At 42.6% G+C, this 504,011-nt stretch overlaps 3 protein-coding genes, 4 long non-coding RNA genes and 1 pseudogene across 11 annotated transcripts; 1 reads left to right on the top strand and 7 right to left on the bottom strand.

The window, feature by feature from the left end:
• Positions 1-53,243: 53,243 nt before the first annotated feature.
• Positions 53,244-342,528, bottom strand: TMCC3 (transmembrane and coiled-coil domain family 3). 2 transcript variants are annotated; one of them, XM_055585323.1, is made up of 4 exons: positions 342,365-342,528; positions 62,762-63,678; positions 59,901-60,036; positions 53,244-54,495 (listed from the first exon to the last, which is right to left on the bottom strand). In XM_055585323.1, the coding sequence occupies exons 1-4, from the start codon at positions 342,371-342,373 to the stop codon at positions 54,193-54,195; spliced, it is 1,365 nt and encodes a 454-aa protein (XP_055441298.1). In that variant the 5' UTR covers positions 342,374-342,528; the 3' UTR covers positions 53,244-54,192. The 2 variants fall into 2 exon arrangements, with proteins under 2 accessions (XP_055441298.1, XP_055441290.1); XM_055585315.1 differs by lacking the exon at positions 342,365-342,528 and adding an exon at positions 123,733-123,972.
• On the bottom strand, positions 177,179-181,768 carry LOC129655214 (uncharacterized). The gene is made up of 2 exons (XR_008715832.1): positions 181,197-181,768; positions 177,179-178,603 (listed from the first exon to the last, which is right to left on the bottom strand). It is a non-coding gene; the product is annotated as an uncharacterized LOC129655214 (long non-coding RNA).
• Positions 183,867-341,389, bottom strand: LOC129655211 (uncharacterized). The gene is made up of 6 exons (XR_008715828.1): positions 341,220-341,389; positions 338,724-338,887; positions 336,757-336,926; positions 316,576-316,696; positions 201,935-202,069; positions 183,867-184,302 (listed from the first exon to the last, which is right to left on the bottom strand). It is a non-coding gene; the product is annotated as an uncharacterized LOC129655211 (long non-coding RNA).
• Positions 342,529-359,290: 16,762 nt separating the features above from the next.
• On the bottom strand, positions 359,291-369,227 carry LOC129655219 (uncharacterized). Of its 2 annotated transcripts, none has more exons than XR_008715834.1 (3): positions 368,840-369,227; positions 364,111-364,443; positions 359,291-359,517 (listed from the first exon to the last, which is right to left on the bottom strand). It is a non-coding gene; the product is annotated as an uncharacterized LOC129655219 (long non-coding RNA). The 2 variants fall into 2 exon arrangements; XR_008715835.1 differs by having other exon boundaries at positions 359,291-359,503.
• A 16,325-nt stretch (positions 369,228-385,552) lies between these two features.
• LOC129655197 (uncharacterized) lies at positions 385,553-393,952 on the bottom strand. The gene is made up of 2 exons (XR_008715825.1): positions 393,854-393,952; positions 385,553-385,981 (listed from the first exon to the last, which is right to left on the bottom strand). It is a non-coding gene; the product is annotated as an uncharacterized LOC129655197 (long non-coding RNA).
• Positions 393,953-426,266: 32,314 nt separating this feature from the next.
• NDUFA12 (NADH:ubiquinone oxidoreductase subunit A12) lies at positions 426,267-453,133 on the bottom strand. Its single transcript, XM_055585304.1, has 4 exons — positions 452,976-453,133; positions 452,087-452,169; positions 448,006-448,093; positions 426,267-426,540 (listed from the first exon to the last, which is right to left on the bottom strand). The coding sequence occupies exons 1-4, from the start codon at positions 453,059-453,061 to the stop codon at positions 426,360-426,362; spliced, it is 438 nt and encodes a 145-aa protein (XP_055441279.1). The 5' UTR covers positions 453,062-453,133; the 3' UTR covers positions 426,267-426,359.
• Positions 453,134-462,052: 8,919 nt separating this feature from the next.
• On the bottom strand, positions 462,053-501,579 carry NR2C1 (nuclear receptor subfamily 2 group C member 1). 3 transcript variants are annotated; one of them, XM_055585231.1, is made up of 14 exons: positions 501,332-501,579; positions 493,407-493,478; positions 488,348-488,575; positions 485,208-485,289; positions 483,587-483,766; positions 482,104-482,251; positions 481,911-482,001; positions 477,872-478,065; positions 476,525-476,690; positions 472,270-472,391; positions 469,893-470,032; positions 468,361-468,498; positions 466,237-466,342; positions 462,053-463,920 (listed from the first exon to the last, which is right to left on the bottom strand). In XM_055585231.1, the coding sequence occupies exons 2-14, from the start codon at positions 493,458-493,460 to the stop codon at positions 463,746-463,748; spliced, it is 1,824 nt and encodes a 607-aa protein (XP_055441206.1). In that variant the 5' UTR covers positions 493,461-493,478; positions 501,332-501,579; the 3' UTR covers positions 462,053-463,745. The 3 variants fall into 3 exon arrangements, with proteins under 3 accessions (XP_055441206.1, XP_055441215.1, XP_055441223.1); XM_055585240.1 differs by having other exon boundaries at positions 476,537-476,690; XM_055585248.1 differs by lacking the exon at positions 468,361-468,498.
• Positions 489,946-490,699, top strand: LOC129655179 (40S ribosomal protein S3a-like; annotated as a pseudogene).
• Positions 501,580-504,011: the final 2,432 nt, after the last annotated feature.

Genomic DNA, 504,011 nt, shown 5'->3' with positions numbered 1-504,011 from the left:
GGCACTGGCTTCTTACCTGCCCTTCCACAGTCCTAAGTGAAGAAGGCAAAGCAGCCATGAGATCCTCCAGCCTCTGCAGAAATTCAGCTGCCCCGAGTGACCAGAGCTGTCTCTGCCAAGTGATAAGAAGACTGAATCACCAGCTGGAAGTGATTTAGCAGAGAGCTGCCTAGTGCTAACTGGAGTCAGACAGCCTTTTCCCTTACACCCTGGCTGCCCGCTTCAGTCACTCGGGGACCTGGAGCAAGTGACTTCTTTTTTTTTAATTTGTTAATTGGAGTATAATTGCTTTACAGTGTTGTGTTGGCTTCCCAAGTGGCTCAGTGCTAAAGAATCTGCCTGCCAATGACAGAGACTGGAGTTTGATCCCTGGGTCAGGCAGAGCCCCTGGAGGAGGAAATGGCAACCCACTCTAGTATTCTTGCCTGGAAAATCCCACGGACAGAGGGGCCTGGCGGGCTACAGTCCACAAATAGTCATTGTGTTCATTTCGGCTGTAATACCAAGTAAATCAGGTGTATGCACACATATATCCCCTCCCTCTTGGACCTCCTTCCCAGCCCACCCCCCCCCCCCCCACCCATCTAGGTCATCCCAGAGCACTGAGCTGAGACCCTGAGTCACTTCTGAACCTCCCTGTGCTTTAGCTTCTTTATCGGTCACGAAAGAAAAGCAAGACCAAGTGAGATCACACTAGTAGAAACTTAGATCAGCTCCTGGCACATCCAGTGCTATCGTAAGAAGTCTGCCGCTTGTGGCAAACGTGTCCCCGGTGGTTCTGACGTTGAGAAAGCCGCCCTCCTCCACCCCCAGCTTTATTGCAAAACACTTGACATACAACATTGTGTATGTGTAGCGTGTATAGTGTTGCTCTGCCACGCTTACATGTCGCAAAACGATACCTCCACAGCCTTCGCAGACACCTCCATCCCATCACATAATTACCATTTCCTTTTTGTGGTGAGAGCACTTAAGATCTACTCTCTCCGCAACTTCCAAGTTCATAATAGAGTATCAGTAGCTATAATCACCATGCTGCACATTATATCCCAGAATATGCTCATCTTCTAACTGGAAGTCTGTACCCTTTCCCCAGTATCGCCCCATTTCCCCCAGCACCTGGTAACCAGCACTCTACTCTCTGCTGCTCTGAGATATTTTTGGATTCCACACATAAGGGCGTGAAGGCCTCCCTTGACCTGCTGGTTGCTGGCTCCCTGCCTCTGACCAAGATCTTCTCCTGTCCTGTTGTCAGTATAGGGCAGCTTCTCCACCGCCTCAGCCTGGCCAGTGTGTTTCCCAGTCAATTCCTGCCACCGACACTTTGTCCTTTTTCCAGCGATCATCACGTTCTTCACCACTTCAAAAATCCAGCATTAAAAACTCATTGGCTCCTCTCTTTTTCCCATCTCACAAACACAGCCCGGCCATGCCCCTCAGGAGCAGGAGTCAAGGCCCGACTGCAGGCCAGGATAAGGATCAAGAACGTGAATTCATTTGTGGTTAATGTTTTCTTTGACGCTGTTTGCAGGAGGGGAAGCCTGCACTTTCTGCTCCCTGCAGCTTCATGTCAGGGCTGTGATTTCAGGCCTTTTTGAGACTGCAAATAGGCCTGACCCATTTGGTCAATCTCAAAGTCCACGTTTCCAGAGTACACCACTGCTCCAAACGGGAGTCACTGAACTTCAACTCCCCCAAGACCTGGAGGGGAACAAACACCCCAGTGTTGCTTTAAGTGTTCAAACCAAGACTCTGGTGCCACTGATGAGAAGGAGGTAAGCAGGAGCGATGGGGGAAGAGATGCAGTTTCCCTGGGTCTTTGCACATCGTGTAATGTGCTAGAAGAATTAACTTGCAAGAACCCTTTGAACCTGGAAGAATGTCCCCAAAGTAAGTCTGGATTTTTAAAAATCTGTACTTCCTCCTCCTTCTCATTTAAAATTTCGCTTCTCCCTGTGAGCCCGTCCTATACCTTCTCTTTCCTTCCAAGTCATCGCAATCAATTTATAGAGTCTTAACAGCCATATATTTGCTTCCTCGGTCTCTTGAGCAGCCCAGCATGGGCATGAGACCTAACTCAGGCAATGAAACATGGGGAAATTGAATAAAAGCGTTCTAAAAAAGATTTCTAATAAAAATGGGCACAGGGAGAGAAGGTCCTCCCTCCTTGTTTGTTGGCACATCTCTGCCCACATGTGATGTCTGGGTTTCATCCTTTCTCTTAAATGTAGAACCCTTCTTCCCCTGGGGTCAGGCCTGGCTCTGTGTCCATCCTTAGAAATCTCAATCACACATGATTCCACCCGTTTCTTCTCTGCACTTATTTCAGTAATTCAACAAATATTTATTAGGCACCTACCTTGCACCATATTCTAGAAGCTAGAACAAGACCGGCCAGGTCTCTACTCTTGGGAAACTTCATCTAGTGGGCTCCTTCTGGTACAATCTCATCAACTGTCTCTGCTGCCCGTTTCTGTTTGGGGACCCCACCATCCCTGACACGGCACATCGAAAGTCAAAGTCACTTTTATTTTTTTCCCCAAACTGATTTCTCCAGCACCCTCCATTTTTTAGAGTCATTAAGTCTACTCTTATTGAGTGCCAAAGGCTGGAGCTACAAAGATAGGTAACAGTCTCTGATACACAGAAATAATCACAATAGAGTGTAAGATGTGCCACAAGAGAGGTGTGCCCAAGATAAGTGGGAAGAGGGAGTGTCTGAACTCCTCTGAAGGAGTCAAAGAAAGAGAAAATGGGGAGAGGAAGAAGAGACTGAGCCAAAAACTGAACCTTGGAAAATGCTAATAGAGGGCAGAACAGTGTCAAATGTAGCAGATGATGATAAGGCCCCAAAAGATCTTTGATGTATTAAATCTTGATGAGAACAGTTCCGTGGAGAGGTGGGGTTAGTCTGTGGTAGGTGGAAGAATAAGAAAGTGGTGAGGAAGACTACTTGTACATTCTCAGCCTCTAGCCTCCCTTCTGGTAACAAGGTCTTGATTTTCCTTTGGGATCACTCCTCTCCCTCTGTCATTGGTTGGGTAGAATTGGTCCCACCCTCAGGTCCAGAATCCAGCCAATCAGAGCACACTATTCGTTGCCATGGAGATTTGCTTAGGGGTGTGCTCCTGATTAAACTTGAACCAAGAGAAATCAGCTGGTGAAAGTCGTAGGAAAAAACTCCCCTACGCCAGTTGGTAGCCTGGGCTCTTACTGTTTCAGAGTCGGTCTACTGCACCAATCTTTTCACTAGTCCCCCTGACTCCTAATTCTTTATGCTAACCAGAGCTTCCACACCGTTTTTCTCAGCTCTGCTTTCACATTATTCAAACACTCCTGAGCAGCCACCATTAAATTCATTGCACCTAATGCTTCATATTCATACTCCACAGCCTGTATCCAATTTACCTTTCCTTGCGCCTTCCTGTCATCAAGGCTTTAATTATCTTCCTCCTCCTGGACTGCCCACCGCTTTTCTTTTCTATTATTCAAACCTTCCTCATCTCTCAATGTCCCAGCTCAAATGCCATCTTCCCTGACTACCATTTGGTATCAATATGAATTGATGGCAATTTTTGGAAAACATGATTTATTGTCTAGTTATCTCATTTTACATATTGTTCTTTTTTTTCTTCCGCATTACCCTGGAGGGAAGTTAAAGACAAAGACTGAGTCAAGTTATTGGTATACTGTGTGGCATTTATGACAGAGCTCTGCACATTCAACACTCAAAAATATTCTTAGAATGATTAATAGACATTTCCCAGTTTGGCAGTGGAAATGGAGCTGAATGTAGAGCTGCAATTTAAATGATGAGAAGACGGACTTCTTGTGGACCAGCAGCTAAAACTCTGAGCTCCCAAAGCAGGGGATCCTGGTTCGATCCCTGGTCAGGGAACCAGATCCCTCATGCTGCAACTAATAGTTCTCATGCCACAGAGAAGTCCCTGCATGCCACAACTAAGACGTGGCACAGTCAAGTAAATAAATAAATATCAAAATAAAGGTTGAGAAGAGACATGCTCAGACAGGGAAAAAGCTTAATGGATATGAATAGTCTGGTCAAGAAAACAAAGCTGGGAGTGTGATCAATGGAAAGTTCTTATACAAACTCAAACTTGCCAAGGCAAGAAGACAAATGTCAAACGCAGGATGGGGCCCATGGAGAAATGTTCTGAAAACCCTGGACAATCTGTGATCAAAAGGGTGATGAGGGATGGGAAAGCCAAGGAAAAACTAAGTGACCTAGTTGAAGGAGTCAGTGCTGGGACTTCAGCAGCAAGGTCTCAGATAACCTAGGGAGTAAAGGATAAAGTGTCCTTAGAAGTAGCACTCATTGGACTTAGGACACATTCTCATTCTTTTCAACTCCCTCTCTTTGAGAGAATGAAGGAAAGTTCCCAGAATTGGCTTCCCAGTTTATGTGGAATAGTGATGAGGAACCGCTCTTAATAAGGTCCCAGAAGACCTCCCCATTGTCATTCTCATGGTGATTTCCCATCGTGCTTACTTGATGATTCCCTCATCTTGAAATATTCTCTTCATTAACCCTCTCTTGCTGGGTTACGCTCCTAAAGGACTGACCCTTCCCTCTCAATCTCATTTACAGTGCCATCTTCATCTTCTTGGCCTCTAAGCATTAGCGTGCCCCCAGCCTTCCTCCACTGACCTCTTCTTGTCTAGATTTGTGCTTAGGTCATGGGGGATTTCATTCAGATCTGGGCTTTAAATCTAGGGCTTTTATGAGCTGATGACCTAATTTTGCATCTCAAGCCCTAACTTCTCTTCCTTCCCTTGAACTCTAGATTTGTATATTCACAGTCTAGCCTAAATCTCCACTTGGAGGTCTAATAATCATTTCAAACTTAATATGTTCAGAACTAAACACTAACACACACACAGTGCCAAATCTTACTTCACCTGCATTCCTGACCATTTCTGTAAATTACTGCTTCACTCTAACAAGTCATCAGACACAACTCCTTCGCTCATCCTTACCTGTACTCTTTCTCACACCTGACATCCAATCCATCAGCGGATCTGGTCAGCTCAGCCTTTGGAATCCATCTTGATTCTGAAACATCTCATCATTTCCACTACTGCCATCCTAGTCCAGTCCACCATCATTTCTCATCTGGATCTAAAATGGCCTTGTGATTGGTCTTTGCATTTCTGCCTGTGTTGCCTACCATCTCTTTCCCCAAAGCCTCCAGAGTTACCATTCTGCAGTGTAAGTAAAGTCTTATTAGCTTGAAGCCCTCCAGTGAAATTCTGACCCATGCTACTACACAGATGAACCTGAAGGAATTATGTGTTGAAATAAGATAGACATGAAAGGATAAGTATTATCCAATTTCACTCATATAAGGTAACTAAAATAGTCAGACTCACAGAGATAGAAAGTAGAACTGTGTTCACCAGGGGCTGCAAGGAGAGGGGAATGGGAAGTCATTATTCAATGGGTACAAAGTTTTAGTTTGGGATGATGAAAATTTTCTGGAGATGAACAATGATAATGATTGCACAATGATGTTAATGTACTTAATGCCACTGAACTGTACACTTAAAACAATAAATAATGTCCCTTCCAAAGTTTTTAACCCTCTAAAACCTTCCCGTCTCACTCAAGGTCAAATCCAATGCCTTTACCAAGGGTATAAAGTCCTACAGCCTTGGGCCCCTGCCCCCTCTCTAACCTCCTCTGCTACTGCTGTCTATGCCATCACTCTGCTCCAGTCACACCCACCTCCTTGTTCTTCTTGAAATAAGCTGTAGACACTCCCACTCTGCAGTCCATGGAGTCGCAAAGAGTTGGACACAACTGAGCAACTGAAAAACAACACTTCCACTCAAACATGCCAAGCCCTGTTCTGCCTCAGGACCTTTGCATATGCTGTTCTTTCTCTCTGGAATACCTCCCCCCTGAAGTCCATGTGGTTATCCCTTTTATCTCATCTAGTTCTCTACTCAAATGTCTCCTTTGGAGCAGCAGTCTCTTCACTGTCACACGTATCACTTCCACTCTTTACAATCTCTCTCACCAGCTCTATTCTCTAGAGCACTTATCAAGACTAATATCTGGCTTTTTCTTTTTCATTTGTTCAGTTATTGTCTGACTCTCCCCATTGGAATATAACCTGAGAACAAGGATGTTGTCTGGTTCACTGACAGATCCCAGTTCCCTACCACAGTGTCTAAAATATAGTAGACACTCTAAAAATGTTTGTTGAATAAGTGAACTTTACCTATTCTCAGCAAGTGCCAAAAGATACTAAACCAAGAGGCTTTTTAGATGAGTGACTAATATCTGGATAAGTAAAACAGATTTTCTTAGAGGAGGTATGCAATCCAAATTGCTTTGTGTTTTTTTTTTTAAGTGTGAAAAACATGTTCATTATAAAAATTTGGATAACACCAAAAAGTAAAGAAGAAGCTAAAAGCTACATGCTTCCACAGTTACCTATAAGGGTATTAGGAAGTTTCATCCAAATTTTTAAATGTATATGCGTATTTCTTAGCCTGGGTGCTCTAAAAAGCAGAAACAAGGGTTGAAGTGCTGAAGAGTGAAGAGGAGAGAGACCATGAGGCAAGGGAAGATGCAGAGCAAGGCAGCGACAAACACAATGAAACAGAGCAAGTCGGGCTGCCGATGCGCTCACTCAGCAGGAGGGACTGTGGGAGGCTTGCACAGACAAAGCACAGAGAAAGAATCCAAGGAATGGAGACATACGGGGAAAGTATCACCTAATTCCTTCTGATTCCATCCCTTCTCCTGATTTCTATCAAAGTTCACCCACATGGAACTAACTTTCCTCAGCTTCCAAGTTACACCACCCAGCCCCTTGGTGGCTTCATATGAAACCAGATCCAACGTGTCATGGTGACATTTCAACGGAGTCTGGAGGTGAAGAGGTGACCTGGTGTGGTACACCAATCGACAAAGAGAAAGAAGAAGGCAGGCAGGAGCTTTTGAGAAGTTGCCTGAGACTTGTATCAAATGTAACATTTTAAACAAAACTGGAACCATACTCTTCACAGTTTGTTTCCATTGAGTTATAATTCATATACCATAAAATCCACGCTTTAAAGAATACAGTCATTGGTTTTTAGTACAGTCACAACATTTTGCAACCACTGCCACCCCTATCTAATTCCAGAACATTTTCAACAATCTAAAGAAATCTCACACCTATTAGCAATCACTTTCTAAACCCACTCCTCTCAAATCCCCAGAAACCACTAATCTACATTCTGTCTGTAAGTCTAGCCCCCTCTGCACATCTTTATCAATGGAACAATACACCATGTGACCTTCTGTGTCTGGCTTCTTCCACTCAGCACGTTTCGGGTGCATCTGTTTTGGAGCGTGCATCAGTACTGCATTCCTCTTTACGTCTAGATAGTATTCCATTGTAAGGACAGACTACATTTCATTTATCCATTTATCAGTTGGTGGAAATTTGAGGTGTTTCCACTTTTCTGGCTAATATGAATACTACTACTATGAACATTCATGTACAAGGGTTTATATGAACATATATTTTCATTTCTTTTGCACATATACCTAAGAGTTTCATATTTTCTTGGGGTTTTTTTTCACATCTTTTTTTAATTGAAAGCTGAATATTTTAAATAATATAATGTAATAACTCTGGGCTGGAAGAAGCACAAGCGGGAATCAAGATTGCCAGGAGAAATATCAATAACCTCAGATATGCAGATGACACCAGCCTTATGGCAGAAAGTGAAGAGGAACTAAAGAGCCTCTTGATGAAAGTGAAAGTGGAGAGTGAAAAAGTTGGCTTAAAGCTCAACATTCAGAAGATGAAGATCATGGCATCCAGTCCCATCACTTCATGGGAAATAGATGGGGAAACACCGGAAACAGTGTCAGACTTTATTTTTTTGGGCTCCAAAATCACTGCAGATGGTGACTGCAGCCATGAAATTAAAAGACACTTACTCCTTGGAAGGAAAGTTATGATCAACCTAGATAGCATATTGAAAAGCAGAGACATTACTTTGCCAACAAAGGTCCATCTAGTCAAGGCTATGGTTTTTCCTGTGATCATGTATGGATGTGAGAATTGGACTGTGAAGAAAGCTGAGTGCCGAAGAATTGATGCTTTTGAAGTGTGGTGTTGGAGAAGACTCTTGAGAGTCCCTTGGACTGCAAGGAGATCCAACCAGTCCATTCTGAAGGAGATCAGCCCTGGGATTTCTTTGGAAGGAATGATGCTAAAGCTGAAACTCCAGTACTTTGGCCACCTCATGTGAAGAGTTGACTCATTGGAAAAGACTCTGATGCTGGGAGGGATTGAGGGCAGGAGGAGAAGAGGACGACAGAGGATGAGATGGCTGGATGGCATCACTGACTCGATGGACGTGAGTCTGAGTGAACTCCGGGAGTTGGTGATGGACAGGGAGCCTGGCGTGCTGTGATTCATGGGGTCACAAAGAGTTGGACACGAGTGAGTAACTGAACTGAACTGAACTGAACTGAATAACTCTGGAAACCCCAGGCTTTGTTGAGGTTCTTGCTCCTGACAGTTGCTGTTTGTCTAGCATCTCTCTGAACTAATCTGTAAAGTCTATTCTTTCTTGAATGAGGCCACTAAAGTATCTGCTTAGCATAGTGGCCAATTTCTTTAAATACCTAAAGCCAAGAAGTTCACCAGTCTTTGTTGAAGGGCTCTGTGTACATACTGGGAGCACGCTTTCAGCATTCAGACAGTGGAAAGGCAGTTCAAAACTCCCCTTGGCCTTCCCTCGCTGCTGGCATGGAGCCTCAAGCTAAGCCACAGCAGACAGCACAGGCCCGACTCTGACCTCCCTGGTCAGAGGCACAACCATATGTGTGCACGCTGCCTTCTAGATGCCCAGCAATATCTTGGAACTTTTCAAAGCACCCTGTAGGCTTTTCATTCCCTAGACTTTCCTTTCAGCCTACTGTTCACCCAGTCATCCACCACCTAAGGCAGCCAGTGATTTTTGCCTCTGACTATTCTTAACAAATACCCCTGGGGAAAGGTCTTCACAATGGTCAACCTCTGGATGAAGTCAAAGAAAGCCAGCCCTGTAAGAGGGGTCTTCCAGGGAACCAAGTACTCAGTTCAGTTCAGTTCAGTCGCTCAGTCGTGTCCGACTCTCTGCGACCCCATGAATCACAGCACGCCAGGCCTCCCTGTCCATCACCAACTCCCGGAGTTCACTCAGACTCACGTCCATCAGGTCGGTGATGCCATCCAGCCATCTCATCCTCTGTCGTCCCCTTCTCCTCCTGCCCTCAATCCCTCCTAGCATCAGAGTCTTTTCCAATGAGTCAACTCTTCACATGAGGTGGCCAAAGTACTGGAGTTTCAGCTTTAGCATCATTCCTTCCAAAGAAATCCCAGGGCTAGATAGGTCAAATAATGACATGGGCTTTGAGGAGCTCCAGCCCTGTTCTGTGCCCTCTGGTGGCTACCAGGTTTTCAACATGATCGTGTGAAGAGGGCATGGCAACCCACTCCAGTATTCTTGCCCAGAGAATCCCCATGAACAGAGGAGCCTGGCGGGCAACAGTTGTAAAGAATCAGACACGACTGAGCGACTAAGCAAAGCACAGCAGAACTGGGAAGAGGTGGGTGGGATGTAGCTAATTAAAATGCCATGACGCTCACTGCTTTTACCGAAATCCAGTCACTTTTTTTGAATCAACATTCTCTGGTTGATTCTGACAACTTTGCCAGTTTTCTCATTGCTTAAATGGGACTGAGGATTTTTAGAAGTCTATTTTCTCTGACATCACTCAGTTCTTTAATATTTGTTTTTAGATGTTACATAATTATTGATTATCTTCCCAACACTGTACATTTCATACCCTTGAATTATTTATTTTGCAACTGGAAGCTTGTACCTCTTAATCTCCCTCACCTCCCCTCTCCCCAACTCTCAACTCCCAGGAGGAGTAAGCCAGTGAGAAAATTCTCAGTACTGTGTCACATGGCCATCATTAAATATTAGGGGGGATTAGGAAAACAATATCTTTCCCTTTACAAATCAATAATGAAATATGAGGTTTGATAGAGCTTTTGCATAGTCAACTGTGTTAAGACAGCAGAAGTTACAATAGCTCTGTGTAACAAATCACCACGGAATTTAGAGGTAAAAAACAACAAACATCTTTTTTTCTTGATCACACCTTGGATCAACTGAATGGCTGAGCTAGACTGGATTTGGCTAGACTTACCTATGGTTGGGGAGAAGGCAATGGCACCCCACTCCAGTACTCTTGCTTGGCAAATCCCATGGACGGAGGAGCCTGATGGGCTGCAGTCCATGGGGTCGCTAGGAGTCGGACACGACTGAGCGACTTCACTTTCACTTTTCACTTTCATGCATTGGAGAAGGAAATGGAAACTCACTTCAGTGTTCTTGCCTGGAGAATCCCAGGGACGGGGGAGCCTGGTGGGCTGCCGTCTATGGGGTCGCACAGAGTCGGACACGACTGAAGCGACTTAGCAGCAGCAGCCTGTGGCTGGGCTCAGGTTTGCTCTGTGTGTGGCCATTTTTGTTCATTTATTTTTGTTTTTACTTTTTCTTATAAAAACATATAAAGAAAAGAATGAAAAACAAATATATGTGTGTGTATATATATATATATATATCTCTTAATGAATTATTATAAAACAAACACTTTTGTAACCACCACCCAGGTTAAGAAATAGAACCTTGCCAGAAATAGAATCTCCCTATATGCCCCATCCCAAATATAGCCCTCCCCTTCCCCACAAATAACCACCATTCTGACTCTTAAAATAATTATTTCCTTGTACTGATTTATAGCTTAATCATTTATGATCACATCCATAGACCCTGTGGTTTTAAGAACCATATGCTTAAGAACTTGGGCCTGGACTTTCCTCACCAGTGATTAAGTCCAGTGGTTAAGAATCTGCCTGCCACTGCAGGGTACATGGGTTTGATCCCCAGTCCAGAAGATTCCACATGCCATGGGGCAACTAGGCTCATGTGTCACAGCTAATGAGCACATGTGGCCTAGAGCCCACGCTCCACAGCACGAGAAGCCACCTCAGTGAGAAGCCTGTGAGCAACAACTAGCAAGAAGCCCCCTCACTACAACAAGAGAAAGCCCACGCAGCAATGAAGACCCAGTGCAGTGAAAAACAAATTTAAAAATTAAATTAAATTACAAAAATAAAAGAACCTGGGCCTGCTGATCTATAGAATGTCCCATGGCCTGGATTTTACTGATCCTATATTCATGGTACAATGTAACATATTCCTTTGTCCTTTCGTATTTTCTGAAAATAGGCAGCTGGACCTAGAGGCTGAATAAAATCAGGTTTAACCTGTTTTTACTTTCTGGCAAGGCTATAGGTGATATCTGGTTTTCACTGCTTTTTTTTTTTTTATGTTACCAGACTTTAATGCTCAATGCTGAGATCCATTCACTCTTTTGAGTTGTAAAAAGATAACAATATGTCTATCATTTCACCATACTTATTAAATAGATTAATTTTTAAGAGAGAACACATCCTCTCATGTATTAATTGTTACCCAGTGGTACAGCTTATATGGGAAAGGCAGAATAATGCTTGTTTATTTTCCCTTATTTATCTAGTTTTCAAAAGAATGAATTAATTTCCTATTATCCTCCAAAGGAGACCAATTTGTTTTTTATTTTTACAAATTCATGAATTTAAATATATTCAATGTGTTCTGATGCATGACAATTCTTATCCTTATTGCAGCTTAAATTGTCTTATCTTTGAACACTGGGAACCTCTTCAAGTTGACTTCTGTGTCATTTTGACATAACTCTAATTGTCTTGATCGATTCCTTGCTATCTGGTATGACAAAATGTTCCAGGATAATTTTTGCCACAGATTTGGAATCTGTCATTTCTTCAAGGAGTCCTGGTTTTCTTTTAGTGGAAAATGGCATTTCATAATCACAATCTCTTATGCTATTGAATGAGTTGGTCAATATTTCTGGTCTTTGATAGTGGTCAGAACTAGGAAATATATTTTTTTAAGATAAAACATTTCATGAGTTCACAGTGATATTTCCAATCCAAATTCAGGATTATGAGGGCCATTCTTTAATCTCTTTTATATTACTCCTGAATCTCCTCTGTCCATATCAAGAATTCTTGTATGGTTCTCAAAGACATAATTAATGACAGAATATCCCATGATTGCTCATTTACTTTACCCTACATTCTATACAGGAGAGATTCAAAATAGTAATACTTAAGTCATGCCTCATTCTTTTGTAACTCCATGGACTGCAGCCCACCAGGCTCCTCTGTCTATGGGATTTTCTAGGCAAGAATACTGGAGTGGAAACTTAAAAGCTTTTGCACAGCAAAGGAAACTATAAGCAAGGTGAAAACACAACCCTCAGAATGGAAGATAATAATAGCAAATGAAACAACTGACAAAGGATTAATTTCCAAAATATACAAGCAGCTCATACAACTCAATACCATAAAAACAAACAACCCAATCAAAAAGTGGGGAAAAGACCTAAACAGACATTTTTCCAAAGAAGACATACAGATGGCTAACAAACACATGAAAAGATGCTCAACATCACTCATTATTAGAGAAATGCAAATCAAAACCACAATATCACCTCACACCAGTCAGAATGGCCATCACCAAAAGTCTACAAATCATAAATGCTGGAGAGGGTGTGGAGAAAAGGGAACACTCTTGCAGTGTTGGTGGGAATGTAAATTGATACAGCCACTTTGGAAGACAGTATGGAGGGATATTCCTTAAAAAAACTAGGAATAAAAGTACCATATGACCCAGCAATCCCACCCCTAGGCATATACCCTGAGGAAACCAAAACTGAAAGAGACACATGTATCCCATTGTTCATTGCTGCACTATTTGCAACAGCTAGAACATGGAAGCAACCTAGATGTCCATCGACATGGACATCTAGGACAAATCATCTAGGATAAAGATGAATGGATAAAGAAGTTGTGGTACAAATACACAATGGAATATTACTCAGCATAAAAAGGAACACATTTGAGTCAGTTCTGATGAGGTGGATGAGCTTAGAACCCATTACACAGAGTGAAGTGAGTCAGAAAGACAAAGATATATACTGTATTCTAAGGCATATATACAGAATCTAGAAAAATAGTATTGAAGAATTTATTTACAGGGCAACAATGGAGAAAGAGACATAGAAAATGGACTTATGGACATGGGGAGAGGGGAGGAGAGGGTGAGATGTATGGAAAGAGTAACATGGAAATTTACATTACCATATGTAAAATAGATAGCCAATGGGAATTTGCTGTATGGCTCAGGAAACTCAAACAGGCTCTGTATCAACCTAGACAGATGGGATGCGGAGGGAGATGGGAGTGAGGTTCTAAAGGGAGAGGATATATGTATACCTATGGCTGATTTATGTTCAGGTTTGACAGAAAACAACAAAATTCTGTAAAGCAATTATCCTTCAATTAAAAAATTTTAAAAAAAAAATACTGAAGTGGGTTGCCATTTCCTTCTCCATGGGATCTTCCTGACCCAAGGACTGAACCCGTATCTCCTGCATTGGCAGGTGGCGCTTTACCACTGAGCCACCAGGGAAACCCCAATATTCAGAATAACCACCACCATTTATATTACTAAAAACAATTTTTAAAAACTTTGCATACCCTACCTCCATTCTCATTTCATTTTTCTTTTAACTGTACAACATCCATATTGTCAAAACATATAGTCATCACATACTAAATTCTCTCTTTTACTCTTAGTTGGTCTTCAACTGTAAGTAACTATACATGTAATGCTCAGCATAATTCCTTATAAAGTCTCTCTAGTGTCTGAGGAAATCTTACAAATAGCTGTGAAAAGAAGAGAGGTGAAAGGCAAAGGAGAAAAGGAAAGATATACCCATTTGAATGCAGAGTTCTAAAGAATAGCAAGGAGAGATAAGAACGCCTTCCTCAGTGATCTGTGCAAAGAAATAGAGGAAAATAGAATGGGAAAGACTAGAGATCTCTTCAAGAAAATTAGAGATACCAAGGGAACATTTCATGCAAAGATGGGCTCAATAAAGGACAGTAATGGTATGGACCTAACAGAAGCAGAAGATATTAAGAAGAGGTGGAAAGAATACACAGAAGAACTGTACAAAAAAGATCTTCACGACCCAGATAATCACAACGGTATGATCACTCACACTCACCTAGAGCCGGACATCCTGGAATGTGAAGTCAGGTGGGCCTTAGAAAGCACCACAACAAACAAAGCTAGTAGAGGTGATGGAATTCCAGTTGAGCTATTTCAAATCCTAAAAGATGACGCTGTGAAAGTGATGCACTCAATATGTCAGCAAATTTGGAAAACTCAGCAGTGGCCACAGGACTGGAAAAGGTCAGTTTTCATTCCAATCCCAAAGAAAGGCAATGCCAAAGAATGCTCAAACTACTGCACAATTGCACTCATCTCAGTTCAGTTCAGTTCAGTTCAGTCACTCAGTCGTGTCCGACTCTTTGCGACCCCATGAATCGCAGCACACCAGGCCTCCCCGTCCATCACCATCTCCCAGAGTTCACTCAGACTCACGTCCATCAAGTCAGTGATGCCATCCAGCCATCTCATCCTCTGTCGTCCCCTTCTCCTCTTGCCCCCAATCCCTCCCAGCATCAGAGTCTGTTTCAAAGAGTCAACTCTTTGCATGAGGTGGCCAAAGTGCTGGAGTTTCAGCTTTAGCATCATTCCTTCCAAAGAAATCCCAGGGCTGATCTCCTTCAGAATGGACTGGTTGGATCTCCTTGCACTCCTTGGATCTCTCAGGAGTCTTCTCCAACACCACAGTTCAAAAGCATCAACCCTACAGGTTATCCTTCATTTATTTTATTTCTATGTTTTCCCTAATTTTTATCACTTCACTTCTAAAGTTTTGTATTTCTTATTAATTTAGTCTTTCATGTCGTGTATGTCTTTAAGCTTAATGTCTTAATGTCTTTCAGCTCATTGTGAAATAGTACATTATATTTTGCTTCTTCTTTCTTATTTTTAAGCAAATATTTCTGGCCTACTTTCATTAACTGTAGGGATATTATTCTGTTCATTATTCTAATTTTTCTTAGAATAACTTTGTATAAGATTTGACTTTAATACTTTTCTTGTTGATCATTTTTGTATGAATTTAGTTTATTGAGCTTTTATAAGATTTTTTACCAAGGATAATGTTAATTTCACAAAGATACCCATTCTGTTGTTTCATAGAGTGCAAAAAATATAACAGCTTGCTTTGTAAGACTTCCTAGATATTTTCCACTTTTATCTGGACTTCCTTTCCTTCATCTCTATAGGGTCTCTTCTGCTCAGATTTAATTCCACTCCCAGCAGCATCCTCAGGGAAGCTCCCTGTCCTAAAGGAAGCCCTTGCTGATGAGGTTTGAGAGTTCACAGGAGAGAGCTGCTCCACACCACTCAGGCCTTACTGCAGGCCTGTGCACTCACCTGCTAATTGGAGTGGGCACAACCATTTCAGCTGTTGTTCTAAAATTAGCTTGCTAAGCTTTCCAGTGAATACCTGTTGGGTATTTCAGGGGTTTCTTGTTCTCAGGCTTGTTAGCTGCCCCACTGCTTTTTCCTGCACAGAAGCTGATACCATACAGGTCTTGTGACTATCAATGATTTCTCCTCATCTGCTTGTATTTCAGAGGCCAGAGGGATACTTTCTCACCTGGTTTTGTTGGAAAATTCGTGGTTTTCCGCTTTGTTACTCAATTGCTCTCTGGTTGTCTTTTTTTTGTTGTTGTTGGTAGAGATTAGATGAGTTCTAAACACTATTCTGCCACTATCATTTCCACCTTCCTACATCCATGTGTTCACTCTGGGTCTCAGACTGAAGGGGCAGGAGCACACTGGGGAAGCTCTTCTTACGGTGAAAGGAGAAAAGCAAGAGAGCAAATCTGAAACCACAGTATGCTTAGATCTCTGCTTGCAGGACACATTTGTTAATACTCCATTGGCCCAAAATAGCCACAAAGCCAAGCACAATATTGATATGCAAGAAAGTACACTTTGCTTCTAGGAGAAGGAACTACAAAACACGCAAAGAGCAAGATGAGAAATTGGGAACAATAATGCAATGTTCCACAACAACCACCTGCATTCACTCCAAAGGCTTTTTCTCTTTTTAAAGATTTTAATTTATTTTTTGCAGGTTTAGATTCACAGAAAAATTGAAAGAAGGGAACAAAGATTTCCTATATCCCCCTTACACTCACACATGCAAAGCCTCCCCATTGTCAACAACTTCCACTAGAGGGATGCATTTCTTACAACTGATGAACCTACACTGATACATCTTAATGGCCCAAAGTTCACATTAGTTTACATTAGGGTTCACTCTAGATGTTGGATCTTCTTTGGGTTTGGTCAAGTGCATAATGACATGTATCCACCATTAATAGCATCACATCCCTAAAAATCCTCTGCGCTCCACTTACTCATCCTTCATTTCCTCTTTGCCCCACTGATTGTTTTTTTCTGTATACATCCTTTTGCCTTTTTCAGAATGGCATATTGTTGGAACCATACAGTATATGGTTCCAGATTGACTCAGACTGACTCTTTTCACTTATCAATATGCATTTAAATTTCTTCCATGTCTTTTCATGGCAAGATGACTCATTTCTGGTTCATGCTGAATAATATTTCCTTGTCTGGATATACCATGATTTATTCATTCACTCACCTACTAAAGAGCATTCAGATTGCATCTAAATTTGGGCAATTATGAATAAAGCTGCTATAAACATCCATGTGTAGGTTTTTCTGTGGACATAAGTTTTAACTCTTTGGGTACACAACAAGGAACACAATTGCTGGATCACATGGTAAGAGTATTAATTTTGTTAGAAATTGCCAAAGGCTTTTTCTAAATCTTGCTAGTTGTTATTGTTTAGTTGCTAAGTCATGTCCAACTCTTTGCGACCCCATGGACTGCAGCATGCCAGGCTCCTCTGTCCAAGTGTGATTGCCATTTCCTTCTCCAGTGGACCACATTTTGTCAGAACTCTTCACTACAACCTGTTCTTCTTGGGTGGCCCTGCACAGCATGGCTCGTAGCTTCATTGAATTATTCAAGCCCCTTCATCACAACAAGGCTATGATCCATGAAGGGGAAATCTTGCTAATTTACCTTCAAAAAAATGGTTTGTTATAATACTTATACTTTTATCCATAGATATGAGAGTGCCCATCACACTGCACTCATCATTATCTAACATTTTATATTGTTGTTAATTTAATAAGTAAAAATATGTACATGGTTTAATATTCAGACTGCACCTCTTTTATTTTGGGGAAGTTTAATCTTTTTTCATTAGTTTATTAAGCCATTTCTTTATCTCCTTAAGAATTTATCTCCTCATGTCCTATATCCATTTCTCTACAGCAGATGTTGCTTTTCTTGTTGATTTATAAGACCTCATTTCATAGTAAAGATTTTAATCTTTATCTTTCATATTTCTTGCACAGATTTGTTCCAATTTGTCATTTTCATTTTGCATCATTTATCTAACTCTGCATAACAAGTTGCCTTAAAACCTAGTGTTCTAAACCAAGTAACATTTACTATTGCTTATGAATCTACCAGTCAGCAGGATGTATCTGATGACCTGGACCAGGCGTGGCTGATCTCGGCTGGGCTCACTCATGCATCTGCTGTCAGCTGGTGGCATGGCTATGGAGCAGATGGTCTAGGATGGTCTCACTCACACACTGGCTGTTGGCTTAGTGTCAGTTGATGCAATAGGGATTAATGGGCCATGTTACCACCATACTTTTTTTTTTTTTTACTGTGTTTACATTAGCTAAATATAAAAGTGTAGACACTTTTAATTTTATATATTCAAAGCTATCATTTTAAAATCTGATTTATTTATTGCTGTTGTGCTTGTAAAGTTCTTCCCCAGTTTCAAGGTCTGGTAAATATTCACTTAAATTTTCTTCTACATTTTTATTCTTTTAATTACTACTTCTATTAAATCTATTGGAAATTGTTGGGTATGAAGTGAGAATTTAAATGGTTGTTTTTGAAGGTGCAGTTAACCAATTACCCAAGCACTATTTACAGAAGATTCATTTCCTCTTCTCATGAATTAATGGCATCATTTTTCAATCACAGAGTAGATTTGGAGAGAGTCCTTGAGTCCGTTTTTTCGGCTTTTGCTCTCTGCCACTCACACGTATGTCTATGGGTTCTCGTACTGCTCAAATCTATACGGTCAAGAGGTGGAAGGAACTCAGAGTTGGGGTAAGATTATCATCAGTATCTCGGCACATTAAGTTCATACTGTCTCAGCCCTTTTGAAGGCCAGGGTTCAAGAAGAGCTCTGAATGTTCAGGAGGGAAATGCGGGATCAATCCAGACCTCTCAGAGGGCAGAAGTCTTGGAGCAGAGGAAGGGCACTCATGAAGACGAATGTCCTAAGCTAGCATATGTTGTAAAAGCAGAAGAAAGACATATAAATACAGTCTTGATAAGAAGAGAAATCCTTGGCTTTTCCCCCCTATCTAAAGTACCCAAGATGCTCCTGCAAGACCAGAGTCCGGCAGAGCCGTGTGACCAACGCATGCGCAGGAAGTAACTGTGCAGTTTGGAACGTTGGGCTCCAGCCTTTCACCCGCAACAGAATCTGTGATATTTACCGATTTTCCTCTGAATAACAGGTTTAGTGTAGATTGTTAAGTTTCTGGGGGGATCAACACAAAATGATCCCCCCCTCAAGTCTATCAGTTATGTTTTGTGGAACTTCCTTTTCCCACTGGGTAGCTGGCTCCATTAGCTATGTGTATTATCAGATTGATTCTAAAACATTTCATCATTTGAGTTATCAAAACAGATTCTCTTCAGTTATTAAGATTAAGCTCTGCTCAATTTAAAATTTCAATCTTATATTTGATCTGAAGCTTTCCTCATTGCCTCTAATGCAAACAAGGCCCTAAGCTTTAGACGATCTGGGGGTGCGGGAGGGGAGGGTAGACTTGGTCTTCTTTCTCTCTCCTCTCCCTCCCTGTGCTTACGCTTTTGGCTGTGAAGGAAGAAGAAGAAAGCCAAAGGTGAATATGCCCCTTTGTGATTGCTGGTGGCAGGATTGTTGGTCCCTGTGGCTGACCAAGTGGTCCTGAGTCTGCCCTGGGACAGTGCCAGGCAGCTTCTGGTAGTCCAAGAAGGACCGTGTGGCTTCCTTTTCCAGTCAAGCCCCATGTGACTCTTTGTGCAGCATTTCTCCAATGCACAGGTCTCTCTGCCCAACACGTGGCCATCTTCCTGCAAGTCTACACTCCCAAACTCCAGGGCCAGTGTTCAGGAGAGGGACCCATCCGCATTCTTAAACCAAGAGCTTCACAGGACAATCCTCTCAGGTCACACCAGCCTGTGACCGACCAGCATATGTGCTCCGTCACTTCAGTAGTGTCCAACTCTTTGCAACCCCGTGAACTGTAGCCCACCAGATCCCTCTGCCCATGGGATGCTCCAGGCAAGAAGTTGCCATGCCATCCTCCAGGGATCTTCCCAACCCAGGGATCGAACCCACATCTCTTGTATCTCCTGCATTGGCAGATGGATTATTTACCACTAGTACCACCTGGGAAGCCCAAGCTGTTACATTTCCATCCTATAAAAACTTTCTTCTGACCTCAGCAGCAGGTTCTTGCAGATCTCAAGGCTGACCACAGCCCTGGACTCTACATTAAGCTGGGCTCTTGGTGCCCCAAATCTCTACCATAAAGGTTATATTATTTTTATTTTGATGACTCGAGTTATTAAGTATTTTCTCATTATAAGATCTTAGTCTTCAACCAAGGCATAGTCACTTTCCTAAGACTACGGACCAAATCAGCACCATGCTCAGATTAGAACATAAAGTGTCAGAACATATGACCCAGGTTTTTTCCATCAGGAGAGAATTTCCTGGACTTCCAAAATGACAGGAACTAAGAACCTGGCTTTGGTGTTAGTTTTCAGCCTAGGAAGAAACACTTCCTAGTTGGGTAATCTTGGACAACTTACTTAACCTTTCTTACTTTCAGTTTCCCCACCTGAAAAATAAAGGTAATAATAATAGTGTCTATCTTATAGGGTTATATTGCTTAAATGAGATCATGCAAGAAAATCCCAGTGCCTGGTACCTAATGAGTTCTGATTTATGGTAGTTATTGTTTTGTTTTGGATTTAAACTGAAGTATAATTGATACACACTAATATGTTAGTTTCGGGTACATTACACAATGATTGGATATTTGTACATATTGCAGAATGGTCACCACGATAAGTCTAGTTAATATCCATCACCACACACAGGTGCAAAAGTTGTTTTCCCTTGTGATGAGGACTTTGAAGATTTTCTCTCTTAGCAATTTACAAATATGCAACAGTGTTATTAACTATAGTCGTATGGTAGTGAGTGGTGTTCTAACCAAGTGAATCTCCTCAGGCCACTGTAAATTGAAATATGTCCAAATGTCACTGCCTTGATGATGGCTGAGTCCTGTTACTAGGGTTAACTCCCAAGCAAGAAAGCAGCATGTAGCTGTGCTCCTTCCATCTCTGCAGTGCGTGCTCCATTCCAGTGGTGAGACAGAGTGGAAGTGAGTGTGAGGAGGAGCATCTCTGGGTCAGTATATGTGTACCATCACATTAATTTGCATATATATTTCTTTAATGTTTTCCAGATGCAGATACAACCACACAATGTATAGAAAACTCTTAAAATATTATTTGGTGTTTCTCAATACTGAGACCTACTCCCTTATGACAAATTGCCCAGTAGTGGTCAGAAGTCAATTCACATTAAAGAAGCACAAAGATTATGAGACAACTGATGCTTTAAAAAAGTCATTCAGTGGTATGTTCATTATTCACATTGCATTCACTCTCAACCTACCCTCTGGGTTTCTTATTTTATACTTATTTCCAGATTAATAGCCCAATTAGAAACATATTGACTAAGGCCCTACTAAAGGCAATGACCCTCCTTCCTGCTACCAGCTCGCCCTTTTAAAAATCATCCTTAAACGCAGAGGAAAATGGCACAGGTGCTTCCATTCCTGGACAGACTCTGCCCCCTAGTGTTCATTCGCACACATGCACACCAGCAACCTAGCATCTCCTTTGTTAGTTTTTTCCTCCAGGAGACTTGAACAGAAGAGGCTTGTCACCCCCACACCCCTGCCTCCCATTAACCCACTCTGTGTAGATAACCCACCAGAAGGCTCAGATGTTATTTCTGTCTCATGTATTTGAAATTAACTTAGCCCACCAATCTCATTCTCTGGCAGAAAGTGGACCTCCACGGAACACTAAGGATCACTCTGCGGGAGGGCAGAGGGGGTGTCTGAGGTCTCCTGGAAGCCCTCCCCCCAGAGGAGTAGGGTTAACTCAGGCCCAGGAAGTGAGGCCTTGGCCAGCTCATGTGACGCATCTGGGAGCTCAGTTTCCTCGCATGTAAGAGGAGTAGAGCAGGCTCCACACCCGCGCATCTGTTGCATAGGAGGAGAACTAGGCACGCCTGTGCTGTCATGAACAGGGTACTGGGTGTGGGGACAGGGCACGTGCCTCAAGCTGTGGGACCTTGGACTTTCAGAAATTCACATTTTCAACACTGAGCTTTGCATTTTATTAAATGGAAACAAGGACTTTGTCCTGCCAATGGCATCATTCTCCTGTGAAGAGCAAGCGAGAGAGGGGCAGAAGGGGCTCCCCTAAATGTGCTCTAGGAGTCCTTGCTGCATAGTCACCAGGGGTTGTTCACGGTGCAGATTCCCAGACTCCATCGGAGAAGATGGAATCAGAAGTTTGGGTGCAGAATCAGAACCCCCAAAGATGCCCATGTTCCAATACCCTGTGATGATGTGACCTTACATGGCAAAAGGGACTTTCCAGGTGGGAATAGATAGGATCTTGAGATGGGAGATTATCCTGTCCTGTCAGAGGGGTCCAGGTAATCACAGGAGTCCTTGGAGGGAAGCGGGAGGCAGAGAGGCAGAGAAGGTGTGATGACAGAAGTAGGGATCCACAGCCATGAACTAAGGGAAGCTGGCAGCCTTGAGAAGCCAGAAGAGACAAGAAACACATTCTCTCCGAGAGCCTCAGAAAGAACCAAGCTCTGCTAACACCCTGCCCTTGGGCCTGTAAGACCCTCTTCAGGACTGCTGACCTCCAGCACTGTAGACAGTAAACTTATGTTGTCCTAAGCCACTAAGTTTGTAGTTATTAGTTACATCAGATGGGGGGGACGGTGGTCAGTATCATAAATCTGCATTTTTCACAGATTCCTTGGTGAGATCTTTGTGCAACACTAAATTTAGAAACTGGAAGTGTGGTGAGAAGAGGCTGGGCACCAGGAGGTCTGGATTCAGTCTGCCTCTGGCGTCATTAGCTGTGTGACTTTGGCAAGGTCATTTCACTTTGCTGAGCCTCGGTTTCCGCATCTGTAAAAGGGGGCAGTTTGCAGCGGGGGGTGGGGGTTGCTAAGGATTCTTTTGCCAGGAGCATTCTGAGAGTCTGAAAGAAAATAGAGAAGCTCTTTGAAGAGAGTCAAGTCTGCTCAGTATGGGTCTTAGTCCTCAAATCTCCTAGAAGATATAATTCTTTGAAGTAATAATTCTTTTTATACAGCACTTCCTGTGCATCAGGTCTTGGTCTAAGCCCTTCACTTACAGGATCAGCTATCTGTGGGGTTATCTCGGCACAGCAATTATTAATGTGCAATTAATAATTAAATGCTATGGGGGGAATGATTTCTAATCAGGAGTCTGATCAATAAGCCAGGAAGCAGGGGAGCCGTAGGCACCATCTTCAGCTAATTAAGGGGGCAACTCTGTGTCTCTGCTATGAAAAATGTCACCAAATATTACAAGCAGCCTGAGGGGTCTGGATAGAAGGGGGGAAGGGGCTGCTGTTGCCAGGCAACGGGCTCCTCATCACTAATCATGTGCATAAAGCCGTGGGTCCTGTTCTCAGCACAGCCAGTGGGCCTCCCTCCTTCTCCCCCGCTTCCCCCGCTTCAGACAGCTGGCCTTTGGGCTCTGGTTCCAGACACCTGGATCCTGAATCAGGCCCAGGACCCCCTCAGTATTCCAGGGTTAGTGCTACTGCTAAAAAAAGCAAAATGACACAGAAAACACTCTATGACCATCTCAGATGAGCTGAGCCCTGGCACTGATATTCCAGAATAGCCTTTCCTCCACAGCCCTTTGAATGAGCCATCACCCCAGAAGCTGGCTTAGATTTGAGAAAATCCCTTTCTGACCCCCTCATTCAAGGGAGGCTCTTGGTGTTTGCCATGTAGATGCTGAGCAAACACGTGGGTCCCTGGGCTGGCTTTCGATGTGCTCTGCAAACACTTCTCTCTGGATACAGCCAACTGTCCAATTATACAAGATGCAACCCTCTTCCCCTGGGGATTTGTTGTCTTAACGAGTGAGGACCCAGTGTGATCAAAGAGTTTACCTAGCACATGTTGTACAGAGAAGATGCACCCACTGGGGATGATGCGGTCCCATGGGGGCCCAGCCATCTTTTAGAAGAGAAGCGCAGAAGGCTGTTTCATCTGTGACTCCTTCTGGAATGCAGCAGCTCAGGAATAGCCAAAAATGGAAGAAGTGTTTGCATCTGCTTGCTTCCAGGACACACAGGCTCTCTAGGAGAATGGAGGGCTATTTTTGCGCTGCAGGGGCAAAGGCCACATTTGGGATGTGGTGCTGGAATTATCAAACGGAATTATCCTGGAAGGTTATTTCAGAGAAAACGCATCATCACAGGCATCATCAGCTAAAAGGACATCACTCCACAGTGTATAATGTACCAACCCAATGACCTTCCACAGTTATAAAGCTGGAGCTGCAGTCCTGTGCTGCAGTCAGAAAAGGGGGCTGGCCTTTCCGAGGAACCCCTGAGGGGTTGGTGTCACCCCCAGTGCCCAGGCAGGCTGCACAGCACCTGGAGAAGGGCTGGGAAATGCAGGGACACAGCTTGGTGCCCTGTCACTCCCCTCCCTTTCTCTGCTTGAGCCAACTGGCCTCCGTGCTTCAGGCCTTTGCATGTGACCCCTGGATTCTCCATCTGAATTCCAGGTGACCGGACACCTTCTCTGACCATCACCCTGTCTAAGATAATAGATCTCCCACCTGTATGTACTCTCTACTGCCATGTTTAATTTTCTACAAAGTACCTGACTTTCTCTCCCTCTCCCTTTCTCTCTTTCCATCTGTCTGTCCATCCATGCATTTTATTTGATCATTGCCTGTTTCCTTTACTAGGTTCATGAGGGCGGGACATGTGTCTGTTTTATTAATACTAACTGCCGGGTCCCTGGCACCTGCCACGTGCTGCCATAAGACCAGCCCTCAATTAATATTTGCTGAGTCAAACCCAATGACTGTGATTCCACTCTTTTCAGGAAGGCACAAGGCTCTTTACTCCTATCCTCCTCCCCCAGGCACCCACAGCCTTTCTCTGGAAGCAATTAATGTATGAGTTTCTGGTGTGTCTTTACTGCTGCTGCTGCTGCTAGGTCGCTTCAGTCGTGTCCCACTCTGTGCGACCCCATAGATGGCAGCCCACCAGGCTCCTCTGTCCATGGGATTCTCCAGGCAAGAACACTGGAGTGGGTTGCCATTTCCTCCTCCAATGCATGAAAGTGAAAAGTCAAAGTGAAGTTGCTCAGTCATGTCCGACTCTTAGCGACCCCATGGACTACAGCCTACCAGGCTCCCCCGTCCATGGGATTTTCTAGGCAAGAGTACTGGAGTGGGGTGCCATTGCCTTCTCCAGTGTCTTTACTAAGAGGTAACATTTATTCCAACCACACACACATAGTTACCTTTCTCCCACCCATCCTTTTTAAAACACTAACAATAGAGTACTTTATGTTTCTTCTACACCTTGCTTTTTTCACTGTATATATCTTGAAGATCATTTCATGTCAGTTCATGAAATAAACTTTATTTTTTTCTACAATTCAGTAATATTCCAAGGTATGGATATACAGTAATTTACTTCTTTGGTCCTTTATAGATAGATATGATGGTTGTTTCTCATCTTTTGTTATTGTAAAGAGTGCTGCAAATAATCTGGTCTTTATGTTATATCATGCATACATAACCATATCTACTGACAAATTGTTAGAAGTCAGATTCCTGGTCCAAGGAAGATATATGAGCTTGTAATTTGGGGAGATATTGCCAAAGTGCTCCCCACAGAAACCATATCTACATTCCTACCAAAAAGTTATGAGAAAGGTTGTTTCCCCACATAAGTACAGACTTTCTTTTCCCTCTACCAATCTGATGATTGGAACGTGATATACAATGCTATCTTACTTTGCATTTCCTTATTGCAAATAAGATTTAATATCTCTCCACCTCTCCATATGTCTAAGAGGGCATCCCAGGTGGCGCTAGTGGTAAAGAACCTGACTACCAATGCAGGAAACATAAGAGCCGTGGGTTTGATCCCTGGGTCAGGAAGATCCCCTGGAGGAGAGCATGGCAACCCACTCCAGTTATCTTGTCTGGAGAATCCCATGGACAGAGGAGCCTGGCGGGCTACAGACCATAGGGTCGCAAAGAGTCGGACACAACTGAAGTGACTTAGCACCCATGCACCCATATGTCTAAGAGGTACTTGTATTTCGTTCATGAACTGCCTCCTTTTCTATTAGATTGTTGGTCTTTTTTTTTTTTTTTTTTTTTTTTTTAGTTCATGTATAGAAACTCTGATATATTAGGAAAATTAATCTGGCTGTGATATGAGTTACAAATATTTCCCCTGTATGTCATTTGTCTTTGGATACAAACCATTTTGTATGTTTCCTGCCTTTCAGATTTTTAGTCTAACTTCTGCATCTGTGTACACATGTGTGTGACTGCCACCTTTTAATTTGCATTTTATCTTGTGCCACTGTATGTTTAACAGTATTCTTGGAAACTGTAACTTTTTCAAGTTCGTTTGAAATAGTGCTTCCCTGATGAGGCTTTTAGGATCCACCTTGATGAACTGGGAGGTGAGCCTATTTCTTGGAATCCAAAGACACTTGGAAAGCACTCAAACTGGAGAACCCTCATCTGTCTGATGTCAGCTCTTATAAGTCTGTTTCAGAGAGTGATAATTCTTGACTCTTTTTCAGGATTCCAAAACCTACCACTGTCTAAGTCTTTAATCATCTCTCCACTCTTTACAGGTACAGGAGGTGGAAGCACCTGGAAAGCATTTGCTTCCAGAGAAGAGGAGCCCCTCTCTCATGTCACTCTGCTTGGCGGGAACCCACTGTCACTGTCAAACTCCATGGACCTGTCCTCCCCTGACCCATCTTCCCATCTTCCATTATCAGCATCCCCACCTCCCTCCCACTCCACTTCCAGCCCTGGGGCCCCAGTTCTCAGCCTTGGCTCCAGGCAGGTGGCCCCTTCCGACTTCTTCACTGCAGCCCAAGCATGGGGGCTGATCCAGGTTTACTGGGGCCTGAATCATGTTCACTCTTTTAAAGAACATGAATGCAGGGACTCCCCTGGTGGTCCAGTGGTTAAGAATCTGCCTTGCAATGCAAGTGATGTGGGTTCAATCCCCAGGCAAGGAACTAGGATTCCACATGCCGTGGGGCAAGTAAGCCCTTGCAATGCAGCTACTGAGCCTGCATGCTGCAACTGAGATGCAACACTGCCAAATAAATAAATATTTAAAGAAGGTGAATGCAAAATGACAAGTACAAAATTAAATATGAAAATGAACAGAAGGAGTAAATAAATCATAACAAGTTACAAACTTTGAAAAGTGGGAAAATACCACAAAACACAAAATACAGACAAATAACCTATTTGCTAGTGTTAATTAGTTGTCTGGCACACTTTAAAATACTATTTTTCTTCCTGTTTGACTGCATACTGTTTGTCTCTTAATATGACAGTAAGCTAGAAATGCCATTGTCTGTCAAGGGAACAGAAAGAGACTTCAGGTTTTTGTCTAGCATGGTTGATCATTTAGAAAAGCTGATTTTAGCTTCACAACCTATAATTGGGAATGTCATGGTAAGACATAGTTCAATATGTTAGGAGGCATGTACACAGACATACCCACTGTTACATAAATCCTGCAGGATTAAATCCACAGGAATTCTAATAAATTCCATTTTTGCACAGTTTGCTTCAAAAAAAAAAAAGAAAAAACTGTAGTATGTTTACTTTATAACAGCTTTACCTGGTATATTCCTACAGGGAGAGTTTTAATTTTGACTAGAAGTCAAGAATTCTGTCCTCTGTTTTATAACTTTACACATCTGATGACTGGAAGGATTTTTCAACAGACCATCTTTGGCTCAGTACATTTCCAACTTGTTCTACACTCCCCACACACTTCTGGAGGTGGGCACTGCAGGGCACAGTCTTACCACCTCATGACCACTAGCCCTGAACCTTCTTGACACCAGGCAGAGCGAGTCAGGCACTTGGAGTATTCCTAAAACTCATTCCCACACCCAGCCAATGAGTAAACTTAACAAAACAACTGGAGGCCACATAAAAATATCCCATTTGACACACAGTAAGTATATACTCAGCTCAATTTCCCCCTAGTTGGTTTTCAAAAACGTCCACAGTCATGCCAGAACTGGGGGGAGGGAGGATTTGATCGAGGGGACGTTGAAATGGGAAGAGACTGAAGTGGTTCAGTAATTGTAGCTACTGCATTGCCTAAAACTTCTGCAAAAGTATGAAAATGACTCCCAACTACGTGGTGGAGGGACTCATGAGTGAGTGGCCTTGAAGTCTAAGCTTCATTAGCCTCAAGAGAGATTCACCCTTCTGTGTCCCCACCCCTCGTCCACTGCCTAGCCTTCATTCAAAGTAGCCTCTATATATGTCAACATGATTTGGATTTCCAGGGACAGAAACCCCACCTGAAACAAACTGAATGGAGGATACATCAATTTCCCAGCTGCTGGTCTCAAGAACAACTGGGACCAGTGATGGAAACCTCGACAGGACTCTCCAGCTGTCCTTCTGTCTACACCTCTGTTTCCAGCTCTACAAGGGCAGACTGAATCTTTGACCTCACAGGAGGTGTGCTCTCCACCAACCACACATTCACATCACTTTGCTTTGCCACTTAAGTGAAAGTGAAAGTCATTCAGTTGTGTCCGACTCTGCGACCCCACGGACTATACAGTCCATGGAATTCCCCAGGTCAGAATACTGGAGTGGGTAGCGGTTCCCTTCTCCAACTGATCTTCCTGACCCAGGAACTGAACCAGGGTCTCCTGCATTGCAGGTAGATTCTTTACCAGCTGAACTACCAGGGATGCCCTTAAGGGAAACCCTGAGAAAACTCAGGTTGGGCGAGCTGGGGTCATGTGACCACTCTAGGGGAGCACCATGATGGACAGCTCCCCACTCGATCATCAAGGCTAGAGTACGCAAGAAGAGAGAGCTGCTGTGTAGACAGAACAGTGCTGCTCCCTCTCCCAAAGTCATCCATGTCCTCGTCCTTGGAACTGTAACTGTGTTATCTTATGTGGCAAATAGACTTTGAAACTGTGATTACATTAAGGATCTTGAAATGGGGAGATTATCCTGGATTATCTGGGTGGGCCCAGTGTAAACACAAGGCCCCTCTAAAGAAGGAGGCAGGAAACTCAAAAGACAGAGAAAAAGATGTGGTGATGGAAGCAGAGAAATAGCGGCCATGAGCCATGGCATGCTGGCAACCTCCATAAACTGGAAACGCCAGTGAACAGGTTCTCCCATGTTGCCTGTGGAAAGATGGGAGCTTTGCCAAGGCTTGGTGTTAGGACTTCCAGAACTGCAAGAAGATGAATGTGTGTTGTTTAAGCTAATTTGTGGCAATTTATTACAGCAGCAACAGGAAACGAATATGGGGGCGGTGTATTGGACTTCCCTGGTGGCTCAGATAGTAAAGAATCTGCCTGCAATACAGGAGACCTGGGTTCCTGACAGAGGAACCTCACAGGCTTACAGTCCATGGGGTCGCAAAGAGTCAGACAAGACTGAGCAACTAACAGGTGTTGAGAGGATAACAAAACACAAGCCCACTGTACCTTTCCTCTCTTCCTTCCTGGACCTACGCATCTGTTGTAGACCCAACTGTGTTCTCCCCATATTCCTATGTTGAACTCCTAACCCACCATGCCTCAGAATATGTGGAGATAGGGTCTTGAAGAGGTAATTAAGGTAAGAGGAGGTGCTATGAGTGGGCCCTAGTCCAATGTGACTTATGAGAAAAGGAGATGAGGGGCACACACAAAGGGAAGATGATGTAGAGACACAGGGAGCAGAACACTGTCTACAAGCCAAGGAGAGAGGCTTCAGAAGAAACAAATCTCGCGGACACCTTGACCTCTGACTTCCAGCCTCCAGAAGTGGGAGAAATCGAATTTCTACTGTTTAAGTCACCCAGTCTGTGCTATTTTGTTACGGCAGCTCTAGCAAATGAATATCCCATCCTTCGAGGCAGAGTGAAATCTACCTCCTTTCTCAAACTGTCTTTGATTAGCCTGGCATCAGTGAAGTCGTGGTCTCAGAAAACCTAGTGGCTGAGAAAGAAGGACATCCCGCAATCTGCGACCATGTGGATGGACCTCAGGTACATTATGCTAAGTGAGATAAGTCAGACAGAGAAAGACAAGTACTGCGTAAGTTCACTCACATGTAGATTCTAAAAAAGCCCAACTCATAAAAGCAGTAAAATGGTGGTTACCAAGTGATGGGGAGTTGGGGAAAGGACAGATGATGTTTAAGGGTACAAACTTATGATCAATACTAAATAAGCCATACAAATCTCATGTTCAGTGTGGTGAAAATGACAACAAAATTGTATTATGATCATCAAACTTCCTAAGACTTAATGATTCCAGCCACTAAAAAGAAAGGAAAATTAGGTAATGTGATAGAAGTGCTAATTATTGCTATACTGGCTAATATATTACAGTATATTAATATATAAACTTTAAAAAAAGAACAACCAAGTGTCTAAGAGTCACTTCAATTAATGCAAGGGTCCGAAATCCAAATGCCTACAGGGCCAGGAAGAGAACCGACAGGAGGGAGCTGGCTAAGGACACAGTGCCTACAAATCTGTCAGTGAAATAGACCATCAGAAAAACAGGTCCCCTCTCAGTCACCCCATCTGCTTCCCCTTTCCGCACCTTTATGGAGGATGGGAAACATTCTCTTCTCTTCCTGGCAGTGCCAGGGGTTGAGGCAGCCGTACAAGAGCAGAGAGGCACAAGGTTGGCCCTCGTTCTGCATGGGGTCCAGGAGCCCATGAGGAAAGGGGCTGCGGAGAGCCGGGTGCAACCCTGCCCTGTGCAAAGGGCAGCGCAGCTCCAGCCAGCTGTCACCAGGGCCAAGTTGAGGCCCCAGGGCTGCTAGTTTTCCAAACTGTCAAAAGAAACTGGAAATCTAGATTTAAAACAAAACAATAAAGCTGATTTTTAAGCATTGGCAACTAATTTGAAAATTCGGGGGAGACTTCCCTGGTGGCACAGTAGCTAAGACTCAGAGCTCCCAATGCAGAGGGCCCAGGTTCGATCCCTGGCCAGGAAACTAGATCCCTCACGCCGCAACTAAGAGTTCACATGCCACAACTAAAGATCCTGCATGCCGCAGTGAAAACTGAAGATCCCACGTGCCGCAGCTAAGACCTGGCGCAGCCAAATGAGTAAATAAGATGTTACAAAAATTTAAATTCTGCTAGCCACTTGACACCCTTTAGGATGACTATTATAAAAAAAAAAATCAGAAAGTAAGTGTTGATAAGGATGTGGAAAAATTGGAACCCTGTGCAGTGTTGGTGGGACAAAAGACAAATACTGCATGATTTAATTTCTATGAGGTGTGCAGAGTAATTAAACCAGACACACAGAACAGAGGATGGTGGTTGCCAGGAGCTGAAGATAGGAAGTGGGGATGGGGAGCTACTGTTTAATGGTGGAGTGTGTGTGTGTGTGTGTGCGCGCGTGCGTGTGCACACTCAGTTGTGGACTGAGTCAATCCCATAGACTGCAGCCTGCCAGGCTCCTCTGTCCATGGGATTCTCCAGACTAGAAGGCTGGAGTGGGTTGCCATTTCCTTCTCCAGGGGATCTTCCCAACGCAGGGATCAAACCTGCATCGGCAGGTGGAATCTTCAGCACCGCGCCACCTGGGAAGCCTGTTTAATGGGCACAAGGTCTCCGTTTTGCACGAGGAAACCTGTTCTGGAAATGGATGGTGGCGGCAGTGGGAAGCAACACGAATGTGCTTAATGGCACCGAGCTGCACACCACAAATGATGGAGACCGGAAATTCTACGCTGGGCACATTTTGCCACACTAAAAAAATTGGGGAAAAAAACCAACCACAAAACCTGTGCTGGCTAAAATTGTAATTGCCAAACAAGATCCACATAAGGGCTCCATTCAGGCCACAGGCTACCAGTGTGCAAGCTCTTGTTTAATACTTAATTTTTTCTAGTTATTTCACGTATGCATGTATTATTCACTCAACTAGAAAGTAGAAAAAGCTATAAAAGTAGGAGCTGTGTCTTAATGTCCTTCAATGTCCTGCAGGTCATCTGCAGTGGACAGCTCACAGGTGCCCTGCGAAGTATCTGATGATACACACACATACTCACACACCACTCACACACACAAACTCACCCCCTCACACACACACACACTCACACAAACTCACACATTCACACATCACTCACACACACAGACCCACACACACTCACTCACATACACACTCACACAAACATTCACACACACACTCACCCCATACACACACTCACACACTCTCTCACACAAACTCACACATTCACACACACAAACCATTTACACACACACATTCACATAATCACTCACACTAGCAACTAATTATTACAAAGTGTGGTATGTGGAGCTGTGAGCAGAGGCACTGCCTCCCAACTGCCCAAGAGTGAGGGAGCACCGAATTGGGAGCACTAAAGGACATCATCTGACGAGAAGGTGGAGATGCTCTGTCGGGAGGGACAGGCTGAGGGGGGGTAGATGAGGAAATTTTCTCATCCCCATCGCAGCGGAGATGAGAAAGTGCTGCAGGCTCTTAAGCAGATGGTGACAAGACCAGAGCGGATTTTGAGATAAATCCTAAAAACTAGAGCCTGGAATGCCCTGGCTGACACCTCAGGACAAAGCTCAGCCTCCCAGAGACAGCTCTGCCGGGCCTCGCATATGTGTGGAAAGAATGGGAAGACTGGGACCTGGGGAAGCACTGGGGGAGCTCGGGGGCTTCGGCGAGAGGGGTGATGAGTTGGTGGTGTGCCCCATTCAGAGAAAATTGCTGTGTGTGTGTGTGTGTGTACACATGTGTGCACACCAGTAGGCACAGTAATTCTCAGCTGGATCCAGGCAAGCTGACCGCCCACAGGTTCAGCACATTCCCCTCTGTGGGAAGAAGACATTTCCCTCTGCTCTTCCAGCTTTGTCTCTAAGAATTAAATTGACATGAGACAGATGAACAGGAGAAAGTCAAACAGAGCTTAATAACATATACATGGGAGAGACTCAGGAAAACTGCATAACCCACCAAAATGGGTTCATAACTAAAACTCTCACCTTAATTATCATCTTCAGGTAAAGCTATAAGAGGATGTTAGGGGTAATGGTATGGGACCTCAAAGGGGAGTCAGGCAACTGACATGGAGACGGAAAAGCAAATATTTGATAGACAAATGTTTGCTGGGTGGGCAGAGATGGTGGGCCATTGAGAGGGATTTTAACAGACTTTGCTAGGTCCCTCCCTCTCCACCACTGGTTCACCCTGCAGTTGTCTATGGTGACGGCTCCCTTCCTGGGACAGGCCCTCTGTCTACATTCTTTGGGCGGTCAGGGGGACGGTCAAAGTTTCTTCCTGAGTCTTTTGGGTCATGATTGTTTCCAGCTCAAAATAACCCATGTGTGAAAGAGACACTTTGTGGGGGGTACATTTTGCTCCCCTCCACTTCCCCTACATGTGTATGCCAACCAGCTCCAGACCCTGGTCAGCGAAGGGAGGTGGTCTTGAGATCCAGCCATCAGATCATCTTTGGCCCCCGGGGACATCTGGAGGAAATACTGAGCACTCTCACTTTAAACGGCCCACGCACTCAGTAACCCATGGCAACCCCTAGAGGCTGCTACAACCTCAGCAATGAGGAGGACTGTACCCAGGGAACTTGGTTCCCCAGATGAGAAATGGCTGAGCCTTGATGATCACAGGACGTGACCACCAACAGTCTGCACGTGCCTGCAGCTCTCATGTTGATGAGGTCTGAAGGGGGAGATGCCCACTCCCCTAACACCCTTCTCTGAGAGAAAGAAGAATCTCAGAAGAAATGATGTGAACAGCAGAGGACACTTCTCTGGTGGTTCTCTGATGGCCAACAGTGACTGGATGTTTCTTAAGTCTATTTCTCTACATTTGCTCAGGGGCAGATCTTCAATCCTGAGACTTGAAACAATTTCTTCAGAAATAAGTGGGCTTTCCTGGTGGCTCAGATGGTAAAGGATCTGCCTGCAATGCAGGAGACACGGGCTTGATTCCTGGGTGGGGAAGATCCCCTGGAGAAGGGATAATTAACCAGCTGCAATTAGTGGTACCTCATAAAGCCCAGAAAATACTGTGGTCAGAAGAGTCCCACTGAAGAGGCAGTCGGGGAGGCTTGGGGCATGTGGATGGGACAGCTGTTGTCAGCAGTCTATGTTAAGATGGGTGACATCTGGGCCGCTGGCCCCAGGGATTTTGTACTTAGCAATGGAGGGGTAACTCTTCATTCCCAATCTTGACTAGTGGTAAAGATGTCAGATGCCCACAACTGATCAGGTGATCGTGATCGATACATAACTCATATCACCATGCATTTCTGTATACAAATGGGGATGCTTCCAAAGAGTCCAGGGTACTGCATAGCCCCATTAGCCTCTGGGTCCCCCCTCTCTCCCTGCTCTGGATAGCATCTATTTTTATTGTATGCCTAAAAAAATACTGCAGTCCTAAGTGAATGGAAGGGCTTCCCAGCAGGCGCAGTGATAAAGAATCAGTCTGCCAATGCAGGAGATGCAAGAGAGGTGCTTGATCCCTGGATCAGGATGATCCCCTAGAGGAGGGAGTGGCAACCCACTCCAGTATTCTCGCCTGGAGAATTATATGCACAGAGGAGCCTGGGGGCCATCGTCCCAGGGGTTGCAAAGAATCGGACATGACTGAGCAAGTGCATGCACACAGGCAAGCAAGAGGAAAGCAACAAAGGGGAGGATGTGGGTTCACACAGAGAGAGGCGCATGGCATCTGTTAAGCACGTCACTCGGTGACAACAATATAAAATAAAACTAAATAGTTAATAATTTTTGTTCCAGTTACCTAAAGACACACTTCACACTAAAACAGCTGCTTTAAGATTGCTGTGTCAACACGGCACAAGTTTTCTCATGCTGCTTCCCCCATTTGCCCACTGTCAGCGTCAGTTAGGAATGTCTTATGATGTGACTGAGGTCGCACAGAGTCGGACACGCCTAAAGCGACTTAGCAGCAGCAGCAGCAGCAACTAACAGAGCTTAAGCAGGAGAGACATTTATGACCTCACATCACAAGAAGTCTGCAAGTAGATGATTTATGGTATTGACTGAGGTGCTCAGCCAAGCTGACAAGGATCCAGCCTCTTTCCGTGTTTCTTCTGCCATCCTTAGCATGCTGGCTGTCAATCTTCATGCTTATCACCTCATGGTCACAAGACAGCTGCCAAAGTTCCACACATCATATCCTCATCCAAGGTGAGAATAAAGTGAAAAGGGCAGTAGTTAAGAGGTTGTTACAACTGAATTAAGAACTGAACCATAACCAACCTAGTGGTAGCTGAGATGAAAGGCAACAAATTTGAGACATGTTTAGAAGGTAACATTGACATGACCATGGTGGCAATGATGAGGAAGATGGACGGAGGTTTCTAGTTTGGGTGACCAGGTAGGTGATGGTGGTGGTGACTTCAATGGAAGCAAAGGGTACAGAAAAAACAGATGTGGTATAAGAGAAAAATAATGACCTTGGTTTTTTTTTTAGTTTGAGGTACTCTAGGGCCATCGAGGTTATGTAGATATTTTATAGGAAACTTAAAACTGCATCCATGGCTCAGAAAAGATGTAACATTAACTATGTCATTAAGGTAGTACTCATCACACAGGTGATGCTGAAACCATGGAGAGTGTGTAGAAAGGAGGTGGAGGGGAGATGATGGAGCCACGAAAGTCTGAAGAGTGGTGGAGAAGTAAAGGACACCCAAAAGGAAAACCCCTGAGGGAGGAGAGAGCATCAAAAAGCAGGGAGAGATCTGCACTGTCCAATGATCTAGAGATCAAGTAAGACCAGGGATATGAAATATATCCACTGTTTCTGGCAATGAGGTAATTGATGACCTCACTGAAAGCAGTTTATGGGAGGGAGGCACTGACTGGTTTGAAGAGCCTTAGGAAATTAGGAAGTGGAGAAAATTCCCTCAGGAAACATGTTTCGAGGTGTGGCCACATGACTCATTCTGGCCCAGGACTGATAAGATTGGTCTTATTGGGGGCCTGGAGATGAGATTTTCCTCTCTGTAAAAGGCAAGAATGAGGACAGCCTGCAATTCCTGTTGTGTTTTCCTGTGTGAATATGTGATGGCTGGATCTGGAGCAGCGATCTTGTGGCCAGGAGGGGAGACATCATTAATACACTGAGGCTTAGCAGAGCAGTAGGATGGGATGAGCTTGGCCCATGGCCTTCACTGAGCTGATAAACTATCCCTGCAGCCACCTACCTCTCAACTTCTTTTTAGATAAGAAAAATAAATCCTTGTTGCTTAAGCTACTTTTATTCTGCTTATAACTGGCATGTTGAACATACTGTTCATGAGATATAATAAAAAATGAACTCTATTATTGCTTCCCACCATCCCTGGCAACTATGGAGACTCGGGTTTGACCCTTGGGTCAGGAAAATACCCTGGAGGAGGAAATGGCAATTCACTCCAGTATTCTTGCTTGGAGAATCCCTGGTAGGCTGCTGCTGCTGCTGCTGCTGCTGCTAAGTCGCTTCAGTCGTGTCCAACTCTGTGCGACCCCATAGATGGCAGCCCACTAGGCTCCCCTGTCCCTGGGATTCTCCAGGCAAGAACACCCTGGTAGGCTACAGTCCATCAAAACTGAGCGGCTAACACACACACACACACACACACACACACACTGGAAACTATGCACTGGGGATAATATCTCCCTACTCCTAGATAAAAGCTCTGGCAGACACATTACTTTTGTCCTCACACTTAGGTAGAAGTATAAATTCTCCTCCAACAGCGAACATGGTTGCAATTTTGTAATTAAAATGGTCCAAGACCAATAAACACACTGAACCTAATTTTGGATCAAATTTCACTTCATCAGGCCTGGGTTAGGCTCAAAGCCCAAGATGAAAAGAGCCACAAGGCTGGATTCTTTCTGTCCACCTCATGCTCCTCCTCCTTCCCCTGGAGCTTACCTCTCACCTGCCTGCTAGGGTACATTTGACCCTTTAGGTCAGGGTCAGGGTACAGGGTCATGAATACTCAAGCCATGGGGTGGATCTTCCTTGAACAAGTGCTGCTAGAAGCTGACTGTGGCTCTACAGTCTCAGCAGAGGTGAAGCTGACTTTCTCATGGGTGCTGCTGTGGGCTCTTAGAAGCTTCTCATCCTTGGGGATCATCATTCCCTGCAGTTCCCTTGACTTCAGGGGATGCAAAAGGCGACGCCAAAGAATGTGCATACTGCAGAATTGAACTCATCTCACACGCTAGCAAAGTAATGCTCAAAATTCTCCAAGCCAGGCTTCAACAGTACGTGAACCATGAACTTCCAGATGTTCAAGCTGGAGTTAGAAAAGGCAGAGGAACCAGAGATCAAATTGCCAACATTCGTTGGATCACAGAAAAAGCAAGAGAATTCCAGAAAAACATCTACTTCTGTTTCACTGACTACGCGAAAGCCTTTGACTGTGTGGCTCACAACAAACTGTGGAAAATTCTTCAAGAGATGAGAATACCAGACCACCTTACCTGTCTTCTGAGAAATCTGTATGCAGGTCAGGAAGCAACAGTTAGAACCAGACATGGAACAACGGACTGGTTCCAAATTGGGAAAAGAGTAAGTCAAGGTTGTATACTGTCGCCCTGCTTATTTAACTTATATGCAGAGTGTATCATGTGAAATGCTGGGCTAGATGAAGCACAAGCTGGAATCAAGATTGCTGGGAGAAATATCAATAATCTCAGATATGCAGATACCACCTTTATGGCAGAAAGCAAAGAGGAACTAAAGAGCCTTTTGATGAAAGTGAAAGAGGAGAGTGAAAAGCTGGCTTAAAACTCAACCTTCAAAAAACTAAGATCATGACATCCAGTCCCATACTTCATAGCAAATAGATGGGGAAACAATGGAAATAATTTTCTTGGGCTCCAAAATCACTGCAGATGGTAACTTCAGCCATGAAATTAAAAGAGCTTGCTTCCTGAAAGAAAAGCTATGACCAACCTAGATGGCATATTAAAAAGCAGAGACATTATGGCTCAGCTGGTAAATAATCCGCCTGAAATGTGAGAGACCTGGGTTTGATCCCTGGGTTGGGAAGATCCCCTGGAGAAGGGAAGGGCTACCCACTCCAGTATTCTAGCCTGGAGAATTTCATGGACTATACAGTCCATGGGGTCGCAAAGAGTCGGACACAACTGAGTGACTTTCACTTCGCTCCACATTATTTTGCAGACAAAGGTTTGTATAGTCAAAGCTATCGTTTTTCCAGTAGTCATGTATGGATGGAGAATTGGACCATAAAGAAGGCTGAGTGTCAAAGAACTGATGCTTTTGAATTGTGGTGTTGGAGAAGACTCTTGAGAGTCCCTTGGACTACAAGGAGATCCAACCAGTCATTCCTAAAGGAAATCAATCCTAAATATTCATTGGAAGGACTGATGCTGAAGCTCCAATATTTTGGCCACCTGATGCAAAGAACTGACTCATTGGAAAAGACCCTGATACTAGGAAAGATTGAAGGCAGGAGGAGAAGGGGACGACTGAGGATGAGGTGGTTGGATGGCATCACCGACTTGATGGACATGAGTTTGAGCAAGCTCTGGGAGTTGGTGATGGACAGGGAAGCCTGGCATGCTGCAGTCCATGGGGTTGCAAAGAGTGACTGGACTGAACCTGTCCTGGGGGCTCCTTCCTCAGCCAGAGGAAGGCTGTGCCCACCTCCAGCTTCCTTCTGCTATGTTGCCCCCTGGCCCCACCCACTGGCTCAACCAAACTTATACCATGCAGATGTCTCTCCTGAGTGGCCCATGGGAAACTGGGCATCCCTGTGGCTGAAACCAACACAGCCCGTGTCTCCTGGGCAGCCACAGGCCACTTCACTGTCTCACCTGTCAATCAAAGCTCTCTTGGGGACCTGCTCTTAGGTGAGGGCAGTAGAACCCTTGCCCCAGGCCATCTGAGTGCCTGAAATCTGAAGAAAGAAATAATTTATAAATATTCTCCTTCTTGGACTTCCCTGGTGGCTCAGACAGTAAAGAATCTGCCTGCAATGAGGGAGACCCAGGTTCGATCCCTGGGTCAGGAAGGTCCCCTGGAGAAGGGAATGGCAACCCACTCCAGTATTCTTGCCTGGGAAATCCCATGGACAGAAGAGCCTGGCGGGCTACAGTCCATAAGTAGTCCATAAGCAAAAGAGTCAGATACAGCTGAGCGACTAACACACTTCTCTTTCTTGCCCCTGTCTCAATCCTTTTCTGTTCTCGAATCAGTGAGAGGCTCCTGATCACCTCCTTTGGAAGTTCTACATGAACGACTTGGCTTTAGAATTCCATCTTTTATATTCTGGTGGTTTCCTCAAAACTTTGGTTTAGCCATCCACCCCTGAAATGCTTTTGCTGAGAAAAATAAACCTCTATTGTTTCAGTTCAGTAGTCTCTCACCAGGCACACAAAGTAGCTCAGCCACTTCAGCTGGCTTCATGGCTCTCCTGGCACGATAAAGTTCAAGTCGGTGATTTATAATAGTGAAAAATCAGAAATGTCCAGCCACAGGAGACTCAACAAATGAAACACGCATTTGATGGAAAATTATACAGCCTTTTCAAATGACACTTGGAAAGAATCGAAATATAGGAACATAGAAAAATGTTTATAGTTTGTTAAATTATAGAAGAAAATTGACTTCCCTGGTAGCTCAGATGGTAAAGCGTCTGCCTACAATGCAGGAGACCCGGGTTCAATCCACATTCAATGGGTTGGGAAGATCTCCTAGAGAAGGAAATGGCAACCCATTCCAGCACTCTTGCCTGGAAAATCCCATGGATGGAGGAGCCTAGTAGGCTACAGTCCATGGGGTCGCAAAGAGTTGGATACAACTGAGCAGCTTCACTTCACTTCATAGAGGAAAAAGACTAACAGGAAATATGTCAGAAAGATCAAAATCCACTTTGGTTGAAAAACCATCACATGTACATTATATATGCATAGAAAACAGCTGGGTGAACACACAAGACACACAGGCATCAGCATCTGCCTCTGGGGAGGGTCCTGGGGATGAAGGAGGAGGGGGGTGTGACTTCGGAAGGTATCAGTCAGATGCATATATTGCATTTTCAACTAAAGAAACTGATAGTGTTGTTTTTCTTTTTTTAAGTTTGATATTTTAGAGTGAAAAGGATAAAAATAATTTTCTCTGAATGGAAGATTTAATAGAGATTAAAAAAAATCTTTTTCTTTGTTTCTCCTGTATTGCCAAATCATCATGTGTTACTAAAATAAACAGGAAAGGGGACTTTCCTGGCCATCCAGTGGCTAAGACTCCATGCTCTCCATGCTCCCAATGCAAGGGGCCTGGGATCGATCCCTGGTATAGGAACAAGATTCCATATGCCGCGACTAAGATCTAGTGGACACAAATAAATAAATATTCAAAACAGAAAGAAAATAATCAGGAAAAAAAAGCCACACACCCACAGAAAAATGCCCTCCTTCTCTGTTGCCTGCCTTTCCCTCCCTGAGCAGTTTTAAAGCCACAAGTATTAAGTGGGCGCAGACGGCTGGGCTCCATGGGGGGAGTGGATGATCTCGAGCAGGGTGGCGGAGCTCAAGCACAGGGACAGGACTTGGTGGGGGGAGCCTGGGGGAGGCACTCAGAGCCCGGGATGGGTGAGGAGGGTTTCCTGGCGTGTTGAAGTTGGAGCAGTTGGGGAGGGTGTCCACGCACTGAGACGACCTGGCCAGGGTGACCGAGATTGCAGTAGGGTGAGAAGGGCCGCTCAGCAGATAGGCAGCCTGGCGCTGAGTGTCGACACCCAAAACCCACCCACGCCAGGGAGAGGCAGGCAGCAGAGAGAGGGAGCTGGCTACACATGGAAGTTGGGCAAATGAGGAATATTAGAGACAATGGAAGGCAGTGTTTCACTGTTGGAGAGGAGGGGCAGATACTGAAAGGAAGACAATTTGAATGAATCCATGGGGTTGGACTGGGGTCAGATGTATTGGTGTGCACTCATGGTTTTCAACATATAGCATCCATGTGTGTGTGTGTGTGTGTGTGTGTGATCAGTCGCTTCTACCTCTTTGCGACCCCATGGACTGTAGTAGCCCACCAGGCTCCTCTATCCATGGAATTTCCAGGCAAGAATACTGGAGTGGGTTGCCATTTCCTACTCCAGGGAATCTTCCCATCTCAGGGATCAAACGCACATCCCTGTGTCTCCTGCACTGGCAGGCAGATTCTTTACCACTGAGCCACCTGGGAAGCCTTTTCAGCATACAGAGAGATACAGAAATAAGCAAAGATCTAAATGTATATTTATGTGAATATATGTATAAGCAAATATATATGCTGTCTAAGCTCAGTCTGCTATAATAAAATATCATAAATGGACTGGCTTAAACAAAAGCTTTTTTTTCCTCCCATAGTTCCGGAAACTAGGAAGTCCAAGATCAAGGGTGCAGATCTGACTCCTGGTGAGGGCCCTCTTCCTGGCTTGTGCTGGGTTGGCCACCTCCTCACTGTGTGCTCACCTGGCCCTTCCTCAGTGCACATGCTCCTCTAATCCCATGGTGAGGAAACCACCCTGATGACCTCATCTAACCCTAATCACCTCCCAAAGGCTCCATCTCCAAATACCATCACATCGGGTTATGGCTTCAACATATGAATTAGGGGGACACACACATTCGGTCCATGGCAGGTATATACACAGGTGTATATGTCTCATTCCATGTTACGTGCACACACCCATACATGAACACTGCATCTATTCCCTACCTCTGTCCACTCAGAGGGCCAGGGAGTGATAACACCCCAATATCAGAGAGCAAAGCTAGCACCCTGATCTTGGCTTTAAATACTGTTTTCCACTGAAAGGGACCTGGATTCCTTGCCAAAACTGCCAGTTCCAGGTCTAGGATGAGGAAAGCACAAGATGAACCTGAAACATCTTATGCCCAAACGCAAAGGGTGCTCAAAGAATTGTGAGGACACGTCAGAGGGACACAAAAGACAGCTCGAATGAGTTCCCAGTGGTCAAGCAGGGGACAACACGTCCTTAAGATGAACAATTGTCATCATGAATTGGAACCTTTGAATAAAAGAAAAAGCCATTAACCCCTACTGATAGAAGTAAATCAAAGAATAAATTGAAAGTTTTCAGAGAAAACAGGAGGCGCAAAGTAACTTCCCCTAAAATACTTGTTAATTACCAAGAGGAAAAAATATTTTTATAGTGGTGGAGCCTGGCAGACACCACCTTAATCGAGTGTTCAAAGCAAAAGCATCCATAACGAGACACAACAAAACTGCAGCCCATCTGATAGGACGCAGTGAGAACACAGTGTCACTTCTGCGATATTCCTGCCAAAGATGGATACGCCAAATCTAATCACGAGGAAACACCAGCTTGGGGGACTTAATACAAACAACTGTAATCTTCAAATGCGCCAAGATCAGGAAAGTCAGGGAAAGATTAAGGAACTGTTTCAGACAGGAGACAAAAAAAGAGAACTAAATGCAGCTCATGCTTCTGAACTGGATCCTCCGGCTGCAAAGGACAATACCAGGACAACTGGCGAAATGTGAATGGGGCCTGAGGAGTGGACGCCAGTAACATCTCCATTTAATTTTCAGATTTTGATGGTTGTATGGTGGTGGCAGAGGAGAATGTCCTTATTTTCAGGAATCACACAGTAAAGTCTGAGCAGGTGACTGGATTTCACTCCCAAATGGTTCAGGAAAAATAAAATTCTTTCTACTAAACCTCCAACTTTTCTCCAAGTTAGTGATCATTTCAAATCTTTTTTTTTTTAACCAATAAATTCAATTTACATATATGAGTTGCTGCTGCTGCTGCTGCTAAGTCGCTTCAGTCGTGTCCGACTCTGTGCGACCCCATAGACAGCAGCCCACCAGGCTTCCCCGTCCCTGGGATTCTCCAGGCAAGAACACTGGAGTGGGTTGCCATTTCCCTCTCCAATGCATGAAAGTGAAAAGTGAAAGTGAAGTCGCTCAGTCGTGTCCGACTCCAGTGACCCCATGGACTGCAGCCCATCAGGCTCCTCCGTCCATGGGATTTTCCAGGCAAAAGTACTGGAGTGGGGTGCCATTGCCTTCTCCATATATGAGTTAAATATCCCTAAATACAAAATAGGGCTTCCCTGGTGGCTCAGCGGTAAAGAATCTGCCTACAATGCAGGAGACATGGGTTTGATCCTTGGATCGGGATGATCCCCTGGAGAAGGAAATGGCAACCCACTCCAGTTTCTTGCCTGGAGGATCCTACAGACAAAGGAGCCTGGTGGGCTACAGTCGACAGGGTCACCAAAGAATCAGACATGACTTAGTGACTGAACAACAATGATGACAAAGACAGAATAGGTATGTTATGTACTGCATGTTTACTTTATTTGTGCACGAACAGGGCATAAGCAGACCATCTGTATACACAGCACAGGGGCCTAGAAGCAGACATAGACCACCCTGTGCTGAGTCGGGGGTTGCAGTCCCTGGAGACCCGAAGAGGCTCTGGAGAGATGGGCCAGCCTCTGACAGCTTCCTGACTGCAGCTGGAGGCTGGGCCCCTCCCTAGAATATCTAGCTCTACCCTCCACCCTCCCACCCTCTGTCCGTTCTGAGAGAACAGCTTCCAAACATCCTAGAAGATTCAGAAATCAGAAATTCACAATTGCTGACCTCAGAAATCATTGAAATCCCAAACATTCTTCTATTTGAGGATCCCCGGGGCATGTCCCAGACAGCCTCATACCCCTGATGGTGGCACCCATTGTGACCTGAGGGTTCAGAGTCAGACAGAGGAGGTTCTATGCTCAAGCTTCTCTGAGTCTGTGCCTCAATCACTCCACGCATAAGATAAGAAGTGGGGGGGACTTCCCTGGCGGCCCAGTGTTTGGGACTTTGCAGGGAGGGATGGGTATAAGTTCAATCCCCGGATGGGTAGCTAGGATCTCACATCTTGCAGCCAAGAGGCCAAAATGTAAAATAGAAGCAATGTTATAACAAATTCAATAGAAGACTTTCAAGATGGTCCACATCAAAAAATTCTTAAAAAGACAAGAAGAGGGCTGTGGTGGGGATGAGATAACATAATCCATAGGCCCCACAGAGAAGAGGGCTGTGGTGGGGATGAGGTAACATAATCCATAGGCCCCACGCCCTGTACCGGGTACATGACAAGCTCAGTGAACAGGAACTGTTTCCCTTTATCAGTTAAACATTCATGTTTCCTTTCCTGGACTCCAGAAATGTGGTCACCACTTCAATAAAAGCTAGAAGTACCAAAAGCCAGTTGGGCTGGGCTCAGATGTGTGCTCTATTTTTAGCCACATGAACTTGGGACCCCAGTGAGGTTTTATGAGACCTGCTTTATGGCTCCAGGCTTCCTTCTGGCACAGGGTGAGAGTGAGGTTACTGGGTGAGGTGACAGATCAGGGAAAGTCAAAGTGAAGGGAAGCTCTTCAGAAGCCACACTGGCCCAGTTAGAGACCCTCATCCCTTGGCAAAGTGAGGGGTTTCTGGGAGGAAGTTTATGCAGACCCTATTTTCCATACTCAGTAATATGTTGTTGTTGTTTAGTCGCTAAGATGTGTCTGACTCTTTGTAACCCCATGGACTACAGCCCACCAGGTTCCTCTGTCCATGGGATTTCCCAAGTAAGAATACTGGAGTGGGTTGCCATTCCCTTCTCCAAGGGACCTTCCTAACCCAGGGGTCAAACCCACATCTCCTGCATTGGCAGGCAGACTCTTTATAACTGAGCCACCTGGGAAGCCCCAGCAATATGTTTTGAACACCGATTGTCTAAGAACAGCAGATAAAGAAGAAAGGAAACACTCAATGAGGGCAAGATGCTTCAGTCAAGGGGGAGCATCATAGTGGCAAATGATGTACAAATTAAATAAAGACACAAGCTGCAAAGTAGGCACCAGATAAGCAAAGGGGTCACTGGTGACCCCACTGAGAGAAGTTGTCCATCAGTTTGGGGGCTGACACTAGTTTTTGGTGGATTAAGAAGCCTGGGGAGAGCAGAGTAGAGATTATTCCTTTAAGACACATGGTGAAGGGCGAGAAGGAGTAGTGAGTGGAGCAAGAGCAGGATGCAAAAAAGTGGGTTCAGGATATTGGCGGTGTGGACAGTGGTGTAGGCTGAAGTGAGTGCATGGAAAAGCAGGCACAGATGGCACCGGACTTGATGATAGAGGAGCAAAGTCTCAGGAGAGGCGGGACGGGGAGAAGTGGGCACAGGTGGGTGGGTCATTGTGGCTGAGTAGAGCAAAGAAGGGAAGAGGGGAGAACCACCAAGCAAGCCTAGGCCTGATGAGTAGGGGTCCGGGGCTCTGGGGAGGGAGACCTACCGGGGAAGGGAGTGTCTTCCTCTGTACCGGCTGCAGTCGGGCACACCATGGCCCAGATGGTGAGGAAGCTCCTGGCATCCCTGCCCCAGGATTGCAGGGAAGCGGTTTCATCAGCTACACCCCTGGCTGCAGGTGCAGGGAGCAGCTGGCCTGACCCGGGGTTGTGCCCAAGCAGGGTGACATGGGCAAGAGCCCAGGGTGAGGGCACAGAGGCTGCCAGTGAGAAGCCCCTCAGGGATGTGAAGGAGCCAGTGGGGAGCTCTGTGTACGCTCTGAGCCCAGCATCCCGCAGAGGGGTTACTCACTGCTGACTCAGACCCAGGTGCTCATTTGCATGTTATTCATTTCAAGCCAAAAAAAAAAAAAAAAAAGAGCAGGAATACTAAGAGCATCTCATTCCCCCTTCCAAAAGAGCCACCCCAGATCTTCGAGTGCTCCTGCGGCTGTGCTCAGTCTCTCTGACCTAGAAATCTTTCCACCTTGGAGGGCTCCCCTCAATCATGCCCACACAGCTGTCTGTGAAATTTGGAAAGTTCATTTCCTCTCCAAGAACACCAAGGTAAGTTTTCATTTTAAGTTAAATGCTCAGAGCATGGCCCTTACTGCTGCCAAATATTCTGGTTGTATCATTGTCTCCTTCCACTACAATGCAACCTCCACGAGGAGAGGGGCGTCGTTTTGTATCCCTGTGCCTAGAACGGTGCCTGATACACAGTAGGTGCTCAATAAACACATTCAATGACTGAAGGCCCTGTTCCAAGCACTTTAACTACACCTTTCCACCCTGGGCCTGTTCCAGTAGAGGACACGGAGATTCAGAGAGGCTAAACGTTTTCCGCAGGTCATTCAGATTGCAGGTACAAAGAAAGCCCCGAGTTTCAGGCTGGCCTGCCCACATGTCATGCAATCATTCAGAAGTTGCTTGATGAGTTTATTGGGCAACCACTCCTATGAAGCTGATTCATGCTAACCCAACTCTGACAAGAACATCCCTGACAAGAAAAAGCAAACGTGCTAATTTACATTCAAACAAAAATAAACTACCAAGGAGCTGAAATGCTCTGAGCAGCTGGATGGCTCAGTCCAGCCCCAGTAGAACACGTGTTGTGACTAAGGAAGGCAGAGGAATGTCTCCAGCTTGGCCAGGAGCCAGCTCTGGGAACTGGACACCAGGAGCCCTACTGGGCTGACTAGTCAGGATCCTGCCTCCAGGAGGACCAGCGTACACTTGGCTGCCTGTGCTCTCCACTTGCCAGGAGAGCCAGCCGCCAGCCTCCAGTGTCCTTGGGTCCTCCCAGGTTCTTATTTGGGGAGAAATGCTTGTTGAATAATGAGTGGACCTTCCCCCTTCCAACTCCATATATGGTTTTCATCGACTCTTCAGTGACTGCTTCTCGTTCATAAGGGGAAACCCTACATGTACCAGGAAGTCATACTGTTTAACAACTCTGACCCCAGTGTCTAGGGAAGCCCATCTCTGTGAATCCAGGCCTCCATTTGGGTTCCTGCCAGTTTGAGCCACTGAGGGTGTTTATGTCCTGCCTATGGTTTGAATTTTGGGGATCTCTTTTATAATTATCTGTCCCTGCAGCTAAAAGGGCACGGGCTTCAAACTACAGGGGAGTATGAGATGGAAGAGCAACCAAAACTACTTCAGAGGGACTTCCCTGGTGGTCCAGTGGCTGAGACTCCACACCCCCAATGCAGGGGGTCCGGGTTCGATCCCTGGTTGGGGAACGAGATCCCACATGCCCCAAGGAAAGATCCCACAGACTGCAGCGAAGATCGAAGAGCCTGTGTGCCACAACTAAGACCCAGCCCAGCTAAATAAATAAATAGATAAATAAATAAAGTAGTTATGTACTAATAGGAAATGATCTTTAAAATATTATATTTTTAAAAAATCACTTTGGGGAGTGACCAGTGGAAGTTTGGAAAGCAAACTTATAATGTGGATGGTTGAGAATCAGAGAAGAATCTAGGCCTTTCCAGAAAGAGATTCTTTGGCAAATGGAGTCCCTTAACTGTTAGTGGAAACCAAGGCATGACTTTGCTTCTTTTCTACTACTTAGTAGTTATTTTCAAGAAGAACATTAAAAAAAACACCAACCCAATTCCCAGTACCTGGGCCAGAGCAATGTAACCAGCAGCAACACAGCTGTTACACGGCTGACGCTCGTTGCTGTCAGCTGCTTTAGTCCAGTTAAAGGCCTGGCAGGGGAGAAGTTCTGGCTGGCTTAGCAAGGAGAGGAATCTGAGAACAGCCATCACAGATGGTGGGTAGCAGATGCTAACAGAGCACAGGGCAGAAGCCAAAAGGGACCTCACTGTCTCAAAGTTGAGCAAAAAAGCTGATAAATACTTGGCCCAGCCAACTGCCAATTATACAGCCCATGAAGCTCAGGAAGCCAGGGAGGGTGTAGAAGTTTCTTTAGTTGATAGCTTTCCATTCTTTTCAACCACAGATTTGTCAGCCTATGTCTTTTCAAGGAGCAAGTATATCAGCTTCAGGTAACCATCCTCACCATAGTATGGCCAAAGAGCAAAGGTGAAAACACACAATTTGCAACTGGGCTCCAGGAGAGTCATTTGCCTCGCAGAAGCTGGGAGTTTCCAAGTAACTGGATGCCAATCATTCAGTCCTTCTATTACAGCGCACGGGGTGGTTAGCAGTGTAGGCTCAGAGTCACACACGAATGCGGCTGACTAAGAGACCCACCGTACCCATGATAAACTTCAGCCACTTGGAACCTGTTTCCTCAGCTGTTAAGCAAGGATAGAAGTGCCCATGTTCTCGGGCGTTGGTATGATCATGTTTGATAGCGAATACAAACCATCTGGCTCATAGAATGTGGTAGTGATGGTTTAGTTACTAAGTCCTATCTGACTCTTGCGACCCCACGGACTGAGGCCCACCAAGCTCCTCTGCCCGTAAAATTCTCCAGGCAAGAATACCGCAGTGGGTAGCCACTCCCTTCTCTAAGGGATCTTCCCGATCCAGGGGTCGAACCTGGGTCTCCTGCATCTCCGGTACTGCAGGAGGATTCTTAACTGCTGAGCCCCACCAGGGAAGCCCCAGCGCATAGCATGGTACACAGCAAATGCTCAAGGAACCTTAGCTGTCACTTCACAGCTATGAAAGTCCAGACGGTGCTGTTCCATATCGTCACAGACCTGCTGTGTCCCATAAATTCCTCCAGCTCATGGTCATACATATCAGAAAGTAACTCTGTATGTACGGCAGCAGAGGCAATCTTATGGTTGAAATTAACAAAAGCTATTATTACCAATTGCTATTATGGTCTTAAGCTACTTGGTCAGTTGTGACTATAGATATTCTCAAGTGTCCATGATAATTTCTTCTATTAGGAGTCCAGGTATGATTCAAAATCAGAAAGCACTGCTTTCCTAGGTAGCAATAGCTTGGGGGCTCAGAGGTTAAAGCATCTGCCTGCAATGCAGGAGACCTGGGTTCGCTCCCTGGGTCAGGAAGATCCCCTGGAGAAGGAAATGGCAACCCACTCCAGTATTCTTGCCTGGAGAATCCCATGGACGGAGGAGCCTGGTGGGCTACAGGCCACAGGGTCACAAAGAGTTGGACACAACTGAGCGACTTCACTTTTACTTTCATTATTAGCTATAATCCAACTAAACAAATTTTTTTACCATCTCTCGTTTTAAGGAAATATAGACTTAGTGTTTTCCCTAAAGCAACACTTGGGAATATGCCAGATCAGTCCCACACTTAATGTAATCATTTTAATTTTCTGTATATACATCTTCAGACATCAAATAGGTGTGCAAAATAACAGTGGGGTGCCCTAAGATTTCCAAGGATTCAGATATGCAAATAAACCAGGGCAGGGGAGGAGCTGATGCATTTACCAAGTCTCCATCCTCTAAATGTTCTAGTTACCATGTTAGTGCACGGTGGGTGCTGGAATGACCAGAAGTTGCTCATCACATGGAGCTGAGTGGAAGTAGGTAAAAAGGCAGGAGAAGGCAAAGGCAAAGAGAGTCCCAGCTCCCTCCTTCACTCGCTGTGACCTTGGGAAACTTGCATGTATCTGAGCTTCAGTTCCACCCATGTACCGGGGATAACAATGCCCTCGGCATAGGACTGGCTCGGCTGAGTTACAGCACTAGGAAAACAAAGTGCTTCGTCAGCACCGAAGCACCACACAAAAGAGAGACGCCACTAAATGCACGTCTTCTAGCAGAGGGTCCGCTCACTCCTGTGCCCACGCCCGCCCCGGCGATGCCCTCCTTGTCTTGCTCACTCCAGCCCGGGATGGCTCTGCCCTGTCCTCAGCATCCCACCACACCTCCGCCCACAACGCCGCCGGGGACAGCCCCTAGATTTCCACCCTTCTCCCTCCCCCCAAGCTCAAGGAATGGGCACACAGACAACTTTCCCCAGAGTTGAAAGTAGTTGAAAGATTGATGGTCGGGGTGGGGAGGTAGAGGAGACAGGGAGGGATGAGAGAGGATTTTTAGGGCAGTGAAACTATTCTGTATGGTACTATTAATGCAATTAGCGGTGGGTACATGTCATTACACACCTGTCCAAAGCCATAGTATATACAAGACTGAACCTTAATGTAAACTAGGGACTTTGGGTGATAATGATACATCAATGTAGGTTTTTCAAGTGTCACAAATGTACCCCCCAGTGGGGAATGTTGACAGGGGGGGAGAGTGTGCATGTGTGGGAACAGAGGGGTGTGTGGAAATTGTTATACCTTCCAATCAAGCTTTTTGTGAACCTAAAACTGCTTTAAAATAGCCTATTTTAAAAAATGATTCTATACACACAAAGAGATCTGCTATTGAGATGGGCTCTGACAAATGTGGATATTTAAGAAATCCAGCTCTTTATTTAACATCAAAGCCAACATCAAGTGTTTATTTAAGAAAAATAACGGCCCCTGCTTTGAATGGGGTGGCGATCTACATAGAATTTACAACTCTAGGCTAACAAGAAACTATATGATGTCCCATAAAACAGAAATTCTGCAGCAGGCCTCACAATAAGCATTTCCAGTTTCTGTGCTCAGAGCCACTAACTACTGCCTAAACACACTAACAGAGAGCTTTGCTGAAACAAACGCAGCAGACATGCTTTAAATAAACCAAAGTTGCAACACATAAATCATTCCTAAAACAATCAAGATATGTTGCTTTCAGCTTCTTATAAACAGAGAATTGCATTGACTTTAGAAAATTATAGATCTGCTTTATACCTTCTGGGTTACCACAATGATTAAATGTACCTTTCTTTTCAGCAAAGTTTTTAAACTACTTTTAATATAAATAGGCCAATTTCATTCTTTTTAGTGATCTACCTTTTTGGATCAACCCTTTCCTTAGCATATGTGCTAAACTTCTTATAACACCTCTCTCCAGATAAAGTCCTGAATTTTAAATGCCATTTCATCCTACCCCCCAGTTCCTCAAAATTATGAAAAAAATATGCAAAATCAACCGTTTAACCATACATGTTCATATTATTAGCAAGTATATTTAAGTGTTTTCCCGAACCAACACAACTGTATTTGGATTCAATGCAAAAATGTTCCATCTGACGCAAAATAACTTGGTATTTAAAAAACAAAGGAAAAGGACCTAAGAGAAGTAGTTCCTCTATTACTGAACCCACAATTAAACCTGATACACTAGAAGAATGACAAGGCGAGAAACATACATAGCGGGGAAATACATAAATGAAAACCAGAGTGACAGAGCAGGAGACAGGCTAACATCACACAGATGCCCACTGATAGACAGGGAGGGATAACAGCATTATGGGCTGTGGTGGAGAGGGGAGGAATTCAGAAGATTATCAATAGATCACAGCAACCATATACGCTAAACAACTAACCGCACATGCTAGAAACTTGGGACTCTACTTTCACTGCCCCAGATCAGCAATGGGATCTTTTTATTTCCTGTTTCATTGTTGGTTTCATCTTGGTGGGGAGGGGGGAACTGAATGGGAGGATGTTTTGCTTTGACTCAACCATACTCAAAATATAAGCTGCAATAACCAACTCAAAACCTACAAGAAGTATTCTTAGGTTTTTCTTTTGTCCTCAGCAGACTATCATCCCGGTGATCATGAAAATAATATGTCACCAAAAAATCCAGCGCTAGAACCCAATGCCCAGTATCTTCAATCACTTAAGTTCATGGAGGGAAAAGGCACTTACCCATCCCACAGATGGCTTTCATCTCTAGGTATGCACATGATGCTGCCTGCCAGGGAAAGGTGGGGAAAAGGATTCATTAACTTAAATGTAAATTGAATACCCAATTCCAGAATGTCATAGCAAGATCACTATTTTTATTGTATATTTATAACATTTTATTTAATCTCCTTAGGCAGTGAAAAGCAGCAGCAGCAGGAGAGTTTATTCTTTGAGAAGAGAATAATAAACTGCAGAGAGTAAAAGTCTCCTTGGAGGATACTATCTTATTAAAAAGCTTCATGAACTTTCGGCGAGACTTGAAAATAAATACACTGTGTAGGTTGAGCACATCCAAGTGAAAATAAGGTTTTTGAAATCTAATGAGAATCACTGGAAATAAGAATTCTTAAAAATAAAAATTCACCGTCAGGTGGAGTGACTTAGACCCTACAATATTTCAGAAGAGTCAGTTTTGAGCAGTTTCTGTTAACAGCTCCAGGTTGCAGGGGGGCGAATCGTGTTGCTTTCTGTTTATTTCTCCATCTCTCTCACTGGGGAGGAGAGACACTGATCACAGGTCCGGGAAGCATCAAAGCAAAGGCGCCAGGCTGAGCAACGGAGCGGAGTATGGGGGCGTGAGGAGCAGGCTCGAGCCTTCTTGGGTCCTCCCAGAGCTCTTATCTCAAGGGCCAGGGATCGATCTCCTCTCTAAACTACCAGTAGCATCCACACCCACCCCACCCCCTGGATTGTCCAAAGTGGCCTCAGAAAGGTTCACAGAAATCAAGAGGACCCATCCAGGAGGCAGCTTGATTCAAGGGCGTAAGTTACATCCAGCCCTTACCCACATGGAGACTGAGGCCAGAGGACAACAGGGAATGCTGGCCATGAAAACAGAACCAGATTCCTTCTCTGGATCCAGAAGCTGTCTCCATCTCCTAGACTAGATGGATAGAGACCAGGGGAGAGTCTTGCAGTGAAAGGGGACAGAGCCATGAGAGGAGATAGGACTGTAACTCCCTCTTCCCTGAATGCAAGATACTTGAAGCCAAAGATTTCATGAAACAATGTTTATTGTTGTAAATAACTCAAGTCTGGAATTAGATGGTAGCCACAGTTGCTTACATGTGAATGGACTAAAACCACTGAATTGTAAACTTAAAAAAAATAAAAGCAAGCAAATTTGAGTTGTGTAAGTCTCACCCACACTGGACTTGTACCAGATGTTCGACAGTTCCGTTCTCTCAAACCATGGCGTTTGTCACATTTTTAAAGATTTTCCTAAGAGCGTGTGTGCATGCACAGTCGCTTCAGTTGTGTCCGATACTTTGCAACCCTATGGACTATAGTCCGCCAGTCTTCTCTGTCCATGGGATTCTCCAGGAAAGAATACTGGGGTGGGTTGCCATGCCCTCCTTCCAGGGGTTCTTCCCGACTCAGGGATCACACCTGCATCTCCTGCAACTCCTGTACTGCAGGCAGATTCTTTTCTGCTGAGCCACCAGAGAAGCCCTATTTGCAAAAATATTGCACTTAAAATTTAAATCCGGGTCATCTGATGTTTTCTGGAAGATAACATACACTAACACTCTTCCTTTTGTCTTCAGATAACAAAACAGCTGGTGGGAGGAGGGGATGAACCAGTTTCCATTAACATCTTCTAGAGCTTCTTTTTTTGTGACAGAGAAACAGACTTAAAAGACAGTATTATCTGGGCTCAAGAGAGTAAATGACATCCCCCAGATTGGCCAAAGATGTTGATTTCTGCATGCTCTCACCTCAGCAGAAGTGTGACCGCTCCTTCTACTCCCTTAGAACTTATCCTAAGAGACAGAGGGCAACCTTGGCTCAGACACCGAATCTAATTTATTCTTACAGGTCTTTCAGGGTCTGCCAAGGACCCTCTCAATATTCACCCAGGCCACCTGCACCCACTTAGATGTCACCCCCTTAAACCACATATCCTATTTTCTTCCCTTTTTCCAGTGTTCCCACTTCAGGGCACTTTAGCTTTAGAAACTATGATCCTGCTGTCCTTTCTTGAAGAGAGAAAAAAAAAAAAAACAAAAAACTCCAAACGTGAGCAGCCTTTTTTATTTACTGAGTACACTTTGCTAGCCCTCACAGACTGAATAAAATGAATCACAGAAAACGAAACACATCCTGAGAGGGGCTGATCACAGTGAAAATTTGCTGGAACACAAATACAGTGCTTTTCGGACCTCAACTAAAGACACAGTTTGAAGAGGGACTGGGGAGCATCTCTATATGCCTGGAAGGTGGTGCGTTCGACAGTCAGTGAAGGTGGAATCAGGACTGTGGCTCCCTGGGTGTAAGAAGGCAAGACCTGTTCATAAATCCTCACGTCTCACCATTTAAAGAGCAATGGAACAGCTAGGTTGACTTTTGATGGATTAACAGGTGAACCGTAAGATTCCCATGTGACAGTCACACACAGTTGGCCACGGTGGACACTGGGCACACGGGGGACCGATGGCCAGCAGCAGACAGTGGGACAGATTACATGGGATCTACTGTGCTTTCCCAGGCCCCACAGGCTCACAAGGTCGCCGTCTGAGCGTCTTCCCCTCCCCAAGTCCTGCCACGTCTTCACTGCTTACAGGACTCGAGGGGAAGTGTAACCCTAGCAACGGTGAAGCTCAGTATCGACAGAGACTTGAGAGAGACTGAAAACCTCTCTCCTTCTGGGTCACTGATTACACCGCGTGCTTGACAACCAGAGGCTGACCATGCTGAGCTGGGCAGGTGGGCAGGAAACCAGGACTGATTAAGGCAGTGAGCAAGGTGGGGAGAGCCTGGAAACAGATTCACGGTAACCACACACAGGGACCCAGCTGGCGAGTGCCACCGAGAGACGAGAACTGTAGTTATTTACAACGCACAGCCCCGGTCCTTGTATTCGTCCGTCGGCACAGATGTTCATTTTAAAGTTTGGTAGTATGCACAGAGTTTTCTTTAAAATAAAAACTTGAAAGGATGTGAGGACAGGAACTGGAGACTTCATCTTGGTATTATTATCCTTTCTATGGCACACAGAATGTGGTCCCAGTTTTTACAAAATATCGCAAAGAGAGTCACAGCGAAGAAGGTGCCGAGGATGTGGAAGCGGCTCTTCATCATGGGCGAGATGAACTTGGCGATGGTGGACACGCACACCAAGATGACGGTCATGAAGGCGAGGATGACGTTGATGCACTTGCCCAGCAGGACTTTGGCGTTCACCGTGTCCGTCTGCAGGGCTTGCTGCTCCTGCTGGTGAAGCTCCAGCTTAGAGATGCGAGTCTGGCAGGACTCCAGGGCTTCCTGTGGGCGAGAGGGAGAGGGAGGATCAAACGCTGTTGGGGCAACACGGGAGCGGGAGCCAGGACGTGCACAGGGCCGCCCCGCTCAGGACGCTGCTGCTGGGGCAGCTTCACGCCGACGCTGATGATGATAATGGTGGTGATGACAGACAGAGGGGTCAGACCAGAATCCCAGGGCTCGCCTTATCCTGCTGTTCATGGATAGAACGAGCATGTATCGACAACCGTGAAATGCCGTGAATAAGGAATTTACGGGCAGGTATTTTGGGTTTTGGCTGCACTGCACAGTATGTGGGATCTTAGTTCCCCGACCAGGGATCGAACCCATGCCCCCTGCACTGGAGGCACAGGGTCTTAACCACTGGATCACCAGGGAAGTCCCACGGTTAGGTATTTTGGCTCTGCCTCTATTTAGAATAAAGTGCATAAAATACTGGCATCTGGTAGAACCCTCAGGGACAAACCAGTGGAGGGGGTGGGGTCCCATTTGGCAACAGGGGACTACCTCCAGCAATGGAGGAAGTGGCATCTCCAACTGCTGGCCCTCACGCCACTGCTCAGAGTCTGCGCATCTGCTGCAGAGCAGTAGAGGACAGTGGGAGAGACAGGGCCGTGGACCGCGGGGCTCCCGTGGTTGCTCTTTGAGCACCGCGTCCCCAGGGCCCTACCCGAGGCCACGCCTTCTCCCTAGGTCTCGGCCCCGCCAAGCTTTCATTACTTGTACTCCAAGTACATCTCCAGCCCAGTTGTCTCTTCTGAGACGGAGCTGTGTGTCTACATGAGTCCCTGACATTTCCATCATTGCTGCTGTTTGGTCACTAAGTCGTGTCTGACTCTTTTGTGATCCCATAGGCTGTAGCCCACCAGGCTCCTCTGTCCCTGGGATTTCCTAGGCAAGAATACTGGAGTGGGGTGCAATTTCCTTCTCCGGGGATCTTCCCGACCCAGGGATTGAACCCACGTCTCTTGCATCTCCTGCACTGGCAGGCAGGTTCCTCACCACTGAGCCACCAGGGAGGCCCTGACATCTCCGTCAGAGCTTCTCAGAAGCACCTCAGATGCAATATGGCCCATTTTGTATACACGTCCTCACCATCCTCACTCCTGCCATCAACCCCGTTTCCCTTCCAGTTCCTTTTCTCAGAAAACAGCTCTTGGTGAGCCAAATTCTCATATGAGAAGCATGAGGGGCATTCCCTGACGCCCTTCTCATGATCCAGCCCCACCCACACAACGTCTGGTATTTATCTTAACTGGTCCATTCGTCTCCCCTCCCACAGTAACCCCCCACCTAAACCACCAGGGTCTCTGCCTGTAATAACTTTACACTCGTTTCTCTGCACATCCTCTCCATCCTCAACCTCATGAATCCACTTCCCACACAGCAGCCCAGGTGACCTCTGAAAGATGTGTATCTGGTATGGCTCTTTATCGTAGAACCTTTTAAATCTTTAATGTGGCCCAGGCCCAGCCACTCTCTCCTGCCAAGCTTACCAGATAAGCCCGCTTCCTCCCCACCTACACTGTGTTCTGGCCATCCTGGCTTTATAAAGTGCTAAAAAGGACCATGTTCAGGGCCTCTGCACATGCTGTACCTAAAAGGTCTGCCTCCCCACACACCACCCCGCTCCATCTTTCAGGTCCCATGTCGATGGTCACATCCTGAGGGAAGCATTCCTGGACCCACCAGACTGTCAAGCCCTTCTACGGGCCTCGTGCATCACCAGGGGACCATGCCTGCACTGTGTCCTGCATACCTCCAGCAGGAGGTGCAGGCTGGCTGCACGCTCCGGAGACTGAATGCCAGTAAGGGGACCCGAGGCTTGAAAAAGGGAAGAAACATACACCTCCCAGGAGAAAAAGACCTAAGAGGCAGTGCAGTGACCTAGTTTGGTTCAGCAGCCTATTTTCTAACTCATTTCCCAATATATGTTTGCTCAATTAAAATCCAGTCATGTTTTCAGATTTTAAACAAGCATAATGGTGCCAACATTGATTTACTTTCCTTTTTGTGAACATACTTTATGGGCCAAGGGTTCCCTGTTACTATAGTAACTCTCATTATACAGGCTACCGACAAAGCAGGTAAAACTTCTTCAGATCCTCACAATCTAAACAATGCTGACTTTCCATAGCAACAGGCAAAGGGCCCCCCAGATCATGTATTCTTTTAAAATGCTTAGGTCCACAGATAGCATCCTCTGTTTTAGGCACGGCATGGAACTAGTGATGGAATGGGACAAAAGATCACCATTTTAGGGAAATGCATTCACCTGTGACTGGGGAGATGATTTACATATACAGAATAGATTGATTCTAGACACTGCCTTAGAACTTCAGTCAAATTTTTAGCCAAAAGAGAAAGTCAAGAAAATTAAGCAGTCAACTGTAAGGAATTTTGGTCACAGCACCCACTAAGAAATTAAATAGTGGGCCAAAGTAAGAACTACATTTATTGGGGATAAGGACAAAGGACAGGATTATCTTTAAACTTTTCATTTCGAATTCAGGGTTAAAAAAAACTCATTTGCTCTTTAAAAAACAACAAAAGCTTTGTATCCTAACAGGCAACAGTTACCCTCATCTATGCTACTCCATCACCTTGTATAACCCTGCCTATAAGCACAAAAGAAACAAGAAAGAGGAAGCTGAGCAGGCCCAGTCACCAAAGCCCCAAGAAATAGAGCTACTCATACATACTACATATGAAACTGACCAGCATCTGTTTTTTGTCTGCTAATGTGTCAGGTAAAGGTTTCAGTATTTTATCTATCTTATCCCATTTAATCCTTCTGACAGACTTTCGAGGTAGAGCTCGTTAACATTTCCATTTTACAGATGAGGAAGCTGAGGCATAGCACTGACGGGGTCACACAGTAAGAGACAGGGGCAAGATTCTAACAGGAAAGGCCCTCCAGTCACTCACACGGACATCCCCTTTGCACTTCTGAGCTACAGGTAAAACTAGAAAACGGTAAAATGATATCCGAATTTTTAGGCTCTCTCTGAAGTTCACCTCCCCCCTTATCTTACCCCTTTCATCTCTAAAGTATATTTCTTTAAAAAAAGAGTAACAATATAAACCCAAACAATCCCCTAAATAAGCAAACCGTATATAATATTTAGATATAAGCCAGTGGAATCCCAGATGTATGCTGAACAGCATGCTCTAATAAAACAGACTGTGCTGTTTGCCTGGCAACACGTCACATTTAAACGGGTTCACGTCTTTTACACCAGTCAGCAGTCAAGTTCAGTCTCCTAGCCCAGAGCAGAAATCCGCTTGGTGTCTTCTGCACCAAGGTCCTCAGAGGCAAACAAGTCTGATGCTTTCTGTGGCTCCCAGCGTCCTCCAAGCGGACAACTGGCATCAGCACAGGCTCAGCCCTTGACAGGAAGGAACAAAACATGCACAGCTGAGACTGGCTCACACACTGTGGGAGAAATCTGTGTTTCAGCCCCTTGTAAAGTGGGGTTGGAGAAAATAACCACGCCTACAAAGAACATTTGTAAAACTGAAGCTGTACGTGACCTGGACAGTACTCTTTGTTTTCTTTTCTTAAAGAAGGGAATCTATGGGAATGTAAATCACTGCCGCCGCCACGGAAAACAGTACAGAGGTTCCTCAAAAAATTACAGATAGAACTACCATATGATCCACAAGTCCCACTCCTGTGTACATACCGGAAGGACATGACATTACGATCTAGAAGAAAAATTCACACCCTCACATTTATGATAGCGTTACTGACAACAGCCAATCCGTGGAAACAACTCAAGTGTCCACTGATGGATCACTAAAGAAAACGTGGGACACGTACACACACAGGCATACTATGCAGCCATGAGAAGGAAGAGAGCAATGCCCTTTGCAACATGGATGGACCTAAAGGGTATTAACGCTAAGTGAAATGAGTCAGACAGACAACCAACACTGTAGAATCTAACAGGGGAAGGGAGGCGAAATGGGTGAAGAGGGTCAAAAGCAGAAACTTTCACTTATAAGATGAATAAACCCTGGGGACTGTAATGTACAGCTTGGTCACTATAGTTGACAACGTTGTATTGTATATTTGAAAGTTGCTCAGAGTAGACCTTACAAGTTCTCATCATAAGAGAACAAATTTGTAACTATGTGAGGTGATGAATGTTAATTTACTGTAGCGATATTTTTGCATTATGTACACATATGAAATCATTATATTGTATACTTTCATACAGTTGTATGAAAATTATATCTGAATAAAAACTGGGGGGAAAGAGACCTTCTGGAACCCCAAAAAGGAGCTCAAGAAGCCTAGGGCTGCTTCAATACAGCATTATTGTTGTTCACTTGCTCAGCTGTGTCAGACTCTTTTGCGATCCTATGGACTGTAGCCCATCAGGCTCCTCTGTCCATGGGATTTCCCAGGCAAGAATACTGGAGTGGGTTGCCATTTCTTCCTCTAGGGCATCTTCCTGAGCCAGGGATCGAACCCAGGTCTCCTGCGTTGCAGGTGGATTCTGTACCATCTGAGCCACCAGGGAAGCACCATGACAGCATCAGTACCACATTATCACTAGAACACGCCTTTGTTTATACTGGTCCATTTTCCTCCATCCACTGGGATCCCATCCACCCCTTCGAAACCCACCATCTCCAGGACTTTGATTCAGATTCATTACTCAAGGACTATTTGTAAGACCTTGAACAAGGTCTCTGTACCTTGGTCTCTACATCTGAGAAATGGGGAGAGTAATAGGAGCTATCACAAACAGAAACAAATGGGCGTACAGACATCTCACAAGTGCTTTGACAGTGCCTGGCACAGAGTATGTGCTCAAGTGCTTGAAATTCCCACAAATATGAAAGCTATCATTTTACAGATAGGCAAAGAAACTTAAAGCTTGCTCAGGACCAGGTAGCTGGTAAACAGCTGGGACTGAAATCCAGGGTCGGATCACTTTGTGGCCCCCTGCCCCACAAGTCCATAGCTTGCTGGGCACTGCACGCCTGAATTTCTGAGGCTTTCAGAGCCTACAATCATGTAACTTGGCCCTCATTCATGTTGTCTTGAGCCCCCTGGCAGCTGTGTTCCTCTTGATTTCTCACCTAAGCAAGCATGTTGAAGGCAAGGTTCGTCTCATGTTTTAAAATTTGTAAAAATGTGGTGATGGTGGGGAGAGCAGAGTATAGGTGATAGGCTTGGGGTAGGTAAAAAATAATTGTTAACTAATTTAGGCAGAAAGCAAACAGACTATAGCTTAAAGTCTGTAACAGGAGCTACTGGGGTCAACAGGTTCAAGATTAAATGTCTCCTCCTGATGCCAGAAATTCTTCCAGGCTTAAGTGTAATGTATCGGTTTGTTAAATGAATGAATGGCGGGGAAGAGCTTGCGTGAGCTCTGGTGGGAGGGGGGAGGCACCTGGATGTCCCGTGAGCGCTCGTAGGCCTGGTAGGCCACCTTCTCCTCGATGCTGGCTAGCTCCTGCTTCAGGTTGGCTGTCTCGTGCTGATGCAGGTCCGTGAGGTCGTGGAGCTGGTCCTCCAGTCGCTCGTACCTTTGTAAAGAGATGAATCGATTCTGAGCGCGACGTTTCAAAAGCGTACGGACAGCACTTAAAAAAGACATCCTTTGTGCCTGCCGTCGCCACTGCCCTGTGGCTTGTGCTCATCCAGGCAGACTGAGCTTCCAAGAGTACGTCTAGCTGTAGGGGACATGCTTTTGGATAACGCTGAACTCTAGCTCCAGAAAGGACTGGTCTCTGCAGTCTTAACTCTGTCCTCACTACCGAGGGTTCATGCAAACCAAAGTGGGCTATTCTGCCCACGCCACACCAGCACCTTGCTGGCTGTGGAGACAACAGGGCAGACCCCATCGGCTCCTCATTTGGGCTGGTCAGGAGGCGGGGCTGGCAAGAAGCCTGCTCAAGGTGAGGACCCACTGGCATGCTGGTGCTTCTCCCTCTTCTGACCCCTCAGTGCCCAGTGGCTCACCGCCATAGCTCTCATGCACCAGAGAGGCTATAAAGAAAGGACTGGTTTCTATGCGGAGCCAATTCCACTGATTTCCCAGTGTACACAGTGATGGTGAATACAGGTCTCAGTTCTTAAGTGCCAATAAAAAAAAAAATTCAGCTTGTTACAAATTCAAGATGGCTTAACAGGTGGCAGTTCGAAAAGTTCAAATATAAAGAAGCACAAAGATTCTTATTCCCAATGCCCAGTCCCCTCAGAGAAGGGGAATTTTGTCTTATATCTGAAAACTTATATAATGTTTATTTTGAAACAGGAAGCACTGTTTGGGGAAGATGCATTAGCCTGGATGACTTTTGAGTAATGCCAGTTTTAGACACTCCATATAGGTCACTTGAAAAAATCATTTAAAAAAACACTTTGACACAGATTTAATGATCATTCTCAGGTAGGACCTTGTAGCTGCTCAATGTTGGGTGTTTGTAAGCAAGCCTTTTAAAGATCTCTTAACAGATGAATGAATAAAGAAGGCGTGGCACACACGGACAATGGGATACTACTCAGCCATGAAAAAAAGAATGAAATGCTGCCATTCGCAGCAACATGGATGGACCTAGAGGTTATCATACTCAGAGAGATAAGTCAGAGACAAACAGCGTGTGATATCACTTATCTGTGGAATCTTTAAAAAAAAAAAAGATACAAATGAACTTACTTAAAAAACAGAAGCAGACTCACAGACTTAGAAAACTGATGATTGTCAAAAGGAAAGGGTAGGGGAGGGATAAATTAGAAGTTTGATACTAACATGGACACACTGCTGCTGCTAAGTCGCTTCAGTCGTGCCCGACTCTGTGTGACCCCATAGACGGCAGCCCACCAGGCTCCCCTGTCCCTGGGATTCTCCAGGCAAGAACACTGGAGTGGGTTGCCATTTCCTTCTCCAATGCATGAAAGTGAAAAGGGAAAGTGAAGTCGCTCAGTCGTGTCCGACCCTCAGTGACCCCATGGACTGCAGTCTTCTAGGCTCCTCCGTCCATGGACACACTACTATATATAAAATAGGTAATAAGGACCTACTGTACGGCACAGGGAACTCTACCTAATATTCTGTAAAAGCCTAAATGGGGAAAGAAGCTGAAGAAGAACAGATATATATGTATGTATAACAATCACTTTGCTGTACACCTGAAACTAACACATCATAAATCAGCTACACTCCAATATAAAGTAAAGATTAAAAACAAAGATCTCCTAAGGTAAGCCATATAGTGAGAGACTAACTCAGGAGGATCACAAACATAACCATATAACAAAATGAGAACCAAAACTGTTTGAACGGATATTTGTGACTTGAAATAATATTTGGACCCAAACGGAGCTGTATCCCAAACTACCTGAATGGAATTAAAGTCAATATTATTTAGAAAAACTGTGACTAAAAAAGTGTTCTTATGTGACAAAGAATCCAGAGTCAAAGATGCACATAGAAAGTTTTAAAAAAATTGTTTCATAAAATATAAGAGCTGAAAAAGCCACATCTCTAAACTAACACTCACGTAAAATCATGTATCAGATATAAAACAACATGTAAACTAAATTTAAATCTTATAATATGTAACAGGCATTCACTGTTTCATCTATATTCTTAGAAGTTAACATTCACTTGACAAAAAAACCTGATGCGGGGATATTTTTACTGGGAAAATGGTGGAAAATCACCTCATATTTGGGCATGTACATTTTTTAAGCTAGAGACACCAAAAAGCCAGCATATATAACACTTGAATTTAAATATTAGCTAATACACAAGATTTGAATTTTTAAGATTCCTTTTAAGAGGTTTTCATTTAGGGTGAAAGGTTTATTAATAAGCAAAATGTAATCTCACAAAAAAATACATTATATAAAGACTTTGAGATTTAGGTACCAAATAAAAGTTACTTTGCTGGACTGTGAATTTGTTTTTTTACTTGACAGTTATTATGGGGGGAAACCCAAATACAGATCTTGAAATTAGTATACCAAGATCTCGTGACAACTGTCTACTGAATCAGGAGCTCAATATGCATGTGAGTCATTGACTATATGGTGATATTTTAACCCACATGCATGATGTCTTTCTCTAAGCTGTCGGGCTTCAAGTCGCAAATTACAAGATTTATAATTGCAAAGTACGTAAGGGACTCTCGGTTGCTAAATGCCTTTTGACCAACATTCACATTAAAAAAAAAAAAAATTAGCATATCACTTTCAAACAATCTCTCCAATCTTAGAAACTCAAGCTCCTAAGAGCAGAGCCTGAAATACCTGTATCTCTCCTCTTGCAGTGTCTGAGAGATGAAGCCATACTCCCTCTTGAACTGCACCTTGAGGGCCTCGATGTCCTCAGCCAGCTGTGCCTGGGTGTCCTTGATCTCCCGGAGCTCCTCCAGGATGGCCGTGAGTTTGCCCTGGCTGTCCAGTGCGCCTGAGCCCCCAGCAGCAAACGACTGGTTCCCATTGCTGTCGGCGGAGCCGGACGTGCCGCTCGAGCACTCGTCGTCGCTGCCGTATTTGGGCTTGTTCACGATGGTGGCGCTGCCCCCGTAGACCCTGGCGCTGGTCTCGGGCCGGAACTCCTCCAAGGAGTTCTTCAGGTGGGCAATGTTGTCAGCGCTGCCGAACTTATTCCGGATCAAGTTGGCGAACTCTCTGGACTTGTTGAAGACAAACACGGGTGGGGTGAGGGACACCCCCGGCATGCCCGACTTGCTGCTCTCCAGGCTGTGGGGGGCAGTGCGGGACTTGGCCTGGGCATCCTTCAGAGAGGGCGGGATGTCCTTCAGCTGGTCCTTGGCAGTGTCCTTGGCGCTCCGGAGGGCCCCGTTCTGCTCGAGCTCCCGGAGCTTCCGGTGGTACTGATCTAACTTCTTCTGCAGCTGGGCGATGGAGTGAGCCGACTTCTGGTTCTTCTTCTCGAACACCTGCTTGATGCGGCCAGCCTGCTGCTTGTCCGCGCTGTTGACCAGCTTCAGATACTCTGCCACGTTTCCATCACGGGACGTTTGCTCAATTTTTATCTGCTCTGTGACCTTGAGGATTTTCTGTCTCAGGCTGTCCGCATTGAGTTTGACCTTGTGGAAGTCCAGGATGCCATCCGGTACATCAAAGTTGAGGTTGGTGTCCGACCCGCCTCTGCGGATGTTCAGGGGCAGGCTTAGGGTATTCATGTCATGGTGTTCTACCTGGAGGAGACAGCGGGTAGGGGGACGGGAAGCACTATTAGACTGGAAGTCCAAGAGAGGGTCACTGTGACCAACCCTGTACGCACACAACAGACATATTTTATGCCCCAGATTTTCAAACTGCAAGTATTTGCCGGATAAAAACTCCCTGCTATCCTCTCAAGTTGAATGAAGGACAACCCAACTCCTTCCTGCACTCATGTACAGGAATGATGAGACTCCGCTCTACCAGGATATCCAATGTTCTGTCTGATTAGATGGTAAGCATTTGTTGCCAGGGTAGAAAATCCATCACACGATGATGTTATCAGTCCTCATGGTTTTCCAAAGTGCCCAGGTAAGTGGAATGCCTGCCATGCCCCATTCACAAAGAACTTCACCATTGTGGGAAATGCGCTCAATTCAGAACTCAATCATTTAACAGAAGGACAGAAAAATAAAAATAAAAAAGAAAGCAAAGTTCCAGTAGGTACATTCGTCAACACAAGAATCATGTTCTTAATGGAACCGTTAACAGATGTGATAGAATAATATGGTACAGGATTAATTGAGTAATACAACAGCAATATTGGATGTGGAAACAAATAACCCAAACAACAACCAAAGTGATTATAAACAACAAAAGTGACAATACTAAGACCATGTGAAACAGCTTTCTCACTCCAGGGCCACCAGGAGAAAAGAACTGCATCATTGAGCACCCTGGTCAGGGGAGGTGACTAGATTCTGCTCTAAAAGGGACAGGCAAATGGGATCCGCATGGCAGGCACTGATGATCACAGGGTTGGTCTTGTCTGGGCCTCACCATCACACTAGGCAAAGAACATGTTATATCCATATAACACGTAGAAACAGAGACTTAAAGAGCCAGGATTTGAATCCAACACATCCTACCTCTGGTCCTCTTTACACGTCAGGACACTCTTGTCCCCAGAGGACTAAACACAGGTCTTTATAGCATCTGAACACAACCTCTGAACAAAAATTCTTAGGCTCTAAACTGAAGTATTGGAGAAGGCAATGGCACCCCACTCCAGTACTCTTGCCTGGAAAATCCCATGGACGGAGGAGCCTGGTAGGCTGCAGTCCATGGGGTCACTAGGAGTCGGACACTTAGTGAGAGACTTCACTTTCACTTTTCACTTTCATGCATTGGAGAAGAAACTGGCAACCCACTCCAGTGTTCTTGCCTGGAGAATCCCAGGGACGGCGGAGCCTGGTGGGCTGCCGTCTATGGGGTCACACAGAGTCGGACACGACTGAAGCGACTTAGCAGCAGCAGCAAACTGAAGTATCTTATTTGTAAAGCTGACAATCTTTTGATAGAAGAATGACTTGGGAGTCTTGGGAGATGGAATGGGAGACAAGACAATGCTCACCTCAAGTTAGCTTTTTTTAACGGGCGAAGAAGCTGATACAGCCAAAAACTGCTATGACAATAACAGACCTCATACTGACAAGTGGCCCAGGCTCAAATGTGGACCATTTCCAACACTTAGCATCAACACTTTGCCATATGCAAAGCCCTACCAGTGCTTTTTCCATGGAGGGAGTCCAGTAGCCCAGGGGGACACAATCCCAGGTCAGTGGGTCAGTGGGCCTCCTTCACAGCTTAAAAAAAGTTTCTTAACTTACTTCTTGGCCCCCTCTCTCCACACACGACTTGGCTGTAAGAGATCCTGGTTGCTTTTTTTGGCAGATGAGCATCACATAGGAAAGGCTGGAAGGAATTAAATGCCAGATCACTATAAGACTGTGAAAAAGGATAAAGGAATTGTGGCTTCACCTGGTCAAGGGGGAAGGATGGGTGTAGGAACTAAAGACGGTACCTAATGATCACCTTCAAGTCCTGAAGAGATGACCACAGGAAGTTCAAGGAAGCCAAGCACCTATGGCTCACCCCATGGATCCAAACAGGAACAGGCTCAAAATACAGAAACAAAGGAGGCACTAAGCTGAGGAAATGTTTACTTTGGGCCGACAGAGTTAATAACAGTATAACTGTGAGGTTAGGAATTCAGTTTCACTTAAGATAGCCCATCTGATCATGCTGCTCTACTTCAGAGAAAATCTCTTTGGCTCTCTCATGCCTCTCAACTTATTTAATACAACCTGGCCCCTGTTAAGGGCCCAGCTTAGCTGTCAGGCCTCCAACATGCACCTGATGAATGCCAGTCATCTTACGTGAACCATGTAAGTTCCTAGAATGTGTATGCATTTTCTATGGACTTCCTCATATGCACGGTATTTTCAATGGCAGCTACATACCCACTTTTGTTTATCAGAATTCAGTATATTCTTTATAATCCATTTCAAATGCCACTTTTTTCCTCTGAAGCTCTTCCCAGTCCTGTCAGAAAGCTGCCTGTCCTTCCTGCGATCCTCCATAGCGCTCTTGCTTCACTTTACTCCGCCTCTGAGCACTCACCCACTCCTCCGGGGGAAAGGTGGTGTCGCAACTGCCCCCAGCTCTAGAGCGAGCTCTGGCCCTACTTCACAAGAGGCTGTCAGTTACATATTTGCTGAACTAAAGTGACCTCATTCTTTATTCCCGAAGAATCTGCACTGAAGTCATTTAAGACCGGGGTCCCCAACCTCCAGGATCTAATGCCTGATGATTTGAGGTAGAGCTGATATAATAATAATAATAATACAATTCAAGTGCACAATACATGTAATAAATGTAGTGGGTCTGAATCATCCTGAAACCATCCCCCCCGCCCGACCCCAGGCCTGGAAATGTCCTCCTCCACAAGACCGGTCCCTGGTGCCAAAAAGGATGGGGTCCCCTGATTTAAGATATATTTGAAGGGACTTCCCTGGTGGTCCAGTGGCTAAGAACCCACTTTGCAATGCAAGGGACTGACCAGGTTCAATCCCTGGTCAGGGAACTAAGAGCCCACATACCATGGGGTAACTAAGCCCCTGTGCCACGACCACTGAGCTTGTGACCCCAACAGACACCCAGTGCAGCCAATAAATAAGTAAACAAAACTATAAGATACATTTGAAGAGAATTTAAAAAATGGCCTTAGAAGTTCTGTCCAAACAGACCGACAATTTCAGGTAAAGACGTTTTCTTAATACCTAGGTAGTAATTTCTACATCATTTCAACCTGATTTTCAGCTGATCAGATTTTTCTAAGTATCAACGTGCAACATGAAGCACAAATAAAAACAAGGACTTCTAAACTTTAAGCTTAATTTACACACAGAAAACAGCGTATTTGAAAAGAATAAAACTCGAATTCTCACAAACTCTAAACCTAATGTAACCAGGACTCAGTTAAAAAAAAAAAAACAACACACAAGCTCCCCTGCGCCCCTGTCAGTCACAACATCATCCCCTCCTCCAGAGGTAACCACGGGCCTCGCTTCTAACAGCACACATTCGTTCTGGCTAATATATCATGTAGCCGCTTGTCTTTTTTGCTCCACATCGTGCGAGTCATAAGGAGGAAGGCTCCTGTCACTCAGATAAAAGCAGATTACGTTTTTTTAAAGAAAAAAAAACCCTGCTTACAGTCCCTGTTAAGAAGTCCACCACACCTTGGAGGGTACAGGGGCTCTTAATCCTTACCTTACCAAACAAGCAAGAAGTCATCACCTGTTCCTCTTCCTTTAATTCTCAGCCCCACAGCAGCTGCCTATCCCGCGCTGGTGTCTCAGGGCACCGGCCCGGCTCCCTCACAAACGCTGGCCCCGGCCGGCCGCGTACACAGGAATGTCTGCGCTCAGACGGCTGGCTGACTTCTCGCTCACTTTAGATACAACAACGCCTGGCGCGTCCTCGAGAGTCCAGGTGGAGGACAGCAACCGTGTCTAAAGTGCAATCAATGACTCTTTCTGCTGGCTCACAAATCTTAGAAACTTCCGATGAGGGTGGAGAGCTGAAACTTGTGCTGGGCTGCAGGCCTCAGCCTTTTATAGCCCAGGCTCTGCGAGATAATTAAGAGTCAGCAAACCCATACAATCCCTGACCTCAAGCTGGGGCTGCAGGTACCGGCTGGAAGAAAGCTGAGTGAGTCCTCCAGCCACCGTATCAGACTTGGCACTGAGGTCATGGTACAAACGCAGCTGTTTCGGGGCTGGGGCCCAGGGAGGAGGATTAAGGTCCACAGCTCGCCCAGAGCCAATGAGCTTGGGGACCAGGTGGGTCAGGGCACACGCACTCCAACGCTGGCACTGGCATTCACTAGCTGTGTGTTCTCGGCTATACCTAATTACCTGTGTGGTCTTTGATTTCCTAATCTATAGAATGAGGAGACAGAACCAGACAACTCAGAGATAACACTGCAAAACTCCCTGACGTTATTCCAAGCTATCTTGACTGTGAGAGGGCAACACGGGACCCTGGACTTGAAAGATAGACTGCTTTGGTTTCCATCTTGGCACCGTTCTTGCGAGCTGTGTGGCCCTGGAAAAATGACTTCGCCTCTCTGTGCTTCAGCTTCCTCTTCTGTAAAATGGAGATAGTGATTCTTTGAAGAGTTGTGAGGAATAAATGAGCTAATTCGTATGAAGCACTTAAAAGACTTCCCGGCACAGAAATTAACCATTTTGGTTTCAATAAGATATTCTATTGTTTATCATCCCTATGTTATTTACAAACGTACCTATGTAAAAACTAAAAGAAAAACAAGCTGCAAAGTGCTAACAGTGGTTATCTTTGTCCTGTGGGGTTATGAGGAGTCATTCTTTTTATGATGCTTTTGTATTTTCCAATCTTTAAAAAATAAGGAACCCGAATTACCATTTTGGTAGAAAAGACGCTGGTTTTAAAAATGACTGCTAAGCTTCAGTTCTCTTGGAATGATTTGTCTATTATTACCTTACATGAAAGCAGACCGCCAGCATTCTAGTGAAAAGCCATTCCTCATAATGTTTTCCTTCCGGCAGCAGTAACATTTCCACTGTCTTCTCAGTGTTCTGGAACAAAGGCTAACGAAAAGCCTTAAGCCCTGGACACACGTCAAAACCTGACACTGAATCATCTCTGCTCCAACCCAAGCCTCCAGCACAATTACCCCTGGGAGCTCACCTTCCTCACTGGGATGCCAGGCACATCTCAGTCATTACCAGTGTTGCTCAAACACATTGTTCAGGCTTCAAAAGAGGGCTGTGCCCCAGGACATCTCATGTGTACCCCCTAAAGCTCAGAGAGACGTGAACAAAAAGAGCGGCATAGCCAAGCAGAGGCACATGATCCAAACCAAGAGGACTGGAAGGCAGAGTGTAGGCTCCTGTGGACGCAGACCGGCATGGACTTGAGGCAAGAGGGCCCGAGGCTCTGGGGTCACAGAGGGGCCACAAGCTGCAGGGGCAGAGAGATCAGAGCCAGGGCAACAGATAACAACCAGCACCTTAGTCCTGAGGCCAAATACAACGAACCTCTGCTCACAGAAAAGCTGCCTGAGCTCGGCCACATAAGGAAAGGCCAGGTCCTGCAAACTGGCGGCCACTGCCCGGGCCTGGCATATTTCAGAGCACACACAAGGGTGGTTTTACAGACACACCCACAAGGGAGCTGCAGGTTCAGGATCCAAAGGTTTTCAGGGTTTCCGTGGCCCAGGTGTCCAAGCCAACACAGCTGAAATTTTGTACTATTACTCATTTTAGCCAAAATCTAACTTTCGGTGTAGCATCAGGGCTGTTCCTCTGGTGTGCTGGTCAGAATGTGCTAGGCTTTGCTGGCGTAACAACCAACATCAAAATTCTAGGGGCTTAAGAAAAAAGGAAAGGTTTATCTCTCATTCATGCTAACAAGCCTGCTGTGAGTCGGCTGAGGGACGCAGGCTGTGGTGGAGCCCCTGCATCAGGAATGCTGCTGGTGGCCATGGCAGGGCAGGGTACTCGGTGATTGTCCACTGGCTCCTAAAGCCTTCCCCAGAAGTCTCCTGGACTTCCTGAATTCGATGCACTGGCCCTACCTAACTTCACTCCTGCCACATGCCCAGAAGGAAAAATACCATGTTAGTGACACATGCCATATCTTATTGGCTAAAAACTCTGAGACCGGTTCTGCTGTTATTACCATTTTACAAATGAGAAACCTGGATGCTGAGAAGTAAATTGCCTAGTAAACAGCAGAACTAGGACTGAAATCCAGGCCGTCTGTCTCCAGAGCCTGTTTCCCTGACAATCATGATTGAGCGCTCTTATTACAAGTCAGGCATTATGCTAAATTTGTTTATATATTCTTCACAAATATATGAATAGAATAATATACAAACACATAAATTGTGGTGCTGGAGAAGACTCTTGAGAGTCCCGTGGATTGCAAGGAGATCAAACCAGTCAATTCTAAAGGAAATCAACCCTGAATATTCATTGAAAGGACTGATGCTGAAGCTGAAGCCCCAGTACTTTGGTCACCTGATGTGAAGAGCAGACTCACTGGAAAAGACCCTGATGCTGGGAGAGATTGAGGACAGGAGAAGGTGGCAACAGAGGATGAGATGGTTGGATGGCATCACTGACTCAGTGGACATGAGTTTGAGCAAACTCCAGGGGCTAGCAAAGGACCGGGAAGCCTGGTGTGCTGCAGTCCATGGGCTCGCAAAGAATTGGACACAACTGAGCAACTGAACAACGAACCAACCCAATCGCTGGACCCTGGACTCAAACACTTGGTTTTCTCGCCAAGCCAATCTGTACTGGAAAAATAATTTTGAAGGTCAATAAGCATTCTTATCAAGATGTAATTACTACATCCATGGGGACACCTAGACAGAACATTTAAGACCTCTATTCGAGAAGGAGGCCACTTCCCCTCCCATAACTATATGCTAGAAATGAAAAATCTGAAAGATGCTCACGTGGTATCCCAAAGGATATGTTATTAGTAAACTGTCTTAGTACACTGTTTGTTCTAATTTGTTCAGACAAAGAACACTTCCTTTCGCAGTTCAGATCTAACAATGGCACATTCTGTTCACGGTGTACAGAACGGGAATTGAGTCACTAGTTTTATCATAAAAGTTTTAATTTCTCCCCACCTCTTCCTCTCAGTATCACTGACAAAAGAAGACCTGTAGTGTCAAAAGTTCTATTTCTTGATTGGCAGGTAAAGTAAATCTGGAATCAAGGATCATTTGGAACTGGGGCTGAAATACATGTCCTTTTGAGAGCTCAATCTTTTATTCATAGAGTCTGCTAATTAACAGTGTATGGGAGATTAGGCAAAGTGTTCAGAGATCTCAAAAATGAATTCTTCAAATATCTTCAAGCGCTTAAAAACACTTAATACTGTAATTAGAAATAATTATCTTCTTGATAAGCCTCTACCAGGCAACAGTGGTAGGTAACCTACTCTGAGTTACATATACTAGAAAAATACTTATTTCTTCAAAAGAGCTTTCAATTAATGCAAACTAATCCCTTACCAAATTAGTCTGATCTGGTAAAGATTTACCGTATATTCTATAATTTATCTAAGAATTAAATTAAAGAGGGGGAGGACAGATTTAAAAAGACTGTGCCTTGAAGAGCAGAAGGGGAAGGCTATGGTGATGAAAACCAATCTACCCAGAGAACCACCTGCGGTTCAAGAACGGTCCCCGAGGGAGCGTAGGCGAGTGTGAGGCCACATGAGACAAGGGTGCTGCTGACAAGAGGAGGGAGTCTTTGGGGACCCAGCGTACCTCGAAAACAGGCAAGCTCAGGAAAGGGAAGTGAGCCCCTCACCTCCACCAAGAACTCAGCTTTCTCTTAGGAAGAATTCGCAGTTCCTTCTTTTTTTTTAGAGGATTTTTAAACTTTATTTCACTGAGGTTCAGACTCCTCCTAATGAGGTTTCTTTTGTTTTAAAGTATCTTTATTTTTTCAGAGTAGCACTGACATATATACATGCTGCTGCTGCTGCTAAGTCGCTTCAGTCGTGTCCGACTCTGTGCGACCCCATAGATGGCAGCCCACCAGGCTCCCCCGTCCCTGGGATTCTCCAGGCAAGAACGCTGGAGTGGGTTGCCATTTCCTTCTCCAATTCATGAAAGTGAAAAGAGCAAGTGAAGTCGCTCAGTCCTGTCTGACTCTTAGCGACCCCATGGACTGCAGCCTACCAGGCTCCCCTGTCCATGGGCTTTTCCAGGCAAGAGTACTGGAGTGGGGTGCCATTGCCTTCTCCAACATACATGCTACCACCATGTGCTAAACGGACAGCTGGCGGGAAGCTGCTGTGCAGCACAGGGCGCTCAGCTCGGCGCTCTGCGCAGACCTAGAAGGTGAGACTGGGGGGCGGGGACGGACACATACATATGGCTGATCACCACGTTGTGCAGCAGAAACCACCACAGTTCCTTCTTGTGGGGAGACGTGGGATGGGGAGCTTTGAAGACGGGGAAACAGGAAGCCCCAGTTTTAATACTAAACAGAATAAGCGTCACTGAGGCTTTTAGTTCCTATACTCAGAACAAACGGAGGGAAGGGGTGAGTGGGAAGCCCCGGGCGCAACCTAACAGTTTCGGAGGGATTCAGGGATCTGTCCCCAGCATGGTTATTCCCAGTCTGTTCCCGGCAGCATCTGTCAGTAAAACAGATCCAGGAAAGGGACCTGAGCACTTACCTTTTGAGGGAGAGGGGGAGGACCACGTTCTGCTGCAGGAGAACCGCCCACCCCCAGGAACTGAGGGAGCAGAGGCAGCTCAGAAGAAGGCAGGTGCCGAGGTCCTGAGCTAGCGGGCAGAGCAGGGCAGTGGCCAGAGTGGCAGCCTGGGGCAGACAGCCTGCCTCCCGCTAGGCCGGGGCCCAGCCTTCTCCTTTTCCTGGAGCATTTATTCACTGCCTCCCCTCCTCAAAACACAGAGGGTGGGTGTTCTCGGGAGGGCCACATACTTGAGCAAAGCTTCTGAACGCTAACTACAAAGCCAGCCGTGTCCTGGTGTCTTTCAGCACCTCCAATCTGAACAAGGAGAGAGAGGGAAACGCATCTCCCTCTCAGACACACAATGATGGATAACTTCGTACCAGGGGCAGCGACCTGCAGCAGAAGCTACTCTCAAGAGGGAAGAATCCTTGAAATCTCATCTGGCCTAATGCCTGTTTTTAAAAGCAGCAGCCTGAGTATGTACCCAACTTACTTTTCATTGCAATCTACGCTCTCTTCATTCTAGGGGGCCTACACACAAGGGAAAGTAATCTGACTTGGATTGACATGTATCACTGCTATACTTAACACAGATAACCACTTGACTGGGGATCAGAAGGCTGTGTGGCAGTAACAGCTCTGCTCTTCAGTTGCTGTGTGACCCCTGTGGAAGCTTCAACTCAGGTACTTTAGTTGTGTATCGATATCCGGACCACACGTTCAGTGGACCCATCTTACTCTATAATCTTATGAACTCAATGTTAAAAACTTTCAAATAAAGTACTTAAAAAAATAAAATAGATAGCCAACAAGGACTTACTGTATACCACAGGGAACTTGCTCAATACTCTGGAATAACCTAAATGGGAAAAGAATCCGAAGAAGAACAGATACATGTATGTGTATAACTGAGTCACTCTGCTGTACACCTGAAACTAACACAGTATTGTTAATCAACTACATTCCAATATAAAATATATTTTTTAAAAGTACAGCTTCTTGGATCAATACATAAGGTGGATATAATAGTGAAACAGATAGGGATGTCTATCAGACACCAACCATCACGTTTCCCTTTTTGCTACTAGGATACTAGGCAGTTTAGAATCAAATTCAGAGTAACTGTTAGACTTGTCAATGAGTCTATTTGCTTTTCCTTTCTTTTTTTTTTTTTTTTGAACTTTTGGATATTATTGCTACTCTACCTATCATATTCTGACTCTTAGTGGAAATAGGCAGGTGAACTTGAAAGATGCTGGGTATGTCATCGTGCCAAGAGATGAACACTAGACTCTCACTCCCATATGTGACTGGGGGAATGTGGTTGAACACACTGAGCTCACACGCTGGCACAGTCACCTCTCTCCCCCTTCCCTAGGCACCCAGAGAAAGCCACAGGAGCGTCACAACCTGGCCCAAGTCCTTTGAAAAGACGCTATATTAAGACTGAGCCAGAAAACACACTCAGGCCCTAAAGCACCTTCCCCAAGGAAACCTAAGCCTTATAACTGAATTATTCCCTGCAGGCCAGGGGTTTAATTTGGTTTTGGTCCTATAACAAATACTGGAGGAGGGGCACAGGTCCTGGATGATCTGTGTAGTATATAATTCTGTTTTAAATGAATCAGAACATTACTAGATATCAGACATGGCTTAGAAATAACATATTTAAGTTTTGAGAAAGCAAAGGAAAACTGATCTGTATTCATTTCTTTCCCTTTGGCAATACGGAAATTACTTCCTTTGAGCAATTTTATTTTTTCTAACGTAAGCCAGCAGTATTATCACCAAATAGCAACTGGAAATAAAAAGCTGCTTTTAGTTTCACAAAAATTATAAATAACATTACTTTAAAAAAAAAAAAAACTTTAATGTCCATGAAAAGTGTACTCAATCAACATTTTGCTATTTATGTAGTATGGAAAAACCATCTGACTTTGAAGTCACGTTGGACCTTCAAATGAGACAATCAAAATAAAAACTCTGACCTCCTTGGGCAGAATAAAATTTCCTTTTTAAAAGATAAAGCAGATCATGTCCTTTTCAAAAACCCTTTCGAGATCCCTAAAGTGTGAAATCCTTAGTGAAGACTTTAAAATTCTTGATCAGAGTCCTCTCAGCCTATACTGCTAGTAGACTCCTCCATAACGCGCCTGTGAGCGCACCACGCCAGCACCACAGTTAGGATGCAGCTTGATACACACTCGCATTTGAGTCCCCGCAGCTCCATGACGTAGGAGCCATTACTTATGCTTTATAGATTTAGAAGTGAGGAGCCACCACATAATTTGTGATTACAGCTAATAAGACACAGAACCAACATGTGTACCAAGGTCTAAAGCCTTTAATGTTCACTGCACTCGGCCAATAAGCTCCTGAATGCTTCACACACGTGCCGTGTTAAATACCTGCTGTTTCCTCGCCCTAGCACGACCTCTCATACTTCCATCCCAAGGTGTCTTCTGAGGTCTAATCCAAATACTGTCTCTTTCACACAGCCTCCCCCATGCCAAAGCCCAGGCTCCTTTACAGTCTCCCCGCAAGGACACCCTTCAGGTGCATACTCTCCAGGTCTGGCAAGCGCGTGTGTAACATCTGTTCTGCTGTCTTAAAGCCTGGAGGAGGAGGGAATGTCTCCTAAGCCACCTGTGTCCTGGCCCACATTCCTTCTTCAGCAGGACCTTGTTATCTTCTGGGTGAATCAATGGTTGACAAACAGCCAACTGGGGCAGCCAGTCATCCCGTGTGCTCACATCCTCTCAGCTGCTTGCGTCCGAGATCAAGAAGAACCTGCAGCTGAAGTGGTGCTGGACTGTCTTCAAGACAGACTGGACCGTGGACTGTTAATGGCTTTTGATTCATGCAAGAGGTCAAATATTCAAGAGACTAATGTGTCTCATGGCTCTTTGACGCTCCAAGTGGAATACAGGCGACCGATTATCAATTGATAGATACTAAGACCCTGTGGTGTTGGAGAAGACTCTTGAGAGTCCCTTGGACTGCAAGGAGATCCAACCAGTCCATTCTGAAGGAGATCATTCCTGGGTGTTCATTGGAAGGACTGATGCTAAAGCTGAAACTCCAGTACTTTGGCCACCTCATGAGAAGAGTTGACTTACTGGAAAAGACTCTGATGCTGGGAGGAATTGAGGGCAGGAGGAGAAGGGGACGACAGAGGATGAGATGGCTGGATGGCATCACTGACTCGATGGACGTGAGTTTGAGTAAACTCTGGGAGTTGGTGATGGACAGGGAGGCCTGGGGTCGCAAAGAGTCGAACACAACTGAGCAACTGAACTGACTGACTGAAGACCCACAATGTGCAAGAGGTGTACTCTCTTCCTAAGTGACATTTCCCCTGAGATTACCATCCTAACTGTCACAGAGAACTAGGTATCTGCTCCTAACACATCCATGTCTCAACTCAATCCATCCTTTGTGGTGGCATGTAAGGAAACAGTCTTGTACTGCATTAAATGAAAATCTTCAAAAAAATAATTTATTCAATGTGCCAGCAAGATTATCAAGAGTACAGCTGATTCCTGAACAATGTGGATTTGAACTGGGCAGGTCCACTTGCACACAGATTTTTTTCAATCGATAGTATAGTACCACACAATCTGTGGCTGATTGAATCTGCAGATGCAGGGCAAAGAGGGGCAAAAATGAGAGGGAAGTACGGGGCGTGAGCACCCAAAGGTTTCAGTATCCAAGGTGGGGGGGTGGTCCTGGAACCAATGTCCCAGGGACACCAATGCCGACTGTAGTTCCTTGTCCCTTAGGAAATCACAATTCAATAGAACTGGAACAAAAAATAAAACAGCCCTTCTTTCCTCCAAAGCCTAAGAAGGAAATGACTTGTTTAAAGGCCAAAAGCAGGGTCCAAGAAAGAACAGAACCTTGGCAAAATCGTTCAAATTTATTTTTAAAACGGAAGCTACTAGATATTAAGAACTTATGAAGCATCATATAATTTTCTAAATGCCTCACATAGATTATTGTATTTCTCCTTTCAAGAATCTGAGATTAGAACAACTATTTTCCATTTTACAGATGGGAAAAGGAACTGACTTTTCTGAAGTCATAAAGCTAGCATGTAGATGAGCTATCATTCCAGTTGGCTTCAAGGGCTGGGCTCTAATAATATTCCCACCTGCTACTGAGACCTGCTGCATATACCAGACTCTTTCCTAGACATCAATGTGTTTCCCATAATCCCTACAACCCCTAAGATTTTGTTTACTTAAATCACTATGTTACTGTTAAATGGTACAAAGTAAAAAGTATGTATGGTAGAGAAACCAGAAGGGTGAATACTAATGGACGGATTTAGACAGTTCTTGGTGCCACAAGGCAATTTACTGGAGATGTTCTGAATCCGACATTTAATAAGTAAGACAAAACACTATGCTTAAATCCCAAGATACCATGGGTAATAAAAAATGTAGGTTGCTCCTGTTTCAACCATTAAAAATGATTCTCAATGCCAGGGAAACCTGCCAGCTTGTGCATCAACTCCCTCTCCTGGCTAGCGCTCCAGTGGCTACTGGAGTCATTAAAGGCTGAGCTACCGAGATGCAGTTAAGAGGGGCTTCCTTCTCCCACAGACACAGCAGTTCACAAGCACTCGAGTCACGTTTCATAGACAACTGTCCTCTAGGAACTTATTGTTTTGTAATCTCAGAGGAAGGAAACTGCAAAGAAATGAATTGTAGACTGTGATTTTTTGAGATAAACACTATACCATGACCCTTCTTAGAATCCAAGTCTATATTTGGTTTGTATTTCCAAACAGAGGCAACAGCCTTTCAGGGCCACTTATAACACTTGCAGCAACTAGCCAACTCAGATTCAGGGGAAAGCCCTGATTCCAAAGCTGTGTGTCCTATAACTGTGTCACAGTGGTGGCATAAATGAGTGGTTTAGAAGCAGAGATTCAGAGCAGGACTGTGTATGTTCATACCCCAGCTCTGCCATATTAATTGTATCACCTTGGGCAAGTAGTTACTTACTCTCTCTCTGCCTCAGTTTCCTCATCTGTAAAGTGGGAACAGGTATTGACTTCACAGGCTCACTGTGAGGATTAAATGAATTAATGTTTTATGAATAAACTGCAGTTAAATGAATAAACTGCTTGGAACAGGGCCTCGTACAGAGTAACTGCTGTCTAAGTGTAAGCTATCATTTATTAAACACAACGTACCCCCAACGGGTACTCCCCTAGGTCAGGAAGATCCCTTGGAGGAGGAAATGGCAACCCATTCCACAATACCTGCTAGGAAATCCCAAGCACAGAGGAGCCTGGCGGGCTACAGTCTGTGGGGTTGCAAAGAGCTGGACACAACGGAGCACACACGCACACCCAACAAGTGGGAACTTCAGAAAAGTCCAGAACCAAGAACAAAGGTGCTGCTGCTGCCATGACTAAGCTCTTCCAGCAGAAGCGGATCCCTGCCCCCACCCCATGGAATCTGCCTGTGTCTGCATCTAGCTACACACAGAGAAGAGAAACGACAAGCAGGGTATCACACTCGCACCAGGAGGTGCCTTAAGGATCAAGTGTTAATGAACCTGAATAGCAACGCTGACTTCTTTAAAAATGCCACCATCGCTCATTATTAGAGAAATATAAATCAAAACTACAATGAGGTATCACCTTACACCAGTCAGAATGGCCATCATTAAAAAAAAATCTACAAACAATAAATGCTGGAGAGGCTGTGGAGAAAAGGGACCCCTCGTGCACTATTGGTGGGAATATAAACTGATACAGCCACTATGGAGAACAGTTTGAAGATTCCTTTAAAAACTAGGAATAAAATTACCATATGACCCAACAATCCCACTATTGGACATATACCCTGGGGAAACCATAACGGAAAAAGACACATGTGCCCCAAAGCTCATTGCAGCACTATTTACAATAATTGGGTCACGGAAGCAACCTAGATGTCCATCAACAAATGAATGGATAAAGAAGTTGTGCTGCCTATACACAACAGAATATTACTCAGCCATAAAAAGGAAAGCATTTGACTCAGTTCTAATAAGAGGGATGAACCTAGAGCCTATTATACAGTGAAGTCAGTCAGAAAGAGAAAGACAAAAATCATGTATTAACGTATATATAGAAATCTAGGAAGATGGTACTGATGAACCTATGTGCAGGGCCGCAGTGGAGACACAGACATACTGAACAGACTTGTGGGCAGAGTGGGAGAAGTGGGACACGAGAGAGGAGACTGAAACACACACACTGCCATATGCAAAATCAGACAGGCAGTGGAAGTTTAATCACGCAGGGAGCTCAAATCTGCTGCTCTATGATAACCCAGAGGGGCGGGATGGGGTGGGAGGTGACAGGGAGGTTCAAGAGGGAGGGGAATATGTATACCTATGGGATGGGAATACCAGACCACCTGACCTGCCTCTTGAGAAATTTGTATGCAGGTCGGGAAGCAACAGTTAGAACTGGACATGGACAATAGACTGGTTCCAAATAGGAAAAGGAGTACGTCAAGGCTGTATATTGTCACCCTGCTTATTTAACTTATATGCAGAGTACATCATGAGAAACGCTGGGCTGGAAGAAGCACAAGCTGGAATCAAGATTGCTGGGAGAAATATCAAGAACCTCAGATATGCAGATGACACCACCCTTATGGCAGAAAGTGAAGAGGAACTAAAAAGCCTCTTGATGAAAGTGAAAGTGGAGAGTGAAAAAGTTGGCTTAAAGCTCAACATTCAGAAAACGAAGATCATGGCATCTGGTCCCATCACTTTATGGGAAACAGATGGGGAAACAGTGTGAGACTTTATTTTTTGGGGCCCCAAAATCACTGCAGATGGTGACTGCAGCCATGAAATTAAAAGACGCTTACTCCTTGGAAGAAAAGTCATGACCAACCTAGATAGCATATTGAAAAGCAGAGACATTACTTTGCCAATTAAGGTCCGTCTAGTCAAGGCTATGGTTTTTCCAGTGGTCATGTATGGATGTGAGAGTTGGACTGTGAAGAAGGCTGAGCGCTGAAGAATTGATGCTTTTGAACTGTGGTGTTGGAGAAGACTCTTGAGAGTCCCTTGGACTGCAAGGAGACCCAACCAGTCCATTCTGAAGGAGATCAGCCCTGGGATTTCTTTGGAAGGAATGATGCTGAAGCTGAAACTCCAGTCCTTTGGCCACCTCATGCGAAGAGTTGACTCATTGGAAAAGACTCTGATGCTGGGAGGGATTGGGGGCAGGAGGAGAAGGGGATGACAGAGGATGAGATGGCTGGATGGCATCACCGACCTGATAGATGTGAGTCTGAGTGAACTCCAGGAGTTGGTGATGGACAGGGAGGCCTGGCATGCTGCGATTCATGGGGTCGCAAAGAGTCAGACACGACTGAGCGACTGAACTGAACTGAACTGACTGATGGCTAATCCATGTTGCTATATGGCAGAAGCCAATACAATATGTAAAGCAATTATCCTTCAATTAAAAATAAATAAAATTTTTAAAAATGCCCATCAAAAGCAGATGACCTAGTATATGAGTGATTTAATCTAACTTTTAAAAAGTTACGGTATCTTAAATGATTAAAATTTTAAAGCTCAATATCTGGTCCTTAATTTTTAAATAAATTCATTACTTTTCTATGTTGCTATTTTCGGTAAAACCAGAACTCTAAATTAAGACCTAAAGACAGACATCTAACATTACCCATCTCTAAGTCTTTAAGCCAAACAAGAGGAAATTGTATTAGATGAGCTTATCTAATGATGATAATTTGCTACTTTTTCTAAAGAGCCTCCCAAATTACTTCTTGAGAGTATTATGTCATGGAAGCCTGTCTTTATAGATGAAGTGTGGAATTTTTTTTTCAGCCAGGTTACAGTTAATTCTATGACCTTATCTATCAATGACAACATTCTCTAATTTTGTGTAGGTTCTCTCTCCTTCAACCCTTATTCAAATTGCCACCAAATTGTTATTTCTTTGTGCAGCAATTTCTCTCTAGATTGACACTTTCTTGCTATTTCTGGGTCTGTCTTCCTGAATCCAATTGCATTCCCTACATTACCCTACACAAAGGGCAATGGTCTAATCGGTTTTACTGCTTTCAAAATTTTACTTTTTCTATCCAGTCCATAGAGAGTCATCACGCTAATTTTCTAAGCTTCCACTTTCATCACGTTATAACAAGATACCCAAGATGTACAGTGGTTCTTCCTTTAATAAAGAACTTAGGTTCTTCCTCCTCTTGGTACTTAATCTGAGTGTTTTTTTCCCATTTGAACTCTTCAATGTCTTCCTCCTTTCTACCAACCACCCACCAGACAGATCCTGATGCCATAGTACACTGAACACATTTTTGTACTTTTTTTTTTTTTAACCTTAATACTTATTCCCAGTGGATACACCATTTCGAAAGTCTCTGTCTTACCCCAATTCTACCAGTCTTTCAAGATCTCTTCCGTGAGGTCCATGTCCCATCCTTCCCGATTCATTTTGGCTCTTATTTATACGGTCCAGTTGGTTCCTACTTGTTTTATCTTTCTTGATGGACTTTTAGATTACTAGGAGTATTCACTTTTTAGACGCCACACAATACTCAGCACAGAACTGGCAATATCACTGGGTAGCAAATACTTATTATAACCAACTTCCCTATGCTATAAAGCAGTATATTCCCAATTCTGAATGAGACCAAAGTAAGAAATACACATGTACCATGACATACATGCATATGTGTTCATGTACACATACATACATAACCGAAACATAAATTTTATAAAATAAGTACTTATCTTTATACATGCAATGCAACTATATTTTTAAAAATCATGGCTAACACTTTTTAAAAAACATTTAACATGACAACTGAATATTAGTAAATTATAGTTAATTCTGTTAGGTAAGTTAATTTTATTATGTAGAAAAAGTCCTTGTTTTTAAATACATATCAGAAACAGTATAACTTACTTTGAAAAAGATTACATACAGACACAAAGGAAATGTGAACATTTTTAATTGCTGAATCTGATAACATGGATGGGTGTTTGCTATACTCTTCCTTCTAGTTTTCCATCTAAAAATATAAAATGATAGTTGCTAGCCATTAAATCTATTTCATAACCAACTAATGGGTTTCTATCTTGTTTGAAAAAATGTGCTTTATAATTAAGAAAAAGACATAAACCACATGTTTCTATGTTTACTAATTATATTTAAGGAGACTCTAACATACTGAAGAGGGCTTCCCCTGGTGGCTGGCTCAGTGGCAAACAATCCACCTGCCAGTTGATGGGGTCTCAAGTCAGACATGACTTAGTGATTAAACAACAACATACTGAAGAATGTTCTGTAGTTACTTCCTGGCCAGTAGGTCAATAAGGGATTTAATCTTCCACTGCTATGAGCCACTAATCTCTCCTTTAAAATCCTTTCTATGGAACTTTCTGTGAAACACGACTATCTTAGCAGGAAGGTATAAGATTAAGGACTGATTTTTTACTTGCAGAGATCACAGAATCAGAATTTACCTTAAGACTTCTTATCCTAAGAATAATCTTTGTGGTTTTCATCAAGGCTTTAAAAGAGTAACATCTGGGAATGTTCAAAATGATGCACTGAAACTGAAACATCCTAATAAACACACACATTGGTTAAGACAGTCCTCTTCCTTTTCCTTTAAGCACTGGGTCTAGTAAAAGAGTAAGTTTCACAGTCAGTCAGTAACACCTCAATTTAACTGACGGGAAGAGGGAAGTAGTATAGATGAGTGAAAGAAATTTCCAGGTAACTAGAATTCTTACCGTTTATAGGCCAATATATTAAGTCGGGCTTCCCTGGTGGCTCAGAGGTTAAAGCATCTGCCTGCAATGTGGGAGACCTGGGTTTGATCCCTGGGTCGGGAAGACCCCCTGGAGAAGGAAATGGCAACCCACTCCAGGATTCTTGCCTGGAGAATCCCATGGGCGGAGGAGCCTGGTGGGCTACAGTCCATGGGGTCGCAAAGAGTTGGCCACGACTGAGTGACTTCACTTCACTTCATATTAAGTCTTGCTGATTGCGGATTTCTAAATTACTAACTTCCCATGACTGCTTTCCTGTTGACTGAGATCATCTATATGACCAAGTCTGAACTGTGACATAGCATCTTGACCTCAGGAAGAAACCTGGTCTAGATCCATGTGGGACCTGGGGTCTAGTTAACCCTCCAGTCTTAGGTCCCTCACTTGAGAAAATGAAGTGGCTGAACTCTGCAACCTCTATGCCTTTGCAGCTCTTCTCCTCCACAATTCTATTACTACTAGGTCTATAAAGCTGGCTGCTCTCAGCACATAACAATTAACACACGTTGAATATTTATACTTCTGCATAATGAATTTTACTCACCAAAATGAAAATCAAGCAAAAAGCAGTTAAAAATAATATGCAGCAAGTTAAAAAGAAAGAAAGAAAAAGAACAGTTGTTAACATATCACATAAGTGGATCTCAATAACATCATTCTTAATGAAAGAAACCACAAACCGAGAAGGACATGCTCTGTGATTCCAGTGACTGGGATGCCAAACTGGTTATGCGTGTGGGGAAGCAGAGAGGACCTGCCAGAAGATGGCACAGTGGAGTGCTGGATGCTGACCAGGCCAATGCAAGGGACAGTTACATGGTGCAACACAGGCAGAAACCCTTCAACTGTACATTCAGACGTAAGCACATGACCACAAGTTATTCTTCAAAAGAGTAAAAAAAATAAATACAAAAAAATCATAGGAAATGAAGATCACTGTCAAAATTACCATTTTATCTTTACAGGACCTAAAACATGGCAGGTATTTATTAAATGCATATTGATTAACATATGAAATTGTTCGATTCTAGCAGGAAAGGAATTTTGAACGGTGTGTCCATTCACACTTTTGGTCAGCCCTTTCACATTTTTAATGTTTCTGAAATTTTCATGATACTCTCTTACAAGTATTTGTTTTTAATACAAGGATACAGAAGAGCAAATGTAAAATACAGAAAAAGAGTAGAAATCCTCATGATACACTAGCAAGGCACTAATACCTATGATGTAACTAAATACATCAGATTTAAATGCAAAAATATTTTATCTTACATTCTGCAAAACGCAGTAAAATCCTAAATACCATGCTGACGCAGATTGAAAATGACCTGGTTCATTACATGATAGTTATTTAGAAAGCCAGTTTTTCTCAAAGAGGCTGAGAAACCTCTTTGTACACCATATATAAGACCAAATTATTTTTATGACAGTTAACAGAATTGATTAAATTAGGTTCCAAGCCAGGCCCCCTAAGATATAGAACTCACACTCAAAAAATGTTTTCCTGGGCATTTTGTGAGCCACGCAGTACGCTAAAAGCACTGGCATCAGAAAGATGAAATGATGAACTCTACGCTAGGAGTTCACTGTTTGGGCTGGAGACATACAGAGCTACACAACTGTAGAAAAATATAGTAGGTACTCTAGGAAACGAAGAAGTAGAAATACTGGGTACAGAAGGCTTCAGTGAGACATCTTCCAAGATGCTATCTGACCTGGGCTTGGAAGGGGAGGCTCAAAAATCAGCCAAGAGAGACCACAATGGGTCCACAGAGGCAGACTGCAGAATATTTAGGAAACAAAGTTTCTTCAGATGTCTAGAATTTATAACAAGTAATGGGTCATTCTAAGTCAGGCTGGGGCCAAAAAAAAAGTGCAAGGCAAGAATTTCTAAAGGAAGGAGACATGAAATGCTAAAGAATACAGACAGTCTGTGCCAGGCTCTATGTAAACCATGATAGACTTGATACTTCATCATGCAGGCAAGGTGAAGCTGGGATTTTTTAAGTGATTGGGAAATTTTTTTAACCATAAAAATAAGATACTGAGAAATACAGAAGCTGAAATGTCAAAAAGAGTAGGGGAAAAAAATCATCCGTAGCCCCACCCTAAAAACAGACACTGCTTAGACTCGCAGTAATTTTTCTGAAACACAGAACTATGACTCTACTTACTGTACATAAGGATTTCAGACTTGGTTCATGTACTGTTCAGAGTCACATAAGATTTATTCATGAATTTGTAAGACTCCATCAATACTGTGCCTGTATACTCACACTGCACTGCATAGGAACAGTACTGGGATGCAGGGATCAGGCAACCAGATCTATTAAAAACAAAATCATTTGAAGTTAAGGACAGCTGAATTCTCCCCTAAAATAATAGTGCCCATCACATGACGGGAAATCAGGCATTCTGCCTCAGAAACATGATTGGTGATTTATTCCATCTTTACTCATTTCTTTGCAAGGGATCTGAAATGCTAAACTAATTATCACAGCGGCTGGTGCTTTTTTATCAGAGGGTTTTTTGACAAATTGCAAAGGACAAAATTTTACCTAGGATGAAAGAAAAGGCCAGAATTAAAAATGACTTCCCTGAAGGGTACAATTCCTTTTGTCTTTTATTTACAGATTGAAAAAAGAAATCCTTCAATGTATGCGCGTTACAAATTATATTCTCTTCACTGTAAGCCATGGTTACAGAAACATCTCAGATTCTTCTGCCTGCAGGAAGGCACCCCAGTAACCCTGCTCTACACTATATGTCTACTATGACTCAAATTCTGTAAGAAAAAAACATAAAAAATCCAAATTAGATTAGTAAAAGAGGGGAAAAAGGCTGTGAAGGATAGAGGGTAGTTTGGGAAAATTTCGATGACAGATGCTTTCATTTCTCTTTACTGGGAACTGAAACCAAATCATAGGCCAGTACCTGGCTCAGAGCCCTAACTTTCCAACAAGACTGTAAAAACTCTGAGACAGGACACCTGCTCTGAGCTCACCACAGAACTGCTTTGTGCAGAATTACCATTGGAAAACACATTAACTTTATGCCCCAATGGAAGAATGCCTTTCTTAAAAGGCTTTGTTCAAGCCTACTTCCCTAAGATATATGAATGGTGGGGTATTCTTTTGCCTAATACTGGGAAAGCCCATGAACTTATTAAGACTCTAAGGGCTGCTAACTACACACGAATATTCCAAAGTAGTACACTTTATTAATTAGACTCAGTCCATCTACCTTATTCAACATTCCAAAATGTTAGAGGACCATCTGTTCAAGAGTTCACCAACTGAGAAAATTATGAAAACTCATTCAGCCCAAGATGTGATCCTGAATTTGATGAACTTAAACTTCTTTGATTTGTATACTTGATGATGCCTGTGATGTCATTCATTACTTCAGATGTTCCTTTGACTCATGTTTTGTTACTGAGGCCACTGTAAATATATCCATAAGGACCACAATCCCTGTGTCAGAGAAAATTTTGCTCAACCACTTTTTGTCCTAGATTAACATAGAGTCAACAATTACTGAACATATTCTTCATACTACAGGATCGACTCAAAGTGCTCCTACATAATAGAGGGAAGGGTGTATTTATTTTATTAAGGGGCATATCCTTCAAAGAAGCTGCACTTTATATATAAATAGGGGGAAAGTGACAAACATACCTGGGCAAGGATGAAATGACAGACTTGGGCATCATCATTTATTTACCACTAATATAGCATCTGTCATCAAAAGTTTCAATAAATCTTGCCAAATGTTCTCGACCCAACCTAGGATATAATTATCTGAAAGTGTTCCAAATCACTTCTGAATTTCACACTGAACAAACAATAGCCATTCAGGTTTGGGGGCTCATTGCTAAGTCTTTTCTTTCCCTTGCCTCACACATCACTAAGTTTCTTTTTTTATCTTCTAACACCCAACCCTTCCTTTCTCTCCGACATCTGATACTTGCTTGTCCAGGTCTTCTATGCTGCACCTACAACCATTGCTTCACTCATCTCACTGTCTCTAGGCTGCACAGCAGGGGTCTCCAACTTCCAGAATCTAATGCCTGATGATCTGAGGTGGAGCTGATGTAATAATAACAAAAACAAAGGGCACAATAAATGGCATGGGCTTAAATGATCCCCAAACCATCCCCTACAACCAGTCCATGGAAAAACTGTCTCCCGTGAAACGGGTTCCTGGGGACTGTTTCTAAATTCTGTTAGTTAGAAAAGTCAAGGTCCTCCATGTCTTGACCCAAATCTGTCTCTCTCTAGACTTTATACACACACCCCCTTACCTAGACCAAATGACTTGATCCAGTGATCTCTGACTAGATCAGCATGCCCAGATCACTTCTATTAACTCACCTCACCTTGGCTCAAGAGCACCCCCCAACATGCAGTCCAACTGCCCCTTCCACCCCCACCATCTCCCTGGTGCCTGCCACATGCCCAGCAGCACAACAGATGTTTGACATGTTTCTAATCCTCACCTCAGTCCTACAAGTTATGGTTCATCTATCATGATGAGTATCAAAGAAATCAAAGACTTTGACAAATTCACAAACTGGTGACAGATGAGCTCAAGCTTGGGTCTTAGTCCATAGCCTGTGTTCTTTCTAAAACCTCAGGCTTCCTGGAATACCATCCCCAACTCTCTCCTTACCAAAACCTTGGGGTTCCTTCAGAGTCTGATTCAATTTAACCTCTTCTACCCAAAGGTGTTTCTCATCACCTCCAGTCTAGTAAACAGTGCTTACTCAGAACCTCTGCTGCTCTTACTGTCTGAGTCTCTCTAGTTGCAGTAAATTCTTTACTGTCTCTTATTATTAATTGCCTTATTTTCCCCCTTTTTCACAGTCCCACAGCCTCATGTTGCCTCTTGAACACAGAAGGCACTCAACTGTCCTATAACTGAGTGGTTCTCTACTTTGACAGCATGTCCTATGGATAAAATTCCATACCAGCAGTTAATTTCAGTAACCGAATAAAAGATTCAATATGATGTCACAAACTAAGATCAGCAGACAGGGCTAATCTGATGGCTTAAAAATGTTATCAAAGATCCAAGCTCTTTCCAGTTTTTCATTATACTATCTTCAGAGCATCTGCAAGTTCTCTCAGGGAGGCAAATGAGCTACTGTGGTTTTAAGAACCACATATAGATAATTTCCAGCTAAAGACAAGTACACTGCTCTTCTTTCATATTTTGTTAGGAAGGAAACTATTTTCTAGAAACTCCTCAGCAGATTTCCCTTAGGACAGGACTTTGGATAGGACTGAGTCCTATGTCCCTGAGCTAGCTGCAAGGGAGTCTGTGGAAGCAGTACCTAACATTTTTAGCCTCTACTGTGCTGGCCCCACCAGCCAGGGAGAAAGGAAAGAAGAGGAGTATTTGGATAGACAACCAACACTGTTAGAGAAATATCAATACAATGATAAGCTCTGTATAATGAAACCCCTTCACAGTTCAAATAGATGAATTATCTTAAGAAAGTTCTGCTAATAAGGTTATAACAAGCAATCCTGTTACAACAGGGTGTTGTTTGTACACTAGGAGAGATAAGAACTGGAATCTTCCAGTTCTTTAGCCAATAGGTTGTAAATACACTCCTTTTCCTCAGATCCTTAAATATCACAATCTCTTTCACCATCATGACCATCACAAGGAAGGAAAGACCAGCGGGGGGGGGGGGGGGGGGGGAATCAGTCCTTTTGAGCTTCCATACATTTCTCTAAACACACTAAAACATTAAAAAACACTTTTGAGAGATTTAAAGAACAGAAATGGAAATGAAAGTATTTCCAAGTCTCTGCCTCCTTGTCTTATTCTTTGCTTCTCCTAACAGGACAGTCTGCCTTGTATCACCACCGTTACCACTGCCCCCACCATTATCTGTTTCTAATTCTGGAATCAGCTTAGACATCCACTAATGGAGAACCACTTAAAAACCAGTACAATGAAGAACAATGCAGTCGCCAAAATAGAGGTGGATCTGAATGGGCTGCTATGGGAAGCTGTCCAAGCTAAAGTGTTAAGGGAGAAAGATACAGAGCTACATCTATAGTACATCTATAGTACACACTCAAGCTCTATACACTTGAGCTTTAAAAGACGGGCGGTGGTGGGATTCATATAAATGTGATACAAGTGTACTTTATTGGTAGAGAAATTTCTAGAAGGATATCTTTGGAATTGTGGATGGTAATTACTTCTGGGGAAATGGCAGAGAAAAAGCAAGGGAGTAGTTAACACAAACCTTGGGATAGCATCACCTCCTAGGTGAGGAGATTTGTGATACAGCGATATGAAATCAGGGAGAAGGTCAGAGGGTTAAGTCTGAATTTTTGCCCTGGGTTTTAGGTACAGGGGTGTCTCATGTTACTTTTTAAAATGGCATATCTCTGTGTGCAATATTTTACAATTTACAAATATTTAAAAATAAGAACTATAGAACAAGTAGTGTTAGTCACTCAGTCGTGTCCAACTCTTTGTGACCCCATGGACTGTAGCCCACCAGACTCCTCTGTCATGGGATTCTCCAGACAAGAATACTGGAGTGGGTTGCCATTTCCTTCTCCATAGAACAAATTACACAGTTAAAAAAAAAAAAGAAAGAAAAAAAACCCAGGAGTGTATGTTTAAGGCTTCCCAGGTGAGGCTAGTGGTAAAGAATCCGCCTGCCAATGCAGGAGACATAAGACACAGGTTCCATCCCTGGGTCAGAAAGACCCCCCTGGAGGAGGGCATGGCCATTCACTCTAGTATTCTTGCCTGGAGAATCCCATGGACAGAGGAGCCTGGTGAGCTACAGTCCATGGGGTCACACAGAGTCAGACACGATTGAAGTGACTTAGCACGCACTCACCCTTGAATAGGTACCTTGAATATGTTTATGCTATGTGATAAATAACAACCTCTTTTAATCCTATCATTTTACCTCTGAATCTACACTTAACTATTTGGGTATTATCTTAAAATCTAAATTTGAGGCCCTACTTAAATTGTCACCTGGATTTAAAGGCCCTCAGGAGACCCCCTTCAACAGGGCCTGAGTTAATCTCCCTGGGGCATTATCCTCGGTGGCTCACATCCAGGAATTTGAAGGATAAAGCCCCATATGTCCCCCAGGCTACAGGTGGCTGCAAACAACTCAACCGTGTACTTTGGGCAATCCAACTGGACTCCTCAGTGGCTGGAGGAGGGGAACAGAGAGGAGGAAGAGCCTGGGGCAGAGTGGGCCAGCCAGGCTTGCAAGGGCTTCTCCTGAAGAGCCCATCCACCAGCAGCGGCAGGCAAGAAGAGACCCACTGCTACACCCCTTTTGAACAGCCTCGCACAGACAGCAGCTACAGCTGTTTCACAAGCTGTGCTCTAGCAGTTCGGGGGGCCATTTCCCCCTTTCATTCCAATGGAAACCCTGTGTGTCAATCTCCGTCAACCACTGCGCTCACAATGCTATGAGACTATTAAGATGCTCTGTTGTTAGAATAGTAGCCCCCCAGTTTTGTTTTTTAGTAACAGAAATTTAATTTTCAAGATTTAAAGGATCAAACAATGACCGCAAACTTCTCCAACTCTCCATACCCCTCACCCCTCAACCAAAGCCGTTTTAGCTTCTAAAGATTGGGGGTCATTACCAACAATAAGACCACAGTTGGGAACTTCCCTGTGTCTAAGACTCTGCGCTCCCAATGCAGAGGGCCCAGGTTCAATCTCTGTTCACGGAACTAGATTCCACGGGCTGAGACTCAAGAGTTTACAAATCACAACTAAAAGATCCTGCATGCTGCAACCAAGACCCGGCACAGCCAAGTAAATAAAAGACGACTTTTGTGACATTCCAGGCAAATGCCTGATTCAGAGCTAACTGGGGGAAAATGACTGAATTAATAAATGCGTTCAACATGTCAATGTCCAAGAAATGAAAGAAAGTTTGTATTTATTTGCAGCAATACCCCCCCAGTCTTCTAGGACATAGATGCAAGAGCACAGCCACAAACTGAACACAGATTTGCCATGAGATTCAGCAGCTCTCAGAAGCAGAGCTCAGGTGAAATGGAACCGTCCCTGCTCCCCACCCACCGCCGTGGGGTGGCCGAGGACGGACAGAACAGCCCTGGTGCTTCAGGCCACAGCGCTTCCCCTCCGCTGCTTCCTCCCCCAACCAGAAGCCACACCACACACCCTCAGCAGTCACTTTCCCGCGGTCTCAAGTTTCAAGGGGCGATGTCCACTTGTCAACAGACCGAATGTTAAAAGACAAAGTCAGATGCCAACTCAGTAAGCTCAGACCCAGGATCACTTTCAAAATGACAGGGAAGGAGCAGGACTGGCTCTTTTCCAGCCAGTACCCGGCACACTCATGCCTAAATGTTTGTTCACCTCCTAAATCACACACACACACTGGGTTTACATTTTTAAAGGACCAAGCGGTAAAGAGTTCGGTGGTTCATTAGGAGTTGCGGCAGTTTAAGGATGTAGAAGTCCACTGAGAAATTACAAAAGGTACAGGGCAAGCAAAACAAAACAAAACAAAACAACTATTAAAAGCCCCCAAACAACCTATCTCTCTTTCAAGCACCTCACAGGATACAAATCACCACACTGCTCTACCATCCATACTGACACAGCCTGGCTGAAACAGGAGCACAGGGAAGAGACTTACCAAACACCACACCACACATCAGGGAGCAGAGACCTGGCTCGGCGACCAGCTCACCCTCCTGCTCGAGAGGCATCTGAGCCCGGAAGGCAGGCAGGCTGGATACTGCAACAGCTCCTACTGTATGACTCACCCTGGACTTTGGAGATACTGCTCGCGTATCTCTGGGTATTCCCATGTTTGCCTCAGAGAAACTCCACGCCCTGCGCCGTAACCACTGCTGCTGCCAGCCGTAATACACTGTATTCAGCCCACTGCTGACAAATGGGCTCTTTGTGCTGCCAGGAGAAAAGATACAATTCTGTATTTTCAGAGAGAGGCAGACTAGAACAGAGTCCTGTTATCACACCACTCTGGGGGTGCGAGAGGAATTTAGGGGGACGTTCGGACTGGCACTCCCGGCTTACAGACTAGGAAACGGGCTCAATTCAACCAACTTCAGTTGGGCAGAGCCAACACACACCAGCGATCTGAACACAGGAAACCCCGACAAGAACAGAGGCAGGGTGAGCAGCAAGTGGTCAGAGCGCGGAGGGAAGGGCAGTGAGTGGAGTCGGGAGAGCCTTCCTTCTGTTGCTTCATTCATGAGACAGATGCTCGCCGGTGCCTTCGCGTGTCAGGCGCAGCGAGGCGTGCTGGAGTTGCAGAGGGGGCACCCCCACTCCTGGGCTAGAGGCAAGGCAAACAATGACAGTTGCTGATGAGCCATGGGAGGTTGTACATGGTGCTATAAGGTAGCATACGGGAGGGGCAGCCAAGGGGGAGACAGGCGGAGCAGGGCAGGAGAGGCGACAAGGCTGGTATAAGGCAGGAAGAAAGAGATTTGTCAGTCAAAAGGTGCTTCAGGTGGTGCGTTCTGAATCAGCCAGCCAGACAGCCCGTGAGGATGTGCAGGGCACCATGCGCAACAAAGGTGGCAGGAGAAGAACTGGGTCAGCAGACAGGGATCAGACGTTGAGGATTCCAGTTAAATCATGCTAAGGTGTTTGGATTTCATCTGAGGACAGGTGGCCGCAGTTAAAGGGATGAGGGTAATCAGCTCCCTGTTTCAGACAAGTCATTCTGAAAAAGATGAGAAAATGCATCCCAGTGGTAGGGACTGGAGCCCGCAGTAGTGACCCAAGGCAAGAGCTGGTAGCGGCGGGATGAAGGGGTGGTGCTGGGGAGAGCAGAACAGTGTCTGGGGAATACACAGGAGGCAGCATCAAAAGGACATGATACCCATTGGATGTGGGGGTGAACAGGGGAGTCAGGGAAAACCCCACTTGTTTCTTTCTGGTGGGTGACACATCATTCATGAGATAAGCAACTGAGGACAGGCAGGAGGAAGAAGAGATCTGCAGGGAATTCAGCATCAGACAAAATGAACTCGAGGTGCCTGCGAACATTTCAGCACAGGCACACAGAGGGATGCCTCAAAGAGACAGGGGTTGAAGACAGAGAACTGGAGCCTGTGGGTGACACTGCCTTGGGGCAGCTCACTCACTCAGAGGATGTGCCTGGATTTAGGGTCAGGTAGACCTGGTCAAAACCCCACTCTGCCACTTAGTAGCTGACCCCCAGCAAGTAAATCAATTCTTCTGAGGCTGTAGTCTCATCTGAGGAAACTCCTCCTAGAATGTAATGAGAGCAGCAAAGAATCTGATGTCAGGTCAGACACAAACATTAAATATTTCTCTCTTGCCCTTCTTTAATCATGAATGGCTTTTTGTAATAATAAGTTGAGTACTAACCTCTGCCACAGATTACAAGTTGCCCCGTTGTCAGTCACTTGTCTTCGAATCCTTTTGACCTTCCTTGTATGAAGAGATTCTCAAATGTCTGAACTGCTAGCTCAGGCCAGAATCAGTCTAAGAGACCAAGGGTTTCCTGCCCTTGACATTAAATAACTAATGCAAAGATCTCAAAATGGTTATGTGGTTTAGGTGGTACTGATTTAAGTCTGTCTTGGGGGCGTGATGGGGCGGGGGGAGAAAAGGGCACTGGCTGTTTGCAAAAGACAGAAAACTGTGTGGGTCTAATAAAGCCTTGTGAAAATAACAAGGACTTGTATTTTTTTTCGGAAAACTATACTGTAATATTTAAGAGGAAGAGTGTCTCCTGAAGTGAGTATTCACATAGCTTCTATCCTCTGGATCAGTTCAAATAAATGTCTTAAATGTTAAATAATGAACTCTAGCAAATGGGTCTTGTCTTAAACCTAACGTTAAGTCAATAGTATACTCTGTATGTAAGAAATACATAGTTTCTTTGTAAGGTTCATTTTGCTTTTTCTATTTATAACTCTCAAAATGGACATTTAAAAACTACAGTAAAATTGAAAACTCACATTTGAGTGCTAAGGCATACAGAATTCAATTTTACATAGCCAAGCCTGTTCATTTTTCTCCTGGTTTTGCCTTCAAATCTGGGTGCTAATTTGTTTTACCCATTTTTTATTGACTGTCTTCCTAGCCTGAAAACCTAGCCTTGGTCCCTGGATATTTTATTTGTATTTCCAACTTACTTGCTACAGTCTTACTTGACCCTGTTTCCTGATCCCTCCCTAGCTTCATATATTCCCATTCTTTCATCCACAGCCTAGCTTAACATACCTATTTCATGTTCTCTGTCTCAAAATATTGCCAAAAAATTCACAAAAGTTTCTAATATAAATTTGTTTTACAACTGCCTCAAAGCTCTCTTGTTGTTTGGCTTATTTAGTTAGTCTGATTAAAGACAGCTGCTGCTACTGCTAAGTCACTTCAGTCGTGTCCGACTCTGTGCGACCCCATAGACAGCAGCCCACCAGGCTCCACCATCCCTGGGACTCCCCAGGCAAGAACACTGGAGTGGGTTGCCACTTCCTTCTCCAACGCATGAAAGTGAAAAGTGAAAGGGAAGTTGCTCAGTCGTGTCCGACTCTTAGCGACCCAATGGACTGCAGCCTACGAGGCTCCTCCGTCCATGGGACTTTCCAGGCAAGAGTACTGGAGTGGGGTGCCATTGCCTTCTCCAGATTAAAGACAGAGAACGATCTAATTCAGAGCTATGGTCTTTGGGACTTGATTCATTCCCAGCTGCCTTCAACTTGGCCACAGGTGGTCCAGCTCAAGCATGACCAGTTTCAGAGAGCACTTTGGTCCCTCTGTGCTGAGGGAGAACACGCATCCTCTCCCCAGTGTGCCTAACCCTAACCCAAGGTTCTCAGAGACTGTATGGATGGCTCCCTTTAAGCTCACACAACACAGCTGGCCAACCCATGTTAGCCAATATCTAAGATTCTGACTCCTCAGTGACTTACAGATCCCCTCAAAGACACCCCCTAGTTCTTCCCTGCCTTGAATGGACTTGAATTTCCCACACTTGAATAAACTCAACTAATTTTCTATGTGTAAGATACTGTCCTATCTTGCTGCCACCAGGAGACACAATGAAGGCAGAGAGACAAAGGCAGATAGCGTCAGCCGGGATGGGATCTGCCACTAATCCAGCACACCCCCATGCCGCCCAGCTCCAGATCTGTGTTAAGGAGATGCACACACATCTGACTGAGAGACTGTGTGCTCAGTCGTGTTTGACTTGTTATGATCCCATGGACTGTAGCCCGTTAGGCTCCTCTCTCCATGGGATTCTCCAGGCAAGAATACTGGAATGGGCTGCCATTTCCTTCTCCAGGGGAAAAGCCTATGGGATGTAATTCTTTCCATTTAAACATTACTTTGGGGCTTCCCTGGTGGCTCAGTGGTAAAGAATCTGCTTGCCAATGGAAGAGACACAGGTTTGATCCCTCATCTGGGAGGAGCCCACATGCTGCAGAGCAACTAAGCCCATGTGCCCCAACTGTTGAGCTCTACAGCCCGGGAGCCACACTGCTGAGCCCAAAGGCAGAAGCTCGTGGGCCCTAAACTCTGTGCTCCACAAGAGAGGTCACCGCAATGAAAAGCCTATGCACCGAAACTAGAGTAGCCCCTGCTCACCTCAGCTAAAGAAAAGCTCGCACAGCAATGAAGACCTAGTACAGCCAAAACAAATACATAAATAAAATAAATAATTTTCAAAATACTTTGAAACACACACACATCTAACTACTACACGGTGATTCACATTAGAGGTGTTTGAAGAGCATCCCATCCCCACCACACTTCACCCAAACTTCCCTGTGGCATCCACTAACGGAGCACGTCAGATCCAAGAAACACTTTACCATAATCTGGAGCATGATTTTTCTCATCACCACATTCTGCTCCAGGGCTGCCTGACTTGCTTCTGAACCCTGACTTTCACCCAGTTCTGGGACCTTGTGTGACCCAAAGCTTTCTCCTTGCAAGTTCAGGATTAGCTACTTGCTTTGCTAAGCCATTCTATATACTTCGTCTCCCTCTAAAAACCTAAGATATCTTTTTAATTCTTCTCTTTCTCATGAAAGATCGCATTTAATTCCTTCAAGCAGAGACTCGGGAGACTCAGGGTTTGAGTAAACAAGGAGAGTTAGCTGCTTACTTGCTGCATCAGAACCAACTGGGGCAGGAAAGCCTTTTGAAAAGAAAAGATTTTCCTGGTAAACAGGCACAACCCTCTAGAAGGACATTTTGTTCCCATTGATCCTTATTTAAAAGACATATGTCCTTTGACCCAACAATTTTGCTTTTAAAAATTTATCCATATATGGTTAGAGAAAAAAAGATGTACAAAAATACTCAGTACGGTATTAACAAGTCAAAAGAAACATGGAAAAAAGCACTCTAGAAGGAACTTAAATTGTATTATCAATAGGAGACTAGTTAATTAAATGACAGATATGGAGGTTGTGAGCAGAGAACTTTTCTGTAAAGATACACAGGAGACGTAATAGCACATATCTCTGGGGATAAAAATGAGACATTGGAAAGAGACTCCATTTTCTAGCACCTGCCCTTTAGTGCTATGGATTTTTTTTCCTATGAACTTGCATTTTTTTAAGTGTGGACTGTAAACAGGAAAGCAAAGTGTACCTTCATAATTTTCACTTACGTGGATGATCTACAAGACACTTCATTTAACAATGTTATTCAATCTTTGTAAACAGGAAATAGAACGAGGAACAAATAGAAACTCTACGTATTAAAATGTGTTTGCTCCAGCAGGTAGTGATCTCATCATTACACATTAGAAACCCTTGTCTCAGAGTCTGAGAAGATCAGGCTTCTTTTCTCTAAAGTACCTGTTGAATGTGCTATAGACGTGTCTACAATCTAGGTGGCTCAATTTAACCACCTCCCTTGTGCTAATAAATGTGTTCTGACACTTAAACTTAGTTTTATTTTAGAAATTGAGGGAAGATTGGGAGGAGCCCACAACTTTTGTCAAAACCTCGAAAAAGGAAAAAACCCTTCAACTTAAAAAAAAAAAAAAGACTGATGCTCAAGCTCCATATAAGACTTACTGAATCTTTGGGTCTGGTAGTCCAATTCCTGTATCTTTTAACCAGCTCTCCAGGTAATTTCTATATGGCTGGTCCTACCTCATGCACAGCAGAAATAACTGTGGTTAGCAAACTCTAAGTCTTATCTGAACAAAAGCACACACCATAGAGTAGAAAATTCTACAAACAAAGGTGTTCACTACTTCCCCACTCCGAGATTTTAAAATTATTATTTTTTTGAAACACTGATACAGAGTTTGGCGCTGATGCTGGCTGCAAGCAGAACCACTGGGCACTGCCATCCAAGCTTCTGGCTCATTTACTTTCTCAGATTGTGGCTGCAATCACCTGACCGCACAGCCTCCTTTCTCCTACCCACTCCCACCCTAGTCTTATGTTCGAATATAGTCTGACAACTACTGAGCTCATCTGGTATTTCCTGAACATCTGACTATAAGGTCACCTGTGTGTGCTGTGCTTAGTCACTCAGTCGTGTCTGACTCTTTGTGAACTTATGGACTATATCCCACCAGGCTCCTCTGTCCATGGGACCTGGGGCCCCTACTATCCTTGTCCCACGCCAGACCTAGTGAGTCAGAATCTCTAATAGTTTCTGGGTGTTAAACCAGTGACCCAGGTTACTCTAGTAAATAGGGAAGTCTGGAAAACACCAATTCAGGTCACACTCGTTTTAAGATAAGGAAGTCAATATCTAAGTTGTTAAATAGGTTTTCCAAGGACTTACCAGCTGATCACTGACAGCTGGGATACCCGAAACCAGGTGAGCTAATTCTCGCCTCTTACACCTTTATTACTTATTATTCTGTTTACCATGAGTATCTGTGAAGTTTCTGATTCACCATGATGAGGCCCCAAGTAAGTGACTAATGAAGTCTGAAGGCAGAGGGCATGTCATGACATGCCACTCATTTAAAGAATAACATTGCTGTAAGGCTGTCCAACATCTATCTACCTGCACCTAAAGTTCTTTCACTTTCAGTCTCAGGATGAGTGTGTGCGTGCGTGCGTGCATGTGCATACGCTCAGTCATGTCCAACTCTGCGACCTCGTGGACTGTAGCCCACCAGGCTCCTCTGTCCATGGGATTTTCCAGGCAAGAATACTGGAGTGGGTTGCCATTTCCTCCTCCAAGGGATCTTCCTGACCCAGGGATCGGACCTACGTTTCTTGCATCTCCTGCATTGGCAGGCAGGTTCTTTACCACTAGCGCCACCTGGGAATTCCATCAGGATGAGGAGGCACATAAAATGGAACATGTGATGGAAAAAGACATACAGTTCCTCACATTTATAACTAGGTGGGGAAGATTCGAAGTCCTCCGATCTCACTATCTCTTGCTCAGATGTTAGAACCTTTACCCAAAGAAGTCTAATACCCACACACTTTCATTATAGCAACAGCCCGCACCTTGCTGTTGGGAGGCAAAAGAGGACAGCTCCCACCGAGATTCCACAACCTTGCCCTGAAACCAGTATCTCTTAACCCATCGACGAGAAAAACCGATGGGAGACAAAACCCTCAGCTTGGAAAGCACACAGCAAGCTTTAATTCGGGGAGGGTTCCGTGGAGTTATAATTGCCTCTAATTGGCCCTCCCACAGGGTCTCACAATTTACAGCTGTAATCAGTTCCACAAAGAATGTGTTAAATTTATTTTCTACCTTTGAAATCAGAATCATTTCCGGTTAGGTTCTTACAACATTATAGTTTTCTTTTCTTTTACAGAAAAGGATGAATGAGTGAATAAAAAGCAAAGATGCAGACAGACCTTTCGGAAATGAGCACTGAACCCTCCGACTTAATGATAACCCAAAGGGATTCAAATTTGTAACAGAGACTGATGCCAATTCGGGAAACCTTTCCGTTCCAGAGCACACGATCCAAAAAAACACATTCATCTGGTCAGACATTTTCCATACTCTGATTTTTATCTTTCTTGGCATGCTCCACTCTCCTTTAATAAAGTCACAACCCGTTGTTGCCATGGAACCCAATCAGACTTGGAGCCTGTTACTATGACTTCCCTGCAGGTCTAAAAAAAGACCGAGTGACCAAAAAGAACAGCCCTTTCTTTAAAAAAATAATAATAATAATTTATATGGCAAAAAGACTCCAAAAAGGACCCAACCCTTTTATATCCACTGAAGTTTAAGCTCTCGTGCTGGCTAATTTAAACGCTGGAGCCAAAGCTAGCCAATGTTTTATAAAAATTTGTCAGCTGAGACATTCCCAAAAGATGGTTTTATAAATAAGTACCTGGCAAAGAGGATAAAAATGTGCTTAGGATTCTTCCTTTTTTTTTTCCCCTTCCAGGCAGGCTTTCTGAAATCTGAGTAGCTGTTTAGCAAACATGTGTCAATCAGCAGCTACCAAATTGCAATATTCATTTCCACCAATACTTAATTTTTGCCAAGAGCTCAAGATCTCTCTGTAAAGAAAAGATAAGCTAAACAGTACAATCCACCCTGTGTTCTCTCATATCTGGAGCTGGACCAAAGCTGTAGAAAAAAATACCTGAGACAGACAGCAGAGCTACTTACAGAGCTACTGAAGGAAAGAGAATGAACACGTGTTGAGTGCCTACCATGAGCTGTGCACTTTGAGGTCATCGAGAGAACCCAGCAACAGATGCACTTCCCTATCTCTGTTTTGCAGCTAAGAGACCAAGACTCAGAGATCTTAAAACAGCTTGCTCCAAGCTGCCATGCTACAATGGTGTCTGGCGCCCAAAGCCAAAGCTATTCATTTGTTCAGCCAACATGTATTTCTGGCCTCACAGGTGATTTTGCCTTTTGTTATGTTTCTTTTTCCTTACAATAGAGGACAATAGAGTCTGAAGCTTCTAAAGCCTGTCTGTAAAGAGGGCATGGCATCTATCTTTACTGGCACAAGGGGCCAGTTCTGGCTGTCCCTGCTTATCACAACCACCACATCTGAACAGCAGCAGCTTACTCTTGGGAGAATCATGAGTAGATGCCCTGGCCTCTTACCTGAGTTGACAGGGGGCCAGCACCCACTACATCCCTCAAAAGGCTGCGCTGACAAGGCCTTCCAACCCTGAACCCTGCAGAATAGAGAGGACCAGGAAGCTCTTGGTACCTGTTTTTTGTGCAATTTCAGTGGCGAAGTAAAAGCCAAGTCAGGAAAACTCAACGACAATTATTCTATTCAACCCTGGTTGTGGATATCTAGCTTCAAGAAATGACTAGTAAGGAGGAATGTGGTAAAGCATAGAAGTTAATTTCAAAGTTATACTATTGCTCATACCAGCCTTTCGGCTAAAGACACTTTGTTTCCCTGTATAATGAAATACAACTGCTTTTATTAAAAGAAATTTCAAAAACCCAAACAAAACCACAGTGAGATAGCACTTCACACCTATTAGGACGATCACAATCAAAAGGCATAAAATGACAAGTGTTAGCAGAGACGGGGAGAATCAGAGCCTTCGTAACCTGCTGGTGGGAGCAAAAAAATGGTGCAACTGCTGAAGAAAACACTCTAGCAGTTCCTCAAAAGGTTAAATATAGAATTACCAGGGGCTTCTCCAGTGGTCCAGTGACTAGGACTTCAAAGCAAAGAGCTGAGTTTCGATCCCTGATCAGGAAATTAGATCCCACATGCCACAACTAAGCCCTGGCGCAGCCAAATAAATAAATATTTTTAAAGAGAATTAGCATATAACCCAGCAATTCTACTCTTAGGTATATATCCAAGAGGAACAAAAACTTACGTCTACACAAAAACTCATACACAAATGTGTATAGCAGTTTTAATTATAACAGCCCCCAAATGGAAAGTCCCAAATGTCCATCAACTGATGAATGGATGATAAAGTGTTGTACATCCATGCAATGAACCACTATTTGGCAAAAGAAATTAGGTACTGACATGTTACACCATGGAAGAACCCTGACAACATTATGCTGCTTGAAAGAAATCAGAGATAAAGACCGCATGACAGAAACTCCACCCATTTACAGAAAATGTCCAAAGCAGGGCAAATCCAGAGACAGAAAAGTAAACTAGTGGTTGTCTTGGCCTCGAGTTTGGGAAGGGGGAATGGAGAATGACTGCTAATGACACGGAGCTCCCTTTCCTTCTGGAATTGATTGTGGTGTGTCACAACTCGGTGCGCACACAAAAATCATTAAACTGTACACTTACAGACGGGTGAAGAGTACGTGAATTATATCTCAATAAAGCTGTTTGTTTTTTAAGGAAAAACCAACACAACTCTTTTTCGGTTTTTTGTTGTCCTATTAAATGAAAATAACCCAACTGACAAGACCACCTGACCTGGGACATGTGACTTTGTCTCTGGGGTCTCTGTGTTTTTAAGGAAACAAGACTCAAGCCTAAACCTGACATTCTCTTCTGCTGCCCTGTGTACAAAAGAATCTCGTGACTTTTTATTTGAGGGGAAAAACCATGTGGATGAACCTCTCAGCTAGTGTTCAAACAGGGGAGTCAGACCCCATCTGCCAGCCAGGCCAGGATCTATCCCATTCTCGTTGACTCTCTAAGTTCCCTCCTTCGGTTCTTCCCCTCACCCCAGCCGTGAGCCTTAACTGGTTCCTGAACACCTGCCATGCACAAGGTTTGATGCCAGGCAGTTTTCATCACCGCTAGTTCTCAATCCACAGTCTAGAGGTATGCTCCACTCTACAGGTGCGTAACAGGCTCAGGAAGATTATGCAAGGTGATGAGGGGTGCATGGCCGCACGCTGGCAGAGATGAGACTGGAACTTGAAACCAAACTCATTTCTACACCTGAGTTTTTCAAACTCGGTCCACAGGCATATTCTGCGGTTCCCTGATTTTGCTACAATTTAAAAGAATGTGTTTATTCAGACAGTGAAAAATATTAAAATTTGGAGGAGCATACAGACAACCATCTGCTAAACAAGTTAACTGGAAACTCTGGGGTTTCAAGGCTTTTTCCACTTCTGCTCATGTGAGGCCAGGTATCTGTACTTCTTTAGTTGTCACGGTGAACAGGAAATGTGTCAGCTAACTGTCTTGGGGTGCTGGGGCTGCCATAACAAGGGACCACAAAATGAGTGGCTTAAAACAACAGAAATGTATCATCTCGCAGCACTGGAGGCCTGAAATCTGAGTGCTGGCAAGGCCATGTTCCTTCTGAAGGTGTTGGGGAAGGGCCTCTCTAGGCCTCTCTCCCAGCTTCTGGCTGCCTCAGACATTTCTTGAGTTGTAATTTCATCCAGTAATCCTGTCTTCACATCATCCTTCCTCTGTGCGTGTCTGTCTCCCAATCCCCCATTTTATAAGAACACCAGTCACAGTGGATTAAGGCCCACCCTGATGACTTCCCTTCAACATGTGTGGACGAAGAGTGTCACCTGCCATATTGGTGAACAAAGGATGTAGTGGTCATCGAACCATCAGTCACTGCAGCCACCTTCAACTGTGCACCCTGGATACTGGCCCCAGATGATTAAGGTGCTTATCAAGGGAATGATTTCAGTGAACCCAGACTCCCGAAGCTTCCCGAAAGCCTGGCACGCAGCAGGTGCTCAATACACATGTGATGAATTAGGCTGAAAGAAGAATCATTACAAGCGTGACTCTTAACCTGTGCCGCTTCTGCAAGAAAGTTGGCCTGACATCTCTCATATAAGATGCTGCTGAGCTGGTGAAAAGGGACAGGGAGGAGACACTGGGTGGGAGGGGGTTGGAAGAAGCCCCTCAGGGGCTACAGGGAGCTCATTCTTCAATCAGTGCTATGCCAAGATGCCTGAGTGACTCCTCTTCCCCAGCATGTGTTGAGATGTAGGTACCACTCAGCTGGATGCACTGCATATCAGGGCTGCTGTCCATCAAAGCTCTCAATCTCAAGGTGTGGTCCTGGGGGAAGGGAACACCTCAGACCACGAAGATTGGAAAGTAAAGGGTAGCCTACTTTTCTGCCTTCTCCCAAAGTGCTAATCAATGGAAAACTCTGCCTGGCCACTCAAGGAGGCCCTTATTCTCCCAAGTTAACCCCCATCTTTTCTCCCAAGGACTCTGGAACCCCAGGTTCAGGAAACTCACCAGAGCTCCTAAAAGAAAGCCACAAGGGTTCAATCCTCCAGGAATGCTCACAGCAAAGGTGGACTCTGAACTTGCCTACAGAGTGACCAGCAGGAGTGAGATATTCTAAGCATCTCCGAGTCTGCTGAATCTAGACAGCGATGGATGGTGAGGACCCAAGCACAAAAAGACCGCTCAAGGTCAGACAGCAAATGCATTCAAGAGAAGGGAGAGGGAATACTCTTCACCAGGGAGGAGCCTGTGAAGGAATGCATAACGTCTCCCAAACTCCAAATTCAACCTCAGCTAATCCTTTGTGTAAGTCCTGGCCATGTGGATTAGACTGGGTGGGAGTAGGGTTGGAAATGGGGGTGACACATTATAATAATGGGAAAATCGTTAAGTACTGACTTCATAAAATTCCAAGGCACTTAAAGGGTGCCTTTCATCTCGGAAATTCTACAAAGGAACCAAAATCATTGCAAGACTATTTCCAAAAAGCAAACAAAACCTCACTTAGAGATGGTACTATAATTTCTTGAGTTTGCGTCAGTCTGTTTTCTGTAGTTAGAAAAAAGGTGCCGGGTTTGGGTTACGAAGGCAGTGTTCCACTATAAAAACCTGCTGGTTGCTATGACAATGAACATCTCTGTTCCTCCCTTTTCTGTAGCAGCCTTCTTACATCTGAATCAAATCAAAGGACCTATCTGTGATGGCCAGGGTTTAGTATTTCCTTTGCAGGAGAATATAAAAATGCATATACACACATATACTCATACACAAAATACATCATCAAAGGGCTAACCAGGGCCTTCCCTCGGGGCTCAGTGGGAAAGAATCCTCCTGCCAGTGCAGGGGACACAGGTTTGATCCCTGGTCCGGGAATATCCCACAGGATGGGGGATATTACCACAATTACCGAGCCTGTGTTCTAGAGCCCACGAGCCTTAACTACGGAGCCCAAGAGCCACAACTAGGGAAGCCCGCATGCCTGTGCTCTGCAACAAGAGAAACTACTGCACTGAGGAACTTGAGCACAGCTACAGAGCAGCCCCTGCTCACCGCGAAGAGAAAGCCTGTGTGCAGCAACGAAGGGCTGGCACAGCCATACATATATAAATAAATCTTAAAAAGGGGGGGGGGGCGCTAATCAGAGGTGAACCAAAAGCTCAAAAATGGGTACCGCTTGTCCTCTCCCTACAAACATCTATCAGGAAATACCTGGGCAGGAGAGTATGAATATGAAGGAAGGCGAGCTAGAAAGCCTTAGCAGTGGACACTTCTTCCCGCCTAGAGCATCTCAGGGTAGACTCTCGGTCAATTCTTCTCAGAAAGGCCCACATGAGGCCAGGGCCCCCTGGAGCACTGCCATTTTCTATCTGCAAAACTGTTGACCTGAGCTCCTCCAAGGCAGTGCCCACGTCTGACTGGCCATAGGGGCCAGCACAGCGCCAGGCAGGTACACAAAGCAGCACTCAGGACGATGAGGGGGCCTCTGGAATAACGCAGCCACTCCTTACATTTTCTACCAAGATCTCAAGTTAGAACCCATCCTGCTTCAACTTGTGCCTGCCTGAGAAGCAAGCCAGGGAATTCTAGATCCATGCTCTCGGGTGTACAGCTTGGGACCTGCAGTGTAGCGCGGCTACTGGTTTCCATCACTGTGGTCCTGAGTCTTGACCACTGACGTGTCCCCAGACCTGGGGCAAAACAAAGAGTAAATGAGAAAGTTACAGCACTAATGTGGTTTATCGTCTCCTTTCCAGGACTAAGGCTGCTCGTCACTTAGCTAGATTTAATTGCAAAACATGTTTGTTTTAGAAAAGCTATGAAAATACCAAAAAGCCAGTGGAAGAGAAATAGAGCTCCCACTGTTCTACTTGTCCAGAGGTTGTGTGTGTGCATGCTTAGTTGTTCAGTCTTGTCCAACTCAGGTTCCTCTGTGCACGGGGATTCTCCAGGCAAGAATACTGCTATGGGTTGCCATGCCCTCCTCCAGGGGATCTTCCCAACCTAGGGATCGAACCCAGGTCTCCCGCACTGTGGGGGATTCTTCACTGTCTGAGCCACCAAGGTAGCCCAAGAATACTAGAGTGAGTAGCCATTCCCTTCTCCGGGGGATCTTCTGACTCAGGGACAGAACCGGGGTCTCCTGCATTGCAGGCAGATTCTTTACCATCTGAGCCACCAGGCTGCCAGGGCCTGTATTTGAATTTCTGTGTCACTACTCTTCCAGGGATTGTCGCCGTTCTGCCCAACGGTTAGAGGCAAAGGCTCGGGAAAGCCGACCAATACGGATTCAAGTTCGAGCCTTTCCACTTTTTACTGGTATAATCATGCTAGAGTCATTTTTCCCTGTTTGAGCCTCAGTTCTTCATGCATAAAATGAGGATAACTGCACTTATTTACTTTCAGGCAAAATTAAAATGCATACAAACTCTAAACAAATACTATTCAACATACACATGGAATCTAACATCACTATGAACATTTTCTATGACAAATATTAAAATACGGCTTTAAAAAATCACTCCCATAAGTACAATTATTTGACAAAGTTACTTAAAAATAGATGGTAAACTTAAAGATACTCTTTTTCCTCTGCCCCAGGACTGTCACTTCAAAGTATCTTTCCTAGAGAAACCCTCCCATGAGTATTCAGACCTTCTCAGAATCAGCCTGCCTGCCCAACATTAGCAGAGTGGCTACACACACACTCTGGTTTATTTATATACTGAAATAATGTACATCAGTATAAATGGGAATGAAGCTGGATACATTTATAAACATCATGTTGGGAAAAAATCGCCAGTTACAAAAGAGGTGCCATTTATATAAATATTTAATACAACAAACAGTACTATAAATTGCTGACGGATTCTTTTTTTGTTTGGTTGGTTGGTTTTTATTTTCCAGAAGGAGAACTGGGCCTCTGACAGTCCTTGTGGATTCTTCCCATGTGTAAAACCATTAAAAGAATGAAAGACAACAAATTCAGGTTACGGAGACCTCTGAGAAGGTAGAAAGGGAGAAGATGTCAAGGTACTGTGTCTGGAACCACTTATTTCTTAAAAAAAAAAAAAAAAAAAAAATCTGGTACAAGCATGGCAAAATATTAACATCTGTTAAATCTACGTGGTAGGTCTATGAGTGCCACACTTAAAAAAAACGTCTTTTCCATATCTGAAGTATTTAGTAACCAAAAATAAATTTACTATTTATCCAAAACTATTTGGTTAATGATTTGATATGAGTTTTCCTCATGTGCAGAACATTCTCCCCTCCGTGAATTTGGTTTAATTTTAAAAAATGGTGTAAGTTGCTGTTTCTGATGGGCCATTTCATTACCTTATCATTTTGGAATCTGATGTCACTGCATTTACTTCCATAGGACATTAACTGCAACCTTAAATTAAAATCAACAACCACAGTAGGCTTAAGAAAATTAAAATCCACTGAGGGTTTAATAAGCTAGCTGCCCTAGAAAAACATCCAGCCTCATTTTAACTTATTGTTTAAATAAACTAAGGAACAATTATCCAATGGTAAAGAACCCACTTGCCAACGCTGGAGACATAAGAGATGTGGGTTCAATCCCTGGGTCAGGAAGATCCCCTGGAGGAGGGCGCAGCAACCCACTCTGGTATTCTTGCCTGGAGAATCCCATGGACAGAGGAGCCTGGAGGGCTACATACAGTCCATAGGATCACAAAGAGTGGGACACGACTGAAACAACTTAGCACAGACCAGCACAGGGAACTAGATCCCACACACTGCCACTAAGAGTTTGCATGTCACAACTAAAGACCCTGCATGCTGCAACTGAGACACAGGGCAGCCAAAGAGGGGGGGAAATCATTTACCAACTAAGCAACTGTGATTTCTGAAATGTCCAAAGTATCAGAAAACATAAAGTAATCTTTGTGTACAGATTTAATATCTCTCTCAATTGTATACGTATTATTCTTGGTAAACAAATCAGCTCTCATTAACATCACCCCAAATGTGCAACAAATAATTTTTAAAAATGAAGGCTGAGAAGGCATCAACATTAATTTAAAGGAAACCACATAAATATATGACTATTTCATTCTTCTCTTATTTGCCCAAAGAAGTTTCAAAAAATGTCTGTTGAAATGGTAGGCTCAGCAAAACCAGAGATGAGGGACACCATAATTCTCATCTTGGCCAACAAGCAGGACCTCCCCGATGCCATGAAACCCCACGAGATCCAGGAGAAACTGGGCCTGACCCGGATTCGTGACAGGAACTGGTATGTGCAGCCCTCCTGTGCCACCTCGGGGGAGGGACTCTATGAGGGGCTCACATGGTCAACCTCTAACTACAAATCCTAATGAGCATTCTCCACCCATCCCCCGGAAAGGAGAGAAATCAAAAACCCATTCATAGGATTATCATCACCATCACCTCTTTCAATTGCCACTTTCTCTTCTTTTGAATTCGAACTCTGGAGTTACAGTTCTGCGGTTTGGGGGAGGGAGTTAGGGATTTTCTTTCTTTTCTTTTTTTGCTTTGCGTTAGGATGCTCTGATCTGACTTTGTGACATGAACACAAAGTGCTAGATGCTCTTGTTGACTTTCAGCAAATGGGATGGGGGAAATATAGCAGTTCTTGGTAAATTCCTTTATAATAATGGTTTGATTTTTTTATCTCGAGAGAATCTTCTTTTCCAATGTATGCTTTTTTCCTTTTTGCCCAGTTTCCTTATCACTTGCTGTAGATGGCTTATTTTGCATTCATGCAGACTATGTTGCAAGTCTGTTTCATCTAGTAAACTGAAAATTACTGCTTAATCAAACTGCCGTTTGTCTTTTATATTTAAGGCCTTCCCCCCCCCACCCCACCCCGCTTATGAGTTCTGACTTTAACTTAGTAAATTCAAATGTGACCTTTTATATCTAAGACCAGTATAGTAAACTTAGCCCACAGTGGCAAATAATGAGTAATATCCTTGTAATATGTTCCAGTTCCACATCAGTATGTTAAACAGGTAATGTAAGAAGTTCTTTGAAATTTCATCTATTAAGTTCTGAAACATACATCAGGCATGCTGCTGCTGCTGCTGCTAAGTCGCTTCAGTCGTGTCCGACTCTGTGCGACCCCATAGACGGCAGCCCACCAGGCTCCGCTGTCCCCGGGATTCTCCAGGCAAGAACACTGGAGTGGGTTGCCATTTCCTTCTCCAATGCATGAAAGTGAAAAGTGAAAGTGAAGTCGCTCAGTCTTGTCTGACCCTCAGCGACCCCATGGACTGTAGCCTACCAGGCTCCTCCGTGCATGGGATTTTCCAGTCAAGAGTACTGGAGTGGGGTGCCATTGCCTTATAAAACTCAAGTTCCCCATTGCAAAGTTAACTTACACTGCATAAAACTATGAAAATATAACCTGTTAAGGACACAGATTTTTTTTCACTGCAAAGTTAGCAACTTTGCTGTGTTTTCCCTCTTTGTTAACTTTTAAAACATACTCTTCCAGAAAATGGAGCAATAATGGTGTATAACATACACAGATGAAATATTTGTAGATATTTTAAGTGACTTTTGGGCAAAACTGGAATATATCCTTTTACCATGTTTCAAATATCTAAGACCAGTAGATTTTAAATTACTGGAATGGTTATTTTGTTCATTAATAAATCATTTAACAATTCAAATTATATGCACCTTTTACCCAGTTGAAAAAAAAAATCTGTTTCCACATTATAGCAACCTGAAGATGTCTTTTTTTTTTTTTTTTTTTTTAGTAAATGAGTGATCCATATCTCCATTAATTAGAACACTGGAAAAGTTTTATAAAAAGTATTCTGTTGGATTAACTCATGCAAATAGATATCCTGTTGGTTCAAAAATACACTATCTCCTTTAAGGAAGGAAATGTGATGAATGAATGATGTGTAGACTTGAGGAATGACAAAGGGGAAGTAGGATGTAGAAGAAGAACCTACAGATGACCATGAATGTAAACTTATTTTTCTTCAAGTGTAAGCAATGTGCTTGCTGGTGATACCCAGATCTTAACAAGATTACTTGCTTAGCTGGTTAGGACCAGTAACTAGATTATTGAGACCACTATGATAATACTTTGAACCAAATGTTAATGCTTGATACAGAATAGTGTAGCAGCATCTGGTTCTTATATAGCCTTAAGGATTAACTGTAGAGATCCTCAAGGAATTAAAACTTAGGGAATTTCAGAAATGTATACTGCAAATGCAGTTTACAGGAAAAGGTGAAGTGGGTTTTGTTTATGAGGGTGTCTGAAAACAAAAATTGAACGGGATATCATGGTATATGATTGGACAGTATTGGTCCTTCATGCTTTGGCCATATTGTATAATGGAGCTTTTACCAAAGATGTATGAGAAATACAAGGCTATAGAAAATTAACTCTTCAAAGTAAAGCTCTTGACAAACGTTTTACTTAAAGCAGATGAGAAAAGGTGCTATGTTGTAGGCTCCTAATGGTGCAGAGGGATTTTTGAATTCAAAATGCAACTAAAGTATCAAGTTCTCAGTTTCACTTTAGTAGAAGTATCTCTGGAAATGAAGCTGACACACATCTAAGAACATTTTCGTTGCTTTTAAAATTCCCAAAGCTCCATCATACATTTAATTGCTAGTGTGTTAAATGATAGCATATAAGGTACATAAACATGGGTTATACAAATATCAATGTTACAGTAACATCCTGAAGCCACAAGCACAAAGGTATAAATGCCTAAACTGGAGGAAACTTGAAACCCTCATGTTAATTCTTAAATGTAGTATTTCTAACTTGTGACAAGACAGATTGGTAGGCAGCCATTTTTGTGTCTTATAATAACTGGGGGCATAGTTGAAATTTTATACATCAAGTGATTGCTAAGGAATGTTGCAGGTGAGATGTGGTTATTTTTAGTTTATTTGAAATGTCTTAAGGTGGGGGGAGGAGGGAAAGCAAATATCTGAAATTTGGAAAACCCTAAATCTTTTGATAAGAAATTGTAATTTTCACTTACGTTATCTTTAAGGATATAAAAGGTTGATAAATTGGTGTAAATTGAGCCATAACCATTGGTGATCATGGGGACCGGTAATTAAGCCTGCAGAAAAAAATTACAATCTAAGAATTTAAGAAATAAGATCCCGAAGATTTTGTTTAATTGCATCAATTTCTGTATTTTATGTGCATTTAAAAACTGCAGTAAGTTGAATGGGTTAATCCTGTCTAATGTAAGTAAATGAGTCTGTAGACTGTGATCTCCCCAAACTAAAAAGTACAGTACTTGGAATTGTGTTCTTTATGGTTGTAGTGTTGGTAAAGCACTAATATGCAGAAAATAAAGGAATTACACAGTGAAAAATAAATAAATAAATAAACAGCATAAAGCTGAAGAGCTCTCCTTTTAATTCTTTCTTTATAAATAGAGCCTAATTTGAGCCCTGAGTACTTAAAATCATTTTAAATTGCCAAAGTGCTAGTTAAGTTTCTCAACAGAATTTAATGCACTCCCACCTACCCAAACAGTAGGAGCATGTCTGGGTACTAAAACAGACAAAGATTTGGTATAAATAAGAGCCCTCACGGCTCCCATGGTGGTAACAGTACGTGAATGAGCCGCTTGAATGAAAGGAGACTATCACTGTAATTTTGGTGCCCACATATCCAACAGATGATGCCAAATCAGTGAGTACCTCTAAATTGCTCAGCACATGAGGTAAACTTTGGCTGGCTCTAGAAAAGAAATATCACTGGATAATTTGCTTAAGTCAGGAGGTTTCAACAAGCACAGTGGCCTTTCCCAAATGAAAACACATGTAAGAAAAGCATGCTCGTTTCACTATTATAATACACTCATGGATCAGCTTATGAAATGTTAAGTGTTAATTTCTGGGTACAAGAAACAGTTTCAACTTCCCTCTGTGTCAGACACACGCTCTGTAACCCATGTGAACCTCTCAGTAATTAACTTCGGTGCATATAACAACCACTAAATATCTAGTGATATTTAGCAAGCCACAGGAGTAACTTACAAATATGGGGAATTAAGCCAAATACAGCAACACCATATTACCTACAAACACGAAATCTTGTTTTATTATGTTAACATGAGTCATAAACCAACTTAAATTCCTAGTACTGAGGGTAGCACAAAGGAGCTACAGACGTTTCCTAAGGAGAGGACCAAGCTTTTCCTAAGCTTTAAAGTAGTCTGCTGAGAGTTATTCCTGTCCTTTCATCTCTGGAGCTCAGATGGTGGACCACAATGATTAAGGCAGCAAGAACACATATTCTTTATACTGTAACAGCTCTTGCAAACATACGGAAGGACAAACGAAAGTGAAAGTGTTAGTTGATCAGGCGTGTCTGACTCTTTGTGACCCCATGAACCGTAGCCCACCAGGCTCCTCTGTCCATGGAATTCTCCAGGCAAGAATATTTGGAGTGGGTTGCCATTTCCTTCTCCAAGATTTTACATTAAATAGAACTTGTTGAGAGGTAACATCTAGTTCAAAAGGGTTGAAAGCAAATTTTTATTTTTAAATGACAAACTTTACCATCTCTTCTGTTTTACCTTTTGGTCTTTCCTTACCATAAGTGATACTGGACATATGCCTGTTGAAAGTTTCAAAATACATGAGCTAGAGTTCTCAAAATGCTCGTTTTGCGGGGAGGAGGAGGAGAAGGGGAGGAAGGATATCATTCCAGAAAAAATGAACCAAAAGCATAACCTTTGATTCAATACATTTACAACCAGAGAAAGAAATTCATGAAAATGAAACTATACATATGGACAGCAGTGTATTTTTAAAGAGAAGTAACTGCAAAAAATGGTGCAGGAATAACTACGGCATTTATGTGCAGACATCTTAAAGAGGATCAAATTCTAACTGGATCAAAGATTAAAATATATAAAAAGAAAAATCATAAAATGTATTGTAAAACACCATGGTGTTTATGGTTTTTTAAAGAGTCATTGAAAAGGCCATTCTAAGAATGACACAAACCTTTAATAAGTGCTAAAATTTTTAAATTTCTCCATGGCAAAGTCTGGCTAGTATATATTCCATGTTTGCTACATGCTACATCTATATATATGCAAGGTATTATTAAGTCAGTGTGGAAGGCAGAATTCTAAGAGAGACCTCAAGGCTCCTACGCAGTGGTGTATATACCTCATATGATAAGCCCTCCTTGTGTGAAAACAAGACTTGTGAGTAAGATGGGGTTTTACCTCCATGATTCAGTTCAGTTCAGTTCAGTCTCTCAGTCGTGTCCAACTCTTTGCCACCCCATGAATCGCAGCACGCCAGGCCTCCCTGTCTATCACCAACTCCCGGAGTTCACTCAGACTCATGCCCATCAAGTCAGTGATGCCATCCAGCCATCTCATCCTCTGTCGTCCCCTTCTCCTCCTGCCCCCAATCCCTCCCAGCATCAGAGTCTTTTCCAATGAGTCAGCTCTTCGCACGAGGTGGCCAAAGTACTGGAGTTTCAGCTTCAACATCATTCCCTCCAAAGAAATCCCAGGGCTGATGTCCTTCAGAATGGACTGGTTGGATCTCCTTGCAGTCCAAGGGACTCTCAAGAGTCTTCTCCAACACCACAGTTCAAAAGCATCAATTCTTCGGTGCTCAGCCTTCTTCACAGTCCAACTCTCACATCCATACATGACCACTGGAAAAACCATAGCCTTGACTAGATGGACCTTAATTGGCAAAGTAATGTCTCTGCTTTTGAATATGCTATCTAGGTTGGTCATAATTTTCCTTCCAAGGAGTAAGCGTCTTTTAATTTCATGGCTGCAGTCACCATCTGTAGTGATTTTGCAGCCCAGATAAATAAAGTCTGACACTGTTTCCACTGTTTCCCCATCTACTTCCCATGAAGTGATGGGACCAGATGCCATGATCTTCGTTTTCTGAATGTTGAGCTTTAAGCCAACTTTTTCACTCTCCACTTTCACTTTCATCAAGAGGCTTTTTAGTTCCTCTTCACTTTCTGCCATAAGGGTGGTGACTTGTGAGTAAGATGGGGTTTTACCTCCATGATTAGGTTACATTATTTGTCAAGGGTAAAAGAATGTTGCAGATGTAATTAAGGTCTCTAATCAGCTGACTTTAGTTCATCAAAAGGTGGAATCACTGAGTGGGCCTGGCCTATCAGGTTTCTAGAGGTGATGTGACAGAGATACTCGTCTGCTGGCCTTGAAGAAATAAACTACTGTGTTGTAGAGAGGGCCACGTGGCAGAGAACAGCAGGCAGCTAGGCAGCCTGTGAGGGCTGAGGGCCTCAGTCCTACAACTGCAAAGAACTTAACTCGGGAAACAACAAATGAGCTTAGAAAAGGATTCCAAGCCTCAGACAAGACTGTAATCCTGGCTGACACCTTGATTTTAGGCTGATGAAACTTAAAACGAGAAGAGACGCAGGTAAGCTGGGCCTGAACTCCTGGCTCATGGAAACTGTGTGATGATAAATGAGTGTCGCTTTAAGTTGCTAGATTTGCAGTAATTTGTTACATGACAGTGGAAAATTAACAGACAAAAATGACAAACAGAAAAAAAAAATGTGCAAAACAGCATATTTAATAAGTAAAAACTCCTACCAATTTGAGATTAATAACCCAATAAATGAGCAGAACATATAAACAGGTAATTCACAATAAAGAGAAATGTTTTTAAGTGTATAAAAATATGATTAACACACTGTACTATAATTACATAAGATGTAACCATTGGGAAAATCTAGGTGGCGGGAGAGGGTAAATGGACACCTCTGTACTACTTTCTGCAGCTTCCTCTGCATCTAAAATTATTTCAAAATAGTAAAAAATATGGGTAATCTCATTCATATCAGGAAAAATATAAATTAAAATGAGGTACCAGTTTTCACCTACCAGATTAGCAAGCATCAAAAAACCTTGCAATACACTATGTGTCAGAAAGATGTGAGCTGAGGCATGTTCATACACTGATGGTTACATAAACTGTAACAGTTTCACTCTCTACTGCACCTTCAGCTCCTACTGTCTGCACAGATACAGTGTTCAATTTCACAATACCATAACTTAAAAGGCACATACACTTTGATGAGCAAACCCACGTTTAAGAATTTAGCTTTCAAATGGAAGAGCCACTGGAGAAGGCATAGGCTACCCGCTCCAGTATTCTTGGGCTTCCCCTGTGGCTCAGCTGGTAAAGAATCCGCCTGCAATGCAGGAGACCTGGGTTTGATCCCTGGGTTGGGAAGATCCCCTGGAGAAGGGAAAGGCTACTCACTCCAGTATTCTGGCCTAGAGAATTCCATGGACTATACAGTCCATGGGGCTGCAAAGAGTCGGTCACGACTGAGTGACTTTCATATATTCTTCACATGTGCAAAAAGAAGCATGCCCCAGTGTGGTGAGTGAGGCGCCTATAGTAATTAAAGACTGAAAGCAATACATGTTTCCTGTAATAAGGAAATGGTTAAATAAATAATGGAATACCCACAGACTGGAATCCTGTATAGCAATTATAACAAGATTGATTAATCTGCATTGATAAAGATCAAGAGTAGAATATGTTTTCCAGCTTCTCAAGTCCCGCAGAGCAATTTCACAGCATACCCACATTCACTTATTTGGTCAGTATTTACATGTCCCAAGTATGTACCACGCCCCATGTCTGGATAACAAGGACGTAACTATCCCCATGTAAGAAGATGGAGCAAGTGCCCACAGGCAGAGAGGGGAGGCAGGGGGGCCCACAAAGAACGGAGACCGGGCCTCAAGGGCCAAGACGGCATAAAAGACAAAGGTCAGATGAAGAGGCTCGGGTGACAGGCTGGGCTTCTGTCCTGCTGAAGGATTTAAAGCAAAATCTTGACAAGACCCTAAGTGAAGCACACATTTACTGTAAAAACCAAGCAGGGGTCCAGCTGGAGAAGTTCAGGATCTGGAGACCATGTGTGATTTCATAAGAGATGTCTTAGGGCATCTCAACTTGAGCACTTCCAGTAAGCTGCGTCACCCAGGCACACCCCCTCACCGCATACCTGCTAAGACCTCCAGAACCATGAGGACAGCATGAAGTCCTCTTGAAACATGCTATCTTGCATACTGGAGTCAGAGGATATACTCGACACATTGTCCTCGCTTGGAGAAACATTTACAAGCAGATGTCTCAAGCACCTGGACATGCTTCCCTTAACCGTGTTCCTTTACTGGTTCTTCATCCAACATTTAAGGATGGAGTCAAAGCAGGAAACTATTCCGCTACATTTCTACAACCTTCCTGTGTTCTGAGCTCTTAATGGCTGAAGCTTTCAAGCACCATCCCTGATGCCAACACACAGCCTGAACAGCTCTTACTGAATGGACCTTATATTTTCAGATAAATTAAAATCTATGCCAACTAGTGTTCAGTCTCAAATAGAGGCCACCTGTTCCAATTAGTGAGATTAAAATAGTATACTACTGACTATCTGAAGTCGAGTCCCATGTCTTCTGGATTATCACAAAATCTTTACAAAAGACAGAAAAATAAAAGGAGAGAATTTTGGTCCTAACACACAGTTGCACACACAGGAGTAAATATATCCAGGTGACGAAGTATAGCTTTCACTAAGGACAGACTTTATTTCTGGACAAGTGCTTACATCAAAATTTCTGAGAAAGGCTGCTCAAGGCATCATTTAATTTAATTAAGAAAAGCTCAAGGCATCATTTAATTTCCTTACAACAAGCTTACAGATACAGCTTAATTAGATTCAACTTTACTTCAGAAAAACACAGAGCTTAAATATCTTCTCCACCCATCTTTCTGTCCCTGCCTGAAATTCCCAAAGAATCTGCATCTTCTGGATGTTCCACTCTTTAGCCCCACGCCCTCCATTGTCTCAGTTTTTCTCAGGTCATCAGAAGACTAGAAAGACAGCCTGGAACACAACTCTCAATTTCCCAACCTCTCCCAAGCATTCCTATCCCAACAAGGCTGCCCTCAACTCACCAGAGTGTGCTTTTGTTCATCCCAAACATTTAATTATTTAAATTTTTGCAATCCATGAGAAGAAGAAAAATCTCTTAGCATTTTCAAGACCAAAGGTCTTAACTGTTTCATAAAGGAAGAGAGATAACACATCAAGACTGGTGTTTTCCTAAATGATTCTGAATCATTTTAGGTGGGCAAAACTGAAAGCATTAAATACACAAAGAATCAGAGAGAGTGAGTTAGTCCTTTGAAAACAATCCTCAACCCAACGAAGCTGCTTGAGGCTGGGAGAGCGTATGGGTTCTGCGCTAACAGCCCTCTACCAAGCTCCCGCGCTTGCTCATCCCCTTTTTCGTCTGGTGCAGAGGCCTCAGAGGCCCAGACGATATTCTCCTAGAGCAGTTAACACCGCTGTTGTTTTTTTAGTTGCTCAGTTGCGTCTGACTCTTTGCGACCCCATGGACTGTAGATCCCCAGGCTCCTCTGTCCTTGGGATTCTCCAGGCAAGAATATTGGAGTGAGCTGCCACTTCCTTCTCCAGGGGATCTTTCAGACTCAGGGATCAAACCTGCATCTCCAGCACTGGCAGGTGGATTCTTTACCACTGAGGTACCAGGGAAGCCCAAACTGATTTAGAAATCAAAATAAATAAAGGTGCTGGTGGTCGGCGTAGGAGGTGTGGGAATGAGTGAGGTTTGGGGAACTCTGCAGTAGACAGAGGATGACTCAGTGTCAGAACAACCCACACTGTGCTGGGTCTGCCAACCCCACTTCTCACGGTCACTCACACAAGCAGGAGGGGGAGGAGCGACATCCCAGGGTGACTCCAGACTCTGAACCCTTCACTCCAACCCTCAAATCTGGAAGCAAACTGAGGGAGTGGTGTTGGGGATGAAGAGGAAAAGGTGGTTGAGAAAATTTAGGAAGCAAACCATTGGATGTGGTGGGTAAGGGGGCTGACTGAGTGGGCTTCCCCGGCATCCAGTTTGGGGATTGGCTGTATGGGAAAAGTATTCATCAAGAATTGGGGGGGGGCTGTGAGAAAACAAATTAAGTTTGACACACAGACTTTGAGGTGCCTGTGGAACATGTGCACAGAAACATGAGAGCACAGATATGAAAGTGAAAGCTGCTCGGGCGTGCCCGACTCTGTGACCCCATGAACTGTAGCCCACTGGGCTCCTCTGTCCATGGGGTTTTCCAGGCAAGAGTACTGGCGTGGGTTGCCATTTTCTTTTCCAAAGGATCTTCCCAACCAGGGACTGAAACTGGGTCTCCTGCATTGCAGGCAGACTCTTTACCATCTGAGCCACCAGGGAAAGGGCAGAAACATACTATACAATAAAGCCACACCTAGGTTGAGCTCTCAGGTCAGCACATGAGGCAGGAAGCACACACACTTTCACACAGGGAGACGTGCCCCTCAGGATGGACCTGCCAGCTCCCAGAAGGTGACAGACCCCACCCCTGCCTTCCCCCAGGGTGCCAGCGCATGACTGTTTCTTAGGCTAAGAAGCTGATGATGTTGCTGGTTTGTGTTTAGGGGCTGTGTTGTATGGAAATTATATATGCCAAAGACAAAGGGTGCTGGAAGATGCTCTCCAAAGAGACTCACGGGAATGGAGAGCTTCAGAGGTGACAAAAGACTGAGGCTGAAATTCTAAGTTAAATCCGTACATGATATATTCCATGACTTTTGCATCTGGTACATGCTTTTTCCCCAATACCCTTTCCCAACAGGTAGGAGGTCAAGACAAAGATGAACTCACATCACAAAACTTGATTTTGGAGAAAAAAAAAAAAAAAAAAAGACCATAAAAGGGACCTCAGAAAAGATTTTTTTTTAAATCTTAGTCACACCCCACAGCATGTGGGGTTAGTTTCCTGACCAGAGATTGAACCTGTGCCCCTGCAATGGAAGGCAGAGTCTTAACCACTGAACCACATGGGAAGCCCCAGAAAAGATAATTTTGAAACAGTCGCAGCAGATCCAATACAGCTAAGTAGTTTAATATATGAATTGTTACCCCTCCTATTCACTCCAACCCCACCAGAAATCTGGAAATAAATTCAGAAGCATAGTGGCCTAACACTAAATTATTCAAATTCACTTTTTTCACCCCAAAATCACAAAATTTTAAATCTGTTCATCAATTAATTCTCTACTGAAAATAATTAAAACTTTCATCAAGTTCAATTTTGAGATGTTTATCACATAATTTAGCAATTAGTATGGTATTAAAAGTGTTTTAAGGACTTCCCTGGTGGCTCAGACAGTAAAAGCGTCTGCCTACAATGTGGGAGTCCTAGGTTCGATCCCTGGGTCAGGAAGATACCCCTGGAGAAGGAAATGGCAACCTACTCCAGTACTTTTGCCTGGAAAATCCCATGGATGGACGGAGGAGCCTGGTAGGCTACAGTCCATGGGGTCGCAAAGAGTCGGACACAACTGAGTGACTTCACTTTACTTTGAAAAGTGTTTTAAGTAGCTTTCTTTTAAGAAACTCTCTTCTAAGACAGGAGCTGGTATAATGCTTAGTCCTTAATCAGTTTGTATTCATTCTATCTGGTTACAGTCTATTTGGATTTATTTTTGCAAAGTATAAATAGAATGATGCGGAGTTAATGTGTGAATTCTCTTCCAGTTCTAACACGGTGAAATCTTTAAGTCTAACTTTCCAACCTCTGCCTTAAGGGTTAGAAGGATATGCCCGCCCAGTGACGCTTGAGTCCTACAGAGAGATCCTATGAGGCCAGAAGGTGACTCAACTATCACAAGAAGAAACCACCCTTGTTTTGCCTTTCCACTGCTCATCCTCCAGAGAAAACACACCAGGGAGAATATGATTCTTTAACAATGTCTTTAAGTTGTAAGCTTATTCAACAGCCTTGAAGATGTCCCCAACTACTGTCAAAATTCTTACACCCTAGGCATTATAAGAAGTTTGTAAATGATCACTCTAAATTGTTCACCCACCGAATGCTTACTGGGAACCACCATCTGCAGAGCACCAGCAATGTGCAGTTTCCTAACAATCCCGAGTGTGCAGTTTGGCGGGCCCCCAGCAGAGCACATTTATCCCCAAGCACTGAGCAGGTTTCTTAAGACAGAACTTTCTTCTGCACTCAGCGCAGAGGCAGAAGACTGGAAAGTGGCTAAAATGCAAGCTTTGGAATTAGATCTGGATTCGTCAAACCCTAGTGCCACTATTTCCCAACAGCCATAGGCCCTGGACAAATCACTTAACCCACCTGGGCCTTAACTCCCCCAACTGTAAAACATAAGTATAAATAGGATATTGTGAGGATTAAGGAGTGCATTTGAATTGTTTAATATTGGCGCCTGGTATATAGTGAGGAACTGGTACCTATTGGCTATTATCACTGTTGCTGCATTCTCCTCTTTATTCACATTCTTTTTGCCTTCTTATAGAGGAATAATCGACACAGACACTACATTCTCCTTCAAGCAGCATCGCCCTCTGCCAAGTCAGTGGAAGCAGCTGGATTATGCATAGATCATATATCCCCATGTCCTTTTCTGAGGATCGTGAAGTCCTCACTCTGATTCACAGTACAGTGATTCACCGTTCTCTTCTCTCTCACCACTCCCCCCTCACCGCGCTCCACTGAAAACACAATTAAACAAAGAAACAGCAGGGCTGAAACAAAGTCAAGCTGGGCTTGACTTAGCAGCCTCTCCTAAGTCAAGACCTGGGCAATTTCCACCCAGAAGCATGAGGCTCACTTCTGACCTTAACGGCAGACCTGGAAATTTAGGCAGTGGGTCTGAAGCAAACACATCCTGTGATCCAACTGGGTAGCAGCTGTCTTGGTGTTCCACATCGGATGTGACAAGCGGGCGTGTTGTTGGAGGCTGGCAATTCATTTTCCTCTAAAGGGAGAACCAGTGAGCCCACAGCAAAGCATCGCTCAAAAAAACACACATCAATCCATTCATGCTATACTGAAGACAGTTCCAACTCACACATTCATCTACTGATCGTCCGTTTAATTAACTCTTTAGAAGAAAACAAATCACTGATTAAAAATTGTACTCACAGACCACTCACTCAAGTTACCCCTTCACCAGGTCAGCGTCTCACCTACAGAAGAAGTCTGTTTCCACTCACTCTGGTTCCTGTTCAGGAAGTAAGCATGCAATCATCAACTTACTACATCACTGCCCAACCATTTCCATAGTGAGAAGGGCTCTGACATCTTCCTCTCCCTGACTGCCTCTGGCCATTACTCATCATGCCGTTCTGGATCTATTTCCAAACCTCAGAAGGTTTAAAGATGTACTACAGGTGGCAACCATACCCGACACAGGTTTTACTTCAGACACTAGAGACTTGTACTTACTATCATCACTTCCTCCTATAAAAGAGAAGGGTATTTCCTGGGGCTACAAGGATAAAAAAGAGACATTCACTAGATACTAAATTTCCAGAGAGGCCAGACTGTTTCATCACCCATACCTTGCTGATGCCTGGAACAGCAGCGAGCACAGAGAAGGTGCTCCGAAATATTTGCTGAATGAAGCCTCTTGCTCTCCCAGCGCCAGCGTCTATAGTTCATAAACATGTAAGCAATCAATTGATGAGGAATGTGCAATGGAGGAAGGTACCACATGCTAAAAATCCAAGAAAGGTCTCCATATTATTCACAAAATCAGCAGTCTTTCCATTCTCAAGCTTATGAATACGTGTTTCAGTTCAGTCGCTCAGTCATGTCCGACTCTTTGCAACCCCGTGGACTGCAGCACGCCAGGCTTCCCTGCCCATCACCAACTCCTGGAGCTTGCTCAAACTCACGTCTTACATAGTAATAACAAAAACTGGCCACCATCTATTGAGTCTTACTGTGTAGCTGACATTTTATAGACATGACTCATTTATTACTCACAACACCTCAACGGTGTGGAAGAGGAAGCTAAGGCCTAGGATAACTATAAGGTCCAAGGTCGAGTGCTTAGTAAGCAGCCCTAACTAGCCCAGGATCTGTCCTCTGCGGGCTAGCCGCATGAAAGCGGTTCTGTAGATGGAACAGTCTGGTCTGTGCAGGCAGGATGGAATAGAAGTTGATGACGTCCGAGAGTAATGAGGAAGCTAAGGCACCAGCTATCTCCTCCTGAGGTCGTACGTGGCTAAACTAAGGTGGGATGTCTGGGGAACACGGGAAGAAGGAAAGGAATCCAGAGAAATGTCAGAGCTCCAGGGGCATGGCTGACAGGCTAGAGATGGGGGGAAGGCAGGCACTCCAGACAACTAGCAGCTCTGATCAACAGCATAAGGAAAAAAAATTATTTACCTCACACATGGAGAAAAACAGCCACTACTGAGTATATACAACCACTCTTTTTTACAAATTCTCTTACTGAAGACTCACAATCACTCCCCAAAGTGGGGATTATTATCACCTTTTATACATGGGCAACTGGAGGCTTGGAAAGGTTAGAGCCTGCCCAGCAGTCACCCCATTGGGAAGTGTGAAGAGCCAGCTATGATCCAAGTCTTCTGCTTCCAGAGCCACAGCTGTTTGGCACTAAGACCCTAGTGGCTGAAGATGGCATTTTAGGACGCTTAAAATTAGAACTGACAAAAATTTAATTCAGACATAATTAATAAAAACCAGTTACTGTATAGAAAGCGGACTCCCTATATTCTTAAATAGATAATAGGCTTTAACTATCTAGGGCATGAAAAAAAAAAGTAAGATTCTAATTATGTATGCTCTTTCTTTTAAAATAAGGGGATATAATGTGCAGTGAGTTTTAACATGTACCATTTCTGAGTTTTACCCAGATGAAATTTAAAAATGTGAATGACCCTGACTTGTCAGCTTAGAAGCAATCACAGAATTCATCAGTTACATTACATTTTCACCAAGGGGGGTGGGGAGGAGGAATTTAGGTTAATCCACCTGGCTGTAAAAATAGACTTGTGCACTGTTAAAATAGTACACTGCCTCATTATTATTCTAGTCTCAAAGGCTTAAACAAGCTCAGCAAGCAGGATGTCTATTTTCCCTGCTCTCTCAACAGGGTATCAATTTTGAACACAGAAAGTGACCATTCGGTAAACAAGAACTTGATCTCACTGAGTCTTAACCCCCCAGGGGGAAACTTCTTATCTCTGAAAGGTTAATCAACTCCTCACACACACCTCCATTTCTCATTATAATGTTTTTAGGGGAGCTAATTTACCAAATAAGTCCACAAAAAGGTTCTTTTTAAATCCTATGTTAGAACCTTACTGTATGGCACAGGGAACTCTACTCAATGCTCTCTGGTGACCTAAATGGGAAGGAAATCCAAAAGAATACAGTCAATTCACTTTGCTGTACAGCAGAAACTAACACAACACTGTAAAGCAACTACACTCCCATCGAAAAATAAATAAACGAATCCTATACTAGATGATTTATTGTCAAGGCAAAGGTGACATAAAGAAATTGAGTATCAGTGTTCCTTGAGGTTACCCTCAGCATCACATACGTTCTGAGTGTAAAGAAAATAAGTTTTTATAGCTACATTCACATGAATACCATGAAACAGTAGTTAAAATCATCTAATGGGATGCTTTCTGCACGGGAAAATTGCTTCCGCCTGGCCTTCATTATAGCAGCCTTATGGCAGCCTTCAGGACAGATCAAAATTATATCAGCCCCATCTGAGTAAAGGTCTTTGCTGTAGAACTTGTGATCACTGTCCACTGAAGTTCTAGCCTTCCTCAATTTGATTTTGTCCAGTTCTTACCAGATTTCATTTGCCCTATATAAGCTAATTTAGAATAATCAGTATATATACGTCTAACACAGTTTTAATATACGGTCTATATAAAAACCAGGTGTCTCCATGTAGTACTTTAACACAGTCAACAGAATTGTAAACAAAATAAGAAACCCCCTTCACAAACGGTTCCCCTACTTTAACAGGAAAGATGGGTGTGGAAATGGAACAGCAGCAGATACAGCAGAGATAAAGTTGTCGCTGACTTACACATCTGCTTTGCCACTTTCCATCTCAGTAGTTAAGCTAAAAAGAGCTGAGTTTTGGAAAGTTCCATGTGCTTTTGCCAAATTGCTTAAATGGGTTCACAATGAGCCATCTCTCCTTAAAAGATTACTAATCCTGCTGTTTACACGAAGATTATCACAGTTGTGACAAGAGAAACCCAGCTTCCACACTTTTTTCAAACCTGAAATGTCTTCCGTCAACTACAACACGATGGACCACACATCCCCCTGATTACAAAGTCATCAGAAAAAGATCTTTATCTTCCTTTGCAGTTATATTAGTCGGCAGCCATCCCTCAACAAACGTCTAACTTTAGGTAACCAAAGATTTTTTACTATCAATATTTTCTTCCAAATGCAGTTTCTAGTTATTTTCATTACAAACTGTTATGGAACTTTTAAGAAAGTGCAGAAAAAGAGAGGGAGAGTTCTTTTGTGGGGAGGGGAGAGCGGGCTGGATGCTGGATACAAGTATTACTCCACTAAATGTACTTAATCCGAAAACAATTAAATCATTTTGTTAAACTGATTAACAGATGCGAGCACGATCCTACCTCCTGAACTTTAAGCAGAGAGGCTGGCACTCAACGACTAAGATCGTGCAAGAGAGCAGTTAGCCCAAAGAACACAACACCTTCAGGCAATCCTCGCCCGAACAAACACCAGGAGGAGGAGGTGCAGTTCTAAATGGCAGTTCAATCAGTCAACGGGAGAGCCAAGTGTTCAACCCGGACGATCAAACATTCCTGAGAGCAAAGCGATCCCCGAGGCAGGTGAGGCTTCCTCTCTCCTGAGGGACCGGCGCGCAGGCTGAGGCCTCCCTCCACGTTCGAGCACTACATGGTTCGTCTCCGCTGCTCACTCTGAAAAGCTATTTTCGCCCACAGCCAAAATCAGCAACAGCAAATTACACAGCAAACAATGGAGAGGGCGCCTGCTCGACTAGAAACTGTACAGGCAGCGCGCAAGACTGACTTTTCACTGGGGCAGAGCCCGGAGGAGCTGCCGCGGGAAACCGGGAGACGGAGTCTGCCGCCTGTCTACGCTCCGGCCGCGCACAGCCCCGAACCCGAAAGCCCCGACGGCTCGGGAGGCGCGGCGGCTGCTCTTGAGTTTAGGAAGCTGGAGGCCGAACTCGGGGGACACGACGACGCGGGCGGCGGGATCCCCTCGCGTCTGGCCCCGAGCGGCGAGCGCTCCCTGGCGGAGAGGGCGGCGGAGCGCCGGTCGTCGAGGAGACCCAGGCGCGCCGGGACCGACGAGCGGCGGTGGGCCTGGGCTTGGCGTTGCTCCCACCCCGGAGGGGAACTTGAGGTCTCGGAACCGCGCGGGCCGAGCTCCTACGCCCCCCCTCCCATCCCCGTCAGCCCGAAAGGTGCAGGGAAGTCCGGGCTCCGAGCCGCAGGGAAGGGAGGGAGGGAGCCGGCGAAACGCGCAGGGCGAGGTCGTTCCCGCGGGAGCCCACGCCCACCCAACCTCGCCCCTGGGAGGGCGCCCCCACCGCCACAACGACCGCGACCCTCACCCTTCTCTTGCAGTGGTGGTGCCGGCCCGGGTCGGAATAGGTCCGGTCCACGGTCAGCGCCGTGTCGCTGCCCGGCATCTCGGCGCTGGCGCCGGGAACTTTCCCGGGGTCCAGTGCCGCCGCGCCGCGAGCTGCCGGCGTGCTCCGGCTCGGGCTCGGGCTCGCCCGGGGGAGCCTCGGCCAGGGGGCGGTGCGGGCTCCCGCAGCTGCTGCCAACACCCGCGCGGCCGCCCTGCGCCGCCGCCGCCGCGGAGTGGAGAGGGCGGGAGAGGCGGGGCAGGGACGCGAGAGTCTCCGCCCAACTCCCGTCTCTGCCGCGCCCCCTGCGCGCCCCGCCCTCCCGAGACCCTCTCCAGGTGCCTCGGCTCTGCCTCCCTCGCTTGCTTAAACTTGATTCCACCTCCTTCCACACTGCCCTCTTTTCACTCACGAGATGAGTGGCATCTCCACTATTTGCTGACTTACCTGATGAAAGATGGATTTTGGTCAAGATGTTGAGGCATGCCTTTAATGCTTCCTTTCACGTTACTCTTATTCAACATGCACTTATGGGACACCGTGCTAGGCCCTGGGGTAGGGATCAGAATTCTTTTTTTGTGTCTGAGGTGTTTTTTGTTTTTTGTTTTTAAGTGCTCATGTTTTTCTTCTTCTGATTCCACTGAGCAAAGACTACACTTCCTCTTAAACAACCATCTATAGTGTTGTGTATTTTTGCAAGTCTGGCTCACCTTTATGTTGGAAACTACTTAAAAATCAAGATACATCTTTTCATTTTAGTATTCCCTATTTCGAGTGAAGAGTTCCTCCCCACAAGAAATATGGAGTCTAGAGGAGACAGTGAAAACACCTCGTCTTGAGACAGTGTACCAGTGGGAGAATGAGTTGAAATACTGAAAGTGCAGCTGCTCCAGAGAAGAATTAGAGTTAGACCTTACCAGCCCAGAAGGAGGAGGATTGGGATCCTCTCCTTCAAAGGGCTGAGGGGAAGGGAAGTGCAGGCAGAAGAAAAATCCTGAGCATAAAAATAAAGGTGCATGCTAAGTCACGTGCAACTCTGGGCAACCGCTATGGACTGTAGACCGCCAGGCTCCTCTGTCCATGGGATTCTCCAGGCAAGAACACTGGAGTGGGTTGCCATGCCCTCCTCCAGGGGATTTCCCACCCATAGATGGAACTCGAATCTCTTCCCTCCACCTACATTGGCAGATGAGTTCTTTACCACTAGCGCCACCCGGGAAGCCCCAAAACAAAGGTAGGTTTGGAAAACCTCAAGCCATCAATTTAGGGAGTCTCTTCAGGAACAGAAAAACAATGGAAAAAGTAGGCGGCGACCATGTGGTGCAGGGCTCTACTTCAAGGCTAATTAATTAGTTCAGCCCTAATGTTGGATACTGGGAGAGCTGCTGGAGGGTTCTGAAAGGGGACAAGACAGTATCAGGATGGAAAGTAAAGAAGAAATATCTAATAGCTGTGAGATGCACTGATTAAAGATGGGTAAGGGACACTGGCTAGAAGGCTACTGCAAAAATTGAAAACAACTTCAATGTCCTTCAGAAGGAGATTGAGTAAATTACAATATAGACATCCAGTTACGTGCTGCTGCTGCTGCTAAGTCACATCAGTCGTGTCCAACTCTTCTCGACCCCACAGACGGCAGCCCAACAGGCTCCTGTCCCTGGGATTCTCCAGGCAAGAACACTGGAGTGGGTTGCCATTTCCTTCTCCAGTGCATGAAAGTGAAATGTGAAAGTGCAGTCGCTCAGTTGTGTCCAACTCTTCTCAACCCCACAGACGGCAGCCCACGAGGCTCCCGTCCCTGGGATTTCCCAGGCAAGAGTACTGGAGTGGTGTGCCATTGCCTTCTCCAGTGTTAGGTACCTGTAATAGAATGGCAGCTCTCAATGTATGGCTACAGAAATAGCTCTAACATATCTGGTTAGTAAAAAAGCAATGTGCAGAGTAATATATATATAGTATTCCACCATTTATATAAAAACTATATATATATATATGGTTAAATATGCATAACATATTTTGGGGAGAATTAACATGAAACTAGAGAAATCGACATGAAACTGACGGCAGGAGACAGGAACTAGGTAGCTAGAAGGAACGGATGAAGGTTTATTTCTCACCGTATATGCTTTTTGAACTTGAATGCTTGAACTGTGTGCATATATTGACTATTTAAAAAGTGAAATAAAACATATCTTTTATTGAAGGGGGGTTTGGGGGAGAATGGATACATACACATGTATGGCTGAGTCCCTTACTGTTTACCTGAAACCATCATAACATTGTTAATTGGCCTTACCCCAATATAAAATAAAAAGTTCTAAAAAAGGCAAGGATTTCTAAATATATATATGTATTTTTTTAATGAAGAGGACAAATTTATCAAAACTAACTTAAGAAACGGAAAACCCCATAGAGTCCTAAAATCATTCAAAAATTAAATCAACATTTTAAAATACTCCCCATATATGAAACAACTCCACCAGTCCCAGAGAGTTTTTCAGGTGAGTTATTCCAAAGCAGAGAAGAGACATTTCAAATGTGAATGTGTATGATGTTAGCTAGGGTGGCCACAGAAGGCCTCCACGATAAGGTAACATTTGAGAAGAGATCTAGGAAGAATGGGAGCTAGCCACGTAGATGTCTGAAGACTGTTGATGAAAGGAACAGCAAGTATTAATATAAAGTCCCCAAAGCAGGAACATTTGGGAGTGTTCAGGAAGAGCAAGGAGGCCAGTGTTGCCTGGGACAACAGTAGATGAAATCAGAAACATTTCAAAGGACCAGGTCGTATAGGGTAATTTAGACTATTTTAAGAACCTTGAGTTTAATTCTGAGAAAGATGGGACTATCTGAAATTTTCTAAGCAAATGCTCTGTCTTTTCACTTGGGAGAAAAAAAAAAAAAAATGATCCCTACCTCAAGGCATACAAAAAATCAATATCAGATAGATTAAAGATCTAAAGAGAAAATACAATGATTAAAACTGCCAAAAGAAAGTGGAAGAATATCATTCTGATCTCGTCATAAAAAGTAGTTCACAAAAAATATAAACCACAAAGATTCGACTACACTGTTTTAAATTTTCTGCTCATGAAAAAAATAATAAAGTGAAAAGATAAGCCACAAACAAAATGAGCTAAAAATAATCAATATAGATGAATTTCATCAACAATACTGAGAAACAAAAAAAAAAAAGCAAACCACATAAAACTGCCTGTTGTGAGATTCTATTCAAGTAAAGTTGAAACAGGAAGAATAAATGGCATTTTTAGGAGAACAAAGATATATAGCTAAGCTATTAAGAAAAGTTAAGAGCATGATATACGCAAATTTCAGGAGAGTATTTACCTCTAGTGTGGAGATAAGGATTCAAGAGGAAAGGGAAACAAGATTATAAACAATGCCATATTTACTGAATGGCTATTGTTATACTAGATCTGTTTTCATGCCTACACATATACACAATATTTCATAATAAAGACTCAAAAGACAGATGTGATGATGGCATCCTTAATCCTGGATTTAAGTCACCAGTGGAGTATCTACTTATATACACAAATGTAATGAGCGCCGAAGAATTGATGCTTTTGAACTGTGGTGTTGGAGAAAACTCTTGAGAGTCCCTTGGACTGCAAGGAGATCCAACCAGTCCATCCTAAAGGAGAGCAGTCCTGGGTGTTCATTGGAAGGACTCATGTTGAAGCTGAAACTCCAATACTTTGGCCACCTGATGCGAAGAGCTGACTCATTTGAAAAGACCCTGATGCTGGGAAAGATTGAGGGCAGGAGGAGAAGGGGATGACAGAGGATGAGATGGTTGGATGGCATCACTGACTCAATGCACATGGGTTTGGGCGGACTCTGGGAGTTGGTGATGGACAGGGAGGCCTGGCGTGCTGCAGTTCATGGGGTCGCAAAGAGTTGGACACGACTGAGCAACTGAACTGAACTAAATAACACTTTACAAGTATAAATCTTGATATAAAGGCAAGACAGTCTGTTGTTATTGTCTTTATGCCAATGTAATCTTATAAAGATCCATTCTGAAATCTATAAGAGTCTGTCTCTGGGTTTTCCCCCCTCATTTGCCTGATGCCTCATTTTTTCAGGTACCTAGGACTGTGGAAATTATATTGATCAGGTGTATGCATGTACATGTGTGTGTAACTGTATCTGTGTGTAACTTTGGAGAGGCCAGACCTAAGTAAGGTCTCTCACAAGCCAAGATTGGGCTTTGGTTAGTGTGACAGCAGGCAGCTATTTTCCATTTCTATTACTGTCTTGGTGTTGCTTAGAAGAACTCCATTCTGGAAAGAAACGCTGATCCTCCACAAAATGAATGAATTAAAACTATATTAGGCTCACTTCAATTTCAATTAACAGAGGATGTTCTTTTTTAGATCATTTTGATTTTTTTCATAAGCCAGTTGCCCAAAAGCTGCTCTACTGGGCACTCATACAAAATAATGTTTTTAAAAGCCCAAATTAAATAGCACAAGAGCAAGCTCCCTAGAAAAGAAAGAAAACAAGCCATGTGGATCACCATTGGCTCTCTTATTTGGAATTAGGACCCATGGGGAAAACAGATCATGTGCCTTCTTTTGCAGGCAATGCCTAAGGTTTTGTCAGACTCAGGGAGAGAGAGAGAGGGAGAGAGAGAGAGAGAAAACACACATTTTTTCTTCAACATAAGAATTATCTGTGCCTCTGATAACAGCCTCCAAAAGCCTCTCTCTGCAAAAGGTAATTAAAATTTTTTTAAAAACTGCACCTTTAAAGTAGCAAATGCAATCAGAACAATACGGAAGATAAAGGTACAAAATCTAGGGTGTAAACCAAGAATTTACTTCCAAAGTGTAAGGCACAATAACCCAGCATGTTCTCAGCAGGAGAGAAGCGAACTGGGTCATTAAAGCCATAATAGTGTAAAATAGTGAGAAAAGGCTTCATAAAAGAGATAAGGTTATACTTGATTCTCATAGTACATATTTGTTGTTTCTGCCTGCCCCAGCATCCAGCCTCTTATTTTCAAAATATTAACAGTACCTGGATTTTTCTTTTGGGATCCATCCCATCCCCATCCTCAATGCAAGTAATTTAGGTGAGACTGACCACGCTGGACCTCTGGCTCCAGGAAGAGGCACATGATCCAGACTTAGCCAATCAGAGTTGGTTCATCGTGCGCAGAAAGAGGCTCATGACCCAGTCAGAGCCAATCAGAGTCTCCCCTGAGACTTGTGCTGTAACTGCTGGGAAAGAACTGAGCCCATCAAGTTGGCACCAGGTTCAGCCGGTAGAATATAAGCCTGCTGCCGTGGTGGGCATTCCTGCTATATGTGGTAGACACACAAACACAACTTCCTCCCTGAGGGAAACAGCCATGAAAGGGGAAAGACTCATCACTGAATTGTTGGAGCACTGAATCCAGCTTTTTCTACTATCTACTGCCACACGACAGCTCACCCTAAGATATACTGGCTTACAACAACTACCATTCATTTGCTTATGAGTCTGCATTTTGAGCAAGTCTGCAGAGTTTGGCTTTTCTCTGCTCCTTGTGATACTGGCTGGAGCTGGAGTATCCAAGCTGGCTTCACTCACCTGTCAGCACCAAGAGGAATGGGGGTGGCTGGAATACCTGGGGTTGGCCAGGCCTCTATCTCAATTTGTTTATGTTTATATATTTAAACAAAATGTTTTTATATTTCATAGTCTCCCTTCTTCCAGGGCTCCCCACTCTCTATTGGAATAGCTAGACTTATTTACATGGTGAGTGGTTTTCAAGAGATCAAAAACAAATGATGCCAAACCTCTTAAGGGCTAGCCTGGAGTTGGCAGAGCAGCACTTCTGTCACATTCGATTGGTTAGAATGAGTCAAAAGCCCAGACCAGGCTCAAGGGGAGAAGTAGCATCCACTCTTGACTGGAGTAGTAGACACATACAGGGATGGGAGAATTGGTGGATGCCATCACGGCAGATGATCCACCACATCAGATGTGGCTAGATCCTCCCCTCCTTTCTGGTTATATGAAGCAAGGCATTTCTCATTTTACTTAAACCAGTTTTTAAAAACCTAATACATTTAATGCTGGGTCTGGGTAGACAGAAGACAGTGAGAAGGGCAGCATTTCAAGAGAAAGCAGGACCTAAGGACAACACAAACAGAGGAAGAGTGAGCAGAGAATTCCAGTGAGGACAGTTTTTATCAGGCCACTAATTGAGCCTTCCTTGGTCAGTCCATGCCAGATGACCTCCTAGACTCTTGAACTAATTATAGTCTATACCTCTTGTTTGAACACAAAAGTTATCTTATCACGTTATTTAAATATTTAGTGTGGTGTTTTGTATGTGCCCTCCCCCAACTAGATTATAGGTTACCTGAAGGAAAAAATGATGCCTTCTAGGTAAGTGTGTGCAGTCCTGGTTCCTAACATAGTATCACATAGTCAGTGCATACTTGCTGAGTGAATGCATAGAGTCAACATTTATCAAACGCCTAGTTATTTTCCCAGCACTAGGGTTTTAAAAATGAGTAAGAGGTAAGCAAAAGGTAGCTTTTGCCCTCCAAGGGTTGGAATGAACAGTATTATAAGGATGAAAATGTGCTGAACAATGAGTGTTACTAATTTTCATATACTAAATAGTTACTGAAATTTGTGAACTCTGCAATTGCTTATTGAGCATCTTTGATGTGATGGGCTCTGTTCCTGGTGCTGAGGATATAAAAATGAATAAGAGGGACGTCCCTGGTGGTCCACTGGTTATTAAGTATCTGCCTGTCAATGCAGGGGACACAAGTTCGATCCTTGGTCCAGGAACTAAGAACACATATGCCGGGTGGCAACTAAGGTCATGCACCACAACTATTGAGCCCATGCACCTCGAACCTATGCTCCACGATAAGAGAAGCCTCTGCAATGAGAAGCCTGCATACCATAACTCGAGAGTAGCCCACACTTGCTGCAACTAGAGAAAGCTTGTGTGCAGCAAGAAAGACCCAGCGTAGCCAAAAATAAATAAATAATTTTTTTTTTTAATTTAAAAAAAAAGAGGACAACATGGTCCAATCCTGAAAGGCTATCCCATTTAGACAGGGAGACAGGCTGCCAAAAAAAAAAAAAAAAAAAAGGTTACTATGAATGCAAAGATAGTTATATCCTTGGTACAGTGGTGGGGCAAAGGGAAAAAGTCGTCTCCTGGTGAAACTCAGTTCCGTACGTTAGGCTTCCTGTCACTATAGCAGGGAGAAGGAAATAAACATAAAGGAAAGTGTGACTTTAAAGATGAAAATGTAAGCCTCTTATAAAGTAAAGGAAAATGTATTCCTTTCACATAATATTTTTATTTAATAGTAGAGGGAAGTTTCCTTCTCCAGGGAAAATATGTAAGACAAAAAGTACAGCAAGCTTTTCTCCTAAGGATTTAAGGACAGAGAGTGGAAAGAGAAGAATAAATCAGATGTTTAAAATTTGTTCAAATAGCTTAAGGTAAATACATGCTGATATATATAAAAAATATATACATATAACTTGTTTATACCCCAGACCAGAAGCTTCCAGGGCTGATACAAATATAAATATCTAATTTTAACCACCTGATGTACAGCCAACTGGAAATGACCACTCTTAATGTTTATACTTAATTTTCAAGATAGCATGTTCTATATAACTGTAAGAAAACAATTGCTGCTATTTATTTAGCATTAGCAATCATCTGGCACAGAAACCCATAACTTCCACTTGGCAAGATTTTGATAAAAACAGGAAGGTAAAAAGATTCAAACTTTGCAGGCTTGTGAACTTGCCTTCTAAGTTTCTATTTTTCTTTTTTAATTTAACAATTTCATGCTACTGATTTCTCAAGAGTAATGAAATCTTTTTTCAATTTTTTAATTGACTGATGATTGCTTTACAATGTTAGATTTCTGTCATACATCAACATGAATTAGCCATAGATGTACATATGTCCTCTCCCTCTTGACTCTCCCTCCCACCTCCTGCCCATTCTCACCTCTCTATGGTGTTACAGAGCCCCAGTTTGAGTTCCCTGAGTCATACAGCAAATTCCCATTGGCTATCTATTTACATATGCTAATGTATATGTATGCACGCTACTCTTTCCATTCATCTTGCCCTCTCCCTCTTCTCCCTCACCCTTGTCCATAAGTCTGGTTTCTATGTCCGTGTCTTCATTGCTAAGAGCGATGAATCTTAAAGAGGATTCTACATGGAGATTTCAAGTGTTCAAGAAACTGATCCCTAACATTTGTCTTCCCTGAAGACATGAAGCTACATTAAGAAGTACAACAATGTACTTTATCTCATCAAAATGAAAAACTTTTGCTTTGTAAAAACCTTGTTAAGAGGATGAAAGGACAGAATACAGATGGGGAGAAACATTTGCAAAACCACAAATGCAACAAATTAGCTGGGTTAGAATCCAGAATATATAAAGAACTCTCAAAACTCAGCAGTAAGAAAAATAAACAATCCAGCTGGATTTAAAAAAGGCAGAGGAACCAGAAGTCAAATTGCCAACATGCGTTGGATCATAGAAAAAGCAAGAGAATTCCAGGAAAGCACCTATTTCTGCTTCATTGACTACTACTAAAGCCTTTGATTCTGTGGATCACAACAAACTGGAAAATTCTTCGAGAAGGGAATACCAGACCACCTTACCTGCCTCCTGAGAAATCTGTATGTGGGCCAAGAAGCAACAGTGAGAACCGGACATGGAACAACAGACTGGTTCTAAATTGGGACAGGAGTACATCAAGGCTGTGTATTGTCTCCCGGCTTATTTAACTTACATGCAGAGTACATCATGCAAAATGCTGGGCTGGATGAAACACAGCTGGAACTAAGATTGCCAGGAGAAATATCAGTAACCTCAGATATGCAGATGACACCACCCTTATGGCAGAAAGTGAAGAGAAACTATAAAGAGCCTCTTGATGAAAGTGAAAGAGGAGTGAAAACTCTGGTTTAAAACTCAACATTCAAAAAACTAAGACCATGGCATCTAGTCCCATCAGTTCATGGGAAATAGATAGGGAAACAATGGAAACAGTGAGTAACTTTATTTTCTTGGGCTCCAAAATCACTGCAGATGGTAACTGCAGCCATGAAATTAAAAGACGCTTGCTCCTTGGAAGAAAAGCTATGACCAACCTACACAGAATATTAAAAAGCAGAGACATTGCTTTGCCAGCAAAGGTCCGTCTAGTCAAAGCTATGGTTTTTTCCAGTAGTCATGTATGGATGTGAGAGTTGGACCATAAAGAAAGATGAGCACCAAAGAATTGATGCTTGTGAACTGTGGCATTGGAGAAGACTCTTGAGAGTTACTTAGACTGCAAGGAGGTCAAACCAGTCATTCCTAAAAGGAAATCAGTCCTGAATATTCATTGGAAGGACTGATGCTGAAGCTGAGGCTCCAATACTTTGGCCACCTGATGTGAAGAACTGACTCATTGAAAAGACCCTGATGCTGGGAAAGATTGAGGGCAGGAGGAGAAGGGGACAACAGAGAATGAGATAGTTGGATGACATCACCGACTCGATGAACATGAGTTTGGGCAAGCTCTGGGAGTTGGTGATGGACAGAGAAGCCTGGCGTGCTGCAGTTCATAGGGTCACAAAGAGTCAGACATGACTGAGTGACTAAACTGAACTCAAATGAACTGAACTGAAAAATGGGCAAAAGACATAAATAGATATTTCATCAAGGAAGATATACAGATAGCAGGTCACATATGAAGAGATGTTCAGTGTTATTAGCCATTTAGTTCAGTTCAGTCGCTCAGTCGTGTCCGGCTCTTTGCGACCCCATGAATCGCAGCACACCAGGCCTCCCTGTCTATCGCCAATTCCCAGAGTTCACTCAAACTCATGTCCATCGAGTCGGTGATGCCATCCAGCCATCTCATCCTCTGTTGTCCCCTTCTCGTCCTGCCCCCAATCCCTCCCAGCATCAGAGTCTTTTCCAATGAGTCAACTCTTTGCATGAGGTGGCCAAAGTACCGGAGTTTCAGCTTTAGCATCATTCCTTCCAAAGAACACCCAGGACTGATCTCCTTCAGAATGGACTGGTTGGATCTCCTTGCAGTCCAAGGGACTCTCAAGAGTCTTCTCCAACACCACGGTTCAAAAGCATCAATTCTTCAGCGCTCAGCTTTCTTTAGAGTCCAACTCTCACATCCATACATGACCACTGGGAAAACCATAGCCTTGACTAGATGGACATTTGTTGGCAAAGTAATGTCTCTGCTTTTTAATATGCTATCTAGCTTGGTCATAACTTTCCTTCCAAGGAGTAAGTGTCTTTTAATTTTATGGCTGCAATCACCATCTACAGTGATTTTGCAGCCCCCCCAAATTAAGTCTGACACTGTTTCCACTCTTTCCCCATCTATTTCCCAGGAAGTGATGGGACCAGATGCCATGATCTTCGTTTTCTGAATGTTAAGCTTTAAGCCAACTTTTTCACTCTCTTCTTTCACTTTCCTCAAGAGGCTTTTTAGTTCCTCTTCACTTTCTGCCATAAGGGTGGTATCATCTGCATATCTGAGGTTATTGATATTTCTCCCGGCAATCTTGATTCCAGCTTGTGCTTCTTCCAGCCCAGCGTTTCTGCATATAAGTTAAATAAGCAGGGTGACAATATACAGCCTTGACGTACTGCTTTTCCTATTTGGAACCAGTCCGTTGTTCCATGTCCAGGGAAATGCAAATTAAAACCTCATTTGAGACATCACGACATACCTATGAGAACCTATCAGATTGGTAATAATAAAAAATAGTGATAGCACTAAATTCTGGCAAGGATATGGAGACACTTAATAACTCATACATTTCTGGCAGGAATGTAAAATGGTACAATCTCTCTGGAAAATAATTTGGCATTTTTCTATAAAACTAAATATGCAAATACCATATGAGTCAGCAATTACACTCTTAAGTCATTTATTCCAAGGAGAAGAAAACATATGTTCACATTAAAACCTACACAAAAATGTTCATAGTAGCTTTATTCATAAAAGCCCCAAACTAGAAATGGCCCGGGATGGCCTTCAGCAGATAAATGGTTCAACACACTTTGGGACATCCATACTATGAAATACTACTTAGCAAGAAAATGGTACACACAAATGATATACAACAAGTTGGGTGAGTGCTGAGGGAATTATGCTGAATGAGAAAAGCTAATCTTCCAAAGGTTATATACCACACGATAATTTCATTCATGTAGCCTTCTTGAAATGACAAAATCATAGAAATGGAATCACGACTGGTGATTGTCAAGGATTAGGAACTGGGTGGGGAGGAAGGGGGATACAGGAGGAGGTGAATAGAGTGATAAAAGGGCAACGCCAGGGATCCTGTGATGATGGAAGTGTTCTGTACCTTGACTGTAGTGGCATAGTACTCATTCATGTGAAAAAACTGCAGAGAACTAAACACACACACACACACACACACACACAGAATTGTCCCTCAGTGTCCACGGGGCATTGGTTCCAGAACCCACTGCAGATACCAAAACCCACAGATGCTCCCAGAGTCAAGGCTCAATATCCATAGTTCCACATTCTCAGATTTAACCAGCTGCAGGTATAGTATGGAATGTGTTCACTGAAAAATTATCTGTGTATTAGTCGACCCACGCAGCTCAAATCTGTGTTGTTCAACAATCAATTACACAAGCAAAACTGAGAAAAATCTGATTAAGGTTGTGAATTGTTTCAATGCTACCGTGTTACTTGTAGTACTACTTCTACAAAAGATGTTACTTTTGAGGAAACTAGGTAAAAGGTACCCGGGATCTCTCTGTATTATTCCTATAACTACATGTGACTGTATAATGATCTCAAAATGAAAATGTTAATGTAAAATGTATTTTAGGACTTCCCTAGTGGTACAGTGGGTAAGAATCTGCCTGCCAGTGCAGGGTTCGATTCCTGGTCCAGGAAGTTTCCACATGCCCCAGAGCAACTAAGCCCATGTGCCACAACTGCTAAGCCTGTGCGCCTAGCACCCGTGCCCACGCAACACGAGAAGCCACCACAATGCACTGCAGCGAAGGGTGGCCTCCGCTCACCACAACTGGGGAAAGTCCGTGAGCGGCAGCAAGGACCCAGCACAACCAAAAACACGTAATTTTAAAAATAAATAAAATAAAATGTATTTTAAATGTAGGTGCAATTGGGATGGTTTTCACAGGAAAATCTTTGGGTTTGGGGAAAGGGGAACAACACAGCAAGTGGGAGTGGGTGGTTCAGTTCAGTTCGGTTCAGTCGCTCAGTCGTGTCCGACTCTTTGCGACCCCATGAATCGCAGCACGCCAGGCCTCCCTGTCCATCACCAACTCCCGGAGTTCACTCAAACTCATGTCCATCGAGTCAGTGATGCCATTCAGCCATCTCATCCTCTGTTGTCCCCTTCTCCTCCTGCCCCCAATCCCTCCCAGCATCAGGGTCTTTTCCAATGAGTCAGTTCTTCACATTAGGTGGCCAAAGTATTGGAGTTCCAAAGTATTGGAGTTCCATCATTCCTTCCAAAGAATACCCAGGACTGATCTCCTTTAGAATGGACTGGTTAGATCTCCTTGCAGTCCAAGGGACTCTCAAGAGTCTTCTCCAACACCACAGCTCAAAAGCATCAATTCTTTGGCGCTTAGCTTTCTTCACAGTCCAACTCTCACATCCATACATGACCACTGGAAAAACCATAGCCTTGACTAGACGGACCTTTGTTGGCAAAGTAATGTCTCTGCTTTTTAATATGCTATCTAGCTTGGTCATAACTTTCCTTCCAAGGAGTAAGTGTCTTTTAATTTCATGGCTGCAATCACCATCTGCAGTGATTTGGGAGCCCCAAAAAATAAAGTCTGACACTGTTTCCACTGTTTCCCCATCTATTTCCCAGGAAGTGATGGGACCAGATGCCATGATCTTCGTTTTCTAAATCTTGAGTTTTAAGCCAACTTTTTCACTCTCTTCTTTCTCTTTCATCAAGAGGCTTTTGAGTTCCTCTTCACTTTCTGCCATAAGGGTGGTGTCATCTGCATATCTGGGGTTATTGATATTTCTCCCGGCAGAGTGGGTGGTAGAGAGAATTTTTTCTCTGGAGGAGTGGTCCACAGAGCAGAGTGCCTCCAGGTTCTGGCCCCTTACCACACCACAGAAGGGGACCAGCTGTAGAGATCGGCAAGTAAGGGCCAGACCATAGGTGGTGTCCATGAATGAGATCACCAACAGCAGCCCCTGGCTGCAGTGGCACTGTGTCTGAAGCTCTAGTCAACTCTGAAGACTTTGAGGCCAGGGGTTTGTCCTTTATCCTGAGCCAGAGAAGCCATCATTCTATGTTTCTGTTTGAATAAATGACTGACAATTAAGAACAACAGACCGAACAGACTGATCATTTTCAGTAAAATGCAAAAATTCATATTCTCTACATTGAATAGAGAATTTCACTGTTCTGCTGAGAGTTCGCATATTGGTTTGAGTCTCTGAATTACATTCTGTAACACAGAGATGATAACATGAGTGCTATGTTATTTCTAACCTCTTGACCTCCCATTTACTAGGAAAGGGTTGCATTGTCTGATCACCGTTTATGACTCTTGGCTGTCTGCTCCTGCAGTTTCCCAGAAGCCACAACAATGACAGAAAACAAACCTAGATGCAAATGCCTTACTTTGTACTCGGCACAAAGTGTTCCTTTTGGTTAAGTCTTTAACTAGAGTCGTGTCGCTCAGGTTCCTACTTCCCTTCACCACAGAGGCAGCAGTGTTCTGATCTCTAGATGACTTCACGCTCTGCATGACCAGCCAAGGAGAATTCTTTCTCATCAAACACATACTGAGCCTGAAGGCTGAGCTAGCTTCACTTCAGAAACACAGCGTCTGTGAATTCACTTTGCAAGATAAGGATGGTGGGAGACGAAGCTGCCAGAGAAATCCGATGTGATGTCTACACAAGTCCCAGTCCAACCAAAAGGGAGGCTGCTGCTTGCTAAAGCCTTCCTTGTCCACTCCAATCCACACTCACGTATCCCTTCTCTGAATTCTGACAGCATCTGTTGCTTCTATCAGTCAGATAAACATTTAAGTAGAAACGTTCTTCTGCTGTTGCAGGAAGGCAGTACCATACACACTGGAGATAGGCATGCTGCCTGGATTCTAATCTGGATGTTACTACCTACTTAGCTATGAAGCCTTGGTTCTCTCATTTGTAAGCTGAGAATAATAAAAGAATCTACCTCATTATTGCTAAGAGTTAAAAGACATATGAAAAACATTTCCAAATGACGGCTCAATAAATGTCTACAGAAAGCAAAACAAAATCTAAAATCTGAATTCACGTGACACATTTTTCTCCTGATCAGTAAGACTTCCACGACCGGCCTTATCCTGGAATGTATCTTATTAAGGAAGAGGTGCACTCCGATGTCACACCTTATCTTCACAAATTTTGTAACAGAACTAAGAAAGAGTAGGCGCCTGTGGCCAAGCTCTGGACCAAGAAAGGTAAACTTCTGTTCACATTAACCTTTGATTCCCTTTGTCTTCAAGGTACCTGCTCCCACATATAACACAGAATTGGGTTTTTTTTTTTTTTTTGGCTTGTACACTTTGATCAAATAATTCCACTTCTAGGACTCTATCTTAAAAAAAATACTATGCAGGAAAAGTTTTATAGACAAAGACTGTCCATCACAGTGTTTTATCATTCTGCAAAGTTTAGAGCAATCTAAAGGATTGTTTGTGAAACAGTTGTTTATTGTTTATAAAGATAAAAGGTTAATGATACAAATTATGATAATTCTACAAAAAGAGAGTATACCTATTGCAAATTATACTTAGGAAGAATGTGTAATCATATGGGGAAATGCTTATGTAATAATATTATACAAAAAATCATGATAACCCTAATTTGTCAGATTGACAAAAATTTAAAAGTATTCTAGTTTAGTGCTGGCAATGACCTGAAGCAGCAGGAACTCTTACACATTGGCGGTGGGAACATAAACAGGTACAAGCCCTCTGAAGCACCATCTGGCATTATCTCATAAAGTTGAGGCCATGCCTATCCTATGAGTCAACCTCTCCACTCATCAGTATGTATCCTAGAGCAGCGGTCCTCAAACTTTTGGGCGCCAGGGACTGATTTTGTGATTTCATGGGAGACAGTTTTTCCATGGACCAGAGGTTAGGGGGATAGTTTTGGAATGATTCAAGTACATTCCGTTTGTTGTGCACTTTATTTCTAATCCAGTGCCACTGCTGATCTGACAGGAGGCATCAGCCTGGAAGTTGGGGACCCCTTTCCCAGAGGAGACTAGTCAACCAGAACAGAAAGACAAGGGTATTCAACATGGCAAGAGTCCCCAGCAGGAAATAACCCAACTGTCATCAACAACAAATGGGCACACTGTAGAAGTTGTATTTGAGAATTATATTTTTCACTTAATGTCTGTCATCTGTTGCTGAAAATCAAATGCATGAAAATGCTAACTACAGCCTATTTCTCATTAACTTGACTAATTTTTACAAAGTATGGCTTTTTGGTTGGAGGTAGCCAAACTGATTGACTCAGAGTCAAACAAAATGTCCAGTATAAAGTATCATAAATGCTAATTCTCCCTGACCTACCCCAAATGTTCAGAGCAAAATGATTAGCAGAAGCCCTGAAACATTTTGCTACTGAAGAGTAAGGGAAAAAATCTTCCTCTACTACTTTTGTGTCTTCCTATGGCATCTGTCCAGTACTCTGTACAGAGTCAGCAAAAGATGATAGTTGTTATTGTCTTTTGGATAATATGGAGGAGAAGCAGCCTACTCCATCTGCACTGGAATTTTAAATATATCAACTCTGAATTATGCCAAACCCCTTCCCTGCCCCCATCTCTGTGATAGTACATGCTATTATTTTTTCATTTTGCTGAGTGGCAATTGGGTCTCTAAATAAGTTATCTGACCAAGGGTATTCAGCTAATAAATGGCAAAAGTGGAGTCCAAATTCCAGGCCTTTTTAACATCAAAGCCCACTTAGGTATATATCTTTGGACAATTTATTTAACCTTTCTAGGCCCCAGCTTCCTCACCTGTAGAGTGGGGATACTGCAACCATTAACATTACCGTCTCTTAACCAAAGACCTATACTGGCATCAATAAGAAAAGGAACAAGGAGGAACCTCAAGGCCTCTGGAAACTCCACTGATGCCTGGCGCCTCACTTAACATGCAGTTCATATGAACTTGCTCCCCACCTCCCGCTTGATCTTTTTCTGCACCACTTGAAGAGTTTAATGAACAGCAGCATTTTTAATAGTCCCATGATGATGATGTCTATTTTCTAAGCTTCTTGTTTCCTGTTCTTCCTTGAAGAAAGAAAATGAGCAGAACTTTTAAAAGTCAAAATTACATCATTAGGACTTTATCTGAAGGCTCCTTGTAAATCTTTTTTTTTTAAATCATTTCCAAGCACTTTTAGCTTTCCAGTTTTTCATTTCAAAATGCAAAATGAGAACTCAATTCTCAGATCACTCTGGAAGGGATGGCTAAATTTCCTACCAGTATTTAGAAGTACTCACCATCCTAGCTGACACTGTTGAAAGGTATTCTACAGTTCTATTATTTCTCATTGCTTCTTGCCAGATCAGCTGTGGCTGATGCACTCCCAGTCAGTATTTCTGACATTCCATTGAGGGAATGTCTTTCACAAAAGAAAAAAAAACTGCTACCCTAGGCACAAGATTTAATATAGCTAACAAAGCATCATGCAGGGTAACCAGCTGGTAGCCACCCCTGCTTATGAGCATGAACATGCATTTAAGATGTGCAAACACACACATGAATTATCAGAAGTTACCAAAAATGCAATAGGGTTTGGTCATTTGGAGTTAAAAACAATAATAACACTTTCAACTGCGAAAAGGGACTCTTGGAGGTAATAAGAGGAAAAACAAACAAACGTATGATAAAAAACAAAATTGTTTATAAAGCTTGATTTGGAATATCTGTTCCCAAAAGAAGAAAATCCATAAATATCACTGTGGCCTCCCGACTCTGATAATTGTAAAACTATTCTCTAGACACAGCTCTATGGAGATGAAGTTTTTCCCAAGCTTGATTAGTTCCATCTGATCTTTTACAAATGGAATTACATTTTGTCAATTCAAAAATAGCATAATGTCTTAGATATAAACGGCAGCCCACCAGGCCCCGCCGTCCCTGGGATTCTCCAGGCAAGAACACTGGAGTGGGTTGCCATTTCCTCCTCCAACGCATGCAAGTGAAAAGTGAAACTGAAGTCGCTCAGTCGTGTCCGACTCTTAGCGACCCCATGGACTGCAGCCTACCAGGCTCCTCCGTCCATGGGATTTTCCAGGCAAGAGTACTGGAGTGGGGTCCCATTGCCTTCTCCCAAACCATTAGAATAGAGGTTATCAATTAGAATGTATATTATTCATAAAATTCCAGTGCACAAGCACCTACTTAAATTATTGTGTTTAAAATATTTTCCCTCATTGAGATAAAGATTAACTGCATGATAAATGATTGTCTAATGCAGTGTCCAACACAACAGACACTAGCCACATGTGGCCCGTGAGCCCTTGAAATGTGCCTACTGGGACTGAGGAACTGAATTTTTTATTTTTTTAAATTTTAATTAAATTACATTTTGAAGATTTAGTACCCCCAAATGCAAAATATTCATTAATATTTTTGGTACTGACTACATGTTAACATAAACAAAAAAGGCCATTTTTATTTAGTTGCCAAAATGTGAAAACACAGAGGTTGACCAGTATTCTGTAAATCTCATTACAGAAAATATGAGACAAATATAAACATACTATTATTTATGTATACCTCTTTCTCCTCAAATGATCTCTCAGGTCAAAATTAATCTTCCTTCCCTGCTAGCATGTTATGTATAATTTTAGTACCGTATTTATGACAGTCTAATATTTTTATTGACCACATCAGGCGGCTTGCAGGATTTAAGTTCCCCCATCAGGGATTGAACTCAGGCCCAAGGCGGTGAAAGTATGAAGCCTTAACCACTGGACTGCCAGGGAATTCCTGACAGTCTAATTTATATGAAATAAACTGTGCATATCTACCACACCCTCCCTACTAGACTGTAAGCGTTTTGAAATAGGAGGACTAACTTGCTCATTCTAAAAATCTGCCACTCCCCACTGTGGTTCTTACAATGGAAATCCTTTCATAAATGTTTGAGAACTTGAATGCAGTATATACAAGTTTTTTTTTTTTTTTAAGTTCATTGTTCTATAAAAGAAAGCCTAAAACTAATCATGAGGAATTCTATGCTCATGGAAGGAAAGACGCAATATCAACTAAATGACAAGTTCCCTTAAATCAATTGATAAATGAAACCGAAACTGATCAGTTACCATGACCAGGAATAAGACCAATAGAGAGAGCTCAGAAATAGATTCAAGCATATTTAGTAGCATAATCTATGACAGAGGCAGCATTGTAAGTCAGCGGGGAAAGGAAAATACTGGTAGTTCACATGGAGAAAAGGAAAACCGCACTAGATTCTCACACCAAAATAAAAAAAATTCAGGTGCAACTCACCTCTGAAAAATATGTCATATTTTCTACTATTGATGATTCATTGAGATTTCCAAGTGGACTATGTAGCACATAAATTACACACTGTGAACACACCGTCCCTACCCCATGGTAATAGAAAGGAACAGAAATGAGTGCTTTTAAGGACTCATTTTAAAGATGCCCACACAACAGGGTACATAAAACACATTTTTTCTTCTTTAATGTACTGAACCAAGCCAGAAGTCACTGCGGCTGAAGGTCAAAATTTCAGAACTGAGGTAGAGGCCAGTAAATCCATGGAGGGACTCAGTTACTGTGCAAAGTACTTCTAAGGGCTTCTTTGAAGTTAACTCCATAAAGCTGGAATCAAATCCAGCTGCACAGTGACAGTGCTCCACTCTATGAAACAGCGCCTCTCGACTCAGCCCCATCTGGGTTGTTTCACCGAGGCAAAGCTCCGTGTGACCCTCACTCACCCAGATCTAAGCCAGTTACTCCTAGTGTAACCCCACGCATCAGACACTCAGAGCAGAGGCAGTGGGATCCCGCATGCCGCAGGGTTTGCTTACACTTTCTGCAGTGCTGAGCAAGTGGTGGAATTTCTTCCCGGACTTCCAGGGAGGCCAAAACCCCAAAACCAGGCTCGGAAAGAAAAGAGTGTCTCAAACACGTTGCCTATCGATACCACATGTGCTCAGATCATCTCCCACATGAGTTTATTTCCTGCTTGAAAGCCGGTTTTCTAGATCTCGTAGCTTCGATTCTCCTGAGTGGGCTTGTAGCGACCTCGTGCCACAGATGTGATGTTGCTATCACCATTGGTATTAGTTTGTGGGGCTGTCACGACAAAATACCTTCTATGATAGAGTGGCTTCAATAGTAGAAACATATCTTCTCCCAGTTCTGGAAGTCCAAGATCAAAGGACCAACAGGGATTGTTTTCTCTGGGGCCAATCTCCTTGGCTTGCACATGGCAGCCCCCTCGATGCTTTGCCTTTTTCCTTGGTCATCACCCATGCCCTTATATCCTTGGTGCCTCAGTGTGGTCAAAGATCCTCTTCTTACAAGCACACCAGTCAGACTGAAATAGGGCCCAACTTAACAGCCTCATTTTAACTTAATCATCTTAACTTAAAGATCCCCTTTTCCAACACAGTGATGTTCTCAAGTATGAAAGAGTAGGGCTTCACCATGTGAATTTTAGGGGGACACAATGCGGCCCCAAACACCGCTTATGGGATGATTAATTTGCCAAATACATGTAAGCAGCCATGCTGTGAGGCTGGGAGGAACAGCAGCTGAGAAGTGAAAGAGAAGGGATCTCTAAGCCCACAGAGAAACTCCATGACCTGTAGGGGGGTGGGATGGGGGGGTAGGGAATGCCTGATTTCTTTTGTAGAAAACGTCTCATTTTGATTAGGTACTCTCTTAAACTCCTACTTAAATTTCACATAGACTTATGTAAAAGATTTCATCCAAAGAGATAACTAAAGAAGCGTGTGTGTGTGTGTGTGTGTGTGTGTGAGTCGCTTGGTCATGTCCACCTCTTTGTGACCCATGGACTGTAGCCCACCAGGCTCCTCTGTCCATGGAATTCTCCAGGCAAAAATACTAGAGTGGATAGCCATTCCATTCTGAAGGAGATCTTCCCAAACCAGGGGTAAAACCCAGATTTGCTGCCTTGCAGGTAGTTTTTTTACTGTCTGCACCACCATGAGAGCCCACTAAAGAACTAATGGTCCAGTAACTGCCTCTAAGAGCTCCTGCAAAATACCTAGCCTTTTCTCCAATTCTCAACGTGCCATCTCTCTGCGTAAAACCTATGTGTAGGGCCTAGTGACAAACGGGCAGAAAAGGAGAGTGTGGGGAGAGAAACAGAAGAGATGGGAGAAAAGGAAAACCAGTGAATTGATATTTTTAAAGAAAGAAGTACAGTTAGAAAAATAAAATACACTTGAGAGGTAAGACCACGCTGTAACTGGTGCTTCTCTGAGTGAAATGCTAGGGCAGGATGGACCAAGAGAATTTTGGATGTGAAAAAGATGTAATGAGATGGAAATAGAAGTATAAAGCTGTTGTAAAGCTCAGGGATTCATTTTTGAGATGAGATGTGATCTACTTCAAAGGACCTGGGAGACAAGGAAAGCATGGAGGTATGAGGAGATGATGCCATAGCAACAGCCGGGTGTGGGGATAGAAGGAAGTTCTGCTGTTGCTGGGTCAAATGAAGAGTGGGGTTTTTTAGGTCAAATAAACAGAACTGAATCTGAGGTTAGCAAAGGACTCTACAGTCCCAGACTCTGGTGTTAAAAATCTATACCATGACTAAGTAAAAAAATATCTTTTAAAGAGCTCTGGCTAAAGATGGGGTTTCATAATTACATATTGATTTATATTGGATTTCTTGGTCTACTGCAGAATTTGGAATCTCTCCAGGAGTACTTCCCTGCCAATTTCTAGGTAGTTTATAGCAATTTCCAAGTACCTCTGAATATACATTTTCAACAGATGGGATTATTAAATGCTTAGTGCAAACAATGATCCATAGATGTGTTACCACCCACCAGTAGACAAAGTAGATCTTCTCTCTGCTCCACTCTCATTTCAATAAATATTTACATCCTTCCATTACTCACTTCAAGATTGCAGGATATGGAATTTCATTGCTCTTTTAAGGTGAATGCAAGAACTTATTGGTGCTTTCCAAATTTTCCAATTAACTTGCTCTCAGAAAAATTTACTTTTGGCTCAAAGAACAGATCCAGTTCATGGTCTGTAGACACTTTCATTAACGGATCAGTCATAATTCTCAGCATGGTGCCAATATTTTTTTCCAAGTAGGAAATCTTTTTTTTTTTTTAATATATTTTACTTTTAAAACCTAGAATTGCAGAACTTTTCAGAATCTTCAAGAGTGTATGGTCTAGCCTTGTTTTTTAGATGAGGAAACTGAGCCACAGATATGTAAAATGACCCACTAAATCAGTAAGATGGTTGGAGGAAGGGGTAGGAGAAAAGAGAGAAGAGAGACTGTGGGCAGGTCCAGAGCCAGGTCCATGTCCATGCACTTTCACACACACACCTCACAGCATCCTTGTCACAGTCCCAGGACAGGGGGACTGAGAGACTGAGGCTGAGAGATGTTAGGAAACCTGTCCACTGTCACCGGAGGGACTGATTTAAACCCAAGTCTGTCTGACACGGCACACCAACCCTTCCTGATTTCCCTACACTTTCAAAGAAAATAAACAGACCAAGTTATATTAAGTTCAAAGCTGATATTTACAATGGTATTATATAAAATTTCTCAAAACCTTGGGTTTATTCCTTACTGTTCAATCTCTGATTTTTACCTGTTTAAATTTTGGCAGCATAATTGACATTTACTTAAGAAAGTATGAATTACTACATATTTAATCTTCCCTGGTGGCTCAGCTGGTAAAGAATCTGCCTGTAATGAAGGAGACCTGGGTTTGATCCCTGGGTTGGGAAGGTCCCCTAGAGAAGGGAAAAGCCACCCACTTCAGTATTCTGGCCTGGAGAATTCCATGGGGTGGCAAAGAGTCGGACGTGACTGAGCAACTTTCACTTTCTAAGAAAGTATGAATTAATACATGCTGCTGCTGCTGCTAAGTCGCTTCAGTCGTGTCCGACTCTGTGCAACCACATAGACGGCAGCCCATCAGGCTCCTCCATCCCTGGGATTCTCCAGGCAAGAAGACTGGAGTGGGTTGCCATTGCCTTCTCGGGAATTAATACATATTTAGGTATACTGCTGCTACTGCTACTGCTAAGTCGCTTCAGTTGTGTCCGACTCTGTGCGACCCCATAGACAGCAGCCCACTAGGCTCCTCTGTCCCTGGGATTCTCCAGGCAAGAACACTGGAGTGGGTTGCCATTTCCTCCTCCAATGCATGAAAGTGAAAAGTGAAAGTGATGTCGCTCAGTCGTGTCCGACTCTTAGCGACCCCATGGACTGGAGCCTACCAGACTCCTCCGTCCATGGGATTTTCCAGGCAAGAGTACTGGACTGGTGTGCCATTGCCTTCTCTGATATTTAGGTATAAATCAAGTGAAATCCCAGCTGTCTGGCCTTAATGAATCAGTGATAAAAAAAATTCATAATCTTTTGAAGGGTTATTTGAATTATTTGAAGGAAATACAATGAGGACCCTTTAGCATGTCTTACCTAAATTGGAAATTTACTGAGTATGTCCTACGTGTGTGTGTGTGTGTGTGTGTGTGTGTGTGTACTCAGTTGCACTGGACTCTTTGCCACCCCATGGACTGTAGCCTGGGATTTTCCTGACAAAAGTACTGGAGTGGGCTACCATTTCCTTCTCCATATCTTTCATACCCATCACCTAATGTTCATGGTGAGAGGCACAAAAAGGTACAAGAAATCAGCTAGCAACTGATGCAAACTCAAGGCCGTGATGGGTGCGTGCTCAGTCATGTCCGACTCTTTGTGACCCTATGGATTGTAGCCCGCCAGGCTCCTATGTCCATGGATTCTCCAGGTCAGAATACTGGAGTATTCTGAATTTCCTCCTCCAGGAGATCTTCCCGACCCAGGGATAGAGCCCATGTCGTCCATGTCTCCTGCCCTGGGGGCTGGATTCTTTATCACTGAACCACCTGGCCACCTGGCACCAGAAACCAAGCCAAGAAGTGGGGCAGAATGTACATTTAAAATACATCCAGCATATTTAAATATGAAAGCTTCTTAGAATTTTGTATTTGTTTCACAGAACTTACAGTCTTCTTGGGAACCGTTTCATCAAACTAAGGACTGGTGCTCAATTTCTCTGGCCCTGTTAATTAGATCGGTTTTATTTGGCAGAGAGAATAAATAATTTGTATTTATTTAAAACAGTTTAGTAGCTACATAGCTACTAAACTCAACACTGTTGGGCCAGAGGGCTAATGAGACCTGATGCTTCACTCCTGTTGACTCAAAGTGCCATCACCACAAAGGTCATCCTTAAATCTTCATTTGGAAAATCTGAATTGCGTGAGTGATTAGGTAAGAGTGTGACCTATTCCTGTAATAAAACAACCCACAGGGTACGCATTGGGTTGGCCAAAAAGTTTGTTCATAACAGCTTCCGAAAAAACCCAAACGAACTTTTTGGCCAACCCAATACTATTACTACTTTAGGAGCCAATGGCATAATGTTAGTTTTTAACAGACAGCAAGTAACACTCATTAGCAGACTTTTTGTGTTCTTCTGCTCACATTTAATGCATGAGGTTAAAGCTATTTTAATACCCAATCTTCTTTCAGATCACTTTGAAAAATCTAAGTCTGCCTTGGGTCATCCTCAGTAGAATGGAAATTGGGAAGGCAATGAATTGCTTTTGTTTTTATGTCACCATGTCCATAAAGAGGCGATGTTTTTAAAAAGAAAACAATCAAAAAGTTCAAGGAACGATACCCTTGTAACTTTGTGCTCTTTTGTAACCCAAAGTGATAATACTGACAAACCTGGTAATTATGCTTTCTAAATCTGAGATAGCTTTCTCTCAGTTGCCAAAAGTACATTCAGTAAATTACATCTACTTCCGTCAGTATTTAAATTCTCATTTGTATCCCAGGGGAAACACACATTTCCTGAAGAAAAGAAGCCATGTTGTAAAGAAGGAAGCTGACATCTTTAAGCTTGGATTAAGTCTTTTTAAGATGGAAAAAACTTTTGGCAGGATCTGAGTTCATCCTACTCCAGTGGAAATTGGAAACTTGTCCCTTATTTCATGAACATTACTATACAAATTATAAAACATACTGGTACCACAACAACCAACTCCACAGAGTATATATGTAGCTTTTGATGGTAACCTGGGCAGGAGGGAAGGCAAAAAACCCTTTTGTTTAAAACTTGAAGTATAGCTGATGTAAGATAGCATATAAATTACAGGTGTAGAGTATAGTGATTCCCAATTTTTAAAGGTTATATTCCACTTATGTTACTATAAAATAATGGCTATATTTCCTTGTTATAAAACATATTCTTTTTTGCTTTGTTTTTGTTTTACAACATATTCTTATAATTTATTTTATACATAATAGTTTGTACTTCTTAATTACCTACCCCTAAACTGCCCCTCCCCCTCCCCTTTCCAAAAGTCACTTAATTTTGAACTTGAGGGTTTGTGAGGATACTTTCTATTTTCACTATCCCAGACTTCCCTAGACTTTTCACTCAGGAAGAACATGTGATGCCAATTCTTTCAAGTCCAGAGTGCGAGGAACATTATTTTACTGGGTTAAGCATATAAAGTCAGTACGGTTGACAAAACAGGAACACCCAAAAATGAAACCTCAAACCAGTCTGATAAATAGTCTCAGGATTATCCCAGTTTTCTTGCTCTCTGGGTTCACCATCTCCCTTGGAAAATCTATTTCCATTTTTTTAAGAGGTTCAGACAACCAAATTAAAGAGTGATCGTTGCAACCTTCACTTGGAAAACACTTTCTTTTATGAAACATCCTGACATTTATAGCAAAACTGAGGCAAACCGGCCAGTGGGTATTTCCGGGGGGCCCACTGTGTGTCAAGTTTTGACCAGGTTGTAGGGTGACAGCTGCAGAATGAGACCCCCAACTGCCCCTGGCTGAACGCAGCAAAGCACTGATGGGGAGACCAGCACAGCACACTGCGGGCTCCCGGGAAGAAACAGGTGTGTTGGAGTCTTAGGGCCCGCAGACCTGTTAGGGGAAGCACTGATGGAAACCGCCCACCCTGGCCAGGCGCCATAGTAACCATTTGCATGAGTTGTGTTAGGATAGGAGATCCTGCTAAGGAACACGAAACTAATAAGCCCCCACCAACCGGAAGAGTTCGGGAAAGGTCAAAAGGAGACACCGCATGTCCGACCACTTCCCAGAATCCTTCTCTCTGGCATCCGTCTTGGCTGAACAAGGCGTACACCACCAGGAAGGACTCTGAGTCAGAACGATTGGCTAAGGACAACCCGGAAACTAATCCCATCACCATAAAACTCGAGACTGCAAGCCATGCGGCAGAGCTGTTCTCCTGGGTTCCCTTACCCTACTGCTCTCCTCCACCTGGGTGCCCTTTCCCAATAAAATCTCTTGCTTTGTCAGCACATGTGTCTCCTGGGACAATTCATTTCTGAGTGTTAGACAATAGCCCAGTTTTGGGCCTTAGAAGGGGTCCCCCTTCCTGCAACAGACCTAACCAAGTCTGGAGCTGAGAAGGATTCCCTAATAAAGAGACTCTTATGCTGAAGCCTAAAGAAAGAACAGCTGTTAAGCTGGTGCAGAAAGGATAGAGAAAGACAGCTGAGGGGAAGAGTGGTGTACACTTGAGAAATGGAGATAAATATAATGCAGCTGGAAAAAGTAAGCGATGAAGCTGAAGAAAAGGTAAGAGCCACACCATACAGAGTCTGGTGGGCCAGAAGAGGGAATCTAGAATTGATTGCCAGGGCAATTAGAAACCACTGATCCGTTCCAAGCAGAGAAGTCATATGCTGCTGCTGCTGCTGCTGCTAAGTCGCTTCAGTCGTGTCCGACTCTGTGCAACCCCATATGATCCGATTGTTATTATTGTTTGTGGTCATTTTAGGTCATTCTGGCTGCAGTTGGGGTGGAAGTAGAGAATCTAGTTTCTTTCTTCTGAAAAAACTAAATAAAGAAGTGAACATGCATAGGTACCACACCCACTCCTCCTTTTAATTAAAAAAAACCCTCAATTAAGTAGGAGGGTCCTCTGAGCAGCAGGATGCAGGTTCAAAACTATTATTCAGTGTTAATAAGCTTCCTGTGGTCAAGGGAAACTGTTACAATTCATATCTGGGGTTTGCCCAGATATGATATTAAAGAAAGCATTCTTTATTCTGGGAAGTAGCTTTCTGATCACGCAAATGTCAGTGGGATACCCACTGTCCTTTGGTAGCTCTCCAAGCCAGTAATGTAATCCAAAAACAAATGCTCTGATGTTATTAAGTGTCTCCTTTAATAAATGAAAAGGCTGTTCCACTGTGAGAAAGACGTATCTTTACAGAAAAACCCTGCTCCTCATAGAGTTCTGCATTTTTTTGGAGAATATCATTTAAGAACACAAGGACTTTCCCGGTGGCCCAGTGGTTAAGAATCTGCACTTCCACGACAGGGAGCAATGGTTTGTCCACCCTGGTCAGGGAACTAAGATCCCACATGCCACATGGCATGACCAGATAAATAAATTAAAACAAACAAACAAAACAGTTAGCAGCTAGGAGGCTACTGCTCTGCTCAGTTCAGTCACTCAGTCGTGTCCGACTCTTTGCAACCCCATGGACTGCAGCATGCCAGGCCTCCCTGTCCATCACCAACTCCCAGAGCTTGTTCAAACTCCTGTGCATTGAGTCAATGATGCTATCCAACCACCTCATCCTCTATTGTCCCCTTCTCCTCCTGTCTTCAGTCTTTCCCAGCATCAGGGTCTTTTCCAATGAGTCAGCTCTTCGCATCAGGTGGCCAAAGTATTGGAGCTTCAGCATCAGTCCTTCCAATGAATATTCAGGACTGATTTCCTTTAGGATGGACTGGTTGGATCTTCTTGCAGTCCAAGGGACTCTCAAGAGTTTTCTCCAACACCATAGTTCAAAAGCATCAATTCTTCAGCACTCAGCTTTCTTTACAGTCCAACTCTCACATCCATACATGACCACTGGAAAAACCATAGCCTTGACTAGACAGATCTTTGTTGGCAAAGCAATGTCTCTGCTTTTTACTACACTGTCTAGTTGATCATAAGTTTTCTTCCAAGGAGCAGGCATCTTTTAATTTCATGGCTGCAGTCACCAGCTGCAGTGATTTTGGAGCCCCCCAAAAGAAAGTCTGTCACTGTTCCTACTGTTTCCCCATCTATTTGCTATGAAGTGATGGGACCAGATGCCATGATCTTCGTTTTCTGAATGTTGAGTTTTAAGCCAACTTTTTCACTCTCCTCTTTCACTTTCATCAAGAGGCTCTTTAATTCTTCTTCACTTTCTGCCATAACAGTGCTATCATTTGCATATCTGAGGTTATTGATATTTCTCCTGGCAATCTTGATTCCAACTTGTGTTTCATCCAGCCCAGTGTTTCTCATGATGTACTCTGCATATAAGTTAAATAAGCAGGGTGACAATATACAGCCTTGACATACTCCTTTTCCTGTTTGGAACCAGTCTGTTGTTCCATGTCCAGTTTTAACTGCTGCTTCCTGACCTTCATACAGATTTTTCAAGAGGCAGGTCAGGTGGTCTGGTATTCCATCTCTTTCAGAATTTTCCACAGTTTATTGTGATCCACACAGTCAAAGGCTTTGGCATAGTCAATAAAGCAGAAATAGATGTTTTTCTGGAACTCTCTTGCTTTTTCCATGATCCAGCGGATGTTGGCAATTTGATCTCTGGTTCCTCTGCCTTTTCGAAAACCAGCTTGAACATCTGGAAGTTCACAGTTCACGTATTGCTGAAGCCTGGCTTGGAGAATTTTGAGCATTACTTTACTAGCGTGTGAGATGAGTGCAATTGTGTGGTAGTTTGAGCATTCTTTGGCATTGCCTTTCTTTTGGATTGGAATGAAAACTGACCTTTTCCAGTCCTGTGGCCACTGCTGAGTTTTCCACATTTGCTGGCATATTGAGTGCAGCACTTTCACAGCATCATCTTTCAGGATTTGAAATAGCTCAACTGGAATTCCATCACCTCCACTAGCTTTGTTCATAGTGATGCTTTCTAAGGCCCACTTGACTTCACATTCCAGGATGTCTGGCTTTAGGTGAGTGATCACACCATCATGATTATCTGGGTCATGAAGATCTTTTTTGTACAGTTCTTCTGTGTATTCCTGCCACCTCTTCTTAATATCTTCTGCTTCTGTTAGGTCCATACCATTTCTATCCTTTATCGAGCCCATCTTTGCATGAAATGTTCCCTTGGTATCTCTAATTTTCTTGAAGAGATCTCTAGTCTTTACCATTCTTTTGTTTTCCTCTATTTCTTTGCATTGATCACTGAAGAAGGCTTTCTTATCTCTTCTTGCTTTTCTTTGGAACTCTGCATTCAGATGTTTATATCTTTCCTTTTCTCCTTTGCTTTTCGCTTCTCTTCTTTTCACAGCTATTTGTAAGGCCTCCTCAGACAGCCATTTTGCTTTTTTGCATTTCTTTTCAAATAACCTTAATTGCAACTTTAAAAAATATGAAATATAACATTCACAAAAGTACATAAAATTTATATATATATTTTAAGAAATAACTGTAAAACAAATATCCATGTAGCCAAAATCAAGTCAAGAAATAGAATACTCCTGGAACTTGAGAGCAGCAGTTCCAGTTTTGGTCTCAAGACTTCCTTTTGCTTTTAAAAATTATTGAGAGCTTCAATGAACTTAGATGTATATGTTCTATATCTAGTAATATTTACATTATCAGAAATTAAAACTGAGAATTTTACTTTAAAATAACTATAATAGGTTACTGGATGCTAACCTTAAAAAATGTAATGAAAATTAAATATTTGCCAAACCAAAAAAATAAGAAGTGTTTCCAGTGGTCATGTATGGATGTGAGAGTTGGACTGTGAAGAAAGCTGAGCACTGAAGAATTGATGCTTTTGAACTGTGGTGTTGGAGAAGACTCTTGAGAGTCCCTTGGACTGCAAGGAGATCCAACCAGTCCATTCTAAAGGAGATCAGTCCTGGGTGTTCTTTGGAAGGAATGATGCTAAAGCTGAAACTCCAGTACTTTGGCCACCTCATGAGAAGAGTTGACTCATTGGAAAAGACCCTGATGCTGGGAGGGATTGGGGGCAGGAGGAGAAGGGGATGACAGAGGATGAGATGACTGGATGGCATCACTGAGTTGATGGACGTGAGTCTGAGTGAACTCTGGGAGATGGTAATGGACAGGGAGGCCTGGCATGCTGCGATTCATGGGATCGCAAAGAGTCGGACACGACTGAGCAATTGAACTGAACTGAACATTTCACAATGGTTTGATGTCCTTACAGGCCAAGGGACTCTCAAGAGTCTTCTCACTGCTCTGCTAGGCTTGCAGTAAAGAGAACAGGGGAGAGATGCTGTGGAATACAAACAAGAGGACATGCTGATTCCCCAGATGTCATGTGCTAGGGAGGGACACTCCAAGGAGGGCTCTTGATGGCTGGTTGTGTGGGGGTGCCATTCACTGACCAGTGTGACCCCAGAGGAGCCAGTGGGGGTGTTGAGGAGCATGAGTATATTCGGATGCACTCAGTGGCCACCAAATGCCAATAGAGGTAAACAAATAAGCAAGAGTGGAGGTCAGAAGACAGGGAGGAGTGAAAGAATTGAGGGTGGGAGTTGTAGGCACATCAGTGCTCTCTGAAGCCAAGCGTGGTCTAGGAGAGAGAGCAGGATGGGAGGGGAAGGGTCACCCAGACCCAGAGAAAGCCTGGACCATCCCAACAGCCTCCTCTCCAGCCACTTGCCTCCACCCTTGTCCCCAGTAGTCTATTCTCCACAGAGAAGCTAGGGTGATTATTTTAAAATTAAAGTCATTGTTTTACTCAAAGCCCTCCAATGACCTCTAAGTTCACTTGAAATAAAGCCAAGTCCTTACAGTGCCTGGAAAATGTCTCAAGATCTACCCTGCCCCTCTCCCCACCACAGACCACTTGTCTGGCTTCATCTCCACATCCACCCCTCTCCTACTGGGCTCACTCTGCTCCAGCCTCACTGATTTCTTGCTGCTCCTCAAATGTACCAAGTACTCCCCTGTCCCAGAGCCTTTGTACTGGCTGTTGCTTTTGCCTGAATGGTCTTCTACATATTCTACATGTATTACTTCCTACTTCCTGAGGTCTCTAGTCAAAAATCAGCCAATCAGTGAGGACTTCCCTGAGTACGTTATCCTAAATTGCAGCATTCATCCATTCCCCTTTCCCTACTGAAACTTAGTAATATCTGATATATGTCCACTAGACATATGGTTCATTATATACAATATAGTGTTATACAATACAGTAGTATATATTATATACATTTACTATGTGTCAGTCGTCATCTGATACAGTATGTGTTCATTTTTACAGTTTCCCAGCCCCAAGCACAACTCCATGAAACCAGCAACTTAATTCTGCTCACCACTGCAACCCTAGAGCCAAGAAAATTTCCTGGAATGAAATATGCCCTTGCTAAATTATTTGTGGAATGAACAAATCCCAACATTTCATGACACCATAGAAGAGCAGAAGGGATTGAGGATGTAAGAGGAAAACAAGAAAAGAGTGTCACTAAAACCAAAGACGAGTGCACTGATAAAAGCCATAGTTAACACTTATTGTTGCTTATCGCTATCTTGGGTTCGGAAGATCCCCTGGAGGAGGGCAGGGCAACCCACTCCAATATTCTTGTCTGGAGAATCCCATGGACAGAGGAGCCTGGCGAGCTACAGTCCATACGGTGGCAGAGAGCTGGACACGACTGAAGTGACTTAACACGCACACACATTGCTGCAGCAGACACTGTGCTCACCATTACACGAACGAGCTCATTTAGACCTGGCCACAATCCTAAGAGGAAGTTAAGTAATTCCCCAAGGTTGCCATGTGTACTACAACCTGCTAAGAGAGGAATTAAATTGAGTCCTAAAAACTGCCCACTGAACTGATTCACATGGAGACCACGGGTGACTTTAACAAAAATCTGGCCGTTTCCGGACTGGAGAAAAGTGAGAGGTGAGAGGAAGGGGAGGAAACGAGGACAGGGAAGCAGCCACAAGTTTTAAAGATTCTACTCCATTTATAATCATAAAATGTTGGCTATATTCCTTGTGCTGTACAGTATATCCTTGTGGCTTACTTTATACATAGTAGTTCGTACCTCTCACTCCCTTACCCCTATCTCGCCGCTTCTCACTTCCCTCTCCCCACTGGTAACCACGAGTTTGTTTTCTGTATCTGTGAATCTGCTTCTAGTTTACTGTATTTGTTAGATTCACATATAAGTGATATCATACAGTATTTGTCCTCCAACTTATTTCACATAGCATAACACCCTTCAAGTCCTTCCACATTGCTACAAATGTCATCCTTTTTATGACTGAGTAGTATTCCAGTGTGTATATATACATATGTGTGTGTGTGTATACACACTCTCTCTCTCCCATACTTCCTAATTGAGGCTAACTTAGGGCAAGATCATACATGACCGCAGCCCAGTACCAACTCCCCAGCTGGGGCCATTTCTTATGGAGACATGGAGACATGGCCATCTCCAATTAAAGGGACAGAGAACAGAACCACAAAGGCTTTACTTTTAAAATTTAAAACATCAAGTCCTGCTCTTTAGTTATCACTATATGTTACAAATATATATGTGTATATACACATATACTCTCCTTTATCCATTCATCTGTTGATGGACACTTAGATTGTTTCCATCTCTTGACTATTATAAATAATGCTGGTATGAACACTGGGGTGCATGAATCTTTTGAGTTAGTGTTTTTAGTGTTTTCAGATATATGCCAGGAGTGGATATATGGGACTTCTATTTTTGTTTTTTTGTGAAACCTCCACACTGTTTTCCACAGTGGCTGCACTAATTTACAATCAAGGTGGGTTTTATTTTAGGTGACAACGAAATAATTTGAATTTCTAAAACCCAACCCCTTTCAGAGTTTCGCTTAGCAACTCTATGGGAGCAATCAGCATAGATAAGGTATTTATTTTCCATGTTTCCTGCTCCAAAGAAATTCAGATTTTTTGCTTACAAATTTGGTTTTTAAAAGTCCTTGGCTAGGCATAAAACTTGCTCCCTACATCCTACAAGATGGAAAAATTTAGAGAAAAGACGTGTAATTGGGTCAACATAACAAAGAAACAAAAAGAAGACCTACTCCAGTTCTCTCAGGAGGCTGAAAATTCAGAGCTTTAGAAAAATCAATGGAGCCATACTATTTTGTGACAACCTGGAACACAGACCCCACAGTGTACATGGAGGAAGAAAACCTAGCTGGCTAGTCCTTCTGGGCGAGCCACTGTTGAGCTCTGTCCCCTTGTGCAATCTGTCCAACGTCAGTGTCAGAATGATCTTTCTTATGGCTCCCTTGGTTCTGGGCAGACTCAGAGAAGGAGGAGCCAGAAAAAGTGCTTTATGCAAATGCAACCCTATTTCTTGTGATTGAAGGTGAGTAAGCATTAAAAGGGGGCTTCCCTGGTGGCTCAGCGGTAAAGAATCTGCCTGCAGTGCAGGAGACCCAGTTCAATCCCTTGGTAGGGAAGATCCCCTGGAGGAGGGTATGGCACTCTAGTACTCTCGTCTCCCTAGAGAATCCCATGGACAGAGGAGCCTGGCCCCTGCAGTCCACAGGGTCGCACAGAGTCAGATACGACTCAGGCGACTAAGTAACAGCAAGCATTAAAAGATACTTCCAATAATGTATGCAAGCTGACAGCAACCGTTTGGATATGTGTACAAACATTCACCAACTGATTCAAGAGAACAAAACAAATTCAGTGATTGCTTAACAATTACACATGTCGTTTATTTAGAAACACCTGCATACTTACTGTTAATTCCTACCACTGGTGCTGCGGAAGCCGACTGATAATGAGGTTAAGCCAGGCCTAAGCTGGAAGCGCTGTCTGCTCTCAGAAAATGCAGAGTGTGACATACTTACTTTCAGTTTGCTCTGAATCTGACAGTGTAACAATTCTGTACGCAAATCCTGGCACATAGTAAATGCATTACTAACCAAAGAAAAACCAGTACAGCCAGTCTAATTATAGACCAGACAAACTTTAAGCCTCTCTTCAGTAGTTCCTAATTGAGGCTTACTTAGGGCAAGATCATACATGACTGCAGCCTGGTACCTACTCTCCAACTGGGGCCATTTCTTATGGAGACATAGCCATCTCCAATTAAAGAGACAGAGAACAGAACCACAAGGGCTTTTCTTTTAAAATTTAAAACATCAAGTCCTTCCCTTTAGCTATCACTGTATGTTACAAATATTGAAAATGTTGAATGGGGGCAGAGGTGGTGGATTAACTGTTACAGAGACCAAAGGCATCAGGTGTTTCACTTATGTACCATTCTGGGCTCCCAGAACCTCTGCTGCTGCTGCTGCTAAGTCGCTTCAGTCGTGTCCAACTCTGTGCAACCCCATAGGCAGCAGCCCACCAGGCTCCTCCGCCCCTGGGATTCTCCAGGCAAGAACACAGGAGTGGGTTGCCATTTCCTTCTCCAATGCACGAAAGTGAAAGTGAAGTCGCTCAGTCCTGTCAGACTCTTAGCAACCCCGGGGACTGAAGCCTGCCAGGCTCCTCCGTTCATGGGATTTTCAAGGCAAGAGTACTGGAGTGGGGTGCCATTGCCTTCTCCAGAGTAGGAGTGAATCAATCCCACATCCAAGCAGATAACAGCTAAATCACCCTCTCCACACAATTCTTCCCGGCATCCTCCTCTATCTCTGCAAAACAAGGTTGGTTCTCCTCCCTCTCCCTGACCCCAGGGCCTAGGTCCTCGGCTGCCCAGTGACAGTAACACTTGAATCACACCATCTTCTGGGCTGCCGCGGCTGTAGTTAGCAACAGCCAAGGTGGGGCTGGGGAGAGCATAACTTTGATGATGCACTTGTGACTTCGAAAAGAGTTGCCTCTGGGCTTCCCCAGTGGCTCAGCAGTAAAGAATCTGCCTGCCAATGCAGGAGACGCGAGTTTGATCCCTGGTCCGGGAAGATCTCACATGCCACGGAGCATCTGAGCTCATTTGCCACAACTATTGAGGTTGTACTCCAGGGCCCATGAGCTGCAAATGCTGAGCCCATGCACCTCGAGCCTGTGCTCCGCAACAAAAGAAGCCACCACAATCAGAAGCCCATACACCGCAATGAAGAGCGGCTCCCGTTAGCCACAACAAAGACCCAGCGCAACCAAAAATAAATAATTTTTTAAAAATATTAAAAAAGAGTTGCCTCCTAAGCTTCTGGGAATTCTCCTTGCCACCAAGTCAGCCCTGGCTAAGATCACGAGTATGCCTATGCATGTGTGCTCAGTTGTGTCCAACTCTTTGCAACCCTCTGAACTGCAGCCCGCCAGGCTCCTCTGTCCATGGAATTTTCCAGGCAAGAATATTGGAGTGGGTTGCCATTGCTTCCTCCAGGGGATCATCCCTACCCTGGAATCAAACCCAGGTCTCCTGCAGCTCCTGCATTGCAAGTGGGTTCTTTACCACTGAGCCACCTGGGAAGCATCAGGATCATGAGTATTATCAATGACAAAAAAAGCGAGGAGGAGGCAGGAGAGAAGGAGTGGAGAATGGGAAGCGGGAGAAGAGGGATAGGAGAGGAAGAGGAAGAAAAAGGCAGTGCAATCCTTCTTTACTGGGTGTTTGGCACCCAAAACTGAAATTGGACTTCCCAACACAGGAATTGAACCAGGGTCTCCTGCATTATAGGCAGATTCTTTACAACTGAGCTATCAGGGAATCCCCGAAATTGGACTAGGAAATAAATATGATTGAAACCAAGTCCCCCTAAGACTGACTTACCAAGTTGACGATTAATCTCTCTCCAAAACTTCATTCCCATTCTTGTCCCCTCTGACCTCAATTCTGTGCTAACAGAACACTAATCAACCAGAGTCAGATGACCAAGATTGCTGTTGTTGATAACAGTGTTAATGTACTAAAATTGTTTGTATAGATGAGAATTGTTCTTATAGATGTCATCTTCAACGTACAAACTCGGGTTGTTTCTCCAGGGCATGATGAGCTCACAGATCCCTCATGAGCCAAGGCCAGAGAATCATAAACCAAAGACATCCTGACTCTAGAAACCACAGTTAAGAAATATCACAGAAATGTCACAAGATGATGATGACTAACTTCTTTGTTCTTCTTTAAAAAGACTCTTAACCTCAAAGACCACATTGGAGTGGATCTCTTCCTCCCATACTTGGCACTCTGCAAAAAATCCTCACTTTGCTGCAGGTTCCCACTGCCAGAATTTGGTTTTCTGCACCACAGGCACGCAAGCCCTTTGCTTGGTCACATGATGATGGTCAGCATGGGAGACCTTCCACAAATACTTCTGACCAGGCTTTCCCTCCTCCCTTTCTGCAGCTGGCCCGCCCTCCACGCCTCGGTCAGCCTACATTGTTCACCATTCCCTACACATGCTGACCTGTCCCATCTCCATGCTGTTTTTTTGCTGACGGCGTAACCTCTCCTCATGGCAAACAGAAGGGGAAAAAGTGGAAATAGTGACAGATTTTCTTGGGCTCCAGAATCACTGAGGATGGTGACTGCAGCCATGAAATTAAAAGATGCTTGCTCCTTGGAAGGAAAGCTATGACAAACCTAGACAGCATATTAAAAAGCAGAGACATCACTTTGCCAACAAAGGTCTGTATAGTCAAAGCTATGTTTTTTCCCGTAGTCATGTATGGACGTGAGAGTTGGACCATAAAGAAGGCTGAACACCAAAGAACTGATACTTTCGAACGGTGGTGCTGGAGAAGAGTCTTGAGAGTCCCTGGATAGCAAGGAGATCAAACCAGTCAATTATAAAGGAAACCAACCTTGAATACTCATTGGAAGGACTGATGCTGAAGCTGAAGCTCCAGTACTTTGGCCACCTAATACAAAGAGCTGACTCATTGGGAAAAACCCTGATGGTGGGAAACAAGACTGAAGGCAAAAAGAGAAGGGGGCGGCAGAGGATGAGATGGTCAGATAGCATCACTGACTCAATGGACATGAGTTTGAGCAAAGTCTGGGAGATGGTGAAGGACAGGGAAGCCTGGCGTGCTGCAGTCCATGGGGTTGTAAAGAGTGGGATAAGACTTAGGCACTAAACGAGAACAACAGCCCCTCCTCTCTCACAGGAACCCCACCCTTCCGGGCCCAGATCAAATGCTCCTCCCCAAAGAAGTCTGCCTCAATTACCAGAAGCAATAATCTTCTGTCTACAACAGTAAGTAAAGTTGGTAATAAGATTAGTGAGCACGTACTATGGGACAAGAATCATGTGACACAGTTGATCGTTTTTTCCCTTTAATCCTCACAGTGACCTCCATGTGGACACACCATTACTGTTCCCTCCTGTAGATGAGAAAACCGAGGCTGAGAAATGTTAGGTATTTTAAAAGGGCAGTGAGGACAGTGGGCTGGAGTAGCTCGACTCCAGAGCTCACTCGCTCTCCTGCAAGCTGCCTTGTACTGTAATATACACGTGTCCCATCTGCTCTGTGAATTTTGAGGTCGTATATCTTCGGCTATCCCATTATACTAACTCAGGGCCTGGCTCAAAGTGGGTGCTTGAATTTGAGCAATAGTAACTTGGTGCTGTTTTATGCATTTCTAGAGCTATCCCATTATAGTAACTCGGGGCCTGGTTCAAAGGGGTGTTTGAGCAAAAGTAACTTGGTGTTGTTTTATGCATTTCTAGATAGATCACTATGCCTGATTTTTCCAGGCATATGATCTCTCTCTATTTCATCCAGCAAAAAGGCTTTAGGACAAGTAAAGAACGACAATTATAACTGGCCATCCAAGGTCAAGAATCCAAGACCCAGGAAGTAGGAGAAATCTGATCCTTAAAACATTCAAGAAGCATCAACAGGGCCCACAGGACATGGGCACCACTGTTTCCTAATTTTGGTGACCAGATATCTGAGACATGTAAGAACTGCCTTTGTGTGCATCAGATAGATCACTGAGAATGGTGAGTCCTGGGAGGGTCTTTCTTTTCAGGTAAGTTTATTATAAATGTATGCCTGCTGCAGTCAACATTCCTTTAGATTCTCTGTTTTCAGTCTCATGGAGAATGATAAACTCTTGTTGAGAGCATAAGGCAAGGTGGCTCAAACAGCAGGTGGGCTTTCCTGCTAAGCGGACTTGGTCTGAATGTCCTGTGGAGGAGGAAAAAGTTTTCGTTTTCCACGACTCTGTTAGGGTCCCTCTTGCTGCTGTTATTTAGTCCCTCAGGCATGACCAACTCTTTTGTGACCCTATGGACTACAGCCTCTGTGCATGGGATTTCCCAGGCAAGAATACTGGAGGGATAGCCATTTCCTTCTCCAGGGGATTTTCCCAACCCAGGGATAGAACCTGTATTTTCTGCATTGCATAGTCCTTTTTTTTTTTAATTAAAGGATAATTGCTTTACAGAATTTGTGGTTTTCTGTCATACAACAAGAATTAGTGCAGGCAGATTCTTTACCAATGAGCCACCAGGGAAACCCTAGGGTCCCTGACTGGGCCTGAAAAGTAAACTGACAGGAGAAAAGCAGACAACTTTATTTAACACATGATACTTCATATGGAAATGAAGACCCCAGGAAGCAGTTAAGCCTGTGTACTCTTACGCAAGGTTTGATGCAGAATGCCCAGTGGTGAAGGAATACAACAGGTTAAGGAATATGAAGTAACTGGAGGAGCCTTGTGGGCTGCAGTCCATGGGGTCGCGAAGAGTCGGACACGACTGAGCGAGTTCACTTTCACATTTCACTTTCATGCGTTGGAGAAGGAAATGGCAACCCACTCCAGTGTTCTTGCCTGGAGAATCCCAGGGACGGGGAGCCTGGTGGGCTGCCGTCTATGGGGTCGCACAGAGTCGGACACGACTGAAGCGACTTAGCAGCAGCAGCAGCAATAAACTGAGGGAAACTAGCAAAGCTTGTTTGTTGAGATTCTCTCCGAGTACCTTTAAATTGGAGATAAGGATGCTCCTTTGCTCAGGGTGTAGGAAGGATACCTCTCGCAGAAGGGTTTTATGATCTGTGTTGGGAGAAGGGAGAGGAAAGGTCAGAGTGACCTTCCTGCCTGTGTTGTTCATTCAGCTTAAAATATTCAATACACGAAGGGCCATACAGCATAAAATATTCATACACCAAGGGCCCCATTGGGGTAGTTATGTCCTGAACCCCTTCACTCCAAATTCTGCCCCATTTTTGTGATGTAAGACTTAACATTTGAGCCTGGGTCTGCTTGTCTGATAATCAGCACCTGTTCATCCATAAGATGACTGGAGGACAGAATGCAATAATGCATAGAAAGTGCCTAGTACAGTGTACTCAGAAAGTGCTAGCTCTAATTATTTAATGATTACTATTACTAATATTAGAGGTCTTCCCTGGTGGCTCAGTGGTAAAGAATCCACCTGCCAACCAGGGGATTCGATCTCTGGTCTGAGAAGATCCCCTGGAGAAGGAAATGGCAACCCACTCCAGTATTCTTGTCTGGAGAACCCCATAGAGTTTGGCAGGCTACAGTCCATGGGGTCACAAAGAGTCAGACATGACTTAGTGACTGAACAACAACAATTACTAATATTAAATGGCCACTGTTGGAGATCATGGTTTGTAGCTCACAGAAACACTTTTTTCATCTGAAAAATTCCTCATTGAAGTTTACTGGTTAGTGCTATTTTTTTCTGGTCTGCAGATCCAACAGTGAATACAGATACCCACACCACTCAACATAAAGAAGGAGGGGAGATAAACTGTGGAGGGGCCATCTAACAATTAAAGCTGCTTGAAATCTGAGACTGTGAGCGCTCCCTCTTTCCTACCCAGCAGAAGATGCCTCCTTTGGATGTTGCCCTTTGTCCAATCTCAGTTCCCTAAGATCCTACTTTTAAGAGCCTAGCCACTTTCCCTAGCTACTTACAATGATGATTCTTAAACTTTAGAGGCTATAAGAATCATTGAAGGTGTTTAACAAATGCAGATTCCCAGGCTCAATACAAGGGATTATGATTTAATAAAGACCATCCCAGGTGATTTCACTATCAGGGGTTCTGGGTGCCACACTCTGAAAAGCCTGGGCATTGACTGACACCTTAGAAATACCTAACATGTATAAGTTTATTTCCTGCATCAGAAAAAGACCGAAAATCTTCTTTTACTTTTCTAACTTTCTATCTGCATTTTAAAAAACAATGCTCATTTTCAGCCTAATCCTTGGATTCTACAAAAAGGGGTGTGTCTTCTAGTTATAACTTATTAGCTATTGTCTATTAGTTATGCTGAGTAGTTTTAAAGTCTCCTTTAACTTAGTGTTGTTGATGAAACCCTGAAAAGTTACTCTGTTGTTCCTTCCCAAAGTTGTAGATTAGTATATTATTTTAAGACAGGCCAAGACCTTGACATTGATTATAATGTATATAATAAATAATTTGTAAAATTATATAACTTATATAAGTTATATATATATATATAATCAATCATCAAAGTTCTGGAACAGAGGACATCAGGAGAGAATGCAGTTGCAAATACTAGACCTGCCTCAGAATTGACCGATGAGAGTATTCATTTCCTTCCCTTGACTCCAGTGACTGGGGACAGCACAGTATCAATACTTAAAATCAATAAGACCATAAACTGTAGGGGCAGACTGCGTGAGTTTCAAATCCAGCTTCTATACTCACTACTATGTGATTCTAGGCAAGTTATCTAACGGCTCTGTGCCTTAATTTCTTCATCTATGAAATGGGATGTTGGAAGAATAGAGTTGATTCATAGTATTATTATTCTTGAATGCTATTATTGGATGGTCATGTGACCCAAACCAAGCCAAAGACACTCGGTCCCAGAACTTTTGCTGGATATACTTCTGGAGTCACTAAACTGGTAAACATATGAGAACTGCCAGGGCCCACCTGTGGAGAAAGTCTTCCTGAGACTGAGTCTCCCACAAAAGAGAGAGAGCTGAGAGACAGAGCAGTCATTTCTGGGGTTTGTTATTGCTTGAGACCAGAATCTAGTCATGCTTGGACATCTAGGGTAGGACTTGTCAATGACCTGGTCTATTAACTCCCTGTTTTCTCTGTTTGAGTTGGGAGTTGGTGCTTCCCTGATAGCTCAGTTGGTAAAGAATCCGCCTGCAATGCAGGAGACCTGGGTTCGATCCCTGGGTTGGGAAGATCCCCTGGAGAAGGGAAAGGCTACCCACTCCAGTATTCTGGCCTTGAGAATTTCATGGACTGTATAGTCCATGGGGTCACAAAGAATGGGACACGACTGAGCAACTTTCACTTCACTTCACTTCCTATTACCTGCAAAAAAAGAATTTTGACCTGGTTTTATTGAGACAAAATTCAGAATATAATTCACTCAATTAAAGCATACAATTCCTTCAGTGGTTTTTAGTACATTTCCAGAGTTGAGCAACCATCACCATGATGTAGGAGTTTTGATCCAAAACTCCTCAGAAATGGCTCAGGAGGCATGAGGTGTGGAAGGTGGTGGGGACAGACTTGTGCAAATCTGCTTGCAAAAGCATCACAATTTTGAAACTACCTTTAAAGTTGGAATCATCAACTTTTTGATTTGAAAGTGGCTTCCAGCTCAGCACAGCATAATGGAAAAGGAAGTGAACTGGAATTAGAACCCTTAGTTTCTTTATTATTATTATTATTTGTTAAGGTCTATATTGAATTTATTACAGTATTGCTTGGGCTACCCTGGTGGCTCAGACAGTAAAGAATCCACCAGCAATGCGGGGGACCTGGGTTCGATCCCTGGGTTGGGAAGATCCCCTGGAGGAGGGCATGGCAACCCACTCCAGTATTCTTGCCTGGAGAAACCCATGGACAGAGGAGCCTGGCAGTTTACCGTCCATGGAATCATAAAGAATCAGACACGACTGAACCACTAAGCACAGCACAGTATTGCTTGTTTTCTATTTGGGGGCTTTTTGGCCTCAAGGCGTGTGGGATCTTAGCTTCTCAACCAGGAATTAAATCCATACCCCCTGCATTGGTAGGCAAAGTCCCAACCACCGGACCACCAGGAAATTCTCTAGAACTCCTAGTTTCTTTGGAGGGAAATTATAAAATCCCTATGATCCCTTCATACTCTACATAATTCTATGCTTTTAGTTAAATCCTGTCAGGTTCGTGACAAAAATGAAAACCAAAGAGGGTAAGCCAACTGCCCAAAGTCGACAGGTATTTACTGTTAGACACATTCATGGACACAGTTCAGTTTTCTGTTGCTAGTTTCAAGTAGTTCTTACTTTTTCTGCAGGATTTCATACTCAAGATCCAGTTCAATCTCCCGAAATGCTTGGAGGTTAGAAAGTCTTTGAAATACTAATCAAATAGTCATCCATTCATTCTAGAAATACATTGTGATTAAGGGTATTCCCCAAACTTACGTTCAATCTCAGTGTATCTCTCTTCAGATATCATTCTACCTATAGAGGAAAATTAATATACTTTCTTTAAAGCAAAATATGATAGTTAATTTCAAAAATATTCTATAGTATTTAATATGTTAGGTAGATAACAGGCTGGCAAGTTTCTACACATTTGTACAATAATCTTGGTTTGCAGGATCAGGAGGTTTCATTACAAAGTCCTGCTTGGGATAAATAAGACTGATGGTTAAGGGAGTAACTGCATTCTTCATCTATTAACAACAAAAATAAAAAGATTTGATAACCAAACTGAAAATTTAGAATAGTTTCACTTATAACATCTCGTGAGACTTTAGATGAATTACCAAAGGCATAAAGAACTCTAGCTGTTATTAATCTCAAATCTGTCTATCTGGGCACAGAAGAACTCTATATGTAGGCTTTTGAAATTTTTGGAAACACACTTCCTGGAAGAACCTGAGAGTCTGGATCTGGCCAACAAAAGGTAATCCAGACTGGGGCAGGATGCATGGTACTTAGCCATATTCAAGGTCAGAGAGGAATTTGCTTTATCTGAGCTATCCTGGGAAAACACAATTAGAACACCCAGGGAAATATCACCAGCAGGGATAGTATTTGTGATCATCATTGTTTTTAGTGCGTGTTTTTCTCCTCTGTGAATCTAGACAAAATTAGTTGAATCCTGTAAAAAGAGTACTGGATGTTTTATTTAAGCTATAAGCAAGAGGTGGTAAAATATTTAAACTGAGTAGTGAGACCTTTGTATGGGCTTCAAGGGGTAAATAGTGAAAAAGAGAGGAACACAGTCCATAATTCCATCACCCTGCTACAGCTACCACAAGGGTGTTAATGCACATCTGTTTACTTTTCTCCTAAGCAGTCATTATATACACTTGCAACTGAGAGGAGAAAAAGCTCTAAGATGTTCTGCCAAGTCCTGCCTTTACCGAACTATCCTCTTTCCCAGCACATATATTCTCTTCCTTCAAAACCAACAAGCTCTATCCCATCACCCTTGCTACGGTGGTTAATACAAGCCCAGGCTCTCCAGGGATGCAGGCAAGTAAGCATCCCCACCAGGCTGCTACCTTCATATATTTCTGACAACCCAGCACCCCAAAGCTCTCCACTCTGTCCTCTGTCCGTAGTCTTCCAGCCGCAAATTCCTCTCTGTCCTCAAACCTGGAACATTTTCTTCACTTCCCTGTTCTAATTGAAACCTGCGGTCACTGCTTCCCCTGCTGTTTTCTCTCGCATTTTCACTGTGCTAAGGCCTGAGTCCACCTCCACAGCTGGCCTCCTCCGTGTCGGTGATCTTCCTTTCTCTCTACACGCCCACCTTTTAAAAACTGTCATCAGACTCAATGATAGGCGGCTCCTTGCTGCAGTTATCAAGAGAAGGCCACCTCTTTTTTGGTTTTCCTTTGGCGGTACTGAACGGCTTGTGGGATCTTAGTTCTTCAACCAGGAATTGAACCAGGGCCCTTGGCAGTGAAAGCGTGGAGTCCAACCACTGGACTGCCAGGGAATTCCCCATCCGCTCTCATTCCTTAACGATTTTAGTCCCTGACTCACTGTTACCTTTGCCAACATTATAAAATACTTTATAAAGTATTTTATATTTATATTACATTATAAAATACTTCCTGATTTCAAAATCCACAGGGGAGCCTCCCAATACTCCTGGCCTCTAGGTTCCTTGACCACTTTCCCATCAAATGTCTTGTCCTCCACCCTACCACAGCTTCCCCCGTAGTCATGCTCCAGACCACATCACTGCCAAACCCCACTGCCACCCTCCTCCATTTCAAGCATCCCACCACCACTTGCTTGACTTCCGGCTTACTCCCTTTAGTTCCCTCGCAATCCAAGGAGACCTATGAGGCACTGATCTTACCGTCTTTTCACTATTAATAATATCCTGCATTATCTCCACTCAGCTTCTTCGGACAGCTTATCATTCACCTACGTATACCTCCAACCCCTTGCCTCTCCTTCCCATCCTAATATTCATGCAGTAAAACCTCTGCCTTCTCTCACTCTGTGCCTGCATCAGTGCAGCTCAGCACGGCTGGAGAAAAACATACCCATGTGGCTGCCCTTGTCTTAAACCCATGACCAGAAACCAGGACTGCCATCTGATAATCCTGCCATCTGGTCCCTCTGCCCTCCCTCTCTTCTAGGCGGTTAATTCATACCCCTCTTTCCTCAAACTTCCAACACCTGCTCCTCCTCCATCCTCACTCTTGGCTCATGATTTTGCTTTCCATGTCTCTTGGAAAAAAAAAATGTAGCGATCAGAAGAGAACTTCCACAAGCTCCCCCCACCGCGTCGACCCACCACGCTCACCTGCGCCCGTTCACACCTGCTTTCCCTCCTGTCACAGGTGAGCTGTCTGCGGTCCTGAGGCCAAGCTCCTCTTCCCGCTCTACACCCCAGAACTCCTTTCCTACTCAGGGCATTTCGCCAGCGATTCTCCCCTCTCTTTCCCGCATCATCTTATTTTCTCCCTCGGGGATCCTTTACAAAAGCACACAAACATGCTGTCATTTTTTCATCCTTAAAAATCCCTCTCTTGACCACATCTCAGTGAAAACTAAGTCAGACCTTGTCCATCCTGCTCAAAGGGTGTCATCCTTGTCACCCTACTTAGAGAAAGGCCAACATCTACTAAGACCTCCACAGGCGCTCCACCCCCTCCACTCTCTGTGCCTTAGCCCAGCTGGCATTTTCATTCTTCCTAGCACACTCACTGGGCATGCTTCCTCAGGCCTTTGTGCATGCGGTCCCCTCAGACGGAACAATCATTCACGCCTTCACCAGAGAGGCTCTGTTGGCCTCCCTGCGTAAAGCTGCAATGCAACCATATCCCCAATGTGCCCTGTCTCTCCACTGCTTTATTTTCCTTCTTTGCATGCATCGATTTCTAACATATAGTGTGCCTGCTTGTTGGGTTTATTGACTGTTTCCTCCAGTTGATATTCACAGAGCTGGAATATAAACTCTCCAAGAGCAAGAAATTTTTTTTGGTTTACTTTGTTTACTGCCAATGGTTCCTCAGCACCGCAGGGCCTGGCTCACAGCAGATGTTCAATAACCATCCGTTGGTTGAATGAATGAATGAATGGTTAAAATTAAAGATGTAAGAGTCATATTTTATCATTTTAAAGTTTTCATAATCATGTTTATTTACTGTTCTTCTATAGCCTCTGCATTAGAGTTCTCTGAATCAAACATAAGGACCTTCATTTTATCATGTTCTCCTGTAAACATGTCCCTGCCTTTCAAACAGAATTTGATTTCAGAATGAGAAAAGTCAAAATTCTGGAGCACCTTCAGTAATTCTTTTCCTGCTTTCATTTCAGTTTATACTGAGTTTGGTTTGAAAGGAGGTGGTTTTTGTGTCTGTCTTGGAGAGCAGAGAAAATCTTGGGAGGACTTGAGAAAGAATATCTGGGAGCAGAAAGCATCAATCAGAGCTTAGAAAGAAACTCATTCAGAGGGTAAGAGGGAAAAATACTAACACTGGAAACAAACGGTAGAATCAGTCATATCACCTGAGAATATGGTTCTCTGGGTCCGAAGAACACTGTGGCCCAAAAAGCTGCTTCCAAGATCAAAGGAAAAGTGGAATTCCACAGCAGAAATAAAGATTTTAGCCAGGATTAAAAGTACAAATAAAAACAAAACCACAACAGGGTTTGAAGGTGTTGCCAGCGGTAAAGAATCTGCCTGCAATGCAGGAGATCCCCCAGTTGGATCCCTGGGTGGGGGAAGATCTTCCCCACTCCAGTATTCTTGCCTGGGAGAATCCCATGAACAGAAGAGCCTGGCAGGCTACAGTCCATAGGGTTGCAGAGAGTCAAACTGAAGCGACTATTAATACTTAACACACGCAAAAGTACAAATAAAACCCCAACAGGGGGACAGCGAGCTCAGGAGCTGGAAAGACCTCAGAGTGAATCTGGCTCCCCCACTTCCCAGCGCTGGGACAGAGTTCCAAGCCGGTGGGGGTTGGGGGGGAGTGGGAAGGGCTGGATGGATTTTGGCTCCTCCCCCACCCCAACCCCCACTGAGTCCCCAGAGCCCAGCACCGGGTAAGAGGCTTGGATACTGAACAAGTGACGCTTGGGGTGAACAAATGCCGAACTCAGGGGAAAGTGAAAGTGAAAGTGAAGTTGCTCAGTCGTGTCCGACTTTTTGCGACTCCATGGACTGTAGCCTACCAGGCTCCTCCCTCCATGGGATTTTCCAGGCAAGAGTACTGGAGTGGGGCGCCATTTTCCTTCTCCAGGGGATCTTCCTGACCCCGGGATCGAACCCAAGTCTCTCGCATTCCAGGCAGACGCTTTAACCTCTGAGCCACCAGGGACTCCGTGGGAGGACCTTCTCAATTCAAGCTGCCTCTACAGGTGAGCCAGACTTCACAGAATTTGCTTGGTTTTTTACTGTCCCTCTCACGGTCTGCTTAACCCACTCTCAGAATGAATAATCTTCTCATTTGTTGTTTGTGTCTGCGCTCCACAATAGAACCGGCGTCAACGACGTCAGTCCCTCAGCTACCAAACATTAATTTCCATTTAAAAACAAAGTGTTTTAGCAGAGAATTGGGGATGCGGGAGGCACGGTGCAGTCTGGGCTCCACTTATTAGTCCAGGCTGACAGATTTTTCATCAGGTTCTTGTTTTTCTCCTCTGCAGGAAAGCTTATTTCCATAGAAGGATATCCCCCCTTTGTGTTCATTCTTCATTCACAGTTTTAGTGTTTACTTTTGCTTTTTGTCTTTGCACAATCCTTGCAGTTTCAAGAATCTGAAGAGACTCTGGATGGGAATGCCTTACCCTTCCCTGAAAATATCTCCGGTGCCTGCCAGTAGGAGCTGACACATTTCCCTGGTATTCCTTTCCCATCTCTGTAAGGCAAAAGGGTGCTAGTAAATCATGTGGACAAGCCTCAGATAAGCTGGTATTTGTTTGTGGGATATTTTTCAAGCCTGGGGCCAAGACTGTGCAACAATAAGTTCATTTCAACAGAGTTCTGGAGAGAGGGTTCCAGATGCAGTCTGGACTACATAACCATTGACCTGTTCAGAAGCCCAGCAAAGGTGAGGAGGAGGAAGGCTTCAAAGCCCCCTGCTCAGAGAACAGCTGTGCCCTCTAAAGCAAGAGGCTGCTCTCCCCAACAGCTGGGGTGCGGGGAGGGGGTCGGGGAGGTGGGAATTGCTTGGTAAACACTGGAGCAGAAGTGACAGCCTGGGGGCACTCCCAGCAGAATAAATCTCATGAATGAGGGCAGAGGCCTCTTCTTGTTTTGTTCACAACGTCTCCAGCATCTAACTATGTGCACAAGTTATAATTACTGTTCAGTAAATATTTATGGGATGCATGAATGAAGGAGGCAGAAAGCCTGGGCACCACAAAAATCCTTTTGAATAAAAAGGGGAGTTTTGGAAGCGGTTAGATCTGCTCTTGTCATGTTAAGTTTTTCTAGGAGATGTTTATAATTCTACTGAAACCCCAGGTTGCTCTGGCCTGAAGAATAAAATGAGTCACTAAAGTTTTTTTTTCTGCTATATATGACAAACCAAAAAAAAGGGGGGGCCTTCAATCAAAAATTATGGGGCCTAGTGTGAGCAAATATAGTGGTGAGCCAAATATAGGTGTGAGCCAAATATAGCGAAATATAGGAGATGAAAAACTAAGATAAAGACTCCTGGACACAGAGCTATATCTGTGTGCTGTTATGTATGTGTATACAGAAATATACAGTTACTATTTATTAGCACTTGCCTCATTCCAGACACCATTTAATTTATCTAATACCAAAAAGATGTTGTAGCACTGTTATTTCCATTTGATAGATACAGAAATTGAGGCCAAGAAGTTTTTAAAAAGGCTAAATATAAAGCAACCTTGACAATAAAGTGCTTCTTCCTTTCCCCAATGAAAAAATTACCCTCTTTCAAAGATTCTTGGCTAACTGAAAAAAGCTTTAAAAAATGATAGTACACAATTTCTGATATGCACTTTTCAAAATAAGGAACCACCAAAGTCACTGACTTAATTCTTCCTTTGGCCAGAAGAAGAAAAGACAAAAATAAATTTTCGAGGATCTCTTTCTTGAAAGAACTTTATGTAATCTTGTGTTAGTCGCTCAGTCATGTCCAATTCTTTGTGACCCCATGGACTGTAGCCCACCAGGCACCTCTGTCCATGGTATTTTCCCAGCAAGAATACTGGAAGGGGTTGCCATTTCCTTTTCCAGGGGATCTTCCCGACTCAGGGATCCAACCCAGGTCTCCCACACTGCAGGCAGATTCTTTACCATCTGAGCCACCACGGTTCCTAATTTGAATAATGTTATACCATGACAATTAATTGGCAGGTAATGTTATTTCCATTGGAGATACTAAATTTTAGACAATCTGGGTGTTTCCCAGTCGGTTTCTTAGAGACAACTCTAAAAAGACATTTCATGGTTACTAAAAACAGAGCAGGATTTTATTATGGGATGTTTTCAGCCTTCGACTTTATTCAACAGCTTTCTCTTCCACACGGCCTTACCGTTTAGCTCCCAGTCTCTGTACTTACATTAACACCCTCTCTTACATGCTTAGGGCTTTTTTAACCAGCAATTGCTGAAAAGGAAAACTGCTATTTCAGGCCACAGACAAGATTTCATTTGCTGAATCTAAGTCAGAAGAATAGAAAGTAAATTGAAGGCCAAACCAAAGAATATGAGAATAAATAGATTTTAGGAACAAACAAAATTTACAGTATGTTTCTTCCAGGGAGGTGAATAATCAATATCTATTATATTTTCATCTATCAATTTGATTCAATGTATACACTGCAAAAAGGTCTTGTAGGTCTTCATAGAACTCTTCAACTTCAGCTTCTTCAGTGTTACTGGTTGGGGCATAGACTTGGATTACTGTGATATTGAATGGTTCGCCTTGGAAACAAACAGAAATCATTCTGTTGTTTTTGAGATTGCATCCAAGTACTGCATTTCGGACTCTTTTGTTGACCATGATGGCTAGTCCATTTCTTCTAAGGGATTCCTGCCCGCAGTAGTAGATATAATGGTCATCTGAGTTAAATTCACCCATTCCAGTGCATTTTAGTTCACTGATTCATAGAATGTCGACGTTCACTCTTGCCATCGCCTGTTTGACCACTTCCTTTTCATTATAGGGGACTGGAATGCAAAAGTAGAAAGTCAAGAAACACCTGGAGTAACAGGCAAATTTGGCCTTGGAATACGGAATGAAGCAGGGCAAAGACTAATAGAGTTTTGCAAGAAAATGCACTGGTCATAGCAAACACCCTCTTCCAACAACACAAGAGAAGACTCTACACATGGACATCACCAGATGGTCAACACCGAAATCAGATTGATTATATTCTTTGCAGCCAAAGATGGAGAAGCTCTATACAGTCAGCAAAAACAAGACCAGGAGCTGACTGTGGCTCAGATCATGAACTCCTTATTGCCAAATTCAGAATTAAATTGAAGAAAGTACAGAAAACCACTAGACCATTCAGGTATGACCTAAATCAAATCCCTTATGATTATACAGTGGAAGTGAGAAATAGATTTAAGGGACTAGATCTGATAGATAGAATGCTTGATGAACTATGGACAGAGGTTCATGTCATTGTACAAGAGACAGGGATCAAGACCATGCCCATGGAAAAGAAATGCAAAAAAGCAAAATGGCTGTCTGAGGCCTTACAAATAGCTGTGAAAAGAAGAGAAGTGAAAAGCAAAGGAGAAAAGGAAAGATATAAGCATCTGAATGCAGAGTTCCAAAGAAGAGCAAGAAGAGATAAGAAAGCCTTCCTCAGCGATCAATGCAAAGAAATAGAGGAAAACAACAGAATGGGAAAGACTAGAGATCTCTTCAAGAAAATTAGAGATACCAAGGGAACATTTCATGCAAAGATGGGCTCGATAGAGGACAGAAATGGTATGGACCTAACAGAAGCAGAAGATATTAAGAAGAGGTGGCAAGAATACACAGAAGAACGGTACAAAAAAGATCTTCACCACCCCGATAATCACGATGGTGTGATCACTCACCTAGAGCCAGACATCCTGGAATGTGAAGTCAAGTGAGCCTTAGAAAGCATCACTATGAACAAAGCTAGTGGAGGTGATGGAATTCCAGTTGAACTATTTCAAATCCTGAAAGATGATGCTGTGAAAGTGCTCTACTCAATATGCCAGCAAATGTGGAAAACTCAGCAGTGGCCACCAGACTGGAAAAGGTCAGTTTTCATTCCAATCCAAAAGAAAGGCCATGCCAAAGAATGCTCAAACTACTGAACAATTGCACTCATCTCACACGCTAGTAAAGTAATGCTCAAAATTCTCCAAAACAGGCTTCAGCAATATGTGAACCATGAACTTCCAGATGTTCAAGCTGGTTTTAGTAAAGGCAGAGGAACCAGAGATCAAATTGCCAACATCCGCTGGATCATCGAAAAAGCAAGAGAGTTCCAGAAAAACATCTATTTCTGCTTTATTGACTATGCCAAAGCCTTTGACTGTGTGGATCACAATAAACTGTGGAAAATTCTGAAAGAGATGGGAATACCAGACCACCTGACCTGCCTCTTGAAAAATCTGTATGCAGGTCAGGAAGCAACAGTTAGAACTGGACATGGAACAACAGACTGGTTCCAAATAGGAAAAGGAGTACGTCAAGGCTGTATATTATCACCCTGCTTATTTAACTTATATGCAGAGTACATCATGAGAAACGCTAGGCTGGAAGAAGCACAAGCTGGAATCAAGATTGCCTGGAGAAATATCAATAACCTCAGATATACAGATGACACCACCCTTATGGCAGAAAGTGAAGAGGAACTCAAAAGCCTCTTGATGAAGGTGAAAGAGAAGAGTGAAAAAGTTGGCTTAAAGCTCAACATTCAGAAAACAAAGATCAGGGCATCTGGTCCCATCACTTCATGGGAAATAGATGGGGAAACAGTGGAAACAGTGTCAGACTTTATTTTTTTGGGCTCCAAAATCACTGCAGATGGTGACTGCAGCCATGAAATTAAAAGACGCTTACTCCTTGGAAGAAAAGTTATGATCAACCTAGATAGCATATTGAAAAGCAGAGACATTACTTTGCCAACAAAGGTCCGTCTAGTCATGGCTATGGTTTTTCCAGTGGTCATGTATGGATGAGGTATGGATGTGAGAGTTGGACTGTGAAGAAAGCTGAGCGCTGAAGAATTGATGCTTTTGAACTGTGGTGTTGGAGAAGACTCTTGAGAGTCCCTTGGACTGCAAGGAGATCCAACCAGTCCATCCTAAAGGAGATCCATCCTGGGATTTCTTTGGAGGGAATGGTGCTAAAGCTGAAACTCCGGTACTTTGGCCACCTCATGCTAAGAGTTGACTCATTGGAAAAGACTCTGATGCTGGGAGGGATTGGGGGCAGGAGGAGAAGGGGACGACAGAGGATGAGATGGCTGGATGGCATCACTGAGTCGATGGATGTGAGTCTGAGTGAACTCCGGGAGTTGGTGATGGACAGGGAGGCCTGGCGTGCTGCGATTCATGGGATCGCAAAGAGTCGGACACAACTGAGTGACTGAACTGAACTGAACTGATACATTGCAAATGTCTTCATCATCACTATAGCTACTTTTTGAGTCAACTAACACAGTTTCCTGTAGTCTTTACTGTGTCTGTCTGGTTTCCTTAGTAGAAACACACATGACTATAAATATAAGCCCTTTCCCCACCATGTTGTTCAAATAGCTGCACGTTATTACAAAGTATATTTACCAATATGCTCTGGAAACACTGGATTGTTTCCAAATGCTCAATATTACAAAGGGCACTGAAACAAACATCCTTATGGATAAACACGTACATCTGTTCTTAATGATGTCTATAGGATTTTACTAGGTCATAAAGCCAAGCAGGACCCCATGGGATCTTCCTGGGGACAGGCCTCTCATCGCACCTCCCCATGTCCCTAGCCTCTTCCCTGTAAAAAAAACCTTTAGCCTCCTAGGCTCAGAAAAGTTACAGAATCAGAATAAACCAAAGGAAGTCAAACAAGACAAAATTATGACAGTTTAACTAAAAAACAAAATCAAGGATCTTTAGTTCTTCCTCAAGGGCTATAGATAATATCTTGAGCTATATCTTTGAGTTGTTTTATAGATACTAAAACCCCGGCCAGGTGAAAGAAGTTAACTGCATGCTGACCAACAGCATGCAGACCCTAGATTGATTAAAATCAGAAAAGCTGATGATCGATATTTCCAAAACATCACCCTGTTACCTCACTATTAACCACTATTGTGGTTAGAGAACTGAACACAATCTGATCATCCATCTCACGAGCCTCCCTCTCACACTGTCTTAAAAAACGCTTTTCAGAAAGCCAGTGGAGTGTTTAGCTCTCTTGAGCATGAGCTTCCCAAGAATACCTCCCCATCCCCACCTGGCACAAGAGATTTTCTTTTTTTAATCACCATCAGTTAACTTTATCTGTCTCTGAACTTCATACAGGGCTTCCCAGGTGGCTCAGTGGTAAAGAATTTGTCTGCCAGGGCAGGGGGCTCAGGTTCAATCCCTGGGTCAGGAAGATCCCCTGGAGGAGGAACTGGCAACCCATTCCAGTGTTCTTGCCAGGAAAAATCCCATGGACAGAGGAGCCTGGCAGGCTACAGTCCCTGGGGTCACAAAGAGTGGGACATGACTGAGTGACTGAGCGTGAACTTCATACAGATATTCCTTTCATGCCTGGCTTCTTTTACCCAACATAATACCTTTGAGATGCAGTCATGCTTTTGCATGCATCATTGGATCATTTTTAAAATTAGCTCATCATTTTCATTGCTATGAAATATTTTACTACATGAAAGTGCCACAATTCGTCTATCCATTTCCCTGTTGATGTCCATTTGGGTGGCTAGCTTGGAGCTATTAGAAATAAGGCTGCTATAACACCATTGTTCATGTCTTTTGGTGATGAAGGAGGGCAGAACAGGCCACCCCAAAATGTGCCACCTCGCCATGTGGGTCATTTTGAGCTGAAGGCAAACAAGATCCAGCACCAGGAAAAGTTTTTTACTTCTCCCCTAACTGCCTAAAAGTAGGAAGGGGGACTGTACTAAAAACAGAGTCATTACCAACTTCTTCATTAGACTTAATCTGCAATGCAGGACAAACATTTGTTTACCAAATGCTTGCCTTTCTTTCTTACGGTTCTGTGTGGGTTCCTCTCCTCTGAAGCTCCAGATTCCTGTCCCTTTCCTTATCTCAGGATAGGGTACAAGCCTAACTGCATGGCTGCCTTTGATTCTCATATCTTGTGGATTCCTGTATGTAATTAGATTCATTTTTCTCCCATTCATTTGTCTTTTTATTATGGGGAGTCTCAGCTAAGAACCCAGAAAATTATTTTTCCCTTCCCTCCCAGTGAACACATGCAGTCATTTTTCTTATATGTTTATTTAGGAGTGGAGCTGCTGTTCAATGGCTAGGGATAGGCATGAATGTAGTGGAAACTGCTGATTTTGCAAACTGACTGAACCAATTTACATTCCCACAAGTAATATGAGATTAGTTCCAGTTATTCCACACAGTTACCAATATGCTGTCTAAACTTGAAGATACTTGATAGATACGACATGACAGAGTCTTACACATTCCATTTATATTACAAAAATTTATTCTGGATTTTCACCATTGGAACATAGAGTACAATAACAAAGGAGGATTTAGACAATTGTTTCAAGTGGTTGATTCTTGGTAGAAACTGTCTGTACTATTACAATCATTATTATCCTGGTCAACATGTCTGAGACCTTCTCACACACACAAAGGTCAGAGAAAAACCCCTATAACCTTTCAAGTCAAGCTGCTAACCTCCCAAATGAACCTCTAAGACATGATAGTCCATAATCAGCCACATAATTAACAAACTGAAGTCAAGGGCACTTTTATCTCCAATCAAAATGAAAGAGATTTATGTCTAATTACTAATGCATCTGATGCTCATCATAATAAAACTTATCTCCATGAGAAATCTCACAAAATGAACTGACTTTGACTGGTTGAAGCCTCACTCATCTCTGAGAAGAGTATCTTACTATGTCCAGCTTATGAAACAGTGAACTGAGACTTTGAAGAGTTCTGGCTGAGATGGTAAACAGGCTTCACAGGCTCTGTGGATATACCAGTCCAATTCTTTGTCCTCCAATTACATCATGGCCACAGACTCTCCCACGTGTGCACTTATAAAACGTAACTTCTGACTGTCGACCTGGTGGCTCTATCTGTTACACAGCTGGAGCCAAGAACGCTGGAACCCGCACAAATACCAAGCAGTGTGAGAAGCTGAGTCTGCAATCCTCCTCCCCATTTTCCAGTCACACCAGGGATGGGATTGGTGTTGAGGGTCTTCCAGCTGCCCCTCAGGGATCTACTGTACCTGCCCTAGGAGCTCAGCCCACACAGGCTGCAGCAAGAACCTCCAGGCAGGCTCGCTGTGGGGGAACACTGGCAGGAGGGGGAAAAGAAGAGGGAGGCTGGTCTCCTTCTCTGAGGCTCCCTGCAAGCTGGCTGCATCTTTTGACCAGAAGGCAGAGCTCTGGCCAGGCAGCCCCCTGCACACGGTCTCTGTCCTTGGTTCTGGTGACCTCTCCCTTCCTCTTCAGCTCTAGGGCTGCAATCAGCCTGAAGTAGCCCTGCACATGTCCTGCATTTTCTCTCCACCTTTATAAGGAGTTTCTTTATTAATTCTCTTCAAATTATGTCCTATTTGGACTCTAGCTAATACTATAGTCTTGTCAAAGACCCAACCTAAAGCCTTCACAGTAAATGAAAAAGAGGGACACTATTAGACATATCCTAAGGGACATATCTAACCTTAGGAGGCCTGGAGGAAGAACAAGAATGAATGGGCTTTACCTATCCACCTATAAACACACCGCCTACAGAGCTGGTGGTTCCCTCAACATGCAGTGAGCACCTGTGATGCGGCAGGTCTGGTGCAGGGACTCTCACACACACTCTGCCATCGTGTGCTGTGTAGCTTGGAGCAGACTTGTAACCTCTCGGCACCCCAGTTTTTCATCTGTAAAATGAAAACAATAATAGGACCCGCCTTGTAGGGTTATTGAGAGAACTAAACGAGATAATACTGTCAAGTGGCCAACAGGACATAATACATGTTCAGTAAGTGTTAGCTATTAATAATAATGATTTTGAGGAGACAACAGTTATGAAGATGAATAAGCAATTCTTAAAACAATCTTCTGAGGTGGGTATTTCCCTCGTTTTAACGAGGAGTAAACTCGGGCCTCGTGAGCTACACCACAAAGAAGAGGCAGAAGAGAGATTCATCTGGGGCCGCTTCTCGAGGATAGAAAAGACCACACTGATCTGTTGACTGTGCTTTCTATGTAAGAATGAATTCTTTAATGAGTCCAAAAGACAATTAACCTGTTAGTCAACTAAAATAGAAATACCTTTATCCCTCGGATTGGGTCCAGGAGCTCTGTATAAACCAAAATCCAAGGATGCTCAAGTCCCTTATAGAAAACGGCTTAGTACCATTAGCCCCCCTTATTCACAGATGTGAAACCTGAGAATACTGGGGGGCCAACTGTATATTTATTGGAAAAAAATATGCATCTAAGTAGACTTCTGCAGTTTAAATCAAGGGTCAACTGTACATACATGTACACACGACACATACTGAAAACTAAAATAAAAACTATTATTTTTTAAATCAAGTACCCTGATTTTTTTTGAGTCTTTACTTATGAATAAAATATCTTACACCTACTGAATTCACTTGTGCAAAAAGAATAGGTTGATGCATTCTCAAAGTGTTCTGTGAAGAGCTATGGCACCAGAAGTCTTAAACCTTCATCTGAAGATAAAGGTTTCCTTAGGGAGCTATAGGGAATCTACAATTTCACAACTGCATAAAGTTGGAAAATACACTTTTGTAAAAGTGATGACATTCTTTAAAATTGATCAGCATCATGTCATTGTTCATACAACATTTAATTAATCCTAAAGAAGTATTACTGCAGATGGTGATTGCAGCCATGAAATTAAAAGACGCTTACTCCTTGGAAGGAAAGTTATGACCAATCTAGATAGCATATTCAAAAGCAGAGACATTACTTTGCCAACAAAGGTCCGTCTAGTCAAGGCTATGGTTTTTCCAGTGGTCATGTATGGATGTGAGAGTTGGACTGTGAAGACGGCTGAGCACCAAAGAATTGATGCTTTTGAACTGTGGTGTTGGAGAAGACTCTTGAGAGTCCCTTGGACTGCAAGGAGATCCAACCATTCTGAAGGAGATCAGCCCTGGGATTTCTTTGGAAGGACTGATGCTAAAGCTGAAACTCCAATACTTTGGCTACCTCATGCAAAGAATTGACTCACTGGAAAAGACTCCGATGCTGGGAGGGATTGGGGGCAGGAGGAGAAGAGGATGACAGAGGAAGAGATGGCTGGATGGCATCACCGACTCAATGGACATGAGTTTGAGTGAACTCTGGGAGTTGGTGATGGACAGGGAGGCCTGGCATGCTGCAGTTCATGGGGTCGCAAAGAGTCGGACACAACTGAGCGACTGAACTGAACTGAACTGAACTGAAAGAAGTATTAGGGCTTCCCAGGTAGCTCAGCTGGTAAAGAATCTGCCAGCAATGCAATAGACCCCAGTTCGATTCCTGGAATGGGAAATTCCCCTGGAGAAGGGATAGGTTACCCACTCCAGTTTTCTTGGGCTTCTCTGGTGGCTCAGATGGTAAAGAATCTGCCTGCAGTGCGGGAGACCAGGGTTCGATCGCTGGGTTGGGAAGATCCCTTGGAGAAGGGCATGGCAACCCAGTCCAGTATTGTTGCTGCAGAATCCCTGTGGACAGAGGAGCCTGGTGGGCTATAGTCCATGGGGTTGCAAAGAGTCAGACATGACTGAGCAAATAAGCACAGCACAAAGAAGTATTATTACCTTCATGTTTCAAAAATCATACACAATATATATTAAGGATCTTAAAATCTTCTGTCATTTCATAGATGCCTTCTTTCTACATCTGTTGAAAGTGAAGTTAAAGTGTTAGTGACTCAGTCATGTCTGACTCTTTGTGAACCCATGGACAGAGGAGCCTGGTGGCCTAAACCCATGGACTACAGCCTGCCAGGCTCCTCTGTCCATGGTATTTTCCAGGCAAGAACACTGGCGTGGACAGCCATTCCCTTCTCCAAGGGACCTTCCTAATTGAAGGATCAACCCCGGGTCTCCTGCATTGCCAACAGATTCATTATCATCTGAGCCACGAGGGAAACATCCTACATCTGTTTAAGGCCAATAATAAAACATTTAAGAATCTTCTGTTATCCTCCTCTAAGTAAAAATTAAAATTTTTAAGAAAGAAGAGAAATTAATTTGAATCCTGTTGACACTAAATCTGTATCTATTCCACCATCACCACATCACACTCCCCTCTGCACCCCCCACTCCCACCCCACGTTGCCACAATTCACAGTCTACATAAAGGATAACACAGATGTGGCCCATTGCTCTCACATTCTTCTCCCCAAATGAGTAATGGAAGAGGGTCCTCCTTCTAGCCAGTCCCCAGAAATTCTCCTAACATGCTATCCCAAGCAGCCACTAACAGTCATCAGATTTGACTTGTGACACAAACCTCATCTGCTTTCTCTGAAGGAAAACATCAATTCAGATGAACAGGGCAATATCAGATTCAACAAAGAATATTGGCTCCATAGAATAGGAACTTTGCTATGTTCACTCCAGTTATCTCCAGGGCCTAGAACAATGCTTGGTTCATAGGAAAGAAAGAAAGAAAGTGAAGTCACTCAGTTGTATCTGACTCTTTGTGACCCCATAGACTATAGCCTACCAGGTTTCTCCGTCCATGGGATTTTCCAGGCAAGAATACTAGAATGAGTTGCCATTGTCTTCTCCAGGAGATCTTCCCGACCCAGAGATTGAACCCAGGTCTCCTGCATTGTAGGCAGATGCTTTAATGTCTGACCCACCAGGGAAGTCCTGGTACATAGGAAGTGCTCAGTAAATGTCCGTTCAATGAATGAATGAATAAAAGTTGGGATCTATAAGAGCCAGTATCATGCCTCCTGGGAATTTATATAGAGACTGAAGATGGACAAAAAGAACACAAACAACCCTAACACCTAAGGTAGGTATCAGAAGAGCACAGCAAATTGTGGGTAACATGAGAAAAGAGGACAGTCTGAATTAGACTAACACAGCATTTAAAAAGAAATACAGCATTGCTTTCAAGTATCTTCATCTAGGCTCACAGCCTTCTCAGACAGACATTCTAGTGGAATTGCTTTAAGAAGCAGATAAAAATGATTTATCATTATTAACACCATTTGTCTTAAACTGTTTACAATGAAAGTTAATAAATAAATCTTCCTTTTGGAGTAAGCAAATGGGAGCTTCAACCCAAATTCTGTATGGATCAATGTGAATGAATGAGATTTTCAATGATATGAACTTGAGCACCAAGGTCTGTCGCTTGTCCTTTTTCCACTGAAACCTAACAGAGGCCTTGCACAGACTTGTTTTTCCTTTGACCCTACCATGGACATATCATTAATTTTTTTATTGCTGCTGCTGCTGCTAAGTCGCTTCAGTCGTGTCTGACTCTGTGCGACCCCATAGACGGCAGCCCACCAGGCTCCCCCGTCCCTGGGATTCTCCAGGCAAGAACTCTGGAGTGGGTTGCCATTTCCTTCTCCAATGCATGAAAGTGAAAAATGAAAGTGAAGTCGCTCAGTCGTGTCCGACTCTTAGCGACCCCATGGACTGCAGCCCACCAGGCTCCTCCGTCCATGGGATTTTCCAGGCAAGAGTACTGGAGTGGGGAGAGGAAAAAGACATATATACAGATTTGGTCTTAAAAGTTCCCCAGATACAAAAGTTTAGAAAGTGAAAAGCAAGTCATTTCCTCTCCCACCTACCCCCACCTCCCATCCCCATCCTTCAACTCCTCCCCCACCCAAAGGACCAGGGAGGTCTGCAAACTGTGGCCCAAGGGTCAAACCAGCCTGCCACCTGTTTATGCACAGCCTGTGAGCTAAAAAATGGTTTTTCCATTTTTTTCAATAGTTGAAAAAAGTCAAAAGAAGAAGAGTATTTAGTGGCATATGAAAATTACATGCACTCAGGTTTCAATTTCCATACATAAGTTTTCACTGGCACACAGCTACATCCGTCTGCTTGTGTGTTGTCTGTGGCTGCTTTTTCACCAGAGTTGTAGAGCTGAGCAGTATCCCTCATCTAACAGAATAGATCCTATCAGCCTTTCTAAAAACAACTCTCTTTCTAACCCACTATCTTTTATTCATCCATCTATATATCAGATTGGGCTTCCCTGGTAGCTCAGAGGTTAAAGCATATATATATATATATATATGATATATCTGATATATATATATATATATATATATATATATATATATACACACCAGATTGCTTGATACAATACCTTCTGTCTGCCTGCTTTTTTTCATTCAACTATATATCATGGCCATCTTAAGTTTTCCTAGACCCACCAACTTTCTAATAGGTATTTCATCATCAGTCATGCATTCAAGGGCACTTCTTCCTCTCCTCGCTTATCTTCCACACTAAGCACAGGAAGTGCAAATTGGAAAAGGTTCAGGAGAAATGGGAGTGATAACCCTCTGACTTCCCTTTAAAGTAAGCACAACACCCTGATCATCAGTCATTCCCCAACTGCGCTGGCCAGGTCTGGTGGAACACACCCATTGTAATTGTGCTGTCTGGTTGGGAAAATAATTGCCAAACAAATGTCTTAGGTGAGTGAGCAGCCCTGAACAAAAATAACAGATTTTATTCTTCTGCCCTTTTATCTAATGTTACTTTAGACTGTGTAATAGTTGTGCCTAATTTCCAGCAATCCACAGATTCACATAAACTCTGATTTTACATTGACTTAGTTTCTGTAATTTTTCTGATGGCACTTTCTTGACATTCCACCAACAAATGTATTTTTATTTACAAGATTTCAATTTCGTCAGTAAATCTGTGCTAAGGTAGGTGGTCTTTGATATTTGCTTGAGTGAGGATAGAGGGGGAGAAAAATATTTTAACTGTGCAAAAATAATTTCTGGGATTATTTTCAGGTATGGTTTGAATTAAGAGTTAAGTTTCTTCTTCTAAAGGACTTCCTGTAATAACACTAGTACTAAAGAAAGTGATACTCAAGAGGGAGGGGATATGTGTATATAATTATGACTCATTCATGTTGTTGTACACCAGAAACCAACACAACATTAAAATTTGCCTCTGATTAACAAATAAATTTAAAAAAGAAAACAATACTTTATTGACCTTACATTTGATTCTGGTTTATATTGGTTCAAGTTGGCGGGTGCTCCGGTCATACCATGCCAAAATTTAGTGGTTTAAAACAGAAATAGTCATTTATGCTGCTCATGAACTCTGCAATTTGGGCAGTGTTCAGTGGGGACATCTCTTCTGTGTTCCACGTGGCATCAACTGGGGTCACTCAATGGAGGCTAGAGGATCCACCTGCAATGACTCCCTCGCGTGGTTGGTAAGCTGGCACTCACTCACCAGCACCCTTATTTCCTTTCCATGGGGGCCTCTTGATTTGGTGTCTTGGGCTTCCTTAGAGCATGGCTTCTAAGAGTCAGTATTCAAAGAAGCCAAGGCAGAAGCTGCAAGTCTTCTTATAGTTCACCTTGTATATCACACGGTGTCATTTCTTCTTCACTCTACCAATTAAGGAAATTATTAAAGCCAGCACAAGTTCAAGGAGAGGAGGAGAATTCAATCCCATATCTCAACAGGAGGAGTTTCAAGGAATTTATCTACCGTAGCACCTTTAATCTACCATAGCACATCATAGAAACAGTGTAAATGTGTCTCTGAAAATCTGTAAATGTGTGGAGGGTCCCGGATTGTTTGAAAAGGTGTGCCAGATGCCTCTCTTGGGAGGAAATAAATCACATTAGTCAGAAGCACAGACCATTTGGGTATGATTCCTAGCCCATATAGCAGCTATACAATAATGAACAATTTGCTTGATTCTTCCACATCAGCTACAAAATGGGGGAAAATAATGTCTATTGCATCAGGTTTGCAGGGGGAAACCAAGATTCTGCTTTTTAATTTTTTAAAAAACTTAAAAAAACTTAAATATAACATATGCAAATAATATACAAAATTAAAATTTCTATGAATTTGCACAAACTGAACACATTCATCTGACACATTCATCAGGCCTGGGGAGCAACAGACAGTGGTAGGGGCTTTGGCAAACAGGAGAGCATATCTCCCCTCTCAGGGAGACTCTTGGCTCTTGCCAGTGGTTGCTATGTGGGAATAAAGATGGAGTGTGCAGAGGGTCAGACTTAGCCCAGGGTCCCTGTCTGGGACTTTGTGGGAGGTTCAGGAACAGTGGTAAGGGAATGGGAAAATCAATGAGGGCTGAACAACAAGAGAGGCTGACATTTAGGGTGTAGCCAAGCATGCCAGTAACAGGTATGGAATTGACCAGGCACAAGGTTCTGTAGGGCTTTCCTCATGGCTCAGAAGGTAAATCTGCCTGCAATGTGAGAGACCAGGGTTCAATCCCTGAGTCAGGAAGTTCCTTGGAGAAGGGAATGGCTACCCACTGCAGTATTCTTGCCTAGAGAATTCCATGGACAGAGGAGCCTGGCAGGCTGTAGTCCATGGGTTCAGGCCTCCAGGCTCCTCTGTCCATGGGTTCACAAAGAGTCAGACATGACTGAGCAACTGACACATGCAAAGTTTTTTAAGGAAACTTGTCTTGAATTCTGAACACAAGAAGGCTTCTTGAGACAATCAGCCAAGGGCTGGCCCTTCACATACACCACCTATTTTCATCACTAAAGCCATTTCAGGAGCTCCACTCGCATGAACTGTCCTCAGGCTTTCCCCCCCACTGCCTTTCCCTCTGTCCACACGGTGGGGGGCGGGGGGGGGGGCGGTCACGTTCTCTCTTTTCTCACTGTCTTGCTTGCTTTTTCACAAGTTGCCCTTCTGTGTGGAGATCCTAAGGCTCTCCCTCTTGTGAAATGTCTTGTGACACACATCATCCTATTGGAAGATCAAATCCTTTTTGGAAAGAGACAGACACATGTTAGGGAAATGAAGACAATATATTGCCCATGACTCTGGCTATGAAATCTGAGGCATCTGGTAGACCTTTTCAAACAATTCCGAGCCCTCAACACCCTGGCTGTGGCACATGGTTTAATCAGTGGCTGATGGAGTACTGAGATGCGGTGGGAGGAGGGAAAGTCTGGGATCTGACAACTAATCGCGTAACTGACAGATCTACAGAATGGCTGCCCCCAGGATGCAGCTGGTGCGAGCCACATCAGGAAGAGGACTGACTTACTTGGAAATATTCAGATCAAACTACCACCTAAACATTATATCCATGCCTGCAGCCTACTAAATGAGGCAGTTAACAGTAAGCACTTAAGCTCAGTGCTGGGCAAAGAGCAGGCGACCTATAAACCCTTCCTCTCTCCCCACCCCTTTACTCTTTTCCCCTTTCTATCGGGCTGTGTGTGATTACATGAAGCTTTATTTACTTGAGAATTCTGCTAGTTATAGTCAGCTCTTTTTCTCAAGCTCTACGCCCTGATCTGAACAACATGACCACATAGTTTTCTATTGACTAGGAAGATGCCTTTGAATCATTTCATTCACTTGTTAAAGATAAGGCCTCTAGTTCAGAGATTGTAAGTGTTTCTGGATATATACATTCTGTTACCTATAAATCATCATTACCTTGGAGGTAGTACAACGATACAGCTGGTTTGTTCATGTGTATAAACACATTTTTAAGCTCAGCACACATTCTACAAAGAAATCTAGGTATTTTAAATACAGCTGGAAGGAGACATGACATAAATTAATGAAATCAAGTTGAAGAACAAAATTCTCCTTAAAATATTTTTTCCACCCTATATCCTTATTTACAGTGCATTTTAAAAAGTTCTGTTTGGCATTTTTTTTTTTTGGCTGCACCACACAGCTTATGGGATGTTAGTTCCCTGACCAGGGATTGAACCCCAGCTCTTAGCAGTGAAAGAGTGGAATCTTACACCAGGGAATTCCCTGGGGTATCTTAAACTACTGTAAAACAAATTGGTTAAGACAGCACTAGAATCTTCACACTGTGAATAAAAATCTTTACTCAATAATTTAGGATGAGCTATAACTTTTAAGAGAGTCAAGATTACTTTGGAAAAGGAAGTATATGTGGTGACAGGAACATGTTTTAGGCTCTACTAGTAATAGTAATTTATGAGACAAGGATACCACTCAAATGTAATATTGAAAGTCTAGATTTTGGTTTAGATTTTAAAACATTTTTATTTTCATCAATATTTTAAAAATTTAGCATATGTTTTTCTAGAAATGCACTTGCACACATACACTTTTATATAAACTGGGCTATGAATTCTTTTTGAAATATGTTTTTTCAAGACAATAATGCAAGTATTTCTACTTTAGCTGCATCACAATGCCGAAGTTAACTAATGGCCTATTGTTGGATACTACGTGCAACATTTCGCTATTTTAAACAATGCTAATAGAATCATTAGGGCTTCCCCGGTAGCTCAGTGGTAAAGAATTCGCCGGCCAACACAGGCTTCAAGCCCTGGGTTGGGAAGATGAACTGGAGAAGGCAATGGCAACTCCCACTCCAGTATTCTTGCCTGGAAAATCCCATGGACAGAGGAGCCTGGTGGGCTGCAGTCCATGGGGTCACAAAAGAGTCAGAGACTAAACAACAACACAACCATTCTTTATATCAAAGCTTTACATGCCTGTCCCTTTATTTCCTTAGGATAGTCTCCTACGAGTGAAATTACTATGACAAAGAACATACACATTTTAAAGCTTGGAATATAGATTTCCAACCCTCCTCGCCCAAATCCTATCAATTTACATTCCAACAGAGAGCTCTTCCCTGCAGCTGGGCCAGCCCTGGATTGTCCATTTCTTTACTGTCCTTACTATCTCAGTGGCATTTGTATAATAACATAGCTTTGATTCTTTGTGAAGTGTTTTTCATACATTTATTATCATCTGAATTTCTGTTGTTGTGAACTGTCTGATCAGGATGCATGCAGGTGTGGGTTTTACCACATACATTTTTAATGCAGAGCAGACATCACAGGCCTCCAGAGGACTGAATGCACTATTGAAGCAATTCTGGCTGTAAAATATACATAGAGTGACCAAAAAAAAAGGAATGACTCAAACAAACCTCTTACTTCTTGTCTGAAGTAAACAAAACACGCTCTCCATTTGTGGGTCAACACAATTAGTACCTCTTACTAAAGAAAAAGGGCTGGTTCTGGCTGCTGAGTCATTTAGATTATGTTCCACTCGGCAACATAACTTTCATTCTTTTGCAAATAAAGAGATGTTCAGAACTACTCCAAGTTCCAAGCAATGCGTTAACGACAACAGGAAACACACACCCACAAAAGATAGATACACCTACAAGCAGGAATCCAGGCATTTATACAAAGTCCAATAACTATTTTATTATTTAATTGAGTTAATCTTTCTTAGGTTAGGACCTCACTGTCAAATACTGGCTGGAGATAACTTAAAACATCTGAAATCCAAAAGCCCTCTCTCCGAGTATTTTATCAGTTTAAGTATTAAACAGTATCTTGTATTTATGAATGCAACCTGGTACTCCAAGTTCGTTATTTCCCATTCCAAGCCTCAGTCAGTCAGTCAGTTCAGTCTCTCAGTCGTGTCTGACTCTTTGCAACCCCCTGGACTGCAGCACACCCAGTCTCTCTGTTATCACCAACTCCCGGAGTTTACTCAAACTCATGTCCATTGAGTTGGTCATGCCATCCAACCATCTCCCCTGTAATCCCCTTCTCCTCCACCTTCAATCTTTCCCAGCATCAGGGTCTTTTCCAGTGAGTCAGCTCTTCACATCAGGTGGCCAAAGGATTGGAGCTTCACCTTCAGCATCAGTTCTTCCAATGAATATTCAGGACTGATTTCCTTTAGGATGGACTGGTTTGATCTCCTTGCTGTCCAAGGACTCTCAAGAGTCTTCTCCAACACCACAGTTCAAAAGCATCAATTCTTCAGCACTCCACTTTCTTTATAGTCCAACTTTCACATCCATACATGACTACTGGAAAAACCATAGCTTTGACTTAAACAGACCTTTGTTGGCAAAGTAATGTCTCTGCTTTTTAATATGTTGTCTAGGTTGGTCATAACTTTTCTTCCAAGGAGCAAGCGTCTTTTTAATTTTCCAAGCCTAACCTGCCTCTTATATTCACTATTTCTGTCCAATGGCAGGGCTTCCTTCCCAGGTACTCAGGTTGAACACTATGACATAATCTTTACTTCTCTTCCTCCTTTACCCTCCAAATCCAATCAATTGTCATATCCTGGGGACTGTTCTTGCTTAGTTTTTTTAAAAATATAAATGAACCATTTATTTTAGAATAGTTTTAGATTTACAGCAAAGCTGTAAAGATAACAGCGCTCCCATATTCTCCTGACCTAGATACCCGCAATGTTTGCACTTCATGGTACCACGGGGCACCTGTCACATAGGAAACTCCACATTTATTCAGACATCACTAATTTTCCCCGTGTCCTTTCTCTGTGTCAGGATCCCATTCCCAGTATATAGTACTCCTAGCCATCTCATCTCCTTAGTCTCCTGTGGTTTGTGAGAGTTGCTCAGGCTTGATTTGAACACCTGGACGGCTTTGAGGAATACTGGTCAGGTATTTGGTAGAATGTCCCTCCGTTTAGGTTTGTCTGGCGTTTTTCTCATGTTTGACTGGGGTGATGAGTTTCTTAGAGGGTGACCACAGAGGTGAAGTGCCGTTTTCATCCCACAGCAAGGATACGTGCTGTCAACGTGACTTACGTGTAGTGCCAGGAACCTTGACCACCGGGCAGACAGCACTCACCAGGTCTCTCTAGAGTTACTCTTCCCCCACTCCTGCTTTCCACACTTATTTTGCAAATGAGGAAACAGGTTAGAAGTCAAATAACTATGTCAACGTTAGAAAGTAAAACTGAAATTGGAACATAGTACTTCTCCCCACTAGTTCTGTGTTTCTTCCACAATACTAAGGGTTGGTAAATGATGATGGTAACATAGGCCAGATTCTACTCTCTGTTTTTTTTTTTTTTTTTTAATTTAAATTTATTTATTTTAATTGGAGGCTAATTACTTTACAATATTGTATTGGTTTTTTTAATAAATCCTACAAGCTAAGTATGGCTTTTATATTCCAAATGGTTAAAAAAAATAAAAATATTGGGGGGAAGGGATAGTTAGGGAGTTTGAGATGGGCATGTACACACTGCTATATTTAAAATGGATAACCGACAAGGACCTACTGTATAGCACAGGGAACTGCTCAATGTTATGTGTCAGCCTGGAGGGGAGGAAAGTTTGGGGGAGAATGGATACATGTATATGTTTGGCTGACTCCCTTTGCTGTCCACCTGAAGGTATCACAACATTGTTAATTGGCTATACTCCAATATAAAATAAAACGTTAAAAAAATAAAAGTCAAAAGAAGAATATTTCCTAACATGTAAAACTTACATGAAATTCAAATTTCAGTGTCCATAAATCAAGCTTACTAGAATATAGCAATGCTCACTTGTTTATATATTTGCCTGTAGCCACTTTTATGATACCTCAGCTGAGCTGAACAGTTGTGACAGAGACCATATGACCCCCAAAATTTTAAATATTTATTCTATGGCCCTTTTCAGAAACCATCTGCCAACGCTGCGCTATGCCATGATGCTAACTACCCACCAAACAGCCTCATTTTTGTCAGGGGGTGGAGAAAAGAAGAATCCCTTCATCCCTAAGAAGACTTGCTAACTGTGCAATTTGCAAAGTGTAAAAAAGACCCTCAGAAATATTTCTTTAGGAGCCCAGATTCAAGGTTTGCTGTGCTTTCCCATTCTTAGTGATGAACTCATACGTGTGGGGTGAAAGAGTTGGGTGGGAAGTGAGGCAGAGATGCGGAGACAGGGACACAGAGCAGAAAAAGACAAGAGAAACACACACTATAATGGATGTTAGGATTTGGGGGCAGATCCCTCAATGAACAGATGGTACATAAAATTAGTGCAGTGAGTCAAAAATCTGTACCCTGGGAGAGTTTGTGACAGGCCAGGGATCTTTCAATGCAAGCATTGAGATCCCCCTCCTACTTGTACAGCAAAGGCATCCTTAGAAGCATTCCCTGCATGCTTCCAAGTCACAGCTGCTCCAGCATATTCCAGAGAAAGCCCCTCCCAGCCTTCTCCCTGGCTCAGACCATGACCCCCATCATTCCTATCCACAAACGACAAGGCTGGCCACTCGCCCAGCTCTCTAACACTGTTCTCTATTTCTAACTCTAGGAAATGAGAGACATGTCTCATGATAACTGTATTCTGGGGTGTTATTTTAAGTATCTGGTTTTATTGTGTATAAAATACAGAAAATTACTTTTTTCTCCATCTTTTATGAATAATTATTTTCTTCTTCCTGGGTTCCCATCAAATGCCTATGAAATTTCTGAGTTAGAAGCCCCCTCCTTTTGAAGAGGTTTATTTTTTTTATTTATTTATTTTTTTTATTGAAGCAGATAAGAAGTGGGCACTGATCAAGAATCAGGAAAATGGGATCATCTTTGGAGAGGAAGATGCAACTGTTGCAGAAAGACAATGGGCAAAGGGAAGGTCATTTGAGGATAACTTGATGAAAGTAAATAATAAGCAAAGCAGCCAACCTAGAAAAGTTCAAGGATAAGGGCACTGCTGAGGCTGTGTAAACATGTTGACCTAAAGAACTCTACAACTGTTCAATAGTTTATACTTTTCTAAATGTGTCAGCTTCCCTGATAGCTCAGTTAAGAATCTGCCTGCAATGCAGGAGACCCCGGTTCTTTTACTGGATCGGGAAGATCCCCTGGAGAAGGGATAGGCTACCCACTCCAGTGTTCTTGAGATTCCCTTGTGGCTCAGCTGGTAAAGAACCCGCCTGCAATGTGGGGGACCTGGGTTTGATCCCTGGGCTGCGGAGATCTCTTGGAGAAGGGAAAGGCTACCCACTCCAGTATTCTGGCCTGGAGAATCCCATGGACAGTCCATGGGATCACAAAGAGTCAGACAGGACTGAGTGACTTTCATTTTCAAATGTGTTAGCATAGGAATCCTATGAGGTTAAGAATTAACCTTGTTTTTCAAGTAAGGCCCGAAGAAGTCAAACAGCTCATTTAAGTTATCTCCATGAGGTCAGGGCTCCATATATTGGATTTATCACTATAGTCCCAGAACCTACCCTCATGCCTTGGAACACAGCAAGTATTCAATAAGGAGTTGTTAAGAAACATGTCATTTGGCCAGTTGACCAAACTCCAGCTTGTGTCTCCAACTATTCATACTGCTCATGGATGAAGAAGACTACTGCAATAAATGATCCTCTCCCTTCTATGCCACCTTCAAAGTACAATTTGTTGATTCATGACTTGCCAGTTTGGGTATCATCTAAGTACAGTTCGGTCACTAGTGAGTCAATAGTAGGTACAGAGAACCAAGGGAGGGATTCAACATCCCATTTCCTGAGCATTTTAAGTTAATTCCAACTCAGTGGGTAGATTATACTAATCTCAAAAAGCAAATGTACACAACACAATATTTATAGAGGATCAGTATTTACAGGGAGAAGGCAATGGCACCCCACTCCAGTACTCTTGCCTGGAAAATCCCATGGACGGAGGAGCCTGGTAGGCTGCAGTCCATGGGGTCGCTAACAGTCGGACACAACTGAGTGACTTCACTTTCACTTTTCACTTTCATGCATTGGAGAAGGAAATGGCAACCCACTCCAGTGTTCTTGCCTGGAGAATCCCAGGGACGGGGAGCCTGGTGGGCTGCCGTCTATAGGGTTGCACAGAGTCAGAAACGACTGAAGCGACTTAGCAGCAGCAGCAGCAGCAGTATTTACAGAGGGCTTCCCAGGTGGCGCTAGTGGAAAAGAACCCAACTGCCAATGCAGGAGACATAAGAGACACAGGTTCAACTCCTGGGTCAGGAAGATCCCCTGGAAGAGGACATGGCAACCCCCTCCAGTATTGCCTGGAGAATCCCACAGACAGAGGAGCCTGGAGGGCTACAGTCCACAAGGTCACAAAGAGCTGGACATGATTCAAATGCTTTAGCACGCACCCACAGCATTTACAGAGAAAATGTTACCTTTTAATAATTAAATCTTAGAGTTGTTTTCCAAGCTTACAGATGGGACTTGCTTTACTTAACAGTTTGGCAATAAGAAAATGAAGGGCAAGATGAGAATTCTGCAGAATTCTCTAGACTAACCTTCTTGTAAAAGCCATATCTGTAAAACAGAAGAGTATGAGGATGCACCAAAAAAAAAAAAAAAAAATTCAGCTGCTTTTTATTTTCTCATAAAAAAGCCAAATTATCAGTCACAGTACATTCTGTACAGTCGATTCATTAACCTCTATTTACATAATGATGCAAATGTTTGAGGCCACAATTTTCCTTGAAGGAGGCATGGTTTGAAAGCAAATACTATCATGATGCTACACAAGGCAGGAGAAAACCAAATGGGCAGTGTTACAGGTTTGCTGAGCCCCTTTTAAAAAATTCCCTTTTCAATCTCTAGAATGGAGATTTTCTGGCAATGCCATCTAACTTTGTATTTGAGAGACATGTGGGGGATAACAAGGCATGAAATTGCTTTGCAAAAGAACTCATTTTTCTGATTCAATAAGTGGTATGGGGGAAGGGAAAGGTCCATTCAATCCTGATCTGAATTAGGGAGAGCAAAGAAAATCTTTAATGCTTTTCAAGTTAATCCTGCACTGAGATATTGGCTCTGAGAGATGATGAGAAAAGAAAATCTAGGAGCACTTGGTCATGAGAGAAAGTGACTTTGTTATTTCCAAGAAACCAATATATTGTCTGTGCATTTGCTAACAGACCACCCAGCCAGGATGGGATAACCGGATATGTAAAACTTAGTGTCTACCAATGGAGAAGGCAATGGCACCCCACTCCAGTACTCTTGCTTGGAAAATCCCATGGACAGAGGAGCCTGGTGGGCTGCAGTCCATGGGGTCGCTAGGAGTTGGACATGACTAAGCAACTTCACTTTGACTTTTCACTTTCATGCATTGGAGAAGGAAATGGCAACCCACTCCAGTGTTCTTGCCTGGAGAATCCCAGGGACGGGGAGCCTGGTGGGCTGCCGTCTATGGGGTCACACAGAGTCGGACAAGACTGAAGCGACTTAGCAGCAGCAGCAGCAGTAGTGTCTACCAAGAGCAAATTGGTTCCTCAGGCAAAGCACTAATAAATCACTGGTTTGATTGTGGAAACAACAGTTTATTGTTTTTCTTAACTAAGACAACAGAGAGCTCATAGTCTGCAGAGGGAAAAGGTACTTTCCTGCCAACATTGGACAAAAGTGCAATTCTTCAGAAGCAGTCCACCAAAGGCTTCCTCTCCCCTCCCCACCATGGCCGGCAATAGAATTTTATGTCTCAAATGAATGAACGTTTTAATAATGTTTTCTGATAAGTGTGATTATGAAAGTAATTTCTCTTTGCTCTGTGAAATGAAGACACATTGAAATTGACTGCATGTGGAGATTTTGTTTATTTAATAACCTGGATATGCTATGAAATCTCAAAAGTACTGGACTAAAGGAACTCGAAGACTCATTGGATCCATGGTATATCCCCTTGTTCCAAGGCATGGCCCTTGGACCAGTACCATCAGCATCATTCTAAAGCCTGTTAGAAATGCAGAATCTTGGGCCCCATCCTAGAACTAGTGAGCCAAAATCTGCTTTGTTACAAGATCGCCAGGTATTCTGGATGCACAAAATTTATATCCTTTCTCCTTCAGCTATAACTCTCTCAAGTTTAAGAATCCTTCATCTAGCATGCAGATATATTAGCGGTGGTATCTAAGGATCAGAATTGCTTTGGCCATTGGTAAGATGGATGCCTGGGTACCATGCTCACCCCTGCAGGAAGGTAGGGAGTCAGGCCATGTGGACTGACTGCCAAGGAAGAAAAAATCAATCAAAGTGCTATTATAAGATAGAGAATGAGTGATGGGCAAACACATCAAAAGATATTCCCAAAGTGATGAGTTGTTAAGGATGAGCACCTGACCCAAGTCAGGTCAAGGAGGCTCATTTGTGAGTCTTTTGCCACATCTATAGAGGAGGAGAAGCTCTTGGTTCTGAGGTTATAAAACTGATAAAATAGAAACCTAGGGCCACCCCTAGGGTGACCTCTTAAGAGAAGGCCTGCCGGGCAACAAAGCAAACCCCAGGAAAACAGGGCTAAGAAGTGGAGAAAGACCAAGTCCCCAGGACTTCAATTGTGCCCCCAAGCACAGGGCCACTAATTCCAGGGGCACAGCACACTGTTTTCTGATAAAACCTGAATGCGCCCCCGGGAGTGATGCAACAGCACGGCAGCCCTTCTTGGCTGTAGTTATGCCTGAACCACACATTCACTCTGGACTTCTGTTACATGTACCAATATATTTCTTCACTTAAAATTTTTTTTTTTTTGGTTTGAGATAGATTTTCCATGACCTGAAACCAACTAAAAGACTGCTAACACTCATGAGGTGCTTTAAAAATACTCAGGCTTATATCCAGCCCAAAACTTTCTCCCCTACAACAGACAGACTGATATGGCCTAGGTAGGGGTGGGCGTTGGGGAGAGACAGTCAGATTATGCATTCTTATGCATGTCTGGGAAGGTGTAAATGAATAAATCCTGTTTAGAAAGGCAATTTGGTAATTTCTATTAATATCAAAAAGGATATACCCTATAAAATAAATAAGTCATGGGATATAATATACAGCATTATATATTAAATTATAATTAACAATACTGAATTAATTAAGCTATTATTAATCATAGCATTAAACTACAATACTGTATTTGTATATCTGAAAGTTGCTAAAGGAGTAAATCTTAAAAACTTTTCATTACAAGAAAAAAAATTCTATAACTATGTATGATGACAGATATTAACTAGACTTACTCTGGTGATCATTTTTGCAATATATACAAACATCAGATCATTCTGTTATACACCTGAGACCAAAAAAAAAATGAAAAATATAGATGGCCAATAAATAGAACAAAACATACCATTGGGCCTAGTTATTCTACTTCTACCAACTGATTCTATATATAAATCAGCACATGTACCCATAAGTATTCACATACATTCAACTAAGTATTATTGGGATGACAAAAGCTTATACAGCCAAACTGTGCAACAATACAAGGCTGAAGTAAATGGTTTAGATGGTCCATTTGAAATATGGAACAAACATTCCACAGCTATTAAAAAGAATACACACAGATGTAGAAAACAAATTTATGGTTACCAGGTGGTAACCATAAGCTGTGGGGAGGGATAAATTGGGAGACTGTACATGTGCGTGCTGAGACGTCTGCTCAGTCATGTCTGACTCTTTGTAGCCCACCAGGCTCCTCTGTCCATGGGATTTTCCAGACAAGAATACTGGAGTGGGTTGCCATTGCCTCTTCCAGGCAATCTCCCTGACCCAGGGATTGAACCTGAGTCTGCTGCAGTTCCAGCATTGGCTGTTGCTGCTAAGTCGCTTCAGTCGTGTCCGACTCTGTGCGACTCCATAGACGGCAGCCCACCAGGCTCCCCCGTCCCTGGGATTCTCCAGGCAAGAACACTGGAGTGGGTTGCCATTTCCTTCTCCAATGCATGAAAGTGAAAAGTGAAAGTGAAGTCGCTCAGTCGTGTCTGACTCCTAGCAACCCCATGGACTGCAGCCCACCAGGCTCCTCCGTCCATGGGATTTTCCAGGCAAGAGTACTAGAGTGGGGTGCCATGGCCTTCTCCCCAACCCACGGATTGAACCTGAGTCTGCCGCAGCTCCAGCACTGGCAGGGGGAGTCTTTATCACAGAGCCACCTGGGAAGCCCAAAAATTGGGAGACTGGGACTGACATATACACACTGCTATATATAAAATAGGTAACTAATAAGGACCTACTATATAGCACAGGGAACTCTACCTGATACTCGGTGATAGCCTACATGGGAAAAGTACAAACATAAGTGGATATATGCATATGTACAACTGATTCACTTTGCTGTATACCTGAAACTAATACAACATTGTAAATCAACTTTACTTCAATAAAAATTTTTTAAAAAAGAAAAAATATGGCAGCTCTTCATGTGCTATCCTGGAACAATTCTCAAGGTAAGTGTAAAAAGTAAGATATGAAATACCTATTATTCCAGAGTATGCCCCCATTTATATAAATAAAAAGGATAAATAAATACATGTATGCATATTATGTGTGTATGTACATGTAGGTATAATATGTACAATATGTATATGTATTTATGAATAGAGTATCTTTGTAGAAGTAGATAAACTTAATAATAGTTGTTTCTGGGGAGATTACAGGATCGGAAAGAGATCAACATCCTTTACATTTTCTAACAACTACATGCATCAATTACACATGCATTGCCCTGGCATATCTGGAACACTTCCCTCCTGCTTCCTATAGAACCACTGGCCTGGAGAAGATGGGGATGCTTGTCCCAGGGAAGGGGTCTGGAGACTGAGCCATCAGCAGCCCCCTCCTCTCTTATTAGACCAGGAGCTGAGTATTCCACAGCCACTCAAAAATTCTTGACAAATCGCTCAGAGAACTGAATGTAATCAGGGAGGGTGGACCTGCACGAACAGGAATGAGAGTTATTTTCCCCAGGAGCAGACATACACAGAGACTGGGCCCTGGGAACATCTGTCTTGCTGAAGGAATGCTGCCAGGCAGGCAAGGTTCCCAGCTGCCCTGCCATCAAAGCAACCCTCTCTGTGGTTTCTTTCTCTCAGGTGGCCTGAATCCTCACTGACATCTGGCCTGGCCTGTTGGCCAATCAGAATTACTGAGCCCTCCTTCAGGACACCCTTTTGATTTCTAAAGACCTGCCCCTCTGAAGCATGTACAGCTGGAAACACTGAAAGCTTCAAGCCCAGTTTAAATGAAAAGTGTAAGCAATCTATGCATTAATTCTGAAGTACCTTGACTTTCCTAATGAACTGAGGGTTAGACAGTCACTGGCATGAGTCTGGGATGTTCTGCCGAGGTCCCCATGTGCCCGTTAACAGCGAGACACAAACACAGGGACACGGGGTGACCTGAGACCCTCAAGGCCAAGTCCACCCACACAGGGACAGCTGCCAGGGGGGGAAGCTCGGGGGCTGGCGCTGGAGTCGCTACCACTTTACTGCTTTGAAATGTGCAACTCAAGTGTGATGAAGCTGTTGTTTCCGTTAAGCTGTAGTGAAAGTGAAGTTGCTCAGTCGTGTCCGACTCTTTGCGACCCCATGGACCGTAGCCTACCACGCTCCTCCGTCCATGGGATTTTCCAAGCAAGAGTACTGGAGTGGATTGCCATTTCCTTCTCCAGGGGATCTTCCTGACCCAGGGATCGAACCCAGGTCTCCCACATTGTAGGCAGATGCTTTACCATCTGAGCCACCAGGGAAGTCTATTATGCCGTAACTCACCTACAAATTAACCTCGCTGCACTGATTCAGTTAAATGATGTTTTAGAAACAGTTCTGATCCCAGTCTTTGGAAACAGAAACTCATTCTTCCTTTTCCCCCCAGTAAAACCCATCCCCCCTCACTGCCCCAAATTCCATATCTTACTGGTGAGCCTTCTGAAATGGATGTGTGGTTATGTGTGCATATGCAGGGGGTGGTAGAGGGTGAGTTGGGAAAGTGGCACATGTATGCTATCAGAAAGCACAGAACTGGTTTTAATACTTTCCCAAATGAACACACAAACTGCACTTTATACCTTTCCAGGCCGCGGATTTCTCATCTGCCTACGCTCCCTGGGAAATCAGATGAATGGTCTCAGAGCCTCTTGCACTGCACTGTCAGCGCTTGGACCAAAAGCACCCGAAGAGGAGGGCTGGCATCAAAAAGAGCTAGAGGTCACAGGGAGCTCGGTGCTCTGTGATGACCCGGAGGGGTGGGATGGGGGTTCAAGAGGGAGGGGATAAACGTATACGCAGGGCTGACTGACTTTGGTGTACAGCAGAAACGAACACCACACTGCAAGGCAATTATACTCCAATTAAATAAATAAATAGAGCTAGAGGTTTAGTTGTTTTGATGATTACGGCTGGAGCTGACCGTGTCGTGATCTTTCACAATGCCTACCTGGGGAAAGCTTAGTAAATACTTATTGAACTGAGCAACCTTTGTCTCCACTCCAGCTGCTATAGAACTGTGTGCATGTTCAGTTTGAACACTAAACAAAAAAACAGAGTGCAAGTATGAAATACTGTTGAACACACAATTAAAATGTATTCAAAATGGACCCGAGTCTATTATTAATTACTGTTGTTTGGTGAGCTCCGGGGGAAATGTGGCTCTTTTCATCTGGGGGGATTTAAAAAGCCACACAGGCAGTTCCCGTTGAAACACACTTGCTAGGGGCCTCCTGGGTCTAGGCAGACTGTGGTACAAGTCCACGAGGGCTACATACTGTGCTCGGTATATGGGGAAATTCTTCCCCTGGGCTTCATCTGAGCCCACCTCCATCCCTCACCACCTCACAGGACAAGATGCAAACTCGCAACTCATGCCAGATGCCCTCTCTGACCCGAGATCTCTTCATGTAGAGCAGTCTGCCTGCCATGGACAGAGTCTGACCCTATTCACGTTGCATGAGGTCAGGTAACATGTAGTTGGGTTAGACTGGATTATGGACAACAATCCTAACCAGAAAATGTCTAGAATGATCTGTGGTCCAGTGTGAGTGAATTTATGCCTTCAGCAACAATGCCAAGACTTGGGATATGATCGAGACCCAGAAACGCTGAACGAATGAAGTGAAAAACCAGGCTACATCCTACATTTTTAAGGAAGCAGTTAAACCAAATCCACAGCAAGATCTAATCTGAATCATATGAAATAAGTTTTAAGGGTTCATGTGAGGTGAATGGGATGAGAAACTGGCTAGCGATTCCTTACGCTTGTAAACGACTTCCTCAGCACTTTCATATCTGTGATCTCACTTCTTATAACAAAAACCTTATAATGGTGGTTAAACAAGTATTATTATGCTTATTTTACAGATGGGGAAACTGGCTCAGAGAAATTGTGATTGGTTTAACAACTTTAAACAGAGCTAGGATACAAATTCTAATGTCTTTGACCTCACCTTACCATAGGAAGCTATACTTACTATTGTTTATCTTTTAAAATTAAGCTACATATAAACACAGCCTCACACAAGCACACAGTACTCAGAACATCTTCCTGCCTTCATCAGTGTCTGCCTCAGTGCTTCCACAATGGAAATCAACTGACCTGGGAGGCAGACAAACATGGATTCAGGTCCCCACTTGGATCTATGTGACTTTGAACCACTAACCATCTCTCTACGCCTCTGCTTATGTATCTGGAAAATGAGACTAACAAGATCTGTCTCAAAGGGTTACTGTGAGGATTAAATGAGAATACAGGTAAAGTGCTTAATATGAAGATTAACACATTGTCAACATCCAGTGAGTGACAGCTCTCATGATTATTATGGTAAAGTGAAGGAGAAAAATGTAAAGGAGAAAAACTATGAATTTGAATTGAGGGTTATACAGCCTAGCTTATAGTGACTCGTAGCTGTTAGTTTCAGACTGGATTACCAGTTGAAAGAGTTTAAAATCACTGAGTACAAGATACATAAAATGAGAATCTAGGAATGCATTGAGATTTTCACATTTTTAAGCAGAGAATGTCTACATGCATTTAAACATAGGCGTACACACTCAACATTCAGAAGTGGAAACAGAGACAGATTTTATTTTCTTGGGCTCCAAAAGCATTGCGGATGGTGACTGTAGCTATGAAATTAAAAGACACTTGCTCCTTGGAAGGAAAGCTATGACAAACCTAGACAGCATATTCAAAAGCAGAGACATCACTTTGTCGACAAACGTTCATCTAGTCAAAGCTATGGCTTTTCCAATAGTCACGTATGGACATGAGAGTTGGACCATAAAGAAGGCTGAGTGCTGAAGAATTGATGTTTTCAAATTGTGGTGCTGGAGAAGACTCTTGAGAGTCCCTTGGACTGCAAGGAAATCAAAACAGTCAATCCTAAAGGAAATCAACTCTGAATACTCATTGGAAAGACTGATGTTAAAGCTGAAGTTCCAATACTTTGGCCACCTGATGTGAAGAGCCGACTTATTGGAAAAGACCCTCATGTTGGGAAAGATTGAAGGCAAAAGGAGAAGAGGACAGCAGAGGACGACATGGTTAGATAGCATCACCAACTCAATGGACATTAGTTTGAGCAAAGTCTGGGAGATGGTGAAGGACAGGGAAACCTGGCATGCTGCAGTCCATGGGGTCACAAAGAGTAGGACATGAGTTAGCGACTGAAGAACAACAACCACATACACACTGATGCAGGTTGGGGAAACATACACCTTAAAGCAAACTTCTTGATGAACTGCAAAAATAACAGCCCAGTGGACTTCCTTTCGGCACAAACAACACTGCAAGTGAGAGAATAAGATCCATTCTGCTATGACTCTGCACCCACTACAGGTAGAAGTTCATCCCCTGAAAGTACAACACACTATAAAGATTTGATCGATTTCCTTTAAAGTCTGGAAATCAGTTCTGATCACGAACCTCACTATGATCTCTAAAAGCTCTTCAACATGTTTCAAGGCTGAAAATCCAAAAGATTCCAGGGATACTGATGGCTAACAATAATTAACCATCTTTTTTCTTTTTTAAAAACTGAAAGCTACTAATACAATACATCAGAGAGCCAACAGATTCTTTAGTAATAATTCACAATGAGCACAGATTCTGGAACTGGATGGTCTGAGTTTTTTGTTTGCTTGGCCACACAGCATGTGAGATCTTAATTCCCCAACCAGGGTTCAAACCTGGACCCTCTGCATTGGGAGCACAGCATCTTAACCACTGGACTGCCAGGGAAGTCCTGTCTGAGTTTAAATGCAGACTGTACCACTTCTTAGCTGGGTGATTCCTAGTAAATTATTTCATCTTCCTTTGCTTCAGTTTCCTATCTACAAAAGGGAAATAATAAGAGCATATACTTCATAAAGTTTCCCATGAGTATTAAATGAGATAACTGATATAAAATTCCTAGAAAGGCACTTAGCAGAGAGTCATAAATCAGTAAATGGTATCTATTGTTCTATATATACACAAAATATCCTCATTTAAAAACACTTACCACTTCAGTTCTATATCCATCCTTCCTCAGTGACCAACCTTAGAAGTTCCACCCAGACAATGATGTGAAAACTGATTTATCTTGCATTCTCTGCTCAGAAAGGCCAGGTACTGTGACTGCCACAGAATAGGTACTCTGAAAATATTTGATAAGAGAATGAAATAATGACAGCAATATTTTAAAGCACTTTGGAAATATATCATGAAAAGCATGATATTCATTGTGATCCTCAAGGGTAAGGGAGAAAGAAAAGCTATTCAAAGCTTAGATTGTCTTTCTCCCATTGGAATAAAAGGGAAATGAATAAGAGCAGCTATTGCAAGAGGCAGTGGAATTAAATTATGTCAATTTCCCAGCATGATAATAACAGAAAGCTCCATCATGGAGGCTAGGCTGGTCACCTATTCATCCACTCTGTTCTTTTAAATGACACACCATCCTCTCACAAACCCCTCTGTTACTGATCAATGTACATGAGTTACTGAGAATTCACATTATACAAAATCACAAAAAAGCAATAGGAATTCAACAATATTTTTTCTAGCTCTCACAAATATTTGGCCCCCAAACCATGGGTATCAGAGAGCTGAATTTCCAAAACGCTTTTCAACTGTCATCTGACAGCAAAATCCTATGGAGGAGGCTCGGGTCAGTGGTTCCTATGGGGATACTATGCCAGGAAAGATTCATAATCAGAAGGGTGGGAGCTGCCCAAGACCTGCAATGAAAGCTCTGGTCAAAGCCCACAGAAATTCCAGGCTTCAAACTCAGGCATTCCACACAAAAAGACAAAATTATCCCCTGGGGGACAGAAGCTGCACTGTTACAGAAGCGTATGTATGTGTATGTGAGTGTGTGTGTATATATATATATATAAGAAAAAATCAACTACTCCAATATAAAATTAAGTGGCAAAATGTCCATGATATTTCTCCCCTCTAAAAAAGAACGTTGTAGACCAACATGTATAGTGACTCTATTTAAACAAAGCCAAGCAAAACCTTCTCCACTGCCCTTCTTTCTCTGTAATTTATACATAGAAAAAAAACACTGTCTGCTCTCATCTGATTCCTCTTGAAAGGGAATCAACGTTCCACATGTGCCTTGATCAGCTCAGAGTTCAGGGGGCCTGTGCTTCACTCATTCCATGCAGTACTTTTCAAGATGGTTGTTACTGTGAACGCGTTTGTGGCTTTGATTTTTAGCAGCTTCCCTCCTCCTCTGGATCGAACCAAGATTAGACTTGACTGACACTGTCCACAGCCCCACCTGGCCACATCCAAGTTAAGTGAGGCTGTGAGTCAATGACAAGCAGGGCTGAGGGTTCAGTAAGACAGTGGCTGTCAATTCTGGCTGCATGTTAGAAAAATCTGGAGAGCTTTAAAAACTCTTAATGCCTCAGTCTAATGCCAGAGATTCTGTCTGGTTTGGTTGATTGGAGCATTCTTTTCAAAATCAGTATTTTTTTTTTTAAGCTCCCATGATTCTAATGGTACAACCAGGTTTCAAAGTCACTGCAATAGGAAATCCCTCTTAATAGGTAAATATGCTCTGGAATTCGTCTGTAGCTCGCTATCTGTAAATAGAGCTCAAGGCGCCTGACAGGACTTCTACAAAACAATTCATAGACTGCACTAAGCATTTAATAAACTACATTCAATTCTCCCAACAACTGGGAAGTGGATTTTATGATCACTTCCATTGACCAGATGCAAAAACCAGTCCTCAGGAATGGCAAGTAACCTGTCCCAGGCATTCACAGGAAGAAAGGGGAGAGATAAGGAACATTTCTGCAGATTTCAAAGACATGTCCTTCATGCTGGAACCCTTCCCCAGTGGAGCCCCATGCCTTGGCCTTACTGAAATGTTTTACTTGCTGGTGGCGCCCTGAGAGTTGGGCTCCTCTTGGTTCTCTAGGAGACTGGGGTTCAATCCTGAACCTCTGGTTAATTCTTACCAGCCCTTCTTATCTTTTGCTTCTGATACCATCTTCTTCACCTTGAAGGAACTCTGTCCAGTACAGCTTTGGTATTTCAAAATCTAGGCATAGGTCACTCTCGGGTACAGCTCCCTCTGGTCACTGACCTCCTTCCCCACCTCACCCCAATCCACCCTACCACTCTCTCCCAGACTCCACCCACAGTCGGTCCTGGGTGGCTCCCAGGTGTCTGCATGCTATGCCAACCGCAGTATCACTTAAATCTCTCTGGGTTTTTTTTCCCCACATGAACTGTCATGAAGCTGTTCATCTGGCATGTTTATGATTATTCCTTTAAATTTATATATAGGACTGATTGTTGCTTTTTCATTAAAAATATTTTTATTAGTTTGGGGCCATTATCCCAGTACTCCTATGGAATTCTGAAATTAAATTGCCGCATATCATCATGAAGTCTCCTCCTGAGATCTTTTTCTCATCTGTAAGTTTCATGACCATGGGCTCTATGTTTTTTTCCCAGATTCCTAATAAAAAGGGTTCTTCACTACTACCCTTCCTTTCATGTGGCCTGAAACGGACAGAAATAACATTCACTAGGAAACAAATCACTCACTGGACTCTCTCCAGTTAACTGTATTAGTTATTCAGTCACCAAGACTCTTCATGACCCCATAGATGGCAGCATGCCAGGCCTCCCTCTCCCCGACTATCTCCCGGAGTTTGCCCAAGTTCATGTCCACTGAATGCGTGATGCCATCCAACCACCTCATCCTCTGTTGCCTCCTTCTCCTCCCTTGATCTTTGGCAGCAACAGAGTCTTTTCCAATGTGTCAGCCGTTCATATCAGGTGGCCAAAATACTGGAGCTTCAGTTTCAGCATCAGTTCTTCCAATGAGTACTCAAGGTTGATTTCCTTTAAGACTGACTGGTTTGATCTCCTTGCAGTCCAAGAGATTCTCAAGAGTCTTCTCTAGCACCACAGTTTGATTCTTTGGCGCCCTGCCTTTTTTATAGTCAAGCTCTCACAATCATACGTGACTACTGGAAAAACCATAGCCTTGACTATATGGACCTTTTGTTGGCAAAGTAATGTCTCTGCTTTTTAACACACTGTCTAGGTTTGTCATAGCTTTCCTGCCAAGAAGCAACTGCCTTCTAATTTCATGGCTGCAGTCACCATTTGCAGTGATTTTAGAGTCCAAGAAGAGGAAATTTGTCACTACTTCCACCTATTCCCCTTATATTTGCCATAAAGTGATGGGACCAGATGCCATGGTCTTCATTTTTTTAATACTGAGTTTTAACCTGGCTTTTCCACTCTCCTCCTTCACCCTTGTGAAGAGGCTCTTTAGTTCCCCTTTGCTTTCTGCCATTAGAATGGTATCATCCGTATATTTGAGGTTGTTGATATTTCTCCCTGCAATCTTGATTCCAGCTTGTAATTCATCCAGCCCACCATTTCTCATGATGTGCTCTGCATATAAGTTAAATAAGCACAGTAACAATAAACAGCTTTGCTGCACTTCTTTCTCAGTCTGAACCAGTCAGATGTTCCATACCAAGTTCCAACTGTTGCTTCTTGACCAGCATAGAGGTTTCTCAGGAGACAGTAAAATCGTCTGGTATTCCCATCTCTTTAAGAGTTGTCCACAGTTTGTTATGATCCACACAGTCAAAGGCTTTTGTGTAGTCAATGAAACAGAAGTATATGTTTTTCTGGAATGCCCTTGCTTTCTCTATGATCCAGTGAATGTAGGCAATTTGATCTCTAGTTCCTCTGCCTTTTCTAAACCCGGCATGGACATCTGGAAGTTCTTGGTCCCTGTAATGCTGAAGCCTAGCATGCAGGATTTTGAGCATAACCTTACTAGCACGGAAGATGAGTGCGACTGGCTGGTGGTTTGAACTGCCACACAGTTCTTTAGTACTGCCCTTCTTGGGAACTGGGATGAGGATTGACTTTTTCCAGTCCTGTGGCCACTGCTGGGTTTTCCAAATTTGCTGACATACTGAGCACAGCACTTTGGTAGCATCATCTTTTAGGATTTTAAATAGTTCTGCTGGAATTCCATTGCCTCCACTAGCTTTATTGACAGCAGTACTTCCTAAGGACCACTTGACTTCACATTCCAGAACTTCTGGCTCTGGGTGAATGACCACACCATCAAGGTTATCTGGTTCATTTAAGATTTTTTTTTTTATAGTTCTTCTGTGTATTCTTTTCATCTCTTCTTGATCTCTAGTGCTTCTATTAGATCTTTACCATTTCTATCCTTTATGGTGCTCGCCTTTGAATGACACGCTCCTCTGATAGTTCCAATGATCTTGAAGAGATCTCTAGTCTTACCCTTTCTGTCATTTTCCTCTATTTCTTTGCATTGTTCATTGAAGAAGGCCTTCTTGTTTCTCCTTGCTATTTTCTGTAACCCTGCATTTAGATGGGTGTACCTTCCTTTTCTTCCTTGCTTTTTGCTTCTCTTCTTTCTTTAGCTATTTAAAAGCCTCCTCAGACAGCCACTTTGCCTTCTTGCTTTTTTCTTTGGGACGGTTTTGTTTGCTGCCTCCTGTACAGTATTACAGACCTCTGTCCATAGTTCTTCTGGCACTCTGTTTACTAGATTTAATCCCTTGAATCTATTCATCACCTCCACTGTATATTCATAGGGGGTTTGATTTAAATCACACCTGCCTGGCCTAGTGGTTTTTCCTGCTTTAGTTTAAGCCTGAATTTTGCTATGAGAAGCTGATGATCTGAGCTACAGTCAGCTCCAGGTCCTGTTTCTGCTGACTGTATAGAGCTTCTCCATCTTCAGCTACAAAGAATGTAATCAACCTGATTTCAGCCATATATAAAGTCATCTCTTATGTTGTTGAAAAGGGGTGTTTGCTATGACCAGTGCATTCTCTTGGCAGAATTCTCTTAGCCTTTGCACTGCTTTATTTTCCAAGGCCAAACTTGCCTGTTACTCCAAGTATCTCCTGACTTCCTACTTTTGCATTCCAATCTCCTATGATGAATAGGACAACTTTTTTTTAATGTTAGTTCTTTTTTTTTTTTTTTCTTTTTCTTTCTTTCTTTTCTTTTCTTTTTTTTTTAATGTTAGTTCTAAGAGGTCTTCTAGTTCTTCATAATACTGATCAGTTTCTTCGGCATTAGTGACTGGGCATAGACTTGAATTACTGTGATGTGGAATGGTTTGCCTTGGAAACAAACCGAGATCATTCCGTCATTTTTTGAGGCTGCACCCAAGTACTGCATTTCGGACTCTTCTGTTGATTATGAGGGCTACTCCATTTCTTTTACAGGATTCTTGCCCACAGTCGTAGATATAATGGTCAACTGAGTTAAATTCACCCATTCCCGTCCATTTTAGTTCACTGATCCCTAAGACGTTGATGTTTACTCTTGCCATCTCTTGCTTGACTACGTCCAATTTACCTTGATTCATAGACCTAACATTCCAGGTTCCTGTGCAATACTGTTCTTTATAGCATCTCATTTTACTTTCATCACCAGAAATATCCATAACTGAGCATCATTTCCGCTTTGGCCCAGCCGCTTCGTTCTTTCTGGAGCTATCAGCAGTTGTCCTCCACTCTTTCCCGGTAGCATATTGGACACTTTCTGACCTGCAGGACTCATCTTTTGGTGTCCTATCTCTTAGGCTTTTTATACTGTTCATGGGGTTCTCACAGTGAGTATCCTGGGGTGGTTTGCCATTCCCTACTCCAGTGGGCCATATATTGTCAGAACTCTCCACTATGACCGTATGTCTCAGGTGGTCCTGCACAGCATGGCTCATAGCTTCACTGAGTTATGCTAGCTAACTGTACAATCTTATTTTTCAAAATCTGATATGGGATTTTGTGAGTACCTTGCTGAAATTAAGATTTACTATATACTTTTCTCTGAGCCAAGTCACCATAAAGAATATTCTTAGTAAATCTTTATGGTTCTTAGTGATCTCTTTATTATTTTCTCATTCCCATCATCTATTCGAGAATCTATTCTAAACTTGTTAAGGATTAAGAGAAAGGTCAAAGACTATTTGTGAAAAACAGTATTTTCCCATTTTGGGAGCCAATGTTCCTATTCTCCACAACTTTTCAGAATTTGCTAATAGTTGCCCTAAGGTCAACGCCCTCACACATGGAATGTAATCAGACAAGGCTTTCTTACCATCTCTCCACCTATCCTTTCAGTGCTCTTCTAACTCATTTATCTTTTATTTTGGGCTTCTCTGGTGGCTCAGATGGTAAAGAATCTGCCTGCAATGGTGGAAACCCAGGTTCAATCCCTGGGTTGGGAGGATTCCCTGGAGAAGGGAATGGCAACCCACTCCAGTACTCTTGCCTGGAGAATTCCATGGTCAGAAGAGCCTGGTGGGCTATAGTCCATGAGATCACAAAGAATTGAAAATGTTAATGGGGTAACTGAAGATTCACTTTCAGTAATAAGAAATAATAGAGAGATCCTTGTGTACTTTGCCCAGTTTCCCCCAATGGTTTTTCCAAAACTGTCACATTCGATATAATACCACAACCAGGATACTGATATTGATAAAATCCTCATATCTTATTCAGACTTCCTTAGTTTTACTTGTACTCGTGTGTGTGTGTGTGTGTGTGTGTGTGTGAACTTCTCCACAACATCACTACCTGTGCAAAATCATGTATCCAGTCAGATACAGAACAAATGGTTCTAACACCACAAGAGTCCTTCGTGTTGCCTACCCACTAATCTTTTAAACATGCTTGCTCTGTTCTTTTTGGATCAATTGTCTTAAAGGAAAAAGCATATGCAAAATATGAGTTGAGAAGTGCTTTCACTGGGCTATTGGTTAACATCACTGCTTCCTCCCCCTTTTGAGCACGGTTTCTTAAAACTGCATAAACTTATTTTTTGAATACTACTACTACACTCTCCAGAATTTTTTTTAAAAATGCTTTTAAGTCCTTAGGTGTTCTTTATTTGATGCTCATATTTATAATTTCTTTGGAGTTCTTTATCTGATGTTCATTTTTATAATTTCTTCAGAATGAAGCATGACTAATGGGTGGAGAGGTTTTTTTTTTCCTACTTTGTAGCAGAAAGGAAGATAGTTTCCAATTATAAGAATTTATGAGACATCTTTCATTCGAGTATGAAACTGTAACCAGAAGCTGTAGATCTCTTACTATGTTTAAGTATCATTTTCCCTTCCATATTAAAGTATGGCATTTGACACATTCTTTGAGGAATAGGATCACATCCTACACTTCTTTTGTGTTTACAGTGGCTGCTGTCCTTGACTCTCCAGGACCCATATATCCCAGATGACTAATCTAAGTTAAGGATCAGTGGCTTTTGTGTAAAGGGCAGACAGTAAATAGTTTAGCCTTTGCCAGAAGATCACTGTTGCAACTGTTCGGTTCTGCTGCTGTATCATGAAAGCAGCAACAGGCATTATGTAAATGACTGAGCCTGGCTTATGCCAATTGCACTTTAGTAATACTTGCCAAACCCTGACCTGAACTAATCATGGTTAAGTCCCTTTCCTCAGTCAATGACTGGCTCACAAATGGACACAGGACCCAATCCTGATATGTGGAATGTGACAAAAGTTTGCTGAGGGGCTCCTAGGAAAGATTATTTCACGTTTTAGACGGTTAAGGAAGAGACAACGCTTCTTTTCCCTTTGGATATTAGCAGATCTGGATGCGATGCCTGGAACCACTGCAGCCATCTTGCTCCTGATCTAAAAATGAAGCCATAGGAGAGCAGAACCATGAGGATCACAGAGGACAGCAGAAGCTTGACACATCGTGCTTGCAGATACTCCTTCTTCTTACGTAAGACAACAGATTTCCTTATCACTTAAGCCCGAGAGTTGGCCAAAAAGCATCCTAATTACTATACCCCCTTCAACGCTTAGCAAAGTACTTCACAAAGGAAGCTCGTCCAGTAAACAACATTCTGTTGACCTGGCTCGCAAACTGAACCTTCAATGCATGCAAATTAGAGTTCTTTCCATTGTAAATAACAACCTAGCTCCTTTTAAAGACAAGTTCAAATTTTCTGGGGGGAAAAAAAAACAGTAACACTAATAAGAAGAAATAATAGTAAACCACATATTATTTAAGATGAATAGAAAACCAAAGTATTCAATAATTTTTCATTTTTCTCAAAAAATGTGTTTCAAGATTATCCACTCCTTACAGTTCTCCTCCCCTTACTTGAAGCCGTCCTCTCCTTGACTGGCCCTTGGAAGGCAAACTGCATGCAAATGTCTGTATACTCATCAGTCTTACTGGGCATGGTTCCAACTGGCCACCCCACATGAACACAATAAAAGTTAAACATCAATTAAAATTCATGCAATCCATTTAGCTCTCTGAAAAATCACTAAATAACCATACACATTTGGAACCCAAATTAATCCTAAATTGTTTCCCATCACTCTTTAGTTATCAAACATACTGGGCCTCATTTTAGACTCTATCGATTGCTCATTCAGCTTTCAGAGTAGGCCATGAAAAATGAACCCAGGATAAAAAATAAAGATGTGGAATGAGATGCCACACTGGGTCAAGTTCAGCTGGTCAGGTAAGTCTTTTAGCGATGGTGGCACTGGGGAAATTCTGCGGGAGGGCAAGCCCTATCCAGGGCTTGCTTCCGAGACATCCGCTGATTTATTCTTCTGCTTTCAACACAGACCTGGATGTCTAACAGGCATCTCACATTTTAACATGTCCAAAGCAGAATGCATAATTTCTCCTCTAAGTCTAGTTCTTATCCGATCCTTCCCATTTCAATAAATGGCACCCAACTACATAAGCCCAAAGTCAGCATCACCCTTGATTTCTTTTTTCTGTGTCCCTGCAACCATGCCATCAGCAGTTCTCACTGACTCTGCAACCAAAACCTGTGCATTCCTCCCCATCCCATGCCACCACCTGAATCTGGATCCCTGTCATGTCCTTTTTGAGATTACTGCCACCACCTCCTAAATAGCCTCCCTGTTGTCCCTTCTGCCTCCCAATAACCCATTCTTTTAAAAATTAAATACAATCCCATCACTCCCCTGCTTAAAACCCTTCAATAGCTTCCATCTGCATTTTTTTCTATTTAAATTTTTGGCTGTCTTTTTAAATTTCTTGGCCATGCCCCATGGCATGTGAGATCTTAGTTTCCCAACCAGGGATCAAACCAGTGCCCTGCAGTGGAATCTCAGAGTCTTAACCACTGAACCACCAGGGAAGTCCCCTAGCTGCATTTTAGAATTAACATGTTTATGAATTTCCTATTGCAGCTATAAAAATTAGCATAATTTGGTAGCTTAACCCAACACAAATGTACTCTCTTACAGTTCTGGAAATCAGAAGTGTAAAATTGAGGTGTCAGTAGGGCTGGGCTCCTCCTGGAGGCTTCAGAGGAGAATCTGCTCCCACGCCTTTTTTGGCTTCTAGAGCTTCCTACACTCCTCAACTTGTGGCTCCTTCCCACCTTCTCTGGTTCTCCTGCCCTCTTCGAACAAGGACCTTTGTGAGGACACTGGGCCCACCCAGGTCACTCGGTATGGTCGCCCCATCACAAGACACTTAACTCCATCACATCTGCAGTGTCTTTTACCACGGAAGTGACATATTTACAGGCTTGGAGACTAGGACACGGATAGTTTAGAAGGGCCCTTATTCAGCCTATCATAGAATCAAAAACAAGACATGGATGGACCTAGAGAGGATCCTACAGAGTGAAGTAAGTCAGAAAGAGAAAACCAAATATCGTATATTAACGCATATGCATGGAATCTAGAAAAATGGTATAGACGATCTTAATTGCAAAGCAGAAACACAGACACAGATGTAGAGAACAAATATATGCATGCCCGGGGGAAAGGGGAAGTGGGAGGAATTGGGAGATTGGGACTGACACACATACACCGCTGACACTATATATAAAATAGCTAACTAGTGAAGATATACTGTACAAGACAGGGAGCGCTAATGGTCGCCTGAGGGGAAGGAAGTCTGGAAGGTGAATGTGTATGTGTGGCTGATTGATTTCGCTGTACAGCCGAAACTAAGACAATGTTGTAAAGCAACTGCACTCCAATAAAAATTATTTTAAAAAACACAACATAAATAAACAGAGCAGCTCCTGACCATGGCTTACCAGCCTGATGTCACCCATGCAACCCAGACCTGATCGCCTCTCTCTCTCTCACTTACATTCTCCTTCTACTCAGGCTCCCATCACTCTGTCAATGTGCCAAGCTGGCTCACCCCCTAGAGTCTTTACCCCACTGTCCCCTCCATCCGGGCCAGTCCTTCCCCAGAAGTCCTCACAGTTGATTCATTCTTAAGAGCTCAAGTATCATTTCCTCACTTATCATCACCCGAGACTGCCTCCTTGACCTATATTCTCACTGTCAGTAAGTCAACTCAGGGGGAAGATTCTCTGGTTTGCTCACTGTACCACCTAGAACAGTGACTGACACTTGCCGCAACTAAATATTTGTTGAAGGACTGAACTTTATGACTTCAAAATGTTGGTGATTTCCCCATAACACGCCTCCCTATCTCATTCTGGTTTTATAATCCACAGACTTACACAAATGCTTTTTCAACTCGCCCACATCTTCATCCTAGATCAGTGCACAGGATAAGGCTAAATAAGATGAAATGTGATAAAAACAACTGTAAAGCCTGCAAAATATTGGTGGGGGAGGTGGGAGGTGGAGTGAGGGGACAGGGCTGAAAAAAATATGAATAACATAACACGGGTTTCCCTTGTAGCTCAGTTGGTAAAGAACCTGCCTACAATGAGGGAGACTTGTTTCCTTGTTTGGGAAGATCCCTTGGAGGAGGAAATGGCAACCCACTCCAGTATTCTTGCCTGGAGAATCACATGGACAGAGGAGCCTGGCAGGCTTTAGTCCATGGGGTTGCAAGAGTTGGACACGACATACCAAATAAACCACCAACATAACACGGAAAGTAGGTTCAGAAGGAAGGATTACAGATGACTCTTAACTCAACATGACTTACCAGTAGGACACAGCTACCAAAAACATAACCTTCTGTGCAATGGAGGTTTTCAAGCAAAAAGAAAACTACTTCTTGGACACACTTCATTAACAAAAATAAGAAATTGCCCTGCAGGCAAGTGGTTAAGATTCCATGCTTTCATTTTAGAGAGTTTAGGTTCAATCCCTGGTTGGGGAACCAAAATCCCATGAGCCATGCATGGCGCAGCACCCACCTCCCTCACCACTCACAAAATGCTATCATTTACCAAGGGTACAAAATGAACTAGGCACCGTAATGAAAGCTCTACATGAAATGCCTCATTTAATCCCCAAAACACTGTTATGGAGGAGTGTGTTAGTCCCTCAGTCATGTCCAATTATTTGCGAGCCCACCAGGCTCCTCTGTACATGAAATTCTCCAGGCAAGAATACTGGAATGGGTTGCCATTCCCTTCTCCAGGGGATCTTCCCGACTCACGGACTGAACCTGGGTCTCCTGCATTTCAGGCAGATTCTTTACTATCTGAGCCTCCAGGGAAGCACACTATTAATATTTCTCGTTCCACAGATGAGAGAAACATAGTTCAAAGGAGTCAGGTAATTTGCTCAAATTTATAGAATTAGTATGTGTTAGAGTCAGGATTCAGGAGTCCAAAGGTCTTTAAAAGTAATGGTCTACTGTACCCGCTTTTACTGACTATGCTGGGCACAGTGAAGGGTTGATAAGAAAGCACTACCTGCTCTTTAGAAGTTGTGGGATTCAGCGATCTGAGCAGCCAGCCCTGTGCAGCCTGGTGAAGCTTATGACCCATAAACTGGAAGATGAAGTCCTTAATTTATAACTGCAGAATATCCACATGCTGATTAGCTCCCAACTGCTAGCAGTTGGACTGGGTCTGAGCAATATAACAACTGAGGTGGGGGGCGGGAAGGTTTGAAATGTGCATGCACTGCTCGCTTTGCTGCCTTGCGTTTCTGCCACAGCCCAGAGAACTACCACCCCGGTCCTGGGCTCAAAATAGGCACATGAATGGGGCAGAATCGCCCTAGCTGATCCACAGACCTGAGAGGGAGAAACAAGTGCTTACTGTCTACTAGGTGGCACTGAGATTTTGTGGTTGTTATGCAACAGATGGTGAGGGACAGGGAGGCCTGGCGTGCCACATTCCATGGGGTTGCAAAGAGCAGGACATGTCTGGGCGATTAAACAACAGCATGCAACAGTTATTCCTTTCCTTTGTGTTGAAGTATCATTTATACACAATGAAATGTTCAGATCCTAAATACACCTTCAGTCTGTATTCACCCGTGGAACCCACACCCCTGGCCATTACCAAGTGATTCGCTGGCCCTTTTGAGTCAATCGCCACCTCATGCCCAAAAGCAAACACTGATTTCCTCTAACATCATATCTTAGTTTTAAGACTTCTATCATTGCAACCTACTTTGGAGATAGGTTGATATACAAAAGAGCAGGGATTAGCAAAATCCAGCCCATTATCCATTTCTGCATGATTCATGAGCTAAGAATGGTTTTTACATTTTCAAACAGCTAACAGAAAAATCTAAAGAGGAGTACTCATTTGTGACGTGTGAAAATTTTCAAATTTCATCGCCTGTGATAGTTTTTTATTGGCATGCAGCCAGCTCCATGTGTTGATATATCATCTATGGCTGCTTCTGCACTATAGCTGTGGAGATGAAGAGCTGAGATTCAAGAACATATGCCCCAGAAGCCTGAAGTATTTACTACCTGGCCCGTCCCGCTCTCTCCATCACACATCTGGATCCAAGTGCTGGCTGTGGTGGGTGGTCAATGCTGAGAACCAGGAGTTCTGAGTGCTGTTCTGCTGCTGCTGCTGCTGCTGCTAAGTCGCTTCAGTCATATCCAATTCTGTGCGACCCAATAGACGGCAGCCCAACAGGCTCCCTAGAGAATCCCTAGGATTCTCCAGGCAAGAACACTGGAGTGGGTGAGTGCTGTTCTAGTTACCCTCAACCAAGTTATATATAAAAATCATACATGTTCACAGAGAAGGCAATGGCACCCCATTCCAGTACTCTTGCCTGGAAAAATCCCATGGATGGAGGAGCCTGGTAGGCTGCAGTCCATGGGGTCGCGAAGAGTCAGACACGACTGAGCAACTTCACTTTCACTTTTCACTTTTATGCATTGGAGAAGGAAATGGCAACCCACTCCAGTGTTCTTGCCTGGACAATCCCAGGGACGGGGGAGCCTGGTGGGCTGCCGTCTATGGGGTCACACAGAGTGGGACACGACTGAAGCGACTTAGCAGCAGCAGCATACATGTTCATGAAAGTCTAAATACTGTCAAAACACACAATGTGGAAAGTGAGAGCCTCTCATAAGCCCAGCTCTAGGGCAGAATACTTTACACTAAGATTTCCAAGCAAACTAAAGCTAAGTTACAACTAATGCATAATCATTATTATCCTGTATCATTTTTGTATGATGGTCACCATCACGAAGATCCATTACTACTGAAACAGGAAGAGCGAAGCTGTGAATAGGAATAGGCCAAAGTCAGATGGAAGAGGTAGGATGAGTGCCAACATTTCACCTGTGAACTACAAGGGGAGACAGGAAAGAGTCTGATCCCCAGAATCACACTGCATTAAACACCCAAATCCCGCCAGGCCAGTCCATGGGCACATCAGACCTCCAAGGACAAAAGGAGGGGTCCCGAAGGGGGACCAGCCACCACACACTGTGCTGGCGGGGCTTTGCCAGATTAGAGGTGTGCATGGCTGCCTTAGAAACAGCCTGAATCTTGTCCTAGAATGCAAAGTGTGTTCCCTCCCGGCTACTAAAGTGCAGCGCTATTCCTCTGCTGGGAATACCGGTAAGCATTTACATTATGCCTTTAGGAATAACACCATCTGGAGACACCTTTCCAATATATGGCTTTGTTCAGTAATTCCAACTCTAGAAGACCATCTCTTCAAGTTTTTCCCAACTACCTCAGCCTTCCTTAATGGAAATATTTCTCTTTTCATTCAGTGATTTCTCCTCTAACTGAGAACCATTTTGATATTCTAGAAGGGATGTGGGATTGGGGGCAGTGACAGATCTGAATGTCTGCAGGGCTTTTCTTATGCTGAGTGGCAAACATAAGTCGGGATCAGAGTTCAATTTTGGAGACAACAGGGGAAAAGCTGAGGCCATTTCTCATGCCATCCCATTAAGTGTATCTGCATAAGCATTAAAGCTTGTTAAAAATGATAAAGTATTACTTTAAAGGGTATCTATCAATTTAGTAGCCAACTGTGGATGTCCACATGCCTCTGTTTTGGGGGTGGGAGGTGGTTGTTGAGTATTTCAGGAAACCTATGAATTCTTTGCCCCGAAAAACACACACGTGCACACCTTCCCTATACACACACACACAAATATTCATGGTGCCTTCAGGCTCCCAGTGCAAGGCGAGGGATCCCAAGTTTATAAAACTTAACTATGGGATGAGGGGGGCGGTAAGGGGAGAGTGTACCCTGAGGGGCTGTAGTAGAGACAGTCTGAAATGACAGCCTCATCACCTGTGAAGTTTGCCTCAGAGGCAGGGAGATGAAATGAATAAAATAGGCTCTTAATTTGCAGCACAGCTGGCCTTTGGGGAAAAAAAATGCAAGGGTTTGATTTGAGAGTGACTAAATTGGTATTCTAATGCTCCGTGTGTCTGTGTGTAGGTGCACGTAGATGTGGGAGTTGTGTGTGTTCACTGAGTCCATCCTTGACGGACGAATCGTCCCCTCCCTCGGTACTGTTCCTCAGTTTAGCAGCTGAGATGAATTCACCCAGGTGAGAGCCAGCCGGTGGGACCCCAGTCAGCCTGCCCCAGGGGGGACCCCGTTAACCTCTTCCCACCTCCAAGTGTCTATGCTCACGGCCACCATCAAGTTGAGGACACCAGTCCCCTTGGGAGCCTTTCTGGAAGCTGTGAACTGTTCCAATTCCTTCTAATCGCAGAGGACTGATCTGCTGCTTACTGCTAAACCGCCTTAAACTACATCCCGCTGTGAGGCCCAAAGGGGATTACCAGCTGTCATGGAGCTTTTATCTTTCCACCTACCCAGCAGCAGACAGGAGAGCTCAAAATGTGACAGAAGTAAGAGCTAGGAGTAAAGAAATTCCCAAAGGGGCGAGTCTGTGTCTCTCAGAGGCGCTGAAAGCATCCTACACAAAAGTAAAACATGAATCTTGGGTCTCCTGAATTCTCCTCTGTCTTTTCTTGGCTAAAAGCATGAGACTGATAAGTCAGTGTCTGCCAACTGCGAGCTCTGGCCAGCAAAGAAAATCAGATGGGGGAAAGGCAGGCGCCTGAGCACGGGCTTGCTAGCGGGCAAACACACACAGGCCAGACGTGGGGAGAAAGGAAAGAAAAGGCCACCGCCCTTCCTGAACTTTCAGGGACAGCCCTACAATTGTTTCAAAGGGTGGTCCAGACAGCACAGGAACTCCTAAGAGTTCAGCTGAGGGAACAGCACGTGTGCGCACCACAGGATCATCAGACTGGCTGTTTCCATGTCCATGATCACACACAGGTTCTGCTTCCTATGGCAGCAAAGACTGCGCTGCCTTCAGAACTCTGGGCTGTCTTGCCAGGTCTGGCATCTATTCCAGGAACCCTTGGGACCAAGAGACTGATCAACAGAGGAAGGGGAAAAAAAGAGTGTTTAATTGTGCAAAAGCCCAAGTAACTTTTTTTAAATGTGCAGTGTTTAAAATCTTCCAGTGGATTCCCACTTCCCTGAGGATAAATTCTCAGTTCCCTATGTTGGCCTTTATGTAAGAAGACCATATATGTAGATGCTCCAAACAGGGACACCTTGGAGAGTGAAAGACACTGCTATTCCTAACAATGCTGGGACAACTGTCATAAACCAGGACTGTCTACCGAGACACCAGACTCTGGGCATCCTCTGGCTCAGCCCAGGGACCTCCCTTCCCTCCCACCGCCCACAGGCTTTCTCCCACCTCCTTGCCCTGTTCCACATGTCTGCAGGTTTCTCACCCACCCCACTCTTGCTCAGCCCTCTCAGGTCTCAGTCTGGAAGGAACATGGGCAGGGAGGTCTCCTCTGACCCCTGAGACAAGGTTGGTTCCCTCTCACAGGCTCCCAGGGCACCCAGAACACTGCTCATCACTTCTGCTATCTTCATTTACTGGCTGTGGTTGCCTTCCGCAGCCACCTCGCTGTTTGGCCTCCGGGTTGGGCAACTCAGATCCTTGCAGTAGACCTCATGCAAGGAGGTGTTGGGTTCTTCCAGTCTCACCCACGGCACCTGTTTCAGATGCTTCCCTTAACCACCGTCCCCAAACCACGTGAGCCAAGGGCTGTTCCAAGGGCTCTCAGGGCCTCAGGCTGCCTCTGACACACGCTGCTGACATGGACCCACTCAGCACTCTGAGCCCTCCAGGGCAGAGACTGTGATCCAGTCACGCAGGCACAGTGTGCTCCTTGGGGAAAAGGCTGGAAAACAATGAGAGAGCCATGATCCCTGGTCAGAAACCTTGGGCCCAGACGCACTTTGGGCTTCAGAATTTTTCATCTGAAAATGATAGCTTGACGTAATAGCGCCAGTGGAGCTGGGGCGGCACCCAGTAATCTGCCACCACTGATATTTCTGCAGCAAAACGTGTGAATATTCACACTGAGCGGCTAAATAAAGCCTCAAAATAACCTCACCCTGACTCCCTTCGGGTCAGGCTTTGCAAGCCACTGAGTTCAGAGCAAGTCAGAATTTTCTGCCCTGGTTATGAAGGAATTTTGGTTGTCAAGAGCTTTTGGGTAAGGAAACATTCAAAGAAATAATAGCTGAGAACTTTCCTGAATTGCTGAAAGTCATTACCTACCTCATCACAGTGGGTTCTTGAATTTTTGTCTATAAGTATTGAATAAAACTTTTTTTAAACTCCTCCCCCTCAAAAAAGTTTTTGGGTATTTTAATCATGGGAAAGGGGCTGTGGACTCGTGACAGCTGACATTTCATTAATACTCATCTTGGTGCTGTTCCAAATTTCTATACAATTGTATATAACACAACATATTCTACATATATCTATGAACATGTTATAAATAATATATAGGCTGCATCTATAAAACGTCATCTTGTGCTCAAAACAATCCTATAAAGTAAGTGTTCCTGCTTTACTGTTCAGATAAGGAAACTGAGGCACAGAGAAGCCACAGGACACACCCAGGGTCAGCAGCAGACTCCAACACCGACACACGCGCCCCAGCTAGTGCTCAGCCACGGCTGAGTAAACGAACCAACAAAGCTCGCGTGTGCACGCAGCAAGGTGCAGGGGAAGTAACTGAACAGCAAATCTGCCGAGGTGGCCGGGTCAGTTCCCTGGGGCTGTCTGTCTCAAACCTCTTTGATAGGCATTGCTTCTATCCCATATTAAACGTCTACACAAAGATTCTATCCCATCTTAAATGTTTTACAAGTGGCCCGGCCTCCTGGACACACAGCCTGCCTGGTGCAGGGGTTGGCTTCTGACTCAAATTAGGACCATTAATGGCAGTTCCCTGCAACTTGGGAGCTGGCATTACAAAGACATTATCTTCTGGACAATGAGACGCACGCATGTTTCAAAGGGATACAGGAAACAACCAGAGACAGCCGAGACATCCAAACCCAGCCTGACATATTCTACTCTGTATAGACTATGATTTCTTTTTAAATAAAACACTGGCTGGCACACAGGATCTAGTAGGCCAGTGGGGGCTGCCTCTTGCTGCTGATATGTAACTGATTATTGCCGAGTCATTTGGCAATGATATTCTTCCACCAAGGCTTACCGCGCACCTACTACAGGCCAGGCACTCTGCTTAGCAGATAATGTGGTGCGCGCTCTCCCAGGTCATGCAACTATAGTGGAACGTCAACAACAGGGTGAGTGTCATGATCCAGGGAATAAATGGGCAGCAGAGAGAATTATCAGCAATGGGTTTAAATCAATTTGTAATTGGACCTGAAGTGGAACAAAAATTAATTATAGTATTTATGAGCTGTTCAAGTTTAATTCCAACAAATTTAGATTATAAAACTAAGCGCTTGTGAAGAATTACTGACGCAAGCAGTAGAGTTTCGTGCACTGAGTCATTCTAATGCTCCCGTGTCGAGCACAGACCATCTAGACTGACTGTTATCATTAACAGAAGACTAAAGTGATTTGCATATATATTGTGAATGTCTAATGAAATAGTTCAATAGTGGAAAAACCAATACAATTTGAGAGTACGGTTTCCAGAAAACACTTAGTTCAGCCAATATCTTTTGTCCATTTAAAGCCAGGTTTATCTCCAATGTAAAACTGCATTCTGCAGAAAGCACTTTGCAAAAGTATTCGGACACCTGCATTTCAAGAGATAAAAGAACAACACTAAAGTGCCTGCAGCTAGAGTAAATATGATTGTGTAGCCACGGCAATAGAAACACATTTGATGGAACATATGACAGACCCTGTTAGCTGTGAATGCACTTATTCTTTTCTTTCTTGTGAACATGACCCCAATTTTGCTCACTACTCTAACATGCCCTGCTAAATATACTATTTTCCGGCCTCCCTTGAAGTCACAGATGGCCATAGGTCATGGTTCTGGTGAATAAAGTCCAAGTCTGTGTCTGGCTCCTAATAAAAGGAAAGAGTTGGCAAAAGGAACCCTTCTCCTACTCTTCTCCTAACCTGGATGTAGACGTGATGCCGGAGCTGCAGCCACCATACTGTCACCATGAGGATGAAAGTCAACATGCCAAGTAGCCCTGACGAGGAATTCAACCAGACTACCTCTAGACTTTATATTATGTGATTAAAAAAAAAACACACTCTTACTTGTTTTAACCACTGTTCTTTGATATTTCTGTTCTTTGCGACTGAACATTACTAACAGAATAGCCCAAGACAGGAAGTTGTACTGATAAGTTTGAACTTTGGGTAACTATAGCTACCAAGACAGAGAATTCTCTATAATCAGTGACTCAGTGCAGACAGAAGGAAGTAGCCAGTCTGGTACAGAGCAGCATAAAATACTGTTCATCGTGGAACATCAAGTCAGGATGGTGGCAGAGGCTGTTGGCTGTTTACTCAACATGCGTCTCTGTCTTCTTTCTCACCAACATATTCTTTTCCAGCCCCGGAGCAAGTCCCATTTGAGCCACCTGGGCAAAACCTAATAAAAGACAGGAAAGTTGGTTTGGGGCTGTGTTCTGCAACTGTGTAGACAGTTAAGCTTCCAGCTTTCACTTTACATACGAGAGATTTCAATATGAGGTGCAGAAATGTGGTTTACTTCAGGGCAAGTGCAATTTACTGTTAGAACCTTCAGGCCATTTTCTCTGTTTTTTGGTAGAAGTAGGTTACTAGGAGCCTGGTATATTTGATATAAGATTATTACTACTCCTGGACTCAATGGTAGCTGTATAAATACACATGGAAGAGGTAGCTGCATTTCCCTTGAACCTAATGACCTCACTTTTCCCCCTTTTAAATCAAGAAGCAGTCTATGCTCTTTTACTCACTCTTGTGTTAATGCTTCATTTGTAAATAATAAAACATTATCTATTTATTTATTCTAAAAAAAGAAGGCGTGGGGGCAGTCCCAGAGAACAAGGCATACTCAGAAATGCGAAGGCTGGAGAACACCAGGAGCTGAGGTTTCATATATGGGCAGGCAGGTGTGGGAGAGTTCTGTATCTCACACATTAAAGACTGACTTTCATTCCAGTGGCAACAAGGAGCCACTGAAGGATTTTACACAAGGAACTGACATACTCAGATGTTTTCTTTAGAAAGATCATATGGGCTGCACTATAGGGAACAAATTGCAGGTGGCACAAGAGGCCACTTACAGATTAGTAACAAATGATGCAGGCCTGATTACGGCCATGGCAACCGACAGCTCTGAGAGGCATGAAGGGAATGGGCTTGACATCAGCTTGGGTTCATTTGGTACAGGACAGGAAAGCATCACAGCCGCTCCCAGATTTGACAGGGGATAGTTGATACCATTCAGAGCCACAGAAAATTCAGGGGCGGCAGGTGAATGGGGGTGACAGGTAGATGGCACCCGCACTTCTGTGCATGTGCTGGGGCATCTCCTGGAGATATACCACCAGACGGCAGAACACATGGGTCAGGCCCTCAGATCTGAACAGTAACTAACCGTGCATGCAAACAAAGAGCCATCAAACTGTAGATGAACTGAATCGTGTAAAGAAAACAAGTAAAATAGGAAGATGTACCAGTGAAATCACAGGAAAAAAACAAAACAAAACAAAACACTAACAGCACACACACGGGATCTACAAATAAGAGAAGGAAGAGATGGCCAGCAGCCTAGGAAGGGAACCACAGAGGAGGCGGGGCAGGGAGCAGGGAAGCAAGGCGGGACGCCCAGGGAGGAGCTGGAAGGCCTGAGGGGCCTGCAGGGCCCACCACTGCCGAGAGTGGAGCACACGCCAGCAGCCCAAGGCTGCTCCTCCCCAGTACACACGGGCTTGGACCCACAGCCGGTGTGTGTGCGGTCCTGCTCCCCCGCCACTGCCACCCGGCCCAGAGGCGATCGTTGCCCCAAGCAGTGCAGAAGCGTGGAGTGCCACCGCCCCATTGCGTGGACTGTGAAGCCGGCTGAGCGGGGAGGAGAGCAGGAACACAGCGTCCCGGTCCCTGTTCTGATAAATGACTGTTGAGCTAAGGTGAATTCCAGCTGGTTACTCTTACTTGGAATAATCCCAGTCTATATCCAATGAGAGATGCAGAAATACAAACGGCTGTATCGCCTGACAGAGTGAACTACATGCTTGATGGAGACGGAAGAGGCCACCGTGCAAGTTCCAGAGCAGGGGAGATGAACTGGGGCTGGGTTTAGGGAATGCTTCCAGAAGGGAGGTGGCATCTGGGCTGGCACTTGAAACATTAAGAGGCTTTTCAGGGGGAAAGAAGGGAAAGAGTGCGCTCTAGCTGAAGGAGGAGCACCAGCAAATGCAGAGAAGCAGGAAATAAATGGAGCGTTAGGGCAAATGCAGGGGTTGGCCATGCCCCTGCCAGTCTCCTGGTCTGCTTAACTCTGGTGTTGGCACACCCTTCAGGAGCCTGCAAAGCCTTCCTTCCCTCCCTCAGGAAGGAGCAGCCTGGCCAGCCCATCTCAGCCCTTCCCACGCTGTCTGGGAAGTCAGCTTGTGTGCAGTCTGCATCCCTCTCCAGGCTGGAGGCACGCATCCTTTTACCTCCGTCCATCCGGGGCCTGGCATGGAGCCTGGCACAAGTAGGGGTTGAGGGCAGACCTGAGCATCTCCAGTAACCTCTGCTCAACCAGTGCACTTGGAGGAGGGGGGCGGCATGGAAGTCTGAGAAGGGAGCCTGGGGTCTGGTAGCAGGGAGGCTGCTCCTCGAGGCTGGCTTGGATGAATGTGGGTGTAGGAACATTAAAACAACTTAAGTTTTCTTCTTTTTTTTTTTTTAGTGTGGCAAAATGTATAGAATATAAAATTAGCCATTTGAGTGTCCAGTTCAGTGGCATGAAGTGCATTTATACTGCTGTGCAAACGTCACCACTATCAATTCCCAGAACTTTTCATCTTCCCAAACTGAACCTCTGTACCCATTAAACACTTAAGTCCCATCCCAGCTCCTCTCACCCACCTGTAACCACCACACCACCTCCTGTCTCCATCTATTCTATTCCTCTAGGTACCTCAGTAAATAGCATTTGACATTTTAGAAACAACTTAGGTTTAACCGTGCTTTAAACCGCAAACATTTACCAAGTGTTACCACTTCCTCCTCCTGAGGTGGGCAGGGTAGAACTATAGGTCTGGCTTTGGAGGCTGATGAAGCTGGGGCTCAGGAAAGTTAAATGATTCACCCAAGCCTCAGCTTTAAGGGGTCATAAGTGGCCCATGTTTCCCAAACTGCCAGGCTCAGCTAACCCTCTCACACACTCCATGGAGGCCCCTTCAAAATCTGGACTGCTGGAGGGCCATTACCTCAACGCACACCCCACATATCAGCTGGTCTCCCTTGCCTTGGCCCAAAGGTGGGTGGTTTGGGCACTTCACTAAAGATTAGCAATCAGAACAGGAAATGGCCAATTTAGTAGGGCAGGGACAACAAGGATTTAACCTTAGGCCCGGGTGTGTCTTTCCAAGGTCGGATGCTCCCTGCTCAGGAGGGAGACTTGCTCAGAGAGGTCAAAGCCATTGCCAGCATGAATTATTCATCTGCACACTTGTTTGGAGTCCACCTGAATAGGCAACACAGTAGAGGCATAGCAGAAATGTGCTAAATGATTAACCCTCCTCCTGCCAGAGTCCCTGGCTGCTGGGCTGGTTGTCTTTCTACTGAACATCCAGAGAAAGGTCCTGCTTTCCATATTCAGGTCAAAAGGTTCGCTTGATTTTGTTTTTTGCACAGTCATGGTCAACACTAACGAACTATTCGGTGGTGGTTTAGTTGATAAGTCATGTCTGGCTGTTTGCAACCCCATGGACTGTAGCCTGCCAGGCACCTCTGTCCATGGGATTCTCCAGGCAAGAATACTGGAGTGGTTGCCATTTCCTTCTCCAGGGGATCTTCCAGACACAGGTATTGAACCTGGGTCTCCTGCATTGCAGGTAGATTCTTTACCGACTGAGCTACAAGGGAAGCTCCTAATGACTATTTGCAGACTGTCAAAGGACTCATTGGAAAAGACCCTGATGCTGGGAAAGATTGAAGGCAGGAGGAGAAGGGGACGACAGAGGATGAGATGGTTGGATGGTATCAGTGACTCGATGGACATGAGTTTGAGCAGGCTCCGGGAGTTGGTGATGGACAGGGAAGCCTGGCGTGCTACAGTCCATGGGGTCACAAAGAGTCTGACACAACTGAGTGACTGAATTGAACTGAGCTGAAAGGATGCAGGGTTTCTTTAAGTTAGTTTGTTTGCTGGAATTAGAAATGGCTCAAACTGTGCATTCATTATCTTCTAAATCAATGTAGAAAGCTCTTAGTGAGCCTAAAGATAATGAGGCTCATTCATTCCATTCTCATCGATACCAACTAAAATAATCTATCAGGTGTTTGTGTGTGCATACATAGGATCTAACATTAAAATCTGAAGACAATCCTTTAAAGATGCTCATACTTTTTATTTGCCTGTAAATTTACCTGAAGGATAAAATCAAAAGCTAATTAGTTTGATCCCATGTGGCTCCGTTGTGCTTAAGCCTTAAGGAAGATTATGTCTTAGAATTTAAGAATTTCCCTTCGGGCTGGTTGAAAGATGGAAATCCTGTCTCACCTTAGGACTGTAAGTGAACCAGAGTGGCTGGGAGACAGATATGGAGGAGGAACCAAGGAGACTGAAGAAGGAGCTGAAGTAGGAAGATCTGGATTCACAAGCTGCCTCCCACTTATGACACAGTGTTCTGCTGCTGCTGCTGCTGCTAAGTCGCTTCAGTCGTGTCCAACTCTGTGAAACCCCATAGACAGCAGCCCACCAGGCTCCCCCGTCCCTGGGATTCTCCAGGCAAGAACACTGGGGTGGGTTGCCATTTCCTTCTCCAAAGCATGAAAGTGAAAAGTGAAAGTGAAGTCGCTCAGTCATGTCCTATTCGTAGCGACCCCATGGACTGCAGCCTACCAGGCTCCTCCCCCCATGGGATTTTCCAGGCAAGAGTACTGGAGTGGGGTGCCATTGCCTTCTCCGACAGTGCTCTAGGGAAAGCCTATTTATCTGAGCCTCAGTTTCCTCATCTGTGAAAAGGGATCATACCTTCATCTACCAAGGAGGGATTCAGTGCAGAGATTAAATAAAATGAGAACAAACAGCAGCAACAATTCACTAAGTGCATACAATGAGTCAGGCACTCTTCTGTGGAAATTACTGCAATGCACTTTACAAATACCAATTGTAATAACAACTTTATTGTTGGCCTTTACTGGCAATTCATAGTGTTTCAATAAGTTTAGAGGATGTGGACAGGTTTCTTCCACTTTATTCTTAAAATCCCATACTGTTTGAGTACCAAAGGTCTTACCTCCCAAATGCCACTTTTGAGTCCATAAGGATCTTCTTCCCGCCTGTCCTCTCTTCAAGGGATGAGGGGAGAAACTGAACCAGAAGGAAGAGGACAGGGAGCTAATATATATTAATTGAGGCACCAAACTTCCATAGCCAGAAACTTAGCCAAATGTTGGGTGTACAAAGATAATAAATAGGAGTCATGTTAAAATGTATCATTATGCTTTTTTCCACCTTTTGTATTTGCAGGCTGATGGACTGGCAGCGGCAGGGATTTGGAGGCTAGTGGTGAGTGACCAGCGCTATAGCCACCGCTGGTTGCTGCCAACAAGCCACCCTGAGAAGTCAGGTGGCACCAGAGGCATTTCAGCCACTACCCTCCAGGGAACAGTCCCAGCTGGGCACAAACAGGGACTCAAAGACTCGGCATGTGGTCCGCTCATTCCGGCCACTGGCCACTACCAGCCACACAAACCACGCTTCCTGCTCTTCTCAGAGGCCGTTTTAAGGAGGAGCTGGAGTGGGGACAGGGCTCTGAAAGACAGAACCCTCCAGACAAAACCAAATGACCTAGACAGCCGATTTTAGTCGTTGGAGGAGACGAAGCTATCGGATTAGAATAAGATTTGGTTTTCCTCTGCTACCCAAGGAGCTCAAATGAAGCCTGAGTTCACTCTAGAAAAATAAGTTACACTTTCTTGGCAAATACAAGTGGTAAGAGTAAATCCAATATTAATATCCTGCAGCCCTCAGCCATGCTCTGGGAAAGGTTGTAATTATTTCCTCTGCCTGGAAAGCTTTCCCTCACCTTTTTGCACTCCTCTTCCTAGTTAATAGCTTTTTCAGATGCTTGCTTGGAACAACTTCCTGATGGATACTTCCCTGGAACAACCCCCCCATCCCCAATCCACATCCCCAAAGGCAGGTCAGTGTCCCCACCCCCCCACAACCATGCTCCCAAGCCTGTCCTCATCAAGGCAGGGACCTCTGTGTTGTAAGTGCTTGTTTTTTGTTGTTGTTTTTTTTTTGCCTCTGCAGCCTGTGTAAACTTTTCAAGTCAAGGACTGTGTCTTGTTCACCACTACATTCCTGGTGCCTAACACAGCGCCTGACAATCCATATATGTTCAATACTGATTGACAAGTGACTCACTGATGACCATGCAAGCAATACGTACTCCTTAGGTGTCAACAATTTGAATGTGGGAAGACAGCTGTCCGCCAGGGAATGCCAAGCACAATACAGAAGGGAGATGAGGAACCTGGGACGTGGCTGGTTAGAAAAGACCTGCTCATTTTGAAAAGGGTCCAGAACTAAAATGATGTTTTTGTTTTGTTTTATTTTTAGTGTAACGCCACGTACATGCCACACCTGGCACGTGGCCAAGCTCCGCCCCTAACTGGATATGGGACTTGGCCCCAGCTCCTCATCACTTACTCAAGTTTCACTTTCGTGTACTCCCATCATCAGAGCTTCAGGGTTCTTAAGGGATGACAGAGACTTAAAGAGACTTCTTTTAATTCTGTATTATACTGAAAATATAAAACAGTAAAATGAATCATGCAGGAGTGGAATTTTGGGGTATTTCTTTCTGGTTTTCTACAATGCACATGATTATCCTTTTTGTGTTATGTATTCTAATGAGGTCCGTGCCCATGGACAGCTGCCACCTCTGGGCACCTCTGCTTCCCCTGCTCCATCAGCTCCCATTCACTCTAGGGTCCAGTGAGGGCCATGGCATCTGCACGGGCTGTCCCCAGGGGCATCAGAGTGCACACTGTCACTAGGGCTTTTCACATTTGTTTCCGGTAAGTATTTTGTGACCAGTCTTTTAAGTGCTACTTAAATATTTTTTTTTTTTTTTTTTTGGAAAAACAAACAAACAAGGAACTTTCCCTGATGGTCCAGTGGTTAAGAATCTGCCTTCCAATGCAGAGCATGGGGGTTCAATCCCTAGTCGGAGAACAAAGATCCCACATGTCATAGGGCACCTAAGCCTGCACAATGCAACTACTGAAGCTCGTGAGCTCTAGAGTCCGTGCTCCACAACAAGAGGAGCCTGCGCACCACAGCTAGAGAGAAGCCCTGCAAGCTGCAACTAGAGAAAGCCTGCACGCCACGACAAAGACCCAGTGCAGCTAAACAAACAAACAAAAGCATAAGCAAGGTGAAGGGAACAGTATAAAGAACTCATATGCCCCTCACCCTTATTTCATATTCTCCCCCACACTGTATGTGTGTTGGGAGCACTTTAAAGCAGACACCTTGTATCAAATCTTCAACACCATTTTTAACTGTCCCTGTGCCCTGAAGCTGCCTTTGGAAGGGACAGAACCTCAGAAAGGCACAGAATGCATAAAGAGTACCAGTGGGTAAGGGCTGCTTGTGGATGTACACGCTCACAGCATCACGCTGATTTTTTTCTCACTGACCTGCACGAGAGGGAAACCTTCCAAGTAACTGCTTAAAAGCAAACTCAGCAAACGCCTTTGATCCCTGTGAAAAACTTAGAAGGAACCAGGCAATTTTCCAAAAGCACCAGACTTCAAACAGTAACACGCCGGGTCAAATGGACATTTCTGCCTGATACCCAGTTATTTCAATTGTCACCTCTCCAGTTACTTAGTCTCCCTGCTTCATTCCGCCTGGCTGGTGGAAAGGGCCACCTGGTTCACTGACTGTCACTGCCTTTTCTTTTTCCTCACATAAAGAAAAGGGGAGTATTAATTACAGGTGTCATGAGAGCAAGTGAGAGCAAGTGATCTTGTCTAGACAAAGAGAAAGGGGGCTCAGGGGTCTGGGGGCTGAGCTCTCTGAATACTGACCCATCCAGGGACAGACACACAGGCATAACTGGGACTTGCTCAAGCACGCAAAAGCACAAAATGAACAAATGAATCAATCAGTCCAAACTAAAGAGGCTAGAGGGCCAGTGGAATGAATGCTGGAGCCTGGATCCCCCAGGCCAAGTACTGGGAGCTGCTGCTGCTAAGTCGCTTCAGTTGTGTCCGACTCTGTGCGACCCCATAGATGGCAGCCCGCTAGGCTGCCCCATCCCTGGGATTCTCCAGGCAAGAACACTGGAGTGGGTTGCCATTTCCTTCTCCACAAACAACTAAAATAAAACCTAAAAGATAACACAGTGAGTTTCAAACGTACACCATCTCAGGACTTCCCTGATGGTCCAGGACTTCCCTAATGGTTTGGTCCCTGATTGGGGAACTGGGATCCCACACGCTGCGTGGCATGGCCAAAAAATAAACCCCAAAATATCAACTCAACAAAAGAGTTACTCTCTTTCTTCAACTTAACTTCTAAGTCTTGGTCCTTGGAAGAGTCACTTCTACACAACTAAAATCATGGCATATGGGTAGTTTTATATGTGCTCCTCCTCACCTAATATACCAAACACACCCCCATGTTACCTGTCTTCCTCAGAACTGTTTTACATAGCTGCATGGTCTGTAGGTATGCCTATAAACCCAAATGTAATTCTCTGCTCTATTCCTTTCCTCTTTCTTCAGTCACTCATATTTTGGAAGCGAAGTGAAGTGAAAGTCACTCAGTTGTGTCCAACTCTTTGCAGCCCCATGGACTATACAGTCCATGGAATTCTCCAGGCCAGAACACTGGAGTGGGTAGCTGTTCCCTTCTCCAGGGGATCTTCCCAACCCAGGGATGAAACCCAGGTCTCCCGCATTGCAGGCAGATTCTTCACCAGCTGAGCCACAAGGCGGGGGGTGCAAAAACTGCTCTTTGGCCTCATCTCTATCCCCTTCTGCCACAAAGCACCCATCCCCAGAGGCACCCCTGCCTCCAGGAACTAGCTTGTGCTTCCGCCTCTGTAGGCAACACTCTGCAGCCACTCTCCACCTGGCCTATTCCTACCTCTGTGTAAGGGCTCAGATTAAAAGTCACTTATTCCAGGAGGCTTACCTGACCCTCCTGATGACCTTAACTTTCTGGACTTCAAAGGTCAAGGTACTCATCACACTCTGTATTGTAACCATTTGTCTAATAGTCTGTTTGATCACTAGAACCGAGCAGAAGTCATTTTTCTGAGCCCGATTAGCCAAGTGGTCTGGTCTCCCTTGAGCCTCAGTTTCCTCATCTGTGGGAGGGAATAATTACGCAGTCTCTCCCACCGTTCACAAGGATGTGAAAATCATGTGAGGCAATATTGCAAAGATTCTTGGTATAGCATGAAGGGCTGTAAGAATGTTGATAATCATTACTGATTATACATCTGTACTTAATCCCAAGAGATAAAAAGCAGCCACATAATTTTAACTTTTTGAGGATCACAGATGAATAGTGATCGCCAACATTTACTGAAGGGCTCCCCTGGTGGCTCAGTGGTAAAGAATCCACCTGCCAATGCAGGAGACCTAGATTCAATCCCTGGGTTGGGAAGATACCCTGAAGAGGAAATGACAACCCATTCTTGCCTGGGAAACCCCACACACAGAGTCTGATGGGCTACAGTCCATGAGCTGCAAAAGAGTTGGACATGACTCAGAGACTAAACAACACCACCACCGCTTACTGAATGCTTATGGGCACTGTACCTGGCAGTTTATATACATTTTGTCATTGTCTCCTCATGCAAATGAATGGGCTAAGACCTCTTATTATTCTCATTTCTCAGAGGCTCAGAAGACTAAATCATTTTCCAGAGGACACGCTGTTTTAGAATAGGATGCTAAGAACCCATGTAAGCCTCTCTTCAACAACTGCTCACACTTGTGTCCATAGAAAACAGTGCCCACAATGTCCACAAGTTCATGGGTTCCCTAAAGCCCATGTTCTGTGGGCTGAGCCCTTGTTCAAGGCAGAGAAATGAATTCTGCAGAAAAGTTCAAAGATTTACACACCTCGCAGTTCTGGGTGGTTATGAGAATAAAACCTGTGTCAGCAAGAATTTGAGAGCCTGGGAACAGGTTGTAAATCCCGAGGTCTCACCAGACATTGTTGCCTTGGCAATTTAAGTCATCGGATGACTGAAGACTCTTGGCCCAAGAGCCACCTGGCATGAACACTGCACTCTGATAAATCAGGTGCCGGGTGAAGCTGATGGTACCAGCTGTCAAACTCCAGCCACTAGCAGCAACAGACAGACACTTCAGGGTATAAATAGTTTCTGAAGACACTCATGGCTTGATGGAGCCCACAAACTGGAAAAGCATTTGCTAAACAGAATGTAAGTGGCCACAAGGAACCAGAGCGGGAGCAGAAACAAGAGTGTGTCGAACCATCTGGCTTTGGCCTCTCCTAATCTCAGAAAAGCTTTAGAAACTGCGAGGCATCATCATGGGTGTAAGAAGTGCGTGTGGCTCACACCGAGAAGGGTGAGAGACAGCAGCCTGGCCACCAGGCATGGTGAAACCCATCCCTCTGCAGAAAAATCCCTGGGCCTGTGCCACAAGCCAAAATAAGCAATTAAAACATGAAAGCAATCTCGTGGGCCAGGCTGCATTTTTCAGCGTGGCACCACGTGGGCAAAGCCTCAGAGACCACCTGGGAATGGACTGAGATGAGCCAAACTGGTTGCCATGGTGAAGGCTCCCCGAACCAAGGAGCAAAGGCTTATGGAGTATGTGGCTTCGAGAAAAGCTGCCTGCTGAGTAGTGTGAGGTGTGACGGTCCTCACAAAGACAAGGGTGGAGACCGGCCGTTCAGGTTCCCTTGGAGACAGAAAGGGAATGTGGCTGAGGAACTGGTTGAAGTGGGGTCAGGGGGAGCAGCCTGAGGGACTTCCCTACCCCTGAGACCTGTCACGTGTGGGCACACACACAAAGAACGGAAACAGACACACACACAAGAAAGGTGCCAAGCAGCCCCATAAATGTCAGAAAGGCAGATGCCTCCTTGAAACAAGGTTTGCTTTGCTTTTAACAAAGAGCCTGGGGTTCTCGTGGCGAGAATACTGGAGTGGCTTGCTGTTCCCTCCTCCAGTACATAGCGAGGGACAGGGAAGCCTGGCATGCTGCAGCCCATGGGGTCACAAAGAGTCGGACACAACTTAGCGACTAAAGAACTGAACAACAACGTCCTCTATCAGACATGATGTTGGTGCCCCGTAAGTTCAACTTCTATCAGAGCAAAGAGGGAGGAAATTATAGGCCCACACATTTTTACCTTTAAGTCTGAGACCCAGAGAGTTCCAAAATATGAAAGCTTTTTTCTAAGTGTGTGTAAATCAATCACTTGGTAACAAAAATCTGACGCCAAGTGACATGTATTTATAGTCTTCCCTTCTAGCTGTAAGTCATGCCACAGATATATCAACATGTCTGATCACAGAGTGCAACCCCAGCCCCACTGGGGGTCTGATGCAATATAAGATGTAATAAGCCAAGAATTTCCTTTAAAATTTCAGATATCTGATTCTGGACATATATTCCCTTTTCTACACATCCGTAAAAATCAAAGAAATGCTGGACCATTTGGGATGGGATGGATACAATCAAAAAGACAGCTGCAAGATCTCATTTAGACTCTTTGAAGGAACGTGGCTTTGAGGCAATTTGCGTGTCCTCATAAGGTCCATGGACAAGCCTATCCTTATGTTCCAGCCCTAGTTTAGAGTTTACCTCTGATGATTAACTCTATGAAACTCTACCTCTGCACCCAGATAAATCCAAAGCAACACCAGGCTTTTCATGCACACAGCAAAGTTGGGAAGATTTTCTACCACGATGGTAAGGATGGGTAACAAGTCAGCCACTGCCTACTCCTCTCCCAAAAGTGTGTGAGCTGAGGACTTGATTCCTTTCATCTCCAAGGGTCCATGATTTTAGAAGAGGAGTATAAAAAAAGCAAAGTTAAAGATGAGGTATTTTCTCAAGGATTCAAAGAGTATTTTCAATGAACAAAAAGACTCCAAGCTTTTCTATCAAAATGATCTGCTTTTCCTGTTTCACAGCAGAAAGATCATTTTGGGCACCTGGAGACAAGGAAAGAGGATCCAAAAAATAAAAAGGAGTAAAGATGGTTTATTAACAAAAAGACTTGGATTCAAAATCACACACCGCCACTTAAGAGCTGTGTAACCTTGGAAAGTTTACATCCCCGAGGCTGAATATCATCTGGAACCTAGAGGAAACAATACTTTCCTCGTAGGGTTTTTATGAGGATGAAATGACATGGAAAACATCAATATATGGTAGCTATTATTGTGGTTGCAATTAGATTCTGGAACTTGAACAAGGCCTGGCCTCACTTCTTATTTCACCAGATTGCCTGGTTCAGCAGAGTGTAGGGAATACTGACTTCACAAGCACAGAGCCAGTGGCTAATAAACATACATAGCAACAAATCACACTGGTAAACCAATCTCCCTCCGCTAATAACTGCTTCCCAGGCTTCTGCATTTGCTTTGTTAAAGAACTCAATAGGTCCTGAGGGCTATGAAATCAAATATTCTAGAAAAGGGTGAGTTTCGTCAGAATTAAAGATTCTGTTAAGGGCCTAGTACTTTGGGAGGAATCCATTCAAAGCCATCCTTATTAAAGAAGGCTAAGCAAAAAAGCAGTCCATCCTAAAGGAAATCAGTCCTGAATATTCATTGGAAGGACTGATACTGAAGCTGAAACTCCAATACTTTGGCCACCTGATGCAAAGAACTGACTCATCTGAAAAGACCCCAATGCTGGGAAAGATTGAAGGCAGGAGGAGAAGGAGACGACAGAGGATGAGATGGTTGGATGGCATCACTGACTCAATGGACATGATTTTGAGTAAACTCCGGGAGTTGGCGATGGACAGGGAGGCATGGAGTGCTGCAGTCCATAGGGTCACAAAGAGTCAGACACGACTGAGTGACTGAACTGAACTGAAGCAAAAAACACTAACTTGGCATGTTTTCTGAGGCTTACTTTACACCCTCCCCTCAACCAATCCTTTCAGGTGACAAACATTTACTGAGATGCACTATGTACCACATTAAGTGCTGGGGCACAAAAATGAAAACATATGGCCCCTTCCCCTCAAAGAATTCAGGCTTGCAAGTGAGATAGTTGCAAGAATCAGTTAGTATGGTACATGCTATCAGTGCTAATGAGAAACACAGGTTTATAAATGGACTATCTAAAACAAACAAACATCTTTTTGTTTCCTTAATGTAAGATATTTCCATAATGTTGGGACTTTATATAGTGCCCATGGTTGACTTTAGAAATTAGGGGAAATAAAAACTTTACAGGAAAAATAAAGATGATGGAATGATATGACTGATTTTCTAACATTCAAATACAGGGGTGAGTGCCAAAATTCAGCAAAGAACCAGAACTTTGATGGGACCCATGAGAAGAAAGGAGGGCACCCCACACCACGTGGAGGTAAAAGTGACAAGTCAGGCTTCCCCAAGAAAGTGGTACTTAAGGTGAGACAAGAACTGATTGATAGTTTGCCAGTGAGAGTGTAAACTGGAGTAAGTACAGCCCTTTTAGAGAGCAATCCGGGAATATCTGTCAGTATTTAAAATGTGCAGGAACTTCCCTGGTAGTCCAGTGGCTAAGACTCTCTGCTCCCCATGCAGGGGGCCTGGGTTCAACCCCTGGTCAGGGAACTCGATCCCACACGCCACAACAAAGATTGAAGATCCCACGTGCCACAACTATGAACTGGCACAGCCAAACAAAATAAATATTTTTTTTTAATAAAATGTGTAGACCCCTCCACTCAGATGTTCCTCTTCTACTGAGATGAATGCCAGGAAACATACACAAAGGTCTGTGTAAAAAGATGTTTACTGCATCACTTGGATGCATAAGTGATAAGTATATAATAAGTATATAATAAGATGACACTGGAAATAACTTAAGTGTCCACCAAGAGGGGATTCTTTAAATAAAGTGGGAAGTACACCAGAACATAACTATGAAAATATAAAACTTACAAATAGAATATTAAGTTTTAAAAGGCAAGTTATAGAATAACATGATCTTATTTTTGTATAAATAATTTTATATATACTTTGTTTGTATATGAATAGGAAAAGTCAGAAAAGATACACAACAAGCAATATTAGGCCTATGAGAGCTGGTAGGGGAGGGAGAGGGGTGAGGAGAGGGAATTTCATTCTCTCACCTTCTCTATATTTACATTTTTATGACAACGTATTTCTTTAGTATTTAAAAAAGTTTTTTTAAAAGTTTATTAATTGGATAGTTATGAGTACAAAAAAAGCAGAGATTTTAGAGAGTGTGTATTCAGAAACAGGCTTCCCTGGCAGCTCAGTGGTAAAGAATCCGTCTGCCAATGCAGGAGATGCAAGTTCAGTCCCTGGATCAGGAAGTTCCCCTGGAGGAGGGCATGGCAACCCATTCCAGTATTTTTGCCTGGAGAATCCCATGGACAGGAGCCCCGTGGGCTCCTGTAGTCCACGGGGCCTCAAAGAGTTGGACACGACTTAGCACCTGAGCACACGTGCGTGCATTCAGAAACAGATGGTTGCTATTTGAATATAGGAGGCACCTGAGTGCAGGCGACGGGATCCAGGGGAGGCTTCACAGAAGAGACCGAAATGAGGGGTTCTCCTTGGAGAATGGAGGACAGAAGAGTACGGAATGAGTAAACAGCACAAGAACAGAAGAACTGAAGAATGTTCCTCAAACGGACGAGAACAGTGCAGAGAAAAGTGGATCAGGGATTTTCAAGAGTGAAAAGCAGGAAACATCTGAAGAGCGGAGGTATCAACACATCTTTTTATTTTTTAATTTTTTTTAACACATCTTTTTAAAGGAGGGTATCTACTAAACAGATTAAAAACTAAATTTTCACTAAATCTCTACTATAACTTTGTTTGCTAAGAGGGAAAGCAGAGGGAGAGAGAAAGTTGTTTTAAGCAACAGAACAATTTAAATGTCAATTTACTCACAAATTGTTCCATTACAAATACCAGTGACACAATGGAAAGGGCTTTGAAAGCAAACATGTAGTTCATCCAAGATTAATTTCAGACCAAACCCCAGCCTCTCTCTCTTTCTCCCTGGTGGAGACTCACTTACCTCATTCTCTTTTGGGAGCCCAATCCTTCTCTCAGAAAGATCTAAGGTAAGTGGTTTATACTTCAGTGTGAACTTATAGTCATTCTTACCTTTCAACATATTTTAATTTTAGGTCCTAACTTCACTGGTGGCTCAGATGGTAAAGAATCTGCCTGCAATGCAGTAGACCCAAGTTCAATCCCTGGGTCAGGAAGATCCCAAGAAGGAAATGGCAATCTACTCCAGTATTCTTGCCTGGAGAATTCCATGGACAAAGGAGTATGGCGGGCTACAGTCCATGGGGTCGCAAAGAGTCAAACACAACTGAGCAACTAACACTTTCACTAAATACAAATCCTTAATTTAGAGATCCAATGTTTTTTAAAGCAATTGTGAACATCAGGCAACAGGTGAAGATGGAGGGAGAAAGTTCCTCATGGCCATGGGTAGAGTCACCTATACTTGGAAGGTAGTCTTCTTTTCATGTCTAAACCACACGGAAACAGCCCTCTCAGAACTGTGAGCTTGGTCCAGGATCCATAGGTTGAATTCTAAAACACTGATGGAGTAGAGGTGGGGGAATATTACTCCCTTGTAGCACATTTCCTTAAAACACATCAGCAAATGAACTGAAGCTATAGCCATTTTCTGGTTAATTTAATCAACTGGAGACAAGAAAACTAGTGAATTCTGCTGAGAAAGTATCCCTCTGGTGGTTAAATGGTCTCTTGGGCTGTCCACATCCATCAAATTAATTCAATAACCGTAAGCTCTCATTTCACAGTGTGTTATATGAATATTACTTTGGCAGGTTCAATGTTGATGACCTAATAAGCATCTCACCAGCACTTGTGAATAGCTTGGCAGCTAAAAGGTCTCTTTCTCCCTTCCTAAAGGAGGGTCTAGAACAATGCCCAAGGGACCCTGGGGGAAGTACCACAACTACCACAGTTGAAACCCTGCCCCACTTTTAAACAGGGGCTTCAATTACAAAAAGGTGATGGTTTAAAACGCTTTAAGTTGACTGTATGTTTCCCAATCCAAAAAATAAGTAATTTTAAGGCATCTGGCACTTGATAGGGAGAGTAAATATATGAGGGTTAATCGTCCTACACTGCCCACATTTGGAACAATAATAAAAGGGAAAAATGAAATAGCAAACATTTTTTAAAGTCTTGCTAACAAGACTAACGAGTAACCATTTCTGACCTATCAGATGGGCAAATTTTTTAAAAACATTCTTCCAATGTGGGAGAGTGTTTAAGAAAGCTGGTGCTGGGCTGTCCTGGGGGCTCAGTGGTAAAGAATCTGCCTGCCAGTGCAGGAGACACAGGTTTGATCCCTGATTCGGGAAGACCCCACACGCCTCGGAGCAACTAAGACTGCGCATCACAACTACTGAGCCTGTGCCCTAGAGTCTCTGCTCTGCAACAAGAGATGCTACCTCAGTGAGAAGCCGGAGCTCTGCAGGCGGACTGCAGCCCCCATAGAACAAAGACCCAGCACTGCCAAAAATAATAAATAAATACATAAAATTATTTAAAAAAGAAAGCTGGGCCCGGTGAGAGTATACTTCCTTTCAAAGAATAACTTGAAATTTTGTTCAAAACATCTTTTAATGTGCATATGCTATGATTCAGCTATTTCATTTCTAGGGACATATTCTAATAAAATAAGTATACAAAGAAAGATGGACAAAGATAATCTTCGTAGTGATAACCTGTAATAGTAAAAAGTTGTAAAAATCACAAATTTCTATTAGTAGTGAGCTGTAACTTATGTTATAAAATGGAATACTACACAATCCTTAGCACTGATAATGCAGAGGCATATTGATTCATAAGTAGATTCATTACATGCTAGTAATGACAGGCAGGTTGTAACACCATATATAGCATGAAATTTCACTTCTGTTAAGCAATACAGACACACATATACAGAATATAAATTGAAACGTGTTAAGCAATTTATACACACATACATCCTAAACTATAAATCGAAAAAGTACAATTCTCTTCAAAATATGCTAGCATAAACTGTGATATATAGATGTGTGAGTTTTAATTTATATCCTACAAGTAAGCGGTTATTTAGCATCTTAAAGACTTAATTATATGTTGGGGTGTCCCAGATGGCTCAGTGGTAAAGAATCTGCCTGCCCATGCAGGAGACACGGGTTTGATCCTGGGTCAGGAAGATCCCCTGGAGAAGGAAATGGCAACCCACTCCAGTATTCTTGCCTGGGAAACCCATGGACAGAGGAGCTCAGCAGGCTACAGTCCATGGGGTCGCAGAGAGTCAGACATGACCTAGTAATGATCAGAACAACAAATCACATGTTGACATGTCTATTATGAGGCTTCAATTACTTTTATTCTCTGATCATATCAGAGCATTTGTTAATAACCATAATAGATATTGGAAATGATTGTTACTGATAAAAAGACACGTGTTGCAAATAAATGGCTCAGCCTGAAATGTTATACAGGCAACTCCGCCACGGTCCAGGTGCGAGAATCAGGCGAGCCCAGCTGCCTCTGGCCCTCCAGCTCGTGTGGAGGTGGGTTCTGTGGTGTGAGCAGCCTGTGAGGCCGGCTGAATCCCACAGCTGCGGCGCTACAACTGCTCGCCCCACGTGCTTCCATTCAAGGCGCTCCACTTACGGCCTGGGAGGCCGGGAGCTGGGGGCTCACCGGCAGTTCCCAGCGTGGCTGTGTGCCCATCTGGTGATGCACATTTGTCCCTGTAACAGGATGTGGTCCAGAGAATGGTTTTCAATTTACCCTTCTACCTCTTCGGGAAGCTGTGGCAATGGTCTTTGCCACGGGTCTCGCCATGGTCCTCGCCTCCAGGGATCTGTAATCATTGGAGGCTACTGATACCTACCAAGCGTGACCTTATTAATTGTGAACTACTGAACTGACTTTGGTCACCGTGCAACCTAGGCTGTCGTATGCCGGAAATGCGGCAGTGATTACCTACAAATGATGGGACCCTGAGACTCCTGCCCACCCTTCTCCAAGGTGTTTTCTAATTTTTCCTGTAATGAACAGGCAGTATGTGTTTTCTAAATAATAAATAAATAAAAGGAAACAAACTGCACAGACTGCACGGTCACTCAGGTTAATGCAGACTCATCACCAGTAGGCAGCAGGGCTGAAGCTCTACTCATTGGCTTCAAGTCGTTTTCAATTCAGGAGTGTAACATTTGGATTGCTCTGGAGGGGAAAAAAAAATCACCTATTGTGATGGACAGCATACTTTAAAGTAGGAAGCTCTCTTTAAGCAAGCTATGTTAAAAGAATTCTGACTTTTTCAAAGAAAAATACAGTTCCATTGACCGTGGTTTAAGTATAAAAAAAATCATACTCTGCTGGATGTAACATTATTCATTTGGTCATCTGTCAAATAGTCCACATGTTCTTAAATGCACCCCTCCCAACTATCAATATGTAAAGCAAAGTATATGTCTACTGGACCCGTCTTCACAAAAACATCTATTAACTGATGACCATAAGCTGACGAAGGAAATGGCAACCCACTCCGGTACTCTTGCCTGGAAAATCCCATTAACAGAGGAGCCTGGAGGGCTACAGTTCATGCGGTTGCAAAGAATCAGACATAACTTAGCCATGAAATAACTATTGACTATGGATGGCATCACTGACTCGATGGACGTGAGCCTGAGTGAACTCCAGGAGTTGGTGAGGGACAGGGAGGCCTGGTGTGCTGCGATTCATGGGGTCGCAAAGAGTCGGACACGACTGAGCGACTGAACTGATCTGATCTGATCTGATAAGTTAGGTCTATATTCTATTAGATGTCAATCCGCATCACCCCTTGACTTTTTCCCATTGCTGATGGCATTCCCACGCTTCCATAAGCACCATCTATTGCCATAACTGTTTGGCACTGTCTGAACAGAAGGCGTAAAAACAGCCCTTACTACCACTACCCATGTGCTGTGTGATCATCTGGGAGTTTCCTTCACAAAGCACCATCCCCAAACAAAATGTTCTCCTTTATACCTTCATTCATTCTTTTCTTACCACAGGATGGCATATCTTTACCTTTGCCTGTCCACCCCACGCCATCTCCTTGAGGCCGGTATCAAATATCAGTAAAGCCCTGTTTAATTTATCCCCCAAGAAGTAAATGTTTCTTGCTCTGTGGTCTTGGAATACTGTGTTGGTCTCTTTCTAGCAGTACTTGCTTCATCCTAACTTAGACAATACTGTTGCAAACGTGAATTGTATGAACCAGCAGACATGCACACTTAGCACTCATGGAGCACCCCCCGCCACCATGATGTTTGACAGGGGTGCCTTAAGTATCCACTGAGTATTTGCCAAGTTGAAAGTGTGAACCTTTGATTACATGGCTCAGATCTAAATAGCCACTGACTCGGATATGTGTGAGCACACTCTTCACACACATACAAACACACATATACACCATGGATATAACCAGCTCAGGTGGTGAGAGATGATACCAACCACAGTAAGAATGTCACCGAGGTCAGCAGCTTCACATGCAAAGCCAAAACACTGACCATGGGCTATACCCAGTTTAAATCATTTTAAGGATCTGGTTCTTTGGATGTTTTTAATCAGGGAGTTGTCAAAATGGACTCAATCAGTAAGGCTATAATCTCTCTAGTCTCAATATCTCTGCTGAATTTCTAACAGGAATATCAGTATCTTAGCCTCAGGGTTCCGGTTCTGTAAGCAAAGCCAATTCCGCACAGCCACAGATGGCAGGAAAAGGCAGCAGTTACAACAGCTCCTTGACGGGACAGCCTTTCCCCAGGCTGCTCTCTGGGCAAGAGGGCCTCCTGGTGGCACAGGACTCATGCGCGCGTGACCGCCTCCCTCTCCCTGCTGACCTCTGCTGTCTTCCGTGCCCGACTCCCATCACCCCAGCTCAGGAAACAGGAAGGCTGCTGCCCTCAGAACACCCATCCTGCCAGCTCAGGTTCACCCCATTCCACCCTGTCCTCTCTCCAATGGAAGAGGATGCTACAGGGACACCCCAGCCCACCTCCAAGCATCTCTCTCTCCCATTACACCCCTCACACACTACTCATCATTTCTATAAATTATTTACACATCCTCTTTCATTAATACATATGTTACTTGGAATCCTTGCTTGAAATGAATGGAAAACAGACAAATCCTTTTAACACGGAGGATGGGGAGCAAGGGTCCACTGTGAGAGCAACACACACACACTCAGTGGTTATTCACAAGAGGGCACACAAGACTTAACCTGCAACTGTTAATCCACTCTCCACACTGGAAGGGACTACAGCGGTCCTCTAATTTCAGGAGGGCCCAGACTTTCGGATTCCAAGGCAGGTGCAACTCTCTCCCCCACACAATCATCCTACATAATTAAAAGGGAAGGAACAACATGGAGCTGCCAATACTCTATTCTACCAATTTCGGGACTTTTTAAAATCACCATCTCTTTTGGAAAAGGATACTTCAGAATCACAACAGAACATGCTACCAGAATGACAATGATTAAATTTAGCTTTATGAAACTGACTTCATTGCATTTCCTCTGTCATGGACCTGAGCCGGTTTGGGGATGGACTAATAGGAATCCGTGATCTAGATGGTTCCAAAGTTTCAGATCCTCCAAGAACCAAAGTTTTAGATGTTCAAGATATCATATCATAACTGTACATTATTTCCTTAATATTTTTGATTAAATAAACTCACATTTTTCATTTTCTTTTAAAAGAAAACCGTGGATCATGTCCATAAAGGAAAAATCAATATCACTTGCCACAAATAAAAGCAACCACAAATGAATGCAATAAAAACAAAACATGTTATTAAATTCCAGCTAGATACTATTGCCTGGTCTCTCTCTGCACTGCCAAGGGAGATTGGCAGGTGTTAGAGCCGTTATTAAAGACTATCATTAAAAAAGCTTTCTCTTTGACAAGATCAGAGGGTTGAAATTAAATTGAAAAGAAATTACTTTCACACAAGGTGATGCAATATTATTTAGTGCTAGATCCAGGTTCCATCTAAAATCATCTCTAGTGGTTCATGTCCTACTCAAGAGGCATACTAATCAAGACACTTTGGTGGCTGAATCTCATTCATTCATTCAACACACTTCCTGAGCACCTACTACGTTCCAAGCAAGGTACACAACAGAATGAACAAAACAAACATGGTACATTTTGCAAAAAAGCTCACCTTTCAGTGGTGAAACCTACATTAAACAAACAGCGACACAAAGTGTATTTGTGGGGACTTCCCGGCTGGTCCAGTGGTTAAGACTCCATGCTTCCACTACAGGGGGCATAGGTCAGGGAATTAATATCCCATGTGCCACACAGTGCAGTCAAAAAATGAAAAAAAAAACTCAAAAAAGTATATTTGTGCTGTTTTATATAAATATATGTAGATACGTGTAAGATATATCAAAATATGATATACCTGTGATAAGGTTGTATACACACACACACACAAACATGCCTTTATTTGTTAAGTGCTATAAACAAAAAAGGGCTTCCCAGGCGGCACTAGTGGTCAAGAACCCACCTGCCAGTGAAGGAGATACAAGACACAAGGGTTCGATCCCTGGGTCAGGAAGATTCCCTGAAGGAAGGCACGGCAACCCACTCCAGTATTCTTGCCTGGAGAATCCCATGGACAGAGGAGCCTGGCAAGCTACAGTTTACGGGGTCACAGAGTTGCACAGAACTGAAGCAATTTAGCACGCATGCATAAAGGAAAAAAAACAGGGTGTTGTGGTATAGCTTTATTAGTAAGACTCTTTAAACAAGGGGTTCAGAAAAAACCTATGTGAATGTAACAATTAGGTTGAGCCTATAGGAAGAGCAAGATTTAGCAGGCTCAAAGTGTCGGGGGTTGGTGGGGGGTGGGGGGAATGCCTGGGGCATTCTAGGCAGAGGTAACCATGGTGTAGACAAGAGCTTGGCTCCTCTGGGGAACTGGAAAAAAGAAGCACGGCTGGAATGCAGCAAGCAGAGGAAGAGTGGGCTAAGCAGTTTCCCAGCCTCTGTCTAGTGACCAGAACCTTTCTACCTCTCTCTGCAAAGATCTCTTCCATCCTTGCACTGCTCCCCAGAAACCCATCTCTCTGCCTCATTTAATGAGTTTACACATTAATATAGCAGTTCAACCCTTTGCCTCACAGACAGAAAAAAATTCAACCCTTCCACATGGGAGCCCATTATATATCTGCAGAAAGCTAGCATGTTACACCTGAAGCTTCTCCTCCAAATTAGACAACACCCAAGTTTCTGCGCTACATATGGTCTGTGTCACTCTTGCATGGAAGGTAGATTTTCCAAGGCCCATTTCTGTCATGGCATTAGAATTTCCCTCTCCACATATAATCCAAAGTTTGTTTTCAGCCTTGGATATTCTTTTATTTTGCTCTGTTAGAAACAGCTTTTCTGGATAATACCCAAATAAATTAAGGTCAGGCCTGAATTTCTTAAGAAGTGGGAAATCTCAAATGTATACCATCATTAATATTTATTTCTTCTTTCATGTCTCTTTCCCACATCTTGGAAGACACATTTCATTTGTAGGGGTGGGCTAAGAATCTTTTTCAAATAATGGAGTGGCAATAGATTCTAATCTAAACTGAATTCAAAGATATCATACTCAAAGCTTGCAGTATAAAAAAACACACAAGTTATTATTGCTCAAACTGACCATCCATTTATTTGGAAGACTCTGGGAAGGTGCGTGTAATGCAAGAAAACTGCTCTGGATTGCTTCACGTCCAGCCCCAGATTCCCTGGAAACTAGGGTGAGGTTACAGGGACGGTGCTGTGTAAGCAGGGCACTCTGCCAAGCAGGGCTCACATATCTCCACTTCAAGACTGGAGTGGAAAAACAGACCAAAACGCTCATGAATAAATAGTGCATCCTTGGCATGCTGGATGAAAGTTAAGTGGCCTTTAACACAATTTATCCAAATAAATTGGCATCTCTCAGTATTCCTACCCACTGCCTCCCTGCCCTCTCCCCTCTTATCATATTAGGTCCAATTTCTAGCTGCTTCCTGTTGCAAGGTGAATTGTCCAGGGAAAAAAGGTTGCTTCCACGTGATCTCTTATTCCTGAAGCTTCTTTCACTCTGTGGCTGTCATATTACCCATTACCCCTTCATCAGGTGAGGCCCTGTGGTCTGAGGAAAAGCAGAAGAAATTCAAAGGCAATGAGCTGCTTCTTCCCTATTAGTCCTAATACCTTTGGGGTAGGTAGTGGGAGATACTGAATAGAACAGAGAAAGTCTATCTTCTCATTAGCCTGCCCATCACAGCTCTCCTTCAGCATGTAATCTGAAGAAGTACCATGCAGGTATGAGTAAAATTGTATCACCAATAGCATTAAAGCTTAGTGAATTTAAGTGACAGATGAAAGGGCTTCTCTGTCTCACCAGAAGCATCCGACATGTAAAGCTGTAGGGAACAGTGTTCCCATTAAAATACCAACTCCTAGAGGGCAGAGGGGGCTTCCCAGGTGGCGCTAGTTGTGAAGAACCCACCTGCCAATGCAGGAGACGTAAGAGTTGCGGGTTCGATCCCTGGGTCGGGAAGATCCCCTGAAGGAGGGCACGGCAACACACTCCAGTATTCTTACCTGGGAAATTCCATGGACAGAGGAGCCTGAGAGGTTACAGTCCATGGGGTCACAACAAGTCAGACACCATTGAGTGACTAACACTTACGCTTGCTCTTTCTTCCACTACACCCTTCCCTTCCCTGAAAAGACACTGTTTTGGTGAGACTCTAATGTTTTTTTCCTCTTTCCTTTTATTTTCGTGCTTTTATATTTGATGTTTAAAATCATCTTCAGGAAAATTCTAGGGGAAAAAGTTAAAGTGTGTTTGTGTAAATGGACACCAGTTGCTATAACAGATAATTCCCCAATCTTAGTAGCAACACAATCGATCTTCCCCTCAACTCATATAAATTCCCAAATGAGTGTTCTTTTTTTTTTAATTGGAGTTTAGTTGCTCTACAATGTTGTGTTAATATTTGCTGTACAGCAAAATGAATCAGCCATACATAGACACAGATCCCTCTTTGTCACCACGGAGCACTGAGTTCCCTGTGCTACAGAACAGGTTCTCGTTAGTTATTTATTTTATACATGTGTGTGCTCAGTTGCTCAGTCATATCTGCCTCTTTGCTACCTCAAGGACTGTAGCCCACCAGGCTCTTCTGTCCATGGAATTTTTCAGGCAAGAATACTGGGGCAAATTGCCATTTCCTACTCCAGGGGATCTTCCCAGCCCAGAGATCGAGCTCACGTCTCCTCCATCAGCAGGCAGATTCTTTATTACCGTGCTACCTGGGAAGCCCATTTTATACACAGTAGTGTATACACGTCAATCCCAATCCCCAAGTCATCCCACTCCCCTTTTGCCCCTTGGTGTCCATATGTTTGTTCTCTATGTCTGTGTCTCTATTTCTACTTTGCAAATAGGCTCATCTGTACCACTTTCCTAGATTTGTTAAGTCTGCAACCCAATTTAAAAGCAAACTATGCCATCCAGTAAGCTTATTTCCTTAGAAGACATTATTTTAGAAAGTGCAGAGCAGAATATAATTTACAAGTCATTAAGAAAAACACCCTCTGCTGCTTTCCTAGCAAAACACTTCCCCACTCCTTGCTGACAGATGACTTCAAAACAGCCACTGAAAGGAATCTTAACAACTGTGAGCAGCTGAATAGTGAACAGCACAAAGAAAGGAGGGTTTATTATGCATTTGTTTGCTTCTCAAGAAGAAGACTTAGGAGAGATTTTCTGGGGGCTCATCTTCCCCCAAACTTTTATTGATGCATGAACTTCAAACTCTTTATTGTAAAAATTTCAAATACACAAAAGAGAGAGACTAAAGAGGTGAAGTAACTCTTTCAAGGTTTCCCAGCAGCAGAAGCAGAGGCAGGATGTGAACCCAGGTCTAGTTAACTCTGTAGTCTAAGCCCTTAATGGTGCTACCACCTTACCACCTCCTGTTGACATGTTTATTGGTTCCAAAGTACAGGTGAAGGTTAATGTCCTTCTGAATCTAGTGTGTGTTGAGGATGGGAATAGACGGGAAAGGACAGAAGGAACTCTCCCGCTCAAGGTCTGGGGAAATCCCTGGGGCAGACAGGGACCCTGACAACAATTTACAGACGTGACCTCGAGGGCATCAGCTTTCCCAGACCTCACCTGGAACCGCGGTTACCAACACCTATTCTGGGAAGTCCCTCTAACCAGCAGGCCACTCCGAGCTGTAGGTTCCTGTGGACCAGCCCCTGGTGCCCTGCTGAGTCAGAACATTCCCAATCCCACCAGGAAGAAGGTGGATTATCAGACAAGTGTTGTGGAAGCAGACAGATCGCAAATTCAGACTGTGTAATCTGAAGTAAGATTACTAAAAGGATTGTTTACAAAGGTGTGGGCAGGGTATGGGGCCAGAACTCACGACCATAGGGACAGTCACCACCCCAGGCTCGATAGAGAGAAGGAAGGAACTGCTGAAGTCCCAGGACGGAGGAATATGGAGAGACTCTCCTTCACCAGAGCTGAAACCTGTGGTCAAGGTGGACTCAGGAGCCACAGGGGACTTAAGAGGGAGGAAGCTGGGAAAACTTACTTTACTATGAATCTTCTCTCCCGACCACTCTCAGTGGCCTCCCCACTGGCTGAAACCAATGGGGAAACCAGAGGATGAGGGAGCCTGGTGGCTTGTTCACAGTTCATCTCCCAGGACTCAGAGCAGGATGGGGAAGGAGGGCTGGGGCTGCCGGTGAAAGCTGGCAGGACACAGGGGCTCACAGCCACCTTCCTGACTGTACCGAGCCAGGGCTTAAGTGGACACATACTCGGCAATGTCCAGGACTCTAGCTCTCCAAACATTCAATGGGCCGCCTTCTCCCCACATCTGCCTATGGTGGCTCAGAGCAGCTGAAGCGATCAGAGCCCACTACTCCTCAGTTCAAAACCTTCCAACATTGTCCACCTCATTCAGAATAAAATCCAAGTCCCAGAATGGTCTGTGAAGCTCTTTATAAGCTGGCTTCTGCCGCCCTCTCTGGTCTTACTGCCTGACTCACACGTGTAAACGAGGGTGTGTACTGAATGAATTAATGAACACACACAAGCATGAGAGACAGAACTGCTTCATTTCAGCTGAGCTCCGCTCCTGAGTTCTCACCTCAGTGCCCCAGAGCACGTGGCCACGCCCCTTAGCGGAGCTGCACTTTCATCACATCTATTTGTTAACGGTTTTTCATAACTATCAAGGTAATTCACATCCATTGTAGAAAAAGAACAAAAATTTGAAGATTAATTCCGCCACTGTCAACAGAGCTTTTATGCATATATTTAGTATACAAAACTGGTATACTATTATGATTTTGAGAGCTCCAAAGACTAGCAAGAAGAGATAAGAAAGCCTTCCTCAGCGATCAATGCAAAGAAATAGAGGAAAACAACAGAATGGGAAAGACTAGAGATCTCTTCAACAAAATTAGAGATACCAAGGGAACCTGTCATGCAAAGATGGGCTCGATAAAAGACAGAGATGGTATGGACCTAACAGAAGCATAAGATATTAAGAAGATGTGGCAAGAATACACAGAAGAACTGTACAAAAAAGATCTTCACGACCAAGAAATCATGATGGTATGATCACTCACCTGGAGCCAGACATCCTGGAATGTGAAGTCAAGTGGGCCTTAGAAAGCATCACTATGAACAAAGCTGGTGGAGATGATGGAATTCCAGTGGAGCTATTTCAAATCCTGAAAGATGATGCTGTGAAAGTGCTCTACTCAATATGCCAGCAAATGTGGAAAACTCAGCAGTGGCCACAGGACTGGAAAAGCTCTGTTTTCATTCCAATCCCAAAGAAAGGCAATGCCAAAGAATGCTCAAACTACCGCACAATTGCACTCATCTCACACGCTAGTAAAGTAATGTTCAAAATTCTCCAAGCCAGGCTTCAGCAATATGTGAACTGTGAACTTCCAGATGTTCAAGCTGGTTTTAGAAAAGGCAGAGGAACCAGAGATCAAATTGCCAACAACCGCTGGATCATGGAAAAAGCAAGAGAGTTCCAGAAAAACATCTATTTCTGCTTTATTGACTATGCCAAAGCCTTTGATTGTGTGGATCACAATAAACTGTGGAAAATTCTGAAAGAGATGGGAATACCAAACCACCTGACCTGCCTCTTGAGAAACCTATATGGTCAGGAGGCAACAGTTAGAACTGGACATGAAACAACAGACTGGTTCCAAATAGGGAAAGGAGTACGTCAAGGCTGTATATTGTCACCCTGCTTATTTAACTTATATGCAGAGTAGTACATCATGAGAACCGCTGGGCTGGAAGAAGCACAAGCTGGAATCAAGATTGCCAGGAGAAATATCAAGAACCTAAAATATGCAGATGACACCACCCTTATGGCAGAAAGTGAAGAGGAACTCAAAAGCCTCTTGATGAAAGTGAAAGTGGGGAGTGAAAAAGTTGGCTTAAAGCTCAACATTCAGAAAACGAAGATCATGGCATCTGGTCCCATCACTTCATGAGAAATAGATGGGGAAACAGTGGAAACAGTGTCAGACTTTATTTTTCTGGGCTCCAAAATCACTGCAGATGGTGACTGAAGCCATGAAATTAAAAGATGCTTACTCCTTGGAAGGAAAATTATGACCAACCTAGACAGCATATTCTAGCAAAAGCAAAAGCAGAGACATTACTTTGCCAACAAAGGTCTGTCTAGTCAAGGCTATGGTTTTTCCAGTGGTCATGTATGGATGTGAGAGTTGGACTGTGAAGAGAGCTGAGCGCTGAAGAATTGATGCTTTTGAACTGTGGTGTTGGAGAAGACTCTTGAGAGTCCCTTGGGCTGCAAGGAGATCCAACCAGTCCATTCTAAAGGAGATTAGCCCTGGGTGTTCTTTGGAAGGAATGATGCTAAAGCTGAAACTCCAGTACTTTGGCCACCTTGTGCAAAGAGTTGACTCACTGGAAAAGACCCTGATGCTGGGAGGGATTGGGGGCAGGAGGAAAAGGGGACGACAGAGGATGAGATGGCTGGATGGCATCACTGACTCGATGGACATGAGTTTGAGTGAACTCCGGGAGTTGGTGATGGACAGGGAGGCCTGGAGTGCTGCGATTCATGGGGTCACAAAGAGTCGGACACGACTGAGCGACTGAACTGAACTGATTCTCATTTAACAATGTGGCATTAAACTTTCTTCCAAAACATATTGTTTCAATACTGTATTGCATTTCCCTGAATCTCCAAACTAATGTCACTAACTAATCCCCTACTACTGTACATTCCGTTTGTTTCCCTTTTTCTAGCTATCATAAAAAACAATAATAAACATTCTTTCACATCCACATAGGTTTCCATTATTATATGCTCCAGACAGATTCCTATAACTGCTTGAAAATGCAAATACAAATTAGAGCATTTCAAAGTATTACTGAATTGCTCTCCAGAACAAGTGCCTCGATTAACACTCCCAGCATCGGTATTTAAATACCGTCATCTCCTTTTTCTTTTACTAATACTGGGTATTAATATTTTAAAAAATATATAATACCATGCTGAAACTTTCAATTTTCTATCTCTATTAAATAATTAGATCACAGATTTCTTGAGAAAGAAAACTGTCTTTGACTTCTGATATACAGCAGGCACTTGATGGTGGAAGGATGGATGAGTAGATGGATGGATGGATGGACTGGATGGATGGACGGATGGATGGACTGGACAGACTAGATGGATTGAATAGATGAATTTTGTTAAGGAGGACCAAGAAAGACACTGAGCCACATGAATAAGTTGTCTTTTTCCAATTTCTAGGACACTCCTGCCTGGTTTGTGTATTCATCATGGTGACAGTGCCTCCTCCTTGGTTAAACTCCACTGGGCATCACTTTGCTTTTGATTATAAAGCATTAGGCTCATGTTCCACCAAATCTGGCTCTCCCTCCCAGCTGGCTTCAGCAAAGAGGTATTAAAATTACTAATTTGGGCTTACGTGTTTACGGTCTCAAGTATAACTAATTAACATTTTAACAGCAGAATAACAAGTCCCAGATTTTCCTTAGTAAAGCAAAGCTGAAAGTAAACAGCATAATGGACTGCTCCACAGCATCCAAACCTACCACCTAGAAAGATATCATCACCAGGGGCTGCAGCTGACCTAGAATCTGTACTGAGAGAAATTTAACCCCATGATGCCACCATGGGGAGCTGCCTGGTACCCATTCACCTCATGTGCAGACCACAACTTGTCAGTCCTCGGGGAATCAGTAAGGGGTGGGGCTGGAGTCTTGTCTGCTGGTGTAGCCCCTGTGCCCAGCATTGTCTGAAACACGGTAAAGTGAGGTGAAGTGAAAGTCGCTCAGTTGTGTCTGACTCTTTGAGACCCCATGGACTGAGACCATGGAATTCTCCAGGCAGAATACTGGAGTGGGTAGCCTTTCCCTTCTCCAGGGGATCTTCCCAACTCAGGGATCAAACCCAGGTCTCCCACATTGCAGGCAGATTCTTTACCAGCTGAGCCACTAGGGAAGCCCAAGAATACTGGTGCGGGTAGCCTACCCCTTCTCCAGCAGATCTTCCCAACCCAGGGCCTCCTGCATTGCAAGCAGATTCTTTACCAACTGAGCTATGAGGGGAGCCTCTGACACATGGTAAATACCAGTTAAGTGTCTAGTGAATACGCAGACCCCAAAGAGAGGGAATATGGGGCAAGAAGATTCATGGAAGCCTGGTTATACTGAGTGAGCTATACTGCTCATAAATTCTTGAACCTGGATTTGGACCTAGGTCAGAAACAACCCAATTCACTTTCTCTGTTCTATGCTGCCTTTCCACATTAGAGAACAATGTTTAATGCCCTCTTTCTGAAAACCTGTGCTGCAATAAATAATCTGAATCACAGTTTCAAATTTAAAGTGCCTCAAATAATCAATCATATTTCATCTACTGTGAAGGGGTTCTCACAGCAACATTCCCCCTGCTTCTAATGACCCCAGTATGCTAAAAAGATATGGAAGCAAGAACTACTGTCTACCCACAACAAACTGGCACTAAAATCATAGGCTTCTTGGGCTGGGAAGACAGAAGCAAAATGAACAATGTATTCTCCAATTTGCTTTTGTTTTTCCATATGTACCCTGTGGCTGGAGATAAGAGTTAATCACTTTAATGACATCAAATGCCAATAACAGCTTATGTGCAAACATAGCAGAAGAAGCCGTATAACTTATCTACTCATTTATTTGGCATTAGGCACCATGGAACCCAGGAGACCCCAGTTCAATCCCTGGGTTGGGAAGATTCCCTGGAGAAGGGAAAGGCAACCCACTCCAGTATTCTGGCCTGGAGAATTCCATGGACTGTATAGCTCATGGGGTCACAAAGAGTCGGACACAACTGAGCGACTTTTACTTTCAGGCACCATGGAAACAAAGACAGAAGGTTCCTCCTACCCTCATGATTGTCAACTGGAGAGATCTATACACAATCTATATGGAAAAAGCACAGAGAGACCCATGTTCATGTTACAGGAAGTTTCTGATCAGGTTTCTCAAGGAAGTGAGAAGTTGTGGCAATAAGAAAAAAGAATGGACTGTTAGAAAGCAAGAAGGACCATGAATTATATTAGTTGAGAATATATTAATTATACTAGAAGTTACCCATTTATTGAGTGCCCTACTGTGGAACCAGGATACCCTCACTAAGGTAGAACCTGTTATTATCCCCATCTTAGAGAGGGGGAAACTGAAGCTTAGTTTAAATAATTTGCCCAGCTAGTTAAGTTCCTAACCATAAGGAGAAGAAACTGGAAGTAAAGATGTGAAAACTGTATATAACAATCATTGCCCCAAATACCACTTGAAAATTAGGTGTAAACTTACTGATGATCTGCTGTTACATAACAAGCTACTTTCAACACTAAATGGTATAAATAAATAAATTTATTATCTTTTAGTTTCTGTGGGTCAAGAATTGAGGAGCAGCTTAGTTGGGCTGTTCTGGCTCAAGATCCCCCAGGAGTTTGCAGTCAGGATGGCAACTGAGGCTCTGTTTATCTGAAGACTTGACTGGGGCTGGAAGATCTACTTCCAAGACGGCTGCTGGCATGAAGCCTTCATTTTCTTGCTTTGGGAATCTCTCCGCAGGAGTCAAAATCCTCATGCCATGGCCGTTGGCTTCCCCCAGAACTACTACTTCAAAGGAGAGCAACACAGAAGCCACAGTGCCTTTTATGACTTACTCTCCAAAGTCTGGCATCATCCCTTCCTCAACTTTCTATTAATTAGAAGTGAGTTTTGGGGGGTTTCCCTCAGGGTCCAGTGGTTAAGAATCTGCCTTGCAATGCAGGGGACACAGGTTCAATCTGTGGTTGGGGAACTAAGATCCCACTTGCCAAGGAGCAACTAAACCCACGCACTGCAAATTACTGAGCCTGTGTGCTACAACCAGAGACCCAACGAAGACCCCTCATGCTGCAGCTAAGACCCTACGCAGCCAAATAAATATTTTTTGAAAAGAAGCAGTGAGTTGTTAAGCACAGGCCATAACCAAGGGGAAGACAATCTCTTCTACCTGGAGGAGAATTTTTGGACATATTTTTGAACCACCACTAGACCTCAGACTGGAAATTAGAATTGACTGCAAGGACCCTATCTAGAGAAAAAGATTTGCATTCCAGAAAAAAGGGGGCGACAAATAAACCAGGTCCCAGGTGCTGGGGAAATAAGATGGCACCTATAGGCCATCAAAGGGCCAGGAAGCTGTTCACATTCATTAAAGTGTAATTATTTTAGAGGAAGGAGTTGGGTGCCTGGTAAAATTCATAGTTTTTGAAACAGCAACATGCAGTTTAAAAAAAATACTTCTCTACTGTTATTAATTTCTTTTGGTTTTCCCTGCCATTGAGCAAAAGCTCTTTTGAAAATGTTTTTATTTCTTAGATGTGTTTCTAGAAAGGAGTTGGGCTGGATAGAAACAAAGGAATTAAGATCTCAGGAGCAGAGGGGAGTGGCAGCCAGGACCAAGGGGAGGGAGACCAGGGGGGTGGAAGAGGAGGAGCAGGGTCCCTGGGTAAGCTGCTCCCACCAGAGAGTCTCCTTCAGGGCTCTCCTGGGCATGTGAAAACCAGTGTTCTGTTCAAAAGGGAGGGGCTCCTCCTTTTCAGAGCATGCAGAACCTAGATGGAAATGAACCTCCAAGCCCAGAAAGCTGAATGTTAAACAACCAATTTATATGACCTCCCAAATGCAAAAATACAGACCATGAAAGGTCTTAACATATTGCACGCAGTGTCTGCACCAAGTTGAGCAAAATAGAGGAGGCAAAGCCAAGAGAAAGACGAGCATTGTGGCAAAATGAATGATGTTCAGCTGGACCTGGGTTCGAATTCTAGCGTCTTCTCTCCAGCCGTGACACAGTGGGAAAGCCATTCTTTCTGAGGTTTGATTTTCTTACTGTAAAGATGGGGATACTAGAAATTTCCTCACCAAGTTGTGAGGATTTAATGAGAGGTGTAAGCGTTCGACGACGGTCATGTTATTAACGCACAACAGGGGCTAAGATATGAAGTTGACCTTTAGGAATAAAAACAGAGAACGTTTGCTCATTTTCTCCATCTCGGTGTACAGTTTATGAGAAATCCTCTCAAGCGTTGCTCAGAGAACAGATGGTGAGTCAGGCACCTCCTCTCCCTCTCGCAGCCTCCCAGACCTCCACTGCTCTGCTCTCCAGGGCAAGGGGCCAGCCCCACCTCCCCTGGGCTAGCAAGGGAAAACGCAAAGAGCTGCTGTCCCCAGAATACTAGCAGCATCTCCAGATGTGGTAAGTTCTGGGGAGGAGCTGGGGCAGTGAACTCCCAGGGTTCCTTCATCCCCATCTTTCTGAGACCATGGGTTTTTTGCCCAGCACAGTTCAGTTCAGTTCAGTCGCTCAGTCGTGTCTGACTCTTTGCAACCCCATGAATCGCAGCACGCCAGGCCTCCCTATCCATCACCAACTCCCAGAGTTCACTCAAATTCATGTCCATCAAGTTGGTGATGCCATCCAGCCATCTCATCCTCTGTTGTCCCCTTCTCCTCTTGCTCCCAACCCCCTCCAGCATCAGAGTGTTTTCCAATGAGTCAAGCCCTACTCAGCAGCAGCTTTTTCACAGCCCAGAAATCAGGCACCACGGTGGCCCTGTGGGCCTCCTGGAATCCTAGGGAAAGGGATGCTGGAATACTAGGGAAAGGGATACTAAGGGTAGGTAAGGACCCTCTCTGCAGCGCACAGTGAGAAATAATCCCTTCAGGGTTATTATCACCTCAGCTTCAGGTCACAAGCCACAGAGCAATATAAGCTCATAACCAGTGGGGCTGTGTGCCTGGGTCCAGCAGCACAGTTTGAAGGCCTTTATGAAAAGGAAAACAACTACACAGGTGTTATAAGGTACCTTAAAAAAAGCTGATGGCAACACAGATGCAACTAAGTATTATCCTAGGCGAAGTAAGTCAGAAAGAGAAAGACGAAAGCCATATGACACCACTTATAGTGGAATCTAAAATAGGGCACAAATGAACCTATTTACAAAACGGAAACAGACTCACAGGCAGAGATCAGATTTGTGGTCGCCAAGGGACGGGGGGAGGCTGGAGTGGGAATGTGGGGTTGGTAGATGTCAACCATCGCATCTAGAATGGGTAAAAAAACAAGACCCCACTGTATAGTCCAGGGAACTATATCCAGTCTCCTGGAATGAACCATCATGAAAAATAATATTTTAAAAGGAAGGTCTATATGTGTAAAGCTCCCTCACTCTGCTATACAGCAGAGATGGAACAATGCTGTAAATCAATTTTCTAAAAAAGCTGATGAAAGGATAATGGCTGTTTCCTACTTCACATGATTAAGTGTCAACACATCAACAGGTCAGCTGGTCCCTCACTCCCACTCTCCAGTGGGGAAGGGGACGAGCTCCAGCCCAAAGTTGGCAGAACGCACAGGGTGGAAACCGGCTGAAATTCCTTTCCAGACCTCGTCCTTACTGTTTCCCAAGTCTCATCAGGGAAACAGTTCCTTGACCTCCTTGATACCTTGCCAGCCAAACAGGAAACTTCAGGCCCATGCGGCCTTGTCCCATTAATAACGGAAGCACTCTCCTAAAAGCAGGCAAGCCCGGCTTTAGGAAGGATCCAATCAGCAGATACAATACAAAATTTTCATAAACGATTCATGCCTCTCCAGGGCTTCCCTGGGACTTCTCAGGAGCGGAGGGAAGACGGCACTGACAGCCTCCTGGGAAGTCAAATTATTCTGGAATCTTGGGGAATGAACAGAATGTGTTGCTATTTACTTTTAATAACAAAAGCGCCTAGCACCTGTCTACGCCTGTCTCTCAGTCAAAGAAAATTGTTATTGCTGTTACAGGGGAACGGCTGGCTCTAAGGGCTGCCAGACACGTGCACAGGGGACCTCAGGTGGACCCTCCGTGGAGTTAGGAGACACTTGATCGCGCACCCACCAGGTAGCTCAGACTGACTCCAGCTGGCAACTTCTGGCCCTTTCTGAGCAGTAGGAATTTTTCAAGTTCTCTGTACAATACTTTCCTCAGCCTCTGGGTCAACAACAACAGCCAAAACTTACTGAGCCCTTGTGATACGGCAGGTACTGTTCTGATTCGTATTATCTCTTTTCTTTTCACAGCTACCCTGAGAGGCAGGTTCTATCGTCATCCCCGGTCCTACAAATGCAGAAAGTGAGACACAGGGAGTTTCAAGAAGGAAGCTAGCCAAGGTCCCGCAGCTGAAAGAACAGAGCTGGGATTCAAACTCACAGTCTGGTCCCAGGGGCTGTACACTTGCCACCGTGGTATCCGAACTTGCATACTGCGTTCCATATGTGTTTCTGGGTTTTCTCATGATGTTTGAGGATGAAGTCCTTCTCCCCTTCTTTTTTTTTTTTTTTTTTTTTTATGGCAAATATGACATATGTTTTATTAAAACCAAGATAGATATGCAATGGAATCATAAAAATTTTGAAAATAAGCAGAAATTCAAATTGCCCATGACTCATTGACCCCCTTCTTTGAAATCCTACCAAAACACAGATGGCCTTCAATGGTGGGCATCTCATACCTGTTGGTCAGTGTCTACATTTCAGCAGCCTCAACCCAGGAGAAGATTGCTGTTTCATGCTTTAAAAAGAAAACCAAAACTTAACATTGACTTTTTGAGATTTCTTATGCCAAATGTTATTTTCTAGTGATGATGTAATTTTATTTCCCTAAAGAAGCAGAATAAAATGGTGGAACAAGGGTTTTGAAGAGAGAGAGAAAGGTTCCAATTGGCCTCCTGCCATTTCTTGATGAGTGACCTTAGGCAAGTTATTTAAATCTCTCTCGGTCTGAGACTCCAAGCCTATAAAATGTGGGTAACCATACTTACCTTTGAATATTATGATGAGAAACAAAGGATATAAAGTATAGAAAGGATCTATTATAAGAATAATTCTCTAAGGCTTTTTCCTGTTCTAAAGACCTGTGACTCTGTAGCTGTATCGCTTGGGTGGTTACACATCTTCAAGGAAGCAAGCGTTAGCTTTGCTGGCTTGCTTCATTCTCAAGCATGTCCTGGCTGTGGAGCATCGACGAGCCACCACTGAGTACTATCCTCCAGTGCACGGCCCATGCCTTCCATCCCAGAGAGCGCTAAGACACACGTGTGTGCCAAGAGAACCAACTGTTCCAAGAAGAAAATGGCCGAGCAGAAGACTGACAGGAGAAGGGACTTCCTGCTGGCCCCTGTGTCAGGCTAGATGAGAGAAATTTTTAGGGAAGAGTATACTGAGACGGGCAGAGAAGGTGAAAAAAAATTCAGTTCAGTTCAGTCGCTCAGTCGTGTCCGACTCTTCGCGACCCCATGAACCGCAGCACACCAGGCCTCCCTGTCCATCACCAACTCCTGGAGTTCACCCAAACTCATGTCCATTGAGTTGGTGATGCCATCCAGCCATCTCATCCTCTGTCATTCCCCTTCTCCTCCTGCCCTCAATCTTTCCCAGCATCAGGGTCTTTTCCAATGAGTCAGCTCTTCACATCAGGTGGCCAAAGTATCGGAGTTTCAGCTTCAACATCAGTCCTTCCAATGAACACCCAGGGCTGATCTCCTTTAGGATGGACTGGTTGGATCTCCTTGCAGTGCCAGGGACTCTCAAGAGTCTTCTCCAACACCACAGTTAAAAAGCATCAATTCTCCAGTGCTCAGCTTTCTTTATAGTCCAACTCTCATATCCATACATGACCACTGGAAAAACCATAGCCTTGACTAGACGGACCTTTTTTGGCAAAGTAATGTCTCTGCTTTTGAATATGCTGTCTAGGTTGGTCATAACTTTCCTTCCAAGGAGTAAGTGTCTTTTAATTTCATGGCTGCAGTCACCATCTGCAGTGATTTTTGAGCCCAAAAAAATAAAGTCTGATACTGTTTGCACTGTTTCCCCATCTATCTGCCATGAAGTGATGGGACCAGATGCCATGATCTTCGTTTTCTGAATGTTGAGCTTTAAGCCAACCTTTTCACTCTCTTCTTTCACTTTCATCAAGAGGCTTTTTAGTTCCTCCTCACTTTCTGCCATAACGGTGGTGTCATCTGCATATCTGAGGTTATTGATATTTCTCCCAGCAATCTTCATTCCAGCCTGTGCTTCTTCCAGCCCAGCATTTCTCATGATGTACTCTGCATATAAGTTAAATAAGCAGGGTGACAATATACAGCCTTGACATACTCCTTTTCCTATTTGGAACCAGTCTGTTGTTCCATGTCCAGTTCTAACTGTTGCTTCCTGACCTACATACAGATTTCTCAAGAGGCAGGTGAGGTGGTCTGGTGTTCCCATCTCTTTAAGATAAAAAAATTTCCGGAAGGGCTCAGAAAGAGAGCACAGTGAGATCTGGAGTGTAAAGATGGAACATCACCAGCTATATCCAGTCAACAATAAGACAGCTGGTTAGGCAGCAGATTTAACGGCAGGAAGTTAGAATTAAATAAATAATTGATAGTGGATAGATTATTGTTACATTTTGCTTTACCAAGTTCATGTATGTGACCCTACTTAATACTTACAAGGGCAATGCTAAGCTGACATTATCTCTACTTTGCTGTTGAGTCAGAGACATTCAAAGACTCTGGTGCTGGGAAAGACTGAAGGCAAAAGGAGAAGGGGGCGACAGAGTAGGGATGGTTAGACAGCATCACCAACTCAATGGACATGAAGAGGACAGTGGAGGACAGAGGAGCCTGGTGTGCTGAGTCCATGGGGTCACCACGAGTCAGACACAACTTAACAAATGAACAACAACAATGACTCAGTTCACTTTATTTCCAAACTTGATCCTCAAAATAATTAGAAAAGATGGAATATAATCAATCCTATTTCATCCACTTCAAAGGGGTCCTCACAGCAACCTTCCCTCTGCTTCTGATGACCCCAGTATGATATGGAAGCAAGCACTACCGTCTACCCCCAACAACTGGCACTAAAACCACAGGCTTCTTGGGCTGGGAAGACAGAAAGCAAAATGAGCAATGTATTCTCCAATTTGCTTTTGTTTTTTCATATGTACCCTCTGGCTGGAGATAAGAGCTAATCACTTAATGCCATCAAGTGCCAATAATAACTTATGTGCAAACATAGCAGAAGAAGCTGTATAACTTATCTATTCATTTATTTGGCATTAGGCACCATGGAAACCAAGACAGGAGGTTCCTCCTACCCTCATGACTATTATCTCCATATATAATGCTAAGTTTATTATCCTGAAATGAAATCTAACTCATAAATAATGTAACAGCCATAACTGTGACAAGTAAAACTGTCCCCCAAAATATCCAAAGTACTGTTGAGGGGATAGGATGCCCTCGCCCACCCAAAGTCAAAGGTAGGGCCAAGTCAGGTCTCCAGACTTCTGGAACAAGGTTCTTCCTTGAAGGTGGGTGTGGCCAGAGTAGAGGACACAGACCACCAGAGCTATGAATGGGAAGCCTGAAGATCAGTGAGGTCGGGCCTGCAGCTTCCTGTCCTTCTGCCACTGGCCACCGGTATTGAGAAGATGAAGACATTTCCACCCATCACATTCACTCCCATCCTCAGGTCTTCAGTCTCTAGAACTCATCTTGGTGAAATGGAAATTTTGTCTTCTGTTATGGTAAAGAGTCCGTATCCCAGTTCTAACAAAAAGTATAAAAATACAGGATTCTTCTTGAGAAGAATCATTTACATTCTCAATGGCCAATTCAAATCAAGTTATAATACAAAACACATTTGCTTTAAAAGTCTATGCTGGGAAGGAATGGAGCCACAGAGGTAGAAAAGGGACGGTGGACACAGAAGGGGAAGGAGAGGGTGAGACTGAGAAAGTAACATTGACATATATATACCGCCATGTGTAAAACAGATAGCTAGCAGGAAGCTGCCATACAACACAGGGAGCCCGGCCTGGCACTCTGTGATGACTTAAGAGGGGTGGGATGAATTGGGTCGGGGGAGGCTCAACTGGGTGAAAGTGAAGTTGCTCAGTTGTGTCTGACTTTTTTGCGATCCCACGGACACCAGGCTCCTCCGTCCATGGGATTTTCTAGGCAAGAGTATTGGAGTGGGTTGCCATTTCCTTCTCCAGGGAATCTTCCCGACCCAGGGATCTAACTCAGATCTACCACATTGTAGACAGACGCTTTACCGTCTGAACCACACCGGGTTCTTTTGGGGATATATATAGTCATGACTGATTTGGCTGTTGAATGCAGAAACCAACACAACACGGTAAAGCAATTATCTTTCGCTTAAAAAAACAAAAACAAAACCAGTCTGTGCTTGACTCTGGATTGGATTTACCTTCCTCTGGGTCAAGCCACCTGACAGGATGATGGCTTTAATCAACCCTACCAAAAAAAACCAAAAGCAAAAAGACATCCAGAGCTCACATTTCGGAGGGCTTCTGGTAGCTTCTAGACTGAAAATTTTAAGCACAGATTGTCAGGAACAAACGCAAAGCATTATTTTCATTCTTGTGGTTTCATTCATGTGCTCCAATGGCGTGTTAGCATGCTTGTAAACCTATGTGATGACCCATCAGACAGTAAGCAGTATGCATGTCTCTCAGCTGGTTGCATACCATTCTCTCAGCAGACATTAAATAACAAAACTACCGCCTAGGGACTGCTGTCCTGTGGCTCACTTCCCAAAGTTCTACCTACTCAGAATTATTCATTCCGCAAATGATTACCAAGCACCTACACAGCGCAAGGCACCATGAGAAGTTGAAAGCTGTCCTCGGTCCTCCCAGGATTCCACAATCTGATGAAGAAAAGGAGCCAGGTACCCAGGCAAAGAGCCCTGTGGGTAGGGGGTGGGGATGGGGTGGGTGGGGCTGGGACACGAAAGCCTGGGGAGAATGAACGGAGAGTCCAACCAATGTTTGCTTATGTGGTAAACAATGCTAGGAATGATATGGATAAATAAAATCCACAACCTCAGATTTAAACTAATCAAACAGGTCAAACCTGTTCAAACGATTAACGGTAGCCTTAAACACACCTACTGTTGCCTGAGACTGGCTTATTAGAGGGAAGAGAGACTGCTGTTTATCGAAGTTCAGTTGAATGGGAGAGACTAATCACCAACTGAGAGAGAAGAGAATCATAAGCAAGAAGGAAATAACTTTAGCTGGGAAGTTTCTGGTGCTTACAGTATAGGACAGGCGTAAAGCAATATGGGTGCACATACAGTGATGTGCGTAGTTGCTCAGTCGTGCCCGACTCTTTGCAACCCCATGGACTGTAGCCTACCGGGCTCCTTTGCCCATGGAGATTCTCCAGACAAGAATACTGCAGTGGGTTGCCATGCCCTCCTCCAGGAGATCTTCCCAATCCAGGGGTCAAACCCAGGTCTCACACACTGCAGGCAGGTTCTTTACCATCTGAGCCACCAGGGAAGTCCATGTATAGTGATATGGGTGTACAAAATTTAACAGCAAAAGACTTACAAACCAAGGGAAAGACAGAGCAAAAATATCTTTCAGATTTTTTAAAGTCCTCTGACACACAGTTCAATTTTATTAACTCTGTCCTCATTTGTGAAAGAACAAAATTCTACAGTTTAAGAAATGGATAAATAGTGCCAAGATTTTCTTTTCTTTCTTACAACTTGGAAAACAAGGTATTTTAATTTTCTTCTTTGTATTTTTATGCCAACCCCCTAATTTCTTCTCCAAAAAAGTATAGCATTCTATGCTATGGAGGGTAAAAGAAGACTGCTTTCATGATACAACACCTTCAGCTTGGAAAATGCTGTGATAGTGCTGCTAAGGTTTTTGATAGCTTCCTTGGGAAGCTATTAAAAAACACAGTTTACCCACGTAAAGTACATATTTCAGTGGGTTTACTATGTTTATTATGGTGCAACCATCAACACAATCTAATTTCAGAACATTTTCATCCCAAAACAAAATCTTAAACCCATTATCAGTGACTGTCCATTTTCCCCTGACCCCTGACAACTGTACCTCCTCGCAGGGAATTAAGTGAGGTTAAGTACAGAAGAGGAGTTCAAGAAACATAGCTCTTACCATCAAGATAATTTTTTTTGTAAATAGAAAGGAGTAAGAAAATAATTGAGAAAACCATTTGATCCTTGCAATTTGCTTTTACTTTGGTCTCAACTTTCAGCTTAACCATGAAATATTTATGTCAAATAATATCTGCAACACTTAAATTGTTAACACAGGATCTTTTATATGAACCTCTGTCATCAGTTAGGGTTAGATTCAGCTGTGAGTAACAGAGACTCCAGATAATGGTTTAAACAAAATAAAAATGTATTTCTCTTGTGTGTGAAAGTCCAGAGGTAGGCAGCACAAAGTCCTCACAGACCCCAAAATCTTCCAGGTCACCTTTCGTACACCCTTTGAGGGTCGACCTTGGTTTTACGCTTCAATACGGTGGCTACAGTCATCATAACTGTGTTCCAGGCTCAAGGATGGAAGGAGGAATAAATAAGAAAGAGAGGGCAAAGAGCACCCACCAGTTTTTTCAAAAACATTCTGCAGGGTACCAAACAACCCTTCTACTCACATCCCATCAGCCAGAACTACTTCCCTGGCCTCTTCTGGTTGCATGGGAGGCTACAAAATGTAGTCTTTATCCTGGATGGCTTGTGCCCAACTAAGAGTTGTGAGCTCTGATAAGAAGAGCATGAACATGAAGTCGTTAAATATAATGAACAGTCTCTGCCACAACAGGCAATATGCTCAAAACTCAAGATATAACAAATGAGTATTTTAAAAGGAGGATCTCACTGATATCACTAAGTGCCACTTATGAGAAATTTGCAGAACTCTAGCTGCAAAGATTTACAAAAATAATGGAAGAGCCAGTATTCAGAAGTGAGTCACAAATGAGATGAAAAGCTGTTGATAAACTGCTTGGAGATAACTAGTTCATCAACAGCTCTTTTTATCTCCTTTGTGGATGATGATGTGAAAGAAAGTTCATTGATGCTTCAGAAAGTAATGCAATGGTAAAAGGGGGCATATTTTTGATCCAATAAACCTATATCCTGAATTGTCTTCGACAGTGATATAAAACTATATGTACAGATATGTTTGTTAGAGTATTCAATAAGAAAAAATACTTAACTGTACAGAACTGAATTATAGACTTAGTAAACAAAATGCTGTAATATATAGTCATTACAAATAAAATCCATGTATAAACTTTATCCTATGAAGTGAACAGAAGTTTTTTACTGATTGTTATTAGATATACATGAAATGCATATAATGAAAACATGAATTAAACTTTTTAAGAATGACCAACTGGGATAGGTGCCCCAGACCAGTATAAAGCTAGATGGGCTTTATATAAAGTCAAAATAATTCTCTGTTCTGTGGGCTTGAAGAAAAAATAAAAGAAATTTCAATCAACATATAGCACCAACTTAGCCAAAATGACGCCTCATGTATGACTCTAACCAAAACTGTAAAACAGCTACATAGCTAACTGTTCTGAATGTACCTCCTTCTCCTACCCTGTATCATTTAATGGCATTAAAAATAAATAGATCACTGACAATGTGGAGACTAGGAGGCAAAGGAGTAACTTCAAGAGTTTAAAAAAAAAAAGTGAAAGAAGTAAGCAAACTGAATGATCAGAATTATCTCATCAGTTCCCAAATAACAACTGTTAAAACTGCAATCTTTTAGGGACTTCCCTGTTGGTCCAGTGGATAAGAATCCACCTGCCAATGCAGGAGACATAGGTTCAATCCCTGGTCCAGAAGATTCCACATGCCTCAGGGCAGCTAAGCCCCTGTGCCACAACGGCCAAAGAGCACGCACCCTAGAGCCTGAGCGCCGCAACAAGAGAAGCCACCACAATGAGAAGCCTGTGTACCACGACTAGAGAACGCCCATGCACAGAAGGAAAACCCAGCGCAGCCAAAAATAAGTAAGCAAAAATTTAAAGAAACTTTTAGAAATCTTTTAGAAAAGGTATACTTCCTATGGGGCTTCCCAAGTGGCGCTAGTGGTAAAGAACCCACCCGCCAATGCAGGTGATGTAAGAGACGCAAGTTCAATCCCTGGGTGGGGAAGATCCCCTGGAGGAGGGCATGGCAACCACTCCAGTATTCTTGCCTGGAGAATCCCATGGACAGAGGAGCCTGGTGGCCTACAGTCCATAGGGTTGCAAAGTCAGACACAACTGAAGCGACTTAGTATGCATGTATTGGAGAAGGAAATGGCAACCCACTCCAGTATTCTTGCCTGGAGAATCCCAGAGACAGAGGAGCCTGGTGGGCTGCTGTCCATGGGGTCGCACAGAGTCGGATACAACTGAAGCGACTTAGCATGCATGCATGCATTGGAGAAGGAAATGGCAATCCACTCCAGTATTCTTGCCTGGAGAATCCCAGAGACAGAGGAGCCTGGCGGGCTGCTGTCTATGGGGTCGCACAGAGTCAGACACGACTGAAGCGACTTAGCAGCAGCAGCAGCATACTTCCTATGAGACATTTGTATGCTCTCTTCTTTCCGCAAGTATGAGTTATGAGCCTTATCATATTTCCTCTTTTGCTATGGCTGCCATGAGGCTCCATGTAAAATCAATCAATTTTAATACTTATGGCTTATGGTCAATTTTAATATTTATGGCTAGTATTACTATTTTAGCATTCTCTTCTTTTCCTTACTTCTGATTTTCAATTGTTAGATCCACTTTACTAGCTTCATTAGTATACATCTGTTGAAACTCACTCCAAATTCTCTGCAGCAAGCAACAGGGTAAGTCAAATGAACTCCCTGGAATTTATATTCCACCAACCTTAACATATAGTGTAGCTCCTCCTATGTGAGCTCATCAGAACTAACCACTGCACAAAGCTTTTGTGACAGCTTCTGCTAGACTCTGACACATCCATGATCTCCCCCAAGGAGACATCTGGCCTTAAAACACAAACAGCATGCTTCATTCTGATGTAGAGCCTGTGGTTAAAAAGTGCTTGTTATCATTTTCTATTCATGTTTCTCATCAGAAAAAAAGTACATTCTATTCTAATTCTTCATCACAAATATTTCAAACCATCTAACGCATGCCCTTTGTAACACTGAATTTGCTGCCTTTGTAAAGATTATAGATTTTTATCCTGTGTAAATTATTTTACAACACAGACTACAAAAGGGGAAAATAACAGGAGATTCAATCACTCTCTGGTTTATTTAAATGAAAAATTATTCTCTTGCCTCTATAAAATGATGATGTTTTTCTTTTCTGTCCATGCCATTGTTTCACGTTTTGAAAATCATATAAAATACAAACACCACCCAACCAAGCAAAACACAAGAAGGTTCTCATGAAAACTAACTCTCTTAGCACACAGGGAGGATTTCTGATACATCCTTTGGTGGCACGTTCATTTATTAATTCTTTCAATAAATATTCATGAAGAACCTACTATGTGCCAGGCACTAGACAAGGCATAGACCCTGTCTGCTCTTTACTTATACAGTATCATTTTGGGCAACACAAAGGTTTTGTTCAGAGTTAAGTGTTCTGCTTGCAAGCTACAGTAAGGTCATGTCATTTCTTTTCCACATTTTCTTATACCTCAAGCATCTTCTGTGTCCCATTGCCAACTGGTCTCTTCTCCAGCACCCAGACCTCCTCTGTGAACTCACAACACAGTAAGACATGACACAGGAACCCTAGGGCACTGCTCTAGTAGTTACTGAGCAGTTCTTGTTTTGCATCATTTGAGAAATATTTTCAACACAGCCCTGGTTTTGCTTCTCCTTATTTCCACCTGACCCACAGATCCAACACTGCAGCCTCACTCACCCACCTCACCCATGGCTTCCCATCTTCTCATGTCACCTCGTCCCCTCTCCTGGATACAGCAGTTCTGCAGGAGATCAAAGACCTTCCCTTTTCACCTCTCAAGAGGACCAGGATCTCCATCTCTCCATTTGACTGTAAGTGAGTAAGACAACTGGGTCTTTCAACCTTCCCCTCAAGGGAAGTTCAAAGTGTCTGCTTTGTCAGTGGCATCAAGTAGGTTTTCCCTTATTATTTTGACACATTTGGAATCGTCACAGGCAGTCTGCTTAAAACAAAAAAGTGTCGTGGTGGAGGGAAAGTAACGGTGGGTAACAATCCACAACAGGGTTTGAAAATGATTAAAACCAGTAAGAAGACCTTTGTTTGGGTAGAATCCCAAACCAAGGCACTGGAGGGCAAGAGTGACAAATGCAAAATCTGAGGACCAACTCCAGCGATGATTATGCAAAACACTACTGGCCTTTCACGCTTTGATGGCCATGCACTAATTTCTCCAACTTCCAGCACACTAAATGCAAGCATTGTTTAATGACAGCAACTGGATGGAAAGGTAATTGGGAGCTGAAAATAGAGACTTTGCCTCATTATAATAATCCTTTACCAGAAATGTTTACTGTGTAAAAAAACGCTATTCCCTGGGCACCTGTCTAAAGAAGTAGCCATTAAAGATGCTAAGAGTGTTACCATTTCCAGTGTTTTAAATCTATGAATGCTAAAAAGCCTATAAAAACTAAATACCTTTGCATTCATTTTTAAAATTTTTATTTTGATCAGGGGCCCAGGAGGACTGAATCCCATTTCTAGGGGAAAAAAATGTGAGAGCAATAAATTCAAACCATGAGCCTAGACTGCTTAGCTGACTTCCCTCTAATGCTACTTTTTTTTCCTCCTCTTTTCCTTTCCACTCCTAACACTCTTTCTTCAATATCAGGCATCCCACCATGCTTTGCACAACCCTTTATAAGAGGGGAGGTAAATAATGAGGAAGAGAAGAGACAAAAAATCTTCATTTCTTTTCTTCTGCCACCCCTGTAGTCTGACTTGCTCTTGGAGGTACCCTGGGGGTGATGGTGGAGTAAGGATGACAGTAACTACCACTATGTATTCACTCTGTTCCAGGTATGTTAAAAACACAGTCTAATTCTCATGAGAACTTAATAAGGACTAAATACTTTTTAAATCATTCTTTGATTGCAAAGAATAGAAAATATAGCTAACTGAAGCTTACATAAATAGGGGCCTATTTTCCTCCCATAACAAGAAACAGTTCCAGATGTTTAGGGGGGTTCAATAATGGTAGGACTTGGGGTTGGCATCCCTGATTTTCCTGGTCTTCTGCCTCATTGTCACAAAATGGCTGCAGCAGTTCCAAACATCATATCCTAGCCCTGTTGCATTCCAAGCAGGAAGCAGAAAGTAGCTTAGGCAGAGGCGCTCCTCTTTTACCTCCTACTTTCCTCTCAGAAGACTTCCCCATACATTTCATGGACCAGAAGGTCACATGTCTGCACCTTTAGGCCAGAAACAAGGCCCATCTTTCCTGAGTTTAAGTGGCTTTGTTAACAAGGAAAGAAAGAGTAATGGTTTGGGACTAAACAACAAATAGTCCAAAACAGTACTACCATCTCTAAACAACAGATGAGGAGACAGGATCTTGGTGAGCTGGTCTAACCTGCCAAAGTTCACAGCTAGCAGTAAGTGGCAGAACAAGGGTTCAAAACTGGGGTCAGGGTGCTTTCTGATCCCCTGAGCAAACTCTAACTGCAATAGTCCCTCCTGCTGGGACCTAATTCCTTCTGTCTACAGTGCTCCCTCCTTTTTTCTTTCATTATAAATATTTTTTCTTACGATAGCCACACTGAGTCTCTGAACTCAAATCTCACCGAAATCTGTAGAGATCAGCTCCTCCCCACCCATTTGTAAGAATTAAGTCCAAATCCATCAGGTCAAGAGCCCCTGAGTTTCAGTGTCTGCTCTGCATAAAACAGCCACTCCCTAATTACCTATATCAGGAGCTGGAAGGGACTTCCCAGGCGGTGCTAGTGGTAAAGAATTTGCCTGACAATGCAGGAGAGGTGGGTTCAATTCCTGGGTGGGGGAAGATTCCCTTAAGGAAATGGCAACCCACTCCAGTAGTCTTGCCTGGAAAATTTCATGAACAGAGGAGCCTGGTGGGCTACAGTCCATGCGGCTGCAGAGTCAGACATGTGCTGAAAACCGCCCTCCCCAGGGGCACCAGGGGAGCACTCATTTCGTTAACAGAGCTGCCGGGACTCACAGGCCTCCGAGACACGGGGCAAGCAGAGCCTGACAAAGATGTCACCATCAAAAACACAAAAGGGCGAAGGCCTTTTATCAACCTGAAAATGTCAGGCCTGTGCCTACAGCTCAGACCCAGGTGGGATGGACTTAGCCACCCCCACAGGCAGCCCTGGAGGCAGCGGACGACGAAGGGCAGGTTCCCAGGGCAGGCTCCAAGAGCTCCTGCAGATTTCCTAATCAGTGGCCGCTGTCCTTAACTGTACAATGGAGATGACAGTGGATCTCACTGCACTTTATAATTAAAAGATTATGTGCGTCGTACATGAATACTCAGTCACGTCCGACGCTTTGCAAACCCGTGGACGGTAGCCCGCCAGGCTCCTCTGTTCATCCAGTTCTCCAGGCAAGAATACTGGAGTGGGTTGCCATTTCCTCCACCAGGGGATCTTCTCAACCCAGGGAAGGGAGGAACACGCTGCTCACTAGATGAATGCCAGTGCTTTAGCAGGAGTGGCAGCAGCAGCACCAGAAGAAAGAAGACCAAACTAGTTTTAAAGATTCAAAGTGAAATGAAGTCAAGTCTCTCAGTCGTGTCCAACTCTTTGCAACCCCATGGACTACAGCCCCACCAGGCTCCTCTGTCCATGGAATTTTCCAGGCAAGAGTACTGGAGTGAGTTGCCATTTCCTTCTCCAAAAGGTGCCATCAAATTGCCTCACTGTCTGCTCAGCCCAGAGCTCACCAACTCCCTAAATTCACTCAACCATGAACAATCACCCAAGACAACAGACAAAGTATACAGTTTGATATGATAAACATCATGTTGTATTTTTATTTTATGCTATGTATATGTCTTCTTTGTATATTTGTTTTTGTGTGTTTGTTGGGGGGAATATATTCCAAGGAATCAAGAGAATGTACCTAACAGGTGCACACATTTAAAAAAAAAAAACACCCACACACCATCCCACAGCTTACAGAATAGAATAAAAATCAATGTCTTTGAAGTCCTTTTTGTCCTTCTAGGATTCCCAGCCCTTTCTTGCCTTCCCTACCTGCTCCCACCCAGCACAGGTAAATGCCAATCTGAATTTTGAATGAATCATTCCTTTGCTTTTCCTTATAGTTTCTCTCTATATATATTTCCATGTATATATGGATATATATATATATATCCCTAAGCAATAAATCATATAATTGTATATGATTATATATTTTTACTAAACTTCATGTAAATGAAATTATACATTCTTCTGCAATTTGCTTTTTCATTCAGTATTTATCTTCTGAGTTTTATCCACGTTTACACATATAATTATACTTCATTCATTTGCATTGGTATTTAGTAATAATCCACTGTAGGAATACAACACAATTAACTTACACATTCTCCTGTTATGGATATTTGCCTTGTTTCTAGTCCAAAACTCCTAACCTCAAGATAAGCTTCTTGTTGTTCAGTGGCTTACACAGTACCTAAATATTCAAGATAACCATATAATTTGTTGTCCAAACTTAGACATATTTGAGAGTGAAAGGAAATGCTATTAATAAATACATTAGGACAAGAAGAATAAACTATTTTGAATGTCACCCTTTAAATCCTGAATATGATTATAGGATTTCTTAATCACCCCCCTAAAGTGAAAACTAAGGCATTTAAATCCAGTCTTGATGGTTTACATTTCAAAAGCTGTTAGCATCTTCATCTGGAAGTATAACCCTGAAGGAGAGCCCTGACAACTAATTATTTCTTTTATCCTGGGAAGAAGAAAAGCAAATTCTTTGGGAAGTAAGATGGAGAAAATGCACAGCTTCCCAATCCTCTGCTGTCTCAGACATTCGCAGTTTTATTATCATTGTCTGAAGAAAATTCCAGCTATGATAACAACAGAAAGACAATGTTTGAAATGCCTTCGAATCCAAGTCCTTTTTCTGAGCCCAAGGAGGGCTAAAGGCTCAGCATCTAATGTCTCATTTAATCTTTTCTTCTACGCTGGGTGGCAGGTATGAAGCTCAGAGAGGTGGGGAAACTTGTCTAAGGTCACAGTACATGTAAGCAGCAGAGCCTCAAAGGTTGTGTCTAAGTTGATGATCTATAATATATTGTACAATCAGGACACTTCTGGGAGTGAGAAGGCACTGCTATTTACAACTGCACCAGGAAACCAGGTGTCAACTGGCAGCATGACACAGGATGGCTTTGGTTCTAAATTTTCCCACATGCTTTCCTAATCTTCCCAGTTCAGATACGATTAACTTGGGGGACTGACCAGACTTTTTGGACCCTATTCTCTAGGGTTCACATTCCTTTGGGGTAGAGAGGCAGCCCCCCAGAAGGACACCCGGAATCCGTCCCCTGTTCCTCTCCAGTAAACCTGGAAGACCTGTGTGACATCCCAGTAGCATCCTTCCATCCAGCACAGCAGGTTGGAGAGGATTGTCATTTGCTTCCCTGATTCCTAATTAAATTAGAGCAACATTCCTCCTCCCAAAGAATCAGCAGAGTTAATGACCCGCTCACTGGAGCGAGCATCACTCTGAGCGGCTGCGGCCACGTCCTCTGACTGGAGGCTCCACAGCCCTCTCCTTCAGCAGGTCCACTGAGACCCCCAGCCTTCGCGCCTTCTGTGTACATGTGTGTGCCCTTTCTCACCGTCTCTTATCTGTCTCTCTCACACACATATGCTGTTTTTTTCTTTAATTTAATGAAATATACAATTGGTGGGACCTGTTTCTGCATCTTCACCAGCAGCTGGGGCATCTCCAGTTTCTCTTGTGTGTTTCCGGTTTGAATTACTAGAGCTCTGTACTGTGAAGCTACAGTACTAAGTCCTTTACTAAGGAGCAACTAAAGGGCTGCCCTGGCTAGAGAAGACTGGGGTTGTTTTTAATGTGGGTTTGTTTTAGACATGGAGAAATAGAGAACTACAGAACAGTATCTCCTCGGCCTGAAGAACACATCTGCCTTTGGCTATACAAAAATGCTCACATCCACATTATTTGGAAACAGCACAAATGTTCAACAAGAGTAAAATGATAAAACATGGTAGAGTCATACAGTAGGAATGCATTCCAGTAGGAAAAATGCACAGATAAGTTAATAATACACACAATAAATTAATCTCACAATCAACGTGTTGAGGGAAAGAAGCAAAAAAGGGGGTATTACAAACAATATGATTTTATTTATAGAAGGTTCAAAAATGGGAAAAACTCAACTACGATGTCAGAAATGAGGAGGAGGTAAAGAATAATGATTAGGTTGATAATATTCCATTTCTTCATCTGGATAGTGATCACAGACGTGGTAACTACGCTAATTCATCAAGTAACACTACTGAAGACAAGTGCATTTTTCTGTATGTATGTTACACTTGGAGAAAGCTTTACTATCAAAAAAACCTAAAACTGAAGTCTCTTTCAGTCAAATAGTCTGTAACTTGTACCAGAAGTACCTTCACTGTTAAACTATCAGTGTGCCCTTGGGCAAATCACTGCTGTGTATTTATTTTGCTACCTGAAATAGCACCTAGAAAAGGAAGTGGCACTTGGAGAAGGAAAGGGCAACCCACTCCAGTATTCTTGCCTGGAAAATCCTATGGACAGAGGAGCCTGGTGGGCTACAGTCCATGGCGCCGCAAGAATCAGACACAACTTAGTGACTAAACCACCACCAATAGCAACAGATATGTAGCATCTACATGAGAAGTACTTAGTACAAATGAGTGAGACATACTTAGTAAGTGCCTGGTATTCAAGTGCTGCTCAGCCCTAAGTTGTATCTGACTCTTTGTGATCCCATGGACTGCAGCACACCAGGGTTCCCTGTCCTTCACTAACTCCTGGAGTTTGCTCAAACTCATGTCCATGGAGTCAATAATGCCATCCAACCATCTCATCCTCTGTCACCCCCTTCATCTCTGGCCCTCAATCTTTCCCAGCATCAGGGTCTTTTCCAATGAGTTGGCTCTTCCCATCAGGTGGCCAAATTATTGGAGCTTCAGCTTCAGCATCACTCCTTTCAGTGAATATTCAAGACTGATTTCTTTTAGATTTGACTACTTTGATCTCCTTTCTGTCCAAGGGACTCTCATGGGTCTTTTCCAGCACCACAGTTCAAAAGCATCAATTCTTCGGCACTCAGGACTCTTTTTTACATGACTTCTGGAAAAACCATAGCTTTGACTAGACAGACCTCTGTCAGCAAAGCAATATCTCTGCTTTTTAATACACTGTCTAGGTTTGTCATAGCTGGCTCCTCCCAAGGAGCAGTGTCTTTTAATTTCATGGCTGTGGTCACCATACACAGTGATTTGGGAGCCCAAGAAAATAAAACCTTCCATGTTTCCAGTTTGTCCCCTATTTGTCATGAAGTGATGTGACCAAATGCCATGATCTTAGTTTTGTGAATGTTGACTTTTAAGCCAGCTTTTTCACTCTCCTCTTTCACCCTCATCTAGAGGCTCTTCAGTCCCTCTTCACTGTCTGCCATTAGAGTGGTGTATCATCTGCATATATGAGGTTGTTGATACTTCTCCCAGCAATCTTGATTCCAGCTTATATGAGTCATCTAGCCCAGCATTTCACATGATGTATTCTTCATATAGAAGAAGGCAATGGCACCCCACTCCAATACTCTTGCCTGGAAAATCACATGGACAGAGGAGCCTGGTGGGCTGCAGTTCATGGGGTCGCGAAGAGTCGGACACGACTGAGCGACTTCATTTTCACTTTTCACTTTCATGTATTGGAGAAGGAAATGGCAATCCACTCCAGTGTTCTTGCCTGGAGAATCCCAGGGGCGGGGGAGCCTGGTGGGCTGCCGTCTATGGGGTCGCACAGAGTCGGACACGACTGAAGCGACTTAGCAGCAGCAGCAGCACCATTCTTCATATAAGTCAATTAAGCAGAGTGACAGTATACATCCTTGACGTAGTCCTTTCCCAATTTTGAACCAGCACACAAGTAGGTACTCAAAAATGTTAGCTGTTTGAACTGGTGGTATCCCTTCTATGCCTGCCTTCCTCAATTTGAGACTTGCATCTTCATTTATCACCTACTCTGGATAGAGTGAAGACATACTGAAATGGACAAGTCCATTTGCCCCAGTCAAGGGGGCTATTGAGAGGAATGGATAAGTCTCTTCCAGTGGACAATCTGGCCACACGTACCAAGAGTCCCCCAAAAATGTTTGCACCCTGTAATTCCATCCTAGTATCCTAAGGAGATGAGACATGCAAACAAGATTTGTATGTGCTGCAATGCATTTTATTTATAAAAGTGGAAAACTGGAAACAATTTATTATCTCAGGAAATAGGTAAATAAAATAAGGGTGGTGAGAAGTTTTAATGACATGAAAAAGCTAAATATGAAAAGAAGAGACCTATAGGTTACCCATCAAAAAATATTAACAAATATACAGAGAAGAAAAAAGTAAAAGAAATTAAACGAAAGTTTAAGTTAATTATCTTGAGAAGATCATACTACAGGGATTTACATTTTTCTTCCTTATACTTTTCTGTTTTTTCAATATTCTTCTATGAGTACATGTTACCGTTTATAAATGTGAAACACAGAGTTTGTGTCTCCTTCTCCACAGGCCTTCATCTCTGTCGTCAAGGTGACAGCCAGTTGCAATTCATCATGTTTTAGGAAGGACCCCATCACACAATGGAAGGCGTCAGAAGGAAGGTGACTGCCAAGTTGGCAAAGGGCTTCAACAGCAAGACCTGTGAAGAATGGCTGGAGGGAAGGGGATGTGTACCTTGAGGAGGACTAGTCAGCAGGATAGCTTTCTTGGAGTACCTATCACGTGGAAGAGGGATTACCCTTGCTCTACTAGAACCTAGAGATTGGGACCAAGACCGATGGATCAAAGGTTCAAGAAGGAGAGAAGGGGAGAATGAAGATTTAGCTCAAGAAGCCAACACACTGTATCATCACACTATGAACCTCAGGCTTCCTTCCTGCCCCACAGCAAGGAGCTCCTTGGAGGTAGCCAATGAATTGTTTTATTAACATTTGGGAAACCACACAGCACCATCCTGAGGACCATCTGAGCACCATCCCAGACCAGTCTACTGTAAACAACCGCGTGAGTTACGATCTCTGAAATTCATCGCCTTTTAATCCCTCTCTCTTGCCCTGCAGAACAGCCTTTAAATTATACACAAATTGGGCCGCTCCTGCTTTCTCCACTGGATGATCTTAGTCCAAGGCGTCACCACCTCTCTTCCCTGTACCACAATGGCTTCCCTGCTGGTTTCTAGCACCTCCTGTTGCCCCTAGTCCATCTGCTACATAGAAGCTCAAGGAATGGTTTTCTTAGACTAAACTAAAAAATCATTAAGTGATTTCAAGACTCAAAGTGGAGACTCCAGTCTTCAACAGGGCCCTTCCCCGTCGCTCCCCGCACTCCTAACAAACAAATCGTCTTTTTGGTTTATCATTCACAGCCAACTCTCTCCCGCTCAGCTGAAACACTCTCCATCCGTCACTGGCTTGACTCTTCTGCCACTCAAATCTCAGGTGTCATTTCCCTGTTTTAATCCTATAATGGCATCTCAATGCCCTAATGAAACTTTGTGTGGTTTATAGGAATTTTGTGAGCTAGCCACAACTGACCAGACTGCCTCCAGGCCCTCCACCAAGCAGAACCCCCTGTAGTTTCTCAAATGCATGAGCATTCTCTTTGTCCATCAGTTTTGTGTAGGTTGCTTTCTCTGACTGGAAAACTCTTCTTGTGGCTAATTCCTGTCACCTTTAGGTCTCACCCTAATGTGACTTGGACTGACTTGAGGGAAAACTTCCCTTCCTTCTAGGTACTGGGCAAGGTACCTCTCAGTGCATGCCTACAGCCCTTGGAATTATTCCATCACAGCACTCACTTTACTCAACTGTATTTGTAGTTGTTGCTACTTGGCAAACTACACCAGGGATGGCACCTATATTGCTCAGAACAACCGAATAAATGACTTCATTTTAAAAATATGATGTTTTCCCCCATGAAGGAGCAAACTGAAATTAGAAAATAGGAAAATAAAAGATTGCAACAGGAAACATTCTAATAAGTGGTATTTTCTTTCTAGCATAATGAAACAAATCTAGGCTTCACTCAACTCCCTGTCCTGAGCAAGGGTTCATTTGTTGTCACTTTAGTTTCACTACCTACACAGTAATTATTCTTGACCGGCACTTGAATGCCCTGGGCAATCTCCGGTATGCATACAAAAGGATCGATAGGTACTAAACAGACTGAAAAGATGTATAGTATTAAATTTGCAAAACAGCAGGAAATAAAAGAAAAGTAAATCAAGAAAACACTGGAGGACAGAAGACCAATAAGCAAAAAAAAAAAAAAATCTTCTATAGTCTACCTTCCCAAAGGCATATACAGCTTCTGTTCATTTGATGAAACTGTTTTGAGTGAAAGACCTTGGGAAGCCAGAAGGCAGAACCCTAGTCTCGTTCTCAGTGTGGATTCAAGGTGAAGGTGCTCTGTGATGACCTAAATGGGAAGGAAATCCAAGAGGCGATATATATACACGTAGAGCTGATTCACTTTGTGTACATTTGGTCAGTCAGTTCAGTCATTCAGTCATGTCCAACTCTTCGTGACCCCACGGACTGTAGCATGCCAGGCTTCCCTGTCCATCACCAACTCCAGGAGCCTGCTCAAACTCATGGCCATCGAGTTGGTGATGCCATCCAACCATCTCATCCTCTGTCATCCCCTTCTCCTCCCACCTTCAATCTTTCCCACTAACAAAACATTGTAAGCAATTATACTTCCAGAAAAATTAATTTAAAAACATAAAACATCTCACTTCACTAAGGATTGGATGAGATACTGAATGTGAAGCAGTCAGCACAGAGGCTGGCATTTATATGCCTAGTAACTTATAGGAGCTATTATCATCTTTTCCATTTGGTAGAGCTGGACGTTATGATGATGAGAGCTAACAATTATTAAGCACTCTTGCATCAGGCACTGCTCTAACACATTTCATGTACTAAGGCATTTATTCCCACAGTGATGCAGGTACTGTTATTATCTCCAATCTACAGAGGAGGAAACTGAAGCAACACCATGCCAAGGTCACACAGCTTGTCCAGCTTGAGCCTCAAGTCCAGGCCGTCTGACCCCGGGCCTCTGCTCTCTGTTGCCAAAATACACCATATCCTGTGCTGTCTGGGGGAAGTGTCACGTCTCCCCACACAACTTGGAGAGCTCCCTCAGGGCATGCCCTGCACTGTGCACTTCTCAGGGACCTCCATGACAGCTTTAGCAGGGAACCTGAGCCGCCACGAGTACTCCAGACACCTGTGACATCTGATTGGCACACAAGACACAACTGACCGATTTCCAGAACACCTATTTTGTCAGATGACCTTGAAGTAGACCATCTGTCTACTGAAGAAGGTATGTCTGAAGGGAACATAGAGGGTCTCTGCCACAGGAATGCAAGCTCCCTCCCCAAATACAGCTCTTGGGCTTTCAGAGTCAGATCCCTAAAGGTCTGAAAAACTCTGAGAACAATCTGACCAGTGTTCATACACTCCTAGAGTCTAAACTGTCTCAGCTGAAGGTCTCTGTGAGTCATTCAAACTAAAATACCTGCCAGACAGAATGACATGTGCCTCAAAGTCTGCTGATCTGTAGAGCACTACCATTACCCGCCTTGGCTCTGATGGACAACAAAACTCTTCATGTTGTCATCGTTACAGACACTTTTACTGAGTGTGTCACTGTGCTAATTAGGTGCTAGCAAGGCAGGTAATAGGACACAAACCTCATTAACACAGACTCCATTAATTTGGAATGTGTGAGAATGCTTACCATTCAATTTTACTTTTTCATTATCTATAAATGAAAACAATATGTATAATACATGAATAAATAAAATCTATTTATCCAGTCTGCAAACACTTTTTGGGAATCTCTTATGTCCTAGCAGTAGGGTGGCAGTCAGAGACACTGTTTTGTATAATTCTCATTAAAAGAGAACTCTGTAATGCAAGAAGTAATGTATTCATTTTAAATAAGCTAGAAGTCTGGAAAATTTAAGTGTGGTACATCCATACTATAGAATGCCTTGCAATTATAATAAAACCAGTGGGGTAGATCGGTTGGTGCTAACATATTAACAAGAGCAATTGCTAAATGAAAAAAAAAAAACAACAGGTGGAACTCTCTCTCAAGTATCTCATTTATTGGAAAAAATAACAAGATGATATGAATTAGAAGCTACCTACATAAGTACATATGCAGTGAAATTCTCAGGAAATCAAGTTAAGAAAATCAAATGGCCTGGCATGGAAAAGCAACCCATTTTTTTAACTGTACTTTTGTAATGTGGAATTCTTTATCATTTTCATGTTATTTGCATAACATTAATGCTAATTAAAAGACCTTAGTATAAATTATTATTTATTGGCCCATGCTAAGCACAGTGTCTGGTACATAATTGGAATTCCAGTATCTATTGCATAAATGTAAATAAATAATGCTATGAATGACCGTTTAAACGCATTAGTCTTTCCTATTCACTGCATCAGGTCTCATTCTAATAATACAGGCAAAAATACAGGGTTGACCAAAAGGTTTGTTCAGGTTTTTCCGTAAGATAGAATAGAAAAACGTGAATGAATTTTTTGGCCAACCCAATACTCTGGAGTGAGTTCAAGTCCATGCATGTGCTTGTGTTGGGCTCAGTCATAGCCAACTCTTTGCAACCCTTGGACTGTAGCCTGCCAAGGTCCTCTGTCCATGGGATTTTTCAGGCAAGAATACTGGAGTGGGTTGCCACTTCCTCCTCCAAGGGATCTCCCTGATCCCCTCCAAGGATCAAACGCACATCTCCCACATTGCAAGTGGGTTCTTTACCACTGAGCCATCAAGGAAACCCATGTATGTGCTTAAATAAATTCAGCTGTAACAGTTCTGAAAAATATTCTGTAATCCACACTTTATATTCATGCTCCTGCCCTCTTCTCTCTCACGCTCTGTGCTAAACAAACAAGTGCCTGTGTCTGCCCGTGCACAGATACACACAGAGTCAGGAAAACAGTTCACTGAGAAAAAGGAAAGAAAGGTTTGGAACTAAGAAAGGCTTTGCTGCAGTTGCTAAAAATGCTCATTTTTTAAGCAGATACTGACTTGAGGAAGGCAAATCTATAACCTTGTTACCGCTTACTTTGCTCTATCACGAATTCTGAAGGATGTTTTGAAAAGAGTAAGTTGCTGCAGATTCATTTGAAAAGATGCATTTTTTCCTACCAGCAACCACAGAGATGCTAATAAATAGTGAGGGGTAAACCTTAAGCATCTTGAAGGCTGGCAACACTGAACTCCTGGGTTGAAAGGTCTTAGGTAAAGCTGGCACGTCCGGCTGCTCCTTGTGCTGCTCCTTCCTGCATGAGAGACGGTGAGCTGGGGCGTTGGAAACTGGCAGCTCTACTTTCTCAGTGCTGATAAATGGGGAACAAATCATGTATTTGCCCTGAGTGTGTGGTATGTTGTCTTAAATTGTTTTGCTGGCATTTTTTCCCCCGAGTAGCAGCAACTAGGCAAAAAAAAAAAAAAAGAAAAGACATCTGGTAACTTCTTTAGGGAAAATTTGAACAGATTTGTGGGTGTAATGCTAGTCAATCTGTTTCATAAATAAACCCCAGGCAATGTCATCAATTAAATATCTTTTTAAAGATGGCTTTAACATGAGCAATGCCCTGGAAACTAACATCCCAATATCCTAATAATCTTGAGAACCACCATGTATGGAACATTCATTAGGTCCTGGCAGGCACTGTGCAAAGAACTCCTCAAGGCCAGCAACATTTTAATTCTTACAACACAATAGCGTGTCATTATTATCTCCATTTTGTGGATGAAGAAACTGAGACTGAGGTGAATTAACTTGTCTCAAGTCACAGAGTTTGTTAGCTGAAGAACTGAGATCCAAGCCCAGTGTCTGGAGCACAGTGCTCAACAGGCTTACCAGAGAGAGAAAGGTTAAGGATTCAAGGGACAAGACAGGAGCCACTTTCTTCACGCACTAGAGCTGACCTTCTCTGACCTTCGGCACTTTTTAGAAAAGCAGGCCAGGTGTAGCAGACAAAACAGCAGGCCTGGCACTTGGAAGCCCAGGGCTGTCCTGGTTCTACCATGAGCAAACCTGCTTGCATCACGTAACCTGTCCAAGCCTTGCTCTTCACAGATGCGAAAGGAGGCGGCTGCACTAGAATATCCTTCAGATCTAAAACTGCACGTCCAGGAGCACACACACATAGAAACCATTTTTCCTGGATGGTAAAGTAGAAAAAAGTCGAATGTAAGCCACAGGGTACAACTGAGCCCACTTTACAGAGAAAAGTCCTGACGGCAACACCAGCAGTCATCTTCCAGCGCAATTGCACTAACGACCTCCAGGTGCCAGCGGTCCATTTCCGGTCATCCTAACTGAGCGATCAGCAGCATCCGCTCTGCGAAGCCTCTTCACTTGACTTCAGGATGCTCGTCTCTTCTATATTTCCCTCTACCCCACTGTGCTGCTACTTCTAACTCGGCTTTGCTGCTTCATCCTCGCCTCCTCAACCAACGCAGTGCCTCAGAGCTGAGTCCTAGACCCCTCTGTCTACATTAATTCTCAGGGTGTTCTCATCTGGATTCATGGATTTAAATGCAATCTGCATGCTGCTATCAAATATCCATCCTGGAACTCCAGACTTTTATATTCAGCTGCCCACTTGACATCTCTATCGAGATATCAAATGGGCATTTCATGCCCCCAAATGAGCTTCTAATTCCCACCTAATTCTGCCCTTAGTAAAGACCTTCTACAGTAAATGGACACTATATTCATCTAGGTGTTCAGGCCAGGATCTCTCTGACTCCCACCTTACTGAGGGTTAAAGCCGAAGTCTTGTAATACTTACAAGTCCTTCCAGGTTCTTATCACAACTCATTTCCAATCATCTCTCTGCCCTCATCTCCAATTAGTCTTCCCCATTCCAGCCGCTCCAGCCAGCCCTGGCTTGGGCAATTACTATTCGCTCTGCTTGGAACACCTCCCTGCATAACCCACAGGCTCACTTCCTCACCTCTCTCAGGTATTTGCTCAAATATCACCTTACCTGATGATCTAAATTGTAACCTTTCCCTCAAAGCACACTGTTCTTCCTCTCTCCCTTGCTTTATGCCTCTCCATAAAATTTTACCATCTGATGTATTTATATTATTTTCATGTATTTCCTTACTGCCTATATTCTCCAGCTAGAATGTAAGCTCCAAGGAGGGAGGAACGTTTACTGTCTTGTTTATTGATGTATCTCTAACACCTAAAATATTGCCTACAATAAGTAGGCACTTTTTGTGGGGAAAAAATTATTTACTCTCTAATGTTGTATACATAGCTTGTGAAGAGTAGAAGAACAGATCAGCCCCCAAATAAGCTACTTTAACGTAAGGATTATTTTGAGCTGAAGATAAATGAGATTTCCAGTTACCACATGAAAATAGTCAGAATACAGAATTTTTAACAACAACAACAACAAAAAAAGTATACAAGAAACAACAAAATATGGTCATCCACCCTTCTCTCTTCCAGGAAGGATGGAAGTTAATCACCAAGGCAGTCCAGACCCCTATCAGCCCAGAGAACTCTATATGGCACTGGAGAACTCTATATAATTATCCTTGCTAAAACAAGCCCTTATCTTCCATTAGTTTCCTTATACATTGATCTTCTCATAGTCTGCCAACCCTAGAATCCCCAGGTCCTTTTCCTTTGTCTTATCACTTGTCTAGAAATTCACTGTTCTCTTGTGAAAATGCTATATAAAACCTCTTCAGTTTCTAATCTGAGTCCTCCCACAGGTATGCATGATGCACATGTTAATAAACCTCTGTCTGCTTTTCTCTTGCTGATCTGTCTTTTGTCAATTTAATTTATAGGGCTCAGCTGGGAAACCTAGAACAGCAGCGGAAAGCAGGGTTTTTTCCTCCCTCTATATTTGGGCACACCAGAGCACACACAATAGCCATTTCTCTGTGAGAGGGAGGAAAATGATGAAATACCATCTCAGACACTAGTTTCTTTTCCTCTCATCTAAAAACAGGGCCAGTTAGGATTTAAGGAGAAGTGTATATTGTGGTTGTCTCATTTAAACTTCACAGTCCCAAAAAAGAAAGAGGAACATGACATCTTTAAGGTAACTTTTTAAAAGTATCTGAATTAGGATTAGTATTTTGTTTCTATCATATATAAATTAATTTTTAATGTATACACTTTTTACATATATGTTTTAAGTTGGAGAACCAATCATGCCAGGATTTCTATGATAATCTTGAAACTGTCTTTACATATCAACAGCCTATTTATTTTTTTTAATCTATAGCAGATTGCACTGTAATTCTTTTTTTTTGGTTTTTCAAATTTTAGATCTTTCACCCATCATGATTCTGCAATGGCAAATGATGTCATCAAGTAAAAAAAAGTCAAAGGTCAGACACCAGGCTCCCCCATCCCTGGGATTCTCCAGGCAAGAACACTGGAGAGGGTTGCCATTTCCTTCTTCAATCCATGAAAGTGAAAAGTCAAAGTGAAGTCACTCAGTTGTGTCCAACTCTTTGCGACCCCATGGACTGCAGCCCACCAGGCTCCTCCGTCCATGGGATTTTCCAGGCAAGAGTACTGGAGTGGGGCAGACACTAGCAATGAAAGAGCCTAAAGATCTAAGTCATAGGTTCACTGCTTTACTAGCTAATTTTGTTAACTTATTTAACTTCCCTGATTCTTGGTTTGCTCATCTGTGAAAGGATGTTAGCCATCTAATAAGATTTGTGGGAGGATCAATGAGATAATCCATGTAAAACACTTAGCACAGTGCTAGGCAAAGAGGAAGATCTCAATTATTATTATACTTTATCTGAAGACTTTGGCTCTTAAAATTCGAAGGGCTTATAGATCCCAAACTCTCCCCCAGCCACCCATCACTCTATCTCAATGCCTTACTTTATTTTCTTGGTACGTTTACCACTACCAGAAATTATCCTATTTGTTTATTTGGTTTACACTTGCCTCTCCACACCAGAACATAAACCCCCCAAAATCAGGGACTTTGTCTTGTCAACTGAGCCTAGAGCAGTGTGCCTGGCACACAGTGGTGCTGAAATCAGCATCAGTTGAATAAATGAATATCACCTGCCCATCCATAAACATAATACCACAGAGTGCCCAGGCTAGGAACGAAAAGAAAGCAAAGTAAGACAGAGAAAGCTGTGCCATTTTGAATAGGGTGGCCAGCGAAGGCTTCTGAAATGCTGACACTGAAGCGAAGAAGAGCAGTTTCAATGACAGTGGGTCAGACAGTGTGACTGGGGTGAGATTCAGGCATGAACAGGATGTAAGACGCTGCAGGGTGGCAAGATGGGATATTAAAGAAGCTGAGAGTGGGGCCCCTGCACTTACTACCCTTTGTCTGGACCTCAGCTAACAAAATACTTTGGTGTCTGGCAAAAAAAAGTTTTCCTTTATTCATGAAGCTTTTATAGCAGTCCTGATGTCTCCCTCCTCTGCCCCTTGGGCCTTTCATCCTTTCTTCAACTACAGCGCTTCCAGCACTTCTGTGGAATTGTAAGTTTCCCATCTTACCTGCCTCTTGTCCCCTCCAGTGAGCTCCTTGAGGGCAGAGACCCCACAGGGTACCCAACAGATAGGGAAAGAAGGGAGCTTCTGGCTAGTGCTTCTCCCTGTGGATACCCTTCTGCTATAAAGACCAAGTTTCTTCCATTTAAACAAGGCTTTCAGGAGTGATGTCATGAAAAATGGCAGAGTAGGAAGCTCGAGGGATCATCCCACCACTCAAGCAACCACTGAGGTGGAAGAAGTGGTGGGAATCAACTATTTGGGAACCTAGAATCTAACTGGACTCTTACAGCAACCTGGGGAGTGCCTGATGAAGAAAGAGGCTGCTCATCTTTCTTAAGCAAGCAGTGTGGGTAAACCAGCTCCCACCCTCCATTCCTCAGCTCCATCACAGCTGTGCGGGGAGCAGTTCACATTCCTGGAGTGGCTGACTGGTGCCAGGATGGGCAGCGGGGACCTCGTCCTCTAAAAATTTGGAGTTGTGCACTCTGGTTGATCTGGTGGTGCTCGAGGCACTGACACAGACAGTTGCCTTGGTTTTAGCCCTCTCAGGGGCAGCAGTATCACTGATGGCATCCACTGGAAAATTTCAGAAGACCAAAAAAAAAAAAAAAAAATCCCTCCTGGGACTTCCCTGGCAGTCCAGTGACTAAAATTCCATTCTTTCACTGCAGGGGGCACAGATTTAATCCCTGGTTGGGGAACTAAGATCCCACTTGCTGCACGGTGCGGGAGGAAAAAAAAAAACAACCTTATTTTTGGAGCTAGACATTTAAATATATCTTTGTCAGGCCACTGGCTGACCTCCAAGATAAGGGAACAGAAACTTCAGTGACCAGATACAGCAAGAAATGCATATTTGCAACAACCACTGTGGAAATGTCACAAATAGCAGCGGCCCTCAACACCACCAACAAAAGGATCAACAATCCCTGAAGGGTGGAGAGTGAGATTTCCAGTTACCACGTGATAATAGTCAGAATATAGAATTTTTAACAACAAAAAAAATACAAACTATACAAGAAACAGGAAAATTTCTGTTCTGGTCATTCACAGGAAAAGAAAAAGAAATAGAATGCATCAGAAGCCATCCCCAAGGAAACTTAGACACTGGAATTACTCGTCAAAGATGTTACATCAACTGTGTTAAACCTGTTCAATAAGCTAAAAGAAATGAACAAATAATCAATAGAAATAATAGAACAGTCTTTTGGACTCTGTGGGAGAGGGAGAGGGTGGGATGGTTTGGGAGAATGACATTGAAACATGTATAATATCATATATGAAACGAGAAAAAAAAAGGTTTCTTTGATTTGAAAAAAAAAGAAAAGAAAGAAAAATGTGATATGAGCAAAAAGAATATTGACCAAAAAATAAAAATTATAAAAAGAAAATAAATTCTGGAAGTTAAATGTATAATGACTGAGATGAAAAATGAGCTGGAGATGTTCAGCATCAAATCTGAACAAGCAGAAAAAAGATTCAGCGAGCTTGAAGATAGGAAAAATCAAAATGAACAAATCTGAGCAGCAGAAAGAAGGAAGAAAAGTGAACAGAATCTAAGTGAGGGTCGTATGTAGGAGACTTACTGTATATACTGCAAGAAGCTCAACAAACTCCAAGAAAGATAAAGCCAGAGGTCCACATGGAGACAAATTATAGGCAAAATGTCAAAACCCAAAGAAAGAGAAAAATTTTAAAGCATAGAGAAGTGACTCTTCAAATACATGGGAGTGTCAATAAATTTATAGCTGATCTGTCATCAGAAGCCATGGAAACCAGAAGACAGTGGAATAACATTAAAAGTCCTAAAAGAAAAAAGTTAATCAATAATTCTATGTCCAACAAAACTATCCTTCAAGAATGAGAGAGAAATTAAAATTACTGTCTATATAAATGAAAGATAAAGGAGTTCATTGCCAGCAAGAGCTTCCCTGAGAAATGATAAAAGAAGGCTAAAATAAAAAGAAACTTAACTTCTCTTTTTTCCTGTATTACTTATAAGGCAGATACACAAGATAAATCTTGTTTTGGGGCACACAGTGTATGGTGGGATAAATCTGACAGTGTTAGTCACTCAGTTGTGTCCAATTCTTTGTAACCCCATGGACTATAGCCCACCAGGTTCCTCTGTCCATGCAATTCTCCAGGCAAAAATACTGGAGAGGGTAGCTATTGCCTTTCCCAGGGGATCTTTCCCACCTAGGGACTGAACCTGGGTCTCCTGCATTGCAGGCAGATTCTTTACTGTCTGAGCCACCAGAGAAGCCCATCCATGTCAATGATGGGCTTGATCCGTTGCCATCTCCTTCTCCAATGCATGAAAGTGAAAAGTGAAAGTGAAGTCGCTCAGTCATGTCCAAATCTTAGCGACCCCATGGACTGCAGCCTACCAGGCTCCTCCGTCCATGGGATTTCCCAGGCAAGAGTACTGGAGGGGGGTGCCATTGCCTTCTCTGATCAAAGACGCTAGAGTATAAGAATTAAGAAACAGACTCTGAGCTAACCTATCCAGATTTTAATCTGGACCTATCATTTACTTTCTGTGTAATCTTGGACAATCTTTCAATACCTCAGTTTCTTTATCTGTAAAATGGGAATAATAATAGTACCTACTTCATGAGGTTGTTGTGAGGAATAAATGTTAATACACATAAAGCACTTAGAAGAGACTCTGGAATATAGGTAAAGCCTAACAAATATTATTTCTTCTTATAATCATACAATCATCTAAAAATCCCCTGAGAGGTTCCAGCAAGTTCTACAACTGTAGCAATAAATAAAATGTAAAATTCTTTACCTTATTTCACAGTCTAATCAATCAATCCATTTCCTATCAGATGCAGATAATTCTTAGATCTAAGATTCAGAACAAGTGTAAAGAGTCAGACACAACTGAGTGAGTGAGATGACTGAAAGCCTATCAATATTTTGGTAGTGCTTATTTAAAAAAAAAAAAAAAAAAGTCTTCCACCCGCCACTAACCCTAACCCTAACCCGCCATCAGCTCTACAAGGATCAAGTCACTAGCCACTGCAGGGGCTGACCTTTAACACACCCTGAAAGGAGTTCAGGGCAGAGATCAGCAACGAAGCACTCTGTGCTCTGGGAAAACTGAAAGAAGAGACCTTTAAACGGTTAGGTATTTTCAGGAGAAACTTTTTATAAACCTGGATTCTTTCACCTTCCCATACTTACAAAAGTACGAAAACCATAAACTAAGATGTCTGTTCCTCCTCCTATCAACAACCTTGTAACAAGATATGTGCTTTACGTAGCCCTTCACCCAAATCACATTTATAGTGACCACCCACATATGCACTGAGCAGTTCCTCAGAGCTATCTGAGAGGCTGTCTCCTCAGCTGCAGTTCCCTGGAAGTCCCCAAATGAGACTCACAGCTCTCACACTGGGCATTTTTATTTCAGTAAACAGAGTAATAATGCAGTTAGTTCTAAAAGCTTTCTTCTAAACCAGCATTACAGCATTTGTGTCTTTCTGTCATTGCCATTTCCACAGGATATACGACAGGATATAAACTGCCATGCAGCTATCTAGAAAGCTAAAATGGTTAGCCATGTGAGATTGATTCACTCCTTTAGTCATCCATTCAATAGATACTGAGTACCATTAATGTGCCAAGTACTGGGAAAACAGTAATAAACAAAACAGACAGAAACCTAAGTTGACTTTCTGACAGGTAACCACAGATGGGGAGGCAGCTGTTCAGGGATGCATGGGACCTGGGCAGGCAGGAACGGGGTTACTGTTCTTATCTTGCTTCCTTCCCGACCCCTCTGATTTGGAACTATATTATATCACATTGTATTCAACTCAAGACTCCTGGCCCAGAGGTAAAAACCATGCAAGTGAATTCCTTAAGTCCCTGCTACTTCTCACCACCATCACCCAGTCACCCAGCCCAGAAACCGAGGAACCAAAAATGACTCCGTCTCTTGGTCATCTCCAAAGACAAATACTGTAATCACACAAGAGCCACGCTAGTAAAGATGAGTTTAGAGCTGTGTATCTAGATGACCTTTTTTCAAAAAGGATCTCCATCTTCTCAGGGTGATTTAACTAGATTCCTGTCTGAGGCGGAAACGAAACTGTCCTCCAAAACCTGGCTTCCCAATTTGAGCCTTGGTTTGGACAAGTCATTCAACCTCTCTGATGGTTTCCTCAACTGTTAAATGGGGACAGTAATGCACATCTACAGGGCTATGGTTTTGAGTTAAAGACATGAAAAGTGCTTAGAACACATAACACGTATGAAGCACTCAACACACACTGAAAAACGTGAACCTCCCAACATTCCTTTCAGTGGTTCATTTTATCTAGAGAGGATCACATCTGTGAAAAGTACAACCCAACAGATGAGTGCATAATTATTATAGCACACCAAGCAGAGAGGTGGATTTGGAGGGTGGGAGAGGCATGTCTCAGGCCACAGTTAAGGGCCTGGGCTGGTTGCAAGATTTGGCTTTTCCAAGAGCTTGGAACCCTATCAACTGGCACTTTCTGCAAAACTTCCCAGGAAGACTCTGCCTCCCACACCCCTCATCCCACCCTCATCTTCCACTTGTTCTCCTTTAAAACTGATTCAACTGACACAGTTGGGGAAGGAGAGGGTGGGATGAATTAAGAGAATAGCATGGAAACATATACATTACCATGGGAGTCCTGGGTTTATTCCCTGGGTTGGGAAGATCCCCTGGACAAAGGAATGGCTACCCACTCCAGTATTCTTGCTTGGAGAATTCCATGGACAGAGGAGGCTGGTGAACTACCATCCATGGGCTCATAAAGAGTTGGACTGAGCTACTGACACACACACATACATCAGCACAGATAAAATAGATAGCCAATGGGAATTTGCTGTGTGATGCAGGGAGCTCAACCCAGTGCTCTGTGACAACTTAGAGGGTTGGGGTGGAGTGGGAGATGGGAGGGGGGTGCAGGAGGGAGGGGACACACACACACACATATATAAACCTGTGGCTGATTCATGCTGATGTATGGCAGAGGCCAACACAGTATTGCAGAGCAACTGTCCTCTGATTAAAAAAAAGAAAGAAATGATTTACCTAAGGAAGTATGGGCCTCGAGGCCAGGGCCTAATGTGGCTAACAGGGCCCTGGCCCAGTGCTTCCCATACAGAATCCCCCAAACCCTGTGTCAAAGGAGACCCATCAGGTCTGCCTGCCCTTCTCACAGCTCATCACCGTTGGAAAACTCTCCCTGCAGCTTGGCTCTCCTCTCTCCATCTGCAGTCAGAGAAGTACACTGACCCTGCCCCGGAGACGATGCTTCAGGGGATCACTGAGGGGCCGCTGGTGTTCCTTTCACAGCTCGTAGTTCTTTCTCCCTGAAGACCCCTCTCCCCAAGTGGTCAGAAGCCTGCATTTCAGCAGCACATCATGCTTCACCCTGAGGCTGACGGCTCTGGCTAAAAACAAGCCAGGGCTGCAGGACAACTCAACAGACATCCAGGGGCCTCGAGGGCATTTTGCAAAGGGAAATAAGTCCAACAGGGAAAGACAAACGCTGCATATTCTCACTGATAGATGGAGTCTTTTTTTTTTTTTTTTTTTTTGCCACACTGCATGGCTTCTGGGATCTTATTTTCCCAACCTGTGTGGAATCTTAAAAAGCCAAACTCATAGAAATAGAGTACCATGGTGGTTGCCAGAGGCTGAGAGGCTGGGAAACTGGATAACGATTTCCACTGGCTACCTATAGCCAATTCCCATTGGCTATTTATTTTAACTATGGTAGTGCGTATGTGTTAGTCGCTCAGTCCTGTCCAGCTCTTTACAACCCCATGGACTGCAGCTCGCCAGGTTTCTCTGTCCATGGACTTCTCCAGGCAATTGTTGGTCAAAGTGTACAAACTTGCAGCTATAAGTTAAGGATCTAAGATACAGCACGATGACTTAAAATTAACAGTATATTGTATTACAGACTTGAAAGTTGTTAACAGGGTCAATCTTAAATGTTATCACCACACCAAAAAAGGGTAATTATGAGCAGGAATGGAAGCACTAACTAACCTTATTTGGGCCATCATTTTGCTATATATATAATACATATAGCACACTGTACACCTTAAACTTATATATGTCAATAATATCTCAATAAAGCTAGAAAAAAGTACCAAGACCTGTGGTTTCTCCCCAGCTGCCTGTTCCACTGAAGTCTAGAAACGTTTTCTCTTTGACACTTTAAAATAAAATCAAGAAGTCAGTTTCCTTGCTGTGACTACAGAAATGCTGACTGTTTGGATGATTTTTCCTCTTTCTTATCTGATGACTTCTCTGTGAGGATAGGGGCTGCAGCTCAATCAACTCTGCATTCCTAGCACTGAATACAGAAACTAGCCTAAGAAAAGGCTGTTGAATAAACCCATAAGTAAATTCTATCTTTACAGCATCTACTGACATCTGAGAATTCCAAATTAGAAGTTATAAAATTTACATATAAAATGTATGATAGATATCTTAAGAACAAATAAGCTGCAAAATCAATTATGCACTACATACTACACAGAATTTGACGAAAATTAGCACTCTCTTCAAATAAAAAAAATGTACTGTAAAACAAGTTTTGTTATTCATTGGTATGAACACAGAACCAATCACTCTGGCCTTCACTATTATAGAATGCTTATATTTTCCAGTTTATAAAGTGGGAAAAACAACAGTTACCTCATTGAATTTTTGTGAGGATTAAATGAGTTAATACATGAATAGTACCTGGGATAGTGCCTGGCAGACATTGACCACTTAAGAAATGTTAGCTATTATTATGGACGTCACCATTATCAGGCAGTGTCCTGGCTAAGACTATTATCCAAGTTAGAGAGAAGTTCATTTAGTTAATCTGCCTAGAAAAGTATTAATAGAAGCAAGATGCACTTATAGTCTATCCCCTTGACAACAAAATTTGCCCTCAGAGCTTTAGATATCTTCTAAAAGCCATTAATGGACTCTCATCATGTAAAAACTGCCTATAAATTGTTTGTTTCTTAGAATGTGATGGTACCTTGAAGAAGAAATATATACTTAGCAGACCCTAAATGAAGACCAAAAGAAGTGAATTAGCAGCCTCACTCAAAGGTTCTTTAAAAAAAAAAAAAAACATTCAGAAAGCAATTTTTACCTTCTCTTCAGGCCAGATGATGATGGTCCTGATTCAGAAAGGTCTGGGGCACTTTTATCTGATATGGGCCTGTGTGTATGTGAGAACTTCAGATGACTACTGTTTGGGTCAAAAATAGTCACTGAGAAACAGAAAGCAGAAGTATTTTCAAAGTTGCTCCATTTGCCCTCTCCTGCTGTGGGCGTTTCCCTGCTTCTTAGAACACCATCCTTCAGTGAGCAGTTCCCAAAGTGTTCCGCAGGCCGCCAGTCCCCAAGGTGCGGGGCCATGCGAGGGCTCCGAGGTCAAGTTTGGGAAATATATACTATTTTCTTCTCCAGAGAGTCACAATGCCCACCAACATATCAGAGGTCTTGAGCTTCTTCCAGGAAAGAACTCGGCTAGTTGCACTTTACCCACTGGTTGAGAATGTAAACTAAAAATGCTGCTGCCAATCCAATTCTGTGAGGATCCAGCCAGTAGCCACTGTGGTCACTCACCCACGATGGGCCTGAGGGGAATTCAGGACAGAGAAAAAGAGCATATTCCAAGTGGGCTTCCCTGGTGGCTCAGTGGTAAAAGAATCCACCTGCCAAGGCAGGAGATGCAGGTTCGATCCCTGGGTTGGGAAAATCCCCTGGAGAAGGAAATAACAACCCACTCCAGCATTCTGGCCTGGAAAATCTCATGGACAGAGGAGCCTGGTGGGCTACAGTTCATTGAGTAGCGAGAAACGGACATGACTTACGTGACTAAACCACCACCACCATATTTCAAGCACTTACTGTCCCGAGGAAGCTAAGATACATATCTAAGGAGCAATCTCAATGACCCCAGATTCCCCAATCTTCCCATAGAGAAGCATTTAACTTGAGATGCTGTTCTTTGCAATTAGCAGTAATCTTTTTATGTCTGACCACATGTTTTGTTTTTTTTTCCCCCAGCAAACATGTCATATATATTCTGGCTCCCCCCTTACTGCTTCAGAGCTGCTTCTCAGAGCTATCTGAAAGGTTGTCTTCCAGGCTACAGCCCTCGGTTAAGGTCCTCAAATAAAATTTCTTGTGCATTTTTCTTTTAGTCAACAAGAAATCAGCCACATATACCCTTTTACCAAAATAAATAAATAAATATATATATATACACACCAGAATTTTCACTTTGGATACTGAAATAGCCTAAAATTAATCACTTCTTTCCATTTAGGAATGACAGTGAGCTCATTACCTGACCTGGCAAAGTCAACACTTAAAAGTAGATAGGAAAGAACCTTAACCTTATGCATTCTCAAGGCCCCTCATTCAGTGCATGTTTTCATGACCAGAATCAAGTCAAAAAGAAACTATCCTCAGGATCCATATGAGGTATATCCCAAACCCAGAAAGGCACCCATAAATTCTAGGAATGGTTCACATAGAGCATCATTTCAGAAAATTTTGAGAATAAAAGAAAAGAAGAAGATGTAAGAGCAATCCAATCAACAAAAGAAATTTAATTGTCCTCCTATTTAAGTCCAGGAGAAGAATGCAAGGGCATCACAATCTAATCAGAACATGTCCAAAGTCTTTAGGAAGAAACTCACTGAGGTCAGTTTAACTCAGCCCCAACCAGAGAGGAATGCTCAAGGGGTTCCTTGTCAAACTATCTCCAAAGACCCCAATCTCTAGAACATTATCTTAAATCTATAACTGGAAAAAATTTTCCAAAATCCTGAATAGCCGTTTGCAATACAGTTTTTTCCTAGCACGTGAAACCACACAGAAAATTAGGGGTATTGGAAGCATCTTGCCTCCCACCCTCAGGTCACTCAACCATTGGCCTCCCTGATGACCAAACTTACTAAAAAGGCACAGCATCATCAGAGAGGAACGTGAAGTTTCTAAAATAACTAAGAATAAAAGCATCCTGGGTTATGTAACTCTTTATTTCCCAGGATTCAAAGGCGTTCAAGATCCTTGAGACTGAGAACCCCCTAAGTGGGGGAGGAAAGGTGTGGGGAAGGTTTTACTTGAATAGATCTACAGAAAAGCCTTATCTCATAGGCTCTGCAGCTGAACAGAAAGTCACCTAAAATTGCCACCATTTTGCTCCATCACTGTCCAACAGAACTTTATGCAATGAAGAAAGTGTTCTGTACAAGCACTGTTCAGTATGGTAGCCACTAGCCACATATAGCTACTCCACCCTTGAACTGTGGCTAGTACAACTGAAGAACCGAAATCTCAATTTTAGTAAATTTTAACTTAGATAACCACTAAGCCATGTGGCCCATGACTTCTGGACTAAATAGTACAACTAGCTAATATAGTCAAAGTTCCTTCAACATGAATTCCACAAAAAGAGAGGTGGTCAGGGATCAAGGGAGGTTCTTCCTAGGTTCTGGGAAATGGATTATTTTACTTATCAAAGGAAGAAGGGAACAATCGAGTTCAGTATCTCATGAATCTTCATGTACACCACTAACTTGGCTAAGGGTGAGCATTATTCCCATTATTACTAAAGGAGAAACTGAGATACAAATCAATTAATTGATATAATCAGTAATTGCTATTAGCAGAATCTCTACATGTCCAAAGGGTTTTATATGTGATTTTTACAACAATCTTCCAAGAGACACATTACTCTCTTTCTTTTACAAATGTGAAAACTGAAGCTCAAGGAGGTTAAGTGGCTTAGGAAATGCCACTTAAGTGGAGCTAAGAATTGAACTTCAAGACTACCTCGTCCCCCAAAAAATACACTTGTGGTCTTTACCAAAATGACTTTTCATTTCTAGATTTAATCAAGTATTTTTTTGAGCATCTATTATATATACAATACCATGCCAAGTGCTTGGGTGAAGGGGCGATACAAAGGTAAACAAGGAAAACCAATACACTGAACTTGAGAGTCATGTGGGCTTGTTAGTCTTCTCTACAAAGTATAGTAATTATTCAATTACTCACAGTTAGCAATGTCAGCCCATAATATAAAATAAGCTAATATTTTTAGTACTTCAAAAACATACAGAGCCAAAAACAAAAGTGACAAGAGAAAAAAGGAAAGAAGTTAGACTTCATCAAAATTTAAAACTTTGGGAATCAAAGTAAAAACAGCCCTCAGCAACAGAGTAAAAAGACAAGATGGGAGAAAATAATTGCAAATCACACAGCTGACAAGGGACTTGGATCTGAACTGTAATTTTTAAAAACTCTTTCAACTCAACAATCAGAAGACAATCTATACACATTTCATGTGGACATATGCTTACATTTCTAGGAGTAGAATGCTGGACCATATGGTCATTCTGTGCTTAGCATTTTGAGGAGGTAGCAAACTGTATTCCAAAGTGCCTGTGCCATTTTACAAGCTCACTAGCAATATATGGAGGCTCAAATTTCCCCACAACCTCATCAACACTTGTTATTGTCTGTCTTTTTCATTTTAGCCATTCTTGTTGGTGTGGAATGGCACCTCATTACAGTTCAGTTTGCATTTCACTAAAGACTAGTGATGCTGAATATCTTTTCATGTGTTTACTGGCCATCTGTGTATCTTCTTTGGAGAAATGCTTATTCAAATCCTTTGCCTGTTGTTATTGCTGTTTTTCAGGGACAGAGGGACTGGGGAAAGGAAAATCAATCCATTTCATTGAGGAGCTCCAAGGAAGGGTCCAAGGTTTGGGAAGACAATGAGATCCAGGTCTGGCCAGGATCTCGCCAACCTCACAGTCACTGAAAGTCTTGTCTGTTTTAAAATGGGTTGATTTTATTGTGAAGTTGTAATAGTTTCATATATATTCTGGATACAGTTTCCCTATCAGATACACAATTTGAAAATATTTTTTTCCTATTTTGAAGCTGCCCTTCTATGAATCAAGGCAGGTTCTCCAGCAAACAGCCCCATTCCTTGCTCAGGAAGGAACATATCATCTGAAAACATAAAGGACCACATTTTTTAAAGGGCATTTCACTTTCTCATGTGGAGCAGTTGAGAAACCCTCTCAATCCACAGCACAGAAGGGTCACTAATGACTTGAAAATAATTATGAAGCAGGAAGCTGGAGCAGACTGGGAAAGAAATGTTAGGGCTGAGCTAGTGAGTCACAGATTTTAAAAGTGAAAAATACTGCTCATCTTTTTCCTTCCTCTATTTTGTTTTAAAATCTCTCTTTGTCACTATTTTTCTAAAAGGGCCTACATGCTTCATAATCATCAGTATGTGAGCCACATAGGGCAACGATCTGGAGAACCTGACTTGAGCCACAAAAAAAGCAGAAATGTGTTAATTTTGAGCCATGTTACCCAAGACCAGAAGGCCCATGGAGGAGTACATAAACACTTGTGCACAAGTCCAGGTAGCTCGAATCCCTACCCCTGGATCTGCCTCCTACACAGGTATCATCACTATGAACCTGCCAAAACCAAACATAGCTGGGTAGAGAGGACATCCAGATGGACAGGTACTAGATATGCAAACATCTCTCTTGACAGACAGACAGACAGAAGTTTCCTGGGAAAGAAAACAAGAAAGGAAAGAAACAAGATTCAAAGCAGTCCCAAAGGGTGACTACTGGGGAAAACCCAACAAGATCAACATGGTACATTTCCAACAGATGCCAGCTGTTAGTGTTAACATTAATATTAAATAACAACATTAACTTTAAAGTTCTGAATTTATGTTTAAAACAGTAATTACATAAAAAGAGACTAATGGAAAACTGGCTTGTGTAAAATCCACAGGAGGAAAAAAAGTTGGGAGTTTTGGTTGACCACAAGCTTCACATGTGCCAACAGAGCAATGCAGCTGCTAAATAACTATCCCCACAAGGCTGTCAGCATCAAAGGAACTGATAGGTTCCATAAACTCTACCAAACAGGCCATGTCTGATGTGTAGGCTTGGTGTGGGCACAGAAGATACAGATAATCTGAAGTATATCTAGCAAGGAGTGACCAGGATAGCCATAGGTCTGGAATCCAAATTAAATACAAAATAGCTGATGGAACAGGACGTGTGTGGACCTGTAAATGTGGAAGTTTAAGGTAGCGACATTCAAATATCTGAAGAAATGCCAACAGAGGATGGCCCTATGTCACTGCGTGTTGCCAAAGGTGAAAATTGCAGGGGAATGCTATGCTCCATATGTGAAGTGATTTTCCTGTACTCGAAGTCATCCAAGAATTGATCTCATGGGCTTGAGAAGCTCTATTTTGTTGGACACGCTGGGCTACTGAACAGACGATTATGTGCCAGCAAGAGCAATCTAAGGATCCTGTGGTGGGTCCCAAAACTAAGGATCCCAAAGTTTTAAAGTCTCTTCTAGCACCAAGAACCTGCAGTCCTATGATTCTGATTATGACTGAAATTCATCACACTAGTAGACAAAGCCCAATGCTTCTCTCTCCTCCAGCTCATCTTTATGTTGTGAATGGTGAACATTTAAAAGTACTCTTGGTAGGCCTGGAAAAATTATTAAGTAACATCAGAGTCTCAAATATTAACTATTTTTGTTAAAAAGTCTTCCATTGTACTTAAACCCTATTGCTTATCTGCAAAAAGACGTAAATGAGATGATAAAAGTGAATAAACTCTGAAGAACTCAAAGCAATATAAGGGATTTTTATTATGACTGATGGTGATCAGTAAACAGAGAAGCACCCAATAACTTTAAGAAAAAAGAAAACACTTTCATATGGAGCAGCAGTTTCTTCTTTTCTCTCAAGTATAAACTTCCAAGGCAGATCTAATTTTATCTTCATCTCAAAGTTTCATAAACAGAGTGCCAGACTCTTGCATACACAATTTCAACAGAGTATCCACCACAAAATATTAGTAAGAGAGCTTGGAGTCTGGGCTTTGCCTTCTGTCCTCAAAGAAGAATAAATGCAGGATCCAGGGAGAATGTAAGAGTGAAAGCTGGAGCACCTAAACTAACAACAAACCAAAGACACAGGCTAAAAGGCACAGCCTAAGCATAATCTACAAAAGGAAAAAACAGATGAACTGGACTTCACCAAAATTAAAACCTTTTGTGTACTTGCCTGGCAGTCCAGTGTCAAGACTCCACACTTCTAATTCAAGGGGCATGGGTTCAATCCCTGGTCAGGGAACTAAGATCCCACAAGCCAAGGAGGCATGGCAAAAATTAAAATCCTTTGCTTTTCAAAAGTCACCATCAAGAAAATGAAAAGACAAGCCACAGATGCAAGAAAATATTTTAAAATCACATCTGAAAAGGGACTTGTATCAAGGATAAATAAAGAACTCTTATAACTCAATAAGAATACAACCGAAGTAAAAAATGCAAAAAAAAACCCTGAATATTTCACCAAAGAAGATATATGAATATCTAATCTAATAAGCACATATAAAGATGCTCAGAATCAACAGTCATTCAGTTCAGTTCAGTTGCTCAGTCATGTCCGACTCTTTGAGACCCCATGAATTGCAGCACGCCAGGCCTCCCTGTCCATTACCAACTCCTGGAGTTCACTCAGACTCACGTCCATCGAGTTGGTGATGCCATCCAGCCATCTCATCCTCTGTCGTCCCCTTCTCCTCCTGCCCCCAATCCCTCCCAGCATCAGAGTCTTTTCCAATGAGTCAACTCTTCTAATGAGGTGGCCAAAGTACTGGAGTTTCAGTTTCAGCATCATTCCTTCCAAAGAACACCCAGGACTGATCTCCTTTAGAATGGACTGATTGGATCTCCTTACAGTCCAAGGGACTCTCAAGAGTCTTCTCCAACACCACAGTTCAAAAGCATCATTAAGGAAATACAAATTAAAACCACAATGAGACATCCCTACACACCCACTACCATGGCTACAACTGAAAAGACAGTTTCAAATTTGTAGAGCAACAGAACCCCTCTCATACTCCAGTAGTGTGAAAGTAAAATGATAAGCCACTTTGGAAAACAATTTAGCAGTTTCTTAAAAGGTTAAGCATACATCTACCATATGTACCAGAAATTTCACTCTCAGCTATTTACCAATGAATAATGAAAATGTTCGTCCATATAAGCACACGCACACAAATGATCATAGCAGAGACAACACAGATGTCCAAGAAGTGAATAAAGGTAGTATATCCCTACAGTGAAATATTCAGCAATAAAAAGGAATGTAATATGTATATCAATACATATTACAACATGAATGAATCTCAAAATCATTATGCTAAGTGCGGGGGAAAAAAAAAAAAAAACAGACCCAAAAGACCATACATTGAATGATTTCATTTATGTGAAATTTCCTGAAAAGGCAAATTCACAGAGAAAGAAAGCAGATCAGTGCTTGCCTGGGAGTGACAGCAGAGACCAGCTGCAAATGTGCCACATTTGGTAGTAACAGAAAAGTTTTAAACGTGGATTATGTTGATGGCTGCACAGCTCTATAAATTTACTAAAAGTCACTGAATTTAAAACAGATGAAATTTACAGTATGCAAAATATTCCTCAATAAAACTCTTTTAAAATATAGTACAGCCCTGAGACCCATGAAAAAGTAGGCCTGGGTCAGAGGGTAGATCTTTTAGTCGTGTTCATTACGTACGTCATTTTCAGTTCATAGAAACATCATGGAGAAAAAGAACAAATTTCCTTTTTCCTCTGTCTTACTTATCAAAAGCAATTTCTTCAGGTATCTCAAAATCTGAAGCCATTAGTGCCAGATTCTCTTATAACGTGATTTTGGAGTCAGGGTGCCTAGAGGTTAAACGCAGGGACTATGGGCTCAACCTGTATCTAAAAGCTGCTTTCCGACTTACTAGGCAACCCTGAGCATGTGACTAAATCTGAACCTCTGTTTCTTGTTCCTGTAAAACAAAACTCATACACAGCAGAATTCCCTGGTGGTCCAGTGGAAAAGAATCTGCCTGCCAATGCAAGGGACATGGGTTCGATCACTGGTCCAGGAAGATCCCATAGGCCGCGGGGCAACTAAGCCCATGCGCCACAACTACTGAGCCCACCAGTCACAACCACTGAAGACCATGTGCCCTAGAGCCACGCTCCACAACAAGAGAAGGCACTGCAATGAGAAGCCCGGGCACCGCAGCTGGAGAGTAGCCCCGGCTCACCGCAACTAGAGAAAAGCTCATGAAGCAACGAAGGCTCTGCACAGCCAAAATAAAATAAATAAGCAATTTTTAAAAAAACCTCACACATATCACATGGTCTAACACACAGGAAGTACTCAGCAAATGATGATGCTATGATTTTAATTATCAACGCATCATCATTATCATCAATATTACTGCCCCTCCCTCAGGAGGCATGAAACGTGACTGATCCACACATGTTCTCGATGTACATTTAGTGCTTCATAACTGCTCTGGTTCATTTAATTCAGACTCCCACAGCAGAGACATCACCAGGACTCCTTGTGATCCTCATTTGTTATCTTAAAGACTCCGACTTTGAAATCAAGTCCCCAAATCACCTCGTAGGAGAGAACAAAAGCTGTCCCCTTTCCTGGGAAAAGCTAGGTATTTTCCAAGTACACAACAGAAAAAACATTTACTAGGTAGGCTTTTGTTATTTGTTTCTTGGAGAACTGGATAAAGAAGAAAACGTCAGCCTTTCCTCAGAGATGCCCAACAGTGGAAAAGAGCACTAGAAAAATAAAGTCATCTGTCAGAGGAGCTGGTACAGGGACTTGATGACCAGACCCTGCCCCAGAGGGGCACCAACACCCACCGAGTGAAGAAGGGGCCCTGGTTCAGTGTGGGCTGCTTTCTCAGTCAAGAGCTGGATCCCAGCCAAGAGCAAAAACCCTTTTCTTTTTTTTTTTTTTTTTTAATCTTTATGAAACAGGAAGGGAAACTGCAAATATTCTGTAAGACAAGCGTCTTCTGGTTCTCCTTGTCTTCCTTCTGGGCTTGGGGCAGGGGACCAGAACCCTGGAAAAGTATCTGTGGTATTGAGAATGAGCTTATGTTCTCTGGGGGAAAGGCTTGGGGAAAGGGCTAGTTAGGGAGTTTGGAAAGGACATGTACACACTGCTATATTTAAAATGGATAGCCAACAAAGACCTACTGTATAGCACAGGGAACTCTGTTCAATGTTATGTGGCAGCCTGGATGGGAGGGGAGTCTGGGGGAGAATGGATATATTTATGTATATGAGCTTCCCCGTAGATCAGCTGGTAAAGAATCTGCCTGCAATGCGGGAGACCTAGGTTTGATCTCTGGGTTGGGAAGATCCCCTGAAGGACAGCATGACAACCCACTCCAGGATTCTTGCCTGAAGAATCTCCATGGACAGAGGAGGCTGGCAGGTTACAGTCCATGGGGTCGTAAAGAGTCAGACACGACTGAGCGACTAGGCACAAGCACGTGTGCAGAGCCCCTTCACTGTTCACCTGAAACTATCACAGCATTGTTTGTTAATCAGCTACACCTCAATACAAATAAAAGTTTAAAAAGGCAAAAAAAAGTACCTGTGGTACCAGGTGAACCACTTCATCACCAATGACTGGAAATGTACAATGGCTACACCTGCCCAGCCCGTGTCCCTCTCCATGGCCCACCAGCGCACACAGCCCCTCAAGAACCCAAGCCTCCCAGCGCATCCCTCTGGCCAACACCTCAGAGAACATCTGGGAAGAGACACCAACAACATGACCAAGGGGCAAGTGGCCTTCAGGCTCCACACTTGCTGGTCAGCCACAAAAGCCCCAAGAACTCAAAGTCTTCGTAGGAACTATGTCATGGGATTTACCTATCAAGAGGACCACTTTAACTCAGCATCCAAGAAGACCTCATGGACTCTATGGGGCTTCTCTTGCTCATTTTTTATTTACTTATTTTTGGCTGTGCCGGGTCTTTGTTGCTGTGTGAGCTTTCCCTTGTTGCGGTGAGCAGGGGCTACTAAGTTATGGTGTGCAGGAGTCTTCTCATTTCCGTGGTTTCTCTTGTGGGGGAGCATGGGCTCTAGAGCATAGGCTCTGTAGTTTTGGCACACGAGCTTAGCTGCTCTGTGGCGTGTGGGATCTTCCAGGACCAAGAATCGAACCCGTGTCCCCTGCACTGGCAGGCGGATTCTTATTCACTGGACAGTCAAGGAAGTCCTCCTGCTCATCCAAACAGCAGTAAAATAACAGCAATAAAAATAATAAGGAAAGAAACTTCCCCACATGAAATGAGGGCCGGATATAAATGCCCTAAAATCTGAATGGATGATGCTCCCGTCATTCTGGATCTGTCCTTGACTGTTGCCTCTATTTTGCTTTTCCACCACAAAGGTAGAGACCTTGAAAGCCGAGAAGGCCCACAGGGGACCAGAGAAGTGAAATAACTTACCAAAGGTCACAGAACATAGAAGCAACCAAGCCAAGACTAACACCAAACTTCTTCCACACAAACTGGGAAACACGGTTGTTCTGAATTACAATCTATCCTCTCCATTAAAGCACATGTCCCTGACCCAGAAAGTGCTCACAGGGGGACTACAAAGGGAGCTGATAACAAGGTTCAAATCTAGTTCTATCCCGTACCAAAGTGTGTGACTGCAGGCAACTTCTTTAACCTCAGTTTTCTCATCCTTCATAGGAGGCTAAGACAAGTGCTAACCCTGTAGGCTATTCTGAGAATGAAATGTAGCAACATGGTCTCTAAAACAGTACCTGATGTAAGCAGTATAAAACTCAAGATCATCACCATTCTAAAAGAGAGGGGAAGTGAAAGTGGAAATGGGGATTAAATGGAAAAAAAAAAAAGTGAATGTGTGATCATTAAATAAGTAGAACATGTTGCGACCATTTAACTTCAAAAAATTTAGACACACCAAGAATCATGTTAACAGTAGCTAGTGGGGGTTACTTCCCTGGTGGTCTAGCAGCTAAGACTCTGAGCTTCCAATGCAGGATGCCAGGGTTCAATCTCTTGTCTGGCAACTATGTCCCACATGCCGAAACTAAAGAGTTCAATGCTGCAACTAGGATCTGACGCAACCAAATAAATACACATTAAAAAAAACACACCAGCAGCTGCCAGGAAAATGAAAGCAAAACAAGAGCATGTTTACTAAAGGTACAGAATGACTCCAATTATGTTAAATGATCATACCTATACACACACATTCAGACACACTTCAAAAAGAGAGTGAAGAAAATAGAATAATGAAAATAAATGAAACCCTTCTGCTATTCTCTGAGCCATGGGATTATGGTTGACTTTCATTATCTTCCCTGTTTTCCAAGTTTTAACTCTGCAGACATGTACTACTTTAGAAATCAACATAAAGCTAAGTTTTAAAGACTGTATTTAAAGAAGAAACATGGCCCCAGGCCAAGTCTCAAATGGCTGAAGGGCTGTTACAGAGCACCTGCAGTGGGGTGGGTGGAGCCCTAAGAAGCCAGGCCTGTGTTCAGGCCTGTGTTTGGGAGGGAAGCCCAAGAGATGGAGATGGGGGACTCTCAAACCACCAAGCAAATGTGAAATTTGATGCCTGAAGTAACAGGTCAGGGACCAGCAGAACTCTTTAATAAGAACAAATTTCAAAAAGAAAAGAAAATGGGAGTGATGACTTCGGCAGTCCCTAGTTAGAGAGATATGAAAGCCTGGGGAAAAGGGGGAATGAGAAAAATTCCGGAGAAAGCTAACCAGCAGCCAATTCTCTTTCTCTGGCTGAGACAGATCAGTCGCCAGAACTAAAGAGCAAAAAGATCAAAATGGCTGTAAAAAGGAACAGTGGGCCCCTACTGGGGACAAGACTGGATGGAACAAGCCACCTGGGCTTGGTGTTTCCAGCTGCTCTCCAAGTCTAAGACGATCCCCCATCCTCAGTGAGGACCAAGAATGTCCTTCTTTGCCGCAGCCAGATGGGAGAAGTGCATCTGCTGACTCTGGGACCGCTGACACAGACATAAGCCAGAGGGCCCAGAAAGAACTTCCCGTGGGGCCTAAGAAGACTGAGTTAGCCTGCAATCTTTCTCTACACATCTTCCTGGCCTGTTTTTAGTCTCCAGTTCTTCCAGCTTGAGTTCTCGATTTCTTGTTGCTCATGCAAAGGGCAGACAAAGAGAACAGAAGAACAAGACACACAGAACAGGCGGCAGAGGACAGCTTCACCCAACCCCAGCATCTCCTGTTCAGGATCTCACTCTCCTCTGAGGAGCCTCCAACCTTGCGATCAGCTGAAGCAGGGCACATCCTCCCCCTCCCCCAATCCCAGCATCTCTGCATCTCCACCCCCACCGCTCTTGGTGTGCTCAAGAAGGGCAGCTATCTAGGATCACTGCATGTTAAGGTTCATCCAAATCACTCACCAAGTTTCCCTATTTCACAGATGAGAAAAAGGAGGCAGAAAAAAGAGGATTCGATGTCTATCAAAGTCAGATGAGATAACACGCTATCCCCAGACCATCTGATTCATGGCCTTGCCCGAGGTCACAGATCTGGGTAGTGGCAGAACCAGGGCAAGAAGGTCATTAGCGGGCTGCCTGCCCCTGGCGGCCTGTGAACTGCACTGCACTCTCCACTGCTCCTTGTAAAAGCTTCAGCCCAATTCCAGGCTCCTCCTGGGCAGACACCAACGAAGAAAAGAGTCCAGAAGGCTAACTCAAATCCAGATGTAACAGACAGGGGTGACAGTCCTTCTAAAAGGACAACTGTAACAGAAATGTCTCAATCCAAGAAGTGGCCCTACAAGGGTGGACTGTTAGCACCTGTGATGACCTATGGGTGAAACATTACGAATATCTGCACAGTCTTAAAGTATCATCCCCAAATATCAATATATATGAATAAAAGTATCATTAATTACTCAATTGTTTTAAAATGTGCCTACAAATTCTTTGAGACTCCTCCCTCTAGAAGATGGAGCTTAAACTCCCTTCCTCTCCCTAAGTGTAGGCAGGACTCAGTGATTTCTCTTCTAATGAACAGAATATGGAAAGGAAAAAAAGAGTAATTTAACAGCAGCAAAATCTGACAGACACCACCTCATGACCAAGCGATCGAGGTTAACATCACCAGAGGTGAGTCACGTTGATGTCATGTACTTCCTGACCTGATACAATGACCAGGACATATCACTTCTTTTTCACTCATTGCTATAATCTATAACCTCAAACTAACCACAAGAAAGCACTAAACAAGCCCAAATCAAGGGACATTCTGCAAATTACCTGATCACTACTCTTCAAAAAGTGTCAAGGTCATGGAAGACAAGGGAAGATAAAACTGGAGGAGAATAACCACACGTGACAATTAAATGCAATATGCATCGAATCCTGAACCAGAAAAGAATGTTAGTAGAAAACTTGGGGAAATCTGAAATCGGAATAAAGTCCATAGTTAGTAATTAAAGTTAAGAGCATTGTACCAATGCAAATGTCTTAGTTTTGACAAATGCACCATGGTTACATAAAATGTTAATATGAGGGGAAGGCAAGTGAAGGATGTACAAAGATTGTCTACACTATCAATATATACTATTTGCAAACTCTTCTGTAAATCTAAGAATATTTCAAAATAAAACAAAACTGATGCTTCAGGAAGCTGCACTGTGCTTATGCTAAAGGCTTCAGGTCCCCACAAAACCCCTAAGAGTTTGAGAAGCTACACATCTCTCAGCTATCATCTCTTGCCTAATACCATAGCTGTGACAACGTCACATCATCAAGAAATGGCATGTACCATCTTAATTATTCAGCTGTCTTTACACCGCAGACCTTTCTAAACTCCATTCTGATAAGGAAAGGGATGAATACAGTGCTGAGGCTCTGAGCATGGCGAAGCTCCAGTTCGTTGCTTCTGGTCCCATCACTCAGCACTTTGCTAGTTTCCAACACAGGATGAGTTACTGACACACCCAGAGGACACATTCTGAGTGTGCATCAATATTAATTCATTTACAGAGAGGGTTTTGCTTCCCTCCTCTCCTTTTAGAAACAGCCTGATTTAATACTTCATGCTACCTCAGAGATAAGCTGTCACTAAACCTTCAACCATCCATAACTGAGAAGATAAAATCTTCCCAATAACCTTGAGGGAAAACATTTAAAAGTTCTCATCATCTAAATACATGCATTTTACTTCATAGTTCCTTTCTATAATCTTTGGGTGAGGCTCTTTTGTTTCTTCTTTATTTTGAAGATGCAATGAGGGACTTCTCTGGTGGTCCAGTGGTTAAGAATCTGCCGGCCAAGGCAAGGGACATGGGTTCAATCCCTGGTCCAGGAAGATTCCACATGCCCATAGAGGAGCAACTCAGCCCATGTGCCACGACTACTGAGCCCGCGCTCTAGAGCCTGAGAGCTGCAACCGTGCTGCAACTACTGAAGCAAGCCTGCATACCTAGAGCCCGTGCTCCACAACAAGAGAAGCCAGCACAATGAGAAGCCCATGCACCACAGCGAGAGAAAGCCTGCATGCAGCAGCAAGACCCAGCACAGCCAAAAGTAAATAAATAAAAGACATAGTAGACACACCGCTTGTAAAAATGCCCACAAGTTCACTACTCCTCTTGTATCCACATCCTTTTTCAACATTATGTGGCTTCCTCCACCAAGCGTGTGGGGGTAGGGAGCATTATTTTCCCTACCCCTAGAAGTGGGGCTGGCCTTGTAACTTGCTTTGACCAATAAAATGTGGCAGAACTGACACCATGCTGGTTCTGAAGTTAGGCCCAAGAGGCTTTGTTTCCTTTCTGCCCACTCTCCTGGAACTCCAACAGTCACGAGACCAAGCCAGGGCTAGTGGGCTTTAGGATGAGAAAACTCGTAGCACGAAGATGAGGTCTCACAACTAGACCCCAGCCAACCCATCAGTCGACTCAGATACATGAGCAATTACAGCCAAGAACAGAACTGCCCACCTGACTGAGGCCACCTGAGCCCAGCCCAAACTGCTGACCAGCAGAGCCACAGGCGACGTAAACAAAGCCACTAGATTTGGGGATAGATTATTGCACAGCAAAACCTGTACTGAAGCACAGCAATACAATGGAAGTGTGCAATTTTAATGCTATTAATTTTTCTGATCTTAAAAGTATCACATATTTATTGGGAAAAGGTTAGGAAAAACAGAAAAGGAGAAAATTACCCCTAATTTAGCAGTACAAAAAAACCAATACTCTGGTATATTTCTTTCCAATCTTCAGTGTGTATGAGTGAATGAAAATGGGATCGGTTTAGTTATAATTCTATATCTTGCTTCTCCCCCACAAATATTCTAGAAGTTTTATGCTGCAAAAACAATTTTTAATAATTTCATAATATCATAGATGTACAATTTATCACAGTGGCTCAGATGATAAAGAATCTGCCTTCTCTGGTGACTCAGATGGTAAAGAATCTGCCTACAATGCAAGAGACCCGGATTCAATCCCTGGATAGGGAGGATCCCCTGGAGAAGGGAATGGCAACCCACTCCAGTACTCTTGCCTGGAGAATCCCATGGACAGAGGAGCCTCGTGGGCTATAGTCCACGGAGTCACAAAGAGTCAGACACGACTGGGCAACTAACTTTCACAATTTCACTTTCACAATTTAAACCTGTGCCATATATTTTGTAGTTACTATAAAACGAATAAAGTTATTTTTTCATTATTATAAATAATGCTGTTCACTGGAGCACAGAAACTAGCCCCCTGCACGCACACACCGCCCTCGCTTGCTGGCAGAGATCCATTTTGTTCAGTTCACCCTGTGGGCTACCATCTTTCCAGAGTCTAGGCAGGCGGGGCTCTCCCCAGCAAAAGAAAGAGAGGAAACTCTTTTGATTAGTCTAAGCTGCAGGCTAAATCCATCTCATCACCAGTTACTGTATGGTCCATTTAATGCCGTTCTGGTCTGTGAGACAGGAAAAGTCTTCTGGGAAGCTTTGGAAAAGGTTTTCCTGATAGAAAGACATCTGTGCAGGAAGGAAAGGTCCCTTTTCTCAGCTCCACCTATCAGTGTGTGTGTTACTGCCAGAACTGATGCAGCCCTTTGTGACCCGTCAGGAGCTACACCTGAGGGGAAGAGTCAACAGGTAAACATAGCAAAGCAGGAAAGGAAAGAACCCACATCCTTTTGGCTGGGGCTGAGTCACTGAATTCCCTGGAAACACGCCACCGCTGGACAGCAAGTCAATAAACCTAAATCTCTCCTTGCTTAAACCATCCTTAACCAGATTTCCTGTTTCCTGAGGGCAAAGGGACAGAGACTCTTTAAACACTGTAGCAATGGGCCTCTTCTTCAGCACTCTAGGGGCTTATATAAAATCTATAAAAATAACTGGGTGAAAAGACAAATATAAAGTATTCAATATTCTAACATCCAGACAACTGATGTAGTTCTCACTTGTTCCAATTTTTAAAAAAAAATCTCCTAGTAAATTCCTTTATTCACCTAAGTCCAAGGATGTGAGAGTTTTTCTTTGGGTCTTGTGTTTTTGGCACTACTGTGATTGGGGGCATTTTCCCATTACAGCCAACAGACTGTTGCTGATACATGATACCGGTATTATTTCTTAGGTATATACTCACAAGTTTACTGATGTCTCATTAATTCTAGGACTGTCACCATCTGGACTGCTTTTATTGGTATATAATTATGTTGCTTATTAAAAAAAAATCTTTCTTCTTATTGTCAGCTACACTTTAAATACATGTTTCACGCTTTATTGCACAAGCAAGCAATGCCAGAACAATAATGAGTATCATCTTGGGTTTTTTAAACTGAAATCTCTAGTGTTTCCCACTAAGAAAGATGTTAGATGCTAGTTTAAGATACATGTACATGTGTGGATCCACACACATACATTATTTTTTGGTTTATCCTTAGATAGAAATTATCTAAGGAAACATCTTATTGTTCTAAGAATTTTATTTTTTAAGTTAAGAATGGGTGTGCACAGTATGGTCTGTCATACTGGAATTGACTTGGTCTAATTTACAGACTTCCTAAAAAAACTTCTTTATATTTCTGACATAAAATGTTATGCCAACATCTTGAATGATTCTTCGAATTAGACTTTTCTTTTCCATGTACTTTATCAGGTTTTTTAAATCACATGACTAGGGTAGCTCTTCTACTTGAGTATGATAGCAAATATATAACATGGAAATTACCTGATATTTGGAAATTCAAATAAGTTCATAAGTAAAATTGCCTTAGGAACCCATGACCTCATGGCAAGAGAGGAAAAATCCCAACAGATGATGTTAAACAGTTTAGAAAGAAGGAAGGAAGGACAATTACTGAAACGCTGGTATTACAATGTACTGACATTTCTAGAGCTGCTGCTAGACACAAAACTATATAATACTTGCCTGATGCTGGGACTTAGCTCTGGCTTTTTGTTGTTTTGTTTTATTTTGTTCTATTGTACCAGAGACACTTCTCCATGTTTCAGACAGTATTACTTAGGAGGGCAAAGAAAACCTTAGTTTCTCCATGTGGAAACACAGAGCCAAGTACCTGTCCATTTCTCACCATCTCCATATGTATCAATTACATACTTTCACAATAATGCTGCAGAATAAGCAATACAAACACATCACTGATACACAGTAATAGGTGCTTACAGCTCCTACTGTTAGGTATGGTGATCAGTTAGGTAGTTCTCCTGATCTTGGCTGGAATTACTTACCCTGGTATAATTGTTACCCTGGAGTCAGCTGGCTCTTCACTGATTCAGGAAGTTCTTGGCTAGGAAAATTAGGGTCGTTTGGCTCTGTTTTGAAAATGTTCTCATGGTAATGATGGAAGCACAGCAGAGCAAGCAGAAACACTCAATGCCCCTTGAGGCCTGGGCTTGGAGCTGAAACGCCATTCATCACTACGACAGCACTCTGATGGCCAAAGCGAAAATCACAAGGCCAGGCCACATTCAAGGGGTGAGGAAATGGAGCCTGGAACTGAAAAGAGTAGCGGTAGAGAACTAGCCATGCTTGCGATCAGCCACAGTACATCTCTGCCTTCAGCTCTCTGCGTCTAAACATTAGTGACACCGCATCCTTTCCACTCACATCTCACCACCGCAACATTTGCCCATAAATCACCCTTTCCCCCCAGAAGAGAGAGGCTGCTTTTTCGCCCCAACACTTGAGCTGTCTCAGGGACCCAAGGAAGCAGCTGGGCTTTCTGCTCAGGGGAAGGAACACGAACTGCTAAGTGAGCTGGTAAAAAGTTGGCCCAGGGGAGAGGGCAGGGAGGTGAGAGAACAGAGACTCCATGGCAGACCACAGAGACATGGCTGGGCATGGCTCATACAGAGTGGCTGCTGGGGAACCGTGTTCTGCATCTCTGCCTTTCAGTGAGTTAAGAATACAGGAAAATGAAGTTTAGGGCTACAGAGTATTCCCTTTAGAGGTGGAGCTTCTCCATGTCAGCAGTATGTGTCAAGATGGGCAAGTTTGAGTTAAAGGCTGTGCAGTCACTAGCTGCCTGATCTTGGGGGGCTCTAGACCTCTTGTTGTTCTTGTTGTTTAGTCATTAAGTCATGTCCAACTCTTTCTCGACTCCATGGACTGTAGCCCTCCAGGCTCCTCTGTCCATAGGATTCCCAGAACATGGACAAGAATACTGGAGTGGGTTGCCATTTCCTTCTCCAAGGGATCTTCCCAACCCAGAGATCAAACCTGAGCTTCCTCCATCTCCTGAACTGACAAGTGGATTCTTCACCACCGAGCCACCTGGGAAGCCCCCAGATCTCTTAGGACACTGATTACAAACAAGGGGTTGGATAAGTCTCAACCTTTCAGCACCAACATTCCATGGCTGTGGATTTTACTTTGCTACGAAGCTGAACTCTCTTCATATATACTCTTTGTTCAGGTCAACCTGTAGTACAACTGGTTACAATTTTAAAGATCAGAGGAACACTACCAACAGCATAACCTTAAATCCAACCTCTCAAAATACGGATTCTGCCATCCTAGACGATCAAAAGCTGCCAAAGGACCATCGTATAAAGGAAACCAAAAGTGTATATTTTTCAGGGCAGTGCACGTTCACTTTTGACTGAAGAAAGACTCAGATGTATTTTAAGCAATTAACACTGCTGAATTTTTTCACATTGAGAATTACTATTATTTCCCCCATTTCAGTTATTTTTTAAAAATTCAACTTATTTTTTGAATAGGTGATACATGAACATGGAACTAAACTCATTAAGTTATAAAATAATACAAAGTAAAATGTAGGCTTCCCTAGCATTCTTATTCATAAAATACTCAATTACCCTCCCCTCAGGGATAATCATAGCTACCAGTATCCTATATATATAAGTGCAAGCATTTGTATATCACGTGTGTACACTTGGGCACACACACACACACACACAGTTCCTTTTAAAAACTAATAAATGGTATTATACTAAAAATATTGTTTTACATCTTACTTTTTCCCCTTTTAATGGCATATACTGGGCATTATTCCACGTAGAGCTGCCTCATTCTTTTAAAAGACTGCATTATATTCTGCTGTATGGACATTCTATTGCTCAACCAGTTCTCATAATGAATATTTAGGTTGTTTCCAATATTTTGGCATTTCAAACAAAGCTACTCTGAGTAACTTTGTACACCAGCTATTTTGCATAGATGCAAGCATATCTAAGGATAAATTCCTGCAAGTGGAATTACTCCACCTGTTGATAACTGTGTGGGTTTCCCTGGAAGCTCAGCTGGTAAAGAATCTGCCTGCAATGCAGGATACCTGGGTTCGATTCGTAGGTTGGGAAGATCCACTGGAGAAGGGATAGGCTACCCACCCCAGTATTCTTGGGCTTCCCTGGTGGCTCAGATGGTAGTGTCTGTAACTTGGACAGATAAAGCCAAATCACTTCCAGATCAGATGATGGCAAATTATGATCTACAGGCCAAATCCAGCCATGAGCTAAAGATAGTTTTGCATTTTTAAAGAGCTACTTTTTTAAAGAGGAGGAGGAGAAGTGGTGGGTGGGGAAGAAAGTTTGACAGAGACCTCACATTACCTTTAAAGCTTCAAATATTTACTATTGGGTTCTTTACAGAAAAAGTTTGTTGACCCCTTCTCTTGGTCAACTTTATATTCCCACTAGCAATTTGTGATGAGTGTCTCTTCACTATTTCAGTTTTAATCTTTGGTCAAATTAAGATTTAAAATAATGCTTCGGGTTTTGTTTCAGTTGAAGAAAAATTTGAAGCACCTATAATACAGAGTGGCACTATGGTCTTTCCAGGAGAAAACATAGCTTGTCAAATATCAACTGACACTTGAATTGCTCCTGATTCAACTCTGTTGACAAACTCGAGGTAGATTGAGGACTAGAACCTGGGCCTTCTGCCTCCCGGTCTTACGCACCTTTCTCCTAAACCACAATTTTCACATGTCCAGAATCACAAAACTAATAAAGAGTACAACTGGTCTGACCAACACCCCAGCCCACTCTCTACCTTCCCCATCTCACTGGGGTCCAATCTGTTTATTTCTGATCCAAAACGTGTTTTCAGTCCGCTTCATTGGGTTGGGGGTAGGGCAGGGGACGACAAGAACAAAATAGAAAACCTTCTCTCTTCTAAGTATCTAGAGAATTCCAAATTCATAAAGGACCAAACCCAACCATCCATGCATTCTAAATGTGTCTTTTTCCCATCAATCTTTATAAATAGCCTCTACCTCACTCACTCTATTTATGCTTCCAGAGTCTGGCTGCTTCTGTAGTGTGCCTGTGGTGGAAACGGGGCGGGGGGCCCTCTGGAAATACACATGGGAGTTTTTGTAGACACTTAAGAATTCATGAACAGAGGAGCTTGGCAGGTTACATTCTTTGGGGTTGCAAAAGAGTCAGACACGACTTAGCGACTAAACACATACACACAAGAATTCATACGCTGTGTTAGTTAATTTTATGTTGTCAACTTGACTGGGTTAAAAGAAGTCCAGAGAGCTGTACAATATTATCTCTGGATGTGTCTGTGAGGTTGTTTCTGGAAGAGATGAGCATTTGAACTGATGAACTGAATAAAGCAGATGGTCCTCCCCAGTGAGAGTGGCCATGTGCCAATCAATTGAGGGCCCAAATAGAGCGAAAAGGCAGAATGGAGGGCCAGTTCCCTCCCTGCTTGAGCTGAGACATTCATCTTCTCCGGCTCTTGGATATCACATCGGAACTTCTGATTCTCTGGATTTCAGATTCAGACCAGAATTTATACTGCCAGCGGATTCTAAGGCCTTTGGAATAGGACTGAATGATACCACTGGCTTTCTTGGTTCTCTAGCTTACAGACAGCAAATCATAGACTTTCTCGGCCTCTATAACCACATGAGCTAATTTTTATAGTAAATCTCCTCTTGTATATACATTTATACCTATCCTATTCGCCTGGTTCTCTAAAGAACCCTAATATATCCGCTTCCATGGAATTTGAGGGCCAAGTAAACGTCAATGGCCTGGATATGGAGCAAGAAAAGCATCTCATCTCTGTCAGATCCAGCCCTTGCCTTCCTCTGCCCTCCCTGGTCTCCTAGGATCCAGCACTCATCTTTCTCCAGTGTGCCAGGCACTGCTCTCTCGGCCCCATGACTGCTCACCCACGACTTCAGGTGGGAGCCAGCCTCATTAAGCGCCACCCGCCACGTGGATGCAACACTGCCGCTGGTGGAGATCCGCCAGCCTCTGCCGCGCGGAGGCACAGACTCGGGTCTGTGCCTGCTGAGCACTATCGTTTCCTGCTAGCCCTGTGGCTAAATCTAAACGATGCTCGAGTTGCAAATGCTTCCTGTAGTCCTTCCAGCATCATAAAAAAAATGCACTTGAGAGCAGTCACCACTGATAATAGCTTTAATAAATATAATCCGTCCTATTTTCAACGAAGATTTTAGCTTTCACCCAGCAGGGCTTTAATAGAAGTCCTAAGCGGAGAGCAGGTCATTGAAAATGGAGAATATCTTTTTTAATGAACCAAATAGAAGGACTTTTGTTGCCATCCTAGGTTTTCTTTTTCGAGTCTTCCTGGCCCTCATCATTCTGAAACACAGTTGAAGATAATTCTTTTCCCTCACCACACCACGTACTCCCTCCCCTCTACTAATTCCTACCTCCATTTTCTATTCTGTTATAGAGTCGGACACGACTGAAGTGACTTAGCAGCAGCAGCATAAAGCTTTTTAATAGGACTAGTAATATAAGAGAGAAACTAAGTAGTAGGTGGAATATTTTGTTCCTTGTACTAGGCTGTGGTCAAAAAGTCATGCAAATTCTCACCAGCATACCAAGAAGGGAGAAATATATGCCAAGAGGATTCCACAAGGGGACTCGGATGTGATCTCTCTCTGCCGACACCTCAAAATAACCTCTTAAGGTTTTGGCAGCAGGCTCTGGGTAATACGACGTCTCTATAAATCAGCTCAGTCACGCAGATATGATTTAGTTAGCTCCCAGGACAACAGGACGTTTGGCTGACGTTTGCAGACAAATGAGGAGGACAGTCCTAGAGACTGCCTAGCTCCACACTGAGGCTCAAAGGGACTACCCCGCCTTCCACACTAAGCTGTTAGCTCCCTGGCTCGTAGCGGACATTTTTAAGGTGCTAGACTGAAGGCCAGAGGAGAGGAGGGAGGCAGATGATGAGACAGTTAGGTAGCATCACCAACTCAATGGACATGAATTTGAGCAAACTCCGGGAGATAGTGGAGGACAGGGGAGCCTGGCGTGCTGCAGTTCATGGGATCACAAAAGGTCGGACATGAGTGAGTGGCTAAACAACAACATTAACCCATTAAAGAAGTGCGCGTGAGATGGCATGGTTGAAGCCGGCCCTCCCACAGTCATGCAATGGTGGCGGCTGAAGCTGCCCCAGGGGTTATGAAGAAAAGCACTAAGTTAAAATGACGCAGCACAGACAGTGAATGAAACAGGGCGGATATGTGTATATAAACACACACGACATGCCACATGGAGAAAGCTGAGCGCCAAAGAATCGATGCTTTTGAACTGTGGTGTTGGAAAAGACTCTTGAGAGTCCCTTGGACTGCAAGGAGATCCAACCAGTCCATTCTGAAGGAGATCAGCCCTGAGATTTCTTTGGAAAGACTGATGCTGAAGCTGAAACTCCAGTACTTTGGCCACCTCATGTGAAGAGTTGACTCATTGGAAAAGACTCTGATGCTGGGAGGGATTGGTGGCAGGAGGAGAAGGGGACGACAGAGGATGAGATGGCTGGATGGCATCATCGACTCGATGGACGTTGAGTGAGTGAACTCCGGGAGATGGTGATGGACAGGGAGGCCTGGCGTGCTGCGATTCATGGGGTTGCAGAGTCGGACACGACTGAGTGACTGAACTGAACTGACATGGTTAGTGGCTTTTTCTCAAATTTTTATTCATTCATCTATTCACTTGTTCAACAAACAGTTATTGAGGGCTCACTGAGTGCCAGGTATGAATACTAAGAACTAGGGAAATGATGGTAAACTAGATTAGTTCTTATGGAGCTTACAGTCTAGTGTTTACAGCTTAGTCAAGAAATAAATTTATAACTGATGCCCATTAAAAAAAAAAAAAAAGTAGTTGGGGAAAGCTGATATTCTGGACAATTGAGAATTATCATATATACCATAAATGGATTCTTAGTTCACAAATAAGTAGACTTACCTATAAGTAGTCTACTTACAACTGAGTAAATCAAAATAATAGTTCTGTTCATTCAGGAAAAAAAAAATGTTTATTGAGGACCAGCTGTGTGCTAGTTACTGAATTAAAAGCTGGATTACAGAAATGACTGATAAAGTGGCCCAGTGGCTAAGACTCTGTGCTCCCAGTGCAGGGGGCCTAGGTTCAATCCTTGGCCAGGAAACTAGATCCCACATGCCACAACTAAAGATCCCACATACTGCAACGAAAATCAAAGATCCTGCCTGCCCCAACTAAGATCCCGCACAGCCAAATAAATCAAAATAAATATTATTAAAAATACTATAAAAATAAAATAAAAATAAATATTAAAAATAAAAGAATGGGAGTGAGGAAAGTCATAAGGTTTGGAAAGAGGGCAACACTTAAGACTATGAGCAGAGTCTTAAAGAATGTTGAGTAAGGCAATGCCCAGCAGGCAAGGGGTTGGGAAGTTCATTTCAAATGGACAGAAAAGAATGCACATTCCCAAGTGAAAACAGTGCCATCAGGGGGAGCAGAGAGTGCATCTGGGCAGTGGCCAAAGATAAGCCTAGAAAGGGAAACAGAACCCACATCGTGAGCGGCTCTGTACACCCCGACAACCCAGCTGCACTTTATCTGGCAAGCAGCGGAAAGCCTCTGCTGTGTTTTGAGCACGAATGGATTAAACGATTAGATTTGGCTGTTGAAATATTACTCAGACTGAAGTAATATGCACGTCACACACTTCTGAAGGTGTGGCTGAGGGTATAAAGGCTGGAGGAAAGGAGAATGGTGCAGGAGAGCAATGATGCAGAGGCAGGAGGATAATGACCATTGTCTGTTCTTCTTAGCTTGATTGCAAACCAAAGGGAGCGTAACTGAAAATTAAAGAAAGATATCTCAGAAGAGGTCATCCATTAAACTCTGTCCAGACTCTTCATTAAAGCAAAACAGAACAAAAAGCAACCTAGTGTCACATCACAAGATGAATAAAACTGCCGGTGCCTTTAGACCTATTAACTGCAGTAAGAGACTCCCAAGAAAACAATACTGATGAGAGAAAAACAACTTTGTTCAAAGATGTTTTTAAGTCTACTACTCAAATAGCCTACAAATGAAAATAATCCAAATGTCTAAAAATAAGGGACAGTTTAAGTCAGCTGTCGTCAACATGACTAAGTACTACATAAATATTAAATATAGCCATAACTAAAAAAAATAACTTATATGTAAATGCATGAATAAGTACATAAAGAAAACAAAAAACATATAGCTGTAACTATCCCCATACACTATGTGAGGGGCAAGCTTCAGAATAAGATACATACAATGCTTATAACCATAAGTGCCCAGTATGTGTCAGGCCTAATGCTAAGTTCTGAGAATCCAAAAATAACACTGGGAAAGCCAGACTCAGATAGTCATAGCAATGCAAGAAGTTCCAGACAAAGTTGGTCACCTCATGGTGCGAGAGAGAAGACTTGCCCAGCTCAGAGCCAACACACAAACACAATACAAATGTGGACATTCAAATCAGTAGAAGAACTCAGTCATAAATCTGATCACCCCCAAACATGTACCTATTGATCTTATTAGCTTATCCTGGACATGAAAATAAAAACTGTGAAACTTATGATGTGTGCGTGTGTGCTAAGGGGCTTCAGTCAGGTTGGACTCTCTAAGATGTTACAGACTAATAGCCTGCTAGGCTCCTCTGTCCATGGGATTCCCCAGGCAAGAATACTGGAGTGGGTTGCCATATCTTCCTCCAAGGGATCTTTCCGACCCAGGCTTCAAACCCGTGTTGCCTGAAGCTCCTCACTGCAGGTAGATTGTTTACTGCAGAGCCACTGGGGAAGCCTGTGTAACTTACAATGAAGAACACTCAAATCCCCAAGACCTTGGTTGGAGAGACAAAGATTTAAAAGTAAGAGGATGGCAGTGGAAGGGAAAGACAACAAAGATTCACCCAACAGTATTCAGCTCCTGAGGAGGATTGAGAGAAAATCAGAAATGCTGTCAAAAGACGGAAGCCTCCACATCTAGGAGAATGGTCATGGGGTTCCCTAAAACAAGAGACCCAAAGAGAAGATAAAGTGTGAGAGTAAAAACTAAGCTTCATTGTTGTTGACATTCAATGTTGCTCATTTGGGAAACGACAGGGAGAAGTATGCAGGACTGTGCTAGAAAATGACTTCTGGAGATTTGGAGCCATAGAGACTCAGAATCCAAGTTATTCTTGTGGAGACAGCTGAAACCAGAAATGAATACTGAACAACAGGTATGAATATATCTACCTAACACTCCTAAATAGAAGAGATACACCCCTTTTAGCCCCTCAAATATTCAAGCATCTACTCAAAGTAGTAGTGCTACCAAATTAATAAAATAAGTGGAGTAGAGATGTTTGGATAGCATCACCAATTCAGTGGACATGAACTTGGGCAAACTCTGGGAGACAGTAAGGGACAGAGAGGCCTGGTGGGCTGCAGACCATGGGGTCACAAAGAGGCAGACACAACTTAGCGACTCAGTAACAGCAACAAAATGGAGTAAAGAATAACAATACAATAAACTATGGAATAAAGGATCAGTCTACACAGAGCACATACACTGATCTATTTTTCCATGAGAACCATTCTCTACTTTTATAATGAACATAATTTGGAAACATGATTTGATTAATAACAATTAATATGAGGGACTTCTCCAGTGGTCCAGTGGCTAAGGCTCCGCACTCCCAGTGCAGGAGGCTGGGGTTCAATCCCTGGTCAGGGAGCTAGATTCCACGCTAGTTGTTGCATGCACAACTAAGAGTTTACATGCCACAACTAAAATACCCTGCATGCACAACTAAGAGTTTACATGCCACAACTAAAATACCCTGCATGCCACAACTAAGATCTGCTGTGGCCAAATAAATAAATATATATATTTTTAAAAATAATAATTAACATGAAAGCTAACTTTTTCTGCAGCCATATATTCAGAACCACCCTCCTACTAAGCCATATATTCAGAATCACCCTCCTACTAAGCCTACTTCTAAGATAAGGACTGTGGGACTACGTCTCAGGTAAATTTCTAACAACATATCTGCAGGATAGCAAACACTTAATATTTAGGGAAGAAATTCTGTAAACCAAGGACTACTTTCTATGGTTCTCAAACATGAGGAAGTTGCAGAGTACGATATATTGAGCATTTGAGCGTATGTACATACTACTGAGTTCTTCTGCTGAAAACAATCTGGGGTGCCAAAGTGGAGGTGGGTGCTTTCACTCATTTGAAATCTACAATTACTCATATGTAAATCAGAGGCAATGCAAGGAATGTGAGAAACTCAGAATCAATTTATCTTTTTAGTACTACTGAGATTCTTTTTGGGTTTGTGATCTGTATGTGCCAACACTACAATTGTGTTAGTTCCAGAAATAACTCGGAAAACCATTTTCAGTGATGAGCTTTGAGCAGCAAAACTGGAAAGGATATTGTCGATCTAGTGTACATTCAGGGTATGCTGAACGTCCCGCTCTTTCTCTCACATGCATGCTTCAGAGCACAGATGTGAAGACAACGCTGTAAAATTCAGGACTACGGGGAGAGAGCTGAAGAAGGAAAAACACAATTTGGGTACTTACTCTGGGTTGGATATCAAATCACCAGTTCTCCTATTTCCACTTGCTGAAACACATTCCCAAGAAGCTAAAGTGAAAATAATTCTTGTTCTTCCTGAGCCTCTATATTTGATTCCTTTATTGTCTGTGAAGACAAATAGCATGAACTTTTAAGGGGAAAGTCCAGATGAGGATTAAGAGGGAAGTTCTGGTTTTCTTAAATCCATCAGCTGAGGCATACAAACAAAACAAAGCTTCCCAAACACATCATAGTTACCTAGGGAACCTGTTAACAATACAGACTTCTCGGTCCTCTCAGAAAAATTCTGATTCAGTAATTTCTGGGGTGAGAATGGAAATCTGTATTTTTCCAAAGCCCTCCCCACTCCCACAAATGATTCTAATAACCAGCCAAGTGTGTGAGCCATGAACAAGAAATGGTATTCAGACTCAGCAAATAACAGTAACAGTTTTCACGTGGGCAGCATCTCAGAGTTTACAAAAGCCATATTCACAAAAACTATCTCAACACCATGTCACCAATGATGAGGTTCAGAGTGGTCCAAGGTCCACAAGCCTGCATGTGTCACATCTCAGTTCAGATGCCACAGTATAACATATATAACATAATATATAACATATTAACATACATATAACATATATATTATATGTATACATATACACACATACATATGTATATATACATACACACATATATACATATATATACACATATATATAATACATTATATTATGTTATATATATGTATCTCTGCTAAGTCGTGTCAGTCATGTCCGACTCTGTACAACCCCATAGACGGCAGCCCACCACGCTCCCCCGCCCCTGGGATTCTCCAGGCAAGAATACTGGAGTGGGTTGCCATTTCCTTCTCCAATGCATGAAAGTGAAAAGTCAAAGTGAAGTCGCTCTGTTGTGTCCGACTCTTAGTGACCCCATGAACTGCAGCCTACCAGGCTCCTCCGTCCATGGGATTTTCCAGGCAAGAGTACTGGGGTGGGGTGCCATTGCCTTCTCAGATATATATGTATATATCTATATATGTGTGTGTATGTATATGTATACATATGTATGTGTATGTATACATATGTATGTGTATGTATATGTATACATATACATATGTCACATCTCAGTTCAGATGCCACAGTATAATAACATATATAATATAATATATAACAATATATAACATATTAACATATATAAAATATATAATGTATTATATATACAATGTATGTATTATATATATTATATATAATACACATTATATGTTATATATGTATATATTAACATATATAACATATATAACACATATACATATATGTGTATGTGTATATATTTGTACATATATGTATATATGTGTATATGTTTACATATGTATATGTATACATACATGCATGTATATATACATATATATTATCTATATTATATAACATAATATACATGTATGTGTATGTGTATGTGTATATGTGTATACATATATTTGTACACATATGTACATATGTATATATACATATGTACACATATGTGTGTATATATGTATACATGTGTATATGTATACATACACATATATATACATATATAACATACATAATGTGTATATAATGTATTATATACATATTATATTATATGTTATATATATGTATGCTGCTGCTGCTGCTGTTGCTAAGTCGCGTCAGTCGTGTCTGACTATATACATATACCTACATATATTATATAATACATATAATATAATGTATTATATAATATATATAACATATATAATACAATGTATTATATAATAGGTTATATTATTTATGTTATATATGTATATATGTATATATACATATACATATGTGTATATATGTATATATACTTGTATTAATATATTTGTATAGTATAATGTATTATATAATACATTATATTATATATGTTATATATTTGTATATATTAACATATATAACATATACATATATATGTATATGTGTATATACGTATACATATGTGTATATATGTATACATATATTTGTATAATTATATGTATATATGAATATGTATATATATGTGTATGTGTATATATATATACATATATATAATATATATAACATATATAACCTAACATATATAACATAATAACTGCACCATTACTCCAAAACCAAATTTCTGAGCACAGGTGAATTCTAACCTGATCTTGAGTCCCATTTCCCATAGTATCCATGTACCCGACTGGCAAATCACTGTGGTGCACCCAGACAATTCTTACAGCTGCCCATAGTTCAGAAAGACTATCTGCATCCCAAGTGACCACTTCTTACTATATAAGCACTAGCAAAATCTATTAAATGGAACTTTAATAAATTTGTAGAATACACAGCTTGTAACATTCTATTTTCATTTTATAACTTGTAATGATAAATTATCTGAAGATAAAGAAGACAAAGGTTTCCACTTCAGAAAAGAAAGTGATGCTAACAAACCTCACTACTAATTTCCATAATAAATTTCCATAATTCTAGTTAATGAAACTCATTAGGATGCTGAAGTATGAGAACAAGATCCTTTGTAATTAGAAAGGGTGCTACGAACAACAAATAAAGATAGATGGGTGGATGTGTGTGTGTAGGCAGCCAGAGAGACAAGCAGGGAAATGAAATATGAAATGTCTTGGTTTGGAATGGGTTCCTGGTTTTCTGTCCATGTGGTTCTGCATAACTTCTGAGTGCCGTGGCAAGAAAAGCTGGTTCACATACTGCAGGACAAACTGCAGCCACACCTGGGACACAGGCAAAAACCTAACGCTACCAGAAAGCCATGGCCAGATCCAGCCGCCTGTCTTGCATGTGTGTGTGATCCATAAGAATGGCTTTAACATGTTTAATTGACTGAAAGAATTGGAAGAATTATATTTCATAATGTGTGAAAATTATATGAAATTAAGATTTCAGCATCCATAAATAAAGTTTTACTGGGACACGGCCACACCTACTCATTCTGTGTCATTTTATGTATTGCCTGGAATGGGTGAATTTAACTCAGCTGACCATTATATCTACTACTGCGGGCAGGAATCCCTCAGAAGAAATGGAGTAGCCATCATGGTCAACAAAAGAGTCCGAAATGCAGTACTTGGATGCAATCTCAAAAACGACAGAATGATCTCTGTTCATTTCCAAGGCAAACCATTTAATATCACAATAATCCAAGTCTATGCCCCAACCAGTAACGCTGAAAAAGCTGAAGTTGAACGGTTCTATGAAGACCTACAAGACCTTTTAGAACTAACACCCAAAAAAGATGTCCTTTTCATTAGAGGGGACTGGAATGCAAAAGTAGGAAGTCAAGAAACACCTGGAGTAACAGGCAAATTTGGCCTTGGAGTACGGAATGAAGCAGGGCAAAGGCTAATAGAGTTTTGCCAAGAGAAAGCACTGGTCATAGCAAACACCCTCTTCCAACAACACAAGAGAAGACTCTACACATGGACATCACCAGATGGTCAGCACTGAAATCAGACTGATTATATTCTTTGCAGTCAAAGATGGAGATGCTCTATACAGTCAGCAAAAACAAGACTGGGAGCTGACTGTGGCTCAGATCATGAGCTCCTTATTGCCAAATTCAGACTTAAATTGAAGAAAGTAGGGAAAACCATTAGACCATTCAGGTATAAACTAAATCATATCCCTTATGATTATACAGTGGAAGTGAGAAATAGATTTAAGGGACTAGATCTGATAGAGTGCCTGATGAACTATGGTCTGAGATTCATGACATTGTACAGGAGACAGGGATCAAGACCATCCCCATGGAAAAGAAATGCAAAAAAGCAAAATGGCTGTCTGGGGAGGCCTTACAAATGGCTGTGAAAGAAGAGAAGCGAAAAGCAAAGGAGAAAAGGAAAGATATAAGCATCTAAATGCAGAGTTCCAAAGAATAGCAAGGAGAGATAAGAAAGCCTTCCTCAGCGATCAATGCAAAGAAATAGAGGAAAACAACAGAATGGGGAAGACTAGAGATCTCTTCAAGAAAATTAGAGATACCAAGGGAACATGTCATGCAAAGATGGGCTCGATAAAGGAAAGAAATGGTATGGACCTAATAGAAGCAGAAGATATTAAGAAGAGATGGCAAGAATACACAGAAGAACTGTACAAAAAAGAGCATCACGACCCAGATAATCACGATGGTGTGATCACTCACCTAGAGCCAGATATCCTGGAATGTGAAGTCAAGTGGGCCTTAGAAAGAATCACTATGAACAAAGTTAGTGGAGGTGATGGAATTCCAGTTGAGCTATTTCAAATCCTGAAAGATGATGCTGTGAAAGTGCTGCACTCAATATGCCAGCAAATTTGGAAAACTCAGCAGTGGCCACAGGACTGGAAAAGGTCAGTTTGCATTCCAATCCCAAAGAAAGGCAATGCCAAAGAATGCTCAAACTACTGCACAATTGCACTCATCTCACACACTAGTAAAGTAATGCTCAAAATTCTCCAAGCCAGGCTTCAGCAATACGTGAACTGTGAACTTCCTGATGTTCAAGCTGGATTTAGAAAAGGCAGAGGAACCAGAGATCAAATTGCCAACATCCGTTGGATCATGTAAAAGGCAAGAGAGTTCCAAAAAAGCATCTATTTCTGCTTTATTGACTATGCCAAAGCCTTTGACTGTGTGGATCACAATAAACTGTGGAAAATTCTGAAAGAGATGGGAATACCAGACCACCCTGACCTGCCTCTTGAGAAACCTATATGCAGGTCAGGAAGCAACAGTTAGAACTGGGCATGGAACAGACTGGTTCCAAATAGGAAAAGGAGTACATCAAGGCTGTATATTGTTACCCTGCTTATTTAACTTCTATGCAGAGTACATCATGAGAAACACTGGGCTAGAAGAAGCACAAGCTGGAATCAAGATTGCCAGGAGAAATATCAATAACCTCAGATATGCAGATGACACCACCCTTATGGCAGAAAGTGAAAAGGAACTAAAAAGTCTCTCGATGAAAGTGAAAGAGGAGAGTGAAAAAGTTGGCTTAAAGCTCAACATTCAGAAAATGAAGATCATGGCATCCAGTCCCATCACTTCATGGGAAATAGATGGGGAAACAGTGGAAACAGAGTCAGACTTTATTTTTTGGGGCTCCAAAATCACTGCGGATGGTGACTGCAGCCATGAAATTAAAAGACGCTTACTCCTTGGAAAGAAAGTTATGACCAACCTAGATAGCATATCAAAAGCAGAGACATCACTTTGCCAACAAAGGTCTGTCTAGTCAAGGCTATGGTTTTTCCAGTGGTCATGTATGGATGTGAGAGTTGGACTGTGAAGAGAGCTGAGCGCCGAAGAATTGATGCTTTTGAACTGTGGTGTTGGAGAAGACTCTTGAGAGTCTCTTGGACTGCAAGGAGATGCAACCAGTCCATCCTAAAGGAGATCAGCCCTGGGTGTTCTTTGGAAGGAATGTTGCTGAAGCTCAAACTCCAGTACTTTGGCCACCTCATACGAAGAGTTGATACACGGGAAAAGACTCTGATGCTGGGAGGGATTGAGGGTAGGAGGAGAAGGGCACGACAGAGGATGAGATGGCTGGATGGCATCACCGACTCGATGGACGTGAGTTGGACTGAACTCCGGGAGTTGGTGATGGACAGGGAGGCCTGGCGTGCTGTGATTCATGGGGTCACAAAGAGTCGGACACGACTGAGCGACTGAACTGAACTGAACTGATGGCTGTTTTCACATTGCATAGTTAAGTAGCCGTGACAAGAAGCCATATGACCCAAGAAGCTCTTACTATCTGGCCATTCAAAGAGAAAGCCTACCAATCTCCGCTTAAGGGCAGGTGTTAGATTACTTCCTGAAAAATGACTCTGATCATAAATAAATAAAATACTGAACTTAGAATTATCTCTTATTTATTTTCTTTGATATTGACCTTAAAAGCATACATACCACCATCGAGTAACCTCTGCCTGGGTGTCCTGATATTGAACTGAAACTATTCCCATGGTTTCTGAATCCAGAAGTAGGGGCAGGTGAGGGCTTCTGCACATTCAACTCCATCATTACAATGATGGATGCATGAAGAGGCAAAGCAGGCTAATTCTGCAGGGCTCTCTTCGTGGGCTGGGTCTGAGCCTTCCTTTTATTGAGGGGTAACAAAGAGTCGGACACGACTGAGCAACTGAACTGAACTGAAAGAGCTTTTTACCCTGTCAACAAATATCTCAGGCACTATTGCCATTTTCCCAGCCTTAATATTCAAAAATCTGAAACGCGGGACACAATGCATAATTCAAAGTAGAATGGCAGGAGCCACTGCCCTCCCTTTCATGAGGCAGGAAGGTGGCCTGTCAGGGTCCAGACAGTTCTGGCCTATTATGAATAGTCTTGTCTCTGCCATCTCTGAAGGCAACACAAATTATATATAAAGTGTTTTATATTGTTGCACCAGTCAGCTAACTCAATTGTCAAGATACCTCAAACCCTGTGATTTAGACTCAAAAGAGTGGGGAGCCTCGCGCCTTTGAACTGCCTCTTTGACTATTCCATGTCACAGCTTGCTTGAGGTGAGGGGAGGAAAACCAAAATGTTCTCCATTAGAAAATCAATGTAAATACCCAGGAAAGCCAGTTAATAAGCATAATGGTTTAGAAGAGAAGTAAACAGAGTGGTTTATTATTCCCAGCACGAGTACGTATTTTAAACTGTGGCTGTATCACACACATCGATTGCTGGTTAACTTTTTATTTTTTTAAGGCTTCTTGTTTGGTTGCTTATGTGTTATGGTTGAATTCTTAAGGTATTTTACTCACATTCAAACAGCACCTAATCCAAGCCTCTTTCCCAGTGTTTTTACCTAAACCCTCTGTGAACCAGTTTCCAGTTTCATAAAATACCCAGCCTTTAGGTGCCAAGGTAACAAAGAAGGTGCCCTCATACTGAAGACCTCTGTGGGCTCATTTCCCTGTTGAAAGCCTGAATGTGCTTTCACAAGCTGTAACTCTAGTACGAATCCCAGCTCTGCCTGGTGGATGTGCACAGAGACGATATGGCATCTCCCCGAGCTCCAGTTTGCAGCTGACGACCAAGGTTGAGACTACTTTATAAAAAAATAAATAAATAAAACACACACACACACACACACAAAAGACTACTTTAAGTGATGATTTTGACTCAGGAAATTTACTAAATATCACTGAATTACACACTTATCATTGGCCAGTTTCATAATATGTAAACCATTCCTCAATAAACTTGTTAAAAAGTTAATTTTTTAAACTTGTGGTGAAGGAAGAAGCCATCAGTGAAAATGAGCAAGAAGAGAGACAGGCTCACTGAGGAGAAGAGATCAGGGGAAGGCGGGCGTAAACAGACGAAGCCAGAGGCCCAGACAGAGGCCCCCAAGAGTGTTCCCAGATGTCATGTCCTATTTAAAACCCTCTTCCTAGACTCCCCTGACTCTCTTCTGCCCCTCAGAGTTAAACTGGCTCTTTTCTAGGCTGTATTTCGGATGTGCTTTTGTAAATGCAATTATCACATTGCATAGCAAATATTTCTTTAAAAGTCTGCTTTCCACTTAACTGTAAGTTTTTGGAGTGGCAGTCCTGGTCCCTAATTTAGTCTAATAAGGTTTAAGAAAATCAGATGAATGAAAAAATGAAGCACTACTGTTGCTGCAAAAAGTAAACAAAAAAAGATGGCTTTGAAGAATCAATTAACTCTACACGTATATGCAAAGCACTTAGTACAATGTTTTCATGTCACGAGCGTTAGAAGATGGTGTTTCTCTTTATTAACAACAGTTGCTAAGAACTACACTACAGAAAGAAGTCTTCTCTGAAACTACGCTAACCTGCAAAATAGACATGTCCAAATGCATAGAAGGCCTAGTTTTAGGGGACCCTTGTCTTATTTCCAAAACTTAAGGGCCCAGATACTGGCCAGATTTCAAAGAACCTCACAGAGCTATCTACAATTTGTGATCAGAATCCTCCAAGGTCACAATTAGCAGCAATCCCACTCTCACTTAACCTTGTACTTGCAAGCTGAAGCCGTTATTGAGCAGTACTTGTTGGGCTGGCTGAGAATTCATTCTCCTAAAGTTTGATCTGAATGAGAAGAGACAAAAGGCAGCAGAGAGTAAGGCAGGGAAGAAGCAAGGGATGGTGTTCCTGACTGTCTCCTCCTCCTCTTCCCAAAGGTAAGCTACTGTCCAGGGTGTCAGGAACTGCTGGACTATTGACTTAGCTGGCACCATATGAGATTGCTTCAGCCACTCACTAGATATTTACTGAGCCCCTCCTATGGGTCTGCCATTGTTCTAGGCACTAGACACATCAATGAACAAAGCATTTAAACTTACTCAAGAACAATGAGGTAAGGTGACACTACTATCTGACATCAGGCATTAGTATAAATAAGTAGTGACTATGAACTGAAAAAAGAGACCACAGACTCATCAACATATGGAGACCTGATAAATGCAAAAGGTGGCACTTCACATTCGCGAGGAAAGGATGGGAATTCAATAAGTGTTGCTGAAGCAGGTGGTTATCAATATGGGGGGAAATACTAAATTCCTAACTCACTTAGTATGTTGAACTTAATATCAAGTGGGTTAATGGTCTAAATACTAAGTTCAATTCAGTCAGTCAGTCATGTCCGACTCTTTGCGACCCCATGAACCGCACCACACCAGGCCTCCCTGTCCATCACCAACTCCCAGAGTCCACCCAAACCCATGTCCATTGAGTCGGTGATGCCATCCAACTATCTCATCCTCTGTCGTCCCCTTCTCCTCCTGCCCTCAATCTTTCCCAGCATCAGGGTCTTTTCAAATGAGTCAGCTCTTCGCATCAGGTGGCCAAAGTATTGGAGTTTCAGCTTCAACATCAGTCTTTCCAATGAACACCCAGGACTGATCTCCTTGCAGTCCAAGGGACTCTAAAGACTCTTCTCCAACACCACAGTTCAAAAGCATCAATTCTTTGGTGCTCAGCTTTCTTTATAGTCCAACTCTCACATCCATACATTACTACTGGAAAACCATAGCCTTGACTAGATGAACCTTTGTTGGCAAAGTAATGTCTCTGCTTTTTAATATGCTGTCTAGGTTGGTCATAACTTTGCTTCCAAGAAGTGTCTTTTGATTTCATGGCTGCAGTCACCATCTGCAGTGATTTTGGAGCCCAGAAAAATAAAGTCTGACACTGTTTCCACTGTTTCCCCATCTATTTCCCATGAAGTAATGGGACCGGATGCCATGATCTTCGTTTTCTGAATGCTGAGCTTTAAGCCAACTTTTTCACTCTCCTCTTTCACTTTCATCAAGAGGCTCTTTAGTTCTTCTTCACTTTCTGTCATAAGGGTGGTGTCATCTGCATATCTGAGGTTATTGATATTTCTCCCGGCAATCTTGATTCCAGCTTGTGCTTCTTCCAGCCCAGCATTTCTCATGATGTACTCTGCATATAAGTTAAATAAGCAGGGTAACAATATACAGCCTTGATGTACTCCTTTTCCTATTTGGAACCAGTCTGTTGTTCCATGTCCAGTTCTAACTGTTGCTTCCTGACCTGCATATAGGTTTCTCAAGAGGCAGGTCACGTGGTCTGGTATTCCCATCTCTTTCAGAATTTTCCACAGTTTATTGTGATCCACACAATCAAAGGCCTTGGCATAGTCAATAAAGCAGAAATAGATGTTCTTCTGGAACTCTCTTGCTTTTTCCATGATGCAGTGGATGTTAGCAATTTGATCTCTGGTTCCTCTGCCTTTTCTAAAACCAGCTTGAACATTTGGAAGTTCACAGTTCACGTATTGCTGAAGCCTGGCTTGGAGAATTTTGAGTGCTCCTTTTCTAGCATGTGAGATGAGTGCAATTGTGCAGTAGTTTGAGCATTCTTTGGCATTGCCTTTCTTTTGGATTGGAATGAAAACTGACCTTTTCCAGTCCTGTGGCCACTGCTGAGTTTTCCAAATTTGCTGGCATATTGAGTGCAGCACTTTCACAGCATCATCTTTCAGGATTTGGAATAGCTCCACTGGAATTCCATTACCTCCACTAGCTTTGTTCGTAGTGATGCTTTCTAAGGCCCACTTGACTTCACATTCCAGGATGTCTGGCTCTAGTCAGTGATCACACCATCGTGATTATCTGGGTCGTGAAGATCTTTTTTGTTCAGTTCTTCTGTGTATTCTTGCCACCTCTTCTTAATATCTTCTGCTTCTGTTAGGTCCCTACCATTTCTTTCCTTTATCGAGCCCATCTTTGCATGACATGTTCCCTTGGTATCTCTAATTTTCTTGAAGAGATCTCTAGTCTTCCCCATTCTGTTGTTTTCCTCTATTTCTTTGCATTGATCGCTGAGGAAGGCTTTCTTATCTCCTCTTGCTATTCTTTAGAACCCTGCATTCAAATGGGTACATAAATACTAAAGACAAAGATTAAAGTCTTTTTAGGAAAAACATATGTAAATATCTTTAGTCTGCAGACAGAGAAGGACTCCTTATGAAACAAAAAGCACAAACCACAAAGGAATGAACTGGCAACCTCAAATACATTAAAATTTAAAATATTCTATTAAAAAAGATAAACTGGAAAAATTGCAACTCAGTAAGAAAAAGACAATATAAAAGAGAAACAAGCAAAATATATGAACTGATATTTCACAAAAGAGGAAAATTGAATGGCAAATGAATACATAAACCTATGTTCAACTATATTTGTAATCAGAGAAATACAAATTAAAACCAGTGAGATAATATTCTACCCGTGTCTGATTTGCAAAAAAAAAAAAAAAGTTACACTCTTGACAGTACCAAGTATTTGGTAAAAATACAGGCCATTCATAAACTGCTGATCAATCTCTTTAGAGGGGTATGGCAATATCCAGCAGAATGGACAGTACGATTACCCTGTAGTCCCACTACCCGCCTCTAAATACCCTGGCAAACAAGTAGATACACAGAATAATACAGCAGCACTGCTTTAAAACAACCTAAATGTATGGCAAAAAGAGAAAGGCTAACTTAATTACACAGTTATTTCATTTTGTGAACATACTATAAAAATCCATTATCAGCTATTGGTATCAAATGGATAAACACCACATCATGCAAAAAAGCACATTATAAGAATACATAATACATTCATACGCACACATATGGTATGTATGTTGGGATACATACAAAATTTAAAGACAGGCAGAATAACAGTATGTCTTGCTTAAGGATCTATGCATATATAATAAAGCATTAGAGGTCATGAAGTCTGTCACGTTAACCCCTGTCCTCCCTGATCCTCTGCATCCTGCTGCTGCTACTTAGCTCCTCAGTCGTATCTGGCTGTGCCACCCTATGCTGCAGGCCGCCAGGCTCCTCTGTCCCTGGGATTCTCCAGGCAAGAATATTGGAGTGCGTTAGCCATGTTCTCCTCCAGATCTTCCCGACCCAGGGGTTGAATCTGGATCTCCTGCATTGCAGGCAGATTCTTTACTGCTGAGCCACCAGGGAAGCCCCCACTGCATCCTATCAGTCACTAAGTTCTACTGACTCTATTGCCAAAACACGACTCAAATAGAACAAGCCCTTTCCCTTTATCTCCTGGTCATGGTCATCAGGATCAATGACTGATAGCCTCCTAACCAGGTTTCCTACCCCAATTTTCCACCTCCAATCCATACTCCACATTATGGGCAATGGAAATTTCTGAAGCAAATGTCTGATTTTCAGAAGTCTGCTTAGAAGCTCTCAATGGCTTTTGGTTGTTCTTTGGACACTTCTCAACATGACCTCCACAGTCGATGGGGCCTTTCCCCTTCTCTTTCCCTCCTCAACTACTGTGTGCTCCCTTGCGCTCTAGGCAGCAGCTACTCTACATGCCTCTTGCTTCTTTTGGCGTGCTACTCCTCTCCCCATTTTGCACACACTGTTTATCCCACCTGGAATGAAATCCTCCTCCTCTTTCCTGGTTGCCCTGCTCAGGCTTCAAGTCTCTGTCAACAGTCACTTTGTCTGAAAGCTTCTATGAACCTTCCCTCCACCCCTGCCCTGAGTAAGTAAGGACCTTCTAGCTTGCCGACAAAGGTCTGTATAGTCAAAGGTATGGTTTTTCCAGTAGTCGTGTACGGATGTGTGAGGTGGACCATAAAAAAGGCTAAGCACCAAAGAATTGATGCTTTTAAAATGTGGTGTTGGAGAAGGCTCTTGCGAGTCCCTTGGACTGCAAGGAGATCCAACCAGTCAACCCTAAAGGAAATCAATCCTGAATATTCATTGAAAGGACTGATGCTGAAACTGAAGCTCCAAAATTTTGGCCACCTGATACGAAGAGCCAACTCACTAGAAAAGATTCTGATGCTGGGAAGGACTGACGGCAGGAGAAGAAGGGGATGACAGAGGACAAGATGGATGGATAGCATCACCGATTCAATAGACACGAGTTTGAGTAAACTCCAGGAGTCGGTGAAGGACAGGGAAGCCTGGCGTGCTGCAGTCCATGGGGTCGCAAAGAGTCGGACACGACTGAGCAACTGAACAACCACCTCCACCTTCTTTGCAACAGCATGCCACCACTCACAGAACTGCTTCACCACCTCCTCAGACAGACTCCAAGCCCTGTGATGAGATCAGTGCCGCTCAGAGCTCGCTCACTCACCATGGATGTCTAGCACACGTTAGGAGGTTCATTTAAAATATCTGTTCCATGAGCGTTACCACGTTACATTTAGTCCACGTACAAACAACGCTTGTGAAACCACCTCAGTCATTTCCTTTAACTTGAAGATATGCAGGGCTCTAAATTCAGAAAGCCATGAATTACCTGTGGTGTTTATGTTTTATCACCTCTGCTACTTTGGCAAGCATTGTTTGCACCAGAGAAGCACGCCATCAAAAGGAGCAAGAGCTGGCAAGACTCAGAACCAGCCAGCTTGATTCTCAAACCTTAAAAAAAAAAAAAAGCTCCATGTATTTTCAAAGGTCAACACCTCGGTTACGAGAGAGACATAATGCCTGAAATCTTGTTAGGATTACCATGACTGAAATGGAAAGGTTTTTGGCAAAAGGACTGAAAGTTTATTCATTTATGTTTTTTTGCACAAAGATTTTTGGTCTAAGGCTCAGGTGGCTATGCTTAACAGCTGCCAAGGATAAAGGCTGCCTGCAAATTCACCAGCAGTTTACCTAGAGCTGCTGCTGCTAAGTCACTTCAGTCGTGTCCGACTTTGTGCGACCCCATAGACAGGAGCCCACCAGGCTCCCCCATCCCTGGGATTCTCCAGGCAAGAACACTGGAGTGGGTAGCCATTTCCTTTTCCAATGCAGGAAGGTGAAAAGTGAAAGTGAAGTCACTCAGTCATGTCCGACCCTCAGCGACCTCATGGACTGCAGCCCACCAGGCTCCTCCATCCATGGGATTTTCCAGGCAACGGTACTGGAGTGGGGTGCCATTGCCTTCTCGGTTACCTAGAGCAGAAGCTCTCAATTTTAAATCCCCAACCTTCCATCCCATTCTTTTTTTTTATTAGCATAAACATTAAGAACACAGACTCTGTTGCCAGGATGCCTGGTTTAAAATCCCTGCTACATCATTTATTGGCTGTGGTATGCTGGGCAAATTACTTAGCTGGTCGGCGTCTCTAGCTTCCTCACTTGAACATGGGGATAAAATGGCACTTATTTAACAGGTTTGCTGTGAGGATTAAATGAGCTAATTACACATAAGGCACTTAGAGTAAAGGCTCCATAAGTGTCAGACATATCTTGGGCAGAAGAATAGGTTTGGAGGAGCAGGGATGTGAAACAGAATGGAGAACATGGAAGCAAAAGTCATCTGCTACATAATAGTAACAGAGCACTTTGGACAGATTATTACTCAGCCTTCAGAAAAATCCGTTAATGCAAGTGAGCCAATCCAAGTCACATGGCTAATAAATAGCTGAGCTGGATCTGAATTCAGGCAATCTGTTTCCAGAGATCAAGTCCTGAGCCACTATGAAATCGTGTCTTCTACCTTCACGTCTGCCCCTTGGGGAATGTGATTCCTGCCTCGAACAGGAGAAAGTGAAGGAAAAAAAGATGTAAGGAGTGGAAAAGAAGAACGAATAAACAAAATAAGGTCAGACTCAACTACTTTCTGAATTTAAAAGTGATAAAGTGACAGGTTTCCCTTTATCATCCCTTCGCACGGAGCCTACTATCTCTGTGGTTGACATTTTACTGTGAATCTGGTGAGCCAGGATAAAATTAAAGTCACTGTGAAAGACTGCAACAGGATCACAGATCCCTCTCGACTTGGTAAGACCCAAATGTGAAGTGGACCTCAGGGTTATGAAGTGAGAGGGTGAGCAGGAGTGCCGTGCACTGAGTATCAGGGACACAGAAATGGTACCCCTACCCAGAGCATCAGGACAAGCTGCAGGGCTTTAGAGTCAGACACACAAAGGATTCACACTGTTGTCTGGCCCAGAGCATCTGAAAAAAATGACTTGACATCTCTGGGCATCACTTTTTCTATATGTGAAATGGGAACAAGAACACCCCCCTCTTCATGGATAAACCACACTGCTACAGTGTCAGGAAGAAATGGGAAGACAGCACTAACACATGGCAAAGGCAGGTGAAGAGCGAGGGCAGACTGGTAACTGGTGGTGGTGTTCAGTCACTAAGTTGTGTCCGACTCTTTGTGGCCCTATGGACCGCAGCATGCCAGGCTCCCTGTCCTTCACTATCCCCCGGAGTTTGCTCAAACCCACGTCCATTGAGTTGATGATGCCATCCAACCTGTGTCACCAATCTTGTCTTCTGTCACCCCTTCTCCTCCTGCCATCAATCTTTCCCAGCATCAGGGTCTCTTCCAGTGAGTTAGTTCTTCGAATCAGGTGGCCAAAGTACTGGAGTTTGAGCTTTAGCATCAGCCCTCCCAGTGAACATTCAGGGTTGATTTCCTCTAGGACTGACTGGGTTGGATCTCCTTGCTGTCCAAGGGACTTTCAAGAGTCTTCTCTAGCACCACAATTTGAAAGCATCAATGCTTCAATTTGGTGATACCTCTTTCTTTTTTCAATTTAACAAACTTACCCAGCACTTACAATATGCCAGGCACTGTACTAGTCAGTTACTTTACAATTATTAACTATTCAATTTTTGTGGCAGATCGTTTGCCAAAATGGGGGCAATGATCCCCTTACTGTAACCTTGTCCTTGGAGAGTCCCCTCCCACATGGACTCTAAGGCTGGCCAGATACCTGATTTGGTCAATGGGACAACAGCAAATACGACATAAGCAGAGATCTGAAAAACGCTTGTGCTTTGGGGTTTGCCATCTCTTGCTGCTTTTTCGAACCCTGAGACCTCCACATGAACATCTGCCACCCTAAATGAGGTCCCTGAAGACCAACTCACTTGTTGATTGCCAGACATGAGTGAGGCCACCCTAGATCCTCCAGCTACCAGCTGACCCACCAGGACCACAAAGCTGGAGAGAACTCAGTGGAGCTCAGTCGGGTTGGCCAAGCCAAGAAGAGCCACCCAGGCAATCTACCAACTCACAAGCTGAGTAAAACAGTTATTGTCTTAAGTCACTAAGCTTTGGGATGATTTAACAAATCAACACAAACTGATACAACCTTCATAACTATCGTGTTAAATAGCCATTACTTTTATTCCTATTTTACAAGTGAGGCAAGGGAGTTAAAGAGAGGTTAAGTGACATGCACATACTGTTAAATGGCAGTCAAGACCACCCCAGGCAATCTGGCTTCTAAATATGGGCTATATTTATGTGTCTATATATTTATATAGATACCTCCCCCACACTATGCTGCTTTACCTAACAAAGGTAAAGACATTTGTATCAGTTGATCCAGAAATTTATCACACAGATATACTCATATGAAATCATGTATGTGTAAGAGTATTCAGCACTGCTGATAGTAGCAAGGCTAGAAAAACCAATTCCAGCAGATCCATGTAAAGATACCACGTGAGGCCATAAAAAGAACAGGTAGCTCTACAAACACCAATCTTGTGTACACAGAAAAAAGCAAAATGCATTTATATGTTAGCATTATATGCTAACATTTACATTTGTGTGTAAAAAAGCAGGGTGGGGGATGTGAGTATACATCTGCTGTGTCTCTGCATAGACTATTTCTGAAAGTACACAAGAAATGGGTTTAACCTCAATCATTTCTAGGGGAAGGGAAGCAGCTAGTTGAGCAACAGAGTAGGAGGAACAATGTTCACTGTAACCTTCATATCTTTTAAATTTTATGTAAATGCATCACTTATTAAGTGTCACTTTAAAGCTGTTACAAACATGAAGGGAGATGACCCATGGCTGGCACAAAGAAGCCATCAATAAGTAGTAACTACATTGTCATTATTTTTCCACAGTTGATTTCTAACTCTTTTTTTCAAACTTTAAACTTTTTTTTTTTGGAAGAAATAGAATGGTGTTCTTATTCTCAGCTGGCAGAGAGGGGAACACAACATGCTCCTGCCTCGAGAACTACACCCCTAAGGCAAGTGCTCCCAGTCAGGAGTCTGTGACGAGGAAGCAAAGGTGACAGGACCTTGATTTCTTCCTCTTGCACTGTTTGAAAGGCAGTCATAAACTGGTGTCAGTAACCCAGCGACTGCATCTGGCAGTTTGGTGGCTCTGAGGCCTTCTTTCCGACATGTAACTACAAGGGGAAGGGTGTTGTAAAGGTAAACACCAGACAGGGGATGTGTTTAGCATAGAGTCAAGTGAAGTGTATAGCTCCTGCAGAGTTAGAGGGCAGAAAAACAAACTTAGTTACAGACATGCAGAATTAGGAGCACTTTTATCCTTTTCCATCAGAGGGCAGACAGACTGAAAACCACAATCAGAAAACTAACCAATCTGACCACATGGACCACAGCCTTGTCTAACTCAATGAAACTATGAGACATGCTGTGTAGGGTCACCCAAGACGGATGGGTCATGGTGGAGAGATCTGACAAAATGTGGTCCACTGGAGAAGGGAATGGCAAACCACTTCGGTATTCTTGCCTTGAGAACCCCATGAAGAGTATAAAAAGGCAAAACTATAGGACAATGAAAAATGAACTCCCCAGGTCGGTAGGTACCCAGTATGCTACTGGAGAAGAGTAGAGAAATAACTCCAGAAAGAATGAAGAGACAGAGCCAAAGCAAAAACAACACCCAGCTGTGGATGTGACGGGTGATGGAAGTAAAATCTGATGCTGTAAAGAGCAATATTGCATAGGAACCTGGAACGTTAGGTCCATGAATCAAGGCAAATTGGAAGTGGCAAACAGGAGATGGCAAGAGTGAACATTGACATTTTAGGACTCAACAAACTAAAATGGACTGAAATGGGTGAATTTAACTCAGATGACCATTATATCGACTACTGTGGGCAAGAATCCCTTGGAAGAAATGGAGTAGTCATCATAGTCAACAAAAGAGTCTGAAATGCAGTACTTGGATGCAATCTCAAAAAACAACAGAATGATCTCTGTTTGTTTCCAAGGCAAATCATTCAATAACACAGTAATCCAAGTCTATGCCCTGACCAGTAATGCTGAAGAAGCTGAACAGTTCTATGAAGACCTACAAGACCTTCTAGAACTAAAACCCAAAAAAGATGTCCTTTTCATTATAGGGGACTGGAATGCAAAAGTAGGAAGTCAAGAAACACCTGGAGTAACAGGCAAATTTGGCCTTGGAGTACAAAATAGAGCAGGGCAAAAGCTAATAGAATTTTGCCAAGAGAACGCACTGGTCATAGCAAATACCTCTTCCAATAACACAAGAGAAGACTCTACACATGGACATCACCAGATGGTCCAATACAGAAATCAGACTGATTATATTCTTTGCAGCCAAAGATGGAGAAGCTCTATACAGTCAGCAAAAACAAGACCTGGAGCTGACTGTGGCTCAGATCATGAACTCCTTATTGCCAAATGCAGACTTAAATTGAAGAAAGTAGGGAAAACCATGAGACCATTCAAGTATGACCTAAATCAAACCTCTTACAATTATACAGTGGAAATGAAAAATAGATTCAAGGGATTTGATCTGATAGATAGAGTCCCTGAAGAACTATGGACAGAGGTTTGAGGCAGGGATCAAGACCATCCTCATGGAAAAGAAATGTAAAAAAGCAAAATGGCTGTCTGAGGAGACCTTACAAATAGCTGTGAAAAGAAGAGAAGCAAAAAGCAAAGGAGAAAAGGGAAGATATACCCATTTGAATGCAGAGTTCCAAAGAACAGCAAAGAGAGACAAGAAAGCCTTCCTCAGTGATAAATGCAAAGAAAAGAGGAAAACAATACAATGGGAAAGATTAGAGATCTCGTCAAGAAAGTTAGCATTACCAAGGGAACATTTCATGCAAAGATGGGCACAATAAAGAACAGAAATGGTATGGACCTAACAGAAGCAGAAGATAAGAAGAGGTGACAAGAATACACAGAAGAACTGTACAAAAAAGATCTTCACGACCCAGATAATCACAATGGTATGATCACTCATCTAGAGCCAGACATCCTGGAATGTGAAGTCAAGTGGGCCTTAGGAAGCATCACTACGAACAAAGCTAGTGGAGGTGATGGAATTCCAGTGGAGCTATTTCAAATCCTGAAAGATGATGCTGTGAAAGTGCTCCACTCAATATGCCAGCAAATTTAGAAAACTCAGCAGTGGCCACAGGCCTGGAAAAGGTCAGTTTGCATTCCAATCCCAAAGAAAGGCAATGCCAAAGAATGCTCAAACTACCGCACAATTGCACTCATGTCACATGCTAGTAAAGTAATGCTCAAAATTCTCCAAGTCAGGCTTCAGTGGTACGTGAACCGCGAACTTCCAGATGTTCAAGCTGGTTTTAGAAAAGGCAGAGGAAACAGAGATCAAATTGCCAACATCTGCTGGATCATCGAAAAAGCAAGAGAGTTCCAGAAAAACATCTATTTCTTTTTCTTTTAATTTAAATGTATTTATTTTAATTGGAGGCTAATTACTTTACAATATTGTATTGGTTTTGCCATACATCAACATGAATCCGCCACGGGTGTACACGTGTTCCCAATCCTGAACCCCCCTCCCACCTCCCTCTCTATTTCTGCTTTATTGACTATGCCAAAGCCTTTGCCTGTGTGGATCACAATTAACTGTGGAAAATTCTGAAAGAGATGGGAATACCAGACCACGTGACCTGCCTCTTGAGAAACCTGTATGCAGGTCAGGAAGCAACAGTTAGAACTGGACATGGAACAACAGACTGGTTCCAAATAGGAAAAATAGTACGTCAAGGCTATATATTGTCACCCTGCTTATTTAACTTCTATGCAGAGCACGTCATGAGAAATGCTGGGCTGGAAGAAGCACAAGCTGGAATCAAGATTGCCGGGAGAAATATCAAGAACCTCAGATATCCAGATGACACCACCCTTATAGCAGAAAGTGAAGAAGAACTAAAGAGCCTCTTAATGAAAGTGAAAGAGAAGAGTGAAAAAGTTGGCTTAAAGCTCAACATTCAGAAAACTAAGATCATGGCATCTGGTCCCATCACTTTATGGTAAATAAATGAGGAAAGAGTGGAAACAGTGACAGACTTTATTTTCTTGGGTTCCAAAATCACTTCAGATGGTAACTGCAGCCATGAAATTAAAAAACGCTTATTCCTTGGAAGAAAAGTTATGACTAAGCTACACAGCATATTAAAAAGCAGAGACATTACTTCGCCAACAAAGGTCCATCTAGTCTAAGCTCTGGTTTTTCCAGTAGTCATGTATGGATGTGAGAGTGGGACTATAAAGAAAGCTGAGCGCCAAAGAATTGATGCTTTTGAACTGTGGTGTTGGAGAAGACTTTTCAGAGTCCCTTGGATTGCGAGGAGATCCAACCAGTTCATCCTAAAGGAAATCATCCCTGAATATTTATTGGAAGGACTGATGCTGAAGCTGAAACTCCAATACTTAGGCCACCTGATACGAAGAGCTGACTCACTGGAAAAGACTGCGATGCTGGGAAAGATTAAGGGCAGGAGAAGGGGACGACAGAGGATGAGATGGCTGGATGGCATCACTGACTCAATGGACATGAGTTTGAGTAAACTCCAGGAGTTGGTGATGGACAGGAAGGCTTGGCATGCTGCAGTCCATGGAGTCACAAAGAGTCAGACACGACTGAGCGACTAAACTGAACTCACCACAGGGAGTGGCTGGATTGGCTGCAGACAAATAGGCCAGGTGGCAGGCATTTCCCTTTCTCAGGGTCCGCTGACTCACATTGAAGGGCTGCAATCGCTGATCCAGGTCTCAGGTCTTTCCTTCTGGGCCATGGATGAACATTATCCTCCTGGAATTTAGGCTCCGGGTCCTGCTTCAAAGTTATTTATAAGTGATTCACTGCTGCCTCCTCCATCTTCCACCACCCCCGACTACTCCAAACTTTAAACTTTCTATTTTTTTTTGGTAACGATAACCCTATATGCGAGGCAGCAAAAGAGACACAGATGTATAGAACAGTCTTTTGGACTCTGTGGGAGAAGGCGAGAGTGGGATGATCTGAGAGAAAAACATTGAAACACGTATTTTATCATATGTGAAACAGATCGACAGTCCAGGTTCAATGCATGAGACAGGGTGCTCTGGGCTGGTGCACTGGGATGACCCAGAGGGATGGGATGGGGAGGGACATGGGAGGGGGCTTCAGGATGGGGAACACATGTACACCCATGGCTGAGTCATGTCAATGTATGACAAAACCACTACAATATTATAAAGTAATTAGCCTCCAATTAAAATAAATAAATTTAAAAAATAAACTTTCTATTTTGTATTGGGGTATAGCCAATTAACAACCTTGTCATAGTTTTAGGTGAACAGCAAAGGGACTCAGCCATACACATACATGTATCTATTCTCCACTGAGTACAAATAAGTTTTTAAAGTAACTCTTGAAACCCGTGGCTCTCATAGGAAGGAGCTCATTTTGGATGCAAAATAGAGAACAAAATGTTAAACAAGCTACATGAAGAGGTGAAAGAAGAATCGAGCAGGTGGCTTCTCTAGAGGTCACCTGAGGTTCAAAGCACCGGCACCATGCCAGCTTCTCCCGGCAGAAACCCAGTTACTGGGCATCTTCTGTGCTGCCGTTCTGAACACCCTCATGCACTTTCCCTTTCAATCAAGAACACGAGGGAAAACAGTCACTGCTTTCCATGTAATAGAATGTCTTCCCTCCCTCTGCATTTGCTGATCTGCATGGCTGAATGATCACCACATGCATCTTCCTAACAGCAAAATTATCTCTTCGGGACCAGAAAAAGTCTGAGACAGGAGCAGGCAGTTTGCAGGCAACAGAGTAGACTTGCAAGAGCAGGGTTTTGGGGTCAGGCAAGCCCAGGTCCAATCCCAGCTCCAACACTTAGCTGGGTGGCCTAGAGCAACATACTCAACGTTCCTGAGCTTGTGACTGCATCTGTAGAATGGTGACAAGAGTTACTATTTCACGGGGCTCTTGTTAATACGTGTACCACAGTAAATGTTCACGGAACGCTCACTATTTTCATTATCACTGGGGCATTTTAACCAAGGCCCAACCACCTTTTCTATATCTCTCTCCCGCTCTCACATACACACATTCACACAGTCAGCAACCTTAAACATACATGAGGATTCCTATCCCTTCCTTCCTCCCACATCAGCAACTTCAGCTGACTTTACCTCCAAAATACCTCCCCCGGCTCCATCACTGCTGAACTCAAAGGCGGTCTCCCTCTACCACCACCATTCCCATCCCATAATCCATTCTGCACACATAGCCAAACTGATCTTCAAACAAGTAAAGCAGACCACATCATTCTACTCCTCTCGTTAAAATTCTCTTCTGAAGAGCATTCCTCTAACCAACAAGGACCTACTGAACAGCACAGGGAACTCTGCTCAATGTTATGTGGCAGCCTGGATGGGAAGGGAGTTTGGAGGAGAATGGATACATGTATATGTATGGCTGAGTCCCTTCACTCTTCACCTCAAACTAGCACAATATTGATAATCAATACAATATATTGATTGTATATATACTCCAATACAAAATGAAAAGCTTAATAAAGTGGGGAAAAAAAAAAAAAGAGCATCCCTCTGCATTTAGGCCTAAATCCAAATTTCTTACCAAATTTCTTCATTCCACTCTCCTCACCCCACTCTGCTTCAATTCTGGTATCTTCTCTCTGTTCTTCACACAGGCCATGCCTGCTCCTACCTCAGGGCCTTTGCATTTGATGTTCTTCAGGCTATAGCACTTTCCTCAAAACTTCACATAGCTGACTTCCTTTCCTGTGTAATTCACAGTTCAAATGTCAACTTCTTGGAAACATCTTCCCTGCCCACACAAATTAAAATGGTTTCACTCCCGGATCCACTTTCCATTCTGTAACAGAACCAACCTGACTCCATATTGACCTATTCCTTTAGCTCTAACCTTTGAGCTCTGTTGCCTGAGCTTAAGTCATGGAGGTTCTCCATCCGTTTATAAAAGAATATTGCCTATAGCCTGAAATACACAGGACAGCCCATTTCCAGAGGTCTGACCTTTAAAAGTATAACACTTTCCCATCCATATAGAGACAAAAAGTTGCAGAAGAGAGAATAACTTTAGTCTTGTTGAAGATTTATGGGAACATTGTGACCAGACCCTCCTGGACAGCTGCAAGAACAAGCTTGATTCTGGCACCAAGGAGTTTGCAACATTCAGCCACACTCCCTCCCGTTTTAGTAGTATAAAAGCAGCCGGAATTCTAACTTAGGTAAGATGGATTTTGGGGACATTAGTCCACCATCTTCTCAGTCTGCTGGCTTTCCAAATAAAGTTGCTATTCCTTGCCTCAACAACTCATCTCTTACTTTATTGGCCTGTGCTTTATTGGCAGTACAAGCTTCGGCTGGTGACAATTCCATTATCCTGCTTTATTTTCTTCATAGCACTCATCACTATGTAAATTATTTGAATATTTGTTTACTTCTGTATCATCTAATTTCTCAACCAGAATGTAGCCTCCAAGAAAACAAGGTTTTTAGCTATCATCTGCTCTCTGTACTCCTAGAGCTTAGAACAGTGCCCACACATATGTTTAATACATATATGCCTTATGGTGATGGTTCCCTGGTGGCTCAGATGGTAAACAGTTCCCCTGCAATGCAGTAGACCTGGGTTCAACTCCCTGGAGAAGGAATGGCTGCCCACTCCAGTATTCTTGCCTGGAGACTCTCATGGAGGGAAGAGTCTGGAGGGCTACAAAGAGTCACAAAGAGTTCATGGGGTCACAAAGAGTCAGACATTACTGAGTGATACTAAAAGACACTAACACTTTTCACTACTTTATAGTGGTGGTGGTGGTGGGTGTTTAAAATGCAAATTGCTGAGCTCCAGTCCTAAAAGTTCTCATTTAAAATAACTGAGGTTGAGCCCAGAAATCTGCCATTCTAGCAAGCATTCACCTCTTTCATCCTAAAGAAGGTAGTATGCAAATCTCATTTCAAAATACTTTGGTCAGTGCCCTCCATCCTCAAATCTAGATTCTCCATCTAACACACCTTACCTAGTCCTACAGATCCCATCTCAGTTGTTTCCTTAATAACCCTAGTGGCACTCAAGGTAAAAGGAGGTTACTGAAATTGGAGTTTAAACAAGTAACCCCGCCAGTTTCCATTTCTGCTGCCCTTCTGATGCCAGGCGTGTCACACTAGCTGGCCAGCCCCACTGGAATCCTGTTCTCCCCAGACACACCTGAGCAGGTTTGGACTCACTCCAAAGGCAAGCCAGGTAAATTTCCATGTCAGCTCACTAATAGATTTTCCAGAGGCAGCTGAGGCCAATTCACACTTGCTCTACATAAACTCACTCTAAATATCACCCACCCCCACCAAACATTAGACTTAACCTGGCACCACCTGCTAAAGGACAGGCCAGAGTTCCCTTTGAAACACCCTAGCCCCTGAGAGGAAGAAATCTTTGAAAGGGTCACAGGTGACCAAATTAATAAGCACATACATAGGGCTTCCTAGGCGGCTCAGGTGGTAAAAAGAATCCTCCGTCCGTGGGATTTTCTGGGCCAGAGTACTGGAGTGGGTTGCCATTTCCTTCTCCAGGCAATTTTCCCGACCCAGGGATCGAACCCAGGTCTCCTGCACTGTAGACAGACGCTTTACCATCTGAGCCACCAGGGAAGTCTTGAAAGGGTCACAGGTGACCAAATAAGCACATACATAGGGCTTACCTAGGCGGCTCAAGTGGCAAAGAATCTGCCTCGCAACACAGGAGACACAGGCAAGAGAAACCGGGTTTGATACCTGGGTGAGAAAGATCCCCTGGAGGAGGAAATGGCAACCCACTTCAGTATCCTTGTCTGGAAAATCCCATGGACAGAGGAGCCAAGACGCACTCTCAAAAGAGTCAGAGGGGACTGACTGAACTGAACACACACACACATACCTTAGTCACAAGGCAACCCCAAACTCCAACCCAGAGAAATTCACAAGCTCTGGTGAATTACTGTTTTTCCCATTTCCTCTCTCAACCTTGTCTCTTCAGATAACACTCTCTGCTCTGGAAATAAACTGTCATGAAGGTTGGTGTTTAGGGGGTCTGGGAAAATGTCACAGTATCTACCTGGATCTCCTTGAATTTCCTCTGCTCCCTCTTCTACTCAGTAAGTGCCGAGATCCTGCATTTTATTAAAGCAGCCTGGTCCTCAAGATTAAGATCCAAACGGCATGTGGGGACTGATAACTCAGAAAATCACCAACACTTCCATGGCAATCACCGACACTTCCATGGCAATCACCAACACTTCCATGTTAATCAGCTCCCGCAGACAGGCAAGATCAAACTGCGCAGGACATGTGAGCATGCTTTGCAGGGCGGACAACAAGCACCACCAACCTTCAGATTGTTCCTTGGGGTGGAATACACCCTGCACTTCAGCCTGTGGATTGGAGTTCCCAGGCCTCCCCCCACCCCCCCACCCCCACCCCCCAGGAGCTCTGGTGAAGGGGGAACGGTGTGAGCAAGACCCTCACACTCGCGGTTTGGGGAAGGAGCCGCTGTCGAGGGCGCCCCCAGCCCCGACGGAGGTGCTGCGAGCCGGCCTCCGGGACTCCGCGCGGGTTCCCGTCGGTGGGCAGCGCCTGGCTAGCGGGAGCGACTCGAGTTTACACTCCTTCGCGCCTTCCAAACGCCATAAGCGAGCGCATTTCTGGAGAAGACTGGGGACCATTACCTCCTCCAAACGCACGCACCCGCCGCGGCGCCGTCACTTGCAGGACTCGGGCTGGGGCCCGCCGCTCCCTGCGTGTGCGCCAGAGGAGCCCGAACCGTGCCGGCCGGCAAAGTTTACGAGGCTCCCGAGGAGCGAGCGAGGCGCCGAGCTCAGAACGCAGCGGCAAGCCGAGCCGGCTTGGGGAACGCGGGGAAAGGGGTCTCAAAACGGGGGGCGCAGGGTGCGGGGAAGAGCCCACCTCGGGCTCGGGGAGGCGCAGACACAGAGCTCTTGACGTGTCCGTGCGGCCGCAGGCAACCGATGAACCCGATGCCCTCAGGCGAGGAGGGATCCCACGGTCCCCCATGTACCCCCAAGCCGTCCGAAGGGCGCCGCCCCCCTCCGCACGCCCAGGCTACGGCCGCGGCCCCGCGAGACCGGCCGTCCCAGCCCTCTGCCCTTCCCGCCCGGCTCCCCCGTCGCCCCGGAGCGGGGCGGGAGGGACGCGCTCTCACGCTCCCCGGCCCCTCGCGCTTCCGAGGCGGGGCACACTCACCCTCCGCATGGTGCCGGGACGGTGCTGGCCGGGCTCGGCGGCGCGGGCGCGAGGCGACGGGGCGGGAGCGCCGCTCAGCTAGCCTGGAGGGCCGCGCTGCCCCCACCCGCACACGCGTGCGCCGCGGCTGGCGAGCCCGCGGACCGGCGGGCCGGGGCGGAGCGGGGCGGTGGCTTCCCGGCGGCTGGGTCCTCGGGTCCGCCCCCTCCCGCGTGCCTAGCTCGGGGACCTCCCGCTCCGGGGGCCTTCCTCCCCGGTCGCTGCGGCCCCACCTTCCTCGCGGCGCGGCGCCCTTCTCCTTCTCGAGGTCGCGCCCCACCCGAAGAGGAGCCGGTCCTCGCGGCCACCTCAGCACTGGGAGACGGCTGGAGTTGAACGTGGGGACCCTGCGGGGACCCAGTTTAAGGAGCAAGAGGGATTGGTGGAGAACTGAAGTAAGAGTTCTCCCCACTTTGAAAGTACTTCTGTACCGCCCGTTGGATGGGACGATGCCTGCTAGTGTCCCATCCCCTCTATAATAGAGTCAGCGATTGTCTTTTAGAATCAAGAAACCTTTGTCGGGGGAGGTGGGGTGGGGGAGAGTTAAGTGTGGGAAACCGCAGAGCAGCCTGAGGCAGGAGGAAAGACAGCCTCACGGAACAGAGATGATCTAGTTTTCCAGATGAACGAACTCGGTAGGGCCAGGGCATCCTCATTACTGAAGAACCCACAGGTCTTCCTGGCAAACCCCTGCTTGCTAAGCTTCCTCTTCACAGTCTCCCCCACCCCCACCCCAACTTCTCCAAACAACAGAGAAAGCCCATCCCCAACTGCTGATGCTGGGAAAAGGATGAGGGGCACGGGATCTAGTCCTCAGGATCAAGAAAACACTGCACACCTGGAGCCAGAGTATGCAGGAGCCAAATCTTCCGGAACAAATTAGAATGGAACGATGTGTGCAGGTGTTCGGGAAGAAACCTGGCCTTTCTCTTTTCAGCTTCTATTGCTGAATTAAGTAAATCAAATAGCAAAGAATTCAAGGCAGCCTAAATTCAGTGTAGAAGAGAAGGGGAAAAAAAAAAAATCCCTGTTTACCAAAAGAGCCTTTGAAAAATTTAAAAGGACGCTTGTGTTTTCAAACCCAGCTGTGACAGGTAAGCAGGCAACAGCAGTAGGAACGCAGAGGCTTGTGCTGGTAAACACATGTGAGAATGTTGCATCTTTTACATTGCCTGACTGCCAGTTATTCTGGCAGCTCAGGGCTTACCGCTGTCAAAGATACACTGTTCTAATTTTCTAAGGTTGGTAGTGTCAACGGCACCAATTATTAAACAGACTAAGTACTTTTATGATCAAATGAATGAAAATATTTTGTCTAGATATCTCTTGGGTACCTACCAGCACAGATAAGAGGAAAGATGACTGATGATGTATTGGGAGAAAAAGTAAAGGAAATTCATGAACTCTGCTAACCCACTTTTTACATATTTATGATCTGCATACATAAATACATGAGGTTTTTGCTCCCTTGATCTGAATCCTTCAGACTGGCCTTTGATGTTTTGCCTTTGGGGAAATAACAGTTGTAGCCAGTGTACTCACTTATGCACCATAGGCTTTACCTCTGTTACCACTTTCAATCTATACAACCCTATGAAGTGAGGACTACAATTTTATGGTTTTTCGGAGAGTGCTACAGAGAGGGTCAGTCATTTGCCCAGGTTCATACAGCTTGTTAGTGGCACAGTCAGAATTTGAACTCAGGCAGTCTGACTCCAGGGCCCATCCACTTAATCCTAACACTTTACTACCCTCCTGTGCTCTGCTTCATGTAAAAGATGCAGCAGTGAAAAATGTTACTCAAAGTTAAAATATGAGCTCCTGTCATAAATCATGTAAGTTGCTTGCCATCTCTGAACCTTGGCTTCCTCATCTATAAGATGAAAACTTGCACTAAATAAATGCAATAAAGATCTGTCGAGAAATAAAGTTCTAGTTTAAAGTATTATGTACAAGTGAAAGTCCCTCAGTCATATCCAAATCTTTGCAAACCCATGTTTTATACAGTCCATGGGATTCTCCAGGCCAGAATATTGGAGTGGGTAGCCATTACCTTCTCCAGGGGATCTTCCCAACCCAAGGATAGAACCCAGGTCTCTCACATTGCAGGCAAATTCCCTACCAGTGAGCCACCAGGGAAACCCAAGAAAACTGGAGTGGGTAGCCTATCCCTTCTCCAGTGGATTGTCCCAACACAGGAATCAAACCGGGGTCTCCTGCATTCAGGCAGATTCTTTACCAGCTGAACTACTAAGAGAAGTTTAGCGTATTCAGTTTAATTCAGTTCAGTCGCTCAGTCGTGTCCTACTCTTTGCGACCTCCCTGGACTGCAGCACACCAGGCCTCCCTGTCCATCACCAACTGCTGGGAGTTTACTCAAATTCATGTCCATTCTGTCGGTGATGCCATCCAACCATCTCATCCTCTGTCATCCCCTTCTCCTCCCACCTTCAATCTTTCCCAGCATCGGGGTCTTCTCCAATGAGTCAGCTCTTCGCATTAGGTGGCCAACGCATTGGAGTTTTAGCTTCAACATCAGTCCTTCCAGTGAATATTCAGGACTGATTTCCTTTAGGATGGACTGACTAGTTGGATCTCCTTGCAGTCCAAGGGACTCTCAAAGAGTCTTCTCCAACACCACAGTTCAAAAGCATCAATTCTTCGGCACTCAGCTTTCTTTCTAGTGAGACTTTAGTGAGACTTTAGTGAGAGTCCAGTTCTCACATCCATACATGACTACTGGAAAAACCATAGCCTTGACTAGATGGACCTTTGTTGGCAAAGTAATGTCTCTGCTTTTTAATATCCTGTCTAGGTTTGGCATAACTTTTCTTCCAAGTAGCAAGCGTCTTTCAATTTCATGGCTGCATGAAATTATGTTTAGAGTATTACCATGTGAATGTATTGTGCTCAGCATTGCGGGAAATCTTAACCTAGAGGTACGGAGTTAGTAACTTCATGGGTTTCTATAATATCTCACCAGAGCCTCTGGTTTTGTAGTGCTTATACTGCTTTCTACAACACTACCTCTCTCTCCTCCTTCTAATGAAAGTCCTTTCCTTTGTGAATGCAATTTCTAATCTAATTAATGTTAATTTCTTACTCAACTTGAATAAGACCCCTGGTGTGAGGGGGGAAGTTTGAGTTAAGTAATTGTTATGGTGATCTTCAAGCCTTAGTTAGCTTAAATAATTTTTAAACTCCCTTCAGAAACCAACAGGATTATTCAACTGTATCAAATAAATGACAACATATCATTTGTTAATGGAACAGAGTGATACTGAAGCTCATCTATGGAAATCCCCATGTTTCCAATACTATCATTAACTAATTTGAAGAACCAATTAAAAGTGGAACTAGATTGAATCAGATTTTCCTCTTTTTGCAGGGGAGGGCCTCTGTTTCCTTTATATAGATAAAGCATATTCAAAGGGTTTTAATGATAAGTTATATTGCTGGTTCATATTATCACATCTCCATCAGCCTTCTATACTGAGATATATTACTATTTGTTTCCTTGAAAACCACCTAATATTTGAGAACATAGTATATTTTTTTTCCTTTTTTTTTTTTTCAATTGTGTAACAACATTTCCACCAGTCTCAAACAGTGGTATTTAGTCCTCTTGATCTTCAGGCCAGATTTATAGGTCCTCCACTTAAACACAGCAGGAAATGTACTAAGATTATGAGGCCAATTTAACTTCTTCCATTAGTTATTAACATCCATAGGCATTTGATATAAAATTGGGCAAAAATGAACCCATTTGCAATTTGACATAAATAGTAAAAGAGAAATGAATAATTTGTCTACTTTTTGTAGATAAGAAATGTTGCCAATTAGCATAACTTCTTACCAGTCTATCATCAGCTTGAAATGACTTAGCAATGGAATATTGTTTTTCTTTGCCAATGTTCTTAAATCAGATTCCTTCAGAAAGCATCTATTAAATACCTACTAAGAAGGACATACGGTATTGGTTGAATCAACCCATATTTCCCTGAAACAGATCAAGAATAATATAAGGAAAAGAAATGGTCATAACTACATATGCCCCAGGCACCATGACAAACCATTTTACATATATCAGTCTGTTTCATCCTCACAAAGCCCTACTAGATAGTTGTTATTATCTCCATGTGATAGGTTAGGAAACTAAGGTTTATCATGAATAAACCCCTTCCATAGGTATCAAGATTGCCGGGAGAAATATTAATAACCTCAGATATCCAGATGACACCACCCTTATGACAGAAAGCAAAGAAGAACTTAAGAGCCTCTTGATGAAAGTGAAAGAGGAGAGTGAAGAAGTTGGCTTAGAGCTCAACAGTCAGAAAACTAAGATCATGGCATCTGGTCCCATCACTTCATGGGAAATAGATGGGGAAACAGTGGAAACAAAGACAGGTTTTTTTGGGGGGGGGGCTCCAAAATCACTGCAGATGGTGACTGCAGCCATGAAATTAAAAGACGCTTGCTACTTAGAAGAAAAGTTATGACCAACCTAGACAGCATAATAAAAAGCAGAGACATTACTTTGCTGACAAAGGTCCATCTAGTCAAAGCTATGGTTTTTTCAGTAGTTATGTATAGATGTGAGAGTTGGACTACAAACAAAGCTGAGCACCGAAGAATTGATGCTTTTGAACTGTGGTGTTGGAGAAGACTCTTTGAGAGTCCCTTGGACTGCAGGAGATCCAACCAACCAGTCCATCCTAAAGGAAATCAGTCCTGAATATTCGTTGGAAGGACTGATGCTGAAGCTGAAACTCCAATACTTTGGCTACCTGATATGAAGAACTGACTCATTTGAAAGGATCCTGATGCTGGGAAAGATTGAAGGCAGCAGGAGAAGGGGATGACAGAGGATGAGACAGTTGGAGGGCATCACCTACTCAATGGACATGAGTTTGAGTAAATTCCAGGAGTTGGTGATGGACAGGGAGGCCTGGCTTGCTGCAGTCCACGGGGTCACAAAGAGTCAGACACGACTGAGCGACTGAACTGTACTGATAGGTGGCATGGCTAATAAGTGGTGCAGACTTAACCCAAGTCTGTCTAACTCCAGAGCCCATGAGATTAACCAGTGACAAGTGGATGCTGATACATCACAGACTCCTCTCTCTAGAACTTCTTCAAAGCAGTGGAAATGTGAGCCAAGAGTTTTATATCCAGTAAAGCTGACTTTTCTACTTGAATAGAATGGATTTAACTAAGAAAGCGGAGAAGGCAATGGCACCCCACTCCAGTACTCTTGCCTGGAAAACCCCATGGATGGAGGAGCCAGGTGGGCTGCAGTCCATGGGGTCGCTAAGAGTCGGACATGACTGAACAACTTCATTTTCACTTTTCACTTTCCTGCATTGGAGAAGGAAATGGCAACTCACTCCAGTGTTCTTGCCTGGAGAATCCCAGGGACAAGGGAGCCTTGTGGGCTGCCGTCTCTGGGGTCGCACAGAGTCGGACACGACTGAAGCGACTTAGCAGCAGCAGCAGCAGCAGCAGCAACTAAGAAAGGGTTCTTGAAGATGATTGTTGTTTCGGTTGCTAAGCCTTGTCCGACTCTTTTGTGACTTCTCTGTAGCCTGCAGACTTCTCTGTCCATGGGATTTCCCAGGCAAAAATACTGGAGTGGATTGCCATGCCCTCCTCCATGGGATCTTCCCAACCCAGGGATCAAACCTGCATCTCTTAGGTCTGCATTGGCAGGCAGATTCTTTACCCTGAGCCACCCAGGAAGCTCTGAAGAAGATGAGTCCTTATCTTTTTTTTAAAGAAAGGACAAGATTTTAATTAAAAGAGTGAAGACTATTCTTGAGAGGGGTCAGCACAATGGCCAAAACATGGAGAAGATGACAATTAAAAACAAACAAACAAAAAAAGACCTGATCTCCTAAGGAGTCCTGGGGCACATGACTGGGGAGATATGCCTGGTGGCCAGTTAATAAGAGGCTGAGGATACTCATCAGGGTGCAATCATACACATTCCCTTCATTTTTATTTGCACTATCACAATCACTCAAAAATATCCATTTATTTTGCTGTAGAAGTTCAGTGTGGTTGCTATGCCATTATTTTTCTTCTTGCCCTTGCCAAGACCTCTTTGACTTCTCTGAGCCACAACCAGGGAATCGGGCACTCCATTAATATTATTTTATTTTTTTAGGTGCCTGAGGATACATGATTGGAGAAAGAGTAAGGAAGAGCTTACCTGGAGTTGTGTAGCCTTTGTTGGAGAAATTTGGTTCTGCTCTCTCCTGAGGTTCTTTGCAGGGTTGGCTCCCTAATTGGTATTTGAAAAGATAAAAATTCACCTATACTCCTCATATTGTTTACATATTTCCACATCCCTTTCTAGTCTCAGTCCAAATGTGTACCTGCTTGCAATCTATTTACATGGCTTTCTCTTCTGTTAGACTCCTTTATAGAAGGCTCCTTAAAGTGTTATTAACTCAGTCATATCCGGTTCTTTGTCACCCCATGGGCTGTAGCCCGGCAGGCTCCTCTGTCCATGGAATTCTTCAGGCAAGAATATTGGAATGGGTTGCCATTCCCTTCTCCAGGGGATCTTCCTGATCCAGGGATCAAACCAGGGTCTCCTGCATTGCAAGAAGATTCTTTACTTTCTGAGCTACTATCGCCCATCTCCTTAAAGAAGGGACTGTCTTAATCCTTACATCTCTATGGCCTATCACAAAATAGGTACTCAGTATATGTTTAATAAATGAATGAATGATGTTAAAATCATATTGTAGTCTTCTTTCCACTGACAAAAGATTTTCTATATTAATAATTATCTTTATTGATGCTTATATGGACATCTCATTGGTGCTGCTTCCCAGGTGGCTCAAGTGGTAAAGAATCCACCTGCCAACACAGGAGATGCAGGAGACATGAGTTCAATCCCAGGAGTGGAAAGATCCCCTGGAGGAGGGCATGGCAACCCACTCGAGTATTCTTGCTTGGAGAATCCCATAGACAAAGGAGTCTGATGGGCAGGAAAGAGTCACAACATGACTGAGTGCATGCATGCATTGTGCACATTGATATATTATCATTTAACCATCCTTTCAAGTCATTTGAGTTCTTTCTACTCTTTAGAAATTCTTTGTGAGTTACTGAGTAGAGACATGACTTGATATAAGCAAAAATTTAGAGGCAAATAACATGAATGAGGTTGGTCAAATGGTCCAGATGTAAGGAGGCCAGTTAGGAGACTCACCTCAGTCACACAAAAGGGTGCTGATGAGCTGGCCAAGGCCAGGATTAGGATGATAGGTGTGGAAATGGGAAGGGAGAATCCATTTCTATGTCTACTGCTAAAGCTGGAAAGTTGTAATATGGGTTTATGTCTGCTGCTGCTGCTGCTAAGTTGCTTCAGTCGTGTCCGACTCTGTGCGACCCCATAGACGGCAGCCCACCAGGCTCCACCATCCCTGGGATTCTCCAGGCAAGAATACTGGAGTGGGTTGCCATTTCCTTCTCCAATGCATGAAAGTGAAAAGTGAAAGTGAAGTCGCTCAGTCATGTCCGACCCTCAGCAACCCCATGGACTGCAGCCTTCCAGGCTCCTCTGCCCATGGGATTTTCCAGGCAAGAGTACTGCTGCTGCTGCTGCTGCTGCTAAGTCTCTTCAGTCATGGTAAGAGTACTACTGAGGGCTAAATATATGACAGACAATAGCAACATTGTTCTGTGTTGAAGGGCATTGTTTTAGCACCACGGACAGCTCCTGGCATGTAAGGCAGGGGCTGTGGGTGGAATGGGGCCATTATCGCTGTCTGATGACTCCTCTCAATAAAAAGCAATAAATAGCATTTGTTGAGCATGTACTCAGTGAAAGCTTTCCATGCATTAACTTATTTAATTCTCACAAGGAAGTAGGCACAGAAAGGACCCCCAAAGTCAGACAGATAACAAATGAGGCAGAGCTAATTTCTGAACCCAGGCATTCTGGCTCCAAAGTCTATTACACCATATTGTAAAAGACAATTACAATTAAGTATGATAAATTATATGACAGGAAAACCACAAAAGAGAGGTATCTGAACTATACCATGGAGGGAAAGAAAGGGAGGAGTATTCTGGGAAATTTTCCCACAGAAGAGAACACTGGAACTAAGTTTTGAAGGATGAATGGGATGTACCTAGAGAAGAAGAAGGCTAATAGTTTACTTGAAGCCCTGTGTTGAGAAGGGTTCCGAGGCCAGATCCAGGCTCAGCAAAAAGCCTCCTGTGATCAATTAACAAATGAGGTAGAGAACAATAGAAAACCTGAGCTGGCGAGGTATGTGGGCCAAATAATAAAGGATCTTGCATGTAAGTTAAGAAGTTTAGGGCTTCCCTGGTGGTCCAGTAGTTAAGAATCTGCCTTGCAATGCAAGGGACATCGGTTCAATCCCTGATCCGGGAAGATCCCATGTGTGCGTGTGTTAGTCATTTAGTTGTGTCCAACTCTTTGTGACCCCATAGGCTGTAGCCCACCATGCCTCATGGCAACTAGGCCCTTGAGCCCTAGAGCCTGTGCTGCACAACAAGAAAAACCACTGCAATGAGAAGCCTTCACAACAGAGAATAGAGAATAGCCCCCACTTCCCACAATGAGAGAAAGCCTGCACGCAGCAGTGAAGACCTAGCACAGCCAAAAATGATTAACTAATTAAAAGAAGAAGTTTAGACATTTTTTTCTAAAAGCTATGAGAAATCACCAAGGAGTTTTAGGCAAGACATGGCAGGATAAAATTTGCATTCTAGAAAAAGCATCCTAAGATATCCTAATACATAATGTAATGAACAAAAACTAGCTTAGAGAGAGGGCAATACATTCATCCTAGATAAGACGGGAACAGAGGCAGACAGACTACATTCACTCAGCAACAGTCACAAGAAGCTCTGATTGGAGACGCCCTTATTAAATAAGAGTGAGATGAAAAGAAATTCGGAGGAGGCAATGGCACCCCACTCCAGTACTCTTGCCTGGAAAATCCCGTGGACGGAGGAGTCTGCTAGGCTACAGTCCATGGGGTTGCTAAGAGTCGGACACGACTGAGCGACTTCACTTTCACTTTTCACTTTCATGCATTGGAGAAGGAAATGGCAACCCACTCCAGTGTTCTTGCCTGGAGAATCCCAGGGATAGGGGAGCCTGGTGGGCTGCCGTCTATGGGGTCACACAGAGTCGGACATGACTGAAGCGCCTTAGCAGCCGCAGCAGCAGAAAAGAAATTACATGGCGACCATGTAAATACCGAACAATCAAACATGGGAGAGACAGGGAGGAAGGAAGGTAGTGGGTCAACTATGAAGAAACTAGTCTGGAAGAAAACATAATTCCAAGATACAGGAGATCCTCAGGGATTACACTGCACAAAAGGGCCTTAATAAGAAAATGAATCTGAGAAAAATAAGACCTCAAAATTCAGATGATAAAATGAAAGAAGGAGATTAAAGAGATTTCAGAGCTAAGGAAATGAATCGAGAACAGAAGCAACACCATTATATATCTAATACACAAATTAGAAATGTCAAAGTAACAGGAAAGACATGATTGAAAATTGAATTAATGGCATGGATAAAAGACTTGAGATAATTATGGGAAATACAATGGGAAAACACACAGGGAGTAAAGCAATTAGGGAAAAGATAATAAGAGAACAAAGAGACCATCAAACATACGGATAATTGGTGTCCCTAATAAAGAATCCAATAAATGCAACAAAATATGCATTCAGAAACACAATACATGGACATTTTTCCTAAAATGAAGGGAGAACTGAATCTGCAGAGGAAATTTTCCATTGTGTACCAGGGGGAAAAACTGCTTTGAACAAACAAGATACTAATTTTCAAGGGGAAATAACTTAGACATTGGGCAGAAAAGGCAAATCATCCATGGAGGTAGAGATGGGTAGGGATGGAATCAAGCTGGATACAAACATTTCCAAACAGCCTCAATGTAAGAAGACAATAAAACAATGTCTAGAGAGTTTGGAGAGAAAAAAGTGTGACCTTGGAATATTACAACTAGCCACAAGTAGATGTCTCAAACATGAAAGAACAGAGTGAAACACCCAGGAATCTTTCTTGGAAAAAAAAAAAAAATCCAACCAGGGCTTCCCTGGTGACTCAGTGTAAAGAGTAAAGAATCCACCTGCCAATGCAGGAGACATGGGGTTCCATCCCTGGTCTGGGAATATCCCACGTGCTGCAGAGCAATTAAGGCCATGTGCCACAACCATTGAGCCTGTGCTCTAGAGCCCGAGAGCCGCAGCTGCTGAAACCTGCATGCCCTAGAGCCCATCCTCCGTAATAAGAAAAGCCACCGCAGACAGAAGCCAGCCTGCACACCACAACTACAGAGTAGCCCCTGCTCACCGCAACTAGAGAGAAGCCTGTGTAGCAAGGAAGACTCAGCACAGCCAAATAAATCAATAAAAGTTTCCTAAAACTCCAACCAATCAGGACCAAGAAATGAATTTTTTTTTAAATAATTCAGGAACAGAGACACCAAGGGAAGAGTCAAAAGAATATGATGAGAGGATGGGCAGGTAAACTATTTATATACAGAATTAAGACAAAGGACGGATGGAATTCTAGTTATGGAACAAAATGTAGATATTACAAATCCTGACAAAGTAAAAATAATAGATTTTACAAATGAGAAAGTGGGAGAAGGAAGAAGTAAAATGCTAATTACTTCATCTCTCACCTGCAGGGATCCAATTGCTATCATCTAAAATTGAAGCATAAACCAAAGGAAATAGTGTAACTTCCTAACAATTTCCTAACTTTTTTCTTAAGCTCAGGAATGCCTTATAAAAACACTTCTCCCAGGTGAGGGGGAAAAGTTGTCTGACACTAAATTACCAGTTTAATTTTAGTTTTTCCTTTTGTAAAGTGAGAGTCGCTTAGTCGTGTCCAGCTCTTTGTGACCCCACGGACTATACAGTCCATGGAATTCTCCAGGCCAGAATCCTGGAGTGGGTAGCCGTTCCCTTCTCCAGGGGATCTTCCCAACTCGGGGATCGAACCCAGGTCTCCCGCATTGCAGGCAGATTCTTTACCAGCTGAGCCACCAGGGAAGCTTAAAATTCAGTACTTCAATTAAAATAACTTTGGTAATTAACCATAAAATTCTTTCCATGTCTGTCTCTCATCTTCTACCTTTATATATACATAAAAGAGACCACGAATTATGTTACTGTTTCTGGGTGGTGAGATGTTTTCCCAGTTTGACTGAGACATAATTGACATATAACATTGTATTAGTTGAATCAATATGTACAACATACTTATTTGACGTATATATTGTGAAGTGACAATCACAGGAAGTCTAGATAACATCCATCACCTCACATAGGTATAACGGCAGGATTTCCTTCTTTTTTGGGTGGTGAGATTTTGAGGAGTGTGCTGCTTTTATTTTTCCTTTGTACTTTTCTGTATTGCCTGAAACTTTTGGTAAGGAACAGGTATTTTTATTTTAAAACAATTACCTTTTTATTATAAATGAATATGGCTGCTCTAAGTGATTTGACGTAGAAAGACGTCCATGATACATTGCTGAGTGAAAATATTGCTGGTTTCAAAATTGCATCTGCAGTATATCATTATTTGAGGTAAAACCTACATAGCATACATGCTAATATATAAATTAATAAGTCTGAAAAGGCAGACACCAGTATCATTTTTTTAAAACCTTTTTTAATTGAAAATGAAACACAGGTACAAACACAAGCAAAAAGGAAATGTGTAGTCTTTTAAGTTCCTAAGGTGAACATCCTGTAAATACAACCCAGGTCAACAAATATAACACTGTCAGTAGCCCCAAAACCTGCTGGTGCCCCATCCTCTTTCCTCCCCACAAAATATTAGTATTATCATGACTTTTGAAGTACTGGTATCCTTACATTTATTTATGGTTTTATCCCTCAAGTACACATGCACTTAAAAATACTTTGCTATGTTGTCTCTTTTAATCTATGTCTCGTTCTCCCTCCGCTCCTTTCTTCTCCTATATTGGCTGAAAAACCCTGGGGGTCTGTCTTGAGTTTTCCGCAGAGGCAAGCTGGACTTGGTTGCTCGCACACTTACGGTGCACTTTAATGTGTCCCTCTGTCTGTCCTCCATATTTCCTGCAGAAAGACAGCTGGATCCAGATTCTCTTTGGCAAGCCTACGGGTGATGTGATGCTTTTATCAAGTGCCATAGCATGCCTGCTTGACTCTTTTGGGTGATGTTAGTAGCTATTATCAATATCTCAATCCATTGACTTTTTAGGATTGCAAAATATTTCTACATACCTCAATAAAATAATACGTATTAACAGAAAGATTTCTAGGGAATTCCCTGGCAGTCCAGAGGCTAGAGCTCCACACCTCCACTGTAGGGGGCACCAGGTTCAATCCCTGGTCAGGGAACTGAGATCCCAGAAAAATGTTTTGAGTTCTACTTTTCTTTCTCATTCATTAACCTAAATGCTTTTATATGGAGATAATTTCCCTCATTGGTTACCCAGTGTTGCAATTTGTACAGAAAAGGCAAGATCATTGTTTGACTCTGTTTTCTTTACCAGTTTTGAAGATAATGAATTGGTTCCCTATCATATTTGGAAAGTAATCAATAATTTTTTAATATCCATATGAATTCATGGGTTAAGCATATTTGGTGGCTTTTAATCAATTGCAATGATCATCCTTCCTGAAGGCTCTGTCTCATCTTTGGCCACGCCTTCCAGTGAACGCCTCTCGGCTGGGGATTCTCCTGCTGTCCATCCAGCAGCTGCCCCGCTGCTCCCTCAGCTTTGTTAGCACAGATGTCGATACCACACAAGTCTTCCTGTGCTGGGGGATTCGGCGGTAATCTTGTCACCCAGTTTTGCTAGAAACATGTCCACGGGTTTTGGATTTAGCCCTCTAGTTCCTCTGTCTGTATTGCCTCATCTTTGGCCAGTTAAAGCCTCTTCAATTCAGCTTGTGGGTTTTATTGTTTGTTTTCTGTTTGGCCATATCCCTAAAATGCTTCATACCTTCCCTGCTGTCAGATTTCCAAGTTCAACCGGTAGATCTTCAGTCGCAGATAGGAATCAACTATTTCTCTGAGACTTAACCATTTCTCCAAGAAGCCTTAATTTAATTGAGAGGTAAATTAAGAGAGGCAAATATTTCAAGAGCACAATATTGGTACTAGGCATGCTCCATGTTTCTGCCTTGCTCACAAATTTTAGGCCTCTGGATATATATGATTTATGTATAGTCTTATAGTCTTAGCTCTGTCCCCAAAGATACCTACAACCTGTATATAATCTACAGACCACAGGCTATGTATACATAGATGAAAGACTTTGTCTCTTTCGCTCCATTTAACTCTGAACTTGGCTTCCCTTCTCTACTGTCTACTTCCACTCTTTCTCTTTCAAGGCAATACCCTACTCTGAAAAGGATCCCTGGCTGGTCAGCTAGAAGAATCTGTAAAGGTTACACTGCTCCAGCTCCTTTGGCTTTTACTGCGAACCCACTCCACTCTCCAGCTACTGGAGCTGACGGAGATCTACCCATGACAACAGCTGTTCTCAGGTTACACTACCATGCCTTCCAGTGAACGCCCCTTGACTGGGGATTCTCCTGCTCTCCATCCAGCAGGTGACCCACTGTTTCGCTCTGCTTTGTCAGCACAGATGTTGATACCATGCAGGTCTTTCCAAATTGGGGGATTCAGTGATATCTTATCACCCAGTTTTGTTGGAATTGTGTCCACGGGTTTTTGATTTAGCCATCTAGTTTCTCTGTCTGTATTTGTCAATTCAGAGAAATTTCAGAAAATATGCTGCAGCTACAATCTTCCCAGCTCGTCTTATTTTACTATATTTTTACAATGGTTATGTTTAGGCTGTTATGTTTTCTGGAAGGAGTGGAAAGCAGCAATATTTTCATTTGGAGAAGGAAAAAAATAAAAGTCTGGCTGCATTGTACTGTTTGGCTTTGGGGGAGTTAAACAGAGAAAATCAGCTGGTACGCACTAGTACGGCTGTACCACTAGTGAAATATTTAAATACATCCATTTCAACTGGCACCAGGCTCAGCTACTCCTAGGTGGCGCTGGTGGTAAAGAACCCGCCTGCCAGTGCAGGAGATGTAAGAGACCAGGGTTTGATCCCTTGGTTGGGAAGATCCCCTGGAGGAGGCCATGGCAGTCCACTCCAGTATTCTTGCCTGGAGAAGTGCATGGTCAGAGGAGTCTGGCAGACTACAGTCCATAGGATCGTACAGAGTCAGACATGACTGAACTGACTTAGCAGCAGCAGCATTTCAACTAGTAAATACCACTATTTCAACCCCAAGTTCTCGTACCTTGATATTCCTTTCCTGTGCCCCCAACCCCCCGTCCAGAAAGGTTAATGTCTACCCCGGGAGGGGTCCTTCAGGATTCCAGCTCACTGGCGGCTTGGTTAGTGCCCAGACTACACTGTTGGTTCAATATCCTGACCGTGGGGACTTCCCTAGTGGTCCAGTGGCTAAGACTGCACTCCCAATGCAGGGGGCCCTTATTCAGTTCCTGTTCGGGGGACTAGATCCCACATGCTGCAACTAAGATCTTGCTGTTCGCATGCCACAAAGAAAATCGGAGATCCAGAGTGCCACAGTTAAAACCAGGCATGACTGAATGGATGAATGCATAAATAAATAATAAAAAATATATCCTGACTATGACCTCTGGGAAGACTACACAGGGTTTTGAGACTGGCAGTACATGGAGATAAGAGAGAGGATGAAACAGGTATGTGGCTTCTGAATGGGCCTCAGCTGAATAATTCAACCAGTATTTCTGAAGCATTCCCTGTGTGTTAGGCACTGTGCTAAGCTACACCACTGAGGAGCCCACAAAGTTCTGTGCCCTGGGGCCATGGGGAAGATGACAGTTTTGCCATAGAGAGGTACAAACCTCAGTCCCTGAGTGGAAATGGGAGGAGCGATGAAAGTGCAGACCCAGTGTCAAAGCTCTTATTTTGACATCACCTAACAAGCTCACATCTCTCCACCTTTGGAACACTGACTGCCATGAAAGTCCCAGCAGCTAATTAAACACACAGTAAGTAAGCCAGGCAAGGAACAGCCTGTCCTTGTACACAATGAATCCAGCAGTCTCCTTAGACACAAAAGCTGGCATCTTTATCTATAGAGTGAATCAGTTATTTAACAATTCATGTTCTGTGTCCTAATTGGACCATCAATGGTTTCTTTGAATACTGAGGAAAAGAGACCTAGAGTAAAAGCAGGTCGGCAGCACAGTATTTGTCTAAATAAAAACAACATTTTTTCTTAAGAAAGACTTTTACAGTCAGGAATGTAAAATACTTGAGAAGATGCTCTAATTGTATTTGCCCAGTTACTGGAAGCATGAATCTCTTGGAGGCAAAAAAAAAAATTAAATAGGACTAGCTAGCTACTGTCAGAGCCCAAATAGCACCATGAGGAAAAATAAATAACCATGACACCTTCATTCTCCCAAAGTCAACAAATTCCAATTGATTACATGTATTAAGCAAATACATATTGTTGTTCAGTCACTCAGTCATGTCTGACTCTTTGCGACCCCATGAACTGCAGCACACCAGGCTTCCCTGTCCATCACCAACTCCCGGAGCTTGCTCAAATTCATGTCCATTGAGTTGGTGATGCCATCCAACCATCTCATCCTCTGTCATCTCCTTTTCCTCCTGCCTTCAATCTTTCCCAGCATCAGGGTCTTTTCAATTGAGTCAGTTCTTTGGATTAGGTGACCAAAATATTGGAGTTTCAGCTTCAGCATCAGTCCTTCCAATGAATATTCAGGACTGATTTCCTTTAGGATGGACTGGTTTGATCTCCTTGCAGTCCAAGGGACTCTCAAGAGTCTTCTCCAACACCACAGTTCAAAAGCATCAATTCTTCAGCGTTCAGCTTTCTTTATAGTCCAACTCTCACATCCATACATAACTACGGGAAAAACCATAGCTTTGACTAGATGGACTTTTGTCAGCAAAGTAATGTCTCTACTTTTTAATATGCTGTCTAAGTTGGTCATAGTTTTTCTTCCAGAGAGCAAGTGTCTTTTAATTTCATAGCTGTAGTCACCATCTGCAGTGATTTTGGAGCCCCCCAAAAGAAAATCTCTTACTGTTTCCATTGTTTCCCCATCTATTTGCCATGAAGTGATTGGACCAGATGCCATGATCTTATTTTTTTGAATGTTGAGTTTTAAGCCAACTTTTTCACTTTCATCTTTCACTTTCATCAAGAGGCTCTTTAGTTCTTCTTCACTTTCTGCCATAAGAGTGGTGTCATCTGCATATCTGAACTTATTGATATTTCTCCCGGCAACCTTGATTCCAGCTTGTATTTGTATTCCAACCAAAGTATTGGAGCTTCAGCTTCAGCATCAGTTCTTTTAATGAACATTCAGGGTTGATTTTTTTTTAGGATTGACTGGTTTGGTCTCTTTGCATTCCAAGGGACTCTCAAGGGCCTTCTCCAACACCACAGTTCGAAATACATACTAAGCATCTACTATGTATCAAGTGTATCAATACTTTGTCCACCTGATGCGAAGAGCCACTCTTTGGAAAAGACCCTGATGCTAGGAAAGACTGAGGGCAGGAGGAGAAGAGGGGGACAGAGGATGAGATGGCTGGATGGCATTGTCAACTCAATGGACATGAGTTTGAGCAAGCTCTGGGAGATGGGAAAGGACAGGGAAGCCTGGTATGCAGGTTCCTGGGGTTGCAAAGAGTCAGACATGGCTTAGTGACTGAACATCAACAACAATGTATGAGGTGCAGTCTCTACTATTACCAACTTCCACCTTAATCATCAGGGAAATCAATATGCAGACATGACTGTTGTAGAGTAGAAGAAGTATAGAAATTCAATGTTTCCCACAGTGGAGGTAATACTTAAATAGGAACCAGACATATATTGTGAGTAGGACATTATTGTTTATACCTTCAGTTGGGACTTCTGAGAAAATGAACAATCACAACAGTTTGATTAGTCTGTAGGAGTTTATGACGCATGTGGGAACCCCCTGTCTCGGATCCTATTTCCGAAGCAGAAGAATCAGACCCTGGAAAATATAAGCTGACAAAGTCAGAATGTTACATTGACAAGTGCTACCATTAACTTCTAGTAATACAGTGGTTTGCAAGATGGGAAGGCGATGTATCAAAAATCTTGGTGGGGTGACAGAGGGAACTAAAAGGAATGTTTTTCAAATTACGCATCCCCTTAATAAGAGATTTTATACAGAAATGATTATGAGCACAGGCTTTGGATTCAGACTGCCTAAATTCAAATCCTGGCTTTAGTATGTATTAGTTGTGTGACTTTAGATAAATTATGAAGCCACCATATGATTCAGTTTTTGCAGTTGTAAAAGGGGAACAATGTCATTAGTAGTATCTGTTCATTCAGCTGTTTTTGAGAACTGAGCGAATTAACATAGCTAAAGCCCTTAGAAACGCGCCTCCCTCTCAGGCCCCTTTCCACTGCTGCCTCTCGCTAACCTACATTGACCTTCCTGGGGGAGGCCTCAAGCCTCAGACCATGACAGAATCAAGAGAGGGGAGGAATCTTGGAGGCCATCTGATCTCATCCATCCTGGAATCCTCTCTCTGAAATCTTGGCGGAGTCATCTGGCCCCTACTTGAACACACTGAAAAAAATACGTTCCATCTCTGGACATTTGAAAGAACACACTGAAAAAACCTGTTCCATCTCCAGACATTTGAAAGGCCTCCCTTGTATTGAGCTGAGTCTGTTTCTGTCTTCTCTGACTTTTGCTCTCTCTGTTGGAATCAGAGACAATAAGCTTATTAATATCCCTTTAAATAATGGAGGACAGCTAATGGTGTACAGTTAAGCCTGTGGGCTCTATGGGCAGACCGCATGGATGGACTGACTCTCAGCTTCCCCATTTGTTGATCGTGTGATCTTGGGCAATTTAATCTTTCTATGCCACAAGCTTCCTCATCTGCAAAAAAGGCATACTAATTCTGCCAATTTCATAGGGTTGTTGTGGGGACTGAATAAAATAACATACTTAAGGAACCTGTTGCATGAGATTCAATCACTGTCAGCAATGTCATCATACATATATGGTTCCTAAAACTCAATAAATGGGGACTTCCCTGGTGGTCCAGTGGTTAAGAATCTACCTGCCAATGCATGGGACACAGGTTCGATCCCTGGTCCAGGAAGATCCCACATGCCACAAAGCAAGCAAGCCCAGGCACCACAACCACTGAGGCCGCACACCCTAGAGCCTGTGCTCCACGATAAGAAGCCTGCGTTCTGCAACTAGAGGTAGCCCCCCTTGCCGCAACTAGAGAAAGCTCTCATGCAGCAATGAAGACCCAGCACAGCCAAAAACAAATAAATGAATTTAAAAATGAATGTCACCAACACTGATGCTGTTGATAACACTCTTGGGCATTTGTTTCTTTGGGATAAACATCTGTATTTCCTTCACTTATTCCTGATGCAATTCCAGTGCCCCCTCAGCCGTTCCCTCTGAGTGAGCTCCGGTTGCCAGTCTTCCTCTCCCGGGTTCCAGCTCCCTTTTCCTCTTTCACTGTACCCCCAGTATGGAGCCCAGGACTCTGGGGGCTTCTGGTCCACATAGACCAGAACGAGCCACCATCTTGCTTGTTTGGTTGTTGCTTCATCTACTGATTCATTCACAAATGATTTTAAGCATTTATATTTTTATAAATGGATCCTAAGGGAGAACTGGCTTTTTTAGCAAGCGCATCACGGTCTTGATTGACAATGAATGCACAGTGACCTGACTCCTCTTTAGTTAGAAATTTTATGAGCAATTTCCTTTGCACTCACAGCTGAACGTTGAAGGTTAAGACTTCGGATTTGTTTCTTTTACGTAGCTCACTCAGCTCCTTAAAACATACTCACCTTTAAATCAGAGTAAGGGTTGCAAACTGGCGGCTCCAGGGCCAAATCCAGCTGGCAGAAATGGGCAGTGTCATCTTTCACCCCTGCCTCCCTGCCTCCCTTCCTTCCTGCCCAGTATAAAATATCTGACTTGCTTTTAGCAAAGCATGGACTCCCCAACTTAACCAGGGTTTCCTCCATTCTCTGTTGCCCCATACAGGGTATACACACATTTAAATGACCTTTCTGGCCCTGAAGGCATTGAAGGTTTAGATCCCAACATTTGGGACAGTGAGCAATTTGCAAAAAAGGGAGGGGTCATTATAGCAGTTTTTATTTTAGAGCATTTACTGTGGACAGGCACTGGGCTATATATACATTCCATACATCCTACAACTTTAAGAGACTGAGAAAGAAAAGCCAGCCCAGAGCCACAGAGCTGGAGGCAGCCCCAGGAACCATGCAGGCCTGGGCAGCCACTGCTGTGCTCCATGGAAACGGGTGCTCTTCTGAAGCAGTCACACCTGGTCTCCTTATTCTTAAACATCTAAGGAAATACAGAGGCTTTAATTCAGCTGAAAAACGGAAGGGGAGCAGACTGCTACCCCCAAACATTACACTGTGGCATACTGGCTATTCTGAACTATAGTTACTTGAGAAACCATTTTAAGAAGGACACTCTGACCCTTCTCTGTCCCCCTGAAGGCAGGAAACAGATCTGTCATCCGAAAGCTACCTTCCCTGTCCCAGGAAGGTAGAAGATATTTTTTATCACCAGAAATAGGGAATTTAGGACAGGGAAGGCTGTATAAACAAATGTTGTTATGTCTTCACTAATTTGCTACTCTAAGTCCAAAATCCTTTGTCTTGTCAATTCTTTATAAATTCACTGTTTTTTCTGTGTAAAAGGTATTAAAGCTGCCAGTTTTGGTCTCATACTTTTATGGGATTCCTGTACATACAGCATTAAATGTTTTCTTCCTGTTTATCTGCCTTAAGTCAATTTACATATTAGGCCAGCCAAAGAACCTATTGTAGAAGGGAAGAGGGGGACATTTTTCCACCCCTATGAAATTACGACTAGATGTGAAAACCAACACCTAGTAAAGAGAATAAACAGATAAGCCCCAGAACAAAATGATAAAAACCGTCCTAGCTTTTAAGAGGAAATTCTAAAAATCCTGAGAATGAGAGTTTTTCTGAGGCTATTATTATTAAACGAAGTGGTCACGCGTGCATGTGTATCTATACTATATTTTATTTTGTTGAATATGCTTTCATGACACCATAACCCATGTGTAAAACTTGATTTCTCTAAGGACAGTGCAGACAGAGCACCAGAGCTGATCATTAGAAGCTGTGTCTTCAGAAGCAGAACCAGACAGGGCAAGGAGCAGCAGAAAATTAACTGACTGCCTCATAAAAATTCCAGACTAGCCAGCCCTCAGTGACAGCAGGGGCCTCCCTCCCTCCCTTGTGTTCTCAACAGGGATCAAATGAAGGCCCACAAACTACTGACACTATCTCGTTTTTAGGAAAGACCCCCTTTCGTCAATTCACATGTTTCTGAGGGCCAACTGCTGTGTCCCATGTGAAATACTGAAGCACAGTGCCCACCTGCCCTCCTGGAGCTCAGAATCTAGACGATGCAAGTTCTTTCCTTTTGAGTGTCACTTACTCAGAATTCCAAATATTTCTCGTAATCATTTTCCAACATAAGATATCTCTGAAACAGAGATGGATTATAGTTTCTGGAAGTATCTAGTTCCCAGGATGCAATGGACTGAATTATGTCCCTGCCAAATCCATATCTTAAAGCCCTAACCCCATGCGACTGTACTGGACACAGGGCCATTCAGGAGGATTAAGGTTAAGTGAGGTCATTAAGTGTAGCTGCTGCAGCTGCTAAGTCGCATCAGTCGTGTCCGACTCTGTGTGACCCCATAGACGGCAGCCCACCAGGCTTCCCTGTCCCTGGGATTCTCCAGGCAAGAACGCTGGAGTGGGTTGCCATTTCCTTCTGCATGAAAGCATGAAAGTGAAAAGTGAAAGTGAAGTTGCTCAGTCGTGTCCGACTCTTAGCGACCCCATGGACTATAACCCACCAGGCTCCTCCGCCCATGGGAATTTTCCAGGCAAGAGTACTGGAGAGGGGTGCCATTGCCTTCTCCGCATCAAGTGTAGAGTCCTGATCTAAGTGGACTGGAGTCCTTATAAGAAGAGGAAGAGATACTGGTGCTCTCTTTGTGTGCACACACTGGGGAAGGCCACGTGGGCACGCAGCAAGAAGGCAGAGCTCTGCAAGCCAGGGACAGGGTTCTCGCCAGAACCCAACCTTGCTGGCGCCCACATCTCAGACTTCCAGCCTCCCAAATTATAAGAAAATAAATCCCTGCTTAAGTGACTCAGCCTGCAGTATTTTGTTACGGCAGCTCTAGCGCAGTAATATACGTGGTGTGATATTAGCGCGTGTAGAGTAACTAAGGGTACAAAAGCATCAGTATGAAATAGCATCACTCAGATGCCCCTCACCAGTTCAGGGGCTTGGTGGGCATCTACTATTTTGCCTGCTCTGCTTCTCTGACTTGTTTGGGGAACTCCTCATCCCCAGTCCATAGAGTTCATGTGGAGTTGTGACTCTGTTTACTGCCCTATGCTGACCATAGGCTTGCTTATCATGGTACCCAATCACCCTGACGACGGTGACGGTAACTGGTACAGCAGCTGGCATGCCACACAGACAGGACATCAGAGCCTTTCTCTGCATTTATATGCAGTACTTACCTTGGACATTTGATATGCATTGAGAGAACTTGCTTTTTCTGCTAGGCTTGCAGAAAAGTGAAAGTGTTAGTCACTCAGCCAGGTCCAACTCTTTGGGACTCCATGGATTGTAGCCCACCAGGCTCCTCTGTCCACGGGATTTTCCATGCAAGAGTACTGCAGTGGGTTGCTGTTTCCTTCTCCAGGACATCTTCCCAACCCAGGGATCGAACCTGGGTCTCCTGCATTGCAGGCAGACTCTTTAGCATCTGAGCCACCAGGGAAACTTGCAAAGCTGGGTCTTAAAAGGCTGGCTGCATGTAGGAAGCCTGACTGTAATGGTAGAGAGCAAGGCTGGAGGAGAAATGAGAAGACAGAGAGTGCATGTTATGTCCGGCCATGTCTCAAACCTACTCCTGGCTCCCCACTCCCCAAAGCAGCGTATTGCTTCTCTTTTAAGCTTAAGCTAGCTTGAGTTTGATTTCTGTCACTTGCGTCTAAGAATCTCAACTTATCCAGTAGGTTCACTAGTCCCTTTGAGTCCTTTGTTGGCCAGATTTGGCCAGAACCCAGGCTCAGAGTGGCTTTCATCCTCTAATTGTGCTGATCCTTTTCTTTTCAGAGAAGGGCAAGTTTTATCATCAGATTTCCCATGACTAGACACATACTTTCCCTGCATTCCCCTCTAGGTTCTTCCAGCTAAACACCTCAGTTTCCCTGTCTTTAAAAGGGTAACAGCTACCTGTAAAAACACTGAATCACTATGCTGTACACTCAAAACTAATATAATATTATAAACCAACTATACTTCAATTTTGTAAAAATTGGGAAGAGTTGCTGTGAAGTAATTTCAGGAGGTATCTAGCATATTATTGGGCAGTAGTCGGTGCTTGGGAATGTTAGCTCCAATCATGGAAAATTCTCTGTATGGTGCCTGAGGCCCTCTCTTAGGCTTCCATATAACAATCTCTTATTTTTCCTCATGAAAAGCAAAAGCAATGAACAGATCACAGTCAATATCTGTTGTTTTGACAGTAAGATCTTAGTTCCCTCCCAGAGGAAGGTTGTCTATCTGTAACAAGGGAGGAGAACATATGTGCATAAATGCTCTGCTTAAAATTGTGCTTTGTTTAGAAATCATTCTTGCCTATTTTTCCTCTTCAATTCAAAAATGAGAAGAAACCATTTCTTCGGCGTCCAGAAGCATAATGTAACATAACATGCTCAGTCCTGTCTGGATCTTTGTGACCCTATAGACTGTAGCCTGCCAGGCTCCTCTGTCCGTGGGATTTCCCAGGCAAGGAGGTTGCCATTTCCTCCTCCAGGGGATCTTCCCGACCCAGGAATGGAACCCCCATCTCCTGCATGTTCTTCACTGGTACTCGGGTTCTTTACCACTGAGCCAAATGGAAAGCCCAGCATCCAGGAAGGAGAACTGAAATGAAAGATTACCAGGGGTGCTCAATTACTGCTCTGAGGAAATTAACAAAGAGGGCTGGCAAGCCTGCCCTCCCTGGCACAGTCACTGGATGGGCTTGCAAAGATTTGGTTGGGTCCTGGGGAAACTTCTTTGCTGTCTGCCGTCACCACCAAATGGGAGGTACCACCGCACCCCTCCAGGGGAGGATAGTTTGGGAAACAGAAGAACCTCAGGTTCAGGCTGAAGCAGGAGCTTCATAAGGCTGCTACCTGGATGGTACATCTGGTATAATAGGGATAAAGGAAGTGCAAAACCCTTTTGACTGGTCTCAGCCTCCTGGGATCCTGAAATCTCCATTACTTGGGATAAAAAAGAATAGCAGTACAAACTGCCCGACAGAGGAGAAGCTTCTGGTCAACAATTAGGGCTTGCTAAACAACCAACCAGAGCAGGGTAGTGCTGACACAGGCTTGGCGAAGCATTAAATCATCACACTCAGTGGGTCAGCCTCAGTCAGGGCCACCAGCCTTCCCTGTCGTGGACAGAGCTCTGAGTCACACTGCATGCACTCATCCAGTTTAGTCTCGCCCTGTGAGGTGGGTACGTATCCCCCTTATATAGAGGAAGAAACCAGCTTAGAGATATGAGGTAACCAGTTGGTAAGCAGAACTTGCTTGTCTGTATAAATACAACACCCACATTCTTCCCCACTGCAAAAAAGTATTCACATATTTAAGACTCTTGTTTCTAAGGCATGCAATGAGGGTAGTTAGCCAGCACACCCCTAATTAACTAGATGGGCTTCATCTTCCTAATAATCTTCATCTTTTTTACTCTAAAACAAAAAGTCGTCCTATCAGCACCATTCAAAATGCTTGGAGAAGGAAATGGCAACCCACTCCAGTATTCTTGCCTGGAGAATCCCAGGGACAGAGGAGACTGTTGGGCTGCCGTCTATGGGGTCACACGGAGTCAGACACGACTGACACGACTTAGCAGCAGCAGCAGCAAAATGCTTCTTTTCCCAGAGAAGAGGCTGTTCTCCAATATTTTCTCTATCAACCTTATGAAAGCCTGGCACATTGTTTCTCAGTCATCGTAAGCAGCGTTCATCTGCATCTCTTCATTCGCTGAACACTGAATGGGTCAGGCCTCTTTGCTCCATGTCCTGGGTCCTCAGAGGGGCCTGCAGCCCCTTTATGGTTATCCCTCGCCTGGCCCAGCCAAAGGCCAAAGCAAGATGGTCCAGCTCTGGGGGTAGAGACCTCCTTTGGTTTCCCCACTTGAAGACCAGTTAATCACCTGCGGTAGTTCATGCTTCTTCCTCTTCCATACAAATAAGACCCAGGCACTTCTTGAGAAACCTCTGGCTTGCAATGTTTTGAAAAGTTTTCAAACAACCATCACTTGTGCTTCCACTCAGCGGCTGAAGTATCAGTGTGGCGGGGTGGAAGGTCAGGGCGACATTGCTGTCCTGCAATTGCTGCATTTATTTCACTCATTTCACATATTGGCAGGGGGATGGGCATAAATGGTTAGGTGTTTACTTCTTGATTTGTTTAGGGCCCTCTCTCACCCCACACCCAGTCTCATTCATCAGTAACTGGAGACAGCTGTCTACAAGGAATGTTTTTATGGTGTTTTAATGTTATTTTATTTTCCTAAAATGTCAGTTGGACAGCCAAGAAAATTTCCCCTTAGAGTCCTTGGAGGTTGTTCTGAGCTGAAATCACCACCCCCATGGTTGGCTGAGCACTAAATGAAAAACAGTGTTATAAGTCAAATTAATATTTTAGGGAAGAAAATGTGTGAACCCACACCGGCAGTTCTGCCAGCATAATTTCAAGCTTTAGCCACAAAACTGCAAAGGAACGACTGAGGGCCAGAGTCATCCCTGGCCATCAGTTAGGGAGCCGAAATCCAAGAGAGGGAGAGAATGAATAATGGTGATGAGGTCTCCGTTCATCCACTGTGGCAGATTAGAAGGCCATCAGAAGGCAGGAGTGATGACATTTTTAAATGGATTCATTCTGTGAGAAGACAGCTGGGTGAAAAGCAGTGGGTCAGAGCTTATTAGAAATCACAGCTGAAGCCGTAAGGAAAGAACATAAGACACTGTAGAAAAATAATGATGATGAGAGATAAAGCAGCTTGACAAAAGCAGTTTACAAAACTGAATGTACAATATTGTCCAATTTTTGAAAACTACAAGAGAGATACAGACAGGCAAGCAATAGGCATGAGTTGAGTGCCAGGGTTTTTAAAACTGACTTTGCAATAGAATGTTCTGGAATTTTTTTTTTTTAAAACACAGACCCATCATCCCTATCCCTGCTGCTGCTGCTGCTTCTAAGTCACTTCAGTCGTGTCTGACTCTGTGCGACCCCATAGACAGCAGCCCACCAGGCTCCCCCATCCCTGGGATTCTCCAGGCAAGAATACTGGAGTGGGTTGCCATTTCCTTCTCCAATGCATGAAAGTGAAAAGTGAAAGTGAAGTCGCTCAGTCGTGTCTAACTCTTAGCCACCAGGTGGACTGTAGCCCACCAGGCTCCTCCGTCCATGGCATTTCCAGGCAAGAGGACCAGAGTGGGGTGCCACTGCCTTCTCCTCCCTACCCCTAAAAGTTCTGATTTATTAGCTCTGGTTTAGCATCTCTATTTTAAAAGCTTCCCAGGTTGTTCTGATGCATTGTCAGCACTGAGGACCACTAGTACATACAGAGAAAAATTTAAAAACCAGAAATGGCTTTATGGGGTATTTCTGATTTAATTTTCATGCAGTTTTTCTGTGTTCCTACATATTGTTCTATGAACATGCATTACATCTCTGATCAGAAAAGGTTATTAATAAAAATGATAACTGAACTTATTAGGAAAAATCACCCCAGGCAACAAGAAATAATAATAATGACTAACATTTTGCTGAGAGCCAGATACGCTCTTTGTCTTGTTTTTGTTTTGTTTTGTTTTTCGGCAATTGGGAATGTCGGATCTTTGTTCCCTGATCAGAGGTTGAACTGAATCCATGGCCCCTGCAGTGGAAGCACAGAGTCTTGACCACTGAACCACAAGGGAACTCCCAGACACTGGCTTTATCAATGTTATCACTTAGTCCTTAAACAACTCTGTGACTGAGGCACTGGTATTTCAGCCATTCTACTGATAAGGAAGGTGAAGTCCAAGGGGTTCCAGCTCAGACACCAAGACAGTGACAGACAGCACAAACTCGGGACCAGTTACTAGAGAACCTGAGGTTTACCCTAAAGAAGTCCCGTGTGGTCCCTCCCCTCCATCACACCATCACGGGCCCTCTGGATCCAGGGCCTCACCTGTGCCTGCTTCCAGCTTCCCAGGGCTCATGGGAAGTTTCCTCTCTGAATTCCCATCAGTGTTCTACTTCTTCCAAAGACTTGCCACAGTTTGCTACTCCCCTCAAAGGAGAACTCTGTCTCCATGCAAGCTAGAGAGAGAGGAAAAAGAAAGAAGAAATTAAACACCACAGGATACTGACTGTCTATTAAGACATATTATAAGAATCCTTTTTTAAAAGTATTAATTGATTTTTTTACTGGAGTGGAGAATGAAGAGGAGGTACCCCAGGCAATTATACTTGGGGATACAGATGTGAAATTCTACAGGGTTTTCCCCTGGGGAGATGACAGAGTGCTTATCAGATTAGTTCCCCTTTTCACAGATGGTGGTGCCAAATTCTTAAGAAACTACATGAAAGAGAGAGAGAAAAAAAAAAAGAGTGATGCCCCAGCCAGAACCAAAAATCCTTTCTAGTCCACAAAAGGTTTGTGGATTTTAAAAGATTTTTTAAAAAATCAACAGCTATTTACCTTCATTCTCTTTCATGGTTAGGTTTACAGCATGTCCTGTAAGATGTGAATTTCAGATAAGTAATTTTTTGGTAAAAGATGTCCCAAATATGGGACATATTTATACTAAAAAATTATTGTTTAATTTTAGTGATAGGTCAATTTTAACGGAGTCCTGTACTTTTATGTGCTAAATATGACAGACCTTTTCATGAGAAACATGATTTTCTTTCTTCCTTGGGCATTGTTTTTCCTTCTCAGTGTCATCAGCTCAATGATTTGAAGAAGCATAAACCAGAAAATTGATCTCATCAATTGAGCTCATCCTTTTGTGTCAAACAACCCACTGAGCCAACTCCTCTGGTAGTCAGTAAGTGTTACATCTTTCAAAGGCACACACACACACACCCGTAATACACATGCATTCACAGACACCCACACACCTTCAGAGATGCCCAGGCACACACTTTCACATATATGTATGCATATGCACACACACAGAGTACAAACAGATTTTAATTTCTCCTAACACTCTAAAATGCAGATCCCTCAGTCTCTTTTCAGATTTTCACGGCTTTCCAAACACATTTTCTTATTTGTTCAAGGAGAAAAAGTCATGTCTCCAGTTTGCTTTATATGCGCAGCTACACTGACCGGGCTTCCCACAGAGATGGTTGGCAATAAGACCTCATCTTTTGTATTTCAGAAATGTTGAATTTTCTTTTCTTGCCACTGCATTAAACTGCTATTTTAGTATAAAGGGGATGACAGTTGTCTTAGGGTCAGATACTAAACACAACTTTATAACAAGGAAAAATACAAAACTGCAAATTGAAAACTTGAACCATGTAATAAAAATACTTGAAAATGAGAGAAAAGAAAAATTTTTAAGTATTTTCAAGAAGGATAGTAGTTAAATGAATAATTCCTAGATCCAGCCTACTTGAGTAACTAGCTGGCCAAGTTACTTAACTTTATCTGTAAAGTAGAAATAACAATAGTTTCCATCTCATGGATTGCTGTGATATTTAAGTAAATACATAATTAAAGATGTACAAAATAGTGGCCAACACACATTTTTTACTATTACAATTACCTCTTATTTGCCACACACAGGGGTAGCCTCTTTACATACATAATTATATTTGATTATCAAATGAATGTGAGCTATGTAGTCATGAGGAAACTGAAACTCACAGAGGTTAAGAGACTTCCCTGAGGTCACACAGCTAGCATGCAATAAAGCCAAGATTTAAGTACCAATCTCAGTACAAAAACACTGTTCTCCTGATTACCCAGTTTTAAGGTAACAAGCAGAAAGTACACAGGTGGCAAGGTGGTAGCTTTTCAAGGAGAAGACCTCTATGGTCATTGCTTCTATGGAGTGGGGTGGGGGTGGGGTAGTCAGAAAGGTTTGGACTGGTGCATCAGGTAGAGAGTACAGGACCCTCTGTCTAGTTACAAACCTCACCGAAACATTGGCCAACCAGATTAGGACCCTACTTTTTTGTGATCTCTCCATGTAAATCCCAAGGAGGTGGAAAGCCCTGACCCTGACTCTGCCTGACTCTCTGTTTTAAGGCAATTAAGGTAGGGCTGATCCACCAGCACTGGGCGTGTTCTACCAGCAGCCCCAAGGACTCGATCTTTTACTCACATTTGTCTACTCAGCTTCTCCACCTGGATATCTAAGACTCTCATCTCAGACTTAAGTCCAAAACTGGCTTTACCTCTGAGGGCCCCAGTTCAACAGATAACAACTCCCTTCTGGTTGAGCGGACCTAAAGGCGTGGAGTTGTCCTTCACGTCTCTCTCTCTTGTGCCCTTGATATCTAATCCATGGACTCATCCCTCATCCAGTCCTGAGGGTTCTACCTTCAGAATACATTCAGAACCTGACCACCTCCCTCCATCTCCACGCCCACCCTCCCAGTCTGTGCATCACGCCTTCATCAGGACCGCTTCCATCCTTGTCTCCTGCCATCATGTCATCTTCACACAGTGGCCAGAGTACTCTTGTTACATTTGCCTCAGATCACCAGGCTCTTCTGCTCAAACTCCTCCAAAGTCTCCCACCTCAGAGGGCCTGAGAAGCCTGTCATTATCCACAACTCTGCCTCAGCTCTCTCAGACCTCCCCTTGCACCACGATCCGCAACCCCATCTGTTCCAGCCCCTACCCCTCCACACCAGTCCTTGCCCGGGCTGAGCCTGCACCCGCATTAGGCCCTTCGCTCTCTGTCTGCTGGAAGTACCCCACCACATTGCCTCCGTGACTCACTCCCCAGCATCCTTCAGATCACTGTGCTCCTCCATCTCACCCTACCAGAGAGGACCACCCTGTCCACCTACATAAAACAGCGATGTACCACCCTCCCCCGGGCACTCCCTCCCCCTTAACCTGCCTTATTTTTTTCACAGCATTTGTCATTTCCTGATGTGCTCTATTCACCTATTTGCTTATTGTCTCCATCCTCTAGAAAGGAAGATCGAGGTGGATAGAGATTTTATCTGTGTCATTGACTGCTATTTATGTATCCTCAAGGCCTAGAAGCCTATGCACATGCAGTAGGTACACAATAAACATTTGACAAATGAATGAATGACAAATGAGCCTCATGTCATCTGAACAGGATGCCTCTGCTGATTGCTTCAGCTTTCCTACTCTAAAGTCAGCCTTTAGAAAGACTCTTGAGACCTCCCTGGTGGTTCAGTGGTCAAGACTCCACACTTCCATTGCAGGGGATGTGGGTTGGGGAACTAAGATCCTGTAGGCTGTGAGGTGTGGCCAAAAAATGAAAAAAAAAAAAAAAAAGACTCTGCACTCGGCATTCTTTTCCATCTTAGGAGTCAAAACTCCAGGGTGATCCTGAACAAATCTTTTCTGGCTGGCGTGCTGCTGTGTTTGTGCAGTTCTGCTCAGTTGGGTTGAACAGAACAGGCTCATGGACAAAGCCACATGCAAGGCTCCCTGCGTGTCTCTGGCTTCCCATGTGTTCTCGGTGGAAACGTGTCTGGGGCCACTGTTCTAAAGGCTCCAAACCAACCAGCGCATGACGAAAACCTCATCACTCAAGCAGAGAAGAAAACAAATCCATCCACCTCAATGCCCACGTCCATGGAAACTTGGCATTCATTCAAAAGGCCAGTGCTGGCAACACTTTTGACTTTTATTATCCTCTTTTGTCATTCCAGGGATTGTGTTTACAGGCACATGCTGAGAGGAGGCGGCCTTTCGAATTGAATGCACCAAGCAGGAAACCTTCCAAAGCCCAAATTAATTATCTTCAGCAGCATCTAAATAATTATTATTTTGTGAGGAGTTTGCCAGTCAGAGACTTTGGCACATCCATTAGGGACCCTGAAACCACGCCAAGGACTTAGCCTTTCACTGCAGAAATCCCTTTACCCTCCCCAAATAAGCAAGGCTGTTAGAGAAAGGCTTTGCTGATCCAGGTGGGAAGCCTCACCCAACCCTCTGGCTTCTGCTGCATCTCCTAACAGCTGAAGTGTTGCCTACAGGAGCCTCACACAGACACTGAACACTGTGAAGGCAGAATGCTAGAGTATGCAGTTGCTAAATGTCCAAGGATCGTTCCTAAAAGGATTCAGGCATATCCAGTCACCACTGTGTTGGTTACTCATTTCTCCAGGATTACATTGGCAACACTATCAATAAGTCTAGAGTTCCTGTTAATGGGTCCCAGGTTCATGTACACCTTCATGTACATGTTCATGTACATGAAGAGGACAATGCCCGGTGGAAGTACTTGAACTCTGTGGTTTTTCTGGCACTTGCTTCAGCCATGTCCCCTCTAAGATTCCTGAACATTCAACCAGCACAAATTTCTAGATCATTTTTAAAGTATATTTATGGACACTGAAGGCTCAGATGGTAAAGAGTTTGCCTGCAATGCAGGAGACTCAGGTTTGATCCCTGGGTCGGGAAGATCCCCTGGAGAAGGGAATGCAACCCATTCCAGTATTCTTGCCTGGAGAATTTCATGGACAGAGGAGCCTGGTGGGCTACAGTCCACGGGTCACAGAGAGTCAGACACGACTAGGTAACCATCACTTTCACTTTCACACCATACTTTAATTTGTCATCCATTTTAAGATGCACCATTATTTTATGTTGGAGAAGGAAGTAGCAACCCACTTCAGTATTCTTGCCTGAAGAATCCCATGGACAGAGGAAGCCTGATGAGCTACAGTCCATAGGGTCACAAAGAGTTGGACACGATTGAGTGACTAACTCATACACACATACATTATTTTATGTAAAGCTAAGAAAGACAACAATGCCGTCAATTAAATTAGAACAAGCCATTGACTGTAGATTGGGTCCTGATCAGAAATAAGTTGTTAAAAAGTGTGCATCTTATCAATACAATCATGTGTGTGTATGTGTGTGTAGGGAGAAAGAGAAAGATGTAGTGGGAGAAAAAGGAAACTCATGTAAGTGGTTTGGAGCAGTTTTGATATTTCATATTTTTACCATTTCTAAAATTAAAGAAAATTACTATACTGCTTTAAAATTCCACTTGGGATTTTAATAGAATTTTTTATATTATCAACTGTACGAATTTATTTCTATCTTAGACTCTACTGAGCAGGCACCAAGTTCTCTAACATGAAAATGAATTATGTAATTGCTTTTTCTGCTTGCTCTTCTTGCAAAGGGCCAAACCAGGTTCAGTGTTGCTGCCTCAGCAGAGCACATATGATTAAGTAATGCAGAAAATGGCCATCGTTCTAAGATCGTGAATCCACTCACTCACTCTTTCAGGACTGCCATCTAAACTCCAGTCACTGGTAATTTTCTGAGTTTATCACTCGTTTCTCATTTACAGAATGAGAAGCTAGAACTAAATTGATTTCTAAGCACCGTTTCTGCTTTAACATTCAGCTTTATACTAACTCCAGTTCAACTTCTAAAATATAGGAATCATCTGGAAAACATTTAATGAGCATACGTTCAAGGCACTCTCGTTATTGCTTCATTTAACCCTGAGGCAGCTCTGTGAGGTATAACAGATGTTACTATGACTATTTCACAGATGCAGAAGCTGCAAATAAATGCCGAGCAGGGTCTTTTGTTTTCCGTTACAGATTGAGGGACATATAATTCACATCCCATACAACTCACCTTTTAAAGTGTAAATTTCAATGATTTTTAGTATATTTGGGGCTTCCCTGGTGGCTCAGAGGATAAAGCGTCTGCCTGCAATGCAGGAGACCGGGGTTCGACCCCTGGGTTGGGAAGATCCCCTGGAGAAGGAAATGGCAGCCCACTCCAGTATTCTTGCCTGGAGAATCCCATGGACAGAGGAGCCTGGTGGGCCTCGCAAAGAGTCGGACACGACTGAGTGACTTCACTTTCACTTTCTTTCTTTAGTATATTCACAGTTGTGCAAACAGCTGTTGTTATTGTTTAGTTGCTCAGTTGTGTCCAACTCTTTTGCAACCCCGTGGACTGTAGCCTGCCAGGCTCCTCTGTCCATTGGGATTTCCCAGGCAAGAATACTGGAGTGGGTTGCCATTTCCTTCTCCAGGGGATCTTCCTGACCCAGGAATTGAGCCTGTGTCTCCTGTGTTAGCAGGTGGATTCTTTACCACTGAGCCACTAGGGAAGCCCATGCAAACCATGTACCAAACTCAATAAAAGCCATGTATCATAATCAACATTAGAACCTTTAAATCACCTTAAAAAGAAGCACCCCTTTTAGCAGGCATTTCCCTCATTGCCTACTCCCTCAGCCCCTGGCTACCATTAGTCTACTTTGTGTCTCTAGAGTTGGCTAGTCAGGATATGTCCTACAAATGAGATCATACAATACAGTCATTCCCTTTGTATCCACGAGGAAGTGGTCCCAAGAATCCCCACAACCCTAAAGGTATGCAAATCCCATAGATTAAAACGGTGAAGCACAGTGAATACAGTTGGCCCTCCATATGCATAGTTTCATATTTGCAGATTCAACTAATCATGGGTATGGAGGGCACATTGTATGTGGTCCTTCCTAGTAGGGTCTTGAACCCAAGTCTTCCGGACTGCAGGATTATATACCATACTGCCTTGGTGCCGGGTATTTTGAAGGACATAGATAAAGTAGGATGCTAATCCCTGCTCAAGTTTGAGTGAGAAAAGTGTTAGTCGCTCAGCTGTGCCCAACCCTTTGCAACTCCATGTATTGAAGCCCACCAGCTCCTCTGTCCATAGAATTCTCTAGGCAAGAATATTGGATTGGGTAGCCATTCTCTTCTCCAGGAGATCTTCCTGACCCAGGGATCGACATGCATTCAAAACAAGAGCAGACATCCCTATCAAATTACTGATGGCATTTTTTGCAGATCTAGAATTTCAAAAAATCTTAAAATTTGTATGGAAATACAAAAGATGCCAAATAGCTAAAGCAATTTTGAGAAAGAAAATGAAGCTGGAGGAATCAGGCTTGCTGGCTTCAGACTACACTATGAAGCTATAGTAATCAAAACAGCACAAAGTCAGACTTATAGATCAATGGAAAAGGATAAAAAGCCCAGAAATAAACCTACGTACCCATGGTCAGTTAATCTATGACAAAGGAAACAAGAATATACAGTGGAGAAGACAGTCTCTTCAGTAAGTGGTGCTGGGAAAACTAGACAGCCACATGTAAAAGAATGAATGAAATTAGAACATTCTGTAATACCATACACAAAAATAAAATGGATTAAAGACTTAAATGTTACATCAGATACTATAAAACTCTTAGAGGAAAATATAGGCAGAATACTCTTTAACATAAATTGCAGCAAGATCTTTTTGGATCCACCTCCTAGAGTAATGAAAATTAAAAAAAATAATAATAAATAAATGGGGCCTAATTAAACTTAAAAGCTTTTGCACAACAAAGGAAATCATAAACAAAATAAAAACAGAACCCACAAAATGGGAGAAAATATTTGCAAATGATGAATCCAACAAGGAATTAATCTCCAAAAGATAAAAACAGCTCATGCAGCTCAATATTAAAAATAAAAAATATTTAGAAGATTTAGATAGACATTTTTCTAAAGAAAATGAAAGTCATTCAGTCATGTCCGACTCTTTGCAACCCCATGGACTATACAGTCCATGGAATTCTCCAGGCCAGAATACTGGAGTGGGTAGCCTTTCCATCTTCCAGGGGATCTTCCCAACCCAGGGATCCAACCCAGGTCTCCTGCATTGCAGGTGGTTTCTTTACCAGCTGAGCCATGAGGGCCAAAAAGCACATGAAAAATGCTCAATATAGCTAGTTATTAGACATATGCAAATCAAAACACAGTGGGAAAAAAACCACAATGAGATATTACCTCACACTGGTAAGAATGGCAATTGTCAAAATGTCTACAAGCAATAAATGCTAGAGAAGGTATGGAGAAAGGAGAAGCCTCCTACATTGTTGGTGGGAATGTAAATGGTACAGCCACTATGGAGAACAATAAGGAGGTTCCTTAAAAAACTAAAAATAGAGCTACTGTATGATCCAGCGATCCCACTCTGGGGCATATATCTGAAGAAAACCATAATTTGAAAAGATATATGCACCCCAATGTAGTAGTGTTTACAATAGCCAAGACATGGAAGCAACATAAATGTCCATCAACAGATGAATAGATAAAGGCAATGTACTACATGTATACAATGGAATATTATTCGGTCATAAAAAGACTGAAATAATGCCATTTGCAGCAACATGGGGGCTTCCTATGTGGCACTGGTGGTAAAGAACCCACTTGCCAATGCAGGAGACGTAAGAGATGGGGGTTCGAGCTCTGGGTCAGGACGAGTCCCTGGAGAAGGGCACAGCAACCCACTCCAGCATACTTACCATGGAGAGGAGCTAGCAGGTTACAGTTCATAAGGTTGCAAAGAGTCAGACACCACTAAAGTGACTTAGCACACACGCATGCAGCAACAAGGATGGACCTAGAGATTGTCACACTAAGTGAAGTCAGTCAGACAAAGACAAATACAATGTGATATCACTTATACGTGGAATCTAAAAAGATAATGCAAATGAACTCATTTACAAAACATAAACAGACTTACGGACTTAGAAAACAAACTTATGGTTACCAAAGAGGAAAGGCAAGGGGAGGGATAAATTAGGAGGTTGGGATTAACGTATATACACTTTTATATATATGTATGTGTATATATATATAATAGATAATCAACAAGGACCTACTGTATAGCACAGGGAACTCTATTCAATACTCTGTAATAACCTATATGGGAAAAGAATCTGAAAAAGAATGCTGCTAAGTGACTTCAGTTGTGTTCGACTCTGTGCAGCCCACCAGGCTCCCCCATCCCTGGGATTCTCCAGGCAAGAACACTGGAGTGGGGTGCCATCTCCTCCAATGCATGAAAGTGAAAAGTGAAAGTGAAGTCGCTCAATCATGTCCGACTTTTAGCGACCCCATGGACTGCAGCCCACCAGGCTCCTCCATCCATGGGATTTTCCAGGCAAGAGTACTGGAGTGGGGTGCCATTGCCTTCTCCATGAAAAAGAATAGATGTATGTATATATATATAACTGAATGACTCTGCTGTACACCTGAAACTAACACAACAATGTAAATGCATACTATACTCCAATATGAAATTAAACATTTTAAAATAATTAAGAAAATAAACAAAACAATAACACAATATAAGGTGACAGGGGAGACAAAAGTGTGATCGGATAGATCTCCCTGACTTCCCATTTCTGTTCTTCTCAGTCTGCATATGGAGGTTTAGCAGGTCCTCAGATGCACTTGGTTCTGAGCAGGAACCCACGCCCACTCACTCTGAGGTTCACTCAGAGCTATAAAACTGTAAAGAGAAAAAGCAGGTAACTTTCCTGGCCCTTTATGGCCAAAGAGGGGACAGACCGTGGTCTTGTTTCTGTACTGAGTCTTGAGTTGACAAAGCATTCCTCAAACACCTCCAAGCCACAGCTCGGGACTCTCCCTTCCTGTACCCTGGCTGGAAGTTTCAGTCTTTGTACTCAAACTGCTGCAAATCTTCTCACCATATTGGCCAGCCCCTTTCCCTAATGTGTGGAAGGACACAGGCTGGCACCTTGCAGAGGTGACTATGCTGGATATTCTCTATTTGTCCCACACCATCTTTGCCCTCCTCTCCCTGCTCTGGACTCTGAAGGCTGGTCTCTGGGCTCACCAGGCTCCCTTGCTCTCAGGTTAGATCCAGGCAGCTGCTTGCCAAATACAGGAGGACAAGAAGATGGAGAGCCTGGGGTCTTTCGTCTCTGACCCCTCTCTCTTGGGTCTAGGGCTAGTAGCAGCTGCCTTCTCTTGCTAGCTTCCAGATATCTAGCCATCCTTTGATGGTTCCCTTCAGTCCAATTCAGTTTAGTTCAGTCACTCAGTCACTTTGCGGCCCCATGGACTGCAGCACATCAGGCCTTCCTGTCTATCACCAACTCCTGGAGCTTGCTCAAACTCATGTCCATCGAGTTAGTGATGTCATCCAATCATCTCATCCTCTGTTGGCCCCTTCTCCTCCTGCCTTCAATCTTTCCTTAATCTTTCCCAAATCTTTGAAAATCATCTCTCCATTAATTTTTCAGTTAAATTCTTCTGATTGTGTCATCTGTTTCTGCTAGGACAGCTAGCAGCCTTCAGAGATAGCTACTGAGAGCTACATGCATGCATGCTCAGTTGCTCAGTCATGTCTGACTCTGTGACCCTATGGACTGTAGCCCTCCATGCTCCTCTTTTCATGGAGTTCTCCAGGCCAGAATACTGGAGTGGGTTGCCATTTCCTCCTCCAGGAGATCTTCCTGACCCAGGGATCGAACCCGCCTCTTTTGAGTTTCCTGCATTGGCAGGTGGATTCTTTACCACTGAGCCACCTAGGAAGCTTCAAATAATCACTCCAAAAGGGGTAGGCAGAACTAGCTGTCTATTTATCAACTTTCCTTCTGCCTTAATGGGCTTCCTTGATAGCTCAGTTGGTAAAGAATCAGCCTGCAATGCAGGAGACCCCGGTTGGATTCCTGGGTTGGGACGATCCTCTGGAGAAGGGAGTCTACCCCCTCCAATATTCTTCGGCTTCCCTTGTGGCTCACCTGGTAAAGAATCTGCCTTCAATGAGGGAGACCTGGGTTGGATTCCTGGGTTGGGAAGATCCCATGGAGAAGGGAAAGGCTACCTACTCCAGTATTCTGGCCTGGAGAATTCCATGGACTATATAGTTCATGGAGTCACAAAGAGTTAAACAAGACTGAGCATCACTTCATTTCTGCCTTAATAATAATAATAATAATAATAATAAACCCACTTTATTTGTAGCTAGACATGTAGCTACTCCTAATTTTCTCACCCTCCTTTGCAATTAGCTATTATGGCCTTATGACTCAATTCTGCCTGGTAAGATGTAAGCAGAAGTCAAATGTAGCAGTTTCTGGGAAAGCTTAAAAGAAAGCTAGATAATGTCATTTGGCCTTTTCTTCTGTGTTCTTTCCTCTACTACTTGAAACATGGTATTGATGGGTAGAGCTCCAGTAGCTGTCTTAGACCATGAGAATGAAGGCTATACCTTAGTAATGGTGGGATGGGACACCTGAAGGAGCTTGGGTCTTTGCATGTGTAGAGTTCCTATACCAGCCTGGACTGCCTACTTCTGATCTCTTGTACAACCCATGCTTGCTTATGCTGCTGTTATTTTTGGCTGTCTGTACGATGCAGCTGAGTTCAGACTAAAATTGGGGAGTGAGATTGGAAAAGAAGTGTGGTTTAGGAGAAAGAACTTTAGGTCAAAAGACAGAAGATGCTGGTTCAACCTGTAGTTCTTCTACTAAGAGCTCTAGAATATTGAGAAAATCACCTGGTCTTCCTGAGACTCAATTCCCTATCCATTAAGTTGGAAAAATAGTATCCACTTCACATGATCATTGAGAAGATTACATAAGATAAATATGTTTCCATGTGCAGCAAACAGCAAGCGCATGGTTTTAAGTGTATGGCTCTAGAGTTGGACTGGGAGTTGTAATCCTGCCCCCACTCCTTACTAGCTGTGTGCCTTTGAGAAAAGCTGTGTGCCTTTGGGAAATGACTTGGCCTCAGTTCTCTCATCTTTAAAAGTGCATTATAATAATACATGTCTTACAGGGCTTCCCTGGTGGCTCAGATGGGAAAGAATCTGCCTGCAATGTGGGAGAACTGGGTCAATCCCTGGGTCAGGAAGATCCACTAGAGAAGGGAATGGCAACCCCCTCCAGTCTTCGTGCCTGGAGAATTCCATGGACAGAGGTGCCTGGCAGGCTACAGTGTCACAAAGAATTAGACATGAATGAGCAACTAACACTTTCATTTTCATAGGACTTTGAGGATAAAATTCGGGAATTTGTGTAATTACCTTATTTTATTACCTAGCACACAGTAAACATTCATTAAATGAGTAAACTACTGCTATTGTTCTTTTCCGGTCATCACCCTCTAATCATTTTTATATATCCTTATAATGATTATTTTCATTTTAAGTAATGGATTGCATATTTCTATGACAAAGGAATGTCTATATACTGTTACAGCCTTTACTGCTCCAAGCTCAATGCCAGACCCAGAAGTACTTGATTAACCAGCTCACAAATCATCTTGCATGATTCAGTTGAGGAGGTCCAGTTTTTCAGTGAGGTTGAGATTCCTGTTCTCAGAAAAACAACCAGATTTACCAAAGAGGAATGAGATGGGGAGGGGCTGGGAGAAGAGGCTGAGAAGCTGTTGAGATTTCAGAATTAGTAGGGCATTATATAAATCAAGAGTCCTTGTTGCAGACAACAGAATTCACTCTGGCTGGCTTAAGTAGAAATAAGAACATGAAAGAAGCTAAAAAGCTCACAAACTCTTTGGGAAGAACCAAGCTTGAATGTAATGCAGCCAGAAAAAAATGCCCTGCCATAACATGGAGCTGTTTTAATGCAAGTCTACAAAGAACCATAAGAAAGTACCTTGGAAGTTTACAGAGAATCTGCTCTCCTTCCCTCCCTCCCTCTCTCTTTCTGGACTCAGCTGCCTTCTTGCATCTAGGCCTCATAAGTTGGGCAGAAACTATCACACGTCTCAGTCTATCTGCAAGGGAGTCTAAGAATGTAGATTTTAGCTTTCTTGACAGAACGGGGTTGGAATATGAGTTTACTGAGTCAACTTTTACAGTATCTGCCACATAAATTTTAGGACTTTCTGTTTGCCTATGGCTTTATCAGTGTGATGTGTCAGAAAGACCATGAGGTATAGTGAAAAGATCACAGGCCATGATAACAGATAAATGTGCTTCTTTCTTTTCTTTGCACAGACCAAATCTGTTCCTATCTTAGAGTCATTGCGTATGTTCATCTTTTACCTGGAACTCTCTGCCCCTGTGACTTCTCCTGGTTCATCCATACTTGTCCTCAAGTTCCGGCATGAATGTTACCTCCTCAGACAGGCCTTCCCTGGCCACCCATCTATAAGATTCCATCTCACCCAGCCTCCCATCATGTCATCCTTTTATTTTCTTTTTAGAATTTATCTGTTATTTTCTTGTTCCTTGTTGTTGTTGCTTTTGCAGCCTGTACTCCTCTTACCTCTAAATAGAATGGAAATTCCATAAGAGCAGAGACTTAGTCTATCTTATTCACAGCTGTACCCCTGGAGTCCTGAAGAGTGGCTGACACATGACAGTATTTATTTTATTATATATATATATATATATAGGCTTCCCTGGTGCCTCAGACGGTAAAGAATCTGCCTGCAGTGTGGGAGACCTGGGTCCAATCCCTGGGTTCAGAAGATCCCCTGGAGAAGGGAATGGCTACCCACTCCAGTATTCTGGCCTGGAGAATTCCATGGACAGAGGAGACTGGTGGGCTACAGTCTGTGGGGTTGCAAAGAATCGGACACAACTGAGCAACTTTCACTATGTGTGTGTGTGTGTGTGTGTGTATGTGTGTATATATATATATATATATATATATATATATATATATGTAAGTCTGGCTCTAGAGCCTGAGCATGCTAAATATAGCAGGTTAATTCTTGGATACATGTGTGCATGGACGTCTTTGAGTCATCTCATTGGCCCTCTCTGTTGTATTTAACACTGCTAATTATCTCTTTCTCTGTCTCCTCACAGGCTTCTCGTCCTCAATCCCCTTGTCCCCTCCCTTTACCTGCTGGTGTTCTATAGACTTCCATCCTGTGTCAACTGCTATTTTTGCCACATACTCTCCTTGAGTTTTATTCAGCATCATGATATGCTGAATATGAATGCCTATATTTTGTGCTGACGAGTCCCAGATCTACCATCAATTTCTAGTGCTGATTCTCCAAGGGGGATGGAACTAAATGTTCTTGGCTTCCTGGATGTCACCATTTGAGCATCCTTTATGCATCTCAAGCTCAACAAACACAAAGTTGACTTCATCTGCTATGTGTAATCAAGTGAGTATCAGCCGGTCTGTGGAGAGGGTGCCATTTCATCTTCCCCCAAAACAAAATCTGCTCCTTCTCCACATCCCCCACCTCAGTCAACATCACCACCATTTAGCCAGCCTTCAGGACCAACAACCTGGAATTCACTTTAGAATTCCTCCTCCTCTTCTCATAGCCAATCTACGACCAACTCCTGTGGATTCTACTACTTAAACAGTTCTCTAGTCCATCCTTTCTTTTTATTCCTGCTCCCAACAGGATTTCTGCATTTCCTTCCAAGAATATATATCGCAATAGTGTCCTAACTACTCTACCTGTCTCTGGTCTTGCTCCCTCAAATCTGTTTCTGAATATCACTGGTGTGATCGAACTACAATAAAATTTCGTTTGCTCTAAGCTACGCTCTGCAGTGGCTCTGCCATTCATTGCCCTCAGGATAAAGTTCCCACCTGTTAAAAATCAACTTTGACCTGGCCCTTGCCCACATCCCAGATCTACATCAAGCCCCTTCCCTACTCCCAACCTTCACCATCATCTATGCTGCAGAAATGACCAGTTGGGGACTTCCCTGGTGGCTCAATGGTTAAGAATCCACCTCCAGTGCGGGGAACATTGGTTTGATCCCTGATCTGGGAAGCTCCCACATGTCATGGGGCAACCAAGCCTGTATGCCACAAGCACTGGGCCCACAGGCTGCAACTGCTGAAGGCCCTGGACCTAGAGCCTGTAGTCCACAAGAGAAGCCACTGCAATGAGAGGCCATCGCAGTGAGAAGCCTGTGCACCACAGCAGAGCGCAGCCCCAGCTCAGCCCACCTAGAGAAAGCCCGCACACAGCAGCAGAGACCCAGCGCGTGCAAATATGAAAATAAATCAATTTAAAAACAAATGGCCAACAGGCCAGTTCACTGCTTTCCCCACCAAAGCCCACATATAGAGGCCTGTTTTGCTCCTCGTGGAGTAGGGATCAGGGAAAGTCAGTCAACTGGAGAGGAAAGGAAACGTTATGGTAGCTTTTCGGTTCCTTAGTTTCTTCTTGAAGCCCAGCTGCAGTCCTGCCATTTCACTTCTCCAGACCCTCCAAGAGCTTTATAATTCAGTTCTTTTATTCACTTCTGGCTCAAGTTGTGTCTGCTATTTGAAACCAAAAGAGTTTCAACAAATGCACTGATGAACTGAAAGAAAAGGCATCTGTTTACATAAGATGATTTGCATGAGAGGAAGGAAAGAGCCCCGTCAGAGGAAGAGGGAGATGACTGGGGAGGCTGGCCCAGCGGGCTGGGGGAGATGCGTGTCTGAGCAGCGAGTGGAGCAGGAGAAGCTGCAAAACAGACGATGAAGACTATTTCACAGAGCCTCCCTCCTGCAGAAGCACAGCTTCTGGGTCCAAGTGACCAAGCACCACACAGGGCAGAGCCTTCTCCACCTTCTGTAAGGGACGCAGCTGTGGCACATTTAGGGCTCCAGGGAACATGGAACTGCTTTGGCATCTCCAGGTTGGCTGTCTGGGGATCCCAAAAGAGATGGCATTCATGGCACAGTCCTCAGCGTTATCACCTTGGACACTAGCAGCATGGGCGCAGAAATGCACCCTCCCCAAATGGCTCAGTGGGCAACAGATCTCTTTGAGGGGAGGAGATCAGGGCACAGGAAGAAGACGTCACGAATGTCCCTTGGTAACGGTAGTGGACAGACTGGTTTGCAACACAACCACTGGGGAATCACAAAAATAACTGAACGAGACTTGAATGGGGACACTCAGGCTCTGAAACTTGAAGATGTGAGATGAATTCAGCAAAATGTGGGTTATTACCATTCGTGGGCCCCCACTGCGACCCCCAGGCCAGGGAAAGCTGAGGAAATTGAAGGTCACGGTATTAGATCTACTTAAAAATGGTTTTAAGTGAAGGAATAAAATAACCCTAGGAAAACTAAGTTGGAATTATCTATGGGACTTTCCTTCAAAGCCTTGTCTAGAACTCACAAGATGTTTATGAAATGTCATCCACTAAAAGATATAATTTATAATTTAGTATGCCAAGATTTTCCTACTAACTCAACAAAGTAGAGGAGGACAATAGAAAGCTTATATTCCAGGGTAACAAGTCTGAATGTCCCCTTTATAAAATTAGGATCTCTGGGTAGTTAGCCACAGAGATCTTATCAATTATTCTCGATCTCATTTGGGAAAGAAGTAGACAGACATTTTTATAACCTTACTTTTAGTTCTGCATTTTACATGGAGTGCTTGACCCAATTGTGAAATGACACATTTTCCACAGCCTGGTTGGGATAAACCTGACTGAGCATATAGCAAATCAATTCACCCATGGAATGGATGAATGTCAACCTAGCCTTAAAGAGAAACTTTCTCTCTAAAGAAACTTTGAACTAAATTGATACTTAATACACCTTTTGGATCTTTGGTTCTCTTTCATTCTTATAAGTGATAATACTGAGTTTCAAATTGAAGTTGATGAGTTATAAAAACCTTCATTTATAACAGCCTAACTATGTTTACAAGGAGAAGGCAATGGCACCCCACTCCAGTACTCTTGCCTGGAAAATCCCTTGGATGGAGGAGCCTGGTGGGCTGCAGTCCATGGGGTCACGAAGAGTCGGACACAACTGAGCGACTTCCCTTTCACTTTTCACTTTCATGCATTGGAGAAGGAAATGGCAACCCACTCCAGTATTCTTGCCTGGAGAATCCCAGGGACGGGGGAGCCTGCTGTCTATGGGGTCACACAGAGTCGGACACAACTGAAGTGACTTAGCAGCAGCAGCAGCAGCAGCAACTATGTTTACAGACATTTTAATAACACTCAGGAGACATAAAATGCAGGATCATTAGTTCATTGGAAGATGACGACTTGGGGAATTAAAATGTTTCTCAAACATAAATTTTCTAGTAAATGAAATCCAGAAATCAAACTTCTTATGTGACAGGAATCGCTCAAAGCAAGTAACAAAACCTTCTGAGACAGATGTCATTTTTTCCCTATTTCACAGATGAAGAAACATAAGCTTGAGACTTCTCTGTGGTCCAGTGGCTAATACTCCAGGCTCCCAAGGCAAGCAGGCTGCATCTGATCCCTGGTCAGGCAACTAGAACCCACATGCCACCACTGAAGGTTCACGCGCCGCAACCGAAGATTTCACGTGCTGAACTAAAAGATCCCGTGTGCCTCAACTGACACCTGTGCAACCAAATAAGTAAACAGAAATAACTTTTAAAAATGAAAAGAAAAGAAACAGAAATTTGGAGAACTTAAGTAACTTGCCTAAGAACCCACAGCTAGTAAGAGCCGGGCAGGGATTTAAGACAAACTGACTAGAGAGACCAGATGCGATATCAGCATAAGTACACAGTGTCCCAACTTCTGCTAGCTCTTTCTTTAGCCAGTATCTGTACCTTTGGACTGTTTTGGTGCCAACTTTGATCCCATCTCTAGGGATCTTATCCTTCAAGCATGTAACCGCTTTTCTAGGAAGTCTAACTGACCTAGGATGAATTAGTGTCTTCACTATGGGTTTTTCATTTTGACATGACCAAGTAATTCCTTAATTCTCAGCAGACACTGGCTGGGTCCTGAGTGTCCTAAATTAACTCATTTCTGGCACTATCTACCTGGAGATAGCATGAGATTCTACAGGTTAAGGGCTCAGTCCAAAACACTGCTCTTCCTTACCCCCCAACATCAGATGCCAATCACAAGTTCAGGCTGTCACCTGAGCTTCTGATTTACTAGCTAGAGATGACAGGTTCCTGTGACTGAATTCTCGGGTTTGATTAACTTACTAGAGCAACTCACATAAGCGTTTTACCTGCTAGATTACTGGCTTATTAGGAAAGGATATAACCCAGGAAAAGCCAGATGGAAAAGATTCACTGGGCAAGAGATGTGGGAAGGGGCTCAGTCTCCTAGCAGCAACTTGTGATCACCAATCTGGAAACTCCAAATCCCGTCCTTCTGGTTTTTCCATTTGTTTAGTTTGCCACACTGCATGGCCTGTGGGATCTTGGTTCTTCAACCAGCGATTAAACCCAGGCTGCAGCAGTGAAAGCACCCTGTCCTTTTGGTTTCTATGGAGGCTTCATTACATAGGCATGCTTGATGAAATCTTTGACCATTGGAGAACAATTCAACCTCCAGTTCCTCTCTCCTCCCCAGAGGCAGGGGGAGGAAGAGGGACTGAAAGTCCCTTTCTTCAGAGAAGGGGTTAGATGCTTGAAAGATAAAACCACATATAGATGGGTTCAGAGTTGATACCAAAGTAGTCCAAACAGCTGTGGTCCATTCCCCTGGCAACCACCGTCCATCCTTAGGTGCTTTCCAAAAGTCACTTCTTTAATATAAACTCATGTGTGGCTCAAAAGAGTTTGTTGTGAATATTGAGGCACCTTTATCACTTAGAGAAGTCCAAGGGTTTTAGGAGCTCAGGGCCAGAAAGGAGGACAAAGACCAAACATATCTTTCTTATTATAAATCACCGCTTTCATGTTTAAGTTGTGGGGACATTAACTGGAAAAACCCCTCAAATGCACCTACTATATCTCAGTGAGTTCTTTATAATCAAGACTTGAAAAACAACCACAGGCAAAAATATTAGGGAATCACAAGGTGGAGGATTACCAGTATCATGACCTACAATGTGCCAAGAAGTGAAAGTGAAAGTCACTCAGTCATATACGACTCTTTGCGACCCCATGGACTATACAGTCCATGGAATTCTCCAGGCCAGAATATTGGAGTGCGTAGCCTTTCCTGTCTCCAGGGGATCTTCCCAACCCAGGGATCAAACCCAAGTCTCCCATATTGCAGGCAGATTCTTTACCAGCTGAGCCACAAGGGAAGCCCATTATGTGTCAAGCACTGTGCTAAGAGTTCTAAATGCATTACCTCATTTATGTTTGTAACAACACAAGAACTAACTGTAACAACACAAGAACAAAGACTATCAAAGGGTCAGTTAGAACAATCAACAATGTTAAAGAACAATGACAATGCAAGATATTAGAAGACTTCAACAGCCTAAGAGGAGACAGAATAGGAAGATGGTCCTTGGGAAGAGCCTCAAACAAATGGATTTAAATTCTTCTTAATTTATATTTTGAATGGGTATTATATGCAAAAGTCAAAGGTACAAAGAAAGTCTTTTGACTATTTTATCTAATCAAAATAGTTTATTGATTGGGACCATAAACTTTTTTTGTCCCAAGAGTTTTATAATGGACATTTGATATTTGTGTTTGCTCCACATCTTTTCTTTGTAGTTCTTTTATATTGTGAATTCTCCTTTCCATAAATAGAAACAAAGATAACACATATCCTGAAACCCTTTGCTGCTAGGATATAGACATGTGACTATATTCCAATAAACCCCAAACCTAAGCAAGACTGGAAATACAAGCAAAAAAATTACACATTATTCTCCTGGTAAGTATGGCCCTGGGGAATTTGCCTTTCTGCAAGAACTGAAGTGGGTCCAGGCTTTACAGAGGTTGAGTATCCCCTGCCTGGCAGCCACAGCAGGACTTCTGCTAGAACACTCTGATGGTGTGTTCAGACATTTGGGATGTTGTTGGACATTTCTCCTGGATGCTTTGCTTCTGACTGTTTGACATGCAGGCTTTGTTGTTGGCCTTCCCAGAAATTCTAGTTAATACCATGTAATGAAGTTCTACTGAAACTGGATAGAATGGATTCTTTCTTTGAAAGAGATCACAAGGTACTAGGAATCTGGGGTAGATTAGATGACCTGGTTGGCTAAGAAAGCAGTAAGGGGACTTCCCTGGTGGCTCAGTGGTAAAGAATCCGCTTGCCAGTGCAGGAGACACAGGTTCAACCCCCTGGTCCAGGAAGATCCCACATACTGCAGAGCAACTAAGCCTGTACACCACAACTATGGAGCCTGTGCTCCAGAGCCTGCGAGCCACACCTACTGAGCCCACGCACTGCAACTCCTGAAGCTACACACCCTAGAGGCAGTGCTCCACAAGAGAAGCCTGCACACCACCAGAGAGCCGCCCCTGCTCGCCACAGTTAGAGGAAAGCCTGCACGGTAACAAAGACCCAGCACAGCCAAAAGTAAATAAATAAAACAATTTTAAAAATAAAGCAGTAAGGATGGGATGCAGGTAAAACAGTGGCACCCAGTGGTAAAAGAGTCATGAAAACTATTGCAACACAAGTTAGGATGATGCTGTTTCTCCCTCAGTTTAGACAGACACATCACTAGATTACATCTCAGGATGCCATGGTTAGAGTGAGGCCGGCCCCTATTCCCCAATCTCCCCACTATTAGGCAGGATTTGTAGGGCTGAAAAAACTGCCCCACATCTCCTGAGCTTCTCAGAGAAATCAAGAATGTAAACAGGGCTCAGACTATTTGGAGAAAATGGCTGAGAAGATCTTTTTTGAAGAGGTTTCAGCTCTAAGTCTTTTCTCCTTTGGACAAAGGTAGAGGGTGCTTGGTGCTATCTCCCAATCTCAAGCCTGGTGAAAGAAGTTTCCAGTAGACCACTGAGTAAGTTGCAGCAGCCTCCTGCAGCTGGCAGACACGGAAGACCAGGGTCTGACTAATGACCAAGAAAGTGCAATCCAGTCGTGGAAGGAAGTCCAGTTTCTCCAGCAAAATGTTGAATGTTAAGAAGGGCTGGTTACGTGCTCTGGAGAGAACAGACCCAGGAGGTGCTCCGCTGGAATCATCAGGCACTCTCACAGCTTGCTGGGGCCAAGGGAGGGGATTTCCCAGGACTACTTGCGGGTTGCACAGGAGAAAGCCTTGGATCCTAACAATAGGTCTTTTTAGACAGACCTTGACAATCAAAGCTGAGCATGTACTGTTGGATATCCAGGGGCTAAGGAAAGAGTTGAAAGGAACCACCCAGAACAGAGATTTGTCCTATTGAGGGTATTGCAGGAGAGGAGGACGGCAGGGAGTGTCCAAAACCCCTAGGCCAGTACGCTGAGGGAAGAATCCTCCTGAGCCAGACAACGGCCCCCTGGGGGTCACCAGCTTTAATCATCTCCAAGGCCCAGAGAACATGAAGCCACACATCAAGTCATAACTCACTGGCCTCTTTCCCTCTCATCTTGCCCGATCTTCAATCTGAGAGAAAAAGACAATGATAGCTAGCAGGTGGAGGTGAAGGTCATCGGGGAGAGCAAGAGAAGCTGTCAGAAGTTTCAGCTGGGGGGAGAGGAAGATCAGCTCTCCTCCTCCATCCCTGAGTGAAATTGAGAGAGTTGGTGGTAAATATAAAAGTGCATTTTGATTATACTGTGAGTTGTGTTCATACTGGGGCTTCCCAGGTGGCTCAGTGGGAAAGAACCAGCATGTCAATGCAGAAGACACAGGTTTGATCCCTGGGTTGGGAAGATCCCCTGGAGTAGGCAATGGCACCCCACTCCAGATCTCTTGCCTGGGAAATCCCATGGGTAGAGGAGCCTGGTGGGCTACAGTCCATGGGACCACAAAGAGTCGGACACGACTGAGCGACTAAACACAAGCACACACACACACACACACCCAGTGGCAAAACTGATCACCTGCTGTTGCGCAGAATGAAATGTCAGGGAAAGCAGGGCTCTGGTGGGTGGAGAAGGAAGGAATATGAAGGCTCTCAGGTGAGAAGTTCCATCTAATCGCAGAAAAAAAAAATTAAAGAAAAAAAAATCATGGGCTTAGGAGTTTAATTCTCACTTCAGAGCATGGTCAGTGAATGAGAAAGATTCTATGACCTCCCTAAAATACTCTTTCATCTCATGAAGGCACAGAGCTAATGAAGCTGAAAAGTCAGAGGCAGAGACAGAGACTGAAGATCGATGGATTATAAAAGACTGAATTCACAGTCTCACCAGGTCTTTCAGGGCATTTATTGGGAAAAGTGACTCTTGCCCTGAGTATTGGAATGGACATATTTTGGAGGTGTCACATAGCCCCAAAATCTAAAGTCCCAGAACAGAACTCCCTGGATCAACAAAAACAGCCCCTCCTCCCATTCTGATGAGGCTGGTCCTGTCCTGTTCAAAGACACCGACTTCACTTGGTGGTGACCTTGCAAGGGGATGTCCTCATGGTCCACCCCGTCCTCTGCTCACTGACTCCAGACCCACAGTTAAAGTCCGATTCTAGCATGCCCTGAAATCAAAATCAGACCTGGGAAGAGCAGGCTGGCACACCAAAAGCACTGCAGGACTGTGGGAAAGTATTCTGACATTGTTAGGAAGAGAAGGTCATCATTTTAGATTGGATCGATTTCATCTTATAGGGGCCCTCACCAAAAAGTTCTGGATTCAATGTGCTAGATCAAACAATCAGAAGAGGTGTCAATTTCTTGCCTGGTTGTCTGAGACTGAGTCTCAGCGGCAGCCTGTGCATGTGAAGTTCAGAAGCCATGCATTCCTTGATGGAATGTACACCCCAGGTTATCTCATTAGTAAAGATACAGGTGTGCTCAGAAGGGTTTCCTTACGAATAACGAAAGACTATCATATCACTCAGGAAATTCCAAGGGTTTTAGGAGCTCTGTGCCAGGAGCCAGGAATGAAAACCAAATATATATATTCCTTAACATAAGTCATAATATCACATATATGTACCCCAATGTTTACAGCAGCATTATTTACAATTGCCAAGATGTGGAAGTAACCTAAGTGTTCATCAAGAGATGAATAGATAAAGAAGATGTAGTATACATACAATAGAAAACTACTTACCCATGAAGAAAAATGAATGAAATTTTGCCATCTGCAGCAATATGGATGGACCTAGAGGGTATTATGCTAAGTGAAGTAAGTCTGACAAAAAAAGACAAATACTGTGTGGTATCACTTATATGTGGAATCTAAAAATGAAAGTAGTGACAAGAAGGAAACAGACTCATAGATAGAGAGCAAACCAGTGGTTACCAGAGGGGAGAGGTGGGGGTGGGCAAGACAAGAATAGGAGATCAAGAGGTACAAACCGCTATGTATTAAAAAATTAGCTACTGGTATATATTGTACAATACAGGCTGCTGCTGCTGCTGCTGCTGCTAAGTCACTTCAGTCGTGTCCGACTCTGTGCGACCCCATAGACGGCAGCCCACCAGGCTCCCCCGTCCCTGGGATTCTCCAGGCAAGAACACTGGAGTGGGTTGCCATTTCCTTCTCCAACAATACAGGCTAGGTAGCCAATATTCTATAATAAAAATAAATGGAGTATAATCTTTAAAACTGTAAATCACTATGCTACATACCAGAGAAGGCAACGGCACCCCACTCCAGTACTCTTGCCTGGAAAATCCCATGGACGGAGGAGCCTGGTAGTCTGCAGTCCATGAGGTCGCTAAGAGTTGGACATGACTGAGTGACTTAGCAGCGGCGGCAGCAGCACGCTGCATACCTGTAACTTATATAATTTGTACATCAAGTGTGCTGTTGTTGTTCAGTCACCCAGTTGTGTCCAACTCTTTGACACCATGGATTACAGCGCGCCAGGCCTCCCTGTCCCTCACCATCTCCCAAAGTTTGTCCTAGTTCATGTCCATTGCATCAGTGATGCCATCCAGTCATCTCACCCTCTGACACCCTCTTCTCCTTCTGCCCTCAATCTTTCCCAGCATCAGGGACTTTTCCAATCAGTTGGCTGTTCACATCAGATGACCAAAAATACATCAACTATACCTCAATTTTAAAAAATCACAATATCGGAGTTATCCGTTTCATTAGATTGTAAGGTCCATGAACATCCATTTTTTTCTTCTTCACCACAGTATCCCCAGAACTGGTGCAGGGTTCTCTGTACATGGGGTTTTCTTAATAAATGTTGGAATAAATGACTCACTGATTTTTAATATGATAATTGTATTGTCAATTATCTATTGCTAGATAACAAATTGCTTCAAAGTTAGAAACTTAGAACAGCACACAGTTATCATCTTGGTTAACTGTGAGTCTAGACTCATGGTTCTTGTGAGTCTAGAGTCCAAGCAAGACTGTTGGTTCTCTACTCCAGGGTCTCATCTGAAAGCTGCAATCACTGTCTTGGCCAGGGCTGCAATATTAGCTCAAGATTTGACTGGCAAATGACCCACTTATAAACTCACATGATTGTTGGAATCATCAATCCTTCTCGAGGATTGTTAGCCTGAGGGCTGCAGTTCCTTCCCCACTGTCAGTGGGAAGTTACTCTCAATTTCTGCCATGTGGGCCTGTCCACAGGGAGGCTCATAACATGGTCACTTGCTTCCTCAGAGCCAGCAAGGAAGAGAGTCTATCAGTATGATGGACATTAAAATCTTACGTAATAAACTGATATACATGTAATCACATACATTCCATTACCTATTGATCAGAAACAAATCTCAGGACCCACTCACACTCAAAGGGAGAGAATTACACAATATCATGGATACCAGGAGGTAAAAGTCTTTGGGGCCACCTTATAGCCTGTCTTCCTCAGGGATGCACCAAATACCCTTATTGAATCAGCAAAGCTGTAGCCATTCTCTAAAGAAGGTTGGACAGTTAATGTCTGTGAAATGCCAGAGGGTCCACATTAGCTCAGCCTTCATTACTCAAGTCCCAGCTATTGTCAGGTTACATAGGGAAGCAAAGGTCATCTCAAGATAAAAATATTCACTAATATCAAATTAGTTCCCATTCGAAAAACATTTCTTCTCTTAATGCTAGTATATGTCCTCTTAGATCACATTTTGCCAGAGTACCTCCTGCTAATTGTGCGAGTCTGCAATGCAAATACTATCAAAACCAATTGCATGGGCACTTCAAAAGAAAATTATTTGACTATCAGAGGCTTAGTAGAGGCCCTTGGGAAAACCAATGAATCCCTAAAATAACTTTGTAAGAATATTCTTATTTGGACCATGTTGGGAAATTTGATCATGAAATATTATGCATCCTGCTGTCATACCAGTTTTGGAGAAATATTATGAAAAACTGTCAGCAAAATATTCCTTTGTCTTATGCTAAGAAAATTGCCTAGATGCAGAATAATTAAGTAAACTAACCTTAAATAAAAGAGAAAATAACATAGTCCCATAATTTTATTTTTTTACTTACTATAACCTTGAGTCTTTTGTGGCCTGGGTTCAAATCCTAGTTATATTAATTACTAGCTGTGAGATAGGCAAGTTAATACTTCTGTGCCTCAGACCACATGTCTGTAACATGGAGATGCTAGTAATAATACCTGAATCACCTTGTTCCTCATTTGACCCTAATGACGACACAAGGAGGCCAGTGTTAAGGCAGGTGCTCTTGATGGGATTAATGACTGTGATTGGGGTAAGATGACCAGATGTCCCTTTTTTTGCCTTTAAAAGGCTGGGCCTCCACGGCATAAATCATAGAGGCCAACTAATTAAGGTCAGGGGAGTCTGCAAGTTCAGGATAACTTCCTCATCTAATAGGTTTTTTAAAAAGTCCATACAACATGAATCCACCAAAAACAAAGACCAGATGATACACTGCACCTCTTAAGATATAAGAGCATTTAAGTAACTTTCCAAAGGTCAATAGATTAAAAGTGATGGATTCAAAGCCCTGTGTAACTAACTGCAAAGCCCACTTTGATGCTTTTTTCCCATAACTTTCTCTGTGCACAGCCCTGTGGATAGGAGGATGAGTAGTAGCAGGGAGGAGTGGGCCGACTAGGAGAAATATCCAGTGCTCAGATCCATAGCCAGCCCCAGAAAATCACCAGCCTTGCTTCCCCACTCCCTTCTACCTCAACGAACCCTTCATTCCTTAGCTCTCCCCTCCCTCCCCCACAGCTCTTATGTTCCTCCAGGCTGCTGCTTAAGAAGGTTTTTGAACAGTGCCCTTGAGATCTCAGGAAAAGAGAAACAACCTAAATCGAAAAAGCAAATAAACATTGAACCATCTTCCAGCTGTTCTGTTTGAACAGACAGAGGAACCCGAAGCAAGGCCCAGGAGTGTTAAGAGTTCATTTTCAAAGCACAGCTCAGAGAGTGCTCATGCTTAATAAACTAATGGAGTGAGACAGAATGTAGAGACTGGGGAAAGGGTCATTGCTTGACAGATCAATGCCACAAACATAAACAGCCAAGTCCACACACGTGCAAATACAGATTGAGGTGCTGCTTGGGGCCAGGAAGCATCAACTGTGTCTTTGGAACTTGTGGTTCCAAGCACGAAGCCTGGCTTTCCCACTTGCTAGTCACAGCATCTCTGCTTCTTCATACGTGAGGAAGAGAATAATCAAAATCCTTAGAGATCAAGTTGGGAATGGCAAAGAAAATGAAATGCTGGGATCCAAGTGGTATTGCCTTGGAAAATAATCATTGTGAGGGAAGGAAAGTATTATTCCATAGCTGGTGCTGGGTAGTCTGAAGAGTGAAATGAAGTCATTCCACTGTGGAAATATTTAACTGAAACAAAAAGGACTGTAGATAACATGCTACATGGTATTTAATGATAAGGTCTGAGAGGCAAATCTCATGAACAAAAGTACACAAAGAATGCCAAACCCTGAGGTTATATTATCATCTCAGTACAATGATGAAAGAGGATTAGCGAATATTCACACCCCAGAAACCTCAAAAAACCAGGAACAATAAATATCATCCAGGTGGGTCAAATATCTTAAGTTTAAAATGTCTTATCCCCAGTAGTCCTGCTTAATACAGTTTATATATATGTGTGTATATATATATATGTATATATATTCACACACATATATAGTGGTTTTTTCAGACGTTAATTGAAATCTCAAAAACATTTATTTAACCAATCAAGAAAAACAAATCTTGTCTTGTTTTTGTTTTAGTCACTCAGTTGTGTCTGACCCTTTTGAGACCCCATGGACTGTAGCCTGCTCTACAGGCAGGCTCCTCTGTCCATGGGATTTCCCAGACAAGTATACTGCAGTGAGTGGCCCTTTTCTTCTCCAGAGGATCTTTCTAACCCAGGGATTGAACCTGTGTCTCCTGGATTGCAGGTGGATTCTTTACCACTGAGCATATATACCCTAAAAAGATATCTCAAAGAAGGTTATGATTGATTCATTGATTGATAGGCTGATGGGGGAGTTATCTCCAATCATCATAAAAGCTCCCAATGCACTTTACAGAAGGGAAAACTGAGGCTCAAAGTGTCTAAAATAATCCAACTGATAGAGATGTGCTTAGTTTCAAAGCTTCTATTCTCAGACCACAGCTTCCTGGCAGGAAGAAGGAAGGGAATGAGCAGAGATTCTGATGCAAAACTAGAGGCTGGCCAGGGAGGAGGCCACCGGGCTCTGGATCTGGGATAGGTTTATGTGGTCAAGCGCATCAGGAAGCAAAAGCTTGGCCACTCTGTGTTGTTAGTGGGTCATAATATGAATAACTGGCTGAATATTCCAAGTGTGGACTGTTAGCAGTACAATGGCTAGCCTACAAGAAGGTGTTTCTTTTAACCACCCCCGTTTACCCCAATCCCCTGTGAGAACAGATTGAAGGCTCATATCAGGACCTACTGAATGAGACGGAACACTGTCTGAGGGAGTCTTACTGACATCAGGAACTACTAAACACTGCCCATGTTCCAAGTGTTACACATTTTTGCCACTAATACTTGTGCATGAATTAGCTTGTCAAGGAAATAAGCAAACTAATGACTTCCCAAGACCAGAAGAAAGGAGGTTCAGATGAATAAGTTTTGTAAGGGAAAGGGACTGTGGTTGGGAAGCAGCAGAGGGTAGAACCAAAGTGGGTAGAGCCAGAGTGAGAGTTGGATGGAGATCAGGGGGATGGAAGGCCCTGAAATAACAAAAGGGATCCAAGGAAGTAAGCTCAGAGGACACAGAAGATGAGATCTCAATTCTTTCCAAACCTTATTGTTGTCCATGAAATTGAGCCATCCATGGGCAGCTGTCCCTTCCTACCTAAACCAGGGGCCCCTGGCATGGGTCTGCAGTCATAGGCAAATATCTCTTTTGTTTTTTTGTCTCAGATGAATATTGATAGCACAGTGTAATGGAGAGAGGAAAGGCTTAGCACTTTGGAGCTAGTGTTGGAGATGACTGCTGCCTCTTTCACCTACTGGCTTAGAAATTACTTACCTTCCATGAGAGTCAAGTTCCTCATCTATACAAAAATTCATAGCAATTTATTAAGGCAACACCATATGCCGTGCAATACTTGTTAGGTAAGCAGGTAACACCTACTAAGGTAACACCTCAGCACACAGTCTCATGTTCCACAGATGAGTGCATCCTTCCCTCATCTATAACTCTAGTCCTGCACTCTGCCCACCCCACGCAAGCAGAAGTCACTGAGTTCATTCACTCCGCTGCCTGGCTCTGAGCCATCCGAGGTCAGCACCTCTCCTTCCCCTTGCTAGCACCCTAACAGTTTGCTCTCTTTATTTTCCTACTGGCCCTGCTCTGAGGACCTCTGAGGACTTGGCAGACTCCAGAGGGGACACATAAACCATTTCTATGTTATCAAGAGGGAAGTTAGGACACAATGAAAAATAAGCGGTTTTTCCAGAAAACATGTGAGAGGAATCCCAAATTGTCATCCTTTCCCATCATCCACGCCACTGTTTGAACTGCTGCCCTGGACACCGGAAGAAAGCAGCTGGCTATCAGGGACTGTGGTCCACAGGGAACGCTTATACAGGGCTGGTTGGGGTCAAATTTTCAGGTGTCTCATCTTCTGAAGCCCTCGGAAACTGCCTCTCCTGAATGACGGCAGCTGTGCCACCAAAGTCATTTTATCCTGAAACAATTGCCAAGCACCAGGCGTACCCAGCCTGTGGCGCTGGACAGGCATGAGTGACATGCTTCCTCGGATTATGTCCATCCCTTTGAGGAAAAGCATATTGCTAGCTGATAGTAACCTCTGGTGTCAGCCTCTGTTTTTAGTCTCCAAGTGAGTGATGAATCAGGTTCTAATCTGACAGTGTGCTTAAAGACATATTAAAGTCAAATTAAATTACAGTGCCTCAGACATCACACACATTTCTAAAGAACAGAGCCAGAAGGCATTATACCTGCCCAGTTTCAACACGCACCCATTATAACCTAAATTATCCTTATTACATATCCCATTATACATCAGAAGGTTAAATGTGACTCTAAGATGAAGTAAGTTTCCTCCAATTTTAATCAAGCCTCCTATATTCCGGAAGTTCATTCCAAAAGCTGGAGATAGAAATGATTTCTCTTGAATATTATCACTGTGCTGTGAGCTCAGACACTGCTGGTAGAATCAATACTCTCAATCACTGAGATCGATCTGGAACACTTGTGACGTTGGCAGACACTGCCTTGGGCACTGGGGAGACAAGGGTGAACAAGAGCAAGAATTATTCTTGCCCTTGTGGAGCTAGTTGAGGGAGAAGCGAGATAATAACCAAATAATCAAATAAGTAAATGGTTAGAATTGAGTGCTGAAATTATATTACTAAGTCTCTGATTTTATCTCCTCCATCCATCTCTTAGCTCTGCGGTCTTCTATTCCAGCACCTGTCTCTATGTGACTAAGATGGCCACGTGCAGCTCCTGGCTACTATAGTGCTAATGAATGATGATCCTAAAGGAACAACTGTCCCTAGAGCTCCAGCCTGTCCTGGAGACGATGCTGATAGGCCTGGATCAGATCACATGCTCCTTCTCACAATGTGATGGAGACCTGGGAAAGGAATATTCTGATTGGCCAGCATAGGTCACATGTGCACTCAAGGTGGCAAAGGGAGGGGTGGTGTTAGTTTCCTTGTACCACACACCTAAGCAGGATTCCTATGGCATGGGAGACAGTAGCTTCCCAAGTTAAAGGATGATGGGCCAATGAACATTTGTCCATGAAAGTGTCAGAAGGTTGATATTTAAAGTTAGTCAAGTGAAAGAAGAAAAGAAGTAGCAACGTAAGTCGTGCTTTCTCTACATTCCTTCCTGCTCCTCTAAGGGCCAGGGACTGAGGCTTGCTACAGGGTAGAAAGAGAGAGGGTTTCAGGACTAGACAGACATGGGCTCAAATCCTGTCACCATCACTTCTTAGAGGCTGTGTGGCCTTCAGCAAATCATCCAACCCTCTAAAAGAGTTTCTTCACTGGTAGCAAGGGGATAATAGTTCCACCCCATAGGCTTGATAGGGACATGAAATTGTACAGTGTAAACAAGGAGGTACGGCAATGGGACCATTGGAGCTACTTGATGGATGGTGGGTATTTAGAAATCTCCCTGAGGTACCATACTGTGCAACAAATATTGTAGACAGACAGGGTCCTACTATGGAATGGAGGGAGGGAATGGTGTTTAGAGACAAGAGGAAGAAACAAAATATATACAAATAAATACATAAGCTTCCATTCATATTTTGAAAGTGCTCTGATGGAAATAAACAAGGTAGAAAAAACAGGAGAAAAACAAATACAACAGGGTAATAAGAGTGGAGGCCTCCTTTAGACGGAATCAGCCAGGAAGGCCTCCTTGAGAAGGTGATACGTGTCCTTCAGAAGTCCTGAAGGCTGAGAAGCAGGTAAGGGGTGGGCATATTCAAGGAACAGAAGGAAGGACAGAGGTGGGAATGGTGAGATTAAAGAGAAACCCGAAACAGATCCTAGTAAGTATGGATCCTTTCAGTCCATCGTAAGGCAGTTCAAGTTCCACACTGAATGATATATCTGGCTAAAAATTCTAATAAGATAATTAGGGTTGTTGGGTGGAAAACAGAACAGATAAGGGCATGCGTGGGGCAACCAGTTGGGAGATGATTGCAGTCATCTAGGTAATAAGACCAGAGAAGGCAATGGCACCCCACTCTAGTACTCTTGCCTGTAAAGTCCCAGACAGAGGAGCCTGGTGGGCTGCAGTCCATGGGGTCACGCAGAGTCAGACACGACTGAGTGACTTCATTTTCACTTTTCACTTTCGTGCATTGGAGAAGGCAATGGCACCCCACTCCAGTACTCTTGCCTGGAAAGTCCCAGGCAAGAATGCACGGAGTAGCCTGGTGGGCTGCAGTCCATGGGGTCCACAGAGTCGGACATGACTGAGCGACTTCACTTTCACTTTTCACTTTCATGCATTGGAGAAGGAAATGGCAACCCACTCCAGTGTTCTTGCCTGGAGAATCCCAGGGATGGGGGAGCCTGGTGGGCTGCAGTCTATGGGATCGCACAGGGTCGGACACGACTGAAGCGACTTAGCAGCAGCAGCAACAGGTAATAAGACAGTGGGGACCTAGCCTACTCTGATGATAGTGGAGATGGGGATAAATGGCTGGATTAAAGATATATTTTGGTTGTAGAACCAGGAAGACTCAGAGATGGATTTGCATGTGGGAGGTGAAGGAAATGAAAGAATTAAAGATAAATCTTGCCTCTGGGGATTGAGCAACCACTTGGGCAAATGTGGGCCATTTAGTGAGCTAGGGACACCTTGGGAAGAGACAGATTTAGGATACTGAGATTGAAGTCCCTATAGAGACTCAGGGGGTGACAAAATGGATTAGGCAGTTTGATGACAAATCTGGGTCTTAAGGGAGAGGCCAGGGCTACAGTACAAATCTGAAACCATAGAACTGGATGAGATCATCCAGGAGAGAGGGGAGATAAGAAGAGAAGGGAGAAGGTCCTTGCATGAGCCTTGGGACTCACAGAGGAAGAGCCAGCGAGAAAGAGAGGCCATGATCTAGAGGGAAACCAGAGAGTCAGAGCAACAGAGGTCAGGAGAGGACATTATTTCATAAGAAGGAAGCAGTCAATTCTGGTGAAAACTGTTGAGTGATTAGTAAAATGAGGACAAGGAAATGAACTTTAAATTTAGAAACAAGTAAAATGAAGCAGGAAAAAGGCTAACAGAGTTTTGTCAAGAGAACATGCTGGTCATAGCAAACACCCTCTTCCAACAACACAAGAGACGACTCTACACATGGACATCACCAGATGGTCAATACCGAAATTAGACTGATTATATTCTTTGCAGCTGAAGATGGAGAAACTCTATACAGTCAGCAAAAACAAGACCCAGAGCTGACTGTGGCTCAGATCATGAACTTCTCATTGCAAAATTCAGACTTAAATTGAAGAATGTAGGGAAAATCACTAGGCCATTAAGGTATGACCTAAATCAAATCCCTTAAAATTATACAGTGGAAGTGACAAATAGATTCAAGGGACTAGATCTGATAGACAGAGTTCCTGAGAACTATGGATGGAGGTTTATAACATTGTATAGGAGGCAGTGATCAAAACCATCCCCAAGAAAAAGAAATGCAAAAAGGCAGAATGGTTCTGAGGAGGCCTTACAAATAGCTGAGAAAAGAAGAGAAGTGAAAGGCAAAGGAGAAAAGGAAAGATATACCCATCAGAATGCAGAGTTCCAGAGAGTAGTATGGAGAGATAAAGTGAACAATGCAAAGAAATAGAGGAAAACAATAGAATCAGAAACACTAAAGATTTCTTCAAGAAAATTAGAGATACCAAGGGAACATCTCATGCAAAGATGGGCTCAGTAGAGGACAGAAACTGTATGTACCTAACAGAAGCAGAAGAGATTAAGAAGAGGTGGCAAGAATACACAGAAGAGCTATACAAAAAAGATCTTAATAACCCATATAACCATGATGGTGTGATCACTCACTTAGAGCCAGACATCGTGGAATGAGAAGTCAAGTGGGCCCTAGGAAGCATCACTAAGAACAAGCTAGTGAAGGTGATGGAATTCCAGCTGAGCTATTTCAAATCCTAAAAGATGATGCTGTGAAAGTACTGCACTCAGTAACATGCCAGCAAATTTGGAAAACTCAGCAGTGGCCACAGGACTGGAAAAGGTCAGTTTGCATTCCAATCCCAAAGAAGGGCAATGCCAAAGAATGTTCAAATTACCACATGATTGCACTCATTTCACATGCTAGCAAAGTAATGCTCAAAATCCTTCAAGCTAGATTTCAACAGCATGTGAACTGAGAAGTTCCAGATGTACAAGCTGGATTTAGGAAAAGCAGAGGAATAGAGATCATACTGTCAACATCTGTTGGATCATAGAAAAAGTGAGAGAATTCCAGAAAAACATCTACTTCTATTTTCATTGACTACGCTAAAGCCTTTGACTGTGTAGATCACAACAAACTTGGGAAAATTCTTAAAGAGATGGGAATATCAGACCATCTTATCTGCCTCCTGAGAAACCTGTATGCAGGTCAAGAGGCAATAGTTAGAACAGGACATGGAACAACAGACTGGTTCCAAATAGGGAAAGGAGTATGTCAAGGCTGTATATTGTCACCCTGCTTGTTTAACTTATAGGCAGAGTACATCATGCTAAATGCTTGACTGGATGAAGCACAAGCTGGAATCAAAATTTCGGGGAAAAATATCAACTTCAGATATGTAGATGACACCACCCTGATGGCAGAAAGCAAAGAGGAATTAAAGAGCCTCTTGTTGAAGGTGAAAGAAGAGAGTGAAAAAGCTAGCTTACAACTCAACATTCAAAAAACAAAGATCATGGCATCCGGTTCCATCACTTCATGGCAAATAGATGTGGAAACAATGGAAACAGTGACAGACTTTATTTTCTTTGGCTCTAAAATCACTGCAGATGGTGACTGCAGCCATGAAATTAAAAGGCGCTTGCTCCTTGGAAGAAAAGCTATGACAAACCTAGACAGCACATTAAAAAGCAGAGACATTACTTTGCCGACAAAGGTCTGTATAGTCAAAGCTCTGCTTTTTCCAGTAGTCATGTATGGATGTGAGAGCTGGACAATAAAAAAGACTGAGCACCGAAGAACTGATGCTTTTGAACTGTGGTGTTGGAGAAGACTCCTGAGAGTCCTCTGGACAGCAAGGAGATCAAACCAGTCAATCCTAAAGGAAATCACCAGTGAATATTTATTGGAAGGATTGATGCTGAAGCTGAAGCTCCAATTCTTAGGCGACCTGATGAGAAGAGTCAACTCACTGGAAAAGACCCTGATGCTGGGAAAGATTGAAGGCAGGAGGAGAAGGGGATGATAGAGGATGAGATGGTTGGATGGCATCACCAACTCGATGGACATAAGTTTGAGTAAGCTCCGGGAGATGGTGAAAGACAGGGAAGCCTAGCGTGCTGCAGTCCATGGGGTCAGAAAGAGTCGGACATGACTGAGGAACTGAATGATGACAAATAAACAGAAGTCCGCCCTTGACAGTGGTGTTCTCAAACTCATCTTTCTAAAACACATCTGATTATGTTACTCCCCTGATTACAAAATTCAGTAGCTCATCTCCAAAGCCTTAGCAGGGTGCATGGGCCCAGTCCTTCCCACCAAAGCCTCCATCTGCTCTCATCCACTCCCCACTTCTCTGCCTGTGCTTCCTGTGAGCGGCGACCACAGATAGTCCTGCCTCTCTGGGAAGCCCCTGCTCTTTGGGTCTGTGGACACAGTTTCTCAGATCTGCCCTGCCTGCACTGCCTTTCCCTTGCTCCTGGCGGACGCCATACCCTGATTCCATCACGAGACAGTGTTGTTGGAGCCACAAATCCCCTCCTTAGCTCTCTAATACAGCACTTCTCAGGTTGCGTTAGAATTGTTTTCCTATTCATGGCACCCACTAGACTCTGAGTGAGATCCTTTACAGCTGGGAATTTGTTTTGTTCATCTCTGCACTCAGCACAGTACCTAATGCATAGCAGCTGCCTACTAGGTATTTGTTGAATCAGTTTCCTAAAGACAAAGTTTTAACTACTCTTTAAAAAGCAATGTTAAAGTAAATCTCTTGAAGCTGAATGCATATACAAGTTCCCCTCACTCAAAAAATCATCTTGCAGGGTACAGAAACGTGACCACTCCTATTATCACTTGAACTGTGTTCTCCACCCCTTATTGAAGTCTTAACGCTCAATACCTCAAAATGGGACCTGAGTTGGAAATAGGGTCTTTACAGAGGTAATCAGGTGACGGAGGGGCTAGTCCAATATACCTAGTATCCTTACAAAAAAGGAAAATTGGGACATGGAGACAGACACACCCAGAGGGAAGACCATGGGAAGACAGGGAGAATGCTACGTGAAGACAGAGGATTAGAGTGATGCGTCTACAAGCCAAGGAATGCCTGCGGCCACCAGAAGCTAGGAAAGAGGTCTGGAAGTTTCCTTCCTCAGAACCTTCAGAGGGAGCATGAACCTGCTGACACTTTGATTTTGAACTTCTGGCCTCTGGAACCAAGAAAGTAAATTTCTGTCATTTTAAGCCATGTAGTTTTTGCTGCGTTGCTTTGGCAACTCTAGGAAGTTATCAACAGTACAACCCCTGACATGCAGGAAGCCCCAAATGTATTTTCTTTCTCTTGTCACTTTGGCACTCCATAAGTTGAACTCAACCCATTATGCTGAAAATGTTTAAAACACACACACAAAAAAATCACTCTCGTCAATTTTGCCTAACAGAGAATGAAGAATCCCCAAAGACCTGAGTTTAATCAGATTTAAATTAATCTACATTTTGTATTTGTAGTAATATTAAATTAACCAAATGCATTTTTATAATAATAATGTAGTCTGAAGATGAAAATTGGATTATATTAATTTGAGCACTCTATTTTTATTTAGTAAAAGAAAGTTATGCATTTTCTTCTGCTCATTTTATAACCCTGAGTGAGTTTCCTTATAAAATAATATAGTCTATTAATTAAAAAATACTCTATGAAAACCATAAAGTTTTGTAGTGAAACAGTAAAACACGTGGTTTCACTGAAAATTAACAGTGGCAGTTAATTTTATATCAACTTGACTGGAATAAGAAATGTCCCAATAGCTGGTAAAACATTATTTCTGGATATGTCTTGTGAGTGCTTCCAGAAGGGATTAGCATTTGAAATGGAAAGCTGAGTCAAGAAGACCATCCTCACCAAAACATGTGGGCGTCACTCAATCCATTGAGAGCGTGAATAGAACAAAAAGGAAAAGGAAGGGCAAATTTGTTCTTTGTTTGAACTGGGGTGACCGTCTCCTCCTGCCCTCAGACAATGATACTTATTGGTTCTTGGGACTTGAAGTCAGCCTCTCTTACACCACTGGCTTTCTTGGGTCTCCTGCCTGCAGAAAATAGTTCAGGGTACTTTTATATATCTATCTATCACCTATTGGTTCTGTTCTTCTGAAGAACCCTGACTAATACAGATGCGGAGGTGGCAGAGAAAGTATCATTGATTTAGTTGAGTAGAGAAGAAAAAAGTAAAGAAGCTGAGCTGATACTTTGGGAAGGCATTAGTCAATTTAACCAAAAAAAAAAAAAAAAAAAAAAAAACAGAAGCCACTTTAAGTGTTTAAACAGAAGGAATTTAATACAGGGGATTGGTGACACATAACAGAAGAGATGAGCTTCCCCAAAGGCTTAGGTGGTAAAGAATCTGCCTGCAGTGCAGGAGACCCGGGTTCGATCCCTGGGTCAGGAAGATGCCCTGAAGAAGGAAATGGCAACCCACTCCAGTATTCTTGCCTGGAAAATCCCATGGACAGAGCAGCCTGGGGGGCTATAGTCCATGGGGTCACAAAGAGTCGGACACGACTGAGCAACTAACACTTCTACTACTGTTACTACTACTACTAAGGGCAGAGCTAAGCACCAAACAGAACAATGAGGCGAACCTGAGATGAACAGTGGAAGGAGCCACTATTGCCTTTAGGCTGGAGCGGGTTTCTCAGTTGGGGACTGTTGGTGTTTTGCACCAGATGATCCTGTTATCAGGGGCTATGCCCTGTGTATATAGGATGTTTAGTCTTTATCTCTGACGTTCAGCCACTAGACGCCAGTAGTAACCACTGTCCCAAGCTGTAACAACCAAAAATGTTTACAGACATTGCTAAATGTCCCTTGAGTAGAGGGAGTGGGGATTAGGTAGAAATGTCCCTAGGGTGAGAACCACTGAACTGGAGAGACAAAAGGAGGAAGTGGTGTTACTGAAACTTAGGTACAGGGTCACTTAGGAAACGCTGGATCCACAAAGAAGAGGTTTGTCCAGTGAGAATAAGAGACATGGAGAAGAGGCTTTAGGCAGAGAGGGAGAGGGAGAAATACCCTGGCTTTTCCCCTGCCCCCTCAATTTCCTGCAGGTTGGTGTTGGTTTCCGGAGATATGCATGCAAGCATGCATGCTAAGTTGCTTCAGTCATGTCTGACTCTGCTACAGGCCCCATGGACTGCAGCCCACCAGGCTCCTCTGTCCATGGGATTCTCCAGGCTAGAATACTGGAGTGGGTTGCCATGCCCTCTTCCAGGGGATCTTCCCAACCCATGTCTCTTATGTCTCCTGCATTGGCAGTTAGGTTCTTTACCATTAGCGCTACCTGGGAAGCTCTGAGATACAGAGCAGATCAAGGCAAAGGCAAGAAATGGCCTGAGGGTGCAGAATTGGTGCAGAGATTCCCTTAAAACTTTGGCTCTGAATAGAATAAGTATTTTAATCTGAGGTCCAACTTTGAGATGTTCCAGATCACCAGATGATCACCACGCGTCATACAGAGGTAACTTACTGTGAAACCAAAGAAATCCCTTGTTTGCATGGGCCCCTCCAAGGTGCCAGGAGGACTCTAGTAATGTGTTCAACATGGTCTCACATTTTAGTAAAATGCATATCACACTCCCCCTCATGTTGGGTGGACCTGAAGTGGGTGTGGGCACTTCAGAGCAACAGGGGCTCCTGCCCTGGGGCCCACACATCAGAGAGCCTCATGGCGCCTCCTCCTGCTGCACCATCCCCTCTAGATGAGAAGTCTGCAGTGTCTGGGGCTATGCCCACGGAGAATTTATACCCTCCCATTTTGCCCATACTTTGAGTACCCAGGGCTATAAAATTGCCTGCCCATATGGTCCTGAGCCAGCTCCCAGGGTCTACATGGGCCTCTCCTCTGAGTCCAGACTTCCAAGACTAGAATGCACACCCTTAGGAATAGGAATGCACACTCCTAGGCCCAAGAGGGAGCCAAGGCATAGCAGTTTGCTGGGGTTATAGATAAAGCTTGGTTGTATGGACTGCAGTGTTGGCACACGTGATGAGGCCCTGCAGGGTGCAGAAGGGAGCTCGATAGGAATAGGAAGAGAAGGGGAGTCATAAATAAGCAATAAGATAAATTAAATTATTAAATAAAATAAATTATTCCAACATTAAGAAGCAAATTCTAAGTCCTCCATTTTTATTCAAATTATATCCAAAGAAGTAATTCACAAAGAAGAGAGAAGTTTTGAATAAAAGGAAAGAATCAGCTTTTATATTGTTTGATATCTGTTTCTTCTTGATCTAGCATGACATACTAACATCATAATCTACCCAAACAATGACAAACTGGTTAATGAGGGTCCTCAGTTCAAAAAGTACTGAACATTAGTCCCTGTGCAAGAGAATTTGAGATACGTATGAATTCTTACAGCTTATATGTAAAAGAAAGTTGATGTAGGATCTCCCAAATTTGACAATTTAAAAAAATTACATGACGTATCAGTAAGCAGTTATGAGGCTGAAAACCTTTTTCTCTCATATCAACAAAAATATTTATTCAACCAGGCTAGAAGAAAGACTGAGTAATCTTGATATAAGGTGTACGGGGACTTCCCTGGTGGTCCAGTGGCTAAGATGCCACACTCCCAATGCAGGGGGCCTGGATTCAATCCCTGGTCAGGAAATTAGATCCCAAATGCCACAACTAAGAATCCACACGCTGAAGCAAACAAACAAAAAATATCCCATATGCCAAAACCAAAAATATCCTGCATGCCACAGTGAAGATCGAAGATCCCATGTGCTGCAACCCAGGCCTGCTGCTGCTGCTGCTAAGTCGCTTCAGCCATGTCCAACTCTGTGCGACCCCTTAGATGGCAGCCCACCAGGCTCCCCCATCCCTGGGATTCTCCAAGCAAGAACACTGGAGTGGGTTGCCATTTCCTTCTCCAATGCATGAAAGTGAAAAGTGAAAGTGAAGTTGTGTCTGACTCTTAGTGACCCCATGGATTGCAGCCCACCAGGTTCCTCCGTCCATGGGATTTTCCAGGCAAGAGTACTGGAGTGGGGTGCCATTGCCTTCTCCAAACTCAGGCCTAGCTCAGCCAAATAAATAAATGGATATTAAATAAACTAAATATTTCTTTAATATTAAAATTAAAAAAGAACTTTACAGAGGTATGTCACCAATCAATATAGAGAGAAGGATATTAAAGAGATGTGTCAAGCCATCAAATAATGACGGTATTATTATTTTTCTAGATTTTTGTAGTATTTGTCAGTTTTTAAAATTTTGTGACTTGCTGTAGTTACTTTTCCCATTTCATGTAAATATTCAACTTCATGTTTAGTTGTTCACAATTTTTCATTCTCTTCTCTAAAGAAAGAGCCCGCCTCCCTCTAAATTGCAAAGCTTTGGTTTCCACAAAATCTGGCTCTTCCCCTGGCATCATAATTTATTCTGTGAGTTGTTTGAGTGTGGAGAAGTGAAGTAAGAGGGGCTTGAGGGCTATGCCTGGAGATATTTATAGAAAATTATCTGAATGGGCAGCTCATCCTGACTCCCAAAATGTCAAGACGTTTTATTTCCAGGTGAGTCAGTAAGTGGCGCTTCTCGAATACCATTTTCAGATGACTGAATTATGTCCTCTTTCCTCCTTGTTTTTGTTCTGTAGTCATGGTGGCAGCTGATGACAGGAGATTGAAGTGGGTGAAGGGCAGATGTTTAGCTATGACTCCTCTGTCTCTCACATGGTAGAGAGCAAAAACAGATGAGTAAAAAAGAAAAAAAAAAAAGAGGCCACCAGAACACGCCTTCAACCCTGGCAAAGAGTTTTGCCATTTGGGAGCCCCATCCATTTGGGAGCCCCAAGGTCAACCCAAAGTAGACAAAGCAGGAGTGTGGGTATAAGGTCATAGAAGCCAAAGTTCAGGGGCTTCATTTGTGAGCCTACAGGCTGCAGAGCCGTGACTATTCATCTCATTGAACAAAGCACAGGGATTAATTCACATGTGGGATCCATCCCTGGATCGGGAAGATCCCCTGGAGAAGGAAATGGCAACCCAGTGCAGTACTCTTGCCTGGGAAATCCCATGGACGGAGGAGCCTGGCATCACAGAGTCATACACAACTTAAAGATCAAACAACAATAACAAAATTAGAAAGAGACAAATGTAGAATGGACTTTGGGCAAGATCTGATCCAGTAGGGACTTCCCCGGTGGTCCAGTGGCTAAGACACTGCACTCCCAACACGGGGGGACTGGGTTCAATCCCTGGTTAGGGAACTAGGTCCCACCTGCCACAGCTAAGAGTTCTCATGCTGCAACTGAAAGATCGTGCCTGTTGCAACAAAGATGGAAGATCCCGTGGGCCGCAAGTAGGACCTGGCACAGCCAAGTAAGTAAATAAATATTAAAAAAAGATCTGATGCAGCAACTCAAAGGATTCTGCTTCTTCCCATCTCTACTCTCTTCATCCTAAGGCTGGCTCTTCTCATTGCTGCAAGATGCCTTACCAGCAGCTCCTGGGAAAAAGGAACATGCTTCCTCATTAACATAGACAGAAGAGAAAGGATGCTGTGTCCCAGAATCCCTATCAAAGGACCTCTGATTGGACTTACTTAAGTCCTATGACGACCTTTGAACCAATTACTGTGTTCAGGGGAAGGGAAATCAGGTTCTAATCATAGGTGGCTATACAGCCCCTCACATCAAATCTGCATGGCTGAGAATGGTCCAAGTGGTGGTTTTCTTAAACAGGATAATGTTATCATGAAGGAAGAGAACTAGAGGCTGGAGAGCCAATAGCAGATCTCCTCGTATCAAATGTATGGAGAAAGGAGGAATATACTTGATATATATTTCTAAATTAAAGATACAGGCAAATAGCAGAAGTCTCTCTCCTAGAAGAGACTTTGGCTTAAAAAAAAAACAAAAAAAACTGATGACCAGAAGAGAAAGGCTCCCATGGTTTGACCGTGGCCTTGCTCGGCTGGCTGGCAGCTGCTTCACCAAATGAAATGAGGCTCACGATAACAACTCGCGTGGATCACCCCTAAAGAGGGATCTTGATATACATACTTAACCCCACGTTCTTAGAAGGACTCATGGGCACATCGCAAAGAGGGAGTTAATGTTCTGTTAAGTTCTTGCTTTATTTATTCGCAAAGATGGTTTTTTCCTGAAACCCAGCACTGTATTAGCAACCTGCAAGTCCCTCTGATTCAAGTAAGCCATAGGAAGATGGATGACTGTTCATTCACTGAAGAATTTCCCAAGTTAAGAAGACATACAATTAATGGTAGAGCAACCCAGCTAGAAACTCTCATATGCCACGGAAGACAGAGAATAATGAGAACATTCTTCTGTGCCCAGAATAGTGAAATAGAGTCAGTAGCATGATAACTGTTCAGTAGATCTTTTTTTCTTCCTGGGCTTGTTGTCCTTGGTTCAACCCAGGCCCCCTGCATTGGGAGCTTGGAGTCTTAGCCAGTGGACCACCAGGGAAGCTCAAAAGTGTATCAACTTTAAATGATGTTCAAAATATATTATTGGGTAAAAAAGCAAATTAAAAAAACACACGGAGGTTACAACCGTACTTTTCAAAAATATGAAAATATTTCGGCACAGAAACAGTGAGAAAATATATTTTAAAGTGTTTCCAGTAGTTTCCTCTGCATGATGGAATCATGAATATTCTCTTTTTTTTTTAAACTGGAGGATAATTACTTTACAATATTGTGTTGGTTTTTGCTGTACATCAACATGAATCAGCCACAGGTACAAAAATGTCCCTTTCCCCTCCCCTCCCCCCACCCACCTCCCTCGCCATCCCACTCCTCTAGGTAGTCAGAGTACAGGGTTGAGCTCCCGTATCACACAGTAAATTCTTGCAGGCTATCTATTTTACATATGGTAATGGATTTGTTTCCCTTCTACGCTCTCAATTCATCCCGCCCTCTCCTTCCCCCACTGCCCTGCTGTGTCCACACGTCTGCTGTGTCTGCGTCTCCATTGCTGCCCCGCAAATAGGTTCATCAGTACCATCTTTCTAGGCAATCATGAATATTCTTTGTGGATCTTTTTTATATTCTCTAAATTTTCTATAATGTTTATCTATGGCTTTTGTTATAAAAATACAGCAGAGATATTTTGAACTAAAAAACTATACCCATTACATCTGTAACTCTTTAATTGTTCTTCCATCTTATTCTTTTAAAAGTGTGGTATTCTTGTAAGTAGCCACAGGTCCTCTGTGACATGAGGCAGGGGAAGAAATGCATGCATGCATATATAAACGAGTGAATGAATAAACACGGCCCCAATTACAGCAGGAAACGAAACTCTGGGGAATCCCAAGCCCGACCCTCTGTTCTCTCACTTTGATTTAGTTAACAGTGAAATGAGATCCAATTCCAGGAGAATAGTCCCAGCCCTGGCCACATGAGACATTTTAATGCTTCTGGGTCTGCTGACGGAGTTTTCTTGCTCCCAGGAGAGGCATCTCAAGAACATAGATTCTCAGACTCGAGTCAGGGGTCCATCACTCCCCTCTGGGCCCCAAGAGGCCTTTCTCATCCCATAATCTCTAGATCGCACTCTCCTCCCCAGGCAGGGCCACATTTGGCCTTGGAGGGAATGCCACCACCCGGACCCAGAGGTACTCCTTGACCTTCACACTCACACCAAGGTTTCTGGTGCTGTCCCCTGCTTCAGACACCTCTAGTCCTGCCCCCCCTATGCAGCCAGCATCACGGCAGCAAGCCTGCTCCCAATATGTTAGAAATCCCTCCCCTCCGCTTTAGTCCCGAACAAAGCTGCAAACTCCCCCTCAACAGCTGCCAGCATCTAGAAACACAAAGGCCTCTTCACAGAGCTGTTCTAGGTGGGAAGACGGTGGACACATCAAGATCCAACTCAGTACCAACCACAGTACCCCCACCTTTCTGCTCACCAGGCTGCTAGATGTGGGGACACGAAGTGACAGAAGTGGAGGTGAAAGAAACTCAAAAGCCTGCAAGTAACATGTTATCTACAAGTTGCTGAGCTGCAGTAATTGTTGCCAAGGGTAATACAGGTCTAGTACTGATAGGTTTGTTTTTTTAAGAGAAAGTAGAAATTTAGGTTATATTACCTGTAATCCCCCAATTTTTAAATACTGGCCATATGCTATATATATATATATGCATTTAATATTTGTTTATATTTGTTTCTATATTTATTTGCACCGGGTTGAGTTGCAGTGTGGGATCTAGTTCCTTGACCAGGATTTGAATCCAGGTTGCCTGCATTGGGAGTGCAGAGTCTTAGCCACTGGACCACCAGAGAAGTCCCATGTGTTCTATATTTTTAATCCCAAAATAAGTCTGTCCTGGTTAGGAATTCTGTCCAGTTGCAATAAAAGAGATGAGAAATAATACGACTGATGGTAGAGTCTTGGTTCTCTCTCACCTGAAAGAAATCCAGGGCAGTGCAGGGCTGTGGGCAGCTCCATGAGTATCACGTTTGCATCACTTGGCTTGGCTTTCTGCCTAGTGGTTGCTAGAACACTGGAACTTGAATTCAAGATAAACCAGCTGAAAGTCCCTGGGCACAGCCATTTATCTTTCTATGCTGGTTTCCTCTTTTGTAAGATGGACTAGAATGGTACCTGTCTCACAGGATGGATGTGAGAATCGAATGAGGTAATACATGAAAAGAGCCTGGGGCACAGTGAGACCCGTAAATGTTGCATAAGACACAGTAAACCCCATCCTAGATCCTTCTACACGGTAATGACAAAGTAGCCTTTAGAGAGCTGGGCATAGGACAGATAAGAGCTGAATTGTTCTGTATGTTAAAATGAGAAGAGCTCAATTTCCTATCTTTTCCCCCTCTTAGAGCAGGAAATGACAGGAAGAGAAGGGAAGAAAGAAGCAAGTAGCAAAGCAGAGTGCAGAAGGACATTTACAAAGATCTGATCTTAGTTTTTGACACTGATGATCTTTTTTGAAACGTAAGCCCGTCTGTCACCCCAAATCTTTAAAGTCTGCTAGGCACTAAAATATCTATTATAAGTAATTTTAAATAAAATATGAGAAGGGGATGAGTTCTGTGGATATTGACGTAGGATACAAGTGGACAGCACGTGAAAGTGAAGTCACTCAGTCGTGTCCAACTCTTTGCGACCCTGTGGACTGTAGCCCACCAGGCTCCTCCATCCATGGGATTCTCCAGGCAAAATACTGGAATGGGTTGCCATTTCCTTGTCCAGGGGATATTCCCAACCCAGGGATCGAACTTAGGTCTCCTACATTGCAGGCAGACCGCTTTAACCTCTGATCCACCAGGGAAGCCCAGCAGACAGCATGTATAGGACTGTATATTCTAATGAATAACTAATTCAACAGAAATGAGAAGGATTGGGAGTTTGGAGTTAGCAGATGACAATTAGTATGGATAGGATGGATAAATATCAAAGTCCTACGTTAGAGCACAGGGAACTCTATTCAATATCTTGTGATAAACAAGATAATGGAAACAAGTATGAAAAAGAATATAAATACGTATAACTAAATCACTTTGCAGTTCAGCAGAACTGGAGCCATTAACCTCTGGAGCCAGAGGTTAATCTGTAAGAATATGAACTCTACCCTTCCCCAAATCCTTGGAGAGATTACTGGATTTTCTTCAAATGTCAAAGGAGGGGTGAGAGTTTGAGTCAATTTTATTAATACCTTGATCTAAAGCAGCAGCAACACCCTAATAGACATTTGATTTGCATAGCTACTACCTACCCTCCTCCAGTCCTCAACCACACTCCCGATGACCCTTCACAAAACTGAAGGGGAATCTTCTGACTCTGCCTCTGCATTTGTAACACTCTTCATCAAATCAGGAAGAACTTGAGTTGACTGTAATTCTAAAGGATGAATGGATGCTGATGGTGTTTCCTAGCAACAACTGGAAAGAAATCAAGGTTAAGTGATACAGTGCCATGAGTAGAAGCAAAAGATCCACTGAAACACAGTCAGAAGTAACACAGGCGTAAGCACGGACCGTCAGACCAAAACTGGCAACTGCACGCTGCTCCCATTAGGATGCTGCACAGATGAAGCAACAGCAAGAGGCAAGGTAGGCTAAAGGAGGCCTCATAAAAATGACCCCGATCACAATGCTCAAAACCCAGGTTTGGCAGGACAGCCTTAGCCAAAGAAAACCATTTCATCTATAGAAAACTGAAGGTCATAGAAGGCTGTCAAATAAATCCCTTTGATCTCATTACAATGACATTTATTTCTATAAAGCCATATAGTATTAAATAAGACACTAATAATCACATTTCAGAAGAATAAAAACAACTCTCTTCACTACTGTAAGTTTGACAAGCACTGACTGTTAACCAAGTACCAGCTAAAGAACACTAGTGTATCCTATTGCGTTTGTCAGAGGTATTTTTACTGCCAATACAAGAAATTCAGCTTGAGCTTCACTTGAGCAAAAAGAGGATTTGGGGGAACGAGTGAGTCGTGGAATCAAAGACATCCAGGAATCAGGGCAGCGCCGAGGAACCAGAAACCAGGGATTTAACGCGCCTGGGACTCTTTCTGCTCTGCTGTGACTTCTTCATTTCCTGGGGCTTCTCTCTGAGGCTACAACATGGCTGGTAACAACCCTGGAGCTGTGTAGTTTTGTGGTCCCAGGAGGCAAGAGCACTTTCCTTACTAGTTTCACTTAGGAAAAATCCCAGGGTGGGATGCGTTACCCCACGCTGGGCTGCGTGTCTTCTGGGCTGCTCACTGGGGTCGGGAAGAAGGTGCGAGCATCGGTCAGGCCTGGGTTGTGTCGGGACAGGAGGTAGGATACACTGGTTAGCAGGGTTGGGATGGGAAGAAGTCTCACAAAGAAAGGGATGCTATTTTCTGAAAGAGAAAAACCTGGCACTGAGCAGAAAAGAACACATGTCCACCACATTTCTTGAATTGGTGAGGAGAGTGATTTTCATAACCCACTACTATCCTTAGCTTGTCTAAGTTGTCTTGGTAAAGGCAAATAATTACAGAATCCACTGCTGTCTGGAATGTACTGTGGATTTGGTTTAACCTTGCAAAATTGTAATTAGCCACTGTAGGAAGTGGGACTTTAGTTGTTCATCTCTGTAAATATAAAATCCCATTTTCTCCATAAATAAAAAGATGATAAAGATAACATCTAATATAGTAGCTACATTTGAACTCTGTTTCCAAATAGAACAGTTACACTTATTAAGGATTTTTTAGTCAGTAAAATAACACAAAATTGAATTTTTATTAACATTTAAAGGAATATTACATACAATAATTTTTTAAAATTACTCATTCCTATAGTGATCTGGCTTCCTGGGTAGCTCAGCTGGTAAAGAATCCACCTGCAATGCAGGAGACCCTGGCTCAATTCCTGGGTCAGGAGGTTCCCCTGGAGAAGGGATAGAAGATCCACTCCAGTATTCTTGCCTGGAGAATCCCATGGACAGAGGAGCCTGGCGGGCTACAATCTCTAGGGTCAGAAAGCGTCGGACATGACTGAAGTGATTGAGAATGCACACACACTAACAACTGTCTCACACAATTATTGAATCATAAATTGTATAATTGTGTCTCATATTTGGGCAAAGAAGCTAATCTCTTAGACTTCAAAATGTTCTCTCAAAACAAGACACATTTGCAGTGTGCAAAATGAAACAGTTGCTAATTCTAAGTGAGTGAAGTGAAAGTCACATTGGACTTTATATGAACCCATGGACTCTAGCCTGCCAGGCTCTTCAATCGATGGGATTTCCCAGGCAAGAATACTGGAGTGGGTTGCCATTTCCTTCTCCTGCTAATTCTAAGACCCTAAGAGAAATCTCAACATCAAACTTGATGTGAGAAACCACTGATCAACAAAAAACGAAGGCAAGAAAGCTGTTATCCAGTCAAAAATCAAGAACAACTGTGCCCCAAAAGACCACAAGAGAAAATGTGAGAATAAGATCTTAGCTCTTCTTCACCAATGGGAAACTAGATAAGGAGGTTTTTAATTTAGGGTGTGAGGACAGTTAGGGAGCGGGGGCAAGCACAGTTATATGACAAATATTAATGGCCATCTCAATTCTCTAACTGAAAAATTCAGGTCAGTTTGTATAGGGGAAGCTGTCTCCAAATGCAACAGCCTTGTTTGAGATTCACTGGTAAAGCCTACCTAAGCAAGGGAAGTCATCTGAGCTCACAGAGAAGTACATAATTCAGAACAAAGACATGTCTGTCAATAGAGTACAGACTTGTGGTTGCCAAGGTGAAGGGGTAGTCGGGAGGGAAGGATTGGGAGTTTGGAATAGATGCAAACCAGTATGTATAGATGGATAAGCAACAAGGTCCTACTGAATAGCACAGAGAACTCTATTCAGTATCTTGTGATAAACCATAATGGAAAAGAATATGAAAAAGAATATATATATATATATATATATGTAAAACTGAATCACTTTGCCCTACAATAGAACTTGTTTTAAAGTCGCTAAGTCATGAATGATTCTTTTGCAACCCCATGGACTGTGGCCCTCCAGGATCCTCTGTCCATGGGTTTTCCCAGGCAAGAATACTAGAGTGGGTTGCCATTTCCTTCTCCAGGGAATCTTCCAGAGCGAGGGATCGAACTCGTGTCTCCTGCATCGGCAGGTGGATTCTTTACCACTGAGCCACCTGGGAAGCCTGCGGTAGAAATTGACACATTGTAAATCAACTATACTTCAATAAATTTAGAAAAAAGAAGAGATGTTAGTTAAAACATCCCTACATTTTTGGACAAAGTTCCAGCAGAGCTGTAGTTTTCCCAGTGGACAAGGCAACTTTTCTCCACTGGGAATATTAATCATGATACAGTAAAAGCTGGTCGGACACCACCAAGCTCGGAGTAGGTTCTCTATGACAGACATCATTAATGCCAACCAGGAGTTATTCCTCCAGCTTTTGTTAACAGAATCTTAGTTTTGCTTACCCTTCATGTCTTTCAACAAGGCTGAGTCCTGGTCCAGCCACTGGGGATGACCACTGATTAATAAAACAAATATGGGCATCTCATGAGCCTTGCCAGGTGACTGGTTTAGACATGGGCATGAGGTGCAATTCTGCTGAAAGTTTCTGGGAAGATTTTCATGCTCTCAAAAAGGGACATAAGACAGGGGCATCCCCCTTTCCTGACTCTGGATATTGTCCTCTGCATGTGATGTCTAGAACTGCAGCAGCTATTTTATGAAAGGAGCCAGACTAAGAGAAAAAAATCCCCATATTGAGGATGGCAGAGTGGAGAGATGGGAAAACCCATCTCTTGATCTCTTGATAATGTTATTGGGCCCTTGAACTTAGAAACTACAAACTACTTCAGTTACTTAAATCTTAACTATAGATTCTTTATAGGTTTGTTATTAGTGTATTGAAGGCACTTTTGAATTGGTTTTCTTTATAAGCCAAAGCTTCTTGAAACTCTACCCAAGCCAGAGGTATCAAAATCCAATTTCAGGACATGATGGTCAGATCAGCCTTCCAGCCTCCTCTACTTGCTGCCCAACTTTGTGTGTGATCTTTTAACGTTCAAAACTTGGCATCCCCATCCTCCTTTACCTCTCCTCTCTTCCTTTCCATCCCCTCAACTCCCCACCAGACCTTTACTTCAAACCTTATCCAGCCTCAAGTCACACTGCACTTAACTGCAGGTAATGGAATTTTTAGGAGACTCAACGCAATCTATATCAAGCCCAACTGCAAAAAGGTGGAATAATCATATGGTGCTTGCCCAAGGACAGGGTAGTTTTTAAATGGATCTATAGTAGGGTGAATGTCACTTTCTTTTATGCTGAGGATACAGTATATAACCCATTAGAATTGAGTTTTAAAATCATTTTTTTTTAACTGAGACAAAATTCACATAGCACAAAATTCACCTTATAAACCATTTTAAAATGTGTAATTCAATGGTTTTTAGTATATTTACAATATAGTGCAACCATTATCACTACCTCATTCTAGAATGCTATCTGATCCCATCATTCCTCCCCCCAAAAAATCCCAGGCCTGTTAGTGTATGTGTGCATGCTAAGTCTCTTCAGTCGTGTCTGACTCTGTGAAACCCTATGGACTATAGCCCACCAAGCTCCTCTGTCCATGGGATTTACTACGCAAGAATACTGGAGTGGGTTGCCATTTCCTTCTCCAGGGCATCTTCCCTGACCCGGGGATCGAACCCGTGTCTCTTACGTCTCCTGCATTGGCAGGCAGGTTCTTTACCAGTAGTGCCAGCTGGGAAGCCCAGGCCTATTAGTGAAAGTGAAAGTCACTCAGTGGTGTCCAACTCTTTTCGATCCCACAGACTATACCGTCCATGGAATTCTCTAGGCCAGAATACTGGAGTGGGTAGCTGTTCCCTTCTCCAGGGGATTGTTCCAACCCAGGAAGTGAACCAGGTCTCCTGCGTTGCAGGCAGATTCTTTACCAGCTGAGCCACTGGGGAAGCCTATTAGTTGTAAACTTACATGTCTTAATAGACTTTTACTGATTTTGTTTCTTGTAGTTTGTATTATGAAAATAATAGGGTGGATTGTTTTTATTCATTTTTCCAATGCAAAATTACGTTTTACAACTTCCCTGGTGGTCCAGTGGTTAAGAGTCTGCCTGCCAATGCAGGGGACGCGAGTTTGATCCCTGGTCTGGGAAGATTACGCATGCTGTGGGGCAGCTGAGCCCAGGCACAACTGCTGAAGCCTGAATGCCTACAGCCCATGCTCTGCAACAAGAGAAGCCATTGGAGTGAGAAGCCCACACTGCAACTAGGGTAGCTCCCCACCCCCACCATCACAGCAGCTGGACAAAGCCTGCATGCAGAAACGAAGACCAAGCACAGCCAAAAATAAGTGAATAAATTGGAAAAAGAAAACTCAAAAAAATAGAATCACAATACCACTGTGATTTATGTTTTATTGTTGTTTGTGCTTTTTCAAACTATAGATGCCTCCCAGATTCTGATGAGCAAACCCATCTCTGCAGGCATCCTCTCTCAGCAATCAGGAATATGCTCTGATAGAGGATACTTGTAAGATGTGCATATTTTGTGTGCATGGTTCTTATATGGCCAACTGCTTCTTCCATGAGCGAGTTCTTCTTTTTTTCCACCTAGTTCAAGTTAGAGTTAATGGTTCTAGCGATTTAGATGAAACTCTTAACATTACAAATGTACTGATCCTACCTGAAAAAAACTGCTTTTCATAAATGAAATAGTTTTTAATGATAACTTAATATTTAAATTTCAAATTAGAACACAGACTTTTTCTGTCACATACTTTTCCATCCTCTTCCTATCGCTTTGAAAGAAGTATCATAAACCCCTTAAAATGTGGGAGTTGATGCTTAGCCTTATTTAGTGACATAAAAATAATTGTCTATTTTTTACCCATTTTATTGTGGCCCAAAGTTCCATGTCCATGCTACATGCAGTCAGATCTGCAGACCTTTCTAACTGGAATCATCCAGTAGAGTCATAACATACATGAATTGTAAAGACCTGGATATATCCTCAAATGCACATGCAGATACCTCATGGAATGTGGGCATCCACTTTAACACAAACTTTTTTAAAAAAATAGAGGTTTTTTTTTTTTAATTAGTTTATAGTAATAAATCATAACAGACACCACAGGCCATCAAATACCCATATTTATAAATCAAAAATTCATAATCAGAGCTACACCTAATAAGAAAGATGGTGCAGACCAGTAACAAATTTCATTATTACAGAGAAGTGACAAAGTCATAAGAACGTTATATCCATGAGGACATTCAGTTCAGGCAAAGAAATCAGTGTATATTCAGAAAACAAACTAACAAATGAAACCAGTGAAATTCATTGGTTTCACTAAAAAGTCTAAGTGAATTCACCTTCAGGCACAGTTGGAGTTGGGAGTTAAACACTCTATAAGTCTGTCCTGTGCCTTCTCTTGGCTCCACTTTTCCTCTCACTGCTCACTTTCAGGCTCCCTTCCGAGGTGCAGTGGCTCCCAGCCACACCCGGGATCTATCCTCCAAGCTTCAAGTCTCACATGCGTGTGTGTGTGTCATGTTCAACTCTGTGACCCCATGGACTGTAGCCTCCCAGGGTCCTCTATCCATGGAATTTTCCAGGCAAGAATTCTGGAGTGGGTTGCCATTTCCTTTGCCAGGGCATCTTCCCGACCCAGAGATTGAACCTGCGTCTCTTGCATCTCCTGCATTGGAAGGTGGGTTCTTTACCAGGTAAGCCTTATAGAACGAGGCTTCTACAGAAGCCTTATAGAACGAGGAATTCTATTTTCCAGTGCTTCTAACTAAATCCTACTAGTTGAGCTGCACTGGTCTGTCTTAGTCACCTATTCATTCCTGAACCAGTCACTGAAGCCAGTGAAACACAATACTCTGAGAATATTTAGAGTGGGTACAAACCCACTGACCCATATGGACTACAAGCAGGGGTATGATAGTTCTCAAGGTAAGTCAGGATTCTATGACAGAAAAAAGGAAAAGGGATGCTGGGCATCCCCAGCAACAGATGTCCAGACATATGCTTCCCAGGAACTGGATTAACTCCCTGACATGTCCTGGTGGATAACCCAGAACTAATGTGTGGCACAGCTCCAAGGGGCACCATTCATACTATATCCACGTAGGTGAAAAGTGCAACACAGTAGCCACTGTGCCCAACCTTTGCTTTGGACAGGAAGGCTGGATCGACACCAGACATGAGCCTGGGAAACAATTTTTGTAAGGCCAGTTCTGTCCCAAAGAATTTGTTAGACAGTTTACCACCGCATCTCTACTTCGGTAATCCCATTCTTTCCCTGAGTCTTAAGACAGACATTACCCTCCTGGAGCCGGCGCTAACAAATGTGCCCTGATTATAGGGCACTTATGAGGCAACTGCATTTCATACTCATGGGCACTTGGCACCAGCAGATGGATCATTTTGTATTTGAGAAGAATGTTATAAGTCATTTTCTTTTGCAGGAGCATGATTTAAAACAGGGATGCAGGCCTGGAGGTCTCTGCAAACTGATCACACAAAGTGATTGCAAACCCTTGATATAATCACCAATCTTTTTGGAGACACAGCACGACATCCTGGCAATTAGTGTGCTTTTTTCTTTCTTCTATAAAAACTGCTCAATGAAACATTTTCAGTTCTCTATTTATAACTAGTTGCATGCTTTAATGCTATCCCCTACTGATCCTTTCACTTCCTAAAGTTTCAGATTTTGCTATTCAGGGCTGCTGCCATTTTAATTTCAGTCATCACACCTCTATCAAAAATATGAAATCTGATCAATACTGTTTTACTTTAGGTGTTCAGTCAGTGCTGAATACACAGGTTATTTCCTGGAATAATTTTGTTCATCTTGTTTTTCAAAAAGGAACAATAAATACTACGAAGAAAATAAAACAAGCAAATTTATATAAATAGAATTCTTAAATAAGAGGAAGTTTCAAGAGAGCTCCTTTAGATTAGACAGACAGGGAGCATCTCACTGTGGAAGCGATACTGGTTAAGTGAGACATCAGTGATACAACAGAGGGTAGAACACAAAGAGGTTACTGGTCTAGACCGAAGGAAGAGTAAGTGCAAAGGCCCCAACTCAAGAATGAATCCTGTTCTGAAAGGGGGCTGGTGTGACTCACATATGGTGTGTTATAGAGGGAAAAACAAGAAAGATAATGTCTGAGAAACGGGCACATCAGGCATTGTTCCCACAGACATTGGTTCATTGCCGCTTTCGGTGAAGTTGCCTGTATTCTTGAGCACAGGCACTCTTCTGTGTATGACAAAGCAGAAGGCATTCTCAGCCCATGAATGTTAGTGCTGGCCAAGGTATGGCAGGATCCATACTCAGAATAACCGTCTATTTCCATGGGAACAGATCACAGCTCCATCCACAATGGAAGCAGGCCAATGAAATGAACTTGTCACCAGGTGGCTGCTGGACTTGATGCTGGGTTCCCTCAGAGACTGGCGCTAAGTCAAGGAGTTGTGCTCAGGAGGTGCTCCTGGTAAGCACTTGGCTGCTTTGTTCTAATCTTAAATTCTAGGTCCCATCCTCAAGGTTCATTGGTAAAATCCTTCCTAAAACCTTTACACCAATTGTCAACATTGCTTTTTTCAGGTCTCTGACCATATACCCAGTGATCGTTTTAGAGCCTGGCTCAGGTCATGCTTTCTTCAAGTCAAAGTATATGGTAAAAGGCATTGCTTGGAACTTTCCTGGTGGTCCATTGGCTAAGACTCTGCACTCCTAATGCAGGGGGGCCGAGTTCGAGCCCTGGTCAGGGAACTAGATCCCACATGCCACAACTAAAGATCCTGCATGCTGCAGCAAGACCCAGCACGGCCAAATACATATAAAGGCATCGCTGTACGGCAGAAACCAACACAACGTTTTAAAACAATTATCCTACGCTGGGATTTGCCCTCTATGGTCCTTCAAGATCACTGTGAATGGGGCTGCAGTATACAGCAGTATACTTCTAGCTGGTATTACATATTGTTCAACAATATCTATAAGCCAGGCTTGACTTTTTCCATTCTCAATTAATTGGCCAACAACTCTCCACCAGGGCAAAGGGACAGATTGATAGGGGCACTGAGTGGGAATAGGGTACTTAAAGGCACAGAGTGGGGAGAAATCTGCTTCCCCAAAGTTAGAGTGCCTTCATGGTCTGCTCTGGTCCCATCTGCTATGGCAATGCTACTGGCAATAGCCAATTTTTTGAGTAGGTGAATTACACAGCACCTGATGTCACAGGCTCTCCAACATACCAGTAGCAAATGGGAGCCATATCACAAAAGGAAAATAGTAATTTTTCTGAAGGGGATGTGACCTTGTTCCAAAATCCTGTGGGCTTCCATTGTGACTCTCCTAGAGACTTGTTTCTGACTTTAGTAAAGCATTTCAATCTTTCAGATACTTCGAGAGGGCCGAGCAGCAGAGCTGCTTGGTCTACAGCCTAGGTGGGCCACCGAGAGAGGCTGCTTTTGCACCGCCAACTTTCCAGGTCACTTGGGAAATAAATACGAGCAAAACATTTGTATGCTATATGCTGTCTCTAAAATCCAGAGCCTTTCTTAATTGTAGAACAGGCAAGGTGCAGCAATTTGCCCTTTAACACTGAAGAGGCCCATCTCAACATGCACTAGACCACTGAATCCCTGAGAAAATCATGAAGGAATCAAGTCCCTCCCTTTGTATGATATTCAGGTTCCATCCTTGGCATACGTTGTGTCTTATCAGGGCATTTGGGTATCTGATATTTCATGCTCTGCATCAACACAGTGGGCTAATGTGACATCCTACAGTTTGATGAGGCATTAAATGTCCTCATGTAGCAATTGGCTAGAAGTGACATCCATTCTGTCCGGGTCAGGTAAAAGCAAACAACTGCTGATGGATTCTACCAACCAAAATGGGTAAAAATACAGTAGTTAGACCAACAGTTACATATCAAATGCCAGAGGCTGTACTAACTTGCTCCAGTGAAGAGACCATTGGATAGCATCTACAATTCAAATCACCTCAAGGTTAAGTTTATCATTATAAACTGCTGTCACCCTCCAAGGCCTTTCTCGCTGGTCAAATGGAAGTACACTATATTTGAGCATGACAGGAATGTCCACATTTGTACCTTTCTTCCCACCAGTGGTTGCATTTAACTGTCATTACCCCAAAGCCATACTGCTTTTTCACTTATTATTTTGGTAAAGACAGAATGCTCCAGTGTTCTTCCCTTGGCCTTTTGCCACAAGTATATTTATTCCTGAAGGCAGGGATCCAATGCTGGGCTTCTGCAAAGGGTGTCCAACCATCTACACTTAGGAACTGAAGAAATAAAGCATGGGGTAGAGCAAAGGGAAGAGGAGTTCAGCCTTTCCCATGGGCTTAGAGTGAAATGGGGTCCAACGTGCCACTCACAGACTATATTTTTATCAGTGGGCCATGGTGTTCTCAATCTTCCCAAATTTGGTGCTAATTTGGAACAAGTGTCCACTGAAACACTGATATTTCTTTTTTCTAAGTACACATATCTATTAAAATAGCACAGCCCTTGAGGGTTTCAGATCAGATCAGATCAGTCGCTCAGTCATGTCCGACTCTGCGACCCCATGAATCGCAGCACGCCAGGCCTCCCTGTCCATCACCAACTCCCAGAGTTCACTCAGACTCACATCCATCAAGTCAGTGATGCCATCCAGCCATCTTATCCTCTGTCGTCCCCTTCTCCTCCTGCCCCCAATCCCTCCCAGCATCAGAGTCTTTTCCAATGAGTCAACTCTTTGCATGAGGTGGCCAAAGTACTGGAGTTTCAGCTTTAGCATCATTCCTTCCAAAGAAATCCCAGGGCTGATCTCCTTCAGAATGGAGCCCTGTGAATTAACTCAGGTGTGAAATCGAGAGAGAAGCTGTGATCTAGCTTGATTCAGGTGTCTATTATCCAGACCTATAAAGTTGTTTTCAAGAAAAACCAGATTAAGAACTAAGGTAGCGAGTTGGGGGCGGGGCTGTAAAAAAAAAAAAAAAAAAGAACTAAGGTAGCTGCCTATTGCTTTCATTCCTAGAAGCCCTAAGCTAACCATCAGCAGAGATCGCTGCAGATCAGACCACTTCCTCGTTACCATCTCTGTCCACCTTCCCCCTCCTTATGAGAACCACACCCACTTTCCTTCTAACAGGTGAACCTCCAGCATAGCCAATCCAGAAAGAACAGCCAGGACAGAACTTCTAATTTTTCACATTTCCCTTTTCAATCTATTCCTAATTGCACTAGAAAGCCATGCTTTAGGCACTGACAGAAAAGTCAGTGAAGTGGTAGACAGCATACAAAATCTCAGTCTAGCACAGGCTAGCTTTTATTGCTTGGTGCTGCTCTGCTTTGGTCAGTCAACAAATTGCAGACGGCTGCCCCAAAAACATGCTGACTATCACATCTCCTGAGAGCACCACATTCAACCTGATCCAGCTAAGTAGGGAATACTCAGCAGCGAAGCTATGGGAAAACCTTAATTTCTTATGATTGAGAAAGTTTCAGAACTCAGGTTCAGAAACCTGAGGAATTGGCTAAGTCATATAATTGCCCTGAGTTTCACTCAACACATTGAGTGGAGATATGGGGATTAAAGTTCATTCTCTCCCTTAAGTTATCCAGTGTCCTTGAAAGCAACCACATGACTCTATAACCTTTTTCCATCACTAAATTGTTCCATCTCTGTTCTGCTAAACTATTCTATGGTAGCTGCTAACTGGTATCCAAGGGCCTTATCCTTCAGGGGCTTATGGACCCTGGTGACTGAGGACAAGAGCTTGACAAGCTGATCGCTGCAGCTGCTAGCTTCCCATCCAGAATACGAAGAGAGGTGGTGGTGCCTTTCATCCTACCCAACATCAGTGTGGATGGCGACTGCAGCCTGCAGCCATGAAATTAAAAGATGCTTGCTCTTTGGAAGAAAAACTATGGCAAACCTAGATAGCATATTAAAAAACAGAGACGTCACTTTGCCTACAAAGGTCCATACAGTCAAAGCTATGGTTTTTCCAGAAGTCATGTACAGATGTGACAGCTGGACCATAAAGAAGGCTGAGCACAGAATTGATACTTATGAATTCTGGTGTTGGACTTCTCCCCTCCCTTGACTGCAAGGAAATTAAGCCAGTCAATCCTAAAGGAAATCAACCCTGAATATTCACTGGAAGGACTGATGCTGAAGTTGAAGCTCCAATACTTTAGCCACCTGATGTGAAGTGCCGATTCATTAGAAAAGACCCTAATGATGGAAAAGATTAAAGGCAGGAGGAGAGGGGGACGACAGAGAATGAGATGGTTGGATGGCATCACCAAGTCAACTGACCTAAGTTTGAGCAAACTCTGGAAGACGATGAAGGACAGGGGAGTCTACTGTAGTCCATGGGGTTGCAAAGAGTCAGATACAACTGAGCAACTGAATGACAACGTAACCTGTTCCAAAGATTCCTTATTTCCCTGAAGATCTTTTGCCTACAATCCATTCTTTGGAACCAATATGGATATTAGTTAAAGCTCTTTTATTTGCAAAGCAAAAAAAAAGAAAAATGTCAGTGACCTTACTTGGCTTAAGGAAATAAAAATATATTGGAATGGATCCTGGGGTAGTTTACAGATTCAAATAAACTATGAAAGAACCAAAACTCAGGAAATAGGAAACCTCTCATAACCTTCTTACAGGCCACCATAAAAGTCATCCAACTTTGATGTCTCTTAGTCTCTCCATTCAAGTTTCAAATTCCCATGAGAAGATCTGTTTGGCTCAACTCAGAGTTAGGTCTCCCCCGTCAATCAGCTACGGCAGCAAGGCAGGGCCACAAAGCACAGAGACAACCTCACAGGTGACGGGGGACTGTACACTGCACGGCTGCCCCAACAGAAGTCTACTTCAATTACTCATGTTTGTAAGCTTCTATTTTGCAGCTGATAAATAAAGTTAAGGGCAAAAAAGCACAAAAGACACTGCTTAATCAAATAACTTTAATCAAGTTAACAGTAAGCAGTACAATTATAGGAAAAGCCCCATATTTTACATGTAAATTGCTTTTCGTCGTCTTTACTTGTAAGGTGTCGAAGGTGGGACCCACTCCTGAATCTTCTTTCTAGTGGTGGAATAAGGTACGTACTGTTGTGGAGTGCCACTCAGATTGAATTTATGGTTTGTCCAAATGAATTTACGAGCAGTAGGTGGTTTTACTGTTGGAGGATCATCAGTCATACAGTGAAGCCAACGATGCCTTAAAGAGAGAGAGAGAAAAAAAAAGACAGTTATGAAGAGGTAGCCTAGTGTAGGAGGAGGAGAGCTAAGAGAGCAGTTCTCAAGTTATTACGTTGCTTGAGCTCAAATCTCAGCTCTAACTAGCTGAACTTTCCTATGCCTTGGTTGTTTCATCTGAACATTCTTACTAAGAAAAGTATACGGATTAAATCAGATAATACCTAGAAAAACTCCTGTGCATGGCAGGTACTCAATCAATGTCAGCTACTGCTTTTATGATTATTACATGTCATCAAATCTAGGACCCCATCAATTTTAAGATTCACCATTATTTTATGTATCACTAAGAAAGAAAAGAAGATGCTGCTAATTGTGGCACTACTGATTATAACATGTATCTTAATTTTAGATATAAAAATGTAGTTTAGAACTGATGACGTACAGCATTATTCTATTGGATGCTAGAGGCTGCCTCCACGGTTTCAGCATGCTCAGGATGCTCTGGTTCATGAAGCTCTAGTTTGAAACCCTTCAGGCTCCTGTCAAAGAAGAGGGTCTCTGCGTGCATCTTAAGTCAAAGCTTAAGTCTGAGCACTGGAGAACATACAGTTTGTTATAATAAAGTTGTTCAACCACAGCCCAAAGTTCACGAGTGTTTCAGCTTCAAGTGTTTGTAAAAAGATACTTGGGGGGAGGTGCCAGAAATCTGGCCTAAAGAAGGTAGCCGGGCGTTTCCTTGGAGTACAGAAAACTCTCTAATAACAGAAAAGAAAGAAACTAAGTCCAAGGGACAAAGAGTAGAACTGAGCAGAAAACCAAGCTGAATTTATATGGGAAAGGAAGGGGAGAGAGAATTCATAACAAGATTCCGAGCTCTTAAGACAAAGATGACTCTATAAGAAAAGGGAATGAGGTGACAGGCATAGAATTGCAGCTCCTGAGGAAAAAAAGGGCTGGGGTGGGATGAGGGGTGATTACCCGGCTAGAGAGGAAAGGGCAAGTCAAGGAAGTTTCAGTAAAATAACTAAGACTAAAGCTTGGACTGCAAGGAGATCCAGCCAGTCCATTCTGAAGGAGATCAGCCCTGGGATTTCTTTGGAGGGAATGATGCTAAAGCTGAAACTCCAGTACGTTAGCCACCTCATGCGAAGAGTTGACTCATTGGAAAAGACTCTGATGCTGGGAGGGATTGGGGGCAGGAGGAAAAGGGGACGACAGAGGATGAGATGGCTGGATGGCATCACTGACTCGATGGACGTGAGTCTGAGTGAACTCCGGGAGTTGGTGATGGACAGGGAGGCCTGGCATGCTGCGATTTATGGGGTCGCAAAGAGTCGGACATGACTGAGCAACTGAACTGAACTGAACTGAAAGCTAATGAGAAAAATGCATGAGGCTATGTAAGTTTAAGAATATCTGCTAACAGTAATTGATAGATACAGCTAGGTAATTGTCTAAGATCAATAAGATATTATTACAGTTGCTATATTTGTGTCTAAAGATAATTACATCATGACCAGCTAACACAATGAAGAATGAGGAAATCTAAACCCACCGGGCTGCTTTCTCTCTTACATCCTCCAAAGGAAAATGGGGATTAGTGAAAGTAACCTGGACCAATAAACCATGACATTATGAGACACCAGTGGTGAGACAGGAGGGATTAGCTGTGAAAACCAAAGCTTTTACTTACCAAGGGGTTTTATGTAAGTTAAGGCACAGCAGAAATATTTAACTTTTGCCTTTTGAGTCAGCCTAAGTAACTACAAAAAAGTGTGTTCAAAAAAACGTTAGTTGCTCTGTCATGTTGGACTTTTTGCAACCCCATGGACTGTAGCCTGCCAGGCTCCTCTGTCCATGGAATTCTACAGGGGAATCTTCCCAACCCAGGGGCTGAAACCAGATCTCCTGAACTGCAGGCAGATTCTTTACTGTCTGAGCCATTTTTATTCAAATAATTGTCATCAAGACTCCTGAAAGTTAAAATGATATTTAAAGAAGCAGAGTCCAAAGCTTTTATATGCCTATTCAGTAACTTAACTGAGAGCTCACAGAGAGATAGAAAATGCTAAAAAGAGATAGAAAACTAAAAGAGGAGGGAATTCTCCGGTGGTCCAGTGGTTAGGACTCAGCAGTTTCACTGCCAAGAGCCCAGGTTCAATCCCTGGTCAGGGAACTAAGATACTACAGACTGCACTGTGAGGCCAAAAAAAGGAAAAAGAAAACTAAAAGAAATTTTTACCGCCAACACATAAAATCTGAAAATGTTCATCTAGTAAGACTATTGAATGGAGTCAGGGAATGAATAAACAATAATTTATTCTCATTATGTTAGAATAAGAAGCTACAAGAAATAAGAAAATGTTTATAATCTGCTAGCCTAATATAACCCTTCTAACTATATTATTAAATAAAGCATAAAGAAACAATATCTTTTAGATTTTCACACTGAAGAGTTTGCACAAACAGGTTTTCATTTGGGTCGTTTTTATTCCAATTAATTAAAGGCACCAATGGACTAAGAGTACTGCCTAAAAAACTGTGTTGAGCTGGCATCAGACCCACTTCAACTTTATATCATTGTTATTATCTTACAGAACAAAATATAAACTTAAACTTGATGATAAAGTCAGTAAGACTACAAATAAGGAGACTGGCAGAAAGGCAAAAAGTTATAAATACAAAAGAGATAAGTATTTGTAATGAAAACAGATTACACTTTGGGAAAAACTTAGTACTCAAATATACTCAAGTATGTCAAAATTAATAACAAAGATATTAAACCACAATTACAACACAACTCAAATGGAAATAAATCCCACAGGTGGTTGATCCAATTTTCAGTTGTTAATGAAGAAAACAGAAAGACTGGAACACAAAAAGAAGTGTAGAAAGGACGGGAAAGGACGAGCTTCTCTTTCTTTGAAAACATACTACTTCACCTAAGTTTGAGGTTGTTAGCCACTCTAAGTACAAAATGGAGGGATTTATTTCTGAAGAAAGAATAAAACAGCCTAATAGGAAATTTAAGAAATAAAAATATACACCATATAAAACAGATTGTAAGATGGTAAACAATCTTTAAGATGGATATTAATAACAAAGATACAAAGTTTAATTTTCCTTTTCAGAAATATAACAGCAACAGAAATATAGGCAGTTTTGAATCTTTTCCTTGGATAATAAACATTGTTAACTTTGGGAATCAAGGCTGGAATCTGTGTTCATGTTTCAGATATTTTTACCTAACATTACAGAGCCTAGAAACAACAAAGATTTTTCAACTTTTCAAAAGACAGACTAAGAAAAACCACACAAACCCCTCCAGATGGTTTTCTGAGGTAAAAATATTCATTATACTAAAACTATTATTACTCCATCTCACTTTAGTTTATGAAAAATTCTCATGCATACCACTCAATCACTTAAATTAATACTAAGTATTTTGTATTTTAAAACTGAGGAAACAGAGTTGAAACCACCTTCCCAAGGTCCCACAGCACGTATGTCACACAGCTGAGGCTTGAACAGTTTCCCAGTAGCCGAAAAGAACATCGTGATCAGGAGCTTACATACAAGCAACAGATGAAAACTGGCTGGGATGATGAGAGCACTGAAGTATCTGTCAAAACCCTGAGATCCAGCTAACCACAGGATAAGACTGACATATTTAACAAAATAAAAACCAAAGACAATTCATGACAAAATAGCCAACTCAAACTTCTTTAGCTACTACTGTTTTTAATTAAATGCAATCTGAATCAAAATCTCAATAGGGTTTGACAATTATAATTCTAAGGATCAGCTGCAAGCCTATCTTAAGAACACTTTGAAAACACAACAATCAGGAAGGCTGGCAATACCAGCCTTTAAAGTCACAAACATTAGAACAATATAAAAATTGGTACAAAAACTCTGTACTAAGAATTTGGTACAAAACTATAATAATAGAACAAAATCCCCTAGACTTAAGGATATATAAAGTAAGGTTGGCATATCAAATTATTGGGGAAAGTAAATTTTTCTCAATAAATTATGCTAGGACAATTAATTTTGTTGAGGAAAAAGTGCAAGAATATTTATATTCATAAGACGTGTTGATACTAACAGAATATGAAGGACCATTTCTGAGCTTAACATCAAAGTCCAAAAGCCATAAAGAAAAAAAAATGGTAATTTTATTACATAAAAATTGAAATATGTTTATGTCCTAAAACTCTGAAAACAAGATTAAAAAATAAAAGAAATGGAGAAATATACAGAAAAGTAGTTAATCTATTACTACAAAACAGAAAAAGTTAAACATCCAATAGCAAAACAGATAAATGATGTTAAAAGATAAGTCATAAAAAGAAAAGATAAAAAATTTTAACCAAGGGAATAAAAATTAAAACAAGATATAATGTTTTACTTGCTAAGCTGGTAAAGATTTAAAAATAAAATAATATCTAGTATTGGTGAAGTTATAGAGAAATCAAACTCACATACTGTGAATGTATTTACCCTGAGAATGTCAACTGAGGGTAATTTGGCAGTAGGTATCAAACACTTACAAAACATGTACACTTCTGGACTCAGCAATTTTACTTGTAGGAATGTGCCACAGAAAATAGGATGTGTGGATAAACACTTACATACAAGGATACTGACCAAAGTTTTACTTATAATAGTAAAAACACAGAAAAAACAAAACCAAGAATAATACAGGGAATACTTTAACTCAGGCCATAGCCACATGACAGAGGATTAAAGCCTTAGTAAATATTATGTTAACAGAGAATATTTTAATGACTTGAGAAAACGCTCACCAAATATTAAGCTTAAAAAGCAGGTTATTTACTTAATTTACTGAACGATCAGATCACATCAGTCACTCAGTCATGTCTGACTCTTTGCGACCCCATGAATCGCAGCACGCCAGGCCTCCCTGTCCATCACCAACTCCCGGAGTTCACTGAGACTCACGTCCATCGAGTCAGTGATGCCATCCAGCCATCTCATCCTCTGTCGTCCCCTTTTCCTCCTGCCCCCAATCCCTCCCAGCATCAGAGTCTTTTCCAATGAGTCAACTCTTTGCATGAGGTGGCCAAAGTACTGGAGTTTCAATAGTAGATAGCATTTGTAAGTCATGGCACTGTTCTAAACAATTTATAAATATTAACTCATTTAATTCTTAAAACAACTCTATGAGACAGATGTTATTAACCTGATTTAATAAATGAGGAAACTAGAGCACCAAGAGTTTAAAAATAACTTGTCCATGATAGTGAAGCCAGGATTCAAACACAGGCTATCACTTTAAAAAATCCACTTACATTAAAAACAAAAGCAAAGGATATATATGCACAGGAAAAGGGGAAATGAGAAGAATATATATCAAAATATCAACAGTATTTTGTCTCTGTGTGGTAGGGTAATAGGTTACTTTTATTTGCTTTGTGATTTTCTGAATTTTCTGTAACAAACATGTACTACTTTGTAAGACCAAAGAAAGCTATTAAAAATTAAAATCCTAATTCAAAACAACTAGAGATTCAAAACAACTAGCAGGGTTTTAAATCCTCCTTGAAATAATCTGTCATTTATTTGAGACTATAAGTAGGTTCTTCTACTTCTAACCCCACTTCACCCCACTTTAGACCATCACTTAAAAAAAAAAAAATCACTCTCTTTAATGTACTGAATGTTTTAGTGGCAGATAGGCTGTTTCTCTCAGTCTACCTTAATGCGAATTCTTCCTGTCACTTCCACAGCACAATGTTTTTCACTATAGTTACATAGAAAAGGTTCACACTGTTTTTCTAATTTAGAAACCTCAAAAATTTCTACATATGACTATGTGTGGCATATTTTATACTTTGATAACCTGTGAACATCAAATAGATTTTGTCTGGAAATTGCAGATAGTTCTTTGTTCACCAAACTACCCAGTTTATTTCCACAATCAGATATGAAATTTTCCAACAACACATCTTTGTAAAATGTTACATTGAACAGTGAATAAAATGTGTTATTTATTATAAAGCAATATTCTGTAACACCTACATATCTACCTAAACCTGCATTTTATAGTTTCTTAAAACACAGCCACTTAATACTCTCATTTTCTGGAACAGAAAATAAACATTAGGAAGGAACTATTTTGAAAATAACCTGCAACCCACTGTACTGAGTAACACTTGTTTCAATTCAGAGTATTTTATACAACACTTACTATCTGAAGAAGGACAGACTGAGCAGATATATCAAGAGGAAGACAATATTCTCTGGAATTGAGAGATGGCAATTTATTTAGAAAAATAATATTCTAAAAGACTAAGATACAATTCAGTGGGACAAGATATTAAAAAGGACAGGCTGAAGTTAGAGTGGAACTCAGAGGTAAATATATTACAGCTTCAAATTCATACAAAAGCTATGAAACAAGTGACAGATATACCATTTTTGGATCAGCCAGCAGAAGCAAATAAAATTACTGTATCCAAAAAGCAAAATAACAGTTGTTTCAAGTAAAACAGTATGTCCACATTCATCTAACAAAAGTTTACTGAGCGACTACTACGTGTGAGACACTGATTTAGGCATTAGCAACACAACAGTGAACGAGATTCTTACCAAGAAGCATGGCAGCTGCAGAAACAAACCGTGAGAGAAGGATGGGGCTGTTTCAGCTAGGGCAGTCTAAGAAGTCACTGGAACAGACACTTGAACAACCTGCAGGCATGAACCATGCAATCTGGGGAAACATCCAGTGCAAAGTAACTGAGGTAGGAGTGTGGTCACTCCATGAGGAAAAGCCAGAAGGCCAATGTGGCTAATAAGTCAAGAGTCAGCAGGGTGGTGAACTGGGCAGGGCACACAGACCTGGAAGGGCCAGGACAGCATATGGCCTTGCAGACCGGGTGAAGTGAAAGCCGCTCAGCCGTGTCCGACTCTTTGCGACCCCATGGACTATACAGTGCATGGAATTCTCCAGGCCAGAATACTGGGATGGGTAGCTTTTCCCTTCTCCATGGGATCTTCCCAACCCTGGGATCGAACCCAGGCTTCTCTCATTACAGGTGGATTCTTTACCAGCTAAGCCACAAGGGAAGCCCAAGAATACTGGAGTGGGTAGCCTATCCCTTCTCCAGTGGATTTTCCCGACCCAAAGAATCGAACCAGCGTCTTCTGCATTGCAGGTTGATTCTTTACCAACTGAGCTATCAAGGAAGCCCTGCAGACCAAGTAAGGAGTTGGAATTTTAATTTTCATCATAATGGAAAGCCAATGGAGAGTTCTGAGCAGAGTACTGATATAATCTGAGTTAACATTTTAAAATAATCACTCTAATCACTTAATCATCTTCCCAGGTGGCGCACTGGTAAATAATCTGCCTGCCAATGCAGGACATGCAAAGAAACATGTTTGATCCCTGGGTCAGGGATATGCCCTGGAGTAGGAAATGGAAATGCAATTCAGTATTCCTGCCTGGAAAATTCCATGGACAGAGAAGCCTGGCTGGCTACATAGTCCATAAGGTCACAAAGAGTCGGACACGACTGAGCAACTGCACGCGCGTGTGAGCGCGCACACACACACACACGATCATTCAGTATGCTGGGAATACTGGTATATTGTAAGAATGTAGGCCAACCAGTTAAGTGGTTGCAGAAGTCCAGGCAAGACATTCCTGTGTTCTGGACTGGGGTAACAGCCATAGATGTAGTGATTAGGCATGGGATATATTCAGAAGATAAAGCAGAAAGAACATGCTGATAGAATGGTTCCTAGAGAAAGTTTAAAAGGACCCTTAAATTTTTGGCTTGAATAAACAAGAGTCATTTAATGGCTTAGGAACATTTTGCCTGAAAGGTTCATTAACCTACCTACACTGGGCATCTGAAGATATTTTAAAAAATCAAATATATTACATTTATAAATGTGCCCTAAAATGCTTTAAGGGATGTAATTAACTAACATTGCAAGTGGAGATAACTCCTTAGGAGAATTTCTTTCCATTAGCGTTTATTAACCATTCATCAAAGAACAAGAGAATATAATTGTTTTTTATTTTTATGCACAAATATTCAAGTTACTAATCTTGCTATCCTATTCATAAACAAATCCTCAAAGCTTAAGAGCAACTACATTTTAAAGTTTGCAGCTATAGTTAATAGAATATTCATTTTAAACCCAAATTGCCATTAGTCCTGTCTATATTCAAAGCCCCTCTACACTAAAAACTCAAACTGACAAGCAGCATATTAAGTGAAAACATCTGTGCTATAGTAAGTGAGGGGAGGGGGAAGGGAAATGAAATACTGTATATAACAAATATATTTGTATACACACATTTACCTATATATAGTTATTAATATTTATAATCACAAATCTTCTAAAGAAGACGTGACCAATAAACTATATCCTGTTCTCCACATTGAGGGCCTTTGAAAACATTCCTTCTCTACTCAAAAGCCGACAAACTGGTATGTGTTCAATCAGTGAACAAAACCTTAACAGTGCTTATTTCTTGGCTAAGGAATTATAGTTTATTTTTGTTTGTCCTTCTATGGATTTTCCAAGTTTTCTATAACAACTGTACATTTTTACCATCATGATTATAAGGATTCTTTTTAAAAAGGAAAATTGTTTATATTATATGCTGAAAAAAAAGAGTAAATAAAACTGAATGATTAGGAACACAACTAACATAAACATTTATTTTAAAAGACTAAAGGAAATATGGCAAATGCTGACAGTGGTTGCGTCTTAGGGGTGTATGTGGATTATCCCTGCCCACCCAACAGATTTTTTTAAATTTTTCTGATCTCTCCACATTTTGTTCAAGAACAGATTCCATTTAGATTCAATGAAGTTCATACTGCCAAATGTACATGGACACTTCTCTGTCCTTATATTACTTAATCTCTCAGCAAAAATCAACACAGTTAGACTTCCTATGATTATTGAAATGCTCATTTCTCTTGTCTTCCTTACTTTGCTGCTGCTGCTGCTAAGTTGCTTCAGTTGTGTCTGACTCTGTGCAACCCCATAGACGGCAGTCCATCAGGCTCCCCCGTCCCTGGGATTCTCCAGGCAAGAACACTGGAGTGGGTTGCCATTTCCTTCTCCAGTGCATGAAAGTGAAAAGTGAAAGTGAAGTCACTCAGTCGTGTCCAACTCTTCACGACCCCATGGACTGCAGCCTACCAGGCTCCTCTGTCCATGGGATTTTCCAGGCAAGAGTACTAGAGTGGGGTGCCATTGCCTTCTCCACCTTACTTAGCTGCTGCTGCTGCTCAGTGGCTTCAGTCGTGTCCGACTCTGTGTGACCCCATAGACGGCAGCCTACCAGGCTCCCCCGTCCCTGGGGTTCTCCAGGCAAGAACACTGGAGTGGGTTGCCATTTCTTTCTCCAATCCTTACTTTGCTAGAACTACTTATTCTTTACTGGCTTGACCTCTGTTCTAAACTACAGATTCATCTATCCTGCTGTTTACTTAACATAATTGTTCACTTGGATTTCTGGCACGTATCTCAAATTTCCTACATCCAAAAAGGAGGCTTCTGATTCCTACCCTCCACCCTCACAGGCTACCCTTCTCCTAGTCTTCCCATCCTAATGAAAGGTACCACCACCCACCCAGTCTCTCAAGCCCGAAGTAATCATCTCCAGGTAATCCTCCCCTCCTGCTACCTCACTTCTCTAAAAGGCTTCTAGAACATCTTCTGTCAAGTGGAAAAAAAAAAAAAAAAGCTGACTAAAATGATGTTGTGTGTATGTATGTGTGTGTGTTAAGTTGCTTCAGTCATGTCCGACTCTTTGCAACCCTATGGACTGTGTTAGGTACCCTAAATAAATTAACCCTACAAAACAAAAGCCATTGTCAATGTCACCATGGCACTAAAAAAATCTTCAAGGACAAATTATTTTCTGTAAAAAAAAAAAAAAGCGAAAACTTTTGAAAATAAGCTATAATTTCTTTTAAAAAGTACTTATGTATTACTTGAGTAATTTAACCGTTAATTTTAATAAGAAAAATTAATATATGGGGAGGAGAGACCAGTGCACTACACGGAAGAAGGAAGGACATGTTACTTTAAAATGAACAGAAGGTGCCACCAAGTGGGAAAAAAGTATATCCACAGTAAAGAAAAATCCAGGCAAGCCATGGTTTTTTCTTTTTTAACTTGGCTCAAAGGATTTCAGGGTTCAAATATTTCAAACCACACACAAACAAAACTTTGTTTCTCCTGATATAAATGAAAACAGCAATTTTATACTATTATGCAAAAAACTGCCCAAATTTTCTTTCTATTGGTATTCAACAACATTTTATCGTGTCAAATTTCATGTAGATACTGATTATTTACTTGGTTTACTACCATAAAAATGAAAATAAATATTATTATGCATTACTGTATAGATGGTGGCAATTAGCTAACTTAAAGATAAAATTAAGGGTACTCCAAAATGGTATAAGACAGTATTTGTAATCCACTGAAATAAAGACTTTGAGTATTCTATTCAGTCAAGTTAAAGGAGAAATTAAAATCTAATTGTTGACCTCATAATTGAATAAAGACTTCCATGGTGGCTCAGACGCTAAAAGCATCTGCCTATAATGCAGGAGACCCAGGTTCGATCCCTGGGTCGGAAAGATCCCCTGGGAGAAGGAAATGGCAACCCACTCCAGTACTCTTGCCTGGACGGACTGGGGAGCCTGGAAGGCTACAGTCCATGGGGTCACAAAGAGTCGGACTAAGCGCCTTCACTTTCACTTTAAATGAATAAAAAAGATAAGAAAAGGAAGGTACTGTAACAAAGAAAAATAACACATAGTAAGTTACAATATAGTATTAGTCTACCAGCCAGTACTCATTAAGTGACTATAAACTCCAGGACAGGCTCATATATTTTCATCCGTATTAATGTACAAACCCATGAGTACCTGAAACATAGTGGGGTGCTTAATAAATATTCACTCAATGGCATGAACTATTTGTAAGCTGGGTGCTGTGCTGGGCTCTAGGCAATAAATTTTTTCTTTAATTTTCAAGGTTCGAGTGGCTCCACTGCCCATCCAAGATGTTTGCACCACCATGGATACCTTTTGTTTATCTACTAACAGACCTTACCAACTGCTGACACAGTCAAAGAAAATGAAAGCTTTGAGACAAGACCGACAAAATGAACTCATTTTCCCACACAATTTCTCATGTTACCACAAAGATGGGGAACATTAAGTGAGCTACTGATGCTGCTAAGTCACATCAGTCGTGTCCGACTCTGTGCGACTCCATAGATGGCAGCCCACCAGGCTCCCCCGCCCCTGCGACTCTCCAGGCAAGAACACTGGAGTGGGTTGCCATTTCCTTCTCCAATGCAGGAAAGTGAAAAGTGAAAGTGAAGTTGCTCAGTCATGTCCGACTTTTAGCAACCCCATGCACTGCAGCCTACCAGGCTCCTCCGTCCATGGGATTTTCCAGGCAAGAGTACTGGAGTGGGGTGCCATTGCCTTCTCCGAAGTGAGCTACAAGTTCATTAAAAATATGCCCTGGTTCTACCAAAAACACTGAAAGGATGCCACTGAAGGGAAATCCTTCCCCAGGTGAGACTATGTAACTACTCAACAGACTCAGAGACTGTCAGAGGCCACAGAGGGCCCCTGAGAACTCAGCAGGGCCAAGCACGGGAGCCACAGCCTGAGAACACAGGGACACATCAGGTGTCGCTCCCAGAGGGAGTCTTTGCAGTAGTTCGTCCGGGGACAAGGCTCACTGAGACATCCATCTTTGACTCTGTAGATGACACAGCACGGGCTCAAGGGAGATGAGGACCACAGGAGGCAGGTGCTGGAGCTGCCCTAACTTTAAAGCTTCACGCCCACAAAAGCTAACATCTCTGCTAACAACTACACAGGTACGGCTTCAGGACTGCCATTCCCAGCAGGGACATACCGGTTCTAAGAGCAACAAGACAGGGGAGCCCAAACATAGCTGACTCATCAGGCATTTGCAAGTCCTCTCAATCTAGATGCAGTTTGCCAATCAAGGATCAGTTTTATCCAGCACTATGACTGATACAATCTAACCTGGTTTCCAGGGTGACAGAGCTAGATATTTAACTGAAGATCAGAGTCTCTCAACCCTTTTACCCATAATTTATGAAAACTGCATACTATGCTAGGTAAAATCACACTTGAAGTCCTATCTCCAGCACCAACCTCTATTCTGACCTCCAGACTAATGTTTTCAACTATCTACCCACCACACTCTAACAGACATCTCAGCTAGAACTCCTGATTACCCCTTCCAATTCTGCTTCTCCCCTTCTGCCTGCTCCTCCTCTTCCCAGCTAATATACCACTAGTAGTTCAGGCCAAAATCTTGAAGTTACCCTTTTCTCTCAAAATCCAATCTATCAGCAAATCTAGATGAGTCCATCTCACTTCAAAATGAGTCTCTGTGGTGGGCAGCCTCTAAGATGACCTCCAATGACCACATCCTCCTGGTGGACATACCTCTCCTTGACTGTTGGGCTAGCCCGACCGACTCAACTCTAACCAACAGAATACAGCACCAGTGCGGGGTGTCACTTCTGAGATCAGGTTTAAAAAGACTGCAGCTTTCAACTATGGTGCTCCCTTTCATCTGCTCCTGATTGTAACTCTGGGAAAACCAGCTGCCGCATCATGAGGTAGTCTTGAGGGGAGGCCCACACGAGTGTTCTAAGGTCTGTGAATGAGTTGAACAGTGGATCCTTCCAAATGTAAACCTCAATATGACTGCAGCCTCACATGGCAAAGAGATGGGGAAACAACGGAAACAGTAACAGACTTTATTTTCTTGGGCTCCAAAATCACTGTGGATGGTGACTGCAGCCATGAAATTAAAAGACAATTGCTCCCTGGAAGAAAAGCTATGACAAACCTAGATAGCGTATTAAAAAGCAGACACATTACTTTGCCGACAAAGGTCCATATAGTCAAAGCTATGGTTTTTCCAGTAGTCATGTATGGATGCCAGAGTTGGACCATAAAGAAAGCTAAGAGACAAAGAATTGATGCTTTTGAACTGTGGTGTTGGAGAAGATTCCTGAGAGTCCCTTGGACTGCAAGGAGATCCAACCAGTCCATCCTAAAGAAAATCAACCCTGAATATTCGTTAGAAGGACTGATCCTGAAATTCCAATACTTTGGCCACCTGATGCTGACTTATTAGAAATTACCCTGATGCTGGGAAAGATTGAAGGCAGGAGGAGAAGGGGATGACAGAGGATGAGATGGTTGGATGGCATCACTGACTCAATGGACATGAGTGTGAGCAAGCTCTGGAAGATGGTGAAGGACAGCGAAGCCTGGCGTGCTGCAGTCCATGGGTCGCAAAGAGTCGGACATGACTGAGCAACTGAACAGCAAACACACGGTGTCTTCTGTGTGGCCTTGTGAGAGATTCTAAGCCAGAAATATCCAGCTAAGCTGCACTCAAACTCGTACCCACAGAAACTGTAAGATAATGTTTATTGCTTTAAACTAAATTTGAAAAATCTGTTACACAGGAGTAGACAACGGTGTGTGCGTGCTCAGTCGTGCCTGACTCTGTGAACCCAGGGACTATACAGCCCACCAGGCTCCTCTGTCCATCCTCTGGGATACCCCGGCAAGAATACTGGGATGGGTTGCTGTTTCCTCCTCCAGGGGATCTTCCTGACCCAGGGAATGAACCCGCGTCTACTGCGGGTCCTGCACTGGCAGGCAGATTCTTTACCTCTGTACCACCAGGAAAGCCCCCAAGAGCCATTAGCTGGGGCTAAGCAAAGTAAGCATCTGTCTGCTTGGCACAGTGGGTGGAGAGGAGGAGTGTGGCAATAGACTAGTAAGGTGACAAAGCCTGCACGGGGAGAAGAAGGCATCCTTGTGGGGAGGTAGGGGGAGTTGCCAAGCTGATGTGGGGTGCTGGAAGCAAAGTGGGGTAAGAAGGGCGTTCAGAGGTGGGGAGTGGGAAGGAAGCAATGAGAACTTCAATACATAGAGTGGAATTCATCAAATAAGTAACTCTATTTAAAAAAAAAAGAAACAGAAATATGGAAAGAGAAAAAGCTAGAATATAACCTGTGGTGTTGGACTGGATTCAGTGGCATTGCTGTGGATGCATGGTTTTCAATATGTAGACTAAAAAAGACAGAGATATAGATGTATACACACATACAAAGAATTGTTAGAGCCAACTTAGCTTGTCCACTGAGAGAGCCTGGGAGCAGTGATGTCCCAACAGCAGTGAGCATACTTTGCACTTAGATATTATTATAGTTTCTAAATACTATACGGAAAAACAGCAAGAAAACAAAACAAATACAGGGCTCCTCAAAGAAATGGCTGTTTTCATGGGTGGGGTGGGGAAAACATAAGATGAACCTGGAAAAATTGTTGTCAGAAAGAATGTGCTCCAAGAATGCTGGAGATGTTTTAAAAGGACCACAAATGCAGACTGAATGGACTCCTACTGGTCAAATTTATTCAATCTGAGCAATAAAAGAACAAATTATATTAACAGATTATGCTGCTGCTGCGTTGCTTCAGTTGTGTCTGACTCTTTGCAACACTATGAACTGCAGCCCGCACTATGGACAGAGCGCCCTCTGTCCTCGGGGATTCTCCAGGCAGGAATCCTGGAGCAGGCTGCCATGCCCTCCTCCAGGGGACCTTCCCGACGCAGGGATGGAAGCTGTATCTCTTGTGTCTCCTGCACTGGCAGGTTCCTGACCACTAGTGCCACCTGGGAGGCCCATTAAGGGACTATAACCCATGGATTAAAATAACAGTTCATATTGCTATAAATAAATGGAAGTTTCTTGAGTAACTGGATAGTTATATAACTTCAAAGTTTCTCCCCACAAAATGCTAATTGTAAAGGGAAAATGAGTAACTTGAGAATGCAGAAATCTGGGGAAATCAGAAGCCATTTAATAAAATGCAACAAGAAGAACCTGACATTGCTTCCGTGACATTCCTGCCACAGATGCACAGCTCGCATGGAGTTATGAGGAAACACACTGAGAGGCACTCCACAACACAACTGTCCTGCAATCTTGTAAAGTGTTAAGATCATAAAAATCAAGGAAAAACTGATGAACCAATCCAGTGTGGAAGAGACTAGAGAGAAATGAGGTCTACATGAAAGGCATGACCAGACCCTCCTGCTATAAAGGACATGGTTGGGAACACTGATGAAACCTGAAACAGGGTCTGATCATTACACCGCAGTGGTATATCACTGTTCATTTCCTAACTTTGACGGTTACATCGTAGCTATGTATGTAGGAGAATGTACTTGTTTGTAGGAATTATATACTAAAGTTAATTCTGTCGTAATATGACATCATTTTGGAAACTTACTTTGAAATGATTCAAGTACTTGGAACTTTTCAGAAAATTTGGGATTGTTCCCAATTTTTAATAAATTGTAAAACAGGACTTCCCTGGTGGCACAGTGGTAAGAATCTGCCTGCCAATGCAGGGGACACTGTTTCCATCCCTGGTCCAGGAAGATCTGACATGCCACGGAGCAGCTAAGCCTGTGTGCCACAACTGCTGAGCTCACGCTCAAGAGCCCGCGAGCCGCAACTACTGAAGCCTGCGTGCCCGAGAGCCTGCGCTCCGCAACACGAGAAGCCACGGAAATGAGAAGCCTGCACGCTGCAACGAAGAGCAGCCCCCACACTGCAACGAGAGAAAGCCCACGCACAGCAAAGAAGGCCCCTCCTGGCCAAAACTAAATAAAGAAATAAAATGTAAAAACCTGTAAAACAGATCACACTCTATCCTGCCTTCCAGTGACTTTCTAAGAACTTTAAAAAAACAGCCAAAGGATTTACCCATGACTTATAAGATCCACATGCAGATGTAGCTACTGTAGGCCCTAGCTAGTTCTCCTTCCTTGTCTCCTGACATCCTCCCCTCACTCATTCCATTCCAGCCCAACTGGCCACTTTGCTGTTCTTCTGAATACAAGCAATACATCTCAGACACAACGGGCTTTTGCACCTGTGGTTTCCGCTGTCTGGAACTCTTCATTTCCCCACCTCAGTCCCCTCCCCTTTTCAAATGTCACTTCTTCAAGAAGCCTTCCCTAACCCCTGTATAAAACAGCCACCTCCCCCTTGAGAGAAGGCCCTCACTCTTTATGAATATCAGCTCCCTTGCATTTACTGTTTCCTAAAATACATATTTGTTTTTCTGCTTCCTCTCATGAGAGCAAGGGCTTTGTTTCACTCACTTGTTGTATTCACAGTGCCCACAATTGTTCTTGGCATCCAGTAGGCACGCCATAAGTTTTTTGGTTTTGTTTTTTTTGCCATAGGTATTTGAATGAATAAAGATGACAGACTGTAGTTCATTACTCTATACGTAATACCTGGCTCTCTAATGAAAGAAAAATCAACCCAACTTCAGATTTATTCATGGATCAAATCAAAGGTAAGATTAGAGTTCTACAATGCATTGCACTCACTCAGAAAAGGGGGTTCTGAGAAACAAACAGCTGAGCCAATCCAAACCACTCTCTCCAAGGCAGATTCATCACAAGCCTTTAAGCTTCCTTTACAAACAAGGGTCCTCAAAGGTGCTCAGAACTTAGGGGGCCCCACTCCACAAAGAAACCCAGCTCTGTATCCTCAACTGCCCCCAGGCAGTGCCCTAGCGGGTGATATTCTCTTCTACAGCTTTCAGCTTCTTTTTTATGTGATCTCAGATCTTACATATAAAAGGACTGGCTTGGCTGAATAGTACTTATCATTTCAGATTTTTAACTATTTAATGGCTTAAAATGTGTTTCATCCCACATAATTTAAATCAATTCCCTCCCCCAACCCCTAATCTAGATAGGTACTCTGAAGGAGATGGCCATCCATCTGAACAAGACAGCCCACAGACCTTCTACACACTCTCGGGACCAACCCCTCCCCAAAACAATCAACTAAATAAATGAAAACTGCAGGATACCTTGTCACCTAAAGCCAACACTCCACTTTGAGATCGTGGTCTCAAATAGTGCCCCTGACACACAGAATGCCCCTTCAGAGCAGGCAGATAGCTTCAGACCTAAAATCACAGCTCCTCACATTTTCACAGACCACAGATTATTGTTTCCCATTAAAAAGAGCACAAAAATCCAGCCTCAAATAACATCAGTGCTGCTTTCTCATGTTAAGAGCCAATGAGTTTTATTAAAGACACACTTCAATACTGTAGTCTTCAAACTACGTCACTGACAGGGGTAAATGCTTCTAAGCAGTCCAAGCAGGGGACCACAAGTTGAAAACTGTGTGTACGTGAATCCTTATAAACATACTTTCCTTAGCTCACATAATATTTAAAAAAACAAAAAAACTACTCTGTCCAATCAAGTAGACTGTTCAATTTAAATAAAATATTAGATTAGTTCACTTCCTTAGTCACATTAGCCGCATTTCAAGGCACTCTGGGCTACATGAGGCTGGTGGTTTTGTTGTAGTTCAGTTGCTAAGTCGTGCTGGACTCTTTGTGACCCCACGGACTGTAGCCTGCCAGGCTCCTCTGTCCATGGGATTTCCCAAGCAAGAACACTGGAGTGGGTTGCCACGCCCTTCTCCAGCGGATCTTCCCGACCCAGGGACCAAACTTGCGTCTCTTGCACTGGCAGGTGGAATCTTTAACTTTAACACTCACTGAGCCACCAGGGAAGCCCCAATGGAAAGCACAGTTATAGAACGTTTCCATCATCATGGAAAGTTCTACTGGACAGTGCTGTATTAAACATTCAATAACAAACAAACAGAAAATAAATCTCATAAAGAAATACAGATTTCCATTTTCTCTTGAAAAATCGTATCTGGAAATCCTTGGCTGCACCCCCACTTGGTGGAGCTGGAGAGGGAGCAGCACGCTGCCCTGACAGAACGCATGCATTCAGCTCACTGTAGCGCCCAGAACCCCCAGCCGTCTCACAGCAGCACTTCCGCCACTCACTCAGTGCCTGGGTTCCTACTTGAGCCTTTAGAATGAAAGTGAATACTATGAGATTATCTCAGTTTCTACTCAGCAGAGCCCCAAACTACTTCTGACGATCAAGTTCAACTAAAAGATCACAATTAACCTGATACTTTATTTTTAGGTGTGTGTTTTTTTTGTAAAATTTTCTAGACCAGGATCTTCTAGAAAGGATCTCTAGAGTATATCAACCAGCAATCTATGAAATCGATATAAATACTTTTCTTGAACTATTTTTATTAAAAATTTGGTAATTCAAGTAAGCGGATTTGAAATTTCATTTTTAAAATAGACATATTAGAAATCATAGTTTTTAGAGACCTAAGGAATTTGAGGGAATCTCACTTAACAGATGAGAAATCCAAACTCCAGAGAGGTTAAGGAATGTGCTTTAAGTTGAACTGCTGAATAAGATCAGGGCCACAGCTCTTTCAGGCTTTCTCTTCACTATGGCCAAGTGATACCACAGCATCCTGCTTTTCCTCAAAGATGACCACACCATTATGTAACCCAACTTGTAATATGATTGGTGATACCTCTCCATCAAGAGCAAGTCTACACCTCTCCTGTTAAACATGAACAGAGTTTTCTAACTGCCTTGGCCAAGGGAATGCAGACTAAGTACTGGATGATTTCCAACACTAACTCAGATAAAGCAACATGGCTTCTGCCTGGCGCTCCCTCTCAGAGCATTTGCTTAAGGAGGCTCAGGCTACCTGAGGGTATTCCAACTCAACACTCAGCCATGTCCCCAGCTAAAAGCCAGCATCAATTGCCAGACGGAGACAGAACATATCTCCAGACTGTTGTCAGAGCTGCTCCAGGTCTTTGCTCAAACCCTCCAACCTCCACCTTCGACCAGGTTGTCCTTGCTTAAAACCAGCCAAACAAGCCACTACCTCCACCCACACGTTTAGTAAAAGTGAATATAAATTTTTAAGTTAAAGGGTACAGAGATAAGAAAGGAAGCTACAAGCAAAAACACAGATGGAACCAGATGAGACCAACCAATGAATCTGACCTCCAACTATAATAACCCTGAGTCTTCTTATACATTGATTTCTATGATATTAACATATTAAATGGCACACCTACCAACAGTGATGACCAGACATTAATAACAAAAAAAGGATAAAAAGGGAGTGGCACCCCACTCCCTGAGGATGAGGGGAGCCCTACCTTTCCTGGCAGACTAATGCATATGCCTCCCCACCATTAGGCTCACTTCTCCTCCCTTTGTCTTTACTTTTTAAAAAAAAATCCCTCTTGCCACTGATTTGAGTAAGATGGAGGAGGAGAAAGACATGTGCTCATCTCCTCCTAAGAGAACACCAAAATTGCAACTGAACAATCAACAGGAACCCACCAAAATAAAGATACCCCACATCCAAGGGCAAAGGAGAAGCTGCAACAAGATGGTAGGAGGGCTGCAATCGAGTTTAAAATCAATCCTCATACCAGCCAAAGATGCTTGGAGAACACACACAAAAAAACCTTGTGTGCACCAGGACCCCAGGGAAAGGAGCAGAGACTGAGCCAGACCTGCCTGTGTATGAGAGTCTCCTGGAGAGGCATGGGGCCTCAGGAAGCATTATGACGAAGAAAGTCAGTAGAGGTGATGAAATTCCAGCTGAGCTATCTCAACTCCTAAAAGATGATGCTTTTAAGTGCTGCACTCAGTAACATGCCAGCAAATTTGGAAAATTCAGCAGTGGCCAGAGGACTGGAAAAGGTCAGTTATCATTCCAATCTCAAAGAAGTGCAATGCCAAAGAATGTTCAAACTGCTGCACAATTGCACTCATTTCACATGCTAGAGAAGTAATGCTCAAAATCCTTCAAGCTAGGCTTCAACAGTATGTGAACCAAGAACTTCCAGATACACAAGCTGGATTTAGAAAAGGCAGATGAACCAGAGATCAAATTGCCAAAATCTCCTGGATCATAGAAAAAAGCAAGGGAATTCCCAAAAAACACCTACTTCTGTTTCATTGACTATTCTAAAGCCTTTGACTGTGTGGATCACAACGAACTGTGGAAAATTCTTAAAGAGAAAGGAATACCAGACCACCTTACCTGCCTCCTGAGAAACCTGTATGCAGGTCAAGAAGCAACAGTTAGAACGGGACATAGAACAACGGACTGGTTCCAAATAGGAAAAGGAGTACGTCAAGGCTGTATACTGTCACCCTGCTTATTTAACTTCTATGCAGTTTCATGAGAAACGCTGGGCTGGATGTAGCACAAGCTGGAATCATGATTGCCAGGAGAAATATCAATAACCTCAGATATGCAGATGATACCACCCTAATGGTAGAAAGTGAGGAGGAACGAAAAAGCCTCTTGATGAAGGTGAAAGAAGTGAAAAAGCTGGCTTAAAACTCAACATTCAAAAACTAAAATCATGGCATCCGATCCCATCACTTCATGGCAAACAGATGGTGAAACAATGGAAACAGTGACAATTTTCTTGGGCTCCAAAATCATTGCAGATGGTGACTGTAGCCATGAAATTAAAACATGCTTACTCCCTGGAAGAAAAGCTATGACCAACCTGAACAGCATATTAAATAGCAGAGACATCACTTTTCCGACAATGGTCCGTCTAGTCAAAGCTATGGTTTTTCCAGTAGTCATGTATGGTATGGATGTGTGAGGTGGACCATAAAGAAGACTGAGCACTGAAGAACTGATGCTTTTTAACTGTGGTGCTGGAGAAAACTCTCAAGAGTCCCCTGGACTGCAAGGGGATCAAACCAATCAATCCTAAAGGAAATTTATCCTGAATATTCATTGGAAGGGCTGATGCTGAAGCTGAAGCTCCAATCCTTTGGCCACCTGATACAAAGAGCCAACTCACTGGAAAAGATCTTGATGCTGGGAAAGACTGAGGGCAGGAGAAGGGGGCAATAGTGGATGAGACGGTTGGATGGGATCATCAACTCAACAGACATGAGTTTGAGCAAGAGTTTGGGGAGACAGTAAAGGACAGCAAAGCCTGGCGTGCTGCAGTCCCTGGGGGTCGCAAAGGGTCAGACACGACTAAGCAGCTGAACAACAACTACTGCCACCTGGGCAAGAAGCTGATCTGTGAGCATGTTCTTGCTTCTCCACTCTTTGGCCAGTGAATAAAGCTTGTGCTGAGTCAATCTCAGTCAGGGTCCATGGGATGTAATCAGTAACAAGATGATTCCATCATCAGCCCTCTGAGTCTTCCCCTTGAAGCCTCAGACATCCTGGAGCAGAGATAAGCCATTCCTGCTCTGTCTTGTCTGAACTCCTGACCCACAAAAACCCCAAGATAAATACTTATTGTTGTTTTAAGCTACTAACTTCTAGGATAACTAGTCACACAGCCATCACAATTGGGACCGATGCTTTCAGAACACCACCGATTAACTTAGCAATAGAATTTCAACAAATATTTGTGTAATACTGCCAACTTATATAAAATAAAATGCTGATGCAGCCTACCATTCAGGAGGCACCATGCTTCCATCCACATCCCAGAATGTGTTTTTGCCATTCATTTCAGTAGTATATATAACCCATCGGTGTCTGCCTGGATGGAAAGATCAACGTGTAGTTTAGAGAGATGCGAGGAGATAAAGACCAGCTTTCTGAAACAGCGTAATTGCGTAGTATCAAAGTAAGCTTTTTATTAAGAAAAGACTTTTATATGCTCTTATGTAAGAGAAAAGTTAGAGAACTAGAGAGACCCGGGTGTATTATTGAAGGTAAACTCCAGGAAGTACATGGCAAAGTTTATCAACAACCCAGAGGCCACCTCAGGAAAACCCCTCTTGGGCAATGGACTTGCTCTGTGGGTGGAGCTCAGGCCTTTTCCACAGTGCAGAACCCTGGCTTCTCCCCCAGGTGCCCTGCCAAGCGGGTATCAGAGAGGGAAGGGGAATACGTTCCCAGTCATTCTGGGTATTCAGGAGAGAAGAGTGCTCCTCCTGAAACTGGGGCAAGAGAAATGTATTCACAGCAATCACACTTGAGCAACAGGTTTCCATATAAATATTTTTAAATAACCATCAGAGATTCTTTAGGAAATTGGTGGTTATTACATAATAAGCAAGCATTATATATGATGGTTAGATAAGTAGAACAGCTCATGTTATCAAAATAGTATGGCTACACGTTTTAACAAATTTCTATGAAACAGCTGAGAGCCTAACCACAATTTACAAAACTGTTAGGCAAAGGCCTGTATTTTAATGAACACTGTCACTTTTTTTTCTTTTACTTTTTACTGGGGTATAGTTGATTTACAATGATGTGTTTCAGGTGTAGAGCAAAGTGAATCTGTTTATATATATATATATATATCTCCACTCTTATTTGAGATTCTTTTCCCATATAAGCCACTACAAAGTGTTAAGTAGAGTTCCCTGTGCTATACAAGACTGTCATTTATTATCAATGGCTGTTAGGCAAGTTATAAGCCTCAGTTTCTTTATCTATTAAAAGTGGATGATTATACCCACATCTTAACGTTGCTATGAAAACTAAATGTCACACACACACACACCTAGTTTAGTATCAAGCACATAGGTGCATAATAAACATTAATTTCTTTCATCTCTTCCTCACTGCCCTCACCCCCACAAAGGGAATACTGAATTCATCCCTGTAATGAATTTTAAGCCAATAAGCAAAATGATGCCATGATAGAGCTGGGCTTTAACAATCTCATAATCTATACATATCAAAATTTTAAATGTGCAGACTCAGCAATCCGACTTACAGGAATTCACTCTTAGATACTTAAACAAGTGAATGTGGATCTTGTTACAACCAAGCTCACTGCAGCATTGTCTCTAACGGCAAAAAGTTGAAGGCAAAGTGTCTACCAATAGTGAACTATCCCAGAAAATAATGGTTCTTCCATACAGTGGAATACACTGTTGCTATTAAAAAGAACGGTGTGAAAATTTGTAAAATAAGAAAACACAAAACAAGTGTTCAAACAGAAAAGAATGCTGTAGATACCTTCAACTTACTATGGGAAAAATGACCCATGATTTTTAAGTAAAAGTATTTCAGTTTACAAACAACATGCATGACATAATTTTTAAAAAATGAATGTTTACACATGCACTGAGGAATCTTGAAATATATATATATATAATACTATTAAAATGAGGTAAAACTATGCGACAAGGAAGCTTTCCTTTTTCACTTCATACACTAAGTTTCAATGTTTTACAACAAAATGTATCATTTTTTAAATTAGCAAAAGTAAAGATATTTCCAATGTGAGGCAAAAATGGAAAGAAGAAAAGGGGAAAAAATGAAGGAAGTTTAATATTATACGAGTTTGTAACAAAGCGATGAATAGAAAGAATTTTGGCCTGGGGCTCTGCCACTACCTAGCTGTTATTTAATTAAGTTCCTTCTGGATAAGACATTTTCTTGGGCCTCAGTTTTTTTCTCTATTCAAAAAAAAACAGCTTTTTGATAATCTCTTAAAATCAACTGCAGGCCTAGAACTATGATTTGCCTAAATATTACAAAATTATGGTTACAGAGTGTTAAGATACTGCTGTTTACCCCTTGTAGACCAACTTGCATCCAATGCAATCACACATGGATACATGATTTATATATTCCTAAAAATATTATTAAGGTCTATGACCAAGTTTCCTCTGTAAAACGAGGGAGGGGGAGGATTAAAGTGTTTACCTCCAGTAGATGTTAAATATTAAGGTAGATAATGTACGTTATATGTGTTTAGAAAGCACATGGCACTCAAGGCCATTGTATTTCACCTTATCAGTTTTTCCGCTGGATAAAGACTAACTATTCCCTCTCTGATACTTTTAATCTCAATCAAAAGATAATTTTTTTTATTGTAAAAGTAACAAATGCACATGGCAAAAAATTTCCAACACTTCAAGAAGGTAATAATAATAGCAACAGTAGTATAGTATTTTTTGAGCACTTACAGCCCGAGCAATAGGCCAGTGGTTCTCAACAGGGGACAGCTTTGTCCCCCAGGGGACATCTGGCAAAGTCTGGAGACATTTTTGGTTGTCACAACTGCAGAAGGGAAGTGTTTCTGGCACTTGGTGGGTCGATGCCAAGGATGCTAAGCATTCCATAATGCACAGACCAGCCCCTCACAAGAGAAGTATCTGACCCACAGTGTTAATCTTGTTGAGGCTGATAAATCCTACATTTGGATAAGCTCCTCCCATTCACTTTTAATCTATTTTTTATACAAGTTTATGAGGCAAATATTATTATTATGATGCTACTTTATAACATGAGGAAGCTGGGGCTGAGAGACGTTAATTAAGTAAACTTCAAAGTTTTAACATGGAGGAACAAAATATTGAAACCTTACCATCTGATAATACTTCTAAGTTTCTTGTATTTCCTTCCAGCATTTGGCATATGAACACAAAAAGCTTAATTTTCTTCCTGTGAGGCAACAAATTGTTCTGCATCTGGAGCTTCTTGTGTTACAAACACAAGAAACTTTGACATCTTTCTATATAAAATGTACTGGTTTATATCATTCTTAATAACAACAAAGTATTATTAAAAATGCAATTCATCAGTATCCAATTGATGCACGATTAATGTTGCTTTTAGAATTTACTAGTAAAACAATGCTGCAATGGTTGTTTTTGGTTTGCAAGAACATTTAAGGTGGATTCTAGAAGTGAATTGCTGGGACAAAAGATATGTGCAACGTAACTTTTAAGAAAATTTACTGACTGTCCTCCAAAAGGACTGTACTAACGTATATACTTAAAAAAAAAAAATTATTTATCTGGTTACACCAGGTCTTAGTTGTGGCACATGGGATCTTCAATCTTCCTTGTGGCATGCAGGATCTTTAGTTGTGGCATGTCAACTCTTGGTTAGGACATATGGGATCTAGTTCCCTGACCAGGGATTGAACTTGGGCCCCTGCACTGGGAGCATGCAGTAGAGCCACTCGACCACCAGGGACGTCCTAATGTATATACTCATGGCATTTCCCCAGTAAGTATTCATCAGATTGGCAAATGCTTCAAAATTCAACAGGTGAAAAAAGATAACGCTGTTTTTTTGAACTGCATTTCTGTAATTACAAGTGAAGATGAGAGGGATAAGTTAGGAACTTAGATTTAAAATATACACACTACTATACATAAAATAGATAACCAAAAAAGACCTACTATATAGCAGAGGGAACTATACTTAATATGTTGTAATAACCTATAATGGAAGAGAATGTAAAAAAAGAATATGTGTATTTATACATGTATACATGAATCCCTTTGCTGTATACCTGAAACACTGTAAATCAACTATATTTCAATAAAAATTGAAAAATAAAAAAATCATGTATTCTTTTAATAAAAAATAAGAATGAGCATCTTTTCATGCCTTTGTTAGTGACTTAATTTTCTTTTCCTATGGATTATCTTTTTCTTTTTTCTATTGAGTTCTTCATCCTTTTACAAGTACCTTGTAAAAATACATTACGGAAAACAAAGTAAAATCAAATCCCAATCTCACCCCCATTACTTATACCCCAAAATACTGCACTTACCAAAAAACTGCTTGTTGTCTTCATAGTATTTATTTCCATATTTGTCTTCTCCCACTAATGTGCCAACCCTCACATCATTTGCCCTGGGAATGTCCAAAAGAAAACAGACATTTTGGAAAGATTCTTTATTTACAACACATAGGTAAAAGAGAGAATATTAACTTTCACAAACATAGGCAGCTGTGCAAGGAGAAAAACGAGGAGATGCTGGATATGGTCACCGATTGTATACTTCCAGCACAAGAGAAGAGAAACTGAGCCAACTGATGTGCCTTAAATACACTAAATATTTACACGCAATACCTTCAAATTACAAGACTACTTTAAAAAAATCTATTATCCCTATGTCTGAGGCACTGAAGTTAGCAATAAACTTCAGGAAACCTGGAAATTAAAGTGTTTCATCTTAAAATGATACGAACATCTGGCTCTTTCATTCGGCTCTAGGTCTCCAACTCCGTTTCCCCGGACGATGTTGCTCGTCCAATTCATCGAGTTGAAGGACTAGTCGGGGAAAACTGTAATCACTTCGTTTAACTCCTTACAGTACACGGAAGGAAAAGGAAGGAGGAAAAAAACCCCAAAAGTTTCCCAAGGTCACACAGTGTGAGCTTTTGGCAGGCTCATTACTCTCCAGGAAGCAGAGCAGGGGTGCAGCCCATACATGCCCTCACCTCTATGTCACAGCTCTGTCTCTACAGCCGGCTTTGATCCCGTCTCCGGGAGACCCCGGGACAGGCTTCCGCCCGGGGGAAGCCAGGCTGACTTGGCCGGTTGTCCTTGAGAAGAGTTGCGGATTCTCCAAGGTGACCCAAGCCCGAACCCCCTTCCAAGAAACCAGCCAGGGTAAGTCCAGTCCCAGAAGCGAAGAGCATGGCTGGCCGCCTACCTGAACAAGACTCGTAGATAGCCGCGGAGGCCACCGTGGCCGCTGACCTGCTGCAGCCCGCGCTTCAGGACCTGCAGCAACTCCATCTTGTCCTGCAGGCCCCGCCTCTCCGGCGCGCCGCGGAAAACCCACCGGCGGAACCAGCCACTCAGCGGCAGGGAGCCGACGACAGAAAGTTCCCAAGCACGCGCGGCAGGCGGAGTTGGTTTTGCGCATGCGCAGGTCTGAAGCTCCCCCTTGTGGCCTCCTCCCGTTTTCCAGAGACGATGAGCTTTGTTGTCCCTCCAGAGCTGCGTTTTCAGAGATGCCATTTAGAAGACAGGACAAGTGGAAAAGTCACCTATACTAGGGTTTCCCAGGTGAAGTTTTCTCCTTTGGGGACCTCAGTTTCCTCATCTAAAGTGATTGCTTCAGACTACTCCAAAAATCCTTTCTGGAGTCAAGATTCTTTAGAAACAATTACCATTAAGGAATTCAATATTAAGCACAAAATGATTATTGCATATTTGAAAGTAAGTACATTTAATGCTACTGTTGTGTAGGTAGGCCATTGAGGAGGAGGAATAGAAAAGTACAAGATTAAGTATCTACTTTCAAGGACTTAATGATTCAGTTTCAAGTTTTGAAATAATAAAAAACTATTTTCTAATTTAAATTAGATGCATATTTAATTTTTTAAATAATCAGTTCAGTTCAGTCGCTCAGTTGTATCCGACTCTGAGACCCCATGAACTGCAGCACGCCAGGCTTCCCTGTCCATCACCAGCTCCTGGAGCTTGTTCAAACTCATGTCCGCTGAGTCTGTGATACCATCCAACCATCACATCCTCTATCATCCCCTTTGCCTTCCTTCACTCTTTCCCAACATCAGGGTCTTTTGCAAAGAGTCAGTTCTTCACATCAGGAGGCCAAAGGATCGGAGCTTCAGCTTCAGCATCAGTCCTTCCAATGAATATTCAGGACTGATTTCCTTTAGGATTGACTGGTTTGATCTCCTTGCTGTCCAAGGGACTCTTCAAGAGTCTTCTCCAGCACCACAGTTCAAAAGCATCAATTCTCTGGCGCTCAGCTTTCTTTATGGTTCAACTCTCACATCCATACATGACTAATGGAAAAACCATACTGGAAAAACTAGACGAACCTTTGTCGGCAAAGTAATGTCTCTACTTTTTAATACGCTGTCTACATTTGTCATGGCTTTTCTTCCAAGGAGCAAGCGTCTTTTAATTTCATGGCTGTAGTCACCATCTGCAGTGATTTTGGAGCCCAAGAAAATAAAGTCCACAGTTTCCATTGTTTCCCCATCTATTCACCATGAAGTGATGGGACCAGATGCCATGATCTTCGTTTTTTGAATGTTGAGTTTTAAGCCAACTTTTTCACTCTCCTCTTTCACTTTCATCTAGAAGCTCTTCAATTCCTCTTCACTTTCTGCCATAAGGGTGGCATTTCTGCCATTTTTAAATAATAAAAGGCATTAAATGAACATTATTTTTTCTAGCATCTAACTTTATGACTTTCAATATGCTTTAAAACATATACTCCTTGATCTGTCAGTTTGAAACAGTCCTCTTGAGTCCCAGCTATTTGAGATGAGAAACTTGGCACATGGTCACTTTCTTCATCTCTTCTCATCTTTTGTGCTTCCAGATGCCAGTTTACCATATCATTTCTTTAAAAAGGCCAAGGTTTATAAGATTTACACTCTAATCCATAACTGCAAGTCTTCATAATTGTCTAAAGAGTTTTAAAAATGGAAACACATTATTTCCTGAGAGGACTAATAAGATTGGACCCAGACATGTAATGTCACACTACTAAATCTTCAACCCCAGAAGAGAAACCTCCAAATGTTAGGATCAAATTTTCTTTTCTTAGACTCAATCACTCAAAATTATGTCACACAGGAATTTATTTTATGCTGAAGTGTGATTTTCATGGGCTTTCCACAGGCTTTTTTGTTTTTAAAAAATTCCATCTGTCTTATTCCACAATATAAAAATTATTCTAAAAGCATAACCATATTATTACTATCTCACCTGAAAAAGTTAATAACTGCTTAATATAAAATATCTGCTGAGGAAGGTTCAAATTTCCACAATCATTTAATACTTTTTTTTAGTTTGTCCAAATAAGTTCCATATTTTGTAACTGATTTTCTTTTAATATATGATTCCCCCCATTTCCCACCCCTTGTTTTTGGTCCTTCTGGTTTATTTGACAAAGAAACTGGTAATTTCTCCTGTAGAGTTTTCCACTGTCTGGATTTTGTTGATTGTGTCCTTGTGTTCTTCTAGCCCCTGTACTTCTGTATGTTAGTATTAAATCTAGGCACCTAACAAGACCTGTGTTCATTTTTTTGTTATCTTTCCATTCAGGAACATATATGGTATCTGCTTGTCTCATTTTTTTGTGATTTTAGCTGTCACTGCTAAGCATTGTCTAAATAATTTCATTCCTTCATTAGCCACAAAGCTCCTATAAAGAGAAAAGTGTGTGTGCTCAGTCATGTCCAACTCTTTGCAGCCCCACTGGCCTTAGTTTGCCAGGCTTCTCTCCCCATTTGTTTTTCCAGACAAGAATACTGGATTGGGGTGCCATTCCCTCCTCCAGGCGATCTTTCTGACCCAGGGATTGAGTCCACGTCTCCTGCATCTCCTGCATTAGCAGGCAGATTCTTTACTACTACCACCACCCTGGGAAGCCCTATAAAGAGAAAACTTCCTCTCAACTATTTGGTTCCTGAAATACTGTTCATATAGGAAAGATGGGAATACCAGACACCTGATATGCCTCTTGAGAAATTTGTACACAGGTCAGGAAGCAACAGTTAGAACTGGACATGGAACAACAGGCTGGTTCCAAATAGGAAAAGAAGTTCGTCAAGGCTGTATATTGTCACCCTGTTTATTTAACTTATATGCAGAGTACATCATGAGAAACGCTGGACTGGAAGAAACACAAGCTGGAATCAAGATTGCCGGGAGAAATATCAATAACCTCAGATATGCAGATGACACCACCCTTATGGCAGAAAGTGAAGAGGAACTAAAAAGCCTGTTGATGAAAGAGGAGAGTGAAAAGTTGGCTTAAAGCTCAACATTCAGAAAACGAAGATCATGGCATCCGGTCCCATCACTTCATGGGAAATAGGTGGGGGAAACAGTGGAAACAGTGTCAGACTTTATTTTTCTGGGCTCCAAAATCACTGCAGATAGTGACTGCAGCCATGAAATTAAAAGACGCTTACTCCTTGGAAGGAAAGTTATGACCAACCTAGATAGCATATTCAAAAGCAGAGACATTACTTTGCCAACAAAGGTCTGTCTAGTCAAGGCTATGGTTTTTCCTGTGGTCATGTATGGATGTGAGAGTTGGACTGCGAAGAAGGCTGAACACCGAAGAATTGATGCTTCTGAACTGTGATGTTGGAAAAGACTCTTGAAAGTCCCTTGGACTGCAAGGAGATACAACCAGTCCATTCTGAAGGAGATCAGCCCTGGGATTTCTTTGGAAGGAATGATGCTAAAGCTGAAACTCCAGTACTTTGGCCACCTCATGCGAAAAGTTGACTCATTGGAAAAGACTCTGATGCTGGGAGGGATTGGAGGCAGGAGGAGAGGGGGATGACAGAGGATGAGATGGCTGGATGGCATCACTGACTCGATGGATGTGAGTCTGAGTGAACTCCAGGAGTTGGTGATGGACAGGGAGGCCTGGCGTGCTGCGATTCATGGGGTCACAAAGAGTCGGACACGACTGAGTGACTGATCTGTTCTGATCTGATAGGAAAGATGCTTGATTCTCTCCCTTACGGAACAGTTTTCAAAAGTACAATTTGGTTTCCTAGCATCCTGTGTATGTGTGTGGGGAGAGGCAAAAAAAAAACCCCATAAAATTTACCATCTTGTTTTAAAGTGGATAATACAGTAATGTTAACTATATATATATATATATAGTTGTGCAGCAAATCTCTAGAACTTTTGTATCTTGCAAAACTGAAACTCTCAACCCACAGAACACCACTCCCCTTTCTCTCTATACTAGGTTGTGCTGTGCTTTGCTAAGTCACTTCAGTTGTATCTGACTCTTTGCGACCCTATGGGCCATAGCACGCCAGGCCCCTCTGTCCATGGGATTCTCCAGGCGAGAACACTGGAGTAGGTTGCCATGCCCTCCTCCAGGAGATCTTTCCCACCCAGGGAACACCCAGGGATAGATCGAACCTGCATCTCTTACGTCTCCTGCATTGGCAGGTAGGTTCTTTACTACTCCCTAATAGCTCAATTGGTAAAGAATCAGCCTGCAATGCAGGAGACCCCAGATCAATTCGTGGGTCAGGAACATCTGCTGGAGAAGGCATAGGCTACCCACTCCAGTATTCTTGGGCTTCCCTGGTGGCTCAGCTGGTAAAGAATCCTCCCTCAAAGCGGGAGACCTGGGTTCAATCCCTGGGTTGGGAAGATTCCCTGGAGAAAGGCTACCCACTCCAGTATTTTAGCCTGGAGAATTCCATGGACTGTATAGTCCAGAGGGTCCCCAAGAATTGGACACAACTGAGCGACTTTCACTTTCTTTACCACTAGCACCATCTGGGAAGCTCCTATTGGAGTTCCTATTAGGTCACCAGAGCCCAATAACCACTATTCTACTTTCTGAGAGTATGACTACTTTAGATACCTGCTATAAATGAAATCATGCAGGCCTTGTCTTGGCTCAGACAGTAAAGAATCTGCCTGGGTCAGGAAGATCCCCTGGAGAACGGTATGACAACCCACTCCAGTATTCTTGCCTGGAGAATTCCATGGACATGGGAACCTGGTGGGCTACAGTCCTTGGGGTCACAAAGAGTCAGACACGAGAACACTTTCACTTTTATCTTACTTAGCATACTATCCTTCAGTTTCATCCAGGTTGTAGGATGAAATCCATGTGACAGGATTTCCTTTTGTAAGGCTAATACTCTACTGTGTGTACATATCACTTTTTCTCTATCCATTCATCTTTCAGTGGGTGTTTTTGGTTGCTTTCATCTCTTAGCTATCATGCAGTAAATATGGGAGTGTATACATCTCTTCCAGATCTGTTTTCAGTTCCCTGGGATATAAGTCTGTGTGTGTGTGTGTATTAAAAGGATGTTAAAGGCATAATCTTTCACCATGGATTGATTTTTAAGATTTCATTTTTTCCTAGTGTTGTTTCTGCTTGTTTTAAAATCTGTTTGTTCCCCATTGCTGTTCCCGTTTCTTGCTTTTTTGTGTGTGGGAGGGGTGGGGGTGGGAAAGAAAAGTTTATTTCAAGGCCAACCAAACAGAATGGGTGGTTCATACTCTAAATCCCCCAACTGCCCAGTGGTTTTCAGGGAAAAGTTTTTATAGGTAAAATTTGGGTTGAGGACTGCAGGGTATGTGACTTTTTTCTGATTGGTTGGTGGTAAGGTAACAGGGCAGTGCAGGAATCTTTTGCTCAGCCTGCAGTTGCTATCCTCCACCTGGGTGAGGGCCTCAGATTTGTAAAATTGCCAGGCCTGCTATGAAACTGGGTAAACCATCTAAATGACTTGGTTCTTCAGTCTCTCCCTTGTTTGCACGGAGACCACCTTCCTATTCAGGATTTCTGCTGGCCCCACGACTTTTCTAAGTTCACTGCCCATAATGCTGACTGACAAAATCAAGGTTCAACTCTCTCCACTGTGGGTACTTAACAGCCCAACATATGTGCTCAGTGTCCACCCAAGCCAACTCTGCTACTTATTTTTTTTTAATGAACATATATATATATAATATATATATATATATAAATTTTTTTTTTTTTTTAAAGAAAAAGGCACGTCAGTGAGGACAGAGATGGGCTGGTTGAAAAGGCCTGAGGAATTGCCTCCGTCCCTGGAAGCAGAGGGCAGGGGATGAAGAGCAAAATGCAAGTGAAGGTGAGTGGGGCAGCACACCCAAAGGGGACAGGGACCTTGGTGTGTCCCACAGACACACAGGGAGAAGGCTGAAGAACTGGGCCTGAGTCAGGCACACCCCTCAGGGCTCCAGAGACCACGGGAGGCAGCTGGGACGTGTCCAGTTGGCAAGCGGGTCCATGGAAGGGTTGTAAGAAGGGAATGGACGGGTGCAGACAGATGTGCTTCAGAAGGTTCTCAGTGGTGCTGCTGGAGAAGGCTGCCAGGGGCAGAGGCACACACACAGAGGCGAAGGGATCTGCGACCAACTCTGGAAGCCGAAGCTTCAGGGGTTACTGTTGAACTCGATGGGGGTGGGAAGATGGAAGAGCTGCCCTAGGTGTTGGCTCAGGTGAGTCGGTGGCTGGTGGTGTTGGTCACCAAGGGAGGTCACCGAGCCAGAAGTGCTGGGGACTCAGAAGTGCCTACAACCACAGCACACAGTAGATGCCCAAAAGGATACTGGTTGAACCACAATACCCACAACCTTTTCGATTCCATTTTTTTCTTCTTAAAACTTGTTATGTACACTTTGAATCACTACAGATAGGATAACTTCAATATCTATTTTTTAGGATCTATATGTATTGCTTATTGCTGACTCATTCAAATTTCCTTCTAACTTTGGTAATTTTGTGAGCTCATATTTGGTTGAGCTTAATGTGTGACAAATTGAGGTTCTAAATTAGAGGTCAGCAAACTACACACAAAAGGCTAAGTCCAGTTCACTCCGTTTTTTAAATGTTTTACTGGACCACTGCCATGCCCATTCACTTATGTACACTCTACAGCTGCTTTTGAACAACAGCAGAGTAGTTGATTCAGACATGGTAAGGTCCTCAAAGTAAAAAACACTGATGCTCTGGCCCTTTACAGAAAAGTGTGCAAAACTCTGATGTAAATTAATGTTTTCCCGAGTTTTGATTCTGCAGGATAGGGAGGGTTCATGACCTGGGACAACTTTAGCCTGCTTTGAGAACTCATGCCATATTTCTTGCAAGTCCAGCAATAGATCAAAGGCCTTCAGAGTTATCTATTCCACAATACTGTTAGAAGCAGTAATACACTATCTTCTTTGATTATGCTGTTCTCATTTCAAGATGGTATGGATCTTTTTCATTTAACAGGTCAATCATTCAACCTGAGAAGCACATGTCCTTCTGTGGAACTTTTCTTGTATCAAATAATTTTCTTACCTCGTCTTTTGTTTTCTCTTAAGTCCTTACTATTAAAATGTTAGACGTCCTGTTCTCTTTTCTCATTTTCTATTTCTCTGTCTCTTGGTTATAGAGGTGACCCTTAAAATCATGGGTTTGAACTATGTGGGTCTATTTACGTGCAGACTTTAAAAATACATACACACTACAGTACTACAGGAGCTGCAGGCGGTTGGTGCCCCTAACACCCATGTTATTCAAGGGTGAATTGTACTTTGAAGGTTGTTGAAACCTTGAAACCTTTCCTCAACAACTTTATCTTGCAACTCTGAATTGTTTTGGCTATTAGTTTAAATTTCCAGGGGCAGTTTCTTCCTTTAAATTTTCCTTTTCAAAGCATCCTATTTTCATTTAATGAATACACCTACTTTCTTTCAAAATATTAATTATATTTGAAGGTGGGGTACTTTTCTGATCACTGCATTGTTATCTGCCCCCACCATCAGATTATAGCTGATCTCTTATGTATTAGAAATTTTCCTCAAATATCTGATGATCCTGACTCTATGTTCATATTTAACAGTAGATGTTAGAGAGCTGAATGGGAACCCTATGTATACATATATGACTTGGAAATACTGGGATTCACTGAAGAGTGATAAAATGGTAGGCAGTCTTCTTATCAGGGACAACCAAAAGTTGAGTGTCTAGAGATCTTTTTTCCAGACAAATTAGTTTTTCCCAAAGAAAAAAAATCCTGGCATAGAAGCCTATACCCAGTGGTCAGCATTCTGGGAACATGCTTAGGGAGCCCATATTCAACAGATTTTCACTTAATCCATATCTTCAAGATTATACCTAATCCAAGCCTTCTGTTATCCCTGCTGCTGCTGCTGCTAAGTCACTTCAGTCGTGTCCGACTCTGTGTGACCCCAGAGACGACAGCCCACCAGGCTCCGTTGTCCCTGGGATTCTCCAGGCAAGAACACTGGAGTGGGTTGCCATTTCCTTCTCCAATGCATGAAAGTGAAAAGTGAAAGTGAAGTCGCTCAATCGTGTCCGACTCCTAGTGACGCCATGGACTGCAGCCTACCAGGCTCCTCCGTCCATGGGATTTTCCAGGCAAAAGTACTGGAGTGGGGTGCCACTGCCTTCTCCGTCTGTTATCCCTGGTATCCTATAAATCCTGTGATCTTCTGGTTTAGTGTCTCAAGATTATTCATCTCTGGCTTCTTGTTCAAACAGGCTGAAGGATAGAAAGTGGTCACTGGGGACTTCCCTGGTGGTCCAGCAGTTAAGATTCCAAGTTTCCAGTGCAGGGGGCATGGGTTTGATCTCCAGTTGGAGAACTAAGATCTCACATGCTGTGCAGCGCAGCCAAAAACAAGACAAAAATATACAAGAAAAAGAAAGGGGTCACCTGACTTCAATAAACGTAGAGAAAGGCAGTTCAATGATTCTGTAGACAGATATGCAATCAATCCTCTTGTTAATGCTCCAAGTACCACCTCTGAAAATGAGCACCTGGTTCCTCCGGGCACTAGACAGCATTCTTGGACACTGCAACGCATACTGGCTCCTTTCTCAATGTACCACCTTTTGCAGGCATTCAGATGACCATTCCCTTGGTTTTGGCTCTTTCTCTACCCGCATTTTCTTTCCCTAAAATTTATTCAACTCTCTTATCCTTTGATTTCTTCCCTCCTGTTTCATCTGTCATTGTGTGTTTACACTTTACTGAGATTTCAGGAGAGAAAGAAAATAAACGGTCAGTGTGTAATATTTAGTTGCAAGTCTTCAAACTGAACTGTAAATCATCCTAAAATATTGGGATATGGAAATGTTTTCCATGCTTTTTCTTCCTGAAAGTACTTTCATAAATCTTACTAGAGATTTCTTAACAATGGAACAAACAGAAGGATGACCAATGAACAAACAGGACTCTGAAATCAAATGTATTGGCAGAAAACAAATTTGTAATGCAGGCCACATTTTAATGTAGTTTTTAAAAAACACTTCCAAATACAACTGTAAATGTAATCAGGAAAAATACTTCAAACATGTATCTTAATTAACCATTAGTACATTACTTCAAAGAATTTCTCAAATCCTTGGCTTTCTTCAGTGGGTTTATAAAGGTATAAACCTACTGATTTTTCCATTTGACTATTCTGTACTAAATGTAGTTTACCCAGCTGTCATTATAGAGAAAAAATCCCATTGACAAAAATCACATTTTAAATAGGGAACAAAAGTTTCCCTTAAGTTGGTAAAGACTGTAAATTGACACTTTAAAACTTCTGATTTACTATAAAGCAGCAATTAGTAAAATCCATACTCTTCCCCCAAATTCTGCTTCTCTTCTATTGCAAAATCTTTGTAAAAAATGTTCGAGTGCAATAAAATATCCTTATTTTTAAAAAAATCAACAAATAGAGATAACAAAGTAATTTCTCACGAAGTTATAGCAAAGAAATACTTAACAGTATCATGTTCTGCTAAAGAAAACATCACTGTGGAAGACATTCAAGGAATCTAAACTGTTTCCATTGTGGTATACAAGGCAGTGCTTCAGGATGATGCTCATACTGTTGTTAAAACAGCCTTTTCCCCTTTAGAGTGAAAAATCAGTGCACATTCCTCCATGTATTAAACAACTGAAGTCTCAAAAAATTATCAACTGCTTTTAAATAACTGTCTAACTCACTTTGGAAACACAGACTGGCTATGATAAATCCACTTTCACAAAGGAGGTATTTGCAGTGACCTAAAAGAAACTGGCTAAATCCCATGGAAGGGTCTGGAAACTAAATGCAGGTCAGAAAAGAGGGAGAGATGACAGATGCTTTCTGTGGAATAAACAACAACAATTTAAATATCTACTGTGAAATACTGAAACTTGGGGCGCTCAATCAGTTTCTATTACTTTTACAACACAGTAAACCAAAAATATTAAAACATGAACCCTATCTTATTCTCAAAAACAATTTTCTGCTACATACATAAATAAAAAGTGCTTGTAACTAATAATACACAACACTAAAGATATCAGCTCTTAAGTTCACAAATAACCTATGTCTCATCGCCAGCAATGAGGGTGATAAATGCTAATGGTGCCATGATATTTACAAAAAACAAAAAAATATTTATATTCAATTATTATCTCCTATAGTCCCAGTGTTATCATTATATCACTGAGCATAAAATAATCTTCTTTAGACAGGTAATTAAAACAGATTATATTTTAGAAGCATAAAATGCAAGATCCTTCTTAGCGATTGATTAAGTGTTTATACTGGTTCATAATGAAAGTAAACATGAATAGAACACAATTCTGGGGGGAAAAAAGAGAGACTTATTTATTTGTTTTATAAAATAAAAGGAGAAATCTTAGTCAAGAGGTGACAGCTTTAGGTGTCATCTTAACCAAGAATAAAATGATAATATTTTTTATTCACTTAAATAAGACAGGAAAGGAAATTCTAATTCCTGCTACCTGCTCAGTCACTTCAAACATTCTTCTTAAGGAAGTAAAATCAAAATATCTTGGTTTTTGGTTTCTCTTTTAAAGTAAAAATTTCCAGATGCCCTGGAATCAGTGAGTTCGATTTGGTATCTTCTTGTGTTCTGGGAAAGAACAATCACTTTAAATTGAGATCTCAGCTTTCAAATGCTGTGACCAATTATTTGTGAGTTATAATCTGCAGGTTCCATTTTTAAAATATGTGGGATGACACTGTCAATTCGAACATTGCCGATGAGACCTTTGAAAAACAGTTCTTCGGTGATGGTAGCGTTCATCAATCTCAAAGCTGGCAATCGAAGTAGTAGTCTAGACAACCTCAAAAGAGAAAAGGAAGGTGAACAAGGTTGTGAATCAAAGAGTAACTCAGTAGAAAGATATTCGTAATTTCTGCATGAATACCAATGCCATAAACAAAGATTACCAACAGTTTTCAACACTTAAACATTTAGTATTCTCAAGCCTTAAACTATATGACAATCACCTAGATATATATGATGTCTGACAGACTTCTTTGGAAAGCCTTGCTCTTAACTGCTATGCTGTGCTACCTCTAGTTGGTTGTATGAACCATGGAACAAAGTTTTAAACCATGGATCGAGTTATAAGTTTAATGGCTTAGGAACTCTTTCAAGGTTATAATAGCAATGTTTTGTGTCATCAGGATACATGAGGCTCAACGATAGTTTTTTCGGTTTTGCTTTGCAAAATGTATTGGGAATAGTAAAATAGGCAATGAAGTGAAGTGAAGTGAAGTGAAAAGTCGCTCAGTCATGCCTGACTCTTTGTGACCCCATGGATGTAGTCCACGGAATTCTCCAGGCCAGAATACTGGAGTGGGTAGCTGTTCCCCTCTCCAGGTAATCTTCCCAACCCAGGGATCGAACCTAGGTCTCCTGTATTGCAGGCAGATTCTTTACCAGCTGAGCCACTAGGGAAGCCCCAAATAGGCAATAGCTGTTATTAATGGGAAGAGCACAGATTACAGAATCAAAACCATTAAGTTCAAATCCTGATTCAACTACTTCCTAGCTATGTGAATGGGTGGAAGCCACTACTCGTCCTGTCTCTTTCACAATGTTGTGACAATCAACAAAAGGATCCCTACCAGTTTCTGTGCTAGTGAGGTGGGACAATGTCTTGTGTGAAAGTACATCTTAAGTTGAAAACTGCTATCCAAAGATAATTAATTAAACTAACTATGGATATAAGAAACTAAGAAAGAGTTCCAGAGGTCAAAGAACCTGGAACCTAATGCAACAGAGGTCAGCAAGAAGGCGTACAGTCAAAACGAGGAAAATTCTAAATACTCTATTGATTTGTATGTGTGTGTGCTAGTTGCTCTGTTGTGTCCGACTCTGCGACCCCATGGACTGTAGCCTGTCAGCCTCCTCTGTCCATGGAATTCTCCAGACAAGAATACTAAAATGGGTTGCCACGCCCTTCTCCAGGGTATCTTCTTGACCCAGGGATCAAACCCTGGTCTCCAGCATTGCAGGCAGACTCTACCTTTTCAGCCATCAGGGAAAGCCCATTAATTTATATAAGGTATAAAACTTTTGAAACTTTAAAAAACTGAAAAAAAAAAAAAATCATAACAAAACTATCACCCAAAGAACTACCTTTCCAAAACGTTTGTGGCATTATCTGTCCTTCCTCTATGCTAAGGCCTTACACTCTTGAGAACACTGGAGCACTTGAGAACAAGTGAAACCAGCAGACCCAGAATTAAGTGATCTTTCTGTGTTCATGTACTATACTGCTCAAATACCTCATTTCCTGTTTGTTCTCACCAGCTGAGCTGTATTCACAGAACTGGTAGGAAGTAAGGTAGGAAAACTGTTTAGATGTTAGATAAACTACAGCTATTTTCATGATGGAACTGCCTTATAAGCCTATTATCTAATATATGTAAAAAGTTATTATATGTAACATATTCTTTTACTAGTTTGAAGTATGTTAATAATATTAGTAAATAAATTTACATAGCCCTTACTATGTAACAGGCACTGCTCTACCAAGCTCTTTGAATATATTAACTGATTTAATCCTTATACTAATTATAAAATGTGGGTACTATTATCTCCATTTTACAGTAAAGAAATTGAAATAGAAGTTAAATAACTTCTATTAACTTCTATAAGGTCTTACAGCTAGTAAGTAGCAGGGTTAGGCATTAAACCCAGGTGCTCTTGCTTTGACAGCCAAATGCTTAATCACTCAAAAACTGAGTTCATTTTATTAAAGGACACTGTTAAGAAACACCTTGCTATAAATGCCATAGGCCAAATTTCAAAATTAATTATAAAATAAGCTATTTTTTTAATTCATGCACTTTTCATCTGCTTTTCTAATTCTATCCATTATTCCATCTGAAGCAAGTTAAGAGCTTGGGTGTGAGAGTCAAACTACCTGGCTCTGCTGTTTATTGTGTGACTTTGAGCAGGTTACTTAACCTTTCTGTGCTGAAGCCTCATATAAAACAGTACATATAAAGTGCTTGCAACAATGCATTAACTACTTGAAAGGCCAAAGCTGAATAAATTTAATTACATTTGGAATGGAGAATAAGGAAACAAATACACAAAAATTTTTAAGATGAATTTAATTAAATAGTATTTAACTTCTAGATACCTGTAGGTGTCATCTGGATATGTTTTGGTTATATAATCTTGGAATTCAACATAAGCCTTTTCCTGAAATTTCTCAATCTGTTCCATGTTTTCTAGGCCTGGATGATCTGAAACATTAAAGAATATATTGTTACCTTAGTTCTGAATACTCATTTACTGAGATACCAAGTGGAGATGGAAGAGGTGATAAAAAACAGTTCAGAAGGAAGCCCGATCATATATGTGTGGCTCTTTCATTCCACAAATACTATTTTAGTAACCCACCCACTAAATACCAGGCACTGTACTTAAACCCTTAAAACTATTTCATCTGATATATGTATTCTAACATCTAATATCTATGAGGGAAGCCCCCATTTTCAAAATATATTCTTTAAAATTTTTTTCATTAAAATAATAATACATATTTTAACTTAAGTATAATTAACATACAACATTGTATCTGTTTAAGGTACACAACAAAATGAAGTGACATTCATATGCACTGTGAAATGATCACCACAGTAAGTCTAGTTATCATCTGTCACCATTCAAAGCTACAAAACTTTTTCTTACAATGAGAACTTTCAAGGTTTATTTTCTAGGAACTTTCACGTTTACAATACAATGGTGACTACTGTCACCATGTTATAAATTTCATCACTGTGACCTGATTATAACTGCAAGTTTGTCTCTCATGATTCTCCTTCACCCATGTCACCCACCCTCATGTATGCTATATTCTATATTTTTTAATAAGAAAATCTTCCTTTCACCATTGTTAGGATAAAAAGATACTTAGGAAATTATAAACTCTGAACATCATTTCTATCAGAAAAATAATACAGCAACATGAAATAACCTATATAAATATTTCACTGAAATGGAAATGTTAAAAGAATTTCATGCAACTTATGCCTAAAAAATGGAAAGTGGTATCCTGACTAAGGAGAATAAGAAAAGTAGCAAACAGAAATAGAGGGAATATTTAATAAAACAAAAGTACATTATAATTCTGCTGTCAAATCTATGGTCTTTCAATTTTAAGGAAAATTAAAGTGGCAAATTGGTTGTGATAAAAATTGCGATACATGTTATTAATTTAGCTAAAACATCAGAAGAATAGTACAAAATAGCTTTAATTATCTTACTGATATCACTGAAGGTAGTAAGAAGCAGAGTTCCTCAGATAATTTTATTATGATACACAGTAACAGAAAAACATATACCAAAATGAAGAATACAGAGCCTAATAGGCAATTTTTCTTACTCTGAAATTGATTGTTGAGCTTTACCGTCATTTTACTATATGTAAAAACTAGTAATTGGTAGAAAGACAAGAGACCCATTTTTCTATTTATTGGGAACTCGGAGAAGGAAATGGCAACCCACTCCAGTGTTCTTGCCTGGAGAATCTCAGGGTTGGGGGAGCCTGGTGGGCTGCCGTCTATGGGGTCCCACAGTCAGACATGACTGAAGTGACTTAGCAGCAGCATAAGATGTTTGGAAATTTAACCCATTAACAAAGCAATCTTCATCTCTCTTTTTGCCTTTTAATGATGCTGAGCAAAATATACCTAAACATTCAAGTGCTGAACAGGACTAAAAGTCTATGTCATTTCACTGATTTCTTCAATTTTCCTTTTCATGCCCTAACATCCAACAATTTCACAGATTTGAAGTGTACAATTCAATCGTTTTTTAGTATATTCAGAGTTGTGCAGCTGTCCCCACAACCTAATTTTAGAACATCTTCGTTGGCCCCAAAAGAAACACCCATTAGTAGTCACTCTCCAGTGTCTCCTCTCCTTATGCCAAGGAAGCCACAAATCTCTCTATAGATTTGCCTATTCTAGACAATGCAGATACACGGAAATATTTAATATGTGGTTTTTTTTGTGATTGGTTTCTGTCACTTGCATACTGTTTTCAAGGTTTATCCATGGTGGCATGTATTAGAATTTCGTTACTTTTTATGGCTGAATGATATTCCATTTATATATACATTACATTTTGTTTATTCGTTTGATGGACACTTCAGTTGTTTCCACATCAATGTACATTCCCAATGGCAAATGTGTGAGGGTTGTAATTTCTCCACATCCTCAAACACTGTATTTTGAATAAGAAGTAAATGTTTATATACCTGGACTGAAGAGTACTATTGCCTTCAGGTAGGCATATTCATATCCATCAATGCAGAGTTTTACCATGCTGTTACAAAACTCTTGTAGTTTGAAGATGTGTTCCATCAATAATTTCCTTCTTTCTGCTGATATTTTATCTTTAATTAAAAACAAAGAAACAAAATCTTCTAGTGTTCAGCAAAAATGCATGACTATTTTTATCCAACATATTTCACCCTCACTAATTTCCAGCTTTGAATATAATCAATTTATCAAATGTTAAAAATTCAATATATCTGCAAGTTTAATGTTTTATTTATTTATTTAGCTGTGCTGGGTCTTAGTTGCAGCATGTGGGATCTAGTTCCTGAACCAGGGATGGAACCCAGGCCCCCTAGACTGGGAGCACAGAGTCTTAGCCACTGCACCACCAGGGAAGTCCCTCCCTGCCAACTTCAAATGAAACTAATTAATGATCTTCAGACACTGTTCATTCAAGAAAATAAAAAAAGAATAGGCTGTTAATATAAAAAGCCCTAAAGGTAATGTTTCCTTCCAAGATACATCTTTGAGAAGATAAGCTATAAAGATTAACTACAAAAGACTCAAATTTTGATAATAGGATTTAAGTTTATATCAATAAAATAAGCAAAATGAAAAATAAGCAAAATCATCTAGATATTTAAGTTACCAACACTACTACAACAACAAAAAAAAACCCCATTAAGACCAAAGAAAAGTTGAGTAAAATGGTATGTTCTAACTTAAAATTTATTGTTTATGTAGTACTGACTTCTGGTATATCTACTATTGATGAGATCTTAATAATCAATAATCTTATTGATGAGGTTATTCTTTGCCATTAAATGGAGGGGAAGCAGATAGTTCAAGAAAAATGTACAACAATGGGAAGTGGCATATGCAAAGGAAATAAATGTAATTCTCCGTCTATAATTTTTTCTTGAACTAAAAAAAAATAGTTCTTCCCATTTCATGAAGGGGCATCTTCTTGGACAGTCACAAGTCATTCTGAAACAAAACATTTATAAATCAGTGCTTGCCCACCTGTCTCCTCAAGCGAATGGGAGTTGTAATCAGGAAAAGGAAAAAGATAATTAGGATTGTTTTGTGACTCTTTAGTAGTGTCTAAGTGAAAGGATACATACTGATGAATTGATTAAAAAAAAAAATGTTTAGCCTACCTTGGGATTCAAAAGGCTACAATGAAGAAAAGCACTTTAAAGTTGGTAACTATACATTTATAAATAGTTGATTACCTCTATATAAGCGTACCCTGGATTCTTTGGTATGTATGTTGAAGTGTAAAAATTCATGAGGCCTGATCAGAAATAGCACTTAAATACATTTGTTTCAGTTTTGTTGTACTCTCATTTAAAACTATTTTGGGTGATTAATGAATTTTATCAAAATGTAAAAATTATATAAGGTAAAAAGGATATTGGTATTTATCTTTTGATACTTAACTTTAAACGTAATACTATAAAACCGATGTCTCCTCTTATATCCTAGAAAAGGAAAAATAAGCCTTTACCTTGTTGAAGGCTACTGTGAAGACAGTTGACAAATGTTGCTAATATAGTTGCGACATTCATCACTTGCCAGCACTGGGCAAGACCAAGAGTAAACAGTTCATTCCAATAAGCTTTCACCAATGATATGCTGTTTTCTTGCCTACAAAAACAAAAACAAATATCAAATATGTTTTATGAAACCTTATAACTGACTCATATATTTGAAAATACAACGTTCAATTCAGTTCAGTCGCATTGGACTTTTTGCGACCCCATGAACCACAGCACGCCAGGCCTCCCTGTCCATCACCAACTCCCGGAGCCTACCCAAACTCATGTCCATTGAGTCGGTGATGCCATCCAACCATCTCATCCTCTGTCGTCTCCTTCTCCTCCTGCCCTCAATCTTTCCCAGCATCAGGGTCTTTTCCAATGAGTCAGCTCTTCGCATCAGGTGGCCAAAGTATTGGAGTTTCAGCTTCAACATCAATCCTTCCAATGAACACCCAGGACTGATCTCCTTTAGAATGGACTGGTTAGATCTCCTTGCAGTCCAAGGGACTCTCAGGAGTCTTCTCCAACACCACAGTTCAAAAGCATTAATTCTTCGGCGCTCAGCTTTCTTCACAGTCCAACTCTTACATCCATACATGACTACTGGAAAAACCATAGCCTTGACTAGACGGACCTTTGTTGGCAAAGTAATGTCTCTGCTTTTTAATATGCTGTCTAGGTTGGTCACAACTTTCCTTCCAAGGAGTAAGCGTCTTTTAATTTCATGGCTGCAGTCACCATCTGCAGTGATTTTGGAGCCCACAAACACAAAGTCAGCCACTGTTTCCCCATCTATTTGCCATGAAGTGATGGGACCAGATGCCATGATCTTAGTTTTCTGAATGTTGAGCTTTAAGCCAACTTTTTCACTCTCCTCTTTCACTTTCATCAAGAGGCTTTTGAGTTCCTCTTCACTTTCTGCCATAAGTGTGGTGTCATTTGCATATCTGAGATTATTGATATGTCTCCCGGCATTCTTGATTCCAGCTTGTGCTTCCTCCAGCTCAGTGTTTCTCATGATGTACTCTGCATAGGAGTTAAATAAGCAGGGTGACAATATACAGCCTTGACGTACTCCTTTTCCTATTTGGAACCAGTCTGTTGTTCCATGTTCAGTTCTAACTGTTGCTTCCTGACCTGCATACAGGTTTCTCAAGAGGCAGGTCAGGTGGTCTGGTATTTCCATCTCTTTCAGAATTTTCCACAGTTTGTCGTGATCCATGCAAAGGCTTTCGTGTAGTGAAGGGAGCAGAAGTAGATGTTTTCTGGAATTCTCTTGCCTTTTCTATGATCCAACAGATGTTGGCAATTTGATCTCTGGTTCCTCTGCCTTTTCTAAAACCAGCTCAGACATCTGGAAGTTCACGGTTCATACTGCTGATGCCTGGCCTGGAGAATTTTGAGTATTACTTTACTAGCGTGTGAGATGAGCGCAATTGTGCAGTAGTTTGAGCATTCTTTGGTATTTCCTTTCTTAGGGACTGGAATGAAAACTCTGAGTCTAAAGTTTTATACAGGAAAGTCAAAGGTAATCAACCAGTGAACAAAGCACACAAACAAAGAACAGAGCAAATAGATTTTAAAAAGTCAGTTTTTGATGGCCTGTGTTATACCTCTTAGTTAGAAAATAACATTGGCATTGTTGTACAATAAGGTCCTACAACTTGACCAATACTTTTCTAACTATGGGCTTAACTTTCTCCATGGTCTCTTTGCTTCTTCAAACCATTTACTTTAAAACAATATGAAGAAATCTGGCAAACTTTAAACAAAGCTTGGATTTCTCATAATAGACCATTTTCCATTACCACCTAATCTAAACAGAATACAGACATGCTCTTCAGTGATACAACCAAACTTCTAACTCATCATAGTGGTACTATGGGCTAATTTATATTTTCTTACCTTTTTAGAGGGCAACCAACCACATGATTAAAAAAAAGTTACTTCTATTTTCAGACATATTCAGTGTATGCAAGTTTCGGATCCTTATTAACAAGCCGGAGATGACACTGAAACGGTGGTGGTAGGGAGAAACAATACCCCAAGTCATCTAGAGCCTCCCTCATTTAAGCCAATCAAAGACAGCCTATTACAAATGCTGGCTCCAGTGCACTGACTTCATTCAAACTGTTAACTCCATCAAATTATGAAATATGGATAGTCTTCCATATAAAATAATATACAGTAAATACCACCATGATTCTTCATATAAAATTTCAAGTTATAATGCTGTATCAGTTTGCCCCATTTAATCAAATTCTCCCAAAATAAAAGCTCTTGCCTCATGTACATCTGTGCTACAAAATCACACTTAATATTCAAGAACTTCAGGACACTTACCCTAGAGCCTGGAAGGAAGGAATTGAAAGTGCCCAGTGCATTGATAAGAACAGCAGCCTGGAGGCAGACTCCCCAATGTAGTGCACATTCAGGTACTCAGGCATAGGAGATGGCATGGTGAGCTAGTGTGGACAGGGATGAGATCAATTATCTCACATCAGACACTTCTAAATGAGCACTTCTTTGAAAAACTTAACTGTCAACATGTCAAGTAACTATCTAACATATTAGCTAAAAAGGCAAATCTTGATATAATCCAAGTCACTGGATGTTACAGCTAAAAACAGGATTTAGAATAAATGAAAAGACCAGAGTTTCTAATAAAGCAATATTCAGATAAAGCAGAATTCCACTTAACAAATACCAACCACAACAGTATCTTGGTGTATTTTTAAAAGTTACTTTCTGTCTTCATATCAACAGTAAATGTTTCCTTTCCTCTTCATTAACAGTATGTATACAGAAAATTTAATTCAAGAAGCAATCCTTTATGTTAAATGTTCCTTTCATTTAGGCTATGGGGATAACAAATTCAAATGCTTATAGGAGAGTAAGGAGTGAAGTGAGCCTGCTGATGGCATTTGTAGAGTGCACATTCCCAGATAACGGGCATGGCTGAATTCAACACATTGAAGACATTTGGAATTCGGGCTCAGAACTGCTTGCTTTTTCAATTTTTCAAAAAGCAGCTTCTACGTAAAATCTCACCATCTAATCTATAGGAAAAATAAAATGTGTCTGTGGCCATAACAGTCACAGGCTGACCTTAGGTAATGTGTGACCACTGTTGGAAATAAAGATCCTACATCAGAATACTTATCAAAGCATTTTTGAAAATCTTGTTAAAGAGATCTTTTATTGCTATAAATTAAGAATTGATGCTTTTGAACTGTGATGTTGGAGAAGACTCTTGAGAGTCCCTTGGACTGCAAGGAGACCCAACCAGTGCATCCTAAAGGAGATCAGTCCTGGGTGTTCTTTGGAAGGACTGATGCTGAAGCTGAAACTCCAATACTTTGGCCACCTCATGCAAAGAGCTGACTCATTGGAAAAGACCCTGATGCTGAGTGGGATTGGGGGCAGGAGGAGAAGGGGACGACAGAGGATGAGATGGCTGGATGGCATCACCGACTCAATGGACATGAGTTTGAGTGAACTCTGGGAGTTGGTGATGGACAGGGAGGCCTGGCGTGCTACAACTCATGGGGTTGCAAGGAGTTGGACACGACTGAGTGACTGAACTCAACTGAAATGTAATTTCATTCATAAGAAACTTCTATACTTCTATTTTAAAATTATTAAAATGATCAGTAATACCAAGCATAGGTGATGATATAGGGAAACAAATACATACAACTGAAGTGAGGTGAAAGTTGCTCAGTTTGTCCGACCCTTTGCGACTCCATGGACTGTACAGTCCACGGAATTCTCTAGGCCAGAATACTGGAGTGGGTAGCCTTTCCCTTCTCCAGGAGATCTTCCCAACCCAGGGATGGAACCCAGGTCTCCTGCATTGCAGGCTGATTCTCTACCAGCTGAGCCACCAGGCAACTGAGTACCAGTCAAATGAAGGGCAAACTGGCTCTATCTATCAGCATTTTAAAACTGAGTTTATCCTATGACCTAACAATGCCATTTCTAAATCTCTATTTCAAAAGGATACTTGCAAATATGCACAAAAAAGCATATATAAGGATGTCCATTTCAGTACCGCTCTTAACAGAAAAACTAAATTAAATGCTGGCTATAACCCAAATTTTTATCACTAAGGAAAAGAATAATCCATGCCTACTTAGCAGGCATTAAAATTAGTAACATAAACTGAGATAGCATAGAAGAAACATTTCAGACATCTAAGCAGAAAAAAATAGCAGAATAATATTGATGAGCCAATATATGTTAAAAAGAATGTATGTATATAGATACACAATTTATGTGTATTGTATATAAGATAGGAGGAGATACACCACACATTTAACAGTAGCTACCTCTGCTGGGGGACAGATGAAAATGCACATGTGCATTTTTCTGGGGAGTGAATATACAGCTTTTAACAGATTCTCAAAGGTATCTATGATGCCAAACAGATCAAAGCTTTTCATCGAAATGATACCAAAGTTCTCTGGAAATGTTAGGTAAAAATGCAAAAAATATTAATTTCCTTTGTTCAGTGTTAGCCATAAGTGGTTTGTCTATTTACAAAACGGTGTCAAGTAATAAAACAGGACAATCAACAGCTGAAATTTCACATGTGAAAAGATAATTTTGAAAATGTTTGAGAAATGTTTACTGCAGCAATAAATTAAAATATCATTCCTTAAGAGAATTATAATAAGTAGATATTAAGCATCATAAATTTAATTGTTAGGATTCAACTGTTTCCACACATAAGTATATAAAAAACAAACTGGAAACTACCACACACTTCCGTACTGCCTATCGTGAGTAGGGAAAAAAAAAATCCCTGAAAGTAATTACCAAAGATTACTAGTTTTAAGGGTAGGATTAGGGTGCAAAAACAAGATTACCCTTTGCTAATTAGTTTAAAATCATTCTAAAACAAATGAAATACTTACAATATGTAAAAACTGGATATTGGGGCTAAAAGATACAGATGCACCCTGATTTACACAATAGTGGTGGCAATGCTGAAAACCCTGTTGCTCTAACCGTAAAATTGAAACCACTTGCAATATACACTAGGAACCTGTTACTCAAAAGACTGCCACATTGTATTATAGAGAAAAAACGGCTTAGAATTTATCTGTTTTACATACATAATTTTCTTAAAGCCAAGATAAACCTCCAACATTATATCAAGGCCAATTCTAGAAAGAAAAATGTTTTAATTTCCCCAATTCATCTGTCCAAAACAAATTTTTGATGGATGAAACTGATTATTCTCACTGCCTATTCCTATAGCCCCCATAAAATTTTTTCTTGTAAAGTACAAATAAAGCATTTCTGATTTTTTCATGTAAATTAACTTTGGTAAAATGTTCCATAAAGACTAGTTTCCCTGATACATTTGTGGACTATATCAAATTACAGCCACAATTATTTAAATGTGACTTTTCTCTGAGTCATTTCTACTAAGCCAAATTTTGTAGGAATAAATTTTATCATATGCAGCTTTGATCAGTGTTAGATTTTTTTTTTGGCTGCACCACACAGCATGTGGGATCTTAGTTCCTGGAAGGGATGGAACCCACGTGACCGACCTGTAGTGGAAGCTCAGAGTCTTAACCACTGGACCACCAGGGAAGTCCCTGGCCAGGGTTAGATTTATTTTGTGTTCATTATTTCTGCCAGTAGCACACATATCTATTTGATAACTGTATATATTTTCATAAGAAACCCATGGAAATTTATAATCACCAGTAAAGTTATGAGCAACTACCCTCAGGTAGTCCAGGACTGCTATGCTGTGCACTGCTAACTAAGAGTTCTTAAGCACTTTCAATCACTTGCATATGATTTGCTAACAGTCCTCAGGGTGGGAGGAGCAAAGATAAACAGAGGGATCAAAACAGCAAAGTCTTAATGAAGGGTCTCAATGTCTCATTGGTCAGCCTCTCTATAGCTGTAGTTCGAATATTATCTGAATGACAAATCAAATGCCAGATGTTATTTTCTAATATTCTACATGTATTGTTTCTAGTATTCTACATGTATTGTTTCCATCATAAATATATTTAAGGAAGCAAAAAAGAAATTACAGATGTACCTTCTCCAAATGGTTAAAGTGTAAAAAGTTAAAAACCAAAAATTAAATAATTTTAACCTTCTTAAAATGAGGCTGAGAGCTAGCTAACTGAGGCATTATATAATTAATTCTGTTCTTTGTAGTTAACTTGGTAAAAGCAGAAAATCTGGGTCTTAGATACTGATTTACACTAAAGCAGTAGTAGCTAGGCATTGAATAAAACCAGTGGATTCCACACATGATGAACACCAATACTTAAGAACACCCCCATCAACCAACTATGTCTAACAGTGTCTAAACAAAACAAATCATGTCCAAATGTCCTAAAAGCTAACTTTTATAATCTTAAACACATTAATTGATATTGTGAGTACTATATAAACAGGATGTTTTAGTGAGCTGTTATTTTATGTTTTAGCTGGTGGTTCGAATCCTATTCGGGGTATCTCTGAGTTTAAAAGCACAACAAATATATTTTGATTTCTGAAAGGACAATTAAAATGGTCACACAACATAAAAATTATGAAATGTATATATATATAGAAATACCCTGAAAGCTACATGTGAATCGCTGAGAAGTGGCCCCTCTTTTTCGATGTAATTTATGCTTGAGTCTCCAGCAATTAGGTGTACGTTTCCTTCCATGCCCTCTCCTGAGCTCTGACAGGCTGTGCTTTCTCCAGGATTCAAAGCTTTTGCAAGAGTGTCAAATGCCCTATAAGGAGACATCAGAAGCTGTGAGCTTGGCCAATCTCCACAATAAAATGAGAATTCTATATAAAATTCTGAAATTAAGATTTAGGCCTTAAAAACTGTTTAGAAAATAGAACTTTGGTATATCACTGAGTATTCTATTTCAGTGATGTCTTTGACTCACTCTCCAAAAGTAACAAATTAAACTTCAAATGTATAGTATGAAAAACTTTATTATTAATATATTTTACCAGAGAATTAGTCTTTTTAAAAAAGTACATGATTTAAGGGGAGAAAAATTCTTATGCTTCCTTTTACAAGTTAAATATTTGATACAACAAGGTATCAGGCCATTTATTTTACATACAAAAGTTATTTAGAAGAACAAGAGCAAGAACTTAAGCTGACTTTATTCTACACAAAACAAAGTTAGGTTTTTAATTTTATTTAAAAATGCAGAGAATAAACTTATGATAACACAGCTACATCTGAACTATAAGAATCTGAAATTAAGATGGCAGATAATTAATATTAGTAAATAACTAGTCAAAACAGCTCCCTGTATTTTTCAGTGAGAGGGCTTCTACAGTTCTTTAAAATCTCATGTTCAACAAAGTACTCGGTGAGATTCTGAAATGCAGTTCCTTCAATATTTTAGAAGAGGAACATAGTGTAAAAAAGCTGGTTTCTACATCCTAAGTATTAATAGCAAAAGAATGAAAAGTAGAATTCTGATACAAGTTTCCTGAAGTGTAAACTTAAAACTATAATGGACTCAACCCAATTTTTAAAACCTATTTTCATCACCAGAAAATTGGTGGAGGAAATGAAAAATGACTGCCTAGTAAGATATATATTAAACTTTAAATACACAGAATATAAAATCTGGCAACTAAAACATCTGAAAAATCAGACCCAAATTATCATCTTTATTGGAAAAAAAACCCAAAACTGAATTTTATGACTACATTTCTAATCTTATCATATTTACTTATTGTTCATTATTTACAATGTAACCTGCTGGACATCATTTTATATTGAACAGAATTTTTCAATGAAAGTTTACTTATGACTTAAATTTTCTAAGTTTAATAGAAATAATTGTTTTTGAAACTTCTGTAAATAATATTTAACATAAAAGTATTTTTAAAGAGATACTAAAGGACAATTGGCAAAGGGACACATGCTCAAAACAAATCTTACCTTGAAACATCACCGTTTGTCTGCATTTCTTGATGAAATTCACACAAAGAGGTATAAGAAGTATCACCATTGCTTAAGCTTTCAATCATAGACACTTCATTACTATTTGGAGCAGGATCTTTAGTTTTTCCAAGGTTTGCTAATGATGTAACCACACTGGCCAATGTACTTAAATCTCCCTGACATGATACAGCCTTTAAAAAGAAAATTAAAATTCTGCAAATTGGTATCAGTTAACGTTTCCATCTTAAATATCTAATTCTAGAATGTGAAATGCCAAAAGAAAAGTATATAAAGACACATGAAATCTAGAAGGTAAAATCAAAGAGCTCTGAGCTTTTAGAAACTTGAGGAACAAATTAAAAAATATCAGGCACATTTCCTAGGAAATATTAATATTTACACAGGTTACGTTAAACTAAAAACTGTACATAATGGCTATCTATCCACATAACAATTGCTTTCTTTTATTAAAAAGGTATTTGCTGCCCCAGGTCTTAGCTGTGGCATGTGGTATCTAATTCCCTGACCAGGGATCGAACCAGGACTACCAGGGAAGTCCCATAACAGTTGCCTTCCCTATAAAAGGCTTTTAAATTAGATGAGCTTTCAAGATCTTCCAGCATTAAAATTTTGATATTGCTGTAATTTCCAAAACTTATTATGCAAACTTGAAAGTTGCATAGGATAAAATTAATGTTTTATTAAAGAATAGAGAAAAAAAAGAAAAGTGTATTATTGAACAGACTTCCAGGATGCCAAGTTTTACTAGCCACTGTGTTAAATGTGTTAAACATCAAGCATTCTGTAGGTGGAAAGTCCCTCTACATTATTTAGGAGACTGGGCTTTTGTTATATATTGCATGTTTTCCTATTTGTCACCAGTTTTTATTTTTGTTAACGTGTACATTTTTTATGCATGAATAGCTACAATTGTTTTATGAAAAAATCTGCTCAACTCTCTGACTACCCAGAAATATAATCTGTACAGAAAAAGCAGATAGATGGTTGATTTTTCTTCCTTTTATTTATCAATTTTAGAGCAATGAATCAATGCCCAAGCAACTTACGACGAAAGGTGAATTTTGAGTATCATTTTAAATTCATATTTTTATATACTCATTAGTCATTCTTTCATAAATGCTCAAATCATTCCACCCTAATCAAATGAAAGGCTCTTCAGTTTGCCTTCTATGACTTCTGACAGGTCCATAGATATTTAAAACTTTTCATTATACCTTTATGGTTTTTTAGTGATAATGATTACTAAGAGGATACACATTTCCTTGAATTTCTCTATTTCAATTCTTTAGTTTATGTGAAACTGATTTCAGTGAATACATAGACAAATAGCTTCTGTGCTCTCCCCAAACTAAAGAATGGTCCCAGAATTATTTACTGAGTAATCCACCAGTTACTGAGTTTCTTACATGACTGCAACCTTTGTATGTATTTTATGTAATCCATACAACAACCCTGGGAAATTGCAATCATTGTCCCTTTATTACTGATAAGAAGAATTACTCATTGTCTCTTTCGCAGTAAGTAGTAGAGGCAGGATAGGAAGTCAGATCGGTCTGACAGGAAAGCCTGTGCTCCTAACCCCTGCTCCTGCCTTCATATATACATGTAAAAGGAGCTGACATTTTTTAGGTGTTTTAATTTTCAACTAAAACATTTATATATTTTCTTCCATTTCATACCATGTCTATCTAGACAGGTGCTTAATGTGGAAAGGACTTACATTGTAGCTTGACAGCTTTGGGACCATTTGTCAGAAACTAACCAAACAAGGTTGTTAACACAATTTAATATAAAGACATTTAGAGAAGTACAGTGTCTGGGCAAGTATTACAGAAAATTTTCAACAAAACTTAGTTCTCTTCCTTTCCTAAAGAAAAGATGTTAATATGTCAATGAAGTTGTAACTACCATTCTAGGTACAAATCATGTAGATAAGGCTAAGTGAAGTCTTGAATGTAATTCCAAAATATATGGTAAGATACCAGATCTCCTTGATTAATAACAATATGCTAAAGCCCAACCTGTAAGGCAGACACTCTTATTATCCCTTATTTTATAGATGAGGAAGGAAACTGAAGCACTAAGGTCAAATATCTTGCCCAAGGTTATGCAGCTAGTAAGTGGCAGATGAAATTTGATCCCAGAGCACAAGTATTAAGATTGCCTTAAAGTACCAAACAAAAAATAATAACACAAATCTGGCCATATATAGAATAAATAATCTCATAGGGCATATGAAACCAGATCACATTATAGGTTAAGACAAACACCAGTAATAGGCTCTCTGAAATCTGCCTTCAGGAACAACGTTTGTTTTCAGTTCTTATAAGGGGCTTTCAAACACTACAGAATTCTACATGCTCGTTTTTTCTTTCAGACCTCTTGCTCAATAAAGAGCTGCTCCAAATCTCTAAGGGGACCCAGATGATTGGATACATAGCATGAGAGCTCATGCAACTGTTACTATTCTTGATTCAAGTCAGTGTTTTAAGTGAGGTGTGTGAAGAATTTCTCTTCACCTGAAATATTTTAAATATCAACATTTTAACACTAAAAAGTTTGTAGGACAACGCAAAAGGAATATAAATAATTTTATACTTATTATACATTTCTGTATCTGAGGACTTTTAAGATGAAAGAAATCCAGAAGACTTTTCCACGTTGAAGCTATAGTTGGTTCTAGTGGAAAAATGAACATTTCTACTGATAAAATTAATTCATCAGGACTCTCAAAATAGAAGCTGCTCCAGTGACCTGGCCCATTTCACACTACACTTATGGCAGAAAGCAAAGAACTAAAGAGCCTCTTGATGAAAGTGAAAGAGGAGAGTGAAAAGTTGGCTTAAAACTCAACATTCAGAAAACTAAGATCATGGCCTCTGGTCCCATCACTTCATGGCAAAGAGATGGGGAAACCATGAAAACAGTGACAGACTTTATTTTCTTGGGCTCCAAAATCACTGCAGATGGTAACTACAGCCATGAAATATAAATATGCTTGCTCCTTGGAAGAAAAGCTATGACCAACCTAGACAGCATATTAAAAAGCAGAGACATTACTTTGCCAACAAAGGTCCGTCTAGTCAAGGCTATGGTTTTTCTAGCAGTCATGTATGGATGTGAGAGTTGGACTACAAAGAAAGCTGAGCACCGAAGAACTGACGCTTTTGAACTGTGGTGTTGGAGAAGACTCTTGAGAGTCCCTTGGACTGCAAGGAGATCCAATCAGTCCATTCTAAAGGAGATCAGTCCTGAATATTCATTGGAAGGACTCTTGCTGAAGCTGAAACTCCAATACTTTGGCCACCTGATGCAAAGAGCTGACTCACTGGAAAAGACCCTGATGCTGAGAAAGATTGAAGGTGGGAGAAGAAGCGGACAACAGAGGATGAGGTGTTTGGATGGCATCACCAACTCAATGGACATGAGTTTGGGTGGACTCCGGGAGTTGGTGATGGACAGGGAGGCCTGGCTTGCTGCAGTCCATGGGGTCGCAAAGAGTCAGACGCGACTGAACTGAAACTTGAGTCAGTTTGCACTTAAAGGAAACATCTGTCAAAGAAACTTATCATATACCAGTCATAATCCTCCAGCTCCAGCTTTAGTGAGCTCACCTCATCCTAGACAGCAGGACCCGAGAGCATTACAGGGAATCCCAAACTCTGAGCCAATCCCAACCTCTGTTTCCTTTTTGCTGCTTCAAATCCTCTATAAAACTAACTCTTGTCTAAAATTCCTCCACTAGAGTGTTCCACTGCTTATCAGCACTGTAATCTGCTCATCCATGGATAATTTTCCCTTAAATAAGGAACACTGAACTCATTACCAAATTTTTTTAGTTTTGTTATTTGATACTACCGAACAGTTGATGGTAATTTTCATTAAAATAAAAACAAAAATCTGTAACCCGAAATATTTAGGACCAAATCAATTGGCCAAACTGATGGAGGAGAAAAGGAAAAACTTTTATAAGCTTAAGCAGTTTTAAGCTTTAAATTAATTGTACTAAACACACCTTATCTGGTGTCATCAGCATAGTTGACTCAGTTTTTATTCCAGATTGATGAATATTCACAAACATTCCTGAATCTAAAAGTCCTGCTGACCTGTAACAAATAAGTACAAATTTTAGCCTTGGTTTCACTGGGAAGACAAAAAATGACCACCTGCTTATCATATGTTGCTGTTGTTTTCTTTTTTTACTATACCTTGCAGTTTCACTATCTGTTACAAAAGTTGGAGTTGCAGCTAACGGGCTTCGAAGGTCTTTTCGAATGTAGATTTTTTCTGTTGAAGCAGCACAGTTGGAAGATTTTTCTCTGGATACTTCAATGGGTTTTCTTTCACATTGAACAGCTACAAAAATGTGCCAAATTTATATCACAATGCAGAATTTATAAGCAATTATAAATGCAAGCTCTAGGTCAGCAATGTTGTTATGGGAGACATGGTTACCATAACTCTAAAGATAACCATCAATCTTTAGAAATTATTTTTTAAGTTCAACGAAGTTGCTTCAAATAGTAAAACTGGCCACTGTGCATCTCTCTTGTTCTCTTCTCTCCCTGCCCCAGTTGTGGCAGAGATGCAGAATTCCTATTTTTTAAAAGTTCACTGTCAAGAAGGAAAACCTGAAGTTAGGAGTCCTTTACATATCTAATAGACATAAGAGTATTAAAAAATAAAGTATTTAAACAACTGAAGACAATACTGACAGTGAATCACAAAAAGACCCAAGTCAAACCTTTTTTTAATTAAGGGCAGGGAGATTTTTTAAAATTTGTTGGTTTTTTAATTTGTACAGGGCAAGGAGATTTTTGAGCAGCAACTCAATCGCTTAGTTTTTATTTATAAAATAGAGGTTAATAAAAAATAGAGGTAATAAATTTTATGGGCTTCCCTGGTAAAGCTCAGATGGCAAAGAATCTGCCTGAAATGTGGGAGACCTGGGTTTGATCTCTGGGTTGGGAAGAGCCCTTGGAGAAGGGAATGGCTAACCATTCCAGTATTCTGTCCTGGAGAATCCATGGACAGAGAGGAGCCTGGAGGGCTACTATCCATGGAGTTGCAAAGAGCTGGATGTGACTGAGCAACTTTCAATAAAATTTACAGCAATTTTATTTCATGATACTTAGGAGACGGTATACTGAAGTTGTTAAATGTACGTTTTCTGAGAAAAACAAAACAAAACTGCCAAGATGCAAATCCAAGTTCTGCCACTTATTAGTTATGTGACCTTGGGCAAGTTCCTAAATTTCCTCTGTTCACACAAATGTAAAATGGCTAACAGTAGTATCTACTGACAATTCTGATGTGAGAACAAATAATTTAATTCATACACTATACACAGAGTAAAGCACAATGAGAGCTCAATCAATACTAGCTACTGTCATTGCCTTATTAACCACTTTAGTATTAATAGTTTGGTGAAAAACTAAACTGGTATCTAGTTACCTTTAAAAAAAATCATTATTACCAGATCCAAACTAAAATTACAATGCCTGGCATTGTAGGCATTCAGTTAAGATTTGTTGAACATACAAAAAATACGTATTTCTATATTTTTGTTGGAAAACTTTAAATTAAAAAACATATATATATATGACATATTTTAACGTGTTAATTTTAACATATTTCTAGGAGTTTGCCTGAATTCTTAAAAGTATTTTCTCCTTAAAAGCTAATACATACAGTCTTGTTTCATTCCAAACGCAATACATCTTTGTAACCTGCAGTATTGACAGCGATTTCGATGGTGTTTATTAATAATACAGTCCTTTGATCCTCGACATGAATAAACTAAATTTTTTCGGATACTTCTTTTAAAAAATCCTTTGCAGCCTTCACAAGTTACTGCTCCATAATGACGGCCTAGAAACAAATGTTTAAGAAAATACGAAAGTCACATTTTTCAGAACTGAAATGAAGTAGGCCCGCCCACATCTACCCTTTAAACATGAGATGAAACTGAGATTTCTGAGTTTATGACATGATTTTTTTTTTTTTTACGAACTACCAGAGAATGACACAAACAATTCTCTGATAAAATATACTAAACAATATGAGATTTTAAATTTTGTAAAGTAATTTTAACAATGACATGGAAAATTTGGGAAAGAGAAGAAACACAATCACCCATAACCCATGATATAAAAACTATTTTTACTTCTGAGATCACTTACAAATTACAATTCTATTATGTACTATATAAGGGTTTCCCTGGTGGCTCAGTGGTTAAGAATCCACCTGCCAATGCAGAAGACGCAGGTTGGATCCCTGGGTTGAGAAGATCCCTTGGAGAAGGAAATGGCAACCTACTCTAGTATTCTTGCCTGGGAAATCCCATGGACAGAGGAACCTGGAGGACTACAGTCCATGGGGTCCAGAGAGCTGGACATGACTTAGCAACTTAACAACAACAATATACTTTATAAAGCTACTTTATTCTGAAAACTATGCTCTAAAAAAAGGATATAATGTCAGTTAGTATTTGAAATCTAATCATCCTTCCTCATAGTGAGTCCCAATTTTAAATTTCTGGAGAAATCTGTTACACTTTGATACACCTATCATTTTCACAAACCATATCCCTGGCATAAAAACTATTAACAAACTGAACATACTCCGGGAAAAGCTCCAGTACAAGTTTTGTAATGAAGCTATGGGAAAGATAAAAAAGATGAAGGAAAACAAGCTGGGCCCTTAAACTTATCTCACTGGTACTTGTGAATATATACGAATAAATATGGGTATGTATATCTGGGCATGAAGGAACAATGGCCAGAACTAAAACAGCGCAAACCTGAGTACTAAAATCAGGCTTGGAGAAATGTCTGCTCAACTATGCAGAGCATTTCATCAGGGTTCACCAGAGCTTTTCCACCTCAGTAATCTATTACTCTGTATTCCTAGAATGAGAACAGGGCTCAACAGGTAGATTAGTAATCTAATGTTACATGTTATTAAGGATCACAACTAATTTTTAAGCAATACCTTTGATAAAACTGGTTTCACATTCAGAAAAATTTCCACATGTTCAGTTTACTTTCAAAAATTGAAACTGCCTTTCATAATTCTTTGAAATATGCATTTTATGTCACTGCAAGATCACATTAAACTGCAGTGAAATAAAAAACCTTTAGGTGAATAACAAGCTCTGGGGGAAAATCAGTTAAATTTCATAGGCTACAAATATGAACCATAAAAACAACATGCTCCTTTATTTTACTTTTTACTGTCAGTAGAAGAAATGCAGCAGTGAGGCAGTTATTTTAACAGCACAACACAGATAGCAGGTTATTTGTAGTATTACCTGATGCTTTGTCTCCACATACTACGCAAAGATCAAAAACCTTATTTGGTCCTTGTTCTGAGGAAGAATTATCTGTTAAGAACTAAAGAAACCCCCCAAAACAAACAAACAAACAAGAAAACAATAATTTGTTGTTACTCAGTAATACTCTTATGTAAAAAATTAAAAGAACTTTCATATTATTTTTTGCTTTCTTTTTTGTAAGTTATTCTGAAACTTTGAACTCTATTATTATGCATGTATCCATTAAACTATTCTGAATTTTCTTTACATAAAGATTAAAATTTCAATGTTATAAAAAGTACAGACAGAAATAATACCTTTTTAGTTTGTTCCCTAACAATTCATTAAAGTACAAAGAGTCTTAAACACACAAATACATGAGTATATTTTTTTACTGCATCTCACCCATAAAGTATTTACTATTCATATGGAACACATCAAATTACTGTAGCAGTTATCTGTCCTATTTTGACATTTGTCTTTGAATAACTCAGAATATTTCCCCATAGAATGATATGACTAAAATAAGCTATAATAGCATAAAAAGAGAAATCTAATTTTAAATATAAAAAGGTTATGAAGAAAAAAGAAATCTGTTGAAGCATTTACTTTAACTATGGAACATGACTGATATACAAAGGTATAAACTTTTCATTCAGCTGTCTAAAGGATTGGGTTAGGTGCAGAGGTTGAGAACATGGACTCTGGAGTCTGTTAATGACAGCAAATTAGTAGGGACTAGATGGAGTGGCATTGGGCAAATTACTAAACTTCTTTAAACTATATTAAGAGCTCATCACTAGATACAGCTAATATAATACAAAGAAATACTACTTTCTTCTTTTAGGTTTATCCTTCAATCTGTCATTTTCTTTCAATCTTTTGAAATGTGAACAAATTAAATTCAAGCTTCAAAATGGTAAAAACCTACCCCTGCTTTAAAACAGCTCACAAAATAATCCTCTACTTTGACTCTTCTCCTTCTCTTAGGGGTGTGAATGCCTTCAGGAACAATTCTGATTTTAAAAACTTTAAATAGTCATTAAAATAGCTGTCCCAGGGAATTCCTTGGTGGTCCAGTGGTTAGGACCCTGCACTTTCACTGCTGAGGGTCTGGGTTTGACCCCTGGTTGAGTAGTTAAACTAAGACCCTGCATGCCATGCAGCAAGGCCAAAAAAATTTTTCAAAAATAAAACAGGTGTCCCTTACTACGTTATAGTAGCATAATTTCTTTTTATATCACCATAAAAATCAGTCTTCAATGAAAACTTAAAAAAAAAAACAATTTCTGTATTAGATATCCTTTGAAAACATCTCTGACAAATATCTATCTTTTTTTAAATAGCATATCTACTGCAAACGGTGCTAATCTTTTATTTGTTAATTTCCTAAGGGTGGAAGAGACACTGAGGTTAATGGGCCTGCCCACATCCCATCTAAGGTCACTGGAACAGAAATCAAATCTTGGCCCAGGGGAATTCCATCCTATACCTGTTTCTCTTTCATTGCTTTTAGAGATGCAAAGTACCAATATTATTTTTATTTTTTAAATAAAGAAAACCTTTGAAAAAGATTAACTTTAAAGAAATCTGATATACACCTTTTCAGCCTACTGATGTCACCAGTCATAAATACGATGATAGGAACTACGCTTGGAATGATGTGATGAAAATGGCACTTAACTTCTGCTAACTACTCCCCCAAACCCACAACCCCGGTCTAACCATGAAGAAAACATCAGACCAAGTCCACAATAAGGCAATTTATAATATACCTGACCAGTATAACTTACAACTATCAAAGTCACCAAATATAAGGAAAGTCTGAGAAACTGGCACAGATTAGAGGAGTCAAAGGAAACATGACAAATGTACTATAATTTGGTATCCTGGAACAGACAGACATTAGGTAAAAAGTAGGGAAAGCTATGGATTTTAGCTAATGTATAAATACTACCAGTTCATTATTTATAATAAATATATCACACTAATGTAGAATGTCAATTATATGAGTAATTGTGTGTTGGGTGATTATATGGGAACTCTCTATACTAAATGCTCAATATTTCTGTAAATACAAAACTGTTCTTAAGAAAATCAAGCATGTTTATTTAAAAAAATAAAGAAATTAGGGTATGGATAATGCCATACATTTTTTTAGTGACTTCTTTCTAATAACTTTATATATTTTATCCATTTTCTACATTAGCTGTTTTTAAAAGTAATAAAAAATTGTGTAACTGGAAGAATAATAGAATCTATAAGGATATATAGGCATAATTTTGTATCTTATGAATTTGGAGCTTTTCAATTCTAAAAGGAATTTTACTTGATTAGCTTTTCATCACAAAATGTGGAATCCAATTTTCAGTGAGCACCCTCACCAAAGCCTCTGGAAGCCAACGTAAGGGTTCACTGTATTTATATTCAATCATAGCAACCAGTGGTAAAAACAGCAGCTACATAATTGTATGAAAGCCTTAGCTGGCTCTTTGAAGAATAATGTATAACTAGCAAAAATAAACAGCAATGTAAAGGTAATTTACACTACTGAATGAGTTCCAGTGTTAGAGCAGACCACAGGCTCGGCTGCTCACTACATTAGTGAAGATGCACACGACAGGAAGGAAGCAAAGGCCACAAAGCTGCCAGCTGTAATATGGACTTCTTGATCCGGCAGCTGCTTGTTCACAACAGAGGCATCTTGGTCTTAGAAACTGCCGTCACAGAATTCTGTAGATGCTCCTGATTTGGAAGTTTCCTAACTGCAGAAGCAGGTCACCTAGAAGCAAGCTCTGAAGCAAGCTCCCAGTTATTCTTGGAAACCTGACCTACAAGTGTTCCTTCAGCCTTTCTAACAGTACTTTGAGCTCTCTACATTCTTTGTTAAATTCCTTCCTGCCCAAACTCGCCAGAGTGGATCTTACTATATGCCACTAAAAACCCACCAAAATATACGCTGTGAGGATGTGTGAGGAAAAGTATAGTGGCCCATAGGAGAAAGTAGCACCTAATTTTATACAAGATCTTTTCCTACTGAAATGCAGGATATAAAGTCTTAATGTCAGGACTTATTTTATGATATGCTTTTTCTTTTTTTCAGGGGTAAGATTAAAGAGAAACTCTTATGAATTTACCTGGAGCTGTTGTGTAGACAAATCAGGAGCTGTAAAAAATAACTGGTTGGCACCCGCTGCATCTGGCGTTGTGAAGAAAACTCTTCCTGGAGTAGGGTCTTGCCTGGCCAGGATGACTCTGTTTGGAGTGGAGCCATCGTGACGTGTCAGAATGAACTGTTTGCCTTGGGTATTATGATCAAGTGCTGTCACAATCTGGATTTTCTGGCCAGGAGGCTGCTCTGTAATCTAATACAATCATGTCATTAGTAATTAAGTCAACTTAATCTTTTTCCTTCTCTAAGGACAATTTTTCTCATTTCTCAGACAAAGCTAGACTAGAAAGCATACCATTACATATATAGATTCAATGTAATACACGTAACATACATACCATTTAATCTAGCAATCCTACTTCCATGACATCCTACCCTACAGAAATAAACAAATGTGTAGATAAAGCTATAATAGTAAGAGCACTTGGACTTCACTATTTTGATTCCTTCCCTTCCCCTCCTTTCTACCTTCCATATACATAAACATATACCGAGTGTATTCTATTTGCCAATCGCTGTTTGTTCTGGGTCCCTGGATACAACAATAAAGAAAACAAAATTTTTATTCTCTAAAAGCTTTTACTTTAGCGAGGAAAGGCTGATAAAAAAAACAAGTAAGCAAATAATATTGTCAGGTGGTTATGTGTTACAAAGTAAAATAAAGCAGGGTAAGCTGGGGGTTATTGATGGACTGAGAGTGATGAGGAGATAACATTTCAGCACAGACCTGAGTGAAGGAACAGACCAAGGCTTAGGACTAGCTAGTGGAAGTGTGTCCCTAGTAGAGGAAGCAGCCTGTGGGGCAGGAAGAGCATGTTTGAGATAGCTGAGGCAAGAGGCACAGCAAGAGAGCTGTGTGAGTGAAACTGGATGGGAGAGAGATTTACGGTAGGAAGTGGGATGTGAGAAACAAAAAGGGCCAAACAGAAAAGGGTCTTGTAGGCCATACAACATCTAATTTCCTACTGGATGACATGGAGATCCACTGAAGGGCTCGCAGAGCAGAGATGTGGCAGGATCTTTTGCAAACAGCAACTTTCTAGATTTAGTGTAAAGATCAGACTATGAATGTTTAAGAACAGAATTAAGGGAGAGCTCAAAGGACGCCAGTGCACAAACACAGGCAGCACTTGGGTACTGTATATAGGCAGAGACATAGGCCAAGATCAGGGTAGTAGGCATGCTAGGGGTGAAAAACAATTGGGGATATTTTATAAAGGGAGAGGTGACAAGATACGCTGATGGATTGGATATGGAATATGAGAAGAGAAGAGTCGAGGACGATTATGAAATTTTGGCCCGACCAATTAGGACAGAATTGTCATTTACTGAGACAGAGTAGTCTGGAGAAGAAAAAGTTCATGAATAAAAAGAACAGCCTAGCATTGAGGGTTTTCAATGTAGCTGAGCAAATATTTTACGGAAAAAAACTCATTAAGCCAATTAAATTCCCTGAATTCAATTTTAAAATGGCAAAGCTGATTTGTTCCCAAGTTTTTTTCTATTTCTCTGAAATTATTTTCAAGACTATTTTCTACTTTTTCTGGCTCTCTAAGCAGCCCCATGGTGGTCGTCAAGAACAAGCGCCTTATGAAAAGAGGCAAAAAGAGAGCCAAGAAGGAAGTGGTTGACCCAGTTTCTAAAAAAGATTGGTATGATGTGAAAGCACCAGCTATGTTCAATATAAGGAATACTGGGAAAACGTTGTTCACAAGAACTCAAGGAACCAAAATCACATCTGATGGCCTCAAAGATTATGTTTTTAAGTGAGTCTCGTTAATCTGCAGAATGATGAAGTAGCATTTAGAAAATTCAAGCTAATTATTGAGAATGTTCAGGGCAAAAACTGCCTAATTTCCATGGCATGGATCTTATCCGTAACGTATTCCATGGTCAAAAAGTGGCAAACCATGATTGAAGCTCATGTTGATGTCAAGGCTATGGATGGTTACTTGCTTCATCTGTTCTGTGTGGGTAACTAAAAAACGCAACCATCAGATTTAGAAGACCTTTTATGCTCAGCGCTAGCAGGTACGCCAGATCCCCAAGAGGGATCTGCACCTGAGAGGTGCAGATAAATGACTTGAAAGAAGTGGTCAATAAATTGATTTCAGATAGCACTGCCAATCTATTTATCCACTCCATGATGTCTTCTTTAGAAAAGCAAAAAATGCTAAAGGAGCCCAAGTTTGAATTGGGAAAACTCATGGAGCTACATGGTGAAGGTAGTAGTTCTGGAAAAGCTACTGGGGATGAGACAGGTGCTAAAGTTAAATGAGTCGGTGAATATGAGCCACCAGTCCAAGAATCTGTTTAAAACGTGTACTTTTAATGATGACAAAAGATCTTACTTGTGGTAGAAAAAAAAAGACTATTTTCTGCACAAAATTTACAGCACAGTTCTGAATCACTAATTAGTTTTTGTCTAGAGCACACTGCATTGATTATGGCTGCTACCAATGTGAGTTTCCTTTGTTGACCATTATTTCTACCATGCCCTATTTTCCTGGCTGCAGTTTTAACTGTTGTCAGTTTTGTTTTGCATAGGTTATTTCTACCAAGTCTCGTCTCCATCCTCCCCACTAACAATTTCTGCAATTTTCAATGATACTTATAAGAGGTTTTCAATCAGTTCATGTGTAATTTTACCATGTAAAGTTTATGCTGTTATACATTTCATTTTAGAATATTCCTATCAGAAATATTAATTGTAAACTGAATAAAAATCTAATGGCTCACATTTATTTCTTAGAGACAAGAGCATCAGGTACATGCAGGGTCCAACTGTTATTGCCTGGAAACACTTTGCAAGCAAAGTAAATAGATTATGGAAACAGTTCTCAGGTCTTAGGATTTCTTTACATGCCTAAACAAATAAATAAAAATCACTGAGAGCCCAAATGGCTTTTATTTACATAGGTTATATCTATTGGTATTTACCATACTGAAATTCAAATGGAAAAAATTTAAAATATTTATTAATTCATCTTAAAATAATCCATTAAATATTAACATAATATAGTTACTTAATGAAAAATAAGTATATTTTCCAAACAAAAAAAAATTTAGTGGAGGACAGAGGCACTGATTTACATTTTTGCAAACAGATTCAATGTCTGGCTTAATAGAAGCTGGATACTCATACCTGCCTGTGCATTCAATCTGCTGCAAAGGCTGTTTTGGTTAAAATAAAGAAAGACAATCCAGTCTTATATTTTTTGGGTAAAAGAGAGAGAATATCTTAATTGCTTCTTCAAATTGTGTAAACTGTTCTTTGATATGACATCAAAACTTGAAAAGTGACAGCTTTTTAGAGGTTAGTTGCAATGTACAATCAGAAACTATTGGGTTGGTCAAAAAGTTCATTTGGGTTTTTCTTGAGATGATACAAGAGACTAGAACTAACTTCTTGGCCAACCAATGTATTAAAATCTATTGGTCTATCCTGTAATGTGAATCCTTCACTTATGAGTGATTTTGTTACATCATGCACTGTTCATTTCGAAAACGCTGGTTCAATGAGTTATGTACACCTTTTAAATTCTGACATATTTTAACCTATCATGTAACAAGTAGTCTCTGGAAAATTATACCACATATTTGTGAGAGAATGATAGTGAAAAGACAAACAGCATTTTAGTATTATTATGAGAATGGTTTGGACCTTGCTGACTCTCAAAGAGTCCCTAGATGATATTTTGAAAACCTCTGGACCATGGAACTTCTTACTAGAACACAGCTGTTTATATGATATAGATCTCCTTCTAATGGTCCAGTAAACCACAGATTTCACACCCTCCAGAAACAGTCTCTGACTAGAACCTCACATCCCACAACTCTTCATTAGCTGTTTTTCTTCCATGTTCCCAATTCCCAATTACACTCTACACAATCACCTATCATAGCACTGAACATATTCTATTTTTATTGTCCAATTATTCAACCATCTCTCACTAGATCAAAGTGAACTGAAAGTCAGTTCAGTTCAGTTGCTCAGTTGCGTCCAACTCTTTGCAACCCCATGAACCGCAGCATGCCAGGCCTCCCTGTCCATCACCAACTCCTGGAGTCCACCCAAACTCATGTCCATTGACTTGGTGATGCCATCCAGCCATCTTGTCATCTGTTGTCCCCTTCTCCTCCTGCTCTCAATCTTTCCCAGCATCAGGGTCTTTTCAAATCAGTCAGCTCTTTGCATCAGGGGGCCAAAGTACTGGAGTTTCAGCTTCAACATCAGTCCTTTCAGTGAACAGCCAGGACTGATCTTTAGAATGGACTGGTTGGATCTCCTTGCAGTCCAAGGGACTCTCAAGAGTCTTCTCCAATACCACAGTTCAAAAGCATCAATTCTTCAGCGCTCGGCTTTCTTTATAGTCCAACTCTCACATCCATACATGACTACTCGAAAAACCATAGCCTTGACTAGACGGACCTTTGTTGACAAAGTAATGTCTCTGCTTTTTAATATGCTGTCTAGGTTGGTCACTGGAGAAGGACATGGCAACCCACTCCAGTACTCTTGCCTGGAGAATTCCGTGGACAGAGGAGCCTGGTAGGCTGCTGTCCATGGAGTCGCACAGAGTCAGACATGACTAAAGCAACTTAGCAGCAGCAGCAGCAGGTTGGCCATAACTTTCCTTCCAAGGAGTAAGTGTCTTTTAATTTCATGGCTGCAATCATCATCTGCAGTGATTTTGGAGCCCCCCCCAAAATAAAGTCAGCCACTGTTTCCCCATCTATTTGCCATGAAGTGATGGGACCGGATGCCATGATCTTAGGTTTCTGAATCTTGAGCTTTAAGCCAACTTTTTCACTCTCCTCTTTCACTTTCATCAAGAGGCTCTTTAGCTCTTCTTCGCTTTCTGTCATAAGGGTGGTGTCATCTGCATATTATTGATATTTCTCTGGGCAATCTTGATTCCAACAATTGAGGGTATCTTTATCTCTGTGCCACCAAAACCTAGCAAACTTATTTGTATAAATCAGTTTGGTTAAGCAGTTAATGAACAGTAAATTAGACATACCTCTCCCATTTGTTGTTCAATAATTTGATGTGCAATTTCTTCTATGGATGCCATGACTTGATTGCCAGTGTCCTGCCAAAAATAAAAAGATGCTTTTTCACAATTATACCCACAAAACATATTAGCTGAAGCATTTACAAATGAAATTATATGATAGCTAGGATTTGCTTCAAAATATTCTGGTTTTGGAAAGAGGTAGAGGATAGAGGTGGGAAGGAATAAACAACTTAAGATTGGCTGTGTGTTGACAATTATCAAAGACGGTTGACATTTATACAAGAGTTCATAAAATTATTCTCTGTGCTTTTACAAATTTTGAAAATGTCTATTAAAAAAAAAAAACCAAACAATTTCACTTTTCAAAGGTACTGAAGACTAAACCACAGACTTTCAATATAGATCAGGAATGCTTTATTAATTAAAGAAGGTCAATCCAGTCTATAAACAAATACATCACTGTAGCCATTTAACACATTTTTTAATCAGTATACTGTAAAAGCTGACAAAATAATTATATTCAGAAGACTGGAAGATTTCTCCAGAATTTTGTGATTGTTCTTCATTGTTCTTACGTGTTAAGTTTAATTTGAATTTTAACATAAAACTCTTCAAATAGATTTGAAAGTCAGTAAGATTAACAGACTGACTTTGACATTTGTTTTTTCTCTGTATCAGGTAGTCAAGAATACAAAAATCATTTGACTTTATCATATTATATACCGTCATAAATTCACTAATAGTCTACAATTATAATTAATATTGATCACCAAATTGTTTTAATTACTCGTCTTTCAATCCCTTTTAAAACCTTAAATGTTTCAATTACTTGTTCTAAAAGCAATATACAGTGTTTAGATTAATTACTCAACTATCTCCCACTTGAAAAGTAGTGCCAGTTAAGTGCCCTCAACCTCTCTGGAACCCAACCAAGGAGACGGTTACTGCCAAAGCCTGTGTGCTCTGGGTCCATGATGGAATGGCAATCCTTCCAAACTCTTCTCCATTTTGGCGGGGGGTGTGGGGGATGGAGTGTCATTCTTCCTTTTTTTTTGAAAGGCAACATATGTTCAAAACAGAACAGCGCTATTGACCCTCCCAGTGTTCCAGAGTTCCAGAATTCCAATAGCCTTCATTCATTTCATCCCATTTATGTCCCCTTCAGTCCAACCTGGCAGCCATTTCTGCTGGCATGAATTCTCAGAACTCTTTGTTGCCTCCCATGCAATTCATGCGGGTTCATGCCACCAGACAAGAGTCCTGTACAGATCTCTTGTGGGTAACTGCATCTCTATTCCTACCATGTGCTGTCTGTAGATCTCAAGGACACTGTGAATGCAGTCTTTTGAACAAGGCTGCTTAATTTTCCTACATGAAAAACTCTTCCTTTGAGACTCACTTAAGTGAGTTATACCAGTTTTTAATGTCATTCATTCATTTCTCTTTCAATTACATTACTTACTGAAGACTGACAGACTGGTGTCCCATTCCTGCCATTCTTCCAGTTTCTTGACCTCAAGGTCCAATAACGTTCACCCACTTGCTATTAACACTTTAATACTGTGGTGCCAGACTGCTTTAATGTATATATTTAACATTATTTTAGCTCTTAACATTATTTTAGCTCTTAATATTCTTCAAAGCCTTCCCTTTAATTATAGGATGTGAGGTGCCAATGGTTAAACCTTACATTTTAGCCATATGCACTACTTGTAACTCCTTGAATTTATTACCATGTTGCTTCATATTGCCATGTCTCTGCTAATGGCTTCTCTCTCTATCACAACTGCAATGGAATCACTAGATCAACATGTGTTTGTTTTCCAAGACTAAATTTAACTCAAACAAACTGAGGAAAAATAAGCATTCTTTACATATTGTTGATGTAAGTCTAAATTGAAACAACCTTCCCAGAAATTTGCCAATGTTTATCAAAGCTTTAAAACTTTTCCTACTCATTGATCCAATAATTCATTCAACATTCTTCCATTCAAAAATAATTGTTGAGTGCTTACTATGAGCCAGGCAGTTTTCCAAATGTTAGGGATACATCTTTCTAAATGTCAGGGAGTATTAAAACAAGGGCTTCCCTGATAGCTCAGTTGGTAAAGAATTAGCCTGTAATGCAGGAGACCTTGATTTGATTCCTGAGTTGGGAAGATCCGCTGGAGAAGGGATAGGCTATACTCACTCCAGTGTTCTTGGGCTTCCCTTGTGGCTTAGCTGGTAAAGAACCTGCCCGCAATGTGGGAGACCTGGGTTTGATCCTAGGGTTGGGAAGATCCCCTGAAAAAGGGAAAGGCTACCCACTCCAGTATTTTGGCCTGGAGAATTCCATGGACTGAACAGTAGGAAAAAGAGACAATAAATAAAATATACAAACATTCTCAAGTATTAATGATGACTTCTCTAAGTGCAGATTTACAGACCACTTATTTTCTGCCTTTTGAATGGGTACCTACTAATGGGTAATCAGAAAAGTAAACATTCCTTCATTTGTAATCCACTGTATTTTGTGCCTATTTATCTTCTAAAGCACCTGGCTTTATCTGTGTAGATGATAAAAAAAGTTCTAAAGAAAAAGAACTCCTAGTTTTTCAATGGACTAATTTTTTCCAATGAACCTGTAATGTTTAACACTGCCTGGTACTTGTATTTGAACTCAGAAAGCATCAGTATTTACTGAAAGATACTTAACAGGCACTGTGTGACTGCTGGACTTCACAGTAAGACAGAGACAATCTCTGCCGCATGGAGATTATATTTTAATGAAGAAACAGATTTTTTAAATTACCATGTACTAAACGCTACCAACGGGGAAGGCGATGGCACCCAACTCCAGTACTCTTGCCTGGAAAATCCCATGGACGGAGGAGCCTGGTAGGCTGTAGTCCGTGGGGTCGCGAGGAGTCAGACACAACTGAGCGACTTCACTTTCACTTTTCACTTTCATGCATTGGAGAAGGAAATGGCAACCCATTCCAGTGTTCTTGCCTGGAGAATCCCAGGGATGGGGGAGCCTGGTGGGCTGCTGTCGATGGGGTCGCACAGAGTCGGACACGACTGAAGCGACTCAGCAGCAGCAGCAGCAAATGCTACAAAGTAAACTAGGAAGTAGTGATAAAGAGAAAAACAGAGGAATATAGGAGGGGATTTATAAAGGTAGTAAAGTGCCCTAGAGTCAAGTCAATAAATCACTTTCAATCCCATTTTTACTATTTACTAAATGTTTAACTACATGTCAGTCACTTAAGGCTGTTTGCTTATAAATGAAATGGATTCAGTAAAATCTATCTCAAAATATTCTTGTAAAAATTGAGTTTGTGAAAATATCTTTGTCAATGTATGCTGTTGTTCCGTTGCTAAGTCATGTCCAACTCCTTGCGACCCCATGGACTGCAGCATGCCAGGCTTCCCTGTCCTTCACTATCATGGAGTTTGGTCAAACTCACGTCCATTGAGTCAGTGAGGCCATCTAACCATCTCATTCTCTGTCACCCCCTTCTCCTCCTGCCCTCAACCTTTCCCAGTGTCAGGGTCGTTTCCAATAATTTGGCTCTTCACATCAGGTGGCTGAAGTATTGGAGCTTTAGCTTCCGTCCTGCCAGAGAACATCCAGGGTTGATTTCCTTTAGGATTGACTGGTTTCATCACCTTGCTGTCCAAGGGACTCTCAAGAGCCTTTTCCAGCACCACAATTCAAAAGTATCAGTTCTTCGTCACTTAGATTTCTTTGTGGTCCAACTCTCACATTTGTACCAATGACTACTGGCAAAACCAGTAGGTCCATTTGACCAAATGGACCTCTGTTGGCAAAGCAATATCTCTGCTTTTTAATATGCTGTCTAGGTTTGCCATGACTTTTCTTCCAAGGAGCAAGCATCTTTTAATTTCGTGGGTGTAGTCACCATCTGCAGTGACTTTGGAACCTGAGAAAATAAAATTTGACACTGTTTCCACTTTTCACCCATCTATTTGCCAATATATCAACATCCATCCACACACACACACACACACACACACACACACATAATCAGTGTACAATGGTCTCTTGCAGGTAAAACGTATTCCCTGAAAATTAGCTGAATAAATAAAGTGCTCAATAAATGAGCAACAGGTCAGGAGAACCATCACACTGGAGAGGGAGGGTCTGGGAAAATCTTATAGAAGAGACATTTGAGATAGGCATTGAAGGGTAAGCGTTTTTACCAACCTGAGGGACAAAGCCAAAAAACAGGAGGATGCTGCCTTTACTACTCTAGAGCTAATTAACATGCAGAAGACACACAGTCTTACATTTTTGGCTCTGATTCTTCTTTTTTCACATTTACCTCAATCTCACGTCTATGTATCTTCCCACAGGAAAAAATATAGCCTCAGTGATGCCATTTGAATCTGTTCATGGGGTTCTCATGGCAAGAATACTGGAGTGGTTTGTCATTCCCTCCTCCAGTGGACCATGTTTTGTCAGAACTCTCCACTATGTCCCATTCATCCTGGGTGGCCCTTCATGGCACAGCTCATAGCTTTATTGAGTTATACAAGCCCTTTCGCCATGATAAGGCTGTGATCCATGAAAGTTATGGTTTTTCCAGTAGTCATGGACGGATGTGATAGTTGGACCAAAAGAAAGCAGAGCACCAAAGAATTGATGCTTTCCAAATGTGGTGCTGGAGAAGCCTCTTGAGAGTCCCTTGGACAGCAAGGAGATCAAATCTGTCAATCCTAAAGGACATCAACCCTGAATATTCACTGGAAAGACTGATGCTGAAGCTGCAACACTTTGGCCACCTGATGAGAGGCGCTGACTCACTGGAAAAATACCCTGATGCTGGGAAAGACTGAAGGCAAAAGAAGAAGAGGGTAGCAAAGGATGAGATGGTTAGATAGCATCACTGAATCAATGGACATAAATCTAAGCAAACACCAGGATATAGTGAAGGACAGGGAAGCATGGCATGCTGCAGTCCACGGGGTTGCAAAGAGTCGGAAATGATTTATTGACTAAACAACAAAAGTGGTGTCATCCTCCTTCCATTCAGGTTCAAAATTTTAAGTCTGTGCTCTTTGAGTACATCATAAACAGTCCACTTTCTTTCTCCACCAGCCCTACGCCCATCAACCAACTGTAGGCTCTTGTAACAAAGTAGTATTTTTTTTTTGCAAACTCCTTATTGTGAGCCACTTGTGGATGGGGAAATATAGTAGGTCAGAATTTTCTTCTTTTAAAAAAGAAAAATTAGAATAGAAAATACTGCATCAAGCATAGTGAGGGTAAGCACTTATTTCAATTTAATCTGTGTGCTAAGTCATGACAGAAAACATTCTTCTGTGTAGCAGTCAAAAAATGCTTGAAAATATGATGCAAAACAATTATTATTATTTTTTTCTTCTGGTAGGGTGGGTCAAACGTAGATTTGAAAATCTGGGACTTCCCTGGTGGAACAGTGGATAGGAATCCACCTGCCAATGCAGGGAACACGGATTTGATTCCTGGTCTGGGACGATTCCACGCGTCATGAAGTAACTAAGCCCATTAACTACAACTACTGAGTCCGTGTGCCGCAAGTACTGAAGCTCGCACAACTATAGCCCACGGTCCGCAACCAGAAGCCACTTCAGGGAGGAGCCTGGGCGCCGCAACTGGAGAAAGCACAGCCCACGCTCCGCAACCAGAAGCCACTTCAGGGAGGAGCCTGGGCGCCACAACTGGAGAAAGCACAGCCCACACTCCGCAACCAGAAGCCACTTCAGGGAGGAGCCTGGGCGACGCAACTGGAGAAAGCACAGCCCACGCTCCGCAACCAGGAGCCACTTCAGGGAGGAGCCTGGGCGCCGCAACTGGAGAAAGCACAGCCCACGCTCCGCAACGAGAAGCCACTTCAGGCAGGAGCCCGGGCGCTGCAACTGGAGAAAGCACAGCCCACGCTCCGCAAGAGAAGCCACTTCAGGGAGGAGCCTGGGCGCTGCAACTGGAGAAAGCAAGGTGCAGCAACCAAGTCCCAGCACAACCAAAAATAAAAGAGAAAAGAAAATCTGATGGCAGTTAAGGTTTCCCTCACAAGAAAACAGGTTCACATTCATTCACTCTACAACTGATGATATATGCTATGCTGAATCTCAAGGAGTTCGTAAACTCTATGGCCAGCCCAAGGTCTTCAGGTTAAGAATCCTTTGAGTATAATTTCAGCTACTGCCAGAAATAACTTTCCTGGATGAATATTTAATATATTCAACTTTGTGTATATGAAAAACCCCTAGAAGACAAGAATCATCTATGTGTCAGCACTTCTGACCAACAGCAAAATCTCGGGATGCTTACAGAATTGAAACACATCCTTATTCTCCTGTTTCATAAGTATCAGTGCCTCTTTAATGGTCAAAGAATAAAGTTTCAATCCTTCTCCTGGTATTTTTTCAGTATTTACTAAAGTCCTTGTAAACACGCCTGCCACTGCAGACACAAAGGAGCATTCCTTTATAGTTTGACTTCCCCATCTTCCTATTTTATCTCCTACCAGTCCCAGAGGGGACTCGTTCAGGACAAACTGGAATGTTCTTTATTCCCCAATATACAATTCCAAGCTCCTCCTCCCTCATTTAAATTCTCCCACCTTTAAAACTCAGTTGTGAAACTTCTGTTTACTTACAAAATTTTATGCAAGGGTGCATTTTTCTAGAGACAGTCTATGGCTTTCATAAAAGATTAAAAAAGGTGGCAGAGGGTTCTATGACTCAAAAAAGGTACATGATTATATAAACTATTAATCCTTTCTTATATACGATTTCTTTCTTCTCTCCAACAATAGTAGCAATTATATTGCGTAGCACACACAAAGAGTACATATTTTGGGAATGTTTTTTGCCTTTGATTTCCTTTTAAAAAGCCGAAATGCTCCTACAAAGAATGATGAAATTACATTTTCTGCGATCCATTTTAAAAATAAGCAGAAATAGCTTCTTTATTGTACATCTACCAAACTGACAGACAATTAAAATCTAAAACCAACCACACAGCAGGCACCGTTCTAAAATCCTCAAAGTCGAAGGTCCATTAAGTTCCGAAGCACAAAAACCCTAAAGGCCTTAATTTCAAGCCTTTTTGTTTTTCCTTTCCAGAAATTATTTTTTAACAGTTGACCTATATAGCGAAGGTTACAAAACAACCTGGCAACATGTGCCATTCATAAAACGGTATCTGCAAGAGCTGGAAGCAGACTTTCTTAACAAAAGAGATGCAGGAAGCTTGGACGTGCACTGCAGTGAGGACATTCGGCCGTTGCCTTTTCTTTCTCTAAAGATAGAGATCCAAAGGCAGCGGCCGCTCCCGCGCCCCCGGTTGTGAAAGTAGAGAGCGTCATTCCGTCGGTCCAGTAAAAAGCACAGAAACAAGTCAGAGGCTCGTAGTGAAAGGGATCCGGGCCTCGGCTCACCGCCAGGCCGGCCTCTCCCACGTCCGCAGGCGCTAGAGTTCACTCCGACCCCGGGCCCGGCGGCAGCGCGCGGCTCCCGGAGGCTGGGGAAGCGGCGCCCGCGCCAAGACGGAAGCTTTCCCTGTAGGTGAAAGGTCAGAGGTGCCGCGGGAGAAGCTGCAGTGCGCGTAAAGCCGCTCGCCGACTCCCTCTCGCGCCCACCGCCACGGCCCTGCTCTGGGCTCTGGACCCCGCTCCCGGCTCCGGCTCCGGCTCCGGCCTCGGCCTTTCTCGGAGCCCCGCGCACTCGGCCCCGCTGCTCCGGCCGCTCCCAGCCAGCCCAGAGTAGCAAGCCGCGGATGCTGAAGTGCGGGTTCTGCCGGCCGAAGCCTCAGGCTGCTGTGGGGACTGGGGGCGCGCCCGTTGGCAGTTGGGAGGAAGGGACCTTCCCAGGTCCCCCCGCCTTCCTCCCGGGCGCCGCTGCGGCCGCTTTTCTCCTCACCCGTCCCTCCTTACCGGCGCTTCTCTGCCGAGCAGCGTCCTATGCTGGGCGTAAACCGGACAGTCCCGTGCGGCGGCTGATGGGACGGGATGGGGTAGGGGGCCTCCAAGCAAACAGACTGGAAAAAGCTGAAGCGGGGAGGGTCAAAAAAAGTGGAGTCGGAGCTTTCTGGGTTTGTGTATTGGGGGGGGGAGGTCAGAGTTCGTGACCCCTCCCTCAGCGGCTCGGTGCGCGCTCCCGTCCGCGCCTGCGCACCAGTGGAGTGTTTGAGGCGGCGAGAGGCGGTCTTGACGTTCCCCGGGTGGAGGGTTGAGAGAACCCAGCCTCTGGAAGTAGACTGCCCCCTATCGCGTAGGAGGGAGACTGCTCCGGCAGAGCTGCACTTCCCTTATCTAGGGCTTGGAGAAGATGCGTGCGCTTAGCATCCTGTTTGCAAAAGGCGGTCCTTAAAGAAAATTTTGAGACTGTTCAGATTGGAGCCAAGATAGATGACCTAATCAGTTTTAGACAGTTCGGTCTCTAATTTGTGGGAAACTGGGCTTTGTCACAGGCTCTTGCTTTAGACTTTATTAGAACACTTAACTGGGTAGATCCCAATAAAATATTTCAAATTCCCTTAAATAAGCTGGAGTATAGCCCTGTTGAGTAAGGCTAAGTTTTACTTATCAACTTTTGTGAGTAAATAGCATAATTGCCTAAATGGAGCCAGAGTAGAATCACTTAGAATGAAAACTTTCAGAAGACTGGCTTTAGTCTGTTTTGTTCACTGGTGTATTCCCAAGCTTATGGGACAGTACCTAATGGTAAATACAGATTTGCGAAATAAGGTGTTGCCAGAACATCACACTCTGATAGTGGCCCCCGAAGCACCAAGGTGTGGTAGCAAGAGCCGCCATGTTTGCAGAGTGCTGTGTGGTGTGGTCTTGAAGGGGTCCTCAAAATGTCTTATTTATTTTTTAAAGTCTTAGTTTTGATTCGCCCTAGAAAAGCAGTCACGCATTCAGACCAGAAACCCAAGTCAGGAAAAACAAGGTGCACTGATAAGGAGAACATCTCCTCTGTCATTTCCCCCTGGAACTAGGCATCTGGGCAAACAAAAGGGGCATGCAGCAACCCCTGACAAGTGAAACACTACGTCTCATTCTCTAGAAGTCGCCCTCTTCCTTTTAGTATCATTTGTTGTGTAACTGGTGGTTTTAAAGCAGCCCTCCTCCATCCATCCTTGAAGTCGAGTCCTAAAGGAAATCAACCCTGAAATGTTCATTGGAGGGACTGATGCTGAAGCTGAAGCTGCAGTACTTTGACCACTGGATGTGAAGAGCCGATTCTTTGGAACAGACCCTGATGCTGGGAAAGACTAAAGTCAAAAGGAGAAAGGCCAGCAGAGGATGAGATGGTTGGATGGCATTATCGACTCAATGGACATGAATTTGAGCACACTTAGGGAGATAGCGAAGGATGGGAACCCAGCGTGCTGTAGTCCATCCAGTCCCAGAGAGTTGGACATGACTTAGCAACTGGACAACAGCTACTCCATCCACCCAAATGGGGATCCAATCCTTACATCTGTCCCAAAGATGAAAGCTAAGAAAGTATATTACCTATAGGTCCAATGGAAAAAGGCAATCTGAGACCTTTTCTCTATTTTCAGTGCCCAATATGCACACCCACAGTGATGCCTAGGGTCATCCTCTTTACAGCCAATTAATCTTAGGTCACAGTAACATTTCAATGTAGACACCATGCAAATGGGGAGTATGTTTTGTTGGTGAAAAACAGCTTCCTCTATGATTCAGGAAAACAGATCAGTGTGGTTCATCTCTAATTGCATGGCTATAAAAAATGATTTAAAAGACATCATCACACTGAGAGTAGATTTAGTCAATTTATTTTGTATAAATATAATACATAACATTATTTACACTGCTAATATTTTATTTATAAAGGATCTATATCTCTACATGGACAATAAGATACAAACATCATTTTTAAAGTAAAAAGTGTTTCTATAAATTTATGTCATTTGAAAAAATAGTATTTCAAGATTGGTTCTTAACATGCTATGATGAACTCATAAAAGAAAGTTGCCACCATTCGTCCTAACCACCCCCTCAAAAATGGGGGAATTTGATATTGAGACTTTCTGAACATTTATCTTAACAAAAAAAATCCAACTAGAAAATTTCCATTAGAAAAAAACATTAGAAATGGCATAGGCTCCAGAATATTTGTGTTTTGGAGGCATTCAAAAACGAGATCATTTGAATTTAATTCACAACAGTGTCCAGTGAATGCAAGGCACTCTGCCGGGTGCTGAGGAGGAATCGCAAACGAACAAGATACAGTTGCTGTTCTCAAGGCTAGAATGTGATAAGCACCATAAGAAAGTCTGTTTAGGAGCCAAAGGCTACAGGCGCATAGAGGAAGGAGAGACTAGATCTAATCTGCAGGAATGGGGAGAGGCTAGGATCAACTGTTATAGAGAAGTCTTAGGTAAATAGGCAGAAAAATGGGGTGGGGGGAGGATGAGAAAAGACAAAACGGTGTGAACAGAGGAAGGTAGGGTCGGGGTTAGCTGCCACATGATACCTGAGCAGAAGTATTCATGCCAAACCACTCAGAAGCCAGTGAAGTTTGTAAAGAGCAGGAATGAAACTAAATTGGAACTATGCTTAACAAGGTGGGTCTGGCAGT

The sequence above is a fragment of the Bubalus kerabau genome, chromosome 1, assembly GCF_029407905.1.
Source record: "Bubalus kerabau isolate K-KA32 ecotype Philippines breed swamp buffalo chromosome 1, PCC_UOA_SB_1v2, whole genome shotgun sequence".
Taxonomy (NCBI): domain Eukaryota; kingdom Metazoa; phylum Chordata; class Mammalia; order Artiodactyla; family Bovidae; genus Bubalus; species Bubalus kerabau.
The sequence above is the reverse complement of the archived record's forward strand: the minus strand, read 5'-3'. Positions and strand labels throughout refer to the sequence as shown.

Coding starts and splice junctions, on each gene's coding strand:
- TMCC3 (XM_055585315.1), bottom strand. CDS start 123,810: ATGCCGGGCAGCGACACGGCGCTGACCGTGGACCGGACCTATTCCGAC. Junction 63,679..123,732: donor ACCACCACTGCAAGAGAAGG/GTGAGGGTCGCG, acceptor TGTCTCCTCCAG/GTAGAACACCATGACATGAA. Junction 60,037..62,761: donor CTGCAAGAGGAGAGATACAG/GTATTTCAGGCT, acceptor CTCTTTACAAAG/GTACGAGCGACTGGAGGACC.
- NR2C1 (XM_055585231.1), bottom strand. CDS start 493,460: ATGGCATCCATAGAAGAAATTGCACATCAAATTATTGAACAACAAATG. Junction 472,392..476,524: donor ATTCACATGTAGCTTTCAGG/GTATTTCTATAT, acceptor TGTCCACACTAG/CTCACCATGCCATCTCCTAT. Junction 470,033..472,269: donor CCTTCCTTCCAGGCTCTAGG/GTAAGTGTCCTG, acceptor TTGTTTTTGTAG/GCAAGAAAACAGCATATCAT.
- NDUFA12 (XM_055585304.1), bottom strand. CDS start 453,061: ATGGAGTTGCTGCAGGTCCTGAAGCGCGGGCTGCAGCAGGTCAGCGGC. Junction 448,094..452,086: donor AGACAACAAGCAGTTTTTTG/GTAAGTGCAGTA, acceptor CTTTCCATCCAG/GCAGACACCGATGGGTTATA. Junction 426,541..448,005: donor AGCATGGTGCCTCCTGAATG/GTAGGCTGCATC, acceptor TCTCTCTTTAAG/GCATCGTTGGCTTCACTGTA.